The 570,946-nt window shown below is 45.4% G+C and overlaps 17 protein-coding genes and 1 non-coding gene across 27 annotated transcripts; 8 read left to right on the top strand and 10 right to left on the bottom strand.

The window, feature by feature from the left end:
- Positions 1-31,906: 31,906 nt before the first annotated feature.
- Positions 31,907-68,156, bottom strand: POLR1A (RNA polymerase I subunit A). The gene is made up of 34 exons (XM_050895683.1): positions 68,080-68,156; positions 66,653-66,857; positions 64,763-64,912; positions 64,566-64,673; positions 63,536-63,621; positions 63,318-63,427; positions 61,200-61,286; positions 60,418-60,520; positions 59,786-59,945; positions 58,426-58,599; positions 58,099-58,221; positions 57,039-57,266; positions 55,122-55,376; positions 54,562-54,753; positions 52,992-53,135; positions 52,362-52,545; positions 50,277-50,359; positions 50,004-50,162; positions 49,571-49,669; positions 48,503-48,655; positions 48,228-48,310; positions 47,298-47,463; positions 46,550-46,771; positions 44,835-45,049; positions 44,019-44,186; positions 42,939-43,074; positions 41,791-41,948; positions 40,719-40,833; positions 39,963-40,079; positions 38,819-39,100; positions 37,970-38,170; positions 37,057-37,174; positions 35,626-35,790; positions 31,907-33,087 (listed from the first exon to the last, which is right to left on the bottom strand). The coding sequence occupies exons 1-34, from the start codon at positions 68,154-68,156 to the stop codon at positions 32,987-32,989; spliced, it is 5,127 nt and encodes a 1,708-aa protein (XP_050751640.1). The 3' UTR covers positions 31,907-32,986.
- A 201-nt stretch (positions 68,157-68,357) lies between these two features.
- On the top strand, positions 68,358-91,400 carry PTCD3 (pentatricopeptide repeat domain 3). The gene is made up of 24 exons (XM_050896529.1): positions 68,358-68,452; positions 69,779-69,828; positions 70,922-70,961; positions 72,007-72,052; positions 72,796-72,864; positions 74,170-74,274; positions 74,699-74,822; positions 75,912-76,030; positions 76,794-76,867; positions 77,185-77,272; positions 77,374-77,434; positions 77,719-77,801; positions 78,455-78,599; positions 79,642-79,692; positions 80,628-80,711; positions 82,496-82,524; positions 83,052-83,155; positions 84,257-84,335; positions 84,429-84,519; positions 85,725-85,810; positions 87,005-87,153; positions 88,019-88,060; positions 89,658-89,816; positions 90,570-91,400. Exons 1-24 carry the CDS (start codon positions 68,358-68,360, stop codon positions 90,637-90,639), a joined length of 2,043 nt encoding a protein of 680 aa, XP_050752486.1. The 3' UTR covers positions 90,640-91,400.
- On the top strand, positions 77,511-77,652 carry LOC127016337 (small nucleolar RNA SNORD94). The gene has a single exon (XR_007766485.1). It is a non-coding gene; the product is annotated as a small nucleolar RNA SNORD94 (small nucleolar RNA).
- Positions 91,401-92,395: 995 nt separating the features above from the next.
- IMMT (inner membrane mitochondrial protein) lies at positions 92,396-117,117 on the bottom strand. Of its 5 annotated transcripts, XM_050896524.1 has the most exons (16): positions 117,030-117,117; positions 109,955-110,031; positions 109,341-109,530; positions 107,365-107,485; positions 106,596-106,720; positions 106,111-106,117; positions 105,440-105,541; positions 103,273-103,409; positions 102,127-102,230; positions 100,441-100,576; positions 99,457-99,586; positions 97,402-97,416; positions 95,581-95,804; positions 94,218-94,349; positions 93,697-93,826; positions 92,396-93,345 (listed from the first exon to the last, which is right to left on the bottom strand). In XM_050896524.1, exons 1-16 carry the CDS (start codon positions 117,072-117,074, stop codon positions 92,738-92,740), a joined length of 2,283 nt encoding a protein of 760 aa, XP_050752481.1. In that variant the 5' UTR covers positions 117,075-117,117; the 3' UTR covers positions 92,396-92,737. The 5 variants fall into 5 exon arrangements, with proteins under 5 accessions (XP_050752481.1, XP_050752482.1, XP_050752480.1 ...); XM_050896525.1 differs by lacking the exon at positions 106,111-106,117 and having other exon boundaries at positions 106,640-106,720; XM_050896523.1 differs by lacking the exons at positions 97,402-97,416; positions 106,111-106,117 and having other exon boundaries at positions 106,640-106,720.
- Positions 117,118-117,417: 300 nt separating this feature from the next.
- MRPL35 (mitochondrial ribosomal protein L35) lies at positions 117,418-119,218 on the top strand. 2 transcript variants are annotated; one of them, XM_050896203.1, is made up of 4 exons: positions 117,418-117,573; positions 117,743-117,920; positions 118,484-118,628; positions 118,854-119,218. In XM_050896203.1, the coding sequence occupies exons 1-4, from the start codon at positions 117,441-117,443 to the stop codon at positions 119,040-119,042; spliced, it is 645 nt and encodes a 214-aa protein (XP_050752160.1). In that variant the 5' UTR covers positions 117,418-117,440; the 3' UTR covers positions 119,043-119,218. The 2 variants fall into 2 exon arrangements, with proteins under 2 accessions (XP_050752160.1, XP_050752162.1); XM_050896205.1 differs by having other exon boundaries at positions 117,507-117,620.
- An 863-nt stretch (positions 119,219-120,081) lies between these two features.
- REEP1 (receptor accessory protein 1) lies at positions 120,082-191,171 on the bottom strand. The gene is made up of 10 exons (XM_050895713.1): positions 191,079-191,171; positions 163,194-163,266; positions 159,996-160,072; positions 158,013-158,133; positions 156,264-156,377; positions 148,717-148,767; positions 142,231-142,399; positions 135,295-135,330; positions 126,504-126,643; positions 120,082-124,023 (listed from the first exon to the last, which is right to left on the bottom strand). Exons 1-10 carry the CDS (start codon positions 191,108-191,110, stop codon positions 123,952-123,954), a joined length of 885 nt encoding a protein of 294 aa, XP_050751670.1. The 5' UTR covers positions 191,111-191,171; the 3' UTR covers positions 120,082-123,951.
- Positions 191,172-209,235: 18,064 nt separating this feature from the next.
- On the top strand, positions 209,236-240,615 carry KDM3A (lysine demethylase 3A). Its single transcript, XM_050895729.1, has 25 exons — positions 209,236-209,421; positions 212,099-212,254; positions 214,465-214,575; positions 216,166-216,268; positions 217,162-217,286; positions 217,786-217,858; positions 217,943-218,031; positions 220,251-220,402; positions 221,487-222,058; positions 223,337-223,538; positions 225,849-226,063; positions 229,128-229,280; positions 229,509-229,604; positions 229,957-230,084; positions 231,827-232,013; positions 232,500-232,663; positions 233,488-233,724; positions 234,141-234,312; positions 235,271-235,361; positions 235,949-236,079; positions 236,810-236,929; positions 237,018-237,157; positions 238,675-238,851; positions 238,934-239,068; positions 239,625-240,615. The coding sequence occupies exons 1-25, from the start codon at positions 209,251-209,253 to the stop codon at positions 239,703-239,705; spliced, it is 3,981 nt and encodes a 1,326-aa protein (XP_050751686.1). The 5' UTR covers positions 209,236-209,250; the 3' UTR covers positions 239,706-240,615.
- A 2,586-nt stretch (positions 240,616-243,201) lies between these two features.
- Positions 243,202-258,850, bottom strand: CHMP3 (charged multivesicular body protein 3). Of its 2 annotated transcripts, none has more exons than XM_050895727.1 (6): positions 258,784-258,850; positions 253,316-253,376; positions 248,881-249,060; positions 246,067-246,188; positions 244,755-244,869; positions 243,202-243,764 (listed from the first exon to the last, which is right to left on the bottom strand). In XM_050895727.1, the coding sequence occupies exons 1-6, from the start codon at positions 258,826-258,828 to the stop codon at positions 243,631-243,633; spliced, it is 657 nt and encodes a 218-aa protein (XP_050751684.1). In that variant the 5' UTR covers positions 258,829-258,850; the 3' UTR covers positions 243,202-243,630. The 2 variants fall into 2 exon arrangements, with proteins under 2 accessions (XP_050751684.1, XP_050751685.1); XM_050895728.1 differs by having other exon boundaries at positions 246,067-246,156; positions 248,948-249,060.
- Positions 258,851-262,271: 3,421 nt separating this feature from the next.
- Positions 262,272-279,266, bottom strand: RNF103 (ring finger protein 103). 2 transcript variants are annotated; one of them, XM_050895725.1, is made up of 5 exons: positions 279,035-279,261; positions 276,659-276,798; positions 266,551-266,666; positions 263,244-264,396; positions 262,272-263,204 (listed from the first exon to the last, which is right to left on the bottom strand). In XM_050895725.1, exons 1-5 carry the CDS (start codon positions 279,258-279,260, stop codon positions 262,818-262,820), a joined length of 2,022 nt encoding a protein of 673 aa, XP_050751682.1. In that variant the 5' UTR covers position 279,261; the 3' UTR covers positions 262,272-262,817. The 2 variants fall into 2 exon arrangements, with proteins under 2 accessions (XP_050751682.1, XP_050751683.1); XM_050895726.1 differs by having other exon boundaries at positions 262,272-264,396; positions 279,035-279,266.
- Positions 279,267-285,093: 5,827 nt separating this feature from the next.
- On the top strand, positions 285,094-311,251 carry RMND5A (required for meiotic nuclear division 5 homolog A). The gene is made up of 9 exons (XM_050896493.1): positions 285,094-285,242; positions 289,895-290,037; positions 296,379-296,513; positions 296,676-296,776; positions 301,922-302,088; positions 302,820-302,985; positions 305,686-305,788; positions 307,992-308,146; positions 309,523-311,251. Exons 1-9 carry the CDS (start codon positions 285,101-285,103, stop codon positions 309,584-309,586), a joined length of 1,176 nt encoding a protein of 391 aa, XP_050752450.1. The 5' UTR covers positions 285,094-285,100; the 3' UTR covers positions 309,587-311,251.
- Positions 311,252-319,579: 8,328 nt separating this feature from the next.
- On the bottom strand, positions 319,580-326,280 carry CD8A (CD8 subunit alpha). Its single transcript, XM_050895778.1, has 6 exons — positions 326,235-326,280; positions 325,291-325,659; positions 324,599-324,688; positions 323,942-324,055; positions 322,365-322,395; positions 319,580-319,956 (listed from the first exon to the last, which is right to left on the bottom strand). Exons 1-6 carry the CDS (start codon positions 326,278-326,280, stop codon positions 319,902-319,904), a joined length of 705 nt encoding a protein of 234 aa, XP_050751735.1. The 3' UTR covers positions 319,580-319,901.
- Positions 326,281-341,117: 14,837 nt separating this feature from the next.
- Positions 341,118-346,782, bottom strand: CD8B (CD8 subunit beta). Its single transcript, XM_050896530.1, has 4 exons — positions 346,737-346,782; positions 343,625-343,975; positions 341,684-341,779; positions 341,118-341,236 (listed from the first exon to the last, which is right to left on the bottom strand). Exons 1-4 carry the CDS (start codon positions 346,780-346,782, stop codon positions 341,118-341,120), a joined length of 612 nt encoding a protein of 203 aa, XP_050752487.1.
- Positions 346,783-350,714: 3,932 nt separating this feature from the next.
- LOC127015640 (uncharacterized) lies at positions 350,715-359,946 on the top strand. Its single transcript, XM_050895702.1, has 2 exons — positions 350,715-350,784; positions 356,485-359,946. Exon 2 carries the CDS (start codon positions 356,495-356,497, stop codon positions 359,117-359,119), a length of 2,625 nt encoding a protein of 874 aa, XP_050751659.1. The 5' UTR covers positions 350,715-350,784; positions 356,485-356,494; the 3' UTR covers positions 359,120-359,946.
- Positions 359,947-372,281: 12,335 nt separating this feature from the next.
- KRCC1 (lysine rich coiled-coil 1) lies at positions 372,282-395,577 on the bottom strand. The gene is made up of 7 exons (XM_050896064.1): positions 395,514-395,577; positions 381,767-381,873; positions 379,986-380,093; positions 379,722-379,896; positions 378,724-378,972; positions 377,033-377,132; positions 372,282-373,645 (listed from the first exon to the last, which is right to left on the bottom strand). The coding sequence occupies exons 1-7, from the start codon at positions 395,575-395,577 to the stop codon at positions 372,850-372,852; spliced, it is 1,599 nt and encodes a 532-aa protein (XP_050752021.1). The 3' UTR covers positions 372,282-372,849.
- Positions 395,578-399,239: 3,662 nt separating this feature from the next.
- On the top strand, positions 399,240-426,825 carry SMYD1 (SET and MYND domain containing 1). 2 transcript variants are annotated; one of them, XM_050896147.1, is made up of 10 exons: positions 399,240-399,404; positions 410,223-410,399; positions 411,092-411,305; positions 413,005-413,135; positions 415,053-415,091; positions 418,063-418,255; positions 421,662-421,754; positions 422,975-423,138; positions 424,679-424,847; positions 426,328-426,825. In XM_050896147.1, exons 1-10 carry the CDS (start codon positions 399,268-399,270, stop codon positions 426,484-426,486), a joined length of 1,476 nt encoding a protein of 491 aa, XP_050752104.1. In that variant the 5' UTR covers positions 399,240-399,267; the 3' UTR covers positions 426,487-426,825. The 2 variants fall into 2 exon arrangements, with proteins under 2 accessions (XP_050752104.1, XP_050752105.1); XM_050896148.1 differs by lacking the exon at positions 415,053-415,091.
- Positions 426,826-428,939: 2,114 nt separating this feature from the next.
- FABP1 (fatty acid binding protein 1) lies at positions 428,940-432,822 on the bottom strand. Its single transcript, XM_050896593.1, has 4 exons — positions 432,756-432,822; positions 431,516-431,688; positions 429,513-429,605; positions 428,940-428,990 (listed from the first exon to the last, which is right to left on the bottom strand). Exons 1-4 carry the CDS (start codon positions 432,820-432,822, stop codon positions 428,940-428,942), a joined length of 384 nt encoding a protein of 127 aa, XP_050752550.1.
- A 13,306-nt stretch (positions 432,823-446,128) lies between these two features.
- On the top strand, positions 446,129-454,212 carry THNSL2 (threonine synthase like 2). Of its 2 annotated transcripts, XM_050896137.1 has the most exons (8): positions 446,129-446,366; positions 447,089-447,283; positions 447,550-447,702; positions 448,395-448,625; positions 449,498-449,646; positions 452,413-452,538; positions 453,500-453,639; positions 453,763-454,212. In XM_050896137.1, exons 1-8 carry the CDS (start codon positions 446,144-446,146, stop codon positions 453,989-453,991), a joined length of 1,446 nt encoding a protein of 481 aa, XP_050752094.1. In that variant the 5' UTR covers positions 446,129-446,143; the 3' UTR covers positions 453,992-454,212. The 2 variants fall into 2 exon arrangements, with proteins under 2 accessions (XP_050752094.1, XP_050752096.1); XM_050896139.1 differs by lacking the exon at positions 453,500-453,639 and having other exon boundaries at positions 446,144-446,366; positions 453,763-453,904.
- An 83,168-nt stretch (positions 454,213-537,380) lies between these two features.
- Positions 537,381-540,646, bottom strand: FOXI3 (forkhead box I3). Its single transcript, XM_050896262.1, has 2 exons — positions 539,950-540,646; positions 537,381-538,753 (listed from the first exon to the last, which is right to left on the bottom strand). Exons 1-2 carry the CDS (start codon positions 540,644-540,646, stop codon positions 538,164-538,166), a joined length of 1,287 nt encoding a protein of 428 aa, XP_050752219.1. The 3' UTR covers positions 537,381-538,163.
- Between the last annotated feature and the right edge of the window lie 30,300 nt (positions 540,647-570,946).

The following is a 570,946-nucleotide window of genomic DNA, read 5'->3' as shown; positions in this document are numbered from 1 at the left end:
AAATTCCAACACTGTGGATTTGATCAGCCTGTTTACTTAGCATATCTGCTGTAACCTTTGGCATATCTCTGAAGCAGGGACCTAAAAAAAGAGTTGTTTAATGGGAAGTATGTACACACCACAGACCACGCTCTTTTTGTGCCATTCTTTATCAGTTAAGCAAACTTTCAAGTCACCTTGTCTACCATTTTTTAGATAAGCTACTCTGTAGATGATAAACTTAAATGACATACATTAGGATCACATGGCAATTCAGATTAGAGTGGACCTCAGGAGGTCTCTTCACCAATCTCCTCCTCAAAGCAGGGTCAGCTCTGAGGTCAGACCAGATTCCTCAAGATGTTATCCAGTCAGGGCTTGCAAATCTCCAAGGATGGAGTTTGCACAACCTCCCTGGGCAACCTGCTCCACTGTTTGGGTGTTGTCACAGGGAAAAAGTTTTTCCTTATATCTAGTCAGAACCTCTCATGTTTCACTGATGCCTGTTGTCTCTTCATCCTCCCACCATGGACCCCAGTGAGGAGCCTGGCTCCATCTTCTCGATGACCTCCTCACAGGTACTGGGGGGCTGCGATCAGATCTCCTATGAATCTCTTCTCCAGGCTGGACAAGTTTCCAGTTTCCTCAGTCTCTCCTCATGGGGCATGTGCTCTAGCCCTCAACCATCTTGGTGGCCTCCTCCAGATGTCTCATTTAAAGTGCTAGGTGGACGGGTATAATCGATCCATTGCCTATGATCCTGTTAATACAGCCCAGGATGCTTTTTGGCCTTCTTTACTTCCAGGGCACACTGCTGGCTTATGTGCAGCTCGCTGCCTACCAAGACCCCAGGTCCTTCTCAGGAGAGCTGCTCCCCACCTAGTCATTCCCCAACCTGTGTCATTGCCAGGGGTTCTTCCTTCCCTGGTCCGGGGCTTTCCATGTGTCCTTGTTGAATTTTATAAGGTTTCTGTCATCGCATTCCTCCAGCCTGTGTAGGTCCTTCTGAGTGGCAGCCCTGCCGTCAAGCATATGGACTGGTCCTCCCAACCTGGTGTCACCTGCAGGCTTGATGAGGGTGCACTCTGTCACCTCTTCCAGATCATGGATAAAGATGTTAAACAGAACAGGTCCCAGGACAGACCCCTGCAGTACTGCACTTGTTAGCAGCCTCCAGGAGGAGTACACCCCATTAACTACTCTCTGAGCCTGATCATCCAACCAGGTTTTTACCCATCTCATTGCCCACCCCTCCAGACCATAACATCCTAACTTGGATACAAGAATATTGTTGGAGACACTGGTGAAAGCTTGCTAAAGTCAAAGCAAGTGGCACCCACTGCTCTCCCCTCATCCACAAATCCAGTCATTTTATTATAGAAAGGAATCAGGTTGATCAGGCACGATTTACCCTTGTTAAATCCAAACATCTTCCCCATCACCACCTCCTTCAGGTGCCCAGAAATGTGCTCCAGGAGGATATGCTCCACAATTTTCCCAGGGTCCAAAGTGAGACTGTCCCACCTGTTTTCCGCAGGTTGAACTTTTGGCCTTTTTTGAAAATGTGTTTGGCATTTGCCCTTTTCCAGTTGTTGGGGTCTTCCACCAATCTCCATGACCTTTCAAAGGTGACAGAGAGTGGCCTTGCAAGGACATCAGCTGGTTCTCAACACCATGGATGCAGCCTGTCAGGTTCCGTGGACTTGTAGGTGTCAAGTTCTCTCAGGCAATCCCTTGACTTGACCTTCATCCATTCCTGTGTAAGTTACCCCATGCATACATTTAAATGAGATATATTAGTATTTTGCAGCTAAGTTATGGCAAGCCTATGTTCATTCATGCCCGTGCTCAGACACACAAAACACAGCCAATTTGGGATGCCAGCTTAGCAAAGCAGAGCTAGTGTCTTCACTGATTCAACCTCCTGTGAACTGATAAAAGAGCACCATGCTGTTGAGAAAACCACCACTGTAATCTTCACAGCAGCTTTGCTTGAGGTAAACCAGATATGCAGTGATTAAAACAGTGAAAAGGAAGAGGCTAGCGAGGCTGTGATTGAAAGAAACCTCCTGTCTCTTCCTCTCTGCAGCCTCCAAGAGCACCTCTGGTACCTGGGCTACGTTCAAGATGAGCCAAGAGAGCTGTGGCAAAAAATACTCAGTGTGAGCAGCAGAATGGCAACTTGCTGTGAGTAAGGCTAAACTGCCGCAGATGGTAAATGAATAAAATAGAGAACTGCACCAGGGCTACAGCTGCCAGGCACAAACTCTGTCAGGCTGATGTAGAAGATGTAAAGCTGTTGTAGAAGGGGAAAGTGCTTATTAGCTCTGCTCCAGGGCTGAGAGGGCTTCTTTTCAGGTGGTGGTAGGATCTGGGAAACTGAGCAGATGTGCAAGCTGTTGATTGCTTTAGTGTATGCTTTCCCCAAAGTGTTTTTACCTAATATAAAGTCCTGAATTAACTCTGTCTGGGCATAACGTACATAACTCGTAACTGGGCAGCAGTGCTACAACTGCTGAGTTGCAGTCGTATCTGCAGGGCAGGTCCCAGGGAGCTGCCTTGAAATCAAAGTCTATGGCTTTGCTTCGGGAGCAGGGGGATTTTTGTTTACGGGAGACATTGAAGGGTGACTACTGACCTCCAGCCAAGCAAACACACCCAAACATTTCTGTTTCTATTGCCATGTGTTGTATTTTCTCTGCTTTCTGCGAGCCCAGAGGAGTAAGGAGGAGGAGGAAAGAGCTGATTTAGCGTTGCCTGACAGACGCAAGAGCAATTACCAGAACCCATCAAGGCTTTTCTCAGCTGCAGAAAGCGTGAAGAGCGTATTTTGACAACGTGCCACAGGCAGACAGGGTCCTGCTTTGTGTTACGTTGTGAATAAATAGTGCCTGGCCGTGTCAGGAGTTTATGCAGGGTTTTCAGGACCTGCTGAGGATCTGTCATTGAAGAGTTTCTTTTAATTCTCTGAACTGCATAACAAATCAAATAAAGCGTGCTCTCCGCAGCACACAGTTTGTGCCAGTGCCATAATAGGAATCAGAGCAGGACAAAACAATTTAAAAGCTTGAAAAAGAACAGGCAAGATGGAGGCCATGTGAGGGACAGATCAAAACAGTCCTGTTTTCATACCGTGGACATGTGAGGCTGCTCACTGGTGCCTGAAGGGGAAGGACGCAAGCTCTGAGAGCATGGGGTTATTGATGCTGCACTGGGCAGTGTTGACACATCTCATATACCGAGGGTAGAAATCCCACAACTGATCCCTCCTCTCCAGAAATAAGGGTGTTTTCTCAAAGATTTACCCCAGCAAATGTCTTCATTCCCCTGCCCCTGCCAAGCCCAGCAGGGCAGCGTGGTTTAGGACCCACCGTGCCTGATGTCTGTGTGCTTCTCTCTGCCATCATGTGGTCAGACATGTAGCCTACGCATGACGAGAGCATCTTCTGAGCAGGTCCAAACCATCTCCTTCTTTCTCGCTTTCTTTTCCCCCATTCTCAGGATCAGGTTTTCTTTTGAGGAGCACTAATGAAAAGCAGACCACTCCAAGTCATTGTTAAATCAGATTACTTTGGTTCAACAGCTCAGGGAAAAAGAGCTTCCTTCCACTTTTTCTCTGTAAATCTGGGTAGATGTTACAAGGGCCAGTGGGCGCCCATGTCTTGCCCTAATAATACAGAGGCAGGAGGCAGGGGTGTGCATTTAGAGTTGGGGGCTCAGCAGTGCTTCTAGGACCCCCCTTTGGAGGGTGGACTCACCTGCCAGCCTCTCCACTGCAGTAAGACCACCAACACTTCTTGCATGTGGAAGATGTCTTATCTTGACAGCAGAAATAAAGCTGCTCTTCCTAGAAATGTACAAATGCTAAATCACGCTCACTCGCTAATATAGCTGAAGTTGTGCCAGAGAACAAAAGAGATGCCTGGGCCAAGATAAATCAATGCTGAAAACAGGGAAGAGCGTTATTTGCCAGCTAAGCTGGTGAGCCAGTTCAAAACCAAGTGTCCTGAGCCAACACATGCCATTTCTACCCTTCCCACTGCTGCCAAATGACTTGCTTAAGATGTGGCATTTCAGGTTAAGAAGCAGAAATAATGTGGTTTTGACATTGTAATAGATTTATAGAAAATTCTTCCTGCAAAAGCATGTAACCCGAAAACCCAGTTGCAGGATTGCTTGGAGGCATCGTTGGACCTTCTCCTTGCTTTGGATGCTCAGTGTGTTGTGGTATGTCTTTACTTTGACTTAAATTTGCATTGTCTATTCTTTCTATTTTTTGTTTCCATTTTGTTTTTATTTCTGTTAAAAAAAAAAAAAAAGACATCTTTGGAATGCGTGTTAGTTTCTGAACATTCTCTTTCTGCTGAAAGGTTTGTTCCTGAGAGACAGTGGCTAAAGCCTGCGAGCTCCTGGCTGTTCAGATGCTGCCTTAGTGAACCTGAAGTATAAATACAGCTCTGTAGCCAGACCAAGAGGAAATCCTGCCGGTCTAGTCTTCACTTTCAAGAGGAGTGTTGAATGAGAAACCACCAAAATAATTTGTGGGAAGGATGCTGTGTTTTAAAACAATCAGAAATATATTTTGTTATTTTTGCAATGTTTGTTATAAAAAAAAAGTGAATGTGGCAGCAGTTCACATTGCCTTGCTTTGCTGAGAGCTTTCTGCCTTGCAGATAGAAGAGGATGTCACCAAGCCTCTTGTAATGTACCACAAAGGCCGCCCATTCCTGCTCTGCATCGCAGCACCAAGCCTGAGACAGGGACCAGGGCTTTTCCTGGCTTTTCCCTTTCCCCCATCAGTGCTGCCATATCATCCCCTTCACCAGCATTGCTGGTTCCCTGCCAGATCCCTTTTTGCCCATTATCCCTTCTATCCAAACAGCAATTTCCATCCCTCTGGGGGTGTCCACAGTGCTCCCTTCCCTGGCAATCTGAGCCGAGCCAGGACATTTCCTTCTCTAGGAAGCAACCCAAGGTTAACCTGAGCCTTTTTTATTTTTAGCTGAGACTTTAACTGGCTGGGAAACTGTGTGCTGGGAATGCTAGCAGGAAGAGAGGTCTTTCCAAAACCTATGGGAAATATTGAAGTGGAAGAGAGACTCATTGCTTGAATGGCCCTTTAGAGACTTTTCTCTCTCCTCTGATTAGAGACCAGTGAGCTCTTTCTTATCCCTAAAGTTAGTTTTTATAAATAATTCCCTTTTTAGGTCTGGGGCAGTGTTCAAAAATTCAAGCAGAGCAGCCAGTGCCGCAGAGCTATGGCATGGCAGCATCTCTGCGGTGGTGGTGCCGATACTGCAGCGCAACAGGCGCCAGAGCAGCTGAAAGACACTGCGGTTCTTTCCCTGAAAGTGGTTCAAATTCACTTGTCAGGAGATTTTCTGGCACCGCTGACAGCAAGGCAACAGGCAGCAAGCTTTGCCAGTAGGACTTCGGGGATGTCAGTCTGGCCTTTGGTGTTGTAATCCCTTATGAAGATTATAACTGCTTTAATTAGGGCTATGAACTTTTCTGTTTGCTTGGGGGTTTTTTTCACAGAGGCATCCTACCAGGAAAAGCTACAAATATTTTAGTATAAACATGCTTACACCATTATAGTTTATTTCCCTCCCCAAATGGAAATGCACTTATATCACTATTAAATACTTACTGCTTTGAAGTTTACGAGTTTAAAAGCATTGGAAAGCAATGCATTAACAAGCGCAAGGATGAAGTGGCTTCAGAGGAAATGCAGCATTTGCGTTTTATCCTCATTTTCTGTTCGATAACGAACAAGAAGCACTAAAAGACATTCACCACTGCTGTGGGCATAGGGGCCAGGGTTAGTCTTTAAGCTTTGGTAGTGAAAAGGTGTTTTCTGTGACTTTTTTATTTTGGCTGAAAGATTGGTGGGATGGCTCTCCCAGAGCGTTTGCTGGAGTATCTTCTCTCAGCGGTAACTGCACGTGCTGTGGTTGTGTTGACAAATGTTTCTACCATAGCCTGTAATGAAAAGCCCTTATAAAATTCATTGCAAATGTCCCCCCTGATTTTAGGAGATGTTTGATGGGGTCACGGATGATTGTGGGGCTCCTACTTGTAGCGTGGGGTCTCCTCACTCTGCTGCAGACCTTCCTATGTGAAGGAGGGTGAATCCTACCTTCAACATGCCTGTTTCTCTTGGCTGCTACCAAAGGAAGCCCAGAGCGTCTGGCTCAAATATCCACATCGCTGTGGGAGGCCTGGAGTTTGGGTCAGATGAACCTCAGGGGAAACCAGCATCAAATTTCAGATAAACAACGTCAGGCAAGCAGATAAACAGACCTTGCCTTAAGCAAGGTTGAACAGTATTAAAAGACTAGAGTGGAAAACAAAATGGAAAAAAAAAGCTCATTTAATTAGGCATTACAGCCTCTGATGGATAGTAACAGGGATATGCAGAACTGGAAATGAAAAAATGCAGTGTTTCAGATGGCTCACGCATGAGCGTGGCTGTGAGGCACCTATTCACAGCTTTTCTTCAGCAGCAGCAGCAAGCAGAGGTATAAAAATTAATCTGAGTTCTTAGGGAGTAGCCTGTTTGCAAACCACACAGAAGAGGCATAGAATATGGCTATTTAAATCAACTTAGAGTTATAAGTTTTGCTGATAATGTAATTGTATTCTCTAGTAATTATATTCATATCTATATTCTTCCGATCACTTACCCTGTGTTGGGGAGGGTAAGTGTTTTATGGCTTCTGATGAAAGATATGAAGAGTAGGGCGGATAACTATCTTGGAAAATGAGGTCTTTGGCTTTCTTTTAAATCAATATTGCTACTGTTTAATTAGTGGTAAGAAGACAGAGCTCGGTTTACTTGCCCCAGCCACCTTTACTTACCGCTAGCAAAAAAGTAGGCTTTTAATACAGCAGAAAAGCTTCTAAAAGGTCTACTGAAGATGTAATCTAATCCAATGTAGGCACCCTTAGTGCTTCCTGTCTTTGGAAATGACACGGTTTGACATTCCTCGTGTGTGGAGATGAAGATGGGATGAAGAGATTTTTGCCTAGAAGTCCTAGAAGTCTCAGGCCATGGGAGCTTCTCAGCATCAGCTTCATAAACCCCCTGTGTACCCAGATAAAGTCTGGGTAAAGAGGGCTGCTGTCGGTACGTGTCTTGTTTTAGCACCTGAGAGCAACGACTTCATTTTCTTTTTAACCCCAAATGACTACAGTTTGTTTTGCAGTAAATCTACCATAGCTTTTCATTAGACAAAGGTAATCTAAAAACAAACAAACAAAAACTTACCCATTTTAAGCCCCTTTATCATCAGTAACGCACTAAAAATGGTGTTTGCACATGTCCTTTTAAGTGACGTATCTCCAGCCATCCTGTAGCAAATTGTGATAGAACCAGTGTCTTGCTCCTCTGGCTGTCTGCTTGAAATAACACCGCCAAAAATATTTGCAACCACAAGACGTAGCTGTGAGGCCAGTTTGACATCTAACACCAATGATCATTTCATTGTTTTACACTTGCTTTTACCTGATGCTCTGGGTACAGCTGGCCAGATCCTTCTCTATTCCCCATTTTGAGGGCATGTGAGACGTTGCATCCCTCGGGGCAGTGGGGCTCCTTCTGAAATACAGTTGGCTCCTTTGCCCCCCAACAGTTATTGTGGTTTCTATGAAAATAATACTAAAAATAATTCAAGAATCAGCCTTATCCGTATCATTAAGGAAGGAGTTCACTTTGTTCAGACCTGCCAGGTAGGGCACATGCAGTTCTCTGATGTTTAATTTTTGGCTTACCTACAGCCACTTTTTAAGTCTCTGGCAGCGCTGGACGAATGCATGCGGAGATTTCAGTGTACAACTGAGACAAAAAATCTCACCTTCCTGATGCTATTTACTTCCTCATCACAGCTTGGCAGCATCCCTCTGGTTTTACTGCCATGTTTGCATCTCCTGCATTAATCACGCTGCTTCCCAGACTGCACAGTGCAGCCGGCTCTGCTCTGCACAGACCACCGTGCAAGCCTGGCCCCGGTTCCAGTAGCTCTCTGGACATGCCTTCTGTTGGCCTTCAGCCTGCTTTATTTGTCCTGCCGTACAATGGATGCAGAACGTAGGTCAGGCAGAAAACGTTTACTTCCTCCTTCCATGCTTTGGCTGTAGACCAGGTGCATTGAGCAACCAGGCTTGCAGCGACAGCCTTGCTCCTTAAATCCCCCTTCCCCAGCCTGCGTTTCTGGGACTATCAGAGCAGCAGAGTGACTCGCTGCCATCTCCTCGTCCCCGGTTCATTTTGTTCATGAACAAGAAGAGTGCTCCACCAGAACCTGTTTTGTCTGTACCAGGACCTTGTTCAACTGACTGTGTAGTGACCTGGCACTGCTTCTGATAGCAGAGTAGACCAGTGCTTATCCTCATCTCCCCAGCGGTGCTGCAGTCTATAAAAGGCTCTGCTGACTCTTAACCTCCCTTAACACTGTCTTCCAGATCACCTTCTTCCCACCTGGTTTCTATCCCATTCACAAGGATGAGGTTTCCCTTCTGCAGCTGGTGATGCTCTGCCTGACGTACCACTGATTCATCACCAGAGGCATGGTCTGCAGGCGTGTGCTGGCCACGGTTATCTGCCCAGGCGCTTTCCTACCAAGACCAGCAGCAGATACATATGCCTGTTTGGTGTCTGTTTTGAGTGTCCCAGTGCCTGCTCCCATCTCCTCCTCACTCATTGCCTGCTTCTGTTTCTCCTGGGGCTTTATCTCCACATACTTGGCCTCCTAGCAAATCCTTGCTGGCTTTACCACTTCTCCTTCTCACTTGGGTTTATGTTTCTCTTCCTGTTTTCTGGAAGAGAGAGGTGATACTTGGCTGGAGAGAGGACAGGAGGGGACTGGAGGTGGTGCCTTTATTGACCAGTTGGAGGAGAATTCAGTCCATTAAAGGAACCAGGAGGCAATGAGTGATGGAGTTGCCATTTTCGGAGGGGTGGAGTGACACAGCAAAGATTTCCCTGTCCCTTCAACTTGATCTTCCAAAACTCAGATCCTTCCCTCAGAAAATGTGCTCAACCCCTAATTAACGAAGTCGTAGCGGTTTGGAGAGCAGTCACCCATCCAGCCCACTCACTGCCGTATACAGATTATTTTGTCTTTATTGATTATCTTTAACAGCAATTACTAGTCAGGGATGGCAACATTGCTTATAATGATAAAAAAGCTCACATACCTTCACAGGGAGGAGAAAAAAAAAGCAAACCCCTCATTAAAGTGCTAAGGAGCACTTTAATGATAAAGAAAAGGCAGCAGAAGAGCCATTAAGTGTGAGCTGAAGCCGGACTAACTCAGATGGGAAGCTCAGATAATATTCGCAGCTACAGCCATGGGTAGTTTGCACCAATGTGTTCCCTGTTCCTCTGAGGTCTTCAGACTGAGACAGACACTCTCTGAAATGAGTGTTTTAATAAATTATCCAACCTGTGGCTTTCTGCTGCCATCTTCCCCTGAGGTCCAGTGGCTTCTCCAGCACCGCGTGCCTTGTCATACATCTATCACATGCCATCATGTCCTCACGACGGGGCATTCATGTTAGATCACTCAACTGGAGGCCATGTGTGGTGTCCACATGGGATGGGAGCACATCAAATCACAAGCTAGGGCAGAAAACCCTCAAGTTCTGAAGATGAGTTCAGCATGACCAATTTACTTGAACATGAAGTAGTGGGTGCAGTATAGATGGAACAAAATGAGATGTCATGGTGATAGCCTGGCAGTCATTGGTGCTTCTGGCCTTAATAGCTGGAGTACATGAATCGATTAAGCATGTATTATTGGATGGCATTGGCTATGGTCTGGCGACATTACAACATGCACTAGATGATAGAGTTTAATTAGTCTAAAGTAATGAACACCTGCACTACAAGGCTACTTAACCTGTCCCAACTCTTTCTTAAATTCATTTAGCTTCTGCCTGCAAATTGCTAAATGCAAGTGTAATTGATTTAAGGAAGGGTTAAATTGGGTTAAGTATGTCTCCATTATGTGCTCTTACTGCTTTAATTAGGTCAATTTAAAATCAATTTAGAAAACTTGCACCGGCTGGTTTAGCTAATGCAGATCAGAATCTAGATATAGTGAAAGAGCAAAATAATTCATTGAGTCATCGATTCATCATTTTTTATGGCCAGATGTCAGATGGTCTCTTTGACCTAAATTTATGTTTTTGGTAAGCCCAGCTCTGCTGGAGCATACGTGTATGCTGGGGATGAAATTGGCTGAATTTGAAAACAGCTTTTCCCACCATGCTGCCTTAGACTCAAGCCTGGTTGGGTTTGGTCTACTTGTTTCACGCTAGAGGTGTTGCTAGCTACAACAGAGTCAGCAGCCTTAGCATTCGCCTGTAACCCTCTGCACAGCCTACACCCAACTGGTCTGCTCCAGGCCTGAGCTTTGCTCCACCAAGACACTTGCTGAAGCAAGAACCACCCTGCATTGTATGCGTTTTTATTGCCAACAACCTGATGGCACAGTTGGTGAAGGTTGGACCTGAAGCCGAAAGCACCCTTATGGCCCTAAAGCATGAAGTAGAGGAAAGCACTTCCAGAATCACCTGCTTCTGCAGCTCCTCCCCAGCACTGCACTGGGATGCTGGTGGATCCAGAGGCAGGGAGGACCATCAGATAGCACTCACTCTAAATTCAGCTCTCCGCTGCCAGGGATAGCCCAGTGCATGGACCACGAAACCTGAATAGGAAGAATCATAGAAGATCAGGCTGAAGGACTGAGAGAGGTCGTCTGTTCCACCTCCTGCCTCAAGCCAGGACTGACCACGGCAATGGCATCTCTGAAGCAAGCGTGACTGGCTAGAGCTAAACCTGCCAGGAAGGAGATAAAGGTCATGGGGAGGGGAAGCTGCGAGGACCACTGGGCAGAAACTCTGGGGCTCTTGTTCCCCAGCCCAGCGGTTTGGACAAGGAAGTCAGGAAAATGGCAGGCTTCACTGAACCCCGGGGCAAGGCAAAACCACCATGGGCTTCAAGGGGAAGGCTCAGAAAACCAGGAGAACCTCATTGCTGGCTACAAGGGCCCGTAGCCCTTGCAACCATGGTTGCATGCCCCAGAGCCAGAAGGGGAGACCAAGGCAGTGCATCACAACATGGAGACCTCCTTCTGAAAACTCACCTTCCCCCAGAGCTGTAGTGATTTGGGAAGGAAAACCACTGAGCAAAGATACAGTTGCTTGCATTTCAACACTGCCCACGACGTCAGCCAAAGTACTAAAAAATAAAAAAAGAAGGAAAGAACCTCTGGACTTAAAAAGTTTTTGGTTTTCATGGTGGGGCAAGGGACAGGGACTGCTTTTGGTTTGGACAGGGTACAGCAGGAGCAGCTCCCTGGCACCACTGTAGTGCAGATGAGCAGTGTTATAAACTGGAAATCCTTGTTGGCATGTATTGGGCGAGTTGGTATTGCCCTGAACTGGTTAACCATGCCAGTATCAAGCAGTTGTAAAACACCACCGTAAAATCAGCCTGATATCTCATAACCACGGGTTCAAATAGCCACACGCGGCAGGCTCAGGCACAGGGGTTTGATCTGGCGACCCCATAAAAGCACCTACCCTGAATCAAGTCAAAAATCTCCATAGCTCAGTATAACTCCCCAACAGTGCCATTAAAAAAAAGGGCAGGTAGAGGGTGATCCCTATATATAAATAACATATTATTTCTCAGATCTTGGCAATAAGAAATGTAAGGATTTCCTGAAGCAGAGGCTCTAAATAGGCCAGCGTGCCCCAGAGCTGCCGAGGACCCTCTCCTCTATGAACTGGCCTAATCTCTTCTTAAACCCCTTTAGTTTTTCATTGCTAACGTATCCCGTGGCAAGGACTCCCACAGTTTAATGACTGCTGGGTATGAAAGCGCTTCCTTTTATGCGGTTAAAGCTGTTTCCTGCCAACATCCTCCAAAGGCGAAGCATGGACCGCCTGGGCGAGAGCCGTGGCACTGCTGCTGGGGTGGAGGATGCTCAAAGGGCAAGGATCGAGTCCCACATGCTCGGCGGCGATTTAAAAAAAAAATCTGGGCGAAAAAGGAATAGGAATTTGGGAATTCATTCATCCAGCACCTGGGCCAGAGGGTGAATGAGCAGGAGGGTGAGAGGCTGCAGGGGAAGGGAGAGGTTGCTGCCGTGGTGCACCCGTCCCTCTCTGGCTGGGCATTTCACATCAAAGCTGGATTTGGGGGGGGAAGCCAGAATTTCCCAGGTCAAACTTTGCATGATTTTTCAGGTGTATGTTTCCTCACTGACAGCAGATACACTGGAGAAGGAGTCTTTTCCTAATAGATAGTCAATAATTAATTTGTTTAACCCAGAACTGTGGTGGTTTTGAATTCTCAGCCAAATAAATGTTTGGGAAAAACACTTCTGTGTGATTTTTATCTCTTCTCTCTTGGTGGTTGGATCAGCTTGTTCTCCATCCCCAGCCAAATTTCCCAGCTGCAGCATTTAAATCTTTTCATAAATCACATTTCCCGTAGCTTTCCATCACTGGGATATGTCTTTTCCAACTCAAGGCTCTGATTTTCCATCCTTAGAAGAGCCAGAAAAGCCACATCATTAGTTTCTCCAAAGAAATCCCTGCTCTGTCTATTTGTCAAGCTGGATGTAAAGACAACTGCCTGTGCAGTGCCGTGGGGACATCTGTCTCGGGTCTTTCGCAACTGCTCATTCACAGCCTTGCAAAGGCACCACGAATATAACCGTCTCGTTGCACACAGTGTCAAAGCAACTACACTTGCAGGTGTTCAGGCAAATTTCAAGGAGGCTATTTGCATGAATAGTTATTCTTGCTCTGCAAAGAGATCGCTGCGATTAACTTCTTCATTACTGGGTGGACTCATTTCTATTTATTGGTATTTATATGCATGATTGTATGCACGCTCACAGCTGCACAGTTTGTTTAAAGCTGGATCAATGGGTCCAACACTTCAGTTCTGATTTGCTCATGAGGAATATTATTTGCATCTCTGTCCTGGTTTTGGCTAGGACAGAGTTAATTTTCTTCCTAGTAGCTGGTATAGTGCAGTGTTTTGGATTTCATAGGAAAATAATGTTGATAACACACTGATGTTTTGAGTTGTTGCTAAGTAGTGTTTATCCTAAGTCAAGGATTTTGCAGCTTCTCGTGCCCTGCCAGCAAGAAGGCTGGAGGGGCACAAGAAGCTGGGAGGGGACACAGCCAGGACAGCTGACCCAAACTGGCCAAAAGGATATTCCATACCATATGAAGTCATGACCAGTATAGAAACTGGGGGGAGTTGGCTGGGAGGGGCAGATCACTGCTCAGGAACTAACTGGGCATCGGTCAACGAGTGGTGAGCAATTGCATTGTGCATCATTTGTTTTGTATATTCTAATTCTTTTAGTAGTATTATTGTCATTTTATTATTATTATTATTATTATCATTATCATTCTTTTTCCTTCCTTTCTGTCCTATTAAACTGTCTTTATCTCAACCCACGAGGTTTTTTTTTTTTCGATTCTCTCCCCCATCCCACTGGGTGGGGGGAGTGAGCGAGCGGCTGTGTGGTGCTTAGTTGCCAGCACGGGTTAAACCACGACAATCTCAATCTTTCATGAAAAGTTTAAGTCATGCATCAAAAAATATGTATATTGCCATACATATATATCATTACATATATAGGTACATACATTCAAGACAGTGCTTTGGAGATAGCCTGTTATGCTTTTGCTAACAAAAAGCGATCACATCGTGAATTTAAAATTAATCAATTTTTAAAAAAGGAAGGATCCATGAGAAAGCAGTATGTGTCTTTTTTCTAATAGCCATAAAGAAAAAGGGTTTGTATCTCTGCTTAGAGGTACGGCTTTTAAAAATAGCATGATGTAATACAAATAGCACGTAATTATCCTCGCTATATTCCTAAGCCTGAGAGCTGAGAGTCTCAGCTACATGCAAACTGCCTGACGTTTCAGGGCTGGCACCTGGCAGAAGCCGACCATGAACTGTCACCGGAGACATCCCCAACTGCTCCCCATCACTCCTACCTGCAGCCCGGAGAAAAACATGGGAGCGCAGCATGATGGAGAGCGAGTAAACAGGTTGGAATAGGAAGGGAAACCAAAGTCCTAGCTCTGTGCAATTAGGGACTGCTGCTGAGAAGTGAGAAGAGCTCCAAATTCTGCCTGCTCATTTGTAATTTGTTTGTCAGCTTTACATACAATATGTAATTGTATGTCAGCTAGTCACAGTGTCCCCATTTCACGAGCCGTGCTGGCAAGGGGTAGATTTTATTTAAAACTGCAGAGCCCCTCTCCGAGACAGCCTGCCATGCATGGGGACGTCCCCTGGCCACTGCGAGGGCATGAGCGGCACTGGGGCGCTGCCGTCCTGCACACACATACCCACGGAGGGCAAGAGAAAAAGCGACTCTCGTTCTGCTCTCCTACCCTTTGCTCTGCTCTGTCAGGCGCACGCTGCTTACAAAGCAAGGTGATGGGTTTGGGCTGGCTCTGATCACCCCCCTGCTCATCGCCGCTGGGTTTAGCAGAGTGAAATCCTGCCTGAAGCATACCTGAAAGAGTATTATTGAATAATATGCATGGATATATAAAAAAATAACTATTATATATATTATATGCGTAAAAAAGTTAACAACACAGCTGCTTGTGTCGGGATCCAGCCCAGCAGCAGGGTGGTGGGAGCAGACAGCCCTTTCTAAAGGCACTTTTCTCCCCTCCATCTTCCCCTTCCTCCTCCCTGCTGAGCACCACCCATGCCGTGCACTAACTTAGCACTGGCATTTAAGCTCTGCATTAAGCCAGTATCAAATCCTCATCACTGCTTTTTTTTTTTTTTTAAAGCCTGGTTTGTCTTCAAAAACAGCTTCTGTGAGCCCTGGCCTGGCCCCCAGCCCTGGCACGTTTTAGGTCTAGGAGGTGATTTCAGCCAGCTCTGACAAAGGAGTGGAAAGGCTCAGGTTTTGAGGGTTTTAATTCATGAAAAGCAGCTGGGGCCAAATTGGCAGCGGGTGAATCAGCTGCACATCTGCGGTATCCTCAGCACGTGTTGACTCGCAGCCCAAAAAAAGGAGACAGGCACCATCGGGGGTGATGCCTGGGTCATGGGTAGTGTGTCGAGAGGTGGTGAGAAGGACGGGGATGCAGCCAGAAACGTTTCAAGGTGGAGACTAAAGAAGGCACAGAGGTACCAGGGCTGAGGGACATTGTGAATGCAGGACATCTCAGTCGGGGTCCTCCAGCCTTTGCTTTCCCCTCTCTGGCCAATGCTATGCAGGACAATGACAGAGCTGTGTTGACCACCATCCCTCTCTGGTATTTCCAAAGTAAATCCCATGTATTGATTTTTCCTGGACAGTAAAACCTCACCTCAGGGTCTGGCATTTTGTTCCAGCAATTAATTATTAATTCTCTGACCTCATACTGGGGTCCAAAGGTCTGGCCACCTCTGAGAGCCGGCTGGTGTCGCAAATCCTGATTTAGGATCCTGCCAACCACGCCAGTTTGTCGCGAATGGAGTGGTTTAGATCACTTAAAGAATCACCATCAAAGATGTTAGCAAAAGTGATTTTTTAATGTGAATTTGTAAAAGTGCGACTTAACAAAGTTCGATGGCAAAGTTCACTTGATTACTTATGGAAGTAATCGATATGGAAGAAACATGCAAAGGGAAATCGAGTTAGATTCAGCTTAGAATGATTTACACAGAGACCGGAGAAGCAAAAGAGTAAGGGAGACCCTCCCTTTGAGTCACGAGGTTCAGAGTGGACCCTCTTGCTTTCTAAACTCCTGATGGAGCTTAGGTGCAGCTAGACCCAATCTTAGTCCCAGACTTGGTCAACAGTTTATGTGTAATGGATTTAATGCAAAGGTAAGGAAAACCTCCCGTTGAGTCACGAGGTTCAGAATGGACCCCCTTGCTTTCTAAACTCCATCTCAGAGAGGAGTCTAGGTGCGGCTGGATCCACTTCTAGTCCCAGGCTTGATCAATGTTTTATGCCTAATAAAAGGGATATAGAGGGTAAGGAAAATCTCCCGTTAAATTATTGTGTCAATTTATCAGGGAATGAGTGATTATGGATCCTATACAACTTTAAGGTAGCAGCAATTTAAGATTTATTAACACTATTACAGTAAATCACAAGATTAGGTTATATGATTTCTAGCAATACTTAATCATCAGTCAGTTATCAGAGTGATTAATAATGTTTGCTATCAGCACTACAAAGTTTCCTAAATCAAATCATACCTACATACAAACACACACACACACAGAGAGATATAGAGGTTAACCTATAATAAAGATTTTTTTCTCTTGGCCAATTGTAATAAATTATTGGTACGAAATGATCTTTAAAAAACTCATGAAATCCAGTTGTAGTGAATTACTTACTATTCTCCTTCGTCAGCATTTGTCAGCAGACAATCTTAGACCCCTTCTTCTTCGTCTGCATTTGGCAGCAGACTATCTTAGACCCCTTCTTCTTCATCAGCATCTATCAGCAGACGACCTTGGAAATCCTCGCGAAAGCTACTCTTTAAAATCCTTGCGACATCAACTACTTAAAATCTTTGCGAAACTACCTTAAAAATCCTCATGAAATGTACCCCTTAAAATCCTCGCAAAACTATCCTTAAAAATCCTCGTGAAATCTACCCGGAGAGGTGTCCCAACTCAGGGGGAGATACTGAGTCACAGCCTGCTGCGATCCCGGAGAGCTCAAAGGGCCTCACTTAGGATCACTATTTATAGGATTGTGAGATGATTGACTTTGGTCAGTGTATTTCCATTCTGGCCATCATTCTTTCTTGTCAGGTTAATTCTGGCACCCTCCAAGGCAAGCCGTGATCAAAGCAGCGGGAGCGTCAGGTGCAGTTCCAGGCAACAGGAGTTTCAGGTACGGTTAGGGAGTGCCTCATCGTCCTGACTCACTGTACCGTAGCCAGGACAGGAAAGTACCAGACTGTCCCAGCTCACTGCACAAGAACACAACGGTGGCTGGTCCTGACATCGCAGCGTGGCCCGGAGGGGGCTGCAACACCGCAGGAGGACCCAATGCCCACCCAGCAAGTGCAGGGGAGGGTGGAGAGGGTGGACGTTGACCTTCTCCCCCCCGATGGTGTACCCCAGAGCTCGAGTCTCGGGGCTGTGCCAGAGTTTGCCATTCAAATCTACACCAGCTGATTTTCCAAGCAAGGAAAAAAAAAAAAAAAGGCATACGTGGGAAAGGCACCTTCCTGGCAGCTCCCACCAAGCCAGACGCCAGAAGGGCAGTGGACAGGGTGGGGTGGCTTGGGAAGGCAATGGGTGGCAGAACCTCATCTTTCCATTGAAAAGGAATCCACTGATTTGCTTATCAGAAACCCGGATCATTAATTCTTTCCTTCTGTTCATTCACCTGTGTCTTTTTCCATCTTCCAAGTTCTGTACTACTAACTAAATGAGATGTTTGCTTATTTTTAGTATTAATGATCCCAGATATTCATAATCTGAGGCTACCTGATACCATAAGATTTCTTAAAGGTAACACATTTAGAGTTTACTTTGTTTTCTGCCTTTAATGATCTGAGTTCATATGTTCAAGTCCTTAACAGTAACCATCACAGTAAGAAACTTCCTCTTTCAAAAAGAAAAACAAATATTTTCAAGGAATCAAACCTCTGAGAGAATCCACCCATCACCAGAAGACGTAAACCCATGACCGTTATCACCACTGCAGCTTTTTAAAAGGGGGAAACTGTCGCAGCTGGAAAATCAAACACAAACACAAACCCTGCGCAGATTTAGAAAATCTCAGTGCCTTTGCTGCCCAGACATTTGGGGCTAGCTGTAATTTCACAGGGCTGCCTCCGCCGCATGGATCCCCTCAGCGAAGGAAACAGCCTGTTTGGAGCTCATGGGCTTGTGCAATTGCTCCGTTGGTGGGTAAAACCACACAGCTCACATCTGTATCCAAATTTTCCCTAGGGTAATTGAAAAGGTGCTGGAAATACGCACTGGTTCCCACTTGAGCACAGCATATTCCCGATAGAAAACCCCAAAACCCCCAAAATCTTGTTTCCGGATGACCTCCAGCTATCAATCTTTACATCTGCAGTGTGCAACCATCCCCAAGCCCCTCAGATGGAGGATGCAAAGCGGTACTGGGGCTGCCCACAACCACCCATCTCCTTAAACACCTCTGAACAAAGAGCAGTCAGTGGGCGCTGAGCGTAGCCTGGCAGGGCACGGGACCTGGCCATGGCTCGGCAGAGGCTTGGGGACCCATGCTGTGCCACACAAGAGCTCTTCAGGGCCACCCTACCACGGCACAGCCAAAACCAGCATCCAGGTTGCTCCTCAGACGGCACTAGGAGAAACCGTGCACCTCCACGGCTTGTCCACATCAGCCCTGAAGGAACTTCTCAACATGTGCCACCATCTCAGCAAATCATCTGCTGGACCCCACTCCCCAAAATACCCCAGCGGAGAAGGAAATGTAAGGTGAATGGGGAGTTTTTAGCACCTGCTGAATGTCGAACAGCCGGCCAGCAAACACGCTTTGATCCCTGTTGTGTTTCAAATGCGACACGACACTTGCATGCCCGCGTGGGAGGCAACACCACCGTGCCCAGTGCGTGTCTGGCTGAAAAACCTTGAAAACCCTTTTACTAAACCATGTGCAAAAGCCTCAAGATGGTTTGGGCTTGTGGTAGCGGTTGGTCCTATTCATCGGGAAACGCTTGGGCTCAGACACTGCTGCTTCTCTGAATAGTGAGAGGCTTCTGAGCTGGCGTGAGAGCAGGAACAAAACCTCTGCAAAAGTCACAGGGGAGAAAAAAAAAGCCCTGGGTTGGGGAAGACCATGCCGTACAGATCGATAAGGAGGGGGATGAATTTGCTGGAAGTGATCTGGCAGAGCATTGGGGTCTGTCTCAGGGATCTCTCAGGCTGATGCTGGAAAACCTTGTTCCTGGGGACATGTTTACCGTGTCCACGTGCTCACAGCCTGCATCAGAGCCCACCCAGGAAAGCGTCAGCTGTATGCAGCAACCTGGCTCCTAATCATCACCCAAGTCCTATAAACAGCCCCAAAATAAGTGCCCCTGCCATGGCGTTTGATTTCTGGAGGTAGGTGCTTTCTGCCATGGGGCTTTCCACACCATACAGGAGTCATCAGCTAAAGCTGAGAAAAAATAGAGAAGTCATCTAAGCCAGCATCTTGCAAGGCAACGCTAAGTAGAGCTTTCAGTGATGCAGCAATGGGTACAGATAGGGCTGGTGGGTCTGCTAGAAATCTAAGCTAGTGACTGATGAAACCTAAAAATATTCCCCTGGTCCTTTCCCTCAGGGGCTTGGTTGCTTCCTGGGTATTTCGCCTTTTGAAAGGTTTAGTGTGAGGAGTAATTGCCTGTAAAATACTAATGAGACCAAGTGTAATTGATGCCTGGGAATTGAGTTAAACCTCTCCAGTGCATCATCACACCTCTCTCTCCCGGAAGGGGATTATCTGGCAGATGGAAACTGCATTTGAATGGACTGCTTGCTTCCCAAACACACAGTTTTTCTCGCCAGAGCAGAGCAGAAGATGATTGCAGTCTGCAGGAAACTAACGTATGTAGTGCCAAAAAAATGCCTGAGTCTTCCGCCACGCTGCCAAGGTTTGCAGAAATAGCATCACGCATCTTGGAGGCTTTCTGAGCTGACCCAAAGTTGAATGGCAAATGCAAGCATCAAAGAGGCAGGAGGACCCCAAGCTCTGGGTCCTCCTTGGATCCATCGTCTTGGGGTCTGGATGGTTTTTGATGATTCCCTGTGGACAGAAGGTAGGAAAATGGACTGGGAACCCTTATGCTAAAAGTACAGGCTGTGCTTACAGCTGGCTGAAGAGCTTCTGTGCTAGGAAATGTTCTCTCTTCCTTGGACCAGCACAGCAGAGGACTCGTGCATGATGAAAACAGAAATGCGTATGGTCTCTTCTGTCTTTAATAGGACAATAGAATAAGTACAGTTTGGACAGGCTGCTTCCTAACCACAATTCTTTTCTTGCCACGCTAAGTAAAAGAAAAGGATGACTGTGGTTGCCAGGGCAGTAAAACAAGAACTGACTCAAAAGTGCCAGCAAGCTCTGCACGGGGCTTTCAGAGTTAACAAAAATAGCATCGCCTGTCTTTGAGGTGATCGGAATTGAAGCAGAAACAGACAGCAAATGCAGTCAGGAAACAGGTTTATGAGCCTTTATTTAGGAGCGGTGGCTTCTGCTGGCAAATCTCACATGCAAAATGCCTGTATTAAAGAAGTATCAACTGTGTTGCCAGTGAGGCCCCCCCCATGCGTGGAGGAGTGATGTGATTTGTCTGAGATGGTGAGACATCTGCATTTGAGCTGGGAACAGAGCCCAGATCTTGTGAGTGTTAAAAACGTTTGCTTTAACCACGCAGATTTTCCCTTTCGCTTAGTGGAAGCTTTGAGTTGCTCCAGCTTCATTACATTGAATCAACCTGTAACAAGACCAGAGTGGAACAGGTTGCTCAGAGAGGTGGGAGATGCCCCATCTCTGGAAACATTCAAGGTCAGGCTGGACAGGGCTCTGAGCAACCTGATCTAGTTGAAGATGTCCCTGCTCATTGCAGGGGGGTTGGACTAGATGACCTTTAAAGGTCCCTTCCAACCCAAACCATTCTGTGGAAGTGAAGGCTGAGATGCTCTGCCCTGCCCTGACGTTACAGCACTGACGAGGTGATGCCAGGTCTTCAGCTAACCAGAAGCAGCTACTAAATAACGTAGCAAGAAAAACAGTGACATGTCTGCTACTGAGCCAGAAAAAAAGACAGTGCAAACCATAGCACAAGAATGCCCATGGGGGCTTAAAGCTCCCCACCACATTGCCCCCTGTGCAGTGCAGCACAGCTGGGTGCTGCAGACTGTGTTGCATTTTTGGGTCATGCACCAAGGTAATTAATTACTAGTTGGCTGGCAGGTAGCTGTGTCACCGCAAAGATGCATAGTTAAGAAGTCATTTTCTTCCCCAGTGCACATAAGGGTCAACTGCCAATGTCTTTTTCTGACATAGTGGAAAAAACTTGGCAGTGACACAGTAACCTTCACCCCACCTTGAAGATATTAAAACCAGCAGGCTTGGCTTTAGTGGGAATGACAGGACTTTACTGGTCATTTCCCCTTCTCTCTCTCCCCTTGGTACTGCTTAACTCGGTGTGTTTACCCAGGGTTTCTCAGCCTGTTGTCCCAAACAGCCACTGTAAATACACTCTTTGACAGATACCCATCTAAATTCACACCAGTTTCAATCATACCAGCTCTGACAGCTCTTTTTTTAAGCTGCGTGAGGTTTTGCTAGGAAACCAGAGACATGCCATAGAGCTGATGCTTTGTATTTGTCAGGTACATGTAGGATGCGGTGACTCTCAGACGATGCCTCTGACTCTAGGAAGGAAAAGATGCGCCAGGAGCACTTTCCACGTCTCCGTGTTCCCCAAACCCTCGCTCATCCGATATGGTCCCTGAGTAAATACGGAGGCAATGGTTCAAATGAGGCATTAGCAAGAGGCGGGTGCCTTGGGTGGATGTTTGGCTCTAGCATGGGATTTCTGACCGATCCTGACAAAGATGTTTTGTATCAATTTGCCAGGAGGGACTCACAGTCTTGAGAAAGGCAAGTTATATTTTTCAAAGCGACTTAAGCCCTAGGAGTGTACACCCATCACAAGTTTTCCTTATTTAATTGTAGGTGGACGTTTTTCAAATTGTTTATCAGGCAGTGAATAAAGCTGCTCTTATCTGCAAGACTCCCCCACTAATTTTAGCAGGATTTAGAAAATAATTTTAGGACAAAAAAATCAGAGAGAACTGCAGATGTTGAAAACTGGCTGGTTTATTTTATTCTGGCACAAACCTTTTCACATCTAAAATCACTTCAAAAATTGTGGGTATCTTAAATAACTCCCCTAAGCAGAAGCTCAGATGAAATCTTTTGGTTGACTGCAAACAAAACATCGGGTTTTGTTAAATCAGGAAAACTCCTGTCTCTTAGTTTGACATATCACGCTCTGGGGTTTGTTTGGGGGTTTTTTGGTGAGGTGAAAAGCTGAAGTCAAATCGACTCTTGAGGTCGTCTGCGTTCCTCGCATCAACATTTCCACTTTCTTGTCTGTAAAACCTTATTTTAAAGGATCAGTTCTTCTTGCATAGATGATGCAGTACTCAGGACTCCAAGTCCTACTGCGTACCCCTTTTACTGAGGTGAAGAAAGCTTTGCTTCCCTGGAACAACTCAGCATTTCCAGGAAGAAAACTCAATCCCATTTTAAACATTTCCTTTAAAAAATACCCACAAATCCCAGGAGGAGAAAACATTTGCCTCGCATGGCTTTGTAGGACTGTGTGGAACGAAGTCCCAGCTGCCGACTTAAATTCACAGTCAGAGAGGCCCTGGGAAACGCAGATCCCTGTGGCACAGCCCCTGGGCTGTAATGTCGGGATTTAGCTGCAATGGATGAATCCCAGCCTGGCTTTCCGCTCCGTGGCCTGACCAGGAGGACGTGCTGTCGGTCATACGCTCTCCGTGCTGGTCTCCCATCCCACCCCCAAAATGAATCAGCAGAGACTCGTTCCCTGAAATAGCTTAGAGTGGAAACAGTTTGGGATGACAGATGTTGGCAGAAAAGAGAAAAAAAAAACAAAACCAAAAACCCAAACCCAATTCATTTCAGTTGCTTGAATTTGAAGCAAGGCAATTTTCCCAGACAGAAGGCAGAAGAAGCTGGTGTCAGCTCTGGTGTTTGTAACCATCCTGCAGCCAAGAAGGAGCAGGGACCTTCTGTGGTCACAGGCCACTCAGCCGAAGAAGGGAGGGACTGGTTTCAGTATCAATGGAGACACATAGATGCTGGGCAGGGGAGGCCTTTGGGCACAATTTAGCCCAAATTGGGCACGACCCTCCCCCTTCCCATAGCACCAGCCCCACCAGCAACTTGGGCAAGCCAACATTAACCATGGGGAAGATAAGCGGCAACCCCATCGTGGGTCTCTGGAAAGGATGATCACCACCAAGCAAGGGGGAGGCTCTTGGGAAACCGGGGTGCTGGGGATGGGGACGCAGTGGGGGAACGCAGTTAAGCTGGACACAGCTAGGTCTGGCTTTGCTGGAACTTCACTGCAAGAGCCGTTTGTGCAAGCCAAAGCAACACCTACGAAACCTCTGCAAGTGAAGGGTAAAGCCTGCAAAAGCACTGCCTGGGAAGGACTTGGCTTCAAGGGGCCAACACAGAGACTTGAAGCCACTCAGTGGCAAAGATTTGGGGCAACAAGACCCCATGGGTCAAGGTAAAAGGGGTAGATCCTGTCCATGCTCCCACCACGTGCTTTGTGTCACCCAGCTCTTGCTGGCCTGTTAAGTTGGAGCACGTGCATGGGCATTAGCTCCATCTCTGATGAAGGAAGATGAGCGTGTAGTGACCTGGCTGTACCAGAGATAACTGAGCAGATCCGCAGCCTGGTGGGTGGAGGAGTGGATGCATCAGCACCTTAAAAGAGCTGTTTCAGCAACACTCGCCTGCCCGGAACCCTGGCCCAGCCCCAAAACATGAGGCAAAGCATGAGAGCTGCTGCCTGAGCTTCAGTTTCTGTAGAATTACGTATCGTTGTCCCCAACACTGATGTTCATGCAAAGAGGGGATGAAATAAGCACTCCCTGCTGTTGCCCCTCACTTGGCACCAGACTGGGTCCAGCCTCAAACTCCTGCCCAGCCTGAGCTCGGCAAGAGCAGGAATTCAGACTCCGCTGTCTTTCCACTCTTGTAAAAATTCAGTTCTGTAGCTTTATTCAAAATTAAAGAAGATCCATTAAGTCACAGTTGACTCCCGTGGGAGGCTGAGGGCACTGCCCTGGGTTGTAGCATTATTTACATTCACGAGGCTATAGGACTGTCGTGCTTTAACCCCAGCCGGCAACCAAGCACCACGCAGCCGCTCGCTCACTCCCCCCACCCAGTGGGGTGGGGGAAGAGAATTGAAAAAAAATCAACCTCATGGGTTGAGATAAAGACAGCTTAATAGGACAGAAAGGAAGGAAAATAATAATAACAATAATAATAATACAAAAAAATGACAAGAATACTACTAAAAGAATTAGAATATACAAAACAAGTGATGCACAATGCAATTGCTCACCACTCGCTGACCGATGCCCAGCTAGTTCCTGAGCAGTGATCCGCCCCTCCCAGCCAACTCCCCCCAGTTTCTATACTGGGCATGACTTCATATGGTATGGAATATCCCTTTGGCCAGTTGGGGTCAGCTGTCCTGGCTGTGTCCCCTCCCAGCCTCTTGTGTCCCTCCAGCCTTCTTGCTGGCTGGCCATGAGAAGCTGAAAAATCCTTGACTTAGTGTAAACACTACTTAGCAACAACTCAAAACATCAGTGTGTTACCAACATTATTTTCCTACTAAATCCAAAACACAGCACTACACCAGCTACTAGGAAGAAAATTAACTCTGTCCCAGCCGAAACCAGGACAGGAGCCTTTCTGGACAAACCACTTGGAGCTTGCTAGTAAGTACCGAAATCCGGAAGCCACCTCATCTGCTGAGGAGCTTGGCAAGTACAAGGGCATGTGACACCTCAGGGACACTGCACACAGGGCCAGATTGTGGTGACCGGACCGTGCTCCGGGTCTGGCTGGCGGCAGGCGGATCAAGCCAAAGCAAAAACCTTTCTCTGGGATTCGGTCAGACAGGAGAACTTGTGAACATCGCCCATAAGGGTTGAGATGCAGAAAGTGTTTGAAGGATTCAGTGCTGAACGTGGCAGTCTTGATCTTTGGGGTGGGCGTGAAGGCAGGGGTCTGTAGGTGTGAAGACGACCGCTGTGTGGCAGGTGAGGATGAGATCTACCTCCCACAGCTTGCCGCACGGCAACCCGCTACCTCAGCCCGAAGGGAACAGTGGACGCTTTGTGCGTCTTCAGTGCCGGCTTTTCCTTGCTCTTCATATAGCACGCTAAGCAGCACGGATGCTGCTGCACCGTGAAGACCCCCAAGTTTTGTTTTGTAGAGAAGTGCATAACGACAACATAACTAAAAGAGAGCAAAGGTGACTTCTTTCAAAATACGCCCAGGGAAGAGGAGGCGAACCGTGTCCGGTCGTGCCCACGAGCCCGGTGTTGAGGGCAGCCGCTGAGGACGCAGGAGACCTGCTTTGGGCTCTCTGCGGTGCCCTGAGGGGCTCCAAACCGACCTCCTGAGTGCCCTAACCGCCAGCCCAGGACAGGGAAACTTCAGTTCTCCTGCTCTGAAACTCCTTGCTGCTGCTGGAAGTAATGTGCTGTTTGTAGGGATAAGGGAGGGAGAAGGTCAGCTCCCTTCCCCGGGGAAGGGGCGGGAAAACCAGGGCCTTCTTGGAAGACCAGAGAAACCTTTCTCCTAGTGTTTGTGCAGCCTGATCTAGAAGGGTGGAGAAAAATCCTGCCTCAAAACAGGATTGCAACTATTTCTTTTTCAGGATTTAAGGCATTTTCCTGTGATGTGAAAGATGGGGCTTGTAAGTCTCTCAGGCTACAGAGGGTTATGAAGCCCTGCGTTACGGACGAGCACTGTAACCCCCAGGTGAGGCGACCACCCAGCTCCTTCAGCGTGGCCTTTCTGTGTCGTTTCTGATGTGCTCTGCAGTGCGGTACGGGTTTGGTGAGGCCTGAGCACGCTCTCGGTGGGAGGTGGACACCGGTAGTGCAACGCTCAAGCCCAGATCCTGAGCTGGAGGCGTGCGGGGATATAATGGGGTGCTCAGAATGCTGTAGGGTGAGAAACCAAGGTACCTATGGAGCTCCGCTGGCTGCAGGGTCCAGGGGCAGCTAAGCAGCGGTTTTCAGGAACGCAAGGTTGCTCAAGGGAGGCAGCGTTAGCGCATCCTCCACGGAGGCCTGTGCCCCTGAGCTGTCGGCCAGAGCCAGCCCGACAGCCCGTTCCCGCTCCTGTTACAGTGGGTGCCGTACAGCCAGGATTAAGCAAGCTGCTCGTTAATGATGTTTTACAGCTTTCTGGCTTAGATCCCTCGAAAGAGCTGACGCCCAAATTGCCCTGGAAAAGCTGAGGTCTGATCACGGAGCCGGAGAGGACGTAGAGCTGTTCCCGTTTTCCTGGGTGCAGCGCGTTCTGGCAGCATCCGGAAAATAAATGATCCCCCTCGACGGGGCTGCCTTGAATCTGGTGGGGCTGCGGCTTGGTCTATAGTAACACTGCTGGCGTTGTTTGGGTTTTGGAGCCTTGCCTAGCACTACAGAGAGAATAACGAGCGATCAAGAAGTAACAGTGGAACATTAATGCAAACTGCAATAAATACAGAGATGCATTATTAATGGGACATTAAAACCGAAAGGGCAAGTAGAGCAAATCGTATGCTGACAGTGCAACAGCTTTGCAGAAAAATCCCAGGGCTGTACCTTGGAAAAAAATCAATGCTCTGTAAAACACTTCAATACGGGGTTCTTCTGCTTTCCGTTATACTGTATTTCCTCTGCCTGGGAGCCTGGATTATTTCTGGAAGATGCAGAATTTGAGATGTGTTTTAGACCTATCGGTTTTAATGTCGGGCTGGCTCTGGCCGACAGCTCAGGGGCACAGGCCTCCGTGGAGGATGCGCTAACGCTGCCTCCCTTGAGCAACCTTGCGTTCCTGAAAACCGCTGCTTAGCTGCCCCTGGACCCTGCAGCCAGCGGAGCTCCATAGGTACCTTGGTTTCTCACCCTACAGCATTCTGAGCACCCCATTATATCCCCGCACGCCTCCAGCTCAGGATCTGGGCTTGAGCGTTGCACTACCGGTGTCCACCTCCCACCGAGAGCGTGCTCAGGCCTCACCAAACCCGTACCGCACTGCAGAGCACATCAGAAACGACACAGAAAGGCCACGCTGAAGGAGCTGGGTGGTCGCCTCACCTGGGGGTTACAGTGCTCGTCCGTAACGCAGGGCTTCATAACCCTCTGTAGCCTGAGAGACTTACAAGCCCTACCTTTCACATCACAGGAAAATGCCTTAAATCCTGAAAAAGAGATAGTTGCAATCCTGTTTTGAGGCAGGGTTTTTCTCCACCCTTCTGGATCAGGCTGCACAAACACTAGGAGAAAGGTTTCTCTGGTCTTCCAAGAAGGCCCTGGTTTTCCCGCCCTTCCCCGGGGAAGGGAGCTGACCTTCTCCCTCCCTTATCCCTACAAACAGCACATTACTTCCAGCAGCAGCAAGGAGTTTCAGAGCAGGAGAACTGAAGTTTCCCTGTCCTGGGCTGGCGGTTAGGGCACTCAGGAGGTCGGTTTGGAGCCCCTCAGGGCACCGCAGAGAGCCCAAAGCAGGTCTCCTGCGTCCTCAGCGGCTGCCCTCAACACCGGGCTCGTGGGCACGACCGGACACTGTTCGCCTCCTCTTCCCTGGGCGTATTTTGAAAGAAGTCACCTTTGCTCTCTTTTAGTTATGTTATCGTTATGCACTTCTCTACAAAACAAAACTTGAGGGTCTTCACGGTGCAGCAGCATCCGTGCTGCTTAGCGTGCTATATGAAGAGCAGGGAAAAGCTAGGACTGAAGACGCACAAAGCGTCCACTGTTCCCTTCGGGCTGAGGTAGCGGGTTGCCGTGCGGCAAGCTGTGGGAGGTAGATCTCATCCTCACCTGCCACACAGCGGTCGTCTTCACACCTACAGACCCCTGCCTTCACACCCACCCCAAAGATCAAGACTGCCACGTTCAGCACTGAATCCTTCAAACACTTTCTGCATCTCAACCCTTATGGGCGATGTTCACAAGTTCTCCTGTCTGACCGAATCCCAGAGAAAGGTTTTTGCTTTGGCTTGATCCGCCTGCCGCCAGCCAGACCCGGAGCACGGTCCGGTCACCACAATCTGACCCTGTGTGCAGTGTCCCTGAGGTGTCACATGCCCTTGTACTTGCCAAGCTCCTCAGCAGATGAGGTGGCTTCCGGATTTCGGTACTTACTAGCAAGCTCCAAGTGGTTTGTCCAGAAAGGCTCCTGTCCTGGTTTCGGCTGGGACAGAGTTAATTTTCTTCCTAGTAGCTGGTGTAGTGCTGTGTTTTGGATTTAGTAGGAAAATAATGTTGGTAACACACTGATGTTTTGAGTTGTTGCTAAGTAGTGTTTACACTAAGTCAAGGATTTTTCAGCTTCTCATGGCCAGCCAGCAAGAAGGCTGGAGGGACACAAGAGGCTGGGAGGGGACACAGCCAGGACAGCTGACCCCAACTGGCCAAAGGGATATTCCATACCATATGAAGTCATGCCCAGTATAGAAACTGGGGGGAGTTGGCTTCTCAGGGCAGATCGCTGCTCAGGAACTAACTGGGCATCGGTCAGCGAGTGGTGAGCAATTGCATTGTGCATCACTTGTTTTGTATATTCTAATTCTTTTAGTAGTATTCTTGTCATTTTTTTGTATTATTATTATTGTTATTATTATTTTCCTTCCTTTCTGTCCTATTAAACTGTCTTTATCTCAACCCATGAGGTTGATTTTTTTTCAATTCTCTTCCCCCATCCCACTGGGTGGGGGGAGTGAGTGAGCGGCTGCGTGGTGCTTGGTTGCCGGCTGGGGTTAAAGCACGACATCTCCGAATCATTAAAGATCTCTGAGCTGTGTTGTTGCCACTGCTTGGTTACTGACCTACACCAGCATAACAATATGGGAACCAAGGATCTGGCAAAACAAACTTTTCTGCTTCCTGTCTTCTAATATTTAGCTTTGGTTTTGAGATGAAAGAAGCACTAATTCCTATTTGTATCCATCCTCATTGCCTGTTTTAGCATTTTTTTAATGTTTACTCAGAAGAACAAGCTTTCTATTACGATTTATTAAACTTAAACATAGCTCGCTTTCCAACTGCTGTGCAAGTACAAGCTGATTCATGGTTACGAACACACTGAAAAGATTTGTTACACCTATCTTACAGGTAACAAATCTGGATCAGCAAGTGGGTGTTTTGTACTATACGAGCAGGATAAAACCCACAATAAATGCCCTGCTTGCCAAAGCACGCGTGGTCAGAAGACGAGGATCACTGCTTCCCTTTCCGGCTGAATAACTTTAAGTTCTTCTTACAGCTTTAAAAAAGCCTCTTCCCCCAGCTTTCATATCTGCATACGGGAACCAGCCTGTTCCTGGAGTGCACATTCGGTCAAGCTTTTAACCTTTAGCTTTCCAGACAGATCGTTTGCTATTATTAACAGAGATAACACACAGAAAGCAAGCAATTTTGGAAGCTACCTTTTCTTCTCTCATTCCTCCCATGTTTTCACAGTCTTAGGGTATCTTGGCACCCTGCAGTGCAGCAGAGAGATAGTTAAGAGAAGGGAAGAAGCATTAAGAGCGTGGCCACTGCCAGCACTGCATCTGACTTCTAAATCACCTACAAATGGAAATGCAGCATATATACACAAACTAGAGGAAATCACCACAAGATTTGACTGTTCAGTATTAGTTTTGCATTATTTCTGATAATTGTCAAAGTAATGGCAAAGATATTTGAAGACAGACTGGTAAATAGTGTGCATTCAAAGTGATCCTGCAGAAAACCGTCAAAAATAGCACGAAGAGTTCTCAGTACCATATGACGTGTTTCTTCACCACTTCTTACTAGTCAAGCTTGGTCTGCCACCAGAGAGAACCAGGAGGTTTCCTCAGCAGCAAAAAAAAAAAAAAAAAAAAAAATCACACTGATTTCTGATTCAGAGCAGTACGATACTTACTTGGGGTAAAAAGAAAAAGGAAGTCCCAGTTATGAATTCCCGTCTTACTTATTTGCAAAGCTTCATTCTCACAGTCCGAAGGGGCTTTCTAGCTTGTTCTTTCGGCCTTTCAGTCATGATCTCCTCCTCTCTACGAAATCACATCTACTACCAGCTCCTTGGGGTCCGTTATGCCAAAACTGACTCCATTTGCCTGTTTTACATAATTACGAAGCAGCAAGAGCCCCATCCATTACTGCAGCCTTCTCCCAGAGTGCGTTTGGGGGTAGGTGGCTCGCACTTCCTCAAAAAGTACTCTACAGCAACAGCAATAGGTCCAAGGAGCAAGAAACTTTAAAACACAGAAGATCTAGCTGCACAGAGGTACGTGTTGCGTGAAAAAAAACGGAACTTTTCTGACCCCAGGAAGCAGGACATTTCTTCTATCTCCATTTTCTGCACGCATGTGAATTTTAAGCAAACCGAAACTCCTCCTGTCTCAGAAAGGGCAGTTTAGATGATTCCCAAGCCAACCCGCTCATGCTACGGATTAAGAGTAATTGCTGCCTCAGCTGCCTCTCCTTCACAGTGTAGACTAAGCCTGTTTATACGCCAAAATACGTACCGTTCTCCAGCCTTGGAGACACGGACTCTCATCTGAGGTCCTGCCATGCTCTCTCCCCTATCACTTTTGTCCATGAACAGGAACAGCCATCTACTTCGTTTTCCTAAGCAGATGTTAGGTAAGATCTGAATTGTAGTGTTAGGGGCTTTCCTACAGCGTCAGTTCTTTCAGAATAGTTTTTCCGATCCTGGCCTGTGCCTAAATTTTAAAGGCAACTCAAAACTGAAAGGGGAGGTTGGCTCATCCTGCCACAGCCAGAGCGCATTTTCCAAATGGCTCTATTTAAAGAATCACCCGTATTAGATAACCTGGGAGCAGGACTGAGTAACCACCTACTGAATTCATCACCATTTCCTGCACAGCCGACTCTGCAGGGAGCAAGAAACAGCAATCTGACACGCAACGGGGCGTAAAGCAAAGGACAGTCACTTCAGTACGTTTTCTCAAAACAAGACTACGTAATATTTTTAGGCACTTTACTGCCCTGCTCATTTAGCATCCGTGTCCCTTGCTCCCCTAAAGCATGTCGGCTGAGCGCTGCCCCACCACCACACAGGACTCCTTCTCACCACTGGAGAAGCAAGCAAGCCTGCCAGAAGGATTGCTACAGGCAACACTGGCCTCGGGAGCTTCAGACAGCAACAGAAAAGCAAGCTGGCATCTAGAAAAGGACATCAAGTTGCTCGGGACACTCGATCTCTTTTCAGTTGCAGCACAGCATAGTTTCACATACACGCATTTCAAATATGCAGAATTTGTATGTGGATATATTATGCCAAAAAATAAGACTAGTAAATTTTCTTGTATTTCATGGCTCCATAACTCTGAGGACAATTTATTACCATGACACAATCAAAGTGACCTCTTAAGCTTCACAGAGAAGCGATACGAACACTTGGATGAATGAGTTATTTAGGTCAAACTCTTTAGAGAACTAAAGGATGCCGTATCTCCAAACAGAAAATGTGGCACAGATGCTCTTCACTGCAGGACTGTGAATACCTCTTCGGGATCTTTCTCAGCAAATGGTCTGTAACAGTACAGACTGTAGCCTGAAATTAAAAGTCTTTTTGTTACCACGTTCGTTCTTTCCCATCTAACCATTTGCGAAACTGTATCCAACTAATTCTTCCCCTGTTGTTCGCAGAATGACACGTTTTTGAGAAATGCATAGCAGGTGCTAAGATTGGAAAAAGACACAAGGAAATCTTTTATGAAGATTTGCAAAGTGAAACTGGAGACCTACCCAGCTAATGCATTTGTTAAGCTTCAGTGCAATTTGCAGAACATTTGACACAGTTTTAAGGGGCTGAGGCAGAATGAAGCCCATCAAGATACTCCACAGAGGCTCTTTCACAGTCCTGAGCCAACGTCTCCCGCTATCTGATCTGATCCCCTTTAGTGCAGCTCCACTAGAAGTAGGAGCTCCTCAGCTGGCTAAGTGAGCTCTGGCACTTTTCCACTAGCTCAGAGGTACCACTGAGAATGATCAGGGGTTGAAATCTGTTAGAAAACTTGCCTACATGGTAGTGAGCTAACTCGAAAGAATTTTAACTACTTGCAAGCATTGCATTCTGATTAAAATCAAATGTATAAACAAGAAAGCCTGATTTCTGAAGAGTGGCTAACAGCTCTCAGCTACATCATTTTTAACAGCCATCAAAGTGATGGCTGTTGGCTGCATGACAAAATTCCCTTGGTAACACAGCCACATATTAGGGCGTTCAGAATATTTCTCTGCAGTGTCCTTTATTAAATATCCTCTTTGATACAGAATATTTAAGCAAAAATAGTTTAAAACCTCTGTTCCGGTAATTCTTACAAGAGTCTTTTGTGTAGTCACTGTTACACCAGCTCATGTTGCCATTTAAGGAATAAATCTTTATCAAATGTCAGGTTTCTCACTGTGCAGAGATCTGTTCCGTACAAAGAAGTCATAAGAGTAGGCACTGGAAAACGCCTATAGAAACCATGAAAACTCTGAATTCCGGTCTTCGGGTAATAAAGAAATTTAACAATTGTGTCACAGACACATAATTCTTAATAAATGAAGTAGCAGAATAGGAAAATGCATCCTCTACAGCTTACAAAAGTCATGGCAGTGCACGCAAGTACAGCAAAAGAGGAGGATACGCCGCAAGCACAGACGCTTCAATACAATGTTGAAGCTTCAGCACAGCGCTGCCCCACTACACCTGGGAGTCTGAATGCTACTTCCAATACTGGAAATTTGTCATGGAACAACCATGTGGCAACTGGCACTACCCACCCAGATGGGATTCTGCCCCACAAAAATCAGACAGCATAAACAGATTCTGCTTTGACTTCTGTCTGCCACAGCTGTTGCACGGCCTGTTTGAGACCCAGACGGTCTCCTTCATTTTATTCTTTTCTATGTAAACCAATAATCTCATTTTTTACATTAATGAACAGTAAATAGACATTTCTTTGGGTCAAAGGATAGCTCCTATAGGTGCAGACATTCTCATTAAATAGATTAGGCTCATCAGGTATCCAGATTAACAAACTTATTGGCACAGGGAAGACGACTGGGGACACAGCATGTGCCCTTGTTGCATAGCTGTAGAGCATACGTATCTCTTATGATGAACATTTCAATCAGAATCCTTTAGTTATAACCAAAACACTATGTAAGGGGTTGCTTGAGGTCAAACAAACCAGTCCCTCCTTTAACAACTTTTCCAACCACTAGGCACGCAGAAGGGGATCGCAGTTCATCATGGGCACCTGTAACAGAATCCAAACAAAATCATATTAGGATGTTTCCAAAGGTTTCTCAAAGGTCAGTGCTGAAAAGAAAGCATTTTGGTTTACATGCAAGAAGTCATCTGGTTCAGCCCCACTTAGTTTCAGAAAGGGACTGCCACCTACTGTTCAGATTGAATTTGTATTTCTGAGAGCAGGAGTCCAAAACTCTTCCTACCCCTCCTACAACAACTATTATCTCATCCCAATCTTTTTGTGCAAGCAAAGAATTAGGCCACACATTACTAAACTCTCCCTATTCAGCATGAAAAGACAACACATTCTGAATTCTAAGAGAACACAGATTTGACCTTCCACTGAACACATTCTGCTGATTAAATAAATCGCTAAAAAAATACATCAGTGAGGCAAAACCAAAAAGACTCCCTTTTCATTGCTGCCTTTTTCCTTTGTTAGAGTGAATCCTTTTGATGTGGATTTTAAATCCTTCTGGCTAGATACGAAGAGAACTTTTCACTGGAGAGACATTCCATGAATTCTTTTGATTTTGTGGTTACTCACTGTAGCAAAATAGTGTCACAGAAATTTGGAAGCTCTCCAGATGACATGTCTGGCTAGGACTGTTTTGCTGTCACTGTTTTTATAAGCATCCAGGCTGTTTTTCATTCATCGTAACTACAGCAAGCTGGAATTTTGTCATTAGAGCAGTTGGAAGATTGGAAATAAATTGTTAATCTTTTGAGAAGTTTGGGTCATCTTTATTCTACTGAGCAAAATGTACTGAACTTTCTACCATACAGAGGATGGGGGGAGGAGCTGCACCATAGCACAGTGTATGGCACGTGCTTGCAGCTCTGATCTCAGCTACAGCTGAATAATTAAATAGCTGCTCCTAAATGTGTGTCAGCTGAAGGAAAAAAAAAAAAGCTCCTTTGTTAGATCATTAAACAAGTCATAACTGTCCTGTTTGTTCACGTGATGTTAACAAAGAGTTAGTCTTCGAGCAAACAGCCAAAGGGATCTCACTTCTGATGCAGCGTGCTCTCTGCACACTAAACCCTGATCAGCAGTCTGCTGGGTCACATTTGCACTCTAATGGCATTTCTTACGTTAGCTGTGCGCAGCAGTCACAAGCCTTCTTTCTTCCATCTTATTGATCAGGGCCATAAGCGAGCACCCTTGCAGTAGCTCTTTACTGTACAGTCAAGTTATCAGTTACATTAAAGCAAATTACATCCAGACTGCTGCAATCCACATTATGACTTTGATTTCCATTGTGGTGAAATCAATAACTCCCTCCACTTGTGATCAGTGTAGCTTTCCTGCCAATTCACCGTATCCTCCTGTCAGTATGCACTTCATGTCTTTATTCATAATATTATTCATAAATATAATTACGTTTCACCTGGCAAAAACCTTATCTTATTTCTAAGTCAATATGTGATATAACAAATCCCGAGAGAGAGCACAACTGTGCACGAAACATCCTCTTCTATTCAATTTCACCCCAGATTTACACTCTTCCCTTCTCATTTTCAGATGAATTTTAAGTCAATTGTAACCAATACTATTCATTAAAACCCAAATTACGTTCCCAGAAAGGGTATAAAACAGCATCAACATAAAGGAATTCAGTGATAAAAGTATCTCTGACATCTGTGCAAGGAAGTTTAAGATACTAGCTGAAGAGATCATGTTGAGAGCTTTTCCCATTTGTAATAGGTACCAAAGAAGGCAGGACAGGAGCATCCAAGAAGGAGAGTATCCAACTGGCATGTGACAGAAACCAAGACTATTTGCAAAAGTAGTTAGTATCCAAAGCATGAGATCAAGCAAACTGTCTAATGTCAAAGCACAAGTTTTTTGGATAAGACTCCTAAATGTAGATGGCTAATGCCATTTCAAATGCCCTAAATGATCCATGCAGCCATGTGATCTCTACACCTTCCAGAGCAGCGACTAGAGGCCAGAAAGGATACTCTTGGGCATCTCAGATGGCACCAGAAACCTACCATTAGACAAATGAATGTGACCCTTTGTCTGTGTTTCAGGAAAAAAGCAAAGATAGTAAAGTGCTACAAAGCAGAAGAAAAACAGAATCAAAAGTAACAACCAGGAGGACTGCTCTCACAATAAAATTCTAAACAACAAGGTTAGAGAAGAGATGAAAACATGGGAGTTATAATAGAGACACGAAAATAAAGCAGAGATGACAATTTTAATGGCAGAGACAGAAAAAGGCAGATTTAGTAGGCTGTGAAAAGGCTTTGGTATAACAAATCTTAACAATCTTAAGGTTTGTTATAAAAATGCCTATCTAATTCTTAAAGAAAGGAGTCACAGACCCCACAAATTGCATGTGGGAGCTGACATCATTTAAGCTGACAGAATTTTATTAAAAACATCTGGAAAACTTTCCTAGGAAAGAGCTTAATTAAAATTTTAGCCTCTGGCATTTTTTCCTAATGCAATTATGCATTACTCAATAGTGGAAAATTACAATGAAAACAAAGCATATGTGAAATGCTGCAGCCATCTATTTCAAACTAAACCATTTACCCATCATTGTTGCTTCCTTCAAGAATTTGTAGCTGGTTTCAAATGTCATCTGTTGCAGAGGGGAGGAGTTGGACTGAATTCCAAAACGATTCAGTGGTTTATAAAATCCTTCAAAACACATGTAATCTGCCACAAGTGAAAGGTGCCGAGGGTCTACCACAATTCCTAAGAACACAAGAAAGAGCAATCATCAGAGCACTCAAAGGCTAAGGGTTTGGTTTTGTTGTTTTTTTTTTAAATAAATCAGGTCTAAATTAAACTCCCTGAATCGAATCAACATGGAGAACATCTCTATTAACATTCTTCTGGCAGTTGCACCTCTTTGTGCGTAGCCGGCTTAACTGCTCCCCTCAAATATCCAAGAGAGGCAGACCTCACTGTAACATAAAATAATATCTCTCCAGGGAAACTAAAACATCAAGAATGCTGTAAGGCAGCAGAGTTTCTCTACATAAAATCAGTGAGGTCTGCATCATCTTTGTTTATGCAGAAGGGGATCACACATCCATCCATTCGTGATGGGACAGAGCTCTAGCCCCTCACCTGGTGGCCTGCATTAGCTAGGCACCGGAGTCAGAAAGGTTCTGATATTTTCTGTGCATGGTATTAGGCATCCACAGAAAACCCCGTTTAGGCTAAAAAGAAATTGCACTTATTTTTGAGTAATGCTTGTGGAGTCAGTGTAATGGGGGATCATTAACAGCTCTGTCAACATTTACCTAGCAGTTCTTGAACAACTTGAAGGTCAGACCATTCTGGGCTGCCAGCTGGCAAATCTGTTCGATATAACTGGTTGCTGAAATTCCCACGGTATTAATCTTCCCTCTTTTCAATAGTTTAATTCATAGCAAGACTTAGCTCACTTAAGGCAAATTCAACATGCCTAACTTTAGCAGCCTATGAAGTCTGGCATCTTACCTAAGCTAGTTACCTGGACTCTCTGAATAATCTATGCAGGGAGACAAACATTCAGACAATGCAGCACAGCTATTTTAGGAAAGACATAAAAACTCAACTACAAAGGGAGCCTAGACTCCCATCATTAAAAAGCTGGAGTGAGGCAAGACTAATCCAATTCTCAGGGCCACTATACAAGTCTAACAGTTAGCTTCCTCAGACGTCAATAGTTAATTCGTCTGGACCTTCCAGCTTGCAAAAAATAAATATACCAGAATAGAAAAGCTCTGTGAAGGGGGGAAAAAATTCAACCTTGTCTAGTGAATTTTCTACTAATTAAATGGAACCTAATAATTAACTAACGAAGTCTTCACAGAAGGCACTATAATGATTAAAACAATGAAAAGGTGCAACTTAAAAATACACACATAAATGAAAAGATCATGCAAAACCATAACTCTGTAAGCACAGTGGCTGGGTTTTCCCATCTTAATGATAATAAAGACTATCTTTAAAAATACAAAGAAATCTTACCATATACAGCAAATACATCTTTTATTTCCTTTATAATCACCCTCAGAGCAGATTCAATTCCATAATTCTTAGCCATGGCATGAATATCATTGGAATAAAGTCTGTTCAGGTCCAAAATCTGAAAGCAAAAAAACCACGGATACAAGTTAGGACAGTAGTTACTCTGTATTTCCAAACAACTTAAGCTAAGCTAAGATAGCTTTTTTCTGCCATTTTTCACTAGCTTAAGCAGCACCAACAGTTACAGAACAACTAGGCAGCAGCTCAGAGTCACATACAGACAAAAATGATTCTGGGGATTTATGTTTAAGCTAGTGATCCCAGTAATTACATACGTGAATATATAGTGATTATATGAATGAGTAAGAGTACTGGAATCAAAAAACTCACCACAGGAGAAAACGATCTGAAATTAGAAAAAGCAAACTAGCAAACCATCCCAAGCAGCAGAGGAACATGTTAAAGTCTTCCAAGTAACATGCAATGCCCAGTCTGTCTCAGCCAGCCAAAACTTTTAGCAAAAGCAGTAGAGAAGATGTAGCTTAAAACAATCCTGTATTTGTAGAGTTATGGGCTAGATGGCATAACAGAACTGTTCATCTCCAAGTACTGCAATTGATTTAGATGGAAGAACTCCCTCAAGTAACATTTAGAGAGACAGTTAGAAGCATGGTGTGAATTATCTGTCATTAGACACTGGGCTGCTGCACAAAAACTGATTTGCAAGCTGCCCTTGAGAAAAGGCTCTGCTGAGCTCTGAACACATCTAGGGGTAAAAAGGAAGAGGAAGAGAGTTTAAGAGCTGAAAAGGATACACATCACCCTGCTAAATTTAAATGGCATCCATCATCCACCATCTCCCCCTAGAACACAAGAGATCATTCAAGTTCAGGATTATAAATAGATTACATACATCAGAGTATCTGAACAGCTCCGCAAGGTTTATCCCTTCGGTATGCAGAATGAGTTCCTTCTCTCCTTGCTTATTGGTACTTTCATTCAACAAGCATCGTGTGATCCCCTTCACTTCATGAATGACTGTGCTTCGTGTGAGAGAGACAAGCAAGGAGGAGATATCAAAGTACACCTTCATCAATGGAAGTGTCAATGAAACCTAAGAGGAAAAAAACCGACGTAGTGTTGCTCTGTAAGGAAGCTTGAACATCAGACTCAATAACCAGCCTACTTCTTGTTAGGCAAAAAGTAGACAACTGGAATTACCCTAGTTGTGTGTTTAGGAACATAAACATCTGACTAGAATTACATCTGAACGATACTAATATGAACACTCCATCCCAGGATTATTCATCCACATTGCTTTCAAGATCTCTGAACTCACACTGATCGGGTTTTTTTGGGTGGCCTTTTTTTGGGGGGGGGTGGGGGTGGGAGGGGAGTGTGTGGTATGTGTTTGTTAGGTTTTTTGTTTGTTTGTTTTTTAAGATGTTTAGACTTTTTCAACAGTCCAGCCATCACACTTATTCATCAAGAGCTACACAGTGGTGCATCATATATTTAAAGATTAAAACACAATAAACCTGTCAAAAATCTGTTTTTAAAAAGCAGCTTCATCAGGTGTTCTGAAAGTTAGAAGTTACTAAAAATTATGTCAAGAACTACATTGGTACTGCCACTTTTCTCCATTAACATAGGATCGCTGAGACAAAACAGCAGCACTGCACTGAAAAGATCCATTTGTGATGGGAGCTACATGCAACCATTGCGCAACCACACACAGATGTTTCAGGCACCACCATCTTACCTCACACCAAAGTTCATTTTTGGTGTCAAATGTGTAATCCTGTATTGATGAGTGGCTGTCCAGAACAGCATTTACTCGCAACTCTGCTGACTGAAGTAACGGATCTTTCTCTTTTTTAGTCTGAGACATAAAGGAAAGATGTTGAGATTCATCACCATCTGCTCCGTTCTGATCTTCTTCAGCACCAGGAGTCCCTTCTTCTTTTTCTGATTCAGCCTCTTCATCTTCTAGACGCTCGTCAACGTTTTCTTCCCCATTCTCTTCTTCACTCTCATAATCAACCTGCAAAGAAATAATGTTGTATTTATCTGAGCCAGAACATGTACAGAAACAAAGTGTATCATGAAGTTTTATTCATGAATATTCTTGACAGCTGAGTTGCAAGTATCTTGCCTATGACACAATGAAAATGCAATTCTGTTGTAAAGAAAATAATACAACAGATTCAGTTCAGTCTCTATTTCTTTATAATCTTGCCATTATTCCTCAATACAGTCTGGGATGCTACAGGTTATCGGGACTGTAGCAGAATTTAGTTTTCTCCCCCCGAAAAAGGCTCTTCCCATAATCCAACTCTGATGATGGGATTCCCTCAGGATTTTCAATTACCCTACCCTCTTGCTGAAATTACAGCAACTCATCTTTTAAGCAGTAATTATGAAGCAGTGAACACAGAGAAACATGCAGAGCCAGGGAGAATATTTACTAAGAACCACAGTTAAGTTTTAAAAACAATTAATGGCATGAAATTAGCAAGAGGTAAAGTTAAGGTGAACTACAGCACAGACAACCTGATTGCCAGACACATCTGCCCAATGCCTGAAGAGCAAGGCTTCGGAAAAACGCAGATCTCTTCCATTGCTAACCTGCATGGTTCTGTATTACTCTTAAAGGACAGCACTGACCAGGCTCAACTATGATGACCAAGGTCATCACAAGTCTCAGCCCACATCTTCTGCTATAGTTTTTCTCTCATCCGAATCAAAACTGATCAGCACAAAGCAGAGACTTTCCTATCTCCTTCCAAGTTGGGTTTGGTTTTTTTCAGCATTTTGTTTCAACGGAAGCTTTCCTTCCCAACTCAAACCAAGGCAGAGGAAACTGGGAATTAAAGTGCAGTGCTGAGCACCTATAAAATCATTACCTCTTCTTCCTGGTTCTTCCTCCGTTTTGCTTCTGTAGCATCACCATCCCCTTCATCAGCTTCTGCATCAACAATGTTCTCTTCTTCCTCTGCTGGAGCTTCCTGATTATTCTGTGTCTAGAAATCCATGACAGACCAGATAATCAGGCTGACTGATAGGAAGCATCAACTGCACCAAAAGGCTTTAGCCAAACATTTGGAATTTAACAATCCCTTGTTCAATGTTCTACCTTTAAGGACAAATTAATTTCTATAAGCCCACTACTATAAAGAAATAATGAACTTACGCTCATGATAACTTTAACATTAAACAAGATGAACATCTACAAGATAGATAAGCTATCAGCCTGTTTATATGACAGTCCTTGATGGGAGAGGAGTTGCAGAAGGAACATGCAAAAGCCTTTCAATGAAAAAACGATCTTCCCCAAAGTTTTGACAACCACTGCTACAACAGGACATGGATCTGGGAGCAAACAGCGAGTAATATGCTTTTATCTCACTGAGGCTAAAATAAACAGGCATTTTCCGAGTACGGTCTTAAGTAAATTAGGATTTAACACACAATAACTTTAATTTCCTTGTTAATTTTATGAGAATGCAAAGACAGTTTATGCATAAAGAAAATACTTAAGAAGTTATTTAGTATTCACACATTTTGTGTTTGCATTGAAACATGCTAACGTTTTTCCAAATTCTGGTTCTCAAAAACAGGTAAAGGAAGTGAGGCATTTTTCAGGTAATGTTTTTCTGTACCTTGTCTTGGTCACCATCTATATCTTTCCGAGTTGCCTTCCGGGTGCTGACTTCAGTAAAAGATGCCATCTTTGCATTCTTCCTTTTAATTGCTTCCAGAAAAATTTTGAAGAACCTGAAAGAAGCAGCAACCCTGAATGTCAAAGCTCGGTAGTACCGCAGTCAATTTCAAGTTGTCAGGAAATTAATTTATTTTGTTTAAGCCGCCAGTCAACTCATGACAGGACGTATTCTCTGGTGGATGCAAAAGTACTTCCAGGATAAGGCAAGTAATTTTTCTTCTTGTCCCTTTCCCATTCCTTTAGGAATCAAAAGGTTGCTATCATCTCTCTTACAATCACAGATGTAACCATTCATCCAAAGCTTAAAATTAGAAGCTCATCTGGACATAAAATCTGCACATCAAATTGACCTTCAGAAGACATGGTTTACTACTGGACTTTTTTCTTTTTTAAACAAATGAGCACATGGGAAATTGTTAAATAAAGTAACCCAGCTTGAACTCATGTGGCCTGAAGGAGGAAGAAATCAATTAAGCCTTTCTGCAAAACAAAAATAGCTTTCAATAGACCCTTATCATTAAATGTTCTACTTTTAACTACACACATTTGGCCAGACATGGGGAAGGAAGCAGGGGAAAAAAAGAAAGGGACAAAAAAAAAAAAGCCAGCCTTTTCTGATTTATTTTTAAAAAATAATAAAAAAAATTAAGGTTTAGTTCTGTTCAATGAGAGCACCAAGAGATACCTAAAGTATTCAAACATTTTTGCTGGTAATAAATGTTTAAGCATCCAAAGATAAGGAATGAGATGTTGCTTATATGGCTCTTCGAGTATATCGAAGACACGTGAAAGATCTGCCTTGATACAATTCTGCACTGTCACCACACCACAGATCCACAGTTTTATTCAAGACATAAAAAGCAACTGTGTAGATGCTTCTGCAAGCACATCTGCAGGAAGCTGTTGCTCTGAAAGCCATAGCAGCAGTAATAAACAACATGCAGTGACCCTTAGAGCCCATGGAAAGGCAAAAGAAGAACAAATATTAAAGTATCTGAAAGCAAACTCACCTTGTTTCCATGAAGTGCAAGATCTCCCTGGGCTTCACACACTTCTCCTCTCGGTAATATTCATGGGGCAAGAAATGGAATTTGATTTTGTAGAGGCGATGTTTGTTCTGCTTGCACTTCACACGCAGGGATTCCTCTATCTCAACTTTCTGCAAGACCTACAAAAGCCCCAAGTAGGAACGTTACTCCTTTGATGAAGACACTTCATTTACTTCCTGCAATTCCAATGCTTTCCACAGAAGACCAGAATTACACAAGGCTAACTGGCAAACTTTTCTGGAGGCTTTGTGGCAGCTCCTCGGCAAAACCACTCTACCCTATTGCACACTTTTCGGCTTAAACTCCTCCCAACAATTAACTTGGACAACTGGGAGAACAGCCTCACCTCCCCACCTGACTCCTTCACAAGAGACTACACTTCTTAGTGGGCCAACAGCTTCATTTTACTCACCCATGCTCATTGAGCATGACTATTTCAGCACAGAGCTGAGTCTTAACTCTATCCTTGCTGCTTTCAACTTGAAAGAGTAAGACAGAAGAGGGTAGGGCATGCAGGAGAGCACACGAAAGACTGCACTCCTAGGAAGAGAGGGAGCACAGAATACGTCAGACTTCAGTATATCGAGTTTCCACGGAGCCACATGTTTCACTTCTATTGAGCACAGCCACTTGTATGACATTAGGAAGGGGTGGGGGACAAACAGAAAGGTTTCTGCTATGCCAGTCACAGCCAGATTAGCTTGTCTCAGAGACAAAACAAAAACCCTCCAATTCTAGAGACTGACAAAAATGAGCTTGAGAAAAAGCCAAACAAGGCTATCGCAGTAAACATAAATCCTCCCTGCCGTTATACTACTTACCCTTCCTTTACGTTCTATACAGTTTGTAGCCTGTGACAATGCTCTACAGGTTAAATTCAATTTAAGTCTCACACAGCCACAGTAACTGCAATTCCTTTCAATGCTCCAATTCCTAGCAGATATTACAGGTTCAGTATTCAAGAGGTGAAAAGAAAGGACCTTCTCATCTTGCGCTCACAGATAAGCCTTCAAAAACGGAAACTGCTACAAAGCCAGACCAACTGATGAGCTCAAACAGGAAATTTTGTCTTGCTGACTCTCAAAGGATACACTGAATAGGAGGCTCACCTCAGCTAAGCACACTCTTGTGAGCTGTTTCTTAAGCTGTTTCACCTTCTTGAGAGCTTTCTTGGTATTGAATACAGGAACACTCATCGTTGGCGTTTTAATATTTGCACTGGCCACCATCAATATCTCCCGCAACCTTTAAATAAAGAAAGATCTTTCAAATTAACTGATAAAAGCACTATGCAATCAAATAAATATCTAGTTCATTTAATTAGGCAGCATGCAGCAACTGCCAGTTCTACCAAAGCCATATGCATCAAGAGCTGTGGTTACCACTGCACTGCTCCTTTTCACTTTTCTCATTCCTCATCAGGCTCAGCACAACAGTAGCTCTACTGCTTCAGTTATATTATCACCCCAATTACAGGAAGAGAATAGAGATGATAATAAATTGTTCCAAGAACAGAAGAACTAATGAAGCCTATTTCCTACAGATGCATAATGTATGCTTCCTCATACTTTCTCCCCCTCCCCTGCTTCTCTAAAGTAACACAACCATCTCCCACCTAAGGCATCACACAGCTATGTACAAGGCCAGGCCCAGCACCCATGTTATTCAGAACAAACTGATGACTGGCTGGTAAACATGTGCACGCTGATAAAGTCACTGTCACCAAACAGAAGACCCAGGGGAAACCTGGCTACTATAAAACAGGTCTCTTTCCACTTAGGTGATAATACTACTAAACATGCAGATTTCATAGTTGCAGTGAAATTTTGTGTGTGAAAGAAATAGGTTTAAAAGTTAGTAGGGAGAAGAAGAGGTCGTCAGAGGACAAACCCACAAAGCACCATTTCTTTAGGCTTATCCTGTACTGACTAAAATACAAAACCAAGTAAGCCATTTGCTACACATCAGATAAGAGTAAGGGGCCTTCACAGATATCTTGTATCTGGAAAATGAACCAAAACAACCGTAAAATTGTAAAACATTAAAATAGTTCTGAACAAGCACAATTTAAAATTAAACTGAAGGATCATTTGCCCTCAAGATTACATATATACCTGCCAGTGAGATTAAGCACTATTACGTAAGTGCCAAAAATGGCAAAGGACCCATTGAGAACACAGTTTTCTCACCTTGGAATACCCAGTGTGACATTCATTTCACCTCTGCCAGCAAAGTGGAAGGTGTTCAGAGTCATCTGTGTGGAAGGTTCCCCAATACTCTGAGCTGCAAGAAGACCCACAGCTTCTCCTGGGTCACAAAGAGATCGCTGCCACTTTAAATACAACAAATCCTTTAATCTGAAGACAGGAAATAAGAGCTTTAGCTCAATGTAGTACAAAATAAAGAACTCTGAAGAGACTGAAACATTGCTTAGTTCAATAAAGTTACCTCTTTCAGCCAACTTCTCCTGGTAGCTTATAGATAAATACACTCCAGAAACTGTAAAATTGTCTATCCCAATCTGATCTGACAAACACAGCCCATTAACACAGAACTGGGGCCTTGGCCAAACTATATTTTAGTTCTGATGCTAATTCCCAGAATGTGAAAAGAGAGTCCATTTACTCCCACTTGCTCATCTTAACTGCCTTGCTAACTCCATGGTGTGGCAAGAGTATATTTTATTTTTTAAGTGTTACTGTAAAGTATTATTTTATATGTAGGGGGACAGCAACATGTTGCTGTTATTCCATAAGGGCTTTGGCAAAGCCCTTAGCAGCACGGAAAATTCAGGTTTGGAAGAAACGGATAACCAGGGCCTCTCCACTGCACACTAACCACACTTGGCTTTCAAGAACCATTCTGAAACCCACTACTTTGTTTCACAAAGGTCACAACAAAAACAAGAGTTGATAAAGACTTTTCATCTTTAGCAAACTCAGTCCAAAAATAGGTATTTTGGTTTTTGGCTCAGTGTAAAGAAGTAAAGACACAGAAGTTATTACCTATCAGAAGAAAGCGCTGGGCGCCTATAACTTCGTCTGTTCTCAGATTCCCATTTGTTGATATAATCTTCGACTCCATTTTCAAATGTTTCTGAAACAGATGCAAAATAAGTATCTGGACGCCAAACACCAAGGCTTGGGTCAGGACACTTATTTGTCTTCTTCAGATATTTTCTTCGTTTCTTCTCATCTAGTTCATACCACATCTTCAATAACTGAAAATAAGAGGAGATTTTTAAGCAGACTGGTTTATCCACAATAAGACCAAAACCAAATAACACTGCTTCCACCAGCAATCAAGCAATAACAAAGGAGGAAAAGATTACCTGCATAAAACTTAAGGGTGTACGTAACACAGCAAACAACTCAGCTACAAACATGGTGTTCTCCATTTTCTGATACTTAACACTTTTGATCCCAAATGATTTCAAGATTCTTTACAAGCCTGAAATAGTCAGACTTGCCTATCCATAGTAACTACTCCAGAAATCAGTGAAATACAGCCCTCTAAGAATGATTTTAACTTGGAACTGAAGCCCATCAACATACTTCTATCTTTACTTCTAGCTGACTACCACCTCGCCTGTCTAAAGCTGGCATGACAAAGGAGCTTCTCTGATTTTCAGTTGTCAACATTCAAGCCCAATAGTCCAGCACAGACCTTAAACATAGCTTGCATCTTATGCATGCTGATCGGTTTTATTCCTGTTCTTCAGTTTGCTAGTCTTTCAAGTAACATTTCAAATGTTGCATTTAATAAAGGAAAAAGTTAATACCGACTTAAAAAAAAAAAATCAATACAGAAAATGAGCTAAACCTATCTTTTACATGCCTTGCTGTTTTATGACGGAGGAATTGGCTTGTGACATGGAAGTCTGTCCACTGAGCTTTATAATATACCGAGACAGAGATAAACATGTATCTATATCTACCTATCTACTGAAGGAAAAAATGAACAAACAGTAAATGAATCCCCAGGCCAGATTGTTTTGAACATTATCAAAAGTGCCAATAGCGACAAAAAAATCAGCATAGCTGAATAAATGAGCCAGTGATTAGGCATAACATTTGCAGACAAGCTCGCAGAGTTATGTATCTCAACACCTTTGACTTGGAGTTTCATGCTAACTGTCCACATTCTACCAGGGTAAATTCCTTGTGAAAGCAGGGCTGTGAAGCAGCACTTGTTTGCATTTCATGTTCATACATACAATCTTCAATAGAAGCCATAACATGCAGATTAGTGCCCTGATGTACAAGAGGCTTAAGCAAGAGTACTTTTTTGAAACACTAGGCAGGGCTGGGCTCAGCCCTCTCATCTTCGTATTTAAACAGGCTCTCATCCAGCTAGCAGATATGTGTCCATCCAAGAGAGATCTACTCTGCGTACATGAAAAAACCCCAAACAACCCACCACCAAACAAACAGACAAAAACAATCCCCCAAAAGCACCCGCAAACATGGGCTGTCTTCTAAAACCAGCTTTACCTCAGTGTTTTTGGCCTCTGCCCTAGCACTAGGGCCCACAGACTTTAATAAACGAATCTCAGCTTCATCACCCACACAGCTGACATATGATTCCTTCAAAAGGTAATTTGTATAAGTAGACTGTGAAACACTTCAGGACATAAAAAGCCATTTAAAAAAAAAAAAAAACCCACTGAATTCTGCAACTTTTTTAAAGGGCTTGGTCAATTCAACTGCTTCTGTGTTACCTGTAAAGTAGCAGGATCTCTTCCATTTTTTATTTCTCCTCCTGGAATCTGTGCTTTTACACTTGCCATTTTCTTTTGGGAAAACATCAGAAAACCTCCTTCTCTTTGCACAGAGTTTTGGTGCCTGGCTCGCCACTTCTTGATGGCTTTGAACTGCTGGTTAGTTTGGTGAGACTCCATCCTTGCTAAAGCTTCATCCAGATGGTGTGTCTTCTGGATTACCTGTAAGAAAGTTATCTGTATGATTATTCTTCTCTCTATGCTCACTGTAGCAGAAAAGGCAAAGCAAACTGAAAAGGTCATCTGCTGCCACTGAAAATGTTCAGCTGCTGTAAAACAATTTTCATAATTGGTTTTCAACCCCACTGAGACAAAACTCATTATATCTTTATGTGACTATTGCCATTCTTTAATAAGCAGTGATGATACTGGTAAAAGGAAGTTAACCAAACTTGACAGACTGAAGAGTAAAGTCATCTGTGTTGAATCCAAGTACAGAGTTAGAACAGACAAGAATAGGGAGAGCGCTTGGTGCTCTTCTGAAATTGAGACTGCTTAAATCATGCCACAGACTTAAGATTCGCTTCCATATTTTGAATACAATGGCAAATAAAAATGTAGGTTAGTCTAAGAGTGACAGAGAGAAACAACTATGCCACTGGATCCCTAACAGATACGCCAGATGTTAACCGTGCATTTCAGTCTCCCCCTTCACCCCATATCAATACTTAAGATTTAGGTGTTCTACCTCATAGTTTTCTGCAATGAAAGGAAACTGCTCAGGCTGTAAGAACTGAGTTTTAGGGATATCAAGCCCATCTTCTCCATACAGAAACTGCACCACACTGCCATCACTATCTCGTACAGTCAGGTCATACTGAACTACCAGTCCTTCCAAATGTTTTATGATACACCTGTTCCGGAGAAACAAACAAACAAACAAACAAACAAACAAAAACGCTGTTAAGAGGCTACAAAGCAACAAGGATGATATAACTCTAACACGAAAAATACTGTTTTCATTCATGTCTTGAGTGCACTTAAAGGCTGATCAGGAATTCTGGAAGCCAAAAAATCATACAGACATGACACACAGGTGAAATGCATAATGATATTCCAAAGCTTTCTGCATGTTGCTCCCTCCAGTTTCCTTGGACTGAAGTGACTTAAAATGAAATAGCAAATTACTCTATTTCTGCTGTCACTCTTAAACAGTTGTCTGAAAGAAGGGGGCATCCTGCCTTTAGAACCCCCCACTACCCTCTGAAACAATTAAAAAGTTCCATCTTCTTCTATATACTGGAGGTGTTGCTTGAATAAAGATGAGGGCCACACAATGTGGCCAAGAAAAACTAGAGTTGCCTGGAATTTGTACATCTTTACTTGTATCAGGAAAAAGATTTCTCCAAAAGGAAAAGTTGCTGCTGCTATGTGCCAGAGATAAGTTAGAGGTGATAAAGTTCCACTTGATCTAGTCCTCTAGAAAGTCGGCCTTAGAACAAACATTCAACACTCAGACAGTAAACACTTTTCTAAAAAGCGAGTACACTGAAGTTAACCGAAGCAATACAGGTGCTTCTTCCAGTCTATGGTACTCTACAAAAAAACCAAACAAACAAAAAACCCAAACAAACAAAAGGACCTTTTAAAGGCTCAAATTCTAAAACAAGCCTCTTACCTTTGTAGGTACCCAGAACGGCTGGTTTTGACAGCTGTATCCACGAGACCTTCCCTGCCAGCCATGCAGTGAAAGAAGAATTCCTAAACATAAGCACAATACCATCAGCATTCTGCTGAGAAGTACACCAAGACCAGTAATTTATGCTCTTTCTCAAAAGCTACATATGAAAGTAGGGTGAACAAAGTTGATTTATCTATAATCGCAGACACTCTGTATTAAAATATCAAGATTTAAATAAACTTCAGTATAGGCACAAGCAGTATTAAACTTACAGAAGGTTTGATCCCAGTGAGAAATCTGCCAGTCACAAATCCTCCTGAGCTCGGAGAAAAATCGTAAGGCTGGAAACATGGCAGCGATTTGCCAGATGCCATCAGTGGGGGTCTTCGACCTTCCAACTCAATCTGGCCCAGCAAACAAGAAATCTAAATGTGGACAGGAAAAAAGGAAACATCACTTTTCCATCCAACTTTTTGCTTACATTAGTTCAACAATTTTTCTTGAAAGAACATAGTAAAAAAATTAAAACGTTCACTAAATGTTCTTTAACTAAATGTCGACATGTTCATTAAGTGTTCTTGCTACTGATGGGCAGAAAAGGCATGTAGATCCCATCTGGTCTTTTTAAATTATTCCACCCCGCTGACTCTCCACATTTCCATTCTCATTCTGTATGTTTATTTTAATACAAAGAGATGTGAAACTAAAAATATCGTAAATATTTTTTTGGTCCCCACATTACCCTCACCACCTCTCAGCAGTGTACGAAAAACAGAACAAAAACCCCAAAACAAACCCCTCTCTCTCTCTCAAGCTTTGCTCATTCTCTCTCATCAGAGACAGAATTTTAGATGGCCTTTTTATATAGTGTTTCTTGCTTGCTGTCTGTGTTTCAGAAAGCAAAATGAAAAAGCATCCTTGCCATTTCTACCAAAATCAAAGTAAGATTTAGTTGTTCCTATTCAGTAGTGGAAGAAGGAAACAGAGGGGTCAGTCTCCAACAGAGGCCAGGAAAAGTTCTTTCTCCTACAGTAGATTTGTTTGTATAATCCGCAGCATTCCTTCTAAGAAGAAGGTCTGCTGTTTCTATAAATCCTAATATACTGAAAACTGATTCAAAAATAGAAGGTTATAATAAACATCGACTCTCCTCCATCACCCACTGAGGTCTTTATTACATTCTTCTAAAATTTTTCCATTCCAAAGGCTTCTATTCCCAAAGCCTAGAATAAAAATCTTACTTTTGTATTAGATATCCACACAAGAGCTTCTCAATAGCTTACATTCTAAGACAAATCACATCAACACATGTAGCTGCTAAGTATTCCAGCTGTCATTACCTGCATTGTATTTACAGTGGATCCTTTGGCTCCTGACTGTACCATCAGCTGCAAATTGTTCTCTGGAAAGCTCCTGTGGAGACCAAGGGGCATACAAACCTAGACAGTTGTGGTGGGGTGAAGGGAACAAAATCAAACCATTATTAATAAGATAATAAACCAAAGCAATTCCTGTTGAAGGCTTTAAGAAAGTGAAACGATGAGTAATCACAAACATTCCTATTTATAATTTTAAAAGCATTTTGAATATTAAGCCATCTTCTCATTCAGGGAGTACAAGGTTGAGGTGGCGAGGCAGTTTGTGAAGCCTCATGCTGGGGACAGACGGAAAGCTTCAGCCTCCACACAGTCAGGCACCCCTCATCAACATTAAATTAACTTAATAAGAAAGTCTCCAAACAAGTTTAGTATACACAGATGCCTCGATGCCAACCTTGTTAACTTCATTGTTGTAATTGTTTACTTCCTCCTTGAATTTCAGATCAACCATGTTAAAATCCCTCTGGTCTTTGCAGAGATGGGCATCCTGCCATTTCCCTTGGACTTCCTCACGTGATGCTGTTTCTGGCAAATTAAGAGCAGCTCTAACAGCCTGAAAGTAAAATAAGGTGGTTTTTAGGTATGAAGCAGGCATGATTAAACAGGGCAGGATTTAAAAAAATTGTAATTATGGGGGAAAAAAAAGAATTCTGCAAGACAGACTTACTTCAATACCATGCTGGCTTGACTTTTCAATGATTTTCTGTCTTTTGTGGTCTGCTTCAGGTTTAACCAAAATATCTTCAATCCCTGTTAAAGAAGGGAGACAGAGCACATAATGATCTAAACTGAAAAAGAATCGAGGAAGGAACCGCATTTGGTGTCAGGGATTTTGAGAGCAAAGAGCTGGAGAGGAAGTCACAATTAAAGATATAATAATTGTTAAAATCAGCCTAACTGCAGTTCGACAAGAAAAAACAATTCTGAGTGTTTTTTTGAGGGAGAAGGCATAGGCTGTCAAAAAACCCATGCAACATCAACTAAGCTAAGCATTAAGGGTGCAAAATCAACTTCTTAAGTTAGGAAGTCTTAACTTCAACAGTGTCTATAAAACCTTAATCGGTGCACTTGCACAAACAAATGTGTTACAGACCAGCCACATGAAACTGTTTTTTCTCTTCCATCCACTTCAAAGCTCCTATTAGCTGAACTTTGCAGAATCTGTCATTTCCTAGCTTTTTTTAAAAAGTTAAACTAAAAATACAGACCCTTGTGATGACAGGACCAGGAGAACAACAGTTTAGAACAAATCAAAGGTTGGAACCCTAACTCCTGTAAGCTATTTGTAAGGACTCCTGCGAAAGTCACTAAAATGGTCACTAAAACGGCTGGAGCATGTGATGGACGAGGAGAGGCTGAAAGGTGTGTTTGTCCTTTAAAGACACAAGGAAACAAAATTTTCTTCAAGAGGAAAAACATTTTGACAATGTATATGATCAAATGCTGCCACAGGGACCCAGAGAGGTTGTACAATCACCATCCCTGGAGATATTCACAACTTGACTGGACACAGCCCTGCGCAAGCTCACCTGGCAGGACTTGCTTTGAGCAGGGAGCTGCGTTAGATCACCTCCAGAGGTTCCTCCCAGGTGAAGCGTACAGCAGTTGTAGGGGGACAAGTGGGACACTTTACTAGTGAGTTGCACACACGTTTACAAGGCAAAGGAGCCTATGGCCCAGTCACATGTCCCTCTATTTTCACTCTTTCTGTCCAGCCCTGCTCTCCTTTTCCCATTACAGCCTTGTCTCTTCTACTTTAATAAGGTTCAGGAGAAGGAGATAATCTCATCCCAAAGTCTCATTTTGCTTAGTCCTGAATCATCTCATCTTCACCAAATCCCAGACTCCTGCTCCAGTCCCACTTCTCTTTTCCTGATGTTTTAATTATCTAGTGATCCCAGGCTCATTATCTTTTCCTAACTAGTTTTTGCACCCTGGCTCTCAAGACATATTTTCTGTGTCTTACAGTCAATTAATCACCTTCCCCACTTCAACAGATCTCCCTCCCTTTTCCTTGGCCCACAGCAGTCTGTTGGTTCCTCACTACTGCTGTCTACCAGTTGACCGTGTCTACGTAACTCTAAGTGTTCATATTGTGCCTTCAGATAAAAGCCAATTTAAACCCTCCTGCTGCTATATACTGTAAGTATTTCATTAGTATAAAAACATCCTGTAAAGCTCTACATGGTAATTTGAAATATTTCAATTATTGCAAGAAGAGAGAGTACAGTAAGGCTCAAATTTTTATTGCATGCCAAGTGCATTTTTGTATGAGTTTGCAAAGCTGTAATGAAAGTCAAACATTTACCAAAAGATTTACAGTAGAATGAGATATGCAAGACTTGATCAATAACCCCTTAAAAGTTCTTCCATCTCACTTTACCAGTTGTTCTGGTTTCTATGCAACAATCCTTTTTCAGAGAAGTAAAAATAACAAAGACTCATAGGATGTTTTGATCTAAACAAAAGTTCAACACAAGACATTTAGACTGTGTACACTTTGACTAGGCAGGACAGAGGAGAGAACTTGATGGCCATACTCAAGATTATACTTTCTCTTTATGCTTAGAAGGCCAGCTACGCACCAACCAGAACAAAAAAAAAGGCTGGCAAACAGCTATCCCACTCAAGGACAGTCTTGCAAAATCTTATTTACAGAACTCTTAGCATGTATCATGCCCAACAATGTCTGTTTTATATCTCAGGAGGTGCTGCACTACAGCACTGGTGAATTAGTCCTTGTGTTACTCACCCATTGTAAATCCCCTGTACAGCTGCAGATAAGCAGTAAAGAGCCGTCCTAGACATGTGAGCACTTTCCCACTGGTTTTGCCCCCATAGATTTCATAGCAACAGTGGACCAGGCCATAGGCAGAGCTGCCAAAGTGAGCTTTGTCCAAGACTCCACACAGTAATTCTCCATTTCTAATAATAACCTGAAAAATAAAACACTGCTATTCAGGAAAACAGAAATTTTGGTCTTATTATGATCTCTACAGGTTTTTCTGTGTAGTCTACATGAAAATAGGTTTAAGTTTAAAAAGCCCATGTATTGGTGAACAGTTAAATATGGTCAAGTTACCTATACTTCCAGAATTTATAGTAGAAATAAAACTTCTAACACCATCTGCATTTTTCCACCTATAAAGTCAAACAACGAAGACACATGGTCTAACAAAAACAGATGGAGTCTGTATCAGCCAGGATGAGAACAGAGCTCTTCCTGACCCCCAGGCCTATCCTCTAATCTGGCAGTAACTGTTGCTGAATCTCTGTTTTTAACTTTGTCATCCGCCAGCTTCCCTTCCCATTCCTTTACTGTATACACAGTTTTATTACAATACATCCCAGCCGAACCTCCAGAGTTGCTGCCCCAGCATACCTGAGATTCACACATTGAATCAAGATTTAGACATCTGTTTGCAGGTCCCTTTACCCAGGCTTTTCCACCAATCTTAGCCTTCCCAGTCAAATTCAGTGGGACGTGGTTTTCTGGAATGATGTTTATTAACAATGTAGAAACAACCTATAAAGAAGCAAGAAGAGTGGCAGGAACTATTTATTTCCTATATTCTCTTCTCAACATAAAGAATTTGGCATGGAGGAGAAAAGCAACATCCTATACGTATTTTTTCCCACAGACAGCAAAGCTTTAAAAGCTCAGAAATCTGAAGTTTACAAGACAGGAATATCCTCTTGCTACTCTAGCCTTTGAAAGATCAATGAGCTGAGACACATAATTATTCAGAAACTGTCGTGGTTTAACCCCAGTCAGCAACTCAGCACCACACAGCCGTTTCCACCTCCCCCTCCCAGTGGGGTGAGGAGGAGGAAAGCAAAGGAAAGAAAGTAAAACTCATGGGTTGAGATAAGAACAGTTTAATAACTAAAGTAAAATATAATACTAACAATAGTAATAATGAAATATAATAATAATAGTAATGAAAAGGAATATAACAAAAAAAGGAAGGGGGGGGGAAAGGAAAAAAAAAAAACAGTGATGCACAATGCAATTGCTCACCACCCGCTGACCGATGCCCAGTTAGTTCCCGAGCCGCGATCCGCGCCTCCCAGCCAACTCCCCCCTGTTTATATACTGGGCATGACGTTCCATGGTATGGAATACCCCTTTGGCCAGTTCGGGTCAGCTGCCCCGGCTGTGCTCCCTCCCAGCTTCTTGCACACCTGCTCGCTGGCAGAGCATGGGGAACTGAAAAGTCCTTAACTTAGGATAAGCGCTACTTAGCAACAGCTAAAACATCAGTGTGTTATCAACATCATTCTCACACTAAATCCAAAACACAGTACTGTACCAGCTACTAAAAAGAAAGTTAACTCTGTCCCAGCCAAAACCAGGACAGAAACATACGGCACAAAGATTTTTCCAATAATTAGACAGATATATATTAAAAAAAAAAAAAAAGTAGTTGTCCGTTGGGTTTTACAGGAAAAACTGGCAGAGAATTTCCCCTACTCTGCTATGAGACACAATACTTGGATTGAATGTTAAACTCTCTTCAATAGTAGAAAATGGAGCACCCACTTGGACTTTCTAGATATTATATCAACCTAACGACGATCTCAACCAAAAAGTCAAATACCAGAATATTTACCTACAACCTTTAAGTTCAGAGATTTAAAAGCACTGACTGGCATAACCTAGTTTACTACGACCAACAAATTCCTTCTCTGCTCCCATGCCTGTAAACTGCAGCGTTATACTTCTATCTGCAACACTGTTCAGAGCAGCAAGTAAAAGTACTATTCTAATACTGTCATTTTAAATGAAAGACAACTCTCATAGCTCAATAACACACACCAAGATCTACGTGGTGTTGATTAGATGACAGGTTCTGGCTTTTCAGCAACCCTCAGCAGCACTGGTTTTAACATTAGCATTGTGCTTACTTTGGAACCACCAGCATTCTTTAACCCAATAAATTATAAATTACCTGCTTTCCTGTCCATAATCGTTGTGGTTTCATAATGGCAGGAGGAAAGATTTTAATTCTTCCTTTTTTGTCTGTTAGTCCTCGGTAAACAAGCTCCATATATTGCTCTCTGGTGAAAAAGCAGCCCCGGATTGTCATGCTGACTCCAGAAATCATGTGATCCTGGATCAAGCCAGGAAGTGGCTTCCCATCCTAAAGACATAACAAGAAAAAGGGTTGGGGAGGATAATAAGTCATGTGCTAGGAACTCCCAAAATTATTCCAGCTGGATAAAAGCACAAAAGTAATTTGTAAAGAACTCATCATCACAGCACAACTCTCTACTAAATCTTTTCTGGACATTGACATTAAAAGGAACGAGATGGTTTGGATGTGCTGGGCCTTCTTTAGAGGACGAGAATCACAAGTGGAGACAGAACAGAAACCAGGAATAAATTTCAAAAATAAATTAAAAAAAAACAAAAACAACTCATATCATAACAAAACAAACCAAAACAAACCAACCAACCAAATCAAAGTGATTTCACATAGGAATAAATTTATGTGACAGTTTTACTTACCTTTGGAACCAGATACTGTTCATCAGTAAACGCTAAGGTGTAGGCTTCTGCTCTACCCAGCTCGCTCTGTGGAAAATGGGCGTTCATTTCATCACCGTCAAAATCAGCATTGTAAGCCTTGCAGTTGGCATAGTGAAGCCTCAGCACTTTTTCTCCAGGCAGGATTCGAGCTCGGTGAGCTTGGATGGAGGGTCTATGAAGGGTGGGCTGGCGGTTCAGTAGAAGGACATCTCCATTTTTAATATGTCGACATACCTACAAGAGAATTTTGGTTGCTGCCTATAAGGCATTTCCATGCATGCCTCTGAAAAGACTGCATCTTAAAACATACACACATCCAAAACATTCTAGTGTTAACATTCTGCGCAAAACTTTGTAAGAGAATGAAGACTGCTTGCCCCTGAATGCCCTCTGCTCTCCACCAAACCACAGTCTAAGGCTGCATATCCTCCATTAACTCCCACAAACCACAATGATCAAACCAAGCTAACAGCATGCAAGCCACGCTCTACCAAGCTCTCCTCTCCCTTGGCAATATAGGGATCAAAGACTGAAAGAGAAAGGAAATTATGCCATTTGTAAATGAGAAAATAAACTATCCAAAGCCCACTGGGCTGAATTGATAATACCTGTCACCATACCCCCAGCACTGGACATCCTAGAATAAGGTAATAAGATGACCCAGTAGCTGAAGCAGAGGCCAGGGATCTCAGAGTTATAATTTCAGGTTTGAGTATAACACAATTTATTCTTATCTAGAACAGAGTCTCTCAAAACAGTCTCATTTTAATTTCTCTGTCAGTAACACCCATATATCCATTTAAGTGATTATCAACAGGAATATGATAAGCTGTTTGTACAGTCTAAATGCTCTTATGTTTACCTCTGTGACAGGTTCTGAGAGAACTGACATCCCCAAAATACTCAGCCTTAAATATTAAATCTCCACCAGGCCTCTATTAAAGACAGGGGTATACGTAACAGACATTGTGAAAAGACTATTCATCACCAAAACTTTTGCCCTAGCAGCTAAATAAGTTCTCAGCTCTTGCAAGGGACGGAGATACAGTTATTAAGAAGTTTCAAAGGTTGATTAAGCTGTAGCACAGAGAACTCAAACCCTCCAGCAGCTCCAAAGAAACAACTGGTATAAGCACTAAGCACTTCACAAATGTTAATATCTGTACAAACATATGGATATCGGCGTGGTTGTTTCTTGTTTTGTCATCTGTAAAACGAGATGGTGATGGGAAGATGGATCCCAGGTTACAGCAGCCAGCACTAAAACACAGACCACTCCTCCCCGGTTGGTGCCACTACCAGCACAGCTGACACAGAACGGAGGACTCTACTTCGTACATACTTACAGGCACCCCACTCCTGGAAGACATGTCGCATCAACTGCTTGTGTTGTACCTACTCTACAAGTATACTCAATTTCAGCCTTCAGAACTACCACCAAAAAAACTGCTCCAAATACAGAACCTATTTCATATTTCAAAAGGAGAGGGAAAAAAGATAGAATTTGCTGAGAAGGATGGGGAGGCAGAGGGACATAAAAGCATAAAATGAAAGCAATATTTTATCTTTCATGCTGCTAAGACTTGCCAAGAATAGTCAGCTGCAAAAGAAAGACTACTCCGCCTCTTGGCAAGATGAATGCCACACACTGCATATTAAGAGAAGAGTAAAATTCAGGATGGAAAAATGGTTTTTCGAATTTGAAAAAGTATCAAGCTTTTCTTCCCACACCCCCCCAACTTTTTTTCAGCCACCTACTAAACGACAAGATAACCCTGCCCTGGGAGACTTTGTGAGTGGGCCCATTGGAATCACTAGCAAGGACAGTAGTAGAAGTATTTAAAAAAAACCACCACAGGTGTAGGAGGGCTCCAACAAGCCCTTCGTCATACTCACAATCTTCAGTCCTGACTGAGGTGCACCTGAAGAAGGAGTAAGGAGCTGCTTAGCTATGGCTTCCCTCTGGGTCAGGCTGCTCGCACTCAACACTGTACGAGATCCATCTTCATTAATGACCATGGAGGCCCCAGGGTGAACCTTTGGGCCATTTATGACAGCCTGCCTCAGCTCTTTGACATTCCAGGGAGTGACTGGCTGAGGATAAGTCAGTTTGGTAGCAAATACCTAGAAAGGAGGGAAAAGAGGCGAGAAATAACAAGTTGTTCAACTTTGGCTTAAAACAGTATTAAGTCACTGAAAAAATAGTGTCAAATGTTAACTCATACAATGTAAGCATAAATTACTTTAAGCTCTTGGATGTGGCTCCTCCTCAATCTACTGTCATGCCAAATAAATACATTTCTGTTTTAAAATCCTCTACCATAATATAAACGATGTCCTTTTTACAATTTTCTACTGCTGTAGAAAAGGAAAACACAATTAGCAATTAAAAAAAAGAAAGCATGATTTTAGATTCTGCAAACAAACCTACAAATACAGAGAAAAAGTGCATTATCACCAGGTCCACTATTTGCAGATAAGCAAGCAAGCAGAAGAGATGATATAATGAAAAGCTCAAATTCAGGCGTGGTGTCATCTCTGTGTGGTTAAAAATCATTAAGGATGAATGAAGTTGGTGACGTTATTGTGGCCTTTTCTTAAAAGCTGCCAGAGCTGTTAGAAGATACACTGTACAAAGACCACAGTAGAAACAGTATCTACTTATAAAGTCTGCACCAATTCATAATCCCAGGAAGCAAGTACCGCTTTTTCTTTTTTTTAATCCTCTTTCCCAGTTGCGGCATTCAGTACAATGGTAAGAATTTCCTGCTCTTCAATGCCCCTTCTTTATTAACACACAGTACTAACATACAGCTATGACACACTGGGGAGGAAAGAGTCCAGATGAGTCAGAAAATCTCTACATTTTAAACTGCTTGCTATGTAGCTGAAAGTGTTACAGCGTAGTTCAGCCCCCAGCTGCACCAAAAAGAAACACTCCTTTATTTATTCTTACCATAGGAATGCCAATCTCATTGGTACCAATGTACATATCAGGGCAAATGACTGATCGAGCAGCAAAATCCACACGCTTTCCCATCATGTGCTTGCGGAACAGTCCTTCCTTTTTCTCTAATAGCTTTGAAAACAGAAGTTAATGATTAAAACGTGAAAGCATACAACATCAGACGGATTCTCCAAATATTACAGTGATGGGTATCATGAAAACGCCTACACACTAACCACAAATATTTCACTTTTTTCTTATTCCATCAACTTCTCTTGTTTTAACTGTCTGTGACGCACAAAGTCCAGAGTCTCTAAGATTCTGCCTGCTACCTACCTGACGAATACCAGGGTATTTTTCTGTCATTAGTTTGTCCATGTCACTATCAAATACAATGTTGACATGGCTCTGAAGACGAATCCAAGCATTGTACAGCTTATCTGCAATGGTCTGTCCTGGAATCATTGTCAGGACAGAATGGTCCAGAGCTTCATTATCCTCTCCTGTCTCCTACAGAAACAGAAATTAGAAACTTGGACTTAACAAAAAGTAACTTCTATTACTCAGTTGAAATAGCAAATGAAACATTGGCCACTATTTTGCAGCTCATTAAATCCACTAATTAAAAAAAAAAAAAAAAAAAGCAGCATTAACAATGTAAACTTAACTTTCAAACTATTACAACCAAGTGTGTCAGACAGATCTGCTGTCAAGTTTGAGAAACTGACTTGGATGGGAGATCTCCAAACACCACAGCTACATATACCAGTGGGATTTTAAAAGATGATTGCTAATCAATCATCTCCTGGTAAGTGACAGTTCTCTTTCCAAATTAGATGTTACTGGTTAGTCAGCCCATGCTACGAATCACTGTGCTACCAGAAAGTCCTACTCTTAGATAAAAATAATGTAAATCCAAGAGCTTTTATCACCTACATCACTTTGTTTTCACAGTCTAAAAGTCAATACACCAGTCACATCCGAAACGCATTAACCTTCTGTCACCTCAAACGTTTTAAGAGCAAATCTCCACCTAGTGGCTAAATTCTGAGTAACTAAAAATGTTTTCAAAATGTTTTACACTTAAGATGTAAACCAAGTTCAGCTGAAACTAAGTCCAGTATCAAAATACCCTCAATAATACAATTCATGAACAAATATGAAAAGAGGTATGGTGACATACATTATTATTTACCACTACATGACCATCTGAACTGGTCAGTAGCAAACAAGCATTGTTACTAATTAATGTTATTTATGAATTTTCTGCTTCTATTTAGACATCAATGGTCAAAAATAACCACAATCACAATTGGCTCTACTAGGCTTAGAAGATAAAGTGGCTTTTTTCCCCCCATCATTTTTCATTTGATGAGATGCTGGAAAAGTTTTATTGTGAACTGTTTGTGCTGTACATATTTCATTCTCCAGTAACAGGAGCCCGTCATGTCTCACATACAATAATCTAATACAAAAATCATGACTAAAGGATTCTGTGTAAAATGTTTTTCCCTTTGTACCAGGCAGGTGAGCGGAAAGAGGCGGGGGGGGGGGAAGCTATGGAGAACATCTCCAACAGCACATACTCCAACAGCCCACACACAAAAAATGTTATTGGAACAGTTTAAACAGGAGCCTACCTGAACTCGACCCACATATTCAAAAAGCAAAGAATAAGATAACCAACAACTCTTACTGTTTGGATTTCTTCTGCAATTTTTATTGGCTGACATTGTTCTTTTGCCATGAAAACCAAGAGCTTCCGTATCATTTTGGCATCTTTCATGACAGCCTGCAAGTTCACAGTCTGACCATTTGTAAACAGTCGGTCTCCAACACGATTTACGGGACGATACCTACAGCAGATCAAAATTACTTTAGAAGATTAAAGCCACCAAAAAGTAGCATGATAAACCTCAAAGATTCTAAGCTAAGTCTTCAATGCATGAAAAATAATCCCTATAAACTAACAGTAAGCACTTAAAAATTCATATATTATACTGGGACAGTCATAAAAGAGGAATTATTCCTTAACAAGAAATTCTACCAGTACTATATAGTTATAATATTCTATAATAATTTAAAATGCTAAAATACTTTTTTCATAATTAGTATTTCAGTCCTTTAACAAACTCATTTGAAGTTATAATAAAACTTATCATCAGTCACTGCTGTGATTTTTTTTTTTTTTTTTTTTTTTTTTTAAAACACTCCACTGACACTTTAGCAGGCCAATGTCTGCACTATAGGTGTTTGCATCTCCAACTCCTGCAAAAAGTATGTGCTAAACCTTGTGATTTCTACAAAAGTTTTTTTGGGAAATTTTACCTTGAAGGCGGAACCACAAGTAGATCTAAAAAAAACATGTCTGGACTGAATCCCGAACTCTCATGGGGATCCATCCCAGGGAAGAGATAACGCAAAAAGAAACCTAAAAAGATACAATAGAAAAGATAAACTCATCACTGCTATTGTTTGGGAACCCAAACCCCCAGATGCATTTGATCAGTCAAGTCAAAAGAATCTGCTAAATTAAATATTAGCAAGCTTGTTTAAAATAAAAATGTTTAGGCATACTTTAGAAAGAATTGCCACTGTTCTTTTTGGTCCCATACATGATTTTTTAGAAACAACTCTGAACAGAAATGTAGAGTATAGCGAAAGAAAAAAGCAAAACAGCAGGAAAAGCAGTTGCCAGCTACTAGCTGTGACTGATACGTGAAACTGCTTTGGTTTTTCCTGGCAACTGCAGACAGATTCAGAGTACATGGAACTCAAAAGAAGACACTGCTAAATGCATTCTCAGTCTTTAACCAATGTAACTGTGGGGAACATTAGGTGCAGCACCATACGAACACCAAATTCTCTGTAAACAACAATGATGATTTGTGGGGAGCCACAATTTGAGAATAGCTGATCAAACTATTCATTGAATCCAGCTCTCTGCTTTCACCAGCTACCAGTCCTCCTGTCACAAAATCTATCTTGCAGCCAGGAGCCCTTAAGGCAAAGGGCAAAGATTTGACAAGGAGTTCATACAGGAACATTTGCAGACTTTGTCCACTAAATGATACAGAAAACAAAGTAACGTTGCTGTTAACAACCATTACCTTCATTCTTCCACAGAGCCAGGATGTATTCCTTAGCAGTCATTGGTGTCAGGTATCCTCTCTTCCCTAACTGGCTTTCATCAATAGCTGAAAAATAAAAAATAAAAATAAATAATAAAAAAAAATTATTAAAAAAAAAAATCACAAGAGGTTACTTTGAAAGGTTTTTTTGCTTATAATGATAAGTGCTTCCAGCTCAGAGAAGGAATGGAAATACATACAAAATATAGTGGCTGACATCTACATTTAAATTATAATTAAAATGTTTGCTTTGGGAATATGAAATTAACTAAAGAGCCTTCCAAGTATGGAAAAAATAAGCCATTTCTGTGACTAATGGATATCAATATAAGTAACTGAAACAAAATTCAACTTTAAGATCTAAAGTGTATGCTTTATTTGATTAATGGTGAGGTGGACCCCTTCTTCAAATGATCTCATCCACTGACCAAAACACAAATCAAGAATCAACCTGCAGCTGGGGAACACAGAAGTGGGATTCAAGTATTACCAGTGAGGTTCCCATGAAATACCCAACTGGATGAGACAATAGCAACAGTCAGCTATCCATCTATATTATAAGTTAGAGTCTGGGCTAGCTGTATTTTGGCGAGGAAGGAAAACATGTGGTTTTGCTACTGAAAAGCAGAAAGATCTTTTTTTTAAAAAAAGCCAGAGATTTTAGGTCTCAATTTCCACTTCTCTTGCAGGCCAGCCCCTTGTGTCCCAGGGCAGCCAAAGTACACGACTTGACGAAAAAGCAATTCTCCGAAGACCTCAGATAAAGTTTCCTACTCTTCTTTTGGCTAAGGTCCAGAAATCCAGATTTTTCCACCCTGAAACTTCAATTCCCCATTCCTTCACATAGAAAACCTTTCCATCCCTTAAACACGAATGCATCGATGCCAAGGTTAAAAGCACTCCCTCCAAGACTCAATACAATGAGCAACTGTGACACAGGCTATGCAGAATGTACATAACTGTATAGTCCATCCCATTTCAGAAAATGTAATACTTCACTGTAATGAAAGTAATCAAGCAGCGTTACAGCCTTAGTCTTTGAACACTGACAGGAGGAAGATATTTCTTACCTGTACTTCAGCTGTGAACGTTAACAGAGACTGCGAGAATATGGCCAGTTTTGAAGCTTTCTGCGGTAAGGCAAGGTATTCTAAATCTGGCAACTCACCAGACCTTCCAGAACAACTATTTTCTTCACTAGCATAATAAAACACATCCCCAGACTTTGGACAGTCCTAAAGGGGCTCAAGTAAAAAGCCCAAAGTAGTACCCTACAATTTAACGGAGTGAAATCACAGTTGTCACTCAGGAGGAGTAACACTGGGATACGCAAACTTTCCTGCTTTGTTGAATGTGTTACGGATAGGATGCTAAATGTGTTATGGATAGGATGTTAAAGCAGAGATCTGACCTTTCCACTTTAAAACCCATCACTAACATTGTGCTTCTTCAGCCACAACTCCAGAGTTTAATTTAGTATTTAAACCACAGACTAGCAAACGTAACAAGCTCTCTATAAAAATCTTTTCTAAGGGTTAAATAACTCACACACAAATCTGCTTCAATTCTACCTGGTTGTGTAAAGGATCAAGGATACAAGAGGAAAAAAGTAAGTTTAAAGTGATTCAAACACTAGGTTAATTAAGTCTGGAAAGTGTCGCCTACTTTATTTTCTGTCTTTTCCTCTTAAAGAGGAAATTCTTTGGTAAGAGTTAGGATTATCTGATTTTCTTTCTGAAGTAAGGTTGGTCATCTTCCTCCTAGTTAATTTTTTATCTAGTCTCTCTATTTTAAAAATCTAGCAGAAAATCATCTCCCCGCCAAAACCAAAGTGTCCCAAAACCACCTTAGAGTTGACATAGATTATGTTTTTGTACTTCTTTTCCTGACATAAAGACACTCGAAGCTGCAAAAGCACAGAAGGCTCGCAAATAGAGAAATTTAATGGAGTCGGGTATTCCTCTACTGCTGAGCTTACTGTTTTATTTAAATTATTTATAATTGAGTCACAAGTGCATAGTCACTGCTAGAAATCTGTGCACCTTAAATACAGGAAAATAAGTGCAAACATATTTGAGTAGAAGACAAATATTTTACCTGCTGGCTCATCCAGAATGCCTTCCTCTCCTGACTTACGGTACACTGTAGAAGGGTATGTTACTGTCAGCTTGCTGTTATGCTCTTTTCGCACTAGTGATCTCCTAGATCTTAAAGGAAAAAAAAGAAAACCAGGAAAGGCAGATAAAAGTTAATACAAATGCTCACAATATTTAACTTTACACCATGTATTTACTTCCTCATGTAGTTAAACTTACTTGCAGTTTGGACATTTCTTTGAACTCATATGTGCTTTCCAGAACTGTGCTATCAGTTTATTTCTACACTCGCATACATTTTTGACCTGATTAAGAAAAAAAAAAAACCACCACAACTTAAAAATAATGAAAACAATAAAAATAAATTAAAACATTTGATATGAAGAATTCATAAAACACTACACAATTAGCGTTAACTATCAACATGAACATTATTAGTATCAATGCACACACATCCTTGTATTGATTTAATTCATGCCTTGACCTCTAGTGTTCTTCCATCATCTTCCCATATTTGCTGGAAACATACACCTCTCAATGTTCACCACTCTCCTTTTAAAATTTATTTCATAGTCTTTATTTTTCAAGTCAGTATTGCATTTTAAAGCTTTTCTCTAATGATGATTTACGAAGGTAGAAGATTGATAAAAATCACTTCTTTTGACTGCTCATGAATGTATGATTTACAAAGTGCTTAAGGTGAGTTTTGAAACAAGTGATTAAGGAATTAAGCTTGGCTTATAAATAAATCTGCTCTAAGATGTTAGACTTTTAAATATCTTCTTCACTAATATTTTCCTTTAACTAACAATGTATGTTAAACTGCATTTAAATGGAAATGAGAATTCAATTACATAACTCTTTCTAAAAATTTCACTGTAAGTAATTCTGCAAATTTGCTGGATGCATAAGCTCTCAAAAAATGTTCTGCAGCTCAAAACAGTTGGAGCATCATACAGAGAAGTATCAACATCTGTAGGTAATACAGATTATTCTTATATGATATTTACACCATCAAAACATTTCCCTACACAAAGTGTATTTTTCAGAAACTTAATAGTTATACTAACAGAAAGAAAATCTTTTTAAGCTTAATTTCAGACATTCTACCCAGAAAGCCCTCTAAATGTAACACAGTTCAGAACTCCAGGACAAAGTCTACACAGTCAAATACAAGACTTTCTTCTGCACATGGCTATTTTAAGAGGACAAAACCTGAGATACCAGGAGAAGTACTGATTGTACTTACATTTGAACACTGATCTCTTATTTGATAACTTTGTAATATTTCCTGAACGTGGTGATTTAACTCTTCTTCAATTTCTGAACCTGTTGCATCTGCACATTGCTCTAAAAACTAAAAGAAACAGAATAAAAGAAATTGGGATAGCTCTATAGTTACAGGACTATCAACTCAAAAAGAATGGAGAAATACACAGTACTTGCCCTGTTCAGAACGACTTCAAGATCATGGACAGCATGAAGCAACCCTTTCTCCAGAACCTTCAGCTGACTTAGCAGTAAGTGAACCACAGCTCGAGTACATGTCAGCATGTGACAATTTAAACAAGAACCTCGAATTAGAAGGTATAATTTCTGAAAAGAAAAGGGGAAAAAAAGTTATCCTGGTAGATTTACTAGCTTGCACAGTAAGCAAGTAGATGGATTTGTTTGAACTTAAAGAAAGTGCTACTATAATTGAGAAATTAGACTAACTGTTAAATTTAATCATCAAGAACTGGACTGAAAAAAAAAATTTCTTTCAACTACACAAACTCATATGCAAAGCATGATCTGTAGACAAACTATCTGCATGCTGTCTACATAACAGATACAGGAAAAGCCTGTCATATCTACAGCAACTCTGGGACCAAGGCTGCTCTTACATAGCACTATAATTACAACTTCTAACAGCTTGTCCCATGAAGGACAACGTAGTACCCAAAACTCCACACTAGTAAAATGAAATGTTCTGGTCACGAGTACTATCAGTGTCCCTCAAGATTCTTCATGCAACCACATTCTACTCAAGCTTCGGGAAAATATCAGCGGTTTTTATTATTCAGCATAGCTCTGCACACAACTCACTCTAGCTGCACACAGCACCAGTGACCGGAAGACTAGGAATTACTGCTGCATGATTTTATTCCTTGGTCAAATACAAGTATTTTAATTCAAAGCTGGGACAAGACTAGAAGTGGGATGGGCCTCATCTAACTTCAGTCATCTGAAACTGAGGTTTTTAGTCTCAATTAATAGCCTATGCAGGAGCCAGCTACCGTAAATGGGGAGATCAGCACCTCAGGAGGGAAATTTATCCCAGCTCAGGTTCCTGTTACAGGCTAGGTGAATCTTCCTCCGCAAATAGCCCCACTCCTCAGACTCCAGAAAGAGCTAAAAAGTACAATCAGATTATGCATCTAACTTTCAGAAGACCAAAATAAGGCAAATCCTACCCTTACAGCCAGGAATCCTTTTATTTAAAAGATGACCTTTTGAAAAAACACCCACATGAAGCACTTAAGAGAAGTGTGCTGTCTGACCATCACCAGTAGCTTTCAGAACAAGCTTAAACACCTGTCCCGAAAGATGCACACCAAGTCAAATCTCTGCTCTACGTTAGGTATCCCACATACCATGTAAATGCAACAGTTGTAAAGCTATGAGAAGCACATGTCTGACTCCCAGATGCAAGAAGTCTTCTTGACAGCCTTTTTTTTTTTTAATTAAAAAGACTGATGGATTTCTATACAGCTTAGCATTTTTCAACTCTGCTGCCACCAAACTTAGAACACTATATTCTTCCATTTACTTGGCACATATGTTATGTCACTCAGCATACTACTGGACAGGTTGTTGGGTTCTACCCACATTGATCCAGTTTTCTAGAATAAATTATTTTGGAATAAGAGGACCTACCGGGCAGAACGTACAACACAGCTATTCAGAGCAAAAACAAGCCCTGAATGTCCAGGAAGCACCTGGAAATCCTAGGATAAAAGTAGGTTGCTGTTCACCTAAATTTGTCTCATTTAATTAAGGCATGACACCCTACAGTTGGTCATATAGTTTAGTGATCAACGTTCCCCCTCTCTTGTTTGTCAATATTGAGTAAAATAATAGTTACAACAAAGTGTGTATTCTGCAAAAGTCTAAGGAGTCTATTTGTATTGAACTATCATGACACAATAAACCTTTTCTACTACATTTGCTGTTATTAAACTTAGAGAGAAAACAGATCTCGGCACCTTTACTATTTTCAAGGACTACAAACTGTATGACAGCTTGAGCACCATCACCCATTTCACCAGCAAGACAATAATTAAGCATACATACATCAAAAAACAGAGGGTTGTAGACAGTCAGAGGCAGTTCTATATGGCCAAAATGACCAGGGCAGTTGCTGAAGTTCTGCATGCAAGTTGCACACACTTCTTTCGAGTCTGGAGGTCCCAAAGCCAAGTCGTACAGTCCATTAATGGCTGGATTCCCCACATTATCCAAATACTGAGGATTTGTTATGGGTTTTACACTCAGTTTCCTGAAGTTGAAAGAAAACAACAAAAATCAGTGGCAGCAAACAGCCACATGATATGCACTTGAATGGTACAACTAGTATTGACATTTAGTATCTATATGATTCTTTTTATTGATGAAAACATCTTTTTGAGGGCACTTTGCGCATGCAATGGGAATTTCTGTATCATTGATTTCATTGTCTGAGTACAATCATTCATACCACAGCAAATATTTATTTTACATCTTTAGCCATTCTATTAAGAAGTCAAGTAATTTTGTCTCTGTGTCCTCTCAAGCAGTGAGAGAGGTATAAAAACAACAAAAACACCTAGACAACGACAGCTGCACATCCTTGACTATACACAGTGCTAACATCACACCAACACTAAAGAAATGGTGACAGGTCTCTAGAACTCCAGGATAGACGACCTGCTGGAAAAAGCCGCAAAAAAACCTCTGCAACAAAGATGTCAGGTCTGTGATACTTACGCCGGTGCTAAAATATCTGAACATTTTCCCCTCGCTGAAACTAGCGAGGTCTCTTCCGTGCCAGACACTCAGGATCAGATCCCAGGCCAGGTTTGCAGGAGTGTGCTCACCATGGAACAGGCCCAGCCTTACCAGCACAGCGCTTCTCCAGGCTCTGACAGGCCCTGCTGGCGCTGAGGTGCAGGGGGTGGGGGGAAGCCAACGCACCCCCTCAGGGGAGGCCCCCCAAGAGAGGCGCAGCCTTCACCCTCACAAAGTGAGTTTATGCTACACCCCACAGCCTCTGCCCCTGGCAGCACATGGAAATGGCCACACTCCCCCCGACTCCATTGCCAGCGAGGGGCTCTCCGGAGAGGAGCGGGGCCGCCTCCCTGCCTCCTCACAGACCCTTTCCCCCAGCCCCCCTCAGTCCCACACAAGGAATCCCCCCCCCCCCCCCCGCCTCTCATCGGCCCCACAGCTCTTCCCCACTTCTCCGAGACGTCCAGCAGCCCCAGGCCACGCAATGGGTCTGAGAGCCCCACAGAGAGTCCAGCAGACCCCCAACCCTCAACAACCGGGAGTATTCAGTTGCCGCCATCCCAGCGGCTGGTGAGGGCCACGGCGCAGCCGGACTACATGTCCCAGCAGGCCGCGCGCCTACAGCCCGCCGAGGCCTGCCAGCGTTCTGGCGCACGGCACGCGGGGAGTTGTAGTCCTCAACAGCACCCACAAGGCGGGGAGGGTACAACCCACTGCCTGCCGTGGATCCTCACCTGATCTCCTCGGCCGTGTACATCCCGAAGGAGACCCCAACCAGCCGCCGCCACGGCACCACTTTCGGCGGCCTCATGGTGAACGAGCGAGGCTTCCCCGGCCGACACTTCGTCCCCCTCTGCAGCCGAAGCTACTGCGCCACGGGCGGCACCACGCGGTCCCGGCGGCAGGGGGCAGGCGGGGCCGGGCGGTACCACCGCCGCGGAGGGGTGGCCTCTCCCCCCGCCGCGAGAATGGTACCGCTCTCGTTCCCGGACGGCAGTGCGCGAGTGCTGGCATGGCGGCGCGGCGGCTGGGACGCAGCTCCTGGCAGCAAGCGGTATCGCTGAGCAGGCGGTGCTGCTTACTGGGCGGGAGGCGAGAGCGCTACCGGTAAGGCTCTGCCGTTCCCGCAGCGGAGGGAAGAAAAGGGCCCGGCGACCGTGGCGGCGTGGAGGAATCAACGGGCTGGGGGGGGGGGGGGGGGGGGGGATGTCGGGTCTGGGGAGTTGAGGCGCGAAAGGCCACGCAGGCGCATTAGGGGTTGCCCCGCAGCGGAGCGCTCTGCGCCTGCGCGCTGGTGTCTTGGGCCGCTGGTGTGCAGGCTGAGGCGGGTAGGGTTGGAGCAGCGTGGTGTGTTCGGGGTGGGGGAGCGCCTCTTCTGCGGCTTTTTTCTGCTTTTGGTGGGCGCTGCGGCTCGGAGCCGCCCCGGGAGTGAGTTTGAGCTGTTAAGTGATTCCTAGAGCTGAATCTCACGAAAAAGCAGGTGAAGGGGGGAGGTTGCTTTCGGAGTATGCCTCAAGTGAAAAGGTCGCACTCCACTGGGTAGGCAAAATACAACTCACATCTGGGGCGGTAAAATCAGATGTAATAAGTTTATGTGATGTATAGGAACAGCTAGAATTATGCAATATCACTGTAAAGCACAGAGATATGAATGCACATTAACAGCATCTCCCTCAGGGTCAAGGTCAGTGTGCAAGCACGTGCAAATGCCAGAGTTATAGTAAGGCTTTAGTGTTAGATTGCTTCATGAGTAAAATAAGTGAAAGTATTTTAATGTAAGCTTTAATTTGTGTTAAAAGCAATAAAATGTGAACAATTGTAAGAAAGACTTGGAGCAGTGTCCTGTGACTCTGAACTGAGCATGAAGCAGCTGCTTTGCAATACACAGCAGAAGCAAGTTTATGCGGATGTGCCTTTTACAGCTCTGGTTATGTGAATGTGCTGTCTGCAGTTCTGTAGAGACTGGGCATCTGGAACTAAACAGGTCTGATTTCCCTGCGTCCCAGCTCAGGGTCTTCTGCTTGTGTAAGCACTACTCAAGTCTAAAATATTTTAAAAAAAGGTACTGCTTTCAGCTAGATCCTGCCTCTAAACCATAAAGTGTCTTTTCTGATCGATGTTCAGGATTTTCTTTCTAAGATGCAGTAATTCATGAAAACTATTTTAAAGCCATGATATCCCCAAAAATAAAGGATTACAAATTTTATGTAGTATGATTTTCTGTGTATAACTTCTTGTCTCTTGAAATCAGGACTTTAAGAGAAGCATCAAATATGAGTTTTATGATAATAATTTGGAGTTAGTGCAACTTTTCCAGTTACATTTCCCCTCTAATGTTTTAATTAATTCTGACCTGTAGTACAGAATTTCATTAATCTACTTTTGCTATATTAATGTGACTACCATAAATTCAAAACTCTGATTGGTTTATAGGTGCTCTTCTAGTAGTACAGCTCTTGGGAAGACTGTGGACAATTCAGAAGGTATGATGTCTTAATTACTGGTTTCTTGCATATGTTTTTTTTAATCTCCAAACAACATAGTGTGTCAGGAGATAAAGACGACATGAATGCCCTTTTTCCCCTCCTTGGATTTTCTTTTCCCCCGTCTTCATTGTGCAGAGATTTCCTGGCTTAACTTGATGACCCTCACCACCAACCAGCTCTGTTCTCTGAGAGCATGAACTGAGTTGTCCAGTTCCATGAGCTGTCCAGTTGCTCTTTGAAATGGAATAAACTATAAAATAAAAATAAGGATTTTTCCACCTCGATCCTGACAGTTTCCTTCAGGTTCTTGCTTGTCTGTACTCCTTACCATATTTCTGCTATGAGTTTTGTGAGAAGAGTAAGCTAGGATGCTTGGAGCCATGCTGCACGTGGGAACAAGTTCCTGCCATCCAGTAACAGCTCATGGAAGCATCAACACAGAGGCAGTGGGAAAAGTACCTTTGCAGGCCCTGGCTCTGGGGGTTGTCATCAGGAGGTCCCACGTGCTCCTCTGTGAATGAATTCGCCAAGATGCTTTACTGACAACCTATAGCTTCTTCTTTTGGTATTGTCCTTTTTCTTTTTTCCTCTTTGGGAGGACTGGGAAAATTGATCTGTGGGGTGGAAGGAACTGAGCAGTTGGTGTCAGGCTGTTAGAGCAGAAACTTGAGAGGGCACTTTGCTGTGGTATTCTGGCAAGCTGAACTGGAGAAGCCAAATGGGCAATGATGGCAAACTTTGAACTGGGGGACTAAGAGCAGGAAAGGAGGGGACTGGGAAAGGTTGGGGCTCAAGCGAGAAGATACAGAGTAAGGATGATTGAAGAAGCTTGAATGGGTAAATGGGTACAATCTCTTTGACATTTGTTTATCATAGGGCCCTGATCCTGTCTTGACACAAGACACTTAAGCTCCTTGCCAGCCTTTTCTATTATCATTGCAATAAATTGTGGCCTACGTTAGACTGTTTTTAAAATCCTTGCTTTAGTACTTCCAGCTGGATGAGCTTAAATCAACAGTTTTCATGAGGGCAAGATTTTCTTTGTGCATCTGTTTGTTTCTCATAACAATTTTAATATTGTTTCTCATAGTTACTCGAGAAGAAATTGTGCTTCCTCGAAGGAAAACCTGGTAAGTGTTTACTGCTGGAATATCTCTCGACCTGGGAGAAAATCATTGTTAGACAGCTAAATGTAGTCTGTCCACCAAAGTTGAAAAAGAAAATTCAGGTTGCTGTATTCCTGGATTTAATGTCCCACTAGTGGCTTTCCTGCTGAATGGGAGCTCTGGGAATATTCTTGACTCTTCCTCTTTGTGCAGAGTGTGTACACTCTGTTCCTGACCTTTCTTTTAAAAACAGTTATAAGGGCTGCATTTTCAAGCATAGTTCTGTTTCTTTGTAAAAGGTCACATTTGCTAGAAATCTATAAAATCAAGTTCGTTTGGCTGTCTGCATGTGGGTGTGTTTCTTTCAGCAAAATAAACTTTACCATTGATAGCTGGCTGAATAAATCCTGTAGAAATTACGCAGCTGAACAGAAGCTATTTTGTTGGAAGCACTTAAGATGAAATTGCATGACTGTACAGCAAAAACTAAGTTTATAGTCAAATGGTGTCTGCATGTAAACCTAAAATAAGACCACCTTCACCTAAACACTTTCACTGGCCTTTCCTTGTTTGCTTGAAACACAACCAAAGTCTTAAGGATCCACAGGCACAGGAGTCCTGAGAAATCTAGTTCTGTTTTGTTTTGAGTTTTTTTCCTCCCCAGACTTGTCTTGGGGAGGGACTCATATCCATCCCTCAGAGATGGGGTAGTCTTAAGGGTCTCTGAGAGGAGCATTCCAGGGAATTCTTTCTGTGTCCCTTCCCTATGTTCTTTCTTTGATAATGTATAATAAGGGCAGGAGTGGTAGCAGGAAACACACATGCTTTTCTGGTTTTCTTCAAAGTCTTTTCTTTTTCCTGTGGTTGTTCCAGAACTGAGACAGTTTTTGCAGTTGAATTTTCCCTCCCTTTGTGAAAAGTGGTATTTTCTAAGTGCAGCAAAACCGTTATTTCCTAGAACTGAAAATCCTTACAGGCCAGGATAATCCTGTGTTTGTTCTGCATACAATGTAATGTGTAACATTCAAAGTCTGCAACCGAGTATTAATCGAAGCTCCTTTATGTTTAGGGGTAAGCTAGCGGTTCTTCAAACATTGGCTTCTACCGTGAACAGGGTAAGTAGTTCTGTTGATCATGGAAGTAGGTTGAGTTGTCCATCTCACGCAATAACCTTGCACTCTGGAGGCTCTTCTACTTTGGCCATAAATGGAAGATGGGACTTTTACATCTGTTCTTCACAGAGTCTTCACTTTTGCTCAACGCGTTTTACTGTGTCCTTAAAGCCTCATGCTAGTGCTAAGAGAGAGCTGCAACTACCAGCGAAAGCTGTAATATTTTGATAAGGCTTTTGCCTACATCAGGAGCAAGCTCCTTTACTAGTTCAGCTTCCCAATCCAGACTGCCTCTTCCCAATCTCAGTCCAGGAAGTAAGCCTTGCAAAGCGCAATCAGTGTCTACTCTTGCTAGGCAACAGCTGTGAATGCTGTGATGCCAATCCTGTCTTGAGTTCTGGAAATTGAATCTGATCCTGCAAGTCCCCTCAGCTCCCCTGAGACTGTTATGGTTGGGGTTCTGCTTGCTTTGCAGGGCACTCATTGCTTGTCATGTTATAGTAAGGACCCTTTTGTTGTCACTATGTTAGCCTGCATGTGTGTGGATAATGGAAATGCTTTTTTTAACTATTTCCAAACAGGCTAAGCTTTTTGAACAAGAGGAGCTTTTGTAAAATGGGCATCAGGTGGTGGTTATGATGGAACTGTTCATTGTGCCTTAAATTTCATGAGGCAGTGTGATATGCATAGAGTGTGCCCGTGTACATAACTATAAACATTTCAGTCCTGGGTTCTCCTTTCTACAGGATCCTACTGCTGCTCATTATATGTTCCAGGATGACCCTTTCCTTATGCCAAGAAATGCAGCCAATTCTGTAAGTATTTCCTTTCAAATCCTTGATAGCTTCCCCCCCTCCCCCCCCTTTGTCTAGGCTATGAAAACTATCTCATTGGAGCCTAGTTACAAAAGAAAATGAAGTATCAGATTTCTTTCAGAATTTTCTTCTCTGTGTATTTCTGAATGCATGACGACTGTAGCATTTCTCTGGACAAATCCACCCTGCACACACAAAGTTATCTCTTCTTCCTGCCCTTGTCGGGACCTTCCGGCTGACACAGCTCTGTTAACATTCCTGCAAATTAGTGGCTTACCTGCTGAGTTGTTCTATTTCTCCATGTTCTTAGTCTGTTAAATAACTCCCAACAGTAATTCTTTAGGTGAGGCATTCAACCTGTTAAAACTGTGTTTAGATACCTTGGATATAGACTGTGAATATGTGGTATTGCAAGTGATGAGATTTTGTGCTTACAGTTTAGTTAAATTTGAATTAAATGTATGAATTAAAACACACAAGGTCACTTGTGTGTGTGTTACTACATAGACTACATGTTACCAGTTAACTGTCCTGGCCAAGCCCCAGGAATTTTAGTTTTATCCCAGAGCAGCTATTTGGTAAGTTAGGCTTATGGAAATAGTAGTATTGAGATAATAATAGAAAGGAAGAAGGAAGGGAGTCTTCCTCTGATGTTATCTTTGCATAAGATTAAAGAGCGTGAAGCTGAGGCAGGAGAAAGCAGAACTGCAAATGAGGGCAAGAAGGAGCTGCTGTGTGTGATGTTGATTAGAGCGTAGCGAGAGAAGACTGGGAGCTGAGATATGTCGTGGCAGATCAGTGATACGGCTATGGTAGAACTTCAGTTCTTCTGCATAGCAGAGGTGAAGCCGTTGAGACGGCTGAAGGCAGCTGTCAAATGTGAAGAGTTTTAAAAGAAAAGGCAAAGGAGGGTCTGACTTTAGAACTTGAGGAAAAGAGGTGAATGGGAATCGGGTGATGCTCTTGGAAATGACAAACAGGGAGAGAAACATCCGAGTGCCGTAACTCTAAAAAGAGAGATGCTTTTGAGCTTGAGGTAGTAGTGCAGCATTTCAGATGTGTCTGGTACAGAACTTTGTCCCTTGACTGAGTAACAGAAAAGTAAATTACTTATATTCTTATATTGGCATAAATACCAGAACGTTTATCTGGAATGTTGTCTTGTGCCTGTGGTTTTACTAAGAAAAGGAAGCATGAGTTTAATTGGATCTCATTAGAACGCTCAGTATTATGGAAAATGTTTTTCTCACTCTCAGCCTTTTAATTGTGTGTTTCTTCATCTTGTTCTCTCTCATTCCTATGCAGCGTCTATTTTCATTGTCGAAGGAGTCTGGGAGAAATGCTGCAAAATACATTATTAAGCAGTTTCCTCAATATTTTGACAAGACTTTTGCAGAGCCCAACGTACCAGTAAGCTTTTTGCTTTTCATTTTCGTTGCATTTGTGCTTTGTCAGGTGGTGAAATCAACTGTCAGACTGGGCCAAAACTAAGATAAAAGGATAATTTTGGTAACTGTTTTGCAGACAGCTATGAAAGCAGTGCTGTATTTCCATTATGTTTCTGAAGTGAACATTTTTCCGTAGGAATTCAGTATCATATCAGGTACTTTCGATAAAAGAAAAGAAATGTTTAGATATTGACTTCTTAGCATGAAAGTGGGAGATCAGGATGTGTGGTCCTTCATCACCAAAAGGACTGGTGTTGTTAGGCTGGGAGGGTCGGGGGATTATCACAGCAGTGTACTGGGTACTAAGTAAGCATATTTGGTTAGTGTTTTAGCAATGGTTTAGAGAAGGTCTGAGCTCATGTCTAACTTGCATTCTTTGCTTTTAGTGCTTGATGCCTGAGACTCTTACACCTCAGATTGAAGGGGTGAGTGAGGAAGCTCTAAAAGAGCGTATTCACCTCAGAAGGGTGAAAGATTCTGTGAATCTGTTCGATCAGCTCGTACAAGCAGGTATGTGGTCACCTGCCAGGTTCTGTTGTGGAGCTTTACTTAAATTGTGGCAAAAATATTTTTAAAATATTTGGCAGAGGCTATGGAGACAATTTCATGGTTATGTTGCTGCCTTTCACAACTGACTCTGGTCTGGTCAAGTGGTTCTCCAGAATTATTGGGCCCTCCTTATTCACTGCTTGTCTGACATGTCACTTTGGTGATACGGAGACCAAATGATTTCTTGATCAAGAAGCAGATGATGGTGTTGAGTTTTTTTTCTTCTCTTCCAAAGTGGAAGAATGTGTGATGCAGTAGCGTCGGGCCTGTTGTGGGCAGATGCTGTGTGAGTGAGTGATACCGTTCTGCCCGTAAAGGCCCTCGTGCAGTAGCATATTGGTTGGTATAAGTTACATCTGTGCTGAGCACTTTGCTCCTGTGTTGGACTGGTATAGCATACCAGCTGAGTGCCCCTTCTGTGGACCTGCCCTCAATAAATGAGTCTTTCTCAGTTCTTCCTTGATTTGGACCTTACCTCTGTCATGGGTGAATGAGGAGGAAGCAATAGAAAACTGTAACTGCCACAGCCTCTGAAGGAGGAAAGCTTACTGGGAAGGTGAGACTTTCTCATATCCGCTGCAAGATGGAAAGGAGATAATTCCATCAAATAGCTCTTTTGTTTTGTTGGTTTTAAATCTGTTTCATAGAAAGTGAAACACAGGAAGTGGTCTTCCCAGCAGGGTGTATCCTAGGAATGGTTATGAAAAGCACTAGATATTTCGGATGTTGTGTTGGGCTTGTGCTGCTTCACAGTTTTGGCTGCCAGCTGCCACTTCCCTCTCCCACTTGGTTAGGAAAACTCTGCTCTTTCAGTGGCTTCAATATAAAAACAGATACTCTAGTTCAATGTTAAAATTGTCTCCTCCTGTGAATGGGTTCGTGGAAGTATTAGTGTCACGCCCAGGTTTTACAGACTTGATAGAGAATGCCTTTATGTCCAAAGAGAAGTAAGTGGCATAACTGGGTGTTTGGAAGTTTTCTGATACAGCTGGAGAATCGTGTGTTCTTACTTTCTCTGCGACTGTTGTTGTACATCCTCATTTTCTGTAGGTACCTCTGTATCTCTGGAGACCACAAACAGCCTTTTAGATTTGTTATGCTTCTATGGAGATGGAGAATCTACTGCGGAAAAAGAGGAAGAAGAAAAAGAGGATTTGGAAGAACCAGGGGTATGAAAAACCTGTTGATCTCTGTTTCTTTCTTTCATGCGTACTGGGAGTGTATCAAGGTGATGTCAAGATTCTTGTACTGTGACTACCTGCCTGGGAGATGGTATGAGATGGGTCAGATGCAGTCAACATTCCCAAGAGATACAGCAGTTACAACAGTCCTGTGTCTGACCTACTAGCAAAAGTAGTTTCTGTAAAGCTGAACTTAGCAGCTGGAACCCTGTCTTGGCTTAGTTGTGCTGAACTGCATTTAAATAACTGTTTCTCACTGACAGCCTTGTTTTTATAGTTGCCTGCAAAGGAGAACTCTAGTACTTCTAGTGTAAAATCAGCTAGTTAGTTTTCTTCCAGTCCGAACCATAATAACTAGATTTCAATGAAGTCGAGGGCTCCTTGCGTGACCTCAGAGTATCAGGTCGCAGGGTACAGTAGTAGATATGTTGCACAATACCTGTCCCTGGGAAGACTGTTGAGGGAGAAGGGGTTTTACAGAGTATTTGCTATAGTCTAATGATTCCCACCAACTCCACAAATACATATAATTTACCTTGTTACTATGTGTAATAACATAAACAGTGTTCTTAATCTAGTTATTGCTTCCTGAACATTATAATAGAAATTATTTTAATGTAACCCATTAAAAAACACCTTTGGTAGCATATAGAGTGCTGCTGAACTCCTGTGTTGTTACCAAATCATGTCATTTGACATTGAACCATAACTTTGAGTTCTGAGAAACTTATTTCTGCAAAAATCTCTCCAGGTGAATACTTCAGAGCAGAAGGCTCCAAGGAGACAATTCCAAAGAGGTTCACAGTCATCCGGCTCTAGATGGAGGTATGGAAAATGTTGCCAATGTTCCTGTATTCAGTGGGTTGTGCACGTGCGTTGTTGTTACAAAACAGACTTAAAGACTTTTTAGCAGCCCATACTTGCAGGTGTTACTTGTTAAATACATCTGTGTTTGCTAATCTTTTAAATTGTTGATGGAAATGTAGTAAGTGGTTGTAGAATAGCTCGAAGTATCACAAGTAATATATTTGAATGTCAGCCATTGGGAGTACAGCCCATTATTTTGTTCTGCATGTTGAATCCTTTTCCTAAAGGTATCTTTTATTAAGTTCTTTAACGTTCAGCTTGTTCGTTGATTCTAGGGAGAACAACAATGCTGAAAGGATATTTAAGATAATGCCAGAGAGGAATGCACACTCGTATTGCACAATGATCCGTGGGATGGTGAAGGTAAAGTTATCCTTCAGTGCTGGGAGGACTTTTTTCAGCTTGTGAAATCTCACACAGTCATAGAGATTGTTTATTTTTGTTGTTTTTTTTGTTTTTTGCAGCATGGGGCTTCTGCCAAAGCTTATGACATGTACATAGACTTGCTGAATGAAAGACACAAGGGTAAGTGTCTCCTGGTTTTGATTTGTGGTCTTCTAGGTAACAGAAACCCATTGTTGGGTACATCAATATTTGTTTCATGGCAATGATGATTGGCGCAGGGGTACGGACCTCAGCTAGATCATGGGAGCTGAATGCAAACTGTTTATTTCAGTGCAGCTGGCGTGTGGCCGGCTCACTGGAAACAGGTTTGCATGAGACTTCGCCAAAAACTGAGCCATGTTAGAACAAACTGTTTTCTGTAGAATATAATTGTCAGTTAAAATGAATTATCTTACATTTTCCAGCTGATGTGCACACCTTCAACGCACTGATTACAGCAGTCCCATATCTAAAGGACACTTTCTTAGAAAGATGGGAATTAGCCAAGGTAAGGAGGTAGAGCAAAAGAGGTGGGGAAGGGTTAAGAGTGTAGGGGCCGGGTCTGCTTTCTAAGTAGAATTTTGCAGTTGTTAGAGGACTAAAAACTAGAGCTTTGTACGAAGATACTAATATCTGCTGCAAAGGAAGTACACTAGTTTAAACATAAAAACTAACTACTGAGGAGTGGAAAACGTACAAAATCCAACCTTGCCCTTGCAGAATGGTTTGCCTTGTGAGAACATACCAGATCCAAGAACTGCCTGGACAGAAAGTAATTGGGAAATTATGCTGGGAGATGAAAACAAACAAACAATTTTAGATAAAAATTCTTTGAATTGTAGTTCATGGTGGTGTGATGGAAATGCAATTTTGAGGGGTAACATTAGAGGCTCCAGTTTTAATGACATAACATCAATAAGGAAAAACAGTATGTAAATTTAAAAATTTCCTTGATGTTCTAGACACAATTCTCCAAGGTGTAATTTTATAGTCTTGTTTTTTGGTCAAATTAATTAAAAATTAGATGGTACTCCCTTAATAAATGATCAATTGAGGTAGAGTGAGAAGGATTAGATTGAGGAAATGCATGTATACCTACCTGAAAGCTGAACTGTGATCCATAATGTGTGAAGCACTAAGGATTTTGGGATTTTATTTAAGGTCTTCCTGAATCACATGGCTCAACAGGAAGTGCAACCAAATGTGCTAACTTTTAATGCTTTACTGAAGACTCTGAGAAGATGTGGTGGTGTAGGCAGAAGTATGTCTTTATCGGTAATAAAGGAAATGGAAGCACTTGATATAGGTAAGAGAACCAGAGTGGTTATTATATTCCAGTGCCACCTCCAGAATTGTCAACTTAAGAGTTCAGCAGCAAACAACACAGTGATTCCTAGGTGCAGGGAAGAAGGCCAGGGCTTGTGGAAAAAAAACATTTCTCACTGTGTTCTCAACTTTACTATTTGTTTCCTTTTGCAAGAGAACTGAGAAATAAAAATGCCTAAGTACTAAGCTGTGGCCACTCAGCAGGCCAGTGCCTGTGGATTTCAAATTGAATTGTCATCTTCAGTCTTTGTTCAGTGTTGATTACTGATTACAATATAGTGGGTGCACTTAGCCCCTTAGGTCAAATAATGAAGCATTTTGATGCTGTAGTCTTAGGTTAGGAGCGTGTTTATCATTACATTTTTACCTGTAGTTACCTCTAGCTACTCAAGGACAGGTGTGTGTATGCAGTGGGGGAGTGTGTTCTGGCCCATAGGCTCTTTCTCAATTGGGTCCTTATTGTAGTACTGCTGTAGAAATAGTGAATATTATGAATATATATTTGCAGCAGTCCGCTGAGTCTGTTAGCTTCCCATAGATCCAGGAGATTTACTTCATAAGCCACCCAAGCCAGTTCAGGTCTATATATCTCTACAGGAAAAAAAGCTTTTGATCTAGGTGATGTTTTTTGATGTCAAGTAAACATTGCAAAAACAGGGAATGCTGGCATAGCTGATTTGATGTCTTGTAGAGTGTGCTTTGCCCTAGTAACGTGGTTGCTGATACACTAAAGATAGGTTCATGAGCAGAATGGAAAACTAGTTATGAAATATTTTTGCTTTTAATTTAGAGCGGGGAAGCTTGGCTGTTTGCCCCATAGCAATATGGTGCTTCAGCTGGTGGTCCACCCTCAGATATTGTCTCTCCCAGTTGTAGGTGAGGTCTGGTCCAGCATTAGACTGGACAGAGAGAGTAAATTTGTGCATGCTGCCTCACTGGAAGGGCCAGAGACTGTGAATTAGAGCTCAGGCATAAAGCTCAGCCAAGAATGTCGAAGTAACTTCAATGTTTTTGCTTTTCAGAGCCTAGCCTTGCAACGTATGATCATCTTCTCTGTATATTTTATAGAGGCGGTACGTGCAATATCAACTTGTTCATGAATGTGTCCTGTTTAACATCTGTTTTAAATGCTTTCCAGATGTGATGGGTGAAGGCAGTTGATTTACGGATTAAAAGACAACCTCTTAGATGTGCAATCCTAGTGTTACCTGTGCAGTCTGATTCTACTTGGGTGAAGAAAAAGCTACAGAGGATCATAACCTCTTACAGGGACGGAAGAGTCCTTGTGTTTTGAGAATGGGCAGAACTGGAAAGAAAGCCTGTTTCCTTTCCATTTGTGGCCACAAGTTGATAAAGCTAAAGAGCGAATGCTACTGAGGCTCTGTGCAAGCTGGATGTGACTAAACACATGTGATTTCATAGACTGCCACTCACAGGGAAGAAATTGCACAGGGATTCTGTTTTTCTGCGACAGTTCTGTGCATTGGAGCTGTCTTGAAACATAGCTGTGTTAGAAGGCAGGAGCCCAGCTGTTGGAGATCCTTTAGCCAAAAATCTGTGGGCGTGGGAAGAGAATAGACTCAGCAGTCATAACTGCAGTCCTTGTGTTTTAAAAATGTGGAGGAACTGCTCTGGAGTCTCTCTGGGTTTGGTTGTTGGTTTTTTTTTTTTTTCCCTTTTTAATTTTTTTTTTTGTTTATGAAATGCCTTGCTTTTTCCAGTGCAGCCTTCTAACAGACAAACTTCCAGGCCTGTTGGATTCCTCACTAGAAAGTACATTTATCTTTCTGAATCTGTCCTGTTGTGCTGTGGAAATCTGGCAATAGTAGGGCAAATTTTAGAGCAGATAAAATTGCAGCTGGTGTGGAGCACCATGAGAATCGTGACACTTGTTTGAAATCATGTTGCTTGTTTCCATTTCCATATTATATTTGCAGGCTGATGCTCTTCACTAATGAAGTGCTTAGCACAACTGAGATGTGATGTTGCTTGTCTGTTTATCCCACAGTTGATCTTTGCCCATCAGGCATCATCTCTGAGGTGCTAGATGACGTTGAAAAGAGGAGTTTCACGCCCGAGGACCCTGATGACGGTAGGGACTTCAATATATCTGACAATCTGCAGTGATTAAGCTTGGGTGAAAAGGTACCTATGAATTTCAGGTAGTTCTACCCAGCTAGGAAAAATGCATGCAGCTTGCTTATATCAGTCTGTTCTTATACTTTTTGGAGACAAAGAAGGACAAATTCCAGTGACGGGAAGTTGTGCGGTACATTGGTGCACTGGCTTCTGTGTGGAAGTAGGAGTCTAGCCCATGTGAATGGGCGTTTGAGCCCCATACAATAAAAAACACGAGGCTATTTACAAGACTAGTTTAAGGAGGAACATCTGCTAGCAGCTTCATCAAATCGTACACGTCTGGTGAACAGCAAGTTTTTGTTGTAGTGTGGTATGAGTTCCTATTCTAGTTCTTCCTAATCCTTTTCAGAAAATTGCACTAAATAGAACTTCATGCAAAACTGAAGCTTGGGTCTGTAGAAGGGGTAGATTCTGAACATCCCATGTCTTACTGGCTCTTTCTGCCGTGTGTATGTACACAGCTTTGCCCTAGGATGTTCATAAGCCTTCTGTATGTTTGGAAGTAGATGCAGCTTCAATCTGAAGACGGGTGTGGCAAGCGCTGTGTACAACGTGGTGTTAACAAAATGTTGGAAGCCGCTCTTTAGCAGCTGACATTTCTATATATGATAGGATGAAGAAGCCATTACAGTGAGTCCTTCAGGAAACCAAGTTGAGAAATTGATATGGGTTTTGGCCATTTAAAGGACAAAGATAGATGAGATGTTATGTTGCAGTAGCACATTAGGTTATCCTACCAGCATTTGTTTTTTTGTCCTTGGAAAGAAGCCTGGAAATAGTCAGAATGTTGTACACCTCTTTTGTTCGCTTCTGTCCTACTATGTGTGTTACACTGTTTCTTGCTCTGCTCTAAGCTGCTGCCAGAAGTGTATACTAAACACCCAAATAACACAAAAATGTCTTCTCCAACTTAATAGTATTTAGTTAATTTATTACATCTTGCAAGGGAAAGGGAGGTGTATTGTACCTAATGGTTTTAAGTAAATTGTCTTACAGTTCTTTCTACCATTCTGCTACCCACAGCCAGCCGTTGTTTCAGTCTCTGATAGCATCCAGTGCCCTTGTGTTTCCTTCAGAAAACCAAAACCAACTATCCCAAATTCTCACCACACAAATGAAATGAGCCACTGAGCAGGATAGTTTATGTTCTTCCTCCCGCTGTGGCTTGCTTTGCCTTCCTCAGGCAGCATCAGTCTCCGTGCTGCTTTGAAATGTCAGTGACAGAAACCAGAGTCAAAGCCTCACAAAACGGGAAGGAGACATTTTCAGGGGGCAGTTGTATGTTCTTGGGCAGCTCTGGGGTGTACTAAAGAGGTGGGTAACCTGCCTGAATGCCTGTGTCTGTCGCATGTGCTCTCTTCTACTGGGGTAAATAGAGAAGGTGAGTGATGTGGCTGCCTTTTTTTGTAGGCTGCCTATTAGACAAATAATGCTGTCTTGCATAAAACGAGAACGTAGCTTTTGTAAAACTGCCTAAAGTCAAACAGATCATCTGCTTAAATCTGTCTCCAAAAGCACGTCAGTATAGTTGCCTCCAGAACACTGGCTAGCAAAACTCATGCCACACCAAAGTCTCTACATATAAAGTGAAGATCCCTGCTACATTGTCAAACTGAGCTACAAATTCAGCTTTCTGATTGAACATGTCTCGTCTGTCCTCTGGGAGGCTGGGTTAATGAGCTGCTGTATGTCTCCTTGAAAGTTTGAAGCTAACAGACTCCATTTTCTCCCTTTCAGCCAACTTTTTTGCCACTGCTATGCAAGCGGTAAGTGCCTCTTCCCTGCAATCAGAACTCCTTTGAGCCCTCCAGCTGTTTAAGAATTGCCTGTGAGTTTTCCAGCCTGTCATACGAGGTTTAGCTGTCAGTATCTTTCCCTTTTTCACCTGTGTTCATCACCTCCTGTAACTTTCCTCCGTAATTCTGCAGTTCTTTGCTTGATACCTTCTAAATTGGTAACTTGCATGCCTGTGATACGTGCATCTCTTTCTAGAGATGGCTGCGTAAGTCCCTGTCTTCTGTGCCCTACCTCCTGCTTCTAGTGACACTGCGGTGGTCAGACCGTCTCTGCACCGGGAGGTGTCAGTTTAGGTTAGAAAGCTCTTGCCCACTGGGAGAGTCGCACGTTTGTCTCAACTAAACAAAATGCCTAGGCAGTCACCGCACTGAATTGCGTCCTGTTAAAAATGTTTGTTGTCAGCTCATTACTCTTCATACCTTTGTGGAAGTGAGTCTCAGAGGGATGTATTAAGTGTTACGTTTGGTAGCTTTAAAATCTAACTGGTTTATTGCAGTGCTGTGATCTTAAGGATATCAAGCTTGCCTATCAGTTAAATAAGGCAATGGAGAAGGGAGACAACTGGAAATTCTTGGACATGGATCGGCTAAATGCCTACTGGTGAGTGAAGTGCAGCTTACATTTGGTGTCTTGTGTGGTGTTGTCAATTTGAATACAAACTAGGATTTGAACGTTGCGCAGAAGGATGCTTTGTTGAACACCAGCTCGTTATTGTATGTGCAGTTTGGGAATTAGATTCCTCTTAAGAACAGTGATAGCTTAGGATTTATTTTTAGTTTGTGGCCTTGCCTGAACTGAAATAAAGTGTCTTGGAGCATCAGTTTAGCTTAATACCCATCCAACTACTGTACCAACCAGTTGTATTTTCTACAATCCTGTTGTCCACTTAGGATGGCAGCGTAGGAGGTAACACCAAAATAGCGTACAGGTCAGACCTAGCTCTCTGCATGGTGTTGTAGAGAGAGGTTGCAGTGCAGCAGGTGTGTTTAGGCACGAAACTCCCGTGTAGTTCCACCATTTGACACTGTAATCATGGCATCTGAAACATCTTTACCAATGTTACTAAGCGCTGCAGTCACTGAATGTAATTAAGTACTTAGAGCATACTGATTTGAAGAAAAGCCTATTTAGGCATTGGAACTAGAGACGCTCCAGTGAATTAATGAAAAATAATTATCATCAAAATGAGATGCAGTTTCAGGGGTGGGGTGATTCATATGATTTTACCTTACTTAGCCTATAAATAAATCAAGGGAGATTAATGGAAATTAATTTCCTGGTGTAGGGACATTTTTCCTAGCCAGTGCATTGGATCAAGGTCCCAGGCTTGTATTGTGAACTTGCACAAGTAATGAGGTTAATTTAGTTCACTTCTTAAAGCGGCTCTTAACCAGAGGTTGCATTTGAGACAGATTCAGATACCTCAAACCTGGCATCTGGCAGAGAGGCTGCATTTTTTCAAGATTTTAAAATGCAGTGGTCTCACTTCTAATTAATTCTGCGAATTACCTAGTGTCAGCATTAAGTTCTCTCATAAAAAATGCTACTGCTTTTTTAATTGTATGGAGTATAGCAATCATACAGTGAAATTTCCCTGCTCTGCAATACAAATCTGATCAGAACACCATCATTTGCTGGTGCTTCTGTGTGGTTTGGTTGATGTAATCATTACTAAATTAGAACATTTTTCCCCTCCTCTAGGTCAAAATTCTTTTCATTATTGTGTATGATGGAACAAATTGATGTTGTGTTGAAATGGTACAAAGAAATGTTCCCTTCGGTAAGTGTGTGTTAGGGTAAGCAAGCTTCAAAGCTTTAGTATGGAGAAATGGAACAGTTACAGTTTACTGAAACGATTCTCTTCCTTCATCAGCTCTTCTATCCAACTCCTAAAAATATATTGGACCTCCTTCAAGCACTGGATGCAGCCAACCACTTGGAAGTGATCCCTTCAGTCTGGGAAGGTCAGTGATAGCCACATGGCTACGTAGGCAGTTTGTTTGATAAAAGTCAGGAGCAATGCGAAGTGGGAGGTAGTTGGGAAACTTCCCAGTGCTCAGAATAGCCATGATAAGATGCTTTGGCATGAGGGCCGTTACTCCTCAGTGCAGTGGTGGGGCTGTTGTATCAGAGAAAGGCAGAACTGATAGCACAGACTATCGGAGGGGTCACGGCTGTGTCATAGTTAAATGTCAGTGTCTTGGAAAACTGAATGCTTACCAGAGAGTAGTACCTTAACCAGTAGCCCAGGTTTAACTCATTTAAATTATTTGCCTGTTCTTTGCCCCTTAAGAAGAGGAGACAAGAATGCAGATATAGGCTTTAGCACACAGAAAACATCCTATTGTCACCTAACACTGAGGGCACAGACAGGTTCTTTTAGGGATCCTTGGCAGAACGATGACAGCACTAATTTGTAGTTACAATTAAAGCTTTATTTTCTTAACAGGATTTTATGATTAGCATAGCATAGAATTTATAACCAGAATAGCACAGGATTTCTGTAAGCAGAATCAGTGTAGTACAATTTTATAAGTAGCATAGTCCACAATTTTATAGGACCGCTTACCTTATGGTTTCTAATCACCTGGACGTTCTGCAGATTGGGTCAAATCTTAATACTTGATACTTTGCTGTATCAACATAAAAATCATAATCTAGCCTCAAAAAACATATAAAAGAATGCGAGTCACCACTCAATCCTTGGAGGAAGCAGATGAGGTGGAGGCATCCCTGGCCTCCGGGGGATCATGGGTCTCACTGTCCAGCAGCAGTTCAGGTCCAGGTTCCCACTTAGGACCTGTAACTGCTTGATTTTATAGACAGTGCTCTGTGTGCTGTTACCTTCCCTGTTCTGTGACGGGGTCATCACCACCACCGGCTTGGCCGGGTGCCTGGCACCTTGAGGGCCGTTAAGGAGTGGAGTAGTCGGCCTGGTGCCGACTTGAGGTCAGCAGGGAGGGGAAGAAGAAATCTGGTTCATCTACTCAGTGCACAGGACCTTCAAGGCCTGATAATGAGGGGAAAGGGAACTAATACGTGACCCACTCGGTCACAGAGAATGGCTGTTTGTCTTATAAAATGGTGTTAGTTATGCTAACCATATTACCACGAGTTGGGAGCAGGGCGTACTGGTCACACTTACTAACTACTGCCTTTCTCTAAACAGATATGAAACAGCTGGGGTTCAATAGGAGACAAGACCTGTTGGAAGAGCTCTTGCATTTGATGAGCAGGGAGCAGCACCCTGATGAGGTAAGGGAGCTGTTGTGGTTTAACCCTGGTAAACAGCTAAGCACCACGCAGCTGCTTGCTCACTCCTCCCCAGTGGGATGATGGAGAGAATTGGAAGAGTAGAAGTGCAAAAACTCATGGGCTGAGATAAAGACAGTTTAATGGGTAAAGCAAAATCTGTGTGCGCAAGCAAAGCAAAACAAGGAGTTCATTCACTACTTCCCATCGGCAGGCAGGTGCTCGGCCATCTCCAGGAAAGCAGGGCTCCATCACGTGTAACAGTTACTTGGGAAGACAAATGCCATCACTCCGAACGTCTACCCCTTCCTTCTTCCCCCAGCTTTTATTGCTGAGCGTGATGCCATATGGTATGGAATACCCCTTTGGTCAGTTCGGGTCAGCTGTCCCGGCTGTGTCCCCTCCCAGCTTCTTGTGCACCCCCAGCCTACTCGCTGGTGGGGTGGGGTGAGAAGCAGAAAAGGCCTTGACTCTGTGTAAGCACTGCTCAGCAATAACAAAAACATCCCTGTGTTACCAATACTGTTTTCATCACAAATCCAAAACATAGCACCATACAAGCTACTATGAAGAAATTTAACTCTATCCTAGCCAAAACCAGTATGGAAGCTCAGTGAAAAGAGATGTCTCCCCATTTCTGTGTGCAGCATACGGACTGTATGTAAGTGCTGTATTATTGTCCCTGGTCCGTCTTAGAGGTCCAGTTCCAGTGCATACGCCACTACAAATTTCCAGATCTATGTGAGCTTATCCAGGACTGCTAAGCCTTCAGATTGTCTTCAACCTACAGAGAAACATCAAATTAACACAGAAGAGGATCACTTCCTTACCAGGATTTGGAAGAGTAATCCAGCCCAGCCAGCCACGTCTCTGGGGAAGCACACGGCAGAATTCAGGGATTTTTGCCAAAGATGTCATTGCAGTAACTGGCTTCTCAAGCTGAGGAGGGTTAAAGGCTTATGCATACTGCAGAGCTCTAAGTACAGCTGTCGCTGCAAAGCCGTCTTGGAGCTTGCCTGGTGGGGACAGTTGTCCTGACAGAAGTGACAGATTTTTCTGCCAGGAGTAACCACTGTTAATTCACAAATTTAAATCACATAGATGGCAGAGCTGTAGGATCTGTAGGAGGAATTGCACTGAAAAGGATATGTTAATTGTAGAGGAGGTTTTGGGATTAATAGCACAATCTTTTCACAGATTCAACTGGCGTTTGCCAAGTGTGCTGAAGACATCAAAGCTGTCCATGAGCAAACTGGGAGGGAGCAGGCCCCGTTAGAATGGACAGGCAGTGCACTGGGCCATGTCGCTCTGTTGTTTTCCAGGGCTGGGAGAACCCAGGACGCTTGGTATGTGTGTGGCTGTCGTGAGCTCTTGGCTTGCTGACACTGTAACTCAAGGCTTAATCACAAAAATGAAAAGCTAATGACTTGGAATGCTAGTGCAGACAAAGAGAGGGGATAAATCCTGCTGGGAATGTGATGGGATTTTTTCTTAATTTTATTGTTCATTCTTGGCACCAAGTTACAGTTGTCTATCTTAAAAGTGGTTTCAAAGTTAATGGAGCAACTGGCTTAGAGCATCGTACAGCTGCTTATGGCAAGGTAGGGTTTGATTATCCCTTCACTAACCACTGCTGATTTCCTACAGCTTCCCATTTTCTAATGTTTAGAACTCTTTGGAATTGAAACTGCTGAAGAGATTAATTTGAGTTTAATTAAACTTTTAATTAGAATTAACCCTAATTGAAACTCTAAAGAGAATATTTTTAGAACTCTCCGGTAGCTAGAATTTCCTGTCCTACATGCTCTCAACTTGAAATACTGGTTAAAATATCTAGCCTCCAATTTCAGGTTCTGAGCTGTTTTCTGTTAAATACAGATGTTCTCTTTGCACTGAATCATTTGAAACCAAAGTGGCAAGCACCCTTCTAAAAATATGTGATATTTTGAAGTAAACTTGCCACCAGCTACACTCTATTTTTTCTGCACTCGTTAAGCTATTCTGTGTTAAGCTAATCAATGATGTTAGCTGGTACACATTGCATCTGTGAGGATACGGCATGGGATCTGTTTCAGATCTGTGGGGAAGATCATTTCATGACATTGAGCTTGCCTATGTTTCAACAGGGGCTTGTCCGAGAGATTTAATATGTCTGTTCCTGTGTTTTGTGGTGGGTTTTTTAAAATTATTATTTTGTTTTCTTTTGAACAGGAACATGATGGAGCGTTTCCAGCAAATCAATAGGATTCCCACGTGAGTACTTTTAGGTTCTGACTTCAGGTACTGAGCCTCCCTTTTGGCTGAGATCTTGCATTTCTATTATAGAATCATAGAATATTTTGGGTTGGAAGGAACTTTTAAAGGTCATGTAGTCCAACCCCCAATTAAAACTGACAATAGTGGTCCATATCTTATTGTTACTTCTGAAGTGTGTGTGTGTGTCTGTCCCTGTGAGCACGGGTGTTTGTGTATCCAACTGATGTGTTCCAAGACCTTTCTGTCTCAAAAAATGTTGAAAATACAAAGGGGAGGTTTAAGTGGTTGATACTAAAGATGTCACTGAATGAAGCTCTGGGACATGGAGAACAGTGCCACTGATGAACTTGGCATTAGAAATCAGTCTAAGCAGGACTCTTGAGAAATCTCATTTCCCATGTGCTCAAAAAAATTCCAGTATGCTATTAACCAAGCATAGGTGCTTCAGAGGTGTCTGGATTTCTGAAGACAAGTTTATCAAGTCAAATCCTAAATCTTATGTGATACCCTGTTAGGCTACAACAGTTAGCTCTTGTCAGGATTTTGGAGGAAAAAATTCTGTTTGAAGTAGAAAACAACTTTTAAGGAATAGTAATGCATTAAAAAAAAAAACAACAAACAACTGCTTGGTGCTCACAGAAATGAACACCTTAAATCTGATGTTGGAGATGGGAATTTCACCGAGATGCACAACATTCTCTGTGGCTGCCTACACCAGTGAGAGTGCGTGGTACCAAAGGCTGCTCTTAGTGGCACTCTGTGCTTGCCCTGTTCTGCAGACTGCCGCTAGTGTGGCCCAAGGAAGCCTTGATGCTGCCGAGCCACGTCAGAGCCCCCATCTCAATTTGGGGAGTAGGGAAAGGACAAGAATTCTCCTTCTGAAATTGTGGTGTAGCTGATGGTTTGTGGATGCCATGGGTTATGAACGTGAAGGGAAAGAAAATAGTTTCCCTGCCGTTACCAAATGGATCAGAGGCTTTCCTGGTTGCACTGTCCCCTGCCTTCCCTTCTCTGCCGGGCTCCCTGCGGCACCAGCTGCACACACTTCCTTGTTTCCCTGCCTAAAGGCAAGAGAGGTGTCTCCAGCGGCTGTCGCAGGTGACGAAGGAGCAGAGCCAGCACTTCGACATGAAATGGAGCTGGCAGAGCAGAGCCAGCTGTCGGTGGCTCCCAGTGCCCATGGACAGCACGGCAGCCTCTGGCAGTGAGACGCCTGCCTTTGATTTAAAGCGCTGTTATACTGTTCCTTTACCTCTGCCAGCAACGTAAAAGAGGGTGAGGGCCTGATGTGGGGACTGTAAAGAGAAGGTTATTTAGGCTACTGCTAAGGTGCAGTCCTTATCCTGAGCAGTGAGCTGCTGCCCACTGTTTTTGTGCAAAGAGAAGTATTGCTTTCTGCTAGGACAGGAGTTCCCAAGCACACCGCATCGGTGCGGCATGAAGGCTGAGGTGGAATTTCTGGCAGGAGCAGAATTGGGCTTGAGTGATCTGAAAATCTGTCACCTCCTCTCCCTCTCTAAAGTGCCTGCTGTAAGTTAATGGCCACCTCACCTGGGGCCCCATCAACAGTCACTCTTTGCCTTTGCTTTTGCAGTGACCAGGTGATGGATGCGTTCTTGAACTGTGCTAAACAAACCAATTGCCCAGATGAGGCAATTAAGCTGGTAAAGCTGGCAGCATCCCTCGGTCTTCCTTCATCTCAAAGAATTAAAAGCAGAACAGAGAAGGAATTTGAACTCTCTGAAGAGCAGAAGTAAGTTGGAGTACTTCATCTTAGTGCTGAAGGGGTATAGTAGACAGGTTGTTGGAGGGGTAATTCCTGCAGAAAGGCTTCTCCTCCAAGGCGGCAGAGAACTGGCTTCAGAGTGATGTGCCTTTGTGTTGACTCTGGTTGATTCACACCCCCAAAATGGCCCCATGATTCCGTGCTGTATCCATCCCACCTAGGAGGGAAGGTACCTTTCCATGATGGGGTTAGGCTTATCCACCGCTCAGATCTGCTATCGCCTTTCTTTCCCAGGATCTTTTCCTAGCTGGGTCTGGCCACCTAAAAGACACTGATTGCAGGCTAGTAAAAGCAGGGAAGTGGTACAGGATGGCCCTGCACATGGTTCATAGGTTCTGAGGCTCATGGTCCATCTTAGTACGCCTGGCCAGCCACCATGGTTCGTTTCTGAGCTGATGCAGCCAAGCTCAGACGATGGGCTTAGCCTTGAGGGACCACAGTTTGGAGGCAGTGGTCTGGTCCAAGGGAATGAATAAATAGAAGTCCAGCACCCTTGACAGCTGCCCCACCATTTTCTGAGTAACTGAAGTAGTCTGCTTTTCCAAAAGGGGGTGGGTGTGCTTCCACCAAATGCTGGGTGAACCTGTCCTTTGAGGATAATAGGCATCAGACAGCCCATAATGTTCTCTTTGGAGGGCCTTTACCCTGTGTTTTGGAGATCTCTTTTCAAGCAAAAGCCACAATCAGGTGACTGATTCCTGGACTGTTTCACATCTGCAGGAAGACATTGGAGAGTATCAAGTCAGACAGCGACAGCAGCGATAGTGACAGCGATAGCGACCGTGACTAGCTGTCCCTCTTGCCTTCCTCTCGGGAAAACTGGGAGCAACCCCTGCCGTGATGCCAAGAGGCTTCTGTGAGAAGTGAAATTACTGAAGGGACAGCTTCTGGGAGGTGCTGCGGCACTGCTAAGCACTCCGGAGCATTCTGATACGGGACCCGCTTGGCAAGAGTACGTTGTCCTCGTTGGAACAAGCTGGGAACTGTCCTGTTTAATCTTCTTGGTAACTTCAAACACAGCGTGGGCTACACCAACAGAGTCTCTCTTCCACACCGCTACCTGCACAAGCTGGCTCCTGCTGGGCAGCTGCGGCCTGCTTAAGCATCTTGGCTGAGGTACCGGAGGGCTACAGTCAGAGGGTGCAGCTTCCTGGAGGCTGCTCAGCAGGTACAAGACTTTGACAGCTTGAGCATTTCTCTTGGACCTCCTGTGACTTAAACCTGTGCCAGATTTAATTCCTTTCCAGCTAACTTTAATGAACTACTTAAATACCAAGTTTACTCTGTATGTAAACACTGCAAGTAATGCAATACTCATCACCTGTGGTATTATTCCTCATCCTTTCTGGTGTTTTGGGACAGGCTTTGGACTGTAGATGTTAAAAAGCTACGATTTGTACAGCTGGAGACTGCATCTAATAAACGGCTGACATGAAAGCTGGCTGTATTCTGATAATCCCTGAGCAAAAACTGTTGATTATAAAGCGTTGCTGCTGCTCTGTGAGAGAGTAAGTAAAGTTCATGCAGAATACAGCAATAAAGCGAGCGAGGTGACTGGCAAGACGACTGCACTGTTCCTTTTCTGCCTTGCAGTTAACTGGCCCTCACAGCATTGTGCTGCTGTTCTCGGCTTGTAGAGGAAGCTTGAAGGTTTTTTTGAGGTAATTATCTTGGAACAGGCAAAGAATGGTCTTGTTCCTGAGAGGATTAAACCATATTCCAGTGAAGAGTAGTTAACAAATGATTCTCTTTGTGAAAAATAAAACCTTGATGTGCATGATACTGCAGGACAAGTAAGAGCACACTGCTGTGGAAAGCAGCTTAAGGATAATTCAGTCATGAGTTTGGGCAGCAACAGCTGCTAGGGGTAGAACAAACTACAGCCAGAAGGCTCAAAAAGTCACATTACAGGAGTGGATGGGCAGTAAACCTGTTTGAAGGCAAGGTTTGCTCCCAAAAGCAAACAAGCCTGTTCCAGGAATGCGTGACTAGTACAGGTTAAGGTGTAAATCAAAGATAAAGGGCTTTCAGGGGTGGTGATGTGCTCTTTGCTTTATTGTACCAGCAATTTAAAACTGGATCAGCAAGGAGACAAAGCCACAGTTATGAGTAAGTTCAGCAAGTGGGTACTATGTAAGTTTGATCAATCTGTCTTCACTGACAGTAAGAATTAAGGGAAAGGTAAGAGAAGGAAGGAACTTGGTCTTTATACAAGTTCTCATGGTTGAATCAAAGCCTGGCTTCTAGATAGAAACACCTGGTCTTCTAAAACTACAGAAGAGCAGGTCTGACAAGAAACATGCAGAATATGTGCTCTGACACCAGCTTAAGTTATGTCTACTTAAACCTGTAGTCATACATGGAATTTTTTACAGCTGTACAAATTAATGAATAGACACATTGATCACATCAATGAGTTCTTGCTCTTTGAAAGGAGTGAAACAGGTAAGTTTTGTCTTCCTCAGGTCATGGAGAAAGGCTGTTCTTGTACTGCCCAGTGGTACTTGATTTTTAAATAGGAGACTGAACAGCAGGAGAAAGTGGTTGAAGTCTTGTTTTATTCAGCTGACAAAGTGGCAAATCATTAATGGTAGGTTACAAACATTATTTTGGTTGGATCACAAGCCCGCTTGGTAAGATGGGGAAACAAAATTGTTACACAAATTGTAGAGAAGCGTCCTGAAGTTGGTTGTCATGGTAACTCAAACCCAATACAAATACAACAGGTGGTGAAGTTAAATACAGTGCAAGGAAACAAGACAGTACCCGTGCTTTGATTTAACGCTTCCAGCCCCTGCCAGCAGCTTGGTTTGCAACCCTTAGGAGATCATGGGATTTCTTTCCGGCACAAACGATTGCTGAACTGCCTCCAAAACTACAATCCTAGCTCACTGCACTTGAGTTGTTCCTAACCCCACTGCACTGGCATATGCTGTCAAGATATCCACAATTTGTTTTGTTTCTAGGGTCATTCGAGCTTCGGTCAGCCAGTCGTGTGCCACTCGCCTAGACTCTCCTCTTAACTGGTTGACAAATTTAGCCGCCAGCTCCAGATCTCCGTGTTCAATGCAATACGAAGCGTAAGACAGTAATTTAAACGTGTCGAGGTCGTCAGGGCTGAGCTCAGCAGGTGGCTTCCGCTGCTGAGGGTGAAACACAAGCAGCGACTGCAGGTAAGACAGGAAGTATTGATACAAGCTGTTTCTCGTTTCATCGATCATAGCCACTCTTTTTGCCAGTTTTTGGACTGTGTAGAAACGTGCTCTGAGGGCCTCTTCGCTGTATACTCCCCGCGTCAGGGACTCCTGAGGGAGAGCTGCTGTTAAGGCTTCTGTAAACGCGTTGTCAGCGCAACTGGCTTTGATGGCCTTCACCGCGCTTTCCAGTGGTTCTGTGGGGCTATCCCCAGAGGCTGTTTTCATGCAATATTTGAGTGCTTCAACAGAAAGCCACAGCTGATGGGCCTTTCTGGCTTCCTCTTCTGCTACTGCGTGACCTGCAAAATAAGCCAAGAAGGGGACTCTCAGTTGGGGGCACACGTACGGGAAGAGTTTTGAACACAAGCAGCAAAAGCCATCCATCCCTCTAACACTCTAAGCAGCCGCCCCCTCGGCACTTGATCTTGAAACAAGTCTGTGCCACCATTCAGGGTCAGAACAAGACGACAGCTTTCAGGAGAACCAGCTTTGGACTCGTGCAGCTGGGATTTGCTGGGTGCTCAGCAGTCTGGCAAACCCAGGCCCATGAGCTAACGTGCCTAAGCCTGGGTTTAGGCACCCAGGTTTGGGTAACGGGCCTTTGGGGATCGCGACTTTAGTCCTTAAAGAAATGTGATTTCAGTGCTCACTCTCAACTGCTTGCTCAATTCCTTTCAGCCTGGCGTAGGCAGTGTTTATATCCAACGTGAAGTTGTCAAGCTGTTCCTGAGTAAGGCGTCTGAACTGCATTTCTTGTTCACTGAGTTTCTCCGATAAGTTCTGAAACGGAGCGAGATACATATATCAGACCAGAAACAGCTGTTATATTTACCTTATTTTCAAAATATGTTTCTGTAAATCTGTTGTTCTTGCTAGGGACAATGCATATAGTAAATACAATATATCAGTAATAAGCCTTATTAGGGTGAATGTAACAGTTACTGTACTTGTAACTGTCAATTTCTCACCTATAGCAAAAGCTTTTAAGACAAGTCTGAATAAAACCTACGTGTTCAGGCACTTTATTTCATCTCTTCAAGATGAGCAGGCTTCCCTCCCCAGCCTGCATTTCAGTCTTCTGGAAGATGGTTCAGGACTCTCGTCCTATGAAGCGCGTGCTTTGCGGGAGTTCAAATATCCCCCTGCTTCCCCTGGGACTCTTCTCCCTTACCTGCTCAAATTCCACCTTTAGTTCCTGCTCCTGGATCTTAAGAACATCTCTCAGATGGTCTGTGTGGGCAGCAGCCTGCCGCCGGAGCTGGGTCCTCATTTCGCTCTCCATCACCTCTCGGACTTCTTCAACCTGTACACAGGAGCGGTTGTTATTACACCGCTCTTTTTCAACTGCGTGTCACATGCTATGATTATATCATCCATCACTGGTTATCTAGGGTACATTTTATAAAAGTGGCATTGACAGAGCCCATGTTTCATCTTAGAAAGCTGCCGAGGTCCATTTTTATAGCTGAACCTCTTCCTAAAGACCTTAAAGAATAGCTTCACAGTCCACAATGCCTGTAACTGGTGGTTATATTCACTAGGCACTTAGCGCAGTTATCAAAATACTATATAAAAGATACAGTAACATAACAAACTAAACACTGGTGTTTATAAACCAGCTTCCAAACAAAATGTACTTTACCTTTTCCCTACATGCCGTAATAGTGTCCAAGTTAGAGTTTAATAAAATGGTAATACCCCTTTTACCTCTCTTGTATAAAACAGCCACTTTAAAGAGTGGAGGTTAGCACAAGGGGGCATGGTGCAGGTTTATTTAGGAGCAGTTGAACAGGGTTTTTTTGTTTGTTTTTTAAAAATGATAGTGTCATTTTCAACCTTCCATTAAATGCAAAGATGACAGTTCAAGCAACTTTTAAAAAGAGCTCTAAATTAATACCTGTCACTGCCATGCTTTGAACTAACAGGTTATAGGTGAAATCTTTAGTTTCCCTCATGTCAGTGCAAATTTTCCAACTAATGGCCAGTGTTTAATCTCATTTTCAGAGGCACACTGTGAAAACAGCAGGAGTATTTGGCAGAAGCACCTGCCTGCAATCTGGCATCTCAAATGATAAAACCTCCAGTGCCCAAATTCCTGCGTTTGTAAGTTGCACTTGCTTCACATGCAAAGCAGCATTAAAATTCTAAGGAGTTTTCATAGTCCTTTTGAAAGAAATCAAATCCCAAGCCACTGGCAAAAAGCGGAAGGACATGGAGATACCTCCTAGAGGCAGGGTGGAGGGACTATGTAACCTTAAGATGGCCATATGGGTCAGATCAAACATTTACTCTGACCCACTAATCCTATCTCCAGCAGCAGACAGGCAACGGGAAAGAGTCATTCCCTGTTTTGCTGTATGATTTTACCATTCTAACTTTGCAGAAGCTTCCTTGCTCAACAACCCCCAGGCTAAGCATGGAAAGGAGACGCCCTATCTCTCAGAACATCCTGGTTGCTCTTCTGTGCGCTTCCTCTAGCTCTTCTACATCCTTTCTGAGCCAGAGATTCAAACAGGTGTGTTACACCACTTTACCTTCTTCTCCTGTTCTATTTCAATCTCACTTTTGTGATGCTCCAGCGCTTTGGCCACAGCTGCCTCAAACGCTTTTTTATCTTCAAGTTTCTGCTTCTCCAGGGCCGACTCGATGTGCTGTTGTTCCCTCACTCGCTGCTCCGCCAGCTCCTTGTTTAACTGATCGATGCGACGATGGGCGTGTGCAATGAGAGAATTTAAGTCGTCTGTCGATAACTGGCCAGCTTAAAAAGAAAAACACAGGGCGTTAGGAAGGTCTGCAGGGAAACTGCCGCCGTGGCACTTGCCCACCTCCCGCTGGCTCCGCGTGCTTGACCAGCAAGCATGCTTTATGAAAAGTTTCCGAGCACTTCAAGCCCTTGACCTGTGCTAATGCCCGCCCGACACCGCTTTCTGAGCCACACCTACAAGCAAGAACTTTCTGTCTAGGAGAGAAATTATCTTAGTTTCTTTGAAATTATTCACAGCTATTATTTACACTCCCATATCCGTGTCACACTCAATTAGAGGAGACTGTCAACAACTCTGTCCGTTTCTTGGTCTTTACACCACCACGTATTTTCCCTTGTGACAGCACACAGAGCAGCAGGATATGTAAAACCCCGAGCACCGATACTTCCAGCTGGGTACAAGCTTACAGAAATTTGATCCTGAAAACACTAAGTCATCGTAAGAGACAGCCAGAATTATGTTCTCTCTTCAACAGTCCTCCAGACCAACTGCTCCCAATCAGATTTCTCACCCCACTTTGTACCTTTCAGGTTTGGCTACTCAAAGAGCAGCAGGGGTCACAACTACATCTGTGTCTGCTAAGTTTGCTGTTTTTCTGCTGGGAGAGGAGGAAGACACAAGCTCCGCCCGCAACATTTGTAGATTTGATGACCTGAGAATGGCAGCGGCTCTGTAAAATGCTGCAGCTCATTTTGCACTGGCCGCCAGCTAAATCGCCTGTATGGAAAGCCAGGGACTACTCGGGAAAGCGTTCCTGCAGGGTGCAAAGCAAGTGAAATTCAACAGTCCTTCAGCCATCCTCCTGGTGAGTGCTGGAGAAGGGACTGGCACAAGAGGGCTCAGTGCAACAGTGCTCGTGTCCAGCAGGGAAGCCGACCAGCAGCCCTACGCTCAGCTGTTGAACTTAACACTGTTACAAACAGAATGGGGTTTTACTGCACTCCGGTTTTAAATTACGTTTCTTTGATCAAAAGGGAAAAAATAAATAATAATCAACCTCAGAATCAAAGAGTTAATCGACACTTCTAAAATCAGTCGTGAAGATTAAATTCGGAGAGTCAAGCCAACTTCAAATTAAACGAATCTGGTTTTGGTGACCCAGCTCGGAGCGGCCCTACGTGGCTTTTCGAGCATACAAAGTACCTAGACGTTTCAGTGGCATCAGCAGGAGCTGGTGTATCCAGCACCTCTCTCAAGCCAGGACTGCTGCGAGGTGGGCCTACTTGAGGACAAACACCATCCCACAGCTTAACTGGAATTGGTCAAAGTTTCTATTTCTCATTGGAATCTCAGCAGCATGCATCGACTAGGTTAAATTCACAAAGAACATTTAAACCTGGCTTTCACAAGCCAGCAATCACACTGGCCTGGGAAGTGCTGCTAGACAAAGAGTTTGTGGTTTAAGCTAGACGTGCAAAGTTAGTGGAAAGGATCCCAAAGCATACCTCAGCCTGAAACGTTTTAGGAATGCAACATTTCACCCCTTTGTTGATACTGCCTGTAATTTAAAGTCATGTACCACACGAACATAAAAAAGGAGAAAGAGAAGAGATGACATTGACAAGACCAGAACAAGTTACAGTAACTCACCTAAGTCAGTTATCTCTGCAACAGAAAGAGGAGAGGTTGGAAAAGTTAATGCACGTTCACTACAGCAAGTCAGTCATGCAAAAGTAACATAGAAAACTAAGAGCTTCTTATCTACAGTGGCTTAAACACGAGTCCAAGTCTTTAGGAATTCAGGAAGAACAGTATGTCGAGTATAGAAGTCCCTCTGTATTACAGGCAAGATGTAGCCCAAAACATCCCAACCACTAAAATCACCTTTGGAAACCCACAGATCGATGTTTAAGTTTAGCCAAAGCAAGGCATACAAGTTTGAAGTAGAAAAGTGCAACAGGACACTGGAAATTTTAGTCTGACATTTCTAGGTTCTTATAAGTCAGAAGCAGTTGGTTAAGAAACAAATTCCCAAGCGGCAGTGAGAGTCACAGACCCTAACAAGTCAGTCCCATATACATCAGTGGTCACACCAGCATGAAATTGAGTGCATGGAAGCTACCAGGAGATTCCCTTTCCTCCCTCAAAAGGGCAGCAATCACAAAACCCAAGACGTTCTCCCTTTATCCTGCACAAGGAAAGGCAGCTCCATCTCCAGGGTGCCTAAATAAAATTTTTTCTTCAAAACCAATACCCCAACAGCGAACTCCGCAAATGATTTGTTAATTTATAATGTTTTCCCCACATGTACTGGGTGGTTGGTTGGTTGTTTTTTAAACAAAAAATGACCATTCCAGAGCTCTGGTTGTATTCATTTAGTCCACAAAATCATTTTCCTAGCTAAGGTTCACATTTCTAAAGCATAAAGTAGCATTAAGAAAGAGTACGTTGTAATTCTTCATAGTATACTTCAAGAAAACTATTAGGCAATATTAACACCACACTTTTCAAACAGTAGTTATCACATCTAGAAAGAAATCTGTTGTAACTCAGAAATAAAGTCATGACAGCTCCTTCTGAACACTGAGGCTAGAAAAGTCTGAGATCACTTAGTACATTTTATGTTAAAACCCTGACTGGAAATATCTGGGAAACGTTTTTTAGGGAATTAATTTTTTTGAACCACAACAGGCAGTAATTGTTCCATGGACGTACCACACGAGTTCTTGCAGTAGCTTATCCACAGTAATGGTATACGCACACACTCCACCTTCTGCAACTCTGCTTATCTTTAAAACGAAAGTAGTTAAGGTAAGTATCGGTACCTGCGGGCAGGGAGTGTGCGGAGGGGATTACTGTGGATGAGCTGACTGTTGAGCCTTCGCAACTTCATCATGAGTCCGACTCCTTTCCTGCTTGCTTTCTGCAACACTGTGGTGTATGAACATTTCCAACAGCTCAAGGTAATACATTTATTCCTCTAGTAAGAGAGAAACAGTCGAACTATGCTTTTGAATCGCATTTCACAATTTTTTCTGTTACAAGGAAAGCAGAAGAGAGCTCAAGTTGAAAAACCCAAGCACCTCAAATAAATACGAGCTCATGAGATCTCAGATCTCAGGCAAAGAATTGTGGTAGTAACAGCATAAAAACCCATACGATGCCTATGCACTGCTTTTGTGCAGCACTGGCTATTGTTCAAGGTAAGTTACTGTGTCAATTTAATTTAGAAATAACATATACTGGGGTAGGTAGGGTATGAACAATGAATTCTCTCTTTTGGTATAGCTATCAATTCAGTGATGATCTAGAGAAATTCAGGGAGTTCTTTATCACTCTGTAGTAATGGTGTATTATAATACCTATAATCACAGAGGGTCAACCAGACAAATGCTTGATCAGTGAGCAACACAGATTTGATCCAAATCTGGAGTGACCTGGCGCTCTTCCTGGAATACCAGGGGAGGGAAGAGATCTTTAAACAACCGTACATTATTTGTCATACAAGAGCTACATTCTGTGAAACTTCCAATACAGCACAGGTAGCTTCCAGAATTAAGCCTTTTTATGACACCTGCCTTAGATTACTTATTTTAATTGGGAACTAATTTTCGCTTCAAACCAACAAACAAATAAAAACGGACACAATTCAAAAAAAAAAAAAAAAACACTATAACAACACAAGTAACGCAATCGGAGACTTACTTAGCCCCTTCCAGCCGGGCTGTACATCGGGGGTGATACTGTCAAGCTCTCGCTGAAACTCTTCTCTAGCTGTAGCCACAAGCTCGTGATATTGAGCTACTATCTTGGCCTCAGATTGTGCTGCCTGAACCTGTAACAAAAGACATCAAATGAGATCAGTTTATTTTTCAAGGCAAGTATTGAAAACGGAGGCATACATAATTTAAAGCCAGGCCCTGAGTTAGTGGCAGGTATCATCACCCTCCAGCCCAACCAAAGCAAACTCGCTTGGGGGAGAAAAAAAACCCACCCTGTGATATCAAACCTCTTGTATACAATAATTATTTGCTGGAACTACCACTAATCTGTTTTGTCTCACACGCACACTGTAACTAGATAGCCAGTCTGTAGCCTAGACAGGACCAAAAGAGCACCCTGAATTCAGTTTGGATCTTTAAAGATCTCTAGCTTTTTCTCTGCTTACAGCTATCATATAGGCCTAGTAAGCTAATCTTGTGATGGCTGCCCTCCTCTTAGTAAGTTCTGATGATCCCACTATTAGGCTAAATTCACTCAAAAAGCACCTGATGAATTGTCAGCTGTCCTGCAAAGGGAGATAAATTGCACCTTTACGTTTCTTCCCCAGTCTTCTGAGCTGTGAAGTGATTTACCCACCAAGTGATGCTCCTACTCCGCCCTGACCTCACGCTAAATTCCTCTTGGAATCAAACGGAAAGAATTACAAGTCGCCCACAGAAAGGACTGACACCAGTCAAGCTGGCTGGAGACTCTTTCAGGACAGAGTTCAAGTTCTCGCAAAGATCTTGTCATGTCTGATTACTGGTAGTATAATCAGCTCAAAGACTGAGTATAGCTAAGAAAGGACGGAATTTACACTGTAAAAATATTAACCTACTACAGAGGATTTGGGAATGGGAGGTCTGCGCAAGCTGCCAAGTAGCCCTTACTCTAACGGCAATTACAAACAGTCAGGGGAAGCATTACCTTTTTCACGACATTGTCCAAGTCATCTATCATATGATGAAGATTTTCTTCTGCAGCGATAATGTGAGATTTGGCTCCTGCGATCTGAGACTGCTTGGCATTCTCGATTACGCCTTTCATCTTCTCTAACTCTTCTCTGAAAAGAGAAGCAGCTGCTAATTGTAATGCATACAGGTCTTACGACATAACCCCAAAGAAAAGTTTACTGTACGCTCTCTGCATTTATAGCAAGAACTACTGGATAACTCTACTGGTGCTTCCCATCTCTATGGCTAAGATGCTGTGATTAAAGATTATTTTTTTTCCACAGCCTGAAACCTAAAGATGTCAGTGTGTCTATTCCACGTAAAATGAGCATTATTTATAGTGCAATTAGTACTCAAGACTTAGCTGGAAGGGGAAGATGAAAGAAAGTTCACTGAAAGGAGTTAGTATTAGTAAAACTAAGTTAGTATTAGAAGGCAGACATTTCCATCACATAACAGAGTATCAAGGAAACATTTTTAACATAAATGGCTTACTCTTGCAGAAGTATTTTGGACATGGTGACTGGTGGAGATAAATGAGGATGGGAGAAAATTTACAGAGCTCTGTAAAAACAGATTATTTGGTTTGTAATTAAGAATGAACCGCTTTCCTCCAGCATAATTGGAAATCAAGGAAAAAGTGAAAAAGCATTCCTTTTCCAAATCCATTCAAACCAATGGAGGTTTCTAATGACCTCATTGGAATAAGGAACAAGCTTCAAAATAAGTAAATAAATAAAAGTGAAGGCATCCAGTAGAGCAATAGAGAATGAAAGCTAGTGCATCTGGGGTTTGTGTTAGCTTTGTTTTACTCTTTGAAACCTCAGTTACGCCTCCTAACTATTTTTAGTCAGCACAGCAACTTCAAAGATAAGAGTTTATCACTTAAAGAGCAACCGTGCAACTTCAAGGATGATGTTGCCCCTCAGCCTCAGAGGCATCAAAGGGCTTCCAAATTTATTTCTATCCTCATTACAAGGGCAACTTGGAGATATCTGTCTGTCATCTTATTTTTGCTGCTATAATCCCTACGCAATGAGTCTGCACACCAGACTCAATGCACATCAATGCGGTTCATACGGAACCTTGGGTTACCAGCACTGCTCCATTTCAGAATTCAAGTTTTTCTTAAGACACGCGCTTAATAAAAATCTAACCTTAAAAGCAACTCTGCTGACAGATGGAACTGCCAAACGATGCTGTAAGGTTTAATTCTTCATTACAACTAAAAGAAGCTAGTGATGTTACTGACTCAATACACAGAGTGTGCAGTCACAGAGTCCTTACAATAGGTTTAATATTGACAGAATTATCCAAAAATAATACTAAAAGGATAATGAATTTTTTTTTAATCTTACTTGAACTTACCAACACCGTATATAAGTACTAAGGAGATAAACAAGTTCTTAAAAAGAAGAATAGGACTGTTTCAGACTCTTTGGTACAGTGAGGACTATGTGTACAGGCACCTAAGGAGTACACACTGCAAATTAAAATATTCACTAGTGTATGAAACCTTTTTTTGATTTGGCACAAACACGTCAGTTTAATATGAACCCAGGTGACTGCATACCTTCTAGAAACTCATCTAGTGTCTGCCAGCCCTCGGATGGGTGATGTTAACTTACCACTCCATAAGCCTTAAAAACAAGCAACTTACTTGGCTTTCAGAAGGGCATCGGCGGCTTCGTCCACTGCTCTCCTCCGATCCTTCAGCGCTTCCTCCACAGTGCGCCACTGAGATGATTTTTTCTCCCCAGCAGCCTAAGAAGCACAAATTCCTAATTAGGGTCATCACCATCACTAAATAAGAGAGTTATCAACCAAATGAAAGCCTGTAGAGATTCACACGTTGCTACACATTTCACTTAAACTGAGCAACATTCTTGTGTTTTACCAACAGCACAGCTGGAAGCTTTACGAATGATTTTTCTTTTCCAATGTTTTGGTTTGGTTTTGTTTGATTCTTAATGGTTTTTTTTTCCACCTGAGCAACAGCCATTTGGCCACATAGAAGAGCTTGCATGAGGATCACTGTATCGTGCCACAACGTTCTGGGGGGAAATCTCTACATGTATAAAAGTACTGTAATATTTTAAAATTGCTTTTAAGCTTAATACTTAAAGTACCGTAATACTTTAAAGTTGCTTAATTTTAAAGTAAGCTGAATGCTTAGAGTTTGCTTTTAAGCTCAAGACATTTGTTTTACGAACTACTAGATTAAATGTCGAGTGCTTGTTTAGTTGCCCATATGCCCCTGCTCACTGATTAACAACTAAATTATATCCTCTGCTCCAGAACTGAATAGGCAGCAGCGGTTCCACACAAACCCCAGCATTAGCACACCAGAACCACAAGTGGTATCACTCATACATCCCCATCTCATTTCCAGACAAGAAACAAACAATCCAGCAAGAAGATTTTGGCAAAGGGAATAGTTCAACGGAACTATCAGGGTGGACAGCATGATACCCTAACTACACCTAGGTGAAAAACAGGCTTGGGAATTAAAATACAATGAATTAAAATACAACGTGAAGACTATCAGTGTATTAACTTGAACTTTTCTTCTTGCAAAAGGGAAATGAAGGAGTTGGGGGGAAAAAAAAAAAAAAACAAAATTCAAAAGCAAAACCACTGTATTATTCAACTACACCACATTTCACAAGTGGAAAGATTAGTTAAAACTGTGATAAAAGTAAAGACGTTGCAAGAAAAGCTTCCAACTTTATTTTGAATTGTGAGGTTAAAAGTTTTGCTGAACACAATGCCAAAAAAAAAAAATGTCCCCATTTGTGCAGTTTACCTCAGAATTGTCCATGGCCTCCTTCAGTATTTGCGAATGGGCATTCACTGCTTGCACAGCAGACTCCTGGGCAGTAATCGCCTGAAGGGTTATACGAGCAGTTGCGCTTAGGGCTCCTTCTAGAGTTGCTGCAAGGGCTGGAAAAAAATGAATTAAGTCAATTAAACTATAAGGAAAAGAGCTTTATAGTTAGTAAAATGACATGTTACATCCTCTGTGTCTCTTTACATTATTTTCTATGACCCAAAAGAGCTGGTCAGTTCAGGAACTACGCTGCAGCCTACAGATGAAGAAAGGTCGCCAGAACGCGCTCCTGATTTAGAGGAGGAGTATAAGCGCACGTCTGCATTTACAGCAATAAAACTACTCAGTGGAAGGCCTTTACCATGTTTTTGCAGGGGGGTGCATTTAATCCAATAGGTATATCCCACCTTCACTTGTTATAATGGTTTTTAAGAGAAAACAAGTAAATTTTCCTATCTTCCACAAGGAAGATATATTCCAAATACGGAGTTAACTTTCCTAGCCAAGAAGATGGTGGACTCACCTATCTATTCCTATTGGTACAGAAGCACAAATGAGTTATTAATTATTCAAGCTGGAACCAAACCAGAGTGGTTAATCAGAGTGAGCAATATCTGCCTTTCTGGAACCAGATATTTATTTCTAAGTAGTGGGTAAGTAAATCCACCTTTCCAGTAAATAATCCTCTGGATTTTTTCAGTGTAACCTCTCAACTTCTTCACTTGCAAAAAAGAAGTCACCCTTCAACACCCATCCGTTTCTCCAAGAGGCTGGTCTCCCTCTCATCCTCATCAACACCGGCTGGAGGACGATATGGACGCTTTCTGACACTGGAAGCAATCTGAGCTGGGTTCGCTTTCAGAAGCTAAGTATCAAGGTAGCTGGCTACAGATTGCCTGGACATACTAGACAGCAAAACACCACCTACCCAAAAAAATGTATTTTTCTGGCTTCCCCTGAGGCAAACCAGGAAAGGAGCCAAACCTCCTGATTTAAACAATCATGCTGCAGCCAAACCAAGACCAAACAACAGCCCAGAAGTTATTGAAAATCTAATAAACCAAGTAGGGGGTGAGGAGGGAAGCAAAGCTCATTGTTTTGAGCAAGACACAAGGAGGACATGAGTTTTGGGGCACAAGAAAAGCCAGACCACCTCTCCGTAATACAGCTGGCTTAATAGGTCTGTCTGAGTTAGAACCCAAGCAAGGAATTGTCACGGTTCCCAACCCAGAACCTACAGGCAACTCTTCACAGAGCCTTGACATCCCGTCCCTGAACCACTACAGAGCCAGTCGAGGCAGGAGTTCTGTAGATAAGGACCTGAGGATCCCAGAAGATGGCAACCTGAACACGGGTCAACAGCATGCTCTGGCAGCAATGAGTCCTGACCGTGAACGGGGCTGCATCAAACAAGAGCACGTCCCACAGGTCAAGCGAAGGAATGATTTCCCTCTAATTGGCACTTATGAGACTACATCTGGAATACGGTGTCTCATTTTGAGAGCCTCAGTACAAGAAAGGTACAAACCAACCGGGAAGCGAACACTGGAGAGGCACTAAGATGGTTAGGGGATGGGAGCACATGACACAGGTGAGAGGCTGAGGGATCCAGGCTTGTTCTAGCCTAAAGAAGAGAAGCCAAAGGGGTGTCTTAAGTAATGGCTTCCACATCTAATGGTGTGTTACAGAAGGGACTGAACCAGACTTCTCAGAGGTGCCCAGAGAAAGGGCAAGAGGCAACAGATCCAAGTGCCAACAAGAGAAGTTAATGGGACGTATCAAGTTCTCCATCATAAGAAGCACTGGCAAAGCTGCTCAGAGAGGTGGAACAATCTCCACCCTTGGAGAGCTTCAGACCTCCAGGGGAGAAGGCCCTGAGCAACCTGCCCCAACTCTCCAAGCAAGGGGAGTGGACTAAAGACCTTGGAGGTCCATTCCAACCCCAAATTTTCCATCATCCTTTGACTATCAGTTACTTCTTAGTGGGTGGAAGAAGCTTCAATACCACTCATTCTGCCAACACAACACAGGGACAACAACAACAAAGAGGTGCACAAGCAACTTAGAACTCTAAAGCCAATACAGTCCAACAATTCTTCTGTCGCGTATAATACGTATAGGAAAACTATCAGTATGGACTTACCCGCTATCTTCTCTTGCTCCTCTTTGTCTTGCTGGGCAAGCCGGGCTGCAACTTCTTCTGGTGACCGTTCTTTTATAGCATGGGAACCTTCATGTTCTTTACCTATTCAGAAGTAAAAAGAGTTAAACTGTTTTAGCAGAGAGGCCAAATTAGTATATGGATTACTTGTAGGGAAGTAACTTTCTTTTCAAAACTGATTTTTATAGTCAGTATCATCTTATAAATCTGACTTCTGCACAAAGCCATGCTGAAACTACCTCAAGCTTTTCTATACCCATAACTACAAAGGCCAGTCTCAAATCTTCTTAAAAATAGTAGCACGGATACCTCACATGCATCTGTACATTTTATGATGTCTAGTTACAAAAATATATAAGATTCAGAAATTAAAGGCAAAGCAAGAACTGGAAAACACTTATGGAGACAAGTTTAAGTTTTAAGTGAATATCTGTTCTTGGGTTTGTTTTTCAGTTCTCCTTAGGCATGGTTGGAGAGTCCAGCCAAAGTAAAGAAAGGTTAGGGAGGGAGCTATGGTGAATCACGATTATACTCTATTCCCTAGCCTAAGGCCACTTAAAATGCCTGTAAGAGTGAGAATTGACCTAAGTAATTCTCTCAAGACCAACAGCAAGTCTGCGTCTGAACTGAGGAGAGCGCCCAGACCTCTCAGCTCTCAGACTCATGCAGCAACAAAAACCATCAGGTTACCTTTTAATAATGCTGATGCTAACTCCGAAGAAAGTATTTACTTATTGCTGGCATACTTTTTATGAAATGTGTTGATACATAAGGAAATTAATATAATCTCATCTGAAAGAGACTATCATATAAAAGCTAGTGCTTCTTGTTGAGTTAAACAATAAACGCAGTTTCTTCACTTGGCCCTGGGCAGACACGCTTTTCTGAACAGCAATCAGAAAACCACAAAGAGCAGAGGCAAACTGGACTGTACAAGTTCCAGTTCAGCATGAAGGCAGGCTTTCCTCTTGCATTCATGCCTATACCTGTCCCAGGTATCAATCTCAGCTTCTTAGTATGTTAAAAATCTATTAACAGATGATGGAAGTTGTTTCTTCTGCAAAAGGCACAACGAATCACGCCTTTAAACACTGACAAATACCAACACAGAAGTATGAATTTATGCACTCAAAGCTACAGGATTTTGGTTTTCTTCATCATGTTCACATGATTTTTTTTCACCTTCTTCAGTCTGTATCCCCGGAGCTGGCACTGACATGGCGACACCGGTTGCGGAGATGATCTGTGCTGCAGCCTTGCCTGCTGTTAAGTGCAGTAATAGAACAAAAGTGGTTAGTATACATGAGCTATAATGTAAGAACAGGGATATAAGACTTAATTTTTTTCCTCTGTAGAAACATATTATTTGGACACTGATATTATTATTTCCAGAAAAAAGAGAATTTCCTGGACAAACAGCAACCAGGTATTACTTACACATACACACACACAGAGCCATGAGAGAGAAATGTAAAAAGATGTCACAACCGCTCCTCTCTAAACCAGTTCCATTTGATCTGGCTTTACAGTACTTCAGTAATTATCCAAAATTAAGCTTCCTGCGCTTGCATGAAGAAGAAGAGGTAAATGGCCTCAGAGCGCAGCACCCACAGTGCTCTTCCTGCTGAGTCTCATATCTCAACTGTGCAGGATAGTCATTGTTTGTGTTAGATTCCAAATATTCTATAAGGTAAATAAATTTCAAAAAAAAAAGCAAAAAAAAAAAAGCTAAAGCCATTTTAGACAAATTTTCTCATGACTGAAAAGAAAATAACATTAATTCTAAGAAATTATAACATAGTCATCTTCAGCCACTCCAAAGGACTATTTTAATCTACCCTAGGATGTATGATGTAAGACATGATTAAGTCTTTTGCTTCTCTCTACGTGACATTCTGTAAAGGTACCTTCTTTTTCCTCTGAAGGAGCAACAGCTTCTGGTTTGCTCATCTGGGATTTGGTTGTGGGCTGTTTAGACTCTTTCATTACTTCTGCTACAGATGAGATCTTCAGTGGACCTTGCTGTATCTTGAAAAATCAAAAATAAGAAATATCCTCAGTCTTCCAAACAGCTTGTGTCTCACCGATTCCATTATAATGGAAAAGAACATTTCCATGTTCAGACAACTGCATCATAAATCTAAACTTCAAGGTACACATGAAAACAGTACCAAGGCCATAATTTCTTGCCTTGATTTTTAATTTAGAAGGAATCTTTACGATTTTCACCTCTACAAAACTGAAGGTATAGTAGTGGCAGTTTTCACTACAAACAAATTAAGGTATGCATAAAAAGCAAATAATTTCATGCCCCAAATATTCCAAACACTTCTGAGTGTGTTGAACACTACAGATAATGCAGAAACTATAAAAATCACACGCACATGAAGGTCTGAAACAACTCCAGAAAGCAGAATTCAATTCTTTCCCCTTGGACATTATTTAGTCCATACAGGTATAGATTAAATTAATTCAGTTGACACTTCTCCTCTTCATTTCAAACCTCTTGAGCATTTAGTGTCAAAACAAGTTAGGCCATCAGTCTTCCCTACCCAGCTTCACTTCTTCAGGTAAGTGCTCCAATAGCTCGCTCCCTCAATTGTAATTTTTTGTCCACCAATGCTTACAGGAGTCACCCCTCCCATCCAGTCCAGTTTCTAGGCAATTCCTTTTGAAGTTGAGCGGAAAAGATATAAAATTGTTTTAAAGATACGTGACTGCATAATTAAAGATATGTTTTTAAAAAAGAACAAACACGATTTTGTCTGGATATCACTGAACAGAAGATGCTACAGGCATGGTGTGGGGTTGACAGGCATGGAAGAATCAGATCTGCATGACTTCATTGATTTCCCTTTGAAGGGATTCCGATGCTAGTGTTTGGGGCAGACGAACACTTACTCGAGCGCAGAGTACTGTGAGGTTTTATGGTATTAATCCTTTAATATCCATCATGCAAAGCCACAAGGTAAAAATAAAAGCATTTGAGTTAGAGCCGTGACTGGGCAGGTGATAACTCTGCTGTCTGGTCTGCTTTGCAAAATTTGCTAGTGTCTGGGAGGCATTAAGAGCTTGGATGATCACAAGTCAAGTGTAGCTAAAACCAGAAGAGATACAGTTTCGGTTAACTGATATTCTCCCATTCATTAACAACAGCTTTCTTAAAAGCCAATTAAAAATATTTTAGGTTTTTTGAAGGTCAAATGGCTTCTGAAAGCTCAGGATAGCCACAGCCAGAGCAGCTTTTCAGCATTCTTGGATAATTGGGAAGCGTTTGCTTTTAGATGCAGAAACAGAGAAACTTCCAGATTCAATTTCCAGAGCTGTGCTGAAGGCAGTGTCAGGTTTTTCTTTCTGCAGGGTCATGCCACTAAGATTTCAAAGTATGATGCTTATGCATGGCTCTGTGCCATTCGAAGTTTTATTGATTTGAAGAGTTCTCAGTTTTCTTTAAAATCAATTCAGCTTAGAATAAAAGTTGTCTAATCCTGCTACATTGCTAACTACACTGAATTTCTAGCCACAGTAAAACAGTTGAATTCCAATGCGTCACCTACCTTTCTCTCCCCCGATTTATTTGAGTATAAGCAGAAGAGCTGTTCAGTTAGAATCCTACTAGATTATTTTACTGTAAATAAAAATAACAGTTTTACAACCCACAGACCACGATCACAAGATGATAATGGGAAATGTACAAGCATCACTGTTATGCAGCGCAAAGTATAATTCTTAAACCTTCTTAATTTAAGAATTCTTAAAAATTCTTAAAATTCTTAAATCCTTAGCACACAGCAAAATCAATCAGAATTTGAAAACTAAGAGCAGATTCTCTCTTTCAAAAAAACGAAAAATGAAAGGGTGAGGGTGAATGGGAAACACTTACCGGTTTCTTTGGCATCGGTGCGCTATAAGGTGCAGGACCAAGTGCCATCTCAAAGAGTTTATCAGAGTAGGGAACGGCCTTCTCTACGCTCTCCCGGAATTGCGTATCATAGCTGGCATACAGGACGGTTCCACCTACTCCTCCACCCACAAACAGGACACCTGCACCAATGATTTTGCCTACAGAAACACTGAAGGGGAAAGAAGAGTGGAAGTTATGTAAATTGTATTATATGACAGACATCAAACAGTTTGTGAGTCTTTAGCTTACAGCTGCAGACAACCACTCTGTTCCAGAAGCTCGCCAACAAACCCAGCACCCACTTTAAATCACTTTCAGCACCAGCGAATCCCTGGTACCGTACTGGTTCGTGACTAACCCAAAGATAAGACGGCAACCCACAACCTTCCTGCTAAATACTGATCATCTTAATTAGCTTCATTTAAATCTGACTGAATCAAACAAGGAACACACAAAACCATGAGAGTAAGAGTTACTCTACAAAAAAAAATCCCACCACTACCCATTTGCTCTCACGTGAAACTAAGGAGCAGATTCCCTCTTGATCAACGCAACAGAAGAACCAATTCCACCCCCCAAAACCTTCTACGTACCCAGACTCTCCCGAGGGGGTAGCATATCCACGGTACAGTCGTAATGGACGGAGTGACGCTCTCCCACACCGGCTATTCTGCAAGGGGTGGAGGAGGCAAGAGTTAAGCAGTGAGCACATTTAAACGTCTCTTCACCTCAACAGCAGCATCGGACCGGTTTGCTCCATCGCCACATCTTGCACGCCCTCCGAAGGAAAGCGGCAGCCGGCACTAGAGCAGTGATGTTGGACTCCGTTTTCCCTAAACAAAGGAGAGAGCTTTCTCACGTGCAGCTTGTAGGTTAAGGGCTTTTTAAGAAGTAATTAGGTGTTTTGAAAAACGAGGGGGGGGAAACACTACCCCCATTTATTTCTGCATTTATTTTGCCTATTTATGTTCCGTACCTCCAGTCTGGGCAGTGCAACTGGGATTGTTGAAGAGAATCTGAACTATCTCATGTGCTAGAACAGCTCGGCCGTGAACAGTGCAGAAGACAACAACAGCTGTTTAAATACTTAAAACTATTAAAAACTATATTTAATACTGAAAAATATGTTTATTTCTGAAGATATACAAGCAGTTCTCCTTGAGCTTCCAAACCAAGACTTCCTCTTTAAAAGAATTAACAACGCATACTTTCCAGACAGACATCAGATTAAAATATAAATGAAATTACTATATGAAGAGTGATATTTCATTATATTCTACTTAACAAAAACCACATTACCCAAGATTTTTATCTTCTTTATATTTTAGCTGAAAATTAAGATTTACCAGAAAGACTAGTTATGCTACTCTAGCCTACAGAAGGAAAAACGCTGTCCCCCTCAGATGTTTTTTCCCCCCACAAGTGAATTGCTAAGAGAGAAATACAGGACTCACAGGAAATCAATGTACAAGGCACAAAAAGAATTTTCCCACAGTTGAGATATTTTGGCCAACTAGGAAATTTTTCTTTAAAAAAAAACCAAACAAACAAAACTGGGAGACGCTTCACTACAACATACCCTCAGAAGATAAGTTTCTCTATTTCCTTTTGCATATGGCAAGAAGTAACAAGTACAAATCTTGTGGTTTAAGTCCCATCCTTGTCCAACAGCGTAGAGAGGAAAGGCAGGAACACTGAATTCTTATTCTTTCCAGAACAGCAGCCAAAATTTTTTAATTAGTAACAGGAGCATGTGTACAGCAACAGGAAACGTGCTCTTCTTACCCCTGAGACCTTCACAAGCCCTAGCTGTGCTCCGTGGTTGATTTTCTGGTTTACAATGGATAGAAAGGGCGACAAAATAATAAATATATGCTGTAATGTTTTTAATTATTAGACTTGATTGCCCCAGAAGCATACACTGAGGCTTTGCTGGTCCTTTCAAGGGGAACTTCACTAATAAAAGCCTCTTAAATCATTTTGGAATCGACTGCTGGCCATGCTCCTGACTCTCCATAGGTCCCCGTTACACCATGAAGCATAGGATGAGCAAAATATTTCGGCATTATGCATACAGCTCAATCCAATAAAATGAGAAGAAAAAAAAAAAAAGTGATTTTCTGTTGATCAGTTCAGACTGAACTTTTAGTCCCTTCCAACACTTTGGGTTTACGTTATTTTGCCTAATGCTCACCTGGAAATAAGCCGTCACTCCCAAGCCCCTCACCAGGCTTTCTGGAGGTTATCCCACCCTGCGCCACAGCAAGAGGGAGCTTAAGGCAACTCACTCCCACGTCCTCGCTTGGGCTGGACTTGCCTTCTAGGCGCTCCTGGAGGCTGCCACAACCGTAACCTTGGTGCCTGGGCCAGTTCATCCATTTTCACGTTGGCTAAAACTCCTACTCCCACCTAGCGATGCAAGTAACACCGTACCCGTTCAGTTCTCCCACCTTCAGTCAACACGTCTGTTCCTGCACTTCAGAACAGGCTGTGCTAGCAGGGCAGAGGAGAAGACTTGCTTCTCGTAGTTCAGCATTTATGCTTTGTACGCCAGGAGGGGTTTTTTGGTGGGAGTATTGTTTTTAGTCCAGACGCTCTTCGGACCAGACGATCTTTCGAGGACCCTTCCAAGCAGGGCTGTTCTATGATTAGCCGAATCCTCATTTTTATTTATTGTTCATCAAGATGAGAGGAACCAAAATGCAGGCGCTCAATCTACGATGTCAGACACTCACACTAGCGTACACGTAGCAATGGGAGCGATAACTAAACCCAAAACAAGTCCCCACCAACTCTTTCTTTCCAGATGCTGCACCAAACAGAAATTCCTGCAGCTGGCCAGGGGAACAACCACCGAAAATCTTTAGGTATCAATGTTTTATGAACAGAAGCCCAAGTCTAATTTTCCTCCCTCACACCCAAATACACTACTACCTCCAAAAATCACCAATTTTTTAAAAATCAAATTTTTTAAAGAAGCATTGCTCTCTTTCGGCCATCATAATACTATTGCTTATATTTGCTATATCACTGTAATCTGGAAACTTACAGGTAGTTTCTGATCTTCCCTTTGCATATTTTCCAGGAGTTAGTAATTTTTTAGACCCTTGTTATTTATTTGTAATAACGCCTCAAAGGATTTGGAAGAAATACATTACACGTGCATTGCTGTGCCCTGTAAAAGGCAGAAATAAAGCACTTGCTGTCCTTCAGAAGAGAAGACAGAGAAAACCCTTTTGATAAGGCATCACGCACACAGCACGGATCCCCGTAGCAAGGGCACTGCAAGGCAGCTGTTACCATTTCTTCCTACTCTTCCAGCAGTTCTACTTGCTATTTGTTTTACCTAAGTTCTTAAATACTTATTATTTTACATTCATTATCTACTATTATATCACCACGAGAATCACTTTGCAGGGAACATCATACCTTCACTCTGGTTAATATTAAGAGCCCCAGTGAATCCGGCATTTGAGGTTATCCACGTGAGCTCACCCTGGCAAAGCGCTCGGGACAGGTACAGCATGGCACGGCAGAACATCATTAAAAAAATAAAATCTGCCTTGCAGGCTTACACTTCACACGTAACTTCAAACAACCGGACACAGGACACGCCATCCTCTGCGTTCGTGCAGTCCCAGTTAAACCTCTCCTAGTCACCAGGCTCAAGCATCTTGACCCAGAATTTGCACAGAATGAAGCTTGCAAGACACGTACGGTTTTCTGCAACGTGGGATTTGTGTACTTAGAAAGAGCAAACCAGAAACTTCAGAGGAAGTTTGTCTTCGTTATGACAGAGGTTAGGTGTAACAAGGATATCTGACCACAGAACTCAAACTGATTTCCCATCATTCAAGACTTCTGCCAAATATCATACCCTTTTACAAAAAGCCCTGTTTCTTTTCAAAGAAAGCTACAGAAATACTCCAAATAAGGGACAAAGAGTCTCTCTGCAGCACTGCACATGTAGCTGAAAACATTTATGAAATTGCTGTGAAGACCCACTTCTCTCAAAGCCACAACTTCAATTTACTTTGTTAACAAGCTGACCGATCCTCCACGCACAGAGCTCACAGTAAGAGAGAAGGATAAAATTTTTCCCAGTCTCCACCACGAGCTCTCTACTGGGCTTTTCCGTAGGTAAACCTTCACGCTGCTCTGGCTTGGGGAGCAGCAGTTGCTTTGCTATCCCCATCCAGCCACGCTCTGCTTCCCGGCTCTCTCAGCCTGCTCAAGCAACCGAGCATCCTCAGGGACCTGTTACCCCACAGTCCTGACCAGGTCCAGCTCTCCTTAGACAACTGGATTTTTGAACCTGTAAAGGAGTATCTTAACATCACAAAACAGAAGCAGACTTGCCTCACTGTCAGCTTCCATATAACATATACGTTAAAAGGGTTCATTTCCATTCTTAAAAAATATTGTTACAACTTGCTACTCCTGATATTTACAAAAGACACATATCTCTTTTGGGGCTGTATCAAAGCAAAACAATCAAGTTTCACTAGCTGAACAGCAAGGTACCAGCAAGGTGCTGTCACTCTCTCTTTAATTATGCCACCATCAGGTCGGCAGGCAGACGCCAAGCCTCTGGCCTGAGCTTTAGCTAACCGAACAGGGCGAGAGAAACTCCTAAACGTGACATGGGACACACCGAGTCTCATGTCAGAAAAAGAGGGACGAGAGTGCTGAAGGGGTACTAAAGACAAGAAAATGGAAGACGGATAATAAGATATAGAAACTGTGTAATTGTGGCTGCCTGAGCCACAGCTGGAGCAGAGAATCCGCAGCTGGAGCAGAGAATAAACCAATGCTGCTGCTCCGGCAAGAACGTGTCTGTTGAACGTACTCCCCCAGGCAGGAGGATGAGGGCAGCGAGGATGCCTTCCCTTATTAGCAAGGCAACAGGCAGCACAGCCAGATGGAGCATCCTGGTATCACCCCGCTGGTGCCCCTTCCAGGCCTGACAGCATCAGCATCTGCGTGACAAGCTCTTAACAGCCAGAGGGTCTGACTTCCACGACGGGAGTTTTCACTACTTGTGGAAAAACTACCTAGTATCGTCTCAGATCAGCTTAGCACTTCTTGATTAGAGTCCACAATTCTGCACCTCTTGCAAAACAAGCACTATAATTAAAACATCTCTTTCTTATTTCCAGTTTCTGGCTCTTTTGCCACCCAAAAAGAAACAAGTTTTAGTGGCAGAAAGTCCATGGGACCAGCAACAGCCTTCATGTGTATATACTACAGTATGCCCCAAAGCTTGCCCTCACTAATGGGTTGCATCAAAAGAAGCGTGACCAGCAGGCTGAGGGAAGTGATTCTCCTCCTGTACTCTGCTCTCATGAGACCCCACCTGGAGTACTACGTCCAGCTCTGGGGCCCCCAACATAAGTTGGAGCAAGTCCAGAGGAGGGCCACAAAGATGATCAGAAGGCTGGAGCACCTCTCCTATGAAACAGCCTGAGAGAGTTGGGGTTGTTCAGCCTGGAGAAGAGAAGGCTCCGGGGAGACCTTCTAGCAGCCTTCCAGTACCTAAAGGGGCCTACAGGAAAGATGGAGAGGGGCTTTTTAGAAGGGCATGTAGTGATAGAAGAAGGGGTAATGGCTTTAAACTGAAAGAGGGCAGATTTAGATTAGATGTAAGGAAGAAGTTCTTCACTGTGAGGGTGGTGAGGCACTGGAACAGGTTGCCCAGAGAAGTTGTGGATGCCCCCTCCCTGGAAGTGTTCAAGGCCAGGCTGGATGGGGCTTTGAGCAACCTGGTCTAGTGGAAGGTGTCCCTGCCCATGGCAGGGGGGCTGGAACTAGATGATCTGTAAGGTCCCTTCCAACCCAAACCATTCTATGATTCTATAATATGAATAAAAAGAAGCAAAATGTATAAAAAACTATTTCATTGCATGCCCACTTTTGCTGTCCAAACTAAATCTCCGTTGTATTCAGTCTCATCAGGAAATATGAGTAGGGATAAAGGAAAAAAAAGTTATTTTTTGAAGTAATGGACCAAACAGCAAGGATACAGACAAAAAACTTCACAGAGTGTTGTGGCACCTCCGTGTCTGCACGGTTCTTCCACCGAACGTTTACAGACCAAAGACACACTTCTGAGCTGCAAAGCACAACACCGGCTTTCCCAGTGCTGTACAGTCATTCTAGACACATTCTTTTAAAGACTGAATACATGCAAATAACCCTAAGTGATAAACATCTGCAAAAGCCTGTCTTCTGTCTTCTCAACTCCCAGCTAAAACTTTCCACAGGCCTGCAACCCCAGAGCCTTATTTTAGCGGGCATCAGATGACCTGGCCCAGAGAACTCTCCAGCCTTATAAAGCAGCAGAGGAAATGCCAGCTGCTGCAGTGGAAAAGGTTGCTAGCTTTAAAGCAGTTACCTTTCAACTACAGAGCCAGCGGGGGCTGAACGCACAGCTTTTCCTTTGCTGAACTGTGTGAATAGAGAGTAAGGAACACTGGAATGTAAAGTTGAATGTAGAAGTGATCTAATCAGATTGCTTTTTATTATCGTTAAGCAGACACCTGAAATACAAGTTGGGGCCTTAGCAGAGGAGTAACCCTCACCTATAAACCCTTATGGCTTCTTAAAGTTGGCCGACTGCTTTAAAAAGGCTCCGTAGCATATTATCATCCTAACCTCTGCCGATGAGGAAGGGAAAAGGTCCAGAAAATACGCCCAACGGGCACTCTTTCCCCGGCATCGCATGTTCCCTCCTCTTCGTGTCTCACTGTGAGGACTAAAGGATCCCCGTTACTGCCACTCGGTACCACAGACCCCCTCACACCTGAAAGCTGACGTTACTCATCACCCTGAGCACCGGGACCCCCGTCGTTAACGACACGGCCGGCTGGTCGGACCCACTGGGGTCAAAACGGGGAAGGGCTGTGAGGCGCCGGCTGCCGCAGGCCGGGGCGGCGCAAGGGAGGCCGCGGCGGGGAAGGCAAGGTCACGTCCTTCCCCGCCGGTGAGCGGGCGCGGCCGCCCCGCCACCGAGGAGCCGGCCGGCCGTGTGCCGCCGCCTAGCCCTGCCGCCCCTCCGGGCTGCGGCCGCCGCTACCCGGCGCTGCCCCGAGGCCGAGACCGGCGGGAGAGGCGGCGGCAGGCCCGGCGCCGGCAGATGACCGCCGAGGAGACTACGGCCCCCAGCATGCAGCGCGGCGCGGCCCGGCAGGCCCGCCCCGCGCCATCCAGCCCGCCCTACTTCTCCCGGGGCTGCCACCCGGTAGGAGGCCCGTAGCAGACTACAAGGACCGGCGTGCCTTGCGGCCGGCGCGCCCCTCCGCCCCGCGCAGGGCCGGCGCGCTGCACGCCGGGACTCGTAGTACACCCGACTTACTAGCGCCCAGCCCTCGCCCGCCCAGGCGCCCCGTTGGCGCTCGCGGCCGCCCCTCAAAAGCCCCGCAGCCAATCGCGGCCCGCGCGTGCGGAGTCATTCAGAGAAGACTGCGCCGCGATTAGAGGACGCGCCGCGCCTCGTACTCCCCCCCGCCTCCCGGCCCGCGCTGTCGCCGGTCGCCCCCGCCAGCAGTCCCGGCCCGGCCCGGTCCCTGCGAGGCGGGCGGCCACGCCTCACCGGCTGGAGGGCAGGCGACAGCGAGGACGGCTCGCGGGGCTCCCCCAGGGCTGCGCGCCGCCCGCCGCCCTGCTCACCTGCGCGGCCACAGCGACCCCCGCTCGGTGACACGCCCGCAGCATGGCCTCGGAGCCGGTGGCGGCCGGGGGCAGGCTGCAGGGAGGCGCCGTGCGCGGTAACTGCCAGCGCCGCCTGCCTCCGCCCCCCCACCGCGAGTAAAGCGCGGCGCGCATGCGCGGCGGCCGCCTGGGCTTCCGTTCCGCCAGGGGCGTGGCCGCTCCTAGCGGAGAGTGACGGGCAGCGCGTCCAATCAGAGGGGAAGGAGTAGGCCGTATGCAAATATCACATCCCGCCGCCGGAGGTGTGTCGCTGACGCGAGGAGACCCCGGAAAGCGCATGCGCGGCAGAGGGATCCCGGGGCGGCCCCGGTGGGGCTGTGCGGGACCCTCCGGGGCGGGAAGCGGTTATCACCGGTCCCGCGGTGGGGGATGAGGCGGGCCCGGACCGCGGGGCCCCCCTGTGGCGAGGACAGGGCGGTCAGAAGCTGCCCCAGGCAGCGCCCCGCTAGGCGGAGCACCGCGTCGTCCCGCCCCCGGCGCAGCGTGACCTTCGCCGGCTGCCGTAGGCGGGGCGCTGGAACATGGCGGCGGCGCGCGGGGCTGCGGCGGGTCGGTGGCGCGCGGCGGCTGAGGGGAGGCGGGCGGCCATGTCGGGTCGGGGGGGGCTGCCTGTGAAATGGCGGCGCGGGGCGGTACTGCGGGGCGCCTCCTCAGGGTCTGGCTCTCCGCAGGGATCCTGAGGCGCTGGGCCCCGTGGGCCGCCCGCTGCCCCGGCGCGGGGCGCGCTCTCTCCGGTCTCTCCGCCCGGTGCGTCGTGGAGGTGCGGGCACCGGCGGCGGCCCCGCTGTGGAAACCGCGGTTGCCCTGGGGGAACCTGCCCGGGGGAGGCACCGCCTCGGTCCTCAGCAGGTATAGTCTGCGCGGTTCTTCCCGGAAAGAAAGCTTAAAAGGAGGTTTATATAAACCTCTTCCTCTGAGAAACTTCTTGGACTGCTTTTTACTCTAGCAAACGGGTCTCTATTTTAGCCCTAAGTCTCCCGCTTCTGTTAAGCGTAATGCTTGAACAAGGATGTAAAATGGAATATACTTTGCAGACATAGGCCTTACAAATAGCCTTGTTATAATCGGCACTGTTTCTCTTGCTCATGTATTGTAAAAGGAATTTCTGAATGATAGTAAGAGCTGAATGTTTGCTCTTGAGTGTTTAACCACATTTAGTAGATGAAAAAAGCTGTTCTGTGTGGAGTAATAACTTTGAGATGAATTTTGTCTGGAGTTCAGCACTACAGTTAGCGTTCATGCATACACACTCGCTAATTGGTGTGCTGTAATGTTAGATGGGTTCTTGTTAACCTTCAAACAAGTCACAGCCACTTCTGATCTCTCTTTATGTGAAAAAGCCAGTGGCTACTTTTAGGAAAAGGTGTTTCATTCCTGTTTTATTTTTTCCCTGTTTTGGGGGTGTTTTTTAGTGTCACATCTCTACTTCCAAGTATACTTCAACAGCCAGTGAGGACTCTCACTTACTGTAGCTTACGGAATGGAAAGAGGAAAACTGTGAAAGCTGTCGTCCATAGGTTTCTCCGGCTGCACAATGGCCTTTGGGTTAGGAGAAAGGTAAGACTTTTTTGGTAATATAAGCGTGTTCTTTACAGTCAGTGGGCTAATTGTTTTCCTTCCGTTAGAGGGCAGTAGCTAGTATGGAAGTTAAAAAAAGCTCTGTAGAGAGACTCCCATCTTCCTGAAAGTGGGGAATTCGTCCTGGTTTGCTTATCAGTATTGCTGTATATCTGTATTTGCAGCGACCCACTTAAAAGTCTTTTCTGTATTTTCTTCTGACAGGCTGGTTATAAGAAGAAACTGTGGAAGAAGTCAGCGGCCCAGAAGAAGCGTTTGAGAGAGCTGGTGTTGTGCACTAGAACGCAATGTAAACTCCTTGATAAAATGACCACTTCTTTCTGGAAAAGAAGAAATTGGTATGTTGATGATCCCTACCAGAAGTATCATGATCGCACGAATCTTCGTGTGTAGAGATCTTGGTTTCATTTTTGCATCTCTCTAGGAAAGAGGTGGTGGTACATGTGGTATGGTCTTAATTTTAGAACATAAATCTGTAATACCTGTTACTTTTTCTAAATGAACATATGCATATCATCCGATCAGAATTATGAGTATCAATGCCCAAAATAAAGGAATATTGAAGATTATCTTGAGCTGCAATTTGTATTTTTACTTAGCAGAGGTGAAGCTGGTCACCTACATGTTCTGATGTCTGTTGGTTTCCCGTGATTGTGTGTAACATGGATGAATACAGTCTAAACATTACTAGAAGTGAATAATTCAACGTATTTAATCTTAAAATTTTTAAAAGAAACATATTTAAATAACCCCAGGATGTATTTTGCTGTGTCCATACTTATTGGTGGCTCACTGCATGGAGTCTCATTGGGGAAGGGGAGAAAGGAGAGCAGGGTCCATTTCAGTATTGTTGCCTGTCACGGTACCAGATAAACTGTTGCCATGTCTCTGTGCTGGAGAGCGTAGAAAAAACCTAGTGTTTCATGGCTACATTCAGTTTTTATAACTTATTTAAAAATATATTAGCCACCAAATTTCATTACAGGACTCACATTTTGTATCCTGTGTTGGTTTTTGAGTAGTAGAATATATTCTTTGGGTCCTACACTACATCCTCAAGCAGTCAGTTCTGAGTATTTTCTTGTTTTTATTCTTTCTTTAAGCCTAATTATACCTCACACTGTATATCTCTGATCACATGTATATATGGAACAAAACCAAGCGTTTATTACAGGGTCCTTTTGGAGTGTACAATGCAACTAGTCTCTGGTTTCACTAAGGGCTAGGTCGGAGGTTCTCGCCACAAAGCTGATACTCCAGCAAGTGTATGAAAAGCAGTTGCTTCTAACAGTACTTCCAGAATGTTCACTGGTAATTAACCCATTATTAAGCAGATAGTCCCTGGTTATCAGTTCCAGAGCCACCTGTATAGCGAGAGATGGTTTGCTGTGCAAGTCTGTAGCGTTTCAATGAATTCACTAGTTACTCAGAGTGTTCAGTAGCTGTATTTTTTTTCCAGTTCGTAATACAGAAAGAAGTTCTGAAGGACATGCAGCACTTAGTGAATACATCTATATACAGTCAGCCAGAATTGAGATAAAAATAATACAGCGATCAAAGTAATTATTCTGGCCTGCCAGATACATTGAACAGACTAAAGATGTTTTCTTCTTTTTTTTTCTTTTTCTTTTTTTTTTTTTAAAGAAAAGATTAAGACTTTATTCAAGATGTATATCAAGCAGTATAACAAAACCAGCAAAACATCAACCTTTGGAATACTGTTGTAATGGCCATCCTTGTGAGGCGTCAAGTGTACCATTTCATCACAGATCTTTTCTACTGATCACAGGAAAGAAATCACATGAAGTGCACAGTTATGATCCTTAAATAGTTTGTCTAGACGCGAATCCCAACGTAGTGTTCTCTGCTATTTCAAATACGGTGCTAGATGCAAAACGGGTACCCGAAAAACAGCAAAAAGGAGACTGTGATTAACGAGCATTCGGTCACAAGCACAAGGGTTTCGTCACTACATGAGAACACTTCAGAGAGCAGTCAGAGGCAGCAGGTTGTTTACATGAGGCTAGGGAGCATCGTATCTCTCCAAGCAGCTTTCTCCCTCTCAACAGGAATCAATAACGCCATTCTCCTTTCCTTCTGTGCTGGGTTTGCACTTACACAATTTAGATTAGCGTGGGATTAATTCCAAGGCGACAGTGATACATGTGAAGTCTGTCTTGTCTATATTTGATGTGATCCTGATTCAGCAATTGGCAATGGCTGTAACTGCGCTGACACTGGCCCCTGCGACAAGAAAGAAGGCATGGAGGACTGCGCTGAGCTGCTCTAAGCGTATTCTCCTCATAATTGAGGGGAATTTATGGTAAATGGGTGAGGTAATTCACAGGCCCATTTTCCATGGACCGTCTTCAGCTGCAGTTTCCCTCAGCCTCAATTTTCCTTGATGAAAATAATGCAAGTTTCACTAGAGCCTTGTGCTGGTTAAAGGCTGTATTTTCTAGGGCTGGCCTGTTGCTTTCAGGGTTACGCTCTGCAGGCCATCTCTGAGAAGGCAGGAGGTGCCTGCCCGCCCTACAGGACTGATCGTAGAGGCCAGCTGCCTGAAAGGCCCCAAACCCAGGCTTTTCTTGCTTAAGCCAGATCTGTTGCTATTTCAAACTATCAATCAGCTGAAAGATTGCTTGCTTTTAGGAGGAGTAATCTGCAAGTGGTTAGCCTGCTCGCACCCTCAGAGCCTGAGCTGGGAGGAAGCTGAGAGTTGCTCCCCATCAACACACGCCTAAGAAGCCGCCATCCACGCGTCCCCTCTTTGCTCAGGTCCTGCAAACTCGCGTTTGCCAGGAGGGGTCGGCATCAGCGCAGGAAGGACGACCGGCTGAATCGGGCTTGTTCCTTGGCAGAGGCTCAAGAGAAAAACTGGAACAAAAGACTTCACGTCCGGTGTTTATTCTGAATGAACGCAAGTAGCCAAAGAGTGAAATGCCAGACTTGGGGCAACACCTGTAAACAACCTGTGTGTGGAAGATGAGGAATCAAAAGCAAATGACCGTTCTCTTCTGTATACAGAACACTACAGCACTAAGGGTACGTGGTTAGGCATTCACATTTCTTGTCTATCTATACACAAATATACAGCTCAGTTGATAAATTCATACATTTTTGCCAGAGATATGAAAAGGTTTATTTTTCTCATTTATACAGTGAATGTTTTGAGAGATATAAGGCAACTCCCTTGTCGACAATTTCACCTCAGCACTTAAGAAATGCTAAACAGTCAAGTTTATAGTAAAACAGCAGATTAGACGCACATTTAATAATTTTAGTGAGAATCAATGTTAATACAGCGTGTCTGAGAATAGAATTTGTCAGATGTTATGTAGCTCTATGTTGTTGGGTTTTTTGGCATAATTGAGTGCAAACTTGTCAGCTTCTTTTTCGTCTTATGGCAGCCCATTGCATAGCAGGGAAACATAGCTTGCTTGCAACAGGATTTTATTTTCTGCTAACACTGCAGGCAGTTTTTCTATTTGTTTTTAATGTTTGCAAAAAGAAATCAAATAAACTCTAAAGCTGCTTAAAAATAAAACACACAAGCTTAGCTCCTCCAAGCTTTTGCTGAGCATCTTCCAAGGACTGACTCTTCTGTAACTGCTATTTAGACAGGTTTGTTGGTTTTTTCAATTTACTTTCTGAAGACTTTTACCTTCTTACCCATTGCAAAATATGACTGAATTAGCACATGTAAAGGAAATAAAATTCTTAGGTAATGAGGCCAAATACTGTGGCAGACACAGGAAATAATACCTGCTTGCTTTTTCCACTTCCTAGCCAGGTCAGACAGATAAACATCTGTGCGTGCGCATAATTTATTTCTCTCTTCCCCGCTATGTAGGAAGCTCTGGGGGAAACCTCAGGGATCCATCAGACAGGGACAGCTGGGATATCGATGCATACCCGGCAGAGAAAAGATTTCAAAGGCCACTTCAGATTTATCTCTGAGCCTGATGATACACTCCAGCCGGCTGTTGGCATCCTGCACTGCTGCACCTGAACTAGATTAACAGTACTGTTCATCGTCAAGCCCGGGTACTGATCCATTAGTGATGGCACGTTCTACGTAATGCTAAATGTTTTTCTAGTCTATGTGACAGGTCCAAGAGCAAACACAAAGGGCCACGTAATTAACTTATGTGTGAATCTCACATGCTCAACACTTACAAGAGACACCAACTTGAAGCACAAATACACAAACCCTACCACGTCTTCCTCTTCTTTTATATTTCTCATTTATATATGGATACAAATACACCACTCCATCTGGTTCTTGTGGTTCTAACCAAACTCCATGCTACAGGCGAAACTCCAGGCTTCAAGAAGCAGCTCAGACCCAGCGCCCTGCTCTGCTCCTGCAAGTAAAACACCAGCACCTCACCAGGAGAGCAGAGCGCTGGGACTGACACTGTTGCAGGCAGGGGAGAAAGGTGCGCGTTCCCCTGAAGTGCATCACTAAAGCAATTCTAACTTCTGTCGCTGCAGCTAGTACAAGCCTGGCTTGCTCACACTTTAAAACTGGCAGTAGAACATTTGCCACAAGCGATACGATCTAGTTCTTCTAGCCGCCATCGTTTTCCACACAATACTCTCCTGGCTCAGGCTGATCAAAATTAAGACTCCCCCTTCATTACATCGTTGAAACCATTTATTTTCTCTTGCACGTCTCTTCCTCTGTAAATGATTCTGTCTCTATGGTTTTTAGCACAATCATTTTCTCAGAACACGTGATTTACTTGCAGAAAGAGAAACGGAGTTGCAGCGCAGCTTTCACTAATGAATCTTGGACATTTTGTACAGTCAAAGTACTCTGACATTTGTTACATCATTCACAGTCTTGAGGAGGAAGGGAGGAAAGAGAAATCCACGGCTTCTGCAAATCCACTTCATTAATGACAAAGCCATAAATAAATACACGGTCAATGTATCATCATGAGTAACTGATTATTTTTGTTTCCGCTGTGCATTCACAGAGCTAGAGCTATGCAGACACAAATGAGAATTGTAAATGTACAGCCTTACAGGATTAGCGTGAGTGGGCGTACACTCTGCAAACGAAACAAGGACTCTTAACCTGCAGGTGTCTGCCAGGCTGTCCTACCCACGTCACGGACAAACGCGAGAAGCATGTAACAGAAGGACACAGAGAGGGGAGAGAGAAAGGCCATGTCTACAATGCTGTACATCAAAGCACATCCATCCCACTGCTGTTTCCTACATTATTAACAAGTAGCTCTTTAAGGCAGAAGAGAGACATTCTGTGGATCTTGGTGCTATTGGCTCATTGCACTCACATTGTTTCAGTGGCAGAGGACGAGGTACTTTTCTTCCTGAAGCGAGGTCTAAGGGTCCTAGGCGGTGCCTGCAGAAAAGCAAGAGAAAAATTCAGCGGCATAATAGGAAACATTTTTTCTTTCCTTAAAACTCACCCATCTTTGTGGCACCTCTGTGGCAATGATCCCATTCCAGGCATGAAGTAATGGAGAAGCAGATCTTGGCCCTGAAAATCATTAATGAATGACCAGCTGAGGACTAACCCCTTTAAGAAACCTGTTGTAGTCCTTTACCCGGGTTACACCAACACCTTCCCCTCTGGCGCTTGGCTAGACGTGTGGCTGAAGATCGCTAATAACATAATGGTCAAAGGAGCCAGGACAAATTGGTGCCATTTGCAGCAGCTCGTGGATAAAGAGAGCAAACTGATGGCAGAAAGCCAGCTCTGGTGTCTCCCAGCCCACCCTGCTCTGTCCAACCCAGCCGCAGCCCCTCTGAGGGTACATCTCATTGGGGCATTACAAAGCTGAAGGGGTCCCCAAGGCGAAACACGCTGGGCCTGTAATTCTCACAAGGCAGAACTCTTTTAAAAGATCAGCCTCTTGCTTTGGAGACAGGCCAGACACAATCCGTTGAAATTATTTTAGAAGCCAACTACTGCAATTCTGCCTTGCAGTCAGCTGATGCAGAGAGCTTTAAAAAGGGGCCCTGAACACCCACGAGGAGCCAGATCAACGCCATGAAATTGATTTACTGTGATTAACCTTGTTCTCCAGACTGAGACAGAAATTAGTTAGACTAGCAAACAAAAATGAAAAAAACAAACCCTAATCTGCAGTGCGTACTTCTCTCAGAAGAGCTTTGGCATGGCATTGTGTCTTGCGAGCTTCACAGAAAGAAATGGTTACCAGATGTTGCGGAGGAGCACAAATTCACGGTGTGGAGGCCTGTCGTAGCATCATCTAACCCTGCAAGGCCTGGTAAGCTCTTCTACTCCATTTATATAAATATCCAAAGCCTTGTTTTCTTTAACAGCATGAACCTATTTACCTGTAAGACTCTGACAGGATCTTACCATTCATAAGTGAGGACTTTGTCATTTCTATTTTATAGGACTTTCAAACCCAAGATCATGCTGTGTTTCCACATTCCCATGATACAGCAAGGTATAAATATTCATATAGATAAGGAACTGCAGCATGGTGAGGTTTTGTTTAGACTCCATCTAAATCTCCATCTGTTCTAGCTTGCCCATAAACCAAAGTAGTTTCTTGCAGAGATGGGATTAATCCAACACCTCACCCCATCTTCCAAGCCTGAAATCTTACCCCAAGTCCCCACTGTGAATCCCCAAAAGCGCAACAGACCTGGATGGGAAGGCTGCACCCAGAAAGGCACAGCTGGAGGAGAAAAGCTGAGGAAGAAAGCTGCTATGCATGGCGGTCAGAGATCCTGCACCACACCAGACTCCATAGCTGCTGGCTCAGAGTCACTATCTGTAAACCAGGAGCCCTGGGACACAGCCGGACAACTAGAGCAGTACCTCCTGCCGCTTGGGAAGTCAGATGGCTCTTAAAGCAAAGCAGCCATTAACTGCACAGTAAAGACTCTTAAATTGGGAATGAATAGCTCTGCCTCCTTTGGGAGGCCACTAGACGGCTCTGAGAGTAGCTAGAGAGGCTACATCTTTACACAGTAAGAACAGAGCAGCCCAGCTTTTGGCGAGAGCCCCCAGAGGTAGGACAAGCCACCAGAAGGACATACAACTGCTAACCAAACCACTCCCTCACACTGAGCCAAGGGGAGGGTGGAACAAACCCAGCTCCCCCGCGGTGGAGATCTCCCAGCTCGGATCTGAGAGCTGCTGGCTGTGGCTCCATCCCCCCTGCCCAGATCTGGAAGGAGTCTTTCCCTACAGCATCTCCCATGGAGGTTGTATTTCCTCCACAACAAAATGTTGCTAGAATTGTTTTTGGCAAACCACAGCGTGAGATCTGCGTCTCCTTTAGTTCTTTTGTTTCCATGAAGCAACTTAAAGCATACTTGTTAATACATTGCCTGATTCAAAAACCTATCAAAGTCATGAAGGAAGAACTGCTGCTGGTTTCGGTGGGGTTTGGCTAGGTGTGAACTCAAGCGAGAGGGACTGGGCTCTGAACTGTGAGCGCTCTGGCCATGGGTGCTGGCTGTTCTCACCGTAACTATCCTGCCTTGGGGGTGAGAATATATTTTCCTCTACAGACAAGAAAAGTCAACTAGCAGTTGATATCCAAATCCTCTCACCCAAATACCTCCACATTAGCACATGGTTTACAGCTAGTCCACATTTTGCAGTTCAGATCCAACTCTGAAGCCCTGTATAACTATTATCTCCACAGGCACGAATTCAGACTTCTTTCAGGAAATTCACACATGCAGAAAAGTGAGCGAACCCATAGCAAGACCCGCCCGTGAAAGACCAGAAATATATTGTTTGAACTCAGTGTTTTTAGACCAAAGACAGATGTTCATTCACTTGAAGATTCAAGGAATGTCACAGAAGGAGGAGCCTTGACAATATGGAAGTACCTCAAGGGGTTGATCCTTCTTTTTGGGCCTTTTGTTCATGGATGCACAATCCAATGAATCGTTCTCTTCATCATCTGAGAACACAGAGCCTTTTGTTTCCCAGTTTGCCTCAGGTGGCTTTTCATATTTATTGTCCACACCTATTTAACACGGCCATTTACAGTCTAAACGTGAAGACAAAGGATGAGGAAATCAGTGATGGTTTGATTCACACTCTGCCAAATGCCACCTTACTGCAAAGCCATGCATTTTCCAGGGATTAATAGACAGAAGGTTCACACATCACACGCTAGTAATAGCAGCTGTGGGGTTAGAAATCAAAAGGCTCTTGTTTATGAAGCCATTATAAGCTCTATTTGGATTATTTTACATAGAACTGAGACTAAATTCACAGCCTCTAATGTTCTGGAGGTTGACTCTAGAAAGAGATTTTTTTGTTTGTTTGGCTCAGGGATAAATAAAATAGCTGATTTCTTGAATCGCTGATTCCATCCATAGTTCCTGCATCTACTGCTTCCAGAAGGAGTGTCCTCTAGAAGCCACCAAATGAGTGTTGAAGCCCTCTGGTCAGTATAGAGGGAGCTGCCTGGGATGTAGAAATATGAAGCACAGCAGCACTAATAGACTTGAAGCTGAGAGAGCTGAGGCCAAGCACCCAGTCTGAGATCCACTGAAGTTAACCAAAAGCTTCACCAGGCATTGAATAGACCCTCAGCAAGTGGGTGTGTTGCTGCAAGACCAGAGCGGGGAAAAGTCTCTCTTCTGTTACTCTGGAGTAAATAAATCTTATGGAACATTAACTCCACTGACGGATCTGGAGGCAGATTATGGCCCCAGGACTACAGACCACAAACGTCTGCTTGGTGGTTCTTAACCTTGTAACTTATGGCACGATCTTTGTGGGACTGGTCATGTTGCACAACACAATCCATTTGCTGCCTTAAATTCAGACAGTGAAGCAAGACAGTATTTTTAATGGACAGTCCGAAGCAAGAGGTACAAAAGAGGACACCCAGCGTGACCAAGCTTCCTGCATCTCCACAGACAGTTTCTTATCAGCAGGGCTGGAGCTTTCTCTGTTTAACTGACAGTTAGGCTTTTTTCATTCTGAAACGTGTCAGGAATGGAAGTGTTTGCTGTTTAGATGGCATTAATCACAATTATTGGCTCTATACTTAGACTGTTGTATGAACATACATATAAATAATGCTCTGTGCTTCTTGTCTCAGCCTGACTGTAAGACTCTGCTGGACCAAAGACTAAAACCAAAAAGGATTCTTAAACATCTAATACTTATTAATCCATTTAGATTCTGAAAGCACAAAAGAACTGAATTCTCCAACAGCTCTTTCAGTTGGGTAACAGAGAGACAAAGGGGAAGCGATTTGGCTACAGCAACACCACGAGTCACGAGCAGGTCACTGGGGCTCTCTCCAGTGCCAAATTCAAGTCAGCAGCTAAACGCTCTCAGCCCCTGCGTTCAGCCCACAGGATGCGGCTGCTGCTCGCGAGAGGGGTGCACACCATCCTCTGGCCACTGACCCTGTGTTTCTACCCCCTTATCACCACTTGCATGGGCAGGCTGGAAGACACCATCGCAGGTTTCCAGGAAGAGCTGGAAGTTGACTTTTTTCCCAGCTGTACTGAAAATGCTGATAGTCACGTTGCAGAGAGGCCCAGGATAATGCTGAATTGTTTTTCTTGTATATATGACTGTAGTGCTAAGACTACACTGTGGGGAGAATTAAATGTTCTCTAGACCACATGGCAAAACAGTACAGGAACATTTTATTTTAATTACTATTTTATCCTTCCACTTGGGAAGTGAGCTACCCAGGAGGACCCTAGCTCAGGCCATCTTGGATGTGGAAGCTGGTCCTTGGCACCTCTCTAAGCCAACAAAAAATGGAGTCAAGTTTGTTTTAAATGCTGTTTGTTCAGCAAAGCCTGAACCAAGCATGCCCAAATCTGCAGCCTGGAGGCCAAGTACTGCCCCCAACACCAATTTATATGACTGCTCCCAGCTGCCCTCTTCCCCAGAGGTCCCCCAGATGTGGACTGCAGGCTGGACTTTAGACAGTTTGTTTCCAGAGAGTAAAAGTGGGTCAGGACTTCTTTCAGCTGCCTCACTGAGGTTTGCACAGTGGCCCAACAACACACCTCCAGCCATGTGCCGCTGCAAGGAGACAAGGGCTTTCCCCAGGGAAAAGAGGACTTCGAATGGGACAGGACAGAAGGGTGTTGGAGAATCAGAATTAGAGAATTCAGTGACCAGAGTGCAGAGACACTGGCTGCTGAAGCTGAGAGCATACAGGATCAGGCAAATGGGCCCTGCTCCCTTTCTCCTACAGCCAGCCACTCTGCTGGAAAGGAGACAGAAGGAACTGTCAGCCCTGATAATGCTCCCATGAATCCTACGTTTTTCCAGCGTACATTGCTTTCTCCATTGTTATTCTCTCTCTTGAATTGGGTGCTGGGCGAAAAAAGATATCCAGGCAGCTCTGCCACCTGCGTCGTCCGTCTCCACGGCAGGCACAGCGGAGGCACAGCCTCCTGCAGGCTCCTCTGCTCTCCCCATCAGCCTAAGCATCACATCCACGTCCTGGAGCTGCTTCCGTGAAGATCAAGAGGAGAGCTCAGCCTCCAAGCTGGCACATACTGCTTTGACCCCCGCAGCAGAGAGGTCTGTAAAGTCCACTGGAAGTCAGGCTGAGGTCCTCTTCTCCCCTGCTCCATCTCATTGTGAATGAGGCACTGAAAACTAGCCAAATGGAAACCAGTTTTGCTTCAGCCTCACTGAACTGGAAAAGGGAAGAAGCGGGTCTGTCCCAGGCCCTTCCACGACATTTCTGACCATTGACGAGAGCAGATCTCGAATACACAGGGCCATTTCTTTAAGACCCGGAGTAAGAAGGGAGGATTCCCTGCCCATCCTGCTTCAGGGAGGACATCTGTATTGTGGGCAATCCCAACCTCGTACTGATCTGGAGCGCCAGACTTTGTCCCACATTTGTGGAAGCATTACACTGTTGTGGGACTGGAGGCAACTCATCTCCAAAGGGCTGCTGCGTGAGCGCCAACTCTGAAGTTGGGGTTTTTTTGTGAATAGGGTGATGACAGGATAAAAAACTAATTTTCCTACACCAAGAGAGTGAGTCCTCTGCAGGAGAAAATGTAAAGCAGGGGATTAACCAGAATAATAAGCACACATGTGAGGAATTGGTGAGAAAGGAGATGGAGGCTTAAAGTGAATGGATGGGTTCTGGAACACTAAGGTTTGTTTCTGGAGAAGGGACAGACCGAGAAGCAAAACACACTGTCAGGGCTGGCACAGGCTTCTTGAGGACAGCACTTGGCCTCAGGTGACCTCCTGTGACCTAAGAGCCGTCTTTAGGATCTGAGGCTGTGGGGTCTCAGGCCACTATCAGATGTCCCCAAAGTGGCAGAGCCAGCAGTGTGTGCTACTCCAGGGAAGCAGCTGACAGCCCCAGGGACCGTGTCACAACCAGGAGGTAGCTGTGTAAAAGCATGGACCATACGCCAGACCTCTCCCCCGGCTCTCTGGTCTTTGGGAGACTTTCAGTCCCCATCTCAGAGTGGGCTGTGTTTTGGGTGTCTCCACCTCTTACATTTATGGCTCCACTTCTTTGCATGGAGGGGCAGAACTGCTGCAGAAACGGGAAATTGGCTGGTGTGCCAGGGCTAAAGCTGCTGCTGCCTCTTGCAAATGTCTTTTCAGTATCCAGACCAGATTACACCCTTCTCTTCACTAAGGCAAGACAGAATCTGACTAAACAGTCTAAGGAAAGGGACCCCTTAATTCCAGTTCCTATCATCCTGTCCTAATTCCTTCAAAGGGAACCGATACAACCAACACATTGTGTGGGAAGCCCTGAAGCTGGGCATATTCCAAGTTAAAGTAGACAGGGTTGCGATCTAAGCTATTAAATGCACCACAGGGAACAACCCAGCATGGACAAGGGAATGCAGGGTCGGATCGTCGTCATCTTTAATCTCTGTGATTCTCCATAGGCTAAAAAAATCTCACTTGCAAAACTCTTTCTACAGCAACAAATGGGATTCAGTAGCAGGCTGTTTTTTCAGCAATTGCTTTGATTCAGGCTGTGGTCTATGCTGCTATGTAAATCTGGAGTAACTCCTATGGATTTTCATGAGTACAACAGAGTTCAGGACCTGGCCCACTCTAACTACAGATGAGCAAATGACTTTGATCTAGATCCTCTGAAAAATTTGGACACTTAAATACAGTTACAGTGGGAATCAGGCACCCCAATACCTTTGAGAGAAGCTGGAAGCCCCCCCTTATTTTGCTGGGCACAATGCTTCTTCCTCCCATCACTGTAATTCCTCGGGAGCAATGGGGAAAACCACAGTCACAGACTACACAAGCCAGGAGCAAGGTATTGTATAATTGTAATGGAAGATAAAGTCACTCCAAAGCTAAGCTTTTCCAGGGGACAATTCATATAAAGAGGTTTGCACACCACTTAGTAAGAGCAAGAAGAACAGATATTTATTATACGATGGCCATCAGCTTCTTTTCCCTGCAACAAAGATAAATTTGCCATCATTTCCAAAAGACATTGACCCAAGTCATGTACTTCCCCAACAGTTTTCATTGCCAAACCAAGAAGTTAGGAGCAGCCAACTCCACCAGCACACACTGCCCAGGAGCCACAAAACAGAGGCAGACATCCTTTCCAAAGCTGAAGTCAAGTGCAACCAAAGCAAACAAGTCTAATCACATCAACAAAGTCATCCGTTAATGAAAACACATCCCACAAATTATTAAGTTGTTAAGTGCTAGTCTATTCCAAACACCTCAGAAGAAAACTCATGCAATCTGTAACACTTACATCAGAGTCCCATAATATTTACATAGAGAAAAGGAAAGAATAAACTGTTAGGGGAAAACATTTGGGTGTAGAGGGGGAAGGAACATTGTTTCAGAGCACAGAAATCTTCATCTTTTCTTTCATAATATCTGTGGTTCAACTGGAGTTTATTAAACAACAATTAATGTTTTAACTCTCTGTTGGTAAAATGCAAATATACTTAAAGAACCTAGTGATTTTCCGTGAAAATTTTTCCTTCCCTGAAATAACCAAAATAAGTATGAAAGTATTTTTATATCCCCAGAGGAACTCCCAAATTGCCATTCAGAGGTCCTGTTGCAAAGTGATGCAAATCATTCCTGTAAAAATTTGATTCAGCATTTAGTAAAGGGAAGTTTTAAGGAACAAAATGCCTAGAGCAACAGAATGCTGTCATTTGTTCTTTAAGCTCAACGAGAGAAAGGTTGAAAAAACCCTCCAGCACAAGAGCTGGAAGCAAAACTGGCTAAGAACGAAAATGAAACCATCTACACCATTTAATTGAATTAGTTCAGAGAGATATGAACAGCCCCCTTGATGCAAAGTCAATTAGTTTTTTAAGAGTACTTTCCACTGTAATAACCTCATGTGCAATTTGTAGCATGCCACAAAGACGGAGTTGGAAACATCTAATATACCAATAAGGTGATTTGTTTAAAACACAATTAAATGAATGTCCCATTAAGCTCCTCGCTGAGCTGTACTGCTGATTCTGTGTGATCTGTTACCTTGTCTTCAGGGTGACAATCACATGTAGGAAGAGATCCAACATTATTTTGTTGGAAAAACTCCAGGGGCTGGCTTTATGCTGCAACACCTTCTGCATGGCTGACTGAAGGTGTTGGCCAGGCTGACTGTCAGTCACTGCTGAGCTGTAGTTTTTAAGGTGTACATTACTGTATCAGTCGCCGCTATGGAGCACAACCCTGTGGTGCACACTCAAAAACCAGTCCCATTCATCACTAATGTCCTTGCACATTTCTTAGGTTGCCTAAGGGTCCTGATCAGCATTTTAGTATTAAATGCCTCCTCAAATACATGCAGCCACAACAGTTCTCCTGATATACAGCTGATTCTTCACTATATGCTAGATACATTTATTCTCTCCAAGGATTACAATTGTCCCTCCCTCTCAACCATGCCACAGATCTTTGCAACAGCACCTAAGAGACGTTAGTTGAGAGAATACCACCGAACGTAATATTTGTTACTTCTTAAATGCCAGTTCCAAGCAAGATTGTTTAATATTGACCAGCGTTTAAGCATTTATCAGGCGCTGCCAAAAGACACACAGATATCCCTGGAGATTTTCACTCCGTCCTTCCTGAAGGGGAAAAAGAGCTGTTATGTAATTGTACCGTTGTTCCTTAATGCTGCAGCCTGACTTTCCACAGGCCGTGAACATAGAATAGATAAATCGGAAACTTGTGCAAAGACCTGGAAGGAGTTTTGCCAGCAAAGGCCTGCCACTGAACAAGAGCAAGAAGAGCTGGCATAGAAGCTGTCAAGAAGACATGCTGGAGTCTTGCACAGTGGAACATGCTTGCATTTAGTGATGCTGCCCAGAACAAAGGAGGATGAATGTCTTGAATTGTGTCAACGCTTTGTCATGTGCAGACCATGAGGCCGGCTGGAGCGAGCCAAGTGAGCACGAAAGAGCTCTTCTGTGAAGCAAACAGCTTCAGCAGCAGAGGAGCCCACCACCACTGACAGTGACAGATCTGCTCCCGTACAGGGGGAGCTCACGCTGCACTCAGCCTGGCCTTCAGTCTCTGCATAAACGCACGCTCCATGGCACCTGCAGGCCATATCCTCATGAAACCTTCTCTCAGGATATCATCTAGGGAGCAGGATGGGCAGACGTTTGCTCCCACCAGCCTATGCTCTCCTAAGAGCTGGGGGGGTTTCTATGAGTCAGCCAGCAAGAGAAACAATTGAGTTTCACCTGCAAGAGCATTAAGGCACCTGCTCCTGCCAAAAATGCTGCATCATGGCTCTAAACCAGCCTTTAATACTCTTGCTTGAGGTAAGGCTTGACCATCTGCCTATTTAGATTATAAACTCTTTGGAAATGAGTACTGTTAACGATCGTACTCTGAAACTGGCTACACAAAAGTGTGCACCAAGGAAAGATGAGTGCCAATAGTTCAGGACAACTTAGTCCTAGCTAAGCAAACTTAGCTTCTTTCTTCCCTCTGCTTTTTGTGGCGTTGAAAAAATGTGTTCACATTACGTAGTCAGCTCTCTAAGATACCAAAGCTGCACTTACAAAGGAGCATTTTAAACGGCAGGCCGTTGTCCGAGAGTGCATTAATGCATCTATTGCCTTGGAGACAGAGAAAGGGCAGCCTGTGGAGACAGAATGAACTGTCTATGAGACAGAGCCTCAGCATATCCTTATTGACATGGTCTGAGGGACTGGATTATGTCGCGGGGGGAAAAATAGTAAGACAAGCCAATCTGAAAGACAGGGCACACCATTTAAACCAGATCAACATGACTTTGGGCCCAATTTGTAAACAAATTGGACTGATTACTGTTTTAGCACCATTAAATGACTTTCCTAAGATTAACTCATGACTATTAAGCACTTAAGGATTCAATGATTCTTTTTATAAATAACACTTTTAAGTCAAATCCATAAAACTGGTTTAGGCTAAAATTAGAAGGGTGCTAATAAAATGCACTGTGAATGCAAGTGTGTCATGATTGCTTAAACAGATACCACCTTAAACAGGCTTCATTCTCCTGCACAGTGGCACGCTCACCCCAAATGTGCTAGTGCAAAGAACCAGAAAAGGACAACAGGGAGAGTGACAACCAAATATGAGGGTTGGCTTGCCACCTACGCAGTGTGCAAGGAGACAGTGTCAGGCTGGGATCACCAGCAGTCACTAACGCTGCACAGGGCTGCATGGCACATCAGGCGCAAGGCAGTGGGAAGGCACAGATGGCTGCAGCACGGTGGCAGCACTGTGATCCTTCAGCCCCTCTGCTGCCATCCCCAGGCTGATTACAGTGTGCCAAATAAACAAAAAGCACATGAGATGGGAAGTAAAGCAGTTACAAGGGTCTTTTGCTTCCACCAACATGAGACGCTGCCAGTCTGGATTTCTTCCTTCCCCCTAGACAAGCCTCTTGGCAGCCCCATACTCTGGCATGCCCAAATCAGAGGCTTCCCTCTCCTTTCATCTGCCACTGGGACAAAATGCAGAAGCGATACGGCTCAGCTCTTAGCAACTAAGCTAACTGGCGCAGCATTGAAAAGACCACCGGCAGCTAAACTATTCACTACACTCCTAAGTTTGTAAACACAATAAATGCTAGGGACAGTGGGGACATTTTTCAAAAACGGGTCTAGCGCAGACTGAAGCAGGGAGAGTCTGTTCAACCTTATTTTGTCATACCAGGGTCTGCTACTGGGCTTTGCTATATACCCTGCTCATCCCAAACACAAACGTCCTCTCCACCGACAGAGAAACACGTGCCAATCCTTAGGGAACAGAGCAAAACAGGGCTGGGACTGAGGAAGTTTTGCTCTTGCTGCATTCCCAGTGGCTTTACACTAGCACTGGGGGATACGGGGCAGAGGAGATACACTGGTGCAGCAAGAATAGCGGTACATCCTCTAGAACAGAAAGGACTGAAGTTTTTCTCCAGAGAAACACTCCCCAGCCTTCGGTAACACAGGTCAGTAAGGTGAGAAACACCGCAATACTTGCCATCAGCACACACACAGCTCACAAACTCACTCGCAGCCTGGCCTTCCCCTGGTTTGTTCCCCTGGTGTTAGGAAACCCAGTGAGTAAGAGCGGCAGGAGCAAGCCAGGCTGGGGAGCGCAGCCATGCCTGAAAGGGATGCGTGGGTATCGGGGCGCAGGAAATCCAGCACTCACCTCTGAGGAGTCGGCATACTGAGCAACACGTGCACACTGAAAGAGGAGCTGAGCGTTAGGAACTCATCAGGCTAAGCTACTAACTCTCAGAAAACACTTGGCATCATTTTGAGGGGGACTTCAAGGCCCCCGTGTGCATAGAGGGATGATCGTCTCTATTCACCAGCATGGAGCACAGACTCAGGAATGTGCCTCACCCCAGGTTATGTGCCTAATGGGTGTTGAGGCTGGGATTACATACAGCTCCCTGGCTCTGTTCTCAGATCACTAAACAGAAATAACTTCTGACTAGAGGGACCCAGGAGTGTGGATAAGCAATGGGTAACACAGCGCAAAGGGTTGTATGATAATATGCACAGGGTGCAATACTGGGACTTGTATTGCTACATGCCTGGATTTTTTTCAGTAGATTTACACTTCTACAAGCACTGGTGCAGCCATTCACACAGCTTCTGAAGGAAAACCATCCACAGATCCCTGATCTTCCTAAATCAGGAACATGCTGAGGAGTCCTGCAGGAATTATATTTTGGTGGAATTGCTGTAAGAATGAAAGCAACCAAGGGAATTGCATTGCACCCTTCAGTGCAAATGCAAGTGATTCACAGCTGTTCATAAAAGCGTGACCTTTACAGCTTCATCTTGTGGATAGCTTGTGTTCCAGGAAACAGCCTAGAAATAATTTCCAGTTTGAGCCTTCCAATTTAATCCTCACAGTGGCATCAATGACTCCAAATAAAAAAAGCTTTTGGAGAAAAAAAAAGGTTTGAGCTCTGTGTGATTTGTTTGGTCATGATTATCCTGCACTGTAGACACTGAAAGTTCTTCCACAGTTTCACAGTCATTTTAAATCAGCACAAACCAGTGCTGCTGCTGAAAGCAGATGTCCCATTGCCCCTTGTGCTCTGGCCTCCACCTTCCTTGTCCTGTTGCTGATGTTTGGGCTGCTGCTCTCTACTGGCTTGAGGATCTAACCCAGGTCAAGAGCAACCTAGAAGCAAGGAACAGCATTTAACTTGAACCAGCTCCCTGACTGGGGTCAGCATATATAAATAAGATTTAAACATGTCCAAGGAAAAGGACGGTATGGAGCAGAAGCAAGCAGTTGGGTCATAACCTTTCAACAGGAGTGCTGGCTCACATTGGCTGGATGCTGCCGTGAAACTATGGCCTTCGTATAAAAGAGATGAGTCTCAACCAACTTCAAGAGATCTACTGTGGGTTTAGCCTCTGATTTTACACAGAAGGTAGCTGATCACAGTTTTATGACAGTTTATTCTCCGAGAGCTCATACAACATATACATATGGGTTCTTCTCACACATCTTTCTGGAGTTTTTCTGGTTGGTGGAGACTGAACTATCCAGACATATCCTGAATGCTGATATTTCCCCACCTTTGTTCTGTCCTGCAAAGCCTTTAGCGCTTAAGTGCAAAACCAAGAAACAGCCTTGACTCTCTCCTGCACAGAGGAGTGGAGAGTATCACAAAGCACACCACATTTCTGCTTTGAAATCATTCCAGCTGAGAATGATCTCTGCCTGGGGTAAGCTTAAGCAGAAAGGGCATTCGGTCTGGGCAATACAGAGGGTGGCTGCGTAATATGTGATCCTCTGGCCCAGACAGCGTCAGCTCTGGACACTGACCGTCCCGTGACGCAATGCAAATCTCCTGCCGCTGAGGTATGTCCCATTGACTCACCCAAAAGCAAGGCTGGCCTCCAATGCCCAGCCCACACTGGAGGTTTCCACTGACATCAGCAACCGTGAGACATGTTTGCATCAGCTATGGGACTGAGCTATGTGACACGCTGGCCAATATCCCACTCCTCAAGTCACATGTGTCACTCACCAGCCATCGCAAGGGAACAAGTTTTATCTGCACTGTCTAGGATGCTTTTAAGGCAATACTGTAAGGTTAAGAAGTGCAAAAGCCCCCCACTGTTAATAAAGACACATCTGTATGTGGATTGTTACTGGACATTTGCCAGAACAACAGGATTGCCTTGAAAAATATTTGGAAACGTTGTTCTGGAGCTTCCAGTTTTCCATAACGATGAGTAGCCACACGACATTTACAGTTCCCAAAGGAAAGGGGCAGTTCTGCCTGTGGAAGAAGCACAGGTTGGAACAGGCATCGAAGCTGAAATATCACAGGCTATCATCAGAGTGCCAGGACACTAAATCAAGAAACATTGAACTATGAGCAAAGCGAAAGATCAGATAAAGAGGACAGGTGGTGGGCCTGCTATGTGGAGGAAGCGCAATCATCGTGTTTCCTCGGTGTGTGTCAAAGGAAGGTGTGCACACGCTTCACTGGAGCAGTGGCGATGCCTCACGTAATGTGCTGGGGGTGGTCCGCACCCACACACAAATCATGGCAAAAGCAGCCTTCATGTCATCTGCGTGTGGCTTTTGACTGGGTGTGAGGAGGAGAAGAAGGAGAAGGGTCTTTCTGTGGGATGGGTGTGAATACACCTGGAGCCCACTATACGCTGAGCAGTCCCACTCCTGTGGAAGGCCATCCGCACAAGTGGGATTTCTCAACGTATAGCAGGCATCATTGAAAGGCAGCAAAGACAGCAAAAGGTAGAGGAAAAGAAGGAGTAATTCCCCTTGTTTCAAAGGCAGCTCTTGCATAGTCTATTTCTTGGCCTCCTAAGACACTCTTCAGCAGGCAAAAATAAACCTTTGCTGTGTCTGCATGTGGTCATTACTAACTAAATGTCAAGCTCTTCACACGGTGCTTTGTGTCAAGAGGGGATTCAGAGAGTCACAAATCCATCTAACCAGCACCAGTCACATTATAAAAATAACAACAATGGAAATGAAACAAGCTGAGCAGTTATTTAATGTAGCCTGAGTACAGCGTGGTCCTGCAGCCAGCTTTTGGCCACAGCCAAAGCCCACCAGTGTCAGGAGAGTCTTTTCATGGGTTTCAGTGGGCTTGGTAACATGCCCAAGAGAGGTGAAACCAGAACCTGAACCACTCCTGGTGCTCACAGGGGGAGTGGGGGGGTTTCATACCGACAAACCTGAGTTTCAGCAGTCTCATCTGTGCAGGGAAGACAACAGACCTCTATCCATCCCCCTGTGTTTCCAAATCACTTTCTTTCAGATAACATTATCCGCTCTTAAACACAGTCACACAACATGATTGGAACTAGCAACACCAAGTTCCACACCAGATCTGGCTGTGTTTTCATTGCTCAGGGAATGGGACCCATCTAAACTCCTGTAACGTCAACCTAAAGAGCCATCTCTTGTCTTTCCCTCACTGTTGTAAGCGAGGGTGTGCTTCCACGCACCATCTGTTCAGTAGCAAAGCTGGCTTGAGGAGCTTCCAGTTCCTGGCCTCTTGATCTCATAAAGTATCTCCCCAAAGGTCTCCCAAAACAGTTATTTTGGAGGCTCTCAGTAAGGTGGATCAGCAAATCGGTCTGAGTTAAAAATAATCCCTCAAAAATAGTACAAGAAAGTATTTTTAATCTGGATCAAATTCAGGATTTCTTCCCAAGTCCACAGCTCTTACTACTGGACAGCTTGAGTGACCATAGCTAGGCTGTTCCATCACCTGAGGGTAGCACTTGACATCTCGTTATCATAAGGCTGCTATTCTCTCTTTGACATGGCTGTCTCTCCTGTTTAGAAAATTAAAAACCTGTGCTAGATGCAAAACTAATTCTTCAGCCTTTGGACATCCCTGACAGCCATATGAGAGAAATAAAAGGAGCTACAAAAGCACTCCCATAGGCAATCTGGCAAAACTCTTCTATCAAAGACTGTGATGCCCATAGGACTGAATGATGCTCACACACACTGCCAGGCATGGGGATGCCAGTCCCGAAGCGAAAAGGGTTACAACTGCTACAGCAGTGCTTGGCTTTTCCACTTGTAAGGTTGGCTGTGGCCTAGCAATGCCCCCTTCCTCAGGCAAACTCCACCTGCAGCAGCACTCAACACAACCAGTCAAAATAACGCTTCAGGTTCCTGTCCCTGCCACAGTTACCGGTCATTCGTAAATTCAGGCAGTGACTTTGAGAGCTGCACTTGCAGAGGACTGTAATAGGTTGGTATGGATGGAGGATGTAGGGAAATGGGTGGGGGTGGCAGCACCTGAGTGAACAAATGGCAGAAGAAGGGCTATAAGAGTGGCACCCAGATCAGCAAGTCATCAAGATCCCAGCACACCCACATGCAGCTTCTCAGATGCCTGGACTGGGAAACAAAGGACAGAATAAAAGAAGGGAAGACATAAAAAAGGACATTTCAGTTGTCCAGAAACTTGTCAGAGGTAGTGGCAAGATAGAGCACTGTTACTACAAACAGAGAAACCTTCTTGCAAAACTGGGGTCAATCCGTAGACAGGACTTTTCCACAGGTATGTTACATGTTACAATCACTGAAGTAAGGTGTACAGGAAAGCCACGTAAGAAATCTTCTAAGGTATTGACCTTAAAATACACAAGCATCTTCTATCACGTATGGCTTTCAGGATCTGGGCATGGGAAGTACAATTTGTTCTGGTTTGCAGACACACTGAGGAACAAAGGTACGCTCTAGGTCATACCAGTATTTTGCAATAAAGCAGGGTGTGAATGCATGCGTCCTAATTCACAGTCTTGCCTCCTAACCACCATACTGCTTCTTCTGCAGACACAGGACCTGTTCCTTCAAGCCTTCCCTAAAAGTCTCCATAAAGCAGGATTTCTACTCTGACCAAGTGTACAATGTTTGCAGTCTCTGCCACGCTCTCTATTAACGTTCTTAGTCGTTCCGTGTGTCCCAGCTACTGCTGTCAGGCTTTGTAATACCTGGTGGCTTCCAAGACATTTTACAAGAAATGAAAGGTCTTCAGCTGAATCATCCTCATTTCAAACAGACAGTCCGGGGTATTTTTGCTGACTCCCTCTGATGTCAGACTACGTCCTATTACCTCTAAAGCAGGAATATAAAGAGAAGTCTAATGTTTCTGTGAGACAGTGGGGACTGCTGACATGGACATTTGTGTTACCTGAGGGCTTTGGGACAGGAAAACCAGCTATGTCTCAGCTGTTCTATAGGCACTGCTCACACACATACTCATATATATATATATTACATGTATATATAGCATACTAACAGGCAGTTGCAAATTCTGTCTGCCCCTTGCTTATGTGCAACACTCCTACTAAACAAATACGGAAGGTGGAGTGATGGGACCGTATCTGGGCTTGGTGTGCCTAGAACAGTGTCGGCTCACTCTGAATATGGCCCTCAAGATGCGATACAGTCTGGCTGATAGATCACACTCTTCCATACACACACACACACCATAGTTATGACTCTGATCAATTCGCCCCTCTAGACATTCTGACTATGTACATAATTGTGCCCACACAAAACAGCACAAGGACTGGAGAGACCAGGACCACATCTTTCACTTAATCTGATTAAAAGTGAGAGCAAAACTGTGGCCGCAGTCTTCCATATGGCATGATGCCACCACCTGTGAGTGAAATCATGCTCTGGAGGTGCCTCTCCGTATTGTCTGCAGGTGGAGAAGGGGCCTGCAAGCAGGTTCCTATGTTAGGGACCTCAATGAAATCACTAAGTGAGGTGGGACAGACAGAGGTCGTGTATACAAGACCTTACATAAAAATCAGAATAAAATCACTGTGCACCAACATGGGCTATTTCAGTTTACCTGTAAAGAGAATTTATTCAACAGATGATGTTAAAAAAAAATAAACAGAGAAGTCTGTGAGCTATAATTCTCAGAATTTGTAAAGAGCTTGAAGGATACTCTTTAAGAAGGACGAGACAAGACATTTCTAATACATTCCAAAACTAAAGCAAACTAGAAGGGGTAGCAATCTACACAGGCTTGAAACACAGTGAATGTTTGCACAGACCTCAACACACACAAGCTGAAACTGCTAAATTTCAAACTTGCCAGCGTATGTTTCACAAGCCACCAAGTGCAACACACCTGCAACTTTCTGTGGCTTCTCATCACAGTAGTCGAATTGCATGACCTTTGGTGGTGTTCAGGAATCCCAGAACCATCTGGAACCCCCTGGTTGGGATAACCTCCATGTCTCAGTTTTTGAGATCTAATCTGCAAAGCTATCTCCAATTAAATGTTTTGGATCTGGGTTCACAGAGATTTCTTTAACCAAGCTTGAAATAAATTTTTGTAACTAAATCCTCAGGAATAGATCTTATTCCCACCATGATGTTTCTTCCCTTTGTTCTTTCAGAATTTGAAAACAAACCATTGCCATTCAGAGAGACTTGTTTTCCATAACAGTGCTTATGCAGACATCCTTCATATCATAAACAGCTGTCAGATCTTGGTCTCCACTTCTAGGAGTGCTTTATAGGGGTTTTATTTCTCAGTAGGCTTCATCAGTGATAAAGTTCTGGAACTACAACTGCCAAGTGTTGTAACAGCTACTGTACAGATTAGAAGAAGCACAAGTGGGCCTAATTCAAACCAGATATTCATTAGAACTCGCATTTATGTTTAGATGACATAAGAGAGAAAGGCTGTAACACCATATGGGGGCTCTGATGATAATAATGACCCTTGCCCACTACTGTGCATTCTTATCCCCTCTTTTTGCACTTCCATTAGTGCCTCTCATTGAAAACCCACCACGGCTTGCAGCCCCCCGTCCAGAGCCTAACTTTTCAGGTCAAGTTGCAAGGACTGATACTGGCTCCTTTACATGCTCAAGTCCTGTCCCTGGTACCAGCCAGGAATAGTAACCATCAAACGATGATGCTGTTTTCTCTCTTAAGTGCCAAGAGACTCAATAGCACGTCTGTGTCCTGTGAATTCTGGTATGTGCTGCCTGCAATGTCTGTTTCTATATATTCCTGCCAACTGCATGACTTCATTCAACTGTGTGATATTCCAGACAACACAACACCGAAAATAACGCTGGCACTTACCTGAGCTGCCAGTGCCTTCCGATGCACTTCTGGATGTTTTTGGCTGGCTCTGTTTGCTACTTGTTCGTACAGTGACTGAAGGAGGAACAGTGCTGCTGCTGTCTCCACGAATCGTCGAGAGATCCTGCATGCTAAAGCTCCTTAGTCTCTCAGACAGGGCCCCCTGTCCCTAGTTAAACAAGCAAGCAAATAACACACATAAAAGTTAGATTCAGCAGTGTATTTTGAGCCTTTCTTCTCCTTTGCTCATTGAAATCCATCAGGACAATAGGAAGAGAAAAAATTCCCTGGTCCAGTAACCTAGAGAGGACAAAAATGAGTTGTTAAAAGTGTCATTTCCCTCTCTTTGCTCTTCCTTTTGGAGTGGTTCTATGCACAAAGTCATTCAAACTTTTGACGGCAAGCATCTCTGATTCTTCAACACAGTTATTTGAGCTCAGAGCAGCCTTGGCCACATCTAAAGGAGCAGGATGTTGTTGTATCTTTCTAGTAGGTACTTTTCTTTACTAGGATCTGAGTCAAATGGGTGCTTGGCTTCAGAAACACAATTAAATAGTCTGCATCAAAATAACTCCCTTTTAAAGTTAATCATCTATGATGATATTCACCTAGCCGTTCTCAGTCATACACAGAACTTCCAGAGCACCGAAAATTTGAAATGTTGAAGTAATAAAAAGTTATTGTTAAATGCAAAGAAATATTCCAGTGCTTTTTCGTGCAGCTTAAGGAAGAAATAAACTAACACAATATTTTTCTTTCTCTTTAGACTAGCTCTCAATCAAGCAACAAACATATTCCTTGGTGAAAGGAACGTAGCTGTTTTTTGCAAAGGATGGGTTGATTAAAAGACACCTTTCATTAAAACTACATCCCATCAAAAAGTTGACTATAAGTATACCTCTTTCTGAATTCTGTATCCCTCATACTACACCACTGCCATAGAGCCAGAATGCCAGAAAATACAATCAATACAGAACCTATCTATCCTTCTCTGTTGGCTACATTAAGTGACATTCAGAATATAAATAGCATAACTGGTAAAAAGTATATTTAGGTTTTAACATTTAGGGGTGGGGTGGGGGGGGGGTGGTCCTGAAAGATAGTTCATAGCATATAGTCTTGAAAAAAATACTGAAATAAATACGTGAAGCCTGATGCTAAAATTATTTCTGCTACTGTAAATTAGGAAAAATTCAATGGATGTTTTGACTGAGCTGAAATCAGAAAGAAGGCAAACAACAGTCAATACTGCCCTGTTTAACAAAAAACGGCCCGATAAGGCATATCATAGCAATTCACACACCACCTTCATTTAGACTTGTATTTGTTAAAGCAGTACATAAGGGAAAGCATAGCCTAAACACTGCCAGAGCGCTCTAGGTTGGGGCTGGACCAGAATACATCACTGTTCCCTTCTGGGCTGCAGATTTGAGTCTCCTACCGACAAAATCAGGGTGCAGGCAAGGGGCCAATGGAGAGTATGCTCTGGTGCTGGCCTGGCATGGAGAAGGGACTCATCCTGACCATCTATGATCAAAGGCAAGATGGTGCACCTTCCTTGCTAGAGCAGTTAGGCAACACTGCCTGTCCCCTAGTGCACTGGCATTGATACATGGGGAAGGTAATGCATTCATTTACCTACAAGTACAGATTTACCACCATCACTTTAGAAATTTCACATGCAGAGTAATGGAAAATCAGTGCCTCGACACCATATAAATTCCTTAGCACCATACTTTTAGGGACTGTAAGTAGACAAGGCAAAATGGGTTCAAACTTCCTTCTCAACTCCACAGCATATCAATTTAACCACAGGCAGGCTATACATCCTGGACTACAGCACTTTTTTGCATCAGCAAGCAGCAAACAGCACGCGTTGAAAACTTCTTCAGTGCTGTCCCAAAACATCATCAGAAGAAATACGCATCATCTAAGAAAAAAATAAAATTGAACTGTCCTTTGTAGGGCAGAGTCACCTGGTGGAGCTAGCCAGGAAACTGCACTGGGATTTTTATCTTTATTTTACTGAACCTTTGGTTTCTTAAGATCTCTCCATGTATGCTGTGTTTGGCAGCATTTTGCATTTAGTTTTTCTGCAGGCTTACAGAGAAGTCTCCACACACCCACCGTGTTCTTCCTGCAGACTTACTTTGCTCTTTCTCATTAACCTGTTCTACTTTTTAAAGTAGTTTAAATGGATGGGGCTTTTTTGCTTGTATCCCAAGACATTTTATTTTGCTGATTTTTATATGCTTGGCAATGGAGTCCCGAGAGCTGATGTTTTGTTAAAATCTCACCTCTGTCATCTCACTCTCCAACCTGCCACAAGAATTGATGCTTGAATTTTGGCTACTCCTGCCAGTAGCTGAGCCGCTCTTGGGACATGTTCTCACTCCAAGAGGCATCTCAAGTTATTCCTCTTAGGCCAGTCTAAGGTACATTTACTCTGCAGTCTGTGGCTGCAACTGTCACTGGGCTGGTATACTGAAATTTCCTAGCACGGCTGGTTAGCTGGGTGTGATCTCAGCTGCCCAGAGCTCAGTGCAGTACAGTTCTGGGCGGGTTTTATAGCTCGCACTGAATTCCTGCACTGCCACCTTATTCTCGGTAACTGGTTTAAAGCTAACACAAGACATCCTACCCCGCAGTCTGACTACAACAGACAGATCCCTAGCGAGAGCAATCAGACCACTAAATAATATTTTGCTGTTGCAGAATGACTGGACCAGCAAAGCCAGAAGGTTAGCAATTGATGAGCTGCTGTAACCTGAGTGCTGTATTCCTCCCACACCACTAGCTCAAATGTCAGCAGTGCTCAAGCTTTTAACCTCCTCCCAGCTGCTCTGTTCAGCCAGCTAACCCAAATACCATTTCATTCCAGCGAGCGATTTATGGATGTGGACATGAGTCAGATTAGAGATGAGATTTATGCATCAGACCAATGGGAAGATGACACTAATGCACCCTTTTGCATTGAAAATGAAGAAGATATGTTAATATTCTTGCATTGCAACTTGTGATATAGTAGCATATAACGATCAAAGGCCCCAGAGAGAGCTCTGAAACAAGGGCCTGATATGTGCCTGTTGTCTGTGGGCCTGTTATATTAGCATATAATACACAACCACGGCCTTAAACACACAGTTACGGCAGCTGTGCTAAACTACTTTGACTTTCTCCAGGAAAAAAATTTAAAAATTGTCTTTTCTTGATTTTTGCTGTAATTTAACCTGAGTTTATAACAGCAAAGATAAAGGTTGCTCATCACACAGATAATAGCAAAATCTTACTGTTCCTACCATTCCGTGAAACAGTTTGTCCAAATCTCAGAAATGGCAGGAATAGCAAAGGCTTAGGCTGAGTGAGAACAGTGAACATGTGTGAAATCCTGCTGACTTCCCTTCCGTTTCTTTTCTTTCAAATTTTTGCCCCTTTGGTCTTTGTAGGGATAGACTTGATTTAATTGCTCCTAGGGCACAACATAACACTCACAATTCTTTCCCAGTTGCCATATTTCTACCTGACCCCAAACAGAAACATGACAGAAATTATGATTATGATTACAACAGAATGAGGATGGTTTCAGAGTAAAATGGAAAATGTTGTTACCAACCTTAATTTCCCTGTCAGATAAGCAGCTGCTGTATATGAAATCAGAAACATTTGAAAAGCCAGCACTGTGAGGGTTTGCACTGCTGTAGTTACATGTTTTAGCAATAAAGACTTTATCCAGCTGTAACGCTTATTATTCCACAATAAGACTTATCATTTATTAACAAAAGAAAAAACAAGTTAATAGCTTTATTTCACAACAGAACAGATTTAGCAGAGCACACATCTTGGGCCGTGTTTGGTTAAAACAATCATGTGGAAGATGAAGAGCAGCTGTTTTGGGGATTTTTGTTTACCATCTTGGCCGTGATCATGCAGATGCTCTTCCAACTGTTACAGACATGGGAGACATCACAGGAATTTCAGCACACTGTGTGTCTGCACAGAGAGAAGATCCAGGTCCTGAAGCTACGTCTATGCTGCAGGCCAGGGGCATGTTTGCAGCATGTCCACACAAATCTGGACTAGTTTTACCCTAGAGAGCGTGACAGCAGTAATATCATGACAGTAGCTGTGGTAACAACATTTCACTGTGTCAACAGCAAAACAGCATGATATTATTATACAATCTTTTGAAAATGGGGACTGAGAGGGCTGTGAGACTATGGATGACGTGACCTCTCTCTCCCCTCATTGAATACCGACTGCCCTGTCAGGATGAGTGTGCTGGCAGTGTGGGACCTGTATTTTGGGGACTTCATCCCCTGGTAGAGGACACAAGCATGAACTGGTGCTGGAAGACTGAGCCTTACTCTCCCTGGGCACAAGACTACCTGCCTAGACTCAATTTCTACTTCATCCAGCTTCTCCTAGGACACAGACTGTCCCCGTATGGGACTTCCAATCCAGTAGACAGTGATTTTGCTAGATGGTGAGGTTTTGGTGGCTACAAGTGGGAGCTAGTGTCTCTCTGTTCCCTGCTAACTATAGTGCACCTGCTCCCAAATTCATCTGATCTTCTTGCCCATAGGAAAGTTCACCCCATAGGTGAAGGTACAGCACAAGCTGAAAGCGGACCTCTTCAGGCTTCCTTTGCCTCTTCTTCTCCCAGGATCTACCAACCTCACTAGGTCCATACACGGGACAGTTCTCTCTTTACAGGGGCAGGGAAGGGCCAGGCTGGGGCAGGGCTCGGTGCTACTGAATAGGGCAAAAGGCAAATACTAAAAAGGAGATGGTAGTATCACCCCCCAGTAACTGCTATCACTTGGTATCAACCTTATTTAGATTCATGATACTACCAATGGTATTAGGACATCACCCATCAAGACAGGGACGTTTAAGCTGCAGAAGCTCATCTGCGATTCTAAGGGAAGTTAAAGCTCCCATCCGTGTGGCATAGTAATTAATCTAAAACTAATTTAGGTACATCTACCTGCTTCAGTCAAAATCGCAATTGTAGTATAGGGCATACCTTACTTACCCACATCTAGCACATTCTCTCCTTATTTTTTCTTTCAAGAGTAGGACAAAACGGTATCAAAATACTGAGCTTTCAAAGCCAGCTAACCTGCATACTACCTTCCTCTAAACGTTGCAGACATCATCATCTCCAGAAACAAACATTAACCTCTGTGGGCCCAGAGCATAAACACTGATGCAACCAATATTTGCTTGGAAGGATCAGAAATCTTGGTCCTTTCCAAAACCTGAAGTCAATATTGTGACAGGCACTGTAAAAGGCACTACATTAGAAATAGCTGGAATTGTCTTAATTACTTTACCTCTCTATAATTAATCTCTGCATTCACATTTGAAGTAAAACTTTTTAGAGGGAGATGGATTTAGGAGTCTGGAAAAACTGGGTTTACATCCAATGGAATTATTCATTAAAAATACTCCACATACGTAGGTAGCTTTACATAGGCTCTAGGTAAAGAAAATTAGGCACATAATTTACAAATCTGCAATTTATTTAACAGTCCCATTAAATATAATCTAAATATAAACAAATAACAGTGTCTAGATTGTATCATACCTTCAGTCTGACAATCTGAAAGAATTCTGTAGACATTATTTAGGCTTCAAAACACCTCTAATACCTACAAACTCCATTTTGCAGCTGTGGAAACTATAACACAGCCTGTTGAAGTGACACAAATCAGGAACCAAAAAATGTCAAGTCATAAAAGAGAAGCTTTTAATACGATCAGTGTTAATACAGGATGACACCTTCTGGCCTTTTGCATCTTAGGATCAGTAGTTAATGGACAGGCAAGGGAACACTAAGTCACACTCACCACACTTCCAGCACAATACTAAACCTGTTAACGTTCTCCTCTCTTTTTGCTGTAACTTTGGTTAGCAGTTCTCCTCCACACTAGCAGACATGTTTGCATGCATGTTACAGCCTCCATCCTGCAGATATTCACTACAAGGTGTAGTGCATGTTCCTAGGATGTCAGTTATTGCCACGGTGTCAGCAGGACTTCCCCAACCACACCTATCAGAAAATGCTTGCAGAGATGTGTCTTCACTTCTGAGCCAAGTCCTGGCCTGACTAGTTCCACTGCAACCTCAACCATCCTAATGGGATCACAGCAGTGGGAGAGAGGCTCCCTTTATCCATTAGTGAGAAAAAAAACAGCAAACAGCAGCTTGGCCAATGCAGTAGCAACAACCTGAGTTAGATGGGTTTTCCACATACAAAGCTCCCTGCCTGGCTGCTGGAGTCTCTCTGATTGCCAGACTTGGAAGGCATTTTGCTGATGAGATCAAAGACAGGCTTTTAAAGCTCAGCACACAGGACCTACCCACTGGAAGCGGAGCAGACAGCATCTGGCCTCAGACCAATCTCAGCTGAAAACAGTTCAAACTAGTCTAATGGGGAGGCAGACGTTAGTTAGGGCTTAGTATAAGCACTCAGCAGATTACCTGCCCTTTTTTCTGGTCCAAATGCAAGTGTAAGTGAAGTAGCTGAGAGACCTAGCAAGGGAAAAAAGAGAGCCATTGTGGCAACACACATAAAAGCTTTGAGAATAAGGTCTATTTGAAGCATAACTGAGGTGAGACGTGAGCATGACACTGGGCACCATGTGCAGGGATTCACATACACATAAAAAGCAGGGACACCCACCTGTGGACTACACCTTTGAACGTAGGTTCTCCCTTCCTCAGCTTTCCCAGAGAGATGGAGAAACCACTCCACAACCCCAGCTGACAGGGTGTTACCTAGCAAGTGTGTTTAAAGAGTAAAGCAAATTATAAACACAACGGGCTGCCACTCCACTCCTTGCACTTGATCGATGCTTCCCACTGGAGAAACCCCCAGTGTCTGGCCACCTCTGTAATCCAGACTTAAGATCATTAAGAAAAGAGTGCATTTATGACTAATTTAGGCACAGGATTAGGTGAGGGACATGTGGCAGTCATTTTAGCCCTGGTGACTGATAGGTCTTCTGAGAAGTAGGGTAACGCTGGGGAATTACTCACGGCAATGAGTGGGAGTCTGCACGCAGAAGTGTTATCACGTCTGGCTGCAGGCAAGCCCTGCTAAGAGCAAAACCATCGGCTTTATGCTCTGAGCACAGGCCTGAGTGAAGGAGGAAATTGCTTCTGCCACCACCGTACGAACACAAATATCCTACAAGCAATATCCTTATGGCCAGGGCCTGCGTGCCATGCCTAGCCTGGAACAGCTACCTGGTTTGGAGATGTCAGACAGTACTAAAGACTCAAAGGGAAACCAGCTGACGTTAATGTTGATGGTGGAAACTTAATGTCATCCACCCTTTTTGTTTGTGCAGTTCATTTCCTCTCCTGGGAACTGTTTGTTATTGTCTCTCCCAGCCTGGTCTCTCTGTATAAATTTATTGTTTGGTTCTGCTGTCCTGTGCATTCACTGGCTATTGTCCTCTTCTTGGAGACACCAATGAAAGAGCCAACAAGAGAAATAAACTGGAAACAGCTACCTGGATCGTAGCTCAAACAGTGTTGGGATTTGGGAAAATCGGATTCTCAGAGACTTAAGAATGGAAGATACATCACACCATGACAGGAACAGTTCACAAAATACTGTGATTAGTGGCACGCTACCATATGTTTCAAGAAAGCCATTCATTGTTCCTCTTTGTTGGTGTAACACAGCTCAGCCATGAGATCTTTGATTTTGGATCCCAAATGGAGATCCTTTAAAGGAAGCTACTTTCAAAAGCAGCATGCTCAGCCCTTCTGAGATAACACTAACAGGTCCCCAAAGGTTTCTCAGACTGCATATTCTAAATCACTCCTGACTTCTGCAACTCTTGGCCATGTCACAGACCAGGGCACACAGTGTGGCCGTTACAGATACAGTACTAAGCAGACTGGACAGAACTGTTCACTGATACATTTGGCAAGCAAAGAAACAATCTTCCTCCAAGCAGTGGGATCTCATCATTACAAAGAGGCTTTATCCAGCCCCTTAAAGGGAAGGATGCTCCCCACCCCCTGCCTCCCTCTTTCCCAATTCAAGTAAAAGTGCAGTTCTTCACTGTCATGCCACAAAAGGCAGCATCTCTCTCCCACACAAGTTTTTGCTCCAGACTCCCACAGTAAATAGGTCTCAATTCTCATGGAAAGTTAGGGATCTAAATATTGACTTTCAGGCAGTTGCACTGGCTATACCAGCCAGATACTAGAAATGAATGAAAAGATGCTGTTTGACTAGAGAGGATAAAATCTAAATCATCACCAGCATTTCCCTTCCAGTGCCCTGGTTTAAAAACCAGCAAACACACTGGGAAACTTCCCAATAAATTTCTTGGGCTAAGGGACCCTAAACTAGCAGAGCTGCAACCCCCCAGGGGGTGGTGAACCCAAAGGTGGAAATGGAAGTGACAATGCCAGACCAGACAGGTGGTTGCGAGCTGAAGCAGTTTGGGAACTGCTGACACTGCACTCCTGAGCGTTTAGGAGGTAGATGAGCATAATGAAACCCTCCTGCCTTCGTCTGCATGCCTGGCCCTTTTAACTGATAAACCAGCATGACTGCTAGCTCTGGCAGCAGCACAAGCCATATTTCCCCACGCATGAAAAGCTCCTGGACTGTTTCTCAGACTTATTAGGCACAAACGGGCTTTTCATCGACACCAGTCATGCATGCCTGCTCCCTCCACCTCATTTATCATCTCCTGCCAAGGCAGTGCACCCACTGCCAACAGCACGCTGTGCCCCACTCCTCTTCTTAAAGGAGGGCTGTACCAAGGGGCACACAATGGGCCACAGCACCAGCTGCTGTGGAAACAGTCCCTGCCCTACACAGAGGAGGGCAGAAGAAGGGCAGAGGAAGGTACATTATCAGAAACCTCTGGGTTACGATGATCTGTTGGCTGTGGGATGTTTTCTGCAGCTCTCCTTTGAAGAGCAGAGTTGAGACTGCAGCTTGGGGATGGTTAAGTGGTTGGGAGCAGGATTTGTCTTGGGGGTGGGGAAAGACATTGGCCTGTTTGGCAGAATTGGTTTGTTCAGGGTGAGGAATAAGGATACATGCAAACAGGATCTGGGAAACCCAGGAGCTTGAAGGAGAGGGTCAGAGAGCTGGGGGAGAGTGTAAAACTGGCAATGGGCAGGTTGTAGAGGCCATGTCAGGGCTGGGCAGGGTCTTGGGAAGGCAAGCAGGGAGTAGAAGAGTTGGGGATTGGGGACAGGGCAAGGCAGCAGGTGGTAGGAGGCTCAGGGTGACAGGCGGAGGATGAGAAAGTGCTGGGAGCGTGGTGACAGCAAGGGAGTACGTACCAGCTTGCTGGAGGAGGCTGGCGCTGCCTCCAAGCCATTGGTACCTCTCCTCACTGCAGCCACACACGTGTCGCAGCCGCTTACACTAGAAACCTGACTGGTGCCAATGAAAAGCCCGCTTATGCCCAGGCCTCCATCTGATGGCTCCACTGCCTGGCCAAGGCCTTGCACCTGCCCCACTGCTGGGGCCATAACAGCCTTGTTGCTGCTCCCCTTCTGCTGTGACCCAAAAGCAGGCTCCTTTTCTGCTTTTCTTCTCCCCCAAGGTGAGCTGGAAAGGTGGCAGTCAGGGCCCAGGGTCGTTCGGGAGTGGGAATGGCTGAACTAGTTGGAACTAATTGAAAACACACAAAAAGCAGCAGGATTTACCACCTGATCATCTAATCCCGCCACTTAGGACTGACCCACTTGAAGTCACAGTGTGTGACAGAATGACCAAGCAATGAGGACAGGATTACAGAGCCCCAAATGAGATTATACTCCTTGGTGGGGACGCAAGCTGCTGGGGGCAGGGAAAAGCTCTGTGCTGAGTACCTAGCAGGGGTAATAAGACCAGATATCCAATGCTCTGTCTGCTTAGAGAGCATCAAAAATAGACTCTCCAGAGAGAGAGAAAACACCCAAGTGAGCCAGCTGGGCAGACTCAGGGTACTTGGGACACTGACAGCTCCTCAGCCTGTAAAATGAATTGGCACAGGTTTGTGCCAGTGTTAGCACAACTGTGGCTTCAAAACAAAACAGAGCAGGGGAAGGGAGCAGGAGGAAGGGGAAGGGAGACAAGCCTGCACTTGGCTAACTAAAACTGCAGGCTATTTCAGATAGAAAGGGGAAAGGGCCAGGGGATCAGAGATACGGAAGGTGTGGCTGTGCACAGCTTGCAGCATCTTAGCCTGTGGTAAATACATAAGTTGCAGCCTGTCACACACAAACAGTAATCAGAGAGCCAGCCACATTGTGCTGCATGATGAATAAAAAGAATGAAGAGATGGGCCTTGCCCAAAGATCTTGTCACCAAAGACAAAAGATCATGATGGATCCTGTGGGAGTACAAGAAGGTCAGTTACCACAGCTCAGAGAGAAAGGAGAGGACAGGGCTATGCGCAGTGGAAGACAAGTCTCCAAGTACAGGAGCCTTTAGATTTAAGCTCATTTACTGAAAACAGGTCTGTACAGAGTACACTTTCAGCCCAGCAGCTCGCTGTGTGTTTGCGACTAGAAGATGCTGATTTGCAAAGTCTGAGGGTCCATTTCTTAATACAAAAGCATCTTTTCCTCGCCCATTAATTCAAGTGAAGCAGGAAATAAGACAGATTCTCACATTCACTTGCTGGTAAAAGCCACGTTTTCCACAGGAGCTGGAGGAGCTCAGTGCTTCTGAATAGATAGTCATCTCTATAGGTTCCAATTTTAACATGATCCGTTAAAGGCTGAAACCCAATGAACCTGTTCAGGGCTCACTTTCTCATCTACGGTTCAGGGCTCTCTTTCTCATCTACACTCAACACTTATCACAGGGCTAGCTGGATACCCTTAAACCTTGGCATTGGGAAAGCCAGGACAAGCCTTAGAAATAGTATTCTCTTTCCTCCCTCCCTGGAAACTTCCCCCTAAGGACAGCACTGAAGTCTTGTCTGGCATCTGTCTGCTCAAAGTGTTTTCCAGATAATTAGTCATTTAAAGTTCTCTCATGCAGGATAATCTAGCTCTGTTATACCTCCTTCTCAAGTGAGCAAGGAAGGGCGTTGACATACATTTAACAGCCGCTGAAAACCAGGGTAACAGAAGCTGTTACCACCCGTACATGCTTGTATTGCTCCTCTCTTGGAAACAGCTCCCTTCACAGCAGCAGGGGCAGCTAAATGGAGACATGCTCACACCTGACCCATCACATTTCACATCCTGAATACCTGAGGAACACCAGCTCAGCACTTCTGTACTGCAACACATCAGGCTATAAATCACAGGCATTCAGCTCTCCCTGCCCGAAAGACAACAAATTCAGTCTGAGAAGGGCAAGGGACAGAAGCTGCTTTAACCATTCCTGACTATTACACCATGAAGAGTATAAATGCATTAAGGGTGTGGTTCCATGAGCAGCAGAGCTAATCTGTTTGCTTCCCACGACCAGGAAGGGATGATCTTGCTTTCCTCTGGCCATACTCCTCACAATGCAGTTCCGTCCCTTCTCTTGTGCTGGCTCAGGCACTTGAGACACATTTGTGGGCTCAAAAAACAGTATTCCCTTTCTTTCTCTTTCTGGATTAGCCTTCTGATAGATTAGAGACAACCTGAGGAGGTCCAAAGAGCTGGTGCACAGTAACCCACTGGGAGCAGAAGCATCACCCCATTCTGGAGGAGGAGATCTGTCAGATCAGCTCACCCTGTCTCTTGGGTCTGCACCCTGAGGCACACAGAAGCAAGCAACCTGCTGGAGGCCGCATGCCAAAGTGGTGAAGGAAGCCAGGAGTCCTATTTTTCCTGACATATTCAGAGTAATTTAAATGTCAAGGTTGAAGCAAAGACATGAACAGTCCTTGCTTTGTTATAAAAATCAATCGATCAATCCAATAACAACCTCCCAATCTTATGAACAGATCATTTTCCACCTCCCCAAAGTACAGTGCAGGAAAGGCTCTTCTGGTCCATTTACAGGTTGCAATATCTTAACTGTTTTCTCTCAAGTTAGGCTGGCAGATGTGCCATACAACACCACACAAGTCACAGAGTTGCTTTCTTCAGCACTGAATGGGGAGCTTCATTAACTCATGCAAAACAATGGCTTCCTTGTATGCTGGAGACTCTTCTCCCTTCTACCCAGCTTCCCACTGCCACTGGAGCCACATTTCAAGGCAGTGAGATTCTTAAGAAAAACACCAGAAAAGCAGAACAGTGGGAAGAAAAACTGTGGTGCTGACTGTTCATTCAGGTTGAAGAGCTGATGAAGACACTGTTGCAGTGCTGAGATGAACAGGTCGGCACTGTGGGTCTGGGCTACTGTTGAGCTTCTCATATTCAGGAGCTACCAAACAGGAGCCAGACAGAGTTCCTTCGGGATTCACAGATAGTTTCTCACTCTGTCCTAAAAACAGCTCTAGCACAGAGAGTCTGCAGCACCTGGTAGGAAGGGGCTCAGAGCAAAGGCAGCGCTGCAAAACAGGTATTCCCAGAGCTTATTTATGTCCATGGTATGACTTCTTCAGGCTTACGTAGCAGCAGCAAAAGTGTTAAGTGTCATGGAGGCATCACACAAATCTTGTTTTGTTGGGCATATAATACACAGCTTTGCCTTAGCTCCACATTTATCCCAGGTTTCAGTCCAGGTTTGGATTAGCCAGCAGTCCCTGGGTTAGCAGAGCCTCCCCACTGAAGAGCAAAAGTTCAGGAGAACTGAGCCAGGCCTGACAGCCACAGTCTGCACAATGCTTGGCAGGGAAAAGGGAAGTAATTTTTGGCTTTTCTTTGGAACAGGGTATAGCTTTTGCATATCCTTGTGATCCTACATGTTCATAGCATATCCCAGGGGGTCCCCACTTCTGTAATACCTTGCATTCAACATGCTTTAGAGACTTTATGGTATTTGGCCTCCTAAGGATGTATTATGCATTTTTACAGAAGTTAAGGCCAAGACATACTAAAATGATGTGCCTGAGGTCATATGAAAAGTATTTGACGAAGGAAAATAATTTCCTTTAACTCCCATTTACATGTTTTTCCTAATACCAGTACCCACCTTGCCCATATGTTTCTACTGTCCTTTTGCAAGAGGTATTATATCTGACTGCATGAAAGCCATATCTTTTATACAAGTCTTGCCCCCAAAACACAAGGGTATAGTCACTGTGCACATCTACCCTAAACCATAATAATCCATGGCCAGAGAGCAGGACCACAAAATGCAGTTATCAAGTCCTTGCAGCTTTTATGCAAGCAAAGAAACAGAGATAACAGCTATTTTCTGGTTCTGGTTCTGGCTCTAAGCCAGGAACAGAGTACAGGATACATCTCCTCAGATGAGACCACTCATCCAATATCTACTCGTTCTCCAAAAGCAACTAACGTCACTTCCGATTCACTCTTACATAAACATGTCTCCAGAGAATTATACACCCGTTATGTTATGTGTAAGCCTTGCAGATGAACTTTTAGCCTTCACGAACTTCAGATCACATCTGCTTTCTGTCGATACCCAAATTATAGGTCACTAGATCCTCCAGACTTCTCAACAATTCAGCATAACGACTGAAAAACTAGGGTGCAGATGGCCTTTCCCTTCACCGCAGAAGGTGCTGACCAAAAAAAATATTTCTCTGCCAGGGTGTTAACTGTGTTCACCTAACATCAGCATCTTTCATGGAAGCATGCTCCTATTTTGACAGCGAAAATGAAGAGCACAGGCTGTGATGAACCGAATTGCTAACGCTGTCACCTGGGTACTGATGGCAAATATAAAATTCAACAGAGGCCTGAGGCAGACCCTAGTCTTAATCCTTCATTTCCAACCTCCTATAGGTTCACTAGGCACCACACTTACTGTCTTCATCCCAAGAGGCACCTGTGTGGCTGGTGAATGGGAGATTGAGAGGCATGATCAAAATCAGTGAGCAAATCCCTACCCTCACCATCTCTCCCCCTCCGCACTGCGGCTGCTGGTAGTGATAGATGCAGATGAGATGCTAATGAGTCACCATCCTGACCCGCACCTTTACCTTTGAAGCCGCCATGACGGCTGCCGTGGCTGCGACGTTCAGCCCCCGCTTCCCAAAGTGCACAAGGGCATCGTAGCTCCGGTCTTTTGCCTGGACGAGGCAGTCATCGATCTCCTGTCACAGCAGACAACAAAACAAAACAAAAAAAAAAGCACAAGAAGGACAAGTTCAGAGTGCTCCCAGCCTCAAACTCTTGGCAGGGCCGGGTCATCTTTTACGGAGGCAGACATCCTCCATTTCCTCCACCTTGGCTGGACAGAAGTTCACAGCCAACGTTTGCAAAGAGGGAAGGTTTGCAGGGGAGCAGTAACTTCCATTGCAGGCTTTGGGAACTCTTTATTCTGCGAATGGAAGATTGGGACCCAAAGTTGGGATACACTTGCACAGTGCAACCACCACCAATAGGTCCTGGAAGCAAGAGAGACACATCCACCTGGGCAGAATGGACCAGGGTGTGTCAGGAGCCATTTGCAATCTATGGACTCTAAAGACAAATTGGATTGCCCCATAGTTAAAAGAAGTCATATTATGACACTGGGCAGCTGCAGCTGTGCTGCCCTGGGTCCAGGACTGGTGGTCTCAAAGTATCTGAGCTATCTCTGCACATCACTGCAGTGTCCAGCTTCAACATGCTCATGGAATTGGTAGGTCCAGAGCTTCTGGACTTCAATGCTGCTCAATATACAGTGAAATGATTATGAAAGTTCCTGCCCTCACCCTCCCTCCCTCAAGACACAAGGGGTCTGGATGATAATGACTTCTAGTACTCAGCTACTGGATGTGCTGGGTTAGTAGGGACTGGAGGCTGTGAGAAGCTGCTGGCTGTTTAGTGATTCCCCCCCTATTCCTAGCAGATAAGAGGTGGCAACCCAAAATGCACAAGCACTACTTGTGAGAAGCACGAGCATAAGTTCCCAGGAAGCAGAGAGACAGGGGACTGATCCCCACTGTCCTTCGTGGACAGGACCGAGATACAACTGTTCATGCACTGCCTGTGGCTAAACAGAGATCTTTCACTTCCATAGTTGCCGATGTGGGAAACAGTTATTCACTTCTTAGTAGTTTGCATGTTGATATGTGACTGATAGCTATTCTTGGCCCACGTATCCACATGAGCCAAATGGATCTGCCTGACAATGTCCCATTCACAGCCACAGGAATCTCCTAGGCAGGCAAATGATCCAAGCTGTAATGTCCCCTCCGCAAAATTAGCATCATGAATTTGAGCAAGACATTTCTCAACCCAGAACCTCAACATGCTACATGCCTTACTTCAGCATGCTATACGTCTCCCAGCCAGGCAAGTGCTTGCTAAGCCCCTTTCAGACAGGCTTGGCTATTTGTCTCATTGCTGCACAATGTTTTAGGCAGAGCTGGGAACAAAGTTAAGGAGCCCTGGCTGCCAGACCCTGTTTCTCTAATTGTTATATCCAGCCACAACATAGCACTCCAGCTATATTCAGCCAGTACGTGCAAAGCAGCTCAGGAGGTATTTTTATCCCCCTCCCTCCCAACTTCTCAAGTGCACAAAGATGAGTTAATACGTGTGAGTGCGCTGAACAGATGCCAGTATTTAAAAAACACAACAACCACAAAGAACAAAAACACCAACCAAAAGGAGATGACCAAACGATAGAGGAAGAGAATCAGCAACTCCCAGTCCTTCAATGAAAATGAGTAGTAGAAAGACTGGAGTAAACACATTGTAGATCTGCTCCACCGAGAGAGGACCCAGGCACCTCTGATTACCTTTTCTTTTGAAGACAGCGTTGGATGAACAAATTTCCTGTACAGGAGGCTGGAGCCTTTTGTGTATGGAGACAGCAGCCAAGCTACAAAAGCTATTTTGAGTTCATAGTAGAATGGAAACCTAGAAGAAAAAGATCCGTTAATGTCCGCTCCCAATTTAACCACTGCCCTTAGAGATGCTCAGCACAGGAAGGGACTAGCCAGTCTAGCTTAGGGCAGCTTTTGCTTACCAAAAAATCCAAAGACCTAAACACATTCACTCACCTTTGCACACATCTCAACTAAACAAGTGGGTAAATCTTTACTTGGGTATCAGGGCCATTATTTAATGGTCTGAAAGAGACTCTGTTGTGTGATAAGAGGAGCTTTCTACATACAAAGAGCACAGATGCTGCCTTCATAGCATGCCCAGTCATTATGAGGGAGCAAAGAGCAAACCAGCAAATCAGTATTTCATTGATATATTTATGCACCTTTCACCTCTCTGCCTTTCTGCTTTTAAGTTAACACTTATCTGACTGAAATACAAGAATTTGTTGTCCAAGCAACACGCAACACAAAGGTGCAGATCCACACTGTGGCTTTCAGGTAGCACTGCAAAATATGCAGGACACTAACTAACAACAGGACATGCTTTAGCTGTAACAACAAGCCAGGGACTTCTTGAGATTAGATTATCCAGACTCTTTTTCTGGAGGACACTCTAGAGCTCAAGACTGGCCAGCTAGCAGCATCCTCATGCAGGCAGGCATGTTGCTGCCAGCAGTGTGATGAACCAGTGCTACCCTTTGTAGGCAGGGGCAAGCGAAGGCAGCACAGAGACCCAGCTGGACCCAGACAAACTCCTGCTGTGCTAGCACAGCACTGTCACTGAGCCAGCTGGACCATACAGCATCCAGGTCTGACCCGATGGACCTCTGCAATGCTCTACTCTGAGCATGGATTTGCCAGGTTGGTCTTCCACCTCACTGAGGATCTCTACAGCATACTTGATTTCACAGGCTGGACAAGCCCTCTGTCATTCCTCCCGAGACCCCCGCATAATACATCCTCCAAAAAAAAAAAGCTCCAGATGAACACAGTGGAGGTAGATCTGCATGCAAATTAGATGGAGAGACAATAACGTCTTTTATCTCCTTTTCAACAGATCTGACATGTTGCCAAGTACCCCCGATTTCCTTTGTCTGGAGGACTCACTAGAGGCATGCAGTGCTACGCAGGAACAGGCTTTAGGTGAGGGCCATGCACTACAGTTAAATTTTCATCCTGAAGTCTACTGATCTCACTGGTTTCCATTAGAAAGGCCTTACTAAAAAGAGCAACCAAGCAACAAACATTTCCAAATTTGAGCATCCAAATTTGAGGAACTGAATCTGACAATTGGGCATTTATGTGCTCTTGTCCTGACAGAGGTCACCAGGAATCCTTCCACTGGCACCAGAGAGCCCACATCAGTATGGACTGTCACTGTCCTCCATCAAACCGTAAACCTAGCCTAACCAGGAAGGAGCCTGGCAAAACATCCCAGGAACAACCACTCACGCAGCAACCTACAAACAAAGTCCTGTGCTGCAGGGCTGTTTCTGCCTGATCCCTGGAGTCTGTATATTTACTGTAGGACACAGCTAGGTAAGTCTAGAACTATGCCTGCAGCTAAAGCTACTGTTGTTTACGTGATGATCTCTGCAAGCATCCAACTCAGCAATCAGCTGCGCCTCTTTCTGACAGGCAGGGGACTGCGACTCCTGTAATGACTTCTCACTAATGAGATATCACTGAGCAGTTCCATCCTCTTTCTTGCTTTTCCTCTGACAGCACCGAGAAAGGATGCATGGCTCCTCCAGACAAAACACCTCCATGCACCTGAAGCTGCTAACCCCATGTGCAGGAGGCAGTGCACCTTTGTGCTTCTTTTTTCCCCTTGTAAACATTTCCGTTTTCTTTCCATCTCATGCCAAAGACCCTCTCCCATCTGGTGCTCACCAGCAAAGAAAGATATCCGTGAATGTCTCTGCTGTCGTGAAAAGCGCAAATATGATCCAGTACATCATCCATTTGACCTGGTAAACAAAAACAGTAGCGGGGTCATTTTTCCCCAAGGGCCTCAAACTATCTCATACAGGCACAAGTGCACAGAATAACTCTCACATTAAAAAAGGTTCTTTTCCCCCCGCCGTGTATTTAACAATTACTATGGACTTGAAGATGCCAGAGCTCCCCCCACCTCAGCACATAACACACGTTGGATTGCCACACAAGCCCTTGGGAAGGAAGACTGTGGCCTTTAGGACTGGTCTCATAAAAAGAACAGCCTGACTCTGTCCCTACAGAGGAAGCTCCACTGGCCAGTGGAGGACCACAGCCCTATCACAGGGCATTAAAAATCTCACTTGGCTCATCTTAATAGTAAAGGTTAACAGTAGGGTGTTGGCCAAACTGCAATTAAGACAAAATGTAATTACTTACATAATATCTACAGGCAGGGGAAACTAGCCAGGAAGAGAGAGAGGTAACTGCCCATCCGATGATTCAGGGCTCACGAGCACAATCAACTCACCGCAACTTATTGAATTAGCGTGCATCAGTTGAGTGACGATGCCTCCTCACATCCACACCCTGACCCCATCGCAGTGACAAGGGCAAGTCCATTAGCTTAAATCCCTTACCTAGGGCTTGGGTGAGCATTTTACCTCATATTGGTAGTGAAAGCATGTGCTGTGCTGTCACTGTGTTCAACTATGGTAACTCTACTGTGGAGTGGACTGCTTGGTGGGTGATTTATGGACGATCTCCTTTGTGGTGATAGTGACAGACACAGAAAGAGTGTTTGGGGACTGTGACTTGGTCAGGGAAACTGTAGTGTCTTTAGTAATTCAGGAATCTGAGGATTTTTGTGACTGAGCACTAAATGGCATTTAAAAGCACAGCTAAACTATTCTGATATATGCAGTATTGGTTCTTCTTGGGCTGGAAAGAAACAACTTATTTGTCACATGCCATCAGCACTTCCAGTGATTTTTATCAAGTGACATGGCGCTCCTCTTCTGTGGCACTGTCACCACAGAGATGATGTAAGCAATAATTTCCAAGTACTGGAGATGAGAGAGAAACCTTTTATTCTCCCTCAATATATTTTTTTTCCATTGTAAAATTGTAGAACTTAAAGTTCAAACAGCTTTAAGAATCTGTATGTCCAAAGAAAAAGAGAAGGTAAGACAGAAGTTGTTAATTTAACTGAAAATTGTTGTCTAATTAGCTATATTTGAAAATGGAGATCCCTAAGCAGCTTTGCTGGAATGTAAGAAAGCTTAAGGAAGTAAAATCCATGAAAATCCATGAATTAGAGAATTGGACCGTGTTACCTAAGGCTGGGATAATTGCAATAGAATAAGAGAAGGCTGGAAAGAAGGCAGTACAAGAGAGATACCTATACCAGGTGCTGCTCTGGGGAAGGGAGGGCGGAGGTGACAATAAATCTGGATCTCACCAGCTCTGAAATGGCTTCCTCCATCTTCTCCCCGACGCAGTGGGGACCGTACCTGTAGTCTCTCTCCATCTCCCTGCAGGTACTGAAATTATTCCCTGAGCACCTGTCACCCAGCTGTATAACTGCTCCCCTGGGATTTATATGTATATGTATATTTATATTTCGTGTTACAACAGAATTGCACTGCCAAATGCCTGAGAGCATTGTCTTCCCAGGGCAGCGTCTGCCAGACTTTTTATATAACTGTGACTCCCTCAAAGCCTCACCGCCAGCATGGTTCTGTCAGTTAAGAAATTACTGCCAGCAAAACTTTTAAACACAAACCAAGACCTGGTGTAGATGGGCTTGGATCAGCCTAAAACACCATTTATCAAAATGACTATTACCAAGCAAAATAAAAATAAACTACAGTGATATAAGTCTTGACTAGTACATGAAGGGTTTGTACTGTGTCAGTGTAAACTACTTTTTTTTTTTTATTTATTTTTTTAATCAGACCCCTAACGGGGGTTTAACACAACTGGTGTGTTAAACTGAAAAACAATTCTAAGTGCAGACCAGGTCTTAGATCAGCTGTTCCCACGTTTGGGTCATGACCCCATGTGTCTGATGCGAGTTCCTCTTTTGCAATTGAATTTCCAACAGGAATTGGACCCTTCAACAAAATATTTTCCAGAAAAGGACTATGGAAATGTTAAGTATCAGTGGCAGACATTGATTGGGGATGCTAGCGCACGTCTTCAGCATTTCCAAGCAAAGGGTGTACAAAACTTCAGAAGCACAGCTGTGCAAGGGCTGCAGAGACATTTTGCCTTAAGTATCTGATGTGTTCTGTAACACTTATGATTCTCAAAATATCCAAAACCATTATCTGAAGGAGGGGACTGACAGAAAGCAAAAATCTCAGCAGCCACAGTGAGTCCCAGTTTGAGCTTGCACTAAGGACTTAATGGGATAGCCTCTGTTACCCAGAGGAGAAAATGGGCTTGTTATCCCTGGGATCTTGAGTGGATTGAAGAGTCAAGATCTGGAGGCTGAGCTGGGTTCAAGGAAGTTAACAGAGCTCAGGTTCTGAAGGGCACTACAAATCCTACAGGACCCCAACAGCATCCAAGTCGTTTTGATTCTCCCACATTTCACTCTCCCTGATGGCCCCATATGCCTTTAGAAACTGGGGCCCGGGGAATATTTTTCAGCAAAAGGACAAGACAGCACACCCAGTCGCCAGACCTGCCTGTAAATAGGTCGCTCCACAAGGAAGGATGTTTCTATCTGAGGATTCAGTCATGTGTGCTTCGAGTTGCCTCCTCTGATCTTTGTTTTGAATAAGCAGCTAAAGCTTCAAGACCTTTTGAAAAGGCTTTGATTTATGCTGCTCTTCAGAAACAAAGGAAAACACGCAAAGCTCTGGATGCCAAACACCTTTTAGGTTGGCCATATATAGCTTGCACCACCAGAGAAATAGCATACGTTTGTCAAAGAGCACATCAACTCTGCAGAGGAGCCAGAAGCACAAACGCAAGTCTCCTTATTTAAGACTTGTGCCTAGCTATCAGCCAGTCCACCTTCAGGCCAGTCTTTCCCTTGCACTGGTTTACAAGCTTTCCCAGAATACAGGCAGCACCTTTACAATGTGGTGAGGAGCAATCTTAGAAAACAAACCCCGCAGCACAGCCACAAATCTCATTACTCACATATTCTTTGATGTCCTTTGATTTCACGGCTTTGTAAGAATAATATGCAGGGTAAAGAGTGCCAAATATAAGCCTGGAAAAAAACAAACAAACAACAAATGGATTAAATTGATTTCCTGTCACAGAGAAAGATTTTTTTTTTCCCTGTCTGTTAAATGTGTTTCTTGCACTAGTAAAAAGTGTTAGTATTCGATTTAAGCTTGAGTGCACTAAGTATAGTACAGGACTGATTTTGCATCACTGAATTCAGAGAAACTACTGCCAGTGACACAAATGAAGAGCAGGCATTCAGATTGACTTTCCTTTTGCAATGGTTTCCGTAGCTGTATCTTATAAGTTACACACAAAACAAAACCAACCATCCAAACAAACAAAACCCACAAAAAGCCACCACACTTTTAAAAGGAAATTAAAAACTCGATTTCAAAATAATCTACTGCGACATCAGGAATATGGGAGTATTGCTTTCAAACGCAGGACAAAGTGAGAATCATTTGTCTAAAATCCCTTCCACCTCTATTCAATACTCTGAAAAGCTGGCAGAGGATAAAGCAGCACCCAAGTTCTACTGGCGCAAAGGTTTGAATGCTGGGGCCTTATCCTACATTAAATCTGCTAAAGGGAAGAGCCCTGCACTGTTCGGTAAAGTTGATTTGGGCTCATCAAAGGAGGAGGAATTTGCCCACCAAGATATGCCAAGAGGATCAGGCCTAAAAATCCCAGCTCTGCTGTTCTTTCAGTTTCCTTTCATTTTCAAGTCTGAAAGGGATGCTGTCAGCTGCAAGATTTCATGTAAGAAAGAAATGAGGATCTGTAAGTTAAAAATAGCACTACTGAGAAAAAAACATGGAGAATTTTTTATACTAACTCCTCTCTGCATCACTGCCTAGCTGCTTATTCACTTCGATTATTCTGGACATAAGCATAGGCTTGTCAAAACCACTTTGCCCTGCCCAGGTTTCAGACAGTTTTATTCAATGCAGTAGGATGATGCTGCAAAGTCTGAATTTAATAGATTGCAGGGGAATGTTTATTGGCTTGCAACTACTCCTCTTTCCACTGGAGCTTTTGCTTTAAATTCACATAGCTGTTTCCACTGCTCTTGGGAATGGAAATGATCAATGTTTCAATACCCTAATTGTGGAGCCACATGGACCCACAGTCGTCTTTTCCATCCTGCCAGTAGTGATTGCGTGCCATGGGACTCATCATTACAGCGGAGTCCATTATGTGTATAAGACATTAAAAATTAACACTCTGGGATATGGTGTACCATCGTACTTCCCGTAGCTCAAGAAGGTATTTGTGAAAGAATGGGGTGAGCCAGCACACATCTTGATTTGCAAAGCAGTGACCAAAGACAATTTGCCTGCTATTCATCATGCTTACTGTAGCATAGCGTAGCAAAACCTGAAGCACAATGCAGACTTCAGAAAAGCAGCTACTGAGTGAGGAGATTCAGTATTTTACAGAGGCTTCACGCTGGCTTCAAAAAGCTTTGCTGGAAACAGTCAGCTCTGAACCTATTTCACATACAGCTGTGCTATATGCAAGGATTAGATACAAATGCTCAGAGAGATTCTGGGAAACCAAACCCATTTTTGTCCCTTGCAGTATCTTAACAAACAGCAACACTGGTTAAGGCAAGGAAGAACACACAGAAAATAGCTTGATCCTGTTCTCACTGAAGCTAATAACAAATATTCCCTCTGTGTTCAATGGTAGCAGGACCTAATCCAAAGAAGTTTGGGCTCACAAAAGGAAGAAAGCTCCACAATATTCAGAAACTAACAGCCAAGCACATGAATAACATTTTTGGCTCTACTTATAAGAAGTACTCGCATTTCTGTCCTTCCTTCTTGGCCTGGGCTGGCTGCTACCTCATGCTTTTATTTCCTGCAAATAGTCACTGAATGATTGATATTCGTTTCCTCAGTTTGTGCTGGTAACAGAAAGTAACTGGATCCTGAAGAAGCAAACAGGATCACTAGAAAAGAATTAGTTGCAGACAATAAACACTTGAAAAAAATTCCTGTGAGGGAAGGAAACTGTGCAATATTTTTGCATATGCAGAGTAAGAGACAGTTAATAAGGTGATGTGCTCTCCCTAAATTGGAGATTGACAGTTTCACTGATTTGCCTTGTAGCGTGTTGTGTGCATATATGGACATTTATTACTACTATGGTTTACCCGACCAAAAACTGCTTTAAGGAATGTTGGATCCCAGTCTTGTCATTGCTGTAGCTTACTATGCGGCTTGGAGTCACTTAACCTCTGGGTACACCCTACAAATGGAAGATAAAAGACATTCAAGCATTTCTGTAAGCATATTCAGGGTTTTGGAGACAAATACCTGCACATGGGCATATTCCAGTCTTCACTGGGCTTTGGATCAGGCTTGAATACAATTGATTTAATTCAAACATACACGTCAATCCTCTATCTCTTCCCTCAGTTCCTCTCCCCTGCTGAAGACAATACTTCTCTCTTCCCCCTCATCCAAGCTTCCTGTGTAATTAAAGTTATCGTTGATTCCTGCCTTCCTTCATCCCCATGCTCAGACTGTTGCCAAATCACTCCTTCTGCACACTGTACACAAAACCAAGGCTGATTCTTTGTCCCTCTGCCCAAGCCTCCTTTCCAGCCTCCCTTGTGTGCTTCACTGATCTCTACCCCACCTGGATGCACCAGTGTTTAAACCTCTTCCCCCTGCCTCTCACACACACATGCACACAGAGGCTACCCTTGGCTACCAAGCTGAAGTAATATTCTTATCTTTGCCTTTCAGTGCCCGGAAAATGTTGCTCCTAACTACTGTTGGTTTGGTCTTTTATCACATCCCACCTCAATCCCTTCTCTCCTTTAATAACTGTAGTGCCACCAGCTTCTTACTCCGCTGTTCCTTGTATGTCTTCTCCCACACCCTGAAGCTCCTGTGCTCCTTGCTCCTCCATTGCATATCAGCCCATCACCTCTAAAACAAGCTGTTCCCTGACAGTTATCCGATAGCCCACAGTTTGAGAGGTAGCAGCCCAAGCCACACAAATTCCAACCATGCCATTCCCCAGTTCCTCCTCATCTCTCTGATCTTCTTCTGCAACGCTCCAGTTCTACCTGATGCTCTCTGAACCACACCACAGGACCTTCAGCTTTCCTCACACATCCCCAAAATCACAGCACAGACCCTCAGTTCTCTTCCACAACTGCCAGCTGACCTGGGAACCACATGTGCTATGACTCCTTCCATGATATGTGCATTGACTGCCTGACTGGTGCCTGCCAGCTGGCAAGTCAAATTAACAGCCTACCTATGGAGTTAACACTGCAGCTTTTACCTCCTGGCAGACACTGCTACGAGACAATCTCCTATCCAGCACGTAATTCTTATGAATAACGTAGAAACTTAAATATTTGAGACCTCTCTGACCCATCTATTTTGGCCACAATCACTTTGCAGATCCCAAAGTTAGCAGCAGTGGGAAAACAGACTGCTTAAGCCTCATTTCCTCTGCAAATACAGAGTTAACCACTCCCCATTCATTTCCATCTTTCAAAGCTCCTTTGAATGGGCTATGTGCCCTGGAAGGCCCTGGCTCTTCTACCCTCTGTGCAAAAGCAGAAGCAGACATCCTGATCAGCAAACCAGGGACTCCCAGAGCTTGATGTAGTAGTTGTTACGTTTAAAGGTACAGAGATGTGTTCCTACAGTCTGGGCTAAAACAAACACATACCCTCAGGGTGCAGGGATAGGCAAGGAAGTAGTGACATTCATCAGTGAGTTAGGAAAAGCTCACTTGCAGCACTAAACAAATGACTACAACAGTGTAACAATTCTTACACTGCTCCATGCTGGAGGTCTACATCAATTACAATCACCTTGAAAAAGGGCAAAACAGCAGATGTAAAGAAATCACTGAAGAGTCAACTAATTGTGCAACAGGAGGCAAAAATCTAAGTAAAAGGTTAGTCTGCCTAAAGAATAGGATAAGGATTAATGCTGAAAATCTTATAATCCTATTAGGTACAGCAGCAGCAGCAATCCCCAATCTGGACCGCTACGTGCACTTCTGGTCATTCTTTGTCAAAAGGGACACGGCGGAGACAGAAGGGGAGAGGAGAAGGGCAGCCAAAGTGTGTGGAAGCGCACTGGGAAACATCCATAGGAGCGACTGTAAATGCTGCAACCGTTTCTTTTGCAGCAGAGACAAATAACTGAGGTTATTTGCTCCTACTCCTGAGTGTAAGGGGATGTTCAACTGAATCAAGAGAACAAAGTCAAAAAGGAGTGGAGAAATCCTCTCTATCACCAGGAGTTAATCTGTGGAACTGAATAACTGTATGTATTTATACAATTACATTACATAGGATTTAGGGTTTGGTTTTGGTTTTCATTATTCAAGTTTACCACTAAATGAGACAGGAAAGGACGAAGCTTCCCGTATTGTGGGGTTTCCTGATTATCAGGGGAATATTAAAGCAACTGAACTGTTGGCTCCTCTTTAGCAATGTCTGTCATATTCCAGGGGAGCAGCTGCACCATCACCAAACCTCCTTCTGTCTCCACTTACCAGTACAGCCACAGCCAGCTCTGGCTATTATATCCTTCTATTCCTTCTCCGGATCTGCTAGCGCAGTGATCTGACCATCACAGGGCACAGGCTAACCCAGATGGGACAATATTGCTAAGAGCATCTAGGTTATAGCCTGGGGCTCAGCATCAGAACTGCTACCAGGACCTGGGAGGGCCCCACATGACATCTTGAGTTCTGATGATTTGTTGATGCTATTTTCCTCATGAGGGCCCTGGTCCTACAGCCATTTACCTGTAAAATTAACTCTCACGTTCTGTACAGCAGCCACTGAAAAAATGGAAGGACTCTCAGTGATTCTCAGGAGTACTGGCCAGGACTCAGGTTACCTCCAGAAAAGCCTGCATATCCATTCTCTTGAGTATTTTTAACCACACAGGTATTTTCTGGATGGTAACCTACTGTTACAAATATACCAGCACGGTGCTATTCACATGCCAAGCCATCCAAGTTTTGCTCATCTAGTTACCATGCCACCAGTGGTGTTTGGGCTGCCCAAACATTTAGAACGTTGTACAACACAAATAGAACAGCCCTTATTTTGCCCATAAATAACTAATGTTTCCATATCATCAGCACACAGCAGCCAAGATGGCAAACTTCTGCTCAAACACACGGATGGACACATTTAGGAATCACTGAAATATTTCCTATTTCCTCAATATGTTCACTGGCTAGTGCGTGCTTCTTACGCACGGAGCAGCAGCTGAGCTGTCACCATGCCAGCATTCCTCGCTGAAACCGCCAAGAAGGGTGCCAATAGGTTTGCATTCCTTATTATCTGTCCTAATTAATGTTCACACAGTGCCACAGATTAAAAATAAATGGCACTGTCTTTGCACCAAAGGTTCCCAGTTTAAATCCAACAGCTGGGGATGTGAAAATAAGCAGTGCACAAGGTCAGGGAAAGGGTTAATGCGAGTCCCTTGACAGGCCAAATGCCTGATATCCAAGAAAGGACTGGGGTGGAGGAAGCACCAGCTGCAGAGGAGGCTCCAGGCTGGTATTCCCTGGGAGATGGCTCCTGCAGATTCTTTGTGGTTATTTTGCAGCAGAATAGGTCCTGCATGGTGGCTCCAGGGCAGTCAGGAAGTTGCCTGTTCACCCTTAGGGTGACAGCTGACGCCATTCCCACCCTGGGTCCCAGGAGATGTGGATACCTGGCCATGCCAGCCTGACACCCCAATACACTCTGAGAATACCAAAGGTGCACAGTGCCTCAGTGACAGAAACATTCCCTAAGGAAAGCACTGGGCCCTGACACCCCTGAGACAGATCAAGTCACTTCAAACTCCATTTGCAACTCGAATCAAACATCTTCAAGGGGTTGGTTCAGTGCTGCCGAGGACAACCATGCAGCTGCGCCCGTGTCACTCGGCCAGTCGTGCACTGCCTCCACAGGTATTAACAAGGTGTAAAGCTCCACTAGAACAGTCACCCAGCACGTTCCTATGCTTTAGGAAACATTCCTCCCCACCTCCTCAGTGGGTGACCTGCTTAGCTCTTCTGGGCTGCTGAGACCTTGTCCTCATGAGCACTTCTGAAGCACCATGCACACCCACAGCGCCGAGGAAACAGAGGGCATGCCCAGGAGAACTCAGCATCTAACACAAAGACACTCCACTTTCGTCCAGATCCACCTCTGACTTCTCAGCCAGGCTACTACAGAAGCAAACTGCAAACTTTGTCTTGGTTAATGTAGCCTAGGGGCTGGCAAACCTAATCACTCCTCTTGGTGTAACTGCAGGGTAAAGGGACGCCCAACTGTCCTTCCAGCAGAAATAGCAAGAGCAAGGGCTGTCCTTGATGCTTCTAATTTAAGCAGTCTTGATCCTCCCAAAGCAGCACATACTCCTCTCCAGTTGACACCACCTTTTTTTTTTTCCCCTCAGCCAGGGCACTCCTCACATGGGAGCTGGAAGACAGCCAGGCACAAACAGGTGAAGAGACGTGGCGAGGGGGACGGGTGGAGGAAGTGGCCTTGGCCAGCCTGGAGCTATCACACAACTATTACGTTTACTCACATTGAGATCCTACATCCAGACTTGTCTAAAGAAGGTAAATGTGATTTCCTTTTCCCCACTTCTTGTTACAGGCATAAGATACAAATGCTAAAATAACACTACTACTGATGGAGAGACCTTGTAAAATATTGGGATTGTTAAGATAATGCATGTGATGACTACTAAAACCTGACATTCCTACTAAAACTAGCAGCAGTGAAGGGTCTCACAGGGTTGATATTTACACTGACACCCTTGAGTATCATTTTGAAAGCTCAACCAAGATTAAGCAGGTACTTCACCCTTCCCAGGATTATTGTTCTAGGCTGTCTTCAAACTCAGGCAGAATTGCATCAGTTTACACAGAAGCTAACGCTTCAAAGTTTTCTTTACAGTCCTTCAGAACAGAAAAGGCCTGTATAGCTGCTATAAAAATACCCCACGGCTCTGCAGCTATTTTAGGAAGCAAATTTATTGCAGGTAGATGGCTTACTAAGCTGGTCTGTTCTACTTCACGCTGCCTTCAGAGGAGCTGCCTGGCCCAGTGGAGATGGGCTGCTGATGAGCAAGGGGAATTTGTTTGCCCCCGAGGCACTTTTAAAGGAAGGGTCTGCATGGAGAGCGTGCAGGGCTGGTATGGGGCCCCGACCCATGGGTGAGAAGCTGCGGGTCGATAGGAACGCTGCGCCTGGCACACGCCACGGCTCTGAGCAGCTGCCTGCAAGAGATAATGTTTCGTGGGCCTCATCGGAGGCATTTGCCCTGTCGCTGCTCCTCCCCTCTCTGTGCTCCGGCTCAGCAGGACCGCAGGAGAAAGCAGTCCATGGCACTGAGCTTTCTCCCAGCGCTGGCACAGCCCACTGCTTCATTCAGACCCTTTCGGGGGAGAAGAAATAATTCATCAAAGTGTGATACTGAGGGGAATAAAATCTATGCCTTTTAGAGAAGAAAACATTCTCTGCTATGTGACCGGGTCAGTTCTTTACCCAGCTTCACTGCTCCAAAAAGGCAGGGCTTAGCATCTGTGTGCCCCTGATGTTTTCCCCATCCAGTACTGACCGTATAGTTCCTGCTTTGAGAGCTCTGCCTTTTTCCAAGCCAAATAAATGACAATTTGAAAACTAAATGGTATGTTTTAGATGGGAAGGGCTGCTTTTCCTGACTCTGGAGACGGGGATGTTTATGTGGAAAAGGGCTTTTTTAGAAGCACTGACATTATATTCCAGAGATGACAGATGGTCTAAAATCTGTATTGTGAGTTAGCCTACAGATTTATGGTAGGCTCATGATACAAAAAGGAACAGAAAGAGACATATAACCTCACCAAACTAATTTCTAGGCTAAAAAAGGTATAAAATATGGATTGCATATCAACAAAGAAGCTCTGCATTATTTTCATACAAAACCACAAAGATCATGCTGCAAGTATTATTTTGGAGTTATTTTAACTGATGCAGTGTGAGTCAACTTTTAGGAAGCATAAAAATGTACAGAAATCCCAGTTTAGAGCATAATCCTACAATCTGTGTATCCAAAAACTCAGTTCAGGTTATGGAAGACTTTCAGCATCAAACCGTAAGTGCTACCACTGTCTGAGGAGGTGGTGAGAAACACAAAAGCTCCTGTTTGTCTATTCCTCACTGAAAGACAGCTTTAGACTTCTAGTGTTGTACTCATGGGACAGAAAACAGGAATAAAAAATGAAATGAAACTGTAACTTGTCCAAATCAATTGCAACGTAATCTCCTTAGAGTAACGTTACTTTGGCTTCCCAGGGACAGAATATTACTGGAAGTGCTTAACTAAGTGCAAGGAATATTTTAGCTCACCAATGTAATTTAAAAATAAAACCAAAAGACCTCTTTGGCCCAAATATTCAGCTAAAGCCATGAAAAATGTTGTCTTCCCATGGGTTACCAATGGTTCAATCCACTGAAACAAATCGAGCGGTCCCAAGGCTGCTCTGAGTAGCACTGCGTCTCAGAGATCTCCACAAGCTCTTGGAGGAGGATGGAAACCCTGGTTAGATCCCTACACTAGCCAAGGAGAGCAGTTTGGTATAGGAACAGGTATCAGGCACGGTCATGGCCAGTTTGGTGCAAAACAGCCTGAGGAGAAAATCATACTACTGTCTGGACATTTCTACAAATATGCTAGTAAATTAACAATAAACAGCATAACTCCTTCCATCAGTAACTGACCTTAATTTCTTACATCTCTGAGGACTCTAAAACATTAACCAGAAAAAAATAGAAGACCAAACATTTGGAGGGACCAGCCACATCGAAAACAGGTGGGACCCAAATCAGTCATAAGCTCTATGTTCCAGAGCTGATATCTAACTCCTAGTTAAGTAAAAAACCAAACAAACAACCCCACACCCACCTTTAAAACATCTCTTCTCATTTTCATAACACATTTCAAAGAAAGATTTCAAAGTGCAGTATAAATATTAGTGACTTGAGTATCAAAGCTGATTGCACTTCTATTGATTTCTGATTATTTCTTATTTCATTAGTGTTTTATGTGTATTTTAAATGATAAGGACAGTGAGACCCAGTTGAAATTATACAGGAAACTCATGTCAGAGACATGAACAGTACCCAGTTTCAACCCCGGTTTTAAAGCAAGAGTGTAGGAAAACTAAGGCAAGACGACTCTACAGGTAATTTCAGAATATTCGAACCGTCTTAATGCTTTCGTTAGTACGAGTATCAGAATGCCACATGCTACATGTAACAGCTGCAACATTGCAGGGAGTTCACGGGCCATGCAAACCACGTTTCTCTTTACAGCCCACAGACACAGATTGGTATTTCTTCTCGGTACTATAACAACATTTTAGGGAGGGGCTGGGCACCTGCTTTTTTACTAGGACCTGCATAATTTTTTTTAAAAAGTGAAGAAAGGAAAATGAGATACTATCATACAGCTTGAAAAAGAGAGACTTCTAGTCTTTTCTCATATGCATTTGACAAGGATTTCTAGTGTGAATTTAATAAGAGTTCTTTCCTCCAGGGTCTTTTCTCATTTCATTTATCCTTTTTAATCCCTGCATTTTATATGGCTAATAACAGCACCTTAATGAAATGCATGGTACAACTGAGATAAACAAGAAGGGAGAGATCTCCAGCTGAATCTAAACAGATACAGACCAGCCTCCAGTCTAACCTAGACATAAAGGAGAGGAAATCAGAAGGAAACAAGCCTCCGTACTGAAGCCACAGATCACTAATGAATAATCAGTCAGAGCTTCTGGCTACACCTCTGAATTCAGCTTCAACTACGAGCAAAATTATTTGTCTCTAATTAAAATAAATTAGAAGAAAAATGACCATTTAGCGGTTAATCCTAAATCACAGTGTTAGGATAACTGATGAAAAGCAGCAGAGAGGGAGCCTAAATAATACCTTGACCCAGCACCTCTCAGGGCTGTCCCAGGACAGCATCAGCCCTATGGTGGTGACACCCATCACGACAAGTTAACGGGAGAGGCTTTCCAGAACACCTTACAGACTGGGGGTGGTTAGTACCTACAGGGGTATGAGACTCATTATGGGATGCATGGGCAGACGGCGTACTAGGGCTCAGATGTGAAATGAAAAGCACACCAACATAACAATACAGTGGCACCCTGCTTCATCTTGTTTTACATCTTGCTCCTTCACATACTAGTCCACAATGGTCAGGATGTAAAATAGCTACTGAATCTCCTGAAGTTCTCCTGAAGAAAATAGGGGACAGCCAACGCTTTGGCTTCTGTGCTACCAAGGAGCTTCATCAATAGTGCTCATTGGAGAGTAAGAGAACTTCTTCCAGGGTTGACTCTGGAGGAACCAGACTCACCCAGCACCCAAGGAGCAGCACCGATCCCCTGCCAGATGTAAATCATCAGCCCATTTTCTCCCATATCAACAAACAGCAGCTTAGATATTAAAAAGGCCCATCAACACCAAACCAAACCACTGTAAATACCTTTCTTCCCCACACTCTCCCATCTGAGAAGAGAAAGAGCAAAACCCATGTGACGGATATTATTTAGTGTGCTACTGGAAAGTGTTCAAGTGAAAGAATGGCAAATGTAATATAAGAAATAGAAATGTGTCCCTTAGACTAGAATCACAGAGTGATTTAGGTAGGAAGAGATCTCTACAAGTCTTTAATCCAAAACAGGACCAACTTCGAGTTTACATCAAGTTGCTCCAGGCCCTGCCCGGTCAAATTTTCAGTATCTCCATCACTAGACCCTTGTTCCAGTGTTTGCCTACCCTCGCTCTGAAGAATTTTTTCTTTATATCTAAATAGAATTTCCTTTGCTGCAGCTTGTTTCCATTGCCTCTCACCTTTTCGCTGTACGCCTCCACAAAAAGCCTGGCTCTATCTTCTCTGTAACAACCCATCCTGTTTTCAAAGATGGCAATAAAATCTCCCCATCGTCATCTCTTGTTCAGGCTGAACAAACTCAGCCTGCTCACCTCTCCTGGTGCACCATGTGCTGCAGTCCCCTTCCACTGGACTCACCGCTCTTTGTGGGTGCCCTCATTATATTAGGGAGACCCAAATGGGACACACTACTCCAGCCAGACTCTCTCTCACACTTGCCAAATAGAGGGGAACAATCACTTTCCTCAACCTGCTGGCTAACCCTCTTACTAAACCAATCCTATATCGAGATCTGGAAGAGAACAGCACTGCACCCTTCCCTTCATCAGAGGTGCAGAATTGCTGGGGACCCACTCCCTGAATGATGAGGAGACTCTTCCTTGCTGCTTGGAGAACCTTCTTGCTCAGCCACACCACACCCTTTCCTGTGCAAGCGGTGCTGTTCCCAAGGAGCTAAGTTGGGGTCATGGTATGACAATAATAGATGTCACGCTACAGCAGGACTCTGAAAATGCTCTTTTTAGCCTACTCCAAATGAACTGTTGCAGTAGTACAAACCTCACTTAGCTACCTGTAAAACAAAACTTGACTGCCAAGGGAAGTATGTGAAGAATAGTACCACATTGTCTTAACTCTGGGACTTAACACAGGCCGGGTTTCCATTAGCAAAGAGCTTTAAAGAAAAGAAGTTAGGGAGATGAAATGAGTATTTACAAACACTTACTGCTTTGATTCTCTTGCTCAGCCATTTTTGGTGAGCTAGAAGAAGAACAGCTAGATTTCCCTTATCTCTACAGCCACATATTCACAGTGTAAGGCTTTGTGTCATTAACTGTGCAGCATCGCTGAGAAATATAATGGTTTTATGGTAATGCTGCTGCATGATCTATTCTTACATAAAGCCACTAGTAGGGAGGTCATTATCAGCTTATTTACTTCTATGCCAAACACCATAGCCCTTGGTACGTATCTGGAGATAAAATGACACATCCTTTCTTTTGCTGGAGCTGGGAACCTCACGGAGAAAGTAAATTACCCATACACATGGCTAATAGTCATGCTATGATCATTTTTAAAAGGATCAGAGGCTCCAATGTCCAGCAAAGCCTTGATTGAGCTAAAACTTATTTAAAGGGCTTCCTTAAATGACAATCTCCAACGCAGTCCCTAAATTCATTCTTTAGAAGTTGGAGAATTGTATTTCCAGGTTAAATGAAGAAAGATTAAATGAAACTGATTCTAAGAAGGGTTATATTCAGCACTTTCAAAGGGTTCACCTACGTTAGTAACAGGACAAATACACACCCCAGGATTCAGGAAGCTTTAATCTCTCTGACCTGCTAATTCTAAGAGGCTTTTCACAACTATAACTGAGTGCACAGCAGGACCCTAGGCACACAAATATCAGCAACTCTGTAAGTCTCACCATCTTCAATTAGTTCTCTCCAAGCCCTTGGGAAATAGTTACGTTCTCGTATCCCCATTTTACAGATTGGTTTCTCAGAGGCCCAGATGAGTATTCCCCTCGTTGGACATTCATCATGCTGTGCTGCCATGCAAACGCTGCATCCATTGTGCCTTTAACTTGCTGGGGTTGGGCAGGATATTGTCACTGTTTCTGTCTTGGAGCATACCAGTATACAGTGTGGGTGTACTAATATACTCTCAGGAGGAGATGCAGTTGCACAGCCTCTAAAATTCATGCCATTCCCTCAGTAACACTTGCATGTTGCCCAGAACCACAGCCCAAGTTAAAAATTTCTAACTTGCAATTCACTTTGCAGGTGCATGTGGCAGATACAACTCATGCAGTTTGCACAGGATTCTAAAATATCTTTGTTTGCTCAACAAAGAGTATATAGGTACAAATGTATACATCAAGACAGAAATATTGGAATTTAGACACATTTCCTCAGCACTCTGGGATGTTTCTTAAAATGCAAGGCTTCTCTTCTGAACTTTGGAATCTCTTTACATCTATTTAACTTTCCTACATCACGATTCATCCCACAACTGAATATTCTTCTGCTACAAAAAGACAATTCTTTCCCTGCTCCTCCCAAATAATTTTATCTCAGTAAGTATCTCCAGGTTTTGTATTTCTTGACCAACAACCGATTTCTTTGTTTAATTTCTGGTGTTTTCCTATCTTACCACAGCTTCTCCCTGAAGCTTAACAGGTTAAATGCTTTCCTGTTACACCAAGGACTTAGATTTCAGTCCCTGTAGTGTTTTAGTAAGTGAACTTTGGGTCTTTAAGTAAAGATAAGACAGAGGAAGGGGTTTCTTTTAGCCTCCACCAATTTTCATGGCACTACTACTATTCATCTGCATTACAGTTTTTAACAACCAGTTATTATCTAAAGTGCAGGAGAGACTTAATAACAAGGACGGGTATCTATTGAAGCATCTCGTGGTACAGCACTTCATACTGAGAGCTTCACAATGTCAACTGGAAATCATAGATTTTGGATAGAGAGATTCCTAGGGTAAAAATCTTTAGAGAAGCCTGAGACAACGGGCAGTTTTCAGAGATGACAAATATCTACACGTTCCGTTGACCATGCTGGAAATTAAATGGTTTTCACCACTGGAAATCAGCAGCTTGGTCACAGCCCTGGTAGAGCCAATGTAAGATCTGGAAGTTGCAATTTCCAGGCTATGCTCCTGTGCTAGCCTTTATCACCTTCATCATTACACTTAGATGATCTCACTCTGTGAGTACAGCTTAGTATCGCAGTACTGCCAATTCTCACATTTGTTCATTTAATCTCATCAGGTGATTTCTTGGAAGTGATTATAGGAACATCTCAGTTCAAAATAAATGTTCAGACTTAATGGTTTCTCAGAAAAGAGCACGCAAACATTCTTGCAGGTTCAGAGTACAAATCAAAGGATCTGATGCACGTATTATTATCTGACGCAGAGAGAGAGAGAGAGAGAGATGCACGTATTATAAAAGTCGGGATTTTAAATCCGGTCTCACAATTCGGTGAAGAGGTGAAGGGGTTTGACTCAGGTTTTTTTAATGCCTCCAGACAGCAGTATTGCTACCCAGATACTCAATCTTCGTTCTGACAGAAGATGTCATGTTCCCATTTGCATTCAATTTTGATCTCTCCCAGACTTCTCATATCTTTCTGAATTTCAGGCTTTGGCTGAGAGCATTAGAGAGTAAAAGGGATAAGCCCTGCCACTCTCTTCTATTCTGTACTTCCCCAAACACAAATGCGTTCAGATCAGGGCCTGTGACACAGGCATAGCTCTATTCTTACACCGTGAGGAATACCTCTTCGTTTTGGGCTTGGATAAAAAGCCAGTGCATTGTACAATTCAGAACGGTAAAGGCTTTGCCTCTTCTCTTTCTTTTGGCTTAGTGACTTCACTTCTTTTCCCTTCTCACCTTCTCTTACACACATATACCTTGCAGCTGGCAGCTACTCAAAATATAAAATGAAATATAAACTGAGGCTTAGGAGCCAGATGGAGACTTCACATAAATAACTTTAGAGGAAAGCAAAGGGAAAGACAGCCAATGCTTCCAAGTCCATTACAGAGATTTCTAAGCAAGCAGCTGCTTGAGAAGGCAGCTTGTACTTTTTGTGGGAACGCCCACACTGCCCGCTATCTTATGTATGCTTTTCCATCACTTCTTATTCATTGTAATACTGCTGGTTTAAATGCCACAGTCCAGCGTTTGTTCTCCTTCCCAGGCAAGAAGATTCACACAGAAGGATGACAGTGTTGCAAGTGCCACTCTCCAGAAACAAAGCATTGCTATTTTGAAATGAAATGGTTAATTGTTTCAAACACAACATGTAGCTGTATAAAATGTGCCTTGAGAACTGGATCTTCACAGACTTCAGCCATTTATGGATTGACTGCCCAGAGTGAGATTTCTTGGTTTCAAGAATATACCTAAAACACAATAGTGTTTGAACAGGGATCTGATTTGTTACAGCCAAGTATCTGCAAACCTCAGCAGAATAATAATTGAAAAAGAATGCTAAGCTATTCCAGTGGCTGTATAGCACATCTGAGTGCAAAAACCTCAGGACACACTATAGCAAAGACAGGAAAAATATCTAATCTATAAGTAAATCCCAGAGAGGGGTGCGGCGGGGGGAGAGAGAGAGATTTTACAGAGTGGGTTTACATGAGATTAACTATGAATCATACACAAACCACAAGGAAAGCAGACTGGTTCAGTTTCCAGTACCATGCAAAATCTGGCATAGTATTTATGTACTTAAAATGCATGTCCTGCCTTATGGACAGCAGGCAAGATCTTTCACTTTGGCTGTATGCAGTCTCTGAACCAGCTCTGCTCACTCCACAGTGATCTAGGAATAACCTGTAGAAATATGCATACGGTCTGTATCATCAGTCACGTATGTCACATCCCCTTGGGCCCTGGAAATGGCTGTCAGCGAGCCCTTGGGATTCCCAATTCTGGAAAGCCTGCAAAGCAGCAATGATTTAAGACAGCCGGGATCAGGGATGCAAGCTAAGAACTAATGGCAGCAGGTCGTGGTTAGCTAGCACGCTGCGATGTGTAGCACCCTCTGTAGATCTTCACATAAGGGTACAGGGATGAAGCATGAGAGATGACAGTTTCTCCCTGTCTGACACGATTAAAGTAGCTTTTAAAATATACATGCTTGGGTGGCCTACAATAAGGCATGAAGATTCTTTAGACTGAATCGAAAGAGAAGGTGGTCATGCTCTTCATCCTCAGCTTTCAGTGGGTATTAACACTTATTAGAGAAAAGCGCAATAGCAAAGCTCAACAGAGCGCTCCAGATCTGAGGTCAGAGATACCTAGATTATGGGCTTTGGGATGGCCCATTTGATTGGCTTTGGTTGCTGAAATGCAGGTAAAGCCATATTCCAATCTAGCGATGAAATTCCCAACACTAAAATGAAAGAAAGGATAAAATAACTGCCCTGACAGAATCATGTCTTTGTGAGCTCTCTATCCTCAATCTGTCACCACTCAAAGGGCAGTTTAACTTGAGGCTCATAAGGAAGAGACGTCCTCTGTTATCTTTAACTGGCCAATTTCTGTCCTATAATATTCAATTTTCTAGGATCCAGCTGGCACCCTCTACAAGGCCCTCACCGTTCTGAGCTACAAACACAGCCTTGGGATTCTGACCTGGGTAGATTTACACCACTCACTGACTTCAGCAGAGCTGCACCAGTTAACACAACTTGAAGCCCTGGTATTGCCTTAGGGATGAGAAAATTATTGAGGTTTGCATTGAATCAGCATTTTCCAGCTATTTATTCCCTCTGTCTGCAGAACATCCACCCTTGATCCTTCAGGTTTACCACAAGTCAGGACTGGGAATTTTTGTGGCAGTTCTTGTTAAAATTTGGCAACGCACCACTTAGTCTAGTTCCACTGACAAAAGAGAAGCTGCAATTATTCCAGATATGAACTATTTTTTTTTCCATCGTATACTGTGGGTTTTTTTGTTAGAAGGTTACATTGAAAACTTTTCTACTAAATTCCATCTTTTCTGTTTGGATGATCACTTTCCATTTCACAAGGCACTCTGATCATGTGCCTATAAGGCTTTTTTGAGCATATAAAATGATACACTTATTTGATTGCTGGATTAGAGAAAAAAAGAGTCGGTGCAATTCCTGTTGGATCTAAGAATTTCAAAATCTTCTAAGTGAATGTGTGGTTACTCAATTATCTCTAAGTGTTCAGGTGCTAGACTGTCATTACAAATTCCCGTCTAACAGTCAGCTGCAACAGAACACACCATATACAAGGATCTCAAAATGCTATCCAAATACTGATGAAACAAGCTTTATCTAATGCTGTGAGATGGGAGACTACTAGCACAGACACAGCTATAGGCAGTAAAACACAAAGATTCTAATAGGCCTGTTCAAAATTACCACAGTAGTCTATGTTACAGATTCACGACAGTTATAGCTATATACATCTACAGATATGGATATATCTATCAGAGCGAGATGATATGCTGAGAAAGGATCATTAAATCACAGTTTCTCCCTAAATCATTAGAGTCAGCAGGGGATTGGTTTGACTGATTGCATTCTGACAGCTATGAAAAGAGGTTAGCACAATATACCAAACATGAGAAAATTCCTACATTTATGCAGGAAACTATTTACTCTTAATTCATTGTCTGTGTTTTTAAGGTATCTGTTTTAAATAACAGCTTCCTCTCTGCATTTGATCCTACAAGAAAGACCCTTTCTGTATATAGGACAGCAGAGTGTGTTGCCATGGAAATTATTATGATCTACTTAAATTCAACAAATCCAGCCTTATGGGGTATATTCCCCGGAGTATCTCAATTTAATTATTAATGTTCTTTCTAAATAGCAACATTGTTCTGTTTTGACTGAAATCCTTATAAGCAGAGTGAAAACAATAAACCTGGAAAGTGGAATCCTTTGTTCAGCTGCAAAACAGGTGCAATTAAGGCAGGGAAGATGCAAACAGCCTCCAAGCTGCCCTGCCAATGTGCTTCAGCTTGGATCTAGATGGATCATCTGGAAGGGAGAAAGCCTCATTCAGTGCCTGTGTCCATTATGTCCCTGGCCTCTCTGCTGTGATTTCCAGCAAAAATACCAGCTAGGATAGCGGGTTTTTTTGCAGAGGGACATGTTCAGTGGAATCTAAACATCGACCATCAATTCATTTCCATATAGCTGCCAGTCCTGCGCTCATTCTCCAGCCGTGCAAGCCCAATGAAACCACTCAATCTTTTCCCATGAAATATATCACTAAATCCAAAGCCTTTTAGCCTCAGGGCAGCTCCAGCATCCATCTTTCTCCTTCAAGTGTCACCATGAGTCCTGCAGGTAGATTTTAGGTGCCAGACGGTGTTATTCAGGCTGATCTAACACTGGGGATAGTTTCTTGTGGGTCAGATAATATGGGTGGCTCATAGGTCTACGTTTAGACATGCACAGACACGTCCTCCCAAGTGCCCAGCAGAAGAGGCAGTAGGACAAGCAGAACCCTTCCATGAGCAGGATGAGGCTCAAGAGCCTTGAACTGCTCATCCACAAAAGGGCCCAAGGCTGAGCGTGGCCCAGAGCAGCCCTGCAGGAACTGCCTGAGGCAGAACAGCAACCTTATCACTATGGCTCTTTAATGTGACCTGCAGACTGGGTAAGCTGCTCTCCGCACATGCTTAGAGCAAGTGTTAGGGCATTTGTGCCAAAGACATCAAGACAAAGGTAGCCATGAAATGTGGTGATGACAGGAGAAGGTCATCTTCCTGTGATTGCTCTGCTCTTAATCTTGACCAGGTGCTTCTCTTCTGTCCTCCCTAGAAGGGTATTCCTCATGAAATGCCATCTAAGATTCCTGGTTTCACTCCTCCATGAGTGCTTCTTAGGGACTGACAGTCAGGAGAGCTCTGCCACAAAAGAGGCCAGTCTATGCAAAATATCCCAGAGCACCCCTGAACTTTTGACCACTGGCTTGGAAATTTCAGCTCAAAATTCATATTTACATTACCCCTCCAATTCTACTCCAGAGAGTGTGCCTCATGCCCCCATCAGGGTCTATCACATATAAAGCAGAACTGGTAGTTTAAATGGACAGAAGTTATCACTAAGCCTATTTTACAGGTACCAAATTAAGAAAGAATAAATAACGTGCCCTCTTCCCACAGCGAGTTTGCAGCACTGCTGAATCCAGGCTCTTGGTATTCTCATACAAAATCTGCAGCACAAGTCCTTCTCTCCTCCCTCATACGAGGCTGGTTATTGGTCATAAGCCTCCCTCCAAAACATGAGGCAAGAAATGTCTGTCAGTTTTTGACTTTCCTCTAAAAACACTTACTTAGAGGCTGGAAACAAGAAATAGAATAAATGAGCTCAACTGAGCTGAATGAAAGGAAGCAATAGTATGAACTCAACAGAAGTGCTTCTTGAGCAGGAGCTGCAACTGTTTGTTGACGCTGTGTCCTGGTTTCGGCTAGGATAGAGTTAATTTTCTTCCTAGTAGCTAGTGTAGTGCTGTGTTTTGGATTTAGTAGGAAAATAATGTTCATAACACACTGATGTTTTGAGTTGTTGCTAAGTAGTGTTTATACTGAGTCAAGGATTTTGCAGCTTCTCATGCCCTGCCAGCAAGAAGGCTGGAGGGGCACAAGAGGTTGGGAGGGGACACAGCCAGGACAGCTGACCCAAACTGGCCAAAGGGATATTCCATACCATATGAAGTCATGCCCAGTGTATAAACTGGGGGAGTTGGCCAGGAGGGGCGGATCGCGGCTCGGGAACTAACTGGGCATCGGTTGGTGAGTGGTAAGCAATTGCATTGTGCATCACTTGTTTTGTATATTCTAATTCCTTTAGTATTATTATTGTCATTTTATTATTATTGTTACCATTATTTTTCCTTCCTTTCTGTCCTATTAAACTGTCTTTATCTCAACCCACAAGGCTGGGGATTTTTTTTCAATTCTCTCCCCCATCCCACTGGGTGGGGGGAGTGAGCGAGCGGCTGCGTGGTGCTTAGTTGCCAGCTGGGGTTAAACCACAACACGCTGATAGCATTGAATTGCTTGGTAGACTCAAAGGCAGGCTACACACGTTGCCCTGGCATCCCTGGGACCAGTCCAAAAAGGCACAAAATTCCAGACGTGAGGGGCATTCTTTCTAGCTCCTCACAAATAGGTTCTTCAATACTGGTTTTGTTGTCCTGTAAAATTTGCCATTTTGGAAAGCAAAAGATTACCGTTGGCTCCACGAGAGAGAAGGGGGAAAGACAGACTGCAGCTTTATTGACCAGTTGATTGATTCCTTCTTTGGAATTGGTTGGTTGTTTATTTATTAGCAATTAGTGCGTTAGCAGTAAGGGACACAGCAAGCAAGTAGGCAGCATTTGAAGAAAGAAACCTTTACTAAACGTGACACCAGGCCAGCGTTCCCAGCTGTCCCCCTGTTGCTCGCAAGAGTCAATCTCCAACTTGACACCTAATCCTCTGCCTCCATATAAATGTGTGTCCCTTCTGAAACATAATCCTTGCTCTTCATTTCTACTTACTGTACAACCAACTTTTCTCCTTCTTCGATACCACCCTTGCCCTTCTTCTGGCTATGTGGCAGCTTTTACCAGCCTGCAGGTTGCTGCTTTACCACCCAATATCAAATTAAAATCCCTTGTCCTTCCCTTCTAGATCCTGCAAAATGTGTCTACAAGAAACAAAAAGCAGGGTACCCTACTAAGGAGATACGCCTGCTCTGGGGTTCGTATCAAAAGATGGAGTGGATCTGTGTACGAAGCTTGGGAAAGTACCACCCATGTTTCTAGTTCTGGCATGCCGCTCCAGATCTGGAGTGCCTTCCTGGGTCCTGCCTGCAGAATGAGCAGGCGTGTCCTGTTATCTCAGTCCTTCTCTTCGGAAGCACACAAGTCATGGAAAGATAAAACACAGTTTTCACTTTGGCGCTTCTTCTCGTTCATTCTCACCACTCTGCTCACCATCTGTTTTGCCTACATTTCATCAGTTTAAAATAGGAGCTTCTCAGAGCAGGAATCGTGTCTTACTACATGCATGTGAAATGCCAACACAGAACACGAACACTGTACCAGTAATAGTGTCACAAAGAAATTACCAAGGAGCACAGGATCAGTCTCATAAATGATTCACCTAGAAGGCAGAGTTGCATTTACTCATACACTATCTATTTTCACATTACTACAGAACTTAGGAGAACCAACTAGAGACTAAACCCCATTGTCTAGGGTGCTGTAAAATGAAAAACACTAAACGAGACTTCCTGCCCAAAACAGTTTACAATCTAAAAAGCATACGAGTGATAACAAAAGTATGTGACACCTTCCTCTGCAAAAAGCAGCATGTGATTAACTTCAACAACACACGTAATTTAATTGAGATTTTGCCATATAAGTGTTTTGCTTGTGAACAGCCCGATTACATGGATGTATCCCTCCATTGAGCCATTTCATGTCACAAGACCTACCTGAAATCTGCTGAGTGGCCCTGATCAAGTCAAGTGGACAAGACAACAAAAGGAAATCTAGACTCAGATCCTAGCTACCTAATGAGGATACAGAAGAAATCTTGACATATAAAGGTTCTACGGCAATACAAACTGGCCAATACTTCTGCAGCACTCAAGTCTTCAACTACCTTTATGATTAGCCTGAAAGTTCCCAAGACACCACCTCTGTCTGCTGAAAGCATGGAAGCAGAAAGGCAAATGCACTGCTTAGTACCTAGAAGCAATTGCTCAAGAAGTAGGAGGCATGATTATATGCCCTCCTTTGTCTTCTTTGTACGAAGCATTTCTCCTTGACCAAACAGCTCTCTATGCAACACATTGTCTTTAATGGAAGCTCCTTAGAGCTGTCTGTCTCCCTCTATTAACTGCAATAAGATCATGGAAGAGTGTTTCTCACCCTTTCCTAATCACTGGCTACCTGACCCTTTGAAAGAAACATACAGCTCACTTTATATCCCACTGTTGCTAAAGGACAGATGACAAATAATAAGTCACATGGAATTTGTAAAATGTTGAAATGTTAATATTTTACAAAACTGTAATTCAGTAGATATAATTACAAAATTTCTAACTAAAAATGTAGTAAAAAAATGGTATCACTTGATTAAATCAGTTAGTACATAGCTGACAACTGCCTGTATGAGGGTTTCTATTTTAGAGCCGAAACGTTTTCATGGACTGCCTGATGTTTTGTGGACTGCCAGCCACCTGTGGACCACCGATTGAGTAACTTGGCTCTAAATGTCCCTGCTGGGACTAAGTAACCAATTTTAGGTAGTGTAATGCCTGACTTGGTAGTCTAAATTAGGCAGTCTGGCTTTTGCATTCTGCTGTCTGTGACACTGATGACAGCACTGAGCATCTGAAAGGGAATGGGTCATTAGTCAGAATATTTAAACCTTTGGTTGTTTGACTGCTTCAGGTAGCATCTATTTAAGTCTGTAGTTTTGTTCTACCCCTCTCACACCCATCACTAATCCATAAAATGAACCACAAACACATTGCCCAATTCCCTTGATCAGAGCCCCTTTCATTAATTTATTGATCAAGGAGCCTGGAGGAAATATATTACCTGTTACCACAGGTTTTCTGTGGAATATTGGACACATCACTTGAACTCCCTGTGCCTCAGTGCCCTTACCAGTACAATGGCAGTAAAAATCATTCTGATGACACAATACTTACTAAATTAATGCTTCGAAGTGTTTTAATACAGCGAAATGGAAAGGGTCCCACAAAGGCAAAATACTGTATTAAGGCAGCTGCAAAGGCCAAGCCTCTTAGCTATATTCCATAACTTCTAGTTTGGTAAAACATCCTTCCTTACCAAACCAGGACTAGTAACATCTGTGATGTGCATGCAAGAAAACCTTCCCCACTGGGGCTAAGAGCATTTCCAGCACATCTGTGCTTGTGCAGGAAAATCTGGGTCACAGTTGACAAAGCAGCAGGCAGCGTTATCCCCTGCAGTGTGATCAGCACGGTCACATTTCACATGAAGGGCAAAGCAAATGTCGCACCTGCGCTAGATGCTCCTCTGTCAGTTACTGTCACCAACAGGTTCTGCCTGCTCACCAGAGCCATAAAGGCTGCAGCAGAGATGCACATGGTGGATGCCGGGCTGAGCTGGGAGCCAGAGAGACCGCTTGCTCTTCATGCGAGGGAGAGCAGCACTGCAAGACTGCAAGATCTGTTTCAGAGGGATTACACCACCTTATTGTATAGGTAACGTTTCTTAGCAAATTCTGCATGTATGGCAGGTGGTCTGCCCTTCCCACTTCCCAGCTTCAGAGCATGTGAAAGAGTCTACTGCAAACTCATCCCATAGCCTTAGCAGAGAACTCAAGCCACACTAGATCCATTGTTGTATTTTCACATAATTTTGCATCACTGGTGTTGAAGCCTATACAGAACCATAAATACCAGACTCCTTCACATCACCTGCCAGCACCAAGTAAATAATGTAGACTGTGAAGAAGGACCTTCACATATGTGGTATATATCAACTGAGAGGCTAATGCTGACATATCAATAACCAAAAGCATGGGGCTGTGCTATGCCTTCATGAGAACAGCCCTCGCTCACTTGAGCAGATCCTTTCTCTGCCTGCCTCTGGTAAAGAGGATACAAGTTATCCTTTTCTACCATCATATAATCTCTATTACATGACGACTTTTTTTTTTTCATTCATAAATCTCTTCAGGCTTCCCATACACATGAAAAACAGGAGGAGGAAGGATCTGCTAAGTTTCTCTAAAATGGAAATTCATTACTGATCTAAGCAGTGTGTTTTGATTAAATCAATGTCTGACTCAGCAGCACTATGGATTTATACCAGCTGAGGATGGGGGTGGCCAATCTCACCTACCCTTGCTAAAATGGCATCACAGTAACCAAGAAAGAGAAAGCAGGGAAATTGTTTCAGGGAAGGAAATTTCACTCACCAGTTTAAAGAATTCTTTGGTTCCTCTTTGGTTTTGTTCAGACCTACCTACTTCCAATGACAGCGAGAAGAAAGAATGCCTCCAATAAATCCCCAAATCCCTGTTACTTCCACACAGGGCCAGGAATTCCCAGTGAACATATCTGAGGCTGCCACCCTATTTCACATCAAGCCGTAAGAGATCAGACAGGCCATTACTGATATTTTGATTTAAAAGAAAGCCAATACAGGAAAAAAAGCATAAATAAGGCTGAGGTTTTTCACCATGAAGAACATATTTAACCATTTTATAATAATTTGTAATGCACTTCTAAGCTCCTCACAGCAGGAATTCAAATGCCTAAGTCACACAGTATCATCTCAACTATTGATGAACTGTCTGATCCAGCTTCATTTCTACTGACATCTCCTTCCTCTGCCATGTGTTCCAGACTGAAGGGCTTTCAACAGGCAGTGTGATGTGCCTAACTTTCAGAATTGGAGCCAAAACCTGTATTTCTGTTCTGCACAATCCCAAGCACAGAAAGCAAGTTCCATGTTTCTGGGAAAAGAACAGGATTTCCATGCAAATACAATAGGCCGCATTTATATATACCACTTTTAACTTCAAAATGCTTTTAGACAACAGCCAAAAGGTACAGCAGACCAGTAACCACCTCAGATTGCCAGTGCTGTGCACTGTAGCTGAACTGGACTGCAATAACGAAGACGGATCCCAAGTCCTTCTGCTAGAGTGGCCTCTACCACTTGAAGCAAAAAAGAATCTCCTTCTAACTGAATAGCAATAAACTGTAGATGGTAGGACATGTCACTGATCCCTTCTGGTCTGTCTCAGGGAAAATAAATTCAGCACAGTTCATTACACTTCACAGATGAGGAAACTGAGATACAGGTGTTCCAGGATGTCCTTTGAGATGTACTCACAGATGATGAATAAAAAAAAGGGTTGTAATTAACCCACAAATAATGATGCTATCCCATTCCAGTTATTGTGAGAGACAAAGTAACAAATAACTCCAAGGTGCAACAATCGCAATCACAGTGATCGCAGACACCCCTTGGTGGACAACTCACCTGTAATCTACGACCATGAGAAAAAGACATCCTGATTTTGTTCTCATTGAGGTGAGTGAAAAAACTACCTGGACCACAGGAGGATGAGAATTGAGCTCTTAAAGGAAAAAGATATCCAGGGACAGGATTATCTTTTTGTTTCACATTTGTACAGTAGCGAGTGTAGATCCTGATAATAATAAAGTCTTCGACTTTAACACACAGCTATGGCAGTATACGATGCTGCTCTGAAGTTTTTATCACTTGTCTTCTGGGGGTTACCAGCACACAGCTCTGCAGGCAGAACAGAACAAGCCACCACTCCGGACCAGTGTTAACACGAAGTCCAAACACTAAAGTTGAAATGATGTAAGAGAAGGTTTGCAGTAAGCTGCCTGACTTCCCGTTGAAGTGGGTGAGAAGTGCCCACAGGCTCTTCTCCTTCAGCAACATTTTGGAAATAGAAACTGCCAGGACAAAGACGGTGACAACCAAATCAGAGATAGTGGAAGCAACAAAGCACCCAACGGCCAAAGCAAAGGTTTGCTTTTTGTTTTAAAGCGCTTTCCATTTGCTGAGTCATATCAGACATAACCCTCACAGAGATCAGCAGAAGTTGTAACAGCACAAAGCAATATTCACAGTGTGACTAAACCACACCACACCACTTTCCTCATAATCCTTACCAGCTAGTAAGATTTCACACCACTTTCCTCATAATCCTTATCAGCTAGTAAGATTTGATGAAAAAACAACTCAATAGGCATGAGAAGGGGAAAAAAAAGCCCAACCAGGTGGCCATTCTACTTAAAGCACAGCTATCTGTACTGATGGAGCAACTAGTGATTCATAATGAGATGGGGAAACCAGATTAGATAGATGAAATCTTTGTCATGTTCCTAATCTGAAGGCCACTGTACACGGAGGAGTCAGTGATCCACCTAACAGTTAACCTGAGTGGGTGCAGGCCTGTGCTGTGCTGCATGTATAGCTTGGCCTTCTGGCCCGTGTTGCGCTGCACAGACCCCTTGGATGCAGGATCAGCTCAGCTGGTTAATTGTAACGAAGGAGCCTGTAGGAAGCTCACAGTGGTCACCAGCAATTAAACCACCTGCATGTCCTTGTTAGTCTTCATCTAAAAGTGCAGCAACAAGTTCACTTGTGAACATCCTTTTCATTTGACAGTAGAAATGATTAATAGAATTGCCTTTTTTTTTTAAAAAAAAAAAAAGAAGATACTGTAAGGGCTCAAAAGACCAAAATGTAAGGTAACCTTTCCACAGACAGATCTGCATGGTGTGCTGTGCCCAGACTGGAGGGCTGTTCCATGTTAGGCAGCTCGGGGTTTCCAGCATCTGAAGGGCTGTAAGATTATTTATACTCTCCTCTTTTTCTTTATAATGTTAGCTCTAGTAAATGGTATTTCAAGCAATATTCTACAGAGTCCAAGTTTCTTGCTGGGATCATAACAAACCAGCACTTCCTGGTGCAAAACATTCTTAAAGGATGGATGTATACTAAGTAGCAGTGCAAAGAAAGTGGTGATCAAGCTTGACTTGCCCTAGGTTTCCTTGCAAAATTCTTTTTTAATTATTACTATGATTACTAAATGATTAATATTTACACTGCATATTCAAATTGTTACTTGCTATTGAAATTCTAGTATAACAAATAACTGGTACCACCCTCTACACAGCTGATTTCATACTGTCACATGCTATGCAGATAAATAAAGCTGAAGAGAATGGGAAAGTTTGTATGTTCAGCTAATTACCTGACTACAGATGTCAGCTGCTCTATGTCCTGCCCCTATCAGATTTTTACCCAGTCCATGTGTCTTAGATTAAATCACCCGTGTATATGTGCGTGTGCCGAGGCAAGTAAGTTAAACTACCATCTCTCTGTAGACATTCTTTGTTCTTGAGGATTAGCTGGGTTACACGATGACAGGTTTTTTCAAAGTGGAAATTAGTCTAGTAGAGAAGAAAAGCAGCCTTGGACAATACACGCTACATGTCACATTGCTGTCAGAGATATCTGCACAGTTATACTGCTCAAATTAAATCATTTTAATATTTAACACGCTTTCCCAGAATGAAGTGCAAACCCAATAATGGCTCGCAACAGCTGCAGCTGAATCCAGATCATATACCTCCAGGGGCTAAATTCAACTCTGGAACCCCCAAAATCTTCATATCTGACAGCCACCCAATGTCTTAGTGATACAGAGAGATAGCTAAGATCAAGGTGAGTTTTCCTTTTGATGTTTCATCTCATATGGCAGAAGAGGAGACCTTGAAAATGCCTTTCTGGAACTACGCTGATGGTGCAACATCATGGCACATTTCTTTCAGACAAAGAAAGTGACAGGCCCTTGCAGACCTTCTACAATAACTTAAGAGCACAACAGATGTTCTCCTAAGTCTGCAGCTATATGTACCAGACAGAGAAAACTGGCAAATGATTCATCTGATTCAGTATACTAACCTTGACCAGCCACGTTTCCAGAAGGGAGACAGATCAGCCATCCTGCTGCCCCACCTTAAGCCTAAACTTGCCCCTCCCCCGGAATTTTCCTAGTGGCATCAAAAATGCCCTTTTCCTCACTGAATCTCTTCTTGGGTGGGGCAGATGAACATATACCTCGAGCTTGCTCCATTTTCCCCTGTTGCCTGGGAAGAATTTCCAGGGAATTTCTACATGTATTCCCACCTACAGCACTTCCAGCCATGGAAAAGCTGTAGGACAAGTGCAAAGAGCTACACGCTTCTCCTCCCAGGCTGTCAGGTTAAAGGGAAATCGAGAACGTCTTTTGAGAGGGTGGGCGCAAGTTGCAAAGAGGAAAGAAATATTTGATATTTCTTTTACAAAAAAGAAGAAAGCAGCGGTAGCGGCTGGGAGACCCCGCGGCCGCCTCTCCCACGCCCCCTCGCGAGTCCCAGCCAGCCGCGCCGAGCCCCGCTAACAAAGCGCCGCTGCCCAAATCCACGTCCATTTTCCCACCCGCTGATGCTCGATTCCCCCTCCTGACCCCGAGCCCGTTCATCGCCGAGCAGCGGGCGATGCCAACCGCCCTCCTTCTCCCCTGTCACCTTGTCCTGCACAGCACGGCAGCATTTTGCCCTCCACCCCCTGGTAATTTTCCCACGCTGGAAAATACCGTTTGACCCACCTATTTTCTCCCTCACCCATCAAGCAGCCGAGCGCCCCATCCCTAACAACAACCCGCTAAATTTAGCCGAGTCGCCGCCACCGCGTATTCACAGCAGGGGCGAGCGGGACAGGCAAGCAAGCACGGCGCGGACACCGCACGCACACCCACACACACGCACGGAGATGCAGACACACGCGTGCAGGTGCCGACCGGCAGCTACTCACACCACTAGCCTGGAGATGATCCATGAGACCATGGCGCTGCGTGCCGCAGGGCTGGCTCTCCCGGCAGGGAGGGCTCGCCCCGTCTCCTCGCCCGCCGCCGGCCGCCGCCCGAGTGAGCGGGGCGGGCGGCTCGGCCATCCGGCCCCGCAGCCTCAGCGCAGCCTCACTGGCGGCGCCGCCGGCAGCCAACGCGCAGCCGGGCCCGGCCGCGGAGATTGGGCAGGGCCCGCGGCCGCCCCCCGCGCTGCTCGGCGCTGCGGGAGGAGGAGAGGAGGAGGAGGAGCAGACCCCGCCGGCCTCCCCAGCGGGAGACCCCCGGGCGTACGGGGAGTTTTCGGGTGCGGAGGGAGGACGGGGAGAGGGCGGTGGCGGCGCCGGCCGGGCAGGGGCCCCTTCCCCACGCTGCGGCACCGGGCAGACACGCGTGCGCTTCTGGACCACCGCAGCCGAGCAGGACACGAAGCAAACCCTATCGACTGTTCATATCAAAGTAAGGGCAAAGCTAAGGCATGGTGTTGACGGGCTTCTTGGGTATATACGTAGAGACGGATCCCCCTCCATGCCCCAAAGTTTCCAGGCACAACCAACAAGGGTATTAGCTGCGCGATCCAGGTAAATTCCCATCACTGTCAGTGATGACAGCCAGCAATCTCTCCTCCACATTAGTTTTCGTTGGGCGGTCTCATGGCTGTCAAGTACAATTTCCATAAGGAACATTTGCCCACAAGCAAAACAACACATGTTGGCTTGACCTGCAGGTTGTTCTTCCCTAAGTTTCCTTTGGGTTCTTCTTCTTTTCCTTCGCTACGTTGGCAAATGCCAAATATGATTAGATTGGCAGAAATCATCTTCCACTGCTTTGGGTTCTCTTCTTCTATCAGAAGCACACATGCACATGGGAATTCATGATGTGTTTTGGTCTTGCAGCAATCCTTAGATCTCAAGCTTGCCACCATGAGACTAGCCCCAAGCTTCAGCTGGAGGCTGCTCCATGGAGCAGCTGGCCTGGTTTCAGGCGTTAGGGCCAGGGCTCCAGCCACCCTGGCTGCACTGCAGGATCCCTGCCTCCCTGCCCAACACATTGTTCTTTTCTAGGACTGTGCATCTGCAGCAAATTTTCTCTGACATTCGGAGACAGCATAGCTGAAAGAGGCTGAAATTCCTTAATGTATTGTGAGTAACCTGTGGGGAACCCTTCTAGGGAGAGACTGAACATTTCAAACCAGAGGTAGCAGAGCTAGGAGCTGATCACAGACCTCTCCAGTCCCAGGTGGCCACAGCCATCCTCACACTCCTGTCCATTTCCACAGGGGGATGATCATCACACAATAACCAGCCCTTACCCAACAACTTTCTTCTGCTCAGCTCAAAGTCCTCCATAACAGGATCATCTTTTGTTATGTAGGCTTTCTGGATCTGGTCCCCAGAAAACCAATAGCACCCATAGTCTTCAGCTAAAGCTGTGGGTATAGACATACATGTAGTTAAAGTTCAGCACCTCTAAAAATTATCTTCTAGGGGGAGCACCTACATTGCCGCATTGCTCTTCCCTCTGCAGTGGGTCTGTTCTTCCACCAGAGGGAACTTCCACCTCACGCTGTGACCTGTAACGAGCTGCTACCTCCTCACCCACCTCCCTGGGATACAGCAGCATGGCCTCGCCAAAAAACGGTATTTTCTGGTTACAGACAGGCTGTGAACCACAGCTGGAGGTACGGGGCCACCACCAAACATTCCTGCCTCGGGGACTGCAAGGGCCTACAGTGGCAGCATCGCTACAGCCAGCATTTTGACTGCTGTACAAGCACCACACACACAGGACTGGGTGGTCTGTTGCAATAAGCAAGTATACATTAGCCGTCTTCTCCAGACAAGATTGTTCTCTGGAAGAACTGCCTTCCCTCCAAAAGAAGCCATTAGGCCATCTAGCCCAAACTCTAAGGCAGTGAATCATCCTGTGGCTGTCTTGCTCGTGTATCGTAGCCAAATAAGTACTTGGAGATCTGTTATCCAAGATCTTTCATATAGCAGGATTATTTAGTGTGAGATTTTAGACTGCATGTTGGCAGACACTTCGTACTTGCTGCATATTTCAAGCATAGAAAAATGGACCAACAGGAGAAAATACCAGATCATAGAGATAACACAGAGGAAAACACCCAAAGCTGCAGCAAAACATTTTAGTGCGCAGAGCATAACTCATCCTCATGCCCTCTTGGCTCCTTCCAGCCCTTCCAGCTCACCGTGTTCCCTGCAGCTCCTGCTAGTCGCCATCACTGCTGACCTGCAGCTCTCTTTTCTGGGCAGCAACCGTCAGAAAGGCTTGAAGGTATTTTCTTCTGCTTGGCAGCTCTCTCTGACAGGGGTAAGCAGGACATGGACCCCTCTTGTGCTGCTGCTTTGTACACAACTGACACAATCACTGCCCGATGACTGTTGACTGATCTTAAGCCTCAAATGTACACAGATAGTTAACAAGGTAGGTCTGGTGATGGAAGACCTAAGGAGCCTGTCAATGTGAATGCAGGGAGCTTTACTTAAATAGCTATTTGGTAAACAGAGGGTGAAGAGGAGAAATTCAGCTCTGCTGAGTCATCAGTGGAAGGGTGACAATGCTCTCTACCTACTCTTCATGGGCTGCGTCTTAGGAGAACAGTCTTAGGAGAACAGCCCTGTGACTGTAAGCTCGGCATATGACATCCCAAGCATCCTGGAAAGAGGCTTTGCTTGAAGAAAGCCTTTCCTTTCCTATTAAAACACCTGATCCAGTCTATAAAGAAATAATGGGGAGGCACAAGAAGAGTTAAAGCTGTAGGGACAGATATGAATTAATTTACACAGCCAGCTCAGCAGAGAGGCCGCCCAATGCTAATGGAACATTCTGGAACAGCTTTAGCAGTGGAAGGAGGTCAGGCAGAGAAAAATCCTGTGCAGATTGCACCATTAGATGGTTTGATCTCTGTTCCCCAAATAACAAACCAGCTTTGTTAATGAAGGCAGAGCCACCACCCTTGCCCTAAATACTAGGCAGCCTTCTCCTAGCAACTACTTTTCCTGAGCAGTTCACAGCCGTGAAAATGTCAGACCCCCCCAACAGCTCTATCATAATCAGACTCGTTCCTCTTTGGCCCCAGGGAGAGGGGATGTCAGCCTCACAGTTGAACAACAACTGCCAAGCCAAGGCTTCTTTGGACAAGAAGAGTGACTGATACATATGCACAGGGCGCTCTGTTAGCAAATCTAGAAAAGGTCAGGAAGTAGCAAGTGCAGACAACTGTTATCAAGAAGGCATGCCCTCCAACAGATCCAACCTACATGAGAGGCATTTCAGAACAGCTTGAGAAGAACAGACAACCTAGCTAGGAAATGTTCGCAGGTATAGAGAAAAATATCAGACAGGAAACCTATGGTGATGTTTAGGTGTTGAAGTTCATGTGGAGAAAACAAAACAACAAAATGAATATAAAAAGAAAATACACATGCAATAGCAACAGTGCACACATGTATTGTATAGTATTGTTAGAGTACCTAAAAAGTGTCAGGAGAAGAAAGATAGTTTGATCAGGAAATAGATATTCTGCATCCCATCAAGGAATATATATATACACACACACATATATAGATACATATGCTCAGCCTCTTGGAAGAGAAATGTTTGGTCTTCCACCCACTGGAAGAGAATGGGTGATCTCTTGCATTTATCTCCTGACTTCTACTTGGGAAGCAAAAGAAAAAAAAAAAACAAAAACTTAAAAAGATAACATGGACATATAGAGCAAATATCCAAGAAGAACGCAGCTCCTGAATACAGTAACGAAAAATGCCCATTTCTAAAACTACAGCTTTACTAACAGATACGGACTAGATAGGCAAAGGTTAATCCCACTCTATGGGGAGTATTGTTAAAGCATGTGGAGACACTCAGCATTTCCTGGCTGCCATTTCCATCTTTATTATTGAATTACTTGCTTCAGAGCTATGGTCATTAGCAAAGAGAGATTAAGAAATGCCTATTTTGACTCAAAAGTGGTGTGGTCTGGCATTTGAGCTGGGAACTGTGACTGCTGAGAAGCACTCTTCATTCTCAGTGACTCACTACAAGAGCTTGGGGAAAACATGGAGACCAGCATGCTTGAATGTATCATTTGGATTTAGGTAACCAAAATGGGACAGCTTAGCCCCAAATATTCTAATACAAAACTCTGCAGCACAGAGATCAGTCACTGGTACTCAGTATCTCCAAATATTAAGCTCTGAATACATCAAGTCATGCATCAAAAGTGTCTTCTGAGAAGTATGTTCTTTGCGTCCTATATCCCCTTCTGTAACTTACATGATACAAGATGCCTCTGCCTTGGAATAAATCCATGTGTCTTAGATTAATTCCTTAGTGGCTGCGAGGCACCTGCAGACCCTCCAGCTCCATGGGAAATTACCCCAGTTCAGCACGTTTTTCATTCTACTATTTCAGAATGAAAAAAATGCTTGGATTACAGCATTTTATAAACTGACGAAAAAAGGACTGTATCTTAAGACTGGAACTTACTTTTTCAGTCTTACAAGCCAATAAAGACATTAATAAATTACCACTATTATTACAGTACTCCTGACAGATTAGTTTTCTTGTCCCTTGTTACCTGCTACCATCTTTCCACCTCAGCCTAGTCATCCACAACCATCAGGTCTACTCCACATCTCCAAATGATCTGCCTGTCACTGTTTATGTCCTAAACACCCTGCTATGGACCACTTACAACAGAAATGTAAAAAGAAAGGAAACGGTTCAATAAAAAAATTATGTATGAGCAAAAAAAATGGTGATCAGAAAACAGATTGCTGGAAGAGAGATCTTCTGGATCGAATTGTATAGCCTTCTGCTATAGCAGGTAAGAAGAGACACTACCTCCTCTTAGGGACGTGACATACAACTCCCTTATTTTTATGAAGCACTTCTCCCCGTCCCTGCCAGACAAGAACCTACTCACATATTTGATAAAGACTGCAAACAAAGGGGAAGACATGCTGCTCCGATATCTTGGTTGGATGCTGGGAGAATGTTAGCTTGGGATTTCCCCATGGCAGGTTCAGATCCTCACCATCTTCCTCTTGAGGCTTTTCTTCTTCATGAACACTAGCTCTCTGAATGTCTGCTGGAGTGACAAGGCAAGCATGACAGAGATGTTCCCTCTGTTAAGGAAAGGAAACTTCTAAAAGAAGAACAGCAAGAGTGACTTCTAACAATAAAGGCATAATCTCAAGACTGGAAACCAGCAGCAAGACCAAGCCTATTCTAGCTTTAAAAGAGGACATTTAATAATTCTGAAAAAGGAAAAGGAAAGGGCCACTTCCTGGGCAAACTGCTGTGGACGATGCATACTAAGCCAAGACCAGGGGAGGGTTACTCTTTAAAGTTGCTGGTGTGTGCCTCTCTGAGCCCTAATTATCAGCTACCACTAGGGAGGAGATACTAAGACACACAGAACTTGGGTCTGATCCAGTGTATCTGTTCTTATATTCTTGCATTGGAAGGACAGGCTTTTTTGAATTTTATTACTGTATAGTGTTTAACAATGACTACAATACAATAGTAAATGTACTGAAGGATGACTTGACCATGTTCTTGCCCTTAAAGCAGACACAGAGAGAAAGGAGGAAGGTAATTAAGTGCTAGTGTGAACATGACATTTGCTAAAGAGGAATGTTGAGAGAAATATGATCAGTGCATGGCCTTGAGGTTTTACTGAGGGGCCATGCAGATGGGAATGCTAAAGATAACAAGAAGCTGTAAATAATGAGTGAAAGGGGCCTCTCTCATGAGCAGAAGAGAGAAAGTTTCCTTCAAGGAAACAGAGAAGGAATGTGGGGGAGGCTATCAATAGCCCTAATTATGTTAGGGGAAAGCTAAAGGACCACTGCAGACTGGTCTTAGCAGTTTCTAGAGACAGGCTGTCTTCACGGACCAATGTAATAAAAAAACTGAAGGCAATAAGAGAGGAAAGCAAAGTGGGCTTCTTCACCATCCCTTGCTGAATCGCCTTTAACCAACCAATTCAGTATCGCAGGCACTGTTCTGTTTAGCAGTATCCTGTACATAGGTGAAATTACTAAGCAATTACTAGACTACTGTGGCTTTGTAAAAACATGCTTTAATAACTGTATAAATGCTACTTCATGGTAAGTTTTAATAAAAAGCTGCTATTGACCTTCAGGATCAATTTAAATCCCAGCACAAACCAGGATGTGGCAACTACAGATTTCAATCTTGTGCAGAGCCCCGAGGGAGGCAGAAGGAAACTAGCTGCACTGGCCCACCTGGCAAAGATGCCTTCCCATAGGAGCTGCTCAGAAGTACTTGCAGGTGAGCAGCAACCTCACTGTGAGTGCACTCACTTCTCCAGGGGTTTTCCCATACTTCTACCAGGGCCTTCTTCCTCCTCCTCCCATATGCCACAATACATCTGTCTCTCCCATGTGTGTCCTGTTTTGTTCCTCTCAAGGTGTGTAAACCACCCACTGCTTTATAACTGCTTTCTCCTCAGTTATAAATGCAAAGAGAAATGCTGAGTGTCAAAGCCCAGGGCATATTAAAGACACTAACTCTCATACTATGTATAGTCATGAACATGAAATTCCACCACGCTAAGCTAGTTCCAGTTCTATTTAATTCTGGAAAAAGTAAAAAGGATGTCAGGGAAAACATGCCTCTTTATATGGACAAGTTATATAACTAAATTTTTTCTCTGCAGTCAGGGTATATGAAAAACTTGCAGTATCATCCTGCTTCTCTCTCTCGTTATGTGGCAGTAAGAACAAGAATTCCCAGGGATTTCATTTGTCTTCCCAGGGACAAAAAAGGCTAAGCTCCAAAACTGAAATGGAAAAAAAGCAGGATCCAAACAAACAACTTAGAGGCTTCAGAAAAAAGACAAAGGAAAAATACACCCACTGTGATAAGAGTTTTGAAGTTACCTTCTATAGGCTATTTAGAGAGGACCCCATCCCCATAAACATTGCTCCCTTTTGAAGATTTACAATATTTCACTTTAATGCCACTGTTAATGAGACCAGATAATGGTTTCTTGGCTAGTATCTCCTTACAACTTACAAAGGTCAGAGTGAGTGGTGTTGGAATAGCATATAGAGCACTCCCAACATTGGTACTGGGAAGTGATAATACTCTAACACGTTTCTGAACGATGCATGTCTGACCAAGGAAAGCGGCAGTAGTTTTTCCGCACCAAGAGTGATCCAGTCCAACTGCTTAGCACAAGATTTGAAAAGGCTACAGCTGAAAATGGAAATTCAGACTCCTAGAAGTCTATACTTCAATACCACAAACTACTCCATAAAGGTAATGAAGAGGAAAAAAGACAACAGCCAACTGCTTAAAAAAAAAAAAAAAGCCTTTGTGCTCTATCTCCATGTTCCGTATCAGTCTCCAGCTAGAAAACTGCAAGTTCCAACCTCTCGAGCTGCTAAGACAAGCATTTGCAAGCACATGTTCTCTCTCCCTCTCCCTCCACACTCCAATAAGAGACTCTTAATTGCAATGTATGCAGGTGATGGAGTGTTTTCTGTACTCTCTTCTCCCTCAGACCCCATTTCAGCCATCCTCTGTTGAAAATACTTCCAACGTCTATTACAGCTCAGAGATTCTCCAAGTGCCACTGAAATGAAATGGACAAAATAAAGCCAGTGAATAGCATTGCCAACAGCAGGATTGTGAAGGCATATCTATATCCCATGAGAAGTGTGCCAGCGAATCATATGGTGTTCCTAGAACTACCCTGAAACCAGTCAGGGCACTGATAAAGGTGTTGCTGTAGCAACACAGAGCTCACCCTGAGACAGCTACACAAATATGTCCTCAGTAGCCACAGGGTGATTTTCAATTCATGCTGAGCTCCATGCTGCTGAGGCTACACCTGACTTTGCAGAATAACTGAATAATTTAGGTTGCAAGTAGTTGGGTCCAACCTCTAGCTCAAAGCAGGGCCAACTTTGAAGTTGCATTACACTGAGGAGGGCCTTGTCTCCAGCTAATATTTTATAAAGTAGTCTAGACATGACTTTGTGAGCCACAGCTGTTATAGCGTACTGAGACATGAGACAGTTTTAACCTTACAACAGCTCTGCAGAACTGGTGTGGTAGGCAGAGACCTGAAGCTGTCTTAGCACTGAAGTTGTCTTCCGTGGTGCCAGCAGCACAGCAGCTATCAGAGCGCTGTGCAACAGGTTGTGTTACAAACCTCTTACTGGTAACGACTAGGTCAAGACATTGTTCTTTTGAATGGAAAACTGGTTCTGCAGAAGTCAAGCGCATTCTTTCTATTCACTATGGGCAAGAGGACTTCAAACCCTGGTTTGGGGCTATAGTAAACACACATGGTGGGCAGCTGCAGCCATTACTTAAGAGTTAATCCCTGCAATATCCTTTGTTAATCTAACTATAATGATCAAGTGGTATGGAACATATTCAACATACCCATAGGGTTCATGTTAGATTAACAGGATTACCTGCTGATGATGGTAATACCACTCTGTATTTATTCAGCACTTCTCTGAAGAACAGAAGGTACTTTTTAAAGGTGCATAAATATTTGTTAATCCCAGAGAGGAAAATATAAGTGCAAAGACGTTCAGTAATAATGCCAGTTCCACACAGTGAACCAGCAGCAATATCCCCAGACACCTGCTCTAACACAGCATTTCTTAAGCCATCGGTTGATATGACCTGCTCATAAAGGCCTAACAATTACAGCACATCCTGGTTTCTTATGCTAACAGTCTGCTTATAAAGCAACATTTCTATTGTTAGTTAAGCCTCCATTTTCACTACTCACTTTTTGCTAACTTTGAAAGAGACTATGCAAAATATATTTGGGGAACAAGCATATAGGTTACAATGGTAAACCTAGAAAAGGTACCGTAGCGCATCTAACACACTGTGCTATGGAATAGACACATGCAAGCATTCTGAACCACATCTTTTATAGCCTGTGTTCATAAATGATTATTTTGCATTCCTTGTGTGCAAACAATAGATGTCTTTAAAGCACTCTGATAAAATAATGAACTTTAAGAACAAAGCTTTCTTTTTTCCCCCCTCTTTAAAAGATCCTTTATGGCCACAACCAATTCCTGTGATTCCTGTCTTTCGACACTGTTCTTCTAACGTTCATAAGGTCATTTGTACCACTGGACCTGTGAACCCTGAACATACACTGTACTGCTTATTAGCTCATTAGTGCCTCGTATTAGCATTCACTTGCAGTAGCTTTCAATGAAGAAAAAAAAATTAATTCAATGCCTAACTAATTTGGGCAACGATGTGTAAACCAAAGAGTAGCACAGACATCATCCCACCTTATGTTTGTATCTAGTTCAGCATTTACTCTAAAAGAAAGGGTGGAACGTAGGTCAATAATCAGGGACCTCTACAGCAAATGAGGAAGATCAGACATCTCTGAGGGATAATTTGTCCCACTTATTCTACACACCTATTTTAGTATGAATTTCCTTCTGGAGATGCTTCTCTTCATTCCCTGCAGAGTAAGCCTAGACAACGAGATGCCTGCTGGTCGATGAAGTTCATTAAACGCATATTTTTTGTATTGGCAGTTTGTCACCTGCATGTTATACAAAGTGAGACACATCCTACCTCTGCTGCAACCAGAGGCGTAATGCTAATCATCTCAGTGGTGTGAGTCAGGGAAACTAACACCTGACATACAATCATGCCTTCTAAAATTCAAAGTCCTCCCATGATCTGCTGAATTTTTTTTCCAACGTTGCATTTATAAAATCCCTTTCAGCTCTGCCAATTATTTCAATCACCAAAAATATTTTTCTACTTGCTTTTGAAACAAATCCATCTCCAGCCATCCCAAGGTAGACATACAGGTTTTAAGCTACTCCTCATTGTTTATTTGTCCAAGTTTGTTGGACAACAGAGACAGCCTGGAGCAACTTGGCTGTGTCTCATATTCTCATTCAAAAACTGCAGCTGTAAATTTTATTCTGTGATAATTTGTGCATAGGAAGTAAGAGTAAGAAGCAGCACTAGAAACCTATGCTGCAGCACAAGTTCCTCTGCAAAGGAAACTGGAAAATGTCATTTCCATTTTTGGGGCAACTGCAGCTAGGTAATTATGCTATTTAGGGCATGAGATATTGGGAAGCAAGAAAAGTTCAATTTTGTCTTCTTATGCTTTTTAGAAGAGATGAGAGACAAGACAGATTGCAATCTTCCTCTCATGAGGAGACAAGGCTGACATATGATCTCTTAAAAAAATCAGTGGATGAAATGCCTGGTTTCACTGGAGTTAGGAATTTGCTTTAGAACTACTGTTTTAATTTTAGGCACAAACTGCTACAGCCAAAGTCTAGGGTTTGGAGAACAGCCATTAGTCTCTGACAACTGTGAAGAGAGACGGTTAGGGAAAAGACACTATTAAGTTTCACTGATATGTAGTTGACTTGGGGAGCTTTACAGAGAGGAGTAGGAAATTACTAAGTGCTTTACAGTGATAAATACAGTGAGGCATATCATAATTGCCAGTGCCACTATCAATGCCCAGCTGCACTGCAGGCTTCAGCTTGGAATTCAGTTGCTCTCCCAGTGGCCTTACAACTGTCCAGTGCTCCCCTCTGCCGGGCTGGCTGGCGGTGCAGAGGAAGAGGCCTCAGCACATGACAGGAGAGCTGAGACTGAAAGAGCATCAGTAACAATCTGTAATTTATAGCTCTACCTATTTTTTTAAGCGAAACTGTTGCATTTGCTCTAATTAAGTTGCAGAGAAATCACAATGCCCATTTCCAATTTCTGGACTGAGAGTACAGGGAAGGTGGGAGCCAGTTTGAAGGCACAGGTGTGTCAGGTGCTTTGATTTTGCTTTGAATATATTTTACTCAAAATCTCTCTCTCGCATATTATTTCTTGCATTGCCCCTTTATCTGAAACAGATGAGTCAATCTCAATTTAATATTAAATATCTTCTGGGAAAAATTCTTAGCAGCTGCTTCACAATCATGCTTTTTTCCTCCCTGGCATTAGGGAGCATAAACACTTATTAAAGTTTAAAAGAAAAGGGAAATTTGAAGATTAAAATAATGTTTAATTAGTAGCTATAATACTCATCATCTTTCAGGTGCACAACACAAAGCAATTCATAAGAATGATTATTGTTATCCCCATCTTACAGAGAAATGAGGTGAATTAAATTATCTGCCTAATGACACACTTAGTGTTAGATTCCAGATCTGGCTCCCAGTTCTGTGCTATACCAACTAGGTCACATTTAGCAATATACAATTTTTAAAAATTTCCAGTTCTATATTCACCAATATCTGGGATCTTAACCTTTCACTCTCTCTTTTTTTTTAAGCTTCAGTGATACCGAAGCTAGCAGCATTACTTTAGCTTTGTTAATATTGTATCAGCACAACATGCAGAATTTAAAAAAAAAAAAGAAAAAAAAGGACGTATTTCTCAGTTGACCCTTGACATGAAAGGATACCGTATTTTCCTACTGGAATCAGAGTTACTACACTAGCAGGTAAAACATACAATGCTCTCTGCTAAATATCCATCGCTCCAGTTCAAGGTAGAGCTGGTAAGTGGCAGGACAAAAGAACTGGAGTCAAGAAAGCCAGAGTCCTCTGCAGGGAGTGGAAGGACTTGCAGTGCATCGGGTAAGACTCAAGCACATACAACCTACTCATCAAGATCACTCTCAAGCGCTCTCTTTGCATCCGAGTCAAAAGGCTGAGCCTCTTTTTAAGTGAATACACCTTCAAGAACAACCAAAGTTCTTGTCCAAATTGCACATACTTGTAACTCACAACAGTCACTACTTCTCCCCATGTTCACTATTTTGTCAAAAACTACATTAAATTACTGAGGTTGAAAGTGTCCCAAATACTTTCAAGAGAATACGCATGTGGTTTTGAAAAATCAAAAGCAGCACTGTGAATTTTGTCCAAATGATCCTAGAAAAGTATGTAGCAGATTAGTTCAATATTAGAAAAATTTCTGTCCCCTAGTCTAGAATTCACTGGTCTGACACCTACACATGCCCAGGAGCCTGAGCTGCCGAAATTTCTTGTCAGATCCACAAGACAAAGGTGTAACTTTTCTCCCAAGGGAAGAAGCTCAATCACAAGACATTTGTTTAAAAGAAACAGCAGGACGCACTTGTAATACACTTCAAGATCCTCTCTGGCACTGGCAGGGAACGGTGTAAAGGCTCACTGGTCTTTGCCAAATCCAGGTTATGTTATTTCAATGATGAAAGAGCCTGGACACTATTAAGTAGCAGAATATGAATAACATGACGTGCTTTCAGTTTGTTGTGAGGCTTTTGGAGGTAAAGCTAATTAACAAAGAACAATTTTCCTCAGTTCATTAAATAATGTTGCTTAAAGTTCACTGTGTAGCTTTACTTAACTTTCAGTGGCCCTTTTTGTACATGGGTAGCAACATCACCAAGACATTCCTGCTGTGCTGGTGGTTTCTAAGACTTGATTCAACTACACCCATCAAGATAATATTCATTTGCATTCCTTTATTAAAGAATGATACCCCAAACGCTTTGAATTATTAACTGATAATGTATTAACATCTGAAGGGAAAGGGCTTTTTTCTTCCAAAACAGGCCTTCTCCATCTGGAGCAGCCAAAGAAAGACAAAATCAGCATGTAATTACTAACCACACTTTATGTCCAATGTTTGTTCGTGGTTATTCTTTAAAGGTTATTGCATCACTCTATCTATAAATACCTGGTTAACTTTAGAATTAATCTGAAAAATTTAATATCCAATCCCAATCCCCAGACAATACTTAACATCCAATTAAATAATTAAATCATTAAATGTTAAATTAATAGTCAATCAAGATTTAATAGTTAATCCTGATTTATCATCCTAAAAGTCCTCTCACAATTTCCTATTTCTACAGTTGTGATAGCAAATCTAAGTCCTACTAACTCATAGCTAGCAAAAGAAAAGCAGATTAGTCCCCACTGCAGAATATGTATGGTAGTGGAAAACAGTAAAAGTTCAGCATTTCTTATGGAATTTTTCCTTCAGCAAGTAAACTTAATTGCATAGCATTATAATGTACTTTGTGTCAAAATACGTACTTCCCTCAGCTTTAGACAGGGAGACAATATTAACTAACGTAAGACATAAATTATTTTAACTTATGGTAAAGAGATAAGCATGGAAAAAAGAGCTGGAACTAGTCCTGCTAGTCTTGCAAAGCTGATCCATGTGAGGTGTGCTGAGGTAACATGACTGTACCTGAGAAAAGAGCTTATACAGGCTTTTATCTTTTCATGCTGTAACTGGAGCTAGACTGAATAAGAGTAGTAACCGATCTACTTTAGCTACTTAAGGAGTAATTAAACTACATCAGTTTGGTGCTACTGAATAAGAAAGCTTCTGGTAGTCTGATATCACTCATTCTTTAGCACCGTATCTCAAGACATACTAGAGAAATGAAACTGTTAGGTATCTCCCAAAGCCCTGTTTCTAGTTAGCATGGCTGGTATTTTTGTAGTCTGATCATAAGCACTTTTAATTACTCGTCTTTACACCTTCATCATTAATCATTAGAAGATAAAGCACTTTATATTTTTCTGTGCTTGTACAGCCTCCTATCCAAAGGGGCTTTGATTGAGAACAAAGACCTTTAAGTGTTGCTACAGTAGAGATTTTAAAAAACAGTATCCATAAGACCTTGCACTGATCATTGTTTGTTGTAACTGCACACAAACTTGTAGGCTTATCTTGGAAATGCAGGAGGAGAGCCCTGAAAAGCAATCTGCCCCCACTTATCACAGAAAACATCTTCCGAGAACATAGTGCCATGACAGTTAATGTTAGCTACTGGCCCTACTCTGAATAAAATGTCCCTTTCTTGCAAAGTGTCTGTGATTGGTGATATCAAATACTTTTAGATAGTGGGAGACCAATTTTCAAGCACAAATATTTGAATAGCACATCCATATTTTATGTGCAGAGAAGTAGGCTTAAATGCCTGAATGTGGAATTTTTTAGGCCTTGATATTTATAAAATTGGCTATTGAGTTTTATCGCATATATTGTTAAATTCAAATTTCTCTTCACCCAAAGCCTCTTATGCTTTTTTCCTATTGATACCGCATACAAGAGAAAAGTACTGTTACTTAATGGTGGCTGAAAGGAAGAATTTATTCAAGTGTGTTCTGAAGTTACTGTTTAAAGAGCACCTGTTTGCAGAGATTACTCCTTTCTCAAATAGGAGCTAAAGGCTTACCTATTAGCAGTTCAACCCAGTAGGTAGAGCCGGCTGTAAAAAATTGTGTTCAAGACTTTTCGCAGGCAGAAGAACAGGTTGAAATCTGCTGCTTTGTAGTTTAATCAGTCTGCATATTTACAGCACTGGTTGGTTTTGCAGGTACTTCAAATGGCATTTTGTTCTTGAGAGATGTATATAATCCAGAGTGAGATAGTTGCATCTGTGCCATTATCATAGTGTTAGTTTGCAAGTTATTTCTGAACATTTTGATATTTCTATTGACACACTGTGTGAGTGAGGGTGGGCATATATACAGAAAGTTTTTCTAGTAGACGTTAGTTTTTGTGGAGACTATTGTGAGTGGTGATAAAATAATCAGGTAAGAAAAACAATAGTATTTATTTTTCTGTATTGTATGGTTAAAATCCTGGGAAATATATTCTAAAACTATGCAACAAATTCAGAGATGTTTGTAGTCACAATTTAAAATTTTATATCTTTGACGTTTTGACCCAGGACTTCACTGGTTACCCCAAATCTGTAACTTTTAAAGAAGCTAGATAATTTAAAAAAGATATTTGGTCCTGATCTAACTTCTTCAAGGAATGAAGAATCCTAGGGAAGTGAAGCAAGTAGCTAATTATCTTCCCTGCTTAAAAATAAAAAAAAATCTTAAGTTATCTGGCTTCAGCTTCTAGCCCCTGTGTTTTGAATACCTCTGCTCTTTCAGGACTGAAAGCTTGTTTGTACCCTGGATGCTTGATTTTTGTCCAGGCTCCTGTCAACTTGTACTCTGTCTGCTTCACCATCTTCTCTTCTCATCTCTGCTAATTTGTTTTACTTTACATACATTCAGAATGTTGCATTTTTATCATATGACTCTTCTTTTAGCATCATTTCCTATGTAAGTGTAAGTTCATTTTCAAGATCATTCATGGACTGTAGCTATCACCCTGTGCTTGCTCTCTCACTCTCAGCCCTCTAGGCCAGTACCTACCCAAACCATTAAATTTTAAAACACCTTTGATCAATCTTCATGCTACTCTTTGCATGTGGGAGCTGCTCGTTCACAAACCCCACATTGTTGTCTTTCAAATCTCTCCTTAAAGCTTTCCTTTATTCTGGTGCTAATGGGGGGAAAAAAAATTACCATTAGGCAACTGGAGCGCTACCAACAGTTTGATCTACTGTATCGACTAATATTGCTTCCTTATTGCCTAACATTGCTCTTCCTGTATGCATTAACCAGCTACTCTTTGAGGCAAAGTGTTGTGTATGCATAAAAACTGAGGGCTTTAAATAAGGAGAGCATACAACACCTATATTGTATGATGTATACATTGTACAGCTGCTGTTACAAGAGCCTAATACGTAGAATGAAACAAGTAATTTGGTAGTTTCAAATATAGCTTCCTTTATACAGTATCTTATCACAAATTCCATTTTGTAGGTCTGGTCTATATATTAAATATTTAAATCTGAGAAGCAAACGTACCTGTTTTTCCTTTCAGTGCCTGCTAACGAGTATTTCTTCAGGCTACATGCAGTTGCTGATATATTAGACTAATGTTCTATTATTCACTTTTGTTTGTTTGTTTGTTTTCCGTGCTGAAAATGCTACATATTACTAGGTTCATCTTGTTGCTAGGAATCACTGAAGAGGCCTTAAAGTTATCAGGGAACTTGGGCTGCCTGATTTCCATGGCATGAAGGACAGTAACTCCCTCATCATGGCGCACAAGGAATTTTTTGTGCCTTTGGTTTCACACATGAATATGTTTGTTTGAATGTAGCAGTAGACAAGTGGTCAGTGGAGAGTCCTGAAGCAAATTGGTGGGAAAAGCTTTAAAAATGCATTAGACAAGTGTGGGACTGGCTCCTGTGAGAAAACAGAGGACGAGACCAGAATGTGGCAGGAATATCCCACCTGCAGCAGAGCCCCCGCTGCTGTTTGATGGGGATTTTTGGAACTCAGACATCCCTGGTGATGGGAAAAACCCCAGAGAAAGTGTAAGCTGAACACCACCAGTTTCCAGTAAACTGGATGACTCAACAGCTTCTTGGCCTTGGGTACTTTCTTCATTTTGGCCTTCTTCCTCCCACATCCTCTGGTAGGAAGGTCTTATGGTGAAAGATGAGTATGCATGTCTCTGTAGGTCACTGCAGAATATGATCAGCTAGCTCGTTATCGTGTTCTCAGTTTAACTACTTGGTTCTCTTATGATCTTGGTTACAGTCTTTCATAAGAGCACGCAGGTCTTGCATGAAAGGAATACGGATCTGAGGTGGCAGAAGACATTTGCCTGTAGATATAACTGCATAACCCAGCTCAACTACAACTAGAGCTTCTCTAAAGCCTGCCATTCTCCCAAGGAACCTCTAGCGCATGTTATTTTTTCCCCTGCAACTTCTCCTGTCACGCAGGAGCTAGCTGTTCCCAGTCCCCCTCAATCTCCAAGGCAGCCAAACAAGATGGTGGCCAGTCAGGCGCTTCCGCCTCGCCTCCACCCGTCCCTCGGCGCCGCCGAACTCCTAGTGCGCAGGCGCAGACACGGCCCCCGAGCAGGTGTCAGGCCCTTCCCCATCTGCGCGTGCGCAGAAGGCTGCCCGCAGCGCCCCCGCAGGTGCACCTTGCCGATGTGCGCTTGCGCAGAAGCACCCCACAGGTGCCCCCTCCCCCTGTGCTATATCTGAGTACGCCGCGAACCGCACGTATAAGCTGCCGTTTCACGCTTCTTGCCTCCCTCAGATCCTTCCGCCGTCTCCAAAGGCGGCCCTTATGGCTTAAGGCTCAGCTCACCTGAGGAAGAAACATAAGCCTCAAGGCGCGCTACGGCCTAAAACATGTTTGTTTTTCCATTTGGCCCCACCTTTGGGCTCTTCGTGGACGTGGGCGGGCTGGCGGACTCCTTCACTCGAAGCTTTGCGGAAGGATACCTCTTTTTTTATCCGCCATCTGCTGAGCAACGGTTTCGAGGCGCGGCCAGGAGCGCGGGCACCGCCCCTCCAGGCCAATCGCAGCGGGAGGCTTGCCGCGAGCCCCGCCCCGCTCGCGCGGGGGAGCCAATGGGAGCGCGGCATCCCGCTCCACCGAGCGGCGGGGGCCGGCCGCGGGCCGGGGTGGGGGGCGGGCGCGCGGGTGAGGGGGTGTGCGCGCGAGCGCGGGGCCGAGTAGTAGCGCTCGCCGCAGCGGCTGTTGCTGGGGGCGGAGGGGAAGCGCCGCGTTCGCGGAGCCCGCTGCCCGGGCGCCGTGTGACCGCGGGGTGCGCCGGCTGGGGACCGGCGGCAGGGGCCGGGGGGGGAAAGCAGGTGAGGGTAGGGGCAAGGCTTGAGGGCTGCCTGGGCGGGCAGGAGGGGGTGTTCGTGAGGCGGAGAGGCGTCCGGAAGGAGCTTGGCCCGGTCGCCTGCTTGCCTGCCTGCCTCCCCTTCGGCTGCCGCCCCCCGCTTCGGCTCCTCGGAGGGAGGGAACAAAGAGGCGGCGGGGGGCAGGCTGAGGAGGCAGGGTGGCGGCCGGCCGGGGTGGAAACCGCTGGGAGCTGCACTGCAGCAGCTTCTGGTATTTCCTTCCACCCACCCCCACTGAGGCAATGATTAACAGGACCGTGGGCAAGGAAGCATCCTGTGGGTGTCTGAGGCCTCGGCTTGAGCCGCTTGAAAAGAAGCGGGGGAGGGAGGGGGGAGGACGGGGAGAGGAAGAAGGAAGCAACGCAGCTCCCGCCCGCGGTGGCCCCCGCGGCTCCCTGTGAGGAAAGGCGGGCGGGGGGCGAGCCCGCCGGCAGGGCTCGGAGCGCGGCCTGCCAGCTGACCGCCGCGTTGTTTTGTTTTGTTTTGTTTTGTTTTCTCTCCTCCTTCCGTCGGTTTCCTCCCCGGAGGCCTCCCGATGAGTTAAAATGGTGCTGAGGCTCGAGGGGAGCTGGTCGCTGCTCGTGGGGAAGAGGTTCCTCAGCCTATCGGAGGAAGACGACAGGTCGTGGGACACCAGTCGCATCTCGGAATGGCCCTGGAAGTCAGGCAGGATCCGAGCAGTTTCACACACGGACATATCCAAACAAGACCTGAAGGTAACTGGAAACTTTCAAAGAGACCTTCTAAAGCGAGAGTGGTTACCCTGGGACCTGGAAACTTCATGTGCGTGCATGTGTGTGGATGTGTGTATACATATGTATATATATACACACGCTGTTGTTGGGGGAGAGAGGTCTTCTTGGTCAACTTGCCTGCTTAACATGCTTGAAAACGTGCACCTCTGGCTAAAGCCCCCAGTGTGCTTGTACTACTGCCGGAAATTACCTCAAACTAATTATAAACGTGCTTTCTTCCACCAGCATTTTGAAAACTTTAGGTTTTTATTGCACCCGTTGTGCCTGGGTTTTATTTCTGTGTATTTCCTAACTGTAATTTAAGATCTTGTCAGTTGTGAATGATTTTTCTTTTCCCCAGAGATGAAACCGAAACAGTCCTATGTTGATGGCATTGGTGACTTTTCTTTCTTGCTCTTTGGAGTAGCTGGTAATGAACAAGCACTTCTACTGTCTTGAAAGACGTACCAAATTCATGTATGGTGTTGGAGGCTTCTCAAACTCTTCTTGCATGGTGGCTGCTTCTTAATAATGATTACCAACGGGATTTTTAAATGCGTGATCAATTATCGCAAGCTTAGTGTAATGCGTTAACTATATATTTTGGGTGGAAGTCAAGCGACTTTCACAGTTTGACTGTGAAGCTCTTAAGGGGCTATTTGGCAACTGTAGTCAGTAAGACTATTCAAGCGTGTCTGGGCAATTACTATAGTATACAAAGTACTCGCTAAGGACAAAACTCCATTATAGTAACGGCATCTTGTTACATGGTCCTCTTATTTTCCCCTTTCTGCAAGGGACTTTGGTGGCAGGCTGTTCTATGACAGCAAGAACAGGACCATCTTTCAATTAAAACTGTTTCCTTTCCTTTTTTTTTTTTTAATGGGAAGAACTTTGTGACCTTTGCTTAACTGAAGAAGTACATGCTCATTGTCAAACAAAAAGAAATCGTGCGTGTTTCTAACTGTTTTTTGAAAGTGTAAACTTTGTTATGAAGAGTCCCGAGTTGTTGGAGGCCGAGCTTCTTGTTGTGGATCTGCGTCAGGGGTGGAGCTTTCTCCATCTTTGGCCGGCGGGGCTGTGCTCATGCCGTACTTGGAGTGAGGAGGATGTTGCTGCTGCAGAAAGCTTTTCTTAAGGACCTTCTCTGGGACTGAAAAGGAGAAGGAGCAGGTGCTGTTGGGGACTTTACTGTGAGCCTTGTAACTGGTTACGGTTCTGCCAGAAGCGATTGACTTAATTATTCTCCAGTAAAAGTGTTAAAGAAGTTGCAGAGTAGACAATTGAGGCGTACCAAAACACATGCCATCTCCTTTCCTCTCTTGCAGCTCTGTGGAAGAGTAATGTATAGTTAGACCGAAAATAGTAATGGATTGGGGGGAAAAAAAAGTCTCTCAAGGAGCAGAAATATTTAATCTTTCAAATTTTGGTTTTTGCATAGCGTCAGGAACAAGCTACAGAATAGAAGGACTGTCAACTACTTTTGAAAGTATTTTCTCAACTGTATTTTCCTGTTTGTGCAGTGTTGATACTACAGACAAAACAAGCCGTTCTGGTTCTGGTACTTGTGTTATTTGCTTATCTCTTTCATTGTTTCCGTGAACTTCAAAATTACTAAATTCATTTCTGCACCCATTAGTTTTACGACTCCTGTCTGTGGTAATGCTGTTTTATGTGCATGCTTTTACTTGCCTTTCCCCTTAGAGGGAAGCTAAATACAAGGGAATGTTTCTAAGATTCACTCAACTGAGGTTTCTCTGCTGTTAGGGTAAATTAGTTAAATATATTTAGACCAGATTGTTACATTTTATGGGAAGAGAGAGTGATTTTTCTGAGAGTAGTATGTCTCTACCAAGACATTCCAATTCCCGTATTCAGGCAAAGTTGTATTTGTGGTCTTTCCCAATCCTTTGCTGATCTCCCCGTGTTGCCTATGAAAGAAGGGTATTGCCATCCGAAAGAAATTGGTCAAGCAACCATGTTTTTGCAGTGAAGTGACAACTGCTTTCCTCTTGAAAAGTTTGTATAGATGCTTCAGAGATTCTTAAAGATAAATACCAGTTAAAAGCAGGCAGCAAATGACCTTCTTCACATTATATAATTTGATCACCTTTACTGCCTTACTGTCATTTGTGCTTTCAACAAATTAACTAAAGTTATTCTTTGGCACTCTTATTCTTAAAATATTTCTGGAAAAACAGCTTGTTTATTCAAGTAGTCTAGTTTAGAGTTTGTGGAAAATGCATGTGCCACTACTGTACACAGTCCTTTAGAGTTTTAGGGGGGGTTTGTGTGTGTGTCTTTCCCTGATTGTAAACAGTAGTGGCAGAGTTAACACATTTAACTGTCCTTGAGCAGCAGAGGGCTTTTTGAGATGGGAAGGTTGTAGAATTAAATAGGAATATTAATGTTTTATGCGACAGTAATGATGACAAACCAGTTAACATTGACTATCACTTTATAAAATACTAGGTCAGCCTGGGATGCTTTAGTGATTGCTTGATTGTGTGACAGAAAGGCAATAATCAAGTTTGCATTATAAGTACTTTTAATGATTTTTTTATTTTTGGAGAAAATTGGCATTTCTTTATCCTTTTCCATGTTGTATGTGTCTAAATTTTACGGTTAGTCACTCCTTCACTTTGTTCCCTTTCTGTAGATTTGTGTAGAATTTGATGATGAGTCATGGGAAAAAAGAAGATGGATAGAAGTCTACAGCCATAAAATGAAAGCATTCCTAGTGGAGCAAAAGCTGGTACTGGCTGAAAGAAAATCTCAAGCCAATTCTATGTCTCCTGTCCAGTGGCCTGCAATGGCAAGTATACACTTGGCCTAACTCACTTTGGTTCTGCAGTTCCATCTTCTAAGGACAGTGTTGTTAGAAGTGTGAATTTCTCAAGTACAGCTTCACTCGTGTATTCTTACGTGTAATCTGAAGGGAGACTAAATCTCTTTGTATAGCTAGAGCTAGGCAGAGCTTGTAAGCATTTGAAGTTGGTAAGTTGTGCCTAGAGATAGAGGAATGTGTTTTTATGACTTTGCTTCCCTCCCAAACCACTGTTCTGTACAATGTTAATTCCTTCTCCCTCTAGTCTCATGTTTCTTCCTTCTTTCACGAAATTGCAGTTAAGAATAGAGAGGAAAAGGGTCAATAATAGGTTTCTAAGGATAGCCTGTATTTTTATCTTAAATTCTTGTTTTACTCTCCTTAAAGTACTGTTAATTCTTAAGTGATTCTTGATCTGAGACAAAAAGAATTCGAATGACTCTTATGTGATGGCTGCCTGGCACAGATGATTTGTGAGATTTGGATTTTGTGCATATAAAAACCTGAGCTACACTGTACAAGCCAGAGAACTAAGCTTTCTGTAACTGCCATGCATGGCTGGCTAGGCAAATTAGCCAGTAGATGAACAGGGAACATTTCTTAATGTATTCAGCCAGTATAGTTTTACTTGACTACTTTGGACATTGCTACTCATAAAAATAGTTGTGAAATAAATGAAGATGTAAACTTGCTGTACGTTAATTATGCTGAAGTTGTAGTCCATGTTTTAATACTCTTAACTTCGCTAGGTATAAAGTATGCAGTGTAATTCATATTGCTGCATTTTAGCTGAGCTTTTTTCTTAAGCAAAGCTAATCTAAGCACATATTTATTGGAAGTAGGGCCAAATAGGATGGGAGAGGAAGTGGAAAGATGAACCCTTAATTTTATTTCCTGACTTGTGCATTAATATCAGCAGTTCTACTAGTAGATTTTGCTGATACAGTGTTCTGGAAACCTGCTTATTTAAACTTAGCTGTTGTCCCTTTCCAAGTATCTGAACAGTTCTTACTGGATACTTGTCTTCAATTTATGCATAAGGTTTTCCTCATGATGTTTGACGTGTCAGTTCATGCAGTGTACATATTCCAAAGCTCATTTAGCAGAGAAATTATTTAGGCTAAAGTAAAGCACAATACTGGAGCTTGCCTTGGCAAAAAAGACTTTTTCTCCCTTTACCACCACACAAGGCAGGAAAGAAGGGGTCACGGAAGAGGTGTGTGGATTAATTTATTTGAATTTTGATCGCAATGTATTGATTCAAGTGTACAGGAGAGTATGTTTCTGACAAATGGAATAGCTTTGCAGAACTCTTGTAATGCCCGGTCGCTCCTGGAGAGACTCCTGTTCCTCTTACGGTGATAGTGCCCCTTTGCCAATGCTGTCCTAACTAAAGTGGAAACATCAAAGGGGAAGAAAGTCTTTGTTTGCTTGAGCAGTCCTTTGGAAACCCAAACACATACTCTATCAGAATGACTTTCTTTTTTTCTTTTAAATGGGGCTCAAATGTACCTTTTGTGTAGGGAGGAGTTATTCTTGCCACTTCTGATGTTCCAGGCTCCTGATGCCTACCCATTCAGAGCTGTTACTGCAGGACTGGACAAAATTTAACCTTGACCATATTAGGAAGAGTTCAGAAGCTTTTAAAGGAAATTTTTGTTTCTTGTCTGTTCTGAAAGCCTTTGGTATACCTGAACACAACTTCATCATTGTACTGCAGTGGTATAACAACTATGAGGCTATCCAAGTCATCATACACGCCTAAACTAAGGCTTCAGTATATTATCAATGTTGCATGAGCTTTGCAAACTTTAATGTAAGCCATGCAGCAGGCCTTCATCGATTTGCTAGTTATTCCCCCAATCTACCATAAGGACGGTTTTTCATTAACACATCCACAATTAGAACTCTTAGTATTAGTAAATTCTTCATGTTGAGATGAATGATTGATGATTGTTAATGACAGCCACCTGAACTCATTCTAATAAATGAAATTAATTTCGAGTATAGTCCAGTAACTCCTTTGTTAGGCATATACTAGAAGTTTTTAGAAACTTGCTTTGTTTCAAGAGTTGCATGTAGATGTGGTATCTTAACAGAAAAATAGATGCAAAACTAAAATAGTTTTTTAAATGCAAATGAGGAATGATGAGATCTTCTTACTCTGTTTCTAAGAAAATGTTTATCACTTTTTCTAGACTTACAAATCCTTAGTGGACAAAGCTGTTTTGGGATCAATGGTTTCAGTGCGCTATCTTGGTGAAGAGAAATGTGTTTTTCTTTCTAAAGATCTTTTGACACCCATTCAGGTAACCTCGTATGGCATTATAAAGATGGAAAATAAATCTTGTATCTTGGTATTTAAGATATGTCAAGTTAATATATTCTAAATGCAAACTTTAGATGGGTAAAAACTTGGAGTAGGTGTTTATTGCTATAATTTATAAATACCAGTTCTGAATGTAATAGGTCTGTTGATTAAAAACCTTCTGAAGCTGATCCAGGACATGGTCACTTAAGAGAGCTGGATGAGGGAGTGTGCTAGGACAGTTATTCAGCTTAGATGACAGCAATTGCATCATGTTGATGGTGGGGATAATCTGGAATAGTTTCCCTTTGTTCTTGTGAACATGATTGTCATTACTATGAAAGGAGTTGCAGGGATGTCTAGAATAAATCTTGCTGTTTAATCACTTCTAATCCTAAACAAATGAGGAATTGGGCAGGATGTAAATGAGATGGTTGAATTATAGTCCCTTTATTGAGCACCAGGAGGAAAGTTTGTTAGTGAAAATTAGGTAGAGACGGGTTGAAACAATTGCCCCGTGTCACTGACTGGCCAGGCATTTTGAAGCGTAGTGTCTGATAATGATAAAGGATTTAAGCTTTTCAGGAAACTACTCTCAAGACCTATAAACAGTCTGAATAAAGCTATAATAGATGTCCCATGTTGAGACTGCTAGTAGTGCCATCATTAGTGTTCTACTTTGACTTGTCAGCAAATAGACAACTTCTCTTGAGAAACTAACAAAAGAATCACTTAAAGCTAAATTTGAGTTGTAGATTGTTGTCTTGCCTGTGTTGGCTCAACAACAGTAGAGATTTCTTTATGTAGAAGCCTTATCTCAATACTGCAATGGAGAAGATTGCTTTTCTGGCATCTTGAATAACAGTTTCTTGACTACTAGCTCTTCAGCCTTCTGCTTCTTACAAATACCAGAGCAGTGCTTGGGGGGAAAAAACAAAAAACTTTTTTTTTTTTATTAGCACTCTGAGCCATTGGTAAAAACTTGCTCTAAACTTTCCATTTCAGAATCAATTCTAAATGTTGTCAAGCAGCTTGTTTTAGATAACAATAGAGAATAAAACCAAACACTAAAATATAAATACATGATGCTGAATAATTATGGATGATTTAGATGTAGCTGACTGTTTTCATTCATATGAACATTTTATAATGCTGTCTTGAGATGGGATGGGTCCTGGTGTTATCACCATAAATAGAAACATAAAACTTAAAATATTTACATGTGCTCAGGACTCCTTATAAGTTGCTGCTTCTGAGAACTTAAAACCCTAAATTAAAAAATGGATGGTTCAGTTAAGCTTAGTGCTCATTAGCAATGTAGTAAAACAAAGCCAGATTGTTTTCAGAACAATATTAAAGTGGACCTGGAGAGCTCACTTCAGTCTGGCTTGCGGATGGTTGATCCAGCTTAGTGGTAAGGAAATGATGTCTGCCTCAATAAATACAATATCCTAGGAGCGGAAGGAACACAGAGTAATGAGAAACCTGTTGGACTTGTATGAATTGCTGTCTTGTTTCTAAATATTATGGGGTTTTGTTAATCAAAAGCATTGTCCTTAATACCAGCTTCTATATTTTTTTTCTTCAATAGGATGTGGACAGTTCCAGGCTTCCTCTTAAGGATGATCAAAATGTTAATGAAGAAATTCAGGCTTTGGTTAAGAAACACCTGGATGAAACACGCTTGGTACAAGGTACAAGCGTACTCTGTAGTGGAAAACTCTGGCAGTAAATACTCAAGTCAAAAGGGAAATCTTTGCAGTGATGGTGTAAATTACAGTAATCTGTTTTAGGGATAAAAGTTTTTTTTAAAATACTCATTCCACTTTCTTTCGCAGCAGTGAATGCAAAATGTGAGGTATTATAGAGATTTAAGTTTCAGGTATTTCCTTTGTAAGAGTGAGTACATAATTTAGGCACATATAGATGGCCTGGCACTTGTGAAACAGATAATCAAATTTGTAGCAATTCTCACTGAAATTATTTGGAATTGTTTATTGTTTCAAGTAGCTTGATTTTTATTTTTTTTCAGTCTGCTGCTTGTTTATAAAAACTTCCAAAGCTTTATATAGAAACTACTTTTTTAGTCAAGTTAAAGTTGTTATTTTTAGATTTGCTAGCTTTAAATTCTTAATTACTGGGTTCATACAAGCATATTTGTAGTCATATGCTTACATATGCAAGAAATGTCTTACTTTTATGGAAAGGTAAATATTGCAACTTAGTTGTCACTTCCAATACTGTAAAGAGAGGAAAAATTCACATCTAATCATTGAATCTTCATGTCCATGTCCACTGATCTGCCTCACTGCCTGAAGTCTGGAGGTCAGTCCAGCCTCTGCTTGCATGTCTTAACCTCCAGAAAACTTCATTGAACTATTCCAGGAAGGAGGTAGCTGGAACATAGTTTTATCATGCTTTTTCCGCACCCTCAGCCATGTGGAAGTTGTCCCAAGGTTCTCAGTTTGGTTTGCTTACTTGCATCTTGCATGCAGTACTGTCGGTAAATTCGTGTTGGTAACTGTGATGATCTTCATGCTCCCATTTTCTTAAGCTCACTTTTCTTGTATTTTTTTCAATTTTTAAGGTGGAAAAAATATCATTGGTTCAAAAATTAGAATTTATAGCCTGGATCCATCTACTCAGTGGTTCACAGCAGTTGTTGTCAATGGTAATCCAGCTACAAGAACTCTAGAAGTCAACTGTCAGGAGGTAAGAACCAGTTGCTGTGGGTTTACAAACGGAGATGGGGAACGGGTGAGAACTTGTATTTATATCCACACCACCACGATTTTTAATTCTGTCCTTACTGTAATAAGCTTAAAAAAATGGGGATCAATGTAGCGCAGAATGATCTCTTACCCCAAAGTGTTTCTGTATGTTGCTGGTAGAATTATCAAATAACAAATGGCCTTCTACGTAAAATGAAGGAGACTTGGAATTTTTATTTGAAGAGTGAGGCAAACGTATGATCCTGGTTTCTTTGCTTTCTATGCTGTGTAGATAGTGCTCTGAAGCACAAGTTTATTTGCATGTTTTCATGTAGAGACATTGTCACAACAATCTATTGTTAAATTCAGCTTGGTATTCAAAGAAGCTACAAGTTAAGTGTCTAAGCTTAGTCTATACCACAACATCTAAGATAAATACATTCAAGCAGTAACTTTCACCTCTCTAAATGGCTGCTTCTGTGTTTTTGTTCCCTTCCAAGATTCCAGCTTTAAAAACTCTTGATCCAGAATTAATTCACGTTGAAATCATATATGACAACAATGGAAAATGTGGTAAGACCTATTATTGCTTGTCCTGCAAACACTAAGTAGCATATTTGTGATAAATAGACTAATCTTGATCACCGCCTCTTCCAGATAAATCTAAAAGAATTGGGGGCATGAAAAGGAAGTCATCTGAGAATAGTGGAAGTGTTGATGCTAAACACACAAAATCTTCTCCTGAGGTAATGTCTTGCTATGTTATATATGACTGTTATATAATGGTTATGTCATTTCTCAGAACAGTCTTAGATAAGGGTTAGATAGGAAAGTGGAATAATAATATAATCCCTAGGAGGGTGTGTGAGTTCTTTGAAACTTGTCTAGGCATGGGTAAAACATCTTGCCTTGTGATAATCGGAGAAAAAGTTACTGAGCCTTGAAGGTTGTTTTTTTAACTGTGCTTTTTGCCCCCTCCTCCTGCTTAGGAATTAGCCTGCCTGGTCATGTATTCTGTAGTGGGAGAAAACACAAAGCAGTTCTCAAGTTTATAACCTTTGCTTTTCATGTTCTTTCTTTAAGTATTTTGTACTTAAACGCAAAACCTTCAGCTACACTTACATGCTTTGAGGATTCAAGCTACGCAAGCAGCAGTCTGGAAGAGTGTTGTTTCAGTTCAAAAAGGGGATATGACTACTTTTCTAGTACTTCCATGTCTACATTTATTTCTTTTGTGAGTGACCTGCCAGGAATCGCTGAGATCTAAGAAAACTGTCTCAAAGGTCAAAAGACGATCTGGGTAACTTAAGTGTAGGAAAGCAAATGAAAAATAATGGCTTGGCTAAAGAACAGTACTTCAAACTTGCCTTATAATTTTGCCCCAGTGTTTCAGACCAAAAATTGCATTTTAGGCAGGAATAGCCTTCTGGAAGCTCTAGAGTGGTGGTGACGTGGGAGGTTTGGGTTTTGTTTTGGTTTTTTTGGCTTCGTGTTCTTGGCTTCTGTGCAGTCAGTCCTGTGCCGAGTCAATTGTGCAGTTCTGGCTAATGACTGGATATCGGTATTAGAAATCTTTAATGGCTTCACAAAGATACAGCATGAGGTAGCAAGTACAGGATAAGATTCCTCAATGAAGAGAGTCATCTATCTTGTATTTACTGCTGAGGAAGTGCGTGCAGCAAATCAGCGTGAAGTAGCTAGTGCATTGCAGTTGTACTCTGCTTATGTTGTTTCTATAGCCCATGCTTGAGTACCTTTAGCATCTTTCAGGGGCTCAGTTTGCCATTCTTTAGGTTTCTGCATATTCAGCCATTGAGCAGCCTGCTTGATGCATACAAAGCTGGTCTTTATTTCATATTCCAAATGTCCTGCAGAAGAGTTATCGTGATCTGAATTCATAGCTTGTTTCACCATAGTTTTTCCTTATAGTAGTGAAGTTATTTAATTGTAATTTTCTAGTCTGCCATCCTTCGAAGGACTGGATCCTTTATCGCTTTTGTACTCTTTGGGAAATGTCTTGCAACTATTTTCTCAAAATGGTTACAAGTGAGTGTACTTCCTAATAAGGAAAACAGAAGCTCTGTTTGTTTCTCTGATTTTGGTGGATGTGAATATATGGGAGTGATAAGCTGAAGCCATATTTTTTGTTTTACTTAGTATGTGGTAGTACTCTGATTTCTGATATGGAGTTAATTAATGCCAGTGGTTTTTTGAGAGCTTGTCTCGATGCCTGACAGCTGTGTTATACCAAAGCAGAAAGGAAATATTTTGGAGTTGATGGTAATGAGTCTGTAGTGTAACTTCCAGCAGTAAGTTGAGCATGTGGGAGTGGAATATGGATGTTAGAGCTGAGGAGTGACCCCCACAGAAAACTGCTGTTTTTGAAGGCACTTGCTAATTTGGTAGGCCTGTTGTATTCCTAACAAATTGTAGATTTTTGAGGCTGGTGATTTAATCAGCACAGGATTTCTTTACTTAACACTTTCTAGAATCCCAGTACAAAGATTTTTCTCACTACAAGGAAGTCCACATCTAGATTTCTGGTAATGTTGCAGACTAACTTCACAGTTTTAATTTTCTCTAGGATTTTTTAGATGAGCTCTGAAAGCTATTTCTGAATTCTGATTAGTGCAATTATTTTAAAAAGATCATTGCACTGGCATCATGAAGAGCAGAGCTTTCTATCTTCCTTTTCACTTTCTTAATACACCTTCCTTCCCCCAAAAAGTTTGTTGTTAATTGGGAGAAAATGAATTAACATGGACAGTGTTTCGTGGAACCTGTAAGGTTTAAAAGGACACTCTAAGGTCTTTCCATGTTATGGACTGAGTGAGGAATGGTCTTCAACGAGCTTTATTAAACATGGTGGGAAGGGCATTAATGTATTTTTCTTTTTAAGCTGAACCCTGCAAAGCAGTATTTCTGTTATCCTGAATTTTCCTAACTGTTAAAATCTCCCTTACAGGTTTCTCCCAGTCAGGGACATGTGCAGTCAGTACCAACCGTGCTGGGTGAAGCATTGCTAGGATGTACTCCTGCTAATAAAGACCAAAGGCATCAAGGCCTGCCCCTGCCAGCTAACTCACCACCCAATCTTGGTGCAGAAACTCCTCAAGGGTAAGGAATCACTTCATGCTTATGCAGACTTTTTTTCCTCCAAAAATAACTTGATTCTTAGCAAAACAAACTCAGAGGTCATTCTAAAGAACTGTAGTAACTAGTCTTCTGTAATATTGGCATAGAAAAGTGTTAGACTCAATTGCCCTGGATGCATAATTTACTTGCTTATGCCGTATTTCTCTTTTTTATCTTTGAGGTAGTTGTCCTTCAGTGTCACAAGCCAATGTTACAGCTCCGTTGTACCCATCTGTAAACTGATGGGTTATACGTAGGTGTGGTGCCTACTTCTTGTCAAAAGTATTCCTCCCCTGTCCCCAAGAAAAATAGAATGCATTCAGGCAGGTGTCCTGTACGCTAACTTCTTGTAGATCTAGTACAGGTCCTCAATTATATTTCTGTTGAACAGCAGGGACTTGACTTCTTTGTTACCCCCAATTCTGTCACAAAAATGAACATAATGGTAGAAATGGTGTGACAGGAAAACTCAAATTTTGTGTATTAGCTTTAAAAGTGGTGGTATAGGTTTTTTCCACTTGCTTTTGTGTTTGTATCACACAAGATAAATGCAGAAAAGTGGGTTTTTTTTTTCGTTGAGCTTTTTGTGTGGGAGCAGTTTTACTGTCTCCAGTATAGACTTGTAGTGCCAGCCAGAAGTTCCTTGAGTATTAGAATCTTCTCACATAGACATGCAAGTGAAGTGCATTTGGTTATACAGCTGTTGCATGGAGAAAATAAGAAAGTAACTGTTTAATTGTGAGAGAAGGTAGTGGAGTAGCTGCAATACCTAAATTTGTGTGTGCCTACATGTGCATACAGCTTTTATCATTCTGTCCAACTCTTAAAAAAAAAAAAAACACCACCAAAAAAACCCCAAACAAACCCCCCCAAAACAAACAAAAAAAAACCCTCAAAACCACAAATCTATTTAACCTCACACTGAATTCTGACATTCCAAGGTTTTAAATTTAAAGTACATAAATTTCTTCTTTCAAGCTTTCAATGTGACTAGATTGAGCAGCTGATGCCCTGATTTGTTTGATACCTTTCTCTTTGTCTAATTATTGCATGTTGTGTGTTTCAGCACATGTAGACGAAGCTTACCGGAAACTCATCCTTCTTGTCTTAATACTGGAATTAAACCATTGAAGGAAGATCTGACAGCCTTTCCTAAAGTGGGGTTTATATCTAAAGAACAAACGCAAAATCTTAATGATCAAAATGGTAAATATACCTCTTTGACAACCTCAAGATCTTCATCTTTGACTGATTCAGCTAATGAAAAAGGAACCAACCTGAAAAATACAAATGAACCTCTTACAAAGACCACAACAAACTTTCCAAAAGAATGCATTTCTGTAAAACAGTTGCAACATCTTAACTCTTCCATAGCAATACCCAGAGTCAGCAGCGCTGTTGAACTGCAGCGGACTTTAGATTGTAGACCCTCAACCTCAGATGCTCATCTTCTCTCTTTTACTGAGTCTGGAGTTAAATCACAAAGCAATTGCAATAGCCAGAACAGCCACAAAGGAAACAAGATCGATGAACTTACAGATATGGAATTTTTTATTAGAAGAAATTCAAATGAGATTCTTTATGACAGAAATGAAAATGAAAGCTTTTGGACTGGAAGTGCCAAGGTCCAGGATAATAGTAAGTATTTTTAAAGCTGCTTGTCATTTGAAAGTCCTTGTAGTTTCTGTGTAACTACATACAAGTAGGTCCTTTGTAACGTACGCAAGATTAGTAATGTAAATTGTGTGAATGAATCTGGAATTTGAGTCATTTGTGGGTTCTTTTACAAGGGGAATGCAATAAACTTGAGAAAAACATCCTTTCCTGATAAAGGAAAAGGACTAATCATTCATTTCTAGAAATGAATTTTTGCAAAATGTATGCAAGAACAGAATGGCACAACGGGTTACAAAAACAAGGTTCTGTTTGGAATGCAAATGCTGATGGCATAATGAGACTGCTTTTTTTAGCAATGGTCCTAAATTTTGTAAGCATGGTGAGAGATGGAAGTTGTTCTCAACAAAGCTTTGTTCAAGAGGGGCTTTCATTTAATAACTGTTCTGAAAACACAACAAACAAAAAAAAAACCAACCAACCAAAAAAAATCAAAACCCAACCAACCCCAAAATAACCCACCTTGTTTCTATGTTTTCTGTGGCCCACTTCTACTTGGTGAGCTCTTCAAGTTTTCCACATGGGACAAATGGGAAAGGCTGTGGTTTAAGGAGCTAGACTCCCAATGTTATGCATTGTGCTGTGTGTCAGGTGGTATAGCTGATCATTCAGGGCTCTGGGAATCTCCCTACACACCCACCTCTTCTTTCTTTCCAATCTCATGTTGCTTGGTCTTGGATTACCATGTGCTGTTCCATAATTAACATGGGTACACAGCCAGCCAAGCAGTCACTGTTGTGCCCTGCTAGGCCTCACCCACAATGTGGGAGGAAGAGAGATGTCTGGCATCTGTTATAGTAAGATGCTGAAAGCCAGTGCATCGTGAAGGGTGAAAACAGGACTGAGAAGTTGCCAGGTTGTATTTCTGTCTTCATTACTTGGGAAATGCGGTCGCTTCATGCCCTGGTCTACTCGGTGCTCAGGTACTCCAGCCCTGATGGCTGAAGAACTTTCATTAAAAGCAGATGCTCTTTCAAAATATTCCTCTGTGGAGGAGCGAAAAGAGCTGTTAAACTTGGGTCCACAGACTATGACTCTGGTGGAACTAACTATAGCTTGAGAAAGTCTCTACTGACCTGAAAAGAGGTTTCTGCCAACTGCAAATATTTTAGCATAACTTTGTTTCAATGTAATGTGAAACTTATAGGAAAAGTTGACATGGATCTCTCACTAAAATACGTTTGCTTGCACCTTTATATGAGAAACTGAAGCTTGTCTAATCTACGCTACTCTTCCCTGCAGTAATTGTTCGCAAGTCAATTTTAGCAGATGCTTCTAAAGTGAAGAAGCTGCAGCAAAGTGGAGAAGCATTTGTACAGGATGGTTCCTGCAATAATATCGCGCCTCACCTGCATAAATGCAGGGAATGCCGTTTGGACAGTTATCGGAAGAACAAAGAGCAAAGAGACTCCACTGTCTTTTGTCGATTCTTTCACTTTAGAAGGTAAGAACAATTTTGACTCTATATAGACCTTAACATTCTTTAAATGTGAGTAACATGCCCCATATCTGAGTTGGACATCTGACCTTTTCTCCTTTTCTGAAAAGGGGGGCTGTTGAGTGCTCACTGTTAGCTATAACATGGACTTCATCTTCCAGGACAGATTAAAAAACAGTTTTGGTCAAAATGGTCTCATTTAGGTCTCTGGTTCAAAACTGCTAGATGTTAGTATGTAGCTGTTAAGCTATAAGGCTAATATACCTTACTAATGAGAGGTTGCCTGTGTTTTTTTAGCCCTTAGAAATTCTATAACTGCTTAATTTGAGTAGAAAATATTTTGGCAGGACTTAGAGCTCTTTATTTTGCTGTTCTGGGCTGAGTGCCAACGGGATAACATGAGTTTAGTTTGAGTGCTACAGCTCAGTAGTATTGGAGATACTAGTGAGAGGGTAGATTCCATGCATGTCTCCCGAAGTTTAGTGATTGGACATGTGAAATGTTAGACAGATATCCACAGCTGCGGAAGAGTTGCAGTGAGTAGCCAGGGGCTTTCAGCTGGAGTCATGGAATAGTGATGGGCAAAGTAATTATTTACATTGTGTTGCTCAGTTCTTTGTTCCACTTTACACTTGAGAGTTTGTGCCACTTCTTTAAGCTTGCCATAGAAACATTTAATCAGTACACTCACTGGGTTTCAGGAGGGCAGATGGGGAGGGTCAGCAAGGCAACTTTAAGGAAAATCCAGTGACTGCCAAGTGGTGGTTGCTTTTCTAAACCTACTCTGCAGCTTCAGATCCTTTACCGCCCACCTACACCCCCCAGAGCCTGATTCTTGAGTTGAACAAAGTCTTTTGATGTTTTATCTCTTTAGTTCTTAAGACATCATGAGGAACCCTTTCAAAATGGGTGTTAAACTGTTACTTGAAGCCTATCTGTAAGCCCAGGGTGGATGTTGTCAAACTGCAGTGTCTGGCTGTTTTTTAACATGTCCTTTCCTTTGTTTTCAAGTTGTGTAAATTTTTTCCGTGAACTACTTGATCTTATGTCCAGATATTGTTGCATGCTTCTTTTTATTTCCCCCCACACCCATTTCAGCTTTGAGGCACAGACTGTGTTTTATGGCAAGATGGTAACACTTGTGATATTAGAGAGGAAAAGCAAAAATACTAGTTACCACAAGGAAGATGGGAAGCTTACTTATTCTCAGTTTTCCTTTTGATTTTCAGAGGAATGACTTTCTTTTGAGTCTCTAGGTAGAATAAAAAGAAGCTATAGGCCTGAAGACCTTTTGAAGAGAGAAAACTGAAAGCAGAAAGGTTACAAAGATTATGAAAAAAAAATACTTACACTTTCATTTGTTTCTTGAGGTTTATTCTTCCACCACAACACCATCTCCCTTGCATGTTTTGTAGCTAAAGGTTTGGGGGAAAAAAAAAAAAACGAAGATGTGTTACTAATCTGTTATTTAACCTCAGATTAGTGATTTTACTATAGTAAATCTTGGGATAATCTGACATTAATTGAAATGTTCAAAAACGTGAGACCAGAGTAACAACAGACTATGCTAATTCATCTTCTCAGGGTAAAGATCCAGACTTGCAGTGCAGTTCAGAGCAGGTGAATCCTTCAGTTTAGAACTTGAAGCTGATGGAACCATCCTTTTTATTGAATGTGAAATCTGCAAAGTCTGAAGATGGTGTTTGTCTGGTGGTATCAGTTGCCAGCATGTGTTTTCTTGCCACACTTAACACTAGAGTGAGCACATGTTGTCATCAGAAGTCAGCTTCCCTCTACAGCACTTAGTAAAAAGGTTCCTGAAAACAGGAGCAGAACTCTTACTCAGAATCACTCAAGAATATATCTTACTCAAATTTTGCTTGATTTCTTTTTTTTGGCAGCTACTTCCAAATTAATTGTTACTGAAATATATTCTGTATTTAAGGTGTTCTAACTTCTCTTGAGTTGTACATAGTTCTAGATTAAATTCTTACTGTTACCAATGCATTTTAAAAATTGTTAACCTTATTTGGTTTTCTGTGAATTAAAAAAAAAAAAAACCTTTAGTTAGGAAATGTACCTTGCTACAAGAAACTGATGTTTTGAGTCTTTTTTTTTTTTAAGACAAGCAGTACATTAAGCATGCTTAATGCTGATGACCAGTATGTTTACTCATGTCTGTTGTAACCATTAAGAGTTAAACTCATTGACATACAGTATACATGTTTACAATTCAGGCATTGACTCATTGGAATGAATGTAAACTAATAAAAGATTTGAGATGTTTTTTTTCTCCTTTTCCCCCTCTTTCCACAGGTTGCAGTTTAATAAGCACGGAATACTGCGTGAAGAAGGTTTCTTAACTCCAAATAAGTATGACCCTGAGGCTATTAGCTTGTGGCTACCTTTATCAAAAAATGTTGTGGGTCTAGATCTCGACACAGCGAAGTATATCCTAGCCAACATTGGAGACCACTTTTGTCAGCTAGTGATATCTGAAAAGGAAGTTATGTCTACGATTGAACCACACAGTAAGATCAATTTGTATTAAAATAATCGGTATTTTAATAGTTTTATGTGAAACTTTAGGCTTCTGACCTGTGTGAAAATATATTATGACATGTCCAAATGCATACATAAGACTTCAGTGTTTTCCTCTCTTCTCAGAGAGAGGTAATCGTTAAGATCCAGTGTGAACTAGTGTCAACAACTCTTTGCTCACAGGCAGGGAGAAAGGGAAAAGTAATTCTACCCTTCTTTATGTCAGAAGACTCTTCTCAATTTATCAAATGACTTTTCCTGTTGCAGAGTGTAATTCTGTTATGAAACAGTGTGGGGAAAAAAAACACCAAAAAAACCAGCAGGCAGCTGACAACAATCTATTCTTAGCATGTAAATGAAATCAAGCTTTCATTTTGACCGTACAGATTCTGTTAGATTGCTTTGGTCCTATTTTGTTGTTCTTGCATAATGGACCTAATGCTGCCTGTCACGTCAGTAAAGAAATCTTTTTCCTCCACCTGAAATTTTCCAGTAGAACTGTTTCAAGTGATTATATGTACAGCCCTACTGGGAATAGACCAGAGAGGTGCTCTTGATGGGGTAACTGACTGTAGAGCTTCATCAGTGCAGACAGGGCAAACCTTGCATCCGTGAACACGGGTTTTTGGCCACATCAGAACCTTTCTGTAGCAAACATGAGCAGACAAATGGGGAAGGCTGTGATCTTGCATAATCACTTCTCAGAGTTGAATGACTCTTAAAACCATATTTGTTTTTTGGATTATAAGTACATGACTCAGATGCAGTACAGTTTAGAAGACTGTCTACCCAATGTCTACTGCATTTGGGTAGTACTGACATTATATAAAGATTATATCCATTTACCAGTCACTCCAAGGTTTTGCATAGAAGAGAAAAACTGAACAGGCTTAAATGCCCTTCAAAAGGGGAGGGAAGACTTGAGATATTTCAGAAATGCTTGCTGTGGGGTCTTACCCTGGACTATTTGGAATCTGCAAGCACTGCTCTTTGCTTGAACTGGAGCATATTCAGGCCTGTGGAGCCAAAGTATCAATAGCCAGTGAGAGGTACAGACTGGAATACTGAAACACTTTCAGAAGGATGAAATTTTGGGTGGAATTCATGAAACAAAGGGGAGGTGTCGTGTTTCTTAATAGCAGAGGATGCATCTGTTAGCATACCCACCAGAAACATCCTCTGCTTAAAAAAAACAAAGACACATGTGAGTTCTGGAGTTGGTTTGAAAGGAGCAAAATGTTATGAATTCCTCTTTGTTTATTGCCCTGGCTGATGAGAGTAAGGGAACTCAATTTCATTAAAATGGAGGATATTTTTAATGCCCTGGGTAGGAAAGAAATAATTTACAGTCTAGATATTCATTCTTATTTGAACAGTTCAGTGAGAGAGTGTCCACTCAGTTGGCACAGGAAAAAGGTGGATTCTTCTGCCACCATAATTTGAAGTTATGGTAAACTTTTCTTGGCAGAGTTCAGTTGAAATGATATATTTTCATAAAAATTCTGTCTCTGACAAACTGACCTTTTCCAAAATGTCAAAATATTTTGTTCAGATACTACTTTTTAGGGGATGATTTATGTTTGAATATTTTTGCACTCCAAAGTATGTCTCAGGGTCAGCCCTTCTCTCGTTTACCAGTCAGTTACCAGACTGGTAGGTAGAGCCACAAGACAAACAAGTGTGAGGGAGAAAATTATTTGGGAGAGCCTCCTTAAAGAGAGTTCCTTAAAGGATTAGTTGAAAAGCACAAGTGAAATTATCCCTGTGTAGTAAAAGATTGACCAGTGTAGAAAGAACACCTTGTTAGGTCACATTGCTCCTTGGCCACCAAGTGCCAAAAGGAGACCTACAGAAAGAGGAGACAGGATCAAACTACAGAGAGGAAACAAAAGAATAGGAGGAGTGGAAAAGGACAAAATTCAGAAAACTGAAATATGAAATGACATGCAAAAGATAACAAAAAACCCCCCTTCATCCTATTTTGGGGAAACTGGAGGATTGGCCTAGAAAATGGTAAATATAGTGCATGTTTTTAAAAGGCAGAGAAGAATGGAGCTGGTGATATTGAGACCTCTGTCTCCTGGAATAATTTTGAAGCAAGTAGTCAAACACTTTTTACCTCCTACTTAAGAACAAACTGTGCCGAACTATTCTAGTTTTGTTCCATACATAGTTAATGGGCATTATACAGAAGAAAAGCAACAGATGTCTTGGATCCTGGTGTGGTTTTTTTAGCATACGTTAGGACGTGGTCTCTCATAACTTGCTTTTAAAATTAAGAAACGTCGTGGGCAGAAAAGTTTCAGAGAAGTTACAAGTGTGGAAGGAGGTAGGAGGAGGCAGATGTGTGCTTTTTGTCTAGTCTAGTTTTCTAGCTGGCAACATAATGAAATGAAGATCAGGCTAAAATAATCTGTACATAATGCAGCCCTGGAAGGGCTTGTAATTTTTTGGAAGACACTGTCAACGTTTGGGATGTTTTGAGTGAACTGAAGGAGTGACTTGGTGAGGAAAGGTGGAATATAATGGGTACATAAGAAACCTGAACAGCAGTGGTCAGTTCCTCAGAGAAGAACAACTTGCCATTCTGAGGAGGTCTGATACATGCCTATAAACATATAGCAAATACACTAAAAGGAAGAGAACTACTTGCCCACTATGTTATTGAATTAGAGGGCAAGGACAAGCTGGTTGTGGCAAGCTAGACATTAAGCTTAGCTTGCTAGTAGTAACTTAAGTTTTTTCTAGAGTAGCTGTGGAATTTCCACTTAGGAGAATGTCAGCAGTGTGCCTGTTAAGTTGGGCAAATACTTGTCAGGAGTAAGAGATGTAGTTGGTGCTGTACAGGAGAAAGCAAAATGATCTTGATTGCTTAGACTCTGTTCTGGAGCTACTTTTCTGAACCTGTAACAGCAAAGGCTTTGTTTTGGAGTTCCAATACAAAAACAAGTCTGAGTCTTATATCACTAAAGTGTTTTAATGTAGCTATATTTAACATGCAAATATTTTGTTTTGTTTAAACTAACACTTTGACTAATCTGTCAATTACCACAGGACAGGTAGCCTGGAAGCGTGCAGTTCGTGGAGTTCGAGAAATGTGTGATGTCTGTGACACCACAATCTTCAACCTTCATTGGGTCTGCTCTAAGTGTGGCTTTGGCGTGTGTGTGGATTGTTACAGGATGAAGAAAAAAAGCTTACATGAAGGTGAGAACGCATATTGCTACTTTAAACAAAGAGGGGAGAGGGGAAAGAAAACCTGTATTTTGAACTTGGAAGTCCATAACAACCTTAAAACAAGACAATAAATGTTCCCAACAAAAAGAACATGTTGGAGACCTGTAGTTTGGTATATCAATAATAGTAAAATATGTAGCCTTCCAGAGGAGGATGAAAGATGCACTAATAAAACAATTTAATGGTTTTGTTTTACAGACGATGACTCGGATACCTTCTCCTGGTTTAAATGTGTGAAGGGACAGGTACATGAACCAGAGAATCTGATGCCTACACAAATAATTCCTGGAAAAGGTATTTTAAATATTTGATTGGGATGAAAAAACGCTGTAGGCTTTTGCTGTCTTTTGTATGTTGTTGATATTGTACTGAGGGGTTGGTGTTTGTTTGGGTTTTTTTAGTAATTAAGTTAGTAAAAGCTTAGTATTTATTGTCCAAAGACTGGAACAGCCTGTGTACTTAGTACTATTTTATTATCTTTGATCTTTACAAAGAAGTAGCAAAACTTCTTGTTTAATGATGAACTGTTTGTGTACTATTGTTTACCTGCATAGCGTACACAATTTCTTAAAAATTCTTATTGAGTGCTGGATGTTCCAATTACATGTGAGCTCACTAATGACTCTTTCTTTTTTTTTTCCTTCAGCTCTCTATGATGTTGGTGATATTGTTCACTCCGTAAGAACAAAATGGGGAATAAAGGCAAATTGTCCATGTGCAAATAAGCAGTTCAAGGCACTATCAAAGCCAACTCTAAAGGAGGATTCAAAACAGGTATTGCTACTGTCTCACACTATGTCTGTGTAGTATAGGTTTGCCTCAGTCTCCTACCCATGTTTGAAGCCAACGGTAATTGACTTTGTAGGTATGCCAATCCCGACTACTACTGATAACCCCACCATGCAGGTTTTTGTTCAAAATTTGTATTCGGTATTCATCTTTCTGGTTCAGTTCTTTTTTTTAAGTTTTGGGGAAAATCTCATTGTGTCCCTTTGACACGCTGATGCCTCAGTAGGTGATGTATCCTTGAAAAATGCTCAGTGAGGATTTTTTAGAGCAAAAATAGGATTAGACTGAGCGAACCCTTAAGAGAACAGTCTTAAGAACAGACTAGTGGGAATGGTTGCAAAGTGTAAGCTATCTCTCGCGTCCTGGAGATGTAATACATGCAGCATCTAAAAGAATAAGTAGGGTGGAAGAGCACTGGAATTCATACAGGAACTACATGAATAAAATTGCGAGGGCTAGAGCAGTATGGAGAAGCACTGATTTCACTGGGAATCCTGATAGAATGTTTGCTGCTAATTATACTAAAAAAAAAAACCAAACAGAACTCCACCATATGTTTATTTGTAAATGGATGTAGTATTTTTTTTGCTTTTGAAAATAGAGCATGAATTAATGGCTTAGTTTTGCAGCATCTTGCAAGAAACCAGCTGAATTAATTAATTTTAACTTTGTTGTATGCTTATTTGTAAACTTATGTTGAGAATAAATGTGTTATCTTAAGTGTAAGAAGCAGGCTGAACTTGATTTTGGTGTTGGTAATCAATAGAAGAGATGAAAAATATTGTGAAGTGTTAAAAGTGAGGAAGATGGTTACGTGATTCAAAAGTTAGCATATGACTGACCTAGCTTCAGTCTTCTGTTTCTTGAGATTTCCTCTGTGACCCTGGACAAACAGCTGCCTTGAAATTTATCTATACCTCTCTTTTGGTAAAATTAGGTACCGCACTGATTGCGTGAGGATAAGCGTATTAAAGTTTGAAGCATTTTATATTATGTCATGTTTGGAATCCTTAGCAAGCATCAGCAGTCATTAAGAGATGAAATAAAGAAGGTAACAATAGGCAGACACAGGATCAGAATAATTTCTTGACTGGAAAGTATTTGAGCAGAGAAGAAATTTAGCCAGTCATGCAGGAATCCCAGGTCAAAGTAGTAGTTCTGGTTAGTCTGTTACCTAGTATCTCCAAACGAGTAGATAATACAGCTGCACAGGAGATGTACAGTAGTCCTGTGCTTGGATTGTGCTGGCCAGGCTGGTGCTGCACTCATATGCAGGTGACCTGGCAGGTGAGTGGACTTTTGCTGCCTTCTTAAGGGAAAAATTTAGGAGCGCTATGTATTTGTTCTAGTCCACTGAACTAGACTCCAGCTTAGCCCTTGTCTGAGCATCAGCTATCGCTAGAATTGCGAGAGTGCTGTTATTAAAATTACATTTGGTTCCCAAAGCAGTCCCAGAAAATGCATCTGGGAAACTCAGCTTTCTGTGCTTGTCTTGAGGGGTGATGGACTCTGCCTGTTCTTAAAGTTGGGAGATCCCGAATCCTGCTAGATTGTCATCCCTGGCTGATACCAAGATGCAATGCTGACCTCTTGTGGAGATCAGATATTTTTTGAAGGACCAAACCATTTTTTTGGTAAAAGAATTAATTTGGACATGATATTGCTTGCTTCTCCTTTTTGAGTAGAGTGTGTTTGTGTCTAATCAAGTTCTCACTTTATGTTTTCAGAACTTGGTACCTGGAGAGAGGACCAGCCTTCAACATAACAGTTTTGTCCTGAGCCCACAAGTCACTACACACGATCCTCCTCTAAAGTCAGCAATTGGAAGTAAACAAACTGCTTCAGCAAATACTTCTCCTTCATTAAGTTGGTTATCAAATCTAACAAGTGGAAACGTGAATAAAGAAAACAAAGGTATGTGCAGAACCAGTGAAGAGTAAACCCTTTGTGGCTGTTTGTTGGAAGACTATAGATCAGACCCAGCAATATCTTGTGTTGAGAATGATATAATCTGCCTGCTGGGATGGGTGTTCAGTGCCTGTACTGCAAAACTGGCCCATGGCAATGACTTGGAGTAAAACCTGGCAGGGTTAGCATATTCTTTTTTGAAAACTGTATTAATATCCTATTGATGCAAGTATTCTTGAAAATTCAATTTGAGAATGTATTTATTTTAGAATGTATGATTTTAAAAACTTTGGAGTATTGGAGAAAGTTAAGTGAAAGGAGTATTTCATCTGCATGTATTGAGAGGAGATTTAGATATATGTGTACATACATGCATGTATGCATATAGGAGTATCTCGTTGTCTTAAAATAAAAATCCAAAGCATATACTTCTCATGGTTCAGAGGATTAATCCTTGCTTCATTCTCAGATGTGTTCTTTTCTTCATTTCAGAGAAGCTCCTCCTACCTAAGAACGAAAATAAACCTCTTCAGACACTCCCAAGTTTAGCTAAGCCTGTTGCAGCTCTGCAGACATTCAACAGTGCAATATTAACACCTGTGAGCAACAATAACACAGGTTTCTTGCGGAATCTGTTGAACTCTTCTGGAGGAAAGGTATATGAAAAACTTTGTTTTACATGTCTGAGTTGATGCCAGGCTTAGACTACTGTTCTAAACCTGTGAACAACTACCATGGACGTTAGTCACAGTAGGTAAAATTCTGTCTTCATTTGGGAAAAAGGACTTAATTCAGTGTCTGTGTTGCAGTGCTCCAGTTAGTGCTTTCTAGAGTAGTAGCTTAGTGGTACTATCAGCAAGTCTTGCTTGGTAAGGGATTGGGAACCAAGTGGTAAAGCAGATTAATTTACTGAGCTAGTGTCTGGCAGGTGCATTGATTGGCATGTCCATTAGACTCAAAAAAGAAGCATCAAGGAACTTACAGATGGAGGGAAAAACATTCTGTGGTGGGTGACTGTCCTTCTCGTACCTCATTTGCACACTGGTTCACTTCAGGTGTTCCTGGGCTTTGTTTGCTCTTACAGATAGGACTTCAAAATGGTGGGGTAAAATATTGGCCTTGAGAGCTCCTTGATGAAACTGCATTTCTGTTCTTTGACATAAAGTCCTGTTCCATGCTGTATTTCATGGTTTTCTGCAGCATTGCTGAAATGTAAATCAGAGCAGAACTTCTTATGCCAGAATGCTGTAGACAGTGTCAGAAATGGCATTGGCATTTAATGATGGTGAGTTTCTAGACAGCAAAGTTCTGCAGATTTTTGTTTCTCTGCACGATTGTGAGCTCAAGTGAAAAATTTTGAAAGTGGCAAATACCTTCTTTAAAGTCTGTAGGACAAGGCAACAGAGAAGTGCACCAACTTCTGTTTTTTTCTTCTCTCTCTTTCTCTCTCTCTCTTTTTTTTTTTTTCTTTTTAAATCAGACTGACAATGGACTCAAGAGTACACCCAAAATCCTTGATGACATTTTTGCTTCCCTGGTGCAAAATAGAACCATTACAGACTTGCCTAAGAAACCTCAAGGATTGACTATAAAGCCTACAATAATGGGCTTTGATACGCCTCACTACTGGTTATGTGATAACCGTTTGCTATGTCTTCAAGATCCCAACAATGAAAGTAATTGGAATGTCTTCAGGGAGTGCTGGAAGCAGGGACAGGTATTTAAGTTATTCTTTTTCCATTTTCAGTTCATGTGCTTTGCCCTTTAATTGAAGTGCAGGTACAAACTTACTGCAATATTAAGCAATGCTAAACCTTCATAAAAGGTACTGCATGAACACTGTAAGATCCTTGGATGAAAGAATGTATATTTTACTATTTGAAATCAGTTTCTAAACATGCTGCTGAACTTACGGCTCTGTATAAAAAGCTGCCTCATAGCTTGAAGTAAAGAATGATCAAATTGACGGCATAATTCTGGTAAGGCAGGCTGACCATTTATTTTGGAAAACACAGTGTTCTCAAAGTGCCTGTGTTCAAATGTTCAGTACGTTTTATGCATTACCCTATTCTGTTTGGAATTAGAATTTTTGGTGTTTAATAATTCTTCAGAATATGTTGTTATTCTTCACAGCCTGTAATGGTGTCAGGAGTGCATCACAAATTAAACGCAGACCTCTGGAGACCAGAGTCCTTTAGGAAGGAATTTGGCCAACAGGAAGTAGATCTGGTTAACTGCAGGACCAATGAAATCATCACTGGAGCTACTGTAGGGGATTTCTGGGATGGATTTGAAGATATTTCAAGTAAGTAGTGTGAATTTTTGTTCCAATGGGTAAAATATATTCAGCAGCAATAATTTTGCCCTAGCACAAATTTGTCATCCTTAAGCAGTGTAAAAGACGTTCCAGGCTTTTTCTTCATCCTGGACAGTGTGTCTGCAATGTATTCTCACCATGTATGCTTGCGGGATGGTGGACTGAATAGAAACCGTCAGCCCCATGGAGGACTCTCCTTCAGGAGTACGTTTGGCTGCCTTTAGTCTTTTGGGGAAGCATTCTGAGAAAGTTTGGGATCTTCCTAGCAAGTAGGTTCACCTGTCAGCTTTTTTCCCCAGTTGAGTGAAACATAAAAGAGCATGTGTAGGGTTGGTGCTTGCAAGGTAATTGCGTTCTGCTGTTTCAACTTGCAGATGCCTTTTGTTCCTAAGGAACTAAAGTTATTTTGTACAAAAATGAGTTTAGGGGAGGCTAGCATGAGGTTTGACATTGTTTTCACTTCTGGGTGAAAACAAACTTCTTCCAGGAGAATTAATACTTGCCATGAGCACCTGGAGCTCTACTTCATCTGTTTGTGTGATGTAAACTTACAGAATTTGGTACTTCGGGCAAGAAGAGTGGGAGCTGGAAGGCTCACTTACACCTTTTTCTTCTGTTACTTGATCTTTGAAAAGATTTGGCTTTATCATCAGCTACTCTAGCCTCAAACACAAAACAGTTGCCCAAGCTAAATTGTGCGAATTGCTTGGGCAGGGGAGCTGGTGAAGGCTACTTGTCTAGTCTGAAATCTCCTGTCTTAACAACATTTGTCGTGGCAGTAATATCCAACTGTGGTGTCAGATGAACTTGTATGTCTTGGGTTCTGCATAAATAGTTGTGGAATGAACGTGATTTAAAACTAAGATAAGGATTTCTTTGTCTTGATTCTTTGGATTTTGAGTTGTACAACTATTAAAAACTAAGACTTGTTAATATTTGACAATAGGTCGTCTGAGAACAGAAGAAGGAGAGCCAATGGTGTTGAAGCTTAAAGACTGGCCTCCAGGAGAAGACTTCAGAGATATGATGCCTTCTCGGTATGAATTTACAGAGACACTGTTCATCATTTGTGTGGTACACCCCCAAAATAATGAAATGCAGGAATACTGTTACATCTTGACACCTGCTTCAGCTTTGAGAAGCAGTTTGTCACATGTGAACCATTTTGTTTCTCAGAGATGCCTGACACAGCTGGAAATGCTAAACAAGTTTTACAATAAATTTTTATGTAGTTCGTTGTATTTATTGCCAAGTGAAGTGAGTATGTAAAATTGCTAATGATTGGTTAAACTTTGGAAGCTTCCTAAAAGCCTGAGTCATTTTGTAATCTAAAGTTCAGTTGAAGCTTATTTTTTTTTGCCAAATGTTTTTAAGTATTCTGACTTACTCTATTTGATACCAGCTGAGATGATTTCACAAGCAAATAGCAGTACTCCAGAGCAGTTAATTTTGTTTATCTGCTTATATTCCTGTGTCTTGCTTGTTTTGTTCCTTTTTGTGATGTCCAGTAACCCCCCTGGGGGAATGAGTACAGTTTCTTGACTGGAGAAAGCTTTTGTTGCAGTCTATTTTAGTCTGCTGCTTTTATCAGTTCCTAACATTAAATTGTGCTGTATTACTTTAGGTTTGATGATTTGATGAAAAATATTCCATTGCCAGAATACACTAGGAGAGGCGGCAAGCTCAACCTTGCCTCTCGTCTTCCCAACTATTTTGTACGACCAGATTTGGGCCCTAAAATGTACAACGCATATGGTAAGGAATTTTTTCGCTCTAAAGGTCATGTTGACCACACATTCAAATTAAAATTTACTGTAAATTAAATGAATCCTTGCTGTTGTAGACAATTTGATTAACCTCATTGATCTGAAAACATAACTTCGGCTCATGGGTATTAGTGATGTCTAGAGCATTATATGACATTTGTTTTTTGTCCAGGTGGTTTCAAGCCAATAATATTTATTCCCAGTCTTCCAATCAACTTGCTCCACATGTGTATACACAGCCTCTCTTTCCTATAGCTGGCCACATGTATTTGTTGTTTTGCTACTTCTGGCTGTATCACTTTTGTTACTTCTCCTTTTTGGGCTGCATCATTTAGTTTTTAATCTCTTCTCGAGCAGTTCTTTCCATGGCCAGTTCATCTGCTGTCACTCAAAAGGCATTTAAACTGAAGCATGATCATGGCCAGTAAAGAGATCGTGGCTAGTAAATACTGTAGCAGCTGCCTTTTAGAACGAAAAAGAGACACTTTCTGAGAATCCTTTATTCTAAACTGCTATAGAAACCCTCTCCTGGCAGGACTTAAATGTGACTTTTATGTATCATACAGGCTAGGTATAGATATGGATCTATATGTCAGCCTGTAAACTGATCACTTGGGAAGACCCAAACAAGATGGGGCAAGGTCTTGGATATAAAGTATGTTGCTGTACTGGAATCATTTGCTAATAAAAGTAAAAGCTCTCTGGTCTTTCCCCTCCAGGCTTAATAACACCAGAGGATAGAAAATACGGCACAACAAACCTCCATTTAGATGTGTCTGACGCGGCTAATGTTATGGTTTATGTGGGTATCCCCAAAGGCCAGGCTGATCAAGAAGAAGGTAAAGTCTTTCTTGTGTTCTGGGGGGCTTATTTCTGTGGTTGGAGGGAAGGTCCTTCAGTGTAACTGCTCGTGCTTACCCTCAACAGAAGTGCTTAAAACCATACAAGATGGTGATTCTGATGAATTGACAATTAAGCGTTTTACTGAAAGTCGAGAAAAACCTGGAGCTCTGTGGCACATTTATGCTGCTAAAGATACAGAGAAGATCCGGGAATTCCTTAAAAAGGTAAGCTGTTATATCTTAAAAACTGATCTTCTGTCTGTGTAGGCTTGCAAATATGTGTCCTTGGACTTTTCTCTTCCTTCCTGTCCCAGTTGTTCTGGAAACAAATGTACTTGAGTTGTATCCAAGACAAAACTTCTCGTGTGCCATGAATCTTGCAGGATCTGAGAAGGGTAGCGAGTTGAAGCTTCAAGTTAGCCTCTATGTAGATACACTGCTTTTGCCCACGCTTCCTATAGCATAAGCAATGATGTTATGTAATGAACAAAAAAATAGCTGGTTTGGATTTAAGCAAAAACACCGTCTAATCTTAAATTAGATCCTTCTTAAAAGCATGCATGTGACATGTTCTTGGGAAATGTCAGAGCAATATGTGGTGCATAAAGTTCTTGTTCTCTCCCTTTTCTTACCTTTTTTTTTTCCCCCCCCCATACCTTTATGAGGTTTGGATTAAGGGAAAAACATGAGGTATTTTGGGTGATGTTTTCATGGGAGTTAAAGGTTTAGTAGAGATGTGACACTACCTCCAAAAGGGCTTGTTTCAGTATTTAAATTCAACACAAATGGTCCAGAGTTCTTGGTGGTCTTAATTCTGGAACATCTTTGGCGCTCTAAAAGCGGAAAGAGCTAATATGTTGATGTTTAAAAGGATAAATGGGATGATCTGAACAACTGTTGGCCTTGTCAGCCTGACTACTGTCTTAGGTGGAAGCTACAGCAAGCAGATTTTTTTAGTATTAACAAAGAACAAATCTTATACTTGATAAAACATGATACTGAATGTGATGTCAAAACTTAAAATGCCAACGCTTATCTGTCTCTCACTTCTTGGTCCCTTGTAGCTTACTTGCCTGCAGGTGTGAGGCTTTCAGTAGCTTGTCTTGGAGTAGAACCAAGCTGGTTATCTCCTCCCAAATGAGTTTTTGGGCTACAGTCCTGGGTGTAAATGATTGCCACAGCAAATTGGATTTATGCTGGAACTTTTTGTAGAAATTCTCTCCCCACAGCCCTCAAATTTCCCTTCTGAAGTGCTTGTTGTGCCTCCCAGCCTCGTATCTCCTGAAAATCTAGTTCGCATCCTCTGTTTTGGTCAGCGAGCACACTGACTAGTGTTGGCTGCACGGCAGACACCTGCTGAATTCCACACTCAGTAGTTTCTTCCAGTTACAGGCTATAGTAGTGTGAGAGTATTGATCCCATATGTGACAGTGGTTCCCACTGTGAACACATGTGAGTCACATAACCCTTCTGTTTCTGCTTACTGTAAATTGGGTTTACTTGCATTTCCTATATCCACCTTTGCCATGCGTCTGTGAAGCAAGAGGGACTGAGAAATGATGAAGCCTTGACAAACTAAGGACTGAGTAAGAATCCAGACCTTTCACTGTGTAACTCTTATACCTGAACACACGGTGCAAGTCACTCTGTCTGGCATGCGTGCGTATGGAATACCACAGATACACCTCAATTATCCAGTAAGACTGGTATATTATAATACCTGTCGTCTTGTGACTTTCCAGGTTGCGGAAGAACAAGGTCAAGAAAACCCCGTAGATCACGATCCCATTCATGATCAGAGTTGGTACTTGGACCGATCTCTAAGGAAACGCCTTCATCAGGAGTATGGAGTTCAAGGCTGGGCTATTGTACAGTTTCTAGGAGACGTAGTTTTCATTCCAGCAGGAGCTCCACACCAGGCAAGGACCAGGGACACAGTTACAGCCTGACCGCTTGGGCAGACTTTTGGGCACATGGCTAATGCTTGTTTGTTCTCTCTAGGTTCATAACTTGTACAGTTGTATTAAAGTTGCGGAAGACTTTGTATCCCCAGAGCATGTCAAACACTGCTTCTGGCTCACTCAGGAATTTAGATATCTGTCGCATACGCATACAAACCATGAAGATAAATTGCAGGTAACTTACCAGTGCTCAAGATTGAACCCTGCCCCTCCTCCCCCTTTCAAAAAAAAAACTCACCAAAACCAAACAAACAAACAAAAAACCCCAACCCTCACCAAACCCATAAGGTAAAGATTTCGCCATCCATATGACCCAAGTTGCTTTCATGTTCAGATCCACTTTAATGCATTGGATCTTGAAGAGGAATTTCCATAGGCTTTTGAATTGTTACCGATTTTTAGTAATTTTGAGGAAGCCTTCTGAAGCTTCTCCTGAGATTCTTTTGAAGTGTTTCCTGCTTCCATTTCTCTTGTTTTCCCTGCTGAACTCGCAGTGCTCTCCTCAGGCCACAAGGTTTCAGTTTATATCCTGTTAGAATTTGAACCTTATTTTCACGAGTTAGTGATTTACGTGAAGGTCGTGCAGACGAGCGTGTTTAAACTGAAAGGAGAGCCGCACGGGGTGTGGGGAAGTAGGAAAGTTGTGCGGGTGTCTTCTGTATGCCGGAGGCTTCCGAACTGACCCTTACCTGTTTCCTTGTAAAACTAAACGCCTTTTCTTTTCCTCCTAGGTGAAGAATGTCATATACCACGCTGTTAAAGACGCAGTTGGGATACTGAGAGCTAATGAGTCCAGCCTTAGCAGACCGTGAAGTAGAAAGCCTTAACCACACACTATGAAACAGAAGCGTTGGCAGCTGTTTTAACTACTCAGTCAGGACCTCTGTGGACTTTGAGATTATATGAATGTTACCTCATCTTCCTTTCAGCAGTACCAGAGGATCGTGGTACTATGTTCTGTGTATTCTTCCAATGTTTACAAACCTGATATGTATATGTAGTAATATGTATGGACTGTGGCATACTGTGAATGCTCAGTTGCAATAGAACTTTATATGGAGTTGCTCTCCAAACTGTACAAAATACCTCCTATAGAACTGTCGTAAACTATTCCAAATTACTCATTTGAAAAATATTATTCAAGACATTGTAAAGCTCCAATTTTTAAAACTTATTTTGGGGTGGGAGGAAGTACGGAGTCACCCAATTTAATAACCAATTTACATAAAAATAAGAATGCAGTTCTGGAATTTCACATTAACATAGAACTAGCATTTAAAAGTAGCTTTAAGCTATTGTATAGTAACATAGAGATGGGGGTTAACCATCTTTAGGTAAATGTATTTAAATTTCTAAATGTTAAAAGAAACTTTTAATCAAATGTCTTCTGTTTGAAACTGCTCTTTAATTTGAACTGATGTTTGATTCTCTGGTTTTTAACACTGAATGGTCTACATAAAATCCTTCTATTTCAGATATTGTTCCTTGCCTGGCTTCTTCAATTGACTCTTTAAAATGTAATTAATTTGATGCAGTGCTTTGAAATGCAAAAGAAAACTGTGTCTCGTACACTGTTGATACTGGTTTTTTAAAGCAGCTGAAGGCTTAGGGTATTGAATTTAGTTGACAGATCTGTTTATAGCTTTTTTTTTTTTTTTTTTTTTTGGTTAACCAAAGCATGACTTGGCTTGACTGCTGCTTCTCAGCCAATGCCAGTACTATGGTCTGTATCGAATGAGTTTTGCAGCTTCAGTCTTAAGTGGCACACATGTCCCTCCGAAATTACTTAGGGAAAGACTGAAAAATATCGTGAAACTTAAAACAGGCAGAGGGGTTGAGAGTGGAAAAGCGCACCTGCTGTCTAACAGGATAAGCCAAGATAAAATGAACCTTCCTGTTCTTCAGTGTCTGTTCCAGCACTGAAATGTGTAGGATAGCTGTTGGGAAGAGCCAGGCAGGAGGGGGACCTCCTAGTTAGCCACAAGTCACTTTTCTGAACTTTATGTAACAAATTGACAAGCTCTGTGCAAATTCCCCTCCCTGTAGTACTTCACCTGCTACTCATGGTCAGCATTAACTGTTCTGAGCCTCTCAGGTGACAGTATTTCTTTCTTTCCCCAAAGAAACTTCCTCTTATCCATCCCTCAGTACCTGAAGGGGAGCAGAGACTGTAGTGACTTGCAGGGAGCGAGTCTCTTCAGCAAGTTTGGATAAAGCAGGCTCATAAAAGGTTTATCTACTGTGAATGGGTACATCTGCTTCCTTCCTCCCAAAATGGAGACAAAAGCAGGCCCCCAGAACAACTGAAGCAGCAAAACAAAAACATAACTGCAGTTGATGTGTGGTGATTGCCTGGGGCTGGGGGTGCTGCACCCAACAGCCTGGCCCAGGCTGCGTGCATGTGTGTGTGTGTGTGTGCCTTCCCAAAGGCGGCCTGCAGTGCCCGGCTCCAGGGGAGGCCTGCAGAGCTGTAGGTGACCGGTCACAGCTCGCTTTGCCTGCACTGAGATCCGTAACGCTGGGAGGGGAATTGAGGCAGTCGTGGGGCAGTGCAAGCGCTGCAGTGTTCTCATTGCGCAGGGAAACGTTCTGGTTCACTTGGCTTGTGCTGCTAGCTTAAATTGCGCTCAGCAATGTATCTTTGCTGTGTTCAGTAAGAACTTCCCTCCACCTCTACTTGCTGAGGCCTCCGACAGTAAACAGGCTTGTTTCTAGTCGCTGCAGCTGGCTTTTCTAAGGAAGAGCAATAAAACCTTGATTTGGCATTTTGTGCTCGAACTGGTGAAGTATCCTTAAAGGCAACGCTTTAGCTGAATGTTCTTTCTTGCAGTATCAAGTTTGAAGCGAATGAAATAAAGCAGTCTCATGGCTTTTCTTGGAGCCAGCTGGAGTGTTTGTGGGGAGCTGGAGTACAGGTGCCTTACCTCCCAGCCAGTGAAACGAGTCATGCTGATCTTACACACACTTAGGCGCACACACGTGTATGAAAAGACCTATTGTTCAAGTTGGATTTTGAACTTTCTTACCAGTGTGCTGTTGTTCAATCTGGGTTTATTGCAGCTGTGATCTACCCAATCTTACTGGCTCTTCAACTGCCTTTTTTTTCTCTTTCTGATCTGTCCTCTCTGGATTTTTAAGACCACAAGAAACAAACTGCCCATGTGCCTGTTTTTGTTACGTTTAGGGGTGGAGGTGAACGGTGCTTGGCCCTGCTGTGCTTTTCATGGCTGAAACTGGAAGCTGCTGGACACCATCCAGGTGTCTGCGTGCCATGTCCGTTCCTTTACCCCTGCTGTTGGAATACAATTATTTATAGACTTAGTTTTCTTTTAGTAAGTCCTCCTTAAAATTAGAAACTCTTTCCGTTGCCTGTGAGATTCTTGTGGCGTTGACAGGTTCGGGTGAGACAGACAGTGGATCCCTGCTTTGCAAACTGCCTTTCCTGAGTCACGACATCGGTTTTGCCTGAACTTTTTCCTTCAGAGGAGACACACCTCTCCTTTAACCCTAAAAACGTGCCACTGAAGCAGCAGATGGCTTTTTCACCACTTGTGGTTGTGGCACAGTGAAGTGATAGTACCCAGAATGATTAAGAAAACATTAGGATAGCTGAAGTAAGCCTCCCTTTCGGTGCAGTACTTCAGTGACTAACAACATTCCAGATGAAGAGCTCTGTCTAGTGACCGTTTGCCTGTAAAACTACTCTGTTCCAGCACTGGGTTTGCAGATGAGCAGGGTGGGTAACAACTGCCACTGCTCTGCAGCTGTGACAGGCCACAACTGGTCTCAGAAGTCTGGTGGGTACCAGGTTTAATCGTTATCAATCCTGAAAGACTGAGGAAGGTGATTGATTACACGGGATCAGTGTTAGGGTCAGTTCTGCTGTCTGGGGGAGCACTGCCTGTCGCCTCCCTTGGCACAGCCCAGGGCAGGAGGGGCCTGGCCGCTGCCTCAGGGTCTGGGGCAGCTCTGCTAGCACCGCCCCGCCTCAGCACCCACCGCCTGCCTCTGCCAACTGATTTCTCATCGCCTTAACACAACTGATTTCTCATCGCCTAACACCGCCCTGCCAAACAAGGCTCTCCTGTGAACGCACAATGCCAGGACAGAGCTGGGACAGAGCAGCTATTTAACAGCTGCTCTGACTGAAAGCTTTGCTTTAACTATGCTGTGAACACCCTAAATGTGCTAAAAAGAGGGAAAAAAAAAAAAAAAAAGGTGTTCTCAAACCAAGAGGGAGCTGTTAGAGGTGGATGTTGTTTGTGAAAAGAGGCTGAAGTGATGCAAACTAAACTGAGGCACGGGAGCAACTGTTAAAAGCAGCTTTAATAAAATTTGTAGTGATTCAGAAAAACAAAGATCTTACACCACTGAAGGATTTTGGTAGCAGGTGAAGCCAAAGTGCCTTTTTGGGAAAGATGCTACTCAAAGCTACGACTGTATTTCAGGATTTTATATCTAAAAATCCATAACGTTACACCGCCATTGCCATTTCACCACAGCCTCTCACAGGGGAGACGGGCTGAACAGAAAACGGTAAGAGAACCTCTACAGACTCCCAAGAAGTAGTATATTACAGTAGTTTCTTGGAGAATACAATCCCCAGGAAGAAAAAAAAATACATATATTACATAAAGTATTCCCACGTATTAAGAAGTTTTGCATTTTGAAGGTAGGACAGAATATCCCATTCCAAAAAAAAAAAAAAAAGGCAAACTGTACACATTCGTTTCACCCTTAGCTACGGAGGGTAGCTAATCGCGACTGCATTGCTTCAATGTCTTCCTCCTCGTCAACAGCAGCGGCCGCCCCCATGGGTTCGGGCTCTGGAAGAGCATCTGTGACTTTACTAGGTGCTTTACCCAAGGCTCCTGCAAACAACAAAACAGGCTCGTTAGCGTGCATTAGGCCTTGATTTAATAATTAGCTGCTTTCAGGTACATCTAAAATAATTCAACCAGTCACTTTTGGTAGCGGTCGCTGACTCTGTCAGCCCGGGGCTGTTGGCTGACGCAGCGGTACTGACGTGCCAGCTCCTCCCGAGCCTCGGTGCTCCGGTGGCTGCTGGCGAGCTGAGGAGGAGGCTGCAGCTTCCCACCACCCGCCCGGCGGGAAGGGAGCTGCTCCCAGCCAGGAAACGGGATGGGAAAAAGCAAAGCAGGATGTGAGAAACAAGAGAGGGCGACATGCCCGCGCCGGGCACAAGGTAACCGACAGCAGGGGCTGGGGCATGGCGCTGTCAGGGCGTTACAGCGGAACACAACTCCACCACCTACGCTTGTCACCACACCATGTCACAAGAAATTCAGGTAAGGAGCATTCTAAGCCTTATCTAAGTCAAATCAGTGAAACAGTAGATCATTACTTCATGAGCTGCAAGGCAGAAGTTGGGGGTTTGGTTCTAGGGCGGGGTGTTTGTTTTGTGGTTCCCCCCCCCCCCCCCCCCCCAACAACAACTCAAGACACTAACAGCATTTTACAGCCAGGAATCACAACACAGCCTAAGACTCAAGGCAATGCAGCTGAGTTTATTTCCTGGCTTCAGTAATAATAGTATATCGAGTCAATCATATACATTTCACCCTGTTAAGAGGATCCACTGTACAGACAAACACTGACCTGTTAAAGCCTCAATTACAGAACTGCACAGACATCAGCTGATGCATATTACTTACGCTTTACTGAACCACACAGGCCAGCATTCCCTGAGAAACCAGTTTGTGCCTATTAGCAAAGGCAAAGACGCCACTGGGAGAGCGCAGTTAAGTCAGAACAGACAAAGATTTCAATTGCTGTGGCTCATTGAAGAGAGTGGGGGCAGCAAGGCTCCGCTCGCGGCAAACGAGCACACGCAAACTCACCAGCTGTAATTTCGAAAAGGATTTTGTCAATTTCCATCTCGGCTTCCTCTTCCATTTCCTCCTGATCCTCCAGGCTTTCAAAGGTGTCCTCCAGCATTTCCTCTATAATACCAGCCTAGCAGAAAACAAAAAGGTAGCGCGTGAGGCCCTCGGAAACAGCAGAGGAAGAGGACGCGCTTCCTACTTTGGAGATCAGGTTACGCCTAGCCAGGCGTTTAACAACTGCTTGCTCGCTGCTCAAGCTTTCCGGATCAAGGCTCTCCTCTCGCAGGAGGCTTGGCCAACACGCTTGCCTACAGTTTAAGCACGTAGCTGTACAACTGGTGCACAGGAAAAGCAGTAAGAAAATTGAGGATTAAAAACACGTGTTCTCACTTTGAAACCCTCAAGCTATTACTCCTTGTTGTTGCATGTCTAAAGACGGACAACCCAGCTTGCTCCAAGCACGTGAAATACAACCGCAACCTTCAGTCGTGAAGCATAAATTGTGTAACACGCTGCAAAATCAGTGTTTGACATACAGGCTCCCTTTTTTCTATCTGCGTTTGAAAACGTTCCTCTGCAGGGCCTGCAACCTAGATACGGCCAAATTGTTCTGGTGCACAGTGGTGAAATTACTAAGAAATAAACTGATTTGAACTGAACTGTCTGGAGTGGTAAGAAGGGAAAAAGCAAAACAATTTTGGTAGTTGAAAAGATAATAGCCACGATAGAGAATTAGTATACTTTAAAATTGGAGCACTTTCATCACATGGAGACAGTAAGCTAGATGTTTTAAACCCAGTATCAGACAGGCCATCTTGCCTAAGATGGGACTTGCAGCTTCCCACTCCACAACAGGCTGCGGTGGGTCTTTCTCAGTGAACATTTTCATCCCTGAAAGCAGGGCTTCAGTCTCCCCCAGAGCAGACAGACGCCCGGGACAGAGGCAGTCACTGGGCACAGGCGTGAATCCCGCTGTGAGCCTCCGTCTCCCCCAGCCCTTCGGACTAGGATGACCGAGCCGTAACCACTCTGTACGGGGACCCATCTTCCTCCTTCCATCCTCAACCTCAGCAGCTTTTTTCAGCTTCAAGCTTTACACCAAACGTGCTGCAGGGATTACCGAGTCAGGGTTTTCCCGCGTACAGTAACTTGCTAGGAAGTCCCCAGCAATTAATGTGTTACTTTAATTTAATAAGTTACTTTTAATTTTGTCAGAGCTCACACGAGCCCTCTGACAAAGGGGCCACCTAAGCAGTCGCACAGCACTCCAGCACGCTGAACAACCACCGCGTGTTCACCCAGGTCTTATTTATGTTATAGATCCTACCTTCATCATCTCTTTGGACAACTCCCTCATCGTTGCTTGGATTTCAGGGATTTTTACTAGATTTTGCATAGCTTTCATGACTTCTGTGCTCTTCTGCAATGAACCTGCTACTCTCAGGACAGCTGTGAAGGAGAGGCATAGAAAAGCTTGAACGATCCCTGCACCACCAAAAGCGAAGAAATTATATCCTCCCTACATGGACAGAAATTTGTTTGCATTTAGGCAATTTAATTAAAAAAAAGAAATGGACATCCCGCTTCTTCATTCTTGTCTACCTTCCTGGAAAAGCTCAACTCCTGCCCACACTGGAAAAAATAAGTTTCTAGCAAAGATACTGGTCCTGTATGATTACCTGGAGCAATCCAGATATTGCCTGCAGAGAGATTTCAGCCCACTTGCACTCCAGTTCATAGAGACGGATCCCTGAGGAGCTGTGCTCCTCAGCAGCCAGAGGTCTCGCTGATGGTTTCACCAGCAGAGCTACAGCCCAGCTCCACGTCCGACTGCCGACCAAACTAGTGACCTTCTGCCCGACACTGGGTAGTGGAAGCTAACTCTGGCAGAAGTTCTAGTGCAATAGTTTCACACCAAACAGTAAGCTAGAAAATTAATACTGAAGCAGATAAGCTGGAAATAAATGTAGTTTAAACTGAATTTAACAATACTCTTTCCAGAGGCTATTCTCATAATATAGCTTATAAGCTCTTCTCATAATATAGCTTATAAGCTCTTCTCATATATGTTGATATATCAAGGTCAAAATGTAATAATTAAGGGTACTTTGAGGTTCTTGAATTGTGCCATCTAACTTTGCAGCTTCCTAGTCATGGAGCACTTACCTGTTTGTATATAAAACGCTCACTCCTTAAGGAAGCAAAATGAAGGTACAGCATATCTTATTTTTCATTTTAATACTTAATTTCTTTACGAACATTACGATGTAATGTTAACAAACTAACAGAAACCTTGCCTTTAGCAGTCATTTCCCAAGACGAAGCGAGCAAATACAAGCCCCAGACTGAATTCCAGATCCCTTCCTATTGCTCGGGTAAGCGTATCAGAACATTCCCAGTAAGAGGAAGATGCTGGCAGCAGTAATGAGGAGGCGGCTGCTTTCAGTTTGTCCTTTTAAAGGACACCTCAAGCTGCAAGAACGGCCCCTGCTTCCCTTTCCTGAACGAGGTACATGGGGAGCCACATTCGACCTATTCAAAGATTACACTTAAGGTTCACACTGTGACTGACTCCTGATTTATCATTCACCTAGCGTTAAAATCTACTGGCAACTAGCTTGGATACTGCTGGGGTGGGGGGAACACTTTGACATTCCAGTAGCATGTTAACCTCCACCAAGTCTTCCCCTGTCTTTAATGCTTTCTGCTCTGCTCTTGTTACAGGCAAAAATGCTCTAAGGTATGGAAAATGCTGCAGGAAGTCTATTACAACAGATTTCTGATGTGGATAAGGAATGAGGGAAATCTGCTGGTACTGGGGGAGCACAAAGGACCGAGGAGGGCTTACAGAGAGCTAGGTATTAAGCCACAGGGCAAATCAATTCATCCACATTAAGGAAATCAAATCCTGCCTCCCCATCTCCATATAGGACTTAGTAAGCATCCTAAGACTCTTGCTAGAGAAACAATCATTTACAAGATGAAGGGAATTCTACTGAAGAAAATAAACCTCACGTTACAGATCCTGACAAAATCAGTAACAACAGCCTCCAGAAGGATACAGGGATATTAGGCTCACATTCAAACTGTTTAGGAACGCACACTAAAAATGGGCCCCAAATTACTGGAAGAGACTTCTGTTTCAGAGCACGTGACTCTCATGTCACTGCAACCCTCAGGCTCTGAGGAGAGGTGTTAGATTATCTGCTGAGCAGCTAATCAGAGGAAACAGAGAGCCAGCGAGGATCTAGGGAACAACGAGGGGTAGGAAGCCCAGGAAGCTAACTGGGAGCTCCCTGACTACTCCAGAGCCCAGGGTGGGAAACCCATCCAGGCAGGGCAGTGGGGAAACACTCTCCAGAACATCCTGCAGACTGAAGGGGGTTATTGCCTACAGGGATATAGGACTCATTATGGGATGCAGGGGAAGAGAGCATGTTTGGACTCAGGAAAAACTTATTACGGATCTTTTAGGGGGATCGCAGGCATGTGACTGAACATGAGAAACTTATTATGGGATGTTTAGGGGAACGACCAAAGGTAGAGAATGGGATGGATCGAGGTGGACCAGGGAACACACAAACCTCGGGGGGCCTACAGGATCAGGTACCAGCAGCTCAGGCAGAGGAGGAGTTCTGGGGCCAGTTACCAGAGAGCTGGCCAGCTTAGACTGAGCGTCTGAGAGCAGCTACTGGAACAACCCATATATTGTGTGCGTGTGTGTATATATATACGTGTATGTCCATACTAGTGGACCTCAGTCCTAATCAGCTGAAGAGGAAGACCAGGATCAAGCTGCCAGTGCTGTTCATGTTTGTGTGAAAGCTGTGTGTGTTTACATGGGTGCTGGTAAAGGCACTGCTGTGAGTGTGCATGGGTGCGTGTGCCTACTGGGAATAGGTGCTCAGCCTGGCTGGCTGTGGGGACATGGAACTGCGGCAGCCTCACACCTCTGGGCCTGCTACAGCAGGAATTTCCCAGGGTCCTGAAGCCCACTGGAATCAGCTGCCTTTCACAAGAATAGGACTGCATCCAAATTCAAGCTCTGCCTGTATTTGACCTTGGTTCTGAAAATGGAAACTCAGACCTCACCTCTAAAGCTAGAGGAGTCATTGTACTTGGGCTCAGAAGAAGTTCTTACCAAGCTGGTTCTTCATCCCCATGAGAACAGAGTTCATGTGAGCTTTGGATGCATAGAGTTTGCTTACGGCCTTTCGAGAGCGGATCAGTTCCTTTGCTAAGATCACGCACACATCTTTCTGACCCTTTTTGGCAGCATCCTTTATTGACCGCTTCACCTTCTCCTCTTCTCTCTGGATATCTGGAGTACAGAAAAACACAGCAAATAGCGACAAGCTGCTAAGGATTTGGAAGAGAAAGGAGTCATTTGTTGGGGTGTATTTTCAATGCAAAGAATCATTTCTGCTTGATTTCAGATTCCCTCTGTTGCTCAAAGACCTTGTTCGAGGCTGATTTACATGTTAGCTGATTAATTCAACTAAATATTAGTAGGAAAATTCTCATTACTAAACATCCAGCTCTGTAATTTCCTTTGCAGTTAAGAGTACTGTAAAGGACCATCCAGGAATATCACTGCATGAAGCTGAGCTGACTAAGATGAATTCTTAAGAAGCAAAAAAAGTCCAGTAAGAACAAAGCACTCCGAGATGACTTACAGCTTCAGAATAACTTCCTGATGATTAAACTGGCCTGATATAAATATATATGTGTGTGTGTGTGTGTATACACACATACACACAAACATACACACACAGTTTAAGGCTACTGGATCGATTTCCTGCCTCCAAGATTACCTCTTCCATATTCATCACCAGACAGCCCCACTTCACCAGGAAGGAACAAAGTTGTCACAAGGGGTTTAAAATGAGTAGTCTCAGAAGGCAGACAGGCATTTTACTAGCCAAAATACTTACCTGTCAGACTACATTCAAAGCTTAACTCATATGCCCATCTTCAAGTGAATTTGAGGGCTGCTGTGGGCAAAATTGTCCTCGCTGTTTCTAAATCCCTGAATCGTGTTTTTTTGAAAAAAATACATTCAGAAAAATTGTAGAAGGCTCATCTCACAGAGGCTAGGAAGTTTTAGATATACACTGCCTTTAAAAAAAAAGCATAACCACTTACATAGTGAATTTATAAGGGTGTGTCCACAACTTTAAGAGTTACTTAGAACCACACATTTGTTAATTGCTGCCAAAAAAAGCCTTCCTCCTTGCAGATAGACTTAATTATTCCCCCCATCAGGCACAACTCATTGAGCCTCAACTGGATACTCAACCAACTCTGTATTTGTGCTTAAGGAGTTAAGGTCTTGAGTTTCTACTGCTCATACTTTAAACACACATGCATTAGGAGTTTGTATAAACTGGCATATTCAAATTATAAGCTGGCTGGCTGGTGCCAAAGCTACAGATAACTTAGCAAAAACTAGTATGCTGGCAAATCGTTAGATACAACTTAAAATGGCCTGTTCAAACTCTCCTGGTATCCAGCATCATTCAATAGCTTTTTATAAGGACATGCTGGAACAGAAATACTGAACTAAGCCTGTACTAAATGAGTACCAAATAGTTGGATTTGAAATATTATACACTAATTAGACTTCCTTAAATAACGTAGGTTTCTCTAGCAAATCTGATGTGACTGTTCATACATCTACCTTGTCAGATAACGCTGGCTGTGTACAGCAGAAGCCAGGTACCTCAAAAAGCTCAGAGTAAGAAACCCAGGAACAAGCAGGGGCTATATCAACCCCTTTCCTTTTCCAGGCTCAGCAATAAATTAGCCATGGATGAAATGTGGCTCTAAGTTAGTCTGTAAAAAAAATTATCCTAAAGTAAATAAAGAATTCAGATAGTAAGGGTTAGGCACACTTTCCTGCAAAGAGTTGAACCACAAGAACAATTATTTCTAGCAATGGTTTGTTCAAATTTGGTTTTGTTCAAGCCGTCTTGATTTATACCAAACAGAAGTTACACACAGGCAAGAATCAGAAGTTGCTCTTTTATAAAACAAAGGCATCAACACACGCTTTTTGGCACAGGCTGACTTGGAGACTTCGACGCAGCTTCTCACGTGGGAGTTAATGAACCCTGTACTCAAGATGAGTCACTCTCTCAATATCGTTCAATGGCATCTTTACCCTGAAGGACTGGCAGAAATCTGTAAGATCGTACTCAGAAAACATACTTGTGCTGCTTCCCCACTATTATTTGCAGAAACATCACAAGCTTGAAGACATTTGTATGTCAGACACGGGAGTGAGCCGAGTCCCAGCATATCAGAACAGGTAAGAAACAGCTGAAGCGGGACAGCAGAAAACAGAAAGCACCAGGAGTACTCCAGCAGTACTGAGGAATTATGACATTCACTTTGTCAGGCTAAAAACAACCACAAGTATTGTGTTACTACATCCAAACTAGCGTAGGGTGGCCCCGTACTCGAGTGAATGCTTTCACTTGCATGATGTACTGCTGAATATGAGATCAGTGGCACAACTATGCAAGAACAGTCAACTCCATCTGTGAAGGCCGATGCCAGCTACGCACCTCTAGTGAGCCAAAGTCACTACACCAGTCCCTCTGCAGCACTACCAAGCAGAACAGAGGCACAAAGCAGTCCAAAGCACCTGCGAGAGGGACTTGCAAGCTCAGGAAAGCACAAAGTTATTCTATTACTCCAACTATATTAACTCAAAAAATTCAGTTCTGAAGTCACAAAGATACCTGTCATTTCTTCAAGCCTTCCAAGCCCTCAAAAGCAACCTACACCAAATAGAAATCACTACAAGATTCCAACAACAGATGGTTTGAAACAGCGTGTTGCTGTATTAGTAACTGTGCTGACTGGGCGAGCCAAGTGTTCGAGTGATCCAAGCCCACCCAGTTCATCCCAGGTGGATCTGAGTGTTGCCATATCAAAACACATCTAGCACAGCCTTCCCCAGGGAAACTAAGACAGGTCCCAGCTCAGCATCCTTACTCAAAGATTGCAGCCATTTCCTGTGTAAGTCTCAACTGAAATGATAAAGCATGGCAGAATCCAACTACAGGGGGTAATTTTTGAGAAAACCCTTAGTGGCACATGGTTGTCATCGTTCAGCAGCAGCCTGCTAGCCTCGTAAGTGTCCAGCAGAACCACGTACTTCCACAGCTGACACTTGGCAAGATGTGAAATCCTAGCACAATATGGGCATTACAAAGATATTCTGTATTTTAAAGGGAATTATCAGAATAGCAGATGGTTGGTGGTTAGTCTAAGCTCTTACATGCTGAACTGTATTTCTTTGAATGTAACACTCTGACATACATATACAGACATTTTTAGAGCTGTTACAATAATTAGATTTACATCCACATCAAAATACCAGACTACCACATAACCCAATATCTATATAAGCCATTAGAAGTATTACAGCATGCATAAAGTTGAGAGAAAACCAAAATTTCAAGAAACCATCAATAGTGAACACGTGGGTAGTTTGCTCCCATGGAATATGCAACCTCTAAAACATACTTTGCTAACAAGATCAGCCACGTTTCAGTTGCTCTGTGCCTGATACGGCAACACAAAGTGCCTTGGAGAATGCAAAACAATTCACAAGCGTAATGAACATCACCGTACGTCGGTTTTCCTGGAAGAGGCATAAACCCTGTTCCTCATTTTACAGATGAGGACAAAGACAGACTTTGTACTGCACGAGCATCTCTCTCCAACTAACTCGTACAAATCTACAAGTGGGAGAATACAGGAACCCTGCCAGCTTACTCCAGAAGCGAGTGGCTGGAGATGAATGGGGGAAGGGAGAACGTACTCCTTGAGGAGTCACTCAAAACAGGCATGTGCCTAATAACCAGATGCTGACGCAAAATATTCTTTACCAGGACATCCCATGGACCAGTCCTGAGGGCAGGGTAGAAGACAAAAAGGGGAAAATAGAATCTGCCCCAAACCTATTTTCAGATTCTAGGAAGGCGGGCAGAAGAGAGAACAAGAAACTGAACTAGCGGCAGTGTAACAATAAGCAACTTCTCTGCTTTTCAAGACCTCTTCAAAAGTGTAACGCCCATAATTTAATAGCAAAACACCCACTGAGAAGTCTTTTTTTTTTTTTCCCCTCTCTCCTGTTTGCAATTTTCCCAAGCTGACAGCAAGCTACTTTTGTTTAGCATGTGCACTTCACGCCAGTACATACCTGTGGAACTTTCTGCATGTGGAATTACATACCACACTGATACTATTAATTAAACCAATGTGGGTGAAGTTCTGGATAATAAGTCTAATTCATCTTATCAAATGGGATTTAAGAGCATTATGTCTTACTGGAAGCACACAATATTCAGGTTCTTTTGAAAATTTTACTTGGAGAACTTGACAGCAACGTCATTTTGTAACACAGACTAAGTCTGGCCCCAGGATCACATTCATCTTCCTTTATTCCAGATGCAATAGAGTACCCCAGGTTATTAGATTTCACAGCTTCCTCCAATTAAAGCAAAAAAACCTTGAAGGCAGACAGGGAAAGGAAAAACAAAAAATGAGACATAAGTACAAACCTCTGATCTGTCTATCAATCACTCTCATTTCTTTCCTTATCTTCAAGGACCATTCATTGACCTTAAAAAGAGAAAGTGAGAGTTACTTGAAATTCCAGCTTTAAAACTATGCTTTTATACTTTCATGTAACTTAACCATTCAATATCAAAAGAAGCACTTCAAAATGCACAAGCTTTAAGCTATGAGTGATGTTTAAATATTTAATTATTCAAATAAAAAAAAACATTGCAGAGATACCACTAATTATTGCACTCCTCTTAACATTCAGACAAGGAGTTAAGGAGGACACAATTTGTGAATCAGAGACGCTCACTGCCTGGCTAACTTCCCACATCACTGTGCAGAGGGAACTCGCCCCAGGGGATTTCAGCATAAGGTAGAAACTTGGCACAGGATGACAGCACCAAGAGTGCTACTACCCATTTCAGTCAGAAGGAACCCCAGGAGGTCTCCAAGCCAACGTCCTACTCAGAGCAGGACCAAGTTCAGAGTTCAGACAGGTTGCTCAGGGCCTCGTCCATTGAGTTTTGACACTGTCTGAGGACAGACACTTCACAGCTGCTCTGGGCATCTGTTCCAGCACTTCATCACTCCTGTGGTGAAGAACTTTCCTCATGTCCAATTCAAAATTCTCCTCTGGCCACCTGTGGCTGTAGCCCCTTTCCTGTCACTGGGCACACCTGAAAAGTACCTGGCTCTGTCTTCATTATAACCCCATTAGAGGCACTGAAAGGCTTTAGACCCTTGCCCCTTCGCCTTCTCTTCTCCAAGCTAAAACGAGCCCAGTTCCCTCAGCTTCTCCTCCTGTGTCATGGGCTCCAGTCCTCCTCCCTCTTGGTGGCCCTCTGCCACACTCTCCCCAGTTTGTTGATATCCTTCTCGCACTGGACACTGTTTTGCAGATGTGACCTCATTAACGCCGAATGTAGCAGAGTAATTGAACAACCATTTGCCTCAACACGGTGATTACAGCTTGCTAACGCAGCTCAGTTTGCCCTCATCACCGCGAAGGCGCACTGCTAACTCACGTTTATTACCCACGGGAAGCCCAGGTCCTTCCCTGCAGAGCTGCTGCCCGGCCAGCCCCAGGCTGCGCATCCCTAAGTGCAGGGACGGTTGTCCCACGTGCACAGCATTGCGTTGCTCAACGCCATGAGGTTCCTGCTGGCCCGTTCCTCCCGCTTGCTCAGGTCCCTCTACACGGCAGCTCTGCCCTCCAGCTTCCCTTCCCCTGCCTTTGGTGGGGTTCAAACACAGCCACCCCCTCTACAGCTTCCCTCCTGGGACTTGCCAAGATCTCTCTGTTCCAGCACTCCTGGCCCCCCCAACACAGGGCGCTGAAGGAGGTGGGGAGCGCCACTTGTCTCCGCTTCCCCAGAGAGGTGGTCAGGGCATCAGAGAGGCAGCAGCTGCCAGGCATCCAGCCGAGACCTGGAAGCATTTGTGGCAAACAGAGAAGCAGAGAGGGGCTGTACAACACCAGAATCAAGAATTGGGAGGTAATACTAGCATACGAACAGAGTGGAAGCTCTGATGCTACTTTTATTATTAGCAGCACAGATTTTGCACAGTATCTAAAAAAAACTCTAAGTATTAAGATGACCTCTAGTTCATGGATCCACTTGCACACTGTACATGCCAGTGCACAGGCCACTCAAGAAGTCTAGTTGGCTGTATGAATAGTTCCATATGAAAATCACCCTGATTTTTATGTGATTTTTTTTTAATTCAAATAAAAAGCTTCGTCTACCTGAATAAGCTTTATAACAGAACTGTAAAAAAAGTGCTCTTCAGTGCACGAGCCCAGCAGAGCAAGACAGATTCTTAGACTTTTACCAGTCTCAAAAGAAACGCTCTCAGTCATGATGAACAAGACCACGTTTTGACTACAGACAACCACCACCATCCGAGTTGCCCAAATACAAAATCTGCTGCAAAAAAAACCAAACTCAAAAGCCCCACAGAGCTCTGTGCATACATATTATGGGTCTGCAGAAGTTCTGAAGGGGTTTCAGAAAGCTCCTGTACCTTTAGTTGAATCCTGTTTTATTACAGGGGGGGAAGAAAAAAACCCACCAACCCTTGCAGGACCAACTGCAGCCTCCCTGTTGTTCTTCAGAACAGAGCAGAAAACGTCACGTAGATTCATTCCTCACCCTGATAAGAAGCTGAGAAGGTCCCTCTTTTGAGTATGCCTACACTAGAGGGAGAAAAGTAGGGGGAAGAGACTGAGGTAAAACACGATTGAACTCCGGCTGGCCAACTGTCATGTCTCAAATGTAACATCTTCCAGAGATTTGCTCTACAACTTGTATTCTATAACATGTATTAAGCCTTCATGTACAAGCATAATTGGCAACTGTCAAATGAACTATAGCAGGATTCACAGATTCTGTCTCTGTGACGCGCAACCCAGCACAAAGACACCATTAAACCACGACTGGCTGTATGTTGTCATCAATCCCTGCTAACACTGACAGCAGAAAACTCTTTGACAGCTCATCCCTAGTACTGCCCAGGAATAAGCTGCTTCACATGACTGTCCTCATAAAGGCAGAGCCGGGTGCTTCTGCATTCCCTGGTCTTCCCAAGGATCATCACCAGCTTTGCGTACAAGAGGACGAGAAAATCCCATTGACTCTCATCTAGACAACTGCATGCTGCCAGTTACATGAGACACAGCAATTTGTTGAGCAGTAAAGAAGCTGTAGTGCTGATCGCACGCAGGACACCAGGGATACAGCTACGAACCATGGCATAATGCAACGCAGAGGTAGCAATGCTGGGAATAGGAGTACTTTGGCCAACTAAGCAAGGCTAATTACCCCAAGCACAACTCCGTGCTCATGAAGTGTTGTGGTTTAACCCCAGCCAGCAGCTAAGCACGACACAGCCGCTCCCTCACTCCCCCTCCGCTCCGAGTGGGATGGGGAGGAGAATCAGGGAAAAAAGGTAAAACTCATGGGTTGAGATAAGAACGGTTTAATAAATAAAGTAAAATATAATACTAACAATAATAACAATGAAATATAATAACAATAGTAATGAAAATAAAACAAAAAAACCAAGAGGGAAAAAAAGGAAAGAAAAAAAAAAAAAAACAAAACCAGTGATGCACAAACAGTGATGCTTACCACCCACTGACCGATGCCCAAGCAGCGATCCGCCCCTCCCGGCCAGCTCCCCCCTGTTTATATACTGGGCATGACGTTCCATGGTATGGAATACCCTTTGGCTAGTTCGGGTCAGCTGCCCCGGCTGTGCTCCCTCCCAGCTTCTTGTGCACCCGCTTGCCAGCAGAGCATGGGAAACTGGAGAGTCCTTAACTTAACCGCTACTTAGCAACAACTAACACATCAGCGTGTTATCAACATTATTCTCACACTAAATCCAAACCACAGCACTGTACCAGCTACTAAGAAGAAAATTAACTCTATCCCAGCCGAAACAAGGACATGAAGCTATTCTGCTTCCACTTCTGACATAAACAAAAACATCATTCTCACAGCACTGCATCACACCGGAGAGTCAGTCAGCAAAACACAAAGCTGAAATAAGCCACTCGGACTACACTGGAGAAAAAACCCACTTTTTAAGCTCAAATAATCCAGACATGGCATTAAATGTATAGCAGACGCCCAGCTTTAGACAGGCATGAAATGCATCACTAGCTCCTCGCGAGTATTGAAGATGTTTGCCTTCTATCATTCATAAATAAATTCTCTCCCATCAAGAGAGAGCGAGCATACTAGTGAACCCAGGGTGAATCACTGCCATCACAAAAATCTCAACCTCTTCCCATCATCAGCCACCTCCTGTGGTGCTCGGATTGCTTTGTCTAGCCCTACTCAGGGACAGCATCTTGTGTACAGCTGCTGGCAGACACGAGGCAACTGGTGCTGTTTCCCCATCATCTAGTATGCAGAAATAACTACTTCTTCTTCCTTCTAAAGCTGCAGTTAGATATAGGAGGAAAGAAATGTCTTACTATTAATGGGTTTCTCAATATCGCTGTTACAGCCTATGAAGTCATCATGCCAGCCTGCAACCCAAGAGCATGCTTATGACAGCAAGATGACTCGTGTCGTTTCTCCCTACAGCTCAGACACGCCTGTTTTCTAGCGCCTTTGCAGGTTTTTCTGCAAACAGCTCAGATGACCCACAGACACGCTGTGGTACTGGAAAACATGACAAGCTTGTCAGTTATGGAAGGCAAAAGAGCAGTCATGAGACATGAAACAAGAAGAACTTATCAGTGCAGTATAACCACATCGTGCAGGTTAAACAGTTGTCTGCTGCTTTATCCTACCATTGAGAGCAGCAGTCTCTAAACCCCAGTTCTTTCCATGGTATCTTCCAACACCGCTCGTGAACAGAGGAAACTATAACCAACCCACATGGTGCTCCGACACAGGTAGAGGAGGAAGGGAAAGTACACTATCAAAGGTATATTCCTCATCTAACGCTATCACCCAACAAGCAACGACTATAACCTGCTCCCCTGGGACTCAGCTGCTACAAAGCAGCAGGGAATATCTGTGACACTGCAGCTCTTCTAAGCCTTCAACTTTGGTGTCTGTAATCCTTCTCCCTGTTGCTTTTTTAGTACCTCAAATGTATTTGATCTTTCCCCCCACCAAATAGCAGATTTTTTTTTTTATTAACATATTAGTAGTGGTTTATGAAAGGCAACAGTGAAATCCGTCAGTATCTTGATTATTTCCTTTCACTGTGACATTAGAAATCCGTGGGTAGAAGCAAGGCCTACACAGTTTGTCTGCAGACTCAAGAAAAAAAAAAACCAAACCCAACTCCCAATATTTCAGCTATTCATATTTTTAAGACTGTCTTTGGAACAGGAGCTAGAAGCCCCTAACGAAGCCAGAGAGCTAGAAGCTATGGAAGACAGCTAACAGCAAGCTAAAAATCCAGGAGCCGCTGACTAAGCCTCCCCAAACCACTCCACCCAGGCTACTGCTTCTGTGGCCCTGAGAAGCTCCCCCCAAGTCTCTGCACAGCCCCAGGGTGCAGGAGCGCTCTGACAGCGGACCGAACGCGTTAAGAAGCTACTGCATTTCAGAAGAAATGAAGTAACGGAGCGCGGGTGCCCCCAGCCCGTTTGGGGACGGAGTACAAGGGCTCCTCACCTGCTGCTGAGGCCCGGCCGCCGCAGCGATACGCCGGGACAGAGCTCACCGGGGCACCCCGCCCGCTCCAAACCCTCCTCCCGCCCTCCGGCCGCACGGGTGGGGGCTCGCCGCCGCCGCTCCCCCCTCAGTCCCGGGCCGGGTGTAGCCAGGCGAGGCCCCCGGCGCCGCGGTGCCTCGCCCAGGCCGGGGCCTGCCCCTCCGCAGCCCCCGCCCGGCACCATGGCAACACCATGCACCTAGGCTGCCGCCCCCGAGCCACAGGCCCCCCCGCCGCCTCCCGGCCTCCGCCTGAGGCGACGCCGCCGCCGGGGCCTCACCAGCTCCTTGGGCGGCTTCTCGGGGGTCTTCCCGAAGAGGCCCATGGCGGCAGCCGCCTCGCGCCGCCCGGCCCTTCCGGGTTCCCGTCCCCACCCGCTGTCAGGGGCTGACCATCCCTACTGCGCATGCGGCGCCGGCCATACCCGACCCTACCCCTTTGCTACGCATGCGCACGGCTGCGCCCCACCCCCGCCGACACTGCCCATGCGCTGCCGGTGCGGGAAGGGCGGGTGATGCCTGAGCAGTCCCGCCCCGCCCCTCGCCCCGCCCCTCGGGGGGGCGGTCCCCAACGGTCTGGGGGAACGGGCGCAACCGCGCTTCACACGGCCCCGCACCTCTTCACACGGCCCCACGCCGTCGTGTGTGGAACGGGCCCCCAGCAGAAGGGGGGTGCGGAGGAGCGGAGAGGGCTTCGTCCCGGTGCTTGTGCTGCCTGGGCACCTTCTCCGACTGTAGGACGGTGGCATCGCGAAGTGGACCGGCAGGAGTTTATAGTGGGCCGTTGCAGTTAAGAGCAGTAAAAGCAGATGCCGGAGCAGGTTACATCACCAGCTCCCCTTGCCCTGTCACACCGATTGCAGGAAAGCACAGCAAGAGTATTTCTAAAATCTAGTTGCACAAGGGGTGACTCAACCTACCCTTCCTATCTTCCCCTTGCAGCCCAGGGAAGACCTGCAGGAGACCTGAAGAGCGAGAGAAGCAGCTGCTAGCACAGAAGACGTTGCCCGCCTCGTCTTCAGCTGCCAGGGCTCTTTCAGAGATGCCCCACCAGCAAGGCCTGGCTCATCGCCATCCTCTCTGCAGCAAAGGGCGAGTAACCTGGCCAAAATTAACGCGCAGCTTGGAGCCACCCTGCTGGGTGCTGCGGGGTGAGCTCCAGCAAGTCACTCCATCTCCTTAACGCCCCAATGCGCAAGCTGAGACACAAACGACTAGAAATAATCACCGATGCACAGAGAGAGTGCAAAAGCTTAGGAAGAAAAAGGTGCAATTAGCTTAATCTAACACCTTACAGTTACACTTACCCTCATTATTTAATTCCCAGAGTAAGAGATTTTAATAACAGTTACAAAAATGTACAGTTCAGCTTTGTCTTTTTTCCTTCCAAAACCTAACGCAAAACGGAGACAGATCTAAATATGCTTTGGAAAGGAGAGCTCTCGTTTTGGACTGGGTACCAGCAGTGGGAAAGCCAGTGTAACAAAACAGTAATTGCTGAAATTGAGACTGGCGAAGACCTTCAGAGATGATCTAAATCCACCCTCTCTTAATAGCAGCACAAAACACCCATCGCCCTCATTAAACCTACTGAAGTAAGTAACCTCACATCAATTGTTTCACGTTTTCTGTTTACAGTTGGGTCGCCAGCTTTCAGGCATGAGATGTCAGAAAACAAAACACTACTTCAAGAATGTTTAGCTTCTCAGTTAACTCAAGACACTTTACAAATACTAGCACAACCCAGCTCAGTGAGGCAAAACAAGCGAGCAGCAAAACTGCTGACCTTGTTAAAGGCACAGTCTTTGCTCTGTTCTCCGGATTTTAAACTGTCAACGCTTTGGGTAAGGGCTGTCTCAGATTCTGCACTCCGTAGAAAACAATCCTACTTGGATGCTTCTGCTGCTACTGACACGAGCATTTCATAAAATAAATACATCCGACTGCTTTTTCTTTCCTGCTGGGACTACCGATACACGACACCAGCTGCTGTAGGTTTTGAAACAGATGGATCGCCAGGAACTGGAGCACAACAATTTATATAAGCCAGGCTAACGGACACGAGGGGACTGAACCTTCAGTCACAGCTATCTACTGGTCATAATTATCTGCTCATATGGATGTGCCCTCTGTGGCTCTCCTGCTAATTAAACAGCAGTTTGTGTCATTGATCAAAAGAATTGGACTAGTAGAGCAACCGAGGTCATTAAAACAAGTCTTCAGCTGACACAGGTGTGCACAATGGTTTGCAAACAAGGCTGAACCTGTGCACAGGAGCGGAGCTGCTCAGGCTTTGTACGAGGAGGTCAGCTTTCAGCAGCAGAGCAGCGCTCCAGAAGCACACAGTGCCCCGAGGATGCAGCGTTGCTTGAACTTACTGCTCGCGGAGTCTGGCAGAATGCCGAGGTGCCAGCGAAAGGCTACGGTGGACTGTGACACAGCGGTTCGCTTGTGTACTTCAGTACATCAACTACAGCCTTATTTATATTCACAAAAGTTCTCCTCCGTTTCCCCTCTGGAGACGGCAAGGCCTCCGTTCAGTGCAGGTTTCAAGACAGTCCTGAAACAATGAGGATTTCAACCCCAGCTACTTACGATAAGCACACAGGCTAAGCGTCACACTGCCGCACAAATTGGATGCGATGCTCTTTGCCCTCATTATGCCTCTCCACTGCTCTGCTGCAGCTGTAATGACAGATAAAGGGCATGTACTGACAGGCCTCAAGTGGAATAAAAATTACTTTCTGGACCACAGGAGAGTTGGTGATATTATGCCCCTTCTACCTCCCTGCTTCAGTACTGCAACAGGAAAAAGGAAACGAGAGAAGAAAAAGTACTCACAATTAAAAACAGCTCTTCCGATAATTACAAGAATATCCTCTTGGGAGGACACCTGGGGACTGGAGGCATGAAACATTTGTTATTAAAAAAGTAGTACCCAGGTACCCTGGACAGATAAAACAATGCCAGACAGCTTCGTGAGCGCCAGCCTCCCAACTCTCTATAAAGGCACACAACGAGATGAATCGTAACTGCAAGAGGGACCTGTGTTTACATTTCCTATTATCATCTTCATTTAATTATCCTCCTTTCATACCACATGGGCAAGAACTAGGAAAGAAAGAAAACAATGAGACTGTTGCTTCTACCGTGGCACGTAAACCAATTGCAAACATCTTTCTAGTTTAGCCTTTTCTTCTACTTACATCATCTCGCGCCCCCCCTTTTTTTTTTTCTTTCTTTCCAACCAACATTTCCTCTCTGGATTTTCAGCCAGATGATTTCTGAAAGGTACAACCAAAACCACGGTTTCATATTGAAATATAAAGAAAACAATAGACTCAATTTCTCATGGCATCCAACAACCATCACTTTTCTCCAAGAAATCAGAAATCACGTCAAAATAGCAGCAGGTGGAATCTGGCAATTTTTACCTTTACAGGCCACTTTTGTCACTGCATGACAATATTCTGCTACTTCACGATGGTTTACTTTGAGGCTGTAGAGGGGCTACCCTAAAGTCTTCCTAGAGGTCTGCAGATGAGGCTGCTGGAGAGATGGCTGGTAGAAGAGGGTCTCCGTCTGATAAAGCAGTTTGTAATCAATTGGAAAACCACTGGTCAAGCAGAGAAGCACCTCAACACAGAGGACTCAAGAAGGAAGTAGTTCCCAGTGAAACACCATTGCCTTCTGCTTGGCCAGGGGCTAACACTGGAGCAATGAATTCCTGCATCGCTAGGAGATGATTTATTAGTCACAAAAGTTGTGTTATATTTTTATTGTCTTCACAGATAAATCAGACCAGCAAGACATCTGTAACCATACACACAAAATATTTATCAAAACAATTAACATTACAAATCTCCTTTTAAAATAATTTATTTCACTGATTTCTTTTTAAATGGTACTGTCTTACAACATACATTATTCAACAAAGATGTGCTGAACAGACTCTAAAATAAGAAACACTTAAATTAAGCAATTGTCTCCGATTAGAATTTCAATTTCACCCACATCCTAACTTGTAAACGTTTGCTGGAATACGCTTCTGTTGTAGGCTTGATTTTTGTGCTTACAAAAACAGCATCAAGTTTCCAGATGTTGAAAAGAAAAAGTTATTGTACGATAAGTATGCGTTCAGTTCAACATACAAGGCAACCAAATGATTCTGTCGTTAACGTTAGCATCGTTTATATTTTAGTTCACTGCACTAACATTTAAACTAAAACTTCAAACCACATAATCTTTTAAGTGACTAACATTTAAAAGGCAAGCAGTAATATCCTGAAAGCTTACAAAGGACATCAGCACACAGCTAAGATGGGGTATCATTCGACAAAGGCTGCGGATGTGTGTATGGCTGCTTTTTTTTGTACGAAGCCCACCTGCAGACGGGGCAGCAGTGTCGCCCGCCGGCCAGCCACATCACGATGCAATTCTGGTGGAACACGTGGCCGCATGGCAAGCCCATGAGCAGACAACCGTTTGCAAAATTTTCTAGACACACAACGCATTCTGTACAGTGCAACATCTCGGAGGGCCAGGCTGACCAATCTGGCTCCATGTCACCTGCGGTGCTGTACGAGCCGTATGATCTCGCTTTCCGTTCGTATGGCTCGTGATGACAATATGTATTGGCACACGAACAGGTCTCCACACTGCACCGAGGCTCTCCTTCACAGCGCCTATGAAACGTGTTTAGCTCATCGTCCTCCGAGACTTCTTTTTCACTACTGAAGACCTCTTTGTTTTCACTGTCAGAGTCACTTTCGCTGTCTTGAAAAGTTTCCAGCATTTCCTCATCAGAATGGACGCCAAGGCATTTAAACCTCCACATCGGTAAGTTTTTTATATAATCGGTTGGTATCAGAGGGTGAAGCCAGAGATCGGGGAAGGCCAGCCGCTCTAAGAACAAATCCGGGTCTTCATCCCAATCCGAGTCAAAAGGAAAGTGTTGAAAAGAAGCAATAGGATGAAACAAGTAGCTGGTGTACCAGTCCCACAGGCTTGACAGCCACTCTAGATTATTAGCATTTACTTCATCGGTGTTGTTATTGCGTCTTCTTTTCTTCTCAAAGTAATCAATTAGTAAACCATGACCAAGGTACGTGCTGAGGAAGAGGGCTGGATGCGAAGAGTAGAACATCCAATCGGCTCTTACCCAAGAAGCCAAAGTAGTTGTGTTAGAGTACCTGAAGAGTTTTAAACTGTACTCATAAAAGCTGTCTAAGTAGGGTAGTTGCAAAAAACCTAACACGGGTAGCCAGGAAATAATTAACAATGAGTTATACGTCCCTAAAGTGCTTATAAGAACCACAAAACGCTTTATAGTAGCGCCTTGTGTAATAAACAGGTCCATCCAAGCCATCAGATTAACCAAAACTAAGCTTAAAACAAATAAATCATTAACTTCTGGTTGTAACGAGCGCAAAAAGGAATCCATGGCACGTAGTGATATAAATTCACCAGTGTTATTTCCATACCTGTAAATCCCCTCAGGAGTCCTAAGTATGTACGATGGCGTCTTGTAGATACCAATTTCTGCCATGTAACTTCTATTGTCCCAGTTTTCCACGTTCACAAAAATAAACTCTACTCTTCCAGTAAACTTTACACTTAGTGCAGAGAAGAATGCTGGAGGCTGGTCGAGGTTGGCAAACAGGTATATTTTCACACGGTACTGGTCACTTTTGTTCCATTCTTCTTTCAAATGTTCGGAGTTGTAGATGGTTTTGATCCGAGAAGCAGCATGGGCTGTGATCCATTTGAAAATGTGCTCCACTTCGATTTTGCGCCCGCTGTATTCCTTAAGCATTACTTTTCCCTTGGAGGTACTGGTTTGCGGAACTGACATAATGAGGGTGGATTTCAGCCAACCCCTCCTCCTGCAGTATCTACAAAGAAAATGGCAAGTTAGGTTAGAGAGTTTCATACCCCTGGAATTGCAGTCCTTAAATTTCTGCTATGAGCCCCAAAATGAGACATGCTGAGCACCTGGGAATCTTTACATGTAATAGCAGGAAATAGGGGCACCCAATATTCTCTGGCAAAGTGTATTTATTCTTACAATACGTTTGTTATCTATCTTATAGAAATGTTGTAGAGAGATACGTATTCATAAAACAGGAAGAGGAATAGTGTTCATTTTCATGGGTCATTATAGTAAACAAGGCCATACAGTCCTTCACGCTTTCTTAACTGGATTTGAAAAATACGCAAGCTGACCCTTCACTATAAAGCTGTAGTATTAGAAGCTCTTTTTCCTTGGCCTTCCAGCCAAGAGATGATAACCACTACAGCGTAACTCAATGTCCCACAGCTTTCCCGAGCCTGCAGATAACTTCCTAGTGCTTCCTTTCGTCCTAGTTTTGCCAAGCAGCAGTGGGGTGAAGTTAACAAGACATTGGTCTGTTCACAGTTGCTTTAATGAAGCTGACAAGTGTCCGCTTTCTACTGAGGCCATTTTGGAAGGATGCAGACAGGCTAAGAGGTGTGGTGAGACAGCTTGCGACAGAACCAGCGGAGGAGGAAGGAGACACATGCTGCTGGGTGATTTAGGCTAAAAGAATACCCCTGCTGTCTGGCAGGCAGAGTGCTGAGATGGGATGAACTCCAAACCCATACCTAAAAGAAGAGGCTCTTCAAGGCTGAACCCCGAGTCATGGCCCAGACCCCAGTAACTATGAAACTAATCTGACGACTCAGAAGATCCCTTCTCTCGTGCATCTTTCCTACCAGCATCACTACGTCACCCAGTTTATCTAGTCCTCCTTTTAGGAAATGTCTGGCAAGTTTCAACAATCAAAACATTACACAGCCAACAGGCACGCAAACTGTCTCTGAGAACCCTGCACGTTGAAATAGGGGCCATCAGCCTCATTCACTAGCCATCTTACCTACATCCTCTCTGGTTTTGGTCTATCAACATATATTTAGACAATTACAACTCCTCATCTCAAGAATCTGAACATAACATTTTTAGAAAGAGCCGTAAGATATTACCCTACCAATAAAGGTATCCCCGCTACTGTAGCATGCAGTGTTCTTCCGAATTTCAGCTGCAACCTGATGAAAACTATTCACGAGGGTTTACTCAACAAAACATTTCTTGTATTAGGAAAAAAAGAATGAATTTAAAACATAATATTTGATCATAACATTAAGACTAGTTAGGAGCTATGCAAAGAGAAACACTGCCAAATTTTTAAGATGTTCAATTACCAGTGTTTTGATTATACAAGATTATTTTGCATAAGCACTGCAAAGTCTTAAGAATTTTCTCTTATGATTAACTTTGAGATTTCTGTAAACATTTAGGACTTAAGCTGTGTAAGACGTGTGCATATCTATACATGCCACTGGAATTCTAGACAAAGTTTCCTGTCATGTGAAGCAAATGCTTCCAACAAAATGTTCAAAAAACATTCTTTTTAAAGCAGCACAGAATATTAATAGCTGCCTTGGCTCTGCTCTTCTTCCTTGTTCAAAATCATAAGCAAACAACAGCAAATCTAGCATAGCACACTGTATGTTGTCAAAGGGTGTGTGCAAGTTTATATATAAACATATACACATTTGTCAGGGAACAGGGTTTGTCAGTAATCCTGAGAAGCAGGCACTGTTTGCAAGGTTCATGCTAACCTGTGTTTCTCCTTTCCAGATGGCAATATAACAACTCTACAACTGATGTAGTTCTCTTACATGAGCTATATATATTCGGCTTTGTCCTAAGCAAGCACAGTTCTTGTCCCTGAATGCCTGGACTGTAAGGCCAAACTCTTCTATTCATTCCCTTCCACTGCTGTATTACGCTTTACATAGTCTAATCATGTATTTCCCACATGATACGTTAGGAAGCTGCAGATCTGTGTTTATGATGCTGATAAATAATGTAATGGAGAATTCTGAACAGACTTTAGTAGAGATAAAAACCAGGAATAAAGCCACCTTCTGTCACAGCTACTTTTACAGCACAGCAAGTCCTGCTGCCAGAACACAGCTGAGCCTTAAGATATTCTTGGGATTTAGATAATCCTTTAAGAACATACCTGGGGTCACTGGAACAGTTAAAAGTGCCAGTACGTATGCCAAATCTCGATACTTTCTTCACCATTTTCTCCCAGTGGACTTTACCCACCAGTGGGCTTCTGTCATTTGCTATGACCTATTGCCAAAAGGAAATAATGATTTAGTATCACAGTAAGTTTGCTTCCTGAAATAAAGAGCAAGTTTCATGAAACAGCGATCTAGTCACCCTTGATACTGTTTTCCCCTTCTCTTAGAACATAGAGTAGGTATATACAACCGGTAATCACACTAAATGTCTTTGGAGAGTGAAGCTCTAAGACAGAAACACAGTTTCTGCAGAAAGACAAAAGTGCATCATCATTTTAAGTACCTGTTAAGATACTAAAATCAGTGGTAGTTAAAAAAAACCTTGGGAAAATAACAAAACTATCCTTAACCAGTTCATAGCAGGGGAGAAAGGAAGAGGGTGCAGCAGGTTCCTCCTCTTTGCAGTAAAAAAGACCATTATTTTATTACAATTCTCCACGAAAAGTTACGACATATCAAAGAAATGTTGCCTCAGAGCAAGTAAAATGAGTTGGAACGTATGTACCTGGTACCAGATTAGACTGCCAACAACCATTTCTAAGCGATGGAAACTAGTGATTGGACTCTCAGATAATGCCTAAAAATCTTGACTCCTTCCAGCTTTGCCAGTGACTCACTCTGTAACTTTACACGACTGTTCCACCAACTCCAATGTCCCATCTGCCATTTCAGGATGATAATTCACTGTGATATATCCCAAGGTCTAATTTGTTCTAACCTATTATATTAAAGTAGTACTTCAGGTTACCTAGACGTAAGCTTCTGCAGACACAAATGACAAAGAATAAGCACTCATCCTCTGCCTTATAACTGTACAGGGAAGGAGAAAAAAAAAAAAAGACAAAGAAAAACCTGCCTGCCTGCAGTTGACAGGTAATTTTGAATGACATGACTGATCATGCATTACTCCATGAGCCATCGCAGTTTCTATTTTAGAAATGCCTCACATGCTTCTGCAGGCTTACCGGCAACCACTTAAAATATATTTTTAAATTAAGTTTTGAAACTTCCATTTGTTAGTTATTTGTTTACCTGCCATTAAATTTCTCCCAATCATTTTCTGGCTTAATAACCTCAAATGTCAGCTCTCCTCTGGAAGTTCAGTTGTCACCATGATTAACAGTTCTCTATGTACAGGCTGAGATGCAGACCTGGAAAGCGTGTCTGGCCTTTGAGACTCAAAAAAATTATCTGCTTTGCGGTAAGTAGCATCCTCTCAGAAACTTAAAATAAGAGAATTCACTAAGCAGAATGTTCTACATAGGGAAACAAAGTTAAACTGAAGTTACAGATTACACACCCATTCCACTGAGCCCAAAATGTTTAAATAAAACCAGAGGTGAACATCTAGATAAGAATCCTTCAAGTTATTCTCAAAACACACACATCACATAGAAAAGCCTTTTTGATTAGCTAAACGTAACCTTCAAGCACCGAGACAACCAGCTGGGAAAATCTGCTGTATTCTTGAGGCTTCTTTACATCACCCAATGTAACTGAAGCAATTTGGGTATTTTAAACTTCTTCCTTTCATGTACTTCCACTAAAAGAGACCACATTCCTAAAGACACCTTAATGCCAGTATATCCTCAGAGCTACTGATAAATATGCATGATAAATAAGGATGCATAATAAATGCATCCAACATAGTAAGGAATCACTACATTTTATTAGTAAGCATAAAACGTTGATAACTAGGTTACTCTTTGGTACAACTACTCAGAGCTCAGTTTTTTCCAAAATTCTATGTGCATGTTCTGAAAAAGCCTAGCGCAGTTGTTGAGAGTACGCTAATGTTATGTGCAGGAGGACTGATCCTGCTCAGCTGTTTCTTCTGTCTGATATTACAATATTCACTTTAAGTGTCAAGAGAAGGAGATTTGTTGCAAGTACGGTCACCAGTATGTTTTACTGTCATCTGGCTGTTTGTACTCGTGGATTTTTTAATGCCAGTTTAATTCCCTTCCTATGAAAAAGTCTTTACTCATGGAGAAAGTTATTTATGCTGAAGGACAACAACAGAACTAGCAGTTTGTATTTTGTAACTAGATAGAGAGAACCCTACTATGGCTTTGCACACTGAAGCTTTGTAAAATTTCTTGGGCTCATGCTTTTTTATGTCATTATGGCAAAAAAACCAAAACAAAACAAATAAACATGTCCATTGCAGCTGCTCCTTGCAGACAACACCCACTTACAACACTGGAAGTTCACCACACAGAGGCAAGGGTTTGTATTTTGGAAAGTAGGCATCATCTCTGTGGATGAGGGAGTCTGAGAAAATACTGCAGGTTAAGCAATCACAATGTAATTCAGTTTAAATTAAAGATAACTTGCAAACACTTGTAACAGATTTTATTTAAGAAGTGTGAATTTTGCTAAGCTAAGAAATTTAGCTTAAAAACCTGTGACTGAGGAGACCAGGAATTTAAATGTGGAAGAGGCCTGGAAGTTCTTCAAGTCCAAGGTGTTAAAGCTATCAGGATTTTATATTTCAAGCACAGGGAAAAAAGTTGTCAAGTCCCACACTTCTTCCTAGCAAGCACTTCCAAAAAGATGTTAGAAATAGTTTGAGAATCTACAAGGAATGAAAAAAGGTCAAAAGGAAGAGCTAACAAAGAAAGGTATGTAAGAAAATAAAAAAATGTAAGGAAAAATGAGCAATTCAATTTAGACCATACAAAGAATATTACAAGCTGCACCAAAAGGTTTTTCATGTGAATAAGAATAGAACAGGGGGAAAAGCAGCAGGATCACCATACAATAAAGACAGGATAGAAATGTAAGATAATTTTCTTCTTAAAATGAAATTAATGCTCTGACTGAGTTTTCAATGAAGAAAAGATGGCTGGCCATGGACAGGTTAGCAAGTTTATGGGAAGAGACTGCATCACCTGAAGATGGAAACAAAACTCAAATAACTTAACACACTTAAATCAGAGTAAGCAGGTAATCTCCATCCCAGAACAATGAGCACACAAAATCACAGATGAACCTGTGAAGGTTTCTTATAAAACCCATCAGACTAATTTACATTTTGACAGGAGAATAACAAGTTAGCAACTATATTTAAGAGCAAATGAAAAAATTATCCCACCAGTTTGATCTCAATAGTATGCAAAACTGTGGAACAAATTTTAAAGGTGCAGAGACAGTTTAATTTTCCACCCCTTTCCAGCATGTAATTACTAAAGATGTATCATTCCTGATTAAGTTGAGAGTTAAAAATCCATCTTTTCCTGGAGGAAAAGAACCGAGTTTCAAGAGAAAGGGAATGTAGTATCCTGTCTGTAGTTTGGTAGAGTATCATGTATTGTGCCACATGGAAAATTTTCAGGAGAACTGGAGATCAGCTTTTATAGTGAGTTAAAAAAAAAAAGAAGTTTTAAAGTGAGTAAGAAATTGGCTAAGGCAAGAAAACATCAAAATGCCAGAAAGGTGCTAACAGAGTTCTTACTAGATTTACCTTAGAGCTCAGTTCAGCATATATTCCTATTAATGCCCTTCCTGCAGAAACCTGAAGTCTCCCAAAGCCATTTGTAGAGGACATAAAATTGGGAAGCACATCTATGTACAAAAGAGGATTGTAACGCCATACAGGAAGAGCTGCACAGATCTTGTAATGCAGAGTGTCAGAAATGAAATTGAATTCAGTACTGAACAGGACACTCGGGGAGTTCATCAGTTAGAAACAGCGGTGGGAGAAAAACTTGGGTCTATTAGTTTGATCCAAAAGGAAATATAAGCCACTGTTTCACATTAACTGGCTGTGAAATAAGCAAAGCCCAGGATATATTATACCCGACAAAACAAACTGGTTGATTGACTTCATATACTGGGAGTAGTGGGGCAGACATCAGGAGTCAGTGAAACTAAAGGACCACGTCAATTTAAGCGCAATAGGAACAAATTAGCCATGAATACACTGAAGCCAGAAGTCAGACACACGTTTCCAAAAAAGAGAACAGTCAATGGCAGTATTACACTCAGACAACTTACGATTCGAGGGAGACAGCAAGGTATTTTACAAACACATATTCCACAGTCTAGCGGAGAGCTGAACTTGCTCATCAAGAAGGCCCCTTTCAGTCATATGCTGTATTTCATTTTAAAGAAATAAAGACAAAGCTCATAGGAGAAGGTATGTATTATGAGATCAGCTAGCACAGCTGGGAAACAAACACCACATTTAGAGGAACACAAACCCTTCAAGCTTTTCTTATTATTAGCTATGTTCACCATCTGTAAAATATCGTATGTCACAGTGACAAATAAGACAATGAAGATAACTCGATTAATCCATTAATCATCTTAATGGGCTAAGAGAATCCAACAGGATCAAAGTAACCCTGCCATTTAACAACCCCACATCATGGAATAGATCTGCTCCCTAATCTACACCTAGGCCAGAGGACTGGCTCAGACTGCAGGGTCTGAGTTACCATCTCTATATATGAATTACTAGCTTCTTTAGTGGAAGAAGATGCTGGAGAGAAGGGCAGGCCCTCACTGAGCATCCATCCACAAACCTCCTCTGAAGTCTCAGACACAAGTTTCTTCATACTCCATCTGTGAATTTGGGAGGACCACACCATATCCCAAAAGGTCAGGAGATTCTCAACCAACGACTGTGAAATACTGCAGGTAAGTTATGCCACCATGACGTGCAAAGTAAAAATGGAAAGACAGGGGTTTGGAAATGTCCTTTATTTCTACATGTTCTGATTGAGTTTTCTTGTTTAGTTTCCATAAATACCTAAGAAGGTGGCTTCCACATACCACAGAAAACAAAACAGAATTCATCTAGGGACATATAATACTGAAATTACTGAAATCCTGATGATTTCAACAGGCATTTGAATAGATAGTTTTTGCATTGGAAGAGCTCTCCTGACTTTGAATTAGACAGAACTGTCCCAAAAGAGGCCAATCAAGAACGTAATTAATAGAATCATTTTGATTTGAATGTTAAAATAGTCATAGTTATGACATTAAAGGAACAAACAGAATTTAAGAGCAAATACCCTGGAGACAGAAAGATATAAACACTTGGAAAAATAGGACAATGTCAGCAAGACACTTTGCCTCTCTTGCTTAATCCAAAACAAAAGTGTTTCGGGTAGATTCATCGATATTGCAGTAACTACTTCCTAACTGTCATTGATGCAGTTGCTCCTTAATTTCCAGTTACCATTAAGGATTATTTTTTTTTAATTATTTTATGAAACATACATTCTTAAAATACGAGTAAAAGATGTGACAGAAATTGAAGAGGCTCAAGGAAACACTGCTGATGTTAAAGATTTTGCTGTAGCAATGCAATATGCAAAGACAGACTCCTCTTCTGGTACCCCTGCAGTACTTGAGCACAACATGATAGTAGCCTCACTTGAGCATTCTCCTATTTTCCGTGCATTTAAATGAGATCTCGTTCAATCTCTTTGAGACGGGTATGTAGAGATTTCAAAACAGGTCACAGTAACAAGATTTGGCCTCAGTAACTTTTGAAGCTCACTCACAACTAAAAATGTTCAAATATCACAAGGCATGAGAATGAGTCAGAGATGGACAAATGCAGAACAAACGCTTCATGGTATTTCAACTCTCATTATTTTAACCAATTCTAGCTAGGATACCAGGTGTCAGGCACACCTGCTCATACCAAGAGCACACCATTTTGAATACACATGGATAATCAAAACTTGGTATTACAGCTTAGCCACAAAGACGACAACTCCAAGTGCTCATCAACTCTGGGCACTAGGGCACTGTGACAGGCTTTAAACCATCAGGAAGAACAGAACCTATTAAATAAGAGACACCATTTCTGGCTGCACACACACACACATACAGGTAGTTCCCTCGGGAGCGGTCAGTCGTCACCCAGCCTCAGAAATTCAGTCTCTGCAGGAAGGAGTACAGATATTTGAATCGGAAAAAACTGTGTGATTTTGCCAAAGGCAAAAGTGATTTCTAACTTATTTAATGAACTGGTAAGATTGTACGTATGCGAGAATTGTCAGCCTGGTTTGGCAGTTTCCAGTTTGATATATCCAGACCCCTGGAGGTCCACGAACTCCTCCACAGTGCCTGCAGAGGGTAAATGAGCAAAGGAAGCCTGATATTACTGTAAAAAGTCCATGTACTCACTGGAAGATTTTTAGAGATCCACAAAGATACAAAGGTTCAAAAACCCTGGTCTATTAATTAAGCTTCTTATGTGCTTTTCGTAGAACCCTTTATAATCAACAGCTATGTTGCAAACTATCCTCCCATAGATGAAACAGAAGCAAAAATATTTGGACAATTCTCATTTAGAAATACAATTAATTATAAATGGACTGGTGAGTTATTTATTAGAAGCATGGAAAAAAGCCCACTTATTCCAGATAACGTCAATAAGTTTCTACATGACTGTCTGTACTTTTATTAATTCTGAGACATCTCACTCTCTGTTTATTGTTCGGCATTGTGCTGATGAAAATGAATTTCCACATAGTTGCTCCTCCCTAAAACTCACAACTGGTTCAGAATCCATCCATATGGATTAAAGACGTCTGGAGATTTTTTGCTTTTCTGAGAAAGAGACAGTGAGAAATTAGATCAAAATAGGCAAAGACAGAAGACTACATCCATCATAGCATGGAAAAATTAACCACCTCAAAATTACATGTAGTTTCTCAAGGGAGGTGGGGTGATCTATGCACCAATCTGAACAGCTCAGTTAAGCTGTCAGTTAAGTCAGAATTTGAGAATAAATGAGCTTCTGTAATGAATTAACACGGATATGCAGGCAATATGAGAACTATTACATTCTAGCTAATGGTATTCTGCACCCTTGACTGGATATGAAGACTCTCAAGGAGGATACCAAAAGTTAAAATTGGGTATCCTATGGTAAACGATCGTGAAGGGCCACTGGAAAAGACACAAATACTGAACGATGTATTTTGAAAGAATTGAGTGTTTCCACTTACTTTCCTTGTAGTGAGAACAACTCATCACCTGGCAAAATTAAAAAGGCAAATATGAAAATTACTCATCCTACATGCAAGCAAAAGAACGAACGAATGAACGAACGAGTGAACCACCACCAAAATCCTCTAGGCACATCCCTTGCTCTGTGACTACACCACTTGAACAAGAAGCCGAGACGCAGAATAGACTGCAACATTTTATATTCATAATAATGTCCTTTGCACCTCTACCAGACACAATCAAAATGTTTGTCCTCCTGCTTCAATGCCAGGAAGAAAGTTCCCTTTACTTCTCTCTACCACTACATTACAGTACAGACTCTTAAAATAAAAATATACGTTAATTTAGATTTTAACTTCATTCAAAGAGGGTTTTGATCTATAGATCATTTACTGTATGTTTTTAAAAAGTCATAATGACTACGATATTGTTGGATGTGACAGGCTTCTAGAGACTAACCAGAGAGCACGAGCCATAGCAGAGTCTGGAAAAGCAAGAATGTTACATGTTACTCCTCTACCAACAAGAGAAGCAGCTCTAGAAACTACCACTCATCCTCCTTGCCAGCCAAAGAAGTGCACAACAGCAGCTGGCAAGCAAGAAGAAAGGCATAAAAGGAAAGGTGATGAGATCATGAGCTAATAGGAGAAAGAACACGCTGCTGTCTGTGGCTCTACGGAAGCTCCACATAGGAGCAGAGGGCACCTGTGAACAGCTACACTGGTAAATAAATTACCACTGAACCTGGATGCTTCACATGTGGATTTCCAGAAAATAACGAAACAAAGCCACAAAACACTTTCCTTGTGTATGGACTTTGACTTTCTTCATGAAATTCATCTTCCTGGCTCTAAATGATAAAGTCACATCTGAATTTGTGTCAAACATATCAAGAAATAATAATTGTTTCCTTGTTTTCCTTTGATTCTCCGCAGACAGTGATGGCTATCCCACTACCAGCCTATGCCACCCCAGAAATTTCATTTACGTGCATTGGAAAATCAAAATCATCTTCACAGTCCCCATCCTCCCATACATCATCATAAAGTCTTCAAAACCAACTCAACCAACAGCCACTGTGCTAGCTGAGCCCGAACTGTTCCTCTCCCTCTACTGCTTTCCAGCAGCCCCCGCAGAACAGAGATTGAAGGTCAGGATCCTGAAAAGGATTTGGAGATCCTTTCTGCTTCCCAGCCAGTAACAACAACAGAGCAGGGGAAGGCTCCGACCTTGTCTGCGGTCACCAAACCCATCCATGAGGCATCCTCACTCTCGTACTGTCCCCTGCCTAAGCATCGAGCTGATTAATTAGCTGTAAAGTTTCCACAGGATGCCTAACGGTAAAGGAGAATGGGCAAGGGAGAGTAATCAAGAATTAGAACAGGGAAGCGATGATAAAAAGCAGCTTTGGAGGGATGAGATCTAAGAAAAGAGCACGGGAAAACCTGTGAAAAGACACAAAGAATCCAGCGCAGGAGTTGTCCAGACAGGAGTTATGGCAGGGAAGGGAGCAAATGAAAACTCGAAGTGATGAAAATTCAAAAGGCAAGACTAAAAAAACCCAGAAATTTGACATGTCTAGTGGTTTTTATTGTGGAGAAACAGACAAATAGCGTTCAGCAAGTAAATTATTCAGTAAATTCCACTAATTTTTTTTTTCCACAGCTATTGTGACCAACTGAATAGCTGTGCAAATATTCCCAGAACGATGACAACATTCATCACACTAGAGATAGCAAAACGCAGCCTATCTGATCTGCTATTATGAAGCTAGCTGAAAATATATTACGATTAAAATTCTGCAAGCAACAGACAACAGAGAACTACCATATTTTACTCTTTTGAGCTGCATGGGGAGGAGGGAAGGTTTTTCATAGCATATTCATGCTCGTATTTGTCAACTAGCTTGGAGACACGTAAACTTCCTTTCAACACTGTCTCTCTGCTTGAAGAATGCCCTTCTGTACGATTTAAACCTGAAACTTAGATTCAATAAACTCCAAATACATCTCTCCCAAAACACAAATGCCATTTTGACTCTGAAGGTAATCTGTCCTCTCATTGTCTATTTAAGGGTGAGATCTGATGTGGTGACAGTGCAGGTCTAATAACAGGAAGTCATTAAATCTTGATAATCTACTTAAATAGAAAACATGAAGTGAGGAGACCAGACAAACCAGGCAGGGGAGCTGTCAACTGAACAATTAATTGTCTGGTGGAGAATTTTGATTGCCTGATGTGGCTGTTAGCAGGGAACTTATGCCTTAAAAAAAAAATCTTATCAATAAGGAAGTTGATGCAGAAAAGCATTTTTACATTTTGGTCTAGATTACTTATGTTCTCAAGAGCGATGATAAATTGTTTCAGAATCCTATTTGCAAAAGTCTTTCTTTCTTTTCCTAAATGTTCTCTTATTCTTAAGCAGCCCTGGGGAAGCACGCTCTAAAATCGGTGGGCCCACAAGGTTTGGGGGAAGGTTAACTTTAAGCTACTGGAATATGTTGTAAAAGCAGCCTGCTAGCCTGGGAAGTAGCACACTGAGATCTTGCCTTTGTGAAGATGCAACAGAGATTTTAAAAGTGCTCTAAGCCCCTTAGATAAACAGAAACTTAAACTGGTTGGGTCTGAGCACGTAATGCAACCAAGAGGAAGAACACCACCAGAAGCACCTCTTTTATGCCAGCTGGGAGCATCTGTACTTAATGCACCTACTTCAACACATTACACAAGCTCTTACAATACCAGGGCCAACTACTTGCATAGTTTGTGTACTTAAATGTGTGCTGCTTTGCTTGTTTTCTGGTTCTAAAGTACCTGGTTTTCAAAAAGCAATCCACAGAATAACAGGGTTTTTTCTTCCTGTCTGTATAGGAACTCTGTCACTTCCAGCCTTTCTTGTTTTTTTTAACAGATTTACTCCTTATGATCTCCCTGATGTAGTTTATCTTTGTCACCATCTCCCTGTTAATACATTTTTACTACTAACTACCCCCATAAACTCCTCCTTCGAAACACATTTTGGATGTGACAAACATATAAAAATAAATGATCAAATTTCTATACCTGTACCAGCCAGATCCCATCTTTTGTGTCTTCTACAAGCTCATAGAAGTGCATTTCACCACTAAAGTTTGTACTGGAAACTGATTCAGAGGCCTCTTCCTCCTTGAGAGCAGAATAAAGCTCTCCTTCCATGAGGTCTCCTGAAAGAGACAATTGGAGAAATTCAATTAAAATGGCACTCGAGAAAGATCACTTCATAAATTCTAGTAACAGTTTAACTATATTTTGCATGGTTGCTCAAAGAACCTTTTCAGTACGAAGGTAGCTAAACTTTAAAGTTATTGTAATTCTATCTATAGTGACATGACTATGTACAATTTTACTTCAGCTGTCAGACCACAGAAGACATTAACGCTATACTTCTGATTACACAGATGTACCACACATGCAACCGAGCACACAAAAGAATAAATGAACATCTTCTAAGCCTCTCTCTCTGAAAATAACAATATTCAGTGTCTCAGAGCAATTCTAATTGATGTATCTTTGCTTTCATTTCACAGGATAGTAATTTTGCAGCAACCAACTTCTTAACACTGATAATTCAAACAGACTTCCAAAATTTCAATCAATAATTTTGTACCAAAAAACCATGTTGATTGTCCCATTGCAAGTAAAAATCTCAGGTAGAATAATTTAGCTGTTGGCTTCTGTTTGCACAGTTGGAAAAAGTTCCCATGAACTCCAATCCTAGCGACTTAAAGAGCTCACAGTAAAATCATCTGATAATGTTTTCTTTGTAATCTCATTTCCTTCTCATGTTTTGTTTCACAATCATTACAAACGCTGTTAATGGCAACTAGCATTCTAGTAACTAATCTATTAAGCTTGAAGAAATGAAGTCTTGTCCAAAAAGGCTGTTTCCTTCAAAATACAGAATAAAAAAAAGTGTTACACCCAAAACCCTTGAGGGGTTTCCAAAAGTATTCATAGAATTTAGGAAAAAAAAAAAAATACGGAAAAATGCTGCAAAGCCTGTTGGTATGAGAAGTGTTTCCATGACATTTGAAGAAGTCAGTTAATACAGTTTGTTTGGAGTTAAACACTTCCCTGCAGCATTTGCAACCCAAACATCATGACATCATGAAAGTCCCTGACAGCCAAGGAGTGAAAGTGATTGGAAACAAAAGTGAAATCGCCTAATGCTTTTTACAGTTGGAGCAGCAAAGCAAATAAACAACATAAATAAACAATGAACAATAAAAGCAAATTAGATTTAAATGCCCAGCATTAATATAAATTATTTAAAACAGTTAGCTTTTTTAAGGTTATAGCACTCACTATATTCATCCAAATCCTTCTCTTTTTCTGTCTGGACATTTGAGCCCCTCACTGCCTATCCCGATCACTGGGATTTCTCTCTCTCCTAGATCAGCAGCCCTTCGATCATCGATTTAAAAGCAGCTACTCACATTTTCCTGCTTGGCTGGCACTACAGCTATTACATCAGCCCCATCTCCCAGTCCTTGGGGCCAGCTCCCTCGGACTGCTCCAGGCCAGCATCCTCGGACTGCTCCAGGCCAGCATCCTCACTTTCAAGCCACTTCTGCCATTCCTTACATCTCTATTGCTCTTCACCCTTCGCTATTCATCACCCCCCAAAAGTCCACCTCTTTCACCTGGTTTTCCTACTTCTGAAATGCCTCCCTGCCTTTTTCCAAGCCATTTTTGTACGTAGGATCTACTTCTGCTCGTCTTCTGTAAAACCACCGCATCCCTCAGCACCTATCCCTTCTGCTCCTCAGCTATAAAATCACTGCTTTCCTCAGTACCCATCCTGATAGCAATACCTGTAATAAAATCAGCAAACGGGTAGGGAGAGGAATACATGGAAAAAAGCTGTCCCCAGCTGTAAATAGTAACCCACTGCATATATTTGGATTCTTTCCTCCTCGTTTTTCCACGGCAGACGACATTCGCTCTCATCTGTGCAACCACCACCTCGCCATCCTGACCCCAACCACCCACAGCAACCTGGCGTAACTCATCGGGAAGAACCATTTCTTGGTGACCCGCCTAACGAAGGCCTTCCCTCCACGCAGCCTATTCGGGCTTAAAACGCCGCCGAGGTTTTTAACGTCACCATCCCCGAGCTTCCCCTTGCCTTCCTCCATTTAAGCGCTCCGGCATCTCGGTCCTTGGTGGGGGAAACCAGCTTGCTCCCCAAATTCACCCCGCGAACGGGCTGGCCCGCAGGCGGGGGAAGCAGCGCCCGGGTCTCCATCCCAAGGGCGGCAGGAGCCCACCCGGGGGTCACCGGCGATCGTCTTCCCCACGCGGGGGTGGCAGGGAATCGACCTCCCTCCCCGCGCGTGGGTCGCTGGGGGCCGGCCGACCTCCCTCCCCACGCGTGGGTCACGGGGGAGCTCCGCGTACCTGACTTCTCCACCAGCTCCCGCACATCCTTCTTCTCGGGCAGCCCCGAGTGCCCCAGCCCCCGGCACTCCAGGATGGTCCGCAGCTTCCTGAAGCTCAGCGCCACCGGGTCCACCAGCTGCGTGGCGAGGAAGCCGCTCTCGTACCACGCCACGGCCTCGAACACCCTGGCCAGGACGAAAAGCGCCAGGAAGTAGAGCAGCAAACAGCACAGCTTCACCCACATCTTCCCGCCGGGGGCTGCCCGCCGAGGGGCCGGGGAGAGCCGAGCCGGAGGCCGGGCTGCCGCGGGGCGGGGCGGGAGAGGCGGGGGGGCTGTCAGCGCCGCGGGGCCGCGGCCCCCCCGCCTCCCTCCCGCCGCTGTCCCCGCCCCGGCGGAGCCGCGGCCGCCGGCGGAGACATAACAAGTGACGTGTGCAGCCGGGGACGGCGGCGGGCGGGGCGGAGGGCGGGAGGGGCGCCCGGCGCTGCCCCGCCGACCGGTACCGCCCCCTTCCCCCCCCCCCCCCCCCCCCCCCCGGTGATTCAGCACCCTCGGCCCGACCCCGGATCACCGGGCTGGGATGTCACTGGCGTCCCTGCCCCCGGCATCGACTTCGGACCCAGCGGCTGCGCTTGCTGCAAAAAAAAAAAAAAAAAAAATTACCACTACCTCGGATATCGGTTACCGGGGCGATCCGAACCCCCGGCCGACGTTTTTCATGAGAAGAAAAATATTTACACAGCCGGAATTGAATTGATCTGTTTGGACAGTTTTAAGACAGCTTAACGGACAGGGTTTATTTGGATTCGGGCTGCTGGGTGTAGGTATGATCCCTCCACTCCTCAGTTCCGCACGCCAGCCCTGCTCCCAGCCCTTCGCTGCCGCTAAAGCAAATAATAAAGTGAAATCCATCTGCACGGACTGAAACTGGGAGTCTGCGGCTTTGCGTTGGCACTCGAGCACTTGGAGCTTGTCGTGCTAAACCGACAGCAAAAGGCAACCGGCGAGCAGCACCACAACTTCTGACAAAGGTTTAAATTGGGTCTGATCTTCACATCGGAAGCATCTGGAGTACAGTGTGGATCCTCGTTTAAGTGGATCCACAAATAACCATCCCGGGCTGTACAAGAAGTGTTAGGCTGCAAAGATACAATTTAGTCTGCTACAAAAAACATACTAAAATCAAGCTTCGTCTTGGAGACGAAGGCTCTCCTCTGAAGGCAGCTCAACATTTCTTTTGTATGTGTAGTTATTTTAAGAATCCTTAATTTGCATGAAAATTGCCAACTCATACAGATGAGCACAAAAATAGCAGAACTTAATTTTAAAAACACTGACAACCCCCCAGAGTGTACACGCTGAAGTAATTCTGTACTATCAAATTTCAAAAAGACACATTATTATTGACCTGTAGAAAGCATTTAAATGCTTGTACTCCTCAGAGCCTTTAAAACACATTCACAGGGTTCTCAGCATGCTGATATGATTCAAGAAGGAAAACAACAACCCAGGTTCAGCACGTTTTGTCACGCAGCCACCGTGGCCTCTTGAAGAAGAAAAGTCATGACGCTGTTTTCTTCAGCAATGGGCTCATTTTGTTTCTTGAAAGGGGAAGAGTGGAGGGACTGCAGAAGTAGCTGCTCACAAACGAAGCCCTTATGGGCTGCTAAATGTCGTGCCTCGCGCTAGGAGTCATATAAAACTTTATTCTTCAGAATTTTTATGTGGTAAAGATTAGAGGTGGACTGCAAACCCTATCTCTGCTGATGCTGCTCGATTAAATACAAAGGGATTTCAGCAGCTCACTTGGGTCTGCAGCGAGCCGTGGGTGGGAGGTCCAGCTGGGACAGAACATACCGGAGGCACAGTCCAGTGACAGAGCTCGCGGGAGGCCTGGTTGAAGTGCTGCTCTCTCCTTTAAAGCCCCTGCAGTTTGGTAAACTCCCCCTTCAACAGAGCCGGGGCCCATCTCCCTAATGAGAAAGTGGCAAAGCATCAAGAAGATGAATCCTTTCCCCTTGGCAAAAAAACAAGAGAGTGGCTTTGTTATTGCAGCTGGCAGAGCCAAGGGACTTAACATCACCTGCCAGGAGGGCCAGAGGCAGGCTCTCCCCGAGCCCTGAAAACACACCCCAGCAACACAGGTCTTTTTCAAAAGCTTTGTGAAGGCTCATTTCTTTTGTCACACGTACAAGAAGTTGCCTGATTTCTCTACCTTTTGTTTCAAGTGAGCAGCTCGAGCGTATGTGAAGTGATGGGTGGGAGGAAGAGATGGGAACTAGGTGTTTGAAGAGGAACCTTGTCTATTTAACTTTAGTTACAAAACATATCGGGGGGGGTGTGTTGTTGGTTTGGTTTTAATGAGCACCGCAGACCCCTCTCTACCTGATCCCAGTGTTTCTCCCCTGTAACTCATTCGGGGATGCCCTGGCTTCCTCCGGCAGGAAAGCACCTAGCAACAATTACGAGTCTACGCTCACAGCTAAACTATTTGCAACACCAACTGCTGGGGAGGCTGTCACCAATATGTCATTTCCTAATGCTCATGGGCTGAGTTAAATCAATTCTTCACATTCCCCAGTGGTAACTGATGACAAGTCCCCTGCAGAGACGAAGCTAATCATCTGCCAAAACTCAAAACCTTGGAGTCGTTTCAAGAAAGTAAAAATGATGTTTCAAACCACTACTCGAAACCCCCCAGAACAACCAAAAGCAAAGCAGCTACCAACACAGAAGCACCAAGGCAATGAGACAAGACAGGGGCAGAGCTGCAAACGAAGAGCAGGAACAGGTATGACCGAAGAACGGCAGGTGATGAGTTGACCAAAGGCCTGGCAGAGAAAACCTAAACGGATTTGGTTCCTCTCCCAGGCTCTCTGGTCCTCTCTTTCCTCCCTACCTTTACATCCCTGATTTACTAAGCTGACCCTACCAGAAAATGTTGTATTTCCTAGATACAGCCGTCATTTGTTGGTTTCCAGTTGCAACTCAGAATGTCTTTGACGTGTCACCTGCAAACAATTTTTCAGGGAGCTTTAATTATCTGGAAAATCTAAATATCTTAACAGTGAACTAAAATTCATTTGGGCTGAAGACAAAGATGACACATGCTGACATTTTTAAAGACCCCAGGGTTAACTCTATCTAATTAACAACATTAAACAGTCATCAGTCAGTCAGTCCTGTGCTCATAGAGCAAATATTACAAATGTGAAGAGAACGAAGAATATGAATTCCACCTTTAAACAAAAACCCGAAGCAGGGATCTGCTTTTAAACAATTTTGGCAGCAAAAATATTTTACTCTGATTTACGAGAGAATGAGACCAAATCCTGAGAACTGGGACAGCCATCTTTTCTTGTCAGACAGCCAGATCTGAAGTCTCTGCTGCCCGTTGATAAATGGCAAGGATTCCCTCTCCTCCCCCATCCTCTCCTATGAGCAGCTGCTGACTGTGCAGCCTGGGAATATGGACAATAATCCACTTTCCAGACTTCTATGGGGAACATTAAGGAAAGTATTATCATTTTGAAGTCAGTAAAACCGAGGATTGAAAATCTTAATTCAATTCCTTACCATGTTAAAATATTATCGTACCCTTTTTTTTTGGACAGTTTTAATGTTGCCATATATCAAGACAAATTTCAGGAAACTAATATTTAAACTACCTGAAATCCAGTTTTCCTAAGAGCCAGCCAACTCCGTAAATACAATTGTTAGTTCACCAACATAGAGTCTCTTGATGTACTTCTTAAACAACACAGGGCATCTCAACACATTTTTATGTGTGATACGAAACCATGAGTACTTGTCATTATCTGTTATTAAATAAACCAACAAGCCTGTGCGAGAGTCTCAAAGCAAGACAACAGCAGCCCAGACACTATTTTGTTGTACGTAGAGGAATTTTAAATCAGGAGATGTTTCCTACTATCTACAAGTGGCCAAACGGAAGCAGATTTAATATATAGGTGTTATTCTGTAACACAATGGCCAATCTCTGACACCTCAGCTAAAGCACTGGCTATTTGGGTGAGGCAATCCTGACGTGATCTAGTAGCGATTCACACAGTAATTCAGGTTGGACAGGACCTCAGGAGATTACGACGTCCGACCTCAGGAGGTTATGAAGTCCAACCTCCTGCCCAAGGCAGGGTCACCAGCTGCAACACCAGAGCAGGTTGCTCAGGGCTCAATGCAGTCTACGTTTTTTTCTGATAGTCATCCTTTCCTCTCTTGTGGCAACTTTCCTTGCCTACAAACATGCAGTGGTCAACAGCACAGAAATGTACATCAATCAAGGCCAAAACAACTTACAGGAGCAGAATACATTAATTAAAGCTTGAAATATAAGACACTTTTTTCCTAGGTAGTTGGTATTTTCTTTTTTTGTAACAGTGAAAAACTATTTGTTGCACCCTGGAGAAGATAGGCTCTGTTTAATGACCAGAAAAAGAAAACCAAACTGAGGAGACCCTGCTTGAATGCGCTGAGATGACCAAGGAGCCCACAGCAGTAAAGAACTTAACAAACTAAATCACTGTGCTAGTGACCTAAGAAACAAGAAGATATGTGCCTGTCTTTAAACATCATCTATGATTACATAAAGAGCAAGAATACAAACAAAAACAGCACTTTGGGCCAAAATCTGACAGAATGACAGTAACTTGTAAGCATCTACATAATGGATGTATTCTTTTGAGAATACAGATTTCCTCATTTTCTTGTCCTGTTCCAGCAGTATGGGCACAGATGAAGCAACGCTGACCCAGACTCAGACCAAATGCTGGTTTTGCAGTCAACTTTGTGCAAGTTTATTTGGAGCTTTGGTTGTACTGTGCTACAGAAAACACAGAGTCGTATCTGGCTTCTGCTGCTGTTTCCAAATACCGAAGCTGGAGTATGTTAAGCAAGTGGCATTCGAGCTGAGACATTTCTTTTGAGCACATTTTTACAAGACGCTTGCCAGTCGGATGCATGACTTCAGTCTGTAAGTCAACATAAAACTCAAGAGGAAGTTTACTGACCAAGTTAACAACCTAATGACAGGCTAAATGTTCTGTTTCCAGCGCGCCAGGCTTCTTAATGGAGCCCTGACTCTGTTTAAAGCTGCTCTTCGGTATGTACTTGTGAAACGTTTGGGGCAGCTGCGAGATGCGTTCCCCACAGCCTGACTGGAAGTGAACCCTCTTCTGCCCCTGGTGCCACACTACTGCGCTGAGCCCCCCGCCGCGCTTTCCCGCCGCCCGGGGGTTTACCTCAGCGCTGACACTACACCCACCCCATCGGCCCTAGCGCAGGCTTCGGCCTGCCGCCTCCCAGCTGCTGCGCGCCGCCAGACGCCGGCCCAAGGGGTCGCGCAGCCCGGCCCTGAGAGGGAGAGGAGCCGTCGCGGCCCTCCGAGGCCTCCTGCGGGGCCGGGGCAGCCCGGGGAGGCGGCGGGGCCGGTAGCTCCCCGGGCACCCACACAGGCCTCCACGTCGCCATGGCAACAGCGCCCCCCCCCCCCCCTCAGGCCCCCGCTCTTAGCTGCCTACCTTCCTGCCTGAGCCGTAACACACCAACCTCTCCCCAGGCTGTTCTCCCCACCGCCTGCCCCACGGGCCACCTAACCGAAAAGCCTAAAGCCCAGCGCCGCCTGGGACCTCCGAGACCACCCCGGACCGCGGGGCACCGGCAGAAGTAACCCGACTCCCCCACCGCCCCCCGGCCTCGACCCGCCGGCGGGCGAGGGCTGCCCGCCGCGCCGCCTGAGTAATAATCGCTGCCCCGCCCTTCGCGGGCTGGGGGGAGGTCCCCGGCTAAGGTGTCCGCGGCGGTGCCTGCACCGAGCGCTGCTGAGGTCCCCGCCTGCCCGCGGCGCTGCCTGTGCACAACTGCCCAGCCTGAGGAGACAGGGAAGTTGGGAGCGAGCGGTGCTCCGGGCCGGGCCGAGCTGGGCTGCGCCGGCGGGACGGTGCTGGTGGAGGGCGGCGAGGGTGGGGCGGGCGGGCAGGCAGGGGGGACCGGGCAGAGAGGGGTGCCCGGCGGCGGCGGAGGAGGAGGAGGAGGAGCAGGAGGAGCGCGGCCCGGTGCCGGCCGCTATGGACCAGTGCGTGACGGTGGAGCGGGAGCTGGAGAAGGTGCTGCAGAAGTTCTCGGGCTACGGGCAGCTCTGCGAGCGCAGCCTGGAAGAGCTCATCCAGTACGCCGGCGGGCTGCGCCGGGAGATCCTCCAGACCGAGAGTACGTGGAGAATCCCCCCCCCCGTTCCCCCCACTCCCCGTTTCCCCCCCTACCCCTTCCCTGAGGAGACGGGACCCGGCTCCTTCCTCCGGGGTTAAAAGGCCCAAAACTTTGGGATCTCTTCAGGGAGAACCCCTTCTCCAGCCTCGGGGCTGAACAGCGCTCTCCCGCGCCGGGGGTTCCTGCCCCGCTTACGGGCCGGCCCCGGGGAGCAGGGAAGGTCTCTCTGCTGGGTGGGGGGAGGCTAGGCTGGAGGTCTCCCCCCTCACCTCCCTGGAGTCGGAGCTTTGTGTGCGTTTCTGACAGGGAAAAGTTAAAGGTAGGAACAGGTATCGGCCCTCCCGGGCCTTGCCTGCCTTCTGTGCGCTGCTGAAGAGGGGTGTTTGTTCCTGATCAGCAGGTACAGCGTGACCCTGGTCAGCGTGTTCATACCTTCTGCGCCTTTATGTTGAGTTACAATGGGGTTAGTCACCCCCAGGGGAAATAAACAGCAGGGCTGCCCTGTTTTCTTTCTTTCCTCTCTTATTTCTTTTCTTTCCCTTTTTTTTTTTTTTTTTTACTTTCCTAAGTCACTAAGTTGTTTTCTTTTTGATGTGGCTAGGTTTGGAAGTGTTTAGGGTAAAGCCACTCTTGAGCAGGAAGTAAACACGGCCTCCTAAGTCCTGTCTGTATTTTACAGCTGATGTTGAGCACTTGCGCAGGCGGGCTAGATGGCCAAAGCACACTATAAACATGAGACATTTAAACCTTGCGAAATCCCTGAGATGGAGGTAACGCAGTGTTTATTGATGGAGTGGGAGGGGATGGTGAGACAGCTGAAGTGATTTACCCAAGGCCATGCAGGAAGTGAGGGATGGGTCAGGGATTAAAAATGGGAACTTGCAGCCTCCTGAGTCCAAACTTGAGACCAAACTGTACTATTTCACTGTTTTCCAGAATCCGCTTTTGTTTGGTTCAGAGAAAAATGTGTTTGCTGTAGTCTTGTACAAATACAGGTGCAAAGCTCACTCACAAGTGCGTATAATTCCAGGAACATAAACATGAGTGTATTGGAGCTGCTGTGTGTACACAGTAATTTCCATAGAGAGCAAACATGGAACTCTGGGTCTGAGGCATTTATTTGGGATGAAATAACGTTCAGTCTTTTTGGCAGTGTTTTGAACTGCGTTTCAATAAATGTATTTTGTGCTGTTCAAGACAGTTTGTGCTCATGCATTAAGGACAGTCGATAAAATGCGTGTCTTCACAAACTGAGATGCTGACCTTGCCTGGAAAGCTGTGTGGCGTGACCCTTACGCTTGTATTGATCTTGTTAGGAGTCTGTGGGGCTGTAAAGGTTTGTCTGTGAGAATCCTGTTGCAGATTCAGAGCTTTTACTCTCTTCATAATAAAATTAAAAGGTTCCACTGTGCAGTTCCTTCAGGGTCCTCATTGGGTTTTCCATCCAGACTTGGATTAAGAGTTTTTGGGACTGTCCTGTGAAGGCCCTGGACATGTTTTCAGCACTTACCAAATAAGTGGTGATGCTGTCCCAGCAAAGTACATCCCAGATTCACCTTTCTTTCAGTAAGTACTCTAGAATGAAGCCAATACGTTATTAGTGCACCCTCAAACATCTGGCGATGCTGTTCAATTTTGGCATCTGAGGGCAAGCTGGCTTCATACGTGGCATAATACTTTTTTTTTCCTTTAACATGTTATTTATAACTTTCTAATAAGAACAGGTATTTGCAGCTTTTTATACTGTGTCCTGAGTATTTTTGAAAATTGATGGAAGTGGAAGCAGCCAGACATCTTAATGTGGAGCTCTGTAATTCAGGGGTGTGAACTGCAGAAATATGCTTGCGTATACAGTTTCAAAGGAAAAAAGGAAAAGAAAAGAAAACCCTCACTGCTGAAGAAGAAATTAATGCTGTAGGACAAGATTTGAGAGCAAAGATATATGAAAAGGCCTTAAATAGGCAGTGGATATAAAAAGGAAGTGGGTGGAGAAAAAGAAACTGTTAGAAGCTGCTTCAACCTCCAAACTGGTTTTCTTTTCTCCGCTCATACAGTCTCTTAAAATTTCTTGAGCTGTTTTCATATTAAAGCCTAAGCACAGAACAGCCCTATGCTAAGGCCTGTGAATAGGAAGACAAAGTTTGTTTTTCTTCTCTCTTCCCCTAATATATCTCACCTTCTGAAGTAGCCAAGGCAGGATTGCGAATTCTTGGATGGTATAAATGTGTCTGGCTGAGTAAACTTGGCTTTGGACTCTGTGCCTGGTGTCTGCTCGCTAATGTGTTTTGTTTTGGTTTTTTTTTTAAGTGTGACTGTATGTACACAGTACAGAGAGGAGCTGCCGGTCTGTAGTGTTCTGTGAACGCTGAATTACTGGTATAGCTGTCTGCAGGCTCTCTTCTGCTGATTTATTAGAAGTAGCTCATAGTTTAATTAAAGCTGAAAGAGATGGGTGCGGGGGGAAATCTTTTCTCTTACGGCTGTGATGGCTTTTCCTGTGTAGACGTTTTCATTGCTTTACTGTAGTTGGTTTCTGCTACGGTAAGTGTTAGGGGACAGTAATTCACTTATTTGCTTGGGGTAGAAGCAGTTACGCATGTAAGTTGTTTGGATTTTAGCTTAATGGTTTTTCTTGCAAAAAAATGGCTATTAAGAGAGTGTATTTTAACTTCTCAGTTTATTGGAAAATGAGTATTTCCATTTTGCTTGTTGCATAATCTCTGACATCATTTTGTCTTGGCAAAAGTCATGAGACAGTTATTTAAGAGCCTTCATGTGATTTTAAATGTCTATCATAAAAATTAAATAGCAACCAAGAAATAATGATTACTCTTGAAATAATTTTAGGAGGCGAACTTTATGTAATGGTTGAGTGAAATTTTCATGTTTAATTCAGGATGCATAGTGTCAAGTTAGTGAACGTGCACTGAAGAGACTGTTTCGGTCCTATTACTCCGCGCTCATTTACTAGGAAAAATATAGAACCCTATTAGCCCTTTGCCCGGGAGGTGACCATGAGCTTCATGGGACTGGAGGGAGAAAAAAAGTTAAAGCTTTTTTTGTTTTCTTAAAAGCTATGGCTGTTGCAAACATGCTGTTAAAGCTTCCTCAGCTGGGGCTTGTGGGGATGAACAGGAGCTATTTACTTTTCTAGAAATGAGCTAGTTGTAGTGTGTAACAACGGAAGGTTGTTTTCGCTGTTGACATCAGCAGCACGGTTGAGAGTTACGATGCATAAAAGAAAGTATCTAGAATAAGTGACTGGTAAATTATTACCTACCCCCATGATTACAGCTTTTTTCTGGATTTCCTTTGCTCTCATCAGAGGCGTATTGCTAAGGGTACACTATAAGAGTTATAGTTCGTTTCTGTTCTTCTCGGTTGCCGGTCCTGCAGCAGCAGTTCAATGCGCCTGCGTTTTGCTTTCCATGAAGTACCAGAAACTGGACTCTAACAGGCTGCTGAAACCAAAGGCATGTTAAAATACAAAATGAGAAAGGAACAAACTTTATGGAAAACGTGGTTGCTTTTTAAATCTTTCTTCTAAAGAGATATTTTGGGGATTTTATTTTTTCACATGAAGAGTTTGGATCCGGAATATTAGGGAAGCATTTCTGGGCTGCTCTCCCACTTAAATTAGCCTTCCCATGCGCTTGAAGGCTGCTAAATCTGTGTCCCTAAAGGAAAAATTCTTCATGTAGAATGAACTTTTAGGAAGGAGGGACCTTCAGAGGTAAGAGTGGAAAAGAGATTCTCCTTGTATTTTGAAATCAAAAGCTGGAAGAAAGGACTGGAGTAAAGCACAAAAGAATGTAATTTTTTTCCGACTAAAGCTACTGAGTGGTGTTTGAGTCGAGGCACGAAGGGTGTAAACTGTTAAGTGTGGTGATGTGGTCAGGGACTTGTAAACCTTTTGTATTTATTATTTTTTCCACAGAATGGGTCATACAGCATTGCACCTGTTGGTTGGACATCAGTTTAAAAATGTCACAGTTTCTAGAGAATAAATCTTACAACAAGAAAGAGTGGATCTGATGTTCGCAGTCAGGTCCTTTATGGGCTGTTTCTCGTCCGTAGAGGAGAATTTGAGGCTGGCTGGCTGAACTGTTTAGAGCTGTTTCCACAAGTCAGGAAGCAAAAGTTTCATGCAGCTCAAATGCGGAGTCTGATACAAGTGGGTAGCTTGCGGGGCAAGAATGAATTGGGCCTTCATTAATCCAAATTTTGCTTGCACCTTGTTGAAGGTAAACATGACATTCTGACATATCTTTAGGGAACTGTCTAAAAGAAAACTCATCCTGTAGTAAGTTCAGTAGCTTCCTGTTATATCCTGTGAGATTTGTGGATAGGGGTGTTTCTTTGAGATGTGTTTATTAATCTACTGTGACTGAGACACTTGAAATCTTTACATTAATTTTTTAAACTGTTGCACTTGTTCAGTGTTATTGTGCACCCGACTGGATTCCTAATTCCACGGATGAGCTGTGTCCTGTACATCTTCCTTCATTTAAACTGATCTTGCTTTACAAATGCTCTCTAGATTGCATTTCTTTCTTTTAATACCATTTATTGTCTTTATATGTTGTTGCATATTGAGAGATTTAATGTTATCATTTATTTGTAACAAAGTAATTTGCCTCTCTTTTGTCTAGATCAAGATGGAGACTTGTCGGGGACAATTTCACTTGTTATGACACAGTGTTGTAAAAGAATAAAAGACACAGTTCAAAAACTGGCCTCCGATCATAAAGACATTCACAGCAGTGTATCCCGAGTTGGAAAAGCCATTGATAAGGTATTTATATTGTGGTTTGATTGTATTGTCACATATATTGTGTGATGTGTACTCTGCTTTGGGTTGGGGCAATCATAGGGTTGGGGCAGAGGCCAGACAGTGGGGTGTACAGTACTTGCTTTCAGAACTTGTCGTGTACAGAGTAGTCCTTTTGGGGCAGCTCAGATCTCTTAATTTCCGAGAGAACATGCCGTATATATATTACTAGACTTAGTAATAGTAGATGTTGTATCAGTTTAGCAAAACATTTGCTTCAATATCAGTCTCAATAAGAAACACCGTGGGTTTTATATATATATTGTATTTCTAGTTAATTTTCAGTAGCAAGTGACTCGGAAGTGGCATTCTGTTCTAGAAGGCAGCTTAAAAACTGAGAGAATTTTTTTAAGAAAGATATTTTGTACATATTTCAGGTGTGGTTTTGATTCTTAGGGCTTAATTTGATAACACGCAGTTTTCTTAATGCGAGTAGATTAAACTTCTTGTAGTATCTGTGTCTATGCCGTAACAAATAATAAGGTAGTGCAGCTTATCTTTGATGCTTCTTTGAGACACTCTTATATGAATTCCAGATTCAAGAATAACTGGGATCTAAATATATTTTTGTAGGTAGATATTATTAACAATTCTTTGAAATGGTGCTAAAACTTGTTTTTTTTGTGGTAAGTGATGCCATATGTATACTTCAGGTCATGCTTTTCTCAGTCTGTGTGTTCTTTTGTATAAAGTAGTTCTGTAGGCAAGGAGTCTTGTACTTGCTTTTTTGGACATTTTTATGTGATAGTTTCATATCAGAACATGCTTATGTTGATAGGGTCTTAAGATTTGGTTTGAGGTGCACTTTATAATCTTACTAAGGAAGACACTAGTAAATGAGTTTTCATCTGGACAAAGACATTTGCAGCATTACAGAATACTCATTCATCCTTTGGGAATCTCATTTAAACTTTGTTAGTAATGATAATCTGTTAAAGCATAATTTAACAGTAGTGCAATGAAGGGACAAAGTACTTAACGCTGCATTATTGGGCAGAATGTCTGTGCAACTGTTATATTTTTCCTTATATCTATGATTGACCATCATGGAGAGCTCAAACTTTGTACTAATAGCTTTAATCCAAGCGTCACTGTTATCCAAAGCTTAAAGACGCATCTGTCTCTAATCCTTGCTGCTGTATCTAAACCAATTAACTAGAGTAAAATTCCATCCTTATTATTGGCTTGAAGCCTGAAATAAATCTATGTAATCTTGTCCTAAGTTTGAAACTTTCCTATTCTGCTTTAGCAAGTGGACCTTGTACAAATAAGCTTTCAAGTTTTGCTATACCTTTTTCACTTAAATACTCCGAGATAGAGCAGCCCTAGGTTGTATATAGAGGGTGTGAATATTCGATGGAAATTGGTGATAGTATTTCTTAGAAGCCAAAGAAGGCAACACTTGAAAGCTTAATAAAGTTTAGACATGAGTCTAATCTCCAAATTGCTGATTCAGTTGTCCTGTGCATAGTTTGTCCAGTGTTGTTTCTGTCCTGCTGTTTTATCTACTATTTTTATTTGAAAAAGGATAGCTGTAAATAAAAGCATTTCTTAAATTTCAAGTGTGTGGTTTCATAAAATAGTAGAAAGGATACCAGTAATCTGCTCTGTGCCTGTTGAGTGTCAGAAGGGCTGTTTCAGTGAGGTGTTAAAAAATGAGCTCAACTTGCTGTATTCAGTGTGCTCATTCCTCTGGATTTTCAATCTTGCTTAGTGTCTGTGGTGTTTACATCAAACGACTAGAAGCAGTGGGAACTGCATGAGTCCCCGGTCCTGTTCTTAAGGAAGGATGTATTTTTATGAAGTTCAGAGCATTAGTTAGGATTGTCTCCTTAAATATGAACTTTCTCTTTGACTCTTAATGCAAGTAGTTTGAATTTTGTTAGTTTTCCCTGACTGTAGTATCTTAAGGGAACTACTTTAAAATGTACCCTGAAGTCTTGGCCTGTTTGTCAGATGAATACGTGCAATGTTTAAATCCAGGTGGAATTTAATGCTTCCCTGGACATTGACATTTGAAGGAAGTCTTCCATACATACTTAATGCGATTTCCCTGTGCTGCTGGAAAATATGCTTGAAACCTGCCAGCAAAGTCTTTGTTGGCATCCAAGTCCCATAACCTATTGAAATTGCCCTCCCCCCCGTTCCTTCACCATATTATACTTAAGCTTAAACCAATAGAAGTAATTAAGTGTAATTGACGTACTGAATTGATTCGCAACACATTCTGGGCAAGATACTACTGCTTCCTAAATAAAATGCTCGTTAGAATTTAAAGAAGCACAGCCCTTGCCTTGATTCATGAGATTTGAGTTTTGTTTCTGTCACATGTAAATCCTCACTTATTTTATAGACGGATTAACATCTCTAGAACACTGCTTATGGTCTTCCTAGCTGTATATGCTCAGGCACAGATAAATGTAGCTCATTATTTTATTGCCTGATTTGCGATTGGGAAACATGCTAATATTGGTACCAATTTTATGTGATGCATCCAAATGACAGCTGTTGTTACATGTAGAATCAACAAACTTCCTACTTCACAAGCTTGCATTTTGAAAGAACTTGCTGTATTATCTGCTTATGGCAAATTTCAGGTTAACTTTCTTTTTTCCAGTGTTGAGGCAGGGTTATACCTATATGTAGAGTTTAGTCTGGTCGGTTTTAAAGTTAGTGTAGTCATTGCTTATGAACTTGGATGGGACCTAGATTTGTCTGCCTGCAGAGTTCACTCTGAGAACAGAAGCTCCTAAGCATTTGAAAAATGAAGTTCAAATTTGGCATCAAATATGAACCATGTTAAAGTCTGAAATGCCAAAACTTTGTTTGTTGCTTTTTAGTTAGCAGTTTCTGGAAAGTTTATCTAATAAGCTAGACCTTTTTTCATAGTAGTTCTACATGGATTACATGCTTCTGATCCATGAAGGGTTACACTTTCTTCCAAAGAGCATTTTCTCCTTTGAAAGGAAATATTTGCATCCAGTTTTTTCTTTATTGTACTAGCACTTGCTCTGCTTCCAGAACTCATCATGTCACTGTTGTTCAGCAAGTTGTTATCAGGTAGCTCACTCATGGTCTCCCTGTAAATCAATCACTTTTCTGGAATGATTTGAATTCATCTCAAAGCATGTTTGGGGCTAGTAAATGTTTTCTCTCTAGCAGCAATCTGTCTGAGTAGTGGTTAAATGCCTTCATTCAGGGAAGGGAGTGGAGTAAATGGTAGCTCCTTCCATTTTTTCCCTGAATTTTAAGCCTGTTTTTAAAGGGCCAGCATTTTAATCCAGTCTTTGTTTTGGGAAAGCAAACTTTTACCAAAGTTAGTGTTTGTTTCATGTAAAAACTTGTATACAAACAAACTAAAAACCTTTACTGAACATCATTTAATTATGTTGCTATGAAGAATATGGCTAGATAAATGCAGAGTCTTTGCAAGTTGAGCTTTATCTTATGAACCAACAAACTGAACAGACAAGGTAAACAAATGTATTTTATTTGTATTTTGGGTCAGAATTCAGAAGAAGGGAGGAACATACAAAGTTATCTCAACTGAGACACTGAGGAATAAAACTGTCCTTAATCATCATCCTTCTTCATATCATGTTGTTACTAATAACATGGAACGTTGTGTGTTGGTTAAAATGGTCCATCATGTGTATGTGTGCATCTTCAAGTCCTTCTCACATTTCAGCAAATATCAGTAATGTACTTTACATTGTATCATTGGTATATTTAGCACATAAAATTCTACATTTTAGCCCTAGGCTTACTAGTTAGGCTCTTAAAAAAAGGCTCGTTTCTCGGGAATATTAACTGACACTCTTCTAAGCTTAAAACGTGAAAAGCACAATGTCACCTTTCTGGAGTTTGTAACTTATGGAATTTATTTCAACTTTTGAAATCTTATTAAACCCCACGTGCTATTAGTTAGCATACTGTTAGCATTTACAAAACAAAACTGAGAGATGTGTAGTCACCAGCATATCATGCATGCATGACAGTTATGAAATACATAAGCCAAAGGCAAGTGGTAATTTGTTCTGACATGTGACAGTCACTCACTGTGATATGTGCAGTCAGTTCTTGAAGCTCCTCAGGACCCAGAGGAGGCAGAGCTGTAGAATCCTACATATAATAAAGACCTCAGAAATTGTTTTTTTAAAAAAAAAAAGTTATTGAAATGGGAACCCTGTCAAGACTGGGTTGATTGGAGAAAGGATGAGGGGGAGAAAAAAAATTGAGGTGCTCAGGTTGTATGATGTGACTTGAATCTACAGCACATCTAGGTTAATATGACTCGTTACCATCTTTTATGTGTTTTAAAAAAAATCTAATTTACGATGGGGTTTTGAAAAGATTCTCAAGGCTCATAGGTTTGTTTCAGAATAAAATGTGGATTTTGTGAAGGAGCTGAGGTAAGTGGCTCTACCACATCTGCCCCCAAGCAATGAGAAGGATGTGACGATGTTTAAGGCCTAGGTTCAGCTCTAATGGTTGTTAACTGCCCAGAAGAATACAGTTTCTTCTTACGGGATTATACATTCAGTAGGACTTGAAATTGCATTAGAAATAACTTAGTAGATTATTTTTAGATTACTGATTCCCCCCCCCCCCCCCAAGTAACAAAGGCAAGCTTATGTGTTCTTGCTACTGCCTCTGGTATTTCTCTAATGCATTGTTGATGGATTTATATAACCTGCTAGTGGTGTTTGGACAGTGATACCAGAATTGGCAATGGTGATGGACCTTAAAGGCTTCAAAGGGTTGGCACAAATAAGAACAGTATTATTTAGTCTTCAAGATGCTTAAGTTTTCTCAGGATACAGCTTAAAGATAAGCAGCATGACAAGGAGCTTACAGGTTAAGACACTCAAGTGAAAATGTTGTTAAATGTGAGACTTGAATCAATGGCAATAGTTTCAATGCTCATCTTGCTCCACCATCTCTGAAAGATGGAAGAGACGATTTGCTAGCCTAAGGTTAATGTTTTACTGAAAGTTTGCTAAGAGACCTGAAGGGAATGGTGGTTTTGAAGCCATGCATGCAGGGATGAGAAGGCTGCCCCTTTCTCACGATGACAGAGCAGCATGAAAGGAGATGTGGAGGTGGCTGATGAAGGAAATTAATAAGTGGCAAATAAAAGGAAGACGCAGTGCAAAGCTGAGCTGTGCAGAGTACTGCAAGATAGCTCGTACCAACTTCGTTATTTGTTCTCCCTGCTTTGACAGAAGCATGCGTTTGTGCTACGTCGGTGTTCCCATATTGTGCAGGACTGTCGATAATCACAGAGCCGCAGCTGAAGCAGTGCTGTTTTCACTAAACTTCTGATTTCTGAAGTTCCTTCTTGGAAGTGAGCCGTAGTCATCAGGTTAGGCAGCAAGCAACGCACTGACTTCTAGACTCTGTTTCTTTTGCAAGAGGTTTGTTTTAGGCAATGAGTGAGGATTTTTATTCAAATTAACCTGCCTGCCCTGATCATAAAACATGTTAGCAGTTAAAATCCTGTTTTATATCTTGGATTAGAATAAGTGTTGCTCTCCTGCTGCCAAGAGGCGCAGTGCCAAGCAGTGCCAAGTGTTACTGAAGAGTCACCGTGACAATATTTTTACTTATTCCTGGAATATGTCCGTAGGCCACTGGCCTAAAAATACACAGCAGTAGGATCATCGGGGTTAGATCTGTAAAAGGTCTCTCAGATCTTCAAAGCTCATCCTGTTGCTGGGATGTTGAGGTCTTCAGAGATTTGAATTTCATTGTTGTTTGGGGGTGGGGGGAAGTGACATTTTCCTTTTTCAGCATTGTCTACCCCCCCAGCTATGTAAAAAATTCTTGAGTTAAAGCTTTTACTTCTAATTCGGTGCGCTGTAGTGACAGTGATGCATTGATAATGTTATTTTGATTCTAGTGTAGGCGATTTTGTTTTCTGTTCTCTACGCGTTTTCTGTTTTCACATATGGAGAAAGCCTTTTCTGCAGATATTTCCTTAAAAAATGCATCATGGTCTGGAAACACCTTTAATAGTTAACTAGATTTCTAATTTGCTAGCTAGACTTGTAATTTGTCAGTGTAATGCCTTATAGTGAATAATATTCAGACTTGAAACGAGCAAGCCAAAGGATTTCTTCTGTACACAGGAGATAATGAAGCAGGTGACGGATATATTTCACTTTGAGCAGGAGGTAATTGAGGGCCAACTGAGTAATAGGCAGAAAGCATCAGGGTGGAGACATAGATGTCCTGCATAATTAAAGAAAAATTACGTGGGGTGATTTGTTCCAGCCTATTAACTGTTAATTTGTACATTTCAGAATTTTGACTCCGACATCAGCAGTGTGGGGATAGATGGGTGCTGGCAGGCTGACAGCCAGCGAATCCTCAACGAGGTGATGGTGGAGCACTTCTTCCGGCAGGGGATGTTGGATGTAGCCGAGGAACTTTGTCAGGTAACGTTGTTGAATGTTGAATGTTATCAACCGTGGAAAATTATGCTTTGTGTTAGCGTCCTTATTTGAATGTTCCAGGTGAATATTTAAACTGTCAGAAAAACAGCAGTTTAATCCCATTGGTTTTTGTGCTTTAGCTAAAAACTGCCTTTGTTTTTTCAGGAATCTGGTCTATCAATAGATCAAAGTCAAAAAGAACCATTTGTGGAGTTAAATCGAATATTGGAAGCATTAAAAGTTAGAGTTTTGAGACCTGCGCTAGAGTGAGTCTACTCAGTTTTTTTTTCTCCCTTTTTTTGAATGCTTTTAACAAATCCTTAGTTTTTCACTTTAAATATTGTCTTTAGTACATTTTGATGTGTCCCTGTTTGTCCTTTGAGAGGTCTAGTTACTGAGTGAAGCCCTTCCTTCTTTCATCCCCTCTGTGTCCCTCCCCATGGGCAGTGCTTAATTAAGGGTCTCTTTCTTAGATTAAGGATTAACTTGAGTCATTTGTGATGTTGAGTTAAGATTTCGGGGAAGAAACATCACTTGGAGAAACAGTTGTCTGCCATGATGTTACTTAGCCTTATAGTGAATCATTAGTGAACTTTATTTTAAAAGGTCCAATTATGAAGGACACCAGGACTTATTAAAGGTGTTGGGTACCGCCAAGTCTTTTTGGCTTCACCAAGCCTTTGGGGTGAGCAGAACTTGACTCGGGATCAAAGTTCTTACTTTTCCTCAAGTCACTCTCCCTATCCCGATAAGGGACCACAGGGTGGGAAGAGGGAGTGAAAGGATAGGTGTGTATTTGCAGGCGGCTGCTGCTGCTGCCAGGTAGGTGCTGATTAACGCTGGGTAAGAGGTGAGCTGCCGCGAGGATCCTGAGCTGACAGTCAGATCTGTTAGTGAGATTTCTTCTGAACAAAACAATTCAGTTAATGCAAGTCAGTGGATAATGCTGAACGCTTGGATGAAAACCAAGCCTGGGAGTATCTGAGGTCTGTCAATCAACCTTAGACCAGGATTTTTTCTTGACCTTAGTAGACTTTACAACCATTAGACATGTAAAGCTAGTGCTGAAAGTGGCAGTGAGGAGGGAAAGGTGATGAAATATCTCGTGAGCTACTGTTTTATGATTTACAGTAGTGGATACATAGGTGTGCATACCATCTAAGAAAAGCTTTTATTTTAAAAATAAGAAAAGCCCGAACAAACCCTCAGCCTTTTTTTTGTTTTTTTTAAGTTGCAAGAGCTTTGGTAAGCTTAGTTTGGTCTCAGAAGTAAGAAAAAACCAAACACAAAAACCAAAAACAAACAAAAAACCCAAACCAACTTTGAAGTGACCTTTTAAAAGTAGAAACAATGAAACCAAAGCAAATTCAAAATTTCTGTGTTTCATTCCAGAGCATAATTCCTACGCTTAAGATACCTTTTTTGCATTATTCAGTTAAGTACATTTTCATATTAACAAATGTTTTCTTTTCCCTTTAACATGAACAAACACAGGTATGTCAATTCAGAGCTCATTGGCATCTAAACTAAGTGCAGGGATACTCTGATATTCAAACCATGGTGTTCATAAACTAAATCCTGGATTATGCCTTTGGGTCATGCAAAGTTTGACCTAAATAGTTGGTCTTTGAATATAGTTACACAGGTGGAAAGCTCAGGTGGTTTATTGCTATTGAATTGGCTAATTGAAGGGAAGCAACACTGAAATGCCTGGTGTTACCACTGAAACAGGATTTACTGTCAGCTACACCACGTATTTCTTGTAGTTCAAATAGTAACATAGCTGTTGTGAAGGATACTCTCTGGGGAGCAGTAAGTTGTTGTTATGTCTATTCGCTTGAAGACACTAAATTCATTTTAGCTCCAGTTTGCTAGGCTTTATGCCTTACTCGTTGCTACTTAGTCGTATCTTGTAGTTCCTGCAATGTGTTAAATATTTTTCAAACAAAGGAGAAGGCATGGTCCTTCTTAAAAGGAACTCTTATTCGGAAAACAGCTGAATGGACAGAGAATAGGGTGTATTGTCAGCACGGTTTGTATGCTGGTCTCCCTCCCCCACCCTGTCTCATTTCTGTTTATAATGTTTATTCTGTTTAAACTCTTCAGTGCAAAAGCTATCTGCTTCTCTTTGCCTGCTGCTGGGCACAGAGGTTCCTTATTTATAGCGATGCTTATGTAAAAAACATGGTTGTTGGTGAGGATGATCAAAATGTGACAAAACTATACAGTTTAGGAGGTAACAGATGTCTTAAATGCCTGGTTATTCCGCAGAACTGCTGATGCTAGTGAAGGCATTTCCCATATTATTTTCCAGCAGACATGGGTGTTCAGGAGGAGGGATAGAAACCGTTCCTGGGGGGACAGCCTGTATGTGAGAGGAGCTTGGAGGGGTGGCATTGTGCTCTTTTGGCAAAAAGCTAATAAATGGCTAAAATTGGCATCAGTAAATACAGCTTCAGGGGTGCATGAAAGCAGTCCTAAACTGGCCCATTCTAGGGCTTAAGCCTAGTAGCCTAAGCTGCTGACAGTGGTGTTGAAGCAGAAAGCAGGTGTTACACAAGGATAATTAATTACGGTATCCTAAAGCAGGAAGGGGAGTATAGCAGGGTTTACCCATGCAAAATTGCAGAAGGTTGGGAGGAAAACAATAACCAGTCTCTCTGGCTCTGCCAGTGCTCTGCAGTTGGTGCTTGGCTTAACTCAGTGTTGGAAACGAAGCAAACACGGGTGGCTCCTGGTCACTGCCATTGAAAGGGAGTTGTCGGATTAATGACTTTTTGAAAAGACTTTCAAAGTCCTGCTGTGGTGATAGAGAGAAGTTACTATTCCTATCTGATTTAAAGAAAAAAAAAAAGGTGACCCTAACTGTAGTTTTTTATATTTTCTTACTAATACAAATTTCAACAATTAAAAATACACTTCAGAATTAAATATAGTATGACTGGCCATAACATTTTTCTTTTTCCGTGGGGTGTGCAACTTGACTTTGTAGATGCCCAGTCTGGCCCTGCACCCTAAGCCGTGTAATCTCTGTACCTCTGCAGGATCTCATTAATTTCCAGTGACTTTTCTCATTGTAATTTGGTGATGGGGGAGGGAAATCCATAGGTTCTTTCTGGATGGATTCTGGCCCTTCTGAGCCCAGGTGGGTCTCCATGTGAAGATCTGGTGGGAATGACTTGCAGGTTCAAAGCTTTTGACTGTAATCTCCTGGGGAAGAGATATCATCTTCTCTTCTGTCTGTAAAGCAGCAAGGTGCACAAGTCCTGGTATTTGCTGGGACCTTTGGGGTATGGTTTAAACTTAATTTAATCTTTGCTAGGCTTTGTGAAACTTGTTTTAACTAAATCTCATGTGGGAGCTAGAAGAGAGCTCTATGTACCTGTGGTTTGAATAGTATACTGTAAACTTCAAAAAAATTCAGATGGATTTGAGTCTCAGAAGTGAAAACACTCTGAAAGTATCGTTTTGAGAGGAGGTAGGAAGACAGGTGTTGTGATTACTAATGATTTTGGACGATGGTAGAGAGTATGTGGGTTGAACATTTTAAACCTCACTTGTTGGTTTTTTGTCTTTCCGTTGGAAATAGGAACAGCATGTCCTAGACCAAACACCTCAGGCCTTGCTTCTGTGGCTGCTTTCTTCTGATACAAATCTGTGCTGCCACTCAACTAAAAATAGAAAGCCTGCCTAAAAGCTAATTTGGAAAAATAGACTTGATCTCAGCAAGATGAAGTACCGTGTCATGTGGTTGTGAATATTGGCAGGGAGAGGATGGAGGCTCTTTTGATGCAATACAGATTAATATCTCATTAATGGGACTGTGGACTAGTCTTATTGTTTGTTTATAATAGTTTTTTGTCTTTTGGTTGCTTATTGGTCTATGGTTGTTAACTTCAGGTTCTTGTTTTCTTAGTTGGGAGTGAGCTTTATTGCCACTATACCCAGTTTCAACTGTGGAGACTGATCATAAAAAAAACCCCAAACAAACCCAAAAACCAACAAACAAAAAAAACCCCTATGGTTAGTGAGTGTGCCCTTCCCTTCTGGGGTGGAGATTACAGTGTTGACAGTCTTCTGAGGCTGCTCATCTGAAACTGCTTGAAATTAGGGACAGTAGGGCTTGTTTGTAGTTCAAAGGCAACGTTTTTCACTGTTTCCTACTGAAAGGTTACTGCTGTCATTACAAAGCCTTGCCAGTAAAGTCAGACTCCTGACACTTTCACCACAACAAATTGAAAGTAGATACTTGCTTATTAACGCTACATCTTAATGCAGAAGGCTAACTTGCATTGAAAGCTTTACCAGTACTGTAAGAATGCTTAATTTTCTTATTTTAGTATTAGTTGAAAAGAACAGAAGCCTCACATACCCCTTCTTTTTAAGGAACAGAGACTAACTCACTTCCTTGCTGAAAAGTGAAAAGCTCTTTGCTTAATGGGGCCCCCACAGTGAAAACAGTATAACTAATTAACACTAATGAGAAACAGATGTACTGAAGAACATTGAAACTTGAAGTTCTTAAGAGAAAGATTGGATTGATTTAGGCCTGACTAAATTAAATTAAAGGGGGGGGGGGGGGGACGGGACACCAAACCAACCACAAAAAACCAAGGAAGGGATGGGTAAAATGTAAATAATAAAATAACTTTTTATGAAATGCTTTGAAAATTCCAGTGCATTTTACTTGGTGCGTGTTTAAGAATTCTTCCATGTTATTTGGGAGCCAAACATTAGTGTTGTCATGGTGACTGAGACCCAGAAAGTGAGAAATATTTTTATTGTCCAAGTTGAAAATAACACAGAAAGCAAAGTTTAAGTGGGGTAAAGTATGATTTTTAAACTGATTTCCCTTCCCTTCCACCTATCCCCCATTGTAAGGTCTTGATAAGGTCTATCTTCGAGGCCCCCATAGATGCACTTCCCCTCTCCAGGGCAAGATATGCGCCCATATAAACATAGTGGCTTACAGGAAATGTTTGGCGAATGAGGAAGTTGGAAAATATGTTCGTGAAAGGCTGGGTCAAACTTCTTCAACATGCAGCTGAAGGCTATCTGTCATTGTTAAGATTCAGAGTGGCATTAATTCAAATACAGTAGATTCTAGCTATTTCTACCTTATATTGTGCCTAATTCAGTCTTGCCTTCCAGCCAGTGTGTGTTGAATTTTGCAGAGGTTAATCTGTACAGCAGCACCAGAAGTACCATCGTTCGCGTGCTGTGTGCCCTGTGTAGCTCCATTACTTGTAAAGGGTCTTGCTATTTTCTGTGCTCTGTATAGACTCAAAGAAGTTCAGGGAACAGTCATATTCTCCTTGAAATAGGTGGTTGATAATTGTAATAATTTCATATGGTGTAGGCTGACACTTACTCTTGTGTCGTGTCGCATTGTACCTCCTCATTTCTTCTAGGTGGGCGGTATCCAACAGAGAAATGCTTATGGCACAGAATAGTTCGTTGGAATTTAAACTACACAGATTATATTTCATTAGTTTATTGATGGGTGGAACAGCAAATCAAAGAGAAGCACTTCAGTATGCGAAAAACTTCCAGCCATTCGCCCTAAATCATCAGAAAGGTAAGGTTTTGGTCACATTAAGGGGATTTAAAGCACTTGGATGTGGCACCTCATAGTAAAGTATAAATCACGTTCCAAACGTGTTTTACTCCATTATTTTCATTTTGTTAGAGGCTTCTTATTTTTGTATTTAACATGTATAACCTGAATCCTTACAATTTGAATTAACTTTTTTTTTAGAGGGCACAAAATTGTACTTTAATATATCTGCACATTTGCTTAAATTTAGGGTTTTTGACTCTTTAATATGTAGATTACATCTAGAATAGGTCTGCTGCCAGAGTAAAGTGTTAAAAATGCACAGAAATGTTCAAGAATAGTCGTCTACTATTTTCTGCTGCGTGGGGTAATATAAAGAGAAATGAAACTTGTGAAAAATGGGGAATATGTGAGTGAAGTGAACCATCTCAAGCTGAATCCAGTAAAGCCTAATTTTAGGGTACTGTGTGTGTCAGAAAGCTTACAAAAAAGTAAACCCGTTTGAAGCAAATTAATAGGCAGCATGCCATGCTTGTAGAGGGGCAGACGACCCCCCCAGTCTATCCATAGTGGACTGGAGCTCTCGTAGCTGTAGATGTCTGTTCTGTGATGGCTGTAATTGTATTTTGTAGAGGTGAGGATGTGTATTATTGATTTGGTGGATCTGCCTGTTTTCCATGTAAAAGCTAGAACTGTAGATACTAGCTTTTATTTGTAGTATAAAATAACTAATGGTTCCTGGTCCCTCACAGATATTCAGGTCTTGATGGGCAGCCTGGTGTATCTGCGGCAAGGTATAGAGAACTCTCCGTACGTTCATCTATTAGATGCAAACCAGTGGGCGGACATCTGTGACATCTTTACCAGAGATGCCTGCGCTCTTCTGGGTCTCTCAGTTGAATCACCTCTCAGTGTTAGGTATGCTGGTTTTCACTTGCTTTTAAGACCAGGTACATAGTGTTTTGGTTTCTATTTCTTGTTGAGGACAAAAGAAACAACTTTTGAGAAGTCATCTCATCTAGCTGCTATTAAATAAAGAGAATGGTTACAATTAGCTCTAGCAAGATTTGCAAAGATTAGAAATCAGAGGTTCCCATGTGCTGTGCTTTACCCTGCCCCTTTGCAGCTCAAGAGGAAGCATTTGTGGATGGAATTTGGCTTCTGTAGTTTAGACATCAGTGTGAAAGATGAGGATGGCAATCAGCCAATTATTCCCACAGCAAATGTGTGAAAACCGTCCCTTCTGTTTAACTGCAAAAAACCCCCCAAACTGTGGCCATGATTCTGTCAGCACTCGATCATCTTGGTTTTTAATCCACACGTTACTTTACCTGTCTTCTCCTTAGAAGAATGCTTAAGAGTTATGTTGTGATTTCAGCTGCTAAAATTTCCAAATTGTTTGCTGGACCTCATTTGCAAAGAAGAAAGAGGCACTTTCAAGCTCAGTAGCTAATCTGACAAAATGCAAATCTGTAGGAGGCTGTTGGAAATGTGAAGAAAAACCAACCTAATCTCCTCCTAGCTTCTCTGAAGATAAAACAGATTAGCTGTTATTTAGCCTTTGGATGTCAATTCCCCCGATACACTTGCCTGATGTTCTCATTTTCATTTCAGACTTTAAATAGAAAATAAATTATATGTATCTTTCTGGGCTAGATTTGGTACTTAGCAGAAGCTTCACTACCTCTTCTTTTTTTGTTTGTTTGTTTTGGCTGGTTTTTTTTTTTTTTTTTTACTGTTTGCATGTTACTATTATTAGAATTCTGTGCTTAGTTTAGAGCTCTTAAAATTGTCGAGCCTTCTGCTTGTCATGTTTGCACCTCTGTCACGAAATACAACAGAAGCAACAAAGAGAGCACTTTCAGATTGTCTTTCTACAATAAAAATCACAAGTTTTAGTTTGAGGGTTTTATAGATATCTAAAACTTCTATCTCTGGTTTTTGATTTTCATCTTTTTCCTGTTTCAGTCAAATTAAGAGCAATCCTTTACATTTTAATTGCTCGTGCACTGATGCTGTAATGTGGTTTTCAGTGCAAATGGCCAAGAGATTTTTGGTGAAGTGGAAAATCCCTGTTATTGATGTTTGGATTGGTTGGATGCTTGCTTTGCGCCTGGTGTGAAATCGATTGCACTGAAATGTATTTACTGTATAGGTGGTATCGATACTGTTGTCATAAACAAGACTGTTCTAAACTGGCGTGACCTTTGAGTGCTGCAAATCCTTTAGAAATTAAACCAGCTTGAAGTTAAATCCCTGCTATAAAATATATTGCTTTCTAGAACATGAGTAGCGGTCACTTTTTTTAAGGCTGATTGGTTTCTCCAATATTTATCTAATCCTGTACAGGCCTCATGGTCTGAGTTACTGCGTGGAGTCAGTGGGAAAACTCGTGTTGTACTAAGGAGGTCGTGGTTCAGGGTCTTGAAGGACTACAGGACGCTGTTTCAGTTTACTGTATACTTAAAGGGCTCTTCCAGAGGTGTTTTCATACAGCACCATTAAAGCAGTAATGCTTTTATTTCTACAAACACTATTTGTCTAAACTTTCCACAGGGTTAACACAAGTTACACTCAGGGCTGAAATAACCGAAAATTAAAGTATAAGGTTTAAAATGGCCACTCAGACGTGAGGGATATGATTTTTTTTTTTTTTTTTTTTTAAAAGCTTAGGCAAGAGATCCATAGGTTTCAGGCACATACCTCCCAAGTAAACTAGCCAGAATGTTCCTCCAGAAGCATAAAAACAAGTATCTGGAGAGGCAGAGTGGAGAGGAAGGTCGTGACTTCTACAGACAATAAAACTTGCACAAATAGTAAAATAATCTGCCAAAAAATCAGAGCAGGCTGATACCAAGGTCAAATCTTGTTTCTGTTGCTGCTGATTTCTAGGCCTATAGTACTGTCATTAGACTTAAATCCATCAAAATGTCTGTTAATTTATGGAAACTCAGTGTCATCCTTTCTTTTGTAACATAGTGAAATATTTCAAAATAATGTGGTAAGTTCTGGTAAGGGATAACTCCCAGAGCAGGCTGAACTGCTGGGACACTGACTTTGTTCAGTTGTGTACTGCCACTCTTGTTACAGGCTGTGGTTTCCTTCCTTCACTTGCCTTCCTATGTTTTTTCTACATTTGTTTTCTTGATTTAAGGTGAAGGTGGAAAGACCTGTTTCTTTATGTGGTAATTACATATAATTAAAGGATTATGGGTTGTGTGTATGTGCGGGTTACATGGAAACTCTTAGGCTGCATGTGCTCTTCCGTAGTTAAGAGAGTAACTACCTATATAAGCTAACACGATGTCTTCCTCCTGTACAGCTCAAAATCAAAGTTGATGGTATACAAAATCAATTCATTATAAGACTTAGAGCAGGGATTAACTGTTGTTTTCATTCCACAATATAGTACATGAGGGCCCTAGCCTAAGATGCAGGGTAACTGATAACCTGCCCCAAAACTCTTGCTTGTTATACTTGAAGGGAGCTTAGAAGTACAGACAAGAACTGAATGAAGTAGTACAACGCTCTTGTGTCCCAGTTAACCTTTAAAGTAGAAATATGAAAAATGCTGGTTTCCTAACAGGCACCTTATGTTAACATTTCCTTTTTCTGCAGTTTTTCAGCAGGTTGTGTAGCATTACCAGCTCTAATTAATATCAAGGCAGTTATTGAACAAAGGCAGTGCACAGGTGTTTGGAACCAGAAGGATGAACTACCGGTGAGTTGATGCTGAGCTATCCCAGGGCAGACTTCTAATGGCGAATGCTGTTTTCAGGTTTCTTTTGTGCTGAATGTTAAGGGATGTTATACATGGCCGCCACCTCCAGCAGCTCTGGGGCTTGGGGCTTCCTACTGTACAGAGACCTGGGGGTCTCCATCCCAGGCCGATGAATGTACCTGCTGCTTTCCTGTTTGTAGGTTCAACCAGTAGCGAAGCTGAGCATGAATTGCAGACACCCACCCACGCACACACACAAAGGACGCTGATAGGACCCACTACACAGGCTGCCACAGACAAGGCGCTGCCTTCAGCAGCACCCACATACAGGACTTGCATAAAACATAAATATAGACAGCCAAGATCCCTTCCTCCTCTTTGGCTGGTAAAGATTGAAATTCACTGGTGAAAGCACGCATGCACCACTCTAGATTCACAAATAAATGTATGTTCATGGGCCCTCAAATACTGGCACGGCCCTTCTGGCCCCTTTTATACCCCTTTCTGGCCATTCCTCCCCGATACCCTTCCCCTGCACGTTCCTTCTGCAGTTTGTGTAGTTCTACTGACCCCCTCTCCTCCGAGACCCTCAGGTTTGCGTTCTTATCTGTTGCAAAGTCCAGGTTTGGTTGCAGTTTCTTGGTGACCTATCAATTAGTGTGAGTGACAAGGTTGTTTCTTCTTATTGTCTCCCTTATGTTTGTCTGTCAGGTTTGTATCTCTTGGTTTTGTTTGTTGCTCCCCCCTTCACTTGTTATCCCCCTTTCACATTGAAAAGGTCTTTGATCAAATGACCTTAACAAAACAGATGCTCTCACCTTCCACTGAACATATGAGATGTTTCTGTATAACTAGAAAGGAAATGCTTCCCACTGAGAAATGTTAACTTCCTCTAGCTGGGCTTGAGCTCTGTCCACCGGTTGCTTTGCACTGCACTGGTTGACTCTTTAGCAGGCAGATAGGAGATGAAAGAATTAGTGCTGCATCTGGGGACAAAGGAACTGAATTGGGATCCAGTGCATTATGCTTCCAGCACGACTCATTTACATAAGTTGAAATGAAGTTCAGTTGTTATGAAACCTCAGTTTCCCTTCAGAGCTCTTACCAGGCGTGTGCAGCTCTCCAGTGGCCTGCTCGTGATTTGGAAATAAAACGTATTTAGTGCAAACTGGGCATGAACTGAGTTAGCCTCTTTGATTGTAGCTGGAAGAGATTAATTTATAGTGTAAGTACGTGTGGTGAGTTTCTCCCAGCTATGTTTTCTGTAACACTGAGAGTGTAAGCTCCAAGTGTGACAGATTCGTGCCCTGCTGTCCAGACAGGAATAATTAGCTAGGGAGCATTTGGGAAAAGATTGCTGTCGGGTGCAGATCAGTTAATAATACATATATGCCTCCTTGCATTGTCTAAATCTAAGGGTCTCTAGCATGTAATGCTAAGGCAGTATGGGGATGGGAAGCCTTATTTTCATCGTGCAAAGACAGAGATTAAGTAGCGTGAAAAGGTTATATTGTCAGATTTTGTTGAAGGTTAAACCTATCAGAACTGAGGACTGGTCAGAGCCAGGAGCTTCAGGTACAGAAGCTGTGATTTTTGCAGTTCTCAGTCGATTCCAGAAGTCACAGACCCATTCTTCTCAGTAAGATCTCTCTTTCTGGAATCATTTCGTCCTGATGGCAAGAGTTGTGCTGTACCAGTGTCTTCTGTGTTGGTACTGAAAATAAATGATTCTGATACACTTCATTATTGACATGACATGTAAGTGTTGGGAGAGACTTTCAAGAAGCTCTAGAACATTAAAATAATCAATCCAAAGGTTTTTCTCTTTTCTTTGTTTTTTTCCCCCTTAAATAAGATCCATCATCTAAACCACTTTGGAAATCACTGGCTAGGAAATACAGAAAGTCTTGTTGGGTCATCAGCTCGATTTTCCTGCCAGGGCATAGATCTGTGCTAAAATATGCACTTGTCCCTTGGCAGAATATTCTGCTTTGTTGAGGATGGGGAGAAGCAACATAAATCACTATTTTAAGATCACAATTAAGTATTTTTGGCTGGGAAATTGTCAGGCATCCACACAATGGATTTTGCTGCCTTCACAGCTGTATTGTGAAATCTGTTAAGTAAGAGCCATGACCTAAAGGGATAATTGTCTGGAAATATAGTTTCCCAAGCTAAATTGTTATGTTAATTTCTTTCACAGATTGAAGTGGACCTCGGTAAAAAGTGCTGGTATCATTCAATATTTGCCTGTCCCATTCTTCGTCAGCAAACAACAGATAATAATCCACCTATGAAATTAGTCTGTGGTCATATTATATCAAGAGATGCTTTGAATAAAATGTTTAATGGCAGCAAGTAAGTATCATTCTTTTATTTCAAGCAACATACAGACAAGGACAAATCTTAAGACTAGAATACTGTGTTTCAGGAAAACTGAGTCCATAATTACATAATTGGTGGAAGCTTGTTAATCTTAGAGAATGACTTAAAAGCCAGATAAGCCGGGTTGATGCACTGGAGAAAAGCATAATAAACCCTCTGATGTTGTAGAAAGTGAGATTACATGAAGGAATGCAATGAGCAGAGTAATTTTCCAAATTGTAAGTACCACTGTGTTGTCTTAAATTCAAAATGGAGGCTTTTACATACACAGTTTTTCGTTGGGAGCAAGGTTAGTAGTGCATGAAACATCCCTTAAAAAATGAGATTAAACCTCTGGGGAAATCGGGCTTAGTAATTGAGCAGGTACTTGAATTATCACTGTGGAAATACTCCTCCTTAGATATCGGTGGGGTGCCTACAGGCTTTTGGGAAGGAGGAAGTGGGAGAGAGCGAGCTATACAGATTTCCTTGAGGAAGAACCAGTGGTAATTTGGATTGAATATATGCAGCTTCCGTGGAGGCTGTCAGCTTAATTTAGAGCCGTAAGTTGTTTTGTGAAATCCAGTGTGAAAATAAGTGACACTATGAATGAAAATGTCGAGTGATGTTTGCATTATTTGCCCTGTTAGAAAAGCCTAAAGGTATGCCTTCGTGGGTGACTTTAGCCATTTTAAGCCAGTAAACTTGCTACATTATTCCTGTCCCCGATCACTTGTTCCTGATGCTTTCATCGATCAGCTTTAGTGACGGCACAACTCTGACAATATTAACTCAGGGTGGGGGGTGAGGTGGGGGTGTGAAAGGCCCAAACTTAGAGATGGAGAAAAATGGATCAATGCTAGAAGAAATATTGTAAGCAGGTGGAATTGTATCAGTGGAGACCTCAGCAGGGGGGCCAGGCTGACCTCTTTAGTCGTAGCCTGCAGGAGCTGGTGATCTAAGTGGGTTGTAGAATCACAGCATTTTGGGAACCAGACAGTAAAACACACTGGATGGTGAGGAAGTCAAAGTGAAAGCTACCAGCCTATTTAAAATTACTAAAATGCAACAAACTAATCCAGAAGTAGAAATAATAGATTAATCATGAGGAGTAATTTCTTGGTATTTAATAATTCGGGGGTCTGTGGCTGAAAGGTGAGAAGGAATATAATTAGAAGAAAAAGCATGATAAGGTCTCTCTCAGCTAAAGGTGACTTTTAATGGAGCCAAGTAAAGCATTATGGCTTAAGAGTGCATTTGTTTCATGCTACAGGGGAAAAAAGAGGAAGGACTATCACTGCAAACTCGATACCTTTAATGCTCAGTTGTCACACATTGCCGCAATTCTAACACGTTGTCTTTGTCCCCAGATTAAAATGCCCCTATTGTCCGATGGAACAGAGCCCCGGAGATGCCAAACAGATATTTTTCTGAAGAAAAGTTTCATTATGCAGTTTGTAAGTGACACTCTGGATTTCAGGTGCATTTCAGGAGAATTAAAACACACTTGTTCCGTTTTATGCAGCAGACTGAGGACTCCTATGTTTGTATAAGCTAATGCTACAGAAACTTTGCCAACATTTAGTATATACATACCAAGTGGAAATGCTACAGAAATATTATTACCATAGGGCTTTACTATACTCTTGGTCTCCATACCTGATCAAGTTACTACACCAGCAGTTGTCATTCAATGCAGGTTTTTGTACTTAATTATATGGTGACTTTTTACTTTTTAAAAGCAGAAATTGATCACCCCCATTTGTTTAATATTCTTCCTGCTACTATTCTACCATTCTATTGATAACTGTCACCTTAGAGAATGTTTGTGGAAAAAGTTTTATTTCCTGTAATGTGTACATAATTAAAGGTAAATACTTCAGAAAAAAAAAAGTTTGATAAATTGAATAGTGGTTATAAAACTAATTTGTATTTTTTTCGCTGAAAAAGCTGTGATATATTCTGAGTTTTTCTTTCAAACATTTTTTCAACTTTTACATAGAATTCAAAGTAAATGTGCATATATATAAAGTATATAAAATATATAGCCCCAAGGGGCTACCTGTTAAAATCCATCACTAATTTATAAGGGTGGTGTGTGGCTAAATTACTACTGGAGCAGAGAGGGAATAGGAAATCCTATTCCTTTGGTTTCACGATCGAGAAGTGTTTGTGTAAAAGAACATTCAATAAATTCTGAAGTGGAAATGCTTTTAGTCGATGACATTTGCTCTCTGGCCTTTGTAGTCATGTTCTTTGAACTTTGTATTCAGGATTAGGCTATAAATGTCATGTTGCTGTATAGTTTAATAGTCATTATAGTGTGCTATTTATAAACAGTTATCAAAACCAAATAAATTGTAGAAGTATTCATTGTTAAATGGGGGAAAAGCATGTTCTGATGCAATCTACTGATTACGACTCTGCACTTGGCGGAACTGGGCCCTACATCATATATTAGGAGGTAGCAAGTTTTCTGTAGCTTGAGAACACTTTGCTTCTAGCCTTGTTTTTGTAGTAGAATATTACTGCCATTGCCACTTTTTCTGCTAAATTTGTCATATTGTTGACTAGGTAAATTTGTACTCATAAATGAGATGTAGATCATGGCAGTTAAATCTTTTCTAGTGTGCATATATTTGTATTTATTGCACTGTCCTATAGTAGGGCAAGCAGCCATAAGGCATGCAAAGCTACATGTAAAATTATATTTCTGTATTGTGTAGTTCAAAAAAAACCCCAAGCTTATATGGTTGAATACTGACACACTGGTTGAATGCACTAGCACAATGCACTACAGAGAAGACCGTCTTTGAGAAATCTACACCTTTTGAATTTGTATGTCACCTGACTTGAGAGACTGAGTTGGACTCTATCGGATCAGTGACAATGGACATCCCTAAGGAGACATTAAGAGGAGCAAGTCAAGGCACACAAATTTTAAACTTTAAATGTGTTTGATACATGTGAAAAATACAGGTGTATGATTTTCTGCAAAACTTAAATTGTATTCACACTGAGTTCAAAACAACTGCGTTTACCAAGTGGTAAAATCAACAATAAACGGGTGAGGATATTATTTTCCATGTAGGTTTCCTAGTCTTGCTGAAATTGCTTTTAGTCTCTTCTTTTGAGTAGAATTGCTTAATGCTTTGGATTTACATGAAATGGCATATGAAGTGTTTAAAAAAACCCAATAATAACAAACCCCCCCCAAAACGACCCTGAAGTGTAAGTGCTGCATCTCTTTCTCTGTTACGCTGCTGGTATTTTGGCACTGGTGTGAACACTGGTTAGTGTTGATAGTGCCTCTAATGCAATGGCTTAAAGTACAAGAATGGCACAGTTATTAAATGGCAATAGGGTACAAATTCAACTTACATATTAGAATGTTTTTAATACAGAGAGGTCCTGTTTTCACTTTTAAATAGTGCATGTTATAGATCCGTAGCTAATTCAAAAACTCAGCTGTTTTCACCAGATAATTGCCATTTTTTTTTCCTAGCTCTCTGTATGTTTACTTAACAATTGCTTGCAGTTTTGAAGTTCCACCAACAGATGATGCTAGCAGTTTAATGTAGAATGCTTATGTGCTTACGGTAATGGGATATTGTGGTGGGCGTTTGTGAAACATGTCTGCATTTTGGTTGTTACAGCTATCCAGTTTTGCCCTTCGAGATGATGTGAGTTGACTCCTACTACTGCCTGACATGCTTCTGGTGACTAGAGAAAGTGCTTGCACAGGGGAAAGTGAATAATACTCTGAGGTTTTCGTACTTAAAATATAGTTAGCACCTGGTATGCATACATTTTCTCTAACAGGGTTTGGGAATATCCATAGTAAAAAAAGTACTTGGTTGTAAAGCTACGGTGGTATCCGAGATCTGTCTCTACTATGCTTTGGGACCAGATTTTGAAGCCTTTAACTAGTCCCTTTGTGCAGCGAGTGCCTTTTAATGAGACTGCTGCATAATGAGAGTAAAGAGACTCAGCACATTTATATCTGTATTGAGATCACTGTGTCACTTCGGCATACGGCATTGGGCTTGCAACTGGTGCTTTCCCCCTCTGTAGCAAAATGTGTCAGAACAGCAGCTCTGCGGCAACAAGTGCACCAGCTAGTAATGTAGATGGGCCTCAAGCCAAGAATTTTTTGACCATGCTTGTATAAAAGGTTTAGCTTATAGGTGCTCCAAAAGTAATGGATGGTTATAAATATGATTCCCGTAGCAGTGGCTTGTTACTAGTGTTATTTCTAGGTCTATTAATAGACATACTAACTCTATTAATAGAGTTTGAATTTTAGTAAATGTCTTAAATAAGAAATCTGTTTTGATATGTTCTTGTGGGGTTTCAAGTCTGACTTGTGGTGTAAAACATCATCAAACATTAAAAACAGATGATAGGAAATGAAAATAGTACATAGCCTTTTAGATCTCAAAAGGTATTGATCACTTTTGTAGTACTATGACTGTCATTAACACAAAGCTCATGTCCTCACCTCCTGTTAGTACTCTCGATCAGCTGCTCTGTGAAGTATTTTTGAATTAAGTAAAGTCTTTTCCTGCGGTGACTTCAGCACTACACATCGCAAGTAGACATGGCTGAACAACCAATCTTCCGTCCTAAAAATCAGTGTTTCTCTAGTGAAATACTGTATTGATTTCAGTCTTCTATCTGTAAGTCGGGTAATTAACGTGTGTAGAAGCTGCAGTGAAAGCTGTGCGTTACAAGTAATGAGTTAGAAATTCTGATCCCTGTTAAGTTAGACCTGTCTCCATCCTGTTGCTTTCGTTCTTTCTTAACATTTTACAGGATGGCTGCTGCCAGAATTTAAGGTTGAAGTTATTTATGACTACTCAGAGCCAACTCGCCAAGTTTAACACAGTAAGTTTGGGTTAGATTTTCCTTGCAAGGTTTGTTTGCCTACTGCAAGATACTGTTTTCCTTTCTGTGCTTATCGCTGCAGAGGTTGATTAGTCTCTAGGGGGGGAAAAATTCATGCTCCTTAATCCGTCCCAACTCTTGCACTTTTCCTTTTGTGAATAGGAGACTGCAGTGTAGAGAAAGGTGCTTTGAGAACAAGAAAAATGAGAGAGTGGCAGCAATGATCTGTAGTGAGTAAAGCTGTAATGTAGTGTTACATTACTGTTCTGAATTTAATTCAAGCCCTAATATATATAAAGGAAGAGTGGTTTACAAAAATGTATATATGTGAGAGAAGAGTGACTTAATATTCCTTTATGACTTCATGTTTGCATTAAATTAGCAGTCCTGTAGGGAAATATGGAAACTGGAGTTGTTAACAGCCTACTATAAGCTCTTACTGAATTCTGCTGGGCCTATGTGCAGGAACTGGTGTTTTCAGATCACACTTACTTGTAGTTTTTACAGGACAGCTGTATCTCTGTATTCAAATGCAGAAGCCCTGGTAGTGTTGTCCAGTTCCTATTCCACTTTAGAACTAAGAGTTTTTCACATTCTAGAGGGTTATTTTGAATGTAGCCAAGCAGTACAGTTCCAGTGCAGACTGGAAAAAAGACTCGGCACTAAAGCTGGTGGGTGTTGTGACCTGGACTGGAGTGAGCAAAGCTCAGCCTTTGAAATGGATATCTCCTTTTCTCCTGCATTTCCTCTGCCTCATGTTTATTTTCAGACTTAGCGACATTGCTGTTGGTTTCTTCCTTCTTACTAAGTGTCAGGTTATCGCTGTGGGTTTTCCTTTACTTTGGCTAAAGAAACAAAGGGATGGGGAAGATGCAAATAGCGTCTCAGTTCAAGGCTTAAGCATCATCCATAAGACATTTGCATGTAGGGGGAGGAACTAGATATACAAACACAGCTATTTTGTCTGACAATTTTTTTTCCCCCCCCTCAGAACTGAGTAAATTCCAGTATTTTCCACGGTTTCTAAATTACGCAAGAGGCTTCCAAGAACGTGGAGCACAAGCAGATGTGATAGGTCTCGTATTCAATTTATTCAGCACATCTCCGGAAGGGAATCCAGTGATGGGATAGGTCATGCTGACCATGCATGTCAAATAGATGTGATTTCAGATGAATCAGAAGGAAGAGACCTCGTTACAGGAAGGTCATATTTCACTGTCTCTTTACTGTTCTTCTAGAGAGATTTCTGTAATTCTTTCCTCGCCTTATGCTGCTTTTCTGTCTTGAATGCTGCAGAAACAGCAGCAAGGGTATGGTTTTTCTGGGGTGGCTTCCAAGCACTTGCACAACACGCACCACAGCATTAGTCTGAGGAGTCTGGGTTGAGCCTAAGTGCCTTCACTGTAACAGGTCATCTGTCAAACACAGGCTTGGACAGACAAAGTGACTTTAACTGACCGGTCCAGTTACTGGCTCTTCTGGTTTCGTCTTGGCTGTATTATTTATCTGGAGCTTATTTAACTCATCAAAATCCTTTATCACTCTGAAAATATTTCAGAGTAAGTGAAGCACTGGATGGGGTAGAAGCAGGTGTGTCACAAAGGCAACAAATTCTGGATGCTCTATGTTCTGATGCCTCCCTCAGCTTCCTAGGGCTTTCAGTGACCATCTTGTACCCTTTTTCTTTATTAGTTGAGGCTATGCTTAAATGGTAAATCAGCTGTTACTCTTTCCACCATTAAGTGTTAACTCCTAGGTTGTTTGCCTTTAGCCCATCAGCTTCTGAGAGTTTTGAGCTGCTCCGCTATTAGTTTTGAGCAACTCTGCAGTTAGGTAACCATCAACCTCTGAACGAATTTATTCCTTCCACTTCTCTTTGAAAGTCATTCTATATCTCAGATTCTTGTTTGCCTCATATTAACCCGTACCAGCTTCCAGCCTTTGCCTCTGCACCCAGTGCAGTCACCTCACCGTGTAACCTAGAACCTTTTCCACACACTATTACCAAAAAGCTGTCAGATCTGTAGGGCCTGCCCAACAACAGCTTCCTGCATGGAGGAACAAGCACCCTTGAGCTGCTTCTCTAGACTCCAGCTCAGCTAGTCCTCTTTTTATCGGTGGAAGCGGCAGTCCAGGCTTCTTGCCCAGTCATTGCTACTCAACACAAACTCAGCTCCAAACTTGCTTGATTTGCTAGAGGCATCTACGTGCCTTCTAGCTTGATGCTGTGTTAGTCATTCACCTCTACAGTACGGCTGGAGTTGCTCTCGACTCCTTCCCTTCTCGCTGCTGCACTGATATTTGCATGTGGTTATTAAGGTTTTGGTGCAAAAGATGTGGTTCGGTTTTTGCTTTCTATCAGTAGCTTATCAATAGGGATGCAAAGGTAAGTGTCTTGTGAAGAAAATCCAGGTCTTATTAAGCTGATGATAAAGAATATTGTTCCCCAGCTGTACATGTAAATGGAAAACTTAACAGGCCGCCTTGAGCTATAGGTTGAAATCCAAGATGCAGTGCTGGCTACAGCGGACCCGAACTGGAAGATGAATCGATCATGGGACTGCGTCGAAGGAAGAGCTGGCAAAGAAAACTCAGTCTGGCTTTGGAGAGCTGTGCTGTGTCACCGCCTCTGCTGGAGGGTTCCTTGGTGAAGTCAGCCTGGTGGTTTAAAGCAAACTTCTCATGGATGTGTCTGCCTATGAGGTGTTCCTCATTTTGGGGGTATTCAATGTGAAACTCTGGGCAGTGACTAAAGAAGAGTAAGTGCTTATTCTGGTGCATGCCCCGAGCTGCCTCTTCTGGTTCCCTCAGCCTTCTGACCTTCTGCAGAGGTGACTTTGCTGGTTGTGTAGCAAATGCTGAATCACAGCAGTTCAGTCCAGTGTATTTGGTGTATTTCTAAAACATATTTAAATTGCACTGGTTCACAAATAGAAAAGCCCATGTAAGAAGAGACAGATGAACAACTTTTACCCCTGTGTATCTTGGGATGGACAGCAGTCTATGAACATGTACTTGTAGTATCTCACAGAAAGTCCGCAGGTGGAGAGCTGGATATGCTTTTAAAATTAATTCCTTAATAGGTTTATGCTAACTCATGATACCTGTTACAGTGGTACAGAGGGATAATATTTCTACTGATACTTTATACGCAGTTTGCAGCCAGGCTTAATGTGCAGTTTGGGTCATGCATCCCTTTGGTCGTCTACAGATCTAAGAACCAAAATCAGAGACCAGTAAGATCGGTGTTTTAAAGAGATGCAAAGACAAGAACGAAGATAAAGAATTGAAGATGATGCCTGGCTGATAGCAAGTAAGAAACTGAAAGCTGCTAATAGAGTTCAGTGAACAGTCGTGTATTTTTAATAGCTTGATTATACCTAGTAAAAAGCCATGCCCTCATAGCTTACAGCTGTGATGACACTGTCCAGAAGTTGGCAGGCAGGCGAATTTGTAATGTGTCCGTTAACTGGGCTTTCTTTGTACGTGAAACATACCCTCTGAAGAGGGAATGTGCTCTACAGGCAGTGCTGTTCTTTGCAGTGCTGAAGCTGCTGGGAGCTTGCTAGATTCGTGAATTTATGAATGAAGACTCCAGTTGTCTTCGGAGATGAGATTTCATTTTTGGTTTCGTTTAAGGCATCTGGCTCTGCAACCAGAGCTTGAACCAGCAGATGCTGGTTGCCGCAGGCGGTTGGGTGATGGTCAGTATTTATCTGGGTTTGCGATACCTGGATGCACGCTGGGTCCTGAGGATTGTGCTGAGCAGGGCGTACCCCGGGGTGCAACGTGGACTGTGGCCTGCAGAGCGCAGGTTGGAGGTTCAGCGTGAAGAGTGCGTTAGAGGGAGGCAGGAGGCATCCCAAAGCCTGCCGAGTTTGGCATTGGGGTTAAAAGAGATCAGCTGTGTTCTGTGATTCTGAACCGTAGGTCAAAAATCGGTAGCCCCCACTGTGCAGCGGATTTTGTGCTGTATTCAGGAGGCTGATTACAACTGTCAGCGTTGTAATTTTTTTTTCTAGATGTTGATTTCCTGTGCAAATGAAGACTACTAAAAAAACCAAAACAACAAACCAAAAACCAAACGCATACTGCCTCCAGTTCTTCACTACATTCATCGGCGGTGTCAGGAGGGCTTTGGCTGCATCGATCTCGCTGCAGGACCAGGGTCTTAGTGCAGCACTGCACAGTGGAGCATTGCTATTAGTAATGTCAGTAGTTAGTAATGCCCAAATTTATGTATTTTACATTGCTTAGGGTATTATTTTGCTCTGTTTACCCTGCACTAGGATTCCATGAGGTTTCTGTAGTGAGGAATTTGTTGTACATGTTGTTCACCTTATTGAAATGCTTTTTGATTTTTAAATACCCATATCCTGTGTTTCACTCCAGGATTGACCTCTGTAGGCTCTCATAGCAGTAGAACTAGCAATAAATATTTAACCTGTGGATCATGAAATAATAATCTCATTTGAAAGAATAGCATAGCTTACAGGGAGTAAAATACAGAAAAATGCTTCTGCTAGGTTTTCTGTTCCATGTTTAACACTATACATTTAATCTTGGTGTGTGTCACATGCCACATTCAACTACTGTGCTAGAGAAAATGCATTTTCAAGGAAATGCTTCCCATATGTGGCCTTCTGTGGGGAAACAATAACAGATGCATGCAGTCAGATCACTTCACCACCTTCTTTCTACAAAACTATTTAAAAGAGCTGGAGTGGGAGGGGAAGGTCACTGCGGAAGTGTGGAGACAATCTGTTGGAAGAGGGTTTAGGTTTGGGGGTTAGTACGAGATCAGGAGGAGCATTGCCTGACAGCCTGGGTTACAGGAACGTGGTGTGATGTAGACCAAAGCTCTAGTGTAATGTGAAAACCCAGGATAAAATGATTGAGAACAGCAAGGAAAGAGCTGTAGAGAATGCTACCAGTGAGGTAGTGATCCTACCTCTTGTAAACTGTTTTGCAGAAACACTGTATGAGTTAAGGCTTTATACGTGAAAACTTGTAGCTCAAACTAAGTGAACAAGAGACTGCAGGACAAGCGAATAATAGAATTGATGCTCATAGGAGAGAAAAGGTATGAGCTTTTCATCTGCATGCGTAGAGCTGACTGTAGGATAAGGTCGGACTGATTTAGGTAACCATAACGTATTAAAATGGGGCTAAAGGTTGGACCTCGTCTGCCTAGAAACAGGTTGGTGAGCAGATCTGCTTCATGTTGTTGTCAAAATGCAGCTGCAGGTTGGTGAGGGGGCTGACTGTGATGGGGCAGAGTGGCACTGCAGGTGCGGCGAGACCCTCGCTTCTCCCCAGCTTAGCACCTGGGGTTTGAATGAGGTCACCCGTAATAGATTGAACGTGTCTTACTGTTTCTTAATGTCTGTGAATTCACAGACGTTTCAATGTTAAGGCTTTTCTGTTAATTTTTTCTTTATAGCGTACGTAGATACATGTAGCTGTCAGGCAGTATTTGCCTGCTGTTGTTTAGATACAATTATCTAGTCCTTAATTATTTTTTTTTTTATTAAGCATTACAAAAAATTAAGTTTGGAAGAACTTTGTTTCCCTCTGAATTTCTCTGCTTCCCAGCTTGTTTGCAGAGGAGGAGATTAGCAAAGGGTTTCTTTCTTTCTTTTTTCCCCAGGTTTTTATCAGCCCCTTGGCAAGAATACGCGAGTACCTCCAGAGTCTTTATCTCATCCACCTTCATAGCACCTCCCTGGGACGGGGGAGTGTTACAGGGCCCATCTTGCAAGTCCCTGGGAAAATAATTTTAGATCACTTTAGGCAGTGGTAAGCTGGAAGCTGAACTCTGGCATCCTAAAGCTCAGGCCGGTAGGTAAATCACTGGCTTTTCCCTTACCCAAGACTTCCTCAAAGCCTCATTTATTATCTTCATGAAGGATTTTAGCTTTTCTGAGGCTAGGAACTGAAGAAAGAAATAAACATCATTGAGTCTGACTAGAAACATGGTTTTATTTTTATCTCAGTTCTTGATTTGCCAGTGTAGTAAGGAAATATTTACATCAAATACAGAGCTGAAAAAACAGAACTCATTGTAGTCAATCAACGTGTCCCAGTTCAGTGTGCTGAAAGTCCTGCTTAACCCAAGCAAGTGACAAAGACTTTTTTCTTTCTTTTTTTTTTTTTCTTTTTAACTGCTCAACCATTCTTCCAGAAAGAAAGAAAATCCCACCCTCCTTGCTCAGGCAAAACTGCTGAAATTGATGGAAGTGGGGCTAGCAGCAGAACAAGGATAGCAAGAGGGAAACAGTAAACCTTAGCCCCCAGGACTGTAAAAACCTAAAAAGTAAGGCCCTTTAATCCATATTTACCTTCTCAGTGCAGCCTTGTGTTACATTAGATGAATCAGTAAAACTCCTAGGAGATACGTGGCACCACAAAAAGAGGGTGTGTGAAGTGAGGGCGTTATTTCTAAGTCATTTTGTAGCAAATTCAAATTTTGGCTGTATTTTAGAAAGAAAGATCACCCACCTTTGAGCAAAGGTCCAGCTAACATCCTTATTTCTCATCAGCTTATCACTGATACATGTCAGCATCAGGATTGACTTGTTTCTTTTGCCTGAACCGCAGAGCTCCGTCACTGGGAATAGAGAAGGCGTTTGGCCTTGGGAATTAATTTGAAAACCTCAGGTTTTGGAAGGAGCTGTGCTTTAGTGTGTAGTTCACAGAAAAAGTGCCTGCTTGCTGTCCGTGTGTCTCTGCTCCATCTTGTCTTTTCAAATTTATCAGGGTAGAGTGCACGAGAAGTAGTAGCATTATAGATAACGTAGGTGATGGGCTTATGCGGTGACAGCTCCCAGAAGACGATCCAGAAGCCAAAAGGTGCAGATGCTTATACGTGTCGGTTTGGCGTGCTAGGTTTCACCTTGGGCTTCCCATTTGCAGGTCTAGAGAGAGAAGAGGTTTTGATTTACTGCGATGTGAAAGGAACAAGAAGGCAATTAATGTATGGCTGCTGATCAGCTCGTTTAGCCTTGGTCTGCAGCCAGGGACCTCCAAGAGCAGGCTGCAAAGCGTTCCTAAATCCTCTTTGTGCTAGTGAAGGATCTGCCAATGTTTCAACTAGTGACAGCCAGTAGAAGGACTTCCTTAAGATACACGGCTAATCAATTGTGACACTAATTAAAAAAAACAAAAAAACCAAAAAAAACGGGCTTTTTTAAATTTACCTCTGACTTCTGCACACTCCTGTCTTCTCATCAAGCCTTTCTCCACATTCAGAAATGAATGAAGAAAGAGGAGCTCAGGGCTTTTTTGGAGTTAGGGAAGCTGTTATTAATTCATAAGGACTTTTTCTTGTTGCAAACCAGTTTCCTGCAGAGGAGTTTAAAAGGCGGCTTTCTAGACAAGCAGCGTGCTCCCAAAATGATAGAAATTACTGGTCTCCAGCAACTGATAGTTTTATGCTGATTTAATGAGTTGGAGATTTGGCACCCGTTTTCACTGAAGATTAATTTGTGGTGGAAAAACGAATCCTTCAGCTGCCAGCAAGAATCCCAGGCCAGATCCTGAGGCGCTCTTTAATTGAGTGAATTGCACTGTTAACTTCCAAAGAGCTTAATTTCAATAAGCAGGAACAGCTCAGAGCAGCAGGAATTTCCTCTCTAAATAAAAGCTTAAATATGCTACAATTGCTTAAACCAGAACTCTGTCATGTTAGCGCTGCCGAAGGAAGGCTGTCCTTGATGAGATGATTTCCTGAGGCACTTGTAACCCAACCGCTCCATCAGTACAAAATTGAAGAGCTCTGCAGTATGTTTTTCCCCTTAGGGACAGAACATCTTTGCACAGGGCTGGCAACAGGGAGGGAGATAAGTGAAGAATGCAAGCACCATCCTAAACAAGGCTGCAAGAAGAGCTCTTCGTTATCACTTAGCCCTTGGAAAGCCAGGCGAGGATCAGAAGAGCGCTGCATATAATAAATATCCATTGTAAAAACGACAGGCTGTTCCCTTTTTCAGACAGGTAAAAGAAAATGCGGGTCTGTGGGTGCAGCTGTATTCTGATACATACATAGAAAGATTGCACCCAAAGGGCAGAAGGCATTGCCACTCAGTGCCTCTTCCCTTAAACACTATTATTATTCAGGCAATGATTTCTGATGCGTTCTGCCTTTAAAAAAAAAAAAATTGTAGGGATCCGTTTTCTGTTAATGTAGAGGGAGGGAGGTTCTTTCTGAGTGACCGTATTAATTCGGACAACTAAAAAAACCTAACTATTACTATGAAACCCATGCATGTATAACAAGGAATTTGAATTTATCTGATTTAAAAGATGCTTGATTTGCAAAGAATAAGGCTCCAGAGGTGTGACAATATTGTTCCAAACTTTCTTGCAACCCAGCTTTTCCAAGTGCTAGCCCAGCGCTGGCCTGGCCGGAGCAGCAGCAGGGATTTCGGTGCTAGAGCACTCTCTTGCTGCAAGCCCTGGGGTGCGCTCGCAGCACAAAGCTTGCCAAACTGCAGAAGCGGTTTTCTGCAGAGCAGGCGAGGTGGAGAAACCGGCCGCAGGGAGGTCGATTTGCAGAAGCAAAGTGCACGTTACCCGCAGGCAAAAGGATTTCTTCTTCTAAACTGGCAAATTGCAATTCGTATTCCGATAGTGTTTTCCTGGTGGCTCAGGACGATGGGTGGGTTGGGGAGGCAGGAGGGAAAGCATAAAAAAGGGGTTTCTGTCTGCTCTAGAAAATAGGTTAACTCTAAAGCTATACATATCTGCACTGCTGTTTCTCAGGAAAGTCATCTAAGGCTGCATCAGCCTCTCTGCTTCTGTTACTCAGTGCCTGTTGGGGCAATAGAGGCATAAAGCTGTGGTGATGTTGGTCCAAAATGGTGCAGAGGGGGATTTAGGATGCAATAACTTGCATCTAATCCATGGGCACAACCTGAAGGTCCAGTGATGAAATCAAATGAGCAGTCTGGGGAGGGGAAGGGATGAAATGCGGTCACCCTCAGGCTCAAGTTGGAGTAGTGCGTGGGGAGCACACAACTGTGATGTTAGTTATAAGCATCAGGTGATGTGCAAAGCTTTTAGGCTGCCACAAACACCTCCTGCCTTTCTGTTTAATATCTCCTGCAGTGTCAGTGCTCAGTGATTTGAATTACTTTAATATTAAAAAAACACAGAAGAGAATCTTACCTCTCTTTTTTGCCCTTAATTCATTATACGGTCCCCTCCCATCCACCGTATATCAGATGAAGAATTTTTGGGTCGCTTTTTGCCACCTGCCTGCTTCATTGCTTGAGGGTGAGATGCTGCCAAGTTTACGAGAAAAATGTCAACACCTGTCACTTACCTTTTACATCTGCATCTTCGTCTTCGGGTTTCTAAAATAAAAAAGAAAATGTTTGAGTTCCAAGATACCAAGTTACAGCTCAGTAAAGAAACGCTGCAGCAAGGTAGGGCTGGCATTCCCTAGCAGCTTGCTATCTTTAAGACTAACAACGGATAAACCAAGCTTATTTTTGAGGAAAGCCAGGCAAGAGAGCGGTGCTGCAGCTCGCATTTCCCTAGCAGTCCACTGAAGTATTTTAATGAATTAAATTTTCATGTGAGTAACAGTAACAGGGTCAGCCTGGGAACGCTGACGGTGAATTATTTTTTTGCTGTCTCCAGCGACTTTGGCATGTTGCTGAAAATCCATTGGCAGCAATTAATTTCTACAACAGGCGAGTGGCAATGATGCCACACAGCACGCAACCAAGCTGAACGATACTCTTCCCCGTTTTAGCATCTGTGTCATTACCTTGGGATGTATTCGGCAAAATACAATGTCCAGCCATTAATTTTAGTGCAAGGTAAAAATCTGTCCTTGAGGGCTCGGGCTGCCTGCTGCAGCAATTAATTGCAGCTAATGGCTTTTCAGTGATAATTCACATCAGCATTAAGAGGCAGAAATAAATCATTGAGTAGCGTTTGTAGGTTAACGATGTTGCAGGTCACTGGGGAATCCTAGTGCACGTGGAGGGCTGCTGGTGACTTCGGAGGGAATTTGGACCAACTCTGGGTGCTCTGCTGCACCATCAGCTATTTCCCTTGAGAAGAATGATTTTTGCCTGTGGCTCATCAATGTTTTTTCATGTATTCCTTCCTATCGCTGCAGACCGTGGTGATTAGTATTTTTCAGGGATGAAGGATGCTGAAAAATTGTACTTTTTTTAACTAGGTCAGCTGGTAAATTCATCTCGCATCAGCTCCAGGCTGCGGGGTCGGTGAGGATCCAGTTAGGTTAATTCAGCAGCAAAACACTTTGGTGTTCCAGGCAAACAAGCTGAGCCGGTTTAATGAAATCAGTGTAACTTCTGGGGAAAGTTAAACTGATTTCAGCGAGCATTAAATTGATTTAAATACATTTGCACTCACTGCTTGCTCAGGGTAATTTAAAGACATTTCAAACACGAAATTTCACCAAAGGACTTTTGCCTACCCAGAGACTTTGCATTACTGCTTTAACCATAGCAGTCTCTGAACCTGTTTAAGTTGCTTGTTTCGTTACAGCTCAAGCTGCTGATGGGAGTCTTGGCATTTGAATTTGCAAGCCCTTTTCTTTCCCCCCCAATACACCAATTTAAGGACGGTAGAGCCAATACAGTTTGATAGAGTAAGTTTTCTCTATAATCTATTTTTCTTCCTTGTAGTGTAGAAATCGATAATTATTTCTCAGGCTAAGCCTACTGATGAGGAAAAAAAATACGGACACTGATTTTTTTTTTTTTTTTTTTTTTTAAACAGTGGTCCTTCTCTTGGGTTGACTGTGTCCTGGTTATCTGATGTCTACGTAAAGGGCATAGCTACAAGATCCATTCCCCTGAAGGACAGGGCTGTGGTTTTGGGCTAGGGGAATATCTATGGGGGGTTACGGGTGAGTCTTACGTTGACACAGCACGATGGTGATCACCAGGGCGATGAGGAGCAGGAGGCAGGCGCCTGCCAAGGGAACCCAGATGAAGATGTTACAGAAGAAATTCTGCTCGATCTCCTCGGTCTCTGCAGGAATAGAGAAGAGGAAAGGTCCACCGGGGGCTCACGGCTGATGTTACAGCCAGCTGTGGTGGAGCCAAGGGACCTGCCTGGCATTTAGCGAGGCTGGCAGTGAAGCAGAGGGCTTCCCCTAGCCTGCAAAGGCAGAGGCGGGCACCAGGCATGTCCACAAGCGCAGCATAGGTGTCATCCCCAGCAGTGAGTGTTAGTTAGTGCTGCTGCTCTCGGCATTTTCCTGGGGACTTGAGGGAGGACACGTAGCCAAAAGTTTTCTTGTGTCCCCTGCCGAGGCTCTGCCCTCCCTCCGCCTCTTCCCAATGTACCTAGTCATGAGACATCCTCATACTTTTTAAGTCATCCTTAGCCTTTCCTACGTGGGATGAAACGTTGGGGTTTAACCCTCCCAGCTGCACATACCCAGTTATCCAACTCTGATAAAGCTCTAAGGATTTTCCCTCTCCCCGCATCCCAAAATGCCTGCAGCATCCCCCTCGTTATAAGTGGACCAGAGCCCAGCTCTTCCCCTCTCCCTCCCTGCCGCTGGACTACCTGGAGCCAGGGTCTTCGGGCAGGAGTCCATTTTGGTGATGCCATGCTGGGTGGTGGGTGCCGGTGCAGTGGGTGCCGCTGTGGTGGGGACTGTAAGTGAAAATGGATGAATACAGCATATAGGGAAATACAATAAAATAGCTATCTCCTGCCCTTCTGCTCTCCCACCCCTGCCAGGGCACGGCTGCTCCTGTGGCCAGCGTAGGGCTCAAGTCTGGGTGGACTTCATACAGCCCATTTTGGATGGTGTGTCCCCCAAGGAGGGTCTCCCAAGACCCAATAAGGAGCTGCAGGCTCCTTATTTCTTGCTTTCTGCCACCACCCTCAGAAAGCCTGAGTACCCCGAGGTTGGTAGGACTTTTGGGACTTAGGTGAGAAAGGAGGGGGTGGTGGTGGCCTTTGCTTTAGTCTTATCCCTTCAGAGCCACTAATAGGATGGAGAAGTGGGGATGGGGAGGTGATGCTGGGTCTGCCCGATCATCTTTGCCTTTGGGCAGGAGCAATACCACGCGAAGAGACGGCAAGCAGGGAGCCTCCGGCAGGAGGACGGGTGCATTGGTCACAAGATGCCTTGGGCAAGCAGGCAGGGAAAATGGGGTTTGTGGGAGAGGTGACTGATTAAAAAAGGCACGGGCAGGAGGTGCTGGGCATTTTGGCAGAGCGAAACAAGGTTGGGTGGAGGTGTTGCTGACCTGGGAAGAAGGCAGGCCGGCCAGGGCTGAAGTACAGCACTTGGTTGCTGTTCATGAGGCAGAAATAGTTTCCCTCGTCCTGCGGCGTGAAAGACTTCACTACCAACCGGTAGAACCCGCCGTCTTTCCTCGCCTCAAAGCGTGTGGATGTCTTCTCATTCTGCTCAAAGGTGGTTCGGGACAGGGAAGAGATGAAGACGATGAAGTGAAGGGTCCCACCCTTGTCCTGGCGGACCCAGAATACGCCGCTGTCGTCCTTGGTGGTCAGACACTCCAGCTCCAGCTGCTGTCTCAGCCGGGGGTGCGTGATGCTGCTGTCGCGAAATCTGGCCGTCATTTTGTGCCTCTGGCCCCAGACCCCAGGGCAGCCTGCGGGAGAGAAATCCTCATGCAAACTGCTTGGGAAGAGCCACGTCCCCTCCGGGCAAACCTCGTTCCCTGTCCACGGGGTGTGAGGTGAAATACAAAGAGGGGACCGTGCTGTCTGGATGACTTGAAGGTTTTATTGGAGTCCTTGCTGGGATCGTGCATGGAGGGTGCTCAGCAATCAGCCACCCGGGCTTTAAGGATAGGTGCTGCCCTTCAGAAAAGCCTTTCAGCTGCCTCCTCAGGGATGTTACCCCTTCCCAGCTTATCTGAAGTGATTCCCTAAAAACACTGACTGCTAAACCCCCTTTTTCCTCCCTTCCCCCTCCAGAGCCACTTCTCCGACCAGGCTCCCTTCCTGGCGTGCATGATGCTGCAGCCACCCCTCCGGCTGCCCTGCGCTGGCTGAGGTGATGCTGCCTTTACCGCCCCAATTCCTGAGCAAACCTCAAAGTCAGCCTTTTTGGTTTGCTTTTTATTTTCCCTTTAATTATTTAGCCCAACTTCTTGGATTCAGTGGAAGGGGTTTACTTGCCCCTCCCGGTGAAGGTGATGCACAACCCTGTGTCCATACTCACAGAGCCCCAGACCAAGCAGAAGGAGCAGCGCAGGAGACCCGGCCATCTCCTAGGGGTGGCTGTCCTCGGGGGTGGTGCGGCGGAGCAGAGATGATCTTTCTTGCTTGACTTGGGAGGCTGTGTCGCTCTTTGAAGAGGATGTGATGTCATCAGGAGCTTCTTGGGTAAAGAGACGGTATTTGGCATCTGCGGCAAAATGAAGGAAAAAAAAAGATTTCTGAAGAAATTCAGCTCTAATCCAGAATTTGGGCTCATTTATCGTTATTGGTTCTTAACGATGCCTCAAGGGTTTTGCCTTGATGACTTCCCTAGAGATTCAGACTGATGACGCTCCTGCCTGAGGTAGGATCAGCCACCGCAGCCTGCTGTCTCCCCAGCCGTCTGGGGGTTCACAGCAGCTCCAGCTCCGCAGAAGTCACGGACAAGCCCCGTGCTTTGGCTGCAGGCACCAGGTTGCGTTTCTTGGCAGGGATTCTGCCGCCTTTGCTTGCGTGCACTCAAGGGGTCTCATGCAGATGGCAGAGCACGCCGTATTTTATTACCCAGCAAGCAAGACACGGGTGTTTCATGGCATATATCCATATGTATTATTTATCTTCAAGCACATGCGTTGCTGACACGCAGCCGAGTTCTTCAGGTGCTCGATTGTTCTCTTTGCAATTCTTCTTTGCAATTGCTCTGCAAAAGCCGCTTTGTGCAAGGCAGGTGGTCTGTGATCTGAAACCCACCGAGAAAGCCCCATGCCGCAGGGGTATGCGTTTTGTGTTTTTTTTTTTTAACATCTTGTGGTTTTCTTCTCTAACCACGGGGGCTTCCGCCCTGCCAAAAAAGCCCTTGCATGCTTCAAAGGAGAGGGCCCTTGCTGCTGCCTCTAGGTGACCACTTGCTCACGGGGATGGGTGATGCTTCCTGGAGCTTTGCATAGACAATAGCAACAGTTTCACCAGACTGCGAGGTGGTGGGCTGGTGTATTATTTATTTCTTCGTTTGGCACTTCCTGGCTTCCCTGCTGATTATTTTTCTGTGCGAGGTGTTTTTCTATTAGTCCTTTGCAAAGAAAGCCCCCTTTTCCTGGGTGTCTCAGAAACCAGGTGCTGCTGCCTTTGATGCCGTTGCTATTGTGGCTGCTACTTAGAGGTGAATTATGGAAAATGGTTTAGGAACTGGGTTTATTTCATTGGGCATCAAAGCATGTTGGTGAGTGAGGAAAGCTGCTGTTAGGCCTGCTGAGATGTGTGACATGCATACTTTCATGAGGCTGTGAGACTTGTGATGTCAACCTGAAATAAAGCAGATTTTGGCAAAATAAAGAGAAAATAGGTTTCATCAGTTAAATAACATTACAAGGATCTGGATCTCAAAATCCCGTCAAGCAAATGTGAACATCAGACTTGAGCTAAATGTCACCTCTTAGTACTCCAGCCATCTCCAGATGAGACATTAAGTGATGCTACTTGCTTAGGTTCCTTCTGCTTTCAGTGGGCAGTTTATTCTCCTTATCCTAAGTAGAATTCATCCTCCCTTTATAATGGGATAAGCTGCTCTTATGGAGCAGCTGATGGGCTTACGGGCTGATGGAGGAACATAGACAAGGAACTGAAACTACGGGCCTGCCTTGTAGATGACTACAGTTGAGTCTCATGTTTTCTGAGATGTTGAAGTGAGCTGGTTCCTGCCATCCATCGGGACTGTTGTGTGAGTGCACCACCAATTCCATCGCTATTACAACTCAGTGACAGAAAATGAAATTTCAAAAGCACTTTCAAAAGCACAACCCTCCTGAGACCAAAGTAGGAAAATTCCTGATTCCCATTTTTCAGTATGGTTCAAATGGAAGTGAACGTGCTGGCAAATGAGGATGGATCAAGTGTTTGTCAGGACTAGGTTCTCACTCTGCTGTAGAGCGTGGATGCTTAACTACAGCACGTAGTGTATGTCCTTGGAGATGTGGTGATGGATGTGCTGGGAGAACCTATACAATCAAAGGATCATCCAGGAAGGGCTATTGCTGTTCTTAGTGAGGACATCCTTCTTCTCTCTTGTCTCTGATTAACGGTAAATTTTATTATGAATCAGTTCAGGGTACCAAACTGGAGCCCAGAAATTCCTCTCCTGGGTGTAGAGGTGTCCTTGATCTTGGTCCTCGTGGCTCACGGATTGAGCAGGTTTCCATGCAAGGCCACCATTTCCTTTGTCACGTTCAGACCCTGCGTCACCATTCAAAGGTCTCCTTTTTCTCTTCATGCTCTTATTTGCTGACACGCTTTGTGACTCACCACTACATGGAAGATACCACCAGCCCCCGTCTCTTCTGATGCTTGCCCATTGTGCTGGGCAAGGGCGACGTTGGGGAGTCACAGGAGACGGCTTCAGGGGAAGCTATTCCTTTCTGCTGCCTGCAACAAACTGCTAATGAATATATCCTTTTAAGGCCAGACAAAAGCTTGTTGTCAGCAGAGAGATACAGCTGCAAGCGGGCTGTCACGCATCTTTTTTCAGCATAGATGCACTTTGTTGGCCAGAGAGGGAACCAGGGAAATGTAGCTCCGATGGAGACATCTGTGTGTGATCAGACGAAATCACCCCTTTCCTGTGCCCCCATCTCATGTCTCCTAAATAATAAATTAGCTGGGACAGGGATAATTTTTTTCTGGCTTCTGTGTTTAGGTATCGCTTAGCACAAAGCTGTTTCTATTTCTCATAGTAACAAACAAGAACAACTAAAACAGTTGCAATGGCAATTCTTTGATTACGAAAAGCTCCAGCCACAAGCAGGACCTCCAGGAAAAGCTCTAATTTAAAATTAACACTTGTATAAATAATTCAGATCAGCATATGTAAGTTTTACACTAATGACCTACTCCAAAACTGGGAGGAGTAGGTGGTTAATCAGATTAATTAAGGAATCTCTTTGACTTTAGCACGCTCTGGTTTGGTAGTTTGTCCTCTAGATGATATTTTGCAATAGACTTGTCATTGTTAGACTGAGGACCTAAGTCAAATCAGTGAAACACTAGCATTAATGACATCTTTTATTAGTAATTTCTGTTGTAGTGCCACAGTTATGATATGACAAAGGAAGAAGAAAGACTCAGACAACCAGCTACTTCTGCAGAGCATCGTATAAGAGATGTCAGGAGACCAGACAGGCTGGTTAGACAGTAGAAGGTAACTTGTTTTTTTCTCCCAAACCTACCAATAAGTTTCATTTTATTGGTAGCTAAGGTTACAGGGCTCTGATTGCTGGTGAACTCCAATCTACGTTGCTTGTGACCGAGGTTTATCTTTATATACTAAGGCCAGCCTAGGTCTGTATTTAATTAATGTCAAACAATTAAACAGAAGGAGACAGGAGCAAGGAGAGAAGAGGCAAAATCATGCAAGGAAGAGACAGAATAACAAGGGTCCCCCTTTTTTGAATGGGGCTTGGCAGGAGGTGAGTTTAGGATTAATTTTCTCTGTGCTTGCTTACATCCATTTAACAGAGAAGACATGGGAAATGAGAGGGAGCTGGGGGCATGGGAGCTGGGGGCATCAGAGCTGGAGGAGATGCTAAGTTTTGGATATGACTGATTTCTTAAGTCATTTTGTGGAAGGATCTCAGTGACTTTTTCATAGTGGTAAGAAACTCTTCAGCTTCTTAGTATCAGTAGCAGCAGACATCACATGGATGTCTCACAGTATTGCGTGACTGGCAGCAGGGGTGCATCTCAGGACATGGGATTTACGCTGCGATGGTTAGTAGACACAAAAAGGAGCATCAAAATGACAGTGCTCTATCAGATCCATTGTTCTGCTGCCCATAGTATCTCCTCGCAGTGTTTCGGAAGAACTTCCCATTGCTAAGCAATGATGCAACGTTGCTGCTGATGAGCAGGTGCTGCTTGATCCCTGCAAGTGATCGGTGGTGGTAACTCAGGGAGCAACACCAGATTGTGTTTGCTTCAGCACTGCTGAATTTTCCTGTTGTTAACCTTTGAAGGATCTCTTTCGTAAGGAGGAATGGAAAGTTTTAATGAAGATTTCAAAATTTAGTCGCAAATCACAAACTTTTGTTTCAAACAGAGGGAAAAAAAAACGTTGAGACTCTAGCATACAAATTTTCCGGTGTGAAATGAAGCTGTGGTTTATGAGCAAATTGCTGCCCCTCTTTTCTTTGCAAAGCTGCAGCACTAAAGGGGTTTGTAGAATGTCAAGTGCAACTGTCACACACCAGATACTCACACACTATCTTTCCACTGTAGCTGCATGTTTCCAATTCAGTGGCCAACACTGCCCTCTCTTCTGGGAACTCTCAGTGTAAACATCACACACCTTAAAATACTGTACGCAAACCATGAACACTCCTGCGCTCTCGTCTCTCCGTGGTGTAGACCTTTAACCTGATCCCTGAGTTGAAAATCTCCGTAATCTCCATGCTAGTTGGTACCTCAGCTGAGAGTTTGATATAAGAAGACCCGAATGTGTTACGAGTTTTCCTTGCACAGGCTTCCCACACCTTCTCTCTTGATGCTGCAGAGCTCGTTTCTTGAGACATTTGGTAAATCGGCAATCCGTGATGGCACCTTTTGGGGACTGGTGACAATCTACTCTGCCAGTGCCACAGCTGGAGTTAACAGTGGACAGGTTGGTTTTCTGCAGCTCCAATCTCCGAAATACCACAGAGATTCAGTCCAGAACTACAAAAAGACTTCCTATTTTCTAACACTGAATACAGACTTTCCTTAAGAAAAGGAAAATTATCTGTATAGCTCCCGTGTATCTTTTTTTTTATCTGAACAGCAGTTCCAATAGTCTTTAATTGGTGAACTGGGCTCATTATCTCACTTTCAATTCCCACAATCAAATTTCTGTTGGGTTTGAGGCACTGTTTGGTAGTTGTCCTCCTAGTCCAGCGCCCTTCCAGGGTCTCATAGCCATGGTATTATCCCCACAGCACTGGGAGATGACTTCTCCTGTCTCCATCAATCCAGAGTCTTGTCATGTCTGGTCTCCTTCCTTGCTGCACACTGACCTTCTTCCCTGAAGACCTGGGGCAGGAAAGCCTGGTGGAGATGATATCTCAGGGAGTTTCTGAGCCCATCTGTATGGTGCAGGAGGACTTTCCCAGAGCAGGGTATTGCTGTGCATCTTTACTGTTCACATCTTTGGGAGGGAACTTTAATTTCCGTAGTTGGTTACAGCTAGTGGAATGGAGGAAGCGTTCCCATTTCTGATTATCCACCCTCCTGCTGACAGTGCTGGCAGTATGGAAACCTGCGGCTTGCTTGAGATTACTTGCTTCATCCATTTTGTGGTCCTATTAATAGTGTTGGCTGGCTTGTGCAACTTGTTATTTCTTCCTGATTTTGCATTTACTTGAAAAAAACCCAACCGTTGCTGTAGAATTAGACCTGTAAGACGCAACCCTAAGCCACAATACCTTGTTCAAAAAAGGCAGAGGGGAGGGGAGATGGCTGCATCAAAAAGCAGCAGCTGGTTTAATGCTCTCCCATCATCAACAAAACAAACTAAATTCAGTGTTAAAAGTTTCACTTTTAACAGCCTGATCCCCACCATTACCATGAAGAGAAGTGTGTGATTACTCCTTCCATACCTGTTCTCCTAGAGGTACCGCTCCAGCCCTGTTTGTGAGTGTTGGACTCAGTAGCCATATAACTATTCATGTTTAAAACATAACCTGCAAACTTTATTTTTATGCACGTTAATTTACTTGCATTTATGTATTGTAAATATAGAACTGCAGAAGGATCTTTCAGAGACTGGACAATACAGGGGCAGGTGAAATTTGGAGTAGGTGGATGTGAAGTGATGCATGCAAGGAAAACCATTCCTGGCTTTGCTATAAAATAAGGAGCCAAATATTGCCATTCAGGGGTGAAAATTTGGGTTAAGACAGGTACTACCATGGAAACATCAATTCAGTGCCCCGCAGGAAAAGCAAATCAGATGTTAGCAGGTAGGAAAGAAATTGGGTACAAAACAGAGAACACAGCTATATCATCGTGTGGTCCAATGGTCCAATCCATGGTCAATGCACGGTTCAATGCATTGTATAAATCCTTGAATGCTCTGCGTTGGTCTCACCCCTTCATCTCAAAGAGGGGACTCAAAAAAGTAGTAGTAGGACCAGAAAAGGTTCAGAGAAGGGCAAAATGGAGGATCAGAGGTCTGAGATGGGTTTTCTCTAGGCAGGCTAGGACTCTTTAGCCTGAAAACGTGATTTAAGTGGATATACACTAAAGGTCTCCAGAATCGTGAATGGCTAGGAGGGAGTGGAGAGGGATTGATTATTCCCTGCCTTTTCCAATACAGAAAGTAAGGGGCAGCAGGTGAAGCTGATGTTGGTGAGGCTGAAAGCAAATGAAGTCGTCCTTCACTCACGGATGTCCCTGCCAAAGGACACTGGGGATGAAGAGCCTGGACAAATGCTTGGAAGAGAGGTCCATTGTGGGTTACTCAATAGGTAGCAACAGGCTCAGGAAATCTTTTTAGTTAAAAGTAGTCTGAATATTAAGGGAAAGTGTCATATATGATTGTCTTGTCCTTATTATTCCGCAGCCATCTGCTCGTAGCCAGTGTTGGAGACAGAAGAGTTGTTCGGGCAGACCTTTGCTCTGAACCAAACCAGTCATTTTTATATTCTTTTCTATGAGATCTCATTACAATGTGTCATATAAGGAAGCCATTTGCTACAAAACTCCATATCCATTTCCTCTGAAACACTATGAATTTTCCAATTACCTCATTCTTTAAGGCAGAGCACTTAAATCCTCCTTAGCTGTTGGCCCTGCACAAGGACATTTAGACCAAGAATGGATCCTGCGGTTCTCCATAGCTCTCCCAACATCTCTGTCCTCTGCACCGCAGATAGTGAGAGAAAAGGGCAGGGTCCAACTCTTTCATGTGGTTACCATTGCATAGAGAAAAAAACTGTTTTCTGGGTGTGTATACATTCAGGATATATGAGAGAACTACACATGAACTGCCTGTGGCTTTCCAACCTGTGTCTCCAGTTGTGTGAGCTGGAAGATGATGGGTTGGAGATGGTTTGAGCTTTGTGTGGCTCCAGCCCTTCAGGGCAGCAGCATCCAGCCCTGCAGGCCCTGTCTCTGTGTCCCTGTCTGCTCGTGGTGGGACACGACTCCTTCCACAGCCCTTTGGGACTCTCCCTTGCTCACTTCACAGCCATGGGCGGCACAGGGAAGGGAGAAGGGGCTATATCACCAGGTCTTCCATGGCTTGTCCACCCATAAATGACACCACTGAGGATGCTATGACCATCTTCAGTGCATCACACCCCTTCATCCCTCCAGCAGGGAGCATTGGAGTGATTCTGTGGTTACCTGGGACCTCGAGCAAGACATCTTTGGTGCTGGGAGAGGGCAGAGAAGGCAGGTGAGTTTTTTCTTTCTCTATTTTACAGTCCAGGACACCCTGGATGTCTCTTCGAAGAAGGATAAGGGCCAGGAAAGACGTTTGACCCTGGCCAGCTAGCCCAGTTTGTGTCCCAGCTTTGGGGAGGCGAGGAGGAACCCAGGTTTGGGGACCAGGGCAACTTGCACGGCGGCAGCTGCCTTCCCCTGGCATCTCCTTGGGGGTGGCAGCTTGGGCTCTGTGCAGTGGGATGTGACCCACGTTTCTAAATTATACCAAAATTATCCTGGCTATGGTAGCGATGGGTGAGTCAGATTGAAAGGAAACAACCTGAGGGAAGGCATATATTTTAGTAATGGCTGTTCCACTGGTGCTCTGAGTTGTTTCCTCCCGCATCGAGATGACTTGAGACATATATTTTAATAACAGCAGTGTCATTTGCAGCTTGTGGCTCAGGGCAGGAATACACGATCCCAGCCCCCAGGAATATTTTGTCTCAATTTTTTCGAAGAGACTGCTAGGAAATATCCCAACTTGAGTTTTGCATTCGGTGCTGATGTTAAGGCATAATGTTTTGAAGCCCTGTAGCTGGGTGTCAGCACAGCCCAGCAACTCTCCCTGAGACATCAACCAGCGAGTTTACCTCATGCTTATGTCGGACAACAGTTGCACCTTGAGCTTTGCTGAGGAATGGCAGCAGTTCTGCAAGCCCTGCCTGTGAGCCAGCTGCAGGACCCTCAGCAGCCCAGCATCTCCTCCCGTGGTGGAACCTGAAGAGATGTCAGATATGGTGGGACTCAACTGTGCAGCATGGGCCATGCTGCAACGTGGAAGAGCAGCACGCACCCAGCTCCTTCGAGGATGCCCTGCCTGTCCCCGGAGGCAGCTGCCCGACACCTAAGTTTTGTGCTGCATTTCATGCTGCCTGCACGGCCTGCAGCCCCGGCTCTCCGTGCTGGGAGGGAGCAACAGGAAACGTGGTGGGCGAGATCACACGTGTAGCTCTGGGGACAGAGATGTCTCCTAAGCCACAGCCCTCCTCCCTGCCCAGCCTCGCGGGGAGGGAGGTTGGTTGCACCCCATATTTTGGTGCCCAACCTCCTGGCTGGATGTTTTAACCACAAGCAGAGAAGAAGAGCAGAAAAACTGACGTGGCTTGCACCTTGGGCAGGGTAAGGCTTGCTCCATCGTGCTCGCAGGGTGGAAGAAGATGTGGGGTGGGGTGGAACACCTGACCGCAGCAGGCAGGGTGCTGGTGGTTGGCACCAGCTTGTGGGCTCGTCGCTTCACTTTGGAGGCATCCATCGCTCCCCGTGCTTTACATGGGGAAATCAGGCATTTTTTGGTGTTCCTCGGCAAAGCTCAAGCCCTTGAAAAACTCGATGGTGCAAAACTTCTCCTGCAGACACCCACGATTTCTGCAGGATCGGGTTTTCTGCTGTGTGATGCAGAGGCTCAGTCTGGTTTGGGCAAGATGAAATTTGGCCCTTACTCATTGCCCAACCCAAAAAAAGTCAAGGAGACAAGCTCATGGGCGCCTGTGTCAGCCTGGCTGCTTGAGGGCTCTCGAACCCTCCAAGGAGCTTTTTGGAGAGGATGGAGAGGGCTTTGCCATTTGAGCAGGTTTCCTTTTCATATTGACTGCCAGCTGCTTTCCGTGAGCGACTTGTCTTAGGGTTTTGGGGGTTTTTATGTTAAATGGACTAAAATTGGTTGTGCGAGATCCCCGTTGCAACAGCACATAGATACGTTGTACCTGGCAGAGAAAAAATTCTGCGGTGATGCCATCATTGGGATTTTTTGGAGTGTTTCACATCTGGTTTTAATTTATTAACTAGATCAGAAAGTGCAAATAGTAATAATGATATTCCACTGCTTAAAAGCGTGATGCAGTCCCCCTTCATACACTTGTATATCTTAAAGGCTAAATGAGAGGTCGACCTTTAGCAGAAAAAATGAATGGCTAGGGGAGGAATATTAAACCTCCTGTCCCGTTGCAAATATTTAAAGCACGGGGAGAGTTTTGTTTCATGTGAAAGAACCACTGGTGTATAAACTCAAAGTTATCTTTCCCATAGCAAGGTGCTAGAGAAGCAAAATACATAGCTGGTACAGATTTATTTTTAACTTGGTCTGATATATGTTCCAGTTAAATGAATGCTGGAATAACAAATATTTGTATATAATTCCACAGAAGCTGCAGATCTCACCCTGAGTGCACGCAATATAGATATATTGATATACACAAATATTTGTTATTTCAGCAAATAATATTTCATTTAATAACCAGAAATAATATTAAATAAAAACTATAATAATATTAAAGAAACCATTTCTGGTTTATAGAAACAAGAATATATTACTATTTCTGGTTTATTGAATGAAATGCGATGAAGTCCAGGGAAATATGGGCAAGAAGTACTTATGCTGCCTGAAGCCAGTGTTTTGTTTCCCAGTGTTTTTTTTCTATAGGTATCTGTAAATCTGTATAACTGTCAATATATATATAATAACACATATGTAGCTATATATATTATATATATAAGACATAATATATAAAAATAATAGCTGTAATATGGTTATATATATTTAAATGTAATATATATGTTATAACTATAGTGAATATATTATATATAACTGTAATATATATGTTATACTATATATATAAAATATATATTTAGAAAATTGTCAATATAAATAACCGTCAATATATATGATACAATACTTCTATATTTAAGGTTCCTGTAAATTGTTTGATATATGGAATAGCAGGGCAGCCAGGTGAGCTGGTGCGTGCTGTGGGCAGAGCAGGGCTTTTGTGCGTTGGATGCTTCTGAAAGACGGGGAAGAGAATTGCCTGTGCCCCTGCTTGGGCAGGCGTGTGTGGGGCTGTGTCTGTGCACTAACGGGATTCAGGAGAAGCAAGTAAAAATTGGGATTTTTTTTTTTTTGCAGCTTCTGGGACGTATCTGGTTTTATACGGTGGCAGAAAAAGACATTGAGAAATCCCCATTTAACCGGTCTGATCTGGATGCTTAGAAGTCCTGCTGTGAATCCTTTTTTCCTGCCAGGAAGATATATTTAATAAGCAGCTACCATGCCCAGAGCCGTTCTGGCCAAGGCTCAGTCGGAGGGAATTTAAACAGCACCCATGGATATATGTATCTCCTTTCCCTTTGCATGGATTTCAAGTTTAATCATTTAATAGAGATGTTACTCATCCTTTCTCTGTTAGTGTGCCCAATACAGCTGTGTTTATGACTCTGCAAAATTATTTTTCTATATATTTAGGAGCTTTAAAATCAGATATAACTTCTGCTCTCATGTCCCTAGCTTGTTTTCAATTGAATGTTTTCAACTGCACCTGATTTGATTTACTTGTTTGTATTATAAAAACACAGACCATCCACATAAAAATGACTGGGCAGCTTAAAAGAATAAAGAAAAATTGAGCACTGCCAATATTAGATCAGCAACTGAGATATTCTGGAAAGACTGAAATTTTTTTAATCCATTTACAGAAGTTTTACAAAAACATGAAGCCTGTTTACTGCAATGCCTGAAATACCTGTATTTCTGCTCTGCTCTCTGTCCTTTGAATATTTTAATGCTTTCAAGATATACATGCACTGTTTATTGAAAGAATAACTGTAGTATCTTTTATAATATAGAATATATATTCTATATATATAGAATATAAATATAAATATAGACTATAAAATAATAAAATAATAATAATAACAGATTATTGCAACATGTAATTTTTTACCTCTTTTACAATTCCTTGCCCGATGCTTTGCAGGGGTGGGCACAACATAGGTAACACTTTGTACTTAAATGCATAGATCTGCAAACCCCTCCTTGTCCTATTCAAAAGCCTTTTGTCTTTGTCCAATTTTTTGCGGCGTCTCCTTTTGTCATTTAAGATGACATTGTTTATTTCCTACTGATGTGAGGGTTTGGGGTTATATATAAAATCCCATTATTTTCCCTTCTAGGTATGGATGTTCCTTGCTATGGGGAGGAGGGTGACAGTGGGAGACAGGAGAAAGCTGGTCCATCCTCAGAAGGAAATGGGGAATAAATTAGGGACTCTCATTTGCCAGGATATCGTGGCTGGGGTGACATGGTGACGGGCGATACCGTTGCCCGTATCTCTCCCTCCATGGATCCGGGCACCATGCCATTAGCAGAGATACATAGAAATATTTTTCCATTAGTTTTCATGATGGAAACATCCTTTTTCCCCCACATGCCATAACACAGCGTCCCTCACCCTTGACTGGTATCATCATCGTGCTCTCAGCACGGTGATGAGGTAGGAAAGAAAACCAAAGAAGTTGCAGATATCAGGGGACTGGGCTAATTTTCTCAGACATAAAAGCATCTTTTTATTAGTGTTTCTGTTTCTTTCTTATATAAGCTCTGGGAAAAAAAGTCTATGAAATGTGAGGTGATTTTTTTCCACCGGCTCTCGCAGTTGTGAAACCTGCTGCTAAAATCTCTCTGAGGTTTACTGTCTTAAAACACCCTATTGATGACTATAGGAATTACTACAATTTTTTCATCGTTTCCATTGGTAAACTGCCCAAACCTGTGTTTCAACAGGACAGGTAGCATCCTTGACTGTTAGTGTCCTCTCCTGTTTTCACTGCACACAGATGATGTGGAGTTTGGGGGTTTTTTAGGTTTTTTTTTCAAATTACAAAGGAACAACGAAGCCAAATTGGGCAATTCAGACATTGAGCAAATTCTTTGCTGCCTGTTACAGTTATTTGCCGGTGGGCAGAGAGCCGAGGGGTAAACCCCCATCCTTTGAACGGGTGTTATTGGAGTTGGGATAAGCCGGTGGCTGAAGTCTATCACGGCAAGACGGTGCCGCCCCGGGGGGTTTCAGCGAGGGTCAAACACTGCGGGGATGGTCTGAGCGTGGGGATGGAGGGAGGAGGAGTGGACCGGGCAGGGTTATCCCTGAGGCTGCTCACCTTCCTGTGGGAGAGGAGGATTGGGCTGTCGCAGCCTGCCTTTCGCTGCCCAGACCTGGCGCTGGCTGCTTGGCCATGGGAGGCCATCTCCTGTGCTGGCCGAGAGGCGGGAGAGGTGAAGCAGGTATGGACATTAAGGTCAGGATGCCTCAAGCGTGGGAAACGGAGCTGGGATTTCAAAAGCAGCTGGAGGCAGAGGGAAAAACCCTGTTTTTGAAAGAATACACCTTTGCCCATAGGAAGTTTCAAAGGGGTTTCCTTATAGCTGTCCTGTAAAAAATACATATCATAAAAATCATCTGCTCCTGGGGCAAAGCTCTGCGCACCAAGTGCTTGCAGGGTAGAAAAAAGGTGGGTTTAGTTCATCTGAGATTTCACAGAGGCTAAAATATGCTGCTGGTTTGATGTGTCGGAAGCAGAGATGCTCAGGGACCCCTTCCTGCAGCATCCCTGGTGGGATGGAGTCTGGGTTCGGTGTCCCCTGCGGCCATCAGCTGGGTGGCCTGAGAGCCTGGGTGAGCATCGCAGCCTGGGAAAGCTGGCTCAGCATGGCCCACTGCCAGCTTTATTACTGCATCATTTAGGGGAGATATCCATCGCAAGGAGCACCCATGGCCAGGTTTGAGACCAAGTCTTCCAGAAAAATCTATATTAAACTGGAGAGCGGCAGCTCCCTGTGGCTGGGAGGGGAGGGAGGGTAAGGCCAGAGGGATGCTGCTGTGCGACTGCAATGCTTTACACCCGCACAAGCTCTTCCTATGCCTGTGTTTGCCCTGGCCCTGGGGACTCCGGAGCCACGAGTCCTTGGCTCGTGGGCATCTGTAAGGACACACGCAATGTGCAGGACAGGAGATCCCCGCTGCTTCCCCAGCAGTAAAAAAAGCTGCTGGCCTTCCCACCCACGCTGGGAACAGGAGGTGTCTGGACCACCTTCCCCTCGCACTCACTGCAGGTGATACAGCCTTGCACTGGTGCCCATGTTTCAGCAGAGACGTGAGGCTGAGGATGCCCTGAGAGTGAGCGTCCACTGCCTGCCCTCAGCAAGACGCCAAATTTCCAGCCCCACATCAGCCTTGCAGCTCCGGGCAGCGGCTGAGCCATGTTAACATCCCTGGGGAGACCTACCCTGCTTCTGGCATCGCTTGGGGCTCAGCACCCGTGGGTATCGCTTGGGCCTGAGCACACACAGATATCGCTTGGGGTTCAGCACACGTGGGTATCGCTCAGGGCTCAGCACCCACAGCATTGCTCAGGGCTCAGCACACGTGGGTATCGCTCAGGGCTCAGCACCCACAGCATCGCTCAGGGCTCAGCACACACAGGCATTGCTTGAGCCTCAGCACACACGGGCGTCACTCAGGGCTCAGCACACATGGACATCGCTCAGGGCTGAGCATACACGGGCATTTCTCAGGGCTCGGCATGCTCGGGGCTCAGCACACGTGAGTGTTGCTTAGGGCTCAGCACACGCGGGCATCCCTCAGGGCTCAGCACACTCTGGCGTTGCTCTGGGCTCAGCACATACGGGCATTGCTCAGGGCAATTCTCGCCGGCTGTGCTGTGCTGCTGGGCTCAGGGCCAGCCCCCGGCCGCCTCTGTTTGCTCTCAGAGGTGGTGTTGGCCTTCACGCTGAGCCAGGTGTTTGGCCTTGGGTACATCGCTTTGTCTGGCTTTCCGCTCCCACTCTTGGCTGTTTGCAACCTCCTATGGGAGAAGGTGCCCTCCCAGACCTGCTCCCCCCGGAGATGTTCTTCTGCTTTAACTCTTGCTTGGGCAGAGGCTGTGGCTCCTTGCTCGCCACGCAGCCATGTCCCGCACTGAGTGCAGCCACAAGACACCAGCCTGCAGAGCAAAACAGCTGAGCGATATATTTACTATTTCTAACAAACTTGTCTGTACAGGGCCTTTACAAGCTGCGCAGTGACCTGCCCCTGCTGTCTGCCGGTTGCTCTCAAAGCGTTTGTTAGCAAAGTCTTATCAACCAGTGTTAGCAGGAGCAAACCAAAAGCACCCATGTGCTGTCTCATGGGCGAACAGAAAGGAGAGACAAGCAGCTCTCAGAACATCTTTCCAGCCCATCTGAATCCCTTCGGTACACCAGTCCCAGTGCCCTGGTGCAGAGCCAGCCATGGTGTTCGCTCTGCTCAGTGCCCTTTGAGAAGTGCTCAGCACGCTGCAGGATCCAGCCCGGTCCATTTGCCAGCCATTGTATCAAGGAAAAACATTAAAGTTGTGGTCCGTCGCAGGAAACAAATGTCTGTCTTGCAGTGCAAGCCCATGTCTGCCCCCTGCAATGTCCTTGACAGGTCATGTCCAGGCAGGGCTCAGCACCGTGCAGGGGAGGGTCCGCAGCTTCTCCCTGCCTGCTCGAGGTGGGGCGAGCCGGTGGGATTTACTGCCTGTGGATGCGAAGCCACAGCCTTCGCCGCAGACCTGGGGAGAGATGGTGTCCGTCAGCCCTGGGACCTCCTCCTAGCTCCCCATCCTGCTCCCGGGCTGTCCCGGGGCCTGACACCCCTCATCATCCCCCGGGGCTGGCAGGATGCTTACGGTGGAGGCGGTAGGCGGTGGGGACCAGGCTCAGCAGGATGACCAGGATGCTGATGACCAGGGGGATCCAGACCAGGGGGCTGCAGGCACCTGGAGAGCAGGAGGGGACATGGTATGGAGCTGCCCTCCCAGCTCAGCACCCGGCATCATGCTACCTTGGCAGCTCTGGGGGATGGAGCGTGGGGTGGGAAAGGGAGAAAAGCAAGGCAGGTCCTCAGAGGAGGGGTGGAGGACATGACCGTCACCCTGGGGTATCCCTTGGAGGATGCATTGCAGGGAACTTAGCTGTGAGTCATGATAACCTAAACTGAAATACATCCTGGCCCCTAAAGCCTTATATATCCCAGGGAATCACTCCTAAAGGCAGAGGTCAGCTCCATCCAGAGCGGTGGGTCTAGGTGGACCCAGATGCCCACCCCTGCAGGGTCATGTCGTGGTTGCCCCCACCCCAGGACAAATTCCAGCTGAACCCTAGGGACCCCCAGGAGCTCAGCAAACCCCTTTTGCAAGGCAGCCTGAGCCGACCCGGTGCTGTACCTTTCTTGTCAGCAGCTTTCCTTTTGGTTACGCACCGCAGGGGCTTTTTGGAGAGCGGTGCTTGAGTGGTCTTCGGAGGCAGAGGCAAAACATCAACTGGTGGATAAGGAGGAGAAGAGGATGGTCAGTATGGCACCGAGTGCAGCAGAGATCTCAAACAGCAGGCAAGAAGGGCTGGAAATTTTGGCTTTTAAAACTAGCCCCATCCAGTGACCCCTGCAAAGGGCTGGGTTATCTGGAGGGACTGGGAGCTTGACCTGAACCTCTCAGCGGCAACAGAAGTTACCAAGAGCTTGTAAAAGCGTTAATAAAACAATGAACCAGGCAAAAAGGGCAGAAGGTTAAGGCAGAGAAAAAGGAAACTTTCTCAAGCTACATTTACTGCCAAGCACCATCTCATCAGCGTTGCACAAAATCACGGGTAGCAGGAGATTTCAGTAGCACTGAGAGGTTTTAAGGGATCCCTGGATCTTTTCTGTATTCAGATTGCTCAAATCTTTGCTCAAAATTGGAATTTTTTTTTTTCTGATAAAAGAAGGGCAGGATTTATTATGGTGTATTGATCTGAATTACAATGGAGCACATTCATGTCTCTGTAAAGTTGGTCAGGAAAATATCCCAGTAATGTCATTAAATAGGTGTACATCTGACCGCTCCAACGCCACTTAGTCAAAATTTTGGGTGATTCAAAACTATTTTTTTCTGCTTCTATCCGTGACTGAAATTCTTACGGAAACCACCGTTCTTTTACATGGAAAGATGAGACATCAGGTGCCTGCGATTTATCTGGACAACTTCTCCCTTACATTATAATAGACTTGAAGAAAAGGAACTTAAAGACAATTTGTTTTATCATGTGTACTAAAGGAAAAAAAGAAAATATCTAGCAAGGCCTGAGTCCTCCCAGAGCACCTGCTGGTGTTTAGTTTTAAATTGGAGTGTCCTTGATCATGCTGCATTTCAACCCTGTTTTTCATGCTTTGCTTTGCACAGCGATATGTGCCCAGTTGATAAAAAGCAGTTCTCATTTATCTTAAACTAGCTTTTCTTTGAGCTGGCAAGAATCCAAAAGGGATTTCTCAGCCAGCTCAAGGTGCAGGGCATATTTGAAAAAAAACCAGAAAGGTTGGGACGCTGGGGATGCTTTAGAGCTGGCAGCCGTAGCTGCATCTTGGTTAAATAAGTTATTTGTTTCCCTGAAAGTCTGCGAAGAAAGGGCTGAATCCTACTCCAAACACATTAGTTTTTCTACACCACCTCCTGCTCATTGATCAAGGGGAAAATGGGCTGAAAAGAGCTGCTGTATGACCCAGGGTCTGCAAAGCATCACTCCCCCAGTGTCACCCGCGGATAGCTCTGATTTCTGGTTGGAGCTCCCCAGTGATGGTGGGTTGTGACCTTTGAAGAATAAATCCCAATTCAATCCTTTATGTGAAGGACAGGCTTGAAACTTGCAGTCAGATCCACCCCAGTGATGTGAGGGGTGATGTCCTCTGGCCTTGATGCTGCTCTTGTCACTTGGAGGAAGGGTAAGGAAGAACCGGGGTGCCGGAGGACCGGGAGCTGAGCAGGGCACACATCCAGCCTCTCATCCAAAGTACTACAGGGGATGAGAGAAATGCAGGGCATGGCAATATTGGGGGCTGAGCATCTTCCCGTGGAAATCCCGAGATGCTAGGACCAACGCGGTGCTCCAGGCATGACCACAGCAGAGCAATTGCTGGTGGCAAAAGGACTGTCACGTGCAGCTGACCTAAAATTTAGCTATTTTCTGTATTTTCTGCCTTATCCGGTCTCACAGGTCTCTTCAGAAAAACCCCAAAGCCCCAACCTTGCATCTCAAAATTGGGAAGGGTCTACCAACACGCATCACCCCTTACCCAGGGGACCTCATCACAGCCTGCCGGTGGCACATTTTGGAGCCCCAGGGGTGATGCTTACCCACATCGAGCCGCGTCCCGCTGCCCAGGAAGAGCTGGGAGGACTGGGAGACGGAGCAGTAATAGGTGCCGTTGTCTGAGGCATGGAGGTGGCTGATCTGCAGGCTGTAGGGGGTGCGGGAACTCGCCCCATGGACGATAAACTTGTCCTGGCTGATGTTTGCGCCGTACGTGGCTTTGCCAAATGGGTTGGAAAATACCAAGAACTCAAAATTTTGCCTCTCCTGGCTCCAGCGGTACCAGTACACCCCGGTGTGCTCTTTCTTCAGCTCACAGAGGATTTCTGTTTTATTGTTAGTTTGGGCTAAAATATGGCCTGGAGTCTTGGATAAAAGTAGATTTGTACAGAAACCTAAGAAAAAAGACAGAAATACATAGTTATTATTTTCTTTTCATTACTTTTCTTCCATGCTAAGTACCGATTTTCTTTGTGGGCTTAGTAAGATCAAGTAGTCACAGACCAGGGGATCATACGAGCGAGAAACAGGAGCATCTTTATCAAGAACCTCAACCCATACTCCCTCAGAAGCCTTTCTGGGTTCCCCAGCTATTTTTTGGTCAAGCCTAGTTATACAGGTAGATTTTTGCCCCGTAAACACTCATCTAGGGAGGAGGCTCAGTGGCAGGGAGAGGGACGGAGGGACGATTTTGAAAGTGCACAGGGAAAGGCATCCCCGCCTGCTCCCACAGATGCCCCTCTCCCACCCTTCTTTTCCCTCTCATTTTTCGGAGAGGCTTCACATCTCTCAACAGATTTTTTTTGAGCCTCTTAACTTGTTTGCCAGATTTTTGTTCTAACAGAAGCAACACCGGTAAACTTCAGATGGCATCTCAGATGCAGAAAAAGACCAAAAAACGTGCAAAACATCTCAAAACGAGCCAATTTGATATTAGTTTTCAGATGACATTATTTTTGTATGAATTTCGAGACGTGGGGAAGGAGAGGGAGTGAGGGGTAGCGGTGGGGTTGAAAGCTTTGGTTTGGCATCACATCGCTGTGTTTGGGCTTTGCAGCTTTTGTGGAAATTATCTGAGTTGTGTTTGGCCCGGGCAGATGTGAGCGGTGTCTGTGTGCGAGCGAGGATGTGTCCTTGTGAAAGGGATAACAGGTGACTCGTGATCCTTTCTGTTCAGCAAACAGTCCTACAAAGCTGCAGATACTCTGAGACCGAGTGAAAAACAGCCCTCTGAAGATAAGGATGCTCTCGCTTCCCCCGTCTGTTTCCCAGGCGTGTTTTAAAGCTGTGCAAAAAGCTCAACAAAACATGTTTTTTGGCTTTTTTTACCTTAAAATGTCCCTATTCCTTCAAAATCCCAAAGCTGCTTACAGTAGTTGTTGCAAACAGCCTCGTGCAGCCCTGCAAACCCAGTGGTGTGGGAATGGGTTTGCATGACCACAAGAACACCTGAAGCCATCCCCATGGCCCATGGCCCTGATGTCCCCCATGTCCCCGATGGGGACAGGCAGAGGAAAGGGCTCTGGTGACTGACACAGGTCTAGAGCCTTCCTCCGTCCCCGCACCGACGACCCCATCGCTGCCGGCGTGCTGCAGAGACAAGCAGGCTTCAGCCCTAATATTGCAATGCTGAAATTCAGGTGTTGCACAGCAGCCGCAGCATTTCACCACATCCTCTGGTGCTGCGACAATATAAATGTCTCCTTATTATTAAAATACATAATTTTCAGGTTTTGGAGTCCCAAACTTTGCTCTGGCATACACTTGTGTGTTTTTTTAGGGGATGCAATGTGTGTGGCCATGGGACATGCTGGCTTCAGGGTCTCCTTGGCTGCCCTGAGGTCTGGCTCTGCTGGGCATGGGAAACTTAACCCCCCATGAAAACCTTTTCGTTGAGCCGTTGGAGAGGTTATTAGATGAATTAGAAGGGATGAGAAGGGATCCTGGAAAATGCTCAGCTCAGCTCTGAACCAGTGGGGTGAGCTGGGATGCAGCCAGAGCAGAAAACCTCATCCTCTGCTGCACCTTCATCCCCCAAAACCTCCCTGTTCCCTTTCCCAGTGTATATTCTCGCAGGGGACCACGGGGAATCGAGGTGGGATGGGTTTGTTTCCACGTGCTTGGCCAGACCAGCCTGAAGGAGCTCGAAAACGGTCCCTTTTCCCTTTGCACGTGTGGAGCAAACTCTAATTTATTGAGTTTCTCTCAGCGGGGACCCCACCATATAGATCTATAGGATATTACTACCTCTATACAGGTGTCGATAAAGCGCCTCGGGCTGTTTGCTGCCAGATCGGCCGTGTTACGCCGTGGCTGGAGGACCATCACACGATGTGAACAAAACACCCTGCAGTCCTGACAGCCTCTAGCGAGGATGCTGGGCAGCTGTGGACCCGGGCTGGGCAACGTCTTGGGGGACCAACTTGAGCCGCCACCCTAATATATACATTTAACGAGTGTTTCAAGCTCTCAACACTTTCCACCTAAGAACCGATGGCACAATTTGTCCTGTAAAGAGTAATTCTACCACTTTGCCGTGACATCAACTGTATATATTTGGTCCAGACCTCCTGCAACCTGTCTGCAATAAGCAGAAGGCAGCATGGTTTTATAACACACCGATGCCAGCTGTGGCCCTTGGGAAACATTCAGTCCTTGGATAGACATAGAAGAAAATTTGATGGGATGTCTATCGTCTTCGTGTAACACAGGCAGTGTAGATAGGTGCCACTTTAACTTCTCCATCAGCAGCTTCCCACAGTCTGCACTAAAAGGGTGCAGTAAAAACAAACTCTGCGGTGTCTATACCATTATATATTGCACTATAAATAGAATAGAATAGAATAGAATAGAATAGAATAGAATAGAACAGAACAGAACAGGCTATTTCAGTTGAAAGGGACCTACAATGATCATCTAGCCCAACTGCCTGACCAATTCAGCGCTGACCAAAAGCTAAAGCATGTTATTAATGGCATTGTCCAAAATTATGTGGTGATAGGTAATAATATCCTGTAGATCTATACTATGCCTGTATATTTAAACTTCCATCATCCAGATGCTGTGCAACGCATCCCATGTGCTGGAGCGGGATGGAGGAGAGGCTCCAGCATGATTTTAGGTGCCCTGAACCCTTAAGAAACATGTCCCTCTTACCTGGGATCTGGAGGCAGATGCAGAGATGGAGCCACGGCCGGGCCATGGCGGTGGAGTCAACGACGGAGAGGTTTTGTGCCAGCTCCCCCTTTCCACGCACGGTCACCTCTTGGTGGTAGGGCTGGCTTCACCCCAGGAGGTTTTTCCCCGTCTCAGCGCAGATGTCTCGCTGACAGCTGCCAAAGAGCATCCGCCGCGGCAGCGCCCGGAGCCTCAGCCCGGCAGCTTCTTCTGCGCCGAGCCCCCAAACCAGGTGTGCATCAGGGCGGCAGCCCCAAGCGCTTCTCCAGCACTGCACGGGATCCCCTGAAATCCCCTTTAGGAAGAAAAAGCCGAAAACTTACTGATTTTTAATTATGATTTCTTCATATTTCATCACCTAGTTTTTCCTCCTTTTAATCTAGCTCCATGCCATTAAAAAATGACAAATGTAGGAGCTCGGCATTAAAAATAAAAGCAGGAAAGGATGAATTTTGGCTGGTTTCTCCTCCACTGAAATCAAAAAGCATTCAAAATAAGGAAAAGATGCAATTTGAGCCGTGAGGTTGTTTTCTTCAGCAGAATCTTTAGCAGGAGGTGTTTTTCTCTGGGCCTGGAAAATGCTGAGCGCCAAACCAGCTCGCCATAAAGCAGAGGCGCGAGGCATCACAGAAAACTTTGAAGCCAAGAGCAAGAAACCTCAAACAAATTTAGTGGCTGAAAAACCGCAAAAATAAGGAAATTCTGCTGGGGCTCCCCACCTCGCTTCTTTGGTAGCTATGACACTACGCGGCTCATACGCAGAAATATTTAAATGATAGATAAAATATCAGAGTGGCTTTGAAATGTCTTCGGGAGGGAGAGATGTGAAGCACTTGGGGTTTAGGGTTCAGAGGGTGAAATACGTGACGTGAAATTACAGGGATGAGCTGGTGTCAGCTGCCTTCAATATTTCCTTGTTTGGGGAAAAAAAAATAAAAAAATTATTGATTTATTTATTCACTGCCCCCGTGGCTGCCAAGCGGGGTTCGGTTTTCTTTTATGCCCTACTTGTGCAGATGCTCGTGGTCCTTACAAAGCCTCAGCATCTCCCTGGATCTGGCTCCCTGGTGAGGGGGGATTTCCCCCGGGAGGTCTCATGTGGGGGCACCGAGAAACCTCCCCCGGGGTTTGAGTTGGCGGACGAACAGGAAAAATGATTTCGCATCTCGTGCAGTGCAATCTTTTGGTCCATTTTGCACCAGATTTTTCCATGCTGCTGTAATACGTCCCCTCCCCATTTCTGTTTAAAATAATTTCCTGCTCGAAGCGGGTTGCTAACCACCAAAAGCCTTGCCACGAAGGGCTCGGCTGCTAAAATTCAGGGTTGGCTGAATCGCTCCTTAACTCTTTCCTGGCAGGAGAAAGTAACTTCAGTGCTTTCAAATGCATTTCAGCGCTTTTAAGGGCTTGTTTTTGGAGCTGAGCCCCCGGCACAGGGTGCAGCAACCCTCGCTTCTCCCCTCCTTACCTCCTGCTTGCCTTTCCCCTCACTCCCAAATTGGGACCTCTCCAGAATGGGGTGTAGGCACCTCCTTTTTGGGGGGGGGAGAGGGGTGGGGGATGTTGCTTAATATGAGAAATGCCACTGCAAGTGACTTTTCCTTTTGTCCCCGTGGTGAAGTCAGTGAGCTGAGCCCGATGTCCCTGGCTGCTGCAATGGCTGCATCCTCCTTTTCTCACTGCTGCTGTCACCTGAAGCATCTTCTGGCCTCCTGGCCAAGACCAAAGTGCTCCCAGAGGTGGCCTTTGTCACTGTTACAACCTTGGACATAGGGCATGTTACACTGGGCTGCTGCAAGGCCGGTGACACTGGGTTGTCTAAGCAGATACATTGAGTTGTCTAAGCAGATATTTTGGCTTGGGAGGATTCCCCAGGCCATTGTAACAGCTTTAGAGATGCTTCCCTGCAGCGCTTTTACCTATAGGGTGTCTCCTATGGAAAGAAAAAGGAATATTTGCAATGTAAAAGCATAGTGTGTGTGCTGGAACAGGGATTAATTCTTAATTTTTTTTGAAGCTGCTGTTTATACGCAGTTGAGCTATTTACTGGTGGCCAAGCTGTTCTCAGGACTGGATGGTGCTCCTACGAGAAAACATTTTGGAGGTGGGATGCTTTTGTCTGGCAGCCCATTGCCAATAAAAATAAAAGCAGTGTGGGAATGTGCAGACAAGCAGGTGCTGTTTATAACATCTCCACATTGTTTGGGGCTGCTCTCCTGGGAAGAAAATAGGGGAGGAAAAAAGGGTGTAAGTTGAACTGATCTGTTAAGACAAGCAAGATTTGTTGGTGACCTTGCTGAGGTACAGCGGCTCCTCGTCACGAGTGCTTGGCTCACGGCTGGGGCAAGATGGAGGACATATTGCTGAATTTTAGTGTATTAGAGTTATTTGGCTGCACAATTCCTAGGGGGAATTTATTCTTTTTCGGAAATGAAAGACAAGCATCCCGGTCCCCAGTCCAGCCACCTCCCTGCCCCATCTCGGTGCTCTCCCTGTGGGCCTCCTCCTCTCACATCCCAGGGGGAAACAGCCCCTCTTCTTTTTCTCAGCCCACATCCCAGGTACTTCACCACGCTGACACTAATTCCCTGCGCTTTCACCAGCTTCGTTACATTTCCAACTTTTCATTTTCTCCCTATAATGGGTTTCTTACAGCAAACTGTTTGCTCTCAGTGGGTTGGAGCAAAGCGTTGGGGTGGAAGAAAGGGGTCTACAGACAAGAAGCAGGACCTGTCTGGGGTTTCATCTCTGCTAAACTCTCATGTTGCAGCAGAGGTAATAATTGCAGCTGGGCTGTAAATGCCAGGCTGGAGGAACAGTTGCCATAAAAATAAGGAAAAATCCATTCCTTCTGTGCTTTCTGGGATACAAGGGCTGACTTTTCGGATCAGGGGGGCTGCTCAGCCTCAGGCCTGGTCCAACATGGCCAGTACTGCAGGACCTGGAAATAAGGGCCTGTTGGGGATAACGGGCTGCTGGATGGAAACTCCCCAGGACTCAAGCAGCCACGGGTGAACATTTTTTTGCTTTTTAAATTTTTTAAAATGATTTTATTCCACGGAAGGGTGTAGCTTCTGGAGTATTTAGTTAGGGGGAAAAGCAGCAACGAAAATGATAGCATTTTCACTGAGTAAGATGAATACTACATTTTTCTTAGTGTAATAGCCAGAAAAAAATCAAGTGGGTCAAGTTTTCTTTTCTAAACTGCTCCGAGCTAAGATGTGGTTTGTAGGGAGAGGTTGGGGGGGTCTGTCTGCCTTTGCAGGTGCAGATTTACAGCTGTGCTTCAGCTGATGCAATATCACAGTCAAGGCTCCTGACACGTCGTGGGGTACCCCCAAGGTATATGCCAGCGTGCGGCAGGCTGGTTTGTGGCATGGAAAAATGCTGCTTTTGAAGTCCAGAAGCCAAAGTGGATCTAAACTACAAATTGTATGAATTCTCCTGCCATCTCGTCTCCCCCCAGTAAGCAATTTGTGCTTGGAGGGGGAGTTTGGGGGGGACCATGTGTGTTACAGGTGTCAGGTGTGAGCCCCATGTGTGATCTCCCCCCAAAACCCAGGTGCTAACGGTGTGTGCAGCAAGTGAGGAGGCCATTGGGGGACTTTGGGAGGATGGATGCTGAGGGGCTAGGCTCCAGCTCTCCCTCTTCAGGGCACTTGGTGCAAGCAGAGGTTAGCATGAGCGAACGGCGACTAATCCTGGGCCCCCCCAAAATAGATAAGGGGCAGAGCAGCTGCTCCCATGTGATTTCAGCCTCCCTAATCAGTGCCAAAGCGGATAAGGAAAGACAAGGAAAGTGTCCTTGGGAAGACAGGGGGAGGGATGCAGCACCTGCAGAAGGAAAAGCCACTGAGGAAGTAAGCAGAGGCGTTATCAGCCCCAAACAATGACCTACCATGGCTATAAAAAGCCACCAGCGTGAGACCTCGCGAACACCTTGAACTTAAAGGTGCCGAATTCACCGGAGCTCTGCAGCGACCGTCTCCAGGTCCCCGGGACTGCCAGGACATCCAGCCAAGGATTGGTGAGATCTTATTATCGGGGTCCTACTACACCTCTGCTTCGCTTTGCCCGTTCCCGCATCCCTTCCCTGTCCCCTCCCCGGGAGACGGTGGGTCGCGGCGGCTGCCCACTCGGCTGCGGCCACCCGTCCCCATCTTCCCCTTCCCTTGCTACCAGGTTTGGCATTCCCCCGGGAGGCTTTTCGGAGGGCCGGGTCGTGGGGTCGCAGCCTTCCTCTGCGGGTGGGTCAGTGGTGCTGGTGTTATGGTAGCTTTGCCCTGAGAGGGAGCCGTCTCGGATCTCATTCCCCTCACTATGATGACCGACATCGTTAGCAACTGGAAGCTGGAGCAGTTTGTGCTCCAGAAGTGTCTCCCCCCAGTTTGGTCCCCGGGGGCCTTCCAGGGCCCGGAGGCATATCAGCAGCTATGCCAGCAGTGGGAGAGCTGGTCGGAGGAGACCAAAAAGCCTAAACCCACAAACAAGTGCAAGAAGCGAGCAGCTTTGCAGGGTTTGTTGATGGTGGGCAGGGAGTTGTCCAAATTGCTGAAGGAGGCTCTTGAGAGCGTGCAGAAGTTGGAGCAGGCCAAGGGCGAGCTCAAAATGCAGGTGGACAACCTGCGGGCAGAGGTGCAGGGTTTGTGCGGGGACTCTCTGCGGAGCGCGGTGGAGATTACCCGGCTGGAGAGCAAGCTGGGCTATGAGAAGCTGAAAACGGAGGAGCTGGAGAAGGAGGTTGGCAAGTGGATCGGGGAGACCCATGATGCGCAGAGTGCGGTGCGGGCAGTCCTGCAGGACGTCCAGCGGGACCGGGGCACCGGCCCCGATCACAAGGTATGCCATGCCAAGATCCAGGAGCTGCAGGCAGAGCTGGGGGTGTCGAGGGGCATCGTGGCCGCCATCCAAGGCAAGAGGAGCCGGTTCGGGAATGGCGAGGGGGAGGACTCCCTGGACCCGCACCCACCCCACTACGACTACGAGGATGATGTGTGGGGTGCCAACAGCCCCACCAGGCCATCCCCCTATGCCCCTCTGCGGGAGGAGATGTGCCAGCTGCAAGGAGGGGAGGTGGAGGCTTCCAAAATTAAAAAGAGCCCCCCCGATGAGCCAGCCAGCCATGGCCCACTCCAGGCCATAGACACCAACAGGGCTGTGCTCTGGTTTACCCCCGAGCAGCTCAAGACAGTGGGGAAGATGCTGGGGCCGTTGACAAAGGAGACAGCGGTCAACTGGCTGTCCAGGGCCCAGCGGCTGCCCAGGTGCCAGAGCGGCAACTCGGTGAGTGACCTTATAGATGTGGTGAGAAAGTGCATGAAACCGGACGATTTCGCGGCGCTGCCGGGGGACGTGCAGATGGGCAACGTCCAGGACATTGGGGATGTCCAGTTGGCTGTGCTGAAGGTGTTCTTCCCAGAGGTTAACCCCTTAGTGCTCTTCCACCAGGAGAAGCAAAATCCCGAGGAGCGGCCAGATGCCTATGTTAACCGTAAGAAAATGCTCTACCAGATGGCCGGGCTGCCCGGCTCAAAGGACTCCCCCCTCGATTTTGACAGGCCCGAATTCAAGGAGCCACTGGTGGTGGGGCTGACCCCCCCGTTGCGGGTGATCGCCGGCGGAGATGCGGCCAGAAAGCCGCTGTCGGAGCTGGAGCAGATCCTGACCCAGAATTTTGAGCTGCAAAAGCAAGCGTTCCCGGGGTACATGCTGGGGGGAAGAAAGGGAAAACCTCGGCCATGTCCTTCCAAAATGCGGGAGTGAGAAAAATGCAAGGAGACAACCGAAAAGATCCTGACAGCAAGGGTGGTTCAGGGAAGGAGAACCAGCAAGGGCTGAGGTTTCAGAAGTCCAACCCTTGGCGGGCTGAGTTGAGGAAGCGCTTGATAAAATACGAGAAGCAGGAGGATATCGACGGCTTGCCGGATGCGGAGCTCTTCCGAAAACTGGCCCTGCACGAGGCCAAAAAGCACAGCAGCGCCAACCCAATTGACCCGGGGTCTAAGGCTCAGCAATAGGGCTGCCAGGCACCTGCATCGCCCCTTTTTGTGGCACCGATTAAGACCGATTCGTGGGGGCGCCTGATAGTTGATACAACTATTGGAGGAGGGGTGCTTGGACAAGTGATGTTAATTGATACTGGTGCCTCTTATTCAATTCTGAACGTGGCCCCTGGCGAAGCCGGGCTCTTCCAAACCTGTGAAATTATTGAATTGACAGGGCTGAACGGCCAAAAATCCTCAGTGCCGTTCACAGGGCCCGTACCCTTTGAAATTGGGACTGCCAAGGGGTCTGAAAAATTTGGGAAAATGGAAATGAAGGGAAAGCCGGGAATTTTAGCTATCTCTGCACTGACAAAAATGGGGGTGGTGGTGGACTTGGCAAACCAAGCGCTGTTACACTGCCCCCAAAGTGATGCGCCCATCATCCCGGCGAGCCACAGGGTGATGTCGGTGAAAGCCCCTGAGCTTCTGGTCCACCCTGAGTGGGAGCCCCGAGTGAAACGGGTCACGGAGCAGTTCCCCCAGGTCTGGGCAAGGAGCAAGCTGGACTGCGGGCAGATTGACGCTGTCGTGGCAGTCAAAGGGCCGGATCCCCCTCCTCAGCCGCAGCCCCGGTACCCAGCTGAGGCTGAGGACGGCTTGTGGGACACAGCCAAAACCTTGCTGGAGCAGGGGGTGCTGGTGGAGCAGCAGAGCACCAGCAACGCCCCGGTGTGGCCCCTGCGGAAAGCTGATGGGAAAACATGGAGGCTGACGGTCGACTTCAGCGCCCTGAACCGTGTCACCCCGCTGCGGACCTCCGCGGTGGCCAAGTACCCTGACATCATGGCAGCCATCTCCCGGGGATCCGAGTGGTTTTCGGTGCTCAGCCTGACCAGCCCATCCTTCGCCATCCCCTTGCACCCTGAGTCCTGGCACAAGTTTGCCTTCACCCTTCGAGGACGGCAATTTGCCTTTGCCAGAGTCCCCCCGGGCTTCCACAACGCCCCCGCCATTTGCCATGCACACGTGGTGAGGATGTGGGAGAAGCTCGGCCACCGGGAGAGCGTGCTGTCCTGCGCCGGTGAGGTCCTCATCCACACCCGGACGAAGGAGGAGAACCTGGAGGTGCTGGCGGAGGTGCTGGAGGCTGTCCAGAAGACGGGCTTCAGGATCAGCCCCACGAAGGCCCAGCTGTGCTGGAAGGAGGTGTCCTACCTGGGGGTGACCCTGGGGGAGGAAGGGCGCTCGCTGGAGAAGCAGAGGGTCGAGCTAATACAGAAGGTGTCGGCACCGGCCGATGCCATCACCCTGAGGTCCTTCCTGGCTCTCCTGAGGTTCTCCCGGGAGTTCGTTGAGGGCTACGCAGAGAAAGCTGCCCCCCTCTGCCACCTCCTGAAGAAGGACACCCCCTGGGAATGGGGGCCGGAGCAGGACGAGGCAGTAAAGACCTTAAAGGAGAGTGTGGCACGAGCCCCCGTGCTGGTGCGTCCCCGGGGGGACAGACCCTACGTCCTTCAGCTGGCCAGCACGGGGAGAGGGCTGCGGGCCACCCTGGGCCAGCAGCACGGTGCCCACCTCCTCCCCGTTGCCCACGCCTCGCGCCTCCTGACGCCGGCTGAGCAGCAGTTCACTGACTACGAGAGGGAGGTTTTAGCCTTGACCTGGGCCCTGCAGCACTGGGATTACCTGGTGGGGTCGGCCCCGTGCTGCTGAGGACCTCCCGTGCGCCGGTGAGGTACCTCTTGTCAGGGAAGGGGGATGAAGGTCCCCTGTGCTGCCCCAGGATGGCCAACTGGGTGTTGACGTTGACCGACAAGGAGGTCCCTGGGAAGGTGGGGAAGCCCTCGTCTGGCACCTACGGGGTGGTAATCAGTGGAGAGAGGGAGGGGAAGGAGCCAGGGGGTCCCCCAGCCGAGCCCAAGCCGCGGCGGGCACCCCTGTTTGAGAGCAGCCTCAGCCTGGAGGAGGCCAAGGAGAGAGGCTATGTCGTGTGGTTTGTAGATGGGTCCAACTACCACGAGGAAGGGGTGCCCTACACGGGCTATGCTGCCGTCAACCGGGGCACTGGGGAGGTGGTGAAGGGGAAGTGCCTGCCGCACTCCATCCAGGCTGCTGAGCTGGTGGCCGTGACGGCCGCCCTGGAAAACACGCCAGCAGACCAGCCGCTGGCCGTATTTTCGGATTCGGGTTGGGTGGTGCGAGCGGCGCTGGAGTGGCTGCCGCTCTGGAGGGAGAGGGACATGCAGTCCGCTGACGGCAAGCCCGTCACCTATGCCAAAAAGCTGCTGTACCTTGCGAGGCTGGCGGAGCAGAGAGTGCACCCAGCCCAGATCATTAAGGTGAAGGCCCACAAGAAGGGAACGGAGGAAGCCAAGTGGAACAAGGAGGCGGACGCCAAAGCCAAGCAAGGTGCGAAGGAAGGGCTGATGTGGAAGGCCAGCAAGCTCGTGGACAACGGCCCCGTGTCGGTGGCTCCCAGCAGACCCTGGGAGAGCGTGGACCTGTTGGGCTTGCAGGCGCAAGACCCCAGCATCTGGGAGTTAGCGCAGGGCAGGGAGTATAAAGGGTGCAAGGTGTGGAAGGATGTCTCGGGGCTGGTCCTGGCACGGAGGGAGGGGGTGGACTTCCCGGTCTGGGTGGTGCCTGAACTCGTCCGGACGGAGCTGGTGGCCCTGGCTCATGAGCAGGGGCATCTGGGGACAGACAAGACCATGGTGAGGCTGCAGGGTGCTGGGTGGTGGCCTGAAATGAGAGAGGACGTGGAGAGGTACGTCAGCAACTGCCTGACGTGCGCAGCCAACAATCCCGACGCCAAAACGGCAAAAGCCCTCCTGGGCCACCAGAGGATTTCTGGGCCGTGGAGCAAGTTGCAGATGGAGTTTATTGGCCCTTTGCCCCAGACAGCCCAAGGGAACAGGTATTGCCTAGTGATCAGCGATAACTTCACCAAGTGGGTGGAAGCGTTTCCGGCTCGAAACAACACGGCCAGCATAACTGCGAAGATCCTGGTAGAGCATGTCTTCTCACGGTGGGGCGTCCCAAAGGAGATCGACTCGGACCACGGCCAACGCTTCATTGGAGAAGTCACGAAAGGGGTGTGCCAAGCCCTGGGTATCAAACAAAAGCTTCACATCACGGGGCATTTCCAGAAGCCCGGCTCGGCGGAGGGGCCCAACCAACCGCTGAAGATGGCGCTGAGGAAGCTCGTGAACCAGCAAAGGAAAGACTGGGATCAGAAGCTCCCACTGGTCCTGCTGGCATTACGGGGGGCCGTGGCATCTCAAGCCCCTTCTCCCCAAAAGCTGCCTCCTGCAAGAGACCTGAAGCTGCTGGGACACTGGTGGCAAAGAGGGGAGCCGCCGGACGAACTGCAGCCCCGCGTGCTGACGGACAGGTGGGTCCAGGACGTGCTGAGGACGGTGTCGGCTACGTACCACCAGCTCGCCTCGGTGCAGGAGACCAACATCCCCAAGATGGATAAGCAGCTGGGAGCACTGCTGCGCCCCGTGGAGTGGAACACGGGGGACCTGGTAACGTATCGGGGGATTAGAGAGAAGAACCAGGTGCTGGGACCCCAATGGATGGGGCCTGTTAGGGTTGTGAACAAGGCCAGCCCCTCCATGTACCAGGTAGAAATCAGAAAGGGGGCGAAAAGGCAGGAAAAATGGCTCCATTCTTCACAATTAAAAGCATGGAAGGGAAATTAACGGGGCTGGAGAGCCCGCCTTGCTTATGTTTTGCAGATAAAGGAAAATGGAAGGCGATTGTGACCAGCGGGAAGGGCGAACTTCGTGGCATCACCAGCCCTGTTTGCGCTGCGGGGAAAATGCTTTCAAATTTGTGGTTGCAGGATTTGCTTTGCTTTCTGGTATGTGCATAGTGCTGAGCACCCAACGTGCCCAACCAACCCATCAGCACCTCAGACAAAAAGTCAGTCATTCCCACTTAGAAAGGCACCCTGACACATGGGCCGCAGCCCAGCACAGGGTTAGGAGGTACACAAAAATTGGGACCGATTGGCCCTGGTCTCAAGCTCACATAAAATATACAGGAAGCATGGGATTAAATTCTAACAAAGGCTTAAATTTGTCAACGGTGGTTATGCATGGGACGGAGGTGTATTTGGAAAACGAGTGGAGCTGGGATAGCACAAACAGACTTCCACAGCTGCTGGGGAAGGTGGGACAAGAAATAAAGGTAGGGTGCAGGGTAATTAATGGATCCACTCACCAACGAGTAACTCAAATCTCTGTAACTGAAGTAAAAACTAAGAAAAACCAGAAAAAAAACTGTGCTGTGGAAAAATTGGACTGTTGGTGCAATTTTACTTTGGTCCAGCCAGTCTTTGTGGTCTGCCTCTGGGCCCACAACAGCGTGGGGCTGTCCTTTAAATTCAAGATTAGCACCACGACACGCTCCTTTGCTGCTGTTAAGATCTCAAAGTGCCATTTTTTGGCCTGGCATGCAGCCCAATACGCTGAAGTTGGCAACCAGGTAAAACTGGAAATTAAATACTCCCAAGAAAGTATAACTGATCCGATGCAAACTGATGGCACCACCGTGACTATCGCTGCCCCTAACGGCCACAAGTGGGTCGTGCCAGTAAACTGCCTCCGCGAGAGCAAAACGCTTAATAGATCTGAATTAGGTGCGGAGGCTTCATGGTATAATCAGGATTACGGACGCTGCCCACACCTGGTCATAAACCTCCACGTATGGTGTCGAGGAAACCTGAGGGTAGAAATGTCCCCTGAGCTTGGAGGAAAGTGGTGGATAGAGGGCCCTGAAGGATTTAAAAGGGAGTTTACCATCATTGCTGTCTTGCGCCCTTTTGTTTCCAAAATAGGCCCCTATGTAGTCAAGCAAAATCACATCCAAGAGCTGTTGACCGGGCCTGTCCGATCACTGAAGAAGGTGGTGTTGTCCCTGTCCACCGTTAACATTTCGTCCGTCAGACCGCATTGTACCCCCTTCCTATCCACCCTCAACACTGGCTGGCTGGCTTGGCTCCACAGCCGCTCCATCCAGGGGACCCGGGCCAGAAGAGACCTGCTGGCCACAGCGCTGGGAGGAGGAGGCGCCGGGCTGGGAGTCCTCAACAGCATGAATGTTGAGGTCTTGGCCAACAAGTTGGAGGCTGTCACGTCGGGCATGCAGGGCCTCCTCAACCCCCTGAATTCATCCCTGGCCAGCCTTGGGATGGGGCAGTGGCTCGTGTCAGAGGTGTTGCCCACTTGGGAACAAATAAGCGAGAAAGACCACCAGGTGCTGTTGCGAGCACTGGGCATCGAACAAAATAACATCTCTCTTGCTCTTAGTTGCATCCAGGCCCAGATGTGGGTGCAGAGTGTCGTTGCAGGTATCCTGAGAGACGGTGACAACGGCGTCCTCCCCACCGAGATCCGAAAGATTGTGTGGGACGCGGCCACAGAGAAGGAGCGGCAGCTCCAAGCCTGGTGGAGGCTCGTCAACTTCACCCATGACCAGGTCCTCAACGCAGTCATCGCCCACGTCCTGACTGTGGCAGAGGCTCGCATCGAAAAGGTCTACCCCATCGTGGCCCTGGGGGTTAACACAAACGGGTCCGTGGTCTACCCCCTGGACCACCGCATGTGGGCGAGGGTGTCTGATGGGAAGTGGCAATCGGTAGATTTGGAAGCCTGCATTTTGGAAAGGGGGCTGGGATTCATATGCGAAGATGATGCCCTTAAGGCGAGTGACGTTTGCTTTGACACCAAAGAAGGGGTGTGTCATTTTGAGATCAATCCCCAGAGCAGTAATAAAACCGTGTTAGCGTATGTGGGGAAAGGGTGCGTGTGTTTTAGAACGATGTGTAAATACGTGCAAATTAATGAAATTTATAATCAGACCGTGTTTAATGACTCGAATATGTGTGCTTGCAATGTAGCTATTATTAGAGGCTGTGATTTTGTGTATAAACCGCCCGTGTTTACTAGCCAGTTACTAATCAGAAACTATACCTTGTATCGTAGTATAACCCCAACCCCCATCGGTATGGATTTGTCACTTGTAAAAGAAATGTTAGAGCATGCAAATTTACAGCAGCTGTTAGAAAATGCTAAGGCAGAAGCTAAAAAGATTCTGATAACTGTACATCATGATGGTAATGTTATAAAACAGGTAATGGAACGAATTAAGAGGGTGGGAGAACACCACTGGTGGGAAATTTTCTTCGGCTGGTCCCCCACGGCCACCGGTATCTTCAACACTCTGCTGCACCCCATTGTAGTTATTCTGCTAATGCAAATCTGCGTGTGCTTTGCCATGGTAGCGACTTGTTACTGGATGAGGCAGGTGAAGCTCTGCATTGACAACCAGGTGAAAGGACTGGGGCTGGCCAAGCGCCTCCTACCATAGTCAAGGGCAAGACTGGGTTGGCCTCTGTGTTTGCCACCAAGAAGAACTTTAAGCTCCGCTGTTGGCTGCAACCCAGTAGGCGTTGAGCGGTGGGGACACACGCCATACCAGACCTTGATGTGAGGGATGGCCTCCTCTGTTATAAGAGGGCCATCCAGGAGGGGAGGGCAGGCCAAGCAGCCTGTGGTTGGCATGAATCATAGAATGGTTGAGGTTGGAAGGGACCTCTTGAGATGATCTAGTCCAACCCCCCCTGCTTAAGCAGGGTCACCTAGAGCAGATTGCCCAGGACTGTGTCCAGTTGGGTTTTGACTATCTCCACAGATGGAGACTCCACAACCTCTCTGGGCAAACCTGTTCCAGTGTTTGATCACCCTCACAGTAAAAAAGCAAGAGTTAGCATAAGTAACTTGTCTTTGAACCTCTCATCCCCAAATGCTAATGGGAAGAAGCTGCTCTTGTGTGATTTAAGACTCCTTAAGCAGAGGAGAAAGGGATAAGGAAAGCCAAGGACAGTGTCTTTGGAAGGAAAGAGATGGGAACGTAATGCCTAAGCGTGGAAAAGCACCCACTGAAGATGGCAGAGGTGTTATCAGCCTCAAAGACTTGGAAAGACGATAAAAGATGAGCAGAATGAAAGACCCTGTAATCACCTTGGACTTAAAGGAGCTGAATCCACATGGACCTTTGCAGCAACTATCTCCAGGTTCCCGAGACTCCCAGGACGTCTGGCCAACGGACTGGTGAGATCTTGTTTTTGGAGCCTGGACATCACCGCTTTGCTTTGCCTAGTTGTGCATGTACTCAATAAAATGTGTCTGTCAGAGGATGGACTGTCTATTCAGTCGCCACCTGCCCAGCTGCTTACTACCCAGGCTTGTAACTTTGGCTACACCGGTAAGGAGAAATTCTGGTAAAAAGAAAAGATGTGGGGTTTTTTTCCCTTTTATAGGCCAAAATCCCCCACTTGCTTCTTGTCTGCAAAATATTCACTGAAACACAAAGATTTCTGCTTTGGGCTGAAGAGTGGGGCTCTGAGCTGGTGCACAAACCCGCTCCCCTCTTTCACTCTGCCTCTCCTGGCCTGCATCACCCCCCCCGCCTCTGAATCCAGAAGGAGCCTTAAAATACACAGAGGGGGTCTCAAACAATTTAAAAACATTGGCAATTTCAAAACCTAGATTAACCACCTCATTTGCAGCCCATGTGTCTGATCTCATCTCGGAGGCGCTGCTCTCTCTGAGAATGGGGGGGGGTTTACGCAGACAAAAAGCCCTTTGCAATCCAGGCTGAAATAAAGAACTGGCCTTTAACCCAGTAGGAACTGCTGGGCTAGCTTGAGAAATGAGTTAAAAAACCCCCACTTTTCACAATCACCGGGCTGGGAAGCGCAAAGAAACGGCATATTGCCGCAGCATACTTTTTTTGAAGAAAAGTGAAACTTCAATATATGGGTTTGATAAAGACACTTCTCCTTAAGAAGCACACATTATAACTGAGCTCATGAAAATGTGAATAAATAAATCACTGTCTAAAAACACAGAAACCCTTTTTTCCCCCTCCAAGCACCAGGAAAACACCCCCTTCATCCTTGGGATGGAAGGTTGAACTCTCCCCCCAGCCCTCCCACCCGCCTGGGAAAGGGCTGGTGCCTGGTGCCCTCTACGCTCTGCTGCTCCCTTCATTTTACCCATAACAAAGCCTCACAGAAAACACATGGTTATTTTGGTTAAAGCCCCTTTCTTACTTGCTAACACCTTACATGTTTCATGAAAATTAATTTCCCTGGGAATAATTACCCTTTTATACAAAGCCTTTACCCCTCCAACCTGTTTTGGGAGCCTGTAGGGGAAGAAGGAACCACAGAAAATTCACATTATCTGCTCTTCAGTCCCAAACTTGCACTGGGACCGCATGCCACAGCAGGGGTTAGCCCCCGGGATGATGGTATAGCCATAGGGAAAGGGGTTCCTACATCTACACACAGGTTTTAGCTGAATGCAAACGCCTGCACGGCTGCTGGATGCAGCAGCAGCATCCTCTGCAGCTGCAACGAGCTGCTGCCCTCTGCAGAGCCGGCACACGCGTGCACGTAGGTTTGGAAGGTTTGCAAAACTATGAAGTTCCCCGGCCTTTTAGGGTCACTTGTTTATTACCACAAACTGAGGAGGGCTGTTCTCACAGTAGCAGCAGTATCGCTGCGATAGACTTAGGGCACAGCCTGGGGGCAGGACCTTGAGCCAGAGGTTTTGTCTGCTTTTCCAGTTGTTTCAGTAGATCCCGTAAAAGATTTTACCCAAACTTGCCTGCTTTTCCGAGCCAAATGGGTAACACAATTGGATTTATTCCCTGGTGTTTTTGTCCCTGTCCTCTGTGCTCTGGAGCGGAGGGGAGCCTGCCTGTGCAGAGCATGCAAGCTGTGGCCCGTGGAAACCCCCAACCCATCTGCAACGCACCAGCTTTCCTCGGTTCCGACTAGGTAGATCGAAGAGGCAGTTTTCAGAGCTAGCCCAGCCTGGCTGCCTCCGCTTTAGGCTGCGAAGATCGATGCAGGCACGTCACTAGTCCCGCTGGTCTAGTCCTGGTGGTAATAATTCAGATATTAACTTTTGAAAAACTAGGGGCTAATGTGGAATTTTGACTCAAGTGGAACAAGTGATGTAAAAATAAGCCTTGGTGGTGACAGCAGAAATGCTGGAGTCCTCTGGAGAGTCTAAAAAGAGCCCACAAGGGACAGGCAGGTACCAAACACATAATTTAACCCAAGGAGCCTGTTCTCCATGCAGTTTTGGGACGTGCCCTGCAGCCACGTGAAGGTGCCACAGCAGGTCCTCACTCCATGTGAGCAGACACGGAGAGTCTCCATCTCCTCCGAAGCAAAGGTGAGGGGCTATGTGGAGATAGCTGGATCATGGCTGCATGGGGCCAACTCCAGAGCCAGTCCTGGGGTAAAGACCCAACGGCTGCCCTGAACCTATATATCCCACATTGGCTCAAATCAAAGGCAGAAGGAATTTGAGCCTGGGTTTTCCCCTGGCTAGGCGTCTACTTGAGCATGTTGCTTGGAAAAATCTCAGACTTTGATTTCCTAGCCCCAAACAGGTTAACATCATTGTATTTTCATTAAAACATTCAAAAGAGCTTGGAATTTTTGGGGGGGTTCTGCCTCTGAAGCCCCAAAGGCTGTCAAGGTTCATTTCGTACCTCCTCGGGCAGGGCCAGGCTGGCAGATTCCTGTGTGCCTGTCTGAGCTCTCTGTCGGAGCTGCCTCCCCAAAGCCAGCATCAGCATTTTGACCAATATGTCACTCTCCAGCGTGAACTTTGCCTTTCAGGCCAAAGGCTTGGCCATGGCTCTCCTTTTTCTACTCCTTCCCTCTCCCTCTTCCCTCTTTCCCACCTCTACCTTTTATCCCCTTCCTCCACCAGGTGCTTTCCACCTTCCTTAACACCAGTTTTCTTGCTTCTTGAGCGTGACTGTCACTCAAGATCGTCCTTCAGGACTCCTTGCTTTGAGCAGGACATTGCAAAGCTCTCTTCCCTCACCCAGCACCTACAAGGTGCCTGCACGTTCACAGAGAGGGGATTCATCTGGCTTAGAACCTCTTGGTGCTGATGTCCTTCAAAGCTTATGCAGGTTATAAGCCACTGCACATCAAAGGAATCCTATAAAAGCAAAAGTAGCAGCAGGCGGATTGATACTCCGGAGGGTTCAATCTCGATGCAGCACTGGACTGTCTGCTGCAGTGCTCCAGTTGTGACCCCTCCATAACATACCTTTACGGTTGAGAACAAACTTTTTACGCCTATCATCAGCCCTGCTTAGTGGCTAGGCAAGCTGTCCCCCCAGTTCCTTTTGCTCCCAAGCGTTTTACTCCACCCCAGAGCACTCCAGGTGATTCACAGAGAAGCTGGATACCAGCCCCAACTATTTACAATCTGTAAATTTACTGTAGACACGACCGTATAGCAGAGCAGTAAGGAGGCAAGAGCGAGAAAGCCCCAGGGACAGAGTGATACAATCAGACGGCGATGTAGCACAGCGTGCTATATCCCGGCCGATCACAATTTATTACGTATGGGCAGGATGGAAGAAACGAGTTTTAGGAGGCGGAATAAAGAAGAGCATCAGGGCTCAGAGGCACAATGAGGAGAGTTGGTTTGACAGCTAAAAAGCTGGGTAGCTCATGTGGGATGTGGGACAGATTCTGGCTTGTGTTGATTTTTTTCTGCTTTGCAGAGTCCCAGAGAAATTCTGTGATGTGCCAGCACTCAGCATGAAGGGAGACGCTTGATTTATTCCTCACAGCAGTCTCAGGAAGTGATCAGATATACATTAGCCTGGCTGAGAAGGGGTCATGAATAACTCAGTAGGGAGTTAGTTTACTCTTAGGAGTGGTGAAATGACTGAAGTTGTATCCCACAGAGGGAAATGCAGGGAATTCCTACGGGTTCACTCATTTTCTTGAAAAATAAAACACAATAGAAACAGTTTCCAGTTTTGAGAGAGTTCTATCATTGGCACAACTGTTGAGTTTGGCAAAGCTAACACAAGACAGTGTAATTAGGAACTAGGCCTTCTACGGCATGGGGCAATCAAAATGCCTTTGTTCCTCCCGCTGCTCTCAGCAGTTTCACCAGTGGATGAGTCACAGGTACCTGGAAAGAGGACAGAAAGACACGAGGTTACTTGGAATAGTGCAGGCTAGAAGATATGGGGAAAAAAACATCCCCCTTAAACTTTCAACTACATTTCCCTTTCTTCCCAGCATCTCTAGAAGCAACGCAAGGCTTTATTCCATCGAGAGGCACGGGAATTTGGCGCTACCTGCCCAAGTGATGGTGGATATGCCATTTGAGCTGATCTGAGAGCAGGAAGCAGCTGTAGGGCACGGCTCTCCGAGGTGAGTGACGGTGTGAATTTACAGCACAGAGGCTGCTCTATGGAAACTGCTCTCTCCAGGCGTGTACCGCAGGGGGTGCACAGAGTGACTTCTCCCTTAATCAAACCGAGGTACGTTACTCATACTGGTCCTGGGACAAGAGTACACATTTGGCGAGCAAACCCATGCCCTATTTTGTCTCCCGATAACTTGTCTGTGCAGCTGGACACAGATTTACAGGCCTGGCCTTCCCACCTCATCTGCCCAGATGGGCTCTGTCCCCTCTACGCCCATGGATGCTGTGCTGGTCCATGCATGGTCACCAACAGTGCAGGGACAAAAGTCATGGCTGGAGCCACCTGCATCGTACCTATATCCCCCTTTCCACCCCTCAAACAGATGAAGGCTTTTCCAGTATGATAATGAAGCTCCTGGCTGATATCAGCACAGTAAGAAAGGAAAATGGGAGTAAAAATTCCCTATCATTGGCAATATGCAGTCAGTACTTTAATATAACCCTTTGTTTAGCTTTTTCATGCAATTCCAGCAACTTATTCTAGTATCATCCTTCCAAATGCATTCAAAGGACACAGACAGGTTTGCATGGCAATATTCTCTGCACTTAGTGTATTTTCTGTAAGACAAATGTATTTTGGCTGTGTATACAGGACTGATACAAATATATCCAGAAACCCATATATGATCAGGCATTACTGGGGACAGAGGAAAGCAGCAGACAGACTCACCTCACTGTCAGAGCCAAGCGTCATTCAGTGGGGAGAGAGACAAGCTCCTGTGGCTTATGCAGCAAGCGCTCCCAAGGGAGAGAGGATAGACAACGACCTTTACAGATTCCCTGAGGAAGTAAACAAGCAGTAAGTGCCATTAGATAGTTTAACGACTGCAGCATTTCCACAGCCACCCTTAAATTGACTAAAGATCTGAAGTTTCAAACCTGGAGGCCTAACACAAGGCACTCAAATCTCTTTTTATACAGTTCATTGGACCGTCTTTGATTTTTAGTGCTACTGAGCAGCAGGTAGTCAGCTGTTCTCAAAACTAAACCCCTTTTTGAGGTGCCTACAAGGGGATATAGATGCTTATTTATTAACAGTTTCAATACTGCTTAGACAACACCAGCCTACGCTTCCATTTGCTGATCTCCTCTGAAGTCTCTTGTATTTGTCAAATGCCACATGAGCACATTCTGAAGCATAAACACTACAAATCTCTCTCACTGGGGGGTCCCATTGCATTATCCTTGCTCTCCATTAGCAAATGTTGCAGTAATGCTACAAAGATGCCTGCTTGCCTATGTTTGCCTAAGCGAACAGCATCAGAATACTCTATAAAACATTGCTAAAAAAAGAAAAAAAACCGAAGACTTATCTGCCTCAACAGCACATCCACCAACGAACAAGAAAGTACTGCCACAACAGTGGTGGTATGTCTGTCCTCACTTCCTTCATGCTTGTTCATAAACCTGACCAATAATCTCAACCCAGTTAGTTGCCAGGGCTAACGCGGAGCAGTAAAATCATAACGAAAGATGACGTAGCTATGAGATGAGCGTTGGAGAACGGATAAGGCTACACAGTGGAGGCCGAGATGGACACCAGCTTGCGGGTGTTGCCTCAACCTCCTTTTCTTCACCAACTGGTGTTTCTTGCTGTTTCAGACACAGAGCTGAAAGATGAAATGCAAGCTGTGCACCAGTGCACGTACCCCGTGCCTGGTGAGCCCCCCTGTTTGCAGCTGCGCAGCAGGCAGCGTGCAGGCTCTGCTCAGGCTGGGCGACACAACACCTTCACCACAGGCACGGTGCTGGGGTCGGCACACCAGCACTCCTGAACGAACACGGCTGGTGCGTGCGGTCTGATTTCTTCATTTGCTGAGCTAGAAAAAAGAAGAATAAAATGAGATGTAAACAAACCAGAAGGCAGCCAGCGAAGCAGCTGGCATCACCTTCTCCCTCAGGTTTCAGAGGGGTTTTTCTTAAAACAAAGCCCCTTCCATACAATCATTTTGAGGGCAGTTCTAAGGAAACAAGTATGTAGCACCTGCTTGCTTTAGGCTGTGAGTGCAGATGATGCCTCCACACAGTGATGTGAAGTAACTTAGCAGGGAAGAGACACTCATCCTGAGAGTTTTCAAAAAACATCACAGATCTGTGAGCGCTTAAACAGACACAAATGCCGACAACGCTTACTGCTGACCACTGACAGAGGGTCCCAAACCCCAGACTTTATATAAACCTGAAGGGGTAGGCTTTATGTCTGATGTTGCTTTGTAGGATGCAACTCCACTATCATGGTCTTGATTTCACATCGGCTTCCCAGGCATCCTCTTCTGCCCTGAGCATGACAGCGTGGAGCAGGGAAGGAGCTCACGTGTGAATGAACTGCTGATGCACATTCAAATTTGACTGCTACATGCAATACAGGTGCAAAAGGTGCCTTCGCGAGGGGCCCTGAAGCTTCTGCATCATGGGTACCACTGACATGAGCTATTTTGCCCAGGAACCTCGGTGCATGCACAGATGTTGCTGCTGAAGGCAAGCTTAGGTGCTGTCTGAGAGAAACTGATGTGAGCTGAGTGCATCCTGCACGGTCCCTTAATCCGGACTTGCATGAAGCTATAGCACCAAAATTTCTATTGACCTCTAAGAAGCGAGCAAAAGAGCCAAATCTTGCAAGCTGCTGAGAAGTCTCACGTTTCAGTGGTCACGCACTACCTTGCCCGGGTGACTCATTTGATCAGACAGCGATGCAACTGGTCTCCTGGTGTTGCAGCAACATGGGGAGTGCAAAGCAAGAGAGGGAGCATTACTGGGGTGAAGCTAAGCAAGGCAGAGTGATTTTTTTTTTTTTTTTAAGCACAAGAGATGGATTTGAGAAAGGCTGAAGGCAGGGTAGGAAAGAACTGAGCTGATGCAGAAAGCCCCCACAGCTTCTCCCATCGTGCTCTTAGGGCACAGACTTCATTTGCACATGAAGTCAAATGAATGTAAGGATACAGACTTCAGAGTTTTGATTAACACTCCGAGGAGAACCTGTATATATACCATGGTACTTCAATGTGTTATTTACCATTGACATGTCACTGACATGGAAGAGTGAAGAGAAATAGAAATCATAATTTCTGCTGACTACAAAAGGGAAGGTTTTGCCACTGGGGCTCAGAAATAGCATCAATAGAGACTGATACAACGCAGTTCCAAAAACATTTTGAGGGAAAAAGCTTAGCTATGAGCAAGAGGTATCACAGTCAATGTATTTCTCATACAGCACAATATTATCAATAACTATGGTTCAGCTTGTGGAGCTTGAATTTATAATGCAGATGGTATAGAAACACCTAGCACTTAGCTTTGGGGAAAACAACTTCATTTCAACTGTTTGTTAGGTTAGTGCTCAGAACATTGCTGTGAACAGTTTCATTGTTAATTCTAAGAAATCCTACTTCATTTTAAAGGTTTCTTTTAAATCTCCCCACCTTCCCACACACAGACATTTTCAGTTTTCCCCACAGCTCTCGGAGAAGAAAAAAAAAAAATACACTGTACCACTTCTTTCACATTCCCCCAAACGTGAGACAAGTGGTACTCAGTACATTGTGCAAGGTGGGCTCCTGCAGGTGTTCAAGACTTGTGGAAATGTCAGTCGCTTGTGGAAATTGAGATTTATGCCTGCACCCAGCCTTCCACCCTGGAGCAGGAGTGATTGCCAGCGCACAGTGAGGAGCAAAGCTGCGCAGGTAGTTCGCTGTAGCTCTCTGAAAAGGAAACAGAATTTTCTTAAAAGTTCAATAGGAATCAATGCCTAAACCTTTGCTCTGCCAGAAATAACTGGTTGAAGTAGCACTTTATTGCTTTCAACTGTAAATCGAGCTTTTTGATTTAAAGGACAGTGGCTTATTTGGAGATGAGGAACACTTGCTCTTTTTCCAAAGCTTTCCCACAGAAAGCTTTATGGCACTGTACTTATTTATGGTTTCCTATTTATTCATTTTTTGCGACCCATTTTTGTGATACCTGCATTCAATCACCAGTTTAAGGGTACAGTCAAGAACTGCTACAGCTGGTCAGGGTTAAAAAGATACTGTGCCTAGCTGCTCACCACCTCACTCTGAAAATATAAGCAGGATAGGAAACAGGTACAGCTGGAAAGACACCAGCAGATCTGACAGGGCTGTAACCTCCTCCCTCAGGTCATCTCCACCAGTGGATGTGAAGAAGAACCGCCAGCTATAGCATGTTAAGGTTAAAAAAGCTGCAGCTGGAAGAGCTCATCTGGCACCACATTCCTGGCAAGTTGTAAATCACAGGAGAAGCTTGTGGAAAGGCTGGAAAGAGAATCCACATCTCCCAGTCCTCACCCTGGTGCTTTCATCTTGGTGTTCTGGCTGATAAATACAGCCATTAAGCACACTGTCAGCTTCCACGTTGTTGGATGGCAGGGCTGGCCAAGAGCTCTACGCTGAAAAAAATACCTTAATTTAACTAAACTGTCATAGTCCTCTAACTAGCTCAAACTGTTTTACGCTGTAATCTGATTCCACAGATACATTGTAAATTTGAGATGCAGCTCAAGGCGTTGCATTCAGGTGATTTACACTGATTTCAGTTGAATGCCTCTCAATCTTTATAGAAATATGCTTGGACAAGTTAGCAGGTTAGATATGACAAGGATGTGTCTCATAGGCCAACGGTAGGGTTAACTTGCCAGGTGTTAGCGTTCCCAGTGTGCCTCGCTGAAACCACAGCCTGAGTTCGGGGCATGCACGGAGACTTCAGTGGTTCTCTCTTATCACAAGATTTCAAATGAGAACCTTCCACTGTGAAAACAACTTTTGGCTCACTTCACGGGACGCAGAAAGAGATGTCCTGCTTCAGCTTGGCCTTTTTCAGACAGACCTTGCACTAGGATCTCACTACAAATTTTTCACACACTGCAGCCAGTCATGAAACCAAAGTATAAAAAGTCATAAAAAGGAAAACAAACTATAAAAAAGTGACAGTATTTTGCAGAACAGCACATTCATGCCACTCTTCATAGGACACTGAACGTGACAGCTGCTTTCAGAGAGTGAGCATCTAGGCTCTATTACATGTTCATCGAACAAGCAACTCCAATGCTTTCAGGCATTTCTTGTTATTCCTACTCCAGCAGAAGGGTGGCCTTGTCTCCCTCTAATGTCAGCTGCCCTTATGGAGAGTTTAAGCTGATCTGTTTGCCTGTGAACGAGAATAGCGGATGCAGGGACACAAGCGTGTCCCAGGGATGGTAACCCTCAGGAGAAAGGAGGGAAAACTGGCAGCAGCAGTCTGCTTCAGGGGCACAGCACAGGCAGAATAAATCTACCGGATTCCCCTTCTGCACCATTTGTAGGTGAAAAAAGAGGCTTTGGAAGAATTAAGTACTTGATCCAGGTGACCTCGTGAACCAGGGACAGAGCCAAAATTGAAATGCAGGAGTCTTCATCTAAGCTCAGTTTTAACCTTGTTTTTGTGCTCTGCTACATGTACACAGTTTTAACTCGCCTTTTTGATATACAGAAGTTCTTTCACGAAGCCAAGCAGCACACAAGTTTACTGAAAGAGGAGACAGATCAGGTTTAGTGCTGTTGGGCCTTCACAGACGAACCCTCGTACCTGCATAAAACACCATTGACTCCAAATGGTCTCCAGGCAGATCTGCAAGTCTTTCTGCTCAGATGTGACAGAAAGATCTGTGACTTCATTTGTTTCTCAAATCAGCACTGTAATGCTTTGGTAGTTTTAATGGGAGGAACAGATGAGCCGAATTAGCTTTCATTACAGACTGTGTGGGTTCCTTTCCTACTAAATAGGGAAGAGAGATGTATTTACAGTAAAGGGTAAATAAAGTAATCAATCTCTGTGTCTAGTATTTTAAAATGTCTAGCATGTAGATAACTATTGGCACAAATGTGAAAGGCTAGGAACAAGGCAATCAGGAAACACATGAACAATAATCATTATTTATGACTTTAGAAAACTGGATATCACTTATCTAAATTAGAGCTATATGTCACTTCTGCTAGAAGAGAATCTGCTATGTCTCATTCGTAGCATTTACATCATAGATTAATCATTTTTTAATCAAAATGTGGCAAGAACACTTCTTTTCAGATCTTATTTTTCATGTTTGATACCAAGAAACTTTGTTTAGAGCTATTCTACGTTGTTTGTGCAACTACTTTCCAGTGGGTGGGCGAGGAGGGTATGGAGTTCAAGTACAGATTTGGGAATGATCACTGAAAAAACCAAACACATCTCCTTGTTCTGCCAACTCATGCTTTTACCATATTTTCAGAGCTGTTAATCTCCTTCTCCTGACTTCCAAAAGTGCAACTCTTATTTCAAAAGCAAGTAAATTGGCACTTATTTCCCTTCAATGAGTCTGTTCCTTGTGTACAAGCAGAGCACTACATTGTGGTCTTTCCATGCACTGGAGGTCCAATTGTTTTCTTAGACTGACTTCCTGAGGAAAGGAGGTGTACGTGACCATATGGAGCAAGGGCTCCCTACTAATAATTGTGAAATACACTGGCCATATTTGTACAGCCCTATTTGATAGAGTGGCAGAAATGTCAAAGAGATCTTACAATGCCTAGTTTGCTAAACTAGGTGTCCTGAGAGAAGAGAAAGTCATTATTTGTCTTACATGGGAGACAAGCTGCAGTTTTCCCCATGTCATTCTCACAACAAAGAGTATATATAGGAGAGAGCGCTTGAAAACCTCCCCAGTTACACTGTAGGACAATACAAGCAGCCTGCAGTTGGCAGCTTACAACAGCTCACAACTGTCATCAACAGTTAGCATAAGTAAATTATGATTGAACTCACCCTCTGCCCAAGTAAATAATGAGAAAAACAGTTAGTAATGTGTGACTTTAGACTCCCTCATCAGACAAGCAAGGGCTGAGGAAAGCCAGGGAAAGAGTCCTTGGAAGGATACAGAAAGGCATGTAACTCCTGAGCGAGGAAAAAGAGCCACTGAAGAAAGCAGAGGCATTATCAGCCTCAAACAAAGACCAGGACAGATTAGGAAAGGGGACCAGAACAAGGACCCTATGTACACTTTGAACGTAAAGCTGAATCCCCATGGACCTCTGAGTTCAGGTTCCTGAGACTCCTGACCAATGAATTGTTATTGGCACGTCCATGTTCCTGCTCAGCTTTGTTTACTTGCACATGTACCTAGTTAGGCTGTCTGTTAGAGGATGGACTAAGTCACTTGACAGCTCAGATGCTAACTACTCAGATTTATAACTTTATCAGCAGCAGGAAATATCTAAATCTAAGATTGCAATCAACCACAAAACACAAATCCTTAAAAAATAAAGCAGGATACATTATTTTCAGGGCTTTTCAACCTACTTCTTATACTCGCAAAACTAAAACTAAGACAAATCAGACAGAATTCAAGGCTTGAGGGCCCTGGTCTCGACTTCATCCCACACCACAACAACCCACAACAGAAAGTTTCAGTTGGGCAGATTTACCGAGAGCAGCAGCTCAGCACAGGTGCCTCTACAAACAGACTAACCCAATGGAAAGTGCAGTCTGAGCGGTGCAAACCAACAGCGTGATGGCTTTCAGATCCCACATCAAGGCTCAGAAAAAGCTTTCTTGCAACCCGAAGGCAGTAAGAGAGATACTAAATGGTGTCTTATGAAACTGCTTTTAAATGATCACTTTTCAGAACTTAACTGTATTTACTCAGTCCAGCAGCTTTCAGTAAGACATCACACAGGCTTCAAACCCTCTACACAACCCAGCTCTGCACAGTGCAGGCAGACAACGCAATTCCCCTCTTTCTCTTGGGCAGCCTGCCTGCCCCCAGGCCCTGTAGAGACTGATGCGTTTCCAGTGTCTGTGGCTTACTGGAGGTCTCATCTGAGAGTCCTGGGAGCAACACAAGAGCTTGAATGCCATCATCTGAGTTTCTCAATTAATTGCATATAAGTAGGACATCAGTGCTCATGCCACAATAACGTAAATCCATATTGTGAATGAAGGTCTGGTGACATGACATTTAAAATAGAAATACAAAGCTGTTACTGATTTTTCAGGGTATTGTTTGGATCACAAATCTAGCTTCGTTCTAACATTCCTTCTGTACGTTACTTTGACTGAATGAAGCAGAACGTAGCCTCATGTTAGCAATTAATTTTGCATATTGCACCTTTTCTGTGTTTCCTAAATTAAACTAAAAATCAGGATTACAATGAGAAAAATCTACTAGACAATGTATATCTGACAACCATTTGCATGTTTAATAGACATATTTTCCACTCAGAACTGGGTGACAAAAAAACCCAAACCAAGCCCAAAACAACCTCAATAGCAAATAAGATCTGGAATCAAAAGCCTTTCACATTCTCCTTTTAAATCTCTCAGAGAAATGGTTACAGACATGCCCGGGAACACTGTAGTGCCCTTATTTATCTTACAAGTTTATGTACTTCCCTAGAAGAATAATATAAACCTCAATAGTAGGCACCATTAATATTAGAAAGAAGCTATACATTTTGGCAAAATTCCAACTGTATTCTGTAAGCTACTGACCCTTATTTGTGGTATATTCCAGAAGAGATTACAGACTTTCAAACTCGCATCACTGCAATGGCTGCTGTATGTGTAAGAAAGATGATTAAAAATTGATGCCTACCTACTGCCCCAAAATTTCAGAAGACAGGCTTTTTCTCTCTTCCAGATTGGAACAAAAACTTTGCTTTAAAAAAAAAAAGTCATAGTACAGTACAAAATGGTTAAGTGAGTCTACAAACAGAATCAACTTCTTAAAGCTAAGCAAAATCTTTATCAATATCCCAAGACAGACTCATCCCAAAGTAGCTCCTCATCTCTTTTGCCATCTGTCTGTGGCTTCTTTTTATCCTTTTTGCGCTTTTTGCTCTCTTTCTCAGTGGGGTTTTCTTTAAGTCTTTTGTCTTTATAAGGTCTTGATTTCTTGTCATTTACCAAGTCTATCTCAAATTTAATTCTCTTTTGCTTCTCATTTTCTTTTCCAAAATCTGCACCTTCACTATTTTTCTTTCTTTTCTGCTTTGTGGCTTCTTTCTCATACTTCAGCTCTTCACTGATGTATTTTTCCTCCTCAAAATGTTTTATCTGAAATTTCTGTTCTTTTCTGTAGGAGCTGGTAGAAGTTTCAGCAAGCATAATTTTGTAGCAGTCTTTAGATTCTGCAACCGGTAGGCTGAAGCTCTTATCTCTGATGGTGGCCACCTCAGATGCTTGCTCTTCTTTACAGTATCCCTTGCTATAGGGACAATTAGGTGTCTTTTCTAGTGCATGCTCACAAGCTGATGGCCAGCTTGGTGACCTATTTTCCCCAGTATTTGTAGGTGACTGGGTTTCTGAGAAAAGGCTGGAATGCTGGCCTTGTTCACACTTAAAGTTTGAAAATATAACCTCACCAAGGTCACTTCCTTCTTCAATGTTTTCATCTTGAAACTCTTCCTCTGCTGCTTTTCCTAAATACCTTCTTGGCTCTAGACCTCTAGCTTTCTGAACTTTAATGTAATCCGTTAATTCATCTTGGAAGGAGTTGTATGTTTTCTTTGATTTCTTCATGAGATTGACAAGCACTGTTTCTCTGCATAAATTGGATAGAAAGTCTTAGTTATTAATACTGACAAATTTACTTAGCATCTGTCGAGTTAAAACACCAAAAAGTTGTATTTCCAGAGTTAGAAAAAGAACATATTCCAAGTGTGTTGTTCTGTGTAACTACATGAACCCTGTTACACACGACGATATCTGTAAAGCTGAAGTTACGGGGAACAGATTCTACTCTTTGTGAAAACTGAAAATCCGGAATAACTTCATGAAGACCAAATGAGTTTCGCGTGACCTACAGTGCTACAAGAATAAGATGCTTTTAAAATGACTGATATGTTTTTAAAACTACTTTTTAAAAAGAAAATTTAAGATTCTGTCTTATTAACTAATCTTCAATTAGCTGCAGGTAAGAAGCAATTACGTTATATACTGACTGTCAAGTAATAGTTACTGATTTCTTTGAAATTCATTCTATTGAACAGTTGCAGTACAGTAATTTCAGGCAAACTGTGTGACTCCACAGCAGAAACAAAACAGAACAGAAACAACCAACCTGGATTGCTAAAAACCCCAAACAAGACAAATGTGCTCCCAAGGCAAAACTACTTATCAGTTTATATTCTACTTTCCCTTTCCTCAGGCTGGAAGATAAAGTGGTTAGATGACAAAGATATCCCTGTGGGAAGGGCAGCTCCAAAGACCCATCCCTTAAATGTATCTTGTTCTGCCTTAATTCACCAGCTTTATACATTCATTTTGTTGAACTATAGATAGGCCTGTAGCAGTTCCCTACACTCCTGTTTTTGGGGACTCTAATTCTGTTGACTAAACAAACTTTTAAAATCCAAGCAGTCAGGGATCAGGTTAGGAAAGCTAAAGCCCTGATAGAATTAAATCTGGTCAGGGACATCAAGGGCAACAAGAAAAGCTTCTATAGGTATGTCAGTGATACAAGGAAGACTGGAGAAAATGTGGGCCCCCTCCGGAAGGAAACGAGAGACCTGGTTACCTGGGATATGGAGAAGGCTGAGGTACTCAATGACTTTTTTCCCCTCAGTCTTCACTGGCAAGTGCTCTAGTCACACTGCCCAAGTCGCAGAAGGCAAAGGCAGGGACTGGGAGAATGAAGAACTGCCCACTTAGATCAGGTTTGAGACCATCTAAAGAACCTGAACATGCACAAGTCCATGGGACCCAATGAGATGCATCTGCGGGTCCTGAGGGAACTGGCAGGTGAAGTTGCTAAGCCACCATCCATCATAATTGAGAAGTCATGGCAGTCCGGGGAAGTTCCCACTGACTGGAAAAGGGGAAACATAACCCCCATTTTTAAAAAGGAGAAAAAGGAAGACCCGGGGAACTACAGGCCAGTCAGTCTCACCTCTGTGCCCGGCAAGATCATGGAGCGGATCCTCCTGGAAACTATGCTAGGGCACACGGAAAACAGAGAGGTGATTGGTGACAGCCAACATGGCTTCACTAAGGGCAAATCGTGCCTGACAAATTTGGTGGCCTTCTACGATGGGGTTACAGTGCTGGTGGATAAGGGAAGAGCAACTGATGTCATCTACCTGGACTTGTGCAAAGCATTTGACACTGTCCTGCATGACATCCTTGTCTCTAAATTGGAGAGACATGGATTTGACAGATGGACTACTCCGTGGATAAGGAATTGGCTGGATGGTCGCACTCAAAGAGTTGCGGTCAACGTCTCAATGTCCAAGTGGAGAGCAGTGACGAGTGGCATTCCTCAGGGGTCGGTATTGGCACCAGCGCTGTTTAACATCTTTGTCGGCAACATGGACAGTGGGACCGAGTGCACCCTCAGCAAGTTTGGCGACGACACCAAGCTGTGTGGTGTGGTTGACACGCTGGAGGGAAGGGATGCCATCCAGAGGGACCTTGACAGGCTTGAGAGATGGGCCCGTGCGAACCTCATGAAGTTCAACAAGGCCAAGTGCAAGGTCCTGCACATGGGTCGAGGCAATCCCAAGCACAAATACAGGCTGGGCAGAGAATGGATTAAGAGCAGCCCTGAGGAGAAGAACTTGGGGGTGTTGGTTGACGAGAAGCTCAACATGACCCAGCAATGTGCATTTGCAGCCTAGAAAGCTGTATCCTGGGCTGCATCAAAAGAAGCGTGACCAGCAGGCTGAGGGAGGTGATTCTCCCCCTCTACTCCGCTCTCGTGAGACCCCACCTGCAGTACTGCATCCAGCTCTGGGGCCCCCAACATAAGAAGGACAGAAACCTGTTGGAGCGAGTCCAGAGGAGGGCCACGAAGATGACCAGAGGGCTGGAGCTCCTCTCCTATGAAGGCAGCCTGAGAGAGTTGGGGTTGTTCAGCCTGGAGAAGAGAAGGCTCTGGGGAGACCTTCTAGCAGCCTTCCAGTACCTAAAGGGGGCCTACAAGAAAGATGGGGAGGGACTTTTTAGAAGGGCATGTAGTGATAAGACAAGGGGTAATGGCTTTAAACTGGAAGAGGAGAGATTTAGATTAGATGGAAGGAAGAAGTTCTTCACTGTGAGGGTGGTGAGGCACTGGAACAGGTTGCCCAGAGAGGTTGTGGATGCCCCATCCCTGGAAGTGTTCAAGGCCAGGCTGGATGGGGCTTTGAGCAACCTGGTCTAGTGGAAGGTGTCCCTGCCCATGGCAGGGTGGGGTTGGAACTAGATGATCTTTAAGGTCCCTTCCAATCCAAACCATTCTATGATTCTGTATCAGTTCTACATCAGTCTCTTGTGGTTATATTACTATTGCGCCTTCACTTAAAATATGTCTTATCAAAATGCTTAACATGTAAGCAATTTTGATATTTAGCCTACTTGCACAGCAATCTCTAAAAAGTACATCTTAAATCACCACAATATCCATTCTGCAATTAACGCAGTCTACAAGCCCTCTTCTGGGTAAAAGGGAAAGTACAAGAGCTATCATTTATCCCATAAATGATCTTATGCCAAATATAAGATGCATGTTGATGAATCCTGAAAGCAACACAATTGATGGAGACTTGGCACTTTTCGGGATTAAGGTCTTCTTTGCCCTGTCAGTAGGAATCTTTAAGTTCAGACCATTTCCTTCTAGACTGAGCACTGAAGATGCAGTACCAAAACAGGTGCTGCTACTCCCAGATAGCAAAGTAAGCGGGAAAACTGTACAAGTTTCAGGAGCTTTCCCCTATGGGTTGTCACTGAAGATGCAACTGTGGGAACTCTAAGACTGAATTTCAGTCACAAGTAGGATGTTTAAATGGACAGTGCCCCTTTAAACCAGTAAACCAAACAACAAAAAAACCCCAAACCAAAACAAAAAACCCACCAACTAGTCAAAGTCACTTAACAGTAGACAACAGGGCTAATGAAAAAGTTTGAAAGTACAAACTACAGAGGAATAGTAACAAAAGACTTATTGACTTACTTAATCCGGTGCTTATTTCCTTGCACGTGGGACTGGTACGTTTCTATAGATGTAAGTATGACATTACATACGGGGCACATGTAATAACCAACCCCAACGGCTGAAAAGAAGGAACCTGTATGTTAGAGAGACTACAAATGAAAGGCAAAACTCAAAGCACATCATGATCCCATCCCATGCAAGAGTCCTAACATAATATTCCCATAAACAATGTTTACAGACAGATATAAAGTCTTTGCTGCAATTTTACACTAGAATAACATTTATGAAGGGAGCTGGTGAGGTGTACAGTTGCAGTGTAACCACGGTTTAAAAATTAACAAAGAGTCTTGGATCACTTCAGTCATCAGAAATACAATTCCAGTAAACTGTTGTCAAGTGCTGATGAGAATGAACTGTACTGAAAAATTAAATACTATTGTAAATACCTGACCCAAAGCAAGCACCAACAGATACCAATCCAGTCAGTCCAGATTTAATTAAAATAAGATCAGTTTAAACATCACCTGCTCAAATGTTCATGCAGTGTTGGTTCAACCCTGCAAAGATGCTGAGGGAATTGTCAATACAGTACATTATGAATACGGTACACGGAGCCTCAGGCAAATATAAGGTAAGGTCAGATGAGGAAAATCCTTGTGTTTTCTAGGTGGTCATTTTCTCCTCTCCTACAAGCTGTGTCATCCATAGACCTAAGTATTCTGAAACCACTGAGTAACCTTCTTCCCCATGCAAACCCAAGAGGTTCATCCATTAGCAAAATGTAGCATTAATTCCAGTGGGCTATGGCTTTGCATCAAAACATATTATTTTGTTTAAATTATAGCATGACTTACTGAGAGCTGTTTTATACTAACAATGACTTTTGATGATCAGGTAGGATTTTGAATTCCTTACTAAAGAAAGGACTGACAGTTCTGTTGCACAGGACCAGATGATGACCCCTCAAAGTTAATGGAAGTTGCACAGCAACAGGGCCTTGGCTTTGGACACAGTGCTTGAGCTGGAGACAGTCCTGATAGGGGGCTAGAGAACTATGACTGTTTAGGAAACAAATGTCCTTATGTGGGAAGATTGAAATAATTACGACAACCAGTTTCACGAATAAAAGATTAAGGGAAAACATGACACCAGTTTTCAATTATTTAAAGAATGCGACAAAAAGGAAACAAATTATTCAATTCTTGTGTCTGCTTCTTGTTCTGTGCACAGTGAAGAAATACATTGTGGTCAGAGAGAGCTGAGTTCAATGTCAGTAGAAGGTTTTAAGATCGAGAAGGTAAAGATCAAGAAGTCCTGGGAGATGTTCCTCATGGAGTTTGTGGAGTTTCCAGCACAGACGGTTTTTAACAAGGTGGATGAACATCTTAAGAATGACACAGATACAACTGATCCTGGCCTTGGATTTCGGGGACTGGGCTATTTTCTATGATCCCTTGAATTTGACTGCAGAACTCGGTGAGGACTGGATTGGGTCTCCAAGTCAATAAGAAATATTTTCCAATTACAGCTGTCAGAGACAGAACTTTAGCAGTTCATAGACCAAACAGAAAGGAAGGAATGAACTCGTTCTGTAACACAGGAGAAGACTATAATTTCCTTGCACACATCAGAGCAGTTCCTTGAACAAATCAGAACTGAGCACTCAAGCTACACTCAGAGATTGCAACACTTGCTCATGTTCTGCTTACCATTTGTGCTGGATTCTGCAGGGACAGCTTTGTCTCCTAGCTCCTCCAATAGCTTTTTCCGTGCTTCATTTCTTCTGTGTTTCTTACCAACATAATGCTGCCGGGCCACAAGTGGATTATTGAAGGGAGCACAGCAGAGCTTGCAGTATTTGTCTGGATCATTTAACTTCAACCTTGTGCTGGAGGATGACGAAGACTCTTCAGCTTTTGAAAGCAGCAAGGGCTTCTCAGCCAATGGCTTCTGTAAAGCTGGAGACATGGAAGCAGAGGATAAATCTGCTGACAGCACAGCAAAGGAAAGGCTAAAATAATTCCATGGAGAAAAACAGGTGTCTGCAGAACTACAGAGCCGGAAAGGAGAACAGTCTGCTGGATGCTGAACTACTTGCAAGAGACCACAAAATATCTTAGTCCTTGCAAGGATATGAAAGTACAGACTGATAAGGAACCCAACCCTGGAATATTCAGAAACCCCATCATTAGATACCTAAAAATCAGCTGTGTTTGATGGCTGGTCACTCTAAGGTCCTTATACAGTCCAAGAAGAGAGATGTACCCTGCAGAGGGCGATTCAGAGCACATACACTATGCTCCATCTTTAAATACAGTTCAGCAACTTGTACAGTACTAACACCGGTTAAGTGTTGCTTGCGAACTAATGGTTTTAAAATTTCTTATCATACTAATTTATCAGAGGAACATCTTGTTGAGACTGCAGCGAATTCTCAGAACAACAATAAACACCTTTCATTAATAAAAAAATCAGAAATATTTGCCTTTAGTTTCTGTCAATGAAAGACAGGGAATTTGAAAGCAAGGTTCCATGGCTTCAGAGTTGCACAGGGTAGTATCTCTGTTTATTCACCTAAGGAGTTACCACAAGACAGCTCCACAACTTCGGCAGAATAGAAAGGCATAGAGACATGGCAAGTGTAGGAAGATACTTCTCTATATTTGTTTCAGGAAAACACATGCAAAGCAAACTATTTAGTTATTACCAGAAATGGGCTGCACGCTCTGTGCTGGCATGTGGGCCTGGTCTCCTGATAATTGCTTCAGCTTTTTAGCGTGGATCTTTCCCAAGTAGTGAGACAAAGCAACAACTGGGGAAGTAAAAAACACGTTGCAGAGATTGCAGTATTTGTTTTTGTCCACTACTCCACTCCCATCCATCTGAAACCAGACAAGGGCAAGCTCAGTTACAAGCATTCGCTGAAGTATAAAAGGAAACATTTTATTTAGCAATGAAGATGAATAGTCACCTGAAAATTGATACAATCTGTTTTCCTCTGTTTGCCATGCTCCTGCCTTTCATCCTTCTCACCATGCATTTGGATGTAAAGACGAACTTTCTGAGCATGTTTTTTGCCCTGGGAAGAGGCTAGAATTATTTCTGTTTCAGTAACAAGGATCCAAGCAGTGATACATCGAGTGACTGGGACTTCATTCATCAAAAACTGCTTTCAACACTTGCCAAATTGTATTTGTATAAAGTAGAGCCACAAGCGGACAAATGCCAGCTCATGTAACGATACTATACTTTAATCAATAATATAGTACTTAGCATTACTCATAACATTTTGCCTCAAGCAGCCCCTGGAATCATCTACTCTCAACTCTTTGGGGAATCAAAAATCCTGACATGTCCCCTTACAAACAGGGACACTAAAATAGGTAAGGAAAGGAATGCAGCCATGCCACAGAGAAAGTCTGCTGTGCTCCTTTACCACTAAGCCTGGGGGCTTGACATCAAGGCTGTCCCCTGTCCTGGCACAGAAGAATGACAGGCAGCATGACTCAACTTACCTGCCTAAATAAGAAGTCTAGTCTCCCCATACAGTCAGTGGGGAGAAACAGGTTTCCCTGGAGGTTGAGTTAAAGTACCTCCAGCTTGGAGTCAGTCTATGGAGATTTCTACACCCTTCTACTGAGGATACAATAGTCCAGGTAACTAAAATTGGGTGTTAACGTATACTTCCCTCAAACGCAATTATTTTTTAATTCTTAGATGCCCTCTCAACCCACAACCTTCAAACTCTTGCAGCTGTAACACACTTACCCACATGCCACCCTATACAGTGGTAACCTACAAAGCAAAAGTAGTAACTTGCCTTCTCTGATTTGATGCTTTTCAGATGTCTTTTAAGGATTCTGAGGAGCAGTGCAGGATATTATAACAATATTATCAAAGAGAAAGGGGTCCTATCATACCTGGCTAGATAATACAACTGAGAAAAAAAAAAAGTCAGCTGTTTCCATCAATTTGATTTGTAATGGTGAAGTCAGCTAACTTTACAATTGCATCTGTTATGCTCAACTGGATTTGGATCCAAGAAACAGAACATCAAACTGAGGGTCTGAACTCTGTGAAGTTCTGACAGCACAACTGCTGCCTAAGTTAAATCGAAGTAAGTAAATACAACACCTTGCAAGACCTGAGTCTTAATAATGTGAATAGCAAGACAGACTTCTGACAGCAAACGACACTTTAAACTTTTTCACGAAGAAAGAAAAAGACACAAACACCTGTACCTGCAAACTTGCACACCCTCAAGATCAAGTTTCAAAATGAAGCACGCTTGCCCATGTCTACAGCAATATCCCAAGGCACACAGTTGTTCCAAGAAATGCCTTCAGCATGGTTCATACAACCTGCCTCAAGCAGACACTGGTGCACAGAGCAGCATGTGTGTATCGCTGGGTGAAGCGTCAGGAGGCATGACCTCGATCTTCTATAGCTAGCATGGCCCTGTGCCATACATATGTTCTGGCTCACGTGGTGCAGATCTGCTTCAATCCCACATACGGCATGGCCTGAACCTGCTCAATTCCTTCTAAAATCATGCTGCAATATGCAGGTGACTGCCCTTCGCTATCACTGAACCCACAACTTTCACAACGTTCAAGTCGGGTTAATGTCTAAGCCTAGCATAAGCTTTGAGAAACACACTATAAAAAGTCTTTTATAACACTACGTAGAAACCCCAAACAAACAAGCCAAAGCCCCAGTGCTTGCTAGGAGAAATTCTCCTTTCCAGCCTACCTTATAGTGTGATGTCCTTTGAGACTCAAACTGCAGCACTGCCCCACAAACCTTACAGAAAGTGTCGGTGAAAAGGTCTTTCCTTGTTGCCTCATCTAAAATGTAATCTAAACAGAAAGAGCAAAAGACAAAAATCGGCCAGTAGTTAGGACAAGATATATTTGCATGTCTTTGCTTACACAAAACATCAACCACTTGAATATTCACATGCAGCACAGGATGAAGGAATCAATGTTCACCCACTGAATCACATCGTGCCTCACTGTGGCTTCAAAGCAATGCTGCAAAGCCACTTGAACCTTCCTACTTACAGAAGTACTGCTCTCATGGACTTATAAAGTATTACCATAAGAGTACCTGGACTTTAAAACAAAGACAGAAACTCTTCATTGGGTTTTCAGTCCACTTCAAATAGGCTGCAATGTCAGAAATACTTGACTAATGGCCTAAAAAGAAGGATTTTAACTGGACTAGATCACACCGTCAGTTAAATATGGGAATACTCCTTAAAGAAGAGATTTAAAGAAAGTCTAGGAGTAGCTCAGCACATGAGAAAGGTCAGGAGGTCCCAAATGCTTAGGAAGGTTATACCCGTGTCCCCCATAACAATTTAACTGATGTAGTTATATGGGGAAAAACTGCTCCAAGGGCTTCTTTCGATTTTCTTTGCCCTTCTCCCAGTTAACTCATGGCCTGTATGCACTTTAATTCATGGTAAAATTGGCCCAGACTTGGAGCTATTCCTGGATAATTGTATGTGCAGGCACATTTGATCTGGGGGGACGTACTCTAATAAGCACTTAAAAATAGTACCAACATCATGTCCATTAAGAGAATTAAACACACCCTTCAGAAGAGCATAGCTGTGCTAGCAAAACCCTCACAAAGATAAAGCTCCTTCACCACCCCTGTTCTTTCTCCTCTTAATACACTTTAATTCATTAGGGAAACCAGTTTAACTCATATTGCTTGAAACCCTTCTCTAGTACTGGCTATGCTTTCAGGGAGCCAGTTTACCCACACTGCTATACCACCAGAACTTTTTCTGTGCTGACAAACTCTAAGACTACCTGTTTCTTTTTCATCCCCAGTGGGTCACACTAATTCCAAGTGTGGAAGCTAGAATTTCACTTTTTGGCATGCCCTGCTCTCAAAAATAAGCCAAAGTTAAACAAATTTAAAGCACAAATAAAGGAAGCCACGTAACTAGACAGTTCAACTAAATAGTGCTCTTCAAATGAAGCTGAGGTTAAAGGGAAAATATTGGGGAAAGTATCACGACGTCTTAACTGAGCTTAAACCCTCTAAGTTTACCCAGCAGTCCATCCTGGAGCCACATGTGGAGCAGCTGGCTTTCCATGCTTTGCACACAGCCTGGAGAGACTGTGGGCAAGGAAAGCATCGCTCCCTGTGGTCTCAAGGCTCGGTGCCAAAAGGCATCTAGAAACCCATAAAGGCAATCAGCCTTTACCATTATTTCTAAAGATTGCTCTCTTGGCCCCTTGCCAAAGGAAAGCAAAGTCCAAGGGAACATGAAAAAACAGAATCAAACACTGTGTATTGCGTCCTGTAACTCTACATAATGGTGCTAAGCTGTGGGATGATCAGTTCACAAATGATAAGGAAGGACTGGAGTCTACCCAGTCCCCCGCGTTTGCCCTGGACAACACGACTGCCATCTTTGCACAAGTGAAAAGCTGCTTAAAACCCAGAGCATGAATTTCAGTACAAGCTGTATGACATATACTTTAACGGAGCCAATATCACCCCAGGAAAGAGATGCTTGCTTGTGGCTCCAGTGGAAGCCTGAAACAAGGAATGTCAAACTGCTTTGACAAGCCAACATTAACACGTGCAACCAGCTGAAAATCTATCAGCAGCTCTACGGACACTGACAAAACCTGAGGAATGGCAGATGCAGAGATCTTTTTCAGACCGTGTGCATGGCTAACCCCACTTGGCTTTCCCAAAGTGGCACTCCTGACTTGTCTAACATACAGATCTTAATAAAACTGGCTCTGATGAGGCGTTTGGCTGAGATTGCAACAACGACTGGGTATCAAAATGCCGCTGTCTGGCATGGTTTACCATCAGTCCCCAATATAAGAATTCATTTTCTAACAAAAACTTTATTTTCATGAGGTACAATGGCCAGGTGACTCGTCCTTTAGAGCTTTTGTATTCCGTAGTATGAGTCATCCAGAAATGTTCAATGTTCTACAGTTATTGATTCACGTAGCTCAGCCCCTTCAAGCAGAGGAGTGAAAGATGGACACAATAACTTGAGTTGATCCACACAAGAAAATCCAATGACTTAGTTCTGAGCATTAGATGAAAGCCCGTCTTGCACCCAAAATGCATGAATTGCCAATTATTGTAGCAGAAACAGCCACTTACAGAGGAAAATTACACCAGTTTGCTCAAGTGTACTGAACTGTAAAAACAGCTACCTAGAGAAAGATAAATGGAACAATATTCTCTATTTAAAAAAACAACAAAAGGCAAATTGCAATGCAACTAGGCACAAGTCTATGAAATGCTACTATCATGGGCAGCATTCACTCTATTTCAATTTGCCTAACTTCTCACTGGAAAACATATCTTTGTTTCAAAGACAGACTTCTTTATATTAGTTAAGGACAGTAGTCTATGGGTATTTTCCTTAACTTAGCAGTGAACTGCACAGCCTTCTTGGCAGACAAAAACCAACCATGTGCATGCTACAAAAAAACCCTAAAAACATTATAACATGAAAAATTAAAAACATTATAATGTGAAATTAAACATGGGGGTTTGTTCACCTTTTTCTCGGCTGACCACTGCAATGAAAAGACTGGATTATAGGGAGCAGAAGTCTGGTTGTCCAAGTAACTTCCATTGTGCCTCTTGGAGCCGTCCTGAACCCTGTTGTGCCCTTGCCCTCAACAGCATTTTGCAGTAACTGATAAATTGCACTAAAATATATTCTAGGGACAGTTTTAAATATTGCTCGTCATTGTTACAACAGTCGTTTTCATTCTTCAATATTGTAAAAAGGTTGACAGGACTTAAGATTCTTTCTTCTTTGTAAATTTATCACATCTTAGTTCTCTTTTCATAGTGTTGTCTTTTCTATTTCTCATTAAGTCTTTCAATTTTTCACCTCTTAACACTGTTGTCCCACTGTTTTGGCTCAATCTTCTCTCAAGATAAGGTTATGCTACTACAGCTGAGTCAGCAGTGATGAATGCAGAGCTACAATAATCTCAGTGAAGTCTCCTACCTCAGTTTAACACTTGTAGTGTTGTTAAGCCCAACGATTGATTTCCCCCAGGAGAGAAACATCTACAAAAATAAAGACACAGAGTTCGCAACATTTGCCTTGATTTTGGAACCTTAAAGATTTGCTCTACTCAGTTTTTCTCCATGGTCACAAGATGACTATTAACACATATCACGTGAAACAGGCATGGTTCCCAAACAATAACTTGGCTGGGAACGCAGACCAGCACCATGAGCATGGCAACGTAACCTGCTTTAATGCAGCTCTTGGCATTCACCTGCTGTTACATTAGCAAATAGCATGGGAGTTCAGCTCCAGCTTTGTCAGTATGATATAGCCAAGCACAGCATAACCTCGCCTGCTTTCCTGAAGCCAAACAAGGCCAGAACATCCTGATCCACAAAAAGGATACAGCAGCTGCTACCCAAGTCGGTCAGACGCACAGCTGCCTAGCACTCCTGAAAATGCTGGGTAGCCGCTTTTAAAAACCTTGATCTGATAATTTCCATCTCAAACCACATGAAAACCCATACATATAAACATAGCCTTTTTCTTTTTATTTTCTGTATAGTTAGTGGATTTTTAGGCAAATACATATGCCTTGGATGATGTATTTCTACACGGTCTTCTGACAAAATGCACGGAGACAAGTTCAGGAATAAACTGATGTGTCTCTCACTTAAATCTCACCAAGGCAGTGAGTTGTAAATGGTCTTCAGTTCTGTCTGGGCAACTGCAGGCTCCTCCTCATATCAACAGCCCTCTTTGCTAAATGACATGTCTCTGCTCACTTCCAGAGAAGGGTCATGAACAAGTCTGCCCTTTCTCCTTTCAACTATGCCTCAAGACCATTTGCGACACACAAAAATGACAGAGCACAGGGAGATCTATGCCACAGCTGCCTGTGTACAACCAGTTTGTCCTGGTTTCAGCTGGGATAGAGTTAATTTTCTTCCTAGTAGCTGGTATAGTGTTATGTTTTGAATTTAGTGTGAGAATAACGTTGATAGCAACAACTAAAAACATCAGTGTTTTAAGTAGTGTTTATACTAAGTCAAGGATTTTGCAGCTTCTCATGCCCAGCCAGTAAGAAGGCTGGAGGGGCACAAGAAGCTGGGAGGGGACACAGCCAGGACAGCTGAGCCAAACTGGCCAAAGGGATATTCCATACCATATGACATCATGCCCAGTATATAAACTGGGGGGAGTTGGCCGGGAGGGGCAGATCAGTGCTCGGGAACTAACTGGGCATCAGTCAGCGAGTGGTGAGCAATTGCATTGTGCATCACTTGTTTTGTATATTCTAATTCTTTTAGTATTATTATTGTCATTTTATTATTATCATCATTATCATTATTTTCCTCCTTTCTGTCCTATTAAACTGTTTTTATCTCAACTCACAAGTTTTAGGTTTTTCCGACTCTCTCCCCCACCCCACTGGGTGGGGGGAGTGAGCGAGTGGCTGCATGGTGCTTAGTTGCTGGCTGGGGTTAAACCACGACAAGTTCTATAAATATTAAGTTGAACTTGAGGTCTTCAGCTTTCAGATTCACAAGATATCTTTCCTGGCAACTAAAAAAACTGTTAAAAAAAATAGTTTACCTTACAGTTTGCAACCATGCCATCAGAAACTTTTCACAGCATCAATCAAAAGCAGTTGCCTTGCAGAACTGCCATACTGACCTTGTCATTTTTATGCCTCCAAAATGTTTACATAAAGCTACTGGTATCATGAATTTGGAGCAACTGTTCAGATCAGCTTTTTGTCATTAAGAAATGGCTCACCACAAAACAGACCAACTACTGTTTGTCACAAAGGGACTCCTCCTTAATAAAAGGATATGGATTAAAATGTTTTAGAAATGCAAGACATGAGCTTAATTTTTTTAAATAAAAGATATAAATGCTCATGCTGCATGATGAAGTCAACCAGTAATTTTCAGTGTAGTTTTTCCCTTATTTCTAGGCTATTCCCCCCCCAAAAAATTTACATTTGTCAACAGCCCATACTTCAGAGGAAAAGACAAGTCTCTGGACTATCTGGACTGGAGTCCTTAATCTAGCCCACACCTCCTATTTACTAATGACCCAATGGCAATATTTTCTCATGTGGTTCTTAGTAGGTCTTACAGGTTTGTCCTTGCCACAGTTTTCTTGGCTATATCATGAAACCCATGGTACTTAGTACTGCCACAGACATGCTGTGAGATCTCATGTTTTGTGAAGTCCACTGACATCCTCAGAAAAGACATACTATATCAACAGTACATATTAAGAGCAGTTTATGTATCTAAAAGGATGCACAAAGTGAAGTAGAGCACATAAAGGAGTTTCTGGCAATCAAAGGATGAATCTGATCCCACTGAAATGCTAAGAGCAGCTTTGCGAGTGACTTTAGCACAGCCCACTAACCTCAGACACTCATAAGGTCGTCCCATTAAAGGAAGAGCAAAGATCCCTCAAAGATTTAACTCAATGCTCATGGGAAGCGTGGAGCACTGTAACAATCCCCTCTGGCTTCTGCGCTCAGAAATGCCACTGACCGGATTGGTGCTTCTCTTCAGTAACAGCCCTGTTTTCGGTGTCATCTCACAACAACAAGATTGCAAGGACTGATCCTGGGCAGCATAGCTTCTGAAAGCACAGGTGATCCACACTTTGTTGGTGCTTACAGATGTTAACATCAGGTAAGGCTGTCACTAAAAGACACAGGGTCTCATACGGCAGATTAAAATGATTAGCTTTGGGGCTTCAGTAGTCTTGAGGGTGTCCTGTTTACATGAAGATATGTGACCATACAGGGCTGAAAACAAGAGTGCAGTTCTTGATTTGCAAGTGTCTAGAAGCACCAAGAAGGATCAGAGCCCATTTCTAGTGGGTATAATACAAGCATAAAAAAAAAAAGGAGCTTCTGCTCCGATCTAAGGTGGCACTGACCACAGCAAAAGGATGCACACAAACAGAAAGGAGCCAGGATGACAATGGACAGTTACAGAAACACGAGGCTGCACGTATTAACCATGTGTATTTATAGGTTTCTTATTTCAAGCAAACGTAATTATCAGCTCACCAACATACATCTGCCTCACCTGTACCATTTGCTTTGCCCAGTTATCCTTCTTAAGCTCTTAAGAAATACTTCTTTTCAGAAGGAACTAGGCTGAGAAATGTACCTGTCAAAGCTGATTGATTAGATAGAACGGGAAATGAGCATTCAAGTACCACCCGGGCATAAAAGGAAAAATCCAGCCAATAAACCAGGTAACATCTTCCTGTTTCATCACAGTTCACTTGTATGCCAAGAAAGAAAAATGTGAAAGACAGTCTAGACTTCCATGAATGTACTACTTATAAGCTGTCCTTAAAAAAGCAGATATTCACACACACACAGAGAAAATATTATTGTTGTTGGACTGTCAAGGATCAAGAAAGCAGACCCGAGAGACAACTGCTACCCTTAGTGATGATCCACATTAGAATTAGCATAGTCTCAACAGGAAAACTAGAAAAACGGGTTAAGTTTTCCATTTTCTTTTCAAAGAAAGGAATAAAATATCTTTGATTCTTTTGACTACTAATTCTCAGCAGTCACTACAGTATTTCTTGTGATTACTTCAGCTCTTATTACAATTCAAGAGCTCAAAATCTAGGACACAGAATAGGCGCCAAAAAAGACGGTTTTTTATCAATCAAAATGCCTATAAAATGCAAAAAAGCAAAATACGCACACAAAAGTCAATTCGTATTCCTTCTCGGTTTTATAACACTATTAATTTACAACAGTCATCTGAGATACTTGGGCATTTTAATAAAGGGCTGCTTTACAAACAGATTCAAATTCGAGACACACGGCAGAGGCTAGGGAGCCCTAAAAGAGATGGAAGAGGGGGGTGGGAGGAGGTAAGAGAGGACAAGGCTGGAAAGATAGCTTAGGCCTCTGCACAGAGAAATGGGACAAGGTGAGTTCATTTGAGATGCTAAAGACTGGTTATACTTCCACACTATGAAAAAGGTTGAGAAACCTACCTGAAACCAGACAGCAGCATCGCTGCCTGTCTTCAAGCACTGTATGCTAATGAAATACACGTGCCTGTGTACACACACATTTATACCCAACTGGGAGACCCTGGGTCTACTCTCAGCTCTGCTGCCTACTTGTTAAACTTGGTCAACACCCTTAAACCTACATTCTCAAATGCAGGTACATTTGTATTTAGGCATTTAAGCTTGAAAACTCTGGTTTTAATTTCTATGCATCTCTGATTCCTGCAAGAGTACCATGGGAGAAATCAGTTACCTACTGCAAAGGGGTGAGTTAAAACTAGTTCTTATGAACACAACTGTTCCTCACTTTGATGGGTCCTTTCAATATTATCCTAAACAACAGAACTGGCATAAACAGTGTCACTTTAAATTACTGTTTTCAGTTAGGGTATGAACAATCTTGGTTTAAATTCATGGGTTTTCTTAGAAAACAAGTGTTCCAAACCAAGCACTTCAAACCAAGCGCTTTTGTAAGTGACTCCCGATGCCAACATCTTGCTATTTAAGTATGAACTAAGTAGTATCAGAGAAGGACACAATTCCTCCTTCCCACCTAAGCTGCATTTTACAAGTTACCTTTTGAAAAGCACTCAGTGAGCTACTGCCAATAAAACACCCCTCCACTATAACTTCTCACTGTGGTGGCTGCTCCACACTTGCAGAAGGGAGAGAACTGTTCCTCGTTCTAATGGTGCTGTGGCCTCAAGAGACTGCAAGTCCCATGAGGTCCTGGTCAAAGTTAGTAACACCAGCTCAACTTCGCAGGGGCCAGAGTACACTGGAACTTTGAGCCTAGTGAGCTACAGCTGTTGACAGGTACATATGGCCAGCCCTGAGCACACAGGGTCAAGACAGGTCAATCCAGCCTGGAAGGAGTTAGGATCTTTGCATTCCAGATGGCAAACATACACCTAATACAGAAGGGGCAAGAAGCTGTGTAGTCTTAATTCATAGCCACTAGTTAAAGAAAGTAATGTAGTTCCACAGGAAAAAAAAAAAAAAAAAAAAAGTACATTTTCAGATGTTTGCAAAAACTGGAGAAGCAAGCCACAGGGCAAAATGCTCATGTCTTCTACTCTTCTTCAAAGAAATACAGCCAGTGAATTTGCTGCATTACTGTTTCCTCTACATAATGTTCTGTTTAAGCCACACTTGGAGTTCTGCTTCATAATTTTATCTTTTATGATGACACCTTCGAAGCTTGAGATTGAGATGTAAGCTAATAATTTGATTCAAATCCAATGTTTTAGTGAGTTGGTCTCACTCTTACAAGTCCTCCATCATTAAGACAAGCCATGAATCACTGAAGATTTATTAATTACCGAAACCCACTCAAACTTTACAAAGACTGGTGCAAGAAAAGTTTCCTAAACACATCCACTTTCACTCTCATAAAAATGACTTCTCATTCTTATCTCCAATGTGACTTATAAAAATGTCTGAGTAAACAAAAATCTGTTATTAAAGCAGAAGTAGATCATAACAATAAATGCATGCTTAAAACCCAGCATACTTTTTATTGGTATAATTTTCTGACTTGCATCTTCTGAGAGCGTTCAGAAGACACAGAAGCTAAATACTTCATATGAAGTGAAATTAAAAGCAGTCTGACGTAGTACTGAATAACATTGGTGAAGACGGAGAACATCAAGTATCACCTGAATATCCAGGTGATATCCAATATACTTACCTACTTGCTCATTCATTTAGCATTTATAAAAATACTTCTCCAGAGATGTGTTTTATACAATTATTTTTTTAATGTAGAGAATAAATCCAGCCTAAATCAATAGACAATCAGGAGCAATCAAGAGGCAATAAGGAACACATTCTTAAAACAAGATCAACTTGACTGTTTTAATGTTCAAACACTGAAATATGGGCATTGAGAAGGCAATGGGAACTGCAGGCTCTCTTAACAAGAAAACTGAAGCAATTTAAATAAATTAAAAAAAAATAAAAATAACAGAGGTGGATTTTGGAAATCTGGAACCAAACAAGTTGCCTCAATAATAAATCAGACTCTTACTGTCTGAATTGAAAGATAATGATTTGCTTACTGTTTCTCGATTCTCAATTATGATCTTAGAAGCACAACCAGCTTTTTTTTTTATTTTATTTTTAATCTTCTTCAATGCCACAGCAATTCAATAAAGGCATTAAAAAACTGATGTGAGAATGCTTAGGGACATTTTAACATTATTGTACTTTCATATTTTACTACTTGAGAGAAGTTCAAGGATGTCTTTTCAACTCTAAACCTTTGCTATCTGTTTTCTTACTTTTGCTAGGTTAATTGTAGAGGAATCTTTGTGGCATGCCATGTAGGAAAGGCAGGGAAAAAAGTCTTCCCTCAGGGCAGTATAAACATGGTAGGAAAAATACTAACATTAATTAAAATATCAGAAACCTGGTAATTTAAAAAAAGCCTGTTCAGCCCAGGATTGTCTACCACTTCATTAAAAAGGAAATGCTCCCAGCTTTAGTCTATTATTAATTTTTCTTTCCCAATTCTTGAGGGTAGAGAAGACAGAAAGCAGAATAATATAGTAAAGACAAAGTCTAGGCTAGACAAATCCCTTAAGGCAAAGGCATAAAGTTTCAAGTTCAAGGTACTAAACCCACAAAACGATATAGCCAAATTCTGCCCTCAAACGCCAACAGCAAACATAGCATTTTAATGAGAAATAGATGGATATACATGAATTAAGTTCAACAACTGCAAGTCCTCAAGAGCAAATATTGACCCGCATATTTTCTCATTTTACGAGCCCTTTCACATGGCTGTCTCCAAGGCACATCCACACAAGCAACGGGGTTAGCGCATCTTACCAGGCTACCACCTGTCAGCCTCACGGTAACTGAGCGTGCATGCTGAAGCCTGTCCCAGCTGCAAAGTAAAACAGGTTAATTTACATCACGTACACTACATTAATTTGCTTTACTCTGCAAGCAAGAAAGGCAGGAGCCTGCACGCAGTCAGTTATCTCAGCTGACTGGCCGTAACTTTACATGATGTGCAAACTCTATTTCTTGTAATCAGGCGATCATATTCCTACTCCGTAACAGGATGGAAGATGAACAAAAGCTTGAACGCTTAAGAGGATCAGCTGTCCGAAACTGCAGGCAAACAGCATCACTGAAATCCAGGCACTTTTGGTTGTGGTACAGCAGGCAAGCACAGTCACTGTACAGTGGGAGCCAGAAAGCAATCTTAGAAATAAACTCAGATATCCACAGATATCCCACTTAGAAAGGGCAGGCAAAGATAACAAACTTTAAAACCCTCATCAAATACACTGAACTGCGGTACTGCATTCCTCTAAGAGGAAGGGAGGCTGAACCAGACAGATTTCGATTTCTGCAGTTAGGTGAAAGATGTTTCTCCAAGGAAACAATACTATAGCAGCACTGAATTTTCATTTTCTCAGCAAGTTTAGTCCCTGAATATCCTTTTGAATGATTTTTTTTTTGTTTTGTTTTCAAAGTTCAGGTGATTGTAAAAAAATGAAATGCAAAACTGGATTCTGTTGTTTGGAAACAAATGCTGTCAATGCCAGCACTGCATGTTTCCATAAACCGGTTTCCTCACTCGAACTATAAATTTTCCCTACAGAACACTAAAATAAGTTAACTTACAAGCATTTATATGCATCTTTGAATACTACATGTTATCACAGATTTGACTAAGACACATGGCTGAGCCTATACACATGCACAAGGCCTTTGAAGTGTACAACTACGCTATCAAAACAGGGCTTAAACCTAGCGTTGCCCAAACCTTCTCAAATGCACAAACTAAACCAAAACAGTGCTAAAAGCCTTGATGGCCAGACGGATCTGTGATCTGCTCTGACACACAACAGAAGAAGCTTGCCATTGATGTGAAACATAATGCTTCCCCTTTTGCCCAGGGTGAGCAAGTAACGAGACACTTTGCCTGCTCTCTTAGCGCTCTGAACCCAGGCAGGACACAGAAAATACTTTAAAGCATTAAGACTGAAGTACAATATATCAATCACTACTAATAAAATTAAGGTGTCCACTTCCTGCAACACAGTTCCTTGATTCTCTTAATTTTTCTCCCTGTCGGTCCAAGTCGTCTTGTTTCCACTTCTCAGTCTCCACTGAACATCACACTGACCTCTGCTCCCTGCATCCTATCACACCCACAAGAGCTGGGCCAGCCTGGCACAGCTGAAGCAGACTGAAATCAGCTACTTGGCTTTTACCAGCAAAAAAAGTTGCAATTTTTTTTTTAAAGTGTCAAATAATTTTTACTGCAATAAATTGCTCAGGATTTCAGAAAACAAGTCTTTGAGTTTTTTTTAAATTTCTGTGAGCACAGTTTGATCCAGCTGTACTTTACTTCTTGAAACACACTGTCAAAATGTGAACGGGGTGCAACAGAAGGCTGATTAAGTCTATGCTGGGTGGTTGGTTCCTTCTGAAGAAGGATCTAATACATTAGACTTCTTAAACACTGCAGGATAAATTGTTAGTTTCCTTGCCAGGCATTAAGTTATTTCCTTAGGATAACAGACCCTTTTCCCTTTACACTCTGTCGTGGTTTAACCCTCCTTGGGTCTTAAGAATACATAAGAAACACACCTCCCAATCCTCACTTTGTAAACTCTCTGAGGCAGGTTAAGACAAGTTACTTACCCTTCTGCCCAGCTGTCTTCTGACATATAAACGCTCCCATACGATTGGACGATAGTAGTGTGTGCAATGTTATTTCCCAGCCTACTCTCAGTGCTATTTAAGATGGGCTTGTAGAACGCTGGGCGAGAAACATATAATCAGTGAATTGGTACCCGACGCTTTTTTTGCCCTCCAGTAAGTGAAGAAGATGTGTAGAATAGAAGAGGAGGGAGAGGGGAAAATTAGTCATTTATAACGTGAGAGTGCTATATACTGAGTCTTGGAAAAGGATGCATGGTTGTAACTACAGATTAACTACACTCTTACAGGTACCAAGGGTTTTTATCTTGTTGCCACTGAGTCAAAAGAAACCCGAGGCTAAAACAAACAACCAAAAAACCCCAAGGGGGGGGGTGTGTGTGTGTGTGTGTGAAGAAATTAGCAAGAACTGTTGCCACAGAGTTTCCAAAGCCAAAAGTTACTGCTAATTTTGTATTTAAGAAAAGGACACCCTCCCTCCTCAACAGGCTATCAAACCAGAAATCACCCATAATATCCAGTTCCACAGCTCTGTTTGGCACAGGTATGAACTGACAAGCATAACCAGCAATCCTTGCTGTGTCTGGCTCACGACAAAACCTGTACCAGCTGTGCACTAAAAATAAGGGCGTGAGCTACCGCTAAACACTGAGAATTTAAGAAGCACAACCTTCGCACTCTTAAAATCCCTTGAAATTCCCAAGAGGTCAAAGTACTTCTAAAGTTAAAGGCTTTGTTGCTAATGCACCAAACACATTTTGGAGTTCAGGAACACAACAATTCAGTTCAAGAAATAAGTGTGAAAAATGGAACTTAAACCCAAACATAGCAAGACCGCATTCCTAATTTCCCCCAAGTATATTCCTTTGAAAAGCATACATACTTGTGTTGCTTTTTTCCTCCAGTAAGCTGACTGCTTAAAATAGCTGTCAGCTTTTTAAACAGTGATTAATTCCACTGGAGTTATTTCTGTTCAAGAGTACTACTAAATTTAACTGACAATGGAGAAATCTGCTGTTAATGGATGTTTTACATATTTAAAAAAAGCCCATGTTTGTGCATTGCTAAGTGTGTGGCCTTTTTTTTTTTAACTTTATTTTCATTATACAACTGAATAGACAATGCTTATAAACTATTGGCCAAAGCCTTTCAAGATGCAAGTATTTTATACCCATTTTGAATGGTTTGGTGTTCCTGGAAGCTCAAAACTTTTTTTGGGGTGCTATTTGCTAGATTTCAGCAGGAAGATGTCTCTCAGGAGAGATTCCCTGGGAAGGAGACGGCATGGAAAGTTCCCATCACTTCTCAGCCACAACCTTAAGATTCAATTTCAGGGCTCTGCATCACCGGTCTGGTGTATAAAAGTAACCTGTTTGTCATCTTACTGTCCCATAAACATGGGATTAGTTTATGAAGCTAGAGCAAGACCTCTTTACACTGAAGAATTAAATATAAGACTATCTTTTACAAGCTGCATATCAAACAGTTTGGACCTATTGCAGCTACCCTACCTGCTCCTTCCAGACGCAGAACACCGACAAGACTCTCGTTGCGTTTTGCTCCTCATTAATTTCTGCCTTTGGCATCAAACGCCTATTACTTTCAATACTGGCATCATGAGAACATGCTTGATTTCACAGAGGGAAGGACACTACCATGCCTCTACCACATTCTGACAGGCCCCTGGCACCACCTCCCACCTCCCCCCTCACGGCCCCGAGGGGCCCGTGTGGCTCGGCGGGGCCGGGCCCCACTCACCTTCGCGGCGGGCGGCGACGAGCAGAGGCCGCAGAGAAGCCTCCCCACCCCGCTCCGCCGCCATAGCCCCGCCGCTGCCGACAGGGAGGCGCTGCCGACAGGGAGCCGCCGCCACCACCGCCGCCGCCGCCGTTAAGGACAGCGCGCCGCCGGCGGGGCCGGGCCAGGCCGCCTTGGCGGGGCCTTCAGGGCCGGGACACCTTAATGAGCTTTCTCTCCCGTAACGAGCTCCTCCTGCGGGCCGGCTTCTCCCCTCCAGCCTCACCGCCCCCTCGGGTCCGCTTTAACCGCCCGGGGGGGTCCACCGTAACCTCCAGCCAGCCCAGCTGGTCCCGCCGGTCCCCAGCCCGGCCTCACTGGCTGCCCTGTGCCCGGCGCGGCCTCCCACTGCCCGGCCAGCCCGTGGCCTCCCCCTCAGGGGCCCAAACTGACTAGGGACTACTAGTAGCTGCCTGGTAACTACTAATAATTACTAGTAACTGCCTCATAACTGCCCAATAACTACTAGTAACTACTAGTATCTGCCTCGCAACTACTAGTACCTGCCTCTGAACTACTAGTACCTAATAAACTGCCCAGTAACTACTAGTAAGAGCATAGTAACTGCCTAATAACTGCGCAATAACTACTAGTAAGAGTCTAGTAACTTTGTAATAACTGCCTGGTAACTACTAGTAACAGCTTAATGTCTGCCTAGTAACTACTAGTAACTGCCTAATATCTGCCTAGCAACTACCAGTAACTGCAGGCCTCTCCCCTCACCTCGGGTGGCTCCCCTCTCCCCCCGGCACCCAAAACACCACCAAAATCCCCCAAATCGCTGCCGATCCACCAGCCGGCCCTCCCCTTGATCACCCCATCGATCCATCCCTCTTCAGGGCCGAATTCCCCTCAGCCCCCGTTACACCTTCTCCCAGGAGAACAGGCAGTCTAATTTCCCCCAAATTTTCCTCGCTGTCTCCCCAAAAAGGGGTTTCATTGGGACGCAGGGCCCACCCTCGCCCTGCAGGTGATTACATTTAATGTTTAAAGCTGAATTATAATGACAAGTCCAAGGAGAACCCACCTAGGACAGTTAGGTTTTTTTCCCTCTTTTTTCTTCCTTTTTTCTCTAATTCACAACTTGTCTGAGTACTGTTCACCACAGTCCAAAGCTGCGGCAATTAAATTTGATAAAATTGTGCTTTGGTTAAATTTTTAGAGGGCAGTAGAGGGTGCTGTTTGTTCTCCTGTTAGGAGGACGGGGCCACTTGTCCCTCCAGCCCAATATCCAGACAGATCCAAAGTGCAGAATAACCCGCTGCTGAAGGGTCAGCCTTGCTCGGTGCTCCAAAATCAGCATGCCTCTCCGGCTAGCTTTGAAATTCAGTGTGTTTCCAAGGGGTTGAAAGTAGGGTCACTGCTCCAAATAGGTGTTTAAGCAGGAATCCCTGTTATCCAGCCTCTCTTGGCCCTTTCCAATTTTCCCGGTGTTTTCTCTTCAGATTGACAGTTTTACCACTGTATTTTTGCACACAGCTGGGTCTGAAACCATGGCCCAGTGGTACCGAGTGTGTGATGTGCAGCCGGATGGCTGATCTCCTCCCGTACAACCCGGCTGAGCACACACCACCATGGCATTCACCGGTTTGGAAGGGGAGAAATGAGACTTTTGTTATGCTCTGTATGAGCCAAAATGGTTTTTTTTTTGTGATCTGAAAGGGTGAGGGGTGCATTGTACTGGGTACACCACAGATGTCTGCCCATGCAGAGACCTGGTCTCTTGTAACTCTGTCCTAGAAGGACTTTGATCTGTTGGTTTTAGTTGGCTACTTTGAAAACATATATTCTTTGTTATATTCTTTGTTATTCTATTCTATTCTATTCTATTCTATTCTATATTCTTTGTTATCTGGGAATCAGAAACAGTGTTTAATGTGATTAATGACTGGGTTCAATATAGCCACACTCCAAATTGTGGGTTTTGGGGGGAAAAAAAAAAACAGCGCCTAATTTTGAGGTGCTAAAGTACTGCTGGCAAATATATGTATCTAAAAGGCGCTTACACCCAGGGGAATTAAACATGGGTAACAGATGAGACCAGAGCATCCTGACATCACGTATCTCACAAGTAGAGCATTGCAATTAAAATTGTAATTGCTTGTAGGGGCTAATTGCCTGTAGTGACTTTTCTACACTGCACAGCGTAAATGCTGGGAGGTCTGTGCTGATGGCTCTGCAACGGCTCTGGCCCTCCTCAGGACGAGTGGAGGAGTCTGGTTGTTTGGGGAAGATTGCTCATAATCACATGAACACTCGGATCACCCTGAATTTATGGAGTTGAGGATTGATATCGTTTGTGCTTGGCACATGCAGGCAAACTATAAGACAGGATATATGTGCTGAAGCATGATACCATACTTCATTTGCAGGCAAGGAAAATTGCCAGAAGCTTTTAGCAGAAGATGCTGAGCAGTTCTGTGACTGGCTTGAAGAGCACAACGATACTTCCCACTGCCTTGGCAAGGTAGAGCATTTGTTTTACAGTCTAGGGATGCACAGGAATTACCCTCTTTACTTCTCTACACCTCACTTTCCCTGTTAAATCAGACAGGTTTTTCTCTGCAGCCAGGAGGTGTGGGAAGAGGCTTGCAAACATTGGTATCTGTGTGGTGCTTAGGGATCCAGGAGGAAATAGCATCAGGTTTCCTAGGGGTGGGAGGGTGAGATTAGCAGGAACCAGCCCTGCGAAGTGCTATTAAATGATAAACGCTGAACGACAGTCTGGGCTGGGTTCAGTTTCCACAGCGAGGTTTACTCTTATACATGGAGGCCATCCCTTGCGTCACCCCGAACTTGCACTGGCTGCTGGGGGCAGAGAGCAAAGCAAGGGCCTGGCTTCTCACGGGTTTGGTCTGTCTGGTGTACCTTCCTTTTCCACTCAGGTGGCTCAAATTCCCCCATCTCTTCCGTGGCTGAGCCTTGGAAGTGGGGAGAGCTCTCAAATGCAGTGCCGTTTCAAAGAGGTTTAGTGCATCCAAAATTGTGCGAGTATCTAAGATGTCCTGCTTGCTTCTGCAGCCCGTACCGAACCGCTGCTGTCCTTCCAGCTCCTTCCACACTGCTCCGTGCGCCCACCGCCTCTGGCATTTGGGAAGTGACCCCCCTTTTCCAGGCTCTGGTGGCGATGGAGGATGCCAAGAATTTCAGAGTGTGTGTTTCACTGTTATCTCTGCCTCTAAACATGCGGTCCATCTCCTAGAGGGTAAAAATAAAGCAGCATTGTTTAATTTCTGGAAAAAGCCAGATGACAGTGGAAGGGGTCAGAAATATGCATACCAGCCCTCCCTGTCCCACTCTCAGCTGTTGCTTCCTGAGAGACAGAAGCATGTGGTTGCTAAAAATACCCTGCAAAGAGAATACATTCTCTCTCCAATGGGAGAGTATAAATTAATCCAAGTCGTAACATATACAACTGCTTGTGGCTGGGAGAAACAATTCCAAATGTAGTTTTCGGCGGGGGGTTTCCTAATGAAGCAGCGGTCCCAGCCCTGTGCCTTCCCTGCATAGGTCGGCGATACTGCACGGAGGATCTTCGTCTCCTGCCTCTCCTGCTCCCACCCCCTTGCCCTCCTATGGGAAACGGTGCGGCCGGGGGTGGGGGGAGGCCAGCCCTTTTATAAGCGTGGTCTTGCGGCAAGTCGAAGTTGACAGGAGTGACAGGAGATTTGGCTTGCTCCGAGATACCCACCTCCCAAGCCTTGGGGTCCCTGGGATGACCAAAGGGGGAATGGAGTCAGTCGAAGTTTTCACGTCTGAAGGCAAAGGCAGGGGCTTGAAAGCCCAGAAGGAATTCTTGCCTGGGGATGTCATCTTTGCGGAGCCAGCCTATGCAGCTGTGGTTTTTGATAGGTAAGAGAAAAGCACTTGTAAAACACAGACCAAAAGTAATCTCGATGCAAAATTTCATCTGGCCGGGCGGGTAAAAGTTTGAAAGTGTCTGGACAACATCGGAGAAGGGTGTGAAGGGAAGTCAGAAGCACTTCTGTAAAGATGCATTCACAGCTTACAGTGAATGTCCTTTGCAGGGCTCAGATCAGCTTTTTTACTTTTAATACGGTGCAATCTGTTTCCAGGATGTGATCTTGCAAGGTGCTCGGTGCCGTCAGCTTTTACTGAATGCGCTGAAAGTTGCGCGTATTCAGTGCCTCACAAAACTGGACCCACGTTACACTCTGGTGAACTGCCAGGAGTTAGTGTAATTCAGGTACAGCCATATCAGTCTGACTTTCCTGAATCCTCCGATGTATAATGCGTGATAAAAGTGAATTACGTTGTGCTCTGCTCACGTGTACCACCTCCCTGCTGTACACACAGCTTCATCGCCCGCTGCCTTCAAACTAGAAGCTAGTGGGGTCTGCAAGTGATATCGTTTCTGTTAAAGTGATTTTATATTTATAGCTAGCCGAGTTAACTGGAGGCAAGTTTCTGCTTTCACTCTTGCACCAGACTGGTTGTAAATTTTTGTTCACACTGATGTAGCTAGAAACTGAATTCTGGTACAAATGCATTTTTCTTTTCTGCTGCTTGTTTCAAGGACGAACAACATTCGATCATCCTGCGCTGCCGGTGTGGCTGGTAGGTGCCCACTTCTGCCCTTCAAATCAGTGGAAGATTCACTTAAATACCCTGAAAGCTAAAAGACACAAAGAACAAATTTCTGTGCTGATCTCCTATGGGATAAATCTAGAATAAAGCCTCAGAGAGGAATGGAATTTGTTCAGCCATATAATATGCTAACTGAGAGCAGAATTTGGCCCAAACTTTTTAACCGAGGAGCTAGATGTCAGCTGAAGTTTTCATTCTGGGCTTAGGAAATTTGTGAGCATTCCTCAAGGGCGTCATGGTGAGTCCCGAGACTGAGTTTTTTGCTCCAAACTGCCAGTGACTTTAGTGAATGTTCTGCACACTAAATAGGGCAGTGAGTGATTCTGCCTAGCTGAGCTTTCCCTGATTGAATCAGCTCTGCTAACGAAGTCTGGGACGCAAGCAGATCTCATGCTGTTGTTTTAATCCTGGTCGTCTTGTAGCTGAAGCTGATCCGTGCTACTGTTTTATCTGGCAATAGCAGAGAATTGGGGATTAAATGGACAGAGCAGGAAATAAATTTTTTTGTATCTTTCATTCACTTTTTCCTTGCCCTTATACTGTTAATGGGTGAACATGTTCATGAATCTTTACAATAGCAGCAATGACACTTCTTAATTTTTATTTTAATATGTCATTGCAAGACCTCACATTAAAAATGTCATTTTTTATTTTAAAATATTAAATTCTTGAATTCTGAACCCTGAGTTCAATTACAGTAGTTAGTGACAAAACGATCTCTCCTTGACGTGTCCTTTTAGCTTTTGTATTTTAGTTTCGCTTGCGTCACTAGCTGGAATCTTGCTGTGATCCTGTGCTTGCTTTGGAAGTGCCTACGTACAATGATTTCTCCCATATGCCTTATTAAAGATACTAATTATCCTTTAAACCATTGAAAAAATTTTACCTTTGGATTGCTGGTTGAGAATTTTTTTTCTTCTGTCTGAAATGTTGCGAGCATCATGCATAGCGTAGAGCAGCCCCTTAGATCATGTTGAGCTACAACTTCACTGCATTTTCAAATGTCACTTGTGTAATGTCAGATAAGGGGAGAAACTATCACCACATCGGCTCTTAGACTGCAGACTGTGTCTTAGGCTTAGGTTTCCGACAGAAAACCTCGGATGGGGACAGATGTGCTTCCCTCCTTCCCCAGGCTTTGTTTAGCTCGCAGAGGGCAGATCCAGATACTGAGCAGCAAGGGGGTAAGGTAAACACATCCCTTTTCTGCAACTGCAGGGGCTGGGGATGGCTTCAGTCATTCTTATCTCTCTGCTTCTTCTTCATGCTGCTGTGTAGTAATAATGGACTCCTACCCTCCCGTGGCACATTTCATCCCAAAGCACTTTATATACGTCAGTGGTGAAATGCATTCCCAAAATCTCCGAAGCAGGCGGTGCCAACTAAATGCTTGTTGGTTAGTGCTTGGCAGGGCATAACCTGGGCCTGAGATATAACGGAAACATGCATTTTTCTTGTGAAAACTGTCCTGATGCTTTTCCTACACGTGCAGGATTTGAAGGTACCTTCTATCGCTGTCCCAGGGTATTCAGTTGCATAAAACCCCATTGAATTGATTGCTATCAAAGAAGGGTAGCCTGGATCCTTGTAGGACCTGCAAGAATAAATCCACACTAGGTCATGGTGGCTGGTTTTGCCCTGAAAGAACTTCTGTTGCCTCTGCATGGATGAAGAGTCCAATGAAGAGGCATGTGTTTTTCCTCACCCACGAGCACACATGTATAGGTCCTAAAATTGGTGTTGAGTCTACACTATTAAAAAGGGTCTCACCCTGCATTGGGAAACCCAAAGTCCAGAGTCCCTCATCCTAATTCCATTCAGCATCTTTGTCTCTTGCTGAAAGCAGTGTGTATGTGTACTATGGAAAGGGGATTCAAATATGAGTGATTGGTGGGTTTAATTTTTTGGCTCAGGTCCTACCAAATATGCAACCAGATTTTCCACAGAGCTCAGCTTGCTTCGTATATAAAGGCCACCGTAGAAGCACTAGAGTGCAGAGTTGGTCTGTACTTTGCAGCCCTTTGAAGACCTCAGTCCTTTGGGAAGTCTGGTCCCAGTGTGGATGCTGAGCCCCTGAAATCCTGTCCCTGATTTTACTGTTGAAATCAAGTTCTGTATGTGATGTATATGGGTGGCAATCAAACTGCAGTGGCCACACTGCGATATTCTGCGTGACTGCATGTGATGTGGCAACACAGCAGGTGAGGCGAAGGTGTCTTTTTCAGATTAGTAGGAGCAGCTCTTCAGAGATACAACATAGTTTTCTTGGTTTGGCCGTGCTACAGGATGGAAAGCAGCTTGTGTTTATGCCCGGGCACAAAGCTGTCAAGAGATGGGAGGCGTTACTGTTCAGAAACGGCAAAGCCCCATAAAAGCTGATCATCATTTGACCTGGTGAAGAACATAATTATGAAATGAAAAATTTGGATTATCTGCTACGGGTGTTTAACTTCAGGTGTGTAAGTGAGAAACCCCTCCATAGGGCTGTTGCGTAGCAGAAACCTACCTTTCGTACTCTGAGAAACTATCAGAAGAATCAAACTCTTTGCCCCGACTGTACAGAGATCTACGGAGCCTGAACAACTAATCTTGGCACAGGAGAAAGTGTGGATACACTACGCTTTGGGCTTAAATGATGCAAAGGCCCTTCTCTATATGCTGATGTGAGGAACTGCTGAAGTAATTTGGACCTGAGGCTGTCACCCAACTGCACTGTATGAATGTCTGTCTTTCAGTAGGAGGCTGAGTCTGAGGAGGTGTTGAGGATTTTATTTTGCCAGGAAAAGGAGAAATGTTTTCTTTGACAAAACTCTAATAATCAGCCATCATACTCTCAGCAAGTAAGACCCATCAATTTAACTGGACCAGCCTACAGGGCGGTATGATGGCTTGTCCAGCAATATGCTTTGGGACTCAGCTTGCAAATTAAGACACTCAAAACTAAGGTCTTTTATAAGTGTCTGCATAGAGCTAAGGGCAGGATTCCATTGCTGTAGGTGTTTAGTGTCATTTGAGATGTCCCAGGGTGTCTGAGACATCCTTTTAGGGCTGACAGGTACAAAACAGGATTTATGAGAATCAGGCCTCCTCTCAGGCCAGATGGTGTCCCTGCAGAGCCTAAAATAACACTAGGGTCCTATGTCCAGGAAAGTAAATCCAGTCCTAAGTGCCCATTACAGTCAGTGGAGCACTGTAATGTGCACTGAACACAGACACCTACCTTTGAGCTGAATGACTTTCCAGATCCCACTGAGTGTTTTGGTGGAATCTCTACTTAGACACTGAGGGTACAGATGAGCACATCTGGGTGTCTAAATCTGCAGACTGCCTCCCACCCTGGAAGCCCCTGAAGGTTACAGGGACCCTGAAGGTCCCTGAAGGTCTCTGAAGTCATTGAGGCTGGTGAGGGCTTGTACTCTTCAACCCAATGATGGTCATCTGAGCAGCAGTTTCTTACCCGGTGCCAGAGACTTCTAGTCCAGAAGTACATAAAACTCAAAGTGAAGCTAAAGGAGGTTCCTATAGATGTCAGCCAGCTTATAGTTTCTTAGATTTTAAGGCCAGGGTATGACTCACAAGGCTGACCCTGCTCATTGCAGGGGGGTTGGACTAGGTGACCTTTAAAGGTCCCTTCCAACCCAAACCATTCTACGATTCTATGATTCTATAACCTTTTGCTTAACGCAGTAGTTACCTGGCATTGACTCCTGCATCAAGCCTGTTACTTCTACCTGAACTAGAGCAGGCTGTTTAGAGAGACGGTGAACACTGATTGAAAGGGAGTGCAGAACTCAGTGTGATCTCCAGTATTTTGCTATTTGGATAAAGTGCAGATACACTCTGTGATCTGTGTTTGAATCAGCCTTGCTGTTATCAGCTGAAATATAGCACTCAGAAAACACCAGTGTCAGGCCTGCTTTGCCCTAAAATAAATGCAGAAGGTTGGAAATACATCTTCTCAAGGGATTCTTTGCCTTTGTTGGAGTCGTTTTTCAATCTGCAAAGCCCTTGTGCATTCCCCATTGATATTACCTCTCATTTAGGCTTTCTCTAGTGCTCTGCTTACGTGCTGGGCTTTAATCCTTCCTTCCCTCTTCACTTTCTCTTTGAAGATCCCAGGTCTCCTTTCCTCACTGCCACCTTCAGGACGATGGCATTCCGATTGCCTGGGCTCAATGTACAGTATGTGACCTTCTCCTCTGGCATGTCAGTTGGCTCTCAAGCCTGTAAGAGTTTACATTTCCTACGGGCATGGGGATGCCTGATATATCTCTGTCAACCTTCATCAAGAGAAGGTTTGCTCTTTAACCAGTGGTGTTTGAGAGACAGTAGTCAAGGCAAACAGTGTCATGTGGTAGAAAGCCAAGATCACCTGAAGATCTGCTTGATGAATGATCTGCAAATTGCTAAAAATCTGAGGTCATGCAATCTTTGCACTCCTTTTTGATGTATGAAGCAGGCCCAAAACATTTTCCAAGGGAAATGTGGGGAGCTCCATTATTGTAGCTGGGATGACCTAGGGATATAAGAAATGCAAAATTTTCCGTAACAGTATGACTCTGAAAAGATTATGGAAACAAATTCTTTGAGTTGATACCAATAAAAACTGACAGCTAATGTGATCATCTTCACATTGCTTAAACTTTCTGGGGTTTGATTTTTTATTATTATCTCATTTGTTCAAAAGCTTAAATAAAACCTGAGAGAAAACCTAGCTTTTTTAAAGAAAACCACACTCACACCTCTAAAAAGAGGCTGAGAAATCTTGTCATGAAAGACTAAAAACAGAATAGTCTAAAATTAGTCTAAAGTAAATCCTCCAGTCAAATCACACAAACTAGGATGTGTCATCCCTGCCATTTTAAAGATAAAAGTACTAAGCTCCAACTCCCTTTTTAAAGGAGCAAAACTGTTCTTGTGCTAATAATTCATCATTATAGGTATCCTCAGTAGAAGCCAGCTGTTGAATACCTCCCTTTTCCCTTCACTGCTGAAAGAGTAGGTGCATTTCCTTAGGCTGCTGTGTTTAATGAAGTGTTACAGCCTCTGCTTTGAAAGCCAAGTGGACTTTGCCTACATCTTAGGCTATTCTTATGCCATCCTCTGGAGGACGTTGAGGAGAGAAATGCCTAGCCAGCCAATAATAAATACGAAGCAGGTGGACTTAGGTGTAAGTTAGGTCATCTGTGTGTGTCATCTGTCATGTACAGAATAGAATAAACTCACGTTAAATAGTTTGTGAGCTTCTCGCCATGTCCATTAGCTATTCAATGAAATCGTCCTTTTATTCCTTTGCACTACAGCCATCTCACCTTGCTTTTCCAGATCAGTGAATGAGATGCTGTGGGTGCTGGATGGGAAATGGTTGGCAGATGTTTGGGTTCTGCATGTTTCAGAGATGAGGTTAATATATTTCCTATGACAGTGCTCAGCCCTCTGTCCTGGCAGGTCCAACAGGTCTTAATCCATCTGAATCCAATCCAAGCAGTCACAAGAGCTACTTGCTTCTTCTGCTGTCACTGAGAGCCGTGCTTGTGGGAGCCCTGGTTTAGTTGACAGTGCTCTGTCACCTCTTGCATTTGTTGGCTTGCAGATTGAATCATTGCTTTTGTGACTGTAGCTACGCCCCAGATTAGTAGTAGTTGTGTGCCTCATCTATGTAACACCAGAGCTCATGAGCCCGTGAGCGTTCAGCTCAGTTGATGCTTGGATGAGAGGCCAAGAAAAGCTGAGGCTCCCAAAAAAGTCATTTAGTGAGTCAGTCAGTGGCACCTGCCCTTCAAGTCAGTCCTAAATCCCTGACCTGGCAAGGCTTGGACGGGCTGGAGAAATCACTGTGCTAGTGAAAATCCTGCTCTTGGGCAGGGTGAAAAAGAGAAGTTCTCACTATGTGTGGAAGATGGCAGTGAATGAATGGCCAGAGATCACCCCAGAGGCCATGGTGTACATAGACACAGCAGAAAGCAGCTGTATTGTCCCAATGTTAAAGCAAGGGAAGCCGATCACTGAGTCTGTAAGGGTTCAAACCTTCAGGGCTCCTGGGTAGGTGCCATACGTCTCCCCAGAAGCCTTCAGCGCTGCCTGGCCATGCAGCATCCTGACCATGTGGGCATGGGCTGCTCTCTCTACAGGGAGAGGAAGCTTCATCTGGGCCACCTGGAGCCATTTCGGGTTGTGATGATAGACACTTTCTAGTCCAGACAGAGAAGGCTTTATAGATCAGGGATTTCCACAGGTTGAGAGACTGGGGTTTAACCTCAGGCTGTTCCCCCTGTCCTTGAGGGACCTTAACCATTGCAGAGAGGATGACAGGGGAGACTGTGGACCACTGCAAGCCTTTGGTGTCCTTGGTGTTGTCTACCTCCAGGACAGATGGCATCAGAGCCTGTCGTAAGGTCCAGCCCTGGGGCCAAGGGAGAGCCCCACTTTACCATCCCCATTCGGGGTGTCCAGCTCTGAGTGGCTCTGGGACAGCAGCAGTTTGCACGACTGCCTGGAGGTACCTGAGGGATTTAGGTGCTTGCAGGGTCAGGCAGTGCTCGAGCAATGTTTGTTGAAGATTTAGGCAATAGATCTCAAATACCTATGTCTCCTGAATTTTTGTCTGTGCCAAGAGTTGAGCCCAAGCCTCTGGAGTCCTGGTAACGTACATTATCAATAAATCCAGTCTTCTTTTAAACCATTTCTGAGCAGGGAGGATCCTGCAAGGGTTTTGTGAGAGATGTGGTATTTCTTATACCTACCAGTCAGATTACCTATGAGTAATTGTGTCTGCAGTTTCAATACCACATGAACTGTTCCTTCACCTCCTCGGGAAGTCTCGTATACCTTCTTTTTGTGCATTTCTGCATCTCCTTAGAAACAAGGGCTTTCTAGGGCTGGCAGTAAGTTCCACCAGTTGGGTTTGCTTTGGAAACTCTGGACACCTTATGCAATAAACAGCAAAATGCAAAGACAACATTTCAGTATTTTTCTGTTCTCAGAGAGATGGGGGGAGACAAGCCTCTGTTTGAGGACTTGGGTTTTGCTGCACCATATTGCCCTCCAACCTGTCACTCCTCTTTACAGGGAAACTTCTTTGACTGCCTTTTTGCTTTCTGACTGCCCTCGAAGGACGCAGGCGGCAGGAGGGAGCCTGATTCCCCGCGCAAGATATCTCCCTGTGCTTCCCGGCACAACATAACCATGCGGGTTTTATCAGCTCTCTGGCTCTCCTTTGCCTTACAAGGAGTGTAATCTCTCTTGCACCTCTCTACCCCCCTGACTTGACAGCTGACAGAGCACAGCCTTGCATTTCTCACCAGCTCCCAGCTCTTTCCTATGACTTAATGGAGCTGGCTGCATCCCCCTTCCCGGACACATGCTCCCCCCTGCCCCATTCCAGGTGCTTACCTTGCATCAGGCTCCCTCCAGCACCGCTCACTGTCATTTTCCAAACTTCATTTTCACATGTGTTTTTGTCTGCTGCAGGTCATCCTGCTTTAAATCAGTGGCCCTCTGCTTTAAATCAATGGCCTTCTTAATCCTGCAAGAGCCAAGGCACAGGGTGGATTGTGTCAGCAGCTCACACAGTAGTGCCAGAGGAATGAAAGTGCATTTTAAGTGTACTGTGATGGACATAAATGTGCATACATATGTTTATATATATATCTGTATAGTGGAGAGGCAGGACAGTCTTGGGGCTGGGGACGCTGGGGCTGTGGGTCTGATTCCCGTCTGTGGCACAGCCTCCTCGTGTGATCATCAATACATTTTTTATTTCCTTGTGCTTCAGTTTCCCCACTGTGGGCGATGATAATGTTCCCTTGGTAATGAAGCCTCTATGGTCAGTGAGCTTTTTGCAATGAGGAGAACCGCCCTCCTGGGACCAGCAGTGTCTAAGTGATGGGAATTTAAATTCTCCTGTACTGTTGAGCCTGGCTGGAGGCAGAGATAAAGTGGGCAGTTGCCTGGAGAAGCAGACAGCTGGGGGCACCAAATCAGGCAGTAAAAAGTCTTCTCTAGCAGTGAGGGGAAAGTCCCAAAGTTGTCTAGGCAGGAGACCAAAGTGTCTCCCCCTCCTTCCCAATGAATTAAGTCCTAGGAGCAAGCAGCTGGACATGTGAAAGGGGCACATGGGGGAGGTTTCCCCTTGGTCTGGGACCCTGGATGCTCTCGGAGGGAGGACATGAGGTTAGACTTCTTCATCAGTATCCTCTGATGCATTCCTCCCTTGGCCTTGGTCATAGTTACATACGTACAATTGAAGTCCTATTTTGAACCCCCCTAAAGAAGCAACCTGCTCCTTTTGAAAGGTGTTTCCCAGTTATCCCATGACCGTCTAACTCACAGTAACTTCTCAACTAGTTAAACTGCAGAGCCGGGAGCAGGAATAGCCGGTGAGCAGCACTTACCGCTGCTGGCACCAGAGAAAGACACATCAGGCTTTTGGATTTGGAGGAGAAATATGCATCACTAGCCTGTCTGCAGGAAGGCTTTAAGTGGCCTAAAGAGCACAGCACTAAAGCTGATGCCGGACTAAACAGGGAGGACTTCATGCCCTGAGAGCAGAGCACATCCTCACATCAGGCACTGTACTCATTACCTGTAATGTTTAACAACACCTCCATGGGTGGCATATTCTGGACCACTGGCCAGCAGTAAATCATTGATGTTCTCAGCTCAGCAACATACCAGCCTTGTGAAGATGAAAGATCCCCTAGATTTATTAATAAAATCTTATGGTGATCATAAATGCAAGTACTGCTCCCTAAGCTTGGCATTACAGCCAGCCCACCCCATGTCCTACCCCAGCCAGTGCTCCTGTGAGCTCTTCAGAGTTCATCTTTCCTCTGTCTTCAGCTGTTTGGTGTTCCTTGTCCATCCCTGGGCAGCTGAAAATTCATTCATGCCTCAGCATTTGCACTTGGGGGCCTGCTGAACAGCTGGGAGCCTGCCCTGGTCCCTCAGACCTTCACTAATCCATGGTAGGCGTCTGTCTGGAATCACTGGGACCAGGAGAGCCCCAAATTCACCTCGTCTGGGGCTCTGTGCTGCTGTCTCCTGATGGTGGACAGCTAGGAGACATGTGCCGTGGCCAAAGGAAGGAGGAGAAGACATAAGCCACTCTGTGATGAGAAGATCTACCTTGAAGGAGGCAGATTTCTTGGTTTCCTCGTGTGATTTCCAACACAATGCCACAATTGCCAAGTGCAATGCGTCCAGTACAGCCACACCTTTGGCCCAGTGGCAAAAAGAAGTGACAAGCAAAGCTGTTTTTTAATCCATGGAAACATATCTTGTTTTCAAGTAGTAGAAACACAGGGTTTCCCTATGCAACCACTTTGATCTATCAGTCTTCTTCATTGTGATACACCTCTGGTCTGCTCGCTAGCAGGGCATTTCTGATGTATATTTTTATCCCCACAGCGTGCCTGTGCCTAAGGAAAGCTTAGGAGAGCAGTTAGGACAGCTCAGAGCCATGCTCCCATTTGATCCCTCTCACCCAATGTTTTCCTAAGTCTCTTGGGCATGGTGGTGGCCCATGTGGGGCCCAGGAAAGCCTTAGCGCTCAGGAGGGGTTTCACTTCAGCCAAATTCAGAGGCTTTGCAGGCAGGTGAAGCTCTCAGGCTGGCTCTTTGCCTTCACATTCTTCTTTGTGCTCGCCTGAGCTACAGACTCATTAGGCATCTGCTTTCTGCTCAGCAAATGGGTGGCTGGTGCTTCAGCACGGGCCAGACAGAAGATGAAAACAGACCGAAAATCCTATTAACAGCAGCGCTGCTGAGGAGGAGCAGATGAGCTGCAGATGAGAGGGCTGAGAGCTGGGGAATGCTTTATTGCTGCCCTCCTTTAAACAAAATATTTGTCTCTTTGGCATAGCCAAACAGAAAAGGAACAGCACTGGGCAAGCACAGAAGGATTAAGCTGGATGGGATCTTTCTCCGTCCTCCCAAAAAATCTCAGGGGGTCCATCCTTAGTGGCTGTGGGGAGCCCAGGGACACAAAGCTGGCAGAACCCTTGCTGGGTGGAGCTGGCCCTTCACCAAGGTATGAGCCAACGGGTCCTTCTGTCTTTCCAGCCTGACACATGTCATCTGTCACACCTGCTTCAAACGGCAGGAGAGGCTCCACCGCTGTGGCCAGTGCAAGTTCGCCTACTACTGTGACCGGACCTGCCAGAGAGCGGCTTGGCTGAACCACAAAAATGAGTGCTCCGCCATCAAGAAGCATGGCAAGGCACCCACCGAAAATATCAGGTGAGAGCTGGCCCCCAGGGGCTGAGCCGGCAGCCTGGGGACAGTGGGAGAGGACAGGGCATCCCTCCGGAGGGTGGCAAGGTAGAGCTGGGTGGCCTGATTTGGACAGGGTGGAGGTGGGAGATGGTTTGGGAAAGGCCAGGAACATTCCTGAGCTGAGGGGATGGGGACCTGGAGGAGCATCTGGAGTGCGAGGGGGTTGTGCTGCTTTTTTTTTTTTGCTGCAGGCCCCCAAAAACTCTACTGCAGCTGAATGTGGTGAGGCAAACCTGCCCGGGGTGATTTAGGAGGCATGGGAAAGTGGGGAGTAGGTGGAAAAGTAGAAGAGGAGATGTGCTCTTCCCCAGTTTGTCTATAGGATGCATTGATTTGGCTTCACATCCCAGCTCCATCATAAGAAAATGAGAGGAATCCCCAAGGAAATGAGAGCCGTCATGGAGGGCTGGGGACCTGGGGGGTCTGTAGCACTTCTCCAGACAAGAACATAGATGCCAGGGCAAACCCCTGCATCTCCCTTTCCTTCAAAAGCCCATGAATGGTGACCAGCCATCAGCCATCCGATGCTGAGCCTGTCTCGGTCCGCCTGTCTGCGCACAATTTCCCACCCATGAAATGAATTTCGATGGTCCTTCGGTCCCTCTCCTTGCAGTGGGTGGTGGTGGTGCTAACACCTGGGGCTCTCTCCTGGCCAGACTGGCTGCCCGCATCATGTGGAAGATAGAGAGGGAAGGCAGCGGGCTGACAGAGGGCTGCCTGGTCTCCATCGATGACCTGCAGAACCACGTGGACAGCCTTGACGAGGAGGAGAAGAAGGAGCTCCGTGCTGATGTGGAGAGCTTCCTCGAGTTTTGGCCGCCCCAGAGCCAGCAGTTTGGCATGCAGTACATCTCCCACATATTCGGAGTGGTACGTTGGAGGGACGGGAGAGCAAATGGGGGGCTGCTTTTAATGCCAACTTCCCAGAGAAAGTCTCCAACTGGCCTGAGTTGAGGATGGCTGAGTTCATCCCTCTCTTGCCCTTAAGAGGCCGTAGCGATTGGGGTAGCCGAGACCGGCATTTGCTGCAGGTGGTTTGAAAACTGCCCATTCCTCCTCTGCATTGCTTCTGCGCTGACACTGGGAAACTGAGGCATGGCAAGGGCAAGGTCTGAAACATTTTATCTGTCTAAATACGCAGGCAAGTGGCTCGCACAACTGTAGGTGCTACATTGTCATCACGAGTCCCACCAGGCATCTCTCTGCACCTGGGAGAGCTGAGAAAATCTATTTAAATATATATTTTTAGTAAATATACATAGAATATATTTGCATGTAACAGAACTGTTTTAGTATATGCATTAATGTCTATTATATAGTTTGCATTAGATTTTTACATGTATATTATTAATATATATTATATATGTGTATATATATTATAAAAATAGGTAAAAGATACTAAATGTATTTAATAATATCCATTCCTAACTTGTTAACTACAAATTTTTGTTCTCAGTGTAGCAGTGAGGGCAATTCCCAGAAGCCAATTCAGGCTGCTCTGCCTCCAGCCCCTGTACAAGTCGGTGTATCCCAGGCTGCACTAACCCCTCAGCTAGCGACACTGCCCAAGGGGCCAGGGTGAGCTGAGCTGAGACGCGCGCTCTGCTCCCATCTCTGCCGATCGCTGCTATGGCAGAGAAGTTGTCTTTGCCAGCACAGGGAGGACACACAGCATCCTTTGGTACCCTCCCCGCAAAGAAAATCCAGTCCTCTGGGCACAGGGAGACCTATGTGCTAGTGACCGACATAACTTGCCCATGCAGAAGTGAGGAAGTACAGATAAAGTACAGAATCAGTTAAGAGAGGAAATAAAACTATTAACAGAGTAAAATAATTAGCAGCCGAGTTAATTATTTCCTTTGGTATATCCTATCGCATTTTCTCTTTGCAAATACTTCCTTTGGTTATGTTTGCAGCTGAAAACTGTTCCATTCATATGTAATAATAATGTACCATATAGAAAAGTATAATAATTTGTTCTTGGTATATATGTCACCCAAAAGTAGTCCTTCTGAAAATTGTCTGGGACTCATAACAAACAATAGTAATTGGGTTTTATAATCTCTGTGGGTCACCCAGTAAACGTGACCAGGTTGAATGTAGCTTTCAAGGTTAATTTCTAACTGATACCTGTTTTAATAAGTGTGAACTTTGCTTTCTGCCAATGCTCTGCTTGAATTGCCTCAAATTCATTTTCCTGTGACTTTTTTTCTGAATTATTTGCAGGAAGCAAATATAAGGAAACCAATGCATGGTCAAACCAAATTTATGTTAAACATCCCAAATTAGTATTAACAGCAAATATTCTGCAGAGCTCTGCTCTGAGTTGGTCCATGTGCTTGAGTCCTGCATTGCTTCTCTTCTGATGTTTTATCCCAACTAAAGGTAATTCTGCAATTACCTTCTGCAATAATCTCGTAGGCACTCCTCCTTTCTCCTTAAAGTTTGGAGATGTGATGCTAGAGATATACCTCTTCTAAAGCATCAGCGGGAATTGAGAAATCCTGAATGTAGCTGAGTTCAGCTTTTTCTCCTTTAATGCTTCTTCCTGCCTATGTTTTGGGACCAGATCAACTGCAATGGCTTTACCCTCAGTGACCAAAGAGGACTGCAGGCTGTTGGTGTGGGAATCTTCCCCAACCTCTGCCAGGCCAACCATGACTGCTGGCCCAACTGTACCGTCATCTTCAACAACGGCAAGTGAGTGGGTTTCTTTCCTCGAGCGCAGTGGGGATGCATCCTAACGGGCAACTCAGCAGACTCTGCTAACCCCACAGTGTCAGATCCCTGTCCCAGAAAATCTATTCATTCTTGTTTCCTTCTGTAGCTCAGAAAAAAAATATCAGGATTTTCTTTCTACAGAGGAACTATTTTCTCTCTCATTATTGTTATTTTAAAAATTATTGTCTGATGCACTAAACAAATACACAAGATTTGACCCCAAATCCAGTGAACCAGCAAAGAATTTTTCCCTGGTTTCTGTGAGTTTTGAAACCAGACTCAAAATAGGTAGATAAAGTACTAAGTAGCTGCCTAGATCACCCCTTATATTGAGGCTTTATTTATAAATAGTTAAGGAACAATTACAGTTAATAAATTATTAAAGATTATACCAAGTCCACAGTCCAAGAGTTTCTCATAACCAAAGCTTGCAATCAGCTGTGTATCACTATCTGCTGATGTGTTTATAACCATTCCTAACACAACCCTCATCTTTGTGAGAGTGTACCATCTCTATTAATCATTGATTAACTCTTTAGCAATGGGATCTTAATGACAATTGTGACTGTTATCTGCAAACCGAGTCACGTGCGAGTGCAGGATGCCCTAAGCTGCTGGGCATTCCCCATTCCCACCCAAGTCCTGTAAGAAAACTTCTGTGGGACGTGTGAGATGGAAAGAGGTTAAGTGGGAAATGCAGGGACATTTCAGCAGAGCTGGGAGTGGAGGCTGCTGCTCTCAGTGCTCAGGGCAGCCCGCGGGAGGGATGCTCTGCCCTTCGAGCCTCCAGGCCATAACAGGTATAAACTGCTGCTGATCCAGCAAGTTGCATCGTGTACAGGACATTAACTGTGGGAAACTGCTTGCCAAAAACTGCACAGCCACCGTATTTCATCCAAATTTTCTGCTAAGATTTTGCAAATTCCCATGTTCACCAAACTTTAGTGCTATAAGTTAACTACCCAGCCTCCCCTCCTTTAGCTAACACATTGCTTGTGCACTCCAGTTACCGCTGCTGATTTTACCTGATAAAACTATAGCAGTGTTTATCAAGCAGCTGGTAAACGAGCAAAGAGAAAACAAAACTGCATTAGGATGATTACCTTGGTGGGAAATAGGATCTGATTGGAGTCTGTGCTCTGCTATCCAATTGCTCTGGATCAGAGCCATAGTGGGATGATGGAGAGCCTCTCCAACCAGCGTGGGAAGTGGAGGAGGTAACTAGCAGTGACAGCAACCCTGAAGTCTGAGTTTCTAGGCGGTAGGTAGAGGAATGGCATTTTGTTTGCCTGGCAACTTGTCGAAGCTCCCACATGTATTCTGTTACTGACTTTAAACTTGACCATCTGGTTGTTGGCCAGGTAAATTACGAAGGTTTCTTTTCTTTCTGTGGAAGCCTGATGATAAGCTCCTGTTGTGGGAACTGAGCTCTCTGTCAGTGCTCAAGGCACAATAACGGACTTGAGGACCCACTAAACTCATCACACAGAGCACAGTCCTTGTTGCTGATATCCCAGTCTGATTTCCATTTCAAGCTGTGTTTTAGAGAGCACGACTGCTGATGTCAGCGGAGCCATTTCTGTGCGGGAGAACCAGCCCCCTTGTGCCTGCCAAACGTCAGAAGTGGGTTTTTGCACACCCCCTGGCCAAGACCACTCCTAAAATCACAGTGCCAGGACAGTTCTCCACCGAATCGTCCACGATCCAGTGATGGACAATTTGGTTATGGCAGCTGCATAGCAAAAGCAAAGCTCTCATGAGGTGAAACATGAGCCAGGCACAGGGAACCCCCTTGTCTCCCGTCAGGACGATGTCCCGATGCCCTACACCGTGTACCCATTTTTTTTTATTGTACTTGTACCTGTGTAAACTGCAGATGTTTGTTTTGTCTTTCAGTCATGAGGCTGTAAGATCAATGTTCCACACACAGATGAGGTGGGTCGGTCTTGAAAGCATCATCCTCCCCCTTGCCCTGTACCCCCCATGCCCCGTGTTTAATGGAAAAGCTGCACACAGCCCGAGGGGCTCCCTCTGTTTCCAGAAAATTTCACTTTCCCCATTTTCTGAACTTCTACTCCTCCCCTGTGTAAAGCCCCACTAAACCCAAACCTCACTTAACTCTGCATTTTGTAGTAAATTAAAATGATAGTGGTAATACTGTGACTGTCTCCCCCACTGCAAATTCCCTCTCTGCCTTCCCACTCTCTCCCTTGGCTTCCTCCCTGTCAATATTTCCCCTCTCCACTTCTCATTTCTCCTCCCCTGACTACAGCAAGAGCATGAAAGTCAGAACAAGGTCTCGCTAATCTTGTACAGCCCAAAATAAAACCTTGCGTATTAGGAGATGAGAAATGATTGCATTACTGACATACTAAATAGTCCACGTTTCTTCTGCAACAAACGGTGCCCGTTGAATGTGTTGCCACAGTAGCAGTACCGTGAGATGTAGGTTTCATCCTTTTTTATCATAATACGTGATTAATGTTTTACCTTTTAATGATGCCACTGTTACCTGATCCAAACTAAAGAAATCGTGAAAATACATGCAAAAAAAAAGTTCTCTACTTAGCTCGCTGCACTTGGTATATTACAGTCAATCCTGTTAAAGGGACACTGTTGTCTTTAAACTTTAATTTCAAGCAAACACACAATTTCCTCAAATAAGGTGTGAAATACTTTTGAAGTGCTCTTCTTCAGCGTTGATGCTTATTTGGTGCATTATAGATAGGACCATAAAAAGGGGCAAATGAGTTTCACTTCTGATTAGAATTGCTATTTGGGGGCAACTTGAGTTTTGAGATATCGGGCACTTGCTGTGCCTGTCGTGCGTCTTTCAAGGTCCTTGGTGCTCCTTGGTGCTTGGGGCAGACCCTGGGGAAAGAGCACGGGACAAGCTCGGTGGGGTGCTCTCGGCTGACAGTGTCTCTTTAACTATAGCATTTAAAATATGCCATGTGTTTCCAGGCTTATCCCAAACGCTGTCAATCCCCTCCACGCAAGGGATGGCTGCTTAAAATATACCTACGGTGCTTAGGCTATCAGGGGCATCATAAAAGTCAGAGGCTTGATTTTGCTTCTCTGGTTGCATGTCTCACTTTAATAAGGATCCTGTTAAGTGTGAACAGGAATGTTTATATGTGTAAACCTTTCTGATGGGAATTGCTTTTTCATGCACTTTCTCCGGGAGTAGCGGGTTGCACCTTTCTCTGGTTGGCATTTACCTGTGGTTGTGACATAACTAATAGCTGCCCTTCGTGACGATGGCATGTTTAGTGATAAATTTTGTATGAAATATGCTGTTGATATGATCTAACACCCAGAGAAGGTCAAGACCAACCTCAGAGAGTAGTTTTCACAGCAGCTTTAGCACAGCTGAAAGGCTCAGAGCTACGCGCTTGGTGCCGAGAGCTTGTAACGGGAATTACAAGGGAATTAAAAGGGAATTACAAGAGAATTACAATCCCTTTGCAGAAATATGATCACACAGAAAAAGTCGTGTCCTCCCCAAAAGACTTACTTTCAATGCACCTGGTGAGACCTTTGAGTCCTATGCCACCTATGCCTTTGGTGACACCTTCATTGGGTTCCATCTAAAGCACCTCATGTTCAGGTGGGAGCCAGCAGGTCCCCCCCAGGTCCGTCTCATAGCAGATGTGTACATCAAACGTGCTGTTGAGCTCAGCAGGAGGATGATCAAGGCACGCTGCCCACGGTGAGGGAGTCCCAGGACTGATGTACTACACTGTAGTGCAACGGTAGGGTGGGAGCTCAGACCATGGGACTGGCTTCATTTTGATAACCCGTAAGTATGCCTACCTGCAAAAATACGTTTTACCAACTAACTGGTCTGAGCGGAGAGCCCATGGTCACCGGTCTCAAGTGCAGTGAATTATTTCTAACCATGGGTAGAGTCACTAGTAGATGGGGGAGTAGATGGATACAGAAGCACCACCTTGCAATTGGTACTTGATGGAGCTTTTTCCCGTTCTGGCCAAATTCTTCAGCCAGTTGTGCCTGTCCAACCCCTGCAACTGAGAGGTAGCCCAGAGTAACTGGGAGATTAAGCATGTAGAGTGAAACAGCAAGGGAATAGTTTTGAGTGTCCACGTTATTTAAGACCTTTTGCAGGGTATGACATGAGAGAAAGGCAGGTGCAAAGGTCTGGCTTTCCAAAAGCCTGTCATCAAGGGCTTGCTGTGGATTTTGGTTTAGTAACAGAGACTGGCAATTTAATTGTGGTTTATATTAGCAATAGGCATCAGGTCAAAATGGACAAAATCAGATCTAAAAAATAGACTATTTCCAGAGAATTGTTTCTAGGCCTTTATGTAGAGAAGGATGAACAGGGTGAGGGCATCTTTTACCCAGCACCCAGAGGGAATTTGCCTTAACTTTTCAGAGTGAAAATGATACCGAAAGCAGCACAGCTCGGGATCTGGGAGTGTAGCCAGGGGTGTGCGGGTAGCATGCAAAGCAGTACTTAAAAAACAGACCCAAAGTCCAAACTCAGCATTTTGCAAGGCTTGTTGGATATTTCTGATCTCAGGGTTTTCTTCTGGCGAGATCTCCTGCAACATAATAGAAGTTTATGTCTAGATTCAGCACCCATCCGGATAAAGTAATGGAGTCGTAATCTGTTTGTAGCTCAGACCCTTACGTAGCCCTGCCAGGGACTTGCAGAGGGGCAGGAGAAACTGGTGTGACTGTGTTTTTACTCTGTATTCAGTTAACCAGACTGTTGCCCGTCTCTGCATTGCCTCCCTCAATAGCTAAAGCAGTACCGTAGGGCAAGGGCTCACCTCCGCAAGGGAAGGGCAGGTCGCAGGATTTGTCCCTGATGTCTCTATGGTTGCACCTTTGCTTCTGCTGGTTCTCCAAGTCCACATCACCTCTCCTTTGCACCCAGGATCGAGCTGCGGGCACTGAGCAAGATTTCTCCAGGGGATGAGCTGACTGTTTCCTACGTGGATTTCCTCAACGTGAGTGAGGAGCGGCGGAAGCAGCTGAAGAAGCAGTATTACTTCGACTGCACCTGCGAGCACTGCAAGAAACAGATCAAGGACGACCTGATGCTGGCGGTGAAGGCGGGGGAAAGCAAGGTATGGTTTGTCCTGCTGTGTCCAAACCCAGAGGTGGCTGCGTCTCCTCCACCAAGGCATCTGTGTGTCTTTGTGACTGTGGTTCCTCAGCCCGGGGACACTCTCAATAGGAAGAGAGTCAGATTTTGGCAGAAGCCTGACTAGTGCCAATGTAAAAAATGAGAACAGAACTGAACCTTGATTGAGCACAACACCAATTCAAGCCCACCATGCAAGGCCGGTTTAATCCCTGTTATGCAACATAAGTGCAGTTTTTAATTTAAAAAAGCCCACAAAAGTTGCCTTTAAGTCTAACCTGAAAGTCCATCAACAGGCAGAATGCTAAAATATTGGAAAATTAAGTCTAGAGCTGAGAAAAATGCTGGCATTTAGATTGTGGATTTTTTCGGAGGAACTGAAAGGGAATCAGTTTTGAACAGCAGAAAGGAAAATGTGTTGCAGGTGATTCGTGGTGACAGGACTAACCAGCGCTGCTGAAGCTGTACAGTTCGTAAAACGTGTACCATCACACTGGCTCCAGGAAGGTGGGAAGCCTGAACTTCCAGTCCCTCCTTGCAAAGGCCTGTCACAGGGAGTTTGTACCATCGCTTGACATTTGTGCATGGTTGCTGTGGGCAGACTGACTGTGAAGAATTAACATGTTTGACAGTTCATTTTTAAGCAATCTGTGTTTTCCTTGGAGGTCTCGCAAGTCATCGAGTGGGAGGGTGTAAGGCTGTGTCTTGCTGTTGGCAGTGGGATGTGTTGCTTGGCCAGCGGCTCCAGTTTATGAGCATGCTGGTAGCTCTAGGAGTTTCTTTTTGGTTCCTCTGCCCAAGGATATAATTGCTCATGGTTTTTGTCCTCTGTGGCAGTGTTAGCTTAGGGCGTTTCTACTCCTGCAAGCTTTACAAAGTGTATAAGGGAAGGCAAAGCAAGGCAGGGCAATTTCACGTATTATCAAGTCATTGATCTGCACTATTGAGCAGTCATGTGATGAATCAGACAGTACAGCTCAGGGGCTGATGTGGGGCAGGACCAAACAGCAAAGGCGGGATGAGGAACCGTGACCTCAGACCAGCGCTGCCACCAGGAGAGGTCCAGCGAGCTGCACCTTCCTGGGAAGGAGTGCAAAACCCTCAGCCTCCAGCTCTGCAGTTACCAGAAAGCCAAGCTCAGTCCTACGACTCTTCTTTCATATAGGTGGCAGTCAGGAAAGGCTGGATATTGCAGAGTATAAGGCTCTCCTTGAGAAACGTTTGGAGAAACAGGATCGAACTGATATCAGGGAGCTCCCATGGGAGACAGGACATGGGACTAGAGGAGAGCCTTTGCTTGCTGGGTCAAGTTCTCCTCTAGTGCAAAAGACCCTGCTATATAATTCCATTACTAAATTATCAAGCTTCATCTTAAAGCTAGGCCTGACTACTGAAACTCCCCACTTCTAATGTAAAGCTGTCCCAGAGCTCAGTCCTCTGATGCAGAAGCATTTTTATCTGACTTTCTGTAGAAGTATTTTCGAACACCTCCTCCAGTGGATGGCATGAAAAAATCTCAGCTCTCATTCAACACCTGCTATCAAGCCTTGACTGAGCAGTGAGATGCACCATCCCCTTTTCGTGAGCATTAGAGGTGCTCTGCAGCAGACAGCAGGAGGACATGCACTTTTGGGTAAATGTCCTCCACAATCTGAAGTGCTTGTATAGAAAAAGCCTGTAACTATGCAAGGTGCATGATTTCAGCTATTAAAAATAACACTCCCACAGACAATAAGTATCCAGACTGACCTCACCCGCAGAGCATGTCTGCTCGCTGCCGGCTGTATCGCATTTTCTGAATTCAGGCTCACTTGCCTGAGAGCAGCAACGCTCACAGCTGCGTGGAAAAAAGCGCTATGAATATATGCGAGATTGACAGCTTACATCCTCAACAGCCGCTGCGACCTCCAGTCCTTCACCCCTTCCAAATAGTAGCAAAGTTCCCATTGTTTATAATGGCAACAGACTTAGCGGTCTAGTAAATGCAAGAGAGGATTTTTGTTAGACAAAGCCACCGTGGAAGCACTGTTTAAAGTACCTATTCTGGGAGTCTTTACTCAGACAGCATAGCTGTGTGATTTGCACTGACGTTAACACTGCCTTTGTGCTCTGCACACTAGGACACCCTGTGTGCTGCTCAAACAGCTGCCAAAATCTGATTAGCTATGATAGCTTCACTAATAATATAGAATAATAAATCATAACACATACATATGTATGCATAAATAGATGGGGGGTATATGGCTCTGAAAAGCTACTGGTTTTCCTTCCATACTAAACTTTCAAGAGCTTTTCCCAACTAGCTGAATTTCACAGATTCCTCAAAAATCTGATTGACTGGATGTGGGAAAAAGACAACGGGACAGCCCTATGGTCCTGACTCCCAATCTTTGCATCCTTTGTTGCAACACTGGGTCTCTGCTTTTGATCCGCACCCAGAGGTCCTTCCTGGCTGCTGGGCACATGCCTGTGCTCTGGCTCTATTGCGTGTCTCCAGACCAGGCTCTTCCTGCAAGCTTCTGGGGTCACGCGATTGTGGGCTCATGTCAGATTTCCCATTTACGAAAAGGAAGGTCATGATAGCTAGAATAGTTTGAAAATTCAAATTTGAAAGGCTCAGAAAAGCGTAAAAGACGAATGATGGTGCTGGATATCATAATGTTATATTTCAGCATTAAATGAAGGAAGAGGAGGCAGATAATTATGAGCTGGTTAGTGTTTTGCCAGGCATGCCTAGATGTGCATCATGTCTTCAAATACATGGTGAAATCTAAACTTCTTTGAGGGGTGTGGGAAAACACATTTCACTCTCTGGATGCAGCTGAAATCTGAAGTCAACCGTCTTATGGTGTTTGGACCTAATGACAGCATTTCTCAGAATGGGTAAAATTTAGTGATCTTTCCTATCCTTATTCCACCCATCTCTCATTCAAGAGCCTCATTTCTCTCAAGCAGCTGCACTAGGAGCACCTGATACACACCAACTGGTGGCTTTCACAGCCTCTTTGGCGTCTCGTGAGACCTCCCAGTTGCAGGGTCAATTCTCTCCCTTTTCCAGAGGAGAGAAGAGGTGGGAAGAGTCAAGGAACCCAGTTATGCATGCCAGATGTACATGGCCGCTACCCTGATGAGCGACACACTTGCCGAAGTCAGCAGGAGCTTCACCTCCCAACTTGGTAGTGGGACTATTTCAGCCCAGTCTTGGGCAGGTCTGAGAGGCACGCTGGGATATACAGCCAGCGGTCAGAAGGTAGCGGGTGATGTGGGAAGCATCCCACTGAGCTGCTCTGGGTTCCCAGACTGCGGAACAAGCATCCCTTCAACCAGGGTATTTTGGCATGTGTCAGGCAGTGCATTTTCCTCACTGGTTTTCCTAACGTTGTCCCCAGCCCTCTGCAGAGACGGTGAAGGAGGTCATCCAGTTCTCCAAGGACACGCTGGAGAAGATCAGCAAGGCCCGCGTGGAGGGACTTTACCACGAAGTGAGTCCCGGTACTTTTGCTCTCTTGCTGTATACGCAGTGCCAGGGAAAGCAGGTCTTGTCCCTCTCTACGTCAGTGATTGAAGGATGAAACAAATCCCCGTTGCTGTAACCGGAATATCCCCATGTGCTTCCTGCTCTCTTGGCAGCTCAAATTGCAAAAGCTGACACTGGTTTCTGCCCTCTGTAAAGCATGACCATGTCTGAGACAACATCCCAGACTGATTTCTTTCATAGTGATGATACAAGGAGATTCAGGTGACTTCCAGCACCTCTGATTGACACAGGTGTTGAACCAAGGGCCTCCTGGGTGAAAAACATGAGTTACAGGGCAAGTGTAACGAGTCAGCTCTGCCAGGTGGCCTCATAAAAAGGAGGACAGCGGTTTTGGGAGAGGGACGGGACAGTCAGGAGACTTGCCACATTGAGCTGTGGGCTATGTTTGCCTGTGTTGATCTTCTCTTCACCTCCTGACTCCTGCATGTTGCTCATTTGTCGGGTGCTGAGGAGGGGTGTATGCTGTGGGAGACCCATGTCCCACGTCCCACCTGGAGCATAGGCCACAAGGGCAAAGGGTGAAAGACCTCAAGTCACTTCTTCCTTTCTCTCTCTTTTGCTGACCCAGGAAATGTTTAATTGTTCTCTTCATAGTGTAACAGCTTCAGGAAAACACTCCAGGTTGAGCAACAGCCTCCGGTTTTGAACTTACTTTGGGAAAAGACTGAAGCCCCCCAGAGCAGAAATCTGGACATTGGGTCACAGCTAGGTGCAGATGTGACACAGCTGAGCAGACAGGCATGGGACAGTGCAGCTCCATGTCTCCAGCCCCATGGGGTCATTAAGAGCATTCATTGCATCAAGTGCTTGTAGGAGGTTGGGTGGATGGCATTGGGGTATCCAATGGGGTATCCTGTAGGCACTTGGTATCTGACAAAACCCAACCGCCTGGGGTCTTTCTTCTCCTGAACGGTAGACATCACTTTTTCCTCACCAGTTTTATGAATGTAAGCCTGGGAGAGAAAGCTTTGAGCACCAATCATTTTGCTAGGCTGATGTTTCTCGACAAATCAAAGCACATCCTATCTTCCCCAACCTTCATGGAGGCTGACTTGGCCTCTAGGACTGGTACGGTCCATGCAACCCACAGGGCTTTGGTGTGGCAGCTTCAGGGCCAAAGATGCTCTGACTTGTGCTTACTCTCCCTGCTTCCTCTGGGCACAGGTCGTGAAGCTGTGCCGCGAGTGCCTGAAGAAACAGGAGCCTGTGCTGGGGGACACGAACATCTACCTCCTGAGGATCCTCAGCATTGCCTCCGAGGTCCTCTCCTACCTCCAGATGTTTGAGGAAGCAGCTGACTATGCCAAGAGGATGGTGGACGGCTACCAGTATGTCTGTGCCCTATTTTTGGCAGCTCTCTGTGGCTATGCAGTGTTAGGCAGTGTGTTATAGGAATAATTTTCTTAGTCTGCTCCCATCAGGGCAGCGGTGCTGGCATTCAGATTGGGACCTGCTTATATCACCAGACAGAGAGGGACCCCTTCTTAAATGCACAAGAGCTCCCGAACACCTTGATTTACGAAACTGTAACTGGCAAATGGTTTGGGTACATTTTTCATTAGCCTTTTCGTTTTGTCTCAGAAGCATCTCAGGGCTGCCCTGGTAGCAAGACACAGAGCCTGGGTACAGGACAGAGAGGCTGTCACTGCAGGAGACAGTCTGTTCCCCTGCACCCTGCAGGAAGGAGAAGTTGCAGAGAAAAGAGAAACCGTGTCAAATGGCTGTCACTCAAGATATCCCTTCACTCTTGAATAATACATGGATTTTTGTCTTGGCTAATTAGTATACACAAGTCCTGTGGTAAAAGCTCAGTGAGAATAAAGAAATTCAGGCTTAGTTCACATAGATCCAGGGCAAACCTCACAATAAAAATTATGTACTCTATTATTACTGAGGTTTTACTGCAGGACTGATGAGTATTGTATAGCCAAAAAAAAAAAAAAATTTAAAAAGTAATGTAAACCATAGAGAAGAGAGAAAAGCCCTTTTTGTCATCTTGTTCACCCTCCTGCTTAGGGCATCTCATACCTATTACTTGTCTTTTTGGTCAGTTCTACCCCCAGAGGCCTGTGATATTTTGTTCATTTTCAGAGGGGTGACAGAGTCACCTCCCTGGCGTGCAGGCCTGACAAGCCACTTCATGTCCCCGCCCTGGCACTGAGCTAATTGAATGACACAGATGAAGTTGCTTCCCCTCCCTGTTCCTCAGTTTTTCAGTCAAGAGTGAGGACTGCAATAATTTCCTTCCTTGCTTTAAGATCTGCCAATTCAATATGCCAAATAAGCCCTTGAAGGCGGGTTTTCAGGTAAGTCCAAGCAGCTTCTAACTCTGCCTCAGCTTCTAAAGTTGGATGTAGAGGCCAGGTTTCATTTTTCCCACCTCGAGTACTGACCATAGGGGAGTGATCTGACAGTTCCCCGAGGCGAGGATGCATCTCCAGGGGGTGAGATGAACATTTCTGGAGTTTCTGGAACTACCTGTTTCTCTGCCCACTTTGAATGAGAAGCTGGTGGTTGTTGCATTCTCAATTTAGGCACTGCATTAAGCGTCTGAAATTAAGTTGGTGCCGCCTGGGCTGTAGGGTCAGATCTGGGTTTGGTTTGTGCCAAAATAATGTAGAATGATGGAGCTTGGCATTCTCCAACCCAGGTGTCCAACTTTTCCCGTTCGCAGGTTGTTCATCCTCTTTCACAACAACTCATGTCCCCTGCCCCTTTCTAAGCAGGGCTGCACATTTCAGTGGCATCGAATGCAATAGGCTCTTCACTTAAGTAAACAGTCTGCTCTTTGGCAAACATATCACGTCACTGACAAACATTTGGGAACCCAGATCTTTCCTGAACTAAAATTATTCAATGTTTTTCCAGGAAAATATACCATCCCAACAACGCACAGCTAGGAATGGCTGTGATGCGGGCAGGAGTGACTCACTGGCATGCTGGTCTCATTGAAGCTGGGCATGGCTTGATTTGTAAAGCTTATGCCATTCTCCTGATAACCCATGGACCTTCCCACCCAATTACCAAAGACCTGGAGGTAGGTGTCATCTCCCATGTTGTCTCTGCTGTCTGTCTGGGCAAAATTACATTCAACCTGTAGAAACAACCCATCTGTAAGAGCTGAGGGATGTATTATGTACTGACTGCTTCTTACTAGTGCTGTGTTTTTCTCTAGATTATGTTACAGTCTGCTGGGAAATGCATGTCCCTTCCTATGGGAAATTTTCATCCCTGAGAAATAGCTTTTATCCTGCACCAGGACATACATTAAAAATGGCCGCTGAGCCCCTGAATCTTCTTTGAAACTGCTGTGCCCAAGGGCAGAGCCTCTCGTTGTTCAAACAGCCTGATTTCGCTGCTCTCAGATGGATGGCATTACAATTTGACTATATCAAATTACATATGGTGGATGTTCCCAGTTTACCAACTGATTTTCTTTACTGGTGTCCGTTCTTCTTTATTTACCACTCCCCCGTCCTTCAAGCTGCAATGTTTTTTTTTTCCTTGAATGACTGATAGGTGTATTTCTTAGCTTAGGGTCAAGAGCTGCAGACCCCAGGGAATTACATCTGCTCAGATATCATGAACTATTTACAATTGCAGCTGGGGATCTGTAATTTCTTTAGCCTTTAACTCATCTGATGTGACCTGTTGGCTTTACAGCATTCTCCTTTATTAGCCAAAAATATTACACGATACCAAATTAAATCCTTTATTGATGTCTTAGTCCCCGTTATAGCAGAGCTATAACCTTTATTAATGCAATTTTATATCATCAGAAAAATTAGTATCTAGTACCTAAAGCCAACCTGTCTGTTGACTTTTTCCCTATATATAGCAGAGGGCGAGACCCCAGCACCTCAGTTTCTGTATTTCCCTTCCCACTTACTTTAGGAGGAAAATAGTGGATATATGGCACATGCTTATCTCTGTGCTCCTAAACCAAGGGTTGAATAAACTCACAGACAGGTGTAAAAAGATTTCCTAAAATCCCTTCTGAGCCTCTGCTGTAATGCAGCACTAGGAATGACTCTGCTCATGGTGACTCCTGGGATGCAGGGGGTGCAACTGTGATGTGGTCGAAGAGGGGCTGAGCATCCCTCTCCTCCTCCCACAGGAGGTGACCCCCACCCTGGTGATGGGTCACACCAAGGGTCAGGCCCAGGGTGTGGATGGGAAGCACGCTCACTCCCTGGCTCTGCACAGCATCACCTCTAGGTCCTGCATCAGGTTTGGGAGCGTGAGGCTTCCCAGCAGCCTGTGGAAGAACTGGGTGCAGGAAGGGCTGATGCCTTCTTCACCTTCACATTACACAGGCAACCAGGTTTGAGAAAGTAACTGGATATCTGTGTCCAGTCAGCTTTGGTCCTGCTGGTGGGACACCTAGAGTAAGGTGCATCGGCCATTACATGGCCTAGGACATCCCTGAAGGATGGTCCCCGTTTTTAGGCAGCGCGTTATTCACTTGCTTCGAGATCCCCTGCGTCACAGGTTTTGTAACCTGTTGTGTCCATCAGGTCATGCGTGTCCAGACGGAGATGGAGCTGCGCATGTTCCAGCAGAATGAGTTCATGTATTACAAGATGAGGGAAGCTGCCCTCAAAAACCAAAAGATTCAAGTCATGCCTGAACCCAGCAATGAGACCTCACCAAGCCTCTTCCACAAGAAGGAATAAACCCCGAGCTTGACACAAATTCATGCCTGTGGGATAACATCACCCGTGGCACCTCCAAACATTGGGAATGTGAAATAGGAATGTGATATATCCATAAGGCTTGTTTCCAGTGGCACCAGTCTGACAGCATGGACCTGCTTGGGGAGAGTCATGAAAAATCTTCTGAGGGCTCAAAGCAGAAGAGATCTTGGCAGAAACAACATCATTTTTCTACCACTAGCATTAAAAATCAAAGCAAAAAAACCTGTTATAAAATTATTTACATTCTTATTGGAAGCCTGTTTCTCTCTACACAAGTCCTGATCCTGAAGTCCTTGGTTAAATTTTAATTGATTCTTTCCTAAGTGGTTTTTTTCCCATCGCTTCCTTGTGATGACATCATTTCTTTCCAGTGATGTCCATGGGTGGTTGACCAAGGGATGGTAGAAGTGGGAAGCTGGTTCCAAAAAGTGTCATGTATGCCTGTGGGCATTGAGTGCAAACTGAATGACACGCAGATGGTGTTTTGTGTAAAGTGCTGTTTTTCTGATGAAAACCTGGTGGAAAATGATTCTGCAGCTGACACGGGTGCAACATCAAACTGTGGGCACTTTGCAAGCGAGACTAAGTGGAATTCCTACATCAGGATAAATTAATTAGGGTAAATTAGTCTCCTTAGTTAAAAATCAGAAAATGTCTGCAGTGATGGCAGCAGACGGACGTGAGATGAGTCCGTACCAGAAGCCAGCTGCACTGGTGTGGTGCACTGGCTGTGTGGATTGCTCTAACTGAAAAAGTGGTTTCCAGGGAGGGAGATCCGCCTTTGCTCACCTTCAGGGTGAGCTGGGGGCTCTGATGTCTTTCAGCACCTGCCTTTCAGCTTAGACAAGTGCTTAATGAATTTTGCACTGAGCAAAAAAGGGATAGTCCATGGATCAGCTGCCAGTGGGCAGCCAACGGAGCTAAGAAAAGGTCTAAAGGCAATGGTCGGATTTCTAGATAAAAAAAAGTCTTCGCTGTCTGCCTGTCTATCTCAAAATCCAACTGGTTTGCTCCAGACCTTCAGTGGCAGCCAGGAGATGAAAAAGAATGGTTTGTTCAAGACTCCCCTACCTGCTCCTCAACAGCATAGCAAGAAAACAAAACCAAGGCTTTTCCTCTTTGACATTTCTCAGTGATTTTGCTGATGTTTCTCCAGATCTGAGATGAGTTCACTGGAGGCCAACATCTGCTTTTTAGGCACTGTTGAGCTAAGCCTTTCCATTTGTCTGTGAGGTGCCCATCTGATGCCCAGTGTGACAATTCACGTTGGTTCAGTTCTCAGCCTGAGGATCAATGTCAACCTGTAACATGAAAACCTTCCCTGAGGAGAGAGGAGTCGTGGGAGAGATGCATGTGAGGACAAGTTGGTCCTTTAGTGGCATGTGTTGGGGTTGCAGGAGGTGGTGGGGAAGCACTTGTGGTGTTTTCCTAATATCCTGATCAGCTTTGAGCTGTTGCAAGAACATCATCCCAGCTAGGTATATCACACCAGCCATATACCCATTTCCCAGTGATGATTCCCAATCATCATCCGAGCACAGGGCTTAGAAAAGGCAGCTAAGAAGGAAGAGTTTCCTCTCCTGTGTGCATCAGAAAACCACACCTCCATCCAGCCTGCAGCGCCAAGCAAGAGCGTGGGAGATGACTTTGATGCTCCTTCTGTGTCTACACTGTGAACAACCAGTGCCCATCTCCTGCCAGGAGGAAAAACCTGTGTTTCACCCTGGAAGAAATGTTCGATTCCAGTTTGACCCAATTTATCAGGTGCGGTTTGGGGTGAAACACACACTGGACACCTGAAGGCTGTCTGGGGCTCTCCTGATGGTGGGAAGGGATGAGGAGGAGATGGGGATGGGGTGGCCAGAGCCTGTAGGGCTGGATGCTGTTGCAGCGGTGTGAGGGTGAAGATGGCGGCTGGGACACCTGAACTGCCCTCATGCTGGTCACTTCCCCAAGGCAGCTTTCCAGGCAGGATCACTGACATTTCCTTGAGCCCACCGAAACCACCCCATCCTTTGGCCCTGCCAGTCACCTTGTGGTCACTTTGGCCGTGTTTGTAAGGAAAGGGAACAGAGCCCTTTCCCTGCCCAGTGCTCCTCCATCCACCCAGCCAGGGCAGCCGTGTGTGCACGACCCACCGGGACATCTTGTCCCCAGGAAGGGGCTGGAAGAGCACTCATCAGCATGGAGCACATCTCAGAGGGTCACTCTGGCTCTGAGCCTGCGCCCTAGCCCGGCTCCATTCACCGACGTCAGCACAGCTTTGGCTCAGCCTGTTGCCCAATTTCTACCAGGGCTTGCGTGAGTTTTGGAGGCTTGCATCTTTTTATAGCAACAGTGAAGAGGTTGATGATAATGAAGAGGCCTTTAATACATATTTTACTTTAATGGACACATTTTACACAGTAAAATGATTGGCGTGTGCAGGGTTTCTAGATTCTCTTGCTGATCCTCTTGTAGGTGAGGTCTCCCATGGTGATCGTCTGAAAAACAAATGGAGAGTGTTAAGTTTTCATGGTGCTTGGCTCCAGACTCTACTTGGAAAGGATCTGGTCTTGCAAATCAAAACAAGACTGGTCCCCAGTCTATGTCCTATAAACTGAATTATTAAAGCTTTGGATTTCTTCATGAATACCCCAAAGCAGATAGGGATAATCTGGCATCCCTCAACTGGGATCAGTCTGCTGCACCTCTGTTCTTTAAAAGTGCCAGGCCCAGACACATACCTGCTTATACCTCTGGGTGGGTGAGAACATGCCCTCATTACATGGAACTTTGATCAGCAGTGCCTACTGGGGTCTTAAAGAGTACTTTTTGGATCGGACTATAATGAAAAACTGCCTTCAGTGCCTGGCCAACTGCTCAACTTTGGCTGCAGAGGAGGCAGCTCATCTCCAGCACCTCCCTAAGGTCCCCAGCATCTCTGTAGGCTTTCTAGGGCCAGACCCCTGAAGGCAGCTGTATGCGCCATTACTCCAGCCATTACCCTTCTCTTCTACACTTACATTGGTGATGATGTCTCCATTGAGTTCGGTGACAGATGTCAGCCCTTTCACGTTTGCGACCAGTCTGTTGTTACCCTCCATCTGAACAACAGCCTGGTAGGAGGAGACAGAGGCATTCATGTTACTGCTGGAGACCATCTCAACCCCTGCATTTTGTCCTTCCCCTTCTGTACTGAGTTGCCACCGCCCCCTCTGCAAGCTGCTTAGAGCAAGCTGCTCCCTCGGTGATTTTGGCTTTCCTGGGAGGAGGAGGAGGAGAGAGGGTTGTGCTGGTGGTGACTACAACACAACAAGGGTATGGATGTTTACTTTGGCCTCTACAGGGAGGTGATTTTGCCGCCGTACCTACCTCTCTCCCCTTCAATTTGAGACTCACTCACGGCTCCCACACTGTTAGATGCCAGAGCAGGGATCCTTGGCATCCCTTGGCATCACACCAACACATCAGTTTTGGGGGAGAAGAAGGAAGGATTTTCACCCTGCCAATGCTGGTGCCTCCATGCAGCCCTGATGCTCGTTGGGGCAGCTCCTCATGCAGCACCGAGACCAAGAGCAGCTGCACGCCTCCAAGGAGAGGACTGCAGAGCCACCTGAGCTGGGCCAGGGCATGCCATGCCATCTCCTCTCCACCACCCACCTATTGCACATTGCTGCAGCAACCTCCTTTGGGTGGGGTGACGGGGAGCTGGGCGACAGCATGGGGCTGGGGGGAGTCTTGGTCAAGGTGGGAAACTAAGGAGCTTTCAGAAACTCAGTCGTGGCTGGAAAGCTCTCAGAGGGACAGGCACATCTGCTGGATCTCTGCCCCCAGGAGCTGCACATCTAAAAACGCTACAGACAGCACCAGCACCCCCAGGGCAGCTATCACTGAAATTACTCAAATAAATAACGCAGCAAAAACATTTCTGTTCATCTGTCTGTCCGGCTATAAGACATGTTCATCTGCCCTTGAGTTGCTGATTTATGGAGGGTAAAACGCTTCTAATAGCCGTTTCCCCCTAGTTTACGTGCAAGGGAATTCAGTGATGCTGGAAACTGTGATACAGCCGGTACGGCTCTCAGAGCCCGATTCACTGGGGCATTTCTTTGGTGATCATCCCTCCTGCTTTCAAAAGTCCTGCAATATCATCTCCCGAGGTAGAGGTGAGAGGCAATATTTGCCGGTGGTGCTGTCTTGACATTTTATGAACCATTGGAAACTAATGTCCAGGAACGGGAGCTGACCCAATTTCAAGGGTGACAAATCCCCACCTTGCCAAATCATCTCACCCAGTGTAAACAGAAGCAGTGGAAAAGGCTGGCAGAGAAGCTAACAGCCGCTGGGACTTAAAAGGAGAGATTTATTGGTTTATGATTCATTGGCTGACTTTCCTGCACTACCTTTAAGTCAACAAAATGAAGGTGGGGGTATGTTTCGTGTTGCAACATGACAGAAAGTCAACCCTTTTCCACCTCAAATCCTTCAGACCTTTTGCTGTCAGAAAAATTTACCAAAGCATCTCCATCCTCCTTTTCCAAATGGGCTATTAAAACACTGGCTTCCACTGTTTTCCAAACTGGCTATTAAAATAGCTTTAGAAATGCAAGGCTTCATCTGCAGAAGTGCTGGTTGGGGAGCTTGTTTTGTAAAAGCGAAGAGGGGAGGTGGGAACTTCAGAGTCTCGGGCTCTGAGTTTCTTAGGAAGGTGGCTCAGAAATGGACTGTCATTTTTGGAAATGTGGCCCTAAGAGACTTGCTGAGGACCTGCAGGGAGCAGGGCAGTGGGTGTCGCATCTGCAGACTTGGTTTCAGCAATTAGCCCCTTCCCATTATATTAAATCATGCCTGCAAACTGTGAGAGACAGAACCAGGCTGGGGAATCACCCAGGTCTTTTCCCTGAGTCAGCTTTAACACCCGTGGTCCGGTCATTCCCTTTGCTTAAGTGCAGAGGGAATGGCTGGAAAGGAAATTTAATGTCCCTGAGCCCCCGCAGCCCTGGCAGAGGAGGAGCTGATCACTCACCTTGACTTTCTGTCCTGTCAGTATCTCCATCTCGCACTCCTCCCCGATGGTGAACTCGTTGTGCAGCACTTTAGAGCCAGTGGTCACGGTAATCTTGAACGTTTTCCCATCCTGCACGATTTCCGAGATGCTCTTGATGTCCTTGCCCTTCTGGATCTGCTCATCGGGAAGCCCTGCCCAGGAACAAGAGACGTTAGGTGGACCTTGGAGCCTTCGGTGGGCAGATTGCTGCTGCTGCCAAATGAATGTGGTGGGATTTGGGGACCCACAGCTGGGAGGATTTCTATTCCAGTGTGAAAAAACCTTGCAATGGTGATGGTTCCCCAACGGCAATGTGGCCCTGAGTCTGCCAGGGAGGAAGAATAACAAATACTGTCATCCTGGGTTTTGTGTGGGAACTAGACATCTCCGTTGTCTCACTGACCTGGCTGGGAGCAGAACAGCTACCTCCCTGGCTAACCATCAGACAGAAAGAAAAAATCCTGTTTTCCTTCCTTCACTGAGAGGCAAGCAGAGAAAATGGAATAAATTGAGGCAGAATGAGGGAACCAAGTGGTTTTTTTATGAGATTCAGGGTCCCTCAGAACCAGCTCACTAAAGTCTTCGCCCAAAGCCTGAAGCTAATCTGACAGGTAGAACCCATCCAACACATAACTGTGCAGAAGTAGTGCAAAGCCTCCTGAATCCCTGCAGGAGCATGTTCCCCGGCACAAACACTGGCGGAAATCTAGCTAGCCACATTCATCATTAAGTGGTTAAACAACCCTGACTATTTTTCTGATGGATGGTGGAATTTGGGGCTTTGCAGCATAGCCGAGCAGCAGCATGGTGGGCTGAGCGATGTCCTGCTCGCCTTCAAATTTCACAGCCTGACGGAGCAGATCTGCAGTCGCCCTAAGTCACCAAGGTCCCGCTGGCTTGTTACGTGTGTGCAGCACTCTGCCGCACTGGCCCGTGGCTGCAGAGCCTGCTGGGACCGTTTTCCTGCAAGCCATAAAATTTCACCCAGCATCTCTTGACCTCCAGCCACCAGCCAGAGAGATGCTTTCGCTTCTATTTTGAGATCACATCTCCACGCACATGCATTTAAAAAAACCCAACAATTGCAAGATGACAGACAGAAATAGGAAATCTGAGAGATGTTTTCAATCTACATCATCAGCACATCAGCGCAGTCGGACCCCCAAATACCAGTGGATCTGCGGAGGCAAAGCAGCACATAGCATATGCAGGCACTTACCAATGGCTTTCATAAAAGGCTCAAAATTTTCCTGGGACTGGAGTTCATACTTTCCAGTGAAGCTCATGATGGAAAGGCTCTTTGTGCTCCCAACACAAGAGAAGGTGCCTTGCTGGTAAGCAGAGCTTGGTTTTATAAGGTCCTTTTGCCTTAAAAGTTGGTCAGAGGTAAGATGATGTAATTCTTTTATGGCCATGCTCAAATATTAACATAAAACTGGGCAATGGTCAGTGATAAATTGCTCTACATTTTACGGATGTCGATTTACAACGTGGGGGCAGGGAAGATCCCATAAACCCATTTTATGGAGGTAGCAACGTGGCATCCATAAACAAACGATAAAAAAAATAATTTGTGCAAAGAGATTAATTATCAGAGGAACAAGCCAAATCATCTAATCAACTTGCAGTCTGGAAGCACACATCTGAAAGAGGAGAAAGCGGTGAAAGATTATGGTGTCCCCTGGAGCTGACACCAGTGGGGTTTCTACTCGCTGATGTGTGCACGCTGGGTCTTTAGCACTGGCATGAAGAATAGTGGCTGCATGCTGGCAGGGACTAACTTGCTCACTCCAGATGCCTTGCAGTCCTCTGTAGTGGTGGGTTTTGGTGTAACCCAGATGTAGCAGCAGTCACAAAATCCTCATTGTCCCCTAAGGAAAAAACACGACTCAAAATCAAATCCTGGTTTGAACTGGCCCATCCTGAAGACTGCAGTTTAATTCAGACTCCATCACTATGGCCTTGCCTCCAAGAAAGGGGTTTCGTATGGATAGATGGACAGTGCCATTAGTGATCTACCAAGGCTATTGCCAGGAGCCACCGCTGAAACCCCCTTTCCTCTCCTTTTGCCAGAGGAGCCACAGTCACTTGTGTACTGAAGGAGCATCCCAGCCCTCGGAGCTGCATTTCTCCCAAATGCCGCATCAGAAGTAGGGCCAGCGGCAGCCTCCAAGCTGAGCCCGATTCCTCCCTCCGAAGCAGGACTTGGGGCTGGGCTCCTCTCCCAGTGTGGTCCCCTTGGCTGAGCGTCCCAGGTTGCTGCATGGCACCTGAGCATCCATCCTCTGGGTCTAGACTCCCAGGCTCAGCTTCTTGCTCCCATCTCATCCTCTGCTCCAATGAATTCCTCCTCCCTCCCAACGTCACCAGCTCAGGGATTTCCCCCCTTTTCACTCACATGCCTTCTCCTCTTTGCAATTCTTCCATTCTGCCTTCTCATAGCATCTTTGGCCTTTTTTTAAGTGAAATTATGGATAAGCGTGAAAAAAAGCTGTCTCCTTCCATTTGGAGATGCTGTCAGAGCCCTCTGCAGCCACCCGTCCTGCTCCTGCAGGCTCAGCCCAGGACTGCCACCCGCCTCTGCTCTCTGCGCTGCAGTGGTGCAGAGTGATGCTGCCCGGGCTAGATTCAGCCTCAGTTTCTGGTTAATTAGTACAGGCAGTGTCTGCCTGACGAGGCAGGAGAGGGAAAACCTCTGCCGGTGGGTTGGGCGGTGGGTGAAGATGGCTGGGGGGGGCGTCCGTAGGGGACATCACCCCTCCGCGCCATGGAGGGGGCCAGGCAGGTTCAGAGAGCACTCATGGGGGGTGGGTTGATTCAGTAATTTCTCCAAACAGCTTTTCAGCTTTTTTCCCTTTTATCCTCTGCTTCCCAACAGGAATGACATCACCTTAGGAACTGCATTTAATTTTTTCCCCCGCCCTGGGTGAATACCCCGGGGTCACGTGGGGCTGCGCTGCCACACGTCCCTTTTCAGTGTCCTCTTCATGGGGACAGCGTGACTGACCCCTCCAGCTGGGTCCTGGCAGCAGCCGGAGCTGGCAGCTCCCTGCCTCCTGCCAGGCAATGTCGTCCGGCCATGGGCCACCTGGAAGCACACGTGTGCCTTCCATGCATTCATGCCCTGGACCTCTGGCTGCTCCTCCAGGCAATTCGGGTCCCCTCTCTTTGCATGAGGGAGAGAGAGCTTCACACTTGAAAAAACACCTGAATATTTTTCTATCATCTGACTCATTTTGGAGCCCAGCACTCCCGATGCACTGTGGGGTGATCACCATGGGAAAGCTCCAGCTCTGCACGGCTCATTTTTCCCCCACTGTCATCAACCGGAGCAGCCTGGAGTTGTGGTTTTCATTCATTTTTCAGTGAGATGCACTCCCAGACCGGCCACGTCTGACCACATCCCACTGCCGGAGGTATGCCCAGTTGTCACCCATTTCCACGTGCAGGCTAGGGAGAAGGGTTAGCCACAAGTCAGTAGGGAGAGACCTTTCTCAGGTAACCTCAGCCACGTCCAGTGCAATGAGTACCTCTGGGCCGATGCCTAGATAAGCCGAAGGAGAGAAACAGGAGAAACACGTCATGAGTAGTGTCCCAGGGCTGCCTATCCACCTCCAGCCTCTCCAAAAGAAGCCTACATGTCTAGGGCATTTGTAAACGTTTCATATTATCCAAGATGAATTCAATCTTAGGTGCTTGAAGGAGCCCCTTATTTTCCCCGGCCCCCAAGGAAGCCTGACATCTCAGCCACCACAGACTTCCCAGGCCCACAATCTCCCTGGGAGACCCATGCCAGCTTGAAAGGAGATACAACCACCAAGGTAATGAGACCTGAGCCTAAGATAGGATCGGAAAAGCCCACCAGGTTTTATCCCACAAACTTCTAAATGGTTATCATGCCTAATCTGGGCAGTTAAACCACTTACTTAGAAAACCACCAGAAATTGGGTGAGAACTCCCCCTGGGCAGGCCAGGCTCCTAAGGTGTGGATGTTGCCCATCAAATGTTACAAGGGGAATATAATTGTTCAGGACTCTCTTGGTAATTGGGCAGAAATTGTTCGAGTAGTTGGCAGAAATGGACAACTCATGAGAGAATTCACCCCATTTGGGACACAAGTTGTTTTCTGCAGGTATCCTCTCCTCTTCTACTTATTGTGGATAGATAGAACATATCTATGCTCCCAGCTTTGGTGTGTTGGATAAATGTAGACTATGGATCACTGCTGGAAAGTTTGGAAATGCAACCAGCTGATTTTTGATCAATGATCAAAAATAAAACCTCTTTGTTTTGTCTGCAAGTGTTCTGTTGGAGTCGTGTTCTTTTATTTCCCCTAGTAAAGAAATACAGTAGTTCTTATAAAAAAAAGGAGAAACCCTCACTGACTGAAATTTGGCCAGGGTAATTATTATCTAGCCAGGCCTGCTGAGCAAACGGCAGGTGAGATAAACTTAATCTCAATAGCAAAGTTCAGAATACTTGTACATCTCCCCACCAGAATACAGGATCTTTTAAAACTTTCCAGGGCCAAGAAAATGCACCTGATTTGCCTTAACACAAGGCCAAGCCAATTGACCATTTGATTAAAACTAAATCCATACCCTAAAATCTGGACCTGGTTTGTAGAAAGAGAAAAGGCATGGATCATTTTCAAAAATTATTGAGGAAGCTACGTCTTGTGGGAAGCCAGCAGGTGCTTTTGTGTTTAAGTTGCTTTGAAAATAAAGTGTAGGATCTTAGAAGCTTGTCAGAAAAAAGCACACAAGTGTCTCATTTCTGCTTTTTGCAGCTGAATCAAAGATACAGATGTGCAAAACTTCTCAGCTCCCTCCTAGCCATGGAGGTATCGAATGCTCTGTGTCCCAAGGTGATGAATCAGAGAAATGCCGGTTGGGAGGGACCTCTGAAGGTCTCTGGTTCAACCTCCTACTCAAAGCAAGAACATCACCAACACCAGATCAGCTCAGCCATGGCTTTGGCCAGATCTCAAAAATCACCTCCTCTGCCTCTCTGGGTACCCATCCTGGGGCTGCACCACACACCTCTTGAAGAAGAAGTGCTCAACCCAAATCTCCCAAAGTGCAATTTGTGGCCGGTGCCTCATGTTATAACATCTGCCATAATCAAGAAGACTTTGGCCCCATCATCTCTGTAGCTGCCCGTGAAGCAGTTGCAGGCTGTTGTCACCTTCCTTCAACCCTTCCCTGGGATTCCTGGTCCAGGCTCCCACTTTCACTCAGTGTCTTCCAGAGCATTGGGAAACTACCCTCCTACGTGCACTGCTTCTTGGCGATTTGGACGTTATGGTGGGGAACAGGATTTTGAGTCTCAGGGCTCCTGCAGCAAAAATCCTTCTCTGCCTCCTCCAGTTTGAACTAAAACTCTTATTTAAGTTCTGAACTACGAAAAGGACTTTACAGCCGGAGCACTGTGTGGGGAGAGGCACTTTGCTGTAGCCCAGGACGGGGTACCTGGCAGCCTTGTGGAGGTCTGGGAATGTCTTCATGCACCTCGCCTCTGTCTCCTCTCTCACTCTTCTTATCTATCCCACCAGTGATTCTCCAGACTTTGTGAAGCCTTTGGTTTCACCTCAGTGCTTTGGGAAGCTGGGACTGGGCTCTATGCTAGGATTTTCTTAGCCCAAACGTGAAAGGCTACGAGCCAGGGCTTTTGCTGTCATGGATTTCTCTAATGCAGGTCCAGTTGGACACCTCAAAACCCCGAGCCATTTTTTGAAGAGCTTGATCACAAGCTTGTCAATCACAGATCCCCAAGTGGGCTTCCCTCTGTCTCAACCCATATTATTGCTTGGGTCATCCCTATTTCTGCTGTGCTTGTACCTGGGAATTTGGACTGTTGCCCAGTTTTCACATCTTTGGTCTGATTATTTTTAACCTTGAGGAACAAAGGTTTCTTCAGCAGGCCACATGGCTGCATTGCTTTGAAAGGTTGGATGAGATGGGAAAAGATGCTGTGGCTGCCATGAACTCTCTGTCCCTCTTGGTTTTCACCAAGTTGGTTTTTCACCAAGACAGCACTGAGATGAAATATGGCACCTTTCCCAGATTTTTCTCTTTTTAAAACAGCCATGGCAGTCTCCTGGAGGCTGGCTGCCTCCAAGCTGTAACTTCCAAGCCGTTGACATGCAAGTGCTGGTTCATATTGGTTTAGATTAGATATGCCAATATGAGAGCCTTGATAAGACTGCCGAAAGCGGCAGCTTGTACAAAGCAGTGCTACTTGATAAAGCTTTCTTTTAATGCCGAAATTCAGCAAAGGGCAGCCCTCAGCCCTTGTCGCCTTATTACAAAGGTCCCAAAGGGAGCAAAGGCTCAGTATGGCTTCTCCAAGGGCAAGGCAGCGGTTTCACTGATAGCATGAGACCAATCACTGCCTTAGCTTTGCTTGCCAATGATCACCTGGCGAGCAGAGCTCACAGGAGAGCTGGCCTTTGCTGTTGGGGTCTTACCTTATAGCAGGAATAGAGCTGCTGGCTGTGTTACTCGCCTCCCACTTTCTTGCCTCAAACATCTGCGGCGTAGTGCTGTTGCCTTCTCTCTGGACACGTGGATCCCTGCTCATTCCCTCAGAGGGCATGTATTGTCCTTGCAGCTTGGCCTTTGGTGGGATGAGGCTGTCCTCCATCCCACCACCCAGCTTATGGAGTCAGGGGACAAGGACTGAAAATGGTGCTCATTGCTTATGGAGCTAGTTTGTGCCAGGACAGGGAAAGAAAATGTTGGGGAAGAAATGGAGCCATTAGCAGTTAACGTTCTTGAGTGAGGAAGGTCTGGAAGAGTCCCCAAAGCAGAGCCAGTGAACATTTAACCAATGCAAATGTGTTTCATCTCACCCCACCACACGTCTGCAGTGCAGATGTCTCCATCTGATCCAGGCGCATGAAGAGCCCCTGAGACACAGTGGGGATAAGTAAACCTTCGTCTGACCAAGAGGAGATTTGCATGTTGGGATGCAAAGAGCAGCAGCTTCCAAGTGCCTACAGGTGGTCAGATGAACTCCAGTCCTGGAGGGACACTGGCTGTTGCTGTGGGCCTGTGCTCACCTCTCCAGCTGACCCGTGCTCTCCTCAATCCTGATTTATCAAGCACAGTGGCTCACTTAATGACTGCTCACAGTCATGGGTTGCAACTAATTAGTCAAGGAGAGCTTCTCAGGCCCATACAGGCACGAGGAGGAGCCTGTGCGTCTGCATGCCCTACTGTTTGCACGTGAGTCCTGATGCGCAACCCATCTCACCACACATATGCACTATTTGAATGTCCCATTCCCTGAAATGGCTTTTCATAAATGTAATAGCACTGTCAACGCAATTGACTTGGTGTCCCACACCCATGATATCTAGCAGAGCCTCACGCTCTGGGGTGATCATCACCCTGTTATCTTCACCGCTCCAGAGTGAATGTGCAGATGCACTGTGCCCAAGACCACTCTTCCTGTCTCTCTCTCAGCCAAATATATAACCACAGTTTATATTTAAAATAAGGGAAAGTCCAAACAAAAGCCTCCAACATCTTTCCTGGCAGATGGTGCTCCTTGGCTGGGGAAAGCAATGACCCAGGAGTAGTGCACCAACCAGAGGCTTAGTGCTGTGGCAGGACACTGCTGCGAGGAGGGCAAAGAGGTTGCATGGAGTCTGAGAGCACCTGAGTTTTCACCAGGTTCACGGCCAGGGAGATGCTCCATGGGAAGTGACCACGGTGCCAGCAAGGCCAGAGCTGTGGACGAAGTCCAGGACTGCCACCGCGCCTGTCCTGCTTGGTGCTACTGCCATGTTTGCTATAGTCAAAGCACCTCCCTGAGCACAGGTATCCCCGTTTTGCACATAATGGAGCACACAGAGACTGACTGACTTTCCCAAAGTGTCCTGGTTTCAGCTAGGACAGAGTTAATTTTCTTCCTAGTAGCTGCTGTAGTGCTGTGTTTTGGATTTAGTAGGAAAATAACGTTGATAACACACTGATGTTTTGAGTTGTTGCTAAGTAGTGTTTACACTAAGTCAAGGATTTTGCAGCTTCTCATGCCCTGCCAGCAAGAAGGCTGGAGGGGCACAAGAGGTTGGGAGGGGACACAGCCAGGACAGCTGACCCCAACTGGCCAAAGGGATATTCCATACCATAGGCGTCATGCCCAGTATAGAAACTGGGGGGAGTTGGCCGGGAGGGGCGGATCACTGCTCAGGAACTAACTGGGCATCGGTCAAGGAGTGGTGAGCAATTGCATTGTGCACCACTTGCTTTGTATAGTTTAATTCTTTTAGTATTACTATTGTCATATTATTATTATCATTATCATTGTTTTTTATTCCTTTCTGTCCTATTAAACTGTCTTTATCTCAACTCACGAGGTTTTTTTTCCTGATTCTCTCCCCCATCCCAGGGTGGGGGGGAGTGAGCGAGCGGCTGCTTGGTGCTTAGCTGCCGGCTGGGGTTAAACCACGACACAAAGTCACCTGGAGAAGTTGATAAAGCAAACATGCTGTAACTGCTCAGCCTCCACAGCATCTTCCTTCTTGAGTCCCTAGTGGGTGTCATAGAGTCCATATCCTATGGGATTGCAGATTTTGAGATAAAATTTGGCCCTGGGGTTTAATGTAAACTTTGGCGTAGTAGGACCAGATTGCACAATCTTTTCCGGGTAGTAGCGTCTTCAATGTCCCACCGCGGGAGCCAGCATTGCACAATCCCATCCTCACCCTCCCTTTCCGCGCTGCCTTTATGAGTGGGTCCTGCACTTTGGTCTACAAGACCCAAACCACAACACGGATGTCCTTGAGCTTGTTGTGAAACACCTCACGGTGAGGAAAGAGCGTCGCACCTAGCTGTGGGGAAAGGGCCAACACGGTAGCAGCTCCTTGCCCTGCAAAATCACCAGAGGTGGAGGTGGAAAAGTGTGTGCGTGCACATTTGTAGGTGAGAAGAGGTGACGTCCCACGTGGAAGTCTGACCTCATGTCAGCTGAGATACTGACAATTTATATCAGATTTAGAAAGAGGGGAAAGAGCCACCTTCACTGTAACAAAGGGGCAGCTTCGTGGACTTTAATTCATTTACAGTTGTACATTTCTGCCTTATATCTCCTTGACATGAGGCTCAAACAGATCATTCAGGGTGCATGTTTGCCTGTGCAGCTGCAGAGACTCTCTGCAAACTTCCCTAGCCCCCTTCCTGCTATGGATCTCCGAACCTCACCAACATGTGGGTCTGCCTTGAGAAAGACAGAACTGAAATTGTTTGATTTCTGGCCAAAACCTTGCAGTTTTTGCTTGGAATCTCACTGTTTTCTCTGTGAAATTCATACTTCTGTGCATGAGAGGGCAGGGAACGCATAACTTCTTCAACAACCCCCGGTGACAAGCTTACATATTTTTTCTCAGACAACATAACACACTTCCCACTGGGACATACTCTGTACAGGGTAGTAAATGGCACTGCAGAACCCCAAACATCCTTATCACCTGCTTACTGGACCTGCCTGGCATTGCCTGGGTGACTTACAGGTCTGAAAGCTTTTGTTTGTGTACGGTTTTCAGACACCAAACAGCTCACGGGCAGAGACAGGACTGGGAGATACGGAGGGACTTTTGTGCTGCTCAGGCTTATGTCATGCTTTTTTGTTAAATTTGGCACGTTCTGGTCCCGAGTGCGAGTGAGGGTCTTTCAACATGCCCCTTTCTTAGTCTCTCCCTGGGGGTAGGCTCCAGAGACCCCCAGGGAGGAGAGACCCTGCTGGGAGGAGGGTGATAAAACCCCAGGACGGATCTCAGGGGACGATGGGGTGAACATGAAGAACCTCCTTCCCACCTCGATGAGCTCTTGCGTTGGCTCAGGCCGCCGAGCTTTGTAGCCTGGCCTCCTGCGGCAGGACATCGCCCGTTGCCTCCTCTTCCTCGGCTCCAAAATGGGGCTCTTTGGAGAGATGTTTCCCAGCTGTTGCTTGAAATCCCAGGTGGGCTGGCTTGGCGACCGTGGCCCGAAAGGTGGAAGGACCTGTGCGAGGGTGGGAAAGGCTGGGTGCAAGCAGGGCAAGGCTCCCCCGAGGCGGCTTTTGTGCGTCTCCTCCGTGGATGCGAGGCATTGCCGCCATCTAGTGACACGGGGATTCGCTGGTGGCTCTGGCAGAGCCTGTGGTCCCCAGCGCTCCGGGGCCTGGGGATGCTCCGCTGAGGGTATGGAAAGGGCACCCAAACCCAACGCGTTGCTTGTGCTTGGGACGTATAGAGGTGCCCATTTGTCCTGGTTTCGGCTACGACAGAGTTAATTTTCTTCCTAGTAGCTGGTATAGTGCTGTGTTTTGGATTTAGTAGGAAAATAATGTTGATGACACACTGATGTTTTGAGTTGTTGCTAAGTAGTGTTTACACTAAGTCAAGGATTTTGCAGCTTCTCATGCCCAGCCAGCAAGAAGGCTGGAGGGGCACAAGAAGCTGGGAGGGGACACAGCCAGGACAGCTGACCCAAACTGGCCAAAGGGATATTCCATACCATATGAATCATGCCCAGTATATAAACTGGGGGAGCTGGCTGGGAGGGGGGATTGCGGCTCGGGAACTAACTGGGCATCGGTCAAGGAGTGGTGAGCAATTGCATTGTGCACCACTTGCTTTGTATAGTTTAATTCTTTTAGTACTACTATTGTCATGTTATTATTATCATTATCATTGTTTTTCATTCCTTTCTGTCCTATTAAACTGTCTTTATCTCAACTCACGAGGTTTTTTTCCTGATTCTCTCCCCCGTCCCAGGGGTGGGGGGCAGTGAGCGAGCGGCTGCGTGGTGCTTAGCTGCTGGCCAGGGTTAAACCACGACACCGTTGTTGGAGAGGATGGACAGCTGCTCAGCAAACACGAAGCTGAGAGTGTTGCAGTGCTTTCCTTCGAGTGCTGCAACGCTCTGGGGTGAGACCTGAAAGGTGGGGGACTTGCACAGGAAAAAAATTGGCTTCTCAGTGCTGTATGTGCCCCTTCTGCTTCCTCAGTCCTTGCCATGCTTTGGGATGCCTTTGGTGGGTGGAGAGGCTGAGGAGATTCCGTCTGGAGGGATGAAAACTGATGCAGTACAAAAAAAAGTTGGAAAAGTCTGACAGCAGCCTTAGCTGGGGTTTGCAAATATAGCTGATTTCTGACATGTGAGTCCAAAGAGCAGGAACTGCTCAGGAACAGACAAGGTCCAAAGTGGAAGTGCAAATCCCAGCAGGAATACGGAGGCACTGAGTAAGACCAGGTTAATTAAAGGCTATTACATTTTCCAGCTCTTGATCTGTTGCCGCAGTGGATGAGCCCTGACGGGCTGGCGTGCAGCAGCATGGGCACTCTCTTCCCCTCCTTTCTTTTAAAATTCAAAATAGTATTAAAGAAATGGCGCTCTAAACTTGAATGCATGGAAATTGCAGGGCCGAGCATGGGAGAAGCCCTCCCAATAAATGGCAGTGTCGTCCTGGTGCGTGTCCCAGGTGCTCACCTATGGCTGCCACATAAGCAGTCTCTGCCATCACAGCATTAACTGATGACCTCATTAGCAAGGACTATCACTGCTGATAGGCCCAGGGCATAGATAAAGCTCTGGCAACAGCTCTGCTGCTATTTCTGTCTGCAAATGCAGAGCAGCAGGTATCCTGCTATAACCCATTTTTTTTGCAGGGTTCCTGCATGCACCCTGGAGGGATGTAATGCTAAAGGGATCATCAGTCTCATTGTAAGCTCTTCACTTGAAAAAAAAAATTTAGATGAATCAGTGAAGTCATCTCACACAGCTAATGTACACATTAAAAAGAATTAGACATATGGTAAGTAAACGCCCAGAGGCATAAATTCCCATGGTGGTGGGAGTAGGTGAGGTCCCACTGGGGTGTGCTGGGTGGCCCTTGCGGAGATGATCAGATGTACATTGGTGATATTAAGTTATTACATTGGCAATAAAACCTATCAGCTTGTGCAGATTTTCCTAGGGACTTCATCCTTTCCTCGTTCTAGCCTAAATTTGAGCTGGGCTCAAAGTGTGCTCTGCCTCTGCGTGGGCAGAGACTGCTGCGAGGAAGGAAAATCCTGAATTCACCTCAGCACGCTGTCGTGGGAGAGGGGAGAGGTTAGAGCAGAGGAGGCAAATCATGTATCCTGCAGCTTTTAGTATTATCTTTATTTCTAGTATTTCACTGTTTTGTCCAGAGATGCTACTTGAAGTTTTTTGTGTCAGCTACCACTGGAGCACGATGGGGAGCTAAGGCTCCGTTTCAGGGACATCGGCCACTCACCTCAGCTGGCCAGGTGACCCTGGAGGCTTTCTGAGACTCCGGGGATGGCCCTGGGGAGGTTTCACCATCGATTTAAACCTGAGCCATCCCTTAAGAACAAGGTCCAGCCCTGCTGCCTGTTTTTTCCAGTGCCTTGTGAAAGGACCTGGATGCACATCTGGGATGGGGATGAACCCCCATTACAGGGTCAGCACCCCACTACACGCCAATGTGCCGTGAGGACATGGTGGCTGAGGATACGGGGAGGACCCTGGGGCACAACAGGTTTGGGTGGCTCAGGCTTCATCTTTGCAATGTAATGAGAATTGTTGAGCACAGAGATCTCCCTACGGTGGGGAGATGCAGGCTGTTTGGGTGATATAGTTTATATAATTATAGATAGGTAGCTCCCTTTCTAGCTGATTTCCTAGAGGTGGTCAGAAAATGGAGACTATTAACAGTGCTCTGACCCACTGGCTAAGCTCAGATATATTATTAAAAAGCTGCTGTTTGCTTCCTGCTCTGCTACAGCTCCCCTGTTCGACCTTGAGCAACACCATCACGGGCAACTTTGCCCAGAGCCTGAAATTTAGCTTCTGCCTCCCACTGAGGAGCTTGCAGAAACAGCCCTTTTTGGATGTTGGGTGTAGAAAAGCCTGTTTCCCCATCGGTGCTCATGGCAAGGACTGGGCCACTCTCTACCGGAGCCTTTTCTCATGGCTCCAGTTACTCAGCAGAGTTAGAGAGGCAACGCGTGTTGGGTTGGACTCCAATGCTTTGGCAGGCGATGTGTCCCTTTTACTGCAGACATGGGCTTCCTGACTTACAGCTGGCTGTTATCAGCCATCCTTTGTACCTCTGCACCTTGCCTTCCTGGGCTGAAGTCCCTGCACGCGCTCCAGCAGCACATGCTGCGCTGCACCCCGAGTCCGTGCAGCCACCAGTCCTGTGCTGACCTTGCCCTTCAAAAAACTTCTATTATTTATTAAACTAAAAAGTAAGAAAAGGGATGCACAGCCCTTCCCTGCAAAGGAGAACTGAGTCTTTTTGCACAGCCCCGCACATGTCGCCTCTCCCTCCTGTGCCTCAGTTTCCCCATCGGTGGGATGGGGCTGTTATGACGTCCCAGCCTCACGGGCTGAACGCTTGGCTTTGCACAGTTGAATTACAGACTGATTTTGGTTGCGAAGGACCTCTGGAGGTTTCTGATGCAAACCCTGCTTTAAGCAGGTTCAATTTCAAATTTAAATCCAACCTCACAGTTAAATCAGGTGGCTCAGTGCTTCCCCTGTTGAATTTTGAGTTTCTCTGGGGTTATACTGGAGACAACAAGCTCTCCATGCCCCGTGCTTGATCACCCTCACGCTTAAAAGCTATCATCTCCCAATATTTAACTAGATTTCTCTCCAGCTGCAGCTCGTGCCTGCTGCCCCTTGCCCCAATGCACGGCACCACCAGGAGCAGCTCAGCTCCATCTTTCACGCATATTCCTATTCCCAGGCTCAGTGCAGGGCGGCCGCCTCCGCCGGCTGTGCCGTGGCGACGGGAACATCGGCAGGTTGCAACGGGGAGAATTTTTCCGTGAGCACAAGTGCAAAGGGTGGCCGGGTTGCAAGTGGCAGCGGTGGCGGCGAGTTCCTTGGCTGCTTTCCTGCTTCTGCGTGGGATCAGGCGGCCGTGCCGTGCCGTGCCGTGCCGTGCCGTGCCGTGCCGAGGGCCTGCACCGTTGGCCAGAGTGCCCGAGGTGGGAATGGCTGTGGGGGTTCACGGGATCGTGAGGGCGAGAGGGGGCCTCTCCCGGCAGCGCCGGCGGCTGCTTGTTGGGATTTGCATGAATCCAGTGGATTTAGCTCAGCCCTTCCTACACTGAGTTAAATTCTGTCCTTAGTTTAACCCCTTTGAACAAAATCAGCCTGCTCTAAAACCACAGTTATTTCCTTTTATGTATTTCTTTTTTTAAATTTTAAGACTCCAGCTTTTGCAAACAGCCTGCAGGGGACATGACGTGCTTGCGCAGTGACTTATGCGCTGTCAGGGCTTTTGCTCAGGCCGGGAAGTGTCTCCGGGGCAGGGTGGGAAGGGCACAGGGAAAGCGGGACGAGAAGGCTCCAGCCACCTCCGTGCAAATCTCGGGCAGCGTTTCCACTGCCTGCAAAACGCCGCGTGCCCTCCGCCGGCTCTGGCTGCTCTAGCTCCCCACGGTGTAAGATTTTTTTAGGGAAAGAGGCGTTTTCTTCCCTGAGGAGCTCTGTCTGTCCACATGGGAAGTTTTGGGGGGAGTCAGCTTGGGATGCGGGGCTGTTCCCGGTGGGGGGGATGCTCTGGGGCCCTGGCAGTGACTGCGGTGCCTCCCCAGCACCCATGGAGTATGTCAGCACACGGGGAGGCACGGGGGCCGTTGACTTCGAGGGAGCCCTCTTCTCTGGCTACGCACCCGACGGGGGCCTCTTCATGCCCCAACGCATCCCCTCGCTGGACAGGGACACCCTGCAGAGGTGGAGCCGCCTCTCCTACCGGGAGCTGGTGAAGGAGCTGTGCTCCCTCTTCATCATGACCGAGCTGGTCCCGCGGAGCACGCTCAACGGTGAGCCTCAACTGTGCAGGGAGCTGCTTGCAGGGATGGGCACGAGGATTTTGGGGCATTCAGATGCATCTGCCTGCCTTCACCCCATCCTCTTCGCAGCTCCCAGAGGATGGAGCCTGCTGCACCATTGCCTGCTCCTTTCTGTACCCTATTCTCCTCTGTCACCTTGCTGGGACTTGTTACCTTCTGGAAAAGGTGTCCCCTGTGTGCAAATAGGGATTCTGGTGACTGCAATAGTGATGGCTGATGCCGTGGCCCTGCTCGCTGCTGGGGCACCCTGCTGCTCTGCTGGGCTCCAGACCTGCCCTCCCACCAGGGCCTTCTGCTGCTCCATGCTCTCATTGAGATCTGATTTTTAATGTTTTTAACATTTAAGAGCTATCACTTCCACCAGAGGGCAGCTACAACCTCTGTCTCAATGGCGCGTTATGATAAAATTCGGGTTTCCTGTATTTTATATTTTAACACAGTTTGCTCTGATTGTGCCGGGTGTCCCCTGGGGTTACTGGCCATAGAGCTATCAAACATAATGAGGCTGGGCTGGTTTACTCCTAATAACTAAGAATAACTTGTTGGATATCTGTCACCTCTCCAGCAACTGTGTGTCTTTGATTGTGCACAAAGCTTGCCAGGAGCATGAAGAGCACAGATGCAGGAAGCCATGGGTCAGAAAAATACTCCTCTACCCAATCTAACAGCCCCTTTAACCATTTTCCCTCTAGACCTGATCGACAGGGCCTTCAGCAGGTTCAGACACAAGGACGTCGTCCATCTGTCCAGGCTGAAAGATGGGCTGAATGTTTTGGAGCTCTGGCATGGGGTTACTTACGCATTTAAGGATCTGTCCTTGTCCTGCACGGGGCAGTTTTTACAGTACTTCTTGGAGAAAAAGCAGAAGCACGTCACTATTCTGGTGGGTGAGTATGCCCCTTTGTGAGGGGTAAAATTTCTAGGTAGGTCTTTACCTTGAAAGCCATCATCCCATGGCCCTCCCCAGATATGCCCTGGGTGGTATTGCCTCGTGGGGGGCTGGTGAGTGATCTCTGGGCAATGCCAGGGTGGCTGCTCTAGCCAAAAACATCTCATGGAGCATCTCTGCATCTTTTTCTTAAAGTGCAGCGATGCAGGTTTGACTGACACATTAATTTTTTGCTTTTCTTGGTTCTCCCTCACTTTGAAACAGGGACTTCAGGGGACACGGGGAGCTCGGCCATTGAGAGCGTGAGAGGGCAGAAGAACATGGACATCTTTGTTGTGCTGCCCAAGGGGTTCTGCACCCAAATACAGGAACTTCAGATGACCACCGTCATTGAAGACAATGTCCACGTCTTTGCTGGTTGGCATTGCTGTTGGACTGTCCACTTTATGGCCCTGCTGTGTCAAAACCATGACCCTAAAAGTCTCAGGGGGCTGCTGCTTTAGCACTGCAGCCAGCCAGGTCATTGCCATCATGGTAACCATGCCCAGACATCTGGCTAACAGGAGCCTGTAGCAGACATCCCCAGTTTGATGACCAAGTGGTTCAAGGCTTCCTTTTCTCCTGGCCACAGATCAGAGCTGCCTCCATGCAGGCAGTTGGTGTTTAGCTGCACTGAATTCAGCACCATTTCTTGGCACCAAAAGGACTGAGAGTCACCCCTTCCCTCTGTCCCCTCACCTTCATGAGTGGTCCATCCCCTACCGCTGTGCCGTCCCCATGGTTAGGAATCACCTCCGGGTGCTTGAGCTCTCCCATTGACTCCTCTGCTCCGCCAGGTCTCACCTTGGCGTCTCACAGCGGATGTTTGCCTTCCTGGCAAATATATACTTGCTATAAGCAAGAGCCCAGAGTGCAATGTCTGCAGAAACCAGCCAGCATCCACACGGTGCTACTCAACCCCTGGCTCGTACAGCCAGATGGGCAACTCAGGATGCCCCTGGCCACAGCAAATCCCAGGGCTTGAGACTGGCTCTATTTCTGAGCAGAAATACCTTGTGCCTGATGCACTGATGTTGGCAGATCTAATCTTTCCTTTCTCCTTTTGACAGCTCATGGGAACAGTGATGAAATCGATGAGCCCATCAAGGAACTGTTCGCTGATGTCGATTTTGCCAGAAAATACAATCTGATGAGCTTGAATTCGGTCAATTGGTCTAGGATTATGGTGCAGATTGCTCACCATTTCTATGCTTACTTTCAGTGCGCCCCATCCCTGGATACCACCCCGCTGCCAGTGGTGGAAATTGTTGTGCCAACAGGAGGAGGAGGAAATATCACAGGTGAAGGGAAAAAAGATAGGTTAGATAAGGAAGAAAGAGAGTGCTGTGACCTATGGACTAAAAGCACTTTGCAGATACTGGGTATTGCTATTTATTAAAACACCCACTCTCTGGTAGGATTTCTTCAGAACCACTTATATTTTATTACTCATGTATGGCTATTACTCATTCAGGTGTCACTGATGATTTGCAAGCTGCAGAAAATCGCAAACCACCCTTTGGTGATGACTGTAGCTATCTTCAGGATGGGCACATTAGAAGAGGACAGAATGTGTTTGATCGAGAAAAGAGGGAAAATACTGTGGCTCTGATTTCCTAAGTGAGACATTAACAGAGGTGTGGAGTCCTGCCTGGTCCTACTCTGGTTTGCGTGGTAGTGCACAGTCAAGAGAACCATTCTTAATTGCATAATCTGGCCTTCTAAATGTGAGTCCTTGATTGCCTCAATCCCAAAATAGGCGTACAACTCTCTTACGAAAGCAATAAAGGATTTGATGCACTCAATTGCATTCACTGCACTTCCAGGCTACCCGTCTGAGGCAGCATGAATAAGCTGCAAGAGCCCAAAAGCTTCATCTCTCTTGCTTGAACGGCAGCTGCCTGACCTCTCGGTCCCCTGCCCATCCATCTTCAAATGTGGAGATGCCCAAGGGTCAGTGTTCGATGGCCGATGGAGCATGGCACCCCTGGATTTTATAATCTGGTGCTCTACCAAAACATTAAAGACAGATATCTCAGGGTCCATTAGGGAATGTCATTTGTGTCTGCTTCTGAACTATATGCTCAATCAATTTGTACGATGACTTCTTTGCTAAATCTCCTTTGAATGTTTCTTCATCAAGCATGCATGTATTTTTTCACTTTTTTTCTAGCTGGCTGTATTGCCCAGAAAATGGGTCTCCCAATTCAACTTGTTGCCGTGGTTAACAGCAATGACATCATTCATAGGACTGTTCAACATGGAGATTTCTCACTGTCAGAGAGCGTGAAGGCTACATTAGCATCAGCCATGGATATTCAGGTATGTAATGAATTGGCCAAAATGGGAAAATGCTGAATATTTTATATTTTTATAATTTTTTTCCTTGTACTCTGTTCTACCTGGTTTATGAGAGCATAATTCTGCCACTGGCAATGCCTCTCAGCGATGCATTAAGAGGTGTGACTCATATTGAGCATTTATGCTGCAGACTGCTGAGCTGAGATAGATCAAACACCTTCTTCCTCACTTTTCAGGGCTTGACTTTGTAATCTTCATTGTTAAATACTGGGTTTCTGGGGTTTCATTATGTGCAAGTTTAGCAAGAGAGGGACGTTTTCTCAAAATGTGACATTTACTTAGAAAATTATAAATCCCATCATGTCTCAAGGGCTTTGTTGATGCTTCTGAAAGGCTCCACCAAGAGCAAGAGAAGAGACCAGGAAGAAGGTAGGGAAGCCCAGAAGAAATGCCTCATCTATGGCCATCTGCAGCTTGCTCAGAGCAAAACAAGTCTCAGCAGGCAGGCAAAGGCCTCAGAAATGAAAAGTCATGGAGGTACAGAAACCAAACACTTGGAAGCAAATACCTCCTATTTCATACCTACCCTGTGATCCACAGGGATTGGGTCTGCTTCCAAACAAGTGACCAAAGTGTGAAACACTTGGTGTTGTATCACTGTGGCCTTAAGCTACCTGGATTTTCCAAAAGCTGTTCAAACACACTGGGAGGACCTGGGAGCCTGGAGGAACTGCCATGCTTTGCAGTCAGTAAGTCATTATGCCCCTATCACGAGGCTGCTGTGGTCTACAGCTTGACTTTCCTCCTGAGGCATGAATTTGTGGGGCTCCTCAGAGCTCAAAGGGTAGCTGGGCTCCTCTCTTGGCCTGTGTCCCTTCAGTAGCACTGGTCCGCTGAGGCACCTAAGCGTGTGCCGGACTTTGGGATCATGAAGGACGGCAGCCAGGTGAGGTGACGTCCAGAGATTCCCGAGGAGCTGGATGGGTGTATCCCTCTGCACATCCCTCTCCACGGCTGCATGGGACATCATCGTTCAGCTCACATCTGAAGCATCCATGCAAATATTTCCATAGCTCAACAGATCATTCATGCTGGAGGGGAATTTGGGAGGTCTCTAGCTGGGACCTGCTCAAAGCAGGGTCAGCTCTGAGATCAGACCGGGTTGCTCAGGGCTTTGTCCAGTCGGGTGTTGGAAACCTTCAAGGATGGAGAGTGCACAACCTCTTTAGGTTGCCTCTTCTGCAGACTAAGCTAAAGCAGAGAAAACTTTCCAATTAGACACTAACTGAAGAGTTGAAGGTGAAGCAGGAAGTCTAGTGTGGATGAGCCTTGTAAGGAGCAATCCCAGGAGAATCACAGCAGACGCTGTGTCTTTGCAGTACCTAAAGCCAGCCAGGGGCTGTCCTCTGGCACCACGCAGCTCATGTCCACATGCCAAAACTTTCCTTGGGAACAGTTCCCATCACGACCTGTCATCCAAACTGGGCCCCAATGTTCTCCTGGACAATTCTAGTGGCATGGGACAAAACCAGACCAGAGAGCTGGCTAACAACTTAAATGGCAAGGCCAGTGCTTGCACCAGTGTCCTGGCCCAGTTTGACTTACCGGTGTCAATGTAATGACCTGTAGTGGAAACCATAAGGCTGGTACGAATGGAGGGTGAATGGGAAGGTCTGGATGCGGGAGCAGCAGAAGGAAGGGCAGGAGAAGGGGTGTCAGGAGGACGGTGCTGGAGGCACCTCCAGTAGCAGGGCATTGAAGTCCAGGCGCACTGACACATAGCTTCTCAGGACAGCAAGGTTGGGAAGCAGAGGACAGCCTAAAACAGGGGACAGCCTAAAGCAAAGGACAGGCTACGCCCAGACTAGACTGAAGATTACAGGCTGGAGGCTCTGAGAGATGATGGTGGGAAGATGAAGAACAGGACTGGGGCCATAAGCCACCCAGATAAGGACACAAAAGGCTGAGTAAGTCCTGATGACTCGCCAAGGTAGGACAGGATGGAGACACAAAAGGTCACAGGCACTGTCAGCTGCTAAAAGGTATAAAGAGCTCATCCAAAACCAGCACTTGAACCCAGGAGATGTGATGAGGACTCGGCAGTCGGTGTCCCTTGTCCTGTCTGTCCCTACAAGGTATCTCGGCCAAACCACCTGGATGAACGTTTCTTGGTGCTTGTGAGCGTGCAGGAATGAGACAGTGAGCAGTGAAATTGGTTTGGGACCCTCCTGTATGGTCTTGCACCGAGTTTTGCTGCAGTGTTGCAACACCAATTGCTACATAGCCGTACAGGCCAGTCAGGCCCTATATGTGCCATATACGTTCATAAAGATAATCGGTCAGCCCTGCAGGGAGCTGGGTGTCTCATTAAGTCACGCGGGAGCTGGGTGACTCACAGCAGCATCTGCAACACTGAGTAAACAGCTGGATATTTCTGGTTCTCAAATACATAGTGTGTTATTAGCCTGGGTTCCTCAAGGTGATTGTACAGATGTGGTCACACCATTCATTTATCAGTCGTCCCTTCATTAGGTTTTTTTTTAATCTGATGGTCACTGCCAGACTGCTCTGACAGGTCAGAGGTCTGAAAGACATCGTGTTCCCAAAGACTTGTCTTGAGATGTCGGTATGCAGGGGGAAGACACAAAGCCCACCCCAGCTTCCACCAAGAAAAACGTGGCAGTAGGACCTCAACCCTAATTAGACATCGGAGAATCCACACAGGTGCTCTCCCCCCGAGACAGACGCTCGAATTTCCGCTGCTCACCTATTGCCTTGTTATCGCAGGAGCCTTACAACATGGAGAGGATCCTCTGGCTGCTCTTGGGCTCCGACAGCCGCCTGACGAAAACGCTGATGGAGAGATTCAGTGGGTCGAAAAGCCTTAAGCTGCCGGAGGATTTGCACAGGAAGGTCAGTTCCTCAAGCACGCAGTGCCATGTGTGTGCGTGTGTAAGGAGATTTACTGCTACCAGTTGTTTTCAACTCATTTTCAGAATAAAAAAGTCATAGTGAGAGTTTCCAACCAAAAATTTAAGCGTGAGGCCAGAGGAGTTTTATATCAGTGTGTGTGCATGGAGATGTTAAAAACCCCTTTTTAATTTTTTTTTTTTTAAAGAAACCTCTTTCTTCTTTGCAAAACTGATTAAAAACTGCCTACAATTATTTAAGTAGAATATGCAACCACCCCTTCCTTGGCCATTCCAGTGCCGGCATTGGCCATGCACTGAGGCATCGTGCAGCAGGTGCTGGCACAAACTGAGCATGGCTTTTGGGAATGTGTCTGCTGGGTTCCGTGCTGCAATTCAGCCTCAGTGTTGTGGCAAATGGGAGCACGAACACAAAGCAGAGAGAAATACAAGAGAAAACTAAACATTTGAGTTCCGAGGCTGTTTGGGCCAGATGCAAAGTCCTACATCTTCCCATCCAACACGCGCTGTCCCCTATTGAGCATCCTTTGCCCAGCGCCTGCTCCTGCTTGTGCAGCAGCAAAATAAATACTAAAAAATTGCATTATTAAAAGAAAGAAGAGCTATTACACTGAGGTGGGTTTTACAAGCCCTCAGAAACTCCCTTGGAGCATGCAAATAGCAGCACAGAGCTGAGGAGCTGAGTCTCAGCTCCTCTCCACCCACGCTCCCAGCACCTGGGGATGGAAACCCCTCGCTCGCACCCGGCACCCACAGCCATTTCCAGCAGTGCCTCATCCCCCAGCTGCAGCAGCAACCCCTTTTCCTTCAGTCCCTGGCGAACCCCATCCTCCAGCCTCCCTATTTCGAACTGCTTTGCTGAGTGCCTGTGGCACAAGCCCGGCTGGGAACGCGTGGGGTGGTGATGTCCTGTGCAAACCTCCCCGTTTCCCCCGGGGCCACAGCTCTCTGAGACCCTACATTCATGCTCGGCCTCCGACGAGGACATCGTGCGAGCCATGCAGCGCTGCTGGGAGGAAAACCGCTACCTGCTGTGCCCCCACTCCGCCGTGGCTGCTCACTACCACTACTCACAGCCAGACAGGTAAGGAGAGCTGTGGTTGGGAGCGTCGGGGACCAGAGCATCAATTCTCCCTTTGCTCCTGCAGCATCTCCAGCTCAGGGCTCACTTACATCACAAGTTTTCTTGCTTTTCTTTCCTTTTCAGCACTCCCCGGTGTTGCTTAGCTCCAGCCTCTGCAGCCAAATTTCAGGATGCCCTACTCCGAGCTGGCCTGGTTCCCCAGCTCCCCCCTGAAATCACTGCCTTAACAGCAATGGAGACCAGGTCCACTCCCCTGGAGCGGGGGCAGGACTGGGCACAGGCACTCCGGGAGCAGATCGAAGCCACGGCACAGCAGCGGGGAATCGCTGGGCAGGGAGTCACGCAGACCTGAGCTCCCGGGGCAGGGCTGGCTGATGCCTCCCAGGGCTCATATTCCATTCCCAGGAGAGCTCCGTGTTATGCTGGGAGAGGAGCCTATGCTCTCCATGCAATGAATTATTAGCAAGAACACACTTTGCCGTTGAATTATGTAGACTATTTCATAACATTTTCAGTAAAGAGCTCTGCAATTGTATCCCCTTTTTCCTAGTAATTCATAAAAACTGATTGAAACTCTGAATAAACCTGCCTGTTCCATCATTACTAGCTATTACAGAAAGCTCCCTTAGCACTACCCACAGTCACCAGCTTCCGGAGCATTATCCAGCAATTCTGGCCCCGTGCTGGGATGTTCAGCCCAGCGATCCCAGTAGCACCCGAGATGCTCAATGGGAAACGCATGCAGGGCTGGAGTGGATCCACTTTACCCATCCCTGCAATTTAAGCAGTGCTGGGGATCATTCCCAGACATCGAAACTTGCTCAGTGATAGTGTTAAATAGCAGATGTTTTCTCTGGACATGTTTATCTTAAGGAGCTACTTTCCAGTGCCGTATCTTGCAGCTTTTGGTCCTAGTCCTGCTGCAGACTCTTCCCAGGCAACTTCCACTGAAACAAATAGGAAATGGGAAATTCCCCTTATCTTCTGCCTGAAACTTCAGGTCTTTCAATACCACGTTCCCATCATATACATATAAATATATAAATACCTCGTGTGGGAGCTGCCTCCACAAGTCATGCATCTGGCAGGAATCTCCTGTGCCTAAAAAGGGGGAAAAAAAAATAGGAATAATTACACTAGGGGGGAAAAATCCCCCTTTGCCATCAAAAAGAATTCCCCCTTTGACATCAAAGGAAGTCCCGTAATGGGAGGATTAATTTGAAGGTTTAGTGGCATTTAGCAGGGTAAAAGTAAATTCTGTGAAGTGAATCAGCATGGCATGTTGCAGAATGTGCGGGAAGAGTGGGAAGCTTTGCCTGGGCTGCAAGCCGCCTTGCTGGCACCTGGGCAGCCTTTTCCTCAGCTCCCCCCGGCGCAGCCGGCCCCGCGCCGCCTCCTTCCATCCCACCGAAACCCTGCAGGAGAGGAGGGACCTGCGCCTCCTCCAAGGTGGGGGCCGAGGCTGCCCCATCCTAATTAATGGGGATGAGGGAAACAGCTTAGTTGAAAACGATGCAAAAAACCACAGCGCTTGGATGCTGGATGTTTTTAATGCTAACAACGGCTCTACTAGTTGCATGGATCGAGCAGTTGGGAGGAAAATGGTGGTGTGGTCCAGGAAAGGTCTGATGCTTCACAAGGCCATCATTCACCTCTCTTTAAGAGCCAAACCGGCCAGCAAAATACGTCTTATTTAAGCAGCAACGCAGCCTCGTCCTCAGGAATAACCTTGCCCCAAAGGATGGCTTTGCACTGGGGGGTGGTGCAGCAAGTCACTGGTGGTGCCGATGAGAAACCCCCCTGATCCCATTTGACCCCCGTGATCGGCTACCCCTTTCGTTGATGCACACGTTATACTCGTTGGACTCCACCACCTTTAATAGCTGCCTCCCCAAATCTTGCGGTTCTCGGCCAGGGACGGCTGCCCAGTTGTAATTTAGCTCTTAATCATAGCTTAAGACACCTCTCGACGGGGGAGAGGCCTGAAATTGCACCCAGCTCTGCATTCAAGCGAAAGGTTGCAAATCCAGCTTGCTGGCCGGGACCAGAGCAGGAGGCGGGGGCAGGAGGGCGAGGGGCCAGATCCGGACTCCTGGCCAGGGAGCACCGGGAAGGACAGGGTGAGGGGCGCTGGGCTTGCAGCCTGCCAAAGCCCTGGTGTGTTTTGCAAGCAGAAAGCATGGCGAATACATCCCACGCTCCCATCCCAGTGCCCCGAAGCAGTAGGATGGGTGAAGAGTCCAGCCTCACTGCAGACGATGGCCATGCAGGGTGAAAAGGGGTTTAATTCTCAACCATCCCTGAGGATCCCCCTGTGAGGTGAGGGTGCTGCTTCTCCCCCAGTCCAAACCAGATGTTTTTTGGGCAGGCCACTACGAAAACTCTCTCTGCGATTTCTGGGGCAGAAGCGCAGCAGGAAAAGCCTGTTTCATGCCTGGAGCCGAGGCAGGGGGGAGCACAGACAGGTTCGGCTTGCAGGGCGGCCGCGCTCCCGCAGAGGGCAATGCGCAGCCACGCGTGGCAGCCTGGGTGCCCGGGATGCGGGGATGAACCTGGCCTCGTGGGCATGCCGTGTCCCACCTCCTGCTCGGGGACCACAGCATCCCTGGCTGCTCCCGCACCGGGAGCTCCCGCTTTGGCCTCAAAATGGGTGCTTGGGTCTCTGCTCGCTCCTCCTCAGGTCTCCGGCTGAGAGGGAAGGTCAGCTTTGTTTCATGCAAAGATGGAAGACGGAGGGAGGAAAGTTGTGCAGAAAGGCAATACCTCCTCACCCGACACTTTGATGGGTGGCTGCGGGCTCTGGCAGCTTGACATGCTCCCGGGGTTGACGATATATTAGTTCTGCACCTTCCAGAGCTGATCACAAATCCAGGCCAGACTTGTGAAATAATTCATCTCATACGTCAACTGCTCACGCTTTTCTCCAGCAAAATTTCCAATTTCAGGTCCCTCACCCTGAGCAGATCGGACCCACGTGATCCAGGAGACAGTGATGCCCATGAGCCAGCAGCCATCCTCTGTGGGCACCCATGTTCCCCCAGAGGTCAGGACACCCTTCGCACTGAGGGACGTGGCTGGGACATGTTCCTAACGCCTACATACCTCAAGTGCAGTAATGTGTTGGATGGAGATGCAATGTGTTGGGTTGGAAATGCAATATACTGGGATAGGGAAATAGGGTCCCCCATGGCTCAGCTGGAGGTTTCTACCCAACATCTCACACGTACCAAAGCATCTTGCTGTCCTGTAGCCATCTGTTGGCGTGTCCAACAAGGGATTGGGGTGCCTGTCCTAGCGTGGGTTGGGATCTGTCTGGTTACACGTGGGGTCTACCCTTTAAGCTGTCTGCCTCCGAGCTAGCAGTCGTCACCTGGTGTTGCACCCCGTGGAGATATCAGCAGCAGAGCCATGCTGTGGTTCATCGCTCCAACCATTAATAGTGCCATTAAGAGTGCTATTAATTAAAGAGGGACATGGGATGACTGGCTGTATGCAGTGCTGGCTGAGCTGAAATTCGAGGGGATATAAAAATCCCCAGTGGGCTGTGGAGGAGGATGCTATTTCGCATGAGCAGAGCAGTCCAGCCTTCCCCTGTGCTTTGCCACGATGTCCATCCCCATCTTCCAACTTGTGGCCACCCACCCCATCCCTCCCGCCCAAGAAACTGATTTTGGGGCATTTCCTCTGCTGACCAGGGCGTCACGTCCTTCTGCTCCAGTGTTACCTTTATGGGCTGAGAGGAGGAGTCCGCAACATGGTGAATTATAAGCCAATGCTTTAAAACAGCGTTCTGAAGGTTTGGGATTTGAATTATTATTTATAATGCCTTGGGGGCGCCGTGTAATTTATGGACAGGTATGAAGACAAGTAGGCGCTCAGACATGGGGATGAGCCCGGTGTAAATGCCGAGATAGAAAGATAGATAGATGGATAGATGAAGATAAGCTTCTTGGCCAGGAAGCTGGAGATTGAAAAGCCTGCTCTTATAGATCTCTGCTGTCCTAGGGTAATACCTACTATCCCAGTACTCTCACTCCATAAAAAGTCATCTCAAATCATTTGTTTACTCTTTTTTAAATTAATTTATCCCAAGTGCAAGGAAAAAAAAAAAAAAAGAGTTGCTTTGTTGTTGCAATTTGCTGCTAGGCATTCCTATGTGTGCTAATGATAAGTATTAATTAAATAGCTTGCTGTTGTCTTTTAAATGCAGTTCTTTCAGGCTGTAATTAAACACAGACACCCAGCCCTTTCTGTCTGCATAGAAAGAGGCAGGCAGGCCTCCGGAGCTCTGCACTTCTTTCCTTGTAGCAGGAGAGAAGTGGAAAATGAGGCAAAACCAGTTTCCATTGAAAACTCACCACCCTGTGCATGTCCTTCACGGGGAAAGCAACCAGCTCAAGGAAATTAAAGGAATGCGACTTCCAAGATCCCAGCCCTGCAATCAAAGTAAGTTTATATGCCCTTAAGATCTTGCAGCTTTATACATTTTAAAGGCAGAGGAGATCACTTTGTTTGATCTCCGGCGCAACACAGGCTGTTGAACATCACTCTGCTGTGTTCATGGAGCCCAGCAACTTGTTGGCTTATGAACATCTCGATCTGAAGATCTTGAGATAGGAGCCCATCCCTCTCACTGGCTTCTTGATTTCCCCAGTTTTTTTCACCGTTGCTGTGAAAAACCAGGCACTGCTGTAAATCCCCATCCCCGTGCTGCTCCCGTGGTCAATATTAATCTCCCAGCGCAGGGTGTGCTTCCTGGGGAAACCTGAGCTCCCACCAGCCCTGCTGCCCTCTCACCTCCCCGGCTTCAAATAGAAACTCAGCACTAAAGCCCTCTAGAAATGCAAATAAAAAAGTCAGACGCTCATGTGATGGAAAGCAACCCCCAAATAAAATTTGCCATATGACCGCAACACTGAACGACACCTACACCCAACGTTATTCCTGCCCTCCAAGGCAACTGGGCTTCGCTTATCTAAAATGCTTCTGTTAATCAATAAATACATGAAGAGACACTGGCCGTCTGCTGTATCACTTATGAGAGTGGTGGGGGAAGATGCAGCTTGCTTGGAGGATGCCCTGGTCAGAGCTGGCCATGAGAGACATGTTTCTGTCCCGCAGCCACTGCGGGGAGCGTGGGAAGGAGGAGAGGAGGTGTCGGGGGAACAGAGCCAGCTCCTGCCCGTCACCCCAAATCCACACGTCAGCCTGCAGCTGGACCCGGTTCTTGACAGACGGCGACAGTGAAGAGCTTCACCGTGGCGAAGACAGTGGGGAGCTGCACATATGTATTTTTTTGAATGGAAACATTTAAGGATGCATTTGTGTAATTCATAACCTGAGATCTGTAGAGTATGTATAATAAATACACAGAGAATAGAAGACAGATGCCTTGCCTGTCTGCGAGGGGGTCCTCAATCTGGGGCAGCGCAGCCCTTCGGGCACCCTGAGCGATGCTCCTCTGCCTTGACGGCTCCCCACGCTTTTCAGAAAACAGCCACAGCCATTTTGGGGTCCTATCAATCCAAGGCTGGATTTGCCGGGGGCTTTTCAGACCCCACAAGGTCTGTCCTGTGGTTTCGATGCAGCCAGACGGGTACACACAGGGAGTCGGGAACACGAGAGGGGGTCCGGGACCCTCTGCAGGCTCCTTCCCCGGCGAGGGGAGTGCAGGGCTGGGAGCATCCTTGGGGCTGTCGACGTTAGCAGTAGCAGGAGTAGCTTAGAAGAGGATTTTTCCCAATTATTTGCATTTTAGAAATGAGGAAGGGAGAGAAATGAGAAGGGAAAAGAAAAAAAAAAAGGAGAAAGTAAAGCTAGCTTGCATTCAGAAATTGAATATTTAATTGAAAAGGAATTTGAATTTGTTTGGATTGTAACAAAAGACTTCGTTCCACCAAAAAAGAGCTGATTTTGAGCAGAAACTTTAAAAAAAATATTTTGAGTTTTAAAAAAAGATATTTTGAAGCCAAAATGACTCACTGTTAGTCCAAATGGCTAAAATTGTGATTGAGTTTTGGGAAAGAAGCAAATTCAGAAATTCTGAAAATTTTAGAGATCTTTAAAACACCATGTGACAAAAAAGGTGATATGGGGGAGAGGAAAAGTGTTGCCTTGCTTGAGCAAGAGGGCCGGAAAAGAGAGGAGCCAGTGGCTGCCCTGCATGGCTCTGTCCTTGCCCTGACACCCCTGAGATCACCCCGAGCACTTTAAGATCACGAGATACTGAGAACAAAGAGTTTGTGTTCTCTTTTTTGCTCTCTAGTTCCCTGCCTTTTGGGGCTCCCAAAGCTGTTCAGCATTTTTAGGGCAGGTTAGAAATCGCTTCTTAAAGAAAACAGAGTGGAAAATCACATATAAAGTGGCTCCAGGAGGGTGATGCTTTCAGAAAAATAGCAAAAATAATGATTCCTGGAAAAAAAAATAATTAAGAAGTGATGAGCACTGGAGGACAGTGATATTTCATGCAGTTCTTTACTATCCATCTCCTTGCTCTTGTTTTGGGACTCCTTGAGCAGAGCACATCGTGGACGTTTGCACAGCCCTTTGCACATGCATATGAAACAGCAGTGGGATGCTGCAGTAAAGGACGGGGAAGGCAGAAGGGGCTGTGCATGAACACAGCATTATTTTTTGGTATCTGACATATGGAATGGAGCAGACTCGCTGTGCTACATCCTGGACTGACATGGAAAAAGAAAGATGACATTTTTACCGTTGAAGTTTGCAATCAAAGCTTTAAGCAAAAGAGTAGCTTTTGGGGATGGGGTCTTTTCTGTCGCTGACTTTCTGCATGACCCTGGGGAGCGTCAAGATGGAGTGAGGACCGGGGGACCCTCCCGCAGCCCACCCAGCCCTATGTACCAGCGTGGGCCTGCCATGTGGGTGACTCCTGGGGTTCCACGCTGGCTGGAGACCAGGCTCCTGCCACCTCCTCACCCCAAGCTTGGTCCTCTGCAGCTCCACTTGGTCCCTACCTGCCCGGCAAAGCACCAGCATCCAGCCCCTGGGAGCTCCTCGCTTCCGCTCCTCCGGGATGCTTGTGAGGATTAGCCAAGCTGTGCTCCCTAAACCCATCACATGCGTTTCAATAGTTTTAATTGTTGCCTTTAAGATAATTACAGGCTGGAGAGGGCGGACAGGAAGAGCCCTGTGGATTTGCACCGGGACTTGGGCGCACCGTTGTGTACAGTACGGGAGATTTGCCGCTTAGCAGTGTTTTCCCTGCTTAGGAGAGCAGTTTGCACACCGCAAGGAGGGAAGGACCGCAGGTCCCCGCTCCCCATGGCTGGAACAGCTGGAGCAAGAGGTCCCCCCCGCACCCCGCTCCACCCACCCCCAGGGGAGAGCATCCCCCAGCACCGGGCTTGGCAGGTGCTGGCTCTTGCTACAGCATTTAAGCCACTGCTTTTTCCTCCTTCCCAAGCCTGTTCAGAAGGGAACACACACCTGAAGTGAACAGGATGCTGAAAACCAGACTCACAGCAAGGATGGGAGCACCCAGGGCCCCCCTTGCCCAGAGATGAGGCATCACCTTCACCCAGCCCCGGCACTCTCCTTGGCTCTTAGTGAGCTGGCCCATACTTGGTTTTTTTTAGGATATTACAGTTTGTCCTGGTCCAGTTTATCCATCCTCCACGGCCAGAGAAAACATCTCCCTGATGTTAATGGGAGATATCTCAGTCCCTCCTGTAGCCTGGAGTAATTCAATATTGAGTGAGTGGAGCACAGCGACTGCTTTTCCCCTGTTTGCACCTTTCTTGCAATTATTTTGTTGGAGCTCCCCACGGGGAGCAGGACAGGCCGGCTCTCAGGGATAGCATGACTCCCCGGGTGCTGCGTTGCCACAGAGGAGCCGGGGCAGCACTGAGGACCCCTCTTGGCGCACAGACCTTCCCCAGGGCTAACCATGCACACGGGTTTCTCTTCTAAAAATGCTGCAGCCTCTTTCAGTCCCCTAATGAAGTGCGTCTTGAGCACCCAACATTAGAGCATCCAATTAATCCATATAGACTCGCATGCCCAAGGGCACCAGTGTGTTTTGCTAGCCAGCTGTTGCTTTACTATGGTTTAAGGTGCTGCTGCTCACGAGTGGTTCATTCACATCCCTCTGATGGATGGGACCAGCCCAGCGGCTGAGCAGCAACGGTGGTGCATGATGCTGAGCCTGGAGGGCTTCGCTCTCATCCATCTGACTTTGCGCTGAAGAGGATGAGGAGCTCTCCCTGCCTTGTCCTGGCACCATCCACCGCAGGAGATGGGAAACTCCCCGGCTCTCAAATATTTCCTGCCCAAATGAGAAAAACAACCCAAACCCCAGTTTTTCTTGAGAACTTCTCCAGCTCGGTGTGTTAGCATGAAACCCAGCAAGGGGTTCTTGCCCTTGGATTAGTAGTAGCCTCTTTATCACTGATGCATTTTTAAATGAAGACAACATTTCATCTAAATACAAGAAATTGCTCTAGTTCAACCTGCTGATTGCAGGATGTCTCATGGCCGGTGTGGTTTGGAGGATCAGGCTCATCGCTCGCAGACATCGAAACCAGCAGTTAATGAAGGGGTAACGTGGGGCCCAGCACACTGAGGATGTGATTTATTTTAGTATTTAATCCATAGAAATCCATTTAATAGCACTTCCTCTAAATTGCTGCCCCTTTTCCACCCTAACTCCTAACCTGGAAATAATCCCAGCAGAAAAAAAGGGAAATAGCTAAATATTAGAATGCAGTGAAGGTGAGCTGGCTTCTGGGTGCAGGTGGAGGGGACGGGGATGGGTCCCATCACCGCTGCCAAGGCGAGTTTTGGGGACCCACTCTGCCTCCTTGTGGGGTTCAGACCTACATCTGCAGGTGGTGGGTTAGATGTCAAACCCACCCCAAATCCAGAGCTGAGCATCCCAAGGGGCTCCTCGAGGACGGGATATTCTCCTCCATGAGCTGCTGGCTTTGCACCAGCAGTCCTTCGCATCCCAGCCCTCTTCTCCCTCTCCCCTTGCCCCTTCCCTCCCCCTGTGATATGATGCATTGGCAGAGAAATAAAATAATCAGCTATTGCTTTATTACTTTCTGCCCGTACTTCCCTCACGGGCATCTGTATTTCTGCAAATGTTTTTAATATTTGCTAATAAAAGCAGCTCCAGTAATGACATGCTCGCTCCCCAAGACAAAATTGCCGGGACTGGCGTTATCTAACAAACTCATTTTGGCACAAGCGCGTCTGCGTAAGAGCCATTTCTGCCCATTCACAGGATTATCAGCCATCTCTGCAGCCAGCCCCAGCCCTCCTCTCTCATTCCTAGTTAATTGGTGTGAAATTGGAGCAAGTTCTCAGGTGATAATGTGTTTGCATTTACTGCTTCACTGAACCACCCTAGCCACTCAATCCCAGCTTCATTAAAGCCTCAATCTCAGCTTTTGCTCCTGGCTGTGAGCTTCAAACCCTATTTCCTGCGTGGCAGACATACAGCCTAACACATGTCAGGAAGACAGCTTGAGCGGAGCTGCTGGGAACAAGCAAGGCTACTGCCCGGGCGCCGCTCCGGGAAATTCACGTCCGCGGTGGGAGAGATGCTCGGAGTCCCCGCAATGGCTTCACGCTGCGTTGGTTGGCTCCGTGCGCTTGAAAAAGGCATATTTTGTGCCCTTTAATTATCTTTGATTAATGAATTAATTTTTTTTTTTCCTGCAGCACTTTGAAGATAAAAAGCCTTCGTCTGAATTCTGTGATTAGTATTTAAAGACTCGAGCGAAATATTTGTAGGCAGAAAAACCTAACCGAGGAATGCCTGTGTTCAAACATTCAATAGGGCCTATTCACAGGATCGGATTCCAGGGTTATTATTAGCAATAAGGTTATCTTTGGCATAATCTTTTTATGCACAACATGCTATTGGATTCCACCCTCCCGTTTCGCTCGGGCCCTGGGGCAGAAGGTATACAAATTAGAGCTGGTTCAAGCCTTGCAAGTGTTTTTCATGCAAGTGGAGCTGAAGTCTGGTGAGGTCTGCCACAGTTATATTTAGGACCATCTGTAAGGTTTTTCGGTGCAAGATGCACGCCCCGGGATGCTCCAGCACGGGCGGGGGAGAAGTGTGTTGCCCCTGGGGTAGCTCCAGCCCTGCCAGCACCCGCTGCCACGGACTCGCCACGCATTGGGGACGTCTGTGACGCCCCGTGGGGTGCCTCTTCAAACTGTGGATGGAAAGGGATGGGTCGGGCTGGTCTTACGCCCGCAGGTCATGGAGGCGGCTCCAAGCATCTCCCCAGCGCGTGAGATTTCACAGGTCCGGACACAGGTCTGGGCTTGGACAGGTCTGGACACAGCCAGGGAGAGCGAAGCCCTGCCAGCCGCACTGCCGGGAAAATCTCTCTTTTGGGGAGCTGAAAGAGCCTCTCGGCTGGGGTGGATGTGCCCAGGGGTCCCGCCTGCCCCCAGCCCCAGCCGGGAGGGCTGAGACACGAGTGGGGCTGGCTGGGCTGTGGGCTCGCAGTAATGGGTTGATCTGGGCACAAAAGCAGAGAGCAGCTGCCTCCTGCCTCTTAATTTGGTTGTATTTCTAGCTCTCATAATGCTAAAGGTAGGAGTTGGGGTTTTGTTGTTGTTGTTGGGATTTTTTGGTGGTTTTGGTTTTTGGTTTTTTTTTTTTTTAATGGATGGTGGGTGTGATTTTTCAAACGCGCTCCCCTTTGGCACGTCTCTGCCAGCAACGTCAGTGAGAGCCCTGGGATGCCTCCGCCAGAGCCCAGGAACACCTTCCTTTGAAAACCGCCCCATGCGTCTCCCCAAATCCAACCACCGAGCATCGCGGGTGGGAGGAGGCGAGGCCGTATTCGGCGGCGGTCCTTCACCCCAAATGGCTCGGCCGCTGCGCAGGGTCCCCGGGTCACCCCGAAACCGGCTCCAAAAATCTATCTGCTGGCCAGGGACTGCTCATCTGCGGCCGGGGTCCCCAGCCCGGATGCAGGCAGAGCTGCAATACATAGAGGTGCATTAAAGGATGGCAGGTGTGGCTTTGAAACGGCGCAGCAATCCCCTGTAGCCTAGTTTTTAGAGAAAGTATTTTGTAGCTGGTTTTTCTCTTTGTGACTGAACGCGGTTATTAGGCCCCGAGTGCATCATTAAACCTGTTATTAAAAGTAAACATGTTAAGGAGAATATACTGGTGTGCAGCAAGCTCATCCAGGGCACTGGACCCTCTGGAAAAGTCATTAACATTCGTATTTAAAGTGAACGTAGTTAAGAACATATTGGACTAATTCAGGGCCTTAGAGCTATTAAAATGACTACCATTAAAAATAAATATGTTAGGCAGAATATGTTGCATAATTAGAATTATTACAGTGTTTACTCTGATTGTTTTTTGTCTGCTGGCCTCTCATTTAAGAAGTTATTTGTATGTATATATAATATATATGTGTTTTATATATATATATATACATACACGGTAATGTTTCTAACTATATATATTTGGTTATCTATTGTGTTAAAATGACTCTGTAGGATAAATTTGACTTCCTTGTTGCAGGATGAGACAGAGTGCTGGCGGGATGAAGTCTTGGATAAAACCATGGGGAAAAATACTAAATAAATCCTGGCTATATGTAAGTGTTATGGCCGCGGTCCAGTGTCCGTTGAGTTCAGTGGGAACCTGTCCTTGACTTTGCCGCGCTGGGTCAGACCTCAGGAATGCACCTCCTGCTTTGATGGTTTGGCTATTGGTAGGTCAGCCCGGAAAATCAGAAAATCAGCAGCTTCGCTTTCCATGAGCTGTTCCCAGGCCGAGCTCCACCAGGCTTCGGCTGCTCGCCGCAGCTCATGCCATCTCGTTTTGGCCCAGTCTCCTGAGATTCAGGTGTCCCTGGGGAGATGGTGGGGTGGGATCATCTCCCTGTCACAGGCCTCTCCCCACCTGGGGTCCCAGTGCCTCCCTGTGTGGGAAAGGATGCTCCCAGGGAAGAGTTTCTCCCAGCAGTTTTGAACATGAGCAGTGACTTTTGCCTTGACAACATCTGAGACTGGTGGCATCTCCTGCCATGGTCCCTGCATAACTTATATACTATCTATATAGCGTATATACATATGTCATAGAATCATAGAATAGTTTGGGTTGGAAGGGACCTTTAAAGGTCATCTAGTCCAACCCCCCTGCAATGAGCAGGGACATCTTCAACTAGATCAGGTTGCTCAGAGCCCCGTCCAGCCTGACCTTGAATGTTTCCAGGGATGGGGCATCTCCCACCTCTCTGGGCAACCCGTTCCAGTTTTTCACCACCCTCATCATAAAAAATTTCTTCCTTATATCTAGTCTGAAACTCATGTAGGGACCATCATGCTGAATGCAGTTACCTCCCAGGGACTTTTGTGGGAGCTGAGGCTTTCACAAGGCTGGGAAAGACCACTAAAAAAAAAATCTCAGCCCTTACCATACCAGCCAAGAGACTTTCTCCAGTAACTCCTCCAGGAGCCCCAGTAACTCCAGCACCCCACAGGATCAGAGGAGGTATGACCACAGATCAGGGAGGAAAAAGCTATACTAAGGAGTTGTATGGGATGGGGGATGACCCTTGAAGAGCAGCCTGTTGGAGGGGTTTAGCTTTGTTAATTAATTACAGTGAAGGGGATAAGAGGTTAATTAAACCCTGTTGGGTGGCAGTGACCAGCACCTTCTCCTCCAGCTCTTCTCCCGGGGGTGCTCAGCGTCTGCATCCCCGGTACCGAGGCTGTCCTGACCACAGGGCCACCCTGGATGTCCGTGGAACCTCAGGCTGCCTGCATGCCCCAGCCCTGTGCGTGGGTCATTCATGGGGTTGCCCCACCAGCATGGCCCCGTGTGGGCATTTCTCGGGCTGGCATGACCCCGAACACCCAGCAGCATAAGGGAGATAAGCATCCGCCCCTCGCTTTCTAGGAACAGAGTTATGAATGTCAGTAGATGGCACTATTTCTTCTGCGATAAATGCAGGTGGTTCCCACCACTGCTCTGAACCATGAGCTGGACCTGGCAGGAGAAGCACTAGGCTGAGGGCAAACTGCTTCCCAGGAGCCCCATCAGCCCCAGGAGCCAGCGGTGGGCTCCACGGGGGGCTGCGGCTGGCCGAGGCCGGGAGCTGAGCAGAGAGTCTCCAAGGTCCCTGCGGAGACCTGTCCTCCTGGAGGTTGCCTTCCCACTGGCTTCGGTGCCCAACAGCGAGTCAATGATCATCAGCCCAAACCTCAGGCAGCGCTGCCAAACCACGGCGCTGCTTGTTTTGTATCAGCTCTTTTTTTAGGGTTGAAATTTGGTGTTTGTTGCTGATTCTCCAGGTGGAAAGGGAGAAGACAGCTTCTGTGCGCCTCCCTGCTCCCCTTCACCTGCACCCAGCTCCAGGTGACACCACTGTGACCGCTGTCCCCAGATGCTCTCAGCTGGAGAGATGCCTACAGCCGGGGTCTCGTTCAGACAAGTCCCAAGGAGGGGCTCACCACCTTTATAGGCCCTATAAGCTTCTAATATCAGCTGAAAACCCCCTTGCCCAGCCCTGCCCCAGACCTCGGGCAACCGCAGGACCCTGGGGCCGCTGCCTCCTGCTCCGTCCTTCCTTTCACCAGCACCAGGGCTGCTCCCACGGGTGCCAGCATGCACCGACAGGCTCCTGGCTGTACCTGTGCTGCAACGGTGGCTGCCAGTGGCCAGCCAGGGGGTCATTCTCCACCTCGCTGAAGTAAACTGCATCTCCGAGAGGTGCTACCGAGCGTAACTGAATATTTAAATAATAAAACGAAACCCTGCTGGTGGGAGTACAGCTGCTATTACACTTATTATTTAATTGTGGCGGTGTTTCAGAGCCCTAGGCATGCACCTGGACCCCTCGTGCTAGGTGCTGTACAAACAGGACGGAGGAGAAGACTTTGGCGTTTAAAGGCACTGAGTCATTCCTTCGCCCTCTCATCTGAAACCTCAGCTTTGTCTAAAACCTTTAGGATTTTGTTTAATGGGTGCAGCTAATGGTGAGGTAACCAGGGAGCCTTTCGACACAAAACTGAGCGATCAGTGGGTTGGATGCCTTTTGATCTCGCTGCGGAGCAAAGGCGTTGCGAGGAGAAGCCGCATGGTGGGGTACTGGGAGATGCTGTGCGAGTGGGCGGCTGAGACCAGCCCGGGGCCATGTCTCCCACATCGAGCCCCTTGTGTCAGGATCCAGCCGGGGACCATCGCTCTCGTACCGTGTCCTGGTGCACAGTGGGGCCTCGTGGGCACGCCCCTGACACCGCTTAGATGCCACAAAAGAGGAGATGGGGACCACCAGGGATGACCGTCCCTCTCCATCTCCTGCAGAAAGGGGGCATCTGTGCAAGACTTGCTGCTGGCAGGACACCGATTTCAACCTATCCTCCCTGAAGGCACCCAAACCGAGCAGTGAGTGCAAGCTGTGCCCTTCCCAGGCTCCTGGATGTCCTGCTTCTGTCTGGCCAGCTCTATAGGTTTGCTTCCCAGAGGAAAACCATGGAAAGAGGAAAACGTCCCCAGCAGGTTCCTGCAGCAGAGTGGTGGCCGATGGATGCCCGGGTGAGGGGTGGATGGTCTCTGCTGGGTGGTTAGCTGGGGAGCCCGGGCTGTCTCTCCTGTGCCCATGTGCGTGGTGCACAGCCAGGCCAGAGCAAAAGTCCTCTTGGCTTCTCCTCTCCCGAGGGTGACTTCACCCAAAACCTTTGCTGTGTGGCAATATCTGGCTGGGGCGTGAGCCGGGGCGATAGTTCTGCAATGACAGAGGCCCCAAGGTAAATCCGTGAAGTTATACTTGTAGGTACATTCTTTCGCACTGATCTTTTGCCTGGCAAGCTGGTACAAGCTACACCTGCAGGACTCCTTTCCCTTCCTGCTGGTGTGGGCTAGGTCTACCTCAGGAGATCAACGCTGGCACAAGGGGGGTGATGGAGGGACACCAGGGCGGTGCTGCTCCTCTCCCGTCATCTGGCACAGGTGGCATGTTGTATGGGCTCAGGGGTCACGTTTGCAGCCCCCCAAGATCCCAACCTTGTAGCAACAACCTTTTTCAATTCAGCTGGGACCAAGCCCTGCCAGGTTAGAGTTCACCTGGATGATGGTTACAAGGAAGGGGACAAGGGATATATGGATAGGGCTCCTTCTCAAGGCTCATGCTAAGGCGATATCCTTTGAAAGGACCTTACAGGAGTGTGTTTAGAAGTGCTATAGTAGAAACTGTAGCACTGAGGGTCTCCTTTTCAGTGGCAGCCAGCTCATAGGATGGGGAAAAAGGGACTGATGGAGGTAGATCTGCTGCTGCTGGTGTCAGATTAGGAGGCCCCAGTCTGTTTAGGAGGTGTAATATAAAGAATAATCTCTACAGTTATCATGCCTGACTGGCAACCAAGCATAAATGATAAAATGGATAAATGATAATTTTATCATAAGGAAATCGAATGAACAGGGTAATGGAGAGGGTAATACAACTGGCGATTGCAACTAAAGCTATAGCTGAGTGCAAGAGCAACCTGTTCAGCACCAGAAGGAAAGGTTTGCTGCTCTGCTTTGCATTAAACATCATGTATCTATCTGCAGCACAGAGATATCAGGCTGGGAGACCAAGCCACTCACAGATGCTTCTCCAGCAAATGTCATAGTCCTGAAAAATGACATCTCCCTTGGGTTGGCACGAGCGTGGTGGGTTGGGTTGGTGCAATGGTAGGTTAACTAGGTCAAGCTAAAGCCACAAGCTGATCTATCTCACTGTGTCACTGCATGGCAGTGCTGAGAGCTCAGGGACATGCCACTCACCCTGCAGGCTGGATTTAGGTGAAGTGAGGAGCTGGGACTAAATACTCACCCTGTCCTGGGAGCCGGCATCGACCACTGAGGTCCTCTCTGCCCTGAGCAGTCATCAGCACAGATGCCATTCAAGCAGGGACATCCCTGTGAGGCAGATCAATTTTTTCACGCCCAAGCCCATTTTGCTGATCTTTCTCCTTGTTCCAGCCATGAGGGCCTCACCTACCCTGGTTTCTCCTCCATTAATGCAAATCCTTATCTCACCCAGCTTCAGTCACCAAGGGTGGGAACTATATGACTAAATGCAGACAAGTAAAAGGCCTAGAGGTCTCGCTATGCTCTCTTTATAGTTGATGGAGATCTAATCTGTACAGCCAGGGGAATTTAGAGTGCAGTTCATCTTGTCTTAAAGCAGTTGCAAGCAGGCTGGGTGAATTGCACCTCCAGAGGGCCTTTGGGGACTACAAAGGGAGCTGAGGTACCCGCTTAGCTCCAGAAGTCAATGCTGCAGAGACTGACTGATGAGTGATGTGGATGCCACCCGGGTCCCACTTCGCTGCCTGGACTCCTTCAGTAGAGAGTAGAGCAAAACACCCATGTCCATAGGGCAACTCAGCCTACCTGCCCCAGACATGTCTCAGAAGATGGAGCAGGATGGTCTTCTGGGGCATTCTGTCTCTTGCTGTGGACTGTAGATGTGCCACAGGTAGCTTCTAGGAGGTGAGTTAGGAGATGAGCATCCTTTCTTCCTTTAGTCTAAGCTCGCTGCCTCCCACCAGGCTGCTGGAGAGCTTGTGAGTGTGGGCCCGCCACTATGGCTGCAAGAGGAGACTGCAGGGCAGAGCAGCCCAGAGCTGTGTGCTGGCTTCCCTATCGCAGGGCATTCCTCTGCCCCACCAGCACGCCTGGTGTGTCCCAAACAGGGCTACGTCTCTGGCATGAAAGGCTGTGGGCTATGGGAGAGCCCACCTGCAGAGATGAAGCTTGTGGCTTGGAGAAGGGTGTGAATGTGAATGGATACCCTAACTTATTGGGAGGGGACCCTATCAGGGTCCGACATCTCCAACAAAGAAACCTTGGGGACCGATGCATGCTTGTAGAAGAATGCATCTCGTACCCAGTTCTCCCTCGTGTTTCTTCTCCCTGGATCCAACCAGGTGACACTTGGGGAGTTTCTGGGAGCTACCATCACCCTCTACTTCCATGCCTGTGTGGCCAGGGTGGTGGTGTCCAGGCCTGGGACCTGCGAGACCACTGAACTCATCCTTGGCTTTCATTGACATCCACGGGCTTTCGGCCAGCCCTCAATAACAGGACAAAAAAGAGACCTGCAGAACATCCCAGCAAGGGAGAAGGGCAAGCGGCACAACACGACCTGAGCCGGGTGGTGGGATGCTTCTCTCAACATCCCGCCGGCTCTCCTGGTCTCAGCATCTCCCACCGGCTGCTGAGGGTGAGGTGTCACGCGAGTGTCCCAGCGCCGGTGCGCGGCTCTCCCTCCCTTTATCTGCAGATCGCGCTATGTTAACGAGGCACACGTACAATGTTTGTGTGTGCATGTGAGAGACAGAGTGCTGACTCCCGGCCAAGTGAGAAAAATCATTAGTTACAGGCTCTGCAGGACTGAACTTGACGAGGAACTTGGGGCTTTGCCCCGACAGCGCTAGGCGCTGGTGCATTATTCAGTTTGTGGCTATGTTGATTTGCAGATCTAATCGCTCCAACAACACATACAGAAAATTAATTTGGACGCGGGCCTGGTTTCTAGAGAAAGTTGGACCTAAAGGCGGGAGGTTGGTCGTGTGGCTGAGGCAAAGACCCAGGCTGGGGAATATCTCGTTCCCAGCTCTGGAGCCTCACGGAGGAGATGGGATGGGGATGGAGCGGCAGGAGCTGTGGAGGTTAGTGGCACTGGAGCATGTGATAAATGGGACTTCATCCCCATTGTGTCTTCCTAAACCGAAGCCCTAATTGCTCAGGCCTGGCCGTATTCATACCTCTTGCACTGGTGGGAGATGAGTTGGGTGAAGGGGGCGATGCTCTCCTCTCCCAACCAAGGGATGGTCCATCAACAGATTGATTCAACAGATGTCTAAAGATACATTTGGTTAGGAAAATATTGCTATTGAGAGTCAAACCAGACGCACTATTCCTGGACTGCCAGAGCCTTCATCCCCGTTCCTTCTCCTCACCTCGCTGATGGCTCCTGTCCCCATCAGAAATCAGCGTCTCCTCTCAGTGGAGAAACAAGCAGTCCTCAACACCAGAGATTCCTCTGTGGAGAAGAAGCCATGGGTCTGGGGTGGCCCCAGCTGTGGGGGGATGCTGCCTGCCCTCCTGCCCAGCCTGCTGTGAGAGTTGGTACCTGCCCGGCACCCGGCCGTCTTGAATTACCTGGCAAGCACTCTCCCTCCTTTTGATCGCAGACCCCTTAACGTTGCCTTCAGCCAGGGCTGTCTCAGCCCTGGATGTGCTGAATGGCTCCCTTTTAAAATGGGATTTAAGAGGGCATTAGGGACTAATTAGGTCTAATCAACAGCAGTGGCTGTTTTAGACCTGGTGCCTCCAGTTGACATCAAAGGGCGGAGGGGATGGGGTGAAGCCAGAGGAAGCGTTATCAGCAGCAGGAAAGATTTAGACCCTGCAAAATCCCCCCCTGGCAGGGTTTTTTTTGTCCCTAATCCCTCTGCGCCTGGCGGGCAGGGAGGCGTTGTGGTCCTCTCCCACTGGAGACAGGCAGGCTGGAGAAGTTCCGGTGGGAGCCCAGCATCACCGTCGCTGTCTCCTGGGGTCCACCTCCTCTGCTATCCCCTACCGTGAGTGGCTGCTGATGGATTTGGGGGATCTGGGGCCACCCCAAGTCATGGGACACCAGGATGGGGCTCCCAAGGGAGGAGGCGAGGAACAGGGGGGAACAAGAGCAGTAGCAGAGGGAGGAGGTGGAAGGGGACACGGAGACACATTCAGAGCTGGGGGAAGAAGGGAGGCAGCTATTTGCCTCCCCCGGAGGCTTCCTCAGATGCAGGCAGGGGTGAGTCAGGGCTGCTCAAGCACAAAGCTGCTCATTAACAATGATGTAAAGTGTGTCGGATGCAGGACCCCGAGCCAGGTAGGGTTTATTTGTCCAGGATGCAGCAATAGCAGCTGATTCACACACAGCTTACCCAAAACGTAAAAGTTTCGCACCATTTTCTGCGTGTCAGAGGGACCTTTATTGTAAGGACCTGTATTGCCTAAATCATACGGCGCGGTCTGAGGGCACAGGTGCCGTACAAACCCGGCGGTACCTGCCTCCCATTCAAAGCACCACCAGTTATCTCTCTTACAAGCGCTGCGATGACTCGGGTGGTTTCGCCGCTCCTGGGAAGTCAGGGGTCAGGCTCAGCACCACAGGAGCCGTTTTCTGCCCTCTGCCAAAGCCGACGGTCCAGGATGAGAAAGATGGAGTTTGCTGACAGCAATTCTCCCCGCGATTCAGTTTACACGGCAGTATCGAACAGCGGTTTAGTCGGGGGGGATGTTACGGATGTCAAGTCCTTTTAATGGAAAGTCAGGTCTCGGCAGACGGCATTTTGGAGAGCGCACGGAAAACAACAACTATTTACAGGGTTATGGACGCAAATGCCCTTGAATGATACAAACCATCTTAAGGGGAATTTTTGCGGCTGATTAAGCGTAACCACAAAGCTTCAAGAAAACATGTGTTTATTTTAAGTAAGTAATGTTGATTACTAATGAGAATACTTAGTAGATATGATCAAAGGTAGCTGAAGTGCCGTCATGATATCAAAGACTGGGATGGAACGCTTAATTTAGATGTTGAAAAGCCAATCTAAGGTGAGCGTCTTGAAAGTAAATATCATTAACAGTATCTAGATTAGACCAAGGTATAAAAAGAGTTGGAGGTAACAGCTTTCAAACCTCCCGTATAAACAGGCAGGTGATGCCGTAGCTGGGGGAGGCGAGTCGGACACGGAGCCTGGGGTAGGGGATGGAGCATGCATCTGGCGCACGCAGCCCCTGGCCGGGCTCCCGGCTCTGCCCGTCAGCATGTCGAGGGAGCTGGCTCTCGGGAGCCAGGGTGGCTCCTTTCTGCTCCAGCTTACCCAGGGGGAAGGGGTGGAAATGGGTCCCCCTGCCCCAAGCATCTCCAGCTTGAGCTCTGGTGCAGGGCTCCGATTGAGGAGGGAGGGCTTGTGCTGGGATTCCAGGCTGGGAAGGGGGTGTCCCCCCTGCCAGCTCACCGAAGGACAGTAACCACTGTCGGGAGGTCAGGCAGACAGATGGATGGATGGGGCTGATGATAGTGCAGCTCAGTGCTCAGCATCCTGGTGTCTTTGCCTCCTGCTTCTGAAGGCTGTTTTCCTTTCCCATCCCTGTCTTGCCCTATTAACCAGGAGGTGCTTGGGGAAAGGGCTCCACGTGTCCCCAGTGTCACCAGCCCCGCTTCTGGCTGTAACGTCCCTGCAGTGAAACACTGATGGGATTTGGGGCAGGCAGGAGCTTATATCCTCTCCTCTCACCAGCTGTGCAGTGGAAGAGGGGATATGTTATTCATTTACTCCGTATGCATCCCAAGCACCTGGGCTAGAAAAACAGCCAACGTTAATTGGAAAAAAACCGGGACATGGCTGAGCCATGGTCCATAGTGTCTTCTGCTAAAAACCTGTGCCAGGTCCTTGGTCTGGCCACGTTCCTGGTGGCTTCAGGAGACCTCTGTCCCCACTGCTGTCTCCCCAGGACCATTACAATCAATCCTCTCTCCATCCCTGCTCCCACTGCCAAAGAAGACGGAGCTCGTCCCTGCCCAACATTAGCAGGGACCCTCTCAGCCCAAATGCCCCGCTGATGGCTGGCACCCCGTTTCACTCCCACGCTCCCCAAGAGCCACCTCGGGACTACGCTCTGCTCCGCACGTTTCCCTGGACCGAGCCCCTTTGATCCGAGTGCTGCGGGGCTGTAAGCGGGTGCCAGATTTTTGCCCTGCCTTGCGTAGGTTGGGAGAGCTTTGCCTTCCTGTTCAGGGCCCGGGGAGGGCAGAGGGAGCCTGGAGATGCCGCCTGCATCTCCGGGTCTGCTGGGCACCCTGGCTGGCCAGCTGCGGGTCCAACAGGCTCTTGGTGCATGAATCATCACCCCTTCTCTGGCTGCACTGGCGGTCCCACGCGGCGCCAGGAATGCCGGAGCCAGGGAGAGGTGTTTCCCAGGGATGTGTCTCAGGAGGGTTAAAGGAGGGTGGCTTTGGAGGCAGGAGTGCCTGCTGATGAGGGCAGATACTGTTCAGGAAGGTGGGAGGGCTGGGTGCTGGTCCTGCACAGGCTGATGCTTTGCTGAATTGTTAAAAAAAGAGTTTAAAAAGATGCTTTCCAGAACAATAAACTTGAAGATTCCGTGTGCTACTTTCAAACACAGACTCAAACCCGGACTTAAACCCTAGCTTCGCAGAGGTCCCAAAGGTAAAGGGCACTGAAAGCTTTTCAAAGCCCTGGTGTCCCTGTGTGCTGGCTGGATACCCTGCACAGCCTGCGTGCGGCTTGGGCATTGCTGGGCACAGCAGCTCCAACATCTCAGCCGGGGCCGGAGCGTCTCACCTCCGCCAAGTGGTGACGGTGCTGTGCTGAGGTCTTACCAGAAGTCTCTTTGCTCCAAAGTGTTTTGTAGGCTCTTGAGTTGTAACAACAATAACAACAGAAAGGTACAAAAGGCAGTGATTTAAGTAGCTTGAGAACAAATCACTTCCCTGTTTGCTCGAGTGTCACCTGCTCAGTATCTGCTCCATGATATGGATGTACTGTTTTCTCTTGAGCAGTGAAGATCTGCATTTCTAATACCTTAGGAAAAAAAAAAATAAATCTAACATGAACAAAGTGATTTCTGGCCCTCTTTGCATATTACAAAGAAGTAAGATGGGCACAGACCCAATTCCTTTGTTCTTTTCAGATCTCTGCTACTGCGAGCAATATTTGTCAAGAGATTTGAGGCTGCAGATGAAAAGTGCTACCTATGGACTGGGTATTATTACTGCTTTAAACTCACACCCTTCGAGCCAGCTGGCTGTCCCTGTTTAAAGGAAGGCGTGTGGCCAAACAGGTAGGACAGACACTGGCTGCCAGGATGCCCTGGGTCCTTGGCTCGTCCTTGCCGCTGACTGCTCAATGGCCATGGGCACATCCTGCGTGCCGTCCGGCATGGACCCTCGCTGTTGCTAGCACTGGGGTGGCAGCAAGGAATGCAAACCTGGGGCAGGGAGCTGCTGAAGAGCAGCTTTTTAAGAGCTAGATCGTGAGCTGGAGCTGAACAAGATACTTCAACGCTGGCCCTGGTGGGTTTAACACCAGAAGGTCACTGTACGGTGCGCAAGTGGGGGTTGGTGGCATGGTGGTTGGTGTTGAGCAGCACAACTGTGGGTGGACATGCAGGGAGGCAGGATCTCTCCTGTCACACCATCATTTTTTGGAAAAAGCTGGGTCGAGCTTACCACAGCTCTCCATGACCAAAGTGCAAGTGCATGGGGAGGAGGGATTTGATTTTATTTTTCAGATGATACATCTACGCTGACAAAACTTTGCAGCACAAAAGCAACTGGGAGATGCCCCGCCACATCCTGCCGTCACACGGGGCTGCAGCCCGCGAGCGGGGAGCCATCCTGACGTCCCCAGCACCAACAAAGAGAAACCCATCCATGACATGTTCTGCACAACAGCAGCTCGGATTAAGAAGGGTTTTCTTGTGCTGGAAACTCCATGAATAAGAATGTTAGGAATTGGCTCAAGCCACCAGTGACATAATTAGAAGGCTTTTGATATGCCAATTTGGCTGATCTCAGTTACTTCCCCCTGGTGCTGGGGAGTGTCAGCAGAGGGATTAGCCTCCAGTCACTTCCTGACACTCTGCTAAATCTTCTCCTTCTTTGTTCTTCATCCAAGACAGGGGAAAAAAGGAAAAACAGGGAAGCAGCTCAGGAGATACTAAAGTGAAGCAGTGTGCGCCGAATCCCTGACCTGCCTTCAGTTTACACTACGGGCTCTCCTTAGGGGTGTAATGCAATTACGGCTATAACTGGGTGCTATACATTTTAATCCCATTAGAAACAGCCCTTTAACAGCTCCTCACTGACTATAATATGTAATCTCATTAGAGACACTACCTTTATACCTTGTACAAGAACATCCAAGCAGAAATCAAAGGCTGGGATAAGGCTAACACGGTTTTCTTCTTTTAAAACACCATCTGCTTTCTTGCTTCTGTTTGGGGTGCTGGTGCACAAGGTGAGCATGAAGGGTTTCGTGGGGCCAGGCTGGATGGGGTTTTGGGGTCACCCCTGGTTTCTCTCTCATGCTTCCTCCAGCACCCATCCTGCACTGCCGGGGATGGGGTACTGCTGCGTTTGGAGGAGATGCACAGCCCTTGTGCCTTCCCGAATCTCCTGACCTGGAACGCGTGGGGACATAAAGTCGTCCTCGCTGACCTCGGAGCTGTCTCTGTGCAAACTCAGGACAAATATTGACCGAGGCTGGGCCAATGCTGCAAGGATTTCTCCTGCCGGAGCGTGTTTCGCTGCACCGCCTCCCACGATAACACACGCTACGCTGACCAAAGCCCTTGCGTGCGGGTACAGCTGTGTCTACACCACGTCTGCTTGTGTTGCTCTGCCAAAGGGGGGAAGGAGAAAGGGAGGGGTGATTTTTTTTAGCTGTTTTCCTCAAGGATCTATCAGCTCTCAACCCTCTGCTTCCACAGCAATCTTTGAAGCTTTGGGCCAACTTCAGGCAAATTTTCAGGGGGGAAGGCAGACTTGAGGACATTCAATTCCTACATCTTATAGGAAAATACACTCCTGGGCAGTTTCCAGGTAGATTTGATGTCAGTAGAGACAGGCACCCACATGGGAGAGAAACAGTGTGAATGTCCCAACCATGGGCCAAGCTTGGTGGGGTTGTGCTGCCTGTCCAAGAATCCAAACTCTCAGCTGAGCATCTGACCATAGCCGGATGGGGGGTCCACATGTCACTCTGGTCCTAATTCAGCCCAGATGATGTTGAAATAGCACCTCAGCCTAAAAAGCCGGGAAGGAGAGCACAAGGCTCGGACAGAGCAGCAAAGGTCAGGGAGGGAGGACAGGAGGACAGGACAGACCTGTTGCGTAGGGACTGCAGGGCGGTCCCCTCTCCACTGCTGAAAAATTGAGATACTGCAGCCAAGGACAGGCAGGACCCAGCCCTGGTCTCTTGCTGAAGGGAGAACAGCTGTCCCCGGCTTAGTCTGAACTGTGGTATGAGTCAACATGGACCAGGATGGCAAACAATTACTTGGGCACAAATCTATTAAAAAGAGGAGGGAAAGGGTACTGTTGAGCTGAGCTGCACATCAGTCTGGTGTTTGGGGGTCACCGTGCTTGTCTTTCTGATGGGACTTAAGAGATCTTGATCTCTGGGATCTTTAAAGACTGCAAAGACACTTATTTTTGCAAGGGGGGGATGTTAATCCCAGCAGATTCAAAGGGGCGATAAAGCACTTTGTTTCTTGCTCTACGGTAATTGCAACTTCTGACAACTCTGATAAACTAAAATGAGGTTCTCAAAAGCATCCACCCAAGGCTTTGTGGGGCTGCAGTCAGGGTTGTATTTAAATGCCCCTAATGAGTACCTACAGCAAATGGGAAAGACATGCAAATCAGATGTCTAATGGAATGGGCCTTTGAAGGAATATCCCAAGCCGCTGGGTAATTGATGGGTTATCTTTCCAGCGGCTTGCCTTGATTGCATCTTCTTCCGTGTTAGTCTTTCCTAGGAGTCTGGTTTAACAGGAGAACTGGTGCACCAGGATTAAATGCAGATCTTCTTCACAAACTGAATGAGGACATTTGCTGTCCAACAATACGACCCTTTTGCAAGGCAGTCATTATTAAAATCTCTCTAGACAGGTGTTTCTTCCAGGCATGGAAGTGCCTTATCATATTGCATCTGAACATTGCACTCAATAAACTGCCTTATGACCTGCTTTGCAAAGTGAAGTCATGACAGATGAAATAGCTTTCCCATCAGGTGTCTCGGGTCCACTGCTCCAGCAGGTGTAAATTGATGTGACTGCCTTCATTTGAATGTAGCGAAGCTGATTTACGCCATATGGAAATGTGACCTGTCTGACCCATCGATTCCGTTGTTGTCTTGTGAGGATTTATCAGTGTTGCAGGTATGAATTTTGCTATAAGAGCCTTGTGTCTTGCTTGTGCAAAAGCCAGTTGCTAGCAGCCACTGTTATGGCTGAGAAAGCTTGCAGCTCAGCAATGAGCAGGAAAAATATTCCCCAGTTGGAGCGTGCAGTTACTCTGAACCTGTTTGGACTCAGAATTGAGGCATAAATCCCTAAATCTGGGGACGTTTCTATAATAGAGTTGTCTCGGTCATGTGAGGTCTCTCCAGCATCTCTACTGTCTCTGAGGGCCAAATTTTGTCAACTACACGTGGCATCTGAGGCCATTTGAGAGGTGTTGGGGTGTCTGAGACATCCTCAAGGGCTGGCTTATATGTCCACAGGAGACTGGTGCTCTTCTGGAGCAGCACCTGGGGGCTGGGGGAGATACTTGAGTGCATCTCAACACCACTCTTAAGGCAACAGATTTTTAGCCGAAGAGTCTGCTTCTCAGCTGAGGTTAAAAAGACTTTCCTGTAGTCCCTGACGATGACAGGAGGGGCAGATTTTAGCCATAGCTTCAACTTTCCCCACGTGTGTTTCTACCGCTTTCAGAGCAGAGTCTCAGGGATGCTGAGCCAGGACTGTCTCCAACACTGAGCTCATCGCTTGGTTTATCTTCAATCCTTACAGGTGCAGAAACCCACAGTTCAAGCCCCCACACCCCAACACTACCCTCAAGCTCCCTTTAGAAAACCAGCACCAGGATCTCGGCTGTAGCTTGTTGCATTTGAAGGGCACAAACACATTTGCCAGCATGCCTGCTCAGCCCTGGCTTTACTGTGCATCCCTCCTCCTGTGCTCAGACCCAGACCCGTGGCTCTCTCCTGCCTTCAGCTGCCTTTGTCATTTGTCATAGTAAATCATCCAGTTCCTGGCTACATTCTTGCCCATTATTTAGTGTTCCTTTCTAATCCGCGCCTAAATACCATGCTTTGCTCTTTGTCTTTAATTTTCCAGCCCAAACCAAAATATTAATACCAATAACCTTGCAGATTTCCCAGATCCAGACCGTGCATTAGCAGCTCTGCCTTTCTGCCTTCCCCCTCCCAGCACTTTCATAAAGAGTTTGCTCCCGGGTAGCCCTGGGATGGGGCAGTGTGTGTGGGGTGAGGCTGGTTTGCAAAGCCCCCGTGGGGGCAGCAAGCAGAGCATGGCCCTGCTCTTGCTGGCGTCTGGATGCTGCGACTGTCTTGCCCGCTGTTGGGTTTGTCTCAATGCCACCGTGAGTTGGCCTTGCCAAAGCACCACATCCCGGGGGGTGCAACACAGGGGCTCGGCTGGAGCAGGTCTCCTCACAGCCATCCCCAGGCAGGATCTCGGTCCCGGTTCCTGCCCGCCGGCCCCACTCATCGGTGCTGGACCGCTTTTGCTCTCGTCAGTTCGCTCGCCAGCGTTTGCCACCTGGCTACACCGCAGCCTTTGCACCGCTGGCCCCTTTCCTGAGGAGCACGCTTCCCACGCAGCTTTGACTCTTCCACCAAAGCTTTCACCCAGACTGTCCACACACAAGCCCTGAGAGCCAGGGTTAATGCACGGTGTGAACCTGGCTGCGTGCCTGCCTGGGCATATAGGTTAGAGCCTGGGTTTCGCTTCAAAGCAGGCTTTGACCTGTCTACTGTGCTGCAAGGATGGAGTTAAAACCTGGAGAGAGAAACTCTGATTTGGGTAGCTCGCCAACAGCGGCCACAGTTCACTGGGACTGTGTTTCTGACCTCTGCATCTATTCCCTTGCTTCCCAGATATCAGAAATTGCTTGCTGTTTTCTGCTGTTAGCCCAAGACTCTCGTTGGAGATAGGTCTCAGCATGGACAGGCACGTGTGGTGGACACCAAACTCCAGAGGTCTCTCCCAACATCTCTGCTCTCACGAGGGGGCATCTCCAGCCCAGCAGCAGCAGGTCCCCCAGGTCAGAACCAAGGTGACCCTAGTACAGATGCCTTGAGATGGCCTTTATTTCACTTTTTTTTGATCTCTTTGTACCCCACAGGATAAATGTGGGCACCCAGGGGGAAGGAAGGGAAATGTCATCCTTCAGCTATTAATGGAGTTGAAATCCTTCCTGGCTGGGACGGATGAAGTAGGGGCTACAGTATTACATGAGGTGCAGAGGCCTTGGAAAAGCCATTCCCTCTTCCAGATTTGCCAGGGAATAAATGCTCCTCAGACATTACAGCAGCACTGGTAGGAGGCCCAAGGATGGATTATCACCACTCTGTCCCAACTAGACTCGATGATGAAACTCAAAATCCCTACTGCCATGAGCTGGGGACATGCCAGCAGCCAACCCCAAGCTGGTTAGCCATCTCCTGCCACCACCTGGGGTAGCCAGCTCCTTGCTGTATTGCTGTGGTCTCCCGCACTTCCATGTCCCGGTGCTGGCAAGCACTGTTGTGTGACCATCTCTTCCTAAAGCGGATGTTGCAGAGACACTGGCGATGTCCTCGGGGCTCCATGTCTTTTTGATTGCATGCGGCCATGTGCCCTGTCCTGCATCGCCTGTGCCTCTCCATAGGGAAAACCACGTATTAGAGCAAGCATCAGTTTTTTCCTTCTACGCTGGCTTGCATGATTCTCTCGTACCTGGTGTATGTACGGCAACAGCTATTATTGCTGCTTCCTGCTGGAGAGCTTCATTTTTGCCATGAATTTCAGCCATAGAAAAGTCAGACACACATCTTAGGTGGAGAAAACTACCCTCTGGACCTGCCTTTCTGCACTAGCTATAGAGTGGGTTTGGTCTACTTTCGGATGGCCGATGCAAGATCAGATGAATGCCACCCTGAATGCGTCAGCTTGCCTTCTGTGCTCTTCAGTACCACCCCGCTTCTGGTGTCCTTGTCGTTGGAGTTAGACAGTTTTTCTGGGCTGCTATTCGTGTCTTTTTCCAGAGTGGTTATGCCTTTTCTTCTTCCCCCGTTTTTTGAGATCAGCTGATTTATCAACATGCTGTTGCTTTTTGTGCTGAAGTCACCAGGGAGGACATGAGATGATTTCCAATGCTGATCCTTAGGGAGCCCCATTAATGATCTCCCTTCCCTTCAGCTGATCTTTTCCTGCACAGGTCACTGCTCGCTTGCTCTCAGCTGAGTCTCTGCTCCCCTCCAGCTCATGGCAGCACCCATCTCCTCCAGAGGAACTTGCCATACCTTGTGTGCCACCCCAAAGTCTTACAGCATTTTTCAAGTCTCCAAAACATTTACACTGTAAAAATGTACTGTCCCTCCTGGTGTTCGGGAGATGTTCTGGCACTTGCCATGCTGTTGATCCCAGGCCAGAGGGCTTAGCTGGACAGACCACTTTCCTCCTTTCTCAAATATAGGGAGCCTGGGCTGTTCTTCCATCGGAGGTGGTCTTCACTTGTGTCTTCTTGTACTTGACAGCTTTTGCAGGATGAGCCAATCTGGTTCCCTGGACTTGAGCACCTCAGCCTACTTCCTCAGCCGTGGCCACTTTCCCTTTTTCCCCGTGCCCAATGTCTGCTCCCTGTGGGGACTTGGAGCAGAGAGTCACTGGATGCCTTGGGATGACTTGAACTAACTCCCCTTTACCTGTTCCTCACTTCAGCCCTTCTTTCCCCTTTTATTTTTATTTAAATCGGTTAAAAAAACCCAAAACTGTTACTGGTTGTTACCTTTCCAGCACCTCTCGTTTTTTGGACTCTTTTTTTCTTTTTGTTCCTTTAAGTTGTACCTTTCTTTGTTGACCTCTCTCCTTTTTCTTCCTCCCCTTCCTTCCTGTCTCCACTTAGTATCCCATTTCTCTTAACGTACCCGACACCTGCCCATGGGTTCCTGCAGTAACTGGGGAAGTGCAGCATCGAGCCTGCTTTTGTTTGAAGGCGAAATGAAGCACCATTTCACCAATAAAAAGTTCTGACTGTCAAGCAGTGTGTTATTCAGGGCTGATGAATAACTTAGAGGAGATCAAAAGATATTAAGCTAAAAGAATTATTACACAGGAGCCTACGGGACCACACAGATCTCCTGTTCCAGCTAAAAAAGTCCCAAATTAACCCCCCACACCTCTCCCCCTGAAAAAAAAAAAGCGTGTGTGGTCTTGAACAGCCAAAGAAGCAAGCCATTATTTGTAAGTCTGCTATATAAAGCATAATTATTATCCTTTTTATCATCCAAGTTATGGGGCAGGCTTTTCCATCTTTACTCACGCCAAGTAGCACCTCGTGTCAGAAATAGCCTCGCTGGTTTGAAGGGGATGAGTCATCCTGCAATCAGGTAGGAGGAGAACAAAGATAGACACGACTTCCCGGACTGGATCACCCCACCGCTCTCTCTCTGATGCATGATCTTGCTCCACAGCACCTATCAAAGAGCAACCGCCGGGAGCGTTGGTGCAGGCGTGCCTTCCCGATGGCCTGCAGGCTGGAGACGGCCCACCAGAGCAATGCATCTGGTCCGCAGCTCCCTCCTTCTCGCTCGCCTTCCTGACAGCTCCTCAGATGTGGGCAGGAGCACGCTGTGGGCTGTATGAACTGTTCTGGCAGCCGGCGGTCCCACTCCCACTCGCCTCCTTTCCCATAGCCCCACAACCATCATGTGACCATCACATACTGGGAGGACTCCAGTTGGGTTACTTGACAAAGAGACTCCTCTCTAGTCATCGGGGGGCCCCGATGCCATCCCACCATGGCCAAGAGAGCAGGCACCGCTGTCTTGGAGGAAGGCAAAAATAAACAGCGATGCCATGACTCGAAAATGTATATAATGAAAAAAAAATCCTTCCTGACCACCACCGGTGGCCAGGAGGTGCCCAGGACCAAGAGCCTGCTTGTGTCAAGAGCCCAATTTTGCTCCAGATGAAAGCTTGCACACACCCTCTGGAACCGGAATTTAGATTCTCACCATTTTTTTACCATTTTTTTAATGAACAAAGGAATTCTGAGGGGGAAAAGGGCTGGTTGTTTCCTCTCACTCGCCCTTGCTGTTACAATTTGAAACCTGCATCTGGCATTCAAAGTGTTGGGAACAACTCAGAGCGAATGGATTGGGCTGATGAACCGCCCTGGGTTTCGGGGGAATTAGCTGTTTGCCCAGATGCTCTGGGGTAGCTCTTTAATATCCCAGTGGGAATAACACTACTAAAAAAGGAAAACCCATTAGTACACGTCTGCTCTTGCAGAGGCTCCTCTGCTCCTGTAAGGGTGAGACCTTGCAGAAGGCTTCTGAGTTGTTATGGGTATCGCCTCAGATGGCTCTGAACAATGAGCAATTTTAGGGCAATTTTATTCCCAGCTACCCCAAAACGTCTCCCCAGCTCTTGCAGTTGCTACCATTGACGATTAGAAGTCGCTCTAATTTAATCAACCGGTCTGTTCACTGTGGTGAGCGCTGTGCTTTGAAGATGCATTAGAGCACACGTAGGGAAACACTGAGTAATGCAGGAAGATAAGCAGCTGTGTTTGAAGCTGAGGATCCAAGGAGCCATGGAGGAGCGCAGAAGGCACATGAAAAAGGTGGCGTCAACCCAGCTCCCCGCAGGAGTCCTGAGGGCCCAGATCTTTGCCCTTGGGTAGGTTGGTTGCTTCACGCTCAGCATCCAGCCCTGCCTCCTGACATTACATGCAGCGGCTTTTGTCCCTCTCTCCAGCCCTCCTCTGTTTTGATGCTCCTCTGCTCCATGGCAGAGACCAAAGGCAGTCGCCACCATTTTGTCTCGCGGCCAGTTTGGGTGGAGGAATGGGCGAGAGAAAACAGATCTGGTTGCCTCTCTCACGTAGTCCCTGCCTCTCCTTGCTTGCTTCCTCGGGTTCATTTCTTAGCAGTAATAACTGTACTAACGCAAAGCCAACAGCAGAGCAAGGCCGCCCCAGGCTGGTTCGATGTGGAGGAGAAGAGCTGAACACCAAACTCTCGGATCCTGCAGGAGGAAGATCACACACTCATCAGAGACACTTGGACCCTATAGAGATGTACATCAGTGCAGGAAACCGGACAGACTACCCAAAAGTCATACCTTAACCCAATGACTAGGGTATGGGGACAACAATGGGGAGAGCTCTATAGACTCCCCTAGAAGAGGGGTCACCAGCATATGATCTTTAGAAATTATGTGATCCTTGGGCTCCCTCTATGGTCACTGGTGGCCATGGGTAGCTGCTGCCACTGGGAACTAGATTGGCAAGGAAGATAGAGCTTAATTTTGAGCACATCTTCTTGCTCAGTTCCTAATTTAGGGCAAGAGGAATAGCAAAGCTTGGGAATCCTGGATCTAAGGAGGGGCAGGGCTCTCAGCTTGTTTCCGTAAGCCCATTTTACCAGCTGTGAACCAGCACCAGACCACCCCAAAAAGCAAATTATGAAGATAATCTTCATCTGGAGACATTCGGGTACCAGTTGGTCTTGCAGCACGTCCCAGAGCTCACATAGGACCGATGGGCGGTTGTCACAAAGCAGGCAGCTAGGACATCTCTGAGAAGCTCCCTAAAGGAATAAACATCCCAAAACTCATGAAAGGCAAATTGCCTCTTCTAATACCCGGGTGCTTTTTCCATGTGAGCAGGTGCAGATGTTTTCTGGCTTGTGCCTGCCACTGGGCGTAGGTTCTGCAGAGCTGTTATCTCTCTCATCAGATGATACAAGTTCGCAGGCTCATCTCCTTCCAAGAATGCAACTGACTTAAAAAGAGTTCAAAAGAAGATTAGGTTTCAAGGTAACTGGAAGCTATTCAGTCAAAGCCAAGCTGCATAAAGCGAGGGGAATCCTCCTTCTACCTCCACGGCTGTGCAAGGCAAGTGGGAACATGAGAAGGGAGCTGAGAAAGTGTATGTCTTCCTCACAGACACAAACAGGACTGCAAATTGGAGACAACCGCTACAAATTTAGCTAAAGATGCTTTAGAAATTGCAGCTTGCCAATGTTTTGCTTATCAAGCTACAGTGTTTGCCGGCAATTATCTCGGCAAAGCTAGCACAAATAAAAACACACGGGATCTCGTCGCTAGTGTTCCCTTGTCAGTGGGGAAGGTGGTGCTAAGGATGGCACTGGGGGACACAGAGGCCTCAGCAATGTGAGCAGTTGGGTGCTCAGTTGGTGAAAAGCCCCCAACCCGCAGCTGTGGGGTCCGTGGTGCTGTGCTGACGCCAGGTGGGAGCCGCGGGCTGGGGATCCCCTCCATTGGTAGCTCTCTCTGTCCGTCCCTATGCCTCTCATCCATCCAGAAGCAGCAGGAGCAGCCACCTCCACTCTCCCAGCTGTACTGGCATCGTCCTGCCCTGTCTCCCCTCTTTCCACAGCAGGAACACACAGCCTTAACCCACCTCATCCTCTGGCCAGTTTTGGTTGCCCAGCTAAGATGCTGTCAACCAGCCGCATGATAGAAATGGTTTGGGGCAAGAGCGAGAGAATTAGGTGACACAAGACAAGGTGGAAATAAACATTCAAAGGTGGGGATGGCCATGGCTGGAGCCTGGTTTGGAGGACAGGTACTGCATGTGCAGGCTGCAAGAAGACCTGTGTGGTGTCCTCCTGGCTTGGCTGTACACCCTCAGGATGTAGTGGGACCAGGTTCTTATGCCTGGAGACACAACGGTGCTGCCTCCTGGTGAAAGCCCATCCATGGACCTGGGCATTAACTCTCCCATACTTCTATCATGTAACATTTGTTTTACGACAGGATCCTGTTGCACTGGTTGGGACAGTAATGTCATTATATCAAGAGACAGTATGATCCAAGCTCTGTCTGGAGGAGTTTTGGATACAGCTTCATTACAGAGCAGCACGTGATGTGCATCTAGCTGCTCCTGCAGTCATAGGGAAATTCCTCAGATCATGGGATAATTCAGGTGAAAAGGGACCTCTGGAGGTCATCTAGTCCAACGTCAGCTCTCCAAGGCTTGGCAGCAAGCCCTGGGGCAGCCTGACCCAAAGCCTTGCTATTTGGAGACATGCAAAGGATCGCTTTGCCATGCACCATGAGAGAGCGTTGGTCCTTCATGAGCCTCCGAGGCTTGGCCACCATGAGGGCACCTGCAGCTGACTTCACCACTGCAGAGGCACCCACCACCGAGGGCCAAGGACACACAGCACATACCTGTTTGGGCAAGCCAGGCCCTTTTATAACATGACTGCCAGAGAGATGTCCACACCCTGGGTTATTTTAAAGCTCTCTTGCCCACCACCACCCAGCCTCTCCAAGCCCTGCCCCAACCACAGAGCACCTGGCGGAGGAAAGTTTAATCCCACAGGGCTGGACAGGAGGAGAAAGTGCATTTGGTGGCCGAAAGCCAAGCAGTGCTGCAAAGCTGCTGGTCCAGCCAGTGCCACCCAACCCACCAGGTGCTGCCGGACCCCGCAGAGCTGCTCCGCACCTTGCTCCGGGCACACGGCTCCGATGGCTGCTGTGCATCCCTGATCATATGAAGGTCTCATGCTGCTTTCATGGTCAGGCGTGCTCTGCTTCCCTCCTCCAACACCTGATGCCAGGGTGCTGGGTGGCCAAGCCAAAGGGACTGGTAGGTCTGAAAGCCCCGAGAAATGTTGCAGAGCTGTCCCGTGGCTGAAAGGGTCACCCACGGGAGATCCTCTATGCGCCTCTGCTGAGCGGCTGCTCAGACAGCAGCCTGCAGTGCTCCTGTCCTTGCTTTCTCATCTGCTGGGTGCTCAGGGCACTAGGTGGGCGCCCATTTGCCCTCTCCAGGGATGGGTGCTGTTCTGCCCTGCTCCACATTCCCCATCACTCAGACACTGCCTTTTTCTTCCCCTCCTTCCTCCTCTCCCCACTCAATCTGGGGAAAAACTTTTCTCCCTCTCCACTGCAGCTTGCTCAGGGCTGCTTTTTGGGTCCTGCATGGAGGACCCCCCGGCAGCCTGGGTAAACGCTGTATCCGTGTGAGGGAGCTGCAGCCTGGTACCTCCAGCAGTAACTTTCATACTCACTAAACCTGTCATCCCAGTCTGGATTTTCTTTTAATAATCAGACAGGAGTAAATGATTCACTTGTTGCTCATCTGAAGTTTGCTTTTCCCCTCCTGGAAACCAGTGCTTCAGGAGGGACAGACAGTGCCAGCCGGCCCCGAATTGCCCCCATTTCCCAGTGCTCCTCAGCGCTGACCGTGCCGGCGGAGGAGCTGGACGTGCCTGGGCACAGGATGACCGGAGCAAATCCACCATCACCTTTGTGTGCCTCCTCTGAAAACCTGCTGTTTCAAATGAGGTCCTGCCATTTCACTGTTTCCAGCCTCCTCAGCCCATTTTTGCTCAGTTTATTTCAGAGGACTCCTTCCACCACCACTCCAAAAACAAAAAAAGGAGGATTTTGCTGCCATTGCTCTTGGGCACGGCACCTCTGGAGCTGCCTTTCTTCCCCAGAGGAGTGGAGTGTGAGGAAAAGCATTGCACCCGCTACTTGTGTCTGTTTATTTACAGTGTAAACATCTTCTGTGCTGGAGCTTTGAAGAGGCACCACACATTTGTACGTCGAGATCCCTCCACATTCTGTGTGGTTTTCCCACGTGATCTGAACTCTTTGGAGAGGGAGGTTTGCTCTTTTGCCTCCATCCCGGAGAGGATGGGGAGGCCCAGAGCGATGCAGAGCCCCAATGGGGGGTAGAGCCTTCAGCAAGGGAGGTTTGGGCTGAATTACCCTGTTTATGGTAACCCGATGCAGCTCTGCGAACGAGTGGTAATTTGGTAAATCCCCATTAGGCTGTTGACCACGAGCCCTAAAGTGACTCTTGCGAAGTCGTGGCTCCCATCAAACTCAGCTGAACTACAGCAGCAGAAATAGCTGCCTGCCTGGACCAAGTGCTGGTTTTGGATAAAATAGATAAAAATAGATAGATAAATAGATAAAAAGATAAATGGATAGATAAAAGACAAAAATAGTTAAATAACTCCCAGAATTGTCTCCCAAAATAGTCGTGCAACAGTTATTTAAGATGCTGTAGGGCATGCTAGCCGTTTGCAGGGAATTATCACCACTGCAAAATCAATCTTTGCTAAAATCTCTTTCCTAAACTCAAGAAAGCCTTTTAACAAAGCGAAACCACGACAACTTCTTATCACGCTCACAACCTCTCAGTTTGACAGAAGCAATGATGGATGTCAGAAATCTTATCTTAGCAAAACAGCTCTTAACAATCCCCTAACCCCTGAACGTGATTGTTATCCGCTAAGTTGCCTGACTTACCTATTTACTATAAGCTATGAGTATGACCGTGTGTCCCATAATAAACTTAGGCTACTTCATTCTGTTGGTTAAATATTAGATTTACAACGCTTCAAAATTAGGAATGGGATTTAGATCATCTAGCAATTACCAAAGTTTGGTCTTGTGTCTTGAAATACAACTGTGCTCCAAGGAGACTTGGTGCTCAAATGGTTTTTACCTTGCTAGGTGCTCAGCACACCAATGGCACTGCTTCATTTTTCCCCTTAAAAGGTCCAGGGGTCATGGTCCAGGATCCTACACTCCTCCATACGGGCTCAAACATCTCCTCTCTACCCACCTTCTCAAGAGTTGAGTTGCTTTCTCTGCCGAGCTAAAAGCTTTAAGATAGACAGTGGCTGTTTACCAGCTGATGAAGAAGAAAAATGGGTGTATTCCCAAAACCCAGGTCTGTTGGTGCACTTGCACGGATTTCCTTCTCTTCCTCATGCCTCCACTGTCACTCGTGAGGCTTTTGCTGTGTCTGGGACAGCTGCAGCCTCCTAGCACAGCTGAGCCCAGCTAGCCGGGACCCCGTCCCAACTGAGCCCACCCATGGCATGGGCAGTCCCTGGGCATGGAGGGACAGGAGCACCAGTGGGAATCATTGGGTGTTTTGCATCAAAGGGGCACATGTCTGGGGCAAGCCATCCCTCTCCTGTATCCTTGCCTGCCCCAAGGCCTCATCTTTGCCTGCCAGCCTCTCAGTTACACCCTGATTCAAGCCCTTTATGGTGTCTTATGGAACATCCCTGCTGATGGACCTCCAAGGACCTCTCCTGTAGCCCCACTGTCGTGGTTTAACCCCAGCCGGCAACTAAGCACCATGCAGCCGCTCGCTCAGCTCCCCCCCCACCCCTGGGATGGGGGAGAGAATCTGGAAAAAAACCTCGTGAGTTGAGATAAAGACAGTTTAATAGGACAGAAAGGAATGAAAAACAGTGACAATGATAATAATAATATGACAATAGTAATACTAAAAGAATTAAACTATACAAAGCAAGTGGTGCACAATGCAATTGCTCACCACTCGTTGACCGATGCCCAGTTAGTTCCCGAGCCACGATCCCACCTCCCAGCCAGCTCCCCCAGTTTATATACTGGGCATGACTTCATATGGTATGGAATATCCCTTTGGCCAGTTGGGGTCAGCTGTCCTGGTGGTGTCCCCTCCCAACCTCTTGTGCCCCTCCGGCCTTCTTGCTGGCTGGCCACAAGAAGCTGAAAAATCCTTGACTTAGCATAAACACTACTTAGCAACAACTCAAAACATCAGTGTGTTATCAACATTCTTTTCCTACTAAATCCAAAACACAGCACTATATGAGCTACTAGGAAGAAAATTAACTCTGTCCTAGCTGAAACCAGGACACCCACGCATGACCTCCGCTGGGGGTGCAAGGGCTCCTGAGTGTCTCTCCTCTCCCTGGTGGCCATGCCTGGCTTTGGTGACAGTTACAAGAGACCTGCATGGAGGGACACAATGATGGAGGTGGCACTGGTGGAGGCTTGTGCCTCGCAGGTTGCCATTAAGCGGATGCATGGCATGGGCAGGAGGACACAGGGCACCAAGCACCCACTGGTCTCCCTTAAGGCTTAGTGCTGCTTTGCAACCAGACATGAGGTGTGGATATCACAGAAATAGTTACGCTGATGTACCCCAGCATCACTTATGGTCCCTTCTAGGGAAAAAGACCCGATGATAGCTTCTGTGCTCACAGGAGGAACCCTGCAGGAGAAGGAGACCAAAGTAGAGGCACGTTTGCGCACCAGCCTTGCAGATCCCCAACCCTTGATGCCGAGCCCCGGGTTGAACCCCGGCTGCCCCAGCAAAGCAGGCCCCTCCTGACCTTGAGCTCTGCCATGGGGCGAGCAGGGCTCCACGCAGCTGCAAAACCCCCGCTGCCCCCATCGGCTCCGTCACTGCCGTGCCCGTGGGATGGTGCAGGGGATGTAGCGCTTTTGGGATCAAGGGTGACGGCTGCCGTGTATGGGTGAGGCTGCCTCAGCCTGGAGACTGAGCGGTTAATTTGTTTGTTTCCTTTCTGTATAGGATATTGTTACCAAAAAAAGAAAAAGGGGGGGGGGGGGGGAGAGAAAGAAAAAAAAGGAAAAAAAGGCTGAGGCCAAATGATGAAAAGCCCTCTCTCCTGCAGCTATGAAATCTCACCCGGAAGGCGGCGAGGGGAAGTGTCTTCCAGCGGGGTACAAAGTCAGCAGCAGAGCTTTGAACTCGGGGGAACTCCACGGCGGCGCAGAGCCCTGCCAGCGAGCCCCAGCTGTGCATACCTCAGCCGCAGCTGAAGGCGCCAGGGGCCGCATCCTGCACCCCTGCACCACGCTGGGGTGAGCCCAGCACCGGGCTTCAGACCTGCTGCTGGAAAGAGGTTTTTCGCTGGACAGGCAAGAGAAGGGCATGTTCCCTAGGCCAAAAACTGACCCACCTTAAAGTTCTGTCTTGTTTTGGGATGGGTTACCCTGAGTTGCTGCTGCTGGGAAGCCTGGCCCCAGGGCATGGTGCATAGCCAACACCTTCCCCTGGCCCAGTCGGGGCTCTGCTGTCCCCTCGCCGGTCCCCTGGCAGCTCATGGGTCCCCACTCTGTGCCTCCATCATTGCCATCGGACTCGGAATGCACCCGGTTCCCTTTGCCACAGGTGCTCCAAATACACCAAACAGGAGAAGGTTTTACTCAAATATGGTAACCAGAAAGCCGGGGTTTGGAAGGGATCCCAAGCTACTTGGGGGAATTTGGGCAATTATCCCACCGTGCCTTTTTTTAAATTTTAATTTCACTCTAATGATTTCAGAGGTACCTTTTCCCCACCTCATTTCCAAGTGAAAATGCTCAGTTACTGAACCGAGGAAGGAGTTTAACAACGGATTTAGCTGCCTCAAAATGAAAGTAAACTTTGGGACGAGCAATGGGCTCTGGGTGGAGCTGGAAGCCAAGTGGAGGTGCTGCTGCTGGGCTTTGCATTTGGCTGAAGTGTCCCTCACCCTGATGTCAGGCCTGGTTGGATCTCTGGGGAAAGCACATGAATTCGTGGCCCCATTTTTTGGAGTGGATCACAACTGGGCCAAGCGGGAGGAAAGCAACACTGTGAGCATCCAGGCAAGGTGCAAAGTAGCACAGCATCAGGCTTAGAGCCTCTTCTCCAGATTACCCTCAATATCCTCAGCAGCAGCCTTTGCTGCAAGGGCCTGCCAGCTGAAACACTTCTCCCTTATCTGCAGCTAATCCCATAAACAGCCATTTGAAGGAGATTTTTGTGGTATTTGCCCATGAAACAACTCCCAAATTTGCTGTTTTCTCAATGACTTACAGCCGCTGGATCACGCTGCTGCTCCCAGGGATCTGGTGACAGGCATACCTCCACCCCTGGGAAAACACTGCCCAGCCCAGAACAGATGAGACGCCGTGAAATAAATCTCCATGTCGTAAGTATTTCTTAGGCCCCGAATAAACATCCTGCCACTTGAACCTGTTGTGCGCTGCATGATAGTCACCGTCCCCAGCAAAGATGCCGTGACAAGCTGCCACCGGTCCAGGGATGGGGCAGGAGGATGGAGGTGATGAGCATGGCTTTTTGGCTGTTTTGGGGCTGATGGTTTGGCTGGAGTTTGGCCTGGCCTGGTGCCGAGGAGCGGTGCCACCATGTTAGGGAGGTTGGGGAAGCAGTGCCATGATTCCTGGAGTACCCACACTTAGACCTACCCCGCAAACAGTTGTATTCTTGGAGTTGAGGAATAAGGTCTGGAAAGCCTGCGAAGGACGGGCAAAGGAACCTCCCCATCCTTGCACCACTGAGGTGCTGCAAACCGTTGTGCCTCAATTGCTCGTCCCAAGGCTGGCTAGTGCAAACCCCAACTCCATGCACAGCCACTGGAGAGCATCTGCCTTACAGCATCGGTGCAGAGATACCCTCGGACCACTCTTGCACCATCTGGAGATGGAGGGGATGTCCCAGGAGCACGCATCCCACCAGAGTGGGAGCACTGTGTGGCCAAGGGCTTCCAGCTTCTCCCTTGCATTGGTAGTGAAACAATGCCATCATTTGAGCAGGGTGATGTTTAATTAGCTTTTACTTGAAGGAAAAGGGGGCGGTGGTGGATGGAAGGAGGCGGCAGGGTGCAAAGCAGAAGACCAAGAGAAAATCCCCTTTTCTCGGTGCAGAGAGGGACGTTGCCTGGGTGCTGCGGACCGAAACACCTGCTGCCCGGAGGGAAAGCGAGTTCCCAGGAAATGCAAGAAAGGCACTTTCCAACGTGGAATATGTTGAAAAGCAAAGAGGAGGAGAAGGGGAGGGGGGTGGAATGGCTGCGGAGATGCATGAATAATAAAACGATTATAGCGCTTTATTAAGCGCTGCACAGGGGAGGAACAATAACAGGTATTGTTGGCAAGCCTGACGCTCAGCTTCCCCTTGATTTGATGGGGCGATAACCATCGCAGTATCTCTTTCATGATCCCTGGCTCCGTATCTCTCGCAGCCCGGCAGAGCCACACACATTCCAGGCGAGACTTTGATGTCTCTCGCAAGGCGCAGACCTGCCAGCCCTGGGCAGGCTGCGCCGCGCGGCGGCTCCCCCGGCGAAGGGCCGTGGGTGGGGGACACGGGGAGGGGGTTGCAGAGGGCAGGGGGGGTGGGTGGGGGGAAGCAGCCAGCAGCGGTTCCCCTGAGCCCATGGGCTTGCCGCCCCCGTCCCCCAGGGTGGTCCAAAGTACCCGGTCCCCTCTTTAGGGTCACCCCCCAAGAGCTGAAACCCCAAGAGACTGGGTTGCTGGACACCGTGGTCCTGTGAGTGTCTGGTGAGAGATGCCCAAGGGGGTCAGCCAGGAGGGAAAAGGGCACTTTCCACTCCTCCGTCTCCCCAGACAGGCCAGCATTTGGGATGGACAGAGAGACCCAGTTAAAAAAAAAAAAGAACAATTTAGGGATTGTTTTAAAAGGTTAAGCAGCACAGCTTGCACGCTGTCAGGTGATAGTTGTGGTGGGTGAGCAAGGCTGGCCTCAGGGACAGGCTGTGGGGTTTTATCCCCTGGGAGAAGGTCTGGAGCCCAGCAATGCATTTTGGGGGCTGGCAGAGCAAGCCCCTCTGTCTGCCCCTTCAGGGGGACACAGATGTGCCTTGTGTGACATCAGAGCTCACCCAAGCCAAAGGGATGAGCTGGTGGCTGTAGCACAGAAAGACGCAGCTGTATGTTGGTGGGACCCTTGGTTTGGGCTGACTTAGTGGCTGGGACCAAAAAGGCACCAAACTTTCCCCAAGAGGTGAGGAGGGCAGATGGGCAGGAATAGGAAGGGATAGTGGGATTTTCTCCCCGGAGAAGAGGATGCCCCAAAAAGATGCTTAGTGGGGACAGGTGGTGCAATTGCACCCACGAACACAGCATCTCCCACCCATTTCTCCCTGGCCCTCTAGGTCTCTGATTTTGAGGCAAGGTTGCTTTATTTTGGGCAATGTTTTGAGCAACCTTGTGCATGCTGGAGATGGTGGAGTGGAGCCAGTGCCGCTCAGCCACAGCCACCCAAATGTTCCTTTGGTGCAAACTGAGAGGGGGAAAGTGCTGCCGTAACCCACATGCCAACTCCAGAGGGTTCCATGCCATCTGTGGGTCATACCCTGCGTTAGCCGTGGTTTCTCACCCGCTTTCCCTCCCTCCCTCCCTCTCTCTGGCTCTCTGACCATCTATACGAGACAAACTATCAGGGCTCCCAACCAGAAGTGCTTGCTTTGCTGTTTTCAGATCAAACTTCTGCTGGTAGCTTAGACCTCACACTTAATTTGCTTTAATTGTTATTGGGTTATTTTTTAAATTTAATTATTGGTTTCAGAATGCAACAGAAAAAAAAAAAAAAAGATTTCCAGCCCTTTTTTTTGCATGTGCGTATTTTCTTTCTCGTGGGAGGCAGCTGCAGTGGGTTCACCCCTCCATGGGTCCAGCTGGAGAAGAGGGGTGCCGAGAGCTGGGAGGGAGCCTGGGTGAAGCCGCCCCACACCTCCATCCTCCCCGGCATGGCATCTCGGGGCTGTGGCACAGCCGGATTTGGGAGAAGAGGCCGTGATGCCTTTGATGCCTGCTCTTCCCCCGCGAGACTGTGCTGATAGGTGTGCGTGTCTCGCGCGTTGGCTCTGCCTTTGAGATTTGCCCCTGGTCATTTCTGCTGGGAAGGAGCTGAGGTTGGTGCTCTGATGTGGGTGGCCCGGAGTTTGTTACCTGAGGACAGCTGGCTTACCTCTGAACTCCTGCCTTCCCAACGGTTGTTTCCCTGCTTGTGCCTGCTTGTATTTTTGCCCTGTGTCTTGCTGGTACGCCTTGACCAAGCTAAGGTGAGCTGTTCCCCGGGGAAGGGGCTCGGGTCAGGACGCCAGGGTGGTGGTGGGAGCATCTCTCACCCCAAGGCTTCCACCCTTCAGGCACACATAAAGATTTAGTCTGAGAGAATCCAGCACCCATAGGGATTTGGAGTTGAAAAGGAAGGACCTAAAGGCAGAAAATTCCCACCGTGCCACGGAAGGAGAACAGGAGATCAGAGGGAGGCAGTCAAAAACCTCAAGAGAAAAGGCAGCCCAATGCTGGCGCAGGACTGTGCCCCGAGGTCCAGCAGAGCCATAAGCAGCTTCCCCAGCCCCGCTCGCTGTGGGTGCTAATGAGGACCTTCCTCGGGGACCCTATAAGCGCCTATCATTCCCTCTGTAATTTTTCATAGCTATGCAATGTGGCAAAAAAAAGGTAGAGTTGTAAGAACAAGAGAGTATTTGGGGGTGAGGCTCAAATTGTGCTGATGCTGAGCAGCCTCTGAGCCCAGGAGGGGAGGGAGCGTGAAATTCCTCCCTGACCCTGCAGGCAACCAGCTTATGCCTTGAAGCAGAAGATTTGATTGCCTTTTACCATTAGCTCTGCTTGCGTTGGTACAAAGAGTTATAAAAATGATCCCCCCCACACACCTCCCAAAGCACAAAGGCAGCGCACAGCCCTCCCGACAGCCCAGGCTGCGGCGATGACCTGCAGCGGGGGGAGGACGGGGACGGGGGCGGGGGTGGAAACACAGCGAAACAGAAGAAGATTGACCCAATATCACTCAAGCTGGAGAGACGTCGTTATTCCATTTAAGCCCGCTGAACAGTGCCGCAGCAGGGAATCTGTCTGTCTTGGTTAAAGGTCTCGCTGCCAGCCCAGCCTTGGAAGTGCCAACACTAATCTGCAAATTGTTGCACACCCTAAAGAGCCGCAGAGCTGGGAACCTTCCTTCAGCCCAGACCCCTATGGACCGAGACGCCCTTCCCCATTAACGTCCCGCTCCCCGCTGCCGCCGGGCAGGCTCGGTCAGGCACCGCTTGCTCCAGACGGGCTGTAGTAAAATTCCCGGGCATTAAAATACCAGCTCCTGCTGGCAGCCCTGTTGCAGTGGGAATGGGATGTTTGCCACCAACGGAGGTTAGATTCAGCCTGGGGAAACTCTTGCGTGCTCTGGACTAAATTTGTGCACGTCTTTCTGATTAGTGTCTTTCGGCGGGTCCCCAAATAGACGATGATTCCCTTGTCCTCTTCTGACCCCATGGATCACATTCAGAGCCCGTAGCTTTTGCTGAAATGCGTGGTTTTTGGCCTGGAAATCTCTGGTGCAACCTCTGGTGTTGGCCAGGAAGAGGGTTGTCACATGTGCTCTTAGACTAACAAACAGCACTGTTCTTCTAAGACCATGGGTAGCAATAATTCAGGGTCAGTGAAAAGGGCATATCTAATAAGAGGGCCTGGTCTAGAGGATAAAAAAAAGAAAAAAAGAAAAAAAAAAAAGCAGCTAAAAAACCCTGGCTAGCGTGATGGAAGGAGACGGATGTGGAAACCTGGCTGCGGAGCTGGCGACAAGCGGCATCAGGGAAAACAAAGTGATTCATGGAGAGGGATAGGGGATTGGGAAAGCCTGGGCTTAGCCGTGTAAAACACGGCACCTCCGAGATCCCAGGCGGGTAGGAGGCTGCAGCACACCAGCATCCGGGCTGGCCCCTTGCTGCACATCCTAAGGACACCAGACGACTTGCTGGGAGGGTCCCCACAGAGTCTTTATATGGTGCTGATTTTTGTTCAGGACAAACAGTTAACCCAAGGATGAGATCTGAGTCCAAATAAAAGACCGGAGCTGACCGAGGTGGTAAACAGCTATTCTTAGTAACCATATTTATTATTAAAAATATCAGTTGGAATGAGAAATGTGAACAGCAAATCTAGAGGAGCATGAATTCCTTTTGGCAGGAGCTTTAGAAGCAGCCAGGGTTTTAGTCAGGTTTTCTGAGGTATGTAATAAGATGCCAAAAAAAGCACAAACATTCTTCAGAACATTAAAAAACCCAAAACCGAACAAAACCTCCAGTCAATCACAAAAGGGGAAAAAACAACGTTACTATAAAAAAAATTGCACAAAGGAAAAAAGAAGGCTCCTAGAGCATTATCCTTAAGTCATGTAAAAATCAAAAACCACTATGCAAAAAATAACCTGTCTGCGCAGAGACTTGCTTATGCATATGACTGTAGCGTGTGCCTTTGCTTGTAGTAAACATGCCCTTTGCCTTCTGCTGATGACATGACACTGGCATGTCACAGCTGATTTATAAACACAATTGGATTTTCAATCTTCAGGTCTAAATTCATTGCAGCAGACCCCAGCAGGCAATGTATCTCTGTTTATCTATAAATACCGGTTACTGTGCTTTCCTGGATAGAGGCAGGTACAGTAGGATGTTGTTTATTTTTACTTGCTTGCAATAAGAGGAAACGGTGTTTGGTATCAGTCGTCATCATGAGCTAAGTGGCTGCAGGGCTCTTTCGAGGGCTCTGAACTGCATAATCAAAAATGCAAGCAATGCTCTGCAGTGAATCCTTCAGCTATCGCTGAGGACTCACCTTGCAGCTCAGCGAGACCGAGGAAGAGGAGGAGCGAGAAAGGCTTAGAAAATACAGCAGTGATCAAGACTGAGATGCGGGTTGCAGATATTCCATGGGCAAGCTGGATTCCGTGGGAACTGCCGTGCCATACACGGAGGTTCCCAAATAGCAATGTTTCATATGGGGTGGGTTGGATGAGGGTCTTGGACTCAGATCCTGGAGATCCCTGCCAGGGTGGACACTATATAGGTGCACGTAGGGGATCCAGGTTAATTTGGTTCCTCCAGCCTCCAGCTCAGGATCACAACGGCCGCAGCCACAGGACACTGCAAGTGGAGCACTGTAGAAACATGCCAAATTGCTCATCCTCAGGTATTCCCTCTGTGAGGAAGATCTGGGCTTCAGCAAGCTTTCATGGACCAGAAGCAGAGGCCTAGGCATGTAGGTCGAGGGTGGAGAGGTAAACCTACCTCTAGGCTTTCGGTCTCCCTGTTGCAAGCGAAGAGCCAAAAAGCCCTGGGACCCCCCTCTCCCACCTCACAAAGTTACTTCCCTTGGAAGCTACCAGGCCTCCAGCTCCTGGCTTGAGCTCGAGATCCAGACATCCCGGGATGGGCTCTCAGGATCCTGCATAACCTGACGTGGATTTGGGGAACCTTGGACACCTGGGTCCGGCAGCTCTCCCTGGGCTTGCAGCATCTCGGGGGCTCCCCCAGGAGGGAACCAGCTCACCTCGCAGCCTGCAAGCCGTGAAATCTCCAGTCCACATAGAAAGCTGGGAGCTGCTCAAGAAAATAGTCATCCTTGCTAGAGCTCCTGCAGCTAAAGGTGGTGGAGCATCAAGTTCATGTAGTAGCCACCAGGGAGATCCTTGGTGTGCAGAGGTGCCCATCAGAGTCGAGAGGAGCTGAGCTTTCACTGTAGGCAATATGCTGGTTACCTGACAGGAACAGAAAGGGTAAAAATGGGCAAGGATTTAAAGGTGCTTGAAAGACTGAGCACAGGGAGAAACAAAGCCGGGAAACAGCCCTTGACGGTCCCTGAGCTATTTAAAAGGGGCTTAAAGTGATTTGGTCAAAAAAATGACAACAGATTAGAAATAAAATTGAGTAACAGCAGCTATGTGTAGCCCTGTGTGGCTGAATGAACATGAGCATCAGAGATGATCAGTATCCAGGATGGTTTGATTTTGGCAGAGGAAGAAGAGGAGGGCAACAGGAAGGAGACAGGGGAAGAGGTGTTCCCAAGTTTGGTTATCAGGTTGCCCATGGAGGGGCTGATCCTGCTGCCAGGACATGGGTAGGCGCATGGCCAGTGGGTCCAGTACCAGAGCAGAGCCTTGGGTGAGACAGACCTTGTGCCTGCACGTGTCCCTGGAGGGATTCAGGATATCCCACGGGCTCATCTCCGTGGTAGACCTGTCCTTCCTCAACTCCGCAATGCAATAGACAACACCAATTGTGCATCGAACCCGCGATCTGCCTGCGGTGTGTGTCCGTCCTTATTTTTGCGAAGGTGACCGGTTCTCACTGCCCCCAGCACCGCATCAAGCAGCGAGGTTCAGGCGGTTCCCCTGGCAGTGATAACAAACTTGAACACTACAGGCTCCAGCCACCGAAACAACGGCATGAAAGGCAGCTCATCTAGACTTTCCTCTTCTGCCTGTGAGGAAGAACCTTCCCAGATGCCATGAAACAACACCAGCCTACGGGGGGGAGGACACGAAACCACTGTTTAGATAAGGAAAGCCCTTATCAAGCAGAAAGGAATTTTTAATGAGAGCTCCGGCTGGTGGCTCCATGTTAACAAGATTTTCCCATAAGCGGTGACGTTTTATATCTAAATGTTTTCTAATATGGTAACATTCCCAGAAAACATATTTGGAAACAGCCATAGGTCCTCAGAGTCTTGCCAGATGGAAAATAACAGCAATAACTGCCTCGATCTAAGAAAAACTTCAAAGCCTTGGTGTCTTCTTGTCTGTCTCATGCAAAATTGGGAATGTGCATGCAGGAGAGCGTGAAAACGCAGTATGGGTCAGTATACCACAGAGCTTAGTCCCTTCCTGAGGAATTTCATGTATAGCACAGCGTGGCTTGGCAGAGAGATGGTGGGACCGTTCCTCACTCTTTCCCTGGTTTATTAAGTGATCCTGGACACACGGTTGGTGTCCCATGTCTTGAGATGATCTGTCTGGATCACCCAATGGATACAGGTTTCAAAGTCCAGTCCCAAGTTAAGTGTCTCCTGAGATGGACTCAGTATCAATAGACTTCCCTGGATGATTTCCATGTGGATTTAGGTCTCCTCAGGCAACATCCATAAGTAGGTCACCGTAACAAAGTGCCTCCACTCACTGTGTGCTGATGCCATTAGACTTTCTCCTGCTGCCACCAGAAAAGCAGACCTTTGTTGTTTCAAAGTTTGGTGATCACATTTACGGCTTGTAGAGAAACTCTCCAGGAGCTGCAGTGAGGTGGTGGGAGAGCTCAGGACGCCCCAAGACCCTCACCTCTGTGCCTAGGGTTGGTCCTGGTCGTGCTGGGAGTTTGCTCATGGGCTGAGCGGTGGAGGCCAGGAGAGCCAGGCAGCTTCTGCAGGCTTGCAACCAAGCGAGATGATATCCAAGAGAGGAGCAGGCCAGCCCACATACCGAATGCAGGCAGAGAAAAGCTCAGCAGGCAAGCTGCACACAAACAGCGCGCGCAGCAAACAAACAAACAAGTCGAGCAAAGGCCATGCGAGCAAGCCAGAAATCACCGCTCGGTGCAAAGGGTGCTTGGGCCAATGGTTTGAAGACGTGGCAGAAGTACATCTGCCTTGTCTATGGGGAAAAGCAATTGCGGCTGGACTGAAATGGGGTGTAGACGGACGCATGGACAACTGCGTATGGACACTTCTAGATGGGCGTATGAGACAGCTTGGGCCTGCGAACATGTTTGTGCAAGGTATGGGCATCCTAAGCAGCGCACCCTTGGCACGAGCCTCCCTCCGAGCCTGCTGTACCTGGCCACGCTCCCCAGCAAGAGGGCAAATAATTTGGCCATTGGGTTGAAGAGTGAAGAACATGAAGCTACCGCAGAGCAGCTGAGCTCCGAGTCAAAGCCCCGCGTGCGACCCGTTTCGTCTTGGAGCGAGGCTGCGCTCAACGGCCTTAATTGCATCAGAGAAGGAAGCCGCTCTCGTTAGCCAGATCCCAAGGTGTCCACCCAGTGGTACAGGCGGGTTTGACTCAGTTGGGCTAAAACCCGTGGAGCTCCCCAGGGTTGCTGTGCCCTTCGTACTACTTACCCCTGGAGGAAGCCCGGTTTCGGGGTGAGGGGCACACAGCGATGGGTGGGACGTGCCTCTTGATCACGTCGCGAGGGCGGGAAGCCTGAAAGAGGAGGGCTCTGAGATCACAAAAGCCTTTTCAACACCGGGAGAGGGGAATTTTCAAAAAACACCCCGAGCAGAGGGAACGTGTGCTGTTTGGGTGTAGGACTGGATCTCCGGCACGTTCACCTCTGGCATTTGTTTTGGGCCTATCTCTTCTCCCTTGGGCCTTGGGGCAAGCAGGAGTGCCATAACAGGGAGCCATGAAGAGAGCAGAGCCAGCCAGCGGCAAGGATTTTGTTAGCGTTTGGAGGAGAAAACAGGGAATTTCCACATATGGAAAAATGTTCCTTTAAACTGTGATTATGTAAAAATACAAAGCCACAACTGATAATATCTCTCACTCTGGGGAATGATGGAGAGTGTTTGTTTCTTTAATTGCATTTAATACTCATGAAAGTTACCAGCTTGCCACCACTGCAAGCGAAGCTCGTTTGTTGGATTGCAGCACGCACAACACCAGCTTCCTTTCCATGCTCCTTCAGCAAGGCATTTCGCCCTCGTTATTAAAAGGCAGCTCTTAATTTGCTGCGCATCTTTGATCGCCGGTGTTTTGCCTGCAAATTGCCTGTAGAGGTGCGAACTAAAATTAGGTGTGTGATGAGTTTCTAAATGAGGACCCTTGACTAGTCAAAGGCGGGCTGACTCCTGTTAGGCGGGAGCAGAGCCACGAGCCGGGCTCCGACACCTGCCCCAGGCAAGCATCTCGTGTCTTAGAGGGCTGCAGAGGTTCTTGTTATCCCTCTGAACGGTCATCGTCTTCTTGAATCTCACCCATTTTTTGGTTTCCAATTTAACAATTAAACAATTTAACAATTTAACCAGGGCCTGGGTGGAAAAGTATTATTTCCCCCATCGGTTTTGGATGTGCCACCTTGGGATTTTGCTTTGATTCCCGTTCAGAAGCTCCCCATCCTCCTTCCCTCGGTATGCTTTTATTCCATCCTCTCCTGTATGCCTCCTTGCTAAGGTAAACGATTTGGACTAAGGTATAATGGGATGCAGAGGAAATGCATAGCGCAGGCAGGAGCCTGTGAGAGCTGACATAGACAATGGTCTTGTTGCCGCTTTAATTCATCAGCATTTGAGCACGTAAAACCAGGACAGTCACCGAAGCTGCAGCGCATGAATCACCCTTTGAAAGAAACGTGTCTCTGCGTGCTCCGACAAGCCCTTCTTTTCAAAGTGCCATTGACAAATCTGGCTTGCTAAGAGCGTGGATTTAAAAAGCTCTCACTGCAAAGGTAAATTATATACTGATCCCTGCCTGGAGTTTGGTGCTGTGCCAAATAGGTGCCGAAACCTCCCAGTGAGTCATATAAATCATAGACCAAAACCCCGAGGGAGTTGGATTAATACCGGATCAATGTGAACGTGCCACAAAGTTATTTGATCGCTACAATGCTGGTATTGACTGTTATACACCTGTTATATCATTACGGATTACATCTGTTGTAAACATGCTGTTTGATGTTGCAGGCTGTGCTAACCACATGCACCATAATCATGGCTTGTAGCTGCTGTGGTGGCCTCAACATGCCTGAATGATGCTAATTTTCTTGTTGTGTGGGGTGGCCCAACAAAAGAGGTTTGTTCAGGGTGAGCCTGTGCAGAGGGAGCGTGAGTGTGGCGTGGGGGGGGAGACGGGAGAAGGGATGGGACGACAGTCTGCATTGCGATGGAGATGACTGGGGAGGAAGGTGGGAATAAAAATAATACCAGACTACGACAGACACTGGCTGAAGGAGGGAGTTTCCCAGTTCAGGCTGAAGTTTATGACCATGGTAAGGTCTGAAAGGATGAAAAAATCAAATAAGGATGAGCAAATGGCCGGACAGGCATGAGGCAGAGTTTAGCTGCAGGAGGGGCTGTTGGTGATGGGAAGGAGTGAAGTGAGGTTGTTCAGCTGGGGTTTCACACCGCGGTGGGGTGGTGAAGCAGACTCGCTGATGGTCCACTGCCACCAACAGCAGTAGCAGCCTCAACGATCCCTCCTTCAGTAGCATGGGCCTGCAATTTGGGACCTTACTGGAGCAATTTTGAGTTCACACCAGTGGTTCCCAAGACAGTATCAAACCCTTCCTTGCTGGGTGTATTTCTGTGATCTCTGTTTTGGCAACTTAACACTTTCTTAAGCCTGAGAGACGAGTTACCTCATACCGGCAACTTTCCTAATCCTCATTTTTCCCGTCTCAGACGCCAGGTTTCTCCCCCTTACACTTCTGCTTCCTGCCCCAGAGAGGAGCCAGGCTTTCTCCAGAAACTACCTCCACAACGTCCTGCATTGGACATGCTGATGGCGGGACTGGGAACCAACCTCTCCACCTGCTGCTGCTCTTCCAGCTGAGTGTCCAACACAGACGGAGGACCCGACCTAAAACTCTGCATTTATATTAGCCATGTCATGACTTCAGTGTAATGAACAATCTGTCCATGCTTCCAGATGGTGGAGCAGAGTAGGACACCCTTCCACCTCCTATATCTGGGTGAGGGCACAGGCCAAGGGTGCATGATTATTCTGTTCCCACATGGGGACATGCCCTCCTTGGTGCCCCGGGAGCATTGTGCCATTGCAGCAACAGGGCTCAGCCAGAGGAAGAGGGGATGAAACATTTAGAATTAGAAGTGGCATCTCAAAAAAACCCAAAAAGGCTCTCTGTGAAATGTTCTTTCCTTCTACATTTGCCATGGGCTGAAGGTCCAGCCAATATCTATCATTTCCTAAATTCAACCCTTTCTCTCCCTTTCCATCTTACCTGTCTTTTTTTTCTTCCCCCTAGCAACATCCCAGGGCTAATCCAACATCAGCTGGAAAACTCATAAAGACTTGGGGAAGAAGACAATGCAGGAAGTCTTCCCCAAATATTTCAAAACTTTTGGGTCATAATTTTTAACCAGTCCCCAAACTTTATTTGCCTGAAACCGAAGAAGAAAGATGATGCCAAGACTTTTGAGCTTGGAGGGATGAAAAGTTAGTACCATTTTTCAGTCCCTTCCTGGAGGTACCTAGTGAAGGGTCAAGTTGGCTGCCTGACACATGTGGCCACTCCAAAGCTGTGCTGGAAACAGGGTGTCTGAGACCTTCTGCCCAGCTCTGCTCCATGCTGACCCTGCCCCAGGCTAGTGCTGACAGTCAGAAGTAACCTCTGGGTCACACTCTCCTCCTTTGTGTCCAGAGGTCCGTTCAGCAATGTAACTTAGTGGAGGCTAGACAGAGAGAGAGAGCAAAAGTGATATTTTGGAAGAAACAGGTGAATAGAGAAAAAGACACCTGAACAGGGTCTGACCAGGGGAAAGGTCCTGCCTGGGCTGGTAGCAGCCTGGGGCTCAGGGCAAGCCCTGGTATAAAGTTTGAAATACAACGTTCAGGATGGGAGGAATGATGGATGAAGAGGATGAAAGTCCTACAGATGGCTCAACGGCGGAGCAAGAAGGGCTCTGATTAGGTGGGATATGCTGAGAAACCCCACCAGCTATGAAGAAGAGCAGCTCAACTCTCACCCCAACCCAGGTAAGCATGACCCAGGGTTGGGGACGGCTCTGAGAGCTGTGGTGTACAGACTTGGGTGGGAGTATGTGGGACCGTGTCTCACTGGGGTACCTGCCACCCCTCCGTTCACCTCCTCCTGCAATCTTTTCCAACGTGTTGAGAGTGTATGCATGAGTCTGGGTTGTCTTTTCTGAACTTTACCAGGGAATTCCCAGTAAAAAAATGCCCTACAACTGTTGTGATGCCCTGGAAGAAGCATCAGAGTCCTTCAACCTGTGAGAAGGTTTTCCACTGAGCTTTGTTCCCCCAAAACAACAGACAGCCGACGTTGGCATGTTTTGGCTTTTACCCAGCATCAACCCAATGGGTATAACATCCAAAGGCTGCCCTTTGAACTTGCCTTGCTGTCATCAGGGGGAAAGCGGGGAGCAGGGTGTCCTGAACTTTGGTTTGGAAAACAAGGCTTTGAGTGAGTATCACCCTGGTGAGCCCAGTGGCACCCCTGCTCCTGCCCTTGTCCTGAGCTGCTCAGACAAGGCAGATATTTGGGGCATGTCCACCTTGGTCCGGTGCCTTACTAAGGCAGTTTGGAAGCTGTCGGTGTAGGCAGTGAAGGCAGAGCATTGCAAAGGGAGCTGGGACAGTAGAACCATCCCCACGTCAGCAGCCACCTGCTTCTCTCCTGGACTGGGCTCTGGGCTCACTCCATTCCTTCCTGGGTCACTAGCCAAGCGCTGTGCTGGGGAAGTTAAGTCATGACCAGGCATTACCAAAGCGATGATCACGACAATCGGTCCATTCTGACGCGGCTGCATCAGTGCGACATCCAGGCTTCGTCACCCAGCAGTGTATTACCCAAGGACAAACTGACCCATTGGGCAACTTCTGCGGTCTTTTCTGCTTGTCCAGGCAGTGCAGAAATACTCTGAGACATCTTCCTGGGGTGCCCTGGGCTCTTCCTCATGTCAGGTCCTGACACAGGGGCACAAACCTTGCAAGCCGGGCTGCTCTGCAGGTAGTGATGTGAACTTACCCCCCAGAACAGATGTACAGTTTACCTGCTTCATGCCAGGAAGGGCGTAGATGGACGATAGCTTTCTGGGAGCACTGACTCACGCTTTGGGGCAGCAGCATCCTTCTTCCACGCGGAGACCTTACCACAGAGCTCCCCATCCGCTCTGGCATCCCAGCAGCCTTTCCTCGTCCATCACCTTATTTCCACCCTTCGGGTGCCTGGGCCTTCCATGTGCCGCAAATATGACCATGGCCCAAAAAAACCACATTCCCCTTTCCCCTGTCCTCCCTCTCCCCTGCATCTCACCCCCCTCCCCCCACCTGGGGATGAATGGGACCCTCGCTGTGGCTGCAATATATCATTCTTACTATTTGTTATGAGGTTTTAATGAGTGCGGAAGATTAGGATGTTTGCAACAGTGTAACAATAAAATACATATCTCGCTCATTCCTTGCCAAAAAGTACTTACAAATAATAAAAGTGAGGCTAGCTGAATGCATAAATCTCCTTTCACAAGCCCCCACCCACTGTGCAATAATTAGTACAAAGTGCAGTGCTAATAGATCATCTTACTTGTGTGGGAAACTTGACATTATGCTTTGTTTATATTATCCCTTTGGCAAGAATCTGCATGGCAAATCCTGGCAGCTAGCAAACAAGAGGCTCTCAAGGAAGGTTTCCAGACTGTCATGCAGAAAAGCAAGCCACAGGATTGCGTGCTGGTCAGGATGCCGAAACCAGCTGGGGAGCTGAAGCGTTAGATCCAGCTTTTATGGAGTTGAGCTACCAAGTTTCCAGCTGACTAGGAGCAACATCCTGCGACTGATTTGCAAAGGGCTGTTCCCACCCCAGCCACAACAAATCAGTGTGAACCTTGGCTTCAGGATGGTGCCCTTTGCTTAATTATATATTCAGGGCCCAATTTACTGCCTGGGCCTCCTAATGGGAACAAACGGAGTCGCCCAGACTTGAGACAGGCACCGAATACGGCCCCTGCAGTCTCTGGCTCTGTAAGTAGAGGGTTTTCAGCCAGTGCCCAAATAGCTCCAGCTCCCAAGACCCTTCTCCTCCACTCAGCCCCTACAGAGACCTTGGCTGATGTGGGTATCACCTCCACTGGGACACCTGGCTCTGTCCCATGGTCCATGGTTGCTGCAGTATGACTTGCCCAGGGCATGAGGGGTCTCAAAATTCTGCCGGTAGATGCAAGGGCTGTCTTCAGCTCTCTGATGACCAAAATGAGCAGTGGGTCGATGTGCTGGGTGGAAAGCCAGCCCTCACTCCCTATGCATGCCGCTCTTCACCCCACAGCCCCTCTCTCTCCGGTTGGGCTCAAGTCCCCTCCTTTTGCTTGTTCCTCCATCCCAGGGAGCAGTGGAAGAAACAGAGCCCAGTGCTTGGATGTAGAGATGCATTCCTGCCCAGTGAATCACAAACCATTAGCACCACAGGTCCAGGTATATTCACAGGAGGGCACATTCTAAGGAGCAAAAAAGGGTTTCTTGCCAGTTGGGAGAATGGTGAGGGGAGGCTCTCCTTTCTTTCCTTGAGAAACTTGGGAGTCACCTGCAAGCTGGCTATTTTGGGAGTTCAGCGAGGGAGTGCCACCAGACTGGACTTTGTCCTAAGGACATATCCCAACAGTGACAGCTTGTGTTTGCAAAGACATTACAGCCCACCACCCAGCACCTTCCTCTGCTGAGGGTCTCCCCAAACTTGTCCCAGTGCTCCCCAGGAGGCTCCCTTCTGTATGCTGTGGGCCTGGGCAATAACAGAAAGCAAACAATGCCCAGCTACACGCTTCCGTGTGGGCTTTTTCTCTGCTGTCTCAAGAAGCGCTTGCACAACGTGCTCCACCAGGTCCCTGTGTGCTGCCACGTGTGGTCCTGGAGCATCTACCCCTGACTCAAGCTGGCACTGGGGTGTGCTGAGCATGGTGTCCTCAGTACCTTCCCTCCCCTTTCTTCTGAGGGCATTTGGAAGGACTATCCTGTGAGATGAGCCGATCTGCTAGACAAGCCCCAGCAGCCTTCGTAGCAGCAGGTGTGGCTCGGACTCCACCTTTGAACAGGCCTTAGCGGTGCACATCCAGATTCACTCCTGCTCCGGCAAAGCCTCGACATGCGCTTGATTCCCCACTTCCCTGCTGGACCCCTCCTCATTACATCCCACCCACTGTTCTTGCTCAAGGCTGGCCTTCCAAATGCACTGAGGTTGTCCTGCTTTGTGGCTGCAGAATGGAGACGAGGTGACTTATCCAGATGGAGAAGTGACTCATCCTCCTGGGAAATGCAGCGGAGTCGCCCCGTGCAGGCTGCCCTCTGCCCTTCTCCTCCAGCTCTGGGTGAAATTGCCGTGAAAGGGAGAAGGTTTTTACCCACGGGCCCAGTGGACATGTTCATTTGCAAATATACATCCTGCTTGTTTTTTTTAATTCGGGTGTGCATTCTCCCATGGGTTCACAGCAGCGTACTCTACCGCTGGAAGAAACCTGGAACTAATTCCCTGACTTTGCATGGTATTTTTAAAGCTTTAAAATAAGAGTTGGCAACTGTGGCCCCGCATGGGCATGGCAAAGAGCTTGCTTTGTAAGGCGTTGGTCAACAGGGAAGCGTATTGCAAACGTGCTCTTCCACACCAGACCCAGCTTGCTAGAACCACTTCAGATATATTTATTTTCTTTATGCCAGCGGGCTCAGGGAATCCCAGTAACGTGCGAGTAATCCTGAACAAAGTGTGAAGCACAGAGGCAGCATTGCCGTGCTGACGAGGCTGGTTCAGGCAGGAGGAACTGGGCAGAGCCCTGACATTTCGGTGACTGGCGAGGTTATTTGAGGGGAAAGCGTTGGGAACCCAGCAGCCAGCAGCCAGTGCTGGCAGCAGCCTCTCCTGCTACCTGTGTCGACTCCGCTGGCTCAGGACAATGGCAAATGGGTGAAACATTGACAGTTCCCCCACAGACTCTTCCCAGAGTTACTAAAATTAACCTTTTTATTCCCCCTCACCGGAGAAATATAAAACTTTTACTTCCCTTAACCTCTCTTTCCCACCCAGTGGGCAAAGAGTTTGTCAGACCTACAGTTAAAATAATGTATTAAGGATTTCCAATGGTGCAAGTCAAACTTCACATTTCCTAATGATTCCAGATGCCTTTTTTGTCCTCAGACATTTCGAGTTAAACCTCTATGAAACTGACCTTTTGGCTTGTCAGTCTCTGTAAGGACCCCAGAGATGAAACACTTCTTTCAGTCTGTCACTACTGTCCATAGACCGCCCCCTCCCTTGTCCCCCCTCCTCTATTTTATCAGCAAGAACCCATAATTGAGCCCCTTGACAATAGCAGGACTGTGCATTTCTTTGTCAACAACAATGGGCCGTCCAAGTTCATTACTGGAGATTGTTTAAAAATTGATTCATGGGCCAGTAGTAGTAGCTTATTATACAGCATAAGTGACAGTGTGATCTGGATGGAGGCCGAGTCATTCTTGACCAGTCATGTCCAATTAGAAAGAACATTGCACACATTCCTGTTGGAGCCACATTAATGAATTAGTCCTACCACAAACTGAGAGAAGCTTGCAGGACCCTAATACCTTTTGTTCCTAAGGATAATTCAGTAATTTATAAAGAGAACAGTGCGGAGCACATTAGCAAAAGAATAGTAATCGCAGGATTCAGACAGCCCTTACACTTGTCCTTCCTTTCAGGTTTCCGGTGAGCTCCGTTCCTCTCGAGCTCTATGTTTCCCCATATAGCACAGACCTCCGATAGCCACCTCCACGGCTCCCAGGGTTATGGTGGCACTGCTGGTAGCGACCAGGGCTCCGCAGGCCTGTGTGCACCTGAACTCGGGCCAACATCTGGCATCCAGGCTCTGCTTCTCAGGATAACAGAACAGCTCAGGCACGCAGTTTTGTCACCGTCATGCAAAAGTCACATCCAAGTGCATTAATGTGTCGTGGTGCTTCCTCCTTGCTCTGCAAAGAGGCACTGGTGTAACTCCGCTGTGTTGGCAGAGTCACGTCTGGCCGACACCTTGTAAAAAAGAAGAGAGGACCATTCAAGGCACAATTTTCAAGCTTAGAAGTCTAGAATCGGTGTTTAAGCTCTTAAAACACAAAGCTGATTTTTAGGCATGCTGAAATCAATTTAACTTGCAGCGAGCAGCTCCCTGGAACCGGGAGACTTCAGTGGATTTGGGACATCAGACACCCAGCGCTGAGGACAGTTCGTGTGTGTCAAGTCCTTGCAAAGGCTGTGTTAGGGGGAAAGAAGGAAAGAGGTGAATGGGTCCAGCTTGCCAGGTGCTGACTAAGTCCATGAGTGAAAGGTAGGAACGCTGTCAGCTGATATCTGACGGATGCTGAGGAATTTCTTGTGTAGGTACAAGCGAATGCAATTCATGGATTGAATTATTTCGGCAGAAAACACTTGTACTTTGCCATGGGAACTGCAGAAAGAGCGAAATGGAAATAGTATAAACTCCCAACAGAGAGAAGGTTAGCAATCGTCTCCATTACAAAATCAGCTCCCAAGAGGAATCCCCCTCCCCAGGGATGTTTAGAAGTTAACTGCACAAAACACAGTTTAGTGCTACCTACTCAGTGGATGTGATCACAAGCGGTTACTGCCGCCACTGTCTTCTAACATATAACAATTTTTGACGTGGAGCAGATTCTGCTCAGTAAATGTCCTTCGTTAAGGACCATAGAAACCCATTCTTGGTTGGCCCACATGTCCTTAAGAAGCATTAGTGGTAATATAAGTAGTAGCAGCACAGTAATGTCATCTTCCTAATGACATAATAATATTCGGACTTCTAAAATCTACCTCAGCGGATGAAAAATAGGTGATTCGCAGACAGCAATACCAAGCTATGATATTTTAGTAAGAATTGTTATTTCTCATCAAGCTGTCCTTGTTGTGGTTGTAATGTTCATAGACTGTCACTCAACAGCCTGTGAAATTTTAATGTTTACAACTTCAAAAGACCTGCTAATTTTTGTAGCTAGTAATCATTGATCTCCATTCTCCCTGTCTATGGAAGGTTTTAAAAATATGCAATTCATCATATATGCTACATCATACCTGTCTAGGTCATGCAGTTTTAACTTTGTGTAAGCAGAAGTGTAGTGAATGTAGATATGTAAATAATTGTTACATTTTCCAGTATCTCAAAAACCAGAAGAAACAGCATATAATTTGTCTCTAATCTTAACACAGTCACAATTAAAAATGTATATAGTTAAAAGTTCAGTGATGAGTCATGCTACTAAAATGTGTTTACACATCTATTCTGAATGGAGACTGCATCATCCTGAGGATGGCTAAGTAAACATTCACTTTTGAATGAGAACAAATATTTGTTGGAAAACAGAGGTTCTACTCTGCATTCAGTACTACACCATTACCACCAGTAAAAAAAAGTCTGAAAATGAGAGAGCATACAAACACACATACATTCATAGTAGAGGACTAAGTACACACACATGCTGAAGGCTTACTGAACTGCAGGATTATATTCTTGTTCACCATTTTGATAAGACAAGGACTTCATGGAGGGCTTCAGCTCCTCTTCAGATTCAGGAACTTTTGGATTTATATCGTGATTTTATAAATTATGTCTTTTATACCCTGGTCTGGCAAACTGTGGTGCACAGGTAATCCTAATGCTGTTATTTTGCTTGTCCTCTGATTAAAATTGTCAACCCAGGGGCACGAATTCTACCATCTCCCATTTAAAAATTACAGGGAAAAAAAGGGCAGAGATATTAGAAATCCAGTTCTCTAACCAATGCTTCAGTTTTTGGCATCATCATTGGACTGGAAGGGACTTCAAAAAGTCTATCTCCACACCTCAAGGCTGTTCCACAGGTTGGGTACGCTTTCTGAAGGTGTCCAGTGACACAGGCATCCCAGTCTGCTCAGCAAAACTACCCCACTGCTTCCTGACCTTACTGCTGGAAAGGTTTCCTAATGGCTAAAATGAATTCAGAGACCATTACTGCTTGTGCTGCTCTATGGACACGGAGAACAGACCATTCTCTCCTTCCCCACAGGAGCCTTTTACATATTCGAAGGCCATCAGCGTATTCCCACTCTGTCTTCTCCTCCTTAGGCTAAGCAATCCCAGTTTGTCCAATCTTTCTGTGTAGGTTATGACTGATATAGACATTTTTTTGTTAACAACTTCTAGCGTCTGTCCAGCGGCCCACATCTTCTTTGGATGGTTATGCTGAGAAACTGAAATCCTATTCTAGCAAAGCCCCACTAGTGTTGAAGGGACTGAAGGATTTCTTCAAGGGATTGGTATTTACACATCCCAGGATGGTGTTTGCTGCTTTCACAATGTGCTGACTTCAACTCTTCAACCAGCCTAATCCCCAGGTCCTCTCACAAAGACTACTACCCAACCAGGCATCGTATATCTGTGCAATTGAAGTAACGACATTTTGTTTTCTCCAGCCTGAATCTTTGACTTGGCAAGCTCATTCTGAATCCCTTTCCTCCAATGTGCTGGTGGTCCCTCACACTTGATCCTCAATGGTGGATCTCCATGACTATTGCTTGACACATCATCCCCTGTGTTGAAGGGAGAGCAGACACTTCTGAACACCTGGGTGTGAACTAAGAGTCACTCTTTTGCTGAGCTAATACCAGTCTTCTGCTCCATGCACAAACTCAGTCTTTTCTGCAACCTGCTGTCCTTATGATCCAGGAAGGCCCCCCGAAGCCAACTGCTTTGCTTGCAGAATGGTCTGCGGTACTGAATCCTTTCTAGCATGTCTCTGCTGCTTGACTGAGCCATCTAACCTCACCCCCAAGAGTATCCAAGCCTACTTATCTTTGAAGGAAGTGCTGACTTTGCCCAAAGATCTTCCAACCTCCAAAATCCAGGGCTGAGTTCTGAAATGCATCTGCTCATTCCTCTGTGCCTGAACTCAGACTTGTAATTAGAGCTTCCTCCAGCAGATAAAGAAGACAGGAAAGACACAGAGGTGAATCTTTTCAGATTCCACCTCTTAGAGTTGAGATTTACTACGCTGTTATTTGTAAAAGCTGCAAAAAGCAGCAGAGGACCTGAAATGGGATCAGTTGAAGAGGGAAATAAGCTGTTATTGAATAGAGTGAGGTCTCTGCAAGTCATTAGACGGTGACCATAATGGCTCTTCATCCACAGTTAATTGTTACCTGCACTTGGATTTTCCTTTGCTCTCCCTGTTGATTTTCATTGTACCCTGCATGTACATTTTGTACTGAATCATTAACAAAATTGTGAGGAACAGGATGGGCAGAGTCACTCTTACAACATATGTCAAGTTGCATGTGAAAGAATATCTACAGTGCTTACTAAAATTATAGGCAGAGTCATCTTACTGTCTCAGAGAAGTTTTTGGGAAGGGAAGCTATTTGTTTCTCAAGGTGAGCTATTGACTGTCTCTGTGTATTGAACATACATGAGATCCTGTCTTGTACAGAAAAAAACCCTCCTCTTCTATGTGTAGGGGCTTTCACACTCTAGACACCTGGTCATCACCACAGTTGGCCCCTTGTCCCTGCCTTGTGCCCGGCACTGAACAAATCTTTCCATTTTTAGCAATCCAATGTATTTTAACAATTGACAAATGAAACAGAGGTATATTTCTGGGCTGGTCAGAAGCTCTGTCTCACAGCAGAAGCATCTGTTGTAGGCAGTCACCTCCCAATAACAAAATGCTGACTTAGGGTCTTTGGACCATGTCTTAGGGAACACGTTATTTTTGTCATCACATTGCAGAGGAACCCAACCGCTGGGCTGTGAGGGCTGGTGCGGAGGGAGGGAAGGGGCACAGCAGTGGCCACAGGGGCTGACCAAATTCAGAGTCCTCTCCGCAACGACTCTGCAACCAAAAATCATCCTGACAGAGATCTTCAGGGATAAGCATGGAAGCCAATCAACAGGAATAAGAAAGTATCGATATCTTCATTTTCTAGATGGGGAGCTGGTTCACAGGCATGTAGGTATCTATTCCGAAGCCACGACTTAACTTAATTTTCTGCTTACTAGCCCAGTGCTCTGACCACAAAATTGCTCTGGGTGTGAAAGTTCCCATAATGGTGAAGCAGCAGAGAAACAGAGTCAAACTCTCACTTGCCTGATAAAAAGAAATGGCTGCAAGTTGGGAAGGTAGCTGTGGCTCTTGGAGAGCTACTTTTGCAGTAAACGATGTCAAACCATCTGATCACTTATAGCAAAACACGTTTTTCATCACACACCACCCATCCTTCCTATGCTCATCCCTCTCTACGCCAGCTTCAGTGACAGCTGTCATTTTGCAAGATCACTCCCATACAAAGGCTAAAGGATACCGTGACAGGGCTGGTGCTCAGTCATAATGCAGAAATCCATACCGATAGCAAGACAAATCTCTTGAACATCTAAATGTGAAACCAGATGCCAGAAATCCCATTCTCCACCATGATGGATGAGACGATTCTGTAGTTCATCTAAAAAAAATATTGGATGTTGCAGGCTATTCAGGTGCGACACAATCACAACCACTTGAGTTAATTTTATAGGGCCAGGTATGAAAAATGACCACGGGTTTCCCCATGTAGGTGAATGACAGGGAGTACTGGACTTGTATGAAGAAGATCACCAAACCACTGCAGAATGTTGGCTGTGTGCTCGAATTCACTGGGCGTGTTTCAGAGTCTCTCCTCTGTATTTTCATATTCTGTGCACTAAATGACCATTTGGAAGATGCTGAACATGAACAGGAAAATATACTACGGGTATCTAGTCCATTTTATGCACACTTAAAAAGTACAGGAAACCATGCAAAAGCAGTTACCTTTTAATACATGACCCCCATCTTGCTGTCTAATCAAGAACCTGCTTGAAGGCACCCTGCTCCATCAACACACCACAAGGCGTTTGCAGGGGATGTGCTACATCCCGTTCTGGGATGGACAGTCAAATGAAAGCATGCTTGGAAAAGGAGGGGAAGGAAACCAAAGTGATCTGGAAACTGTAGGGAATTTTGAATACCCTAACTTCTGCATGAGCAGATTTCCGTATTTAATCTACAGAAGCTTTCCCCTCCACCAACAGCCAAACACACAGAGGGAAGGCAGATATCTGTGTGAGAAGAAACTCGGATGACTACACGTATTTTGAAACACCTTAGGGTTCCAGCATCTGCAATGGCAGAGAATTTACTCATCGCAATAGATGTGGAATCCAGCTCAGCTATGTGTGCACCAGCTGTCACAACTGCACACAACCCATATGGGAGGTATGTGTGCATGGGAGGCATGCTGACTCTCCTATCTGACAGCGAGCAGTCCTCCCTAACTATAAGTACATTATCTGCAACCTTCCCCATATATATCCTATTAAGGAAAAATTTTAAAGAGTGGGAATTACAATGCAACTCCCTGGGCAGGCAGGGAGGTAATGCAGAGCTGGAGGCAGGAGTCTCTTTATCCAGACAGGTGAATCCAGGAGAGATGTTCCCAGCCTCGGAGCAGAGTGTGAATCTCAGGCAAGATCAGGAGCAATGTTATCTAATGTACCTTGCTGCCAAGGTACATTAGATACCTTTCCCTTTCTGCTCTGAGAAGTCTCTCCTTACCCTCTGCGTTGGGTACTGTGAGTACTTACGCACTACGAACGCTGAGTTTCCTCTGAGTTGATTGAGGCTTTGCCAAACCGGGTTTTGTTCCCTTTTGGCTAGTTTTCTGTTAGCTTTACAGCAAAGGTGTCACATCTTTTCTTAAGCTGGGCGTGTTACATTTGATTGTATTAAGGTATATCTGATGGCACTAACATACAGCAAGATTCAAAGTCATGCAACATGTTCCGGCACAGACAGCATTATGAATTTACACATAGCGTTGTTTAGATCTCGTATCGAATATCCTCTGGCATCAGATCTGAAATGAATTGTATATGGCAACCAAAGAAACACTCTATCTGCCTGAATAACACAAAATAAAGAGAGAAAGAGCTTTGCTGTATCACTAGCTCTAATCTGGACAAATGGCAAGCATCCCAGCGAGCAGCAGACAGGCAGCCCCATCGCTGCAAGCCCTGTGCTGTTCCCACAGCCCCCTCTTTCCCCCCATACCTTCCTTTCCTCTCTCCTGCCTGAACTCCCTTTCTGCCATGAAGGGCTTTCCAGCCGTCCTGGCACTGGAGCTCCTCTCCATCTTCTTGCAGCTGAACAATGGTCTTGTCCATCGCCTTGCCCTGGTTTGGATGGTGACCTCTCTGGGCATGTTCAAGGCTCCCTGGCTGTCATTCAGCAAGACTATAGGCAGGTCTCTGATGTTAAGTTAAGCCACTGTTAGGATTTGCTGAGCGGAGGTCTAGAGGCACAGCAGGCAATGGGTTTCCAGCCCTTTGGATCTATAAGCGATGCAGGGCACTGTGAGAGTAAGAAGAAGTAATCACTAAGCAGGAATCCTTCGGGAAGATGGATGGGCCAGATTGGGTCGAGGTCTGGAAGCAGCCTGAGGACACAAAAAGCCACCTGTCCCTTTCACAAAGACCCACCACCACAGTATCTTCTTGAGTAGGAGAGGTTGCTCCCTCGCCCCCAGCACCACAGGGATCCTCAGCTACTCTCCGTGGTCCGGGGCGGTTGTAACAACTTACACCAGCTACGGGTCTGTCTGAAGACTTATATCTGCGGTTCTCAGGGTAAGTGGAGTTTTCCAATGAGCAGTTCTGCTTACACAACTGACTCCCTATTGGTTTCCCAGTTCATGCCCTAAAATCCACTTCTTTCACTGAATTTCCATTTTCCATCTACCAGTGCCATCTATAAGGACCTCTATGCCATGGTACCTGGAGCCAGACAGCTCTGCCGCACCAGCTAACACTGGAAAACTTTAAAAACTCTCGTCCTGTCTCCTCATAGCAATGAAACCAGGACATGGGGCATGAGGGACTGGACTTGTGTTGAACTTCACAGCTCTTCCACCTCTCATCTTATCTTGTCCAACCCCACACCAGACTGGTCAGAGCTGAGGGGAAGGATATCCTTGTGAACCCTTCTTCTGCTCTGTCATGAGCCTCTTACATCACCTTGAGCATGTCGGGAATAGGTATTTAGGCACTTAAATCCTGATAGAAATTGATTTTAAGGGGAATTAGGTGCTTGAATAGAATTGAGACACTGACATATTTTCAAAGAAAGATGTTAATATCTGACTCTCTGCCTCTCAGTGGATGGCGAGGAAAAAAAAGCCTGTGAAGATCTTGAATACCCTGGCTAGAAGTCCCTATGAACACGTGAAAGTGCATTTCAGTGGTGCTGCCTGCATACGGGCACACGTGAGCAGGATTTACCTTCCTCACCTTCAGCTATCTGAAGGTTGAGGCTTTGCTGTGGCCTGGTTTCTTTGGTCTCCTCTGAGGGTGCAGGAGAAGAGCGGGAGCCCAAGGAAGGTGTGAGGTCTCGCTGGGGTGGACGGGATGCCTCTGCCTCCCCCTTACTCAAATGGGGCTACAGGGAGAGCACTAGCTTAGGCATAGACAATGAATTTGGTGAATCCAAACCCCTCTGTGTGTCCATAGTGGGTGAAATCACATCCTCCCCCATTAAAACTTTTCCAGCTTTGGAAGGAGACCAGGATTTTACTTCATTGAGCTGCTGTGTGCCTGTATGTACATTTTACATAATGCTATTAGTCCCCAAAGTCCCCTGAACTCACTCCAGACCTTCCCAATGGGAGTCTCTGGTGTGGAAGGTGACGTGTAAATGTAAAACATCATTGTTGGCCTGTCTGTAACGATACAACAGAGCACTAAAATTTTGTGTTAAAGTTTCTGAACATGATTTTAGACAGCGTGTTAAAGGAGCTGGGTCATTGCTTTGATAGCTCTGACTGTGAATTGCTCGGGTCTGCTCAAGCATGCAACCCCTTCATGAGCCACTCTGTTTTTGACAGTGCCACAAACCACTGGTTTCACATCACAGCTTCTCCAGCTAGACCTCTCGCCAGCCGGCGTGCCCCATGAGGCTGCGTTTCCCATGGAGGAGACCCAGGTGCCTGACGTTTGCTGAGACCTTACGGGCTTGTGTCCCTCTGATTCTCCTAGGAGGGTCTCAGCTGTCCTTCTCAATGTGGGACCTGGTTCCTAATCAGGTGGCTGCTGATCTCCTCTCCATCTCAGTAAACCGTGCACCTTCAGGACCAACTTAAGCCATCTGAGCATTTGAGTGTTTATCAGCATTCAGGTCCGGTTGAATTGTGATCATTTCTCCCTCCACCATCACAGAGGGCTGTGAGGAGGCCAAAAGGAGAGATGCATGTACAACCAGAGCTTTCTGGCAGCCACTTTTAGTGCAAATTAACTAAGTGCTTACCCCCTTGCTAACTCCAAGCACCTTGGACCTCCATGCTCCCCAAAGAGGCTTCCCCTTGCCTTTGGGCTGTGTTTGGAGATGCTCTCCGCAGCGAGGATCAGCAAACGGCATGGCCCCACTGAGGGAGGAATTACAGCCATGGGTCAGGCTGTGCCAGCACCTCGATCAAGCCCGTTCGGGCATCGCTGAGGGCAGCGCTGTGTTTCAGAAAGCTGGATAAACCAGAAAGTTTGGAGAACCCCAAGAGCAGGTAAAAGAAAGCCCTGTTAAATCATTGCTTTTCAAAGAACCTACCCTGGAGCTAGCTAACTGATCCTGTTAGATCTTTCCTAAGTCAGATAAGAAAAATAACCTGGCAGTAGTCATCAAAGGCAGAATGATGCATAAAAAGTCCATTGTGTGGAGACCCTGGAATGAAAGGTGGAGGGTTTGCAGACAAGACTGGTGGGACCCATGAGCACCAGCCCGTGGAAATTTGCACTCCCTTCGTGGTGGTAGGCAGCAGGTTTGCCCCACTGCCTTTGAGAGCTGCTCTTCCCATTGATAGCAAATGCCTCCGGCCTTCCCTGTCTCACATGGTGACTCATTTCCAGGGAGCTGGGGATGAAGAAAGGAAAGGAATGGCAGTTAAAGGAATAATCAATCCTTTATTATTATTTCAGCTTAGTGGGAAACAAGTGAAGGCTGCATAAGGGTAAAGACAAGAGTCTTGCCTTATCCAGTTACCCCTTCCCCAGTCTCCTACTCTTGGCCCTGTTGGAGACAGATGACTGGTCCGGGCAGAGGGATGATCTGAGCCAGACTAGCTGCTCTTATGTTCTTCCTTTTCCTGATGATCAGAAAAATACCCAACAACTAGATGGTGCTTTAAAACATTACCTGGCCTTCACACTACCCTTTGAGGTGGATAAAAGAGGTAAGTATCACTATCTCCATTTACAGTCTGGGAAAATGGGACAAAAATGTTCTCTGAGATGCTTTATCCCTTGAACAGCTTGAAGCAGTGTGGTTCTCAGCTGTGGGCATGTGTCTAAGCAATATCTAAGTCACAACTGGCCAAGGAAGATTGGGGCCCTCTCATTGAGGGCCTACAGATGAGAGATGAAAGAAAAAAAACAGGACAGAGCAGCAGAAATGGGAGCTGTGCAAACACAAGACGTTGCCATAGGATCCACGTCATGTCTTGCCAAAATGCCCATAAGCCAGAGATCTTGTCTTACGTTGCCATGTCACACACTATACATAAATCAGTTTGGTTTTGGCTGCCTGCTATTCATCTTGTTATAATCTCTTGTGTATCTTTCCATGCGTAATTAAGAGTCAAGCCCTTGGAGGAGAGGGAAAGTCATTAAATGACCTGCTGGCATTTCCTTTGAACAGTAACTACATCTGCCACTTGAGATGTTGGAGAAAGCTGTGGAAAAAGCAGAAATACAAATAAGGTGGAGAAGCTACACCTCCAGGTTAAAATCCAAAGATAAGCATGCAATTACCTTTTGACTCCATTCCCTACCTGTTTGGGACTCAACTCCAACAAAAAAAGAAAAACATGGCATGAAAAAACACCATCAGTGAGGAGGACAGGGGGGATGCCCAGGACGAAGAGGTTACAGATAATTGTCCATCCTCCCCTTCCCTCTGAGTTGTCGGTGCTATCTTGGCTGCCAAGCAATCTGCAGATGACCATGGGACTCCCTTCCTGCTTCGCAGTTGTGCCGGGACATCAGAGTTGTCCACCCCCAGACTGAGGACGGGGCTTCTGGACATGACCTGCATAGGGTCACTGGGCTTTCTGGGCCAGGCTGTGAGGGGTCCCTGGTGTTCCTCAAGGGTGTGGTATGCACATGGGGATGAATAATGCAAGGTATATATGTCAAACCCATAAAAAGATACGCTATTAGTGGCCCTATAGAATTTAGCTGGCATTGTATACACACCAGAGTTCCTATATCTTTGCTATTACAGGGTTTGAGTCCTCACTTCAGTTCCATGCTGAAAGGGAAGAAGCTTGAGGAAAGGCAGCTCACGGTGGTGATGTCTCAGATGTTGAAGGGGGTAAATGCAATGGGCAGTGCCTGAGGAGGTTTCCTGCTCCTGGCCTGGTTGGCTGGTATTTCAGTGGTTTTCCAAGGAAAAGGAAGAGGAATAGCCAAATCAGCTGTGGATAGAGAATCAGGAACCATCTTGCCTAATTGCAGATGTCTGTATTGTAGATGTCTACTTCTGAGCTGTCCACCCCACCTTTATACCTCCATAGTCAACAAAGCAAAGTAGGGCATGTTTCATCAGTCAGATGCAGATGTTGAATTAAAGAGTGATGGAGTAACTCTGAGAAATCCAGTTTCTCTCCCCTGATGAGAAGAGAAGCCTGGGGGCTGGCTCAGATGGAGGAGCGGGCTGGGCAGACACCTACCTCTGATCAGATGAGCCTCACCTATTTGGCCCCTAAGCGTGCTGCACCTCAGTAGGTACTCCAGCAGCAGAAATATTCCTCAGAAACAAATGAGCCTCCAGGTGTAGCAGAGGACTGCTCAAGAAGTCTTGCTAGCAATGTTGCAATAGCGTCCAAACCAGCCTACGCAGCACCGGCACAATCTCACAGGGCCTGGCGCTGGCGAAGTCCAAGCTGGAGGAGAGACTGGAGGGAAAGAAGCTGCAGCAGCTGCTAGGGACCAACAGCGCCATTGGCATTAGCATCTGCTGTCAGCCAGAGGAGGGGTTTGCTTTTACATGGCAGATCCTGAAAACAGAAACTTTTCTTCAGACAGGGTTCATTTTTACATTTTTCCACAATTCATTCAAAAGTCCCTTTTGAAGCTGGTTTGGTCCTATCTTGCTGTTTTCTCCCCTCAAAATTGACATGAGTATTTATCAGTTTAAAAAGCATTTTTTATTTTTTTCCTAAGGAAAAAAAAAATCAAAATCAAAATAAGACATTTTGGCTGAATTACTATTTAGAGCACTAAAACACTGAGATTTTGGAAAAAATATATTGAAAATATGTCTGCGTATTGACACTGTCAATTTATGGACATTTTGCAGGGTGTTATTTCCAGGAAAATGATGGTGTTTTGGCTTTTAATTCCAGTTTTAGAAATAAATAATTGAAATAAGAGAATTTCCTGCAAGCGGGAAATCCTGGTTTTCTGAAGAGATGTATTCATGACTGAATCAACTATTGTGCAGAAAGCCATAGTCTGATTTGTGTAATGACCCTCACAAATACTATTGAGAGATCTAGTGTATTTATACATAATTATAATCAAATAGTGACTATTCTCCATCATTTATAACATGGCTTTCATTATGCCGTCAAAAGACCTCGTAGCATTTGTTAAACTAAGGTGTTCTCACTCTCTGTTCCTTTTAAATATTTGAAGCTATTTTAAACTCCTGAGGGAAGGGATTTAAATTATTAACAGAAAAAAGAATTATTTTTGAAAGAAAGCAATTATTCTGACGACTGCTGTTCATATTAATCAAGGACGGTTTCTTAGTTGAGTTTGTTTACCAAACTCACTTTTCCTTGCTCCATGCTAATTATGAGGATTGCTAGATTATGTATTTGGAGGTTTTGTTTGATTGTTTGTTTCCAAACAATGTTAAAGTATCTTTTAGAACATTTGATAATGGAAAATGACCTACTCACTGCCTTACCTGGAGTCACTGACACCTCTTTGCAACATGCCTTACTTTCTTACTCATTTCCAATTAACATGGCCCAGAGATTAGATTACAACCCAACCAAAGACTACAACCCAGTCAAAGCATTTAGCCAATGCTTTTTATAGCATTTCATCTTTAAAGACTCTAAAGCTCAGCCTGAAGGTATTAAAATACCAGAGTTTCAGAGGTTTATTGTGATGTGTAATTACTTTTGCTCCATACTCAGGGTAGAACATTATTTTAAATGAGCACATGTGGGAAAATCATTCTGGAAGTGTCTTAATACTTACAAGAGGAAAATTTTTTTGCCATTATATGCAATGAATCAGGGAAAGCTTCAACCTTGAAAAGAGTCAGGTGGAGATTTTCCTTAATCTGGTTTTATATTATGTGATGCCTAGCAGGGCATCTCTAGATCTTCCCTCAGGAGCATTAATTAGAACAATGCAATTAGTCTATAGCATCCTTATTAAGGCAGAATTCTTACATTAATCAGGAGAAGTTTTCCTGAATTACAGGATTGTCCCAGGTCTTCCCATAAAACAATACTGACTTGGCACAGGAGCCGGAAAGGATTTAGAGGACAGAGCCAACAAAATCTGTTGAACCACAAGAAGTATGAACAGAAACTTGAAGTTTTAGCATCATCTTTGTCCTGTGGTGGATCTTATATCTCCTGTGCAATGGTTGACTTCAGTTGACTTCAAGGGAGTTTGTCATAGGGCTCATCTGCTCATGGAGAGCTCATCAGTGTTAGCTAACAGTGTGAACTGAATATTCCCACACAGGTGGGATTGTGACCTTCTAGGAGCTCCAAAGAGAAGGATTTCCGGGCAGATATCGGGGTTCTGTGTGCAGAAGTTGAGCGTTCAGCTCTCCCCTGGCACAATTCCTGGGGTGCTGCATGAAAATGCCAGCTGAATACTTCTGCTTTGCCTTTTGAGCTTGCACTGTGACCTGGCCAGGGTTCACCACAGGCTTGCAAGGGAGGTCATCACACTTGCTGTAACTCAATTTCCCTTAGCGTTGCCACCCAAATCAGAGAAGGAAGAACAGATACTAAGACTGTAGAGAGGTATGATGGCACATTGCTCTGTCCCGTATTCCCTCATAGAGCAGCAGATGCAAGGTTGCCCTCAGCCTCATGAATCTGATGAGGATTCATGAGGACACAGCTCTATGTATCACAGCATTACCTGGGTTGAAAGGGACCACAGGATATCTCTGGTCCAACCTCCTGCTCCAACCAGGCTCAATACTGAATTCAGGCCATCTTATCCAGTTGTAGCATAACCAACAGGGCTGCAAGAAAATGGGATAGGTACCCTGCAGTTAGGATCCAGTTCAACTTTCTCTGAGAGCACCTCTCTTCTTCTTCCTGCCTTCCAAGCAGCTGCATTTTTTATCAAGGAGATGGCCTGGCTCCAGCAGTGTGCTCTGTGTGATAGGCACTTACCCTGAGGGTGCCGGGATCGCCCTGAACACAACTTCTTTTGGGACTGGGATCTGAGCTTGCACTGCTTTCCTGCTCTTCCAGCACAGATAACTCCTCTCTGTAACTTCCCGTGGAGATCAGCAAAGAGCAGGAGGAAATGTGTCAGTCTGATGTTTTCATCCAGCTTCGAAAAGCCCATGCATGAAAAAAAGTTAGATGGAAAAGACTGGTTTTGCTCCTGGGGTAACATTCCTGGGATCCACTTGAGGGACTGAGAACAGTAACTTTGTGTGTGTGTAAATCTTACAGCGGAGGACCCAATTCCCCAAAAGGGTTAATGCAACCTCTCTTTTCCCCCAATAGCTTCATGGCCCTAACAGCTTTCATTGTGAAATGGGTGCAGGTGTGGGCTATGCTTTGTTGATCACAATCCCTTTTGCAGAGGAAGCTTTGAATATGTTTGACATAATCAGCTCACAGCCTTTGCCCGCACTCTTTCATAAACAGGCCATTTTCACATCCTTTTCATGGGATCCGACAAGCGGAAAAATAATTAATGTTACCTCAGCCTAACAGTGACCCAGCTTTGATTCAAGAAGACGGCATGTTGCATAAACTAACCATTTAATTGAGTGATAGAAAAAACCCACATGTATCAATTCTGCCTCCACGTATTATGATTACTGGGGCTTTGCAAGGATTGTGCTCCCTTGGTCATAAAGCAGAGCTTAAATTCAAGCCCATGAAGTGGTTTCAGAAGGACCGATTGAGCATGAGCTGGGGATTATCCGTGTTTATGGTGGCAGGACATAGGAGCAGCGGAATATGTGGGTACCCAGCCATCATGGCGCATGTTCAGGTTATGTCCAGGTTATGTCACATGTCCTTGTAGGAATTGACAGTGGCCAGACATTATCCAACCACAGGACATTTCGGATGCTGATGGCACTACACTGCCACTTTGCCGTGACCTCAGGGCCAAAGCTAACTGGTATATACCACAATTAGGACTACACCTAATATGAATAGGACAGAGTCACCCTTGAGGTAACCCACCAAAAAGAAATGTCCAAGATGAATCTCAGTTAAATTCAGATAGGGTCTTGAGGTAGCAGTGGCTCCTCTAATGAACCACCTCCTCCTGTCGCTGCAGAAAGGCAGCCATTTTAGTAGAAAGTGAATGAAACTGGGAGCCTCTATTACGAACCACCATGAGTGACCATGAGTGCGGTGTGGAGGTGCCATGCACTGGTGGAGCAGCGTCCCCCCAGAAGCGGTTCAATACAAGCTCGTCACTGGCTCACTCAAAGACAGTGCTGGTGGAGCCACTCATATTCTCCTGGGCAAGGAGGCTCTGCAGGCCACTGGGCATCCCTTCCTCACCACATCACGCTATAGGAGCAAATGAAACATCTTGAAATGGCTCTGGTTCCTCTTCTCAGGCCAACCATAGGCATAGAGCGTATGTTCTGGTGCTGTTAAATGGAAAGGCTTTCATAAAAGCAGCCATGCAAGTGGGTAAAACCGGGTGGGTTGGTATCTCACCAACTCTTATAATGCAGGGGCAGAGGAGTGTTATCACAAATTCAAAGGGAAGACGTTTGAACACAAGGGAAGGAAAAGTCTTTCCACACAGGTGCAGCTGGGCTATCAGACCCTCGTCTATTAGACGTCACTCTTGTCCAGAGCTTAGAGGATTTTAAAAGGGTATTGGTTATTTCTATGCTCACAAGAATACCCCAAATAATTAAAATAGGCCGGGGACAGGAAGGAGGACTGAAATCCTCCTTCTCATAAAGGAGCAGATAATAAAGAGGAGCTGGACCTTGGTCTGATCCCAGCAAGGCAATGACTATGTTCCTAACCCATCCTACCTGTGGGGATCTCAGGATGCTCAGAGTCCTTCCTCTGGCTATTTGGCATCTGTACAACCTTGCTGGGTTGGCAGCCACCTATGCCAGGCCCAGGTCCAAATTTCTGGGACTTGCAAGCACAGCATCATTGGCCAAGCTCGAGTGAGCTCCTCCTGGCACCACTAGTGCTTTGAAGGTGTGCTAGGAAATTTGCCTTTCCTAGATCCACTTCAAGGAGGGTATTCACCCTGCAGCATGCAGTCAGCATGAAGCCTTGGGGTTGTCTGGAGAGCCTCCAGGAAAGGTCTAGGTGAGTGGCAAGGCATCCACCTCTTGTTGCAGCTGGCCAAAGATCAGGCTGTGTGCCTTCAGGTGAGATGACATCCAGGCTCCATACCATATTTCAGAAGGAAAGTGCCTTCCCCTTTGACATACAGCACTAGGCAGGCAGAGAGAACATCATCCCATTTGAGCCAGCAAGAGGAAAAAAATGTCCGAATAACGCCACCTTCACAACCAACTGTTGAACGCACCACCTTACATGGCCACCCGCCAGTAATTTCGATGCAAGCCCTTCTTGCTTACACAAGAATTTCCGCCTGTTATGTAGGAGGGGAAAACATTGTCCTTTCCCATAGTCTGAAAAGCCCCAATACAGCAGGCCAGAAAAGCACTTAGCGAGACAAATAGATCGATACTGGTGAAGCACATTACCGGGGCTTTAGAAGACATACCGATTTGCTGGTGTAAGGACTCCTGTGCTCAGTGTGGGTGCAGCAGAGGTGAGTGAAACGAAGTCAGTGCGTCTTCACAGCCGTGGACCCTCAGAAAGCTGCTGGAGAGACATCGCAGGCTGTTTGTCATTGAGGTGATGTCAAGTGCCTTCATGATTACGTCAGCTAGGAGCAGGTACAGAAACCACTCTTCCTCAGAAACCTTTAGTGTTCTCCCAGTGGGCCATTTTGTGTCTCTAGCAAATATTGTCTTTAAAATTATCATAAATACTGGAGATGGAAAAGCTGGGGAGCAACCATTGTACTTCAGTTGATTGCATTTGGTTTCATACCCACCAACACAATCCTCTGTATTTCCTCCCTGTCCTGTGACTCTTCATACCTCTAGGTATTGGTCATGTTTCTGGCTTGCCTGCCATGCTATTCACACTGAATTACTCTCTCTGTCTCTCACTCACTCTCTCAGCTTTTTTGTTGGTCTTCTCTGAATTTTTTCACAGCTGTCCATGTCTTTTCCATGTCCAAGTATCCCAGTCCAGCCTGCTGGGGAAGGAGGGCCTGAAGAAGCAGCACTGATCTCTGGATGTTCACCAATGGTGGTGATGGTACCTGTGGCCGCAGGAGCCAAGATATGGTTCCTCCACTGGCCAGTGCGAACCCATGAAACACCATGGAGGAGGCCTCCACTGTGCAAGGAAAAGCTTGATGGCACTACAGGAACCAGACCTAGGACTGGTTGCTCCAGCTCCCACATCTGTGCTCAGATGGGGCTGGGTGACCTCTCCGTGCCTTGGGGACAGACATGGCCTTTCCTGCCTTCCCTGCTATGCATACTGCCCTAAAGTGAGCCTGCACAGGCAGGGGCTTTTACTTCTCTGCTCTTCAACTTAAGATCTGTCCCCAGCACGGACATGCCATGTAGACAGTATCCCAAGCTTTGCTGCTTAATGCTCCCAGCCTGCCCTCCTCTGAGCCGCTCTCTTCCCTCATCGCGGGGCTGTTGCCCAGAAGTCCTGTGGGTGACCCGACTGCAAGAGAGCTCTGCTTTCCCTGGAGATGCCTGCAATGGGGCAGCTTGCCTGGGTGGGCTGGGGTGCCCCTGCGAGCTCCTGAAGCTGCGAACTGAGGGTATTAAAACGCCTAGGTGTTTCTCAGAGCATGGAGGTGGGCAGCAGAAAACAGGTCTGAAGTGCTGCTTCCATGTAGTGACGTTGAAAACGTTTTGGGAGGAAACTATTCAGTGTCTGTAACACAAAAGCTCTACAGTGACACAAAGGAAAGGCTTGTTTAAATCCCAGTAAGTGCATCAGAGACAATCCTGCAGCCTACCTGCCAGCTCAGGGAGTGCATGCTTCTCACACCTGATTCATCTTTCTTAGTCCCGAACACACACACACACACACACCCCCCTTCTCCAACTACCTCTCTATTTTATATAATCAGTCACTGCATAATTCCCATTCATTTGTATTTGGGAAGTCAAAAGGCTGCAGACTAGGATGCTCTTATGTGCCTGAATCTGCCCTCATAGGAATAAAGTAGGGACAACACAGGCAGCTCTGAGATATTCCTCGGAGGGAGACACAGGCAAAATCCTGGCCCTGGTGAGGTTTTATCCTCAGCTGGAACCAGAATAGGCTTTGAGGCATGAACTGCACGAACTGTCTAAAAGCAGTGCCATCATGTTCACCTTTATTTTGGAGGAGGCTACAGATTTTATACCCTGTGGGGATGGCAGCTTGCTCGAGGACCAATCCTGCCAGCCCTACTTACAACAGGTATTACCTTACTCTGCCTGTTCATTCCCGCAGAGCACTGATAGAGTAGGATGCTCTTCAAGATGAAGGTGTGCGTGGGGGGATCAGCCCTCGGTAGAAGAGTTTTAATGTGAAATAAGATCAAACATCACTGCCACACCTCTACCTCCAGCAGTTTCAGCCTACACAAGAAAGGGGAACGTGCAGAGGAGCAGAGTGCTAGTACTGGTGTAACTTCTGGAAGGGAAGAGAGGAAAGAGAAGAGGAGGGAATGGCATAGGAAAGGAAAGGAAAGGAAAGGAAAGGAAAGGAAAGGAAAGGAAAGAAGAAAGAAGAAAGAAGAAAGAAGAAAGAAGAAAGAAAGAAGAAAGAAGAAAGAAAGAAGAAAGAAGAAAGAAGAAAAAGAAGAAAAAGAAGAAAAAGAAGAAAGAAAAAGAAGGAAAACAATGTCTGGAGCTGAAAAGTAAATTTGGCTCTCTACTAACACCCATGGACCTAATTGGATTTACTGCCTGAGTGCAGGAAAACTTGAAAAGATTATGGAAAGAGAAAAGAATTTGAGATTAACACATACAGTACATTTCAATACAGGTGGCGGGACAATTAGAAATGTAGTTAAGCTTTGGAAAATCTTTACAAACCTGGAAGGGATTTAAGTCTGAATGTGATTTGGTGTGCCCAGCCCTGATTTTTCTAGACCAGCCAGGTGCTGGAAACACAATGTGAAAGGATGGTTTGGGGGCTCTTCCTCCCCTCCGTTGAAAACTTTGAGGAGAGAGGAGGAAAACACAGAGGACCTTCTGCCCCCACTGGCCCCTGGGAAGTACAAAGGGAGATTTTCCCTTTACCTCCGAGGACTGATGGTGGTGGACTCCAAACAGCAATGCTGGTGGAAAGCCTGCATCGCTCAGAAGATAAACCTGCCTGCGCCCTTCCAGTGAAACACAACTGGAGCGACTCACTGGTTAGGAGAGCCCATGCGGGCTGTTTCTCTTCACTGCTTGAGCAGCATTTAACAATCAGAGCTACTGAATTCTATTTCTCGACGTCAGTCAGTCAGCCTGGGCCCAGCGTGGCTCCCTGTGCTGCTTTCAGAGCAAATGAAGTTGTCCTTACTGTGAATAGCGGGATGCATCCAGGGGGATTTACATCAGAAGAGGGACTTGGCCTCATTCCTTCAACAATTAGAGAAACACAGTGGTTTCACTAGGTGTTAGAGCAAAAGAAAAAAGACCTCTTCCATGGGCAGTGAAACAAATGAATGGTTCCTGATGGGTTTGTCTTATCTCACTTAACCCCTCTCTCCCTCCACATCTCCCACCTCCCTCTCTGGGCACGCAGCAGCGTGGTCTGAAGGCCAGGGCTGCTGAATTATAACTGTTTCCCTGGGGGAGGCACTAATTTGGGTCTCTGCCCTCTATGCCCTTGATGGCTTTCATGATATTTGCAGTACTGCGGGGAGGGAATTGATCTGACTAAAGCAGATCTGCCCCCCTCCATTTGCAATAGAGATCTAGGAACCGATTCATCCATTCCTGAAGGAGATCTCAAAAAACCAAAGCAGGTGCATCGCACTGATTTCTCTACTTCAGCTCAAAAGGGAGACAAGGGTGATTAGCTCAGATGCAAACATCTGTGCTGGAAACACCTTAAGTTGGTGCAACTAATCCCACTCTTAGAAAGAGTTGAGGAGTTTTGGTGAGGATCTGAGAGCCAGACGTGCAGGTGGGCAGGGAGGGCAGGACGCAGCTTGCAGTTAAGACACTGAATCGTACATGTCTGCAGGTGGGTGTCTATAAGTGAGCGAGATGTCCAAGTCCTGTAAGAAGCAGGGGAAATACGCTCTGTACAGTCAGAGGAGCCTAGCGAGTGAGTCACGCAGTGAAATGTCTGACGTGAAGTGAGCTGGGGCAATTCCTCTGCTGCAAATTGACATGTTTTCCTAGACTTGTTGAACCAACACCTCCTAATAGCTGAGGATCTAGTCGCGGTGGCTCGGCCAGGCAAAGGCCACTTCTGAGGTCAGTTCAGAAGTCATCCCTCCTCTTGCTTCCAGCATCCTCCCTGCAGAGGCACTGAGCATCACTTTCTCCTAGTGGAAACAGATTGCCAGTGGCAAGGGGGAAAGCAGCATTCCTGCATCCAAAGCATTTCATCAAACCAGAGGTCAGGAGCTCATCTGTCCACCAAAAACTGGGGAAAAAACTCCCCCCACCCCCCGGGAACAGGGAGAGCAGATGCTCTCAGTGCATTGCAGCAGCTACGTGGAGGTGCACAAGTGCAAGCAGCATGTGTTACACGGGGAGCAAGGCTGCTGCTTGGAGAGAGCTCAAACTGGGTGGAATCAGATCGGTATCACTCCTGGATGCAAACATGATTGCACTGGGGGTAGAGAAGGGACCTGAACTGCTGTAATTTGATTATCAGATCTCCAGAGCAGGATTCAGCTCATAACACATTTTAACCCTTTCTTCTAAGATCGTGGCATGCAAACTAAATATTGCTACTATAAAACCTGAGCAGATTTGTAATGCGTGGAAACGGATCACAAGTTTCTGGTTCCTGCACCTCCCAGCTACTGGTATTATTTCTGGCAGGTTTAGCACATTTCCAGTTGTCCTGTGGTTAAGAACAGGTCTTACACACGATGAAAATCCCTTGGGAGAGAACAGTCTCTGGTTGTGCAGATGACTTGTGGGGTTTAGAAGGAGGAAGATTCAATGCTGCTGCATTCCCTAGGCAGGAGCAATGTTCCCCCAGCAGCACCCATGCTCCTGTGTAAAGCAGCTATAGGTAAGACTTAGGTAAGAAATGTTGTGATCCATTGTGCTTTCCTGTAACACCACCAAGGAAGGATGAGTTTGGAGCCATGCCAGAGTGTTTCAGGCTGAGTCAGCAGGGACAGTTTTGTGACGGAGGCATTGGGAAGTATGGATTTGACACCTAACTCCGCTATAGCACCGTGTGACCTTTAGCAAATCACTTTCCCATGATGTTCCTTGACCCCTTGCAGTAAAATGAGGCCAGTAACACTTCCTCGGTCATACTTGTCTCTTTGGATTGTCACCTTTTCAGGGTAGGGAATGAGATTTCACACTGTGACAAGCAGCTGCTGTCTGGAAAGAAACAGCATTCAGAGCTATGACAAATGACCTTAACATTCATGACATGTTCATTGCTCTAGTCTTCCCACTGCTCACGTATTCCCTGTCAGGGACAGTGAAAATAAACACAATCCCTTGTTCAATTATAATAAATGCATTCCCTGATTCTTTGAAGGGTCTCCTTGGTTTCTTGTCAGGTCTGCTTCCCTGCCGTGCTGCCAAGGATAAGCTGCAAATGCTGGAGAGGAAGAAGACAGTAATTTTTTCTCCACCGAAGCAGAGCTCCACCAAAGACAGCTCTTATTATCTTTTGACAACATATATCCACATTTAGGCACGCGCTGCCTTGGCTACCGAACCCAGCGGCTCTCCATTAGCTAGTGGGGGTTTGCATGCAAGCAGGGACAAAGTGGTCCCTACCTTTCCTGTGAGCTGCGAGCTCTGTCTGAAGAGACTATGGTTTATTTTCACTTGCTAACTTGTGGGAAAGCCACAGCCTCATGTTGTCTTCACTAGGATGTAAATCCGTTTCCCTGAACTTGAAGATGAGCTCTGGTCCAGAGACGGGCCCTAATGAAGCTTCACCAGTGCAAGGCCAGGGCATCTTGCCATAGCTCTCTCATGAGTGTTGCTCTCCTGTTGCCCAGCAAAGGTTGTCCAACCTTCGGCCACTGAGATATCTGATGGTTTTGATGCTACTGATCAAATAATGATTTGGCCTCACGATTTCAAAACTGCTGCCCCAGGTGCTGGGGACAGCTTAGGGTGCAGCGGAGCCGCAAATTTCAGTGCACCACAAATCTCACCTCTTGCTGTCTCCAGCCAGGCTGCCCTTCACAGCTTTTTCTATGAGAAATGCAGAGCAGCCTGGACATGTAGGAAACAATGCTTCCCTGCAAAACCAAAAGTTTTACACTTCATGAGCAGTTCTTGCAGCAGGAAAGAGAGAATACACATGCCATATTGATCATGTTGCACTGCTGGAAGGTGCCAACTCTGATTAGGGCAGTGCGTGAACAAGAATACAATAAGTAGCGTAAAAAAGCTCATCAAACCTTCTTGTCCCACCTCAAAGAAATTCCCTGGCTCTCCCCAGAACTGAATGAACCAAAGCAAGCCTGAGATGCTGCTGCGTGGGAGAAGGAAACGCTATGCAGAAGTTTTCTTGTCCCATACGTCTCCCATGCCTAAGGAGGCTCACCTATGGATTAGGCCTGTGTCTTGCTTTGAAACCTCCTTGGACTCCTCCATCTCTGGTGGCCATGGTACTATTTGTAACCAGACATAGGACCACACATGAGAGATGCCCCATATCTGCGGATATCCATGCATTCCTGCCCTGGGGGAGGTCTAAAAGCTTGGCCTAAATTAGCTCTCCAGGCTTCCTCTGCATTGCATGGAGAGAAATAGGCACCTGCAGAGAGCAACTTGTCTGCCCTAACTTAGCCAGCTTTTTTTTTTAGGGTGAGAACTGCTGCAGCAAGCTGAGTGTCTTCAGTGCTTGTGCAAATCAATAAGATTGGCCAGAGCTCTGCATCAGCCTGTACTGAGACGGAAACTTGAAATGATGCTTTCAACTACGCTACTATAAATATAGGAACATAAAATGGCTCTGTTGGATCAGACTGTCAAACTCACTGTCCTGCCTCACAGTGCCAAAAGGTGGTTGCCTAGGGAAGGCTGTCCCGTGCAGTGGTACTTCCCCAAGATATATTCCCATGCTCCAACACTTTGCAGTTCAGGAACTTTCTAGCTGAAGATGGGGGTCTTTGCGTTTCCTAACCCCTGCTGCTCTTCCTTTCTAAGAACCCGTCCTGCCTCCCTGCAAGCTTCCATCCTCCTGAAGCAAGGAGATCCCCAGGGCATCTCCACCACCAGTAAGGCACCTCTACCTCCTCTGGTCTGCTTTGAACCTGTTTCCTGGCACCTTCACTAGATGTCCATTGTCTAGACTAGAAGAACACTTACTTACATGGGTGTAAATATCATTTCCACACACACACAATATAGTTCGGCACCATTTGAGTATCATTCACTTTGCTGAAGGAAGTCCAAGCTTGGTTCTGCTATGTGTTAGCTTTGACTCCCTCCGCTTTCTTGGAGTTGAGGCACTAACCCTGCGTGTTTCAGGATCACTATTTGTGGTGGCCCCAAAGCAGTAGGGCAAGGTGTGGGTTCTGCCACCCTCCGAACCGGCCTGGGAGGGAAATGGCATAGCTCAACTCCGCTATTTACTTTAATTAGATATAAAATCAGCACCACTTGAAGGGTCCAAGGGCAGATTAACCATCGGTCCTGACCTGATTTGTCACTGTTTATTGCAAACGTGGACGGGCCACACGGCGAGAGCTTTGCTTTGTCAATAAATCCCAGACACAATGGACTGCAGGAAAGGGAAAATGATCCGAGGAGCCCGGGCAGACAGGGGAGACGGCTTCTGCTCTCCTATGGCAGCCAATTGCCTGGATCAGGCCTACGATGTTTAATTCACAAATGTGCAATCTTTAGCTCCTTTTACGTGTCCCCGGGCAGCCTCGTAGAACCATCTGAAGTATATTAGAGCCTGGCTGATTATGGGTCTGCTCCAAAGCCCTCTGAAGTCAGTGGGAGTCTTTCCCCTGACTTCACTGTGTTTGGGGCAGGCCCTGGATGAATATCCCTCAGGTTAGACAGTTTAATCATCCATTCAGCAGTACACAAAGCAGATCACATACACTTTTAGCCTGCATTGTATGGTGTTATGAAATGAGAAGATTATTTGATATGATTCAGAGATAGCTCAGGTATAAGGTAAAAAAAAAATAACACCTTTGATGTTTTACATTACACTTCAGTTATTCCTTGAGGGGCAAATTCTCGTCACCTTACCCAGGTGAATATTGCGCTCGGTAATTTGGTCAAAAACATTCCATCAACCTTCTTTTTAATAGAAAATCGGGGGGGGGGGGCAGTTCAGCTTGATGGAGATTTCTGCCAAAAATAAGGAAAAAGAAAAGGTAAATCCATGTTTTTCTTCTTTCAACAATCAGAGAAAAAAAATAATTGGGAACAAAAATCTGTTTTGGAGGGATTTTCTAACAGGACAATAAAACTAGTCTTTTTTTTTGCCAAAGCCTAAGGAGAAACAACAATTTCCCAACAATTGCAGTCTCCATCTGGCACAGCTATTTCTAGCTGAGGCATCAGCCATCCATGTACCATCGGCCAGGTCTGGTTCTCATCTTCCCTCTCTTGGGTCAAGCTACAAAATGAGGTTTTGTTCCTCTTATTTTATGTGCCATCAGAATGAGACTGACAGGACCTCCTCCCATGAATGAGCAGGACAGGATTCAGGTACATCGTGTTCAAAGTCAGGTGAGATCTGCAGGGCTTGTGGCCCTACCTCAAGAAGTCTGATGAAGATTTTCCATTGCTAGAAATACAGCGAGGGCAAGGGCAGGATATCTGTAGTTTCCTTGAACACTACTACATCTTTTGAACTATTCCTAAAGATTTCAGGGAAAAATCACCCTCAATCAGCGTAAAAAAGGCAAGAAAACCTTCTGTACAGGCACAACGTACTGTGTCCCACTTTCACGGACTTTGTGAGCGACAGGGCAAATCAAGCGCCTCCTCCTTCAGAGGAGATGCAAACCACAGTCCATGGCCAGTGGCAGTAACTGCAGCCCTATTTCCAAAAGAGTTGGCGGGCGATGAAACCCAGCGCGGATGGCTGTGTTCTGCCTCTTGAATCCCCTCCCACCGCCCCGCAATATACTCGGGGTTGCTGGGGGTGGGGGGTTTAACTTTACTGGCACAAGAGTTTCCTTTGTTGATGGGAGCTGGGTCTCCTTTAGGGGACTGGGCTGATCCAGCTGTACTGGCAAAGCCTTTGTAATGTGGAGTAGCTCAAGTGCAGACCTGCAGTGGGTGCCTGCCTGAACCTTTGCTGGCATGTCGATAAGGCCAGCGCTGAGCAAAGTTAAACGACCCCGTGCTGGAGAAGTGCCACACGTAGGAGCCAGCAAGCATCTGTGTTACTGATCCAACGTGTCTCTTGAAATGCCTTTGGACTGTACTTCTTTTCAAGCAGGGACTGCCTTTTTTAGTAGTTGTGTGTGCTGGAAGAGCCACAGTCCCTGGCTGGGAGTGTCGGAGGGTACAGGCAGCGCAGGACAGAGGCAGTTGTGCTTGCAGTCATCAGCACGACCATGGTTTCACATCAAGTACCGCTGCGCTGCACCAGTCTTGCCTAGTTGAGGTGGCATCTTTCTAGATGCCTCGAAAGAGTGGAGAAACCAAGCAAAGATGAGACTTCCTGCGGCGCTTAGCTTTAGCGTCCAGTAGCCGGGATCTGTGGGCTCCCAACTACCCCCCATGAGATCCCTGCTCCCTCAAAGCCAGAAGAAGTCATTTTACAGGGTGAATCCTATGGCTGCCAGAGCAGAGAGAACCGAGGCCTGAAGTTTGAGCCTCTCTCCAAGGGAAGGACATTTCTCCGCTGACTTCCCTGGGAGCAGGCTATGCCCTAGGCTGCTGGGCTAACACCCGACCCAGGCTGGGAAGAGGCTCATTGTCATGGAGAACTGCCCATCCCAGGCATGGCCTTGGCATTTAGAGGGGAGTGGGGACTCTCAGGGTGGGACCAGCAGGCTAATTGCCTTTGTCTTCCCCCTCCTTCAATGGGGGAATCACAGTAAATCCCCAAAGCCCATGACAATAGCCCTGCTGCTTTTAAGTGCCTTTCATTAAACTCAAACCTCTTGCCCTCCCTCTCCCAAGATTTGCTAAAAGAAGAGTCTCTTTTAATGACAAAAGGAAGCCTAAAAGGCTGCCATTAGCTCATTCACTTGGCTCCTCTCTGCAGACTAGGTGTCTATTTGCTGAAATCTACTCTCAAGTGTCCCTTGGGCAGGTTGCTTTATCATGAGCACACCAGCCTTTGGGGTGGTGTGTCTGCAGGAGGGGCCCCAGCCCCTGGTTCCAGCTAAGGGCTCACTTTCCCTGGAGGGAGCAGGATTTGGTGCTAACAGCAGGAAAGGTGGACTGGGGACAGTTAGACCTGCCAAAACCTCCCTAGAGCCCACCACCATCCCTCAGGAGCTGGGCTGGAGCACTGTGGTGGGTGAATCCTTCCCCGGCTCTGCTCTGGCAGGTTCTGGCTATGCCACCACCCAACCGACGTGGCACGAGAAGGTCTGTTGAGCCATGGGATATTTGCTGAGGACATACTGCCAGAGGCAAACCACACAGCAACACAAAGTTGCCACTGATTCGGGATCCTCAGGAGCAAACGTTTATGGGTACTGTCTGCAGAAACACACAGCTGATGGAAGTGGCAGAGGGTAAATCCTGAAACAAATCTGGGTGGAAGAACATGAGCTGGACACATGCAAGTGTCCCACATTGGCCCACTGCTTGCTAAGGTCTGACAACAGGCTGGTGGAGCAGAGAAGGGGTGCAATGGTCACTTAGACACGTGAGTAAGCAGTTCCTGGCTTACTTAAGGACTGGCCCTAAACCTTCTGAAGGCGTTGGGAATCCCTCCACCACTTTTAGATCAATCACCTCAGCAGTCCAAAACCCAAATAAAGCTATTCCACACCTGGTGCGACTGAACTCGAGCAGGACAAGACTGACCACCTTGTCTTTTTGCTAGTGGCAGTCTGCCCTTTCCCTCCCATTTTCGCTACCACTGCACCACCTGAGACGCAATTAAAAATCAAGACACGGAGGAATTACCCCTAAAGCCAGGAAGATGGTATCTGTGCTGGGAAGGGGTGAGCGGGAGGGGGATGAGGCAGGAGTTGCCACCCACCCACTGGTCTCAGCTATTGCACAAATGGCGGTTGGCCAGTGCTGGGGCAAGTACTTGGTCCTGATCCCAAGCACATGGAAGTCATCTGATGTTTCATCATGGCTTCATTATATTTTGGATCAGGCCAGTGGTTGGTCTTGCATCACCACCCTGTGTGCTATGCAGGTAGCCAGTGAAGAGGCGCTGCATCGCACTGCCAACAATTTTGTTTTCCGAATAGCCTGCAGGGATGGCCTTACATCACGGCTGATGCATATGTGTTAAAGAGCTGCAATTTCATGCTTAACTTCATTATTGATGCCACATTCCTCATGAAGATATTTATATTTATGCTCTACCCGCACACAGCACCCGACAAGCAGCTTATGCAAACAGCAAGAATTGGGAATTGATCGTTTTGCATAATGGCTGCTCCAGGATGGATTTTCCTTTCCCAGCAGCATGAATCAGGAAGGATTCTCAGGAGTGCCTGTTTACAGCAGACGCTCGGCCGGGCCCGCTAGCTGACGGGTCCGACTTCTCAGCCAGCCTGCCATTTTAAGCAGGTGCAATCCTATTCGAAAAACTGATTTGCAAAACGGATCGAGCCAACAGTCAAGCTCAGACTTCGTACCCCCTGCTAGCGAGCACCACGCTGGAACCAGCCCCGCTTCTTTTATTTTTGCAAGCTTTTATTTTTTTTACTAAACCAGGCTGAAAAAGGACAGTTGTAATTCAGACCGTTGACAAAAACAAACAAACAAAAAAGCCCAGAGTGCCCACTCTGCACAGTGAGACTATGAGAGGCCGCAAATCAGCTCAGATGCGTCTCCTTTGGGCCCAGAGCAATTTTTTCCTGTCTTACTGTGCAGATGAAATTGTTCATAAATCTTTGCACCTTTTATCCCAAACCACGTGAAAGCAAAACCTGTCTCCCACAGAGTTTTAAAATACCTCAAACATACTGAGGAACAACCAGGCAAAAATCTAACAATTGTTAACATTTTATTCCCAACAGCTGTTCAGCCTCAAGTTTCATTAATACACTAACAAACAAAAACAAAACCAACAAAAACTTAAAAACAAATAAAACAACAAAAAAGAAGGGGAAACAAAGTAAAATAAACTTTAACAAAGTTTAAAACACATTATAAATAAGTACAGCTCCAGAGCATAATTTACAAATATAAAACCACATAGAAACATATGTACAGAAGAGTTACATTACGTACAAATATGTATAAAAATACCCCAGTGTTTATTCTCGTGCTAAAGCTGCATGGCTAGAGTTATCTTTGGTACTAAGCTCCGGGAAAAAGGCTGTTTTACAAGACACGGCCCTGGCTGTACAATATGCCATACACAGGAAGACCAGAGCAAACCTCCGTGGGTTTCGAGGAGGTTTTGGGTGGGTGTTTACCCGGAGTATCCCCTCTGTGCATTGCATATTGCAGGATCAGGGCAGAAAGCAAGGGCTCACAGAGGCAATTGCTGGCAGAAGAGTTTTTTAATACATTGTACAAGGCACTTCATAAGAAATCTCTTCATTTTTTTTTTTCCTGTTCTCTTCTAAGACTCAATGGATGTCTACACTTGGCTCTTGCTGATATCGCTTTATGGTTATAGTTTTTAAACTTCTTATTCTACATTCAGGATTAGAAACCTCTGAAAACATTAATTCAGTTTGCTTTTGTCTGCAGAATTTAGATGGCAAGCCATCTAAACCACCTAACATTTTCCAGGATGGGGAAAAGACTTTGCATCTGCCTTCTGCTGGTGTTTAAGGGGTGTTCTTATTTTGAAAGGTGAGATCTGTCTTCCTGGAAGAACTCCTGGGAAGTGTCCGCATTGAAATGCTGTTTGCAAAAGCATATGGTCCTCCGGGCTGCCAGATACACCTGCAACTCCCATTCCCTTTGCAGCGCTTGCCGGCTGACAGCCCCAGCATCCTACACCTCCGTTCCATCCCGGGTGTAGATGAGGCTGTTAACCGTGAAGTTGTAGTAGTGGTTGTACTGGGCTCCCTGGCTGCTGCTGCTGGGATGGAAGGAGCTGTAGTAGGCGGGGGAAGGTCCCGCAACCCGCTGCAGCTGGTCTGGTGAAGGCACCTCCTGAGAATTGCTGCTGGAAGGGGTGAAAGTGCCACTGCTCAGCTGTCCAGCAGAGAAGTTCCTGTGATGCAGGTCACTGCCGAGACTCCCCGTCAGCCGGCTGCCTCCGCTGCTCAGGGAGCTCATGCCGCTGAAGAAGGTGCTGAGGCAGCTAGGGGTGGATGAAATGATACCGGAGGGAGAGGAGCTTTTTGGATGGTCCCTGGCAGAAGGCGAGGGGTCCAGCTCTGGGGGTGGGCTGTTTCCACACGGTTTGCCTGCGGCTGGGATGGGTCGCTCTTCCTCAGCCTTCAGGCCCCCCAGAGAGGAGGCCGCAGATGCTGTCACGGGGGCGTTGGGCTCAGAGCGCCGCTTGCGTTTGCGACGGAAGTTCCCGTTGTCAAACATCTTCTCACAGTTGGGATCTAAGGTCCAGTAGTTTCCCTTCCCTGGTGGAAAACAGGAAAAACAAGAGAGAAAGTCAACTTCTGCGACAACGAGCCCAACTGCAGACACAAAAGCAATATCCATGTCTTGTCCAATCGGCATAGAACCCACATCTCTACTACACCTGTTCCTCCTCTGTCTGTTGCCCAGTACAAGGATCCAAAACCTGGCCCCAGGACATCATCACCTCCACCCCTCTGATGCCCAAGGGAACATTAAGGCCACATGGAGGAGGAGAACCTCCCCATCCATCACAGAGCATAAACCTCCCTGGAGGATCTGCACCTCTACCTCAGACCTGGCCAAAGGGAATGCGAAACAGGGCTCCCCTTGCACTGGCTGCCTCAGAGCAACCAAGGGCACTTGTAGCCATCTCAGCAGTGGGTGACAAGGTGGTGCCCCTGCCATGGCTCTTCTCAGAAGAGCTGGTGGAAAGGCAGGCTGGCACACCCAGGTACACTGAGGGGACAGCAGGCCGGCAGCACTGAGTTGCAGGGGCTGCAGACAAGCTGCCCCACGCCCAAGACTTAGTGTGAGGTGGCCGTGGTGGCATTAGCCATCCCCACACGCCTCTTGCCCATGCCCGGGCCTGACGGGAGCAGTGACCCCACAACGTCCCCCCAGAGGCTCCAGACCGGCGCGTCTCCTCCCCTCCCCGCCGGGCCGGACCGGACCAGCGCTGTCCGGGCGCGCCGCCGTCCTCCGCCCACTCCCGGGCACCGGCTGTGCCCCGGGGCCAGGCCGGCGAGCGGCGGGCAGGGAGGGGAGCCGTGAATCACGGCCGAAGGAGCCGGGCCTTGCACAACCGGCACTCCCGGCCTGCTCGAGGAGGGGGCGAGGGCTGGGGCCAGCCGCCCCTCGCCTAACACCTCCCGCGGGGGCCCGCGTCGGGCCAGACGGGGGCGAAGCGGGGCCGCTCTCCTCACAGCGCCCGGCTTGAAGGGACAAGGGAGCCCGGTCTCCTCAGGTCACCGGCCCTGAGGGGACAAGGAAGCCCCGACTCCTCACAGCGCCGGCCCCGAGGGGACAACGGAGCCCGGTCTCCTCACAGCGCCCGGCTAGAGGGGACAAGGGACCCGCCGGACAGGGACACCGCTGCCGCCCGCTCTCCTGGCGGGGGTGCCGGCGGCCCCGCGGGGTCTGCGCCCGCCGCTCCCCCCGCCCCAGCCCAGCCTCCCGCCCGGCGCGGCGGCCTTACCGGGGTCGTCCTCGTCGCGGGGCACCTTGCGGAAGCAGTCGTTGAGGCTGAGGTTGTGGCGGATGCTGTTCTGCCATCCCGCCTTGCTGCGCTTGTAGAAGGGGAAGTTCTCGGCCACGTACTGGTAGATGTGGCTGAGGGTGAGCTTCCTCTCGGGGGCGCTCTGGATGGCCATGGCGATCAGCGCCGAGTAGGAGTAGGGCGGCCGCACCAGCTTCAGCAGCTCCTCCTGGCTGGCCAGGCTCAGCCAGCTCAGCTCCGCGCCGCCCGCCGACGGCGAGCCGGGCGCCGGGGGCGAGCCCACCAGCTGCCCGCCCCGCGAGCAGCCGTACGAGGCCGGCGGCAGGAAGGGCGCGGCGGCGGCGGCGGAGCCGGGCGGGCCCTGCAGGTAGGGCGCGGGGCTGTTCATGCCCCACAGGTAGCCGGCGTTGGCGGGCGCCCCGTAGTCCCCCAGCGCGTACCCGCCCGCCCGCTGCCCCGAGGAGGCGGCGGCGGCGGCGGCGGCGGCGGCGGCCGCGGCGGCGGCGGCGGCGGCGCCGGGCGGGTGGAGGCTGGGCTGGGGGTAGACGCTGAAGTTCTCGCTGCAGTACACCGCCATGTCGGGGGCTTCCTGGGCGCTGCGGGGCTGCGGGGGCGCGGGGGCGGCCGCCGGCGCCGAGGCTCTGGGCTGCGCCTGCTGCAACTCACCGGCGCTCATAATCCCTGGCCATGCAGGGCGGCCGGCGCTCCCCCCCGCTCCCGTCCTCTCCCGCGGACAGCCGCCCCCCCCCCGCCCCCCGCGGCCCCGGTGGCCCCAGACCAAAAAATCCCGGGGGGCTGCGGCGCGGCGCCCTTATAGGCGCTGCCGTGCGCCCGGCCTCCCCGCCCGCGGCCGGGGCTGGGCGGGCGGCGGCGGCGCGCAGGGAGCAGCCAGTAGCGCGGCTCCGCGCCGCGGAGGGAGGCGGAGGGGGGCAAGGCCGGGCCCCAAAAGCGGCGATGGGGGAGGGACCGGCGGGGGGAGCTGCGGGAGGCGCCAGGGATTTGGCTCCCGGCAGGGCGGGGGCAGCATCCCCGAGCCTGTGTGTGTGTGTCCCCTTCCCCACTGTCTGCCCCCCCCGTCCCCCCCTTCCCGGGGGTCTCGCCGAGCTGCCCCGGTGCTGCCCGGCCGCCCCCTCCCCGGGGCTCTCCACGCTGCCCCGGCCCTCCGGGATCCGATCCCCGTTTCCCACGGATGCGATCGTCCCTGATCCCTTCGGTCCCGAAACCGGCCCCGAAGTTGAGGTCTGGGGGAGATTAGCATCGCTGCGGTTGCCCCGACGGGAACGCGAAGGGTGAAATTCGCTTAAACTCTGTTATTTGTGTGTAATTTTGCCGCCTGTCTCACAACAGCCGGAGCTGAGATCGCAGTTAATTAGCTTTGGATAAGGAATTGCTCGAAATTAAACAAACAAACAACATCGGCGTGTTCGCTCGTACTGCGGGAGGAAAGGGCTGGCAGTCGCGGGGCGCGATTTAAGGAATAAAAGTTGATTTTCGCCTTCGTGCTTCGGGGGAGCTTGAGGGAAAGCGCATCCTTTTGCAGAGAAAAAGCTCTCGGTATTCAAAACGATCCTGACACCCCAGGGTTTATACGGGGACCAACTCCGGCAAATCCCTCTCGTCCGGGGCAAAGCACACGATCCGACCCACACGTGTGACAAGAAAAATACGGTCAATGGTGCGGGAGAATTTAGAGAGTCTTTGTCAGTCGCCTAGAAGATGTAAATCCCCGGATCTTAAACGGGATTGTTACTCCGTTCTCTGCTGGTAAAAACGCGTAAAAATCCCCTTTCCAGGTACAGATGCGAAGCGCTCCCCCCAAGGTTGCAAGCGCCGGGTGTCTTGATTTGACATCAGGATTTTGGGGAGAGAGGACCGTTTGGGAAAAGTTTTTGCGTTTTATGTCTTCGATAAAATAGTTATAAACGCACATGTAAATTGGTGAAGCTGGATCGGGGCAGCTTTCCCAGGCTACCGCCAATCCCAAATTTTCATCCCTCGTGTGATCTAAGCAGGGATGTAATAACTGGAGGATTCTCACCATTATATTTCGTTTTAAAACAAGCGGACAGACAGTTTGGAGACAGAGAATCACTTAAAAGTGAGTGTGATAAAGAATTATGATTTTGGGTTTCCTCCTTTAATCATAAGGGGAGGTGTTTGGGTTTTTTGGGTTTTTTTGTGTTTTGTTTTTTTGAGGGGGGCTTGGGTTTTTTTTTTCTGTTGTTATTTTGTTTCTGTCACTGTTGCTGCTGCTGATTTTATTTTGCATCTTTTGGGGAAAGAGCTCACCGTGTGTATTTGGATAGCCAGAACAGCAGGAGAAAATTCTACATTACGTTTCGCAAGGTGCCTTTTCCCTTCTCAGCTTCCTTGCCTTTATTATTTATAACAGCTCCGCATCTCTTTGGAGAAGGGTCACACTGGAAAATGCTGATTTGAAGTCTGACCGGACAACAGGCATCTAAAACAAGCAGTTTGTGGGGAAATCACGGCTAGAAAGGATATCTAAAGGACAAGAAGCAGGTAGATTTTTAAAAATCAACTTCCCTCTGTGTTTGAAGAGCTAACCCGAAAATATTATTCTTTCAAATTAGAACAAATCCATGTTTATCTGTTTGCTCAAAAACCCTACGATCGTTGCAGGAGGGAGAGGAGCGGTCAGTGGTATCGCCGTATCGCTCGGAATTGCGATTTTTGCTTCAGGGATTTGATGTATTTGGGCAAAGGCAGAGCCATCTAGAGGAACAGCCCGGCTATGACGAGGCAGGGAAGGCAGTTTCCCTCAGAGGCATATGCTATGCTGCCTTCGAGTTCTCTTTCGTTGATTTCTCTGCTTCCAACAAAGGAAACGGGTGAGAAAATAATGCTGAATTAGCTCTAATAAAAATGCATGTCCTCAGAAAACTCCAGCTTGCTTTACCAAATAGTAAGGAACGTGAAACAAAAACAGCTTTAGAGAGGTTATTACATAGCTGGGATGGCACGGATATGCAAACCAACACTTAATTTAAAGAGTGGAGAGAATAAAGCTTTGATGGTGTGACGGCTGTAAAAATGTTTAATTTTCTTAATGCATTTATCCTGCAAGTAGCATGCAGTGTTGCCTCGAAACATGGCCAGCTCTCAGTACAAACCTGTTGCTATTCCCTTCTGCCAAGGCACGAGGAGAGCAGCATGAAAAGATCCTGCGCGCTGCCTCTCCGCTTTCTAAATGCTGCTTTTTTCCAGAGAGGTCTGGGAGACGTTTGCCTTTCAGAAACTCACCGAGAAGCTGGCAAGCGAGGTGCCGAAACACAAAACTGAAATCGGTTTCAAGGTAAGAGTCTGAGTGTCCATCACTGCGAGCAGATTCGGGGTTGGGCTTGAGCAACGCTGTGAAATTACTCTGTTATTACCGAGTCGCTGGGACATTCGTTAGCATTGGCATTCCGAGTGTGGCAGTGAGGTCTGCCGGGTAGAGGAGCCCTTGGCACCTGGGAGTCGGGGCTGAACCGTACCCCCAGCCAGCTGCGATTACATGCAAACCTCTCCAGCCAGCTGCCTTGGAAAGTGTTTTAAGACTTCCCGAGGAAAAGTGCTGCAGGAGAGCAAGGTCCTCCCCATCTCTGCCTTGTGCTAGCCATACCATTCGCTTTGCTGCTGTGCTTGTCCTCGTCGTGCATGTGGCAAGCGCTTTTCCCCCTGCTAGGAAGACACTGTCTTTGCCTCTAAGGCCCTGCTCCTCTGAACATGTAGGTACAGGCTTAACTTTCCTGCTGTGAATCTCAGGTGCGTACAACTGAACACGGAAACCTGAAAATGCTTCAGACCTGAGCACCCGGCCTCACAGCGGGAACCGGTACCTGCGCCCACCTGGGTCTCTCTCTGTTTTCCAAGGATGCTGAGGTCCAGGCACAGGAACATGTTGGAGGATCGGGACCTAATAGCCCATATTGGCTGCTGTTGACTTTACCAGTAGGCGAGAGAGACCAGGATCCCTTCAATGGCTCCGAATTGCTGCAGTGAAGCAGGAACCACAGGTTTGGTTTGTTTTGGCTGCATTTGCAATATAAGTCTCACTTTCTCCCTAGGGCTGGCAAGAGGCAAGGCAGTAACTCCATGGCCCACATATAAAAGAGTTCTTCATGTGCAGATTGTATCTTTCTCCAGAGTCATCAACGAAATTGGGAATGAGTTCTTCATCCTCAGGGACAAGACAGGAGACTTATCTTTTCTCTTGCAGTGGTCCAGGACTGTGGCTCCACTCTCAAGAATAACAAGGAATTGACTAAGAACAGCTCAAATTAAATTTAAACTGTAATACCACTCCCTTATTTACAGCTAAGCCTATTCCTTCCTAGACTGGGTGCTTTACACCTATTAATCTGCTCTAAGTAAGTCTCTTCTTTTCACTCACCCTCTGATTTGTCCTATAAATGGGTAACAGAGAGAGAATATCTGATGGTGCGCAATAGATGTTTCACTGCCATGAATTTGGGAAGGATGTTCTGTGTATGTGTATACAGGTTGAAGTAATTTTTATCCCTTACCTAAGGAGAATAATGTATATTCCTCCCTCCCTGTATCTAGTCATCTATTGGACTGAAGTTCTGGCAATCAAATTTTGCCAACTTACCTTATGATAAGATCAGAGGTTTTCAAATATTTCTTGATTTTTCAGACCCTACAACATTTCCTGGGGAGGTGTCCTCATTCCACGATTTTCAGGCTACCGAGAACAGGCTTGGTTTGGTTTTGTTTCTAGTTCACGGTCTCTGTAAAAACACTGCGGGCTGCAGACAGAGGGTTAGCGTTTTGGAATAGCAAATATTTTCCCGGTGCGTTTATATGGTGCTGAGTGTGATGGAGCCCCTGGACTCCACTACAAAGCAAGGAATAAATCATAGTTTATCGCAAGCCGTAGTTACTCCAGCACTTCAGGCTGTTGTGAGCGAACACCATCGCTGAAAGAAGCAGTTCTGCTCTGTGTCCACTCCTGGCTGCTTTTTCTGGCTGCTGTGCTCGCACAAGTGTTTCTGTGGCTGTGGACTGGGGCACTGATCCAGGATGAGAGGAACACCCTCTTCCCAATCCTAATTTTTTTTTTCTCCTTTTTTTACCCCCTCAGGTTAATTTTAGCTTGGGCCTGCCTAGCCCCTTCCTGAATGAGAGCTTGTTAGCGACTGATTAGCCAAAGTTTTGATAAAAGCTTCATTGTTTGTAACCTCTGTAAGCTACCCGGAGCTGTGCTCCTAATAAAAGTGGGATTAAATAGACACCTTGGGAGTGAGACAGTTGCAAGTGGGAATTTCAGAGTTGTGGGGGACAAAGGGATGTGGCCAGGCTTCAGTAACTCTGCGTATCAGAAGTGATTTTACCAAAACTGGGAAAGAAGCCTGACTTTTGGTTTTGGGGGGAAAGCGGAGCCTGGTGGGAGACAGAAGGAAGTCAACTGTTTGCGGGTGGATTAAGCACGCACTCCAGGTGTTTGGAAACACGTTTGCAGAAGCTCTCAGCGCCCTGCATTCCTCCTGCCTCTCCTCGGGCTTAAGATTCATAAAAAGCGTTTAAAAATCCCCACTCTGATCCCACGATTTTAATCCTTCCTCATTTTATTTTTGCAACAATAAAAAAGTCCACCTGACAACGAAGTGTGAGTAACTTGGTGCTATTGAATAGCGTCTTTTCTGGGAGGAGTGTTAAGCAGGGGACTTCATCCCTCCTGCTTAAAGCTAGAAGCTGACCTGGGCTGAAATAAAACGACATCTTTGTGCTTTTTATGTGGTTTCGATGTGTAATGGGATATTTGAAATGGAGCTTGGTGCTCTGGGCTGGTTGCCCTATTGTGATCACTCCTATAGAGTAAGGTAAAGGCCAAGATCTTTTGGTCTTAATTCATCTGAATAGGCCACCTCTGCCCTGGAATGAGTAATGGAAGTAGAAAAACATAAAGATAAATTTATGGTCAGCTAAGGTAAAAATAATCGAAACTATTAGTAGATAAAGGCAGTAGCTGCCATCACCACCACCACAAGGAAACGGAGGAGTATTAAATTAGTATTTCTTTTCCATGTTTGTCTGGGGGAGAAAATCAGATAGTGTGTTAGTATCAGGTGCTGGTGAAAGAGCATTTTGGGCTCCATTAATTACTAGGGATTATGTTAAATAGCAACCACATAAATTAAATATTTTATGATCGGCCAGTCCCGGTAATTCACGGCCAAGAGTTTCAGAACTCTTGGAAACAGGAACATATTGTGTGGGCCATTAATCCTGACTTTTCATTTTGGGACACTAGAAAGATTTTAGAGGACTAAGAAAGCTGATATTGGATCATTATTTGAAACGATTGGGCAAATGATTTGGGTAATGCTAAGACTGTCAGCCTGTCACTGTTAAAGGCAAGAAATAGTGGGCACATCACTTGATGAATGAATTCTTAAAGGAAGGCAAAGAAATTGATGCAAATGAGTGTGCATATATACAAAATAGGCCTTGTCAAATCAGTTTGCTGTTGTTCTCCAGTAAGAGTGAGCAACTCTTGATGTAACTGATTTCTGAAAGTATTTGGTTAATACCATCTTGGAGGTGGATTTTTTAAAAATGGTGTAAAATCAACATGGTGCAAATTAAGTGGACCTAAGTGGTTAAACAGAGATCTTAGAATGTCACTGTGAAAAATGAATCCTTGAGTCTCTTTGCAGGGAAATCCTGTGGAAACTGGTTCATTATTCTGTTTCTGTCATTGATTTGGGGGGGAAAATAAAGAATCATTGTCTACTGAATGTGTAGGAGTCTAAAACTGGGGCTATGGAGTGTTAAATAATGAACAGGACAGTTCACTGACACAGAGCTACCTCGATCTCCGCATGGGAACTGGGAGCAAATGGCCAGGGTGTATTTCGATATGGAGAAGCAAAAGGACACATTTAGGAAAAAAATCTGAGATTGTTGAGGTGATGGAGTCCGTCTCAGAAATTAATAATTTTTTAAAAAGTTATTGTGGTTCTTGTGAATAATCAGCTGTTTCTTGTTGTGATCTTGGGGTGAATGAGGCATAGGAATAAGGAATTTTAATAATTTCATATTGGTACTGTATCAAATTATGATAGCACCCATAAAATCATGAGAAGCAGGCTAAAGTAACAGAGATGAGGTTGTTTACTATCCAGTCAAATACAAGAGCTATGGGACATCAATGAAATTGGTAGGAACCATGTTCCTGAGAAGATACCACTGCACACAAAGTGCAGCTATGACTTGAAGCTTCTCAAGCAATTCTCTTTAATTACTTATGGGAAGGGAACATTATGGGTGATTTGTTTGCAGTCTATGAATATCTGTGCAAGAGCAGAAGCATGAGGATAAAGGGCAAAGTCGGAAGGAATCAGTGGCCAGAACTGAAGCAGGACAGATAGAAGGGGCTCAATTCAGCTGCTCACACAGGGGTAGCTGAGGCTATTTGAGGTGCTTTGCAGTGTCCAGTGGTCTCCCACTGGTACTGTTTCAAATATGTCAGGCACTGCAGACATCTCAGATATCCTGGAGAACCTCAGAGAGCTCTAAACACCCTTGTGTGCAACCAAATTAAGTATAAAGTATCAATTTTTACTATCGTGCATAATTACCAGAACAACTTACCAGGACTTACTGTGGATTCTCCACCAATTTTAAAATCAAGATGGGACATTTTTTTCTACTACATACTTGAAAGAAGACAGCTACTAAGAGAAACCTTAGCCTGGATCCTTCTGCATGCATGTGGGGTGTCCGCAGTGATCTCCCATGTTCCCATTTTCCCACCAGCAGTCCTACCTTGAACATTGCACTATACTCTAGCTCCAGACTCAAAGTTTTCCTCAGTTGGTTTGCTGTGTTTGCACTGTCCTTAATTTTGCCCAGTACAGACAAGTTCAGTGATATTTCTGTCCGGGTTTTATTGCCCAGCCAGGCAGGTGATTTTGGTAATCTAGATACTGCTGTGGTGCCTAAATAAGAATTGCTCTCTCTTGGAAGTGTGGCTCGTATGAGAAGGGCTGAACACCTTGTTATCACCTAAGCCAAAAACCCACTCACGAGAAGGGCTCAAAAGATGCAGAGCAACATGTGCTGGGGCCCACAGGGCCGTGTCTGCCATGAAGGCTACTGGCGAGAAACATTTTGAGCTCTGTTCAGTCTTCTTGGCCATGTCGATGCTATCTGATATCTGTAACTAGATCAGTGTCTGATGAGGGAGAGTGGTCCAGCGAAAGGATTGCTGCTAATGGAAGCTTTGGCCAGCAGAAACAGGAATCTGAGATCACTTTGGGTAAAATCTCACTGCTAATGAGCAAGTTAGAGATGAACCAGCATAATAATGTATATCTTTTGAAAATCATGGGGACAGACAAGGTAGCGGTGCCATATGGGAGAACCTTGTTTTAAGGCAGTGATGCAAAACACAAGAGAGGCATCAGCAGGCATCACAGTAGTAAAAAGAAAAGCGTGGTCAACTCAAGGTTTGTCACTTTTCAGAAATCAGCCCTTCCATTTAGAGCTGTGGAACAGGTTCTGTAGCGCTTATAGACGTATGGGCTTCTATGACAGATACCGAGGAAGAATTTCCTTGATTTCTTTGAAGAATTTCAGACGATTTTGCTACCAGTCAAGGCATGCCTAAGCCATACCTTGGGAGTGAACCATTCATGTACCCAGTGACTGATGTTCGTGACTGATTGGCGCATGCCAAAGATTGGCAAAGACAATACTAACCAGGAGCAAATATGGCAAGTGCCTGCAGGCTTTCATGAGGCTCTACGGACTCTACATATGCAAAAAGAGGTGCAAGTGCAAACTAAACAGGCAGCAGAGCTGAAAAGCTCTGATTGGCATTTAGGAAGACCAAAATTAGCAAGTAGAGGAAGAGCAAGCACTGGGTATCCCCTGGAGCAGTGGTCTTCTGCAGTCATAACCTCATCATCTGTCTCAATAACATTTATTTAACATGGCTTGGTGAGAAAGAAAGCAGGCAGTCACTGAGCCTGGGCGTTGGAAGACATTCTCCACCTGGCCAGTGCTAAGCAGAATGCATAGGTGAAAAGACAGACCCTGAGCAGGCAGACCCAGAGCTGGGCAAAAGTCAAATAGCAAGGGCAGTCAAGGAGAAAAAGCAAGGCAGCATTAAAACATTCTTCTGAAAGTCCAAATCAAGATGGTCTTTTATAACAGATACTAAGGAAGAAGAACTAGTGTATCCTCTACAACATTAATGCTGAGGAGAGCTCCCTGCTTTCAGAAAAGGACAAACTGAAGAGATGGGTGAAATTACCAGAGTTTTTACAGATGACCGATCAAGAGATGAAGAGATTCTCAGTGTTTGGGAGATTATAACGCTTCAGGAGCAGGATGACAAGAAGAATCTTGCCAGGAGAGGCTGCAAAGAAGGGTCAGGAGACTGAAGAAATCTGAGGGGCTGAGAATGGATCGATGGGGCTGTAGCGCGGGTCATTGACCCAGCCAGGCAATTATATGTTATCAGGAAAGAAAAGATCCCCTAAATAAGGAAAAGTGGATCCCAGTAAGTGAATTCCCACAATGGTGACCTTCCAAATTCTGTGTGTTTCCTGATACCTAGGCAAATTCCTCACTGTGTTCCTTGCTGGAGGATTCAGAAGGTAGATTCAGTTTCCACAAAGCAAGAGGGACAGTATAGCAAAACCAGTGCAAGAGGCTGGTCACTGGCAAGTTCAGAGATATCAAGAAGAACTTCAGTTGCACAATTTCAAAAAGTCATTTGACCCGGTGTGTTGCAATAGGTGTGTGGAGTGTCCTAGGGCTATATGATATGTGTAAGAAGCTGCTGAAAAACATTATGAAGAGGTGAGGTCAGCAGTCCTGGTCAAGAGCAAGCTGAACAACTGGTTCAACACAATGACTGGTAGCACACAGGGTGACTTGATAATTTGCAGTAACTTCTGGAGCTGTCTGTAGAAAGTGAAGGATGGAGTTACAGTCACCAAAGACTTTGGGCAAAGTCAGACAAGGAGATCAAAAGCCTGAGGATGATCACATCTTCAGTGGTGGTGCCAGTTCATCAGATGTGCCAAGTCAGGTTACTGTGTCCCATGATGAATGATGCAGATCAAACATTGGCGTGAGCCAGACAAAGACCAGGAGGAAAGGGAGAAAGGATGAGAACTACACAGGCAGGTAGCAGCCGGGTGGACAAGATGGACAGCCCCATTTATCTGAGAAATTTCACCTCGCAGGACAGCAACAGATCCCTCTACAGAGATCTGAAGGAGGATGTAGCTGGTGCACGTGGGCGTAGATCATCTGAAACAGTCATGAAAAGACACAGACAAATCATGGAAGCAAAAATCAGGGTACTCAGTAGGTGCCTGTCCTTGCTCTATGTGCAAAGGAATGGATGGTCAGGAAGGCAAACCAAAAAAAGACAGCTGGTCTTTGCGATGAAATGTTCCAGATTGTGAGACCACGTCAGAAATGGGACGGTCAGCAGTAGGATGTACAAAAGGGACAGTCGTCTGTGTGAGGAAACTCTGGCTGCTGGCTGGCTGGATAATCGCTTTCAAGGTACCCTGTTCTTTGTGCTGGTAAAGGGAAGAGGATTAAGATCCTGAACGTAGCAGAAATGAGATTATTGGTTTTCATTTTGATTTTTTTTTTTTGTTTTACAATTTTCTCAACAGAAATGTGGACTGCTACGTACTGAATTTACACCTACCTCTGTAAGCTGCTACTTCTTAATCTTCCTTCATAGCCCTTTGGGTCTGCAGTCTGTGGATCGAAGGGGTGGATGACATAAGAAAATGAGCCTGTATTTGCTGAACACAGTGGAGCACTTGAGAATGACCTGTAACTGTCCTTTATGGTCATTAGTCTGCAGGACAAAAAAATAAAGGGCAAACCTCTCTGAAAATGGAGATGGCAAAGACAAGGGAACTGAGAGGGAAAAGGGGCAAACAGAAGATTTATGCATGGAGCAGTTTCAAGTTCATCCTTGAGCAATGAAGCCACTTTGAGTTTCCAAACACTGGACCTGTGACACCAGATCACTCTAATGGGCCAGGCAGGCAGAGCCCTGCCAGACAGCAACCAGCACCAAGCATGCAGAAGAAGAGGCAAAATCCAACTCCAATTTCCACGCTCTCCTCTTGACGGGTAATCTAGCTCTCTTTACAAGTCAGGAGTTTTCTGCAGAACGGTGAATTCACATTGCATAGTCCCAAAGTTTTGGATGGGATCCCTAAAGAAAAAAAATAAAAAATCAAATGTGCAGGATGGAGAGAACCAGATGATTTAATCTGGGTTGTAAGAAGGGTGAGTGAGATAGAGGTGATTGAGCAGCATCAAAGGGTGACAATCAATTTGAATTTCCCCAGAAGTGATGTTGATGCCTGTGTTGCTTCTCCCTGTGCTTTTTCTTTAATTAAATACCAAATGTTCCATTAGTAGTTGGAATAACACGCTGTTCTTGAGGAAAAGAAAACCCAAGTAATCCCTTTATCTGCTAAAATAGATGATTTCTAGTAGATTAAACAATGGCCTTTCAGCTACCAGAGCATAGTTCAGGCCATAATTGAAGTCCTCTCCTTGGCCTCTCCTCGGTCCCTCGCAGCCAGTAGTCCGTAGAGCCCCATCATCAGAGATAACCTCGGTGACTCTTGTCTGCAGTGAGTGTTTCTCCAGATGAGGAGATTAGTCAGAGATAAAGCATATTACCTGAAAATAATAAGTGATTACGGTCCCGGACTGTCTCTCCACATTCATTTCATGCTGGTTAACCCTTGCAAAACTGGCTGCTGGTAGGGTTTAGGTCTTTAACGAGGAGGGAGGGTGAAGGAAGGTTTCCCATGTCTGAGTGGAAAAGGAGAAATTTTGCCTTTTGTTTTCTGTTTCTTGCCCTGGGTGGGGATTTCAGGGCATGGCAGGAGGCACTCGGCTCCTTGCGTTGCTGCAGCCCGCGGTCCGTGGAGGAGCCGGAGCTGTGCCATGCAGTGTCCTTGCAGGGTGCCGTCACCCTCTGCCTCCCCGTGCTGCTCAGCTTGAAACTGCAAGGTCTTAAAATTCCCTTGCAAGTCATCTACCATTTACTTGATAGCAACATAGAAAAATACTGGATGCCCAGTACCTACACACTGACTGTATTTCCACTGCTGCATTAAACAGGACCAGGTCATGGGCCCAGCCACTGACCTGCAGTAGTCCATGCTGTTAAATTATTAGCGTGGGCCAGGCATGTTTTGGGGTTAACAGTACTCTCCCATGCCCAGGCATGGCTCAGAGGCTATAAATTTCTCAGTGAGCAGTTTCCATGGGACCAGTCTGCTATGGGGAGTGCTGGCTGGGCTATGTGGATGTGAACTCAGGGCCAAAGAACAGTCCCCAGTGTTTTTTCCAGCACGGATGTAGCTACTCTGACTTGACAACACAAAACCATTTATAGCTTCCGTATTCATTCATCAACAGGAGATCCAGAGAAATACAAAAACCTTGCAAGGTTTTTATAGCAAATTGTCAACATATCTAGGAGAAAAAAATGAACGTATTGTGATTTTCTAGAAATTCAGGTTGGTTGCCTGGGTAGGATGGAGAGAAGAAATGTAAAAGAAAACTCAGGTTGAAGAAATGCCTTGAAATCTGCTTATGGGGCATTGCTGTTTTTGTCACTGCTGGAAGTGAGCTCCTATGCTGCAGGAAGCAAGCGTCCTGATGGGAAGATCTTTTCCTTGGTCTCCCTGCAAATATTACAGGTGAAGTCCTGGCCCCGTTCAAGTCACTGGGAGTTTTGTTAACGACTTCATTAGGACCACTGCCGTTTTTCATTCATAAAAGGCGTCTTCCCAGCTCTCGTGCCATTACAGCATCCTCTGTCTGTCATCAGGCTCGTCTCCGTGAGTGAGAGACGAGCGGGTTCATCCTTCTTCCTCTAAATGCTTCATCAGCCGCTCCCTTGAAAACTGTAAATAAAGGCCGCTGGGGATAGCTTTTCTGCTTGACCCCTCACCTGAAATGAAAATAAAGGTGACTGAATTTCATCCTGACGCGGAGCTCCTTCCCAGGCTGGCTCTTTCCCGTAGCTGTTGACAGTTACCTGCCAAGCCCCATGGTTACCTTTGATTTTGCCGTAATGACATCTCAGTACTTAGGATGGCTCTGGGACTGTAATCCTCTCTGCAGCCTTAACCAATTTATGGGGTAACCTGAGACCAGGCTCTCTCTTCCCCATGATTTCGCCTCTTGTTAACACTCACCAAAGATATCATAGAATCATAGAATGGTTAGGGTTGGAGTATGAACAAACTAAACGCAAAGGGTTTATTTTATTGCATGCCCAGGGTTGGCAAATACCTGCATGCACGCCTGCTGTAAATCTCTGCTTTTAGAGGGTAGTTGCATGTGCTTGCCACATTAAAACTGCACAGTATTTTATTTCCCCAAAGTGTGCTGCTAAAACAAATGCTTTGTTAGCAAAAACCAGGCAGCACTCCAAGGAGCTGTTAAGAGCCGAAGTGAGGATTCAGCAAAGTGGGATTTATCCACGGTTTTGCCACAGATTTTCTGTGTGATCTGTAGCTTCCTTTATCTCAGAGTGCTTCATCTTTAAAATCCTTCAAGTCAAAGTCCTTTATCTGTCTCGTGTATTTAGACTGTAAGCTCTTCAGGGCCAGGGCTTTTTTGTTTGCATAACAGCTTTTATAATAACTCTCTTCTGATCTTTAGAGGACCTACCTGTGTGTGTATAATACAGTTATAAAAGAGAAGTCTCAGCTTCATCGCAGTGAATGATCCTGGCATTAGAGGAGGACACGAGTCCTGGTCCCTGCTCCCTAACCTGTATTAATTGGCTTTTCTAAAGGAAATCTCAGGGCATATGGTTTACACAGTGGCGGAAGTAGGAGGAGGATCCCTGGGGAAAGCAAACACTTGAGACTTCAAGGTGGGATGACTTCGGTGGCACACTTCTCTAATGACCATCTGATCCAGGAGGTGCCCACTTCCTAAGCACAGATCAAAGACAAAAGGTGACTTCTGAAATGACATGCAACCACCTCTCACATTGCTTAAATTCTCTCCTCCTGCTAGCGTTTGATCTCACTTTACTTTTCCTGTCACTGGAAGCAGGTGGTTGCTTTATTCTCCCTGACAAGTTTAGATCAGCTGAACAGCTAATGGCTGCAGTGGGAAAATCTCCCAGTTGCATATCCAGTCCAAACCTTGGTGCAGTCAATGGAAAGGCTCCTCTTCACTGTAGTCAGTTGTGGATGAGGTCTAGATGAGCTGATTTGGAGTGGTCGTTATCCTGCCAAACTTGCCTTTAAGAAGTAGATGTGATTATAATGCGAGGTAAGACTCAACGAAGTCCAGGTGGCTGAAATCCATGAGCGCCTCCAGACATGTGGGCATACGGCTTGAGGATTTTCCATGATGTGCTATAGATGCACATTTCCCCTATATTTATTGCTAGCAAAGGCTCGTGCTTGTTATTCTGGGCTCTCAGCTCTATTTGGCGTCTCCACTGACTGCTGGTGAAAATGTCAGGCTCTTGCCCACCATGAGATCTGTGATGAATGCGATTGCAAGTGACAGGCGTAAGTCAAGCCAATGTGATATTGTAACCAGAGTTAAGTTAAATCAAGACCCTCCTCGAGGCTTGCGTGCGCTGCTCTGAATTTCATCTGTTATTCCTATTTGTCCGTAATGCAAGGTGCTGTTCTGCTGTACTCGTGTGAGCCTATCTCTAATTTTAACCTTCTCCTTCCAAGGAGAAAGAGAAGCAGAATTTACCTAACAGGCAAGCTCTTAACAAAGCCTTGGATATCCGATACACATAATGGTCCCAGAGGCATGTTTACTTTGGACTGAGTGAATGAGTGAAAACCATTTTGGAAGGACTTTTTCACCTCTAGCGACTTAATCTAACGAGGAGAAAAGTGATGTGGTTAAAGGGCTATTTAAACAACGGCATTAGTGAGCAGATTTAGGTTCTCCAAAAATACATATATGTATTTGCCTTACACAGGTGTATAAATATGCATTGATTTGTACCACAGGACACATCGCATAGACAGTGATGAGATTTCAGCCATCCTCTGCTGATGGATGCCTTTTTGGGGGGAACCATGAGCAAACAGCTGATTGTTTCAGCAGGCTACAGCAGAACTGCCCAAAGATTTGGGACACCGCCATTGAGTTCACCAGCTGCCCTTGCCTTCTACGGAGAGGAGTGTCTGTGCAACAAGGAGTTTGACGTTGAGGGCTCAGTCCTGTAGGTGATTTAGGTGGCTGGAAGAGAGCTACAGGTGCCTCAGATTTAGGCTGGAGGATGCTGCTTATTTCTGATCACAAAATGCCATAAATGCCCCCACCAATTTATCAAGAAAACTGGAGAGAAGCGTCAAATACATAACTCCATGGGAAACCTTCCCAGGCTGGACTGCTGCACTGCCACGAAAGTTCATGTTTTTAGACCCAAATGGATGACTGACCTCATGCTGACAGAAAGGGCTGTCAACACTTGTCCCTTGAAGAAGAGTCTCCCCTTTGCGCTTTGTTTCCTCATGGTGATAACCTGAATGGAGATTCACAGATTACGCCCTGCCTCTTTCAAGCGATGGGGGTCCTGCTTACCAATCACTTCCCTCTTTCAACATCCTCATGGGGGCAATGAATCTTATTCCTAGCCCAAAGAGCACTTGTCAAGAGCTGGGTTGACAGGGAGATACGTCCTCCTTGGCCATGTTTTCTTGCATTGAGTTGTTAATAGCTGAGATGGTTCAGCTGAACCCTGCCGGTACCCAGTGCAGCGCCTTGCACGAGAGCAGTACAGGCTTAGATAACACCGTTGCTATTTCATAAGTGGAAAAAGACAGCAAACGGGGGAAGTTAGGGCCAAATTGAGGTGAAATTCATCTCTGTGTCACCTCCTATATGCTACTGCAGTCTTACTGAGGCTATGAGATCGACTTTCCAAAGGTACTTAGGTACCTCTAAGCACAGGGAAGTGTCCAGCAAGATGTCAGGAAGGAGCTGCACAGATCAGGTGCACAAATCTCATTGTTTTACATTATAATTAAGGTCTTTGACTTTAATTTAAACTCTTCCCATCTGATTTTAAAGGACCTGAACTCAGCTATCACACATTTGGGCCCATTGGCAAATTCTCCCAAGGTGCTACTAAAACACGTAATTTTCTGTTTTTGACAATCTGGTCCCGGCTGGCTTGTTGTAATTTCCTTGTATCCATGCACATAGCATGGTGTGGAGAGGTCAAAAGCACCAGCACCCTCTGAAAACCTCCCTGGATGTTTGGGGTGGTCATTGCCTTGAGGAACAGGGGCACTTGCACTCAGGTACGTGGTTTAGGCTCCTGACCCTGGGAATTTCAGCCGTCGCCTCCCTGGAGTATTGTGAAAATAAACCAATTATTTAAGAGCAATTTTCTCCTGCAGGTGTTTATAGCACTGTGTTGGTCTTCAGCATTAACTTCTGTCTTAGAGATGTGCAGACAGCTGCACAGACAGCAGCCATGCAGGGTACAGTGAGCCCTCCTCAATGAACTGCTCCTAGGGCAGGGAAGCTTTAGAAAAACATATAGAAAGTATTTGGTTGGGGGAAGGTGGGGAGAAAAAGGCACAGGAAAAGCTGCCTGGTCAAAAAAATGCTGACAAAGCAATCCCATGGCTGAGATTCACAGGTAACACTGAAGTGCCCGGTGCTGCTTTGTGTAGCCCAGCAGAGTCTGAATGATCATGCAGTGGTTAATGCTGTAGGAAAGGGGCAATTCCAGCTTATATGAAGCCAACACAATATTTCCATTCACTCCAGTTGGATGTCTCCCTCCTGCTGCTTCTTGTATGCAGCCCGCACTGAGCGCTGTGTGGAGGAATGCCAGGGGAGGGATCTGACATGTAGGAGCATCCTTCTGCTGAGTTTCCCTGTATCAGGGACCATTGCACGGAATTGGTATCGCAGGAGAGATAATGGCACTGCAGCCCACAGATGTCTGTGAAGGAAGTTTAAAATAAAGTCCATAAGTATAAAAACACTTTTAAAAAAAGGCATGTGGCTGGTTTACTTTTTCTCCACATCTGAATTAGCAATGAGGAGGCAGATAAGCTCTCTCAGAGGTAGAGGAAGATGAGAGCTGGGAGTTGGGTTCCTACCCGCTTCTAATTGGGATTACATTGGCAATTATCAGCCCTGTTGTTTGGTATTTGGGAAGAAGAAATGGGAAGCTGAACAGCAATAGTGGGCTGCTCCTGCATGAACTATCCTGGCAAAATGCCTTTTAATTTCATGTGAGCTGCGCCTGCGAGAAGACGGAAGGATCAAGCCATCATCAAGGAAGATTAGGATTTGGAGCCAGGTTTTGGAAATTGTCTCCTATCTCAGTAATGAATCAGACACCTTAGGTGAAATTCGGATCCTACTGAATAAGCATTTTGGTTTTTGAGTTTAGCAGGGCCAGGATTTCACCTCTAACTTCAGATATATCCAACCACTCTGTGCCTGCAGCTTGTACCTGGTTACCAATGTTACATCCTGAAATTGTATATCTCATTTATGTTAGTCTTGTAGGACCTGATTCTGCTCCCCCTGTAACTGGTGGGGGTTCAGATGCTGAGTTCAAGATGACGGGACTGCCCCTCCTTTACCGTACTGCTTTACAGAATTATGATATTTTAAAAGTGAATCTTCTTAATATATATTATTCCTGATAGTTCTAGAGTGCAGACTTGGTTTCATTTACATCAGAAACAGGATCCATTTTCGCTGCCCTGGAAGGAAGACACTCTCAAGGGCTTACTGATATTTGTGTGTTTGACTTTAAGGCAGAAGTTTGTTCCTAATTAATTGAATAAGTGCTTTAATCCCTGGCCTGAGGGCTTCCCATAGAGCATTAGCTGTATTAAGAAGGAAATGGAGTGTAATCCCTTTAATATAAGCACAGGAGAACATGAGAGTTTCACATTTCTGGAAATAATTTCTTTCCTTGTTGCATCATTTATTCTAATATGAATTTGCATAAAGTACAGTGGGGACAACGGGTTTCTCCTTCTGCCTGACTCCAGTGCTGAGCTGTTAGCCGCACACGGCCCTTGCCAGAGTGTTAGCATCCTTGAGCTCCAGTTATACACTGGTGCCTAACTGTGTGCAAAGACAAATAACTGTAGAAATTCAGCTTATTCCGATGGTGCCTGTGAACACGGGTCCGTGACCGGCTCTCCTCTGTGGAGGATCCTGGAGCTGAGATGTCATCTTTCTGACTCATGCGTCACCGCCAGCATTTACTACTATTTGCATTACTGTAGTGCCAGAGAATCTTGTTTCTGAACTGGTCGCCAGGCTCATGTGTAGCTACAGAAATCAGACTCTTGGATGAGATTCAGCTCACCAAAGCTCACCAGGCTTTCTGAGATTTCATCCCCAAGTATGTATCTACATTGGTCACATGAATTGGGCTAAATGAACAAGGAAGCCAGGAAGGATCAGCTCAGAGGGAAATGTCCTCTTTGTGGACATCTAAAATCAGGTGAGATTAGTCTCGAATGAGGTGCATCCAAACCTGGTTAATGCTTGACATTTTTTAAAGAGTAAATACTGCTTTGTGGATCTGGTCTGGTGTTCCTGTCCGTTCGTGGGACAGAAGACTAAATCTGAGCATTCCCTGCTGTCTTAACGTTGCAGGTCATCAGAGGAAGAGAACTGCAGCATCTGGATGGGACAGTTCAGGTGTACTCGGCCGCCCTCCAAGACCAAGTGGAGATCCCTGCCTGCCTTACTTCTGCAATGTTTCCCACCCTTCCATGCAGTGAGGTAAGGGTGCTGTTTGCTTCTGCTCAACACACCCACATAGTAGGTCCTTTCCTCCCCAGTTTCCCCATCTTTTGCTCCCATCTTTATCTTTAGCAGGAGCTGGGGATGCTTCAAGAGCTCCTGAAGGGTAGGCTTTGTCCCTCTCCTGGCCATGTGTCCCCAGCATGGCTGGCTGCAGCTGAAGGAGTGGGTAGCAGCTCCCCAGCTATGACTGTGGGGTGGCTTCTCCTCCAAGAAGCCCTCACTCCACACCTTCAGGGGGCCTCCCCTCCCACCAAGGCCTCCAGGGTTCTGGAGTGCGGGTGTCTCACAAAGGGATGGAGTTTTCCCTTGTCCCTGGAAACACTGTGGCCACACAGGTGCTGGTGGATCCCATCGCACGTGTACCCTATCCCAGGAGGGGACACCCGTGTTCGCCCACTGGCTGGCTCTGGGGCTTCTGGTGGTGGGGTGCCGCCATCTCTTCCCTGCTGGGTCCCACCAGGCTGCATCCCCTGAGGTGTCTAGCTCCGTACGTGCTGATTGCTGGGCTGGACGGGTATATTTTGCATTGCTGAAGCTGGATGAAGTCAATCGTACTCTAACTGCCAATTTGGGGTGCACAGGGGTCTTACAGCCCCAGCTGAATCCCCTTCCTTCTGCCAGTACCCAACTCCAGGTCTCTAGATCCCTTATCCCTTGAGGCTGTGTGACGGAGAGGATCTGGTTTGCTGGTTGTTAACTGAGTGACTTTTCTGGTCCAGGTTCCTAGTTCACCATGGTGGACACAATGAGGAAAACAGCGCACTCAAAGGTGAAGTACACACAGGACTCTCATCCTCACTGGTGTTTGAGTAAAGGGTTTGCAGGGTCTGCCAGGCTGGGAAGATAATGGGAGCTGGTGACAACGAGGTTCTGGGTCCTGGCCAAAGGCAGCCACTGGTCTGGGAAGCCCAGAGGGGGAAAAGAGTGAAATGTTAGAAAAAAGGAATGAGAATATAAAATGTATTCCTGCCCATAATGGGTGACATTGTTGGCAAGGCATGAGGAGCCCTCCCTAAGGTGCTGTGTGCTAGTGGAGTGATTGGTTCCTCTTTACCACACGGCCATGGGAGCGCAGCCCCGTGCCTTGGCTGGCCAAGCCACCCCTGGGTGGTGGACGTGTTCGTGTAGCAGTGGAGATTGCAGTAACACCTTCAGTTACTGCACAGGAGCTCATCTCCCCCAGCCCTCTGCCATGCAGCGACAAGTTAGTTAGCATGTTTAATGCTTTAGCATAAAAACAGCTCTCTTGGGTCAGCCTGAAGGCTCATCTCACCCGATTTCCTGGCTCCAGCAATGACCATGGTGGATGCCGAGGGAGAAGACACACATATAGTGCTTCTTCCCTAAAATCCTCTCCCCGTCTCCAGAAGTTTGCACCGTGGTGATTTTTGGTGTTAGGGCAGGTGTCACTGGCTTAATATCCCTTGGCAGAGTTTTCCTCCATAATTTCCCCAATCAATTTGCAGAATGAGTATTGACATTAGCCAGCACTTAGCTTTAAGTATGTGATAAGCACATGGGAAATATTACTGAAATAGAAGACAGGATGCTGATTTAACCTGAGTGACACTGGACCTCGGCAGCTGATCAAAGTATTTCGGCAGCTTTATATTAGTGCTCTGCCCCGGGGCATCTAAGCAGTCAGAGGAGGCTTGAGAAAGGCAGGAGGTAGGTGTTTGTTGCAAGTAACCGCCTGGGACAAGAAGAGCCCCAGAAACCATTGCCAAAAGAGCGTAGGACCTTCCTGACCATCCTGCTCGGGGCTCGACTGAGCAAGGGGTTGCCCCTGTTGGACTGGCCCCAGGTGGCCGGGGGGACAGAGGCTGTGCCCGGAAGAGCAGCTCATCCTCTCCTGAGCTATGAGGAAGCATTTTGGGTTTGTATCACCACTTTTGAAGGCTTCCCCCAAGTTCTAGCAGCTCCTTGTGTTTGCTTCCTCTCATTTCAGCCACCTGTGTCACTGGGCATGTACAGGAGTTTGTACAAGAAAGACTACCAGTGGTGCAAGGAGTACAAGCCACTCAGCGAGGAAGACGTGCAGGTACCATGGGCTTTTCCTTGCTTGGATCTTTAGCCCATGGTGTCAGCTCCCCTCTTGTGGCTACAGGACAGCCGGGGACGGTGTCGGTGCGAAGGGGGCAGCAGGCATGGGTGCTGTCTGCACCGGCAAGGTCTGCTTTGGTCCCCACCGCTGTGACCCACCAGCAGGTCACATCACACCCAAATGCCCTTGGCTTGTGTCCCCATCCCTTCTGTGGGAAATCCCCCTTGCGCCCTCTGGTAAAGCTGTTTGAGGCGGGTGATGCTAATTACACTCATTAAGTCAGGGCACTAACGACTGCTTGCTGAACCGGTGCCTAAGCCTTGGACTCCTATTGCTCCCTGTGGGGCTGATGGAGTGCGTCAGGATTAGACCCATCCTGGTACCGCCTTGAGGAGGGGGATTGCATTTGGGAAGGAGATGGCTCCTTGCCCTGACGCGGGCCTGAGAAGACTTCTGCGGGGAAGCTGAGGTTGTTTTTTTTCTAATCTCCTTGCAGTGCGAGCGACCCCCTGAGCTATTTAATCTGATTTGCCTCGCTCCGCCTGCCCTGGCTTAATTGCTTGTGGCAGCCCGGTGGGGACAGCTGCGGTTTGCACTGGGCCACTGCGGAGAAGTGGCGGGGGGCATGTTCGGTTGCTAAAGTGCTTTGGGCTCATACGCTCACGAGAGGGGGGGGGGGGGAAAGGTTCAGGCTGGGGAGGAAAAGGGGGGGACAACAACAGAGAAATCATTGTGTGAAGGTGCCTGCTGGGGCAGAGGGGCTGTCTGCGGCCACCGCTGCCATCCTCGCCTGGGCAGCAGCCTGGGGAGCCCCCTCTCCTCTCTTCTCCTCTCCTTTCCCTCTCCTTTTCCTCTCCTGCCCTCTCCCCTTCTCCTGCCCCGGGGGAGGGCTCCCGCTGCCAGCAGCCTTCATTAACGGTCCTGCTCGGGGCTCCCGCTGTTCTCCGGGGCTGGCGAGCGCTTCCCGAGCAGCCCCAGCCTTAGGTGGCTGCGCAGCTTCCAGGAGCCGAGATCCTGGCTGGGAGGGCAGGGTTTAACCCCTGCCTGCTGGAGCACAGTTTCCAAGCCGTGCATTTCAATTTCTTTTTCTTTTCTGCTTTTCCTTTTTTTTTTTTTTTTAATTTTTTTTTTTTATTTTTGGAAGGCTGCAAAATATACACAGGCTCCTGTGGAGGTCCTGATGTCATTTGGGAGATAAGAAGGGAGGGAGCACCTGAGATAAGTCTGCTTTCCTCTGGTTGCAGCTCCCTTCTTTGACTCTTTATTAACTCCCAAGGCCTGCAGAGGAAAGCTGTCCCACTGGGCAGCGTGATGATGAGGTACTCAGGAGGCCCAGGTTTCCCTCCTAGCCCTGCTAGGATTTGGGGTTTTTTTTAAGAGGATAAAACCACTGTGGTGTTTTTATCTGTGAAATTTCGGCCTGCTCCCAAGGGGAAGGTGGGGAGCTCCTTGGGTTAAGGCAGAAAGCACTGGCTAGTGAGCCATCCCCACCGTGGGCTCCTGGAGGCTCCTATCCCTCTGGAGATGCCTCATGAGGAGCTCTGGCCACCCTTGGTGGGGGAAGCCCCCAGATACAAGTAGTTCCCGTAGCTCTGCAGCCTCCACCTGCCCTACTGTCAGCATGGCGAAGGAGAAGCCACCTTGGGGAGAGCCCTGAGGACCTTGGAGGTTGAGGGACAAACAGAAACCCATGGAGATCCAAAACAAAGATGGACAAACCCCGTGAGGATGGTCCTCACTGGCCCCAGCAGCCTGGCAGAGCTCACAGCAGGAGAGTCTCTTTCTGAGCCCCTAGAAAGGAGCAACTGGCTCGTGATGGAGCTGTAGTGTGCAGCTGAAGAGGCTGGAGCCAGCAGATCCCCCCAGAGCGGCCATGCCAGCAGCCCCATTAGCCTTTCCCTGACATGAACCCTGGAGCCATTCCCTCTCCCACCATCAAACTGCTGCTTGTGCCAGAGCTCCCTCCCTCCCTCCTACTGTCCACCTGGGGCCCAGCAGAGTCCCAAGCCATAAGACGGGCAGAAAGAGGAAGCCGTGATGGTCTGTGCATTTTTAATGACAATTACGGAGCTGCTTTGAGGCCATTGTATCCCCAGGGGTGCTGACCCCACCAAAGCCCAGGCTTTGCTGTGGGCAGGTAGCGTTGCTTGATGATCTTTAGTAACTGTCCTTCCCACTCGCTGCCTCGCCATTCACGTGGGACTTTTTTCTGCAGAAGCTGCAGATTGCAGACTCCCAGCTAAAAGCCAAGGAGTTTGCCGTACCCCGGGAGGAGCGGGCGATGACCTACAGCGACAGCGTTGTCGGGGAGAGGAGAGAAGTCATTCCAGCACCAAGCATCAAAGCCAGCAGTCGTGCTGATAATGCAGGAGGGAGGAAGCCAGAAGGCAGCGCCTCTGGCCCCAAAGCCTTGCAGCAGAGAAAGCGCTTTACCTCGGTCCTTCCTGTTGCACAAAGCTACCTGCCAAAGTACTACCCTGCCACCGAACTGGCAGCAACCCAGGCAGAGAAATCGGGGAGGCTGCAGGCTCTCGCTGAGCCGCAGAATGAGCTGTCTTATTGCCAGCGTCTTCCAACTGCTGCTCAGACTGCTGGAACAGCAGGTAACCCCCCACGCCGGCGCCGGCCGCTCGCAAACAGCTGACTGGCCGTATCCAGCTACCCGAGGGGCTGTCTGCCTGGGCCTTTGCCAGCTGAGCCCCCCCCCCGCCTGTGGTCCATGCTGGCTGGACACGCGCGGATGGCAGCATCCCGATGAAGCGTCAGTGCTGGGCAAAGCCCGGCGAGGATTAGCAGCGTGGGCACAGCACCCTGTCACCACGAATATGCAGCTCCCAGGGCAGCTCAAAGCGCAGACGTAGTGAGCTGGAGTCTTAGAAACATCTGCAGAGCCATGCTCGGTGCATGAAGAGCCCCTGCTAGCAAGGCATCGGCACTGCAGTGTCTCTAAGGGTTTTATCTTCACAGCTCCTTTGGGATAGAGGGGGATGCAGTTAACCCCATCTTGCAGGTCGGGAACAGAAGCACAGGGAGCCAAAAGGACTCTGTGATTGAGCACGAGGGACCTGGGTGGTTCAAACCAGCAGCCCTTAGTGGCCTTCTGCTAGGGATACCTGTCTGGCAGCAAATGCAGCAAAGGGGCTGGTAGCCAGTCCTCAGCCATGCCATTTAACAGCTTGCTTGCTGTTAAATGGATTAAAATGCTGATGGAAGTCAGGAAAACAAAATTAGTGGTCACCAAACGTCACCCAGCCATGCTCAACCTTCCCAAAGCAGCGGAGATCTTCCTCTGAGCTCCTGCGTGAGAGGGAAGAGGGCAGCATTGCTCAGCAATGCTCCAGGATCAAACAGGAGGACATGAGCAGGGATGTCCTCTCTGTTCCCTGAGCTCACTTCTCCCAGCGTGGGATATCTGTGTCTGGATCCTTTCATGACCAGTGGGCAGCAAAGACACAGCCATCTCCTGTAGCTTAAATGCCACCTTGAGGATGAGGTGAAGTAAGCCCTGGCAGGTTTTCTCTCTCTCCACTGACTAGAAGGAGACTCTGGACAAGCAGCTGGATGTCTCCATTTGGACAGATGTCCATTTGGACAGTCCATTTAGGCTCCACTTAACATCTGAGGGCTTCAAGCATCTCCTTGCCAAGCCCATCTGAAGCTGTCTTGTGCTAATGACAAAACTACCGTGGGCTTTCCCCTTCCTGATCTGCCCCTGTGTAGCCCAGCAGTGCAGTATTTCCTGCAAAGCCTTTCCCTTTCATACACGAACCTCCTGCAGAGGGTCTCAGCTCCTTTCAGCACTCCAGGGCAACATGGAGACAGCATGGCTCCTTCCACTTGCTTCTCATCACCATAAATCCTTCCCCTACTGGCTTCATGAACCAAATCGATGCAAAATTGATGCACCTCAGCAAAGCTCTGCTGAAGTGAATGAGTCTCCCCTGATTTACGCCAGCTGAGGCTCCAACTTGCTATTGTTTCCTTGCTCCCACCCAAGGATAGGATTTGGGTGAGTAATTGATGGTGCTTCCCGATTAATGCACCCTCTTCTTCTCCCATCTCTCAGGGATGTTGCTGCGCAGGCAGAAGCTGGCCCCGGGCTGGGCCACCTACCAGCAATTCATCCTGGAGACGTGCCAGGCAAGGCAGCATGACGCTCAGCAAAACAGGAGCATGATCCTGGGCTCGTCTGTTTTGGTGGAAGGTCAGTGGATGGAGGTTGTGGCAGCTGCCCCATGCGGGTGACTTGTGGCCTTCAGCCTGGCTTTGGGTTTTTTAATTTAATGCAGGAAGAGACTGAGGAAGGTGAAGGGAAGGTGAATGACACAGAAAAGGTCCACAGAGCCCCCGTAACCATCTGCCCATCAGCGGGGAGAAGCAGGGCAGAGAAAAACAATTCTCTTCCAGAAGAGATTGGAGCATTGTAAATAATGTTTCTTTCATCCCCGTTTCCATATGGGCCACCCCATGCAGCGCAGCCCTACTCGATGTGGCCTCCCTGGAAATAATGTCGCAGCATGGGAACTGCTGCTGCGACTGCTCGGGTTGCGTTAACAGCCTGACATGGTCATGCATGTGTGAAATACCTGTAACATCAGCCTCAGTGAAAACAACAAAAATACTTTACTAATGACTCACTACAGCAACGTGTCATTTCTAAAATACACAGAAAATCTGAAACGTCTACAATTGGCGGCTCTTCTTTGTGCGTCCTCCCTGCTTTGTTGAGAGAGGTGGCAGCACGTTTCTCCACAGGCAGATCTGCTCAGTCAGAAGGACGCACACGCAGGCTATTAACATACAGAAGGGGCATCTCTGGAGAGCAGGATAGGAGATGGCACCCCTTCAAACCAGCTCCTACAGGGGTTTTTGGGGAAGACAGCACAACAGATGTGACGGTCCTCACTTGGGGGTTAAGTGGACCCTGGATCTCTTCCCTGGTTTAGTCCCTGATTAAATAAAGCAGAGACACATTGCTCTGGCATGATGAAAGAGAAAATCTAGACAATAGGGGAAAATATATACCAGCTGACAAGTCAATGTCCAGAAGGGAAGAGCACAAGATATCATTTCCAGATCTGCCTTGCGTGACTTCCATCATACGTAAAAGGCTATAGAAAATAAGGGCTGAATAATCTTGTCTAAAAGACCTTATCTACACCAGGGAAGTGCTTCTTGCATTTTCCCTTGGCTAACCCTTCCATCATGATAGCGCCAACAGGAGCGCTGAAAGCACAAACAGTCGATGGAGCTCAGGAGAAGGGGGAACACTCAGACTGTGGGACACAGGAGATATAGAGACCCAAAAAAGTCCTTCAATTATTTGGACTCTCTTTCACTAGAGTGCTTTGACCTTCACTGGAGAAGTACCTACAACACAGATTTCCAGCGCTGGCCGGGAGCCCATGGTGGATACTGTAGAGCAAATAAGAGCCTTTCTCACATTTTCCCCGAAGATGAGCACTTAAACCAGTAAGGGGGAGGTGGGCTGGGGGGACAGGGCAGCTGGTGGGAGTGGGGACAGGGTAAGAGTAGGGCAGGGAGGTTTTGGAGCTGGTTGGGATTGGAAGGTGTTTCTCAAAAGTATTTCTCCATGTCTGTGTTATGCAATGAGCTCAAATGAATTCCCTCGGGGCCAAATCCTTTCTCAAAGCCTGCTCAGCCTTTTCTTGAAAAGTTTTGCAGTGGGGTTGATAGGAGTGGGGAGACTTCTCCTGGGACAGCCTCATCCCCATGGAAAGAAAATGCAGAGGTCCCTGTGGGGCTGGGGGTGGGAGGCATGTCTCAACATTTCCACGCCCGGGCTTCCCCTGGGAAAGGGCTCTCTGAAATCAGACAGGGCAGGAGCTGTTTGCAATGTGACTCATCCGCACACTATGAACAAACAGGCATAAACTGCTCCTGAGCTCTCATTTCTCACCGGAAAGGCAATTCCTCCCTGCTGCCTCATCCCCCCCACCTCCCCCTAACACACACATATATTTCAGCTCTGCGTTGAAGTCTCGATTTTGATCTACGATCCTGGAGTTATGTGTGGGCTGGAGACTGAGCCAGTGTAATGGTTGATCTAGGTGGGAGATTGGTCCCAATGACAGCCATGTGTGTTGCGGCATCTGCGCTGCTCCTGATGGAGACAGGCTGTTCCCCCTCTCCCCCATGCCATCGGCATGTGCTTTCGTTTGCTCTACGCAGCTTCCCGGCTGGGTGGTCAGCTGCTGCGGAAGGAGAGGCAGGTCCCCTGTCCTGGTGCACAAGGCAGAGGATGGAGGTCCTCTTCTTATCCCCTTCTCCATGTTCTCTGCAGGAACCGCTGGGTATCCGAGTACAAGGACAGCTACAGCCGTTTCTTGCGGAGGCTGAACTGGTCATCTCAAATCCCTGCTCTGGGGCTGTGCTCGGGGCTGTCCTCTGGGAAAGGGATTACGATGGACACAGCCCAGTGAGCGGTGCTGCAAGTGGTCGTGGTAAGTACCAGGACTACCCATTTTTGCACTGAGAGCTGGGATTAATGGTGGGATTTCAGAGACTGAGGCAGTGGGAAAAAGTATAAACAGTCATAAGACCTAGTACAAACTATCACGAGACTTGAGATAAAATGTAAGAGTTTTACTCTGGAATATTCTTCTGAGTAGCAGCATTTGTCCCTGCTCGTTGCAGAAGGGTTGGACTAGATGACCTTCACAGCTCCCTTCCAACCCAAACCATTCTATGATTCTGTGATTTTCTGGGCTCCTAGAAAGTGATTTTCCAACCAGATCTCATTAGGAGAATATTTTTCAACATGAGGCTGGTCAAACACTGTCTGGAGACCAGAGAGGTGGGGGAATCACAGGGAGATGTTCACGAGGTGACGAGACAAGGTCTGAGCAACCTCATCTAAGCTGGCCCTGCTGGGCCAGGGCACCTACATTATTTCATGATTTTCTGATTTATTTTAGGATGTGTTACCTATGCTGTTCTGTGATTACAGCTCCCTGGCCCTCCAAGCTGTCTGTGTGATATTGTCCATCAGTCAGAGACCCTGAAAACCTGGAAACCTCTCTTCCAAACCCACCACCGTGTCTATCAAATGTGAAATGTTTGGCAGAGACCTTTTTAAACACATAATATCATTAAAATCTCCCAAGAACCTTAGCTTTTATGATTGTCAGAAAAAGGCTTTTTTTGGAACAGTGCAGGCTACAGAGCTAAACTCACTCAGGCAATTTCAATTTATGTACTTGAAAGAAAACTTGCCAATAAACTTTGTCTCGCAGCAAGAAGTAGTGTGTGTTAAACAGCATTGCTTTTGTTAATTTACTCTCTAAAGCCTTGTGCGCTCGCAGGGAGGGAAATACCCGTGTTATCCAGGGCCTTTGTATTTAATGCCTTTTTCCAGGGTTTGGCTACCAATTTCAACTAATGCTGGGTAAGTCAGAATTGAGTTTGCTGTGTCTGTCTGGGAGATTTCTAGGATTTCTGGAAGGAGCAAGGCTGCTCCCAGCCTGAAGATGGCAATGCAGAGCCACCGATCCGAGACCTGGGAAGGACTGATGTCCGCGGGCAGGACCGTGCCCATCACAGCCTTTCTGCTGAGCCCTGGGGCTTTCGTGATCTGACTCTGGGTCTTCTGAATTGATGCCAAAATTCGCCTGGAGTAGATGGTGTAGAGAATTCTTTCCCTAGCACCTAAAAGGTATTGCTCTTAATGAGACATCCTTGCGGTATTCGGCGATACGAGATTCTTAACAGATACAGCCAAAATATCAAAAGATAATAATAGTGACAACAAATAACTTATTTTATAGTAATATCAAGCATACCTAGACCCGATGTTGACAGGGACTATGTAGACACACTGGTTCCTGCCCCAAGGAGTTTATCATCAAAGGGAATCACCTCTCCTGCTTCCTTATACTCCGCAGGTGTTTCAACCCATCACCACTTACCCATGGCAAATTTTACCATTAGGACCTTAGGAAAAGTCAGATGCATGGCTGTGTTTCCCTGCAGGAAGAGAAGCACCGGGGGATTTAGCAAAATGATGCCTGGCAAGGCCAAGCTCCAAGCAGATGATACAAGGAGGTACAAAGGTCTGGTGTTTCTGCAAAGCTGCCCTCTCTCCGCGCTCTGGCACGGGACATTACTGATCACAGCCTATTCAGCGTTTGGGTGGCATAGGGTATTTTCACTGTAGCTAAGTATAGTGGACTAGTGGCTGCAGAATTTGGAGGGTGGAAACAATGAAACTGCCTTTAACTTAAAAATAGGGAGAAATAATACTTGCTTACATCAGAGGCTCCTGAGGAGACAGAGAGTTTGATTTCTTTGGGGAACGAGACCATGAGAACAGAGATGTTCTTAGTCGGACGTGTACTTTTGCACCACTGAAAATTAATCCCATGGCCTCACTGATAGCTTTCTTTTATGAAAAAACCCCATTATCCTGCCTCCCCGTGCTGGAGACAGGCTCCTCAAGCTGATTTCGACATTGCTCCGCTGCAACGGTTTGTTACAGTGACAGGGGCTGTGTCTAGACAAATGCTTAGGACACATATACAGGGTAATTTCAAGTAATCTTCACTAGCAAAAAGTATGTTGCTAAATGCTAATCAAAACCGGCAACCACGATGGAAACAAATGGCTAAATCAGAATATATGGTTGTGATACAGCCTGTCAGGCACACTAATGAGGATATTCAATCAGGCAGACGGAGGCTGGATTTGCTAACGTGGTCCCTAACTGTGTGCCAGGGAGAAGGAAGGAAGCTGCTGATATTGAAGAGAAATGTCCTTCCTGGGTATTCTGGCAGTATGCTTATTTAGGCGCTTTCCAGCTTTGGAGACCAGGCTTAGAGATGGGGCTTTCGAAACCTGCGCTCGCATGTTTCAGCCCCCGCGCCCAGGATCCAGCCTGTTGCATCCCCATCTCCTGCCGTTTCTCTTCCCAGAATTACATTTATTTTCTTTCAAACCTTTGTTTCTCCAGCCCTCATTGCCCCTTCCCAATATTGGTCTGTCTGACATGGCAGTGATCGCTGTTAATGCTTTTTTTCCCCCCCCAACTCCCTGCTATGGAAACGATGATGGTCCCAAGGCAGTTGAAGCACACGAAAGGGTGGGCAGCGGTCAGCACAGTGCAAAGTGTGGTTTCAGCAAGCTCTCACACCGCCCCAGGGAGTTACAGCTATGTTGTAATGGGGGATATTCGGGCTGCATGCAAACATATCCAGAAGACAGAAGGGAGCAGCCACAGAGTCGGCTTCCCTGTTTCCCTGGTGCCTCCAACGATGCTCCCATTTTTTGGTGGATGGAGCCTCTTCATGTGAGTGACACAGGCTTAACATCGAAGAGCGCTGGGGTTAAAAAGACATGAGAAGTTCTAGCTAATACTGGCATTACCTCAACACCATCCATTTTCAGTCCTTTTTCTGCACAACGTGGGCTCCTGGCACCAGATAACACCAGCCATGAGCTCAACAGGATTCAAAAAGGGATGCAACATGTGTGTGGAGAACATCAGGTTTTACAGCAGTAACAAAGTTCAAGGGAAAAAAAAAAAACAGCACAGAGAAACAAGCTGGGCATGAGTCAGACTGTGGCTGGTGGAGATTAGGAGATGTTTTCCAGGACCATGTTGCCTTGTTATTGCTATGGTTGACCCTAGGCATATTTCCTCAAAGCATTTGGTGCTGCCCCGTGTCCGAAGCAGAGGAACATCCCTGGATGGAGGCTGCTCTGATCCACCAGTTCTCTGGTGGGAAACTCACTGGAGCCATGAGAAGGACAATCCACTTTAAAACCAAGTGATAGCATCCACAGAGCAGTCAGAAACGTGTTTCCTCTTAGGACACTCAGTCGGTCCCATCACAAGATGCACAACCCAGTGAATGCAAATTTTGCAGGTTTTCTCCCCAACACACAACTTCAAGGAAAATAGGTTTTTGGTAAGGCTGTGCTTTTTGTGTGAGTGCCTTAGTGCCATCTCCTGGGTGGAAGGGGAAATTCTCATTTTGGAGGTGCAACGTGTGGTCCGAACACCCTTGGCTGTGCAGGTTCAGTCATTTAGCAACTGGGGGTGTGAGTGTGGCATCAGGATACCACGCTCTGCCTCATCCTGCTAAATTG

The sequence above is a fragment of the Gymnogyps californianus genome, chromosome 4 (assembly GCF_018139145.2).
Source record: "Gymnogyps californianus isolate 813 chromosome 4, ASM1813914v2, whole genome shotgun sequence".
Taxonomy (NCBI): Eukaryota; Metazoa; Chordata; class Aves; order Accipitriformes; family Cathartidae; genus Gymnogyps; species Gymnogyps californianus.
Note: the sequence above shows the minus strand (reverse complement) of the source record. Positions and strands in the feature narration are given on the sequence as shown.

Excerpts from the sequence above, each read along its gene's own strand:
- POLR1A (XM_050895683.1), bottom strand. The coding sequence starts at position 68,156 with ATGAGGCCGCCGAAAGTGGTGCCGTGGCGGCGGCTGGTTGGGGTCTCC. Across the intron at positions 49,670-50,003 it reads ACAACAATGAAGTTAACAAG|GTTTGTATGCCCCTTGGTCT; the intron begins GTTGGCATCGAG and ends ACAACTGTCTAG. Across the intron at positions 48,656-49,570 it reads CCACTGTAAATACAATGCAG|ATTTCTTGTTTGCTGGGCCA; the intron begins GTAATGACAGCT and ends GTCCACATTTAG.
- PTCD3 (XM_050896529.1), top strand. The coding sequence starts at position 68,358 with ATGGCGGCGCGGCGGCTGGGACGCAGCTCCTGGCAGCAAGCGGTATCG. Across the intron at positions 87,154-88,018 it reads GGGAGAACCCAGGACGCTTG|GAACATGATGGAGCGTTTCC; the intron begins GTATGTGTGTGG and ends TCTTTTGAACAG. Across the intron at positions 89,817-90,569 it reads GAACTCTCTGAAGAGCAGAA|GAAGACATTGGAGAGTATCA; the intron begins GTAAGTTGGAGT and ends TCACATCTGCAG.
- IMMT (XM_050896524.1), bottom strand. The coding sequence starts at position 117,074 with ATGCTGCGGGCGTGTCACCGAGCGGGGGTCGCTGTGGCCGCGCAG. Across the intron at positions 109,531-109,954 it reads ACCCCCTCGGGAGAGTCTGG|TGTTTCTGTAGGCAAAATCA; the intron begins GTACGTAGAAGG and ends TTTCCCCTTCAG. Across the intron at positions 93,346-93,696 it reads AATTGAGCAAGCAGTTGAGA|GTCACGCAGTAGCAGAAGAG; the intron begins GTGAGCACTGAA and ends CTTATTTTGCAG.
- MRPL35 (XM_050896203.1), top strand. The coding sequence starts at position 117,441 with ATGAGGCGGGCCCGGACCGCGGGGCCCCCCTGTGGCGAGGACAGGGCG. Across the intron at positions 117,574-117,742 it reads CGTGACCTTCGCCGGCTGCC|GGATCCTGAGGCGCTGGGCC; the intron begins GTAGGCGGGGCG and ends GGCTCTCCGCAG. Across the intron at positions 118,629-118,853 it reads GCCTTTGGGTTAGGAGAAAG|GCTGGTTATAAGAAGAAACT; the intron begins GTAAGACTTTTT and ends TTCTTCTGACAG.
- REEP1 (XM_050895713.1), bottom strand. The coding sequence starts at position 191,110 with ATGGTCTCATGGATCATCTCCAGGCTAGTGGT. Across the intron at positions 156,378-158,012 it reads CGCTGTCTTCAAAAGAAAAG|GAGATCGATGACTGCCTCGT; the intron begins GTAATCAGAGGT and ends CTGCTGTGACAG. Across the intron at positions 126,644-135,294 it reads AGTATGCCGACTCCTCAGAG|GTGTGGACAATAAATATGAA; the intron begins GTGAGTGCTGGA and ends CGTGTTAAATAG.
- KDM3A (XM_050895729.1), top strand. The coding sequence starts at position 209,251 with ATGGTGCTGAGGCTCGAGGGGAGCTGGTCGCTGCTCGTGGGGAAGAGG. Across the intron at positions 222,059-223,336 it reads TGCCAAGGTCCAGGATAATA|TAATTGTTCGCAAGTCAATT; the intron begins GTAAGTATTTTT and ends TCTTCCCTGCAG. Across the intron at positions 232,664-233,487 it reads TGAACTCTTCTGGAGGAAAG|ACTGACAATGGACTCAAGAG; the intron begins GTATATGAAAAA and ends TTTTTAAATCAG.
- CHMP3 (XM_050895727.1), bottom strand. The coding sequence starts at position 258,828 with ATGGGCCTCTTCGGGAAGACCCCCGAGAAGCCGCCCAAGGAGCTG. Across the intron at positions 249,061-253,315 it reads GATTGATAGACAGATCAGAG|ATATCCAGAGAGAAGAGGAG; the intron begins GTTTGTACTTAT and ends TCTGTACTCCAG. Across the intron at positions 244,870-246,066 it reads TGTCCAAAGAGATGATGAAG|GCTGGTATTATAGAGGAAAT; the intron begins GTAGGATCTATA and ends GTTTTCTGCTAG.
- RNF103 (XM_050895726.1), bottom strand. The coding sequence starts at position 279,260 with ATGTGGGTGAAGCTGTGCTGTTTGCTGCTCTACTTCCTGGCGCTTTTC. Across the intron at positions 276,799-279,034 it reads GGAGCTGGTGGAGAAGTCAG|GAGACCTCATGGAAGGAGAG; the intron begins GTACGCGGAGCT and ends TGTCTCTTTCAG. Across the intron at positions 266,667-276,658 it reads ATGGGATCTGGCTGGTACAG|GTCATAGCAAATGACAGAAG; the intron begins GTATAGAAATTT and ends TTTTGGCAATAG.
- RMND5A (XM_050896493.1), top strand. The coding sequence starts at position 285,101 with ATGGACCAGTGCGTGACGGTGGAGCGGGAGCTGGAGAAGGTGCTGCAG. Across the intron at positions 285,243-289,894 it reads GGAGATCCTCCAGACCGAGA|ATCAAGATGGAGACTTGTCG; the intron begins GTACGTGGAGAA and ends TCTTTTGTCTAG. Across the intron at positions 305,789-307,991 it reads ACCAGAAGGATGAACTACCG|ATTGAAGTGGACCTCGGTAA; the intron begins GTGAGTTGATGC and ends TTTCTTTCACAG.
- CD8A (XM_050895778.1), bottom strand. The coding sequence starts at position 326,280 with ATGGCCGGGTCTCCTGCGCTGCTCCTTCTGCTTGGTCTGGGGCTCT. Across the intron at positions 324,689-325,290 it reads CCGGCCTGCCTTCTTCCCAG|TCCCCACCACAGCGGCACCC; the intron begins GTCAGCAACACC and ends TTTCACTTACAG. Across the intron at positions 324,056-324,598 it reads CCCGAAGACCCTGGCTCCAG|AGACCGAGGAGATCGAGCAG; the intron begins GTAGTCCAGCGG and ends CTATTCCTGCAG.
- CD8B (XM_050896530.1), bottom strand. The coding sequence starts at position 346,782 with ATGGCCCGGCCGTGGCTCCATCTCTGCATCTGCCTCCAGATCCCAG. Across the intron at positions 343,976-346,736 it reads CATCTGCCTCCAGATCCCAG|GTTTCTGTACAAATCTACTT; the intron begins GTAAGAGGGACA and ends CTTTTTTCTTAG. Across the intron at positions 341,780-343,624 it reads CGGGACGCGGCTCGATGTGG|TTGATGTTTTGCCTCTGCCT; the intron begins GTAAGCATCACC and ends CTTATCCACCAG.
- LOC127015640 (XM_050895702.1), top strand. The coding sequence starts at position 356,495 with ATGGAAGGCGATTGTGACCAGCGGGAAGGGCGAACTTCGTGGCATCAC.
- KRCC1 (XM_050896064.1), bottom strand. The coding sequence starts at position 395,577 with ATGGCGGCGGAGCGGGGTGGGGAGGCTTCTCTGCGGCCTCTGCTCGTC. Across the intron at positions 381,874-395,513 it reads CGTCGCCGCCCGCCGCGAAG|ATTACATTTTAGATGAGGCA; the intron begins GTGAGTGGGGCC and ends CTTTCTGTTTAG. Across the intron at positions 373,646-377,032 it reads GGAAATAAGCACCGGATTAA|AGAAACAGTGCTTGTCAATC; the intron begins GTAAGTCAATAA and ends CAATTTATGCAG.
- SMYD1 (XM_050896147.1), top strand. The coding sequence starts at position 399,268 with ATGACCAAAGGGGGAATGGAGTCAGTCGAAGTTTTCACGTCTGAAGGC. Across the intron at positions 411,306-413,004 it reads TCTCCCACATATTCGGAGTG|ATCAACTGCAATGGCTTTAC; the intron begins GTACGTTGGAGG and ends TTTTGGGACCAG. Across the intron at positions 413,136-415,052 it reads GTCATCTTCAACAACGGCAA|TCATGAGGCTGTAAGATCAA; the intron begins GTGAGTGGGTTT and ends TTTGTCTTTCAG.
- FABP1 (XM_050896593.1), bottom strand. The coding sequence starts at position 432,822 with ATGAGCTTCACTGGAAAGTATGAACTCCAGTCCCAGGAAAATTTTGAG. Across the intron at positions 431,689-432,755 it reads GCCTTTTATGAAAGCCATTG|GGCTTCCCGATGAGCAGATC; the intron begins GTAAGTGCCTGC and ends GTTCCTGGGCAG. Across the intron at positions 429,606-431,515 it reads TGACAGGACAGAAAGTCAAG|GCTGTTGTTCAGATGGAGGG; the intron begins GTGAGTGATCAG and ends TCCTCCTACCAG.
- THNSL2 (XM_050896137.1), top strand. The coding sequence starts at position 446,144 with ATGGAGTATGTCAGCACACGGGGAGGCACGGGGGCCGTTGACTTCGAG. Across the intron at positions 447,703-448,394 it reads CAATGTCCACGTCTTTGCTG|CTCATGGGAACAGTGATGAA; the intron begins GTTGGCATTGCT and ends TCCTTTTGACAG. Across the intron at positions 448,626-449,497 it reads AGGAGGAGGAAATATCACAG|CTGGCTGTATTGCCCAGAAA; the intron begins GTGAAGGGAAAA and ends CTTTTTTTCTAG.
- FOXI3 (XM_050896262.1), bottom strand. The coding sequence starts at position 540,646 with ATGAGCGCCGGTGAGTTGCAGCAGGCGCAGCCCAGAGCCTCGGCGCCG. Across the intron at positions 538,754-539,949 it reads CCGCGACGAGGACGACCCCG|GGAAGGGAAACTACTGGACC; the intron begins GTAAGGCCGCCG and ends GTTTTCCACCAG.